This window comes from Schistocerca cancellata, chromosome 5, assembly GCF_023864275.1.
Source record: "Schistocerca cancellata isolate TAMUIC-IGC-003103 chromosome 5, iqSchCanc2.1, whole genome shotgun sequence".
NCBI classification, from domain to species: domain Eukaryota; kingdom Metazoa; phylum Arthropoda; class Insecta; order Orthoptera; family Acrididae; genus Schistocerca; species Schistocerca cancellata.
Window position 1 is genome coordinate 188536986 of NC_064630.1, and position 576716 is coordinate 189113701.

Consider the following 576716-nt stretch of genomic DNA (forward strand, 5'->3'; position numbering starts at 1 on the left):
AGGAAAGTTTGTGCATATAATTTTGAGTGCCTAATGTACATTCATATTGGTGTCTGTTCCACATTTAATTGGCGTTAGGAATGGCATCTCGTCACAGTGATGTGACGTACAAGCCGTTGAGCTACCGAGGAGGCTGTGAAGCAAATAGCTGCTGTAGCTCCACAGGGCAGTGAAGCTTGTTCGACATCTATATATATTTATACGTATTACAAATTAAAGTCCACTGTCGCGTTTTTACGTATACATTTGAAGGATAATCTCAGGTACTAGCGAGTGGTTATAATTAAACTGAATTTGTTCCGAGTGCTGCAGTGTGGTTTGTATACATCGCATGACATGAAACATTATAGGCATGTTCTTTCGTCGGTGCGCTCGCGGAGTATGCTGAGGAAACAACAGTTCCACTTTCTGCCACAAGGTGAAAAGTAGCGCTGTAAACTGTCGAAAAAATTAAATGTTTCCTCTTTGGACCTCAGTGTGGTGTATGTCGCTTGGTAATACTTGTAATTTCTCTTGTGAAGTGACTGTTAGTGTAAAGGTTTAAGAAGGTTGAAGCTTTCCGTAAGAAACGCTATGGCTGTTGAGAAGAATGACCATGATCTCCTGACAAAGATGTCTGAAGTAATAGCATAGCTGTATTGAGGGAATATTGCCGACAGAACAGAGGTGAAGTGGCCCCATCAATAAATGAGCTAAAAAATATGCTCAAGAAAGTTGGAAATAGCAGGTGAATTGGGTAGTGCAGCAGGAAGAGAAAGGTGGCCCATTGACATGGAAGTTGGTGATTATGTTACAGCTAAAGCCGACGTGCAGCACAAACCAAAAATTCCGCAGCCAGTGCTCGAGCTGTGTCACAGGAATTGTCTGTCCCCTGGTCAAGAGTGCAAAACATTTTTCGACGCATTTTACACTGTTAACACTATAAGGTTCAGAATGTGCCTAGAAACATGGCAATGGATAACAAGTGCCCGAGAGTGCCCGAGTAATACTGTTTGGCGGGGCGAGGCACATTGTACCCTTCACGGTGCCGTGAATACACAGAATTGTCGAATATAAGTTTCTCCTCCATCATATACTGTGCAGGAACATCTACTGCCCTCACCTTATGTGATTGTGTGAGGTGATTTCACAAGCTGCTTCATTCTCGACCCGTTTTTCTTCGCGGCGGTTGTAACCTCCCCCTCTCTTATCGACCCTAATGACAATGAAAATTACATGCTGCCCAACCCCGAAAGCGCGGCAACTCGCGGGAGCGTCACACAACACACCTGCTCCACCGCCCTACCCCAGCCAGACTCCCCCTGCCCGCGCTCCACGCGACAGAGTTAACACTACCAAAGATCCTAAACACTTTGGTTCTCCACACGACCTATCGATGTATTCGTTAGATAGCATAGTTTTCCCTAGGCCAGACCCAGCGTATAAATACAAATAACATTCACAAAACAAATCAATAATACATCGACATAAATGCATATATATACAAATAGTAAAACAATTAAAATATACAAAGACTCAGAAATGTTGTATCTTCTGGTAACAAAATAAGGAAAAAAATTTGCAGTGCAATAGACGGAAATAGGAAGATATGCATTTCCGGCGTTACAAGGTGACACCATGTGGGCCTGCTAGGTGTACCGTGACATATGCACGTCATATAGACCTCTGTGTGCAACACCTGCTTCCAACTTTGTATGAACGGAACTATGTACTCACTGCTATTTTCATGCAAGATGGGGCGACATCACGTGTCGCTTGCTAGGTGACATAACGTTCGCATCGTCTTTAGGCAGTTTCAAGATGTCCGGCCTCCCACATCCTCCGATTTGAATCCACGTACTTCTGGTTGAAGGGATATCTGAAAGAGGGCATCTGCCAGAGATGTACACGGACTTGTACTGATCTGAAAGACAGCTCTGATTACACCGGATGTTTTGCAAGCAACTGCCGACCATTCCGTGTTGACCATTCAGCGTGTTGCCGAGTCAGGAGACCATATTGCATATTTAAATTCTGCCATATCCTAACACACGTGCCACATCCCATTTCCTGCACCCACATCACATATTGGCTGCTTACAGAGTCATATTTTCACCTCGTTGCAGAAAATGGAACCGTTACGTTTTCAGCATATTCAGCGAGTGCACCGATTAATGAACATACCTACGATGTTTCATTGTCCAGTGATGTACACAGCTTACAGTGCAGCACTCTGAACACAGTTTAATTATAACAACTCTATATAGGTACTTTGATACCGGTTTTTGCTGATAGATATGTTGATTCAAAAGGCAGGTTTGTGTGTATCATTTATTACTACTACACCAGGTAAGTTTTTCTGCTGCAAGTATTTAGTGCTACAATTGCAGAGATTTGGCGCATCACAATTAGAGAATGACTGAAAGAAGACTTGAGTTTTTGAGGTTTGGGGTGTTTAGAGGTGGGAATTTTTAGTAATGCGAGCTGCATCCGTTGCCGAACGGATGCGCGCCAGTCTTTCAGCGACCCATTACCATATGTAATGCAGTGCATGTCAACGTGGAGAACGTGCTGGCAACAGTCCAACACCCTCGATATCGTCGCATCGAGGCTGGTCAGGACAGCAAGTGCAGCACGTGATCAAGTGTTACCTCGTCGAAAAAGTCACAGAGACCTCGAGTTACCTTAAGTGATATACGCTTTGGTCGACATTCTCCAGGTGTAAACACCAGGGCAATACGTCTAGTCTGTGAGTCTCTGTCAAGACATTTACTCTATTTTCTCGTGAAAATGAATATACGAATTATGTGTATAAATAAGAGCTCTCTAAGTGAAATAGTGACTGAGAAGATCCCATGCAGGACCGCGGCTTGGGGGGAGGGATTGGTGCTCGGCTCCTGTATGAGCTGAGAACTTCTACAACCATACTTCGCATGCCAACTGACGGTGTGTGGCGGTGGGTACTTTGAGTAACCTTATCGGTTCTCCCTTCCATTCTACTCTCGCATAGTTCGTGGAAGGAAGGATTGTCGGTATGCCTTTGTGTGGGCCCTAATCTCTCTGATTTTATCCTCATGGTCTCTTCGCGAGATATGCGTAGGAGGGAGCCATATACTGCTTGACTCCTCGATGAAGGTATATCTCGAAACTTCAACAAAAGGCCGTACCGAGCTCCTGAGCGTCTCTCTTACCGAGTCTTCCACTGGAGTTTATCTATCATCTCCGTAACGCCTTCGCGATTACTAAATGATCCTGTAACGAAGCGCGCTGCTCTCCGTTGTATCTTCTCAGTCTCTTCTATCAACCCTATCTGGTACGGATCCCACACCGGTGAGCAGATTTTAAGCAGGGGCGAACAAGCGTGCTGTAACCTACTTCCTTTGTTTTCGGATTGCATTTCCTTAGGATTCTTCCAATGAATCTCAATCTGGCATCTGCTTTACCGATGATTAATTTTATGTGGTAATTCCATTTTAAATCACTCCTAATGCCTACTCCCAGATAATTTATGGAATTGCTTCCAGTTGCTGACCTGCTATATTGTTGCTAAATGATGGAGGATCTTTCTTTCTATGTATTCGCAGCACATTACACTTGTCTACATTGAGATTCAATTGCCATTCCCTGCACCATGCGTCAATTCGGTGCAGATCCTCTTGCATTTCAGTACAATTTTCCATTGTCACAACGTCTCGATATACTACAGCTTCATCCGCAAAAAGCCTCAGTGAACTTCCGATGTCATCCACAAGGTCATTTATGTATATTGTGAATAGCAACGGTCCTACGACACTCCCCTGCGGCACACCTGAAATCACTCTTACCTCGGAAGGCTTCTCTCCATTGAGAATGACATGCTGCGTTCTGTTACCTAGGAACTCTTCAATCCAATCACACAATTGGTCTGATAGTCCATATGCTCTCGCTTTGTTCATTAAACGACTGTGGGGAACTGTATCAAACGCCTTGCGGAAGTCAAGAAACACGGCATCTGTTTGGTAACCCGTGTCTATGGCCCTCTGAGTCTCGTGGACGAATAGGGCGAGCTGGGTTTCACATGATCGTCTTTTTCGAAACCCACGCTGATTCCTACAGGGTATATTTCTAGTCTCCAGAAAAGTCATTATAGTCTAACATAATACGTGTTCCCAACATTCTATAGCTGATCGCCGTTAGAGATATAGGTCTATAGTTTTGCACATCTGTTCGACGTCCCTTCTTGAAAACGGGGATTACCTGTGCCCTTTTACAATCCTCTGGAACGCTACGCTCTTCTAGAGACCTACGGTACACCGCTGCAAAGAGGGGGGGGGGGGAGGGAAGTTCCTTCGCGTATTCTGTGTAAAATCGAACTGGTATCCCATCAGGTCCAGAGGCCTTTCCTCTTTTGAGCGATTTCAATTGTTTCTCTATCCCTCTGTAGTCTATTTCGATATCTACCATTTTGTCATCTGTGCGACAATCTAGAGAAGGAACTACAGTGCAATCTTCCTCTGTGAAACAACTTTCGAAAAAGACATTTAGTATTTCGGCCTTTAGTCTGTCATCCTCTGTTCAGTACCATTTTGGTCACAGAGTGTCTGGACATTTTGTTTTGATCCACCTACCGCTTTGACATAAGACCAAAATTTCTTAGGATTTTCTGCCAAGTCAGTACATAGAACTTTACTTTCGAATTCATTGAACGCTTCTCGCATAGCCCTCCTCAGTACATTTCGCTTCGTGTAATTTTTGTTTGTCTGCAAGGCTTTGGGTATGTTTATGTTTGCTGTGAAGTTCCCTTTGCTTCCGCAGCAGTTTTTATAATTCGGTTGTTGTACCACGCTGGCTCTTTTCCACCTCTTACGATCTTGCTTGGCACAGGTACAGTGTTCTTGATTTAGCCCGGACCAGTGGCCATTTGTATAGGCATTCGAACACCTGTCTTACTACAGCTATGTCAGTTACTACAGGTAAGTTACAGTACATTACGCAAGGTTCGAATGACGAATCGGAGCTGGTGCCCAGTATCCGAGCGGAGAAAATCTCCAACACGGCTGGGAACCGAACCCGGGCCCAGTGCATGGGAGGCTAGTACGTTAAAACCCAGCTAAGCAGGCGGGCAGAAATTAAGTTGCACTTTCAGAATAGCACCACAATGAAGTAATCAACGTAAGCTACCTGAAATAGCAATGTTTCTAATACTCAAAGTGTAAGACCATGTGTTTTCATATTAATTGTTCTGAGCACAGAAGGATGTACTATTCTATGAGGCAGATTCACTACGTCGTACTAATACACAAAAGAAGTAGAATTTTGAAAATATGTTCTTTCCAGTTAGCAATTATTTATTATTTACAGAATCATGTGGACTTTTCCGCTTCCAGATATATTGTCACCTTACAACCATAGTACAAGAGAAAACAAAATTAGTTGTAGTTGGGTCAGTTTGTTGAACACACAAAAGATAATCCGATACGTGGGCAAACCGCCATATTTGTTCACATTTGTTACGTTAGTGGCCGAGAGCATCAGTGAGTTCATTATTTTGAACTATAAATTTTATTTTAGTCAATGTTCACATAAACTGTTTTGTTTGTCATTTATTATCAAAGACCCATTGGCCAACTAATATTTATGCGCTAATAATAACTAGACAGTGGACTGATATACCTAAAGTTTTGTGTGCGTTGACTGCAACAAATTTTATAATCAAGCTTCCACATTGAGGTCGCTCCTTGCCTACAATTTGAGTCGTCGCTCTTTGCCTACCGTTTCACCGCTTGGCTGCAAACGGAAGTGTTTACGACCTACAGTTATGACGTAAATTTGGCAGGGTTCGACGAACCCTCTTTTTTGAATCTAACATCAAGGAGTATTTTCCAGTTCCCTGTGAATATTTTGTGTCTGTCATAAACGGTCCAGAATTGTTTGCGCTGAAATAAACGGAAGGAGGTGTTTGACGCTTCACTGAGAGTGAGAGCATGGCCCTCTGTAAAGTTAACAGACGGGCCACTTTACTGATGCAAAGTGCACGGAGAGGGACAGCGTGGGCGACGAGTCCTCGGCGCACACAGAGGGACAGAGAGGAGTGCATCGCCGGCAGTAAACAAGAGGGGCCGAATAATTTTTCGCTGCGGGGCGAGTGGAGTTGGGGGCGAGGGCGGTGCCGGGGCCAGCGTGGGCGCCTGGGGGTGGCGTCCGTCCGCCCTCTGCGCCGCCGCCTCCGCCGCCCCCGCCACCCCCCGCCCCGCTTGTAATTAAGAGGCAGCCGCAGCCCGGGGAACTCCCGCACGCTACCGCTGCTGACAAGTGCGCAACGCAGCGCGCCGGCAATTTGCATGCCGCCCACCCCAGCCAACAGCGGGGGTTCGCGCGCGCCCTTCCACGCTGGGACTGCAATATTGCCACTCTCTCCGTCGTTCTGCGTGCGAACGTATAGAGAGAGTGTGACTGTTCTTATTGTTAGTACTGCGAAGACACAACCTGTGCTAAGAAATTTTAGCCCCCTTATAGTTATACTTCCATTAAAGTAGATACGTGATTCATGTTTAGCGTCTTGAGTTTAGGAGCACCCGCAGAACACACGCAATTTCTGTTGAGCTACACGTACCCACTGTGTTGCCTGATTTATAGTTACATGCAGAGCCTTCCGACTGACTCAACGCTGCCAACATTGGCCACACTACCACATAAATGTAGCTATCACCTAATTCTATTCGAGCTTTATCAACTATTAGACATTGTGCACAACTCTCTGAACTACCCATGGAGAATTTCCGTATTTACGATTTTGTACTAGATGTCCCATAAATCTGGCTTTTTGTTCCTCACACCACCACACTCTCTATATTTTTCATTTTCCTACCAAGCGCTGCAAGAACGACTAGCGGTAATTTTCTGCACAAAAATTACATCTCTTACCCATGCGTATTTCATGAGATAGGCGTCGCAGTAAATAACATATTTCTTAATTTTTCTTTGAACGGGTGTCTATGAACGTTTCACAGCAAATCTCTCCTTAATGTGCTACATCATCTTCTAATGGTGAGACAGATTTCTGTACCAGGATTTAAACCACAAAACATAATCAGGATCAGATATTGAATCAGGCAGTATTTGGTTACGAACTGAAGGTTAAAACTGAAGTAATTACAGAAAGGTATGAAATTAAGGTGATGGAAACTTGATAAATAGAAATAGTCACTACTTGTTGAGGGTTTCAGAGGGAGTCTGAGGCAACAATCGACTGAAACGAGGGAAAGGAAAACAATAAAGGACGAATTGTTAGCTGCGGGACATGAAATAGAGAAGTCAGGAGAAGATGAAATAGGTAAAAAGTCATGGTGCAGACGACAACAGGGAAAATTAGGTACAGTTTTGGACCTGCATGTTTAATTACACTCGTAAGTCATGATACGTAATCGAATTTCCAGCGTTCAACGAAAATCAAGGTATCTTAATTAAGATGGACACTTCATAGGTCATTATCTAGTGAAATACTGTTTCGCGTACTGCGTTTACAATGGGCTACAGACTGCTAAAAACTCCTTAATTTTATATGCTGTATACTACCATGAACTATAGACCTTGCCGTTGGTGGGGAGGCTGCGTGCCTCAGCGACACAGATAGCCGTACCGTAGGTGCGACCACAACGGAGGGGTATCTGTTGAGAGGCCAGACAAACATATGGTTCCTGAAGAGGGGCAGCAGCCTTTTCAGTAGTTGTAGGGGCAACAGTCTGGATGATTGACTGATCTGGCCTCGTAACATTAACCAAAACGGCCTTGCTGTGCTGATACTGCGAACGGCTGAAAGCAAGGGAAAACTACGGCCGTAATTTTTCCCGAGGGCAGAGTAAGCTTTTGACAATGTTGACTGGAATAATCTCTTTAAAATTCTGAAGGTGGCAGGGGTAAAATACAGGGAGCGTAATGCTATTTACAATTTGTACAGAAGCCAGATGGCAGTTATAAGAGTCGAGGGACATGAAAGGGAAGCAGTGGTTGGGAAGGGATTGAGACAGGGTTGTAGCCTCTCCCCGATGTTATTCAATCTGTATATTGAGCAAGCAGTAAAGGAAACCAAAGAAAAATTCGGAGTAGGTATTAAAATCCATGGAGAAGAAATAAAAACTTTGAGGTTCGCCGATGACATTGTAATTCTGTCAGAGACAGCAAAGGTCTTGGAAGAGCAGTTGAACGGAATGGACAGTGTCTTGAAGGGAGGATATAAGATGAACATCAACAAAAGCAAAACGAGGGTAATGGAATGTAGTCGAATTAAGTCGGGTGATGGTGAGGGAATTAGATTAGGAAATGAGACACTTAAAGTAGTAAAGGAGTTTTGCTATTTGGGGAGCAAAGTGACTGATCATGGTCGAAGTAGAGAGGATATAAAATGTAGACTGGCAATAGCAAGGAAAGCGTTTCTGAAGAAGAGAAATTTGTTAACATCGAGTATAGATTTAAATGTCAGGAAGTCGTTTCTGAAAGTATTTGTATGGAGTGTAGCCATATATGGAAGTGAAACATGGACGATAAATAGTTTGGACAAGAAGAGAATAGAAGCCATTGAAATGTGGTGCTACAGAAGAATGCTTAAGATTAGATTGGTTAGATCACGTAACTAATGAGGAAGTAATGAATAGGATTGGGGAGAAGAGGAGTTTGTGGCACAACTTGACAAAAAGAAGGGACCGGTTAGTAGGACATGTTCTGAGGCATCAAGGTATCACTAATTTAGTATTGGAGGCCAGCGTGGAGGGTAAAAATCGTAGAGGGAGACCAAGAGATGAATACACTAAACAGATTCAGAAGGATGTAGGCTGCAGTACGTATTGGGAGATGAAGAAGCTTTCACAGGAGTAGCATGGAGAGCTGCATCAAACCAGTCTCAGGGCTGAAGACAACAACAACATACTAGTGATACTAGTGGTACTAGTACTACAGTGTTAGCAGGGTAACTGTATGGTCTGATGACAAGAGGAATGCAGTTGCTGGTCCTTGATGACTACACTAACTGAAAGGGTATTCCTTAAAAATTTGTGCTAAGTTAAGACCTAATCCGGTACAAGGTTATATCTCTAATGTATACTCAGGCAAGCAAGTAAAACATTTCACTCCCTAACCTATTCTGTGGAGCCTGGTGACTCGGCGCAGATGTAGGAGTTGCAGAAGATACATTTTAATCCCTAGAATGATGAAGTACTCAGTGATTGTTAGTTCCCAGAGTGATGAGCGACTGGATGTAAACCAACTGCTGCAGGCACATAAATGGACGCTGTGATGATACACGGCTGCTACCGAAATGCGTAAGTGGCATGTTATGTTCGGGAATTTTGGTGATGCACTCAGAAAACATGTTAACGGCATCAAAAGAAAACTGAAGGAAGGTTATCCGATGCACAGCATTCTGATTGTTAGAATATTCTCTTAAAGGGCTAGGGTGTTTCACTAACAATCGCGTGATATACGTTATCAGTATTGAAATTAAAGTCGAGTTAAGACGAACACCGTAAAGTCATGACGCCTGTAGTGAGAAGAAGGAGAAAATGGAGAAAATGAGCATAACCCGTTCTTATACTGTTATTTACGTCTTTCGAAGTAAATTGTTCTTTACTGTTTTCCAGTCAAACAATTTTTTCCTATTGTTACTGATGTTGACCTAAACACCACAGTGAAATAAAGATACTGCCTGGTCGTATAATTTTTATAATTATTGCAGTGGAAAGGAAGACAGGTAACTATAGAGATACAAGTGACGGAAACTCCTTCCATTTTGATAAAAGGATTTCCTGAGAGAGACAAAATAAGCTAAAGTGAAGTTAGAGCTGCGCCGAAAGCTTAACAAGAATTTTCTCTCATTAAAATAACGTGCTGAACACGGATTCGAACCCCTTCCTTAGGTGTTAGTCTCGCTGACTGAGTCATTCATATGCGATTCCACATTTCACAATCGCAGACTAGTCAACAATTTTCTAGGATACCCTAGATAATTTGTTAAACTAGCAGTTCTGGATAACTCACAACTACAAAAAAAAAAATAACTATCCAGTCGAAAACTTAACCAGAAGACAGATGTTATTGCCAACTTATATTGGATATTCTAAAGCGGATTGAAGGGGGTAGCGGTGGTCAGTGTGGCAGAGCTAAGATCATATTATGCAGTGCAGATTAGGAAGCACATTTCTCATTGATGCGCAGAGATTAAACGATTAACATGGAATACTAAAACTGACCCAGTTTGATAATAATGCAAACGAAAGGTGTAAACCCACATACAGTTTTCAGTTTAGTTACGGAGGAAACATCGCGATTTTCGCTTACGATGGTTCAAATAAATTTCGGAAAATCGTATGCGGAATTACAAATTACTGCTCAGTATTTTTAATTTTTCCATTGTTATGTGGTTTTCCTGTAGACAAGGAACTGTCTATAGCGCGTTCCCTCCCTAAGAACTCATTTCCTTTAATTTTTTATCTCCTGATGATTATTTCTGGAAAGCGTGCTTAATGAATCGTTAGCTGGCAACTTTACCACGAGCAACTCCCTTAAGAGGCTGAGCACCGTGGCGTAGCGTCTCCAGCGACGACAGTAGCGTCGGTGGGTTCAGCTGCCGCTAGCTTCCCCACACAGCGGGGCGAAATGCATCACGCGGGCGGCGCGCGTCAGATATCCGCTGGCTGCGCGATGATCCACTCGCCGTGTCACACTGACTGCGAGAGGCAGTCACATTAACGCCCTGCAGCTGTAATTAATATTTCGTGGTGCAGGATCCCATAGCCACTGTAATTATTCCGTCCAATTAATCGCCCACTCTAATTGATTAATTAATTAACGTCGCTAACAGTGATTCCGGGCGGGCGCTTGGCTACCGGTCTCGGACAAACAGCCATACATATATCAGGTAACCACCGGATAAGCCAGAGAACTTTCGTGGCATATTGCAAAGGTACCTTTTATTGTTATACACAGCAGCACTCGTTTTGAGGCGTGTTGTTTTTCTTAAATTCGTTTAAATATCACAATATCCCAGAGTTTAAATCGAGGCCGGGACATATTTCCAAACACTGAAGGAGACCATTCAAAATCGTCAGTATGGAACAACCTAACGTTGATCGATTCTCGTTTATGCTGCAGAGAGTTTTGTGCTGAACGATGTAAAAAAGACGGACTCAGACTTTACGTAAGAAATTAGATAGTTTCATTTATTGTTTGGTAAGTGTAACCAGAGTATTAAATGCACTTGACAAGTTACGTGGTTTGCTATTTTTATAACATTAATAACAAATGACATATTATTTGTGTATGTAGTGTATTCTAGCTTCACATGTTCATTTATTCTGGTATTTAAATGTGTTTGTTGCAGCTCCTTGACGAAATGTATAGGAACTGTATCTAACGTACAGAGCGTAAAGTCCGCAGCTCGTGGTCGTGCGGCAGTGTTCTCGCTTCCCACACCCGGGTTCCCGGGCTCGATTCCCGGCGGGGTCAGGGATTTTCTCTGCCTCGTGATGACTGGGTGTTGTGTGATGTCCTTAGGTTAGTTACGTTTAAGAAGTTCTAAGTTCTAGGGGACTGATGACCATAAATGTTAAGTCCCATAGTGCTCAGAGCCATTTGTACCATTTGAACAGAGCATAAAATAACTTTCGTACTCAGATTTACAGAGCTGTTAGAGAAGATAAAAAGAAACCCTTTTGCCATGTGACACAAAAAATGTCACTGATGCACCGTTTCCAGGCAGGCGTCCTTCAGGGGTTGTTCGCTGGATTTCCCTTAAATCAATGTCCGCAGTTGTTTTGACTTCTTCGTATGGAAGACAGAAGGCGTATCAAAAATGGCTACATACCAGAACCCAGGTAGACAGAGAAAGTTATGTTGAAGAAAGAAACAAAGCCAAACAGATAATTGCAGCATCCAAGAAGAAATCGTGGCACGAATTTGGAAACAGGTTGGAGACTATGGGTCAAGCTGCTGGAAAACCATTCTGGAGTGTAATTAGCAGTCTTCGAAAGGGAGGTAAGAAGGAAATGACAAGTATTTTGGACAGGTCAGGAAAACTGCTGGTGAATCCTGTGGATGCCTTGGGCAGATGGAGGGAATATTTTGAAGAGTTGCTCAATGTAGGTGAAAATGCGATCAGTAATGTTTCAGATTTCGAGGTAGAATGGGATAGGAATGCTGATGGAAATAGGATAACATTTGAGGAAGTGGAAAAAATGGTCAATAGATTACAGTGCAATAAAGCGGCTGGGGTGGATGAAATTAAGTCGGAACTCATCAAATACAGTGGAATGTCAGGTCTTAAATGGCTACACAGGATAATTGAAATGGCCTGGGAGTTGGGACAGGTTCCATCAGACTGGGCAAAAGCAGTAATCACACCAATCTTTAAACATGGAAACAGAAAAGATTGTAACAACTACAGAGGTATCTCTTTAATCAGCTTTGTGGGTAAAATCTTCTCAGGTATTGTTGAAAGGAAAGTGCGAGTATTAGTTGAGGACCAATTGGATGAAAATCAGTGTGGGTTTAGGCCTCTTAGAGGTTCTCAGGACCAGATCTTTAGCTTAAGGCAAATAATGGAGAAGTGTTACGAGTGGAACAGGGAATTGTATCTATGCTTTATAGATGTAGAAAAGGCATATGACCGGGTCCCTAGGCGGAAGTTATTGCCTGTTCTACAAGATTATGGAATAGGAGGCAAACTTTTGCAAGCAATTAAAGGTCTTTACATGGATAGTCAGGCACCAGTTAGAGTTGACGGTAAATTGAGTTCATGGTTCAGAGTAGTTTCAGGGGTAAGACAAGGCTGCAACCTGTCTCCACTGTTGTTCATATTATTTATGGATCATATGTTGAAAACAATAGACTGTCTGGGTGAGATTAAGATATGTGAACACAAAATAAGCAGTCTTGCATATGCGGAAGACTTATTTGTGATGGCAGATTCGATTGAAAGTTTGCAAAGTAATATTTCAGAGCTAGATGAGAAATGTAAGGACTATGGTATGAAGATTAGCATCTCCAAAACGAAAGTAATGGCAGTGGGAAAGAAATATAAACGGATTGAGTGCCAAATAGGAGGAACAAAGTTAGAACAGGTGGATGGTTTCAAGTACTTAGGATGCATATTCTCACAGGATGGCAACATAGTGAAAGAACTGGAAGCGAGGTGTAGCAAAGCTAATTCAGTGAGCGCTCAGCTACGATCTACTATCTTCTGCAAGAAGGGAGTCAGTACCAAGACTAAGTTATCTGTGCACCGTTCAATCTTTCGACCAACTTTGTTGTATGGGAGCGAAAGTTGGGTGGATTCAGGTTACCTTATCAACAAGGTTGAGGTTACGGATATGAAAGTAGCTAGGATGATCGCAGGTACTAGTAGATGGGAACAATGGCAGGAGGGTGTCCACAATGAGGAAATCAAAGAAAAACTGGGAATGAACTCTACAGATGTAGCAGTCAGGGCGAACAGGCTTAGATGGTGGGGTCATGTTACACGCATGGGAGAAGCAAGGTACCCAAGAGACTCATGGATTCAGCAGTAGAGGGTAGGAGGAGTCGGGGCAGACCGAGGAGAAGGTACTTGGATTCGGTTAAGAATGATTTTGAAGTAATAGGTTTAACATCAGAAGAGGCACCAACGTTAGCACTGAATAGGGGATCATGGAGAAACTGTATAAGGGGGGCTATGCTCCAGACTGAACGCTGAAAGACATAATCAGTCTTAAATGATGATGATGATGATGTATGGAAGACAATGGATATTGATATGCAACATAATTACAGCTTGCTCCTACGAAGGGTAAGTTTTCATTTCTGGTAGTTGTGCCCAAGTTCGTGAATAAAAAATAAGTTATGACTGTTTCCTTGTCTTGCGTTTACAAATAAGTTTCTACTGACAAAGGTTCTTGATGGCTGATTACACTCTAACTGAGTTAGCTGACATGCATCTCACTTATGGGGAGACGCGATGCAAAATTTGAGGACATGGCGCCTGTGTGCAGCACGATTTTCAGGTAGGACGTTATCAAATCATGTCACGCTTCAGAGACTTGATGGCCATCTTCAGGAAACAGAATCCCTTAGACTGGAACGGTGGGAAACTGGTAGATATCGCAGTCTGTGAACCGAAGAATCTGTGTTACAGTACATTGAGAACAACACCAGCACACGATCCATAGCCGAGGAATTAAATACCTCCAACGTCAATGTGTGAAACTTCTTACGAGGTGCATTCAAGTTCTAAGGCCTCCGATTTCTTTTCTAATTAACTACTCACCCGAAATCGATGAAACTGGCGTTACTTCTCAACGTAATCGCCTTGCAGACGAACACATTTTTCACAACGCTGACGCCATGATTCCATGGCAGCGGCGAAGGCTTATTTAGGAGTCTGTTTTGACCAATGGAAAATCGCTGAGGCAATAGCAGCACGGCTGGTGAATGTGCGGCCACGGAGAGTGTCTTTCATTGTTGGAAAAAGCCAAAAGTCACTAGGAGCCAGGTCAGGTGAGTAGGAAGCATGAGGAATCACTTCAAAGTTGTTATCGCGAAGAAACTGTTGCGTAACGTTAGCTCGATGTGCTGGTGCGTTTTCTTGGTGAAACAGCACACGCGCAGCCCTTCCCGGACGTTTTTGTTGCAGTGCAGGAAGGAATTTGTTCTTCAAAACATTTTCGTAGGATGCACCTGTTACCGTAGTGCCCTTTGGAAGGCAATGGGTAAGGACTACGCCCTCGCTGTCCCAGAACATGGACACCATAATTTTTTCAGTACTGGCGGTTACCCACAATTTTTGTGGTGGCGGTGAATCTATGTGCTTCCATTGAGCTGACTGGCGCTTTGTTTCTGGATTGAAATATGGCATCCACGTCTCATCCATTGTCACAACCGACGAAAAGAAAGTCCCATTCATGCTGTCGTTGCGCGTCAACATTGCTTGGCAACATGCCACACGGGCAGCCGTATGGTCGTCCGTCAACATTCGTGGCACCCACCTGGATGACACTTTTCGCATTTTCAGGTCGTCATGCAGGATTGTGTGAACTGAACCCACAGAAATGCCAACTCTGGAGGCGATCTGTTCAACAGTCATTCGGCGATCCCCCAAAACAATTCTCTCCACTTTCTCGATCATGTCGTCAGACAGGCTTGTGCGAGCCCGAGGTTGTTTCGGTTTGTTGTCACACGATGTTCTGCCTTCATTAAACTGTCGCACCCACGAACGCACTTTCGACACATCCATAACTCCATCACCACATGTCTCCTTCAACTGTCGATGAATTTCAATTGGTTTCACATCACGCAAATTCAGAAAACGAATGATTGCACGCTGTTCAAGTAAGGAAAACGTCGCCATTTTAAGTATTTAAAACAGTTCTCATTCTCGCCGCTGGCGGTAAAATTCCATCCGCCGGTCGGTGCTGCCATCTCTGGGACGTATTGACAATGAACGCGGCCTCATTTTAAAACAATGCGCATGTTTCTATCTCTTTCCAGTACAGAGAAAAAAAATCGGAGGCCTTAGGACTTGAATGCACCTCATACTAGCGACATGTATGCAAACATTCAATTATTATATAGCAGTATCAAGAGCAGTCAGTTAATGACACTCACCGGTTGTGGAGTTCTACATGTACATCGAAATCTAAACACGCCTGATTTCTATACTTGCGTTTTTCTAGTGACGATGCTACCTTCACAAGGGAAGGAATATTCAGTATCTAGAATAACCATACCTGGGAAATGCAAAGTCCTAAGGCATCTCGACTGTTCCAACATCAACAGAGATTTACCAAGACTGTTGGGATGGCAGTGTTCATGACCGCCTGACTGTGTCGCATCATCCGCCTGTCACGCTGTGTGGAGGAAATTACATGTTTGTCCGTTAAGTGCTACGAGAAGTGATGGAGAAAGTTCCGCTAGCAGTCGGCAACAAGTTTGCTATTTGCATAACAGGGCCCAACGAAGGTTGGCCTTTGATGTCAGCGAAAAGTTAATGTTTTCCCCAATTCTTGGGTTGGATGGGGAGAGCAAATGCCGTGACGATCACGTTCTCCCGGCCTCAGTTCTACAGATTTCTTGCTGTGAGGGGAAATGAAGATTCTGGTGTATGAAACACTGACAGACACTGCAGAACAACTGGTTGCCTATTTGGCTGATGCTGCACCCACTAATCAGCGAAGTACCTGGTTACATTTCAGAGAATCGTTAGCTAGCAGATGCTAGTTGTGCTTTAATACAAGTTATCACGTTTTCGGCAACGGCTCTAAAGTAGAATCTGTCTAACACTTTGGACACCGTCGCCGACCATCACTAGCGTCAAAATCTTTAAGTTGCAGCAAAAAGCGAAACTGTGTTGTGATGAATTTAGTTACTTACATATTCCGCTAATCTAACTCATTTCAGTCAAAACACTACAAATTTCTTAAAAAAAGAAAAAAAAACATAATCACTGAGATAGCCAAATATTTTACCGGTTTGCAACTGTTTAGAAACATTACTTTGTAGGTTTTCAGTGAATTAAATTATTTGAGATAGGCAAGCATATTAAAAATGACTTGACGAAAAGTTATTTAAAATTTTCCCCTTTTGTTAACTCATTACTCGGCGTCAAAACAGTACTTGTTTCGTTTGTCATAAAATCTAGCTCTCTCCCTAACAGATTATCAGTTCGTTTACTTTTATTTCTCTGAGTCCTCCTCACAATATTCACCTAAATAACTATGTGATCAAAAGTATCCTGACACCCCATTGTGCTGCCACTTACTGCCAGGAACTCGATATCAGCGACCACAGTAGTCATTGGACATCGTGAAAGAGCAGAATGGGGCGCTTCGCGGACCTCACGGACTTCGGACGTGGTCAGGTGATTCGGTGTCACTTGTGTCATACGTCTGTACGCGAGATTTCCACACTCCTAAACATCCCTAGGTCCACTGTTTCCGTTTTGATAGTGAAGTGGAAATGTGAAGGGACACTTACAACACAAAAGCGTACAAGCCGACCTCGTCTGTTGACTGACAGAGACTGCCGACAGTTGAAGAGGGTCGTAATGTGTAATAGGCAGACATCAATCCATACCATCACACAGGAATTCCAAACTACATCAGGATCCACTGCAAGTACTATAACAGTCAGTCGGGAGGTGAGAAAACTTCGATTTCATGGTCGAGTGTTTGCTCATAAGCCACACATCACGCTGATAAATGCCAAATGACGCCTCGCTTGGTGTAGGGAGCGTAAACATTGGATGATTGAACAGTGGGAAAACGTTGCGTGGAGTGACGAATCACGATACACAATGTGGTGATCCGATGGAAGGGTGTGGGTATAGCGAATGCCCGGTGACCGTCATCGGCAGGTGTGTGTAGTGCTATCAGTAAAATTCGGAGGCGGTTATGGTGTGGTCGTGTTTTCCATGTAGGGGACTTGCACCCCTTGTTGTTTTGCGAGGCACTATCACAGCACAGGCCTACATTGATGTTTTAAGCACCTGCTTGCTTCCCACTATTGAAGAGCAATTCGGGGATGGCGACTGCATCTTTCAACACGATCGAGCACCTGTTTATAATGCACGGCCTGTGGCGGAGTAGTTACACGACAATAACATCCCTGTAGTGGACTGGCCTGCACAGAGTCATCTATACCTCTCCTCAACGCAGCACTCCGTGAAGAATGGGCTCCATTCCCCAAGAAACCTTCCAGCACCTGACTGAACGTATACCTGTGAGAGTGGAAGTTGTCATTAAGGCTAAGGGTGGACCAACACTATATTGAATTCCAGCATTACCGATGGAGGGCACCAAAAATTGAAAGTCATTTTCAGGCAGGTGTCCGGATGCTTTTGATTACATAGTGTACCTATTTTTGTGCTGTGCAATTTGACAAACTGCCAATTTAATGTCATTAAGTAATGTCTGTATCTAATGTAGACGAAATTTATACATCAGCTTAAGGAACAAGGAGACTTCTACGTCAATTCCACCGATAAAATTTTATTGAGAAATATTACATTTTGCCATTCAGCTGCCATAAAATATTTATTAGTTGCGTTAGAAACTAACTTAGCTTTTAAACTGTAAATATTTTATGTTTGAAAACAGAAACACTATATTCTTACGCTTAACGTTTGGTTTAGTTTCTTCTCATCGCTCTCATATTCTCAGATTTAGTAACGTTATCGACTTCATAGAATATGAGCACATCTGGGAATTCTCTGGATAAAATGGAGGGTGTCGAGTCGTAAAATAAGAAGAAAACAGTATCATTTAGCCATTATGTTTGGGTACGTACCGTGCTGACATTGGCTGGCTCAAATGGCTCTGAGCACTGTGGGACTTAACATCTATGGTCATCAGTCCCCTAGAACTTAGAACTACTTAAACCTAACTAACCTAAGGACATCACACAACACCCAGTCATCACGAGGCAGAGAAAATCCCTGACCCCGCCGGGAATCGAACCCGGGAACCCGGGCGTGGGAAGCGAGAACGCTACCGCACGACCACGAGCTGCGGACCTGTACTGACATTCTCTGTATGTAAGTTAGGTGGACTCCTCTCGATATGAAGTCTTGTGATAGCCTAATGTGTAGAGGCGATACGATTCCCTACGCGCTTTGGCAGACAGGAAGGGGTCCATCACTGACCACATAGCAACGTTCGGTTATCACTTACGTGGTAGAATCTAAATGTACCATAAAAACTATATTTTCTAGTATATTAGGGTCCTGTATGATTTGAGTCTTTATACTGAAAACCACAGTAATGAAAACCGATCAAGATTCAAAGAAATTTTCCACATAGTTAAAAAATTACAATCACCAAGTAATTATTGTGAATTTCAGGTCCTTATTTATTGAGCTGAGTGTATTTACAATCCAGAACATATGAGTTATTTCCAATTTGTCTATCACTGAACAATTTTGGAAACAACTGAAGTACATAGTTAACTGTTTGCAGGTATGCTGCCATGATATTACCGTCCATTGTCAAATGGGTAATGTAATTCATGATTTAGAGCCATTCTTATTTTACATTTTAGGTAATAAATCTAAGGTTCAGACTTAGCCTTCCATCTTCTATCTGACCGGTTTCAACTTACATAATGGTTTTCATTAAGATTACACATCCAGTTCCACGTTTTTTTTTTTTTGTAAACATAAGTAGCCCTTAATATCAACCTGAGGAATGTTGCGCAACTACAGTGACATGAGAGGAACAATTCCTACAGTTGTAACCTACCTCTTGTAGGTTGTCTACAGATTTCACTTCAAGGACGGGAGTTAATAAGCCAAAAATTCAACATTTAAGGAAACTACTCGACAACACTTTCTATTGAGATGCTTATGTTTCTCATGACATAACGTAAAATTAAATGCTTTCCTAAGCATTACCTCACCTCATACAAAAACTGTTTTTCTCCAGTGTATATCAGAAGCGAAATCTACAAAAATCATTAATATCTAACTTAATAGAGACTGAAATGTGGCGGCTAGTCTCGTTTCATCACTACGCTAGAATTCCTTTGCGACACATTAATTGCCGTGTAGCATCTGTAGTGATGTGCTTGGTAGTCTGTCGTAGTCTGACATATGCTATGCTCTTTGAGCCAACACTTTGGTTGTTGACAGCAGTATGTTCAAGTTAATGGCGTACAGGATGATAGCGCGGGCCATGAACACGTTTTCAGTTAGAGTTAACATGGTTTTACTAGCTACCTGTCTCCTAAAGTATTTGGTATATATCTTGCTTTTTAACAATGAAAGAAAAGCTACTCCAACTACCCTGTTGTTGTTAAAAATATGAATCGTAGAGAACAGTGCATTAGCCTGTTTGTCAGAGGTAAGCGTGACAGACACACAGAACAATACTCTCTGTCTCAACCACACTGCACAGTAATATATTGAAACAACGTGGCACAGTTTCAAAGCAACAGATAAGGATAAGTGATGCAAGCTAGTAAGAAACTAAAACATAATTGTGACTCTTGCTTGTATAATAACTCCTGATATCAAACACATGAGAAGTAGCTATTAATGACATTGAGTATATGACACTTCAAAACTACTTCCAAAACATTGTGTTCTTCAGTGTTGTAGCTCTCTGTAACAAATAGCAAATTTTAGTGCAAAAGCTATTCAGTTTCAATGCTTTTCCGACTGCTACTGGAAGTTGTGGAACACATTTTTTGCACTCCGCAATACTTGACCAGTTACATTTAGTAACATTCTTATTTTATAGTTTTTACTATCTTTAATTCTGGTTCTACTTCAGTATCTGCAAAGTTCGTTCTGATATATAATCACCTCCATCGTGTTTTCTCATCATCCCGAGTTTCGTCAAAGACGAGAGAGTTGTCAGAAAAGACGTCCCTCAAGGTGGCGGACCGTTGTTGATTGTGCAACAAAATTTGCGACGGCCTCCATGCCCAAACGTAATGAACGATCATGATATGGGCGTACCTTCAGTGTTTATCAGTAAAAAGCGGAATAAAACTCAGCGTTATGAATTTCTGCTCTGGGAGATCGCCGTTCGACATTTTGTGCTGAAAGACTCAAAAATCACTGGTATCTGATGTTAAGTTAGGACAACAGTGCAACGCATATAAAATTTATTTCAAGAAAGCATGCAAACTTAATTCATTCTACACAAACAACAAGTAAAATGTGTGAATGGCCCACACAATAAGTAAGATTCTGTCTGTTTAAACTTCAGTCGATTGCTTAACGGCATAACACGGCTTGAAGAACAAATCACAGTTCGTTACACTTCAGTATTTAATTATTAACAGTTCTCAGTTCTTACCAGAAATTCTCGTTAAACTTCCACCTCCCGCACGATCTAATTCATGACAGCAATCTCTTAATAACCTTCGTCTTTAACACAGCAGTGAAGTCTATTTTCACAATAATGAGGCAATCAAAACTGGTATTCCGTGACTTCTATGTCATCTTAACTTAGCCACGTGCAACCAAATGGGCCACTGCGGAACGACTTCCGTAACTATTCATACTCCAAACTCAAATCTAATACCAAACTGTCTGACAATCAGATTAAAATGTATACACGTCGGATGTGCAGCATTTGCGCACGTTCCTCTCCCAACATGACAACTCAGTTTCTTTTGTTTCAACGACAAAATCGCAATTTAACAACATCTTGCATAGATAAAATTTTCTATCTGAGTCATTGCATTATTTCAGGTAATATTAAAATAAAAACCTAGACAATATGTACACATGTGAGAGCTAGAATGGCCTCTTGAGAATGTACCTCTACAGTTTGCCAGATGAACATTAACAACATAAGCGATATTTCATACATTATAGCAAGAGAAGGAGCTAACGATTGTACATACAGATCGATGCAAAATTGTTAATAAAAGAAAAGTACCAATCTCAGAGTTAGACTCGTGGGTTTGGTGGCAGTATCCACAGATGGAGGACACAGGCCTTGACATCATCGTTTGCGTTTCTTTGGTGAGATGTATCCATGCATCATGTTCAAAGAGTTATTGTGATAGTTTCATAGCTTCTGTTACTGCTAATAACTAGACACCAGTGCCTAAGAGCTTTAATTTGCACGCTAAAGTACTGAAGATGGTTATTATATGATCAAAATTCGATTTTGCTGTTAATAAATTATCGAAATTAAGGCTGACGTTAACATTCCTTCTAATGTTCTAAGAGCTTTGTTATATTTCTATCATTTCTCACGGGTTAGTTGCTCCAGTGTATTTGTGTAAGTATGTTTACACACCACTTCTTGTAGCAATGAAATTTTTGTATGGGTCAGGGTCTTAGAAGTTCTCTGAGTGGCTTCGCAAAAGGAGGCAATGATCAATATACAAATTCGATATTTGTCCATCATTATTTGTATCTAGCCTGCCTTGCATCTTTCAAGTGAGAAAGAGGGTAACCTTTCCCTTATGGAAGATATTTTATTAGGATAATTTGTATAATTTTTAGTCGGGATATTCCGTGAAATTCTTTTGATACATTTAGTCAGAAACCATGAGCTTTCAAGATTTGCTAGATTTTTTGTACCATCCAACGAATGGGTGCACAAGTACTAAAAGGAAGTACTAAAAGAAGCCATCTCCATGGCTTTCTTTACCGTTATTCTTCTCTAATTTCTCTGTGAGGGTCTTCATGTTTAATATGACTTTTACTGGTCAGAGGACCCTTATGAAATTGATTTACTTTGCTGGTTGTCGAGTACCATCAGCGTTCATATCAGTAATTAGTGGCTACGTTAACAGCAGTGTAAAAATTCATTCCTGCCACATGAACGTTTTTTTTTTCCTGGAATCGTTGTAACGCATCTTCACTCTCCATTTTTAGAGACCGTCTTAGATTTATCAGGCCCTAATTATTCTTCAGTTCTTTTGTACAGTACTCTCCATATTACATGTCGATGATTCTATGGTTTTCATCTCCGTTAAAGAAACTTGTGGCTACTAGTAGCCACCGGTACCTGTAGTGCGGAACTCAGCGGAGGCTGTGAAGACAAAATGTTTCAGCTTCTCTTTGAGCTTCTAGACAAAGCAGTGGAGATATTATTACTGTAGTTGGATGTAGAATACAAATTTTCTCATTTATCGGTGCTTCAGTGTTTCTTCGAGATTGTAGGCAAAACAGTGAACACATTATTCTCACGGTCAGATGTGTGAATATTTTCTTAATGATTTTTATGTGATTATTGACATAATCCAGACAAGGCAAACACTTGCTGTGCCGGCGTTGCACCTGCAAGGGACAACATAGTTACACTTACGTGTAATCAAGCAGTACTTATTTCTACTGCTTAACCTTTTAAACCGTTTATTTTGTGAAGTTTCAATTGGCTACTTACGTTAGAAGTAAATCAGTTACGTAGCTCATACAGATTCCTTCATTTGGCAACAGGGCCAGGATAAATCAACTGACATTCTCATCTACTGGCATTCTCATGTACAGAGCGGCAAGTTAAATGTTAACTTTTCCTGTGCTTTCTTCGCAGTATATTTCCTAAATTTCTTGCGCGTTTTTCTGTTTAAGAGATTTATGTAGGAGTAAATTCATTCAGTCGGTAGCACAGTTTCCATTTCGTCTGAACAAGCAGCTACATAGATCATCAGTGTTCATAGGAGGGTAGAAAGTTGCATGTGTAAGATTCTGTCTTCTTTTACGTTTTTCTTCTTCAGTAAGACTTTCTAGGATCGGGAGAATGTGTACATGATTATTGTGGACGCAGGGGTAGATGGTCGCAGTTCACTAACAGCTGAATGCGCTTTAGGCTACGGTCAGTTACCTTTAGGGTTTAGACGTGGCAGAGAATCTGGCGTGTCACATGACACTTCAGGTGTCGCATATTTCGGCCATGAGCTCTGCTCCCGAGGTGCGTCCTTGCGTAACCTTCGCGGTGATCTGCCCTCACAGCAGAGTGAGTGGTGTATGGTATCGCGTTCAGGTCACTCGAGACGGAAGGCAAATATGGAGACTGGCCGTCTGGCGTCGCTGATTCTTCACCCAGTGAGTGGAAAAGTGGCCGCTGCTTCAGCAGGGCCCGCGCATGCAGTCGGGGGGAGGGGTTAACTAGTTACTGGGTGCTCCAACGTCAGGCGGGTTTTGGAGCGTCATGGTCAGGTAGCGTTCACGGCTGGAAGAAAGAAAGCTAATGAGGCCTCAGTGAGTCTCCTGATGGGGAGGGGAGGGAGGGGAGGGGGGACGTCATCCGAGATGTGGAGGCGGCCTTGCCTACAGTTAACAAGCGTGCAGGGTGCAGTCGTCAGCAAGCTGCGGCTTCACGTCAACACCAACGACGTCTGTGGCATTGGTTCTGAGGCCGTACTCAGTTCATACAGGCAGCTGGCGGATGTGATGGAGGCTACCGGCCTCTGCAACGAGATGCAAGCAGATTTCGTAATTCGCAGCATATTTCCCGGAGTTGATGTGTGTCCTTTGGTTTGTAGGATCTCAACCAAAGGCGTCGTCGTCTCTGTGACACTCTTGGCTGGAGAGTTTTAGACCTACGTTATCCAGTGGAGATCTGTAGGACTCCCCTTGATAGGTCAGGTGTGCACTACACAAAAGAAAGCAGCTACTCGGTTACCAGAGTACTTGTGGAGTGCACATGAGAATTTTTTTACCGCTGGACTGAAGTTTGAGGTACTCTGATGAACACTCGCCTATGGATACGCAGCAATGGAAGTCAGTCCACGTTGAGAGTACAGAACCTTCGACTGTCAATACTGTATCAGCAAACTATCGAAGTATTCGTAACAAAGTTCCTAAATCCACTGCCCTCCAGGAATGTTCTCGCGCTGAAATGATTCTTGGGACCGAGAGGTGGTTGAAACCTGACGCAGAAAGCTCTGGGGTATTTAGCGAGTAGTGGAAAGTATGTCGGAAAGACAGGCTATAGGAGGGGGAGTGCTCATTGCAGTTAACAACGTCGAATCTGAGTGAGAAAGTGAAGTTACCTGGTTTCGTATAACAGGCGCAGGTGACCCCAAGTTAATTGTTGGATGCTTTTACCGGCCATCCGGTTCCGCCGTGACAGATCTAAAGTCATTGAAAGAATTTGCTTGCTCAGAAGCATATAAATACCTAGATTACGCTATACTAGTTGGAGGTGACTACTGAGCCTGTGGGGTGTCTAAGGGTTCAATGCGATGACCGTGGAGGGGGGGAGGGGGGCTACAATTTCTGAAAACTGTCTTGAGCAGCTAGTTCGGTGTCCCACACGAAACTTAGACCCTTGTAGCTACAAATAGACCATATCTTATCGACAACGTTAGTACAGAAATGGGGGCTAGCGATCATGATGTCATTGCAGCAACTGCAGTTACAAAAGTTAGTAAATCAGTCAAGAAGGCTAGGAGAGTGTTTCTGCTAGAAACAGAAAATAATCTATTCGCAACATTTCATTTAGATATTGGACTGACATCACTTATTCCAGTAACTTGGACGTAGAGGAATTATGGGCAAAGTTTAAGCACATTGTTAATCGTGGTCTGGCGAGTCATGAGCCTCGAAAATGGATTTCCGATGGAAGAGACCCACCAGGGCTTAATAACAAAATTCTGAAAACGCTGAGTAAGTAGATGCTGTAGCACTCTCGGTTCAAAAGTGAACGCACAAACCGTGACAAGCAAAGGTTAGTAGAGATTCGTGTGTTCTGTGAAAAGATCTATGAGCGAAGTATATAACAACTACCACCGACATACCATACCAAAAGATCTGGCAATGAAACCAAGAAAATTCTGGTTCATGTAAAATCGCTAAGCTGGTCTAAGGCTTCCATTCAGTCCCATATTCATCAGTCTGGAGTGGCAATTTAATATATCAAAGTGAAAGCCGAGGTTTTAAACTTCGCATTCAAGAAGTCACACGGGAGAATCGTACAAACTCGCCGTCATTTGACCATCTAACAGACTCCCCTATGGCCGGCGTAGTTATAAGCATCCCTACCTTAGAGAAACAAATGAAAGATCTGAAAGCAAATAAGACACCAGGTCCGGGTGGAATCCCAATTCGGTTTTAAAACCAGTGGTCTATGGCATTGGCCCCCTGCCTTGTGCATTTATCGCGAGTCTCTCGCCCAGCACAAAGTCCCAAGCGACTGGAAAAAATTAAAGCTCATGCGAAACTCAGCTTCTCTCTCTCTCACTTTACATACTATGAATTGTGGATAAAGGGCAGTACGCAGATTCCTTATATCTATATACACCGAGCGAGGTGGCGCAGTGGCTAGCACACTTGACTCGCATTCGGGAGGACAACGGTTCAATCCCGCGTCCGGCCATCCTGATTTAGGTTTTCCGTGATTTCCCTAAATCACTCCAGGCGAATGCCGGGATGGATCCTTTGAAAGGGCACGGCCTACTTCCTTCCCCGTCCTTCCCTAATCCGATGAGACCGATGACCTCGCTGTCTGGTCTCCTTCCCTAAAACAACCAACCCTTATATCTATATTTCCGTAAGGTATGACACGGTGCCTATTTCAGGCACGAGCATATGGAATAGGTTCACAGATATGTGAGTGGCTCGAAGACTTTTTAATTGTTCATCACAGACAAGGATATCATCAGGAGTGCCCCATGGAAGTGTGATAGGACCGCTGTTGTTCTCTGTATACATAAATAATCCGGCGGACAAGGTGGGCAGCAATGTGCAGTTGTTTGCTGATGACGCTGTCTAAGCAACGATTCAATCAGTAAGTTAGTACGTATTCCTTGCATTTTGTCGTGACCCTGAGAGGGTTGCCTAAACAATAACTCATTTCGTAATTCAATATACGAGTATATTCCTTTTCTTTAGTGACCATTCCAGAATTATCTACACATTAATCCAGTTTGTAGGTTAACGCCTACTCGTTCAACTTGACAACTTCTGTCTGGATTGTTTAATAAATAATTCTGACTTAATGTTTTTGTGTGTGCCTTCTAAGGTATGTTGCGGGATAAAGGAAATTTCATCTTACAGTTCGGAACGGCTTTGATATTTATGAGTAGCTCATAATAGGGCATATTTCAAAATACCAGGGAAAGTAACCCAGAAACAGAAGTAAACGCAATATAAGACTAAAACACAATCAATATGGAAAGCAGTGAGGCAGTGCGCCTGTCATAGCAAACATGAACAGCATTAGAATACCTTAAAAGTAATAATATTCCGGTAGCTGACATGTGTAGTGTGACAAATATCCTGAAAAAGTATTCCATGTCAGTCACTGACAAAAGGAGGTTGTCACGCTCAGGCAGTGATGACCAACAACTGTGAAGACCTTTCCTTATGGTAAACTATCAACAAATGCATAGGTAATTGGCAGTTGTAGTATAGTTAAGCTTTGTTTTGTAATATTTATGACCCTGTAAACATCAACTTCTCCTTTTATACATTAACCAGTTTTAAGTTTTGTGCGATCTGATCTGACTTCAAAAGTAAACGTCAATGAAAAGGTAAGGTAATATTTACGCTTGAGCACTGAGTTTCAGAGTCTTTGCGTAGTATCTGTGTTATGATCTTTCTCCACTTGGAGACATGGTTTCTGGAGCATAATACACTGTTTTTTACCTTCAAGATGACGACAAGCCATGGTTGAGTGTGTAGCATCTTGATTTGTGATTTTTTGTAAGAAAATGATTAAATAGAATAAGAAACAGATAGCTGTTTAAAGTTGTAAATTATTATTTTTTCAACTTCCGCTGGCACCTACTATTAATAAGTTAAACTAGCACTAATCACACGACTTCGGTTAGTCACGTTAGGCACTTTGACAAATATAATAGTTGTGTTATATTACTTGGAATACTTTCATCTGTCTTCCATGCTTGATATTCTATTCCAAAATACTAATGCTGCTACCGTTCGATCCGTGTTGAGTTGCTGTCACTTCAGTCAGTTATGTCCACCTGCATCATACACCCTAATCACATGATTAGTTCATAGAGGTCGACACCAACAAAGCAACAAAACACGTGCCTCTCACATGATCATCAGAGAAGCTTTATACTCTTTCACACAGTTTTTTTTCGTTACAGTAGTTTTATAATGAAACAGCTACATTAAAAGGGCTCAGACCTGGGGCAAATTTAGATCCTCATTTACAAGTAAAAACTGTCATCACATATGCATTAATAAAATTGTGAGATGATATTTGAGGTCTTCGAGCATATGGCCAACTTACATAGCTTGCCCTATGAATGAAATTTAATACTTTTTCCAAGTATTTGCGATAACTTCTATACAAGGAAATTTTACGTTCTAAGCTTCACACTAGTCGTAAGTAACACAAAACAGCTGTTCTTAATGGAACTATAAGTAGCACGTAACTGTTAGTTAACCTGATTAAAATTCAAATAAAATAAGATTCCCACTGCACGGCAGAGTGCGATTTGCAGGGGGGGATGGGGGGGGGATTTCCCCCCCTCTGCGCCAGACCATCCCCTCCTCTGGTTTTAATTTATGCATCCCAACCTGGGATGTTTATTTCTCACGCACTGGAGTAAAACTTTACAAATAATTTAAAATTGTGGAGCCGAACACTGAAAGTTGTTAATATAGTCTTACTATTAATACTATTAATATGTTTGCTTATTAATTTTGAAAAAGTGTTATGTCGTGGGTAAGCATTTCAAAACATTTAGAACTAAACGACAAGACGACGCACACCACATTTCCGTAGCATGCCACAATGTTGCAAGACGTCCCCCCCCCCCCCCCCAGCCTAAACGAGGCTTTAGAGCCAGGTCTGTATTGTATGGTGGATGTGATGTGTTGCGTACGAAACTAAAACCTGCAATCAGATCCAAACGTCGTGGAAAACTGTGAAGAGGTGTCATACTGCAGCAGGATAACGCTCGCCCACATTCTGCCAAACGGACAGCCGAATCAATAAAGGAGTTGAGATTCGAGGTGCAGTCCAGACCTGGCTCCAAGCGATTTTCATATGTTTGGACCCTTAACGGAAGCAGTACAGGGAAGAAGATTTAAACGTGATGATGACGTCATTGCTGCGGTGCAAAATTGGTTACAGATGCAACCAATAAACGTATTTTCTGATGAAATAAAATAACTCGTAAAACGTCGAGAAAACTGCATTGAAGTCCAGGGAGGTTACGCAGAAAAATAACGCATGTTTCAGTTTTCTATCATCAGAATAAGTACAGCTTTTCACAAATGTGCCTTTACTTTTTGAATTCCCCTCGTATACCTGTATGTAGATGATTTTGTAAATAAGCTTTACCTGTAATGTACTTTTAAAGATATAACAAGGGATGGCTTTTCTGATAGTGCTTACGCGTGAGTAGTGAGTTTCGGCATTAACATCTATTTTTAAATAACAGTTTAAGCATGGGTAACGCCACGGTCCAAGGTAGTAACATATATTATTGTACTAACCCCCTAAGACATGCCCCCCACTGGTAAAAGCACAAATCGAACACTGCAGCACGGAATACATACAAGTAGATTGCAGCTCTCCATTCTTGAGTAACTGAGCCTTTAATTAGCCTTCTTTACATAAGAAAATGTATTCTCCTCACATTTTCAGGTTACATAGCGTTTCCACTTCCACAACATTAGGATGTGGAATACTTTACACTACCAAGGGACCTCTTCATAATCTGAAGAACTTCTTACGTTTATTTTTCAGTTTATGGGAAAGGCAGTTGATTTTCACTAACCATTTTTGTCCTATAAATAATGTCTTCAACCTTATATTCTTATCCTTTGTTTCTGGACATTTTCCTTTGTCTGCATTTTAACTGCAGTATCCACCACCTCACGCTTTCTTAGTGACTGTGAAAGAGAATATCTTACTGTTTCTCTGATTATGTCTGTAGGTTCCTCATTAAAGAGAGCTTTTAATAAATACATTCCTGTTGACCTATGTGCTATGTTTTTTAACACTTCCTGAAAAATATCAAGTCTTAAATCCTGAGCAGTGACAATACACATGACACAGTTTTCCTCGTTCTCTCACCACTCACTCTGTGAGATTTGATGCAGGATGACAAAAAGAAGTATGACTGTTCCATGCTATGATTCATAAAAAAAGTGTTTCCATGTTTATGACAAACTGTATTCCACTGAAATTTTTCAACTATTTTGCAATTTTAACGAAATTTCTAATAAATAATGTACTTACACACTTAGCTTTTGTATTTCCTCACAGTACGCCACCCATCTGGTAAAACTCATACCAGCAAAAGCAATGGTTCTATGTATTGGTTAATTAGCAGATTCAGTTTGTTGAAAAAATTCCACACTGGTGTCAACCTGGGTTCTGACAGTGTAGATACAAAACTCATATCGGAGATCTGTTTAATGGACATGGAAAATTTTGAAATGCTTCTAGCTCATTCAGGTTTCCTACCTCCTGGGAAGAATTTGGTCGTCTCCACGTCAGAGTCTGACTTACTTACTTTAACAGTTATTGCAGTCTTCTAAAATGCAAGAAGTATTTCCTGAACTAACAAGTTATGCTCATTCCATTAGCACCCAGTGACAAGCAAATCTTCTGCATAAAGAGTTAGTTTGTTCCTGAAAAAAATCTAAGACACGATTAAATGCTGCAGAAGTTATATTAAGGCCAAGAGGCAGTCTATGAACTGATAATCCCTTCCAAAGCAGATGAAAGCTGTGTGTTTCCTGCAGCTGCTATAAAACTCAATTTGGCAGTAGCTTACATTCAAATCAAACTTAGACATCACTTCTACCCCAGAGAACTTCTGAAGTAGTTGTTCCGAACTTTCAGGTTTATCTGCCTCAGGTAATATTGTATGGATAATGTTCTGCATCCAGAACTATTCATAAACTTCCACATTTCTTAGGTGTAATTAAAATTGGACAATTGTAGCAACTTGTGGCTTGCTAAGCAACAAGATCAAGCACTTTTCTAATTTCTTCTAAAACTTCTGCTCTGTGAAGCAATGGCACTGAATAATGTGGGGTGTATTTTTCCTTCTTTTCTTGCTGTTGTTAATTTTGTGCAATTCTGTCATATGATGACATGGTTGGAGAGCGTGGCTGTTATTTGAAGACAAATTTTGATGGTGTTGAGACAGCAACCAGCCACAAATTTATTTTCAGTTCCTTTATTCAAAAGGTACCGTTACAGCTTTCGAATCATTACAATTCATCTTCAGACGGTTTTCATGCTTTCATCACAATATGTGGTAGGTTTTTTTACAGATTAATTGTCCGAAAATATAAATAATACATAATTATAAGCACGCCACACAGATGGTTGCGTTACAGATTTGCACTGTGTGTGACTTAGGTGAAATGTCGGTTTGGAGTGTTTGTTTTCATAGTTTTCGTATAACAGATATGAATACATTCCCACTGCATTCTTATCGTTGTACACGTAAATTTTTCTCACTGAACACCTTAGATTTGTCACAGAATAGATTTCTAACACGCACCACATGTTCTGATACACGCAAAGTAAGATTTGTGGTGGGTCTAATATCAGCACTAGCGGGAAGTTGCGTCCCTGGCCGATATAACAGGGGAATATTTTGCCGACCCCAACACACCGCCAGATGAAAGTAGTATTATCTTTATCCTCTCTTCTCAGAGTAGATTTTTGGTGGTCCAGATCCTACCGTGCCACCTCCCTGTTGATCCAACTGCTGTAAAGATTCCTGGAGTGCTTCCGCAAATTCTCTCTACTGCGCTACCAAATAAACAGCCATATTTCTCACAAACAGGGGTATATATTTCCATCATTTTCCCTATTACTTTTAACAACACAACAAACAATTTCTGTAGTAATACCACTCTCTTGAGTACATTCAAAACGGCCGTACACGCGTACTGTAGGACCTAAGAGAGAGAAGAAAACGATAAACAACTACCGCTGTTCAGTTGCCCTTGTTGGTGCGTCATTTACTCCATGGCTGTCGGATTCAGGCACTTGCTGCACCATGGTACAAATTACTTCCGGACGACCAGTGGTTGTAATACCGTTTTTACTGGTCCTCTTCTCGCCAGCTCCACCACTTCTCAACATTCTCTGCTTACAAGAAAGGAAAACACACAGTTTCCCTTTCCCACTACATTTATCCTTATCCAATGTATTGACAAGTGTCTCTTGTCGAAGGCTTTGCAATGGTGTGTTACGATGTTTACAAATATCTCGTAACACTACATATCCCGCCACTCAGACTAGAGATCTCGTGCTGAAGTCTCTAGTTACATACACATTTTTACTAACAATTCTACTATTATTATCCTACTCTTACATCTTAAAGCTGCCTTTACATAATCTGTGCAACATAACATTCTATAATCGTTAATGATCACTTGTGGACTATTTTCACTAAATTACTTAACAACTTTTTTCCTGCTTGGCATGATTCATTCATCTTCTTCATATTTGTAATATTATTTCTCGTATCTTGTTACTTTCTTTAATACTATGGCTATCTTTTCTGGATCACCCGAAGTATCTTAGAAATGTGCATAGTAATAGAAACGTCTTACTTGCCATTAATGTTGTTTTTAAGTTCCTTTTAACTCGTGATCCTCTTGACCTCGTAACCAATTAACCATTTTCGTTTTTGATTTAAGACAATTTTACCATCTATCTTGTCTTGTGAGACATTTATTCTGATGTACTTAAACATCATAATACTATTCGCCTTTAAATAGATAAAGCAATATTAACCTTCTTTACATAGATAGATCATCTTTCGTTATTGTGCTTATTATAAACTTTCTGAGATTCCATTATATTGACATCTAAATCTTCTCTTTTTAGAGAACTTAACTGCTTTAATATCCTACCTTCCAAGAGTAAGGACTTGTATTCCAAAGCTTCAGTGCGCAATTATGGTGAGGTGTAAATTGTCTCCACCACTGCACTCAAATCCTTTCACCTCCTTACTATAAAACAATGGAAAAACCTCTTGTTATTTATAGCCAATTTTAAGAATAATTTATGGATTATCCTTTTTACAAAACATATCCTCACTTCCACCAAAGACCATGTCTGCGGCATAGTACTGTAAAATATTTCTATTTCCTTCAGTGTGGTAGTGGTCCATACTAAATCCTGTTCTTCTATGGTACAGGTAAATCCCTTTCTTATTGCCCCTGCCTGTACAGTATAGCTCATCCTTTCTTAGGTCCGCCTATCTACCTTTTATTCATCATTCCTAATTAGAGAGTACATTCCACATTTCAGATTTATTTATATCCTCCATTGATTTTCCCTCTACTTTCTCCCATATTATTTTAAGTTTCCCTTTTGATTTCCATGGCTGTACTCTATTTCAGGTGTTGTCTTTTGCTTACTACCTTCTTCATCTTAACTCGTCTATTGACGCCACTGCATGTCTGAGTATTCTTAATTGCAATCTATTCTTTCTTTTGTTCTCTCTTTTCTTTAAACCAAAGCTCCAGTTAGATTACCGATTCAAACCATGTTTCTACTTCCCTCTTCTATTAATCCATTTTCTGTACCTGTACCCTATCTTTCTATTTGTCATCCTATTATTATAGTCACATCAAATACTATTTAGTACTTGGTTGCTTGTCCTCTCTCCCCTCCTAATTTATAACCCGACTAAATAGATACACACACACACACACACACACACACACACACACACACACACACACACAACCCCCCCCCCGCACGATAATTAAGATTATTATGTGGGTCAATTAAACCGTATGTTTTGGTGGGTGTGGACTGTCCATGATCTAATGGTCCTGCATATTTCGGAAAAAAATTCTGCGATTCCTTTTTAAGATTACAACTACGATGTTCTTCTTTTACCAACACAAGGCCGTCTATTTGAAATGATGGGTTTATTGCTGACGTATTATAATTTCATAATCTTTTATCATCTGATCTATGAATTGATTTTCTACTGTTTTGTCTAAGGTAGCACTTCCTTTCTGCTGTACCTCTGGCCATTTGAAGTATTTTAATACTGCTTCCCCTATAAATTTTCTTCATAGTATTTCTACGGAAGACAGTCCGTTAGACAAATGGGGTAGTTCATTCAAAACCATTTGAAATTCTGACACTAATTTTGCCCAAGTTTTATGTCTCAGTGAACAGTAAGTTGTGCATAATTCATGTCCGAAATAACAGACACTATTGATGACCTGCAGCAGTCTAGAACGAAATTAGAATTATACTAATACCTTCAGCTGCTGAAGGGCGTTGATACATATCAACGGGGACAGGTGAAAATGTGTGCTCCGACTGGGACTCGAACCCGGGATCTCCTGCTTACATGTCAGACGCTGTATCCTTCTGAGCCATCGGGGCACAGGGAATAGTGCGATTGCAGGGACGATCTCGTGCACGCCTCCCTCGAGACCCAAATTCTCACCTTGTATGTCCACACACTACATTTGTAGTGTCCCACTCCAACACACTCATTACTCGTGGAAGACATTCTTACCAAGTCCCGTAAGAGTTCGCGGAATATGTGGGCATCCACATAGAAGAAGAAGGTCATGGCCGGTATTGCCAGAACGATATACTTATTTGGATATGGAAGCCAACTGGTTGTGGAGGAAGAGTGTTATTAATTAATTAGTCTATAAGCAGAATGCTTCTGGTATAAGTTCTGTAACCTGTAAAATGCAACTGACTGAGAAAAGCTGAATATCAGTTTCAATAAATCAAAATATTTTAGTATTTCAAGAATGTCTGCAAAATGCTTCAAATCATATCTCTCTCACACGAAACTCCGGTCGTCGATAGGAAGGAATTTCATGTTCAAATATTTGCCTTCATCCTTGTTTCCTTCTAGTTGTAGAATAGAGGTGTTGAATCTACACAATCGGAAAGATTTTGACAAAATGCATTGACTAAAAAGAGTAATCTACCGATAACTTAGATAACTAAGTTTATTAAGGACCTAAAAGTCAGAATAAATCAATGGTAGGCAGCGAATCATTCACCTATTAGTCCTAGACATACGAAGAGCTGGCTTCACTTTCGCAGTTCTTACGAATGACAATTCTCTGCACTTTTTATCACTAGAACTGATAATCACATTTTAAAAGGCTTCCAGTTGTATGTTGATAACAGAAAACTTGCTGTAAACCAGTGGCCAACCAAAGAGCAAAAGTCATGATTGAAGTCCCAACTCACTTTGAATCTAAAACTTCGAATTAAAGAATTGAGTGAAAAACTAAAACTAAGCAAAACAATGTGTTTAACAAAAGAAAACAGTTTATTAATAATCTATAGAAATATATGTCTAGAGGTCATACAATATAAGTTAAATCTGAGTTGCGTTTAGCAGACGATCCCGCATTTCCTCGCAAATAAACAATATCTTAGAATTTTGTGATAAAGTTATGCCCTCCATTTCAAAGATTGGTTTGATGCAGCTCTCCATTATTGCTCTGCCCTTTGCAGGCCTCTTCACTCGGAATAGCATCTGTTATCTATATGCACGTGAACATACTTACTGGTTTAAGCTCTAGCCTTCCTCTATAATTTCATCCTGTGACTCTTTCACCAAATTAAATATTCCTTGATGTGTACTAGCAACCTACATAATTTTTTAATCAAGCTGCGCAACAAAGCTCTTTCTTTCCCAATTCGACACAGCATATCATAATTAGATACCGAAATTACTCGTCTACTCATCAGTATCCTTTTGTGACATCGCATTTCGAAAGCTACTGTTCTGTCGTTAAGTGTACAATTTCTCGTCCGTATACTGGATACAAAATCAACTAGTAACACATGGTGAAAAATTGTGATTCTCTGCTTTCTGAATAACTACTGACCTTAATGCAACAAAATATTCCTGTCTGTTCTCTTTATTGTGCACTTTTCACTCCCGTCTAGTTACAAACTGTATACCAGCACTTCGAGAAAACACGTTTTCTAAAAGCATGAAAATTCACATAAACGTCAAATCCAGTTTTGGTTTAGACATCCTTGTCTGTTCCAATTTCAAGTAGAATGCAGCTGATCTTTCCATCTCTTCTTAGGACGCCCAACACTGCTTTCTCATTGAGGTTTAAATTTCTGAATTAATTTAGATATTCGTTCGCCTGACAATTCGCCTGACAACATCCTTTGAGAATGTCCGTACCATTTTTTCACTACCCCTCTGTTTCCTGAAACATGCTTTTGACACCCTGTTCATTCCTTATTTCACAATGTTCTATTCGAGATACGAATTTTTAACCGACTACAGGTCTTAGGATTCTCAGCTTTATAAGGGGGCACTACTTATCCTGCCATGTCTTTATGATGTCGTCTGTGTATCTTTTAAACAATATGGATGATAAAGGACATCCTTGTCTCACTCCTTGAGAGATGTCCGCAAACGGACTCATTTTCTGTACTTCATTTTTGTTGTGTGTATACGTACTTTAATTACACTTATTGGATGCTAGAGTATACCATTCTTTTCTAATATTTCCCATAATTTAACTCTGTAAATTTTACAGAAGCTTTCTCATAGTTAGTAAGAGTGTATGTGGAATGTTTATATTCTCAGTTTTTTTCCAATAATTCACATAATGAAATTGTAATTTTCAATATATGTTTTTTTTCGGAAAATAAAGAAGAAAAACAGAGAAATTTAAACACCTTGTAGCTAAGTAGGAAATGAACCATAAAATAAATATAAATTCGTGACAATTCATCGATGAAGGCCATTAGCAAGGTTAGGTTCAGACAAGACACGCAAAAGCTACGAGAATAATGCAAGAAGGCGTCGGTGCTGCATCGGTCAGAGTCGTAGGAATTATGGGTGACAGTTATTTTCGGGAGCAGCACATTTAGCAGAGCAGACGTTTAAAGCTAGTTGTGTCACCTGGAGAGCGCGCCGCGGCTGGCAGCGATGTAACAAACCGGCGAGGTGACAGCGTGTGTTGTGGTGGTGGTGGGGGGGAGCGGCTGTGATTGCGTGGCAGCTAATGCGCGCCGCGTGTGAGCCCCGGGCCACGCCACGGGCCGGCCAGCGCCGATTTACATGCAAAGAGCCCGGACACGTCCAATTACGGAGCACGCCGCGGACGCATAATGGAGGGCCTGTATTCGCAAATGTGTTTCATCTTCAACTGGAGGCAGAAGGCCAAGCGCAGCGCCACCCCTGTTTTAGCACGATCACTGCCGGATGTCTCTCTAACGAAGCTTCTCTACCCAGTCACCTAGCGTTCAATACTGTTACGTAGGAAGAAGTTATTCATTCAGTTATCATTCAGATGGATCTCTGTATGAATTAGACACAGTCAGTGGCATCTTTATGCGTCCAAGACGATTATTCTCTTCTATCGGGTTTGCTACAGTCCCCGATCCCCCAACCCCCTAGATTTCCTCTTCCATGAGAGTCTCTCCAAGTAATGACCAGTTTACTATTCACTTCCTAGATTACATTGACAAAGGAACTTTAAACGACTGCTCTGTCCTCTTCGATTTCTTCATACTTAGGCCAATAAGAGTACAAGATCAGCACCTGGACATAAAAGAAAACGATTTGGAAAGAAATTATCATCTAAAAGTTGTGAGTACAACTGAACTGTTAAGTGCAAAATATTTTGACTGTTTTGTCAAAGTCGCATATAAGTCACGTAATCACGTGCTCCATGGTTCGAATCTCAATAATATCATTTCTTTTTTACGTTAAAATAACAACGATATTTATTTGTTATGTCCGTTTTCGACTTTCAGTTAAAGGTCTCTTCAGTATGGGAGCCCCTTATGGCTGGTGCTGGCGATTACTCGGCTGTTCTCGTGGTACCACGATCGTACATTTACATCTATATCTACATCTACATCTATACTCCGCAACCTACATGACGGTGTGTGGAGGAGGGTACCTTGAGTACCTCTATCGGTTTACCCTTTCATTCCTGTCCCGCATTGTTCGTGGAAAGAAATATTGTCGGTATGCCTTTGTGTGGGCCCTAATCTCTCTGATTTTATCCTCATGGTCTCTTCGCGAGATACACGTAGGAGGGAGCCATATACTGCTTGACTCCTCGATGAAGGTATGGTCTCGAAACTTCAACAAAAGGCCGTACCGAGCTACTGAGCGTCTCTCTTGCAGCATCTTCCACTGGAGTCTATCTATCATCTCCGTAACACTTTCGCGATTACTAAATGATCCTATAACGAAGTTCGATGTTCTCCGTTGGATCTTTTCTATCTCTTTTATGAACCCTATCGGGTACGGATCCCACACCGGTGAGCAGTATTCAAGCAGAGGGCGAACTAGTGTACTGTAACCACCTTCCTTTGTTTTCGGACTTCCAGTGAATCTCAGTCTGGCATCTGCTTTACCGACGATTAATTTTATATGGTCATTCCATTTTAGATCACTCCTAATGCCTACTCCCAGATAATTTATTGAATTAATTGCTTCCAGTTGCTTACCTACTATATCGTAGCTAAATGATAAAGGATCTTTCTTATTATGTATTAGCAGCACATTACCCTTGTCTACATTTAGATTCAATTGCCATTCCCTGCACCATGCTGTCAATTCGTTGCAGATCCTCCTGCATTTCAGTACAATTTTCCATTGTTACAATCTCTCGATGTACCATAGCATCATCCGCAAAAAGCCTCAGTGAGCTTCTGATGTTATCCACAAGGTTATTTATATACACTGTGAGTAGCAACGGTCCTACGACACTCCCCTGCAGCACGCCTGAAATCACTCTTACTTCGGAAGACTTCTCTCCATTGAGAATGACATGCTGCGTTCTGTTATCTAGGAACTCCTCAATCCAATCACACAATTGGTCTGATAGTCCATATGGTCTTTCTTTGTTCATTAAACGACTCTGGGGAACTGCACCAAACGCCTTGCGGGAGTCAACAAACACGACATCTACCTGGGAACCCGTGTCTATGGCCCTCTGAGTCTCGTGGACGAATAGCACAAGCTGGGTTTCACACGATCGTCTTTTTCGAAACCCATGCTGATTCCTAAAGAGTAGATTTCTACTCTCCAGAAAAGTCATTATACTCGAACATAATACATGTTCCAAAATTCTACAACTGATCGACGTTAGAGATATCGGCCTATAGTTCTGCACACCTGTTCGACGCCACTTCTTGAAAACAGGGATGACCTGTGCCCTTTTCCAATCTTTTGGAACGCTACGCTCTTCCAGAGACCTACGATTCACCGCTGCAAGGAGGGGGCAAGTTCCTCCGCGTACTCTGTACAAAATCGAACTGGTATCCCATTAGGTCCAGCGGCCTTTCCTCTTTTGAGCAATTTCAGTTGTATTTCTATTCCTCTGTCACTTATTTCGATATCTACCATTTGGTCATCTGTGAGGCAATCTAGACAAGGAACTGCAGTGCAGTCTTCCTCTGTGAAACAGCTTTGGGAAAAGACATTTAGTATTTCGGTCTTTAGTCTGTCATCCTCTGTTTCAGTACCATTTTGGTCACAGAGTGTCTGGACATTTTGTTTTGATCCACCTACCGCTTTGATATAAGACCAAAATTTCTTAGGATTTTCTGCCAATTCTGTACACAGAACTTTACTTTCGAATTCATTGAACGACTCTTGCATAGCCCTCCTCACACTACATTTAGCTTCCTGTAAATTTTTTTGTCTGCAAGGCTTTGACTATGTTTATGTTTGCTGTGCAGTTCCCTTTCCTTCCGTAGCAGTTTTCTAACTCGGTTGTTGTACCACGGTGGCTCTTTCCCATCTCTTAACGATCTTGCTTGGCACACACTCATCTAATGCAAATTGTACGATGGTTATTGGACTTTGTCCACTGATCCTCAAAACTGTCTGTACTTGACATAAAACTTTTGTGTTGAGCCGTCCTGTACTTTGAAATCTGCTTTTTGTCTCCTTTTCTAAACAGAAAAATCTTCTTACTCAATTTTAATATTAACATTTACGGCTGGAATCATCGATGCTGTAACCGCTTTATGATCGCTGATTCCCTGTTCTGCGCTAACTGTTTTAAATAGTTCGGGTCTGTTTGTTACCAAAAGGTCTAATATGTTATCGCCTCGAGTCGGTTCTCTGTTTAACTGCTCAAGGTAGTTTTCAGATAATGCACTTAAAAAATTTTCGCTCGATTATTTGCCCCTGCCACCCGTTGAGTCTCCCAGTCTATATCTGTAAATTAAAATCTCCACCCAAAACTACAACATGGTCGGGAAATCTTCTCGAAATATTTTCCAAATTTTCCTTCAGGTGTTCTGCCACAGCAGCTGCTGAGCCAGGGGGCCTAGAGAGACATCCACTTACCATGTTTGAGCCTGCTTTAATCGTGACTTTCACCCAAATTATTTCACATTTCAGATCTCCGTCAATTTCCTTCGATACTATTGCACTTTTTATCGCTATAAAAACGCCTCCCCCTTCACCGTCCAGCCTGTCTCTGCGGTATATATTCCAATCTGAGTTTAGAATTTCATTACTGTTTACATCTGGTTTCAGTCAAATTTCTGTCCCTAGTACTATGTGGGCATTGTGACCTTTTATTAATGAGAGCAGTTCTGGGACCCTTCTATAGACGCTCCTGCAGCTTACTATTACCACATTAGTACTGTCATTCCCTGTTGCGTTTTGCCTACTGCTACCTTGTCGCGTCTTAGGAGGCGTCTTGTCAGGCCTAGGGACGGAATTCTCTAACCTAAATAACCCACATATACACTCCACACGTATTCCGCTACCTTTGTAACCGCTTCCTGCGTGTAGTGCACACCTGACCTTTTCAGGGGGACCCTACATTTCTCCACCCGATAGCGGAGGTCGAGAAATTTGCACCCCAGATCTCCGCAGAATCGTCTGAGTGTCTGGTTTAAGCCTCCCACTCGGCTCCAAATCAGAGGACCGCGATCGGTTCTGGGAACGACACTACAAATAGTTAGCTCAGATTCCACCCTACGAGCGAGGCTTTCCGCCATCATCAACTCCACCAACCGCCTGTATGAACTGAGGATGACCTCTGAACCCAGACGACAGGAGTCATTGGTGGCGACATGAGCAACAATTTGCAGTCGGGTGCACCCAGTGCTCTCTGTCGTCACTGGCAGGGCCTCCTCCACATCTCGGATGAGACCCCCCCCCCGGCAAGCAGACAGAGTGATAACTGGCCTTCTTCCCCGACCTTTCCGCTATTTCCCTAAGGGGCTCAATCACCCGCCTAACGTTGGAGCTCCCAATCACTAATAAAGCCCTCCCCCCGTGTGCCTGCTCGGACCTTCCCTAAAGAGCGGCCACATGTCCACTACAGGCAGAGCGGGCGATGGCACACGACCATTCTCCACATTGACCCCTCGCCCCGTGCGGCGCGAACGCCGTTGAACCCGCCACTCCCCTTTGGGAGAGGGTCACCCAACCGCGCCCGGTACCCACGAAGATGTCTCGACAGCAGAGACCATGGGTGTAGCACGCGACGCACCGGACTCCCCACTGCCGCTACACTCCGAGGCAGCAGCCTGAAGACGGCTGACCGCAGCCATCAGCACGTTCAACTACTCACGAACAGTGGCCAGTTCCTTCTGCGTCCATACACAGCAGTCACACATCCTATCCATTCTAAGAAATCAACAATTTACTGTAGAGAGTTAAGTAATCAACTTTTAACTAGACTGCTAATTCACTAAAGGCAACTGATAGCTGACTAAACTGTGGTTACTAGACACTTCTTGTTGGAAACAATGAAAATAAGCACTAACTGTCTCTGCACTGTATTCAAAACACAAACGAAATCTATGGAACACTATTACTAGTACTCGAAAATTAAGGCTTCCTAAAAGCAAAAACACACGGAGAAAGAAGTGACAAGTAAGAAAACCACAGTTAATACTTAAATTTACGTAGCTTGCTGCACAGCAGATGTGAAGCAGACGGCAGTTACAGCGACGCTAGCCCTATATATATTACATGAATTCTGTGTTTATTATCAGATGAAAACGTCAGTTAAAAAATATTGAATCGTAATCTTTTAGTAATAAAAATAACATATTTTCTTTGTTTACATGATTTCGTAGATCTTCAGTTATCATTTGTATTTATTTGTTGCACTATTTTACAACTTCAGTCCTATCATCATGTACTCAATGTCATCAGACATCAGGTACAAACTACAACTTACTTCATAGAAGATTGTCGATTTTACACTATGTCACACAGGTTTTTACTTCTGTGTATGTGTATATTTAATTTGAATTAATTGTTGTTGTTGTGATGACTATTCTTAATTGTCAAAAAACTGGAACTGTTAACTCAGTTATTACAGGAGCACGTCACTATTAAATATTTCTAACTCACAGCCTATAAAAAGTGTATACAGATATTCTCCTGTAAGGTAAGTTATAAATTTCCTGGCATATCTTGAGATCTGACATAAACTGCGTTTAATTCTTAACTGATGCTAATATACTACGTATGTTGTGCTTCTATTTTAAATACTTTAAAATGGTTTACGACCGAAATCGTGCAATAGTACAACATATAAATAAATGTGACAACTGAAGATCGTACGAAATCATTTGAACAATACATTGCAATTGCAGAACCAGTATCAATGAAGATTATACATGCTTTTTTTCATTTTAATTACTAATTACATAAAAATGAGAGAACCATACTTAATTTCGTAAATATTAGACATCAAATAGAAAATAAAATACATTTTCATTTCCAGAAATAGAACAGTATTATTTATGAATACGATGTCTTCCTTAAACAATAAGGCTTGTCTGTACCCAAATTTTAATTTACTTTTATTGGATTAATAATTTGAAATATTGAGGTGACTCAGTATTTGTTAACTGACACTTACACTTGACAATAAACATAACATTTAAATTTATTGCTGCCCGTCAGAATCAAACTGAACGACTTCGTGATTACCATTCTTATTTGACACGCACTGAGCTACCGGCAGACATTTGAGTTCAATAAGCATGAAGAAAATCCAAAAGGGTCTGTAAGAACGCTTTGCAAGTCGCTAAAGGTCACGTGAGGCCCTGTGACACGAGACGGTCGGTGACAGCTCAAGGTTATGCGCTACATTTTTCTCCTTACAGACATAATGCAATGCGTTCCTGACTCTCCAAAGTAGACAATAGACCGTCAGTCGTTCTATACATTTGCACGAACACAACCTGGCACCCGTTTGTAGCGCTTTATGGGTGTTTAAGTATGTTTTTCAGTGATGATGAAGATAAACGCTATACTCTGTTTACCTCTCAGTTCGTAATTCTTGAATAACCATTGATTCTTTGATAGGGTGCGACTCATGCGCCTTGCGTCATCTTTTCTTGTGTCTTAGATCAAGGTCTGATGACTCGCGATGTGCTGCGATTCTCCCTATACACTTATCTTATCTGCCCGCGAAAGGCAAAGGTCCCGAGTTCGAGTCTCGTTCGGGCACACAGTTTTAATCTGCCAGGAAGTTTCAAATCAGCGCACACTCCGCTGCAGAGTGAAAATCTCATTCTGGAAACATCCTCCAGGCTGTGGCTAAGCCATGTCTCCGCTATATCCTTTCTTTCAGGAGTGCTAGTTCTGCAAGGTTCGCAGGAGAGCTTCTGTTAAGTTTGGAAGGTAGGAGACGAGATACTGGCAGATGTGAAGCTGTGAGTACCGGGCGTGAGTCGTGCTTCGGTAGCTCAGATGGTAGAGCACTTGCCCACGAAAGGCAAAGGTCCCGAGTTCGAGTCTCGTTCGGGCACACAGTTTTAATCTGCCAGGAAGTTTCAAATCAGCGCACACTCCGCTGCAGAGTGAAAATCTCATTCTGGAAACATCCTGCTAGGTTCACTTGACATGTGCCACTTAGCGGAATTCCTTCTCTTCGTTGCTATCTGCCGTCATTTTACTTTCGTATTTCTTTGGATTAATCTCAGTACATCACCTGGGCTCAGTAAACGAAAGGTTAATCGGCGTCTGTATTTCTTTCTCACTTTCACATACGATAGCACTACCGTTAGCGTATACTTTCATTTTTTATTCGTTCCTTCTTCAGCATATGGGTAGAAGTGTATAGGAGAAAGTCGGCTTCGCTGCCCTACATCCTTTTCAATCTGAGTACTTCTCTATGGATCTCCCACTCTTTTTATTGCCGGTGTGCTCTTGTACACGTTGCATATTACCCATATTTCGATATTTCGCATACTTATTTTTCTCGGACTTTCTAACACGCTACTTTTACTCTAAAGAGCTTTCTTGGTCTACAAAATCTATGCAAAAGTCTTGATGCCTCTTAAATTGTAGCTGTACACTTGTGTCCTTATCTTTCCTAAAGCAAAACTAATAGTCAAATAACAGCTCGTCATTCTTCTTTTCCATTCATTTGCACATTAGTCTGTGCAGCACTTCGGATTCAAAATCTGTTTCTGTGCTCTACTTAACCTAGGAATTGTATATACGATATCCTTGCGAAAGTATTTGTTCAGTCTCAGTTACCGTCACGGGAAGAAACATCAAAAGAGTGACACACAAATCAGAAATTGAAAAATGCCGATAATGAAGGTAAACATACAGCATAACAATGTACTTCATTTATCAAATTGTGAAAGAAAGCGACAAGACGTGATTTTAGCAACAACATTTGCATTTGTCAATGATGAAACGTGAAGTATGTAGTACACTGAGCATATTTGGCCAGAACAGTGCAGAGTGGGAATTACACTGCAACAACGCCACCGCACAAGCAAGCACAGATGCTATGCCTTACAAATTACAACACAGCCGTCGCAATGTTGTGAGGCGAGCCAGTCTGATGTGGCAGGGAAGCAGCTGACACAGCATTACCTAAGTAGAAGAATGTAGAAGACTTTCCATATCGGCAGGCACAGAAGTGTTTAACATACGTGCCGCAAGGTACAGCAACGCCTAAGCAAGCACAATCCGAAAGCGTATAAGTTTAATTTTGCTGCGTCAAAAGTTCTGCATCAGACCACCTTTCCATCTCTGTCAAACTGCTACGATCCTCCACAGAATCTTGCACATCCTCTGTTAATTTACCAAGAGAAAGGAGCTAACAAATTGGCAGCTGCCAAATCTATATTTCGCTGTGGGGACAGTGCTTCTACCAGGCCACGTAACTCGATATTACCCACTGTCAACTGTGCTGCTTTTACCAGTATGTAAGAAATGCCTTTGGTTCTAATACTCTTTGGGTCTCTGACTCTATAAAACGTTTGCCTTTCTCTATACTTATTTTGGAACGTCACTAATTACAAGATACATAAAATAAAACACATTATCTAATCATTAAACAATTTGACTCTCTGTATGTCTAGCTACACGCTCATTATAGTTACAAACGGAACGCATTATTGACACTGGTTCTGTATACGATGATGAATGACCTTCCAAATATTATTTCGTAAATATAACAGATACTAGACAGTCGTGATCCCCTTTACCTCAAAAGTGCAAAAATCCTACTGGGCTCCTTACGTTTCACAAAATGCACCTTACAAAGGACACATCAGCCACATTTCTTTTCTGTGGTAACAGCAACCACAAACCATGACTCGTTGTGCTGTGGGCTGTAGGTTCAGGCATTGCGCTGAAAAGGAGACACCCCACTTCTGACACCAGCGAAGTGGTCAGGAGCCAGAGCAGTGAAGGGTGACGGACGCTGTGTCTTGCCTGACAAACAGCCAGAAGTTCCAGAATATCTCTATTACCGCTTCTCGCCATGATTCAGAGCAGGCAACACCATTGTGGCTGACGTGTTCAGTGATTCCCTGTGTATGTGTGTGTGTGTGTGTGTGTGTGTGTGTGTGTGTGGGCAACAGCAGTGTGGCTGAGGTGTCCAGTGATTCCACGCAGGCGCGCGCGCGTGTCCGTGTTTGTGGGTCACCCAGCAATGCTGACAAAGCGCGGTGTCGGCTGACCGGTGGTGCGTGATGCAACTACCTTTGTCAGCGATGGCTCCAGTCCCAGCGACCTCTATTAACTATGGGCGCTAGTGCTGTGTCGTGCGGATCTTCCCTGCGCTGTCCAGCAGGTAGCGGACAAGTGACGTAACGGCAGTGACCCACTGCTCTGCGATAATGGCAAGCAAACAGCTTCCCGGGGCCGGTGATGGGCTCGTGAGACAGCAGCTCTTGGTGCTGCGGTTTCAGGGCGAATTGTCCTACCAGAGAAAGAACTGTCTCCATGAACATCATTCTGGACGGTTCCCCGAGAGTGACAGCCTCATGGTTGTACAGCTGTGATACTAACACAAGAAACTTTAGTACGACGTGGTTACTTAGCACAGTTGACAGTGGATAATATCAAGTTTCTTAGCCTGGTAGAAGCACTGTCACCACAGCGAAATATAGATTTGTCAGCTACGAGTTTACTTGCTCCTTTCTCTGGTAAATTAACAGGGGGTGTGTAACCTTTTGTGGAAGATCTTAGGAACTGAGCAGAGATGGAAACATGGTTTGATGCAGAACTTTCTACGGCAGCAAAATTAAGACATACGCTTTCGGGCTGCGCTTGGGTCGGTGTTGTTTTTCCTTGCGGCAACTGAGGAAGTTAAAGCTTGTGTTCTCAAGGGAGCTTTCAAGGGAACTGGTACAGTGTACGTTTTAGGAACATAGAAATATGGGTAATTCGAAAGTAACAAAATGGTTGTACATAGGAGTTGGTGCAGAATACTATGGTGAATGAAGTAATTTTGTGAGAGGCTAAGCAGAGGACGCTTGAGACATTTTTAAGAGGGTTTCCTTCTGAAATGTCAAGGAGAGAGCAGACAGGGATGCCGACTGAATTATGCACGGCTTTCAGATTAGCAATAGGAATCAGCCAGTCTGCATGCTGCGTGGATAGTGTTATAAGCCAACAAAAGGTGTTACCTATGTGGACAGACAAAGAGTGTGGAGAAGCAATGTCGTCAGCGACAGGACAGTGGAAGTAGAGGTAGAGGTCAGCACAGTACTAGGAGTAGATTCAGAGGTAGACAACCAGGAAAGAGGCAGACATTAAATGCCAAGAACAACCCAATGTTCACTCATGGGCATTCACAACTAGATGCTACAAAGTTGTATGCAGAGATGGATTGTGTGGGCAGAGAAGTATTAGGGAAGAAGAATTGCAGGGTATTAATGGGCACAGGGGCATCTGTGTTGTTTATCTGTGAAGATTTAGTACAACATAAGCATTGGAACCTACTGTATAGACTGTTCGTGGTGAGGGATAGAGATGTCACTCCATTAGGATTGGTGTGACATAAATTTTTGTTTGAGGTTGATTGAATCCATACAATGTGTAGAGATTGTGCTGCATGTGAGTGAGGGCTATTACATGATTGTGGAGTTGGATTTCTTGCATCAGCATTGTGCTAATATCGATGTTCAGCATGAAGTAAATGACGTATTGGACGAGGTGGGTTGCTTAGTTAAGAGAAGTGTTGTACGTGTACAAGAGGTAAATGGTGAAAAAACAGCATCTCTGTTTGTGAATAATTTTAAGGTCAATGACTTAAGGTTAAGGGAGGGGCTGTTGATCGCTGTCATGGCGGTAGAAGAGGGAACACTAGGGGTGTTGGCAACAGATGATCCCCAAAACACAATTGAAACTGCATTATGAAGGAAAATGATGCACCTAAAGGGGGGTGATAAGGAACGGGGAGCATCTGTTGGAATTTGTGGATTTACTTTTACTTGAATGGCCGTTGTCAGTGGCTCATTTTATGCAGCACTGAATATGAATCATGGTATCCTGCAAACGATATGGTGGTCCAGGGTATGTACTTGCAGCTGATTACCGACACCTGAATGCCAAGACTATAACGGATGCCTTCCCTTCACCAAGCATTACGAAACCACAGTTATTTAGGTCCGTGCAAGTATCTTCAGACAATTGACTTAAGGAGTCTGCATTTTCTTCACTGTTGGAGAATTATCAGTTCCGAAGTACGTCTTTTGGTTTGAAGAACACACCTGCAATGTTGCAGATTTTGTTGGACAGAGTTCACAGAGGATTGAAACTACTACATCATTGTATGGTGTATCTTGATGAAATCGTCTTTGTGAATGATGTGGAGCAGCACCTACAAAACCTAAGGGAAGTATGTCTGAGACCAAGAGCCGTGAATTTAACAATGAGTATAGAGAAGCATAATTTTGTACTGGCAGAGATGGCATTCGTTGGTCACATCATTAGTAAGAATGGGGTTAAGACTGACCTGGGGTCGGTTACAGCCATAAGTGAATTTTCTGTACGTGATTTGCTGAAGGAACTACAATAATATCTAGGAGTAATGAAATACTATGGAAATTCGTACTAGTATTTGTGAATTTTGTCATACCATTGAAGCAGTTCCTAAAGAATGGTTCAAAATTTTTTGGTCTGGGAACTGTGAACATGCAGCGACTGGAAGAAGCTTTGACATCGAGTCTAATCTTGCTGTTTCCAAATTCAACAAGGAATTCATTCTGTCATGCAATACATCTAATTATAACTTCGCTGGGTGTTGTTTCAAGAAATAGATGGCATTGAGCATCCGGTAGCCAATGCTTCAAGGCTAATGAACTCAGCAGGAAATAATTACTCCGTGGAGAAGAAATAAATGTTGATCCTTACCTACGTTATCACCTACATCAAGTCTATAGGAAAAATTTCAAGTGATAATGGATCATGCAGCGTTGAAATGGCTGCTGGGGTTGAAGTATTCACCTACAAGGTTGTTGTGATGGGCACTAATATTGAGTGAATTTTATTTTGAAGTCATACATAAATCTATGAAAAAACATTTGACTTTAGATGGCTTAAGTAGTAAAGTAGCAGTGTTACAAGTAGGAGGAAAAGATCTTAAAAAATGGCAGACAGCACAGATGACAGACAGCGAATGTTAGCACTTTTGTAAACCGTCACAATCTCGTGTAGGGGATGAGACGCTGTGTAAGGAAACTAACAAGGGAACTGTCCCGTCTGACATATCGAAACATGTCCTGAATTTTTTTTTATACGGGAAGAATAGAACAAAAGAAATACGATGAGAAAATTTTAGCTGCTAAGACCTATTACAAGTAATTTTTTAAGGAATGGCATCTCGCCAGGCGCCTGGAGAAATGATACCCCATCCATAGCTGTAGCACATAAAACATGCTCAACGAGGTGGGCACATGATCTTGGTTGACAGGACATCAGTAAAGAGATGACATAGCACAATATGTTAAATCATAAAGCGAAATTCAATTTACACTGATAATTTCTCTGCCACAATGGTTCACAGTTAATATTCGCTAGAATTTGCAACCATTTTAATATCTATAATACACTGATAATCCGAATCATTATGACCACTGCTGCTGGTAAATCCTTCGGGGTGTGAGGCCGTGGTCCAAGAAGCTCTTCTGTTCCTGACGTTTCGTCCAGAACTGCGCTGGACATCCTCAGAGGCGCTCCTCCGCTAAGTCTTGACGAGTCACCGGTCGGACGTCCGAGAGCAACATAAATACTGTAGGAAAGAGGATGATGAGCAGAGAAAATCCTTGTCAGAGATAAAATTTAACTATAGATTGTGGTCTTGTCAAAGATAAAACTGTCTGGCGATTCTGGAAAGCTACTGTCCATATGTCGCTAAATTTCATTGTCTCCTCTTTCCTGTCAAAATTATCCTGATGCTTATAAATTTCAATGGATTCTCTACATAGTCGTCGATTATAATTTGGCGTTGTACATAAAATTTCTGTTTCAGAAAACTTCACTTTGTGGTTTCCTGACTTAGGAGCCTACATCTGATTTCTCTATATTTCTTGATCGGAAAAGAGTTGTGTGCTCTTTTAGCCGCGTATTTACGTCCCTCTTAGTAGTTCCCATATTAAATTTACCTCACGTACAAGGGATTTTGCAGACGCCACAGGTCGACATAGTACGGCGTTTATCTTTCACATCCACAACAAAAGAGAGTTGTCATTAAAAGTCTTGTCGATAGAGCCGAATGAATATTCACATCGGAGCACTTGGACGCTGAAATAATACATCTGAAGCAAGCTTTCGAGAAAAATAGCTACTCAGGGATAGAAGTAAAGAGAATTTTGCGACCAAGGAACAGAAGACTGAAGGACAAGGATGAACCATAAATACAGTTTCTCTCCCTTTTATTAAAATAGTAACGGATGAGATCAGTAAGATTTTACAGAAACATAGCATCAGACCAGTCTTTAGACCAACAAAGAAAATAAGTCAAGTACTCCGTTCTGTGAAGGATAAACGCCCTCCTCTGTCGACATGTGGTGTATACAAAATTCCGTGTACGTGTGGTAAAGTTTATGTTGGAACTACGAAGAGGAGCGTAAATACACGGCTAAAAGAGCACTCAAGCCTTTGCTGATTAGGAAAAATAGCGGAATAAGCTGTATCAGAGCATGCGCCTAAGTCAGGAAACCACGAAGTATAGTTTTCTGAAACAGAAATTTTATCTACAACGTCAAATTATTATCCACTATTATGTAGAGAAGCCACTGAAATTTATAAGCATCACGATAATTTTAATAGGAAAGAGGATACAATGAAACTTGACGACATATGGACAGTAGTTTTGCAGAATCGCCAGACAGTTTTATCTTTGACAAGATCACAGTCGATTATTCAGTTTCATCTCTGACAAAGATTATCTCTGCTAATCACGTGTTACCTTGACCGTGCCCCTTTCCTACAGTATTTATGTCGCTCTCGGCCATCCGACCGGTCAGTCGGCAAGACTCAGCGGAGGAGCGCCTCTGAGGATGTCCAGTGCTGACCTGGACGAAACGTCAGAAACAGAAGTGTTTCTTGGACCACGACCTATGTCGTCCGGTCGTGGAAGCCTTCATTCTATGATTATGACCACTGTCCACCGCGACATTTGATGCCGCCTGGTAGCGGTGCGGGCACGTGACGTGGTAACAAATGTAAGTGGAGCAGACATAGGCGGGGGACCGTTCTAAAGAATATATGGGCTGCAAATGGAGAAATCCATTCAGATGAGTAACTCTGACAGAGGGGAGATTATTATTACGCAGAGCCTGTGAACGAGTATCTCGGAAACGGCGTAGCTGGTGGAATGTTGATGTGCTTCTGTCATGAGCATCTACAGAAAGCGGTAGGACAGTGAAACTAGCACTAGGCGCTAAACGGTTGGATGTCCACGACAGTTAGCAGAACGCGAGATTCGGAAACGTTTTTGTAAAGTAGGATAGATGGTGATCTATGGCATTTCTACCGAATGAGCACGCAATGGTGGTGCACGCAATGGTGTTTCGGAGCACACGGTTCATCGTACACTGCTGAACATGGCGCCCCGCAGAAGACCACCCCTACCTGTTTTACATGTTGACCCAACGGCACTGTCAATTAGGACTGCAGTGGGCACCGGACCATCGGCATTAGGCCGTGGATCAATGGAAAATTTTTCGCTCTTCACGTCAATCACATTTTTGCTACACTAGGTCGATAATCCCCTCCGCTAACACCGTCATCGAGGTGATCGGCGGTTCGAAACCTGCAGCGCACCATGGACGCAAACTGGTGGGAACAGTATTATGCTATGGGAAACATTTTCCTGCGATTCCATACACATGTGATTGTGATCGAAGACATGCTAACAGCTGACATAACCATATTTTTCCATTCTTCTGTATACTGTTCTCGTAAACGGTTTGGATGCAAGAGCTGTTACGCTGATTTTGCGATAATTCTCGCACTTGTCGGCTCTGGCAATGATTGGAATTGCGTAAGTGATATTTTTTTTTCGAATGTCGGGCTGTATAAGCTAGACTGATATAATCTACACACCTACGTGAACAGTAATTTTGTTGCCACTTCCCCCAACGAATTTAGAAATTCTCATGGAATGTTATCTCTTCTGCCTTATTCCCATTGCACTTTCTAATGTTGTCACTCTTGCCTTTAATTCCAGCAAAGGTTCTTTTGTCTTTTCTGTATGCTAAGTCAGTCCTTCCTACAACTACACTCCTGGAAATTGAAATAAGAACACCGTGAATTCATTGTCCCAGGAAGGGGAAACTTTATTGACACATTCCTGGGGTCAGATACATCACATGATCACACTGACAGAACCACAGGCACATAGACACAGGCAACAGAGCATGCACAATGTCGGCACTAGTACAGTGTATATCCACCTTTCGCAGCAATGCAGGCTGCTATTCTCCCATGGAGACGATCGTAGAGATGCTGGATGTAGTCCTGTGGAACGGCTTGCCATGCCATTTCCACCTGGCGCCTCAGTTGCACCAGCGTTCGTGCTGGACGTGCAGACCGCGTGAGACGACGCTTCATCCAGTCCCAAACATGCTCAATGGGGGACAGATCCGGAGATCTTGCTGGCCAGGGTAGTTGACTTACACCTTCTAGAGCACGTTGGGTGGCACGGGATACATGCGGACGTGCATTGTCCTGTTGGAACCGCAAGTTCCCTTGCCGGTCTAGGAATGGTAGAACGATGGGTTCGATGACGGTTTGGATGTACCGTGCACTATTCAGTGTCCCCTCGACGATCACCAGTGGTGTACGGCCAGTGTAGGAGATCGCTCCCCACACCATGATGCCGGGTGTTGGCCCTGTGTGCCTCGGTCGTATGCAGTCCTGATTGTGGCGCTCACCTGCACGGCGCCAAACACGCATACGACCATCATTGGCACCAAGGCAGAAGTGACTCTCATCGCTGAAGACGACACGTCTCCATTCGTCCCTCCATTCACGCCTGTCGCGACACCACTGGAGGCGGGCTGCACGATGTTGGGGCGTGAGCGGAAGACGGTCTAACGGTGTGCGGGACCGTAGCCCAGCTTCATGGAGACGGTTGCGAATGGTCCTCGCCGATACCCCAGGAGCAACAGTGTCCCTAATTTGCTGGGAAGTGGCGGTGCGGTCCCCTACGGCACTGCGTAGGATCCTACGGTCTTGGCGTGCATCCGTGCGTCGCTGCGGTCCGATCCCAGGTCGACGGGCACGTGCACCTTCCGCCGACCACTGGCGACAACATCGATGTACTGTGGAGACCTCACGCCCCACGTGTTGAGCAATTCGGCGGTACGTCCACCCGGCCTCCCGCATGCCCACTATACGCCCTCGCTCAAAGTCCGTCAACTGCACATACGGTTCACGTCCACGCTGTCGCGGCATGCTACCAGTGTTAAAGACTGCGATGGAGCTCCGTATGCCACGGCAAACTGGCTGACACTGACGGCGGCGGTGCACAAATGCTGCGCAGCTAGCGCCATTCGACGGCCAACACCGCGGTTCCTGGTGTGTCCGCTGTGCCGTGCGTGTGATCATTGCTTGTACAGCCCTCTCGCAGTGTCCGGAGCAAGTATGGTGGGTCTGACACACCGGTGTCAATGTGTTCTTTTTTCCATTTCCAGGAGTTTATTTCCTTTCCGATATCTTCACTTTTTCCATGGAGCCATTTCACTTTAGCAGCTTCTTTGCACTTACTATTTATTTCGTTCCTAAGCGACTCGTATTCTTATGTTTTCCTGAACATTTTTGTGTTTCCTTCTTTCATCTATCAACTGAAGTATTTTTTCTGTTACCCGTAGTTTTTTCGCAGTTGCCTTCTTCGCACCTTTATTTTTCTTTTAAGCTTCTGTGATTGCCCTTTTTAGAGATGTCCCTTCCTTTGTAACTGAACTGTCTGCTCAGCTATTTGTTATCGCAGTATCTATAACCTTAGAGAACTTCAAGCATAACTCATCATTACTTACTACATTCGTATCCCACTTCTTTGGGCACTGATTCTTCCTAACTAGTCTCTTAAACTTCAGTCTACTCTCGTCACTACTAACCCGTGATCTGACTCTACATCTGTTTCTGGATACGCTTTACAATTCAGTATCTGGTTTCAGAATCTCTACCTGACCATGATGTAATCTAACTGAAATCATCCCGCACGTCCCGGCCTTTTCCATGTATGCTTCCCCCTCCTGTAGTTCTTGAACAGTGTGTTCGCTATTAGTAGCTGAAATTTATTCTAGAACTCAATAATTCTTCGTCCCCTCTCCTATCTAGCAGCAAATTCTTCTCCTTCTTCTCCTACAACCACATTCCAGTCTCTTATAAATATTACATTTTCATCTCCTATTACGTACTGAATTATCCGTTCAGTATCCTCATAGACTTCCTCTAACCGCTCATCTTCGGCTTGCGACGTGGCCGTGTCAGTGTTGTCGGTGCTACCGGTGTTGGTCCGCTGTCGATCCTGATGAGCACAACCGTATCACTGAACCGGTCACAGTAACTCACTCTCTGTCCTACCGACCTATTCATAATGAATTCTCCTCCTGTTATAACAATTTCTGCTGCTACTGATGTTAACCTCTACACATCTCACCAGAAATCCATGTGTCTGTTCCACTCCACTTCACTGACCCCTATTAAATCTAGACTGAGCATTAGAATTTCCCTTTTCAGATTTCCTAGCTTCCGTACCACCTTCAAACTTCTAAAACTACACACTGAAAAATGAGTCATCTTTTTCATTATGGCCAATCTGACATAGTAAGTGCGCTTGAATAGTGTACCATTTAAATAAAAAATTTTAAATGTAAGAGAATTGTTTGGGTTCCATCGGCATTCTGAGTAACTAGCAGAAACTTTACTTAGCTGGTCTATAAGCTAAGTTCTTGTCGTAGTTTACAATATCGGTTCCCTGGCCTTTTCTACTCCTAAATGAATGTGAAGGTTTCCTTCGATAACTCCAACTGTCGGAAAGCGGCCTCTTTACACAGTTTGATGCATCTACTCCGGCAGAACCGTAAACCACAATAAAATAAAACTAAAAATGTATGAGAAAGCCCCTTTCAGAAACTATCGATTTAACAGAAACCTAATTCATGTCATCGGACATAGTTTGCTCTCTCTCTCTCTCTCTCTCCAACGATCGTGATGCCAAACCATGATACTCCTTCCATATGCGTCAGTGTGTAACCCCGCAATATATTGCTACCATCAGAGCTTACCGATCTCAGATGAATGTTCTATGATTCTTTTTCGCTCCGAGTTTGATTTTAGGACAAATGCTTACTAAACGGAAAGAGCGATTATAAGTGAAGGAAACAAAGGAGGAAATTGGAAATGGAGTTAAAGTTCATGGAGAGGAAACAATAAAGTTTTAGGTCTGCCAATGACACTATATTTCTATCAGAGACAGCAGTGGACTGGGAAGATAACTGGAACCGAATGAATATTGTGGAAAAAATTATAAGATGAATATCAACAAAATTAAAATAAAGGTAGGAGGTTGTATTCGAATCAAATCAGGCGATGCTGAGGCAATTAGGTTACGAAATGAGACACTAAAATTAGTTTCCGTGTTTTCCTAAATTAGGTAGAAAAATACGTGACGATGGCAAAAGAGGAGAGGATTTAAAACCCAATATTGACAGTAGCAAGAAAACCATTCATGAAAAAGAGAAGTTTTTCAATATCGAATAGAAATTTAAAACTTAGGAAGTCCTTGTTAATGGTATTTCTTTGGAGTATAGTCTTGTTTGGATGTGAAATGGGGGCGATGAACGGTCCAGACAAGAAGAGAATTTTTGCTTTGGAAGTGTGGGACTGTAGAATAATCCTGAAGATATAATCCTGAAGATTAGATGGGTGCATTGATAACCAACGACGAAGTACTGAAACAAATTGGGAAGAAAGAAGGAATCGGTTGATATTGCAATCCTGAGACATTGGGAAATAGATAAATTGACAATAGAGGGGAGTGTCTGGGGTAATTGGAGTAGAGGGCACGATTACAGTAAGTGAGTTTAAATGGATGTAGAAATGCAGAGATGAAGTGGACTGCACAGGGAAGACTAGTGTGGAGATAGCATCAAACCAGTATACGGACAGAAGATCATAACGACAGCAATATTGTGGACTCTATGTCGACTTTTGTGTCGCATTCTTTTGTTCTCCAAAAATCATAATAAAATGTTGGGGTCAAAGATTTCGGCAACGCTAATTAACGTCAGCGATGTACGAGGGCTATTTCGAAAGTAAGTTCCGATTAGTCGCAAAATGTAAACCACTGTGAAAATCAAAAATGTTCTATTTCCAGCAGTTAGCTACACCCCCCAGCTACTTTTCTATATAGTCGCCGCTCCGACTTAGACATTAGTCGTAGCGTATACTCTGGTGATAACCCTACCACCTGTCCGGCTAAATAGGCTTTTCTACATGACCGTGTACCTAAAGTCCCTAATCTGTGGGGAAAAGGCATCTACTCCGAAGAATAATGCAAAACTGAGAGAAGTACATGAAGTTATAACCGAATCGCCACTGCTCAGTATTTCAGCAATGGCGATTAGAAACAAAGTTGGGTCAACTTTAAATATTTTTAATTACGTAAACTAGTTTTTTAATTAGCAGTAGCTAGTGGAAAATATGAAAGAAAGGTTTTCAAAGTATGTCATTAATGAAATAATCAACTGTAGCCAGTTCCTTACTGGAACAATAATAATTAAATTGAAACTCTACATTGTGACTGTAAGCAATCTTACGTAAGAATAGTTATTGGCGTCATTATGTAGGAACAGTACCTAACGCACACTTTCAAGTACTTCATCACACACATGTCACATTAGTCAGATAATAATCAACCAGCAAACACATACAACATTTCATATTAACTTTCTTTACGAACAATTAAAGTAAGATTGTTCACTGGCTGTGGACAGAAACTTTTTGTTACGTTACTAACCTAATAATGACTTTCGTAACTGTAGCAAGCAGAAAGATTGTTTTAATTTAGCAGTCACTTTGATATTTCTTTCTAATAAAAGTTACAAATTATGCCACAAGCTATCAATTAGTAACTGCTTTGATAATGAAATACAGTGTCCAAGTTACGCAAAGTTTTACTACCAATTATTTTAATGAAAGTTACTGTATTTTTAGCAAATGGCTTTTGCATCATTCCCTTTCTGACAGTATTCATACTACAACCAAAGATTTGATTATTTCGTAATTTTCCAAAAGTGGGAAAAAATATGTTTTGATAATCTAATAAATGTTGGAACACGTGAGACAATACTGACCCTATGACTTATCTTAGAAGTTAGATTAAGGAATAGCAAACCTACATTTCTAGCATTTGTAGCCTTAGATAAAGCTTTTGACAATGTTGACTGGAATACTCTCTTTCAAATTCTGAAGGTGGCAGAGGTAAAATACAGGGAGCGAAAGACTATTTACAATTTGCACAGAAACCAGATGGCAGTTATTAGAGTTGAGAGGCGTGGATGGGAAGCAGTGGTTGGGAAGGGAGTGAGACAGGGTTGTAGCCTATCCCCGATATTATTCAATCTGTATATTGAGCAAGCAATAAAGGAAACAAAAGAAACATTCGGAGTAGGAATTAAAATCCATGGAGAAGAAATAAAAACTTTGAGGATGACCGATGACATTGTAATTCTGTCAGAGACAGCAAAGGACCTGGAACAGCAGTTGAACGGATTGGACAATGGCTTGAAAGAAGGATATAAGATGAAGATCAACAAAAGCAAAACGAGGATAATGGAATGTAGTCCAATTAATTCGGGTAATTCTTAGGGAATTAGATTAGGAAGTGAGACACTTAAAGTAGAAAATGAGTTTTGCTTTTTGGGGAGGAAATAACTGATGATGGTCGAAGTAGATAGGATATAAAACGTAGACTGGCAATGGCAAGGAAAGAGTTTTTGAAGAAGAGAAATTTGTTGACATCGAGTATAGATTTAAATGTCAGGAAGTCGTTTCTGAAAGTATTTGTGTTGAGTGTAGCCATGTATGGAAGTGAAACGTGGACGATAAATAGTTTAGACAAGAAGAGAATAGAAGCTTTTGAAATGTGGTGCTACAGAACAATGCTGAGGATTACATGGGTATGCCACATACCTAATGAGGAGGTATTGAATAGAATTGGGGGGGAGAGAATTTTGTGGCACAACTTGACTAGAAGAAGGGATCGGTTGGCAGGTTATGTTCTGAGACATGAAGGGATTACCAGTTTAGTATTGGAGGGCAGCGTGGAGGGTAATAATCGTAGAGGGAGACCAAGAGATGAATGCACCAAGCAGATTCAGAAGAATGTAGGTTGCAGTAGGTACTGGGAAATGAAGAAGCTTGCACAGGATAGAGTAGCATGGAGAGCTGCATCAAACCAGTCTCTGGACTGAAGACCGCTACAACAACAACAATCTAATAAATTAGTGTTCACTTCATTTTCTGTTCATTTCCTGATTATCTCGGTTCATAGAAAGGGATAGGATGGAGACTAATTGGATAATGACTTAGGAAAATTATTTACGTGACAATATGCACCAAAAACATGTTACTCAAGCAACAAAATTTCAAGTACGCTGGTCAGTGTACTGCAACTTCTACTTATAAAAAGTCTAGATCTTACTTCACTTCATTTAGCGGTAAATAGGGCACAGGTTCATCTCCTTGCTATACCATAGCCAGTAACAAGATCCGACAGTACTCTTGATGTTATGTGAATTATTCTTGCTCCATTTGTACTGTGCCCAATAAATGTCATAGCTTGCCCATATTAAACATTAGCCGAAACAACCGTTTCAGTTTTCACTGCTCCGCACTTCGCAAACAGACTTTTTGTCTCCGCACTTTTGCATAGCCACACCGGCGAATACACACAACCAACGAAACCAATCGCCCCCTCGCGACTACTAACTGATACTACTTTCGGCGTGCTCGAAAGTCCAGCGATAATGCATTTACAGTTTATTACAGTCTTTGACAATAGTTTTTCCCTGCTTAGGCCAGCGTGTCTACTTACAAAATGCTAACATCCCATGCCTATTCTCTTTCTTTAATAACAAATAGCATTTATAACAGGACAACATATTTACGAGAATAATATTCAACACAACTAATAAAGCACACTTCGCAAAACACATAGAAAAGTATGATCATCCACAGAGTTGTGGTGTTACATGGAATCACAGAAAGCAGACGCCTGTGCTTTCCGCCAATACTCTATGCTAATCTATTGCTCGTTCACTGTGTCGAAACGTTGTCTTCAAAGGCATGTGAGCAGAGATGAACCCCAGGGGAAGCAAGTTACGAGCAGTATTGTGAGTGATTAAACACTTCCCATCGAAAACGCTGCAGGAGCATCTTCATTGTCCCTGCAGAGTGCGGCCGAGAACTGGCATGAAGAAGGAAATGCATGACACTTATGTTGGCTGCATGATATCACGCGAAATTTTTAACCAGACCTTCATACTTGGCGGGAGACGCTATTTCCTAGGCATCTTGACGTGCTCATTGTGCACTCAGAACTGAAAAGAGGGGCGTGACGTGATGGACTGGCATACTAGAGACATTGTCCAACATCTATACAAAGCTTCATCGGATTTTCACAGTGGTTTCCATTTCGTGACCGACCGGAACTTTCTTTCCGAATAACTCTCGTACGTTTAAAATTACGTGCTCTTATCCGATAGTCGTTCTTGTAAAAAGTAATGATTAGTTCTTTTCTAATCGCTTGGAATACTTCATTACCCTAGCTGCCTAGCATTTTTCTTGTTGACACTATAGCAACCACTGCTGAATGTTATTTAGGTGCCTACAGGGACAGTTTGTAATCATATGATTTCACAACATATCCATGCACGATCTCACTACCGGTCAATGTTTGTAAACGTCAGAGACTGACAGTTCCAGTAATGAGAAAATACTACTGAAAGCACACAAGGCACCAAGCTGTGAAGGAATTACCGTTATATTTTAAACTGAATACGTCTCGTATATCAGCTCCCTTCCTCTCTCATATATGTCAAGGATCCATTGCACAACAAGTAGCCCCACTAGACTGGAAAAAGCAAAAGTCACTTCTACTGAGAAAAGAATAAAATCTGAGATACACATCATTGTAGACCAGTGCCTTTGGCGTTCGTCTGTTGTAGACTGTTAAAGCACGTTGTAAGTTGCAACATTGTGGGGTTCCTGGAGGAAAATTAATCTATGTCATAGAATCAGTACGAATTCAGGAAAAGTCGTTCGTCTGAAACAAGGCTCACTTTTATTTATACACGACATCATGCAAACAAAACACGCAGGTCGACAGGTATATTCCACCTTCCTAGGATTCCGAAAGGCGTTTGGCACTGTGCCATATCGTTGACTAATTACAAAGATACGGTCACACAGAGTATCTTAACAAATACGTAACAGGGTCGAGAAATATTTGACTAATAGAAGTCCGTTCGTAATACTAAACTGCTACTAAACTTACACGAACACAAAATATCGTCGGATGTGCCCCAAGGAAGCGTAATACGACCTTAATGATTTTAATATAACCAAACGAAATGTCAGACAGGATGTGGCGCAGTATAAGATTGCTCACTGACAATGCCTTTACCGAAGTACAAAATGGTTCAAATGGCTCTGAGCACTATGGAACTTAACATCTGAGGTCATCAGTCCTCTGGAACTTAGACCTACTTAAAACTAACTAACCTAAGGACAACACAGACATCGATGCCCGAGGCAGGATTCGAACCTGCGACCTTAACAATCGCGCGGTTCCGGACTGAAACGCCTAGAGCCGCTCGGCCACGGCGGCCGGCTCGACGTACAGGATCGCATTTGATTGGCAGGAATTTCAGAGAGACTTAGAGAAAATTCAACTTTTTGTAATGAACAGCAGTTCTTTCTAAATGTTGGATAATGCAAGATGACGCCTGTAAGAAAGATACAGAATCCAATAGCGTCTGACCGGTATTGAGCACGTCGTATCGGAGAAGTATGTAGGAGTAGTACTACGAAGCGATATGCAACTGAATGACCACGTAACACCGTTATTAGAGAGGAAGATGGAAGTATTGGGTCTGATGGAAAGGTTCTGGGAAAATGGAGTGAATCTGTATAGGAAAATGCAAACTAGACGTTAGCGCGAAAAAACTCAATTGTTCCAGTGTTTGGAATCCGAATCAAGTAGGCATAACACAGGGCACTTGACAAATTCAGAGACACGTGGTTAGGATTGTAACGTGTCGCAGTATTCCATGAGAATGTGTAAACATATGCACGTGGGGAATTTAGCTCTATATTATTAAACTCTCATAAAATTTACCTTTGCGGTTTGTATTTGTATCAATTCGCGGTTCCTGCCAGTCCGATATTGTCAGTACAGGGTGTAAAACCAGATATTTTTTTACTTGTCTTGCATCTCACATATCGCTGTAGACCTTATAAATGTATTAGCTAGCGCATGGACTGTTAATTATGACGACCTTCGAATAAAATAGGGAGTCGTAAAATATATGACGGTTTAGTAACAATGTAATATTTTTCCACCGTTAGTGTTCTAGGGTAAACCTGTTCGATGAATTCAGAGAACACGTACCCCATCAAGACTGTGAGAGCCTTATGGTGCTGTCACCATCGTACATCTTGTGCGGCGATCATGAGAATATTCGTACGTATAAGGAAAAAACACCTATAGGAGCAGACAGGCAGTCATTTTTGCTTCGCCCACTACTACAGGGACAGATAATCGACGATTTTTGGGAACTTGAAGCATAAAGTGTCATCACTTCTGTCTCTAAGCCGTTTATTTTTGGAACACAACTTATGAAATGCTGTTTATTTTCGGAACACAATCTACGAACAGCTCAGAGACAGAAGTGGTGACACTTTCCGCAGGACCTGACCAACATTTTGCAGGACAATGCTCAAGCACGTACAGTGGAAGCTATTACTGATTTGTTTGACTGATGGGGCTGCTAAGTGCTATACCACCTACTGCACTCCCCTGGCTGAAGCACTCGTAAGTTCTATTCGATTTATAAACTGAAGGAAACTCTTCACGGCATTCGCTTCAGAACTGCTACAAATTCGTCTGGCAACAGACCGCGCAGCTCGAACTTTCAACACATCTGGCACTGCTAAGAGTATTCTACGACTTCCACATAGCTGGTAACGGGTTATACACAATGCTGGTGACTACTTTGAAGCTCAGTAAAACTTTGAAACGCGTATCTATTTTGTATGAGCTGTAATTAAATAGTAGCCACTATTAAAGTTCCATACCGGGAGATCAAAAAGTCAGTAAAAAGTTGAAAACTGATTAAATCACGGAATAATGTAGATAGAGAGGAACAAATTGACACACATGCTTGGAATAACATGGGGTTTTATTAGAACAAAAAAAAAAATACATAAGGTCCAAAAATGTCCGACATATGACGCTTCATCTGATCAGAATAGCAATAATTAGAATAACAAAGTAAGACAAAGCAAAGATGATGTTCTTTAGAGGAAATGCTCAATATGTCCACCATCATTCCTCAAAAATAGCTGTAGTAGAGGAATAATGTTCTGAACAGCACTGTAAAGCATGTCCGAAGTTATGGTGAGGCATTGGCGTCGGATGTTGTCTTTCAGCATCCCTAGAGATGTCGGTCGATCACGATACACTTGCGATTTCAGGTAACCCCAAAGCCAATAATCGCACGAACTGAGGTCTGGGGACCTGGGAGGCAAAGCATGACGAAAGTGGCTACAGAGCACACGATCATCACCAAACGAAGCGCGCAAGAGATCTTTCACGCGTTTAGCAGTACTTTGATATTTTTCGGTTCTAATAAAACCCCATGTCATTCCAAGCATGTGTGTCAATTTTTACCTCTCTATCTACATTATTCCGTGGTTTATTAAGTTTTCAAATTTATACTGACTTTGTGATCACTCGGTATACAGGGTGTTACAAAAAGGTACGGCCAAACTTTCGGGAAACATTCCTCACACACAAAGACAGAAAATATGGAAAATATGTTATGTGTATATGTGATCGGAAACGCTTACATTCCATGTTAGAGCTCATTTTATTACTTCTCTTCAAATCGCATTAATCATGGAATGGATACATACAGCAACAGAACGTACCAGCGTGACTTCAATCACTTTGTTACAAGAAATGTTCAAAATGTCCTCCGTTATCGAGGATACATGCATCCACCCTCCGTCACATGGAATCCCTGATGCGCTGATGCAGCCCTGGAGAATGGCGTATTGTATCACAGCCGTCCACAATACGAGCAGGAAGAGTCTCTACATTTGGTACCGGGGTTGGGTAGAGAAGAGCTTTCATATGCCCCCATAAATGAAAGTCAAGAGGGTTGAGGTCAGGAGAGCGTGGAGGCCATGGAATTGGTCCGCTTCTACCAATCCATCGGTCACCGAATCTGTTGTTGAGAAGCGTACGAACACTTCGACTGAAATGTGCAGGAGCTCCATTGTGCATGAACCACATGTTGTGTCGTACTTGTAAAGGCACATGTCCTAGCAGCACAGATAGAGTATCCCGTATGAAATCAGGATAACGGGCCCCATTGAGCGTAGGTGGAAGAACATGGGGCCCAATCAAGACATCACCAACAATGCCTGCCCAAACGTTCACAGAAAATCTGTGTTAATGACGTGATTGCACAATTGCGTGCGGATTCTCGTCAGCCCACACATGTTGATTGTGAAAATTTACAATTTGATCATGTTGGAATGAAGCCACATCCGTAAAGAGAGCATTTGCACTGAAATGAGGATTGACACATTGTTAGATGAACCATTCGCAGAAGTGTACCCATGGAGGCCAATCAGATGCTGATGGTGCCTGCACACGCTGTACATGGTACGGAAACAACTGGTTCTCCCGTACCACTCTCCATACAGTGACGTGGTCAACGTTACCTTGTACAGCAGCAACTTCTCTGACGCTGACATTAGGGTTATCGTCAACTGCACGAAGAATTGCCTCGTCCATTGCAGGTGTCCTCGTCGTTCTAGGTCTTCCCCAGTTGCGAGTCATAGGCTTGAATGATCCGTGCTCCCTAAGACGCCGATCAATTGCTTCGAACGTCTTCCTGTGGAGACACCTTCGTTCTGAAAATCTGTCTCGATACAAACGTACCGCGCCACGGCTATTGCCCGTGCTAATCTATACATCAAATGGGCATCTGCCAACTCCGCATTTGTAAACATTGCACTGACTGCAAAACCACGTTCGTGATGAACACTAACCTGTAGATGCTACGTACTGATGTGCTTGATGCTAGTACTGTAGAGCAATGAGTCGCATGTCAACACAAGCACTGAAATCAACATTACCTTCCTTCAATTGGGCCAACTGGCGGTGAATCAAGGAAGTACAGTACATACTGACGAAACTAAAATGAGCTCTAATATGGAAATTAAGCGTTTCCGGACACATATCCACATAACATCTTTTCTTTATTTGTGTGTGAGGAATGTTTCCTGAATGTTTGGCCGTACCTTTTTGTAACACTCTATATATATATATATATATATATATATATATATATATATATATATATATATGAGGTATATTGAGTTAAATGTCAATGATAGAAACTTAACTTTTCCACGTAATTTATAAATCATTTCTTACTAATACAGGAGGTAGATGTATCAGTCTCCCGAGATTCACATCTGTATTTGTGATATAGAAACATAACCTTCCAACAGGATTGCTAAATCATTTCACGTGAATATAATATATATATATATATATATATATATATATAAAGAAATGGTGAGACTAGCTTGAGACTAGCGCGCAGGGATTAAATAACGTGTTGAGCTCGGGGCACACATGTTAATTACTTTACATCTGATGACAGAAATTTAGAGCCTGTTACGTATTTGGAGCACAAGAGCGTAATGACCATGTTAATCGTGTGGTACACTGAAGGTTCGTTTGGAAATGCGGCGTGCTGCCGCCTCGTTTAGCTGGGGCGTAATAAACGAATGGGCCATTCATGTCGACAGGCACATGCAGCGTGTCGCGGGGGCAGTATGCGGTCCCACGCCCATGTTTTGTTGCGTCCGGGGCGGGACTCGTGTGTTGCGACCCATCTGCATGCGTTAACGAGCTACCGAGGGACGGTGACGCGAATGCACTGATGCGTATAATATATTAAAATGAAACACAGAGGGGGCAGACTAGGTCAGGGTTGACAGAGCTCTAGCGAGAAAGGTCCATTAAAAAATAAATAAATAAATAATACTACTTCTATCAGCGTAACTCACCAATAGTTCTCGTTTGCAACGTATGCTTTACCTATGATGTCGTTGTTATAGTCTTGCCTTCCCTTGCCTCGCCTTGCCTGGCTACATACTAGAACAACTATGACAGGTGTCACGGGTTTGCGATCGAAGGTAAATGACAGCGCAGTACACCCATTCGGAAGCTTCTTAGGAGAGGTATAATAAGTTAATAGTCAAAGATAGAAACTTAGCTTTTCCACGTAATTTATCAGTCATTTCTGACGAATACAGGAGGTAGTTGTATCAGTCTCCCAGGAGTCACATCTGTAACTGTGATACAGAGACATAACCTTCCGACAGGATTACTAAATCATTTCACGCGAAAACAAGTGAGTTTCCTTCACCAAGAGCGATTGTGTGGTAAGTCCCTCGCTGACCAAGGCTACAAAAACTCATGATAGTGAGTGTCTGCTGCTATCATCTACACCGCACTGCATGTAATCGCTCAGAATTGTTGGCAGATCAAAGGAGTTTCTTGTAGGTTACCAGAGGCTTCTGACATCACATGTTTACACTATTCCCGTCTATTGCAGATGCATAACTGACTCCAGCAGCGTCATGTAAGAATTCAGCATAAATAACAGGTATGTGCAACTCCCAGACCCTGGCAGTATTACTGAATTATCGCGAAGTTTCTGCTGAGGCTACCTAAGAACACTGAAAATAAACAACAAGAATAAATAAACAACTCAGTGCACTCACGTTCAGAAATCCGCATTCTGAATCCTGATATACATCAGTAAAGCCTTCCAGTTGTGATGTACTTACAGATACATATTTTAGAGAATTGCTTGCTGAAAGCTTAGAGGACTCATCCATCACAATACTTCAGAAGATGTCTTTGCTACGAATTCTTAGCATGTTATTCACTGGGCAGGAATGTGACACAGTAGACCACTTCCCACAATAATGGTACTTCTATGACGTCACCTACAAACACTAACCAGCATAGACCAGTAACACAGTGTCCGCCAAGCCCACCATATTAAATTCCGATGTGATAGGAAGGGGAAAATCTGACAACCATTCAGGCTGCCCTAGCATCCCAAGTCCTTCAACTTGGATTTAAGAGATCTGGCAACCATGTAAGCTTTCCTAGTGTGCCCAGGTCCGTGACTTGGCTTGTCATTTAGGACTGTGACAGTATAAAGTATGGTCTATTATGCCCAAATTGCCATCAGGAATTTTCAAATCATAGAAATTGTCCTAGTAGGTCCCGGTTGTCATCTTAGATTGCCGTCTTGGAAATTTAAATTTCATACCATTAGGATAGTGCCCCATTTTGAATTTTTAAATATAGATCCAATTTACACTTAGGACAGCAGCACTACTTCCACAGTGACATCTAAGGAGTGAGGAAAACTCTCTAGCAAATTGGGCTATTTTAAAATTTCACACAATTCATGCATAGAGCAATTGGCGTGCATCAGTGGAGTGGCAGCTGGCGGAGGGGAGAAATGTGTCAACAGTCCATGATATGACACTGGGGGAATAGCGAGCGGAATCTGGCAACAGTTCAGGATGTTCTGAAACTCTCCTTGCCCCATTACATTAGGAACAGTAGGTTGTCATTACTGCTAACAATATCCACGTCCATTGTTAAACAATTACGTTATGCTATTTATGTTCTGTCGAGGCTACATGAACGTTTCTATTTATGATACAGGATCTTGATGGCTGATCACGTGAGTATGACCCAGCACTACACTTTTCTGTTGAGTCAGAGAACATATAGACAATGTTTACCCAAAGTATTGGATTGAGAGTTGTTGCCCGGTATCGTGGCCACCACGTGGCCTCTACCTCACTTTTACGGAGTTACTTTCGTGGGAGGAGGCAAAGCATTTGGTTGACAAAAAAACCGCAGAAGAGCTGGTTGTCTGTTTGGCCGAAGCTCCAGCCAATATTCGTAAAACACTTGATTACGTTGAGCGTGGTAGACAAACCTTAGCAAGCATATGCCAGATGAAACTTTCTGGCAGATTAAAACTGTGTGCCCGACCGAGACTCGAAATCGGGACCTTTGCCTTTCGCGGGCAAGTGCACTACCATCTGAGCTACCGAAGCACGACTCACGCCCGGTACTCACAGCTTTACTTCTGCCAGTATCTCGTCTCCTACCTTCCAAACTTTACAGAAGCTCTCCTGCGAACCTGTAAAGTTTGGGAGGTAGGAGACGGGATACTGGCAGAAGTAAAGCTGTGAGTAACGGGCGTGAGTCGTGCTTCGATAGCTCAGATGGTAGTGCACTTGCCCGCGAAAAGCAAAGGTCCCGAGTTCGAGTCTCGGTCGGGCACACAGTTTTAATCTTCCAGAAAGTTTCATATCAGCGGACACTCCACTGCAGAGTGAAAATCTCATTCTGGAAGCATATGCCAGATGTGCATTAATCTGAATGGGTGAGAGTTTCAGCAACATCTGTAAATCAGTATTCAGCACACGTTAAATTGAACACCATTTGTAAACGTCACTAGCGTCAAAACCTTCATTGACGCCTAACAGGGAAGCGTTACACTTGTGATATTTCTGATACACAAAAATGTGAAACATGCTAGCAGAAAAAGTTTTCCTTTTTAGCTCCTCAAAAAGCTCTAAAATTATGTATACGTAATTTCTTTACAACCTGAATATATGAACCGATGATTAATGCAGAAAGCTGTTTATGGACGAACCTGTTGCACGTAGGGAAGATGTAACGCCGGAAAATTGTAGTGACATGTAGAAATGTTTGCAGAGTATCAAGTCCCATTGCTGTGACTGACAGACGGCCAACTTAATGTGTAAAGATAACGTATTGTTCATAAGCAAGCGAAACGACTCGTTACTGTACGTTACAGGATTGGTGATAAATGACAGGAAACAGTAACAGTTGTGGACAGTCTAGCAGTATCCGTACGTTACCACCTAAATTTGAATACCTGCATTACACTAATTGTAGATAAAACAGATGCTAGGCTGCGACGATTTTAACTGTTAAATCCGAATCTCTGCTGCTCCGGAACAAAAGCAATAAACAAGCTGCCGATCGTAATGGAGCCAAAATCATCGCTTCGCAATCCAGTGTCTCGCAAGTTTTGCACCACAGTGATGAATCAGCTGTAAATATTACTGCACCTCAATATGGTCAGACAGAGATCAGATCTGATGCTACGAGAGCGCAGTTTCAGAAAAAATATTTTAGGAAATGTGTTAAACATAGAAAGCTAATAAATATCTACCATCGATTGAGTAAAGTAACTGCTGATATATCCTTATAACTGTAAAATAATCGAAGACCAGCAGTGCTGCTTCTGTCAATGAAAACGGGTATTCGTCTGATGTAAGTAAAGGTAGCAGTTTCTCGCTGTTCAGATGACTCCGCTAATTACCTTATATTTCATCCATTATGATATGGTTGTTAAAATCCGGCAACCGAAATAAAATTTCAACTATTTGTTTATATAATAACATTTGCTGTTGTCAGTCACGATTTTTTATTTATTTTCCTCACGAAAAATAATTCCCATTACGAAACAAGTTTTTCGTGTCTTTTAATCGTGATGTTCGGGATGCATGAGCTACTGGAAAGCACAGTGCAAATCAAAGAAATAACCAGGTACTAACGTCACTACACAAGAAGAAGATAAAAATAAACGTATATCTAGCACCTTACACAGGCAAAATTTCACAAACACACAAGGGAATAACTGGATTTAGTACATTTGATAAAGTACAACAGACGCTAATACATAGTATGAAGTATGACAATGAACTATTTTTAGCTACTGAAATATACAAGATAACATATCATGAATACTCTTTTATCTAATACAAATAAGCTCAGATGCCAGCAGAAGTTTACAGAGCATATTAGAGCCTACACACACAGCAGACACACAACGTCAAAAATAGACGCACAAGTATACAATACATAACACCATTTTGTTAGCATAACAAAATGAGAAGGTATTCCACTGAACAAATATGTTGGAACTGGAGAAGTATTCTCATTACAAAACGTATGAATGAAGATACTCAACAGAGAAGTCCAATGTGACTTTGGCAATGTCTTCAGATCCTTCGTCAGTATTCTTACACAACAAGAATGAAAGAACAATACATACAAATAAGTCTAGTTCTAATTAATACATAGCTAAATAAAATTAAATTCGAAACATTCTCTGTGGTCCAAAGACACTCTATGGACGATCTGTAACGTCGTATCTCTCTGACAATATTTAACATTTATTTGTAGTTGTTTGTCTACAAACGTCCCATCTTCAACTTTTACTGTGGACTAGGACTCCTGTAAGTAAAGAATAATATTTGTAACTTTCTACTTGAAAGGAGAATAGGGAATGCTTAAGTAAAAGCTGTTTCCAAATTCGCCATTATGTATAGGTCAAGATACATCATAAAATTGACATGAGCAGATCTTAGTAATGTCACCAGAATAATTAAACAGCTTCACATTCCAAACATCAGGTTTACAATTATCATCGCAAGTAAAAACCGCATTTAAAAATGATAATCATTTCACTGAATATGTCGCGGCTCAAGTAAGTAAATACTCTGGCAACATCTAAAACACATATGTCCCGACAAAGTTGATCAGTACATCCGGAAGATGTTATTAATGTCGACGGTACTCAGATAAACTGATTCTGTTTATTACAATCAGAATAATTCCGTTGTATACAATGAGTTATCAGGACCAAACTTTTATAGCGGAAGATCATCAGTGTTATTCGAAAAGAGTCCCATAAAAAAAGGTTCGTCGGCATACAGACCTACACATTCGATATATCCATATGGACCGTAACTATTTAAGGAAGCTGTTCAAGACAGCGTGGGCCGAACATTAGTATTCGCTTGCAGTACACTGCAGCGTTCATAAATTTGCAACATTCATTACTTCTAAGTCGATGTACGAAATATAGTTAATGAAACTCTGAATAAAGTGGAGTCCTGTGCAGAAACATATTGCAGTAATATTGCTAAATCACCTCCAGTGCATTATTCACCACAGTTTCGAGACTTATGAAATTAAAGTAATAATTAAGAAATATAAAACCCCTAATATAGGACGAGTGACTGTGAAATAGATGTTCCCACTCTTTCATGGTGCGCTGTAATTTATGACGGTCATTAGCGCGCTCCTCTTTTTCCACACCGCTGCCGGATTCCGCCAGTGAGAAAGTCACGTTTTATACGTGTTTCTACGGCATTAAATCCTGCTTTCTGACCTCTCTTGTGTCCGACTCTCGTTATAGTATTATCTGTTGCCTCCGTCTCAGCTAACGTTTTCCGTACAATATTGGAATCCTTCCTGCAAATATGTTTTTCGAATTCTGCTGAAAAGGCGCGACTCTCTTAAAGCCACATTCTGTCTTACACTGCGGTCTAATGCTTTTCTCTGTTATAGCTTTATATATATTTATATGTAGTTATATATAGTTTTCTCACGTTTTAATTATTTTCTTAAATATTTCTTAATTTCGTTATTTTGGAAAGACTCTGTGGTTTACAGATGCAATCGTTGCTTGTAATTGTATGGACATAGAGTATTCCTTGAATGCTCATGCAAGCCATTTAGGAAACATTATGCGTTTAGTTCTCAAACTGGAGGTACTAGAAGCATACCACATTCTTGTCGTTCGCTTATCACCTTTCTTTATTGTCATGTAAAGATTACTCGTAGTCTGTACCGAAATATTCTTTTTGTTACATTATTTTCAACGACCACTCAAATATTAGTTTCGTAATATTGTTGTTCAGTTTGTATAAAATCATTATTCACAAGGGCTGTTAACAAAAGATACTATCAATTTCATTCTTTTCGCAACATCGAAGCATTTTGTGAGATACAGCTGGCAGCATTGCAACTATCACAACTTTCCTAATAACCACATCATTATACGTTGATGATAGATTGTTTAGTTTCCGGTCTACACATATTTGACTCAAACGTGGTATAGTGTTCACGGCGATTTTAGCGATTCCGGCCGTTCACGATTGGCGACACGTAGAGAAAGTAAGATTAGAACATAACATCTCGCCAAGGACAAGGTCACAAGAAACAGGGGTAGAGTTCCAAATAGGGGAATATGTACAAGAAAATAGGCTTCGTCTAGTTCAGAGGAGACTTCGTGGCATTTAGCGTATGCGAATTGTGTGGATGTTTGGTCTCTAAAGTCTATATATTGTATAATTTAATTTTGTCGTATACATGATCGCTTTGACTCGTAGCGCAACCTGTAACATAACTGAACACATACACATCAGATACTGAAAAAACAACTTGTTACAAATATCATCACCGTAGTTCTCACACCAAATAAAGAAAACTGTATTTCCATATTCTGAGTGTGTCTGTATTTCTCAGGGTAATCAAAACAAAAGAGATCTCCCACGTTAGGCTAATCTTTTGACTGACTATTCGTGGTACCTAAATTATATTGCATAAGATGGACCGCTTCCATACAATCCACTATCTGAATGTTGTTAGTTTTTCTGTTTAAATTTACAGCCAGCTGCCATACTTCTAAAAGGTTTGTGATTTCCTAACAATGAACAATTACAAACTAAAAATCAGTGCCAGAGCGGGCTCGAACCTGGAACCTTGCACCTTCTGACTGAACTATGCAAGCACGTCTTGGGAACGACTCTCACAGCTGCACTTCCACCAGTACCACGTTCTTACCTTCCTAACTTAGTAGTTCTGCCAACCTTGTGGAACAAGCGATCATGGAGGAAAGAATATTATCGAGAAATGGCTTAGGAGCAGCTACACAAGGGTTCACGTTCCAGGCTCAGACAAGGATTTAGTGCACCAGAAGGTTTCAATACAGAGAACATTACGCTGCAGGGCGAAAACCCGTTTTAAACTACACTACTGGCCATTAAAATTGCTACACCACGAAGATGACGTGCTACGAAATTTAGCCGACAGGAAGAAGATGCTGTGATATGCAAATGATTAGCTTTTCAGAGCATTTACACGAGGTTGGCGCCGGTGGCGACACCTACAACGTGCTGACATGAGGAACACATACACTAACTGCAGTTGACCGGCGTTGCCTGGTGAAACGTTGTTGTGATGCCTCGTGTAAGGAGGAGAAATGCGTACCATCACGTTTCCGACTTTGATAAAGGTAGGATTGCTGCTCGCGTTGGGCGAGATCCAATGCCTGTTAGCAGAATATTTAATCGGTGGGTTCATGAGGGTAATACGGAACGCCGTGCTGGATCCAAACGGCCTCGTATCACTAGCAGTCGAGATGCCAGGCATCTTACCCGCATGGCTGTAACGGATCGTGCAGCCACGTCTCGATCCCTGAGTCAACAGATGGGAACGTTTGCAAGACAACAACCATCTGCACGAACAGTTCGACGACGTTTGCAGCAGCATGGACTATCAACTCGGAGACCATGGCTGCGGTTACCCTTGACGCTGCTTCACAGACAGGAGCGCCTGCGATGGTGTACTCAACGACGAGCCTGGGTGCACGAATGGCAAAACGTCATTTTTTCGGATGAATCCAGGTTCTGTTTACAGCATCATGATGTTCGCATCCGTGTTTGGCGACATCGAGGTGAACGGACATTGGAAGCGTGTATTCGTCATCGCCATACTGGCGTATCACCCGGCGTGATGGTATGGGGTGCCATTGATTATACGTCTCGGTCACTTTTTGTTCGCGTCGACGGGACTTTGAACAGTGGACGTTACATTTCAGATGTGTTACGGCCCGTGGCTCTACCCTTCATTCGATCCCTGCGACACCCTTCATTTCAGCAGGATAATGCATGACCGCATGTTGCAGGTCCTGTACGGGCCTTTCTGGATACAGAAAATGTTCGACTGCTGCCCTGGCCAGCACATTCTCCACATCTATCACCAATTTAAAACGTCTGGTCAACGGTGGCCGAGCAACTGGCTCGTCACAATACACCAGTCACTACTCTTGATGAACTGTGGCATGGTGTTGAAGCTGCATGGGCAGCTGTACCTGTTTGCTGTACCAAGCTCTGTTTGACTCAGCGCCCAGGCGTATCAAGGCTGTTACTACAGCCAGAGGTGGTGGTTCTGGGTACTGATTTCTCAGGATCTGTGCTCCAAATTGCGTGAAAATGTAATCACATGTCAGTTCTAATATAATATATTTGTCCAATGAATACCCGTTTATCATCTGCATTTCTTCTTGGTGTAGCAATTTTAATGGCCAGTAGTGTAGTAGTGGACATGGTCCTTCGTTGTCGTTTATTGCATAACTGCGACGAGAATGGTAATTGATTCTACAAGCGGTATTTATATGTGGCTATACGTGGAACATGTAGCGTAATGCAATAACTTTCACTGTTTGTGTTTGGCGTACAGAACGCGATATTTATGAAGAGACTGTGTAAAAATCAAGAAAAAAGGAGAGAATAATCTAATCGCCATAGGCGACTAAAGAAGTGCGACGTAATACTGAAATTTGCTCGGTTACACACGCAAAAAATACACGAAAATAAAAATTTTACCAAAAAGTTCTCAAAAATACGCGCGGCCGCATTTAACGCGCCCTTCCGGCCGACATCACAGGGCAGTGTTTATTTTTCCGCTCCGATACAGTTCAGCCTGCGTAATCGCCGAGAGTGCGGCGCGCGGGCGGCGCTTTGCTTTTTCCCGGTGGAGGCAGGCCGCTGGCCGCCTCGTGAAGCGGCGGCCTGATAGCGCCGGGACGCGCGTATAACGCGAGCGCAGGTGGCGGGCTAGCGGCAGGTGACGCGGCCGCGGGTGTCGTTCCGGGCGGACGGCGGCGGCGGACGCGATAAAACGCTGCAAGACGAGCGCGCTGCCGGCACCCTGCCCGGCCCGCGATAAGAGGCGAGCCGGGCCGGCGCGGCGGAGATAGCGGCCGCCTCGCAGCGCCTGTTCTTTTATCGCGCCCTCTCACGCGACGGGACCGATCGGGATGCACGGCGGCCCGCCCTTAAATTTCGCTGATCTAGGGCGCAAGGGAAGTCCCTAATACGGCGCCGTGACATCTCCGGACCCGTGGGGACAGAGGCTTCCCTTCAGCCCCAATGAATTCTGCAGTGCGTTCATTTATTTTTATTTTTGGTAGTCTGGTATCGCACTTTTGCTTACGCTTATTTCACACAGTTTTCTTTTTAAGTCTAATAAACGATGTGTGGATTCACCTTCATCCAAATGAATGACAGCTTCTGCCCGGTTTTCATATAGCAGTATCTTATCCAAAACTAGGCTCGGGGGAAATAAACTGTGAAGAGCCAAAGAAACTGGTACACTTACCAAATATCGGGTAGGGTGCCCTCTAGCACGAAAAAGTGCCCCTAAACGACGTGGCATTGAATAATGTCTTAAGTAGTGCTGGAGGGAACTGACACCCTGAATCCTGCAAGACTGTCCGTAAATCCGTAAGAGTACAAGGGGTCTGGCAAACTCTTCTGAACAGCACGTTGTAAGGTATCCCACATATGCTCAATAATCTTAATTTCTGGGGAATTTTTTGGCCATCAGAAGTGTTTAAATTCATAAGAGAGTTCCTGGAGCCACTCTGTCGCCACACTGGACGGGTGGGGTGAGGCATTGTCCTGCTGGAGTTTCCCAAGTCCGTCGGAATGCACAATGGACCTGACAGGTGAACAGACAGAATGCTTACGTACGTCTCACCAGAGTCGTATCTAGACGTATCAAGGGTCCCATATCATTCCAGCAGCACACACCCCAACATTACAACGCCTCCACCAGGTTGAACAGTCCCTTGTTGACATCCTGGTCCACGGATTCGTGAGGTTGTCTTCATACTAGTATACGTCCATCCACTCGATACAATTTGAAACGAGATTCGTCTGACCAGCAACATGTTTCCAGTCATCAACAGTCCAACGTCTATGTTGACAGGTATAGGTGAAGCGTAAAACGTTGTGTCTTGCAGTCATCAAGGGTTTACTATTGGGTCTTTGCTCTGAAAGCAAATATCGATGATGTTTCGTTGAATGGTTCGCACACTTACACTTTTTGATGGCCCAGCACTGAAATCTGGAGCAATCTGCGGAAGAGTTGCACTTCTCTCACACTGAACGATTTTCTTCGGTCGACATTGGTTCAGTTCTTGCAGAATCTTTTTCCGGCTGCGGGAAATTCCCCACTTCATCGCTTCTTCGAAGATGCTGTCTCCCATCGCTCCAGCGTTGACTATAACACCATGTTCAAACTCACTTCCATCTTGATAACTTGCCATCGCAGCAGCAGTAACCGATCTAACAACTGCGCTGACACATGTTGCCTTCTGACCGCTGCCTGGCATTCTGCATGTTTACATTGCTCCGTATCTGAACACGCATGTCTATACCAGTGTCTTTGCTGCTTCAATGTATACAGGGTGTTACAAAAAGGTACGGCCAAACTTTCAGGAAACATTCCTCACAGAAAAGATGTTATGTGGACATGTGTCCGGAAACGCTTAATTTCCATGTTAGAGCTCATTTTAGTTTCGTCAGTATGTACTGTACTTCCTTGATTCACCGCCAGTTGGCCCAATTGAAGGAAGGTAATGTTGATTTCAGTGCTTGTGTTGACATGCGACTCATTGCTCTACAGTACTAGCATCAAGCACATCAGTACGTAGCATCTACAGGTTAGTGTTCATCACGAACGTGGTTTTGCAGTCAGTGCAATGTTTACAAATGCGGAGTTGGCAGATGCCCATTTGATGTATAGATTAGCACGGGCAATAGCCGTGGCGCGGTACGTTTGTATCGAGACAGATTTTCAGAACGAAGGTGTCCCCACAGGAAGACGTTCGAAGCAATTGATCGGCGTCTTAGGGAGCACGGATCATTCAAGCCTATGACTCGCAACTGGGGAAGACCTAGAACGACGAGGACACCTGCAATGGACGAGGCAATTCTTCGTGCAGTTGACGATAACCCTAATGTCAGCGTCAGAGAAGTTGCTGCTGTACAAGGTAACGTTGACCACGTCACTGTATGGAGTGTGGTACGGGAGAACCAGTTGTTTCCGTACCATGTACAGCGTGTGCAGGCACCATCAGCATCTGATTGGCCTCCATGGGTACACTTCTGCGAATGGTTCATCTAACAATGTGTCAATCCTCATTTCAGTGCAAATGTTCTCTTTACGGATGTGGCTTCATTCCAACGTGATCAAATTGTAAATTTTCACAATCAACATGTGTGGCCTGACTAGAATCCGCGCGCAATTGTGCAATCACGTCATCAACACAGATCTTCTGTGAACGTTTGGGCAGGCATTGTTGGTGATGTCTTGAATGGGCCCCATGTTCATCCACCTACGCTCAATGGAGCACGTTATCGTGATTTCACACGGGATACTCTATCTTTGCTGCTAGAACATGTGCCTTTACAAGTACGACACAACATGTGGTTCATGCACGATGGAGCTCCCGCACATTTCAGTCGAAGTGTTCGTACGCTTCTCAACAACAGATTCGGTGACCGATGGATTGGGAGAGGCGGACCAAATCCATGGCCTCTACGCTCTCCTGACCTCAACCCTCTTGACTTTCCTTTATGGGGGGATTTGAAAGCTCTTGTCTACGCAACCCCGGTACTAAATGTAGAGACTCTTCGTGCTCGTATTGTGGACTGCTGTGATACAATACGCCATTCTCCAGGGCTGCATCAGCGCATCAGGGATTCCATGAGACGGAGGGTGGATGCATGTAGCCTCGCTAACGGAGGACATTTTGAACATTTCCTGTAACAAAATGTTTGAAGTCACGCTGGTACGTTCTGTTGCTGTGTGATTCCACTCCATGATGAATGTGATTTGAAGAGAAGTAATAAAATGAGCTCTAACATGGAAAGTAATCGTTTCCGGACACATGTCCACATAACATATTTTCTTTCTTTGTGTGTGAGTAATGTTTCCTGAAAGTTTGGCCGTACCTTTTTGTAACACCTTGTATACCGCCAACAGGAAAATAGAAAATGAAGTTGGACAAAAAAGAAGCATGTGTATGATGTGAAAAGCTCAGATAGCAAGCCAGTACTACACAAAGAAAGGAAAGGTGAAAGGTGGATGGAATACACCGGGTGATCAAAAAGTAAGTATAAATTTGAAAACTGAATAAATCACGGGATAATGTATATAGAGAGGTACAAATTAACACACATGCTTGCAGTGACATGGGGTTCTATTAGAACCAAAAAAATACAAAAGTTCTAAAATGTCTGACAGATGGCGCTTCATCTGGTCAGAATAGCAATAATTATCATAACGAAGTAAGACGAAGCAAAGATGATGTTCTTTATAGGAAATGATCAATATGTCCACTATCATTCCTCAACAATAGCTGTAGTCGAGGAATGATATTGTGAGCAGCACTGTAAAGCATGTCCGGAGTTATGGTGAGGCATTGGCGTCGGATGTTATCTTTCAGCATCCCTAGAGATGTCGGTCGATCACGATACACTTGCGACTTCAGGTAACCCCAAAGCCAATAATCGCACGGACTGAGGTCTGGGGACCTGGGAGGCCAAGCATGACGAAAGTGACGGCTGAGCACACGATCATCACCAAACGACGCGCGCAACAGATCTTTCACGCATCTAGCAATATGGGGTGGAGCGCCATCCTGCATAAACATCGTACGTTCCAGCAGGTGTTTTTCAGCCACGCTGGGCATGATGCGATTCTGCAACATATCGGCGTACCTCTCACTCATCACGGTAGCAGTTACTAAAGGTTTGCTGTCCAGTGCCATCTATCGGACATTTTCTGAACTTTGTTTTTTTTTTCTAATAAAAACCCAATGTCATTCCAAGCATGTGTGTCAATTTTTACCTCTCTATCTACATTTTTCCGTGGTTTATTAAGTTTTCAAATTTATACTGACTTTTTGATTCTATATATACAATCTATACGAGCTGAAAAGTTCCCGACTTTTTTGCCGTATAGTTGAATTGTAAAATTAAATGGTGGTTCATTTGAAAGTTTGAGCTATTAATGTGTAACTGTATATATAACAGGCGTTCACCATTCGTACAACTTGTTCTGTTGCAGGCGACAGCCGAGGTGGCAGAATCACAAGCATGTTTCGTGTCACTAGAATTACGGGCCGTCACGGAATTTTATTTTCTCCAGGACAAGTCCACAAAGGACATTCACACTGAGATGAGACCAACTCTTGGAGAGAACTGCGTTTTTATACCATTGTAAAAACTTGGATGTCCCATTTAAAGAGTGGTGATTTCACCCTACAACATCCGATGCTGCCCTTGAGTAGATTCTTCAGGACCGACAAATAGCTGTCAAAAACAAGCAGAGAAACTGCATATAGTACTAGATACGCCCAAGCTTTCAGCGAAATGATTACCGAAATATTTGAACTGTGACCAGCTGAAGGAATGTGTTGATGCATCGAAAGCTATTTTGAAGCTATCGAGACATTTTTGGCGACTTTGATGACTGAGGATGTAACTTGGCTTCACATTTATGACCCTGAAACCAAGAAACAATCAAAAGAATGACGCCACAGCGGGTCCCCAAGGTCGAAGAATTTCCGCAACCAGAAGTAGCATTCTGTTTTTAGACTATTTACTTCAGAGATCTGCTGCAACCGGACAATACTATGCTAATCTGCTGCATCAATTGAAGGAAGCAATTACGATTAAACGCCGAGTAAATCTGATCAAAGGGATTCTTTTGTTGCATGACATCTCCGCACAAGTCCAACGCTGTGGTTGCCAAATTGACAATCCTGGAATTCCAACCAGTCATCCATCGTCCCTACTCCTCCCAGCCTCATCGGACTATTATCTATTTCCGAACTTGAAGAAACACTTGAATTGCAACCGTTTTCAGGGCAGCGAAGACGTGAGAGACGCTACGAAGAGCTGGTTATGCGACAACATCACCTTTATTTGCACGTACTATAAAAGTAGCAGCAATGATGCACCAAAGTGTACCAGTCTGAGGGAAGAATATTTTGAATAAATTGGTAATTTCAGAATTTGTAAGTTAATTCTTACTAGGCAATGCCAGGAACCTTTCAGACATCATATCGTATAACGGGAAGAAACTAGAGAACTATGTATATTGCAGAAAAACAAGAGTCGGTAACTAATGATGATTTGGGATACTTGGTACTGCCATAATAATTTGACAGAGCTCTGAAATATTTATGTTTAGGCGAGGCCCTTGGCGTAAACGACATTCCGTCAAAATTATTCACATCTTTGGGGGAGCCAGCCACGACAAAACTATTCCATCAGATATGCAAGGTATATGTCACAGAGGAAATACCCTCAGACTTAAACAAGGATGTACTAATTCGAATCCCGAAGAAAACAGGTGTTCACAGATGTGAATATTACCGAACTATCAGTCATGCTTGCAATATATTGAGACCAACTATTTACAGATGACTGGAAATACTAGCAGAAGATAACCCCGGAGAAGATCACTTTTGACTGCCGAGAAATGTAGGTAACTCGCGGCAGTATTGCCCCTATGACTTATTTTACATGATAGGTTAAAGAAAGACAAAATTAAGTTTATAACATTTTTAACTTCTGGCCAAGAGAAGTGTGCTATATCGAACATGGGCTATAATCTGAGGAAGAAATTTCTGAGAATGTACGTTTGGAGCACAGAATTGTATAGTAGTGACACATAGACTGTGGCAATAGCAGAACAGAAGCGAATGGAAGAATTTGAGAAGTGCTGTTACAAAAGTATGATAAAAATAAAGCGGGCAGATAAGGTATGGAATGAGGAGTTTCTCCGGAGAGGATGTGAGGAAAGGAATATATGGAAAACACTGACAAAAAATAGGGACAGAATGATCATCTGTTAAGGCATCGTGATCTAACTTCCATGATATAGATGCACCTGTAGAGGCTAAAAACTGTAGGGGGAGACAGAGATTGTAATACGTCCAGCAAGCAATTGAGGACGTGGGTTGCAGGCGCTACTCTGAAATGAAAGGATTCGCAAAGGAGAGGGATTCGCAGCTAGTCGCATCAAGGCAGGTAACTCCAAAAATTAAAAATTAAAAATATTTATAGGAAGGTTTTGTCAATGTTGACGGGAATACACTCTACAATACTGAAGGCAGCAGTCATAAAATGCAGTGTGCGAAATGATATAGAAATTTCGCACTGCAATCAGCCGGCGTTTTTGATAGTGAAGAGCATGAAAGGAAAGCGTTAGTTGGGAAGGGAGTCAGACAGGGTTGCAGCACACACACACACACACACACACACCCCGTCCGCCCCCCGGTTATTCAATCTGTACACTGAACTAGCAATAAAAATGGTTCAAATGGCTCTGAGCACTATAGGACTTAACTTCTAAGATCATCAGTCCCCTAGAACTTAGAACTACTTAAACCTAACTAACCTAACGACATCACACACATCCACGCCCGAGGCAGGATTCGAACCTGCGTCCGTAGCGGCCGAGCGGTTCCAGACTGTAGCGCCTTTAACCGCTTGGCCACCACGGCCGGCTAGCAATAAATGAAACCAAAGGAAAAGTGCAGAAGCTATTAGTGTTCAGAGAGAATACATGATAACACAGAGGTCTGCCGATGACGCTGTAGTTTTGCCAGATTCAGCAAATAACTTGGAAGAGCAGTTAACGGAATACACAGGGTGAGGCAGCTAAGTCATAACACCCCTTGTATCTCCCCAACCGTAATAGATACAAAGATGCCGTTTTGACAGTGAATTGCAGGGACAGGGGCTTCATTTTGAATACATTACATTTCATGTTTGTGCTATTTTTTATTGCAGTGATATGAGGTCATCTTTCGTTTTTTTTAAGTGTAACCCTGTGTTAAATTTTAGCGTAACATGATGGGCTTAAAAAGACGCATTCAAGTATGTATATATCATAATATTTAGGCGAACAGTGTTTGAGACACAGATATTTTCTCGTATCGTGTTCGTCCTTCGAATCGGCGTTGTCCAATGCGACCTTTCCTCTTGCTTAGAGTACATGGTAAACGTCGCGACTGCGTCCTTACACAAACACCATCATTTACCCGACAATAGTAATACATACTGCGAAATTTTGAGCAAAAATTAACTGACAATGTCCCGCAAATATTATTCAGTTATTTGACAGCTGTGATACCAAAATAATAGACAACATACAATATTAAAATACTACAGGATGCTAATACATTTTAAGTTACAGAAATGCAAATGTAAATGAGGAGGCCCTTATTGGTCACAATTATTTCGTACGTATTTGTTTTTTATTTGATAATATTTACCATTGATCGCAATACGAAGCAATTACACATACAAATGTGCAAAATACATACTGTACATATACAAAACTTTACTGAAGCATGTGTTCAATTTGCTTCCCCTCTGCTGCAATGCACATTTGTATTTGCCGTTCGAATGATTTGTTATCGGCTGCGAGGCTATCACATGAGATATCAGCGCACGCTTCGATGATACGTTGCTTCATGTCATCTGGCGTAGTTGGTATTTGAGCATACACTTTATGTTTGATTGCTCCCCAACAGAAAAAAGTCAAGAGGGGTCAAATAAGGAGACCGGGCTGGCCACTTCACTTCAGCACGTCGATATATCCCACAATCCGCGAACTTTTCATTTAACAGTTCTGTCGCCACATGGGAAGAGTGAGCAAAACAGTCGTCATGTTGGAACCACATGAACTGACGCGTGGTTAGTGGTACCTCTTCCAGCCAAATGGGCAGAACGTTTCGCAGGAACTGTGCATAGTTATGGCCATTTAGTATACCCGGAATGACATATGGCCCCACAATGACATTTCCGACGATGTCGCACTATACGATAACACTTCACGGTTCTGATGCTGTACCTATCGAAGACAATGAGGGTTCTCTATTGACCAGTAATGCATATTATGCAAATTCACATTACCGTGGTTGGTGAAAGTCGCTTCATCAGTAAAAAGCACCCACTGAAAAAAGGTTGGATCATCTTGTAGGCGCTGCAGAGTAAACCGGCAAAATTCCTGGCACCGTTCGAAATCCACACCGGAGAGTGCTTGATGTAATGAGAGGTGAGACGGGTGAAATCTGTGCGAGTGCACTATGTGAAGAACACTTCTCTGACTTACATCACATTCCGAGGCGATACGTCCCGACAAAATAGTAGGGTCGTTACGCGCCAACGCTAGAACGCCCTCTTCATGTACCTCGCCAGTTGCAGTTTTCTGCCTTGCCCTCTGTATGGCGTTTCATGATCCCGATTCAAGTAGTTTACTGCAATTATGTGCAAGAAGCTGGCGTGTAGGACTCTCACGATCAGGATACAGCTCTCCATATAGCTTTATTGCTCTAACGGCATTTCGTCTGCTTTCACCATACACTAGAAGCATATCTAACTTTCCTTCGTTGGTGTACATGTGTGCTCCAAGAAACTGTGACGGGAGTGCGATGTCTCATTACCCCAGAAGCACATTTATACCATTCTCTCCGGGGACTGATGACCTCAGAAGTTACGTCCCATAGTGCTCAAAACCATACCCTTCTCTCCAGCTACCTCGTGCATCACCTTGCGGCGTTATCGAGAAGCAAGAAAAGAGCGCCTCCCCTGTTATGTTCCTAAGTGGTCAAAAGGAAAGGTTGCATTGGACAACGCCGATTCGAAGGACGAACACGATACGAGGAAATATCTGTGTCTCAAAAACTATTCGCCTAAATATTATGATATACACATATTTGAAACCGTCTTTTTAAGCCCATCATCTTACGCTAAAATTTAACATAGGTTTCCATTTCAAAAAACCAAAGATGGGCTCATATCTCTGTAATAAAAAATAACACAAACATGAAATGTTATGTATTCAAGTAGCCCCTGTCCGTGCAATTCACTGTCCAAACTGCATCTTTGTATATATTACGGTTGGGATGATACAAAGGTGGTTATGACTTAGCTGCCTCACTCTGTATAATGTCTTGAGAAGTGATTGTAAACTCAGTACCAACAAAAGTAAAATAAGGGTATTAAAATGTAGTTGAAGTAAATCAAGCACACTGAATGAATTAATTTAGTACATGAGACACTTAAAGTAGGAGATGAATTTCGCTATTTTGGCTGCAAGATAACTGACGATAGCCGAAGTGGAGAGCACACAGAAAGCAGACTGTAGAGGAGTTCTTAACGTACCATTGGAAGAACATACGCCTTTATGGTGAAGAACAAGTTGATGAAGAGGATGAAATGAATGAGAATCCACAGCATCGTCCTGAGCGAGAGAACTGAACACATATCCGTAGATACTGTCAACCTACTGCCGATACAGCCGCATGAGAACTTAAACTATAACACTCCCTCCAGGAACAGTTTACTCAAACTGTTTATATTTCATATAATTTCCAAAGAAATTACGTAAAGTTCCCTGCAAATTTAAGTGAAGTAAGCGGCAAAACCATTTAGAAAACCACCACAAGTTTTGTATAACACCGGATATTTTTAAGTTGCTTCCTTGAATGCTAGCCCACTTGGATTGGTTTGAGGTCTGCAAAAGGCATGCTAGCTAGGGGCCCATTCTGAGACTGGACGTACCTGATGCCAACCACAACTTCAGTGCAGTGCATGAGTACACAGGTAGGATCCACAAATCAGAGGAAGTTGAGGAAGGCAACGTCGAAAGGGAAGGGCCCTGCATTAAGAAATACATAGGAAGACTGACACCTGGGCAAAGAAGAAAACGACTGAAAGACACGATATTCCCCACACATACACACTCTTACGGATTACAGTAAAGTGCGTCGCGATGTACTGAAAATGGGGAGTGTGTGATTCAATTTAATACGTTATTAATCGTGAAGTTATAGAATTAGATAGGGTTTGTTATTATTACAAAGGACGGTTGTGATAAAAGTGCAGCTACTCGGAGAGGTCCAGTGTGGGCTGTAATTGTCGTAGGGCAGCGAAACTTGGTAGGTATGCTAATGCTTTAATGTTAATCTGATCGACGCTGGACAAAAATTTGTTCCAGTATTGGCCATCAAGTGCAAATTTGGTGCTGTACACTGTTTGTGTGACCGTATGACACCCACGCTGTCATTTGACAAGCCATAAAATGAATGAACTGTATGGCTATCTCAAAGAGAGACCGTGTGCTATTAAGTGAAACTCGATTATGTGAACGGCAGCAACTATAATTTTGCATTGAGAGAGTATTTCCGACTGGAAGGTCTGAGGAGATAGTTTAAAGAAGATGCTAATGAAATTCCAAAACACAAGTGACCTTGTAGTGCAAGAGAAAGGTTTCCTATCCCAGTAGAAGTTATGGACGAGCTTGCTGTTGACCATGCAGCACATGCCCCGGGCAGTGCTAGCACTTGTGCAGTGTCACAAGAATTGTTCATCCCATGGCCAACAGTATGAAAAGTTTTGCTGTCTGTTTTGCACTGGAACCCGTACAAGATGTAGCAACTAACACCTCATGTTCTGCAGCAACATTCTGAATTTGCTCTTCGGTTACTGGGACGGATCGAAGTTGACAATATGTGACTGGACAATATCCTGTAGAGTGGCGAGGCACGTTTTACGTTACTAGGTGCAGTGAACAAACGTGCCTGCCGAATCTGAGGTACTGCTGAAGCACGTGTTGCGCACGAAGAGCCTTTGCACCTGCCGTATGCGACTGTGTGGTGTGAATTCACAAGCATCTTTATTCTCGATCCGTCCTTCTTTGAAGATAATACACCCAGATGGACCGATTTCATCCGAACTTGGTACGCATATTACTTACTCTGGAAATCAGTACTGTGGGGGTGAAACCAGCAACCTCCTATGGGGGGGTGATAACATGGAGAGAGAAAGGGGGACAGACAGAGAGCTAGAAGGGAGATGGACACAGATAAGAAGGAGGAGGAGTTGGAAAGGGAGAGGAGGAGGGGGAATGGACAAAGAAAGGAAGAGGAAGAGATGAACAGAGAGGGTCGAGAATGAGATAGGGTGAGGAGAGAGGTAGTAGAAGGAAAGGAACAGAGGGAAGGAGCCGATGGAGAGAGGGGGAAGAAGGACAGAGAGAGGAGGGTAGGAGCAGATGGACAGAGATCGAAGGAGAGTAATAGATGGGAAGAGAGAGATGGGGTGGGGGGGGGAGGGGCAGGAGGTTATGGACAGAGAGTGCAGGGTGGAAAACGTGCACATAAGGAAAGAAAGAAGTAGGTGGGCAGAGAGGGAGATGGACTAATGGAATAAATACTTACCCACATAACCCCGTGTACATAGATAGTGAAGATAAAAGCTAACTATGCTTATGCCTCTTGAGGGGAGGGAGAACTGACTTACTTGGCTAGGCAGAAACCGGGAACGCATCCTTAGCTTACTAGCTGTGGAGGTCTGCCCGCTGCAGTTGGATGGTAGATGTTTACTTTGAGCAGCATACTGGAGAATTGCTACTTCCGCACTGTCTGAGCAGTAGCAGGCCACATTCTGCTGTTCGAACAGTCCCGTCTCCTGCTGCGCTGATTGATGCATGTGGTTGCGTACGCCGTCCTTTATTCTCCTAGGTCTGACGCAGGAATGACGGTGAGCACCGTTTCTTGCGAGCGGTTAAGTGCCCACCACGGATCGTGATAACGCCTGTTCTGTTCTTCTCATTTGATGGTCATGCCGTAAGCTGTTTTGAATTGTATGGCTGACCGATGCTTTGGCCAAAGCCCTCAACATTAATCACATACCGATAATAAGGACGCGCCCGAATTACACATTTATTGGGTTGCCTTTTATCTCTCTATGTTCTTCTTGCGTCTACTAGCATTACTGGTGCGTATGTTTCCTAGGTTTAGCTGTCTATAAATTTATTCGTTGTCAGTTAACTTGGATCTAAAAAAAATTGCTTTACCTGCTCTACTCGTGCATGCCCCATAGGAGTTTCGGCATCATTTTCATTCACAGTTAAACTTATAAGGCCCGTATGTATGTTGTAAATTTATTTAGTTACGTAAATAGAATAAAGATTTGGGTCTTCGTAATATTTTCAAGTATTAAAAACCGTTGTAAAGGCCAGTAAATGTCTTTGAGACGAATTTCTAGTGTGGCATACTGAGGTGATAAAAATCATGGGATAGCTTCATGAACATACACATATGACTGTAGTATCACGTATACAAGGTATAAAAGGACTTGGCTGAGAGGCCATTTTTACTCATCTGATTCATGTGAAAACGTATCCCAAATGATTATGATCTCACGGCGGAAATAAGCAGACTTTGAAGGGGGAATAGAGATAGACGTCTGGAATATTCCATCTCGGAAATCGTTAAGGATTTCAGTATTCCGAGATTCATAGTGTCAAGAGTGTGCTGAGGATAACAAATTCCAGACATTACCTTTCACCACGGACAACGCAGTTGCCAACGGCCTTTACTTAATGACCGAGAACAAAGACGATTGCGTAGAGCTGCCAGCGCTAACAGACAAGCATCAACGCGTGAAATACTCGCAGAAATCAATCTAGTACGATGAAAGTGTCGTTGCCAACAGCACGACATCGCATACTGCCCCTTTCTTGAGTTCGTGACCATATCTCTTCGACCCTAGACGAAAACCTTGGCCTAGTCAGATGAGTCCCGATTTCAGTTAGTAAGAGCTGATGGTAAAGTTCGAGTGACCGCACGAAGCTATGGACACCAGTTGTGTGCGAGCTAATGGTGGCGCTATAACGGTATGGGCTGTGTTTACATGAGATGGATTGGGTGCTCTCGTCCAACTGCACCGATCATTTACACTCCTGGAAATGGAAAAAAGAACACATTGACACCGGTGTGTCAGACCCACCATACTTGCTCCGGACACTGCGAGAGGGCTGTACAGGCAATGATCACACGCACGGCACAGCGGACACACCAGGAACCGCGGTGTTGGCCTTCGAATGGCGCTAGCTGCGCAGCATTTGTGCACCGCCGCCGTCAGTGTCAGCCAGTTTGCCGTGGCATACGGAGCTCCATCGCAGTCTTTAACACTGGTAGCACGCCGCGACAGCGTGGACGTGAACCGTATGTGCAGTTGACGGACTTTGAGCGAGGGCGTATAGTGGGCATGCGGGAGGCCGGGTGGACGTACCGCCGATTTGCTCAACACGTGGGGCGTGAGGTCTCCACAGTACATCGATATTGTCGCCAGTGGTCGGCGGAAGGTGCACGTGCCCGTCGACCTGGGACCGGACCGCAGCGACGCACGGATGCACGCCAAGACCGTAGGATCCTACGCAGTGCCGTAGGGGACCGCACCGCCACTTCCCAGCAAATTAGGGACACTGTTGCTCCTGGGGTATCGGCGAGGACCATTCGCAGCCGTCTCCATGAAGCTGGGCTACGGTCCCGCACGCCGTTAGGCCGTCTTCCGCTCACGCCCCAACATCGTGCAGCCCGCCTCCAGTGGTGTCGCGACAGGCGTGAATGGAAGGACGAATGGAGACGTGTCGTCTTCAGCGATGAGAGTCGCTTCTGCCTTGGTGCCAATGATGGTCGTATGCGTGTTTGGCGCCGTGCAGGTGAGCGCCACAATCAGGACTGCATACGACCGAGGCACACAGGGCCAACACCCGGCATCATGGTGTGGGGAGCGGTCTCCTACACTGGCCGTACACCACTGGTGATCGTCGAGGGGACACTGAATAGTGCACGGTACATCCAAACCGTCATCGAACCCATCGTTCTACCATTCCTAGACCGGCAAGGGAACTTGCTGTTCCAACAGGACAATGCACGTCCGCATGTATCCCGTGCCACCCAACGTGCTCTAGAAGGTGTAAGTCAACTACCCTGGGCAGCAAGATCTCCGGATCTGTCCCCCATTGAGCATGTTTGGGACTGGATGAAGCGTCGTCTCACGCGGTCTGCACGTCCAGCACGAACGCTGGTCCAACTGAGGCGCCAGGCGGAAATGGCATGGCAAGCCGTTCCACAGGACTACATCCAGCATCTCTACGATCGTCTCCATGGGAGAATAGCAGCCTGCATTGCTGCGAAAGGTGGATATACACTGTACTAGTGCCGACATTGTGCATGCTTTGTTGCCTGTGTCTATGTGCCTGTGGTTCTGTCAGTGTGATCATGTGATGTACCTGACCCCAGGAATGTGTCAATAAAGTTTCCCCATCCTGGGACAATGAATTCACGGTGTTCTTATTTCAATTTCCAGGAGTGTATTTGGAACGGTTATTTTCGACTACTTGGAGACCATTTGGAGCCATTCATGGATTTCATGTTCCCAAACAATATTGAAAATTTTATGGATGACAGTGAGCCATCTCACTAGGCCACAACTGTTCGCGATTGGTTTGAAGAACATTCTGGACAATTCGAGAGAATGATTTGTCCATCAAGATCGCATGATTTCAATCCCATCGAACGTTTGTGGAACGTAATCGAGAGGACAGTTCGTGCAAAAAATCCTGCACCTGCAACACTTCCGCAATTATGGGTGGCTGCAGAGACAGCGTGTTCAGTATTTCTTCAGGAGACTGCCAACAACTTGTTGTGTCCACATCACGTCGAGTTGCTGCCCTAAGACGGGCAAAAGGAGGATCGACACAATGTTATAAGGTATCCCACGACTTTCCTCAGATTAATGCAGAATTCTAGGAGCTTCTTTGGTTTCAAAATTATCAGTTCTATTACAGAAACTGTAATTCAGAATTTAGCCTTCGTCATAAATAAATATGTTTAAGATTATTATTCTTATGCATAGCTCTATTCCACTTGCAGGTCGTAGGTTCCTACCTTTTCAACTCGAGTATCGACTCTTCAGTTACACTCATGTAGAGGATATAGTCTTGTGTGAGTGCATGAATTTTTTTGAAACATCCAATACGCTTACTCTCTCAGTTGCATTCTACCGTCCTTCAGGCAAAAAAAAAATTTTGAGCCTTTGCTGAACTGTTATTCTTGTTGCTGGTAAACCATTAGGAATGCACGGTCGTGGTCCAAGAAACTCTTCCGTTCCTGACGTTTCGTTCAGGACTGCGCTGGACATCTTCAGAGGCGCTCCGCTGTTGAGTTTTGCCGACTGACTGGTCGGACGTTCGAGAGCGACATATATACTGTAGGAAAGGGGGCGTGTTCGAAGTAACACTTGATGAACAGAGATAATCCTTGTCAAAGATTCACAAATTTCGGGCGTATTATAGTATTTGAGAGTTTTAGCATCGCGTTTTAGTACGTGAATGGTGTAAATAAACATAGCGCCTTTCTCAGCAATCATATACAACCGCTCACTTGACGAAAGATCTGTTCCCAAAGACTGGAAAGTAGCACAGGTCATACCAATATTCAAGAAAGGAAATAGGAGTAACCCATTGAATGACAATCCCATATCACTGACCTCAATTTGAAATAGGATTTTGGAGCATATACCATACTGGAACATTATTAATCACCTTGAAGAAAATTACTTATTGATTATCTGAGCAGCTCCCTTAGATTGTTTGCAGATGAGGCTGAAATTTACCGTCAAGTAAAATTAACAGATGATCAATTCCAAATACAAAAGGATCTAGAGAGAATATTTGTATGGTTCGAAAAGCGACAGTTGGCACCAAACAAAGAAAAAAAGAAAAGGGCGAGGTCATCCACATGGGTACTAAAAGGAATCCGATAAATTTTGGGTATACGATAAATCGCACAATTCTAAGGGCTGTCAATTCAACTAAATACCTAGGAATTACAATTACTAGAAACTTAAATTGGAAAGACGACATAGATAATATTGTGGGGAAGGCGAAACAAAGACTGCTCTTTGTTGGCAGAACACATAGAAGATGCGACAAACCCACTAAAGAGACAGCCTACATTACACTTGTCCGTCCTTTGCTGGAATATTGCTGTGCGGTTTAGGATCCTTACCAGGTACGACTGACGGAGGACATCGAAAAAGTGCAAAGAAGGGCAGATCGTTTGGTGTTACCGCGCAATAGGGGTGAGAGTGTCATTGATATGATACTCGAGTTGGGGTGGCAGTCACTGAAACGAAGGCGGTTTTATTTGCGGCGAGATCTATTTACGAAATTTCAATTACCAACTTTCTCTTCCGAATGCGAAAATATTTTGTTGACACCCACCTACATAGGGAGAAATGATCATAATAATAAAATAATAGAAATCAGATCTCGAACGGAAAGATTTATGTGTTTCCTTTTCCCATTCGAGAGTGGAATGGTAGAGAAGTAGTATGAATGGTTAGATGAACCCTCTGCCAGGCACTTAAGTGTGAATTGCAGAGTAACCATGTAGATGCAGATGTTGAAAGATAAAACTCAACTATAGATCATCGTCTTGTCAAAGATAAAATTGTCTAGCAGTTCTGTAGAGCTACTGTCCATAAGTCGCTAAGTTTCATACACGGCTAAAAGAGCACTAAAGTATTTGCCGACTAGGAAAAATAGAGAAATCAGCTGTAGCAGAGCATGCTCTTCAGTCAGGAAACCATGAAGTGAAGTTTTCTGAAACAGAAATTTTCACTTCAAATTATTATCCACGACTTTGTAGGGAAGCCATTGAAATTTATAAGCATCAGGATAATTTCACTAGAAAAGAGGAGGCAATGAAACTTCGCGAAATATGGACAAAAGCTCTACAGAATCGCTAGACAATTTTACCTTTGACTAGACGACAATCGATAGTTAAGTTTTATCTTTGACAATGATTATTTCCACTCATCACGTGTTACTTCGTCCACGCCCCCTTTCCTACCGTTTACAGGGTGAGTCACCTACATTACCGCTGGATATATTTCGTAAACCACATCAAATTCTGACGATTCGATTCCACAGACCGAACGTGAGGAGCGGGGCTACTGTAATTGGTTAATACAAACCATAAAAAAATGCACGGAAGTATGTTTTTTAACACAAACCTACGTTTTTTTAAATGGAACCCCGTTAGTTTTGTTAGCACATCTGAACATATAAACAAATACGTAATCAGTGACGTTTGTTGCATTATAAAATGTTAATTACATCCGGAGATATTGTAACCTAAAGTTGACGCTTGAGTACCACTCCTCCGCTGTTCGATCGTGTGTATCGGAGAGCACCGAATTACGTAGGGATCCAAAGGGAACGGTGATGGACCTTAGGTACACAAGAGACTGGAACAGCACATTACGTCCACATGCTAACACCTTTTTATTGGTCTTTTTCACTGACGCACATGTACATTACCATGGGGGGTGAGTTACACGTACACACGTGGTTTCCGTTTTCAATTACGGAGTGGAATAGAGTGTGTCCCGACATGTCAGGCCAATAGATGTTCAATGTGGTGGCCATCATTTGCTGCACACAATTGCAATCTCTGGCGTAATGAATGTCGTACACGCCGCAGCACATCTGGTGTAATGTCGCCGCAGGCTGCCACAATACGTTGTTTCATATCCTCTGGGGTTGTAGGCACATCACGGTACACATTCTCCTTTAACGTACCCCACAGAAAGAAGTCCAGAGGTCTAAGATCAGGAGAACGGGCTGGCCAATACATGCGTCCTCCACGTCCTATGAATCGCCCGTCGAACATCCTGTCAAGGGTCAGCCTAGTGTTAATTGCGGAATGTGCAGGTGCACCATCATGCTGATACCACATACGTCGACACGTTTCCAGTGGGACATTTTCGAGCAACGTTGGCAGATCATTCTGTAGAAACGCGATGTAGGTTGCAGCTGTTTCGGCCCCTGCAATGAAGTGAGGACCAATGTGGTGGTCGCCAATTATTCCGCACCATACATTTACAGTCCACGGTCGCTGTCGCTCTACCTGTCTGAGCCAGCGAGGATTGGCCACGGACCAGTAATGCATGTTCCGTAAATTCACTGCACCGTGGTTTGTGAAACCCGCTTTATCGGTAAACAGGTAGAACTGCAACGCATTCTCTGTTAATGCCCATTGACAGAATTGAACTCGATGTTTAAAGTCATCACCATGTAATTGCTGATGTAGCGACACATGAAACGGGTGAAAGCCGTGACGATGCAGTATGTGCATGACACTACTTTGACTCAGTCCACCGGCTCTCGCAATGTCCCGTGTACTCATGTGTGGGTTAATGGCAACAGCAGCTAACACCCCAACTGCACCCGCTTCTCCTGTGAAGGGCCTCTTACGGACCCGTTTGCGTGCTACGACCATACCTGTTACATACAGTTGGCGGTAGATGTTTTGCAATGTGCGGCATGTTGAATGCTCTCTGTCCGGGTACCGTTCTGCATACACCCTGCAGGCTTCAGCTGCATTTCATCGACACTCGCCATAGATGAGTATCATCTCCGCCTTTTCAAAGTTCGAATACACCATGGTCACAGTTCCTACAACACTACACTATCACAGGCGTCTGGTAACACGGTGTACTACAGTTAGTGTGCGTGCGGAGACGAATGCAGAATAACAATAGCAGCAAGCGCTACATGCGGACACTGCGACAGCTGGACCAAACCACAACAGTGCACTACAGCCACACTCGTAAACACGGTCGTCATCGTAAACATGTCCCTGCAGATGCTGCTCGCCGACCGTGGCTCGTGTTTGTTACAACACGCAACTGAACGTCGGAGGTTTCAAGCGTCAACTTTAGGTTATAATATCTCTGGATGTAATTAACATTCTACAATGCAACAAACGGCACTGATTACGTATTTGTTTATATGTTAAGATGTGCTAACAAAACTAACGGGGTTCCATTTAAAAAAACGTAGGTTTGTGTTAAAAAACATACTTCCGTGCATTTTTTTATGGTTTGTATTAAACAATTACACTAGCCCCCTCTCCTCACGTTCGGTCTGTGGAATCGGTTCGTCAGTATTTGATGTGGTTTACGAAATATATCCAGCGGTAATGTTAGGTGACTCACCCTGTATATGTCGCTCTCGGACGTCCAGCCAATCAGTCGGTAAGACTCAGCGGAAGAGTGCCTGTGAGGATGTCCAGCGCAGTCCTGAACGAAACTTCATCAACGGTAGAGTTTCTTGGACCACCACTTCACATCCCGAAAAGTTTACCAACAGCTATGTCATCCGGTAGTGAAAGCCTTCATTCTATGTTATTCTTGTCATACACCGTTGCAGCTGTGCGTCATCGTTTCTCTTCATAACTGTTCTACATCCTTCATAAAGGAGGTTCTATTTTTTTCGGCGTAACCACTACTGGATACATATGAACTAAACACCTACACACACACACACACACACACACACACGGAGAGAGAGAGAGGACAGAAAGGTAATTTCCTCTGTTCGCTTTATATACCGGAATAGTTTAGGGTATAGAATCACGACTTCGCAAAAAACAGCATTTGCCTTGATTTTGGAAATATATAAATATTGCAGCATCTTTGATACTAATCACCTGGTTTCGAGGAACTGAATTCCTCTCCTTAAGAGTACGATGATAGCAGCAGAAATTGCTACAATTATTGTGTTAAAAAACGCAGCTGATACTGATATCTCTCTAATTAAGATACTGGAGCTCGGCAACAGCAGAGCCTTTTGTTTTCTGACTGTTGGTTTCTCCGTGGCGGATTGAATTGATCTGTTGTATCTTGCAGGATCGCTGAGCCTGTACGAGACCGGCAGACGCTGGGTCGCCGGTCGCTGGGGCGCGGCGCGACAGAGTCGCTGCTCGTCGAACGTAGTGACCGCATCGGTCGCCCACCGGACGGAAGGAACCCGAGCGGAAGATGGCAGCACCGCTGGCGGTGCGATATTTGCATACGGGGTCATCTGATTAGGCGGCTGCCGGCGCCAACTGCAGATCGGTATCTGCAATTTACAGCAACGTGTTGCGCGCCAGTCGCCAGGAGCGCCGTCGACCGCAGGATCGATATGCGCCGACAGCGGCGGCGCTGGCCGAACGACAACACCGCGGGAATCGCAATCAGTGTCGTTCGCGTCTGATGTGCTCTATTTGCAGCGTGATCGATCTGGTCAGCTCGACCTGAGCTCAAATCTGAATGTCAACTGGAGGAAATAAATTTCCAGAATGGTACGCGTTCCTCGACTCAAAACAACGAGCAAGTCAGGACTAAGCCTAGCCGACTACCCCACGTGGAACATACGATCGATTTCTATCAACACTAAAGGCTATACTCGCACGAATTTCTTGTAAGGATTTCAGATGATTCTCGAATTTAAGGGAGAATAAAAGGAGAAAGGAAGAGTCGTTTGGCAGTATTGCGTGTATGGCCCGGGGGGGGGGGGGGGGGGGGGGGCAGGTTCAGCCGCCTAATGGAAAACCCAGGCAACTTTCTGGGGAGGCCAACCACAGCCCAGAGACACTGGGATAACAATAAAAAACGCTCAACACTCAATAACCATTCAAATTTCAAATCATCATAACAATTGTAGCAATTAAAAAAATCAACAAGAACTGCATAGATTTGTGAAGGCGTTTCATTCGCAAATTCCTGTTTCACGTCATTATAGACGCATCTTCTGGTTTATCTGCCAAGTATACAAATTACTGTGTGAATTTGTTTGAAATTACAGAAGTACGGAAGCATAATGCTGGCAGTCAACAAGAAACAATAGCAAATACTCCCAAACACTTACTGTATTTTGTTCACTGCCAACACTTTTGTTCTGTATACAAATCACTGTGTGAAATTTTTTTAAATGATACATACAGAATCATAGCGTTGGCATTCAACATAACACGATGACTAGTACACATTTATTTGTATACTTGACAGATAGACCTGAAGAGGTGTCTATATTGACGTCAAACTGGTAGTTGCACATGAAAGACCTTCACAAAGCTGCGCGGCCATTGCAAACACCTCCTAATTTCAGACTGTTTTAATTGCTATAATTTTTACGATAATTTGGTTTTTGAGTGTTAAGTGTTTTTTATTGGTATTCGTAATGGAACAAGTTTTCTTCCTCCGCTTATTATGATCTCCTTTCCCCCCTGTGAGTGACGTTTATGTCTTAAGCGCATATGTGTAGTGGACGTTTTAACAAATCAAGAGTTGTGGCTACCTCCTGGAGTGATCGAATTTGCGAAACCACCTTTGTTTCAGTAATGTTTACGACGAATTTCTGCTCTGGAGCATGAGATTCACGTTTCTCAAGTAATTGCGCATAACACAGGTGCATTTACTGAATTTTATGCTTCCAAATTTGTCCATAACATAGTTTCATCTTTCCATGTTACTTTTAGTTAATCTTGTCCTGTCAAAATTATTTATTCTACAGACATCATTTCATAATGACCTAGATTCAAAGTAGAGCATGTACCAATGCAAAACTTAATCTGTTTTTTTTTCTTTTATTTTTCTTGATATCATTCATAACAAATGCTACTTGTACAGAGTTATTTTTACAGTTTATTTTACGTTATGTCAAACAAAAGTTTGTTGCCCACCAAACAAATAATCTGTTTTATAGTTTAAAGTCATAGGTAACGTAATCAGAGTAACATAACTTGATTTAAAGGCTAAATATATGCTTCGATTTTGACTGATACATTCCATGATTTCAAAAGTTGTGTTCTGTAATTATAAAAATCAACTTATGTTAATGTTTAAAGTTTTAGAGACATCGAAATATGCAGATGAATAATGTATATCTCTTACTGTTGCGATAAATCAGCATGATTAATAAAGCTAGTGTAGCGGTAGGATGAAGATGCGTTTTCACTTAGTTTTATAAGACACTGGGCATCTGAGCAGATCTTGGAGAATACGACGAGCCTAAATCATGGACAGTTTAAAGGATGAGTGCAACATCTAGTTGCATTATTATGCAGCGAACTTTTAATTAATATTAATATTAATAATTACTTAGAAGGGCAAATATGTACTGAAATAATTTAGATACCAAACACCAACGTAACATAAGAAAGACCGACATTACAGTGTATATCGTGTGGTGTCATGATTGTGTTTTATGACGAAGAGACAAGAGAAAGTGCGAAACACAGTGTTCGAAACATTACCTATTTCTATTGATGTAAATGTTTTATTCTCTCGATTAGCGCAAAGGGTACCGAACAGCTTAGTTTCCCCACTTGACAATCAGAACACCATCAATGGTTTGGCGTACTCCCACTCCGTGAGATGCAGCGGAGTGCTATGGAATATAAACGAGGACATTTGCACAAAGTCTGATAACCAATATCTGTACGTATCCGGTCCTCCACTCCTTGGCGGATAATGCTGGCAGAGACCGTTTAGTTTACCTATCTTACCTCTGTCAGTAGAAGGAGCACAGCCACACGGTTGCCTTCAGCAACTACGGCTGCAGAGGAAGATATTTAACTGAGTTTCGTTGTTCACCAAGATAACTACTCTCGATCCATTCGGCCAGCATGATGTCGAATCTGTGAATATATTCAGTTTATTATCCAAATATTTTACGAGACGGATTAAAAATAATAAATGCAATGCTTAAAAGAATTAGAGGATCACGTGTTTCAACGCCCTGTATGTCAAATTTCTTTTTATACAGGCAGTACCCACATCTTATTGGATTGCTTGGGATCTTCACTTTAAAGGCATGCAGTAACAAAAACTATTCACCATCTGTCGGCTGCGTTATGTATTTTAGTATCAGGTGATGCCGCAGAAGGATGTTGGTATTGGTGACCCAGTGTTCTCTAGTAATATGCGCAGACGACAGTTTTCATTTGTGGACGTTGTCTTCAGGCAAACACACACAATGAGAAATTTCAATGTAGTGCAATGTTGCAATGAACCAAGAAAAATCGACTTTCTGTCGTGTTGTTGTAGCTGCCAGAGTCACATCTTCTGTCATCCACAGGTAGTGGGCACGCAACTGGGAGATAGGTCAGTATACAAGGTGAATTCGGAACACCATTATGGGTATTACCTATAACGGACTTATCTAACTTATTTGTCTGTCTTTACATTATTTGACTTCTGGACACCAAAGTTATTTGATGTAACACACGTGCAAATATTTTACTCACTATTTATGATAATTTATGTAATTTTAATTAATCTACCGATGTAATTTCAAAAGTAATGTTCTGTATAAATGTAAATGTTAATACTGTAATTGTAGTACTGGTTCATGCATATGGAAAGTAGGTTAGTAATCATGTGAAACTTGGAGGGAAGTCCCTCCGCAAGGAACTGGCTAGGCGGGAATTGAAAAGGTCGAACTGGTGGTCGAACTGCAATGCTCCTGTGTGGCACGAGTTAGTCGGTGGCCAGAATGAAATGGGCGTGCGTCTTGTGAACTGAAAGAGACGAGAAGAACTGCAAAATTATTTAATATAGCCTCGGATGCAGAAGTAATGTGGCTCATCATTCACGACATACACTGGTTAACTCTGTACTGTGAAAGAGGATTCTCAGAGTTTGTTGCACAGGAAGAGACATGGATACCTTTGCCGCCATTTTTGATAGCACAGGAGATCGACGTTGACACCAGCTTCATGTCAAATTATCAGTTAAATACTGTGTAACTCCATGGATCAGTTATGTGGTTTCGCTTTCACTAATAAATTTGCGTTCTGTAAACTTTGTGTAGATTCACCGTCTTTAACCCTTTGTCATTTACCTAGACAGGGTCCTATTCCAAGAGTTACGATGAATATGAGTATCCTGTTTTACTGTGCTGAAAAGCAGTTCTTCTCCTCAACAAAAGTTAATAGAGTTTGTGGTGTTGTAACGTGCATAATTATTTAGTGAGCATAAGTTTTGAAATACTCTATGTAGTTTTCATAAATGGGAAGTTAAAGTATTCAGTTAAAAGATTTGTGTCATGAGAAGTAACAGAGTTTACAATATCATGTGTTATGTAGGTAACAGTGTTTTTTCATATTGTGCTGTCTGTAAAGTGTTCGCCACTATCTGCATCTATCGATAAATTAATTTATGGGTCCCCTTGTTAATTGTTGAGCCAGATATGTATGTCATAACACAATGACAGCAATCAAGAATAAGCAAATGGCTACAAGAATGCGAACTATGCTAAATCCACGTGTCATATATTCCACTTGAGCTAAATAAGGAAAAGAACGTTCCTTTAGAATGCAAATGATAATCAGTACAAAAGATACAATTACTTCATAACTATTCCAGTAATAGTAATTTCCTATAGTTAAACTGAAAAATAATCTTCTTGTCGAGATCAGTAATGAACCACCATTAGTAATAATTTACCTATAATTATCATTATATTTTTACTGTGACGTACAGGTAGTGTTATTGAGACCCAGTTGCTGCCGGAACGTATTAATACTCCTCCTGTGTACTTCAAATGAAACCACTGGTACTCTAATTGCTAAACTGTGCTGGCATCTTGTGTCTTATCAGCAAAACAAAACCGGAGTTCAGTATAAAGTCAGCCTCAGCAGTTAATTTTCTTTATGAACCATGATACTACTGGATACCACTTTGTCTGATTAGGTTTGCGAATGTTTCTTTCAATGTAATTATAGTTTACTAGATTACTAATAAAACCTTGGTTCGATTCCCGTTTACCATGTTATTGCTTTCTTCCGCTAGAAGCCTTTCGGGAAACAAAATTAGTTCGATACCCTACCACTACTCACAGTCACGGTACCAAATATAAGTCCTTTCTTATGAGTAACATTATCGGTATATTTCTATGTTAGTCGTAGCCGGTAGTGTTATACGTGGCTTTTCCCATGACAGGACTTTTGTTGTGGAGGTTTCAATACACCGTCCTCCCCGATAGCTGAGTGGTCAGAGCGTTCGTCTGTCACGCCAAGGAGCCCGGGTTAGATTCCTGGCTGGGTTGGAGATTTTCTCCACTCAGGGACTGGGTGTTGCGCTGTCCTCATTATCATTTCATCATCATCATCAGTGGAAGGCAACGGGAAACCACCACTAGAATCACTTCCCTAGACGTTCATGTAGTGGACCTCTCTGACGAGGCTTCCCCTGTGATAAGATGTGTCATAAGGCAAAACACAAAGTTTAAGTTTTCAATACAGTGTCACCGATGGATCACGGTCTTACTGTCCTGGTGGATGGTAAAAGCGTTACATTCTACAGTGATGTCACTCCAAGGACACCACTGAAGTGCACGTTGAGGGTGCGGATACCACCCTCCAACACTGGACGTACACAGTCAAATACAGGCCATAACATACGAAATAAGCGTGAAATAAGTGTATTTCGAGTACAGAATTTCCAGCGACACGAACATGCAGTAAATTCAATAAAACAAATAATAGCAAATATTAAGGGTATTTAGAAAATAAACTGCAATTCATATTCAGTACAAAATTGATGCATAAACATTAGTAGATAGAAGCTGTTGCGGCCACATGTAGTAAGCGTTGCTTCAGGCAGTGGAGAATGGCAAAACAGACGCAGCCGGCGACTGAAGCATTGCGAAGTAAGAGCGGCACAAATAGCCTTGCTGACAGAAGCAGTCTACCAACTGGCTTACGCAAGGACGCACACAGACCGAGCGCCGGGCGAAGCCTGGAGAGTGCCGAGTAAGGGGAAGTGAGGCCAGCACGCTAAGTTACGCTGCAATATACTGCAGGAGTAATAACAAAAGGAGACCACCGAGCGTAAAAAACGTCCTCCTGGCGGATATAAATAGTGGAGCGCAGGCAGCAACGGGCAGAAGCCATTAGGAAGCAGTTCGGATCAGAGGACGGACGTGGTCCGTGCCCGAATGTTTAATCTCCGCAGGTGACGATTCTGGAAGTCTGTTCCAGCTTGCAGGAGTCATCCGTTCGCCGCCAGATGTCAACTTCAGCTCTGAAGGTCGGCCCGGGTTCGGTCGGCACCATGGCTGACTAACTACAGCGAGAACTTCCAGTAGGACTGGCCGCAGCGCGGTCTTGGTCACAGGCGCCGCCGGGGACTGACGCCCGGACTTCAAGGCAACCCAGCCGGCCTAGTGGTGTGAGGTCCGTCCATGACGGGACCTCACGGACATCCCAACTGATGGCTTCCCAGCCGCCGGTGCAGCAGGCGTCGGCAGCTGACCTCACGGCGACGCGGCTCCGTGGCCGTGCCATACTGGGGCGCCGAGCGGCGACGAGTTCATCTCAACCACAGTGCATCCTGGCTTCAGTGGAGCACTGGTGGGTCCCGAGTGCGATCAGCGGTGCACGTTGCGCGCATTGTCGGAGAATCTACACGGCAGCAGCCAGTCGGAGGGATCCGCAGGGCTGGGCAGTGACGACAAGGGAGAAATTGTAAAGAAAGTTCAATAAATAATTGTAAAACTCCACGCTGTCTCAGTCTTTGGCGCAGCCACTGTGTCTGCTGCTAACAAGTACTGCAGAAGCGATAACAAAGCGAACACAATAAGATGTTGCAGGGTGTAGCGAGAAATATCATGGATCCCGATAGCAGCTACCGAAGTGGGTGCACAGACAGCGCCACAGAACGACAGTTGGCTTACGAAGCATACCAAGCGTAAGCAAATGATCAGATTCAGATGATGAGGCCCTCACAAATAAAACAGGAATCAAAGCACAGAACGAATGAGGACACTTACGAGGAAGATAATGTTTGCTTAAATGAATTAACTGATATATTCAGTACTTTGCAACCAGAGAAAGAAACGACACAATAACATGATGTAGAATCAGAGCATGAGGATACAGAAGAGCGGGATAGCGAAAATCCTTTAAGCATGAAAGGCCTATTCAATCTTTTGTCTTCACAGATTAAAGATCAGAATAAAGCACAAGTTATAACATTAACACTGAAATTAAGGCACAAGTTAGTGGTCTGGATAACCAACTCAAAACGCAAGTTAGAGGTGCCAACCAACTGAAAACAGAGGAAAGTGTATAATAGCCTCAATAATCAAATGAAAACGCAGAGTCTAAAGATCAGTAAACAGTTCGACATAACAGACTAGAAAGGAAGTGTTTTGAGCTCTGCAATCAAAGACATGAAACTTGAAATAAAAAGCATAAACGTCAATGTGGCCACTATGAAGGGGCAGATCAGTATGTCAACGAAAGATTAGTCTTAAAAATCATAAAGATACAAGTGGACGAAAAAGTTTTTATTCTGAAAACCGAAATTGTTGACGAATGTAGAAATGAAATCTAACTTTTGAGAGAGATGATTCATTCTGAGCAGGAAATAAGCAAACAGGTAAATATCTGGGTACAGAAGAGTGACTGGAATACTTCACAAATTCAAGGCAAGATCTGCTACCTTGAAAAGAGAATACGAGACTTGCCCAGTTGCGTCAACGATAGGATATCTCATAACAAACTACTAGAGGGTGAAGAACGCTTTGATCCTGCCAAAAGATATACTGGCTGCCACCCACTGGATTTTCTGAAAACTTTCGAAACTATATTACCTGAATATTTGACAGATTAGGAAAAGATTAACGTAGTTATCAGTGTATTAGCAGGTGATCTTCAGCGATGGGGACTAAATTTGAACACTGATAAACCGACGTTTAACAAATTCAAACAAAAGTTTACCAAGGAATACTGGTAAGAGTAAAACTAAGGCTGTCTATGGCGAGAATTAAAGTAGCTAGATTATATAACAGTAGCGGCAGAAACTCTATGAAAGATTTCTGTGAATCCTGGTAGCGAAAATTGACATACTTAAGAAATAAATGATCCAAATACGAGATTATTTGGGAGCTGTGGAAATAGCTGCCAGACGATTCTAACAGATACGTTGGAAGCAATCATAAAAGATTTTCTTCGTTTTTACGAAGAGTAGAGGACATCGAGGTAATCGTGATTATTGCTATAATAACAAAAATGGGGCTAACCACAGTGACAATAAAGAAAATAACGGCGATAGTACGCAGTATTATTGTTCAACGAGATAGGGGCAGAGGTCGAGGTACTTCAAGCGTTCGTCGAAGAGAATTTGCACCGTGACATTACAACGACAGCAAGAATGCAGAAAAATGACGACCGCTTATGATGCAAGACAAACTAACGAGGACGAATTTTCACGGTCCAAATGTAAGAAACAGTGCCGGTATAGACGTAATGACTCTTATACTTCCGGCAGATAACGATACTGAGGCAAGAGAAAACGTGAACGTGTTCGTAGGCTAGGAAGAAAGTGCCGATGACAGTCAGTAATTATTATTTGGTGTGAATAGATCGATGATCTGTACTAAGGGCTAAAACAGTTCGAGCTGGATGATTTCAAAAGAAATTTGGTGACCAAAAGGTTAGGTAGTAGTAGGGTTTTAAGAAACTGAAATTTCTCAAGACGCTAAATTCGAGTAATTGCAATTAGAAATTGACCGTGAAAACGAAGGTTTGTCTACTATTTATTAAATGTACTATGTTACAAGCTTAATTTATAACAACTGGAAAGAGGATGATTTTAAGGAAATCATTGAGAACTTACAGGACCTTATATTAGAACAAAAGTCTGACGTGTTTAGTATTAGCTGGAAACCAGGATGTATGTTCGGACAAACCTGGAGTAGTTACGAACTTTGAGTACTGTGTCGAAATTCTGGCACACAAACGTTCTTAAGAGAGACCTTATTCCGGTTCCTTGTGTAAGAAACAAGCTGTACAGGCAGAAATAGATAGACTGATTGAATGGGGGTGACTGAACGAAGCGACAGCGAATATAATAGTACTCTCGTTATTGTAGATAAGAAAGATGGGGCATGCAAGTGGTGACTGACGCACGAACTTTAAATAAGATTGTCAAAAGTAGACCGATAGGAAAATTTATATGAGATGCTGGAAAAATCCGATACTGTGCAGTACTGAACAAGCTTGATTTGACTGCTGGGTATTGGCAGACTCAGCTGAATGCAGAATCTCGGAACAAATATAGGTATTTTTAATTGCTGGGGGGTGTTAACAGTTGTCCGTTTTTATCTTAAGACATCTGTTTTGGCATTTATCAGGGCTTAAGATTCATTACTACAACGGGAAGTAAGTCCTAGATTGACAATATAGTAGACCACTTGTTGATTGCCACAGAAGCTTGGCATGAATACTGTGAACAGTTATACAAAGCTTTCTCTGCCCTTCAAGCAGCGGGAATGACATTAAAACTGAAAAAGTGTGAATTTCTTGAAGGAAAGGTAAAGTTCCAGGAATATATCATTACCTTTTCTGGGATTGGCTAGGTGCCAGAAGAATTAAATGCTATCGAGAAATGCTCTCCACCTAAAAAAAAAAAAAAAAAAAAGTAACTTAAAGTCTTCCCTGGACTTTGCGGGTTTTATCACAAACTGGCAAAGGGACAAGCATTTAATAGTCACTCATTTAAATAGCCTACTTAGAAACAATGGTGCTTTTATTTGGATTAAAGAATTTCAGGATGACTTTGAAGACCATATCAGAAAAGGAAGCCTTAGGAATCATATGGGATTTGAAGAAGTCCGAAATTATTTATGGCGACATAAAATAACCATACACACGGATCATAACGCACTGACATTTCTGAAGGACTGCCTCCTACCAGTCGGCACATTAACCCCCGCGGCACTGTACCTTCAACAGGACGTTTTTTATGTCAAAGGGACTGACAATTATGTAGCAGATACCCTATGTAGATTATCAGACTATCCAAATTGTGTGCAAAAAGAAAGTAATGAAGACAGTACTTTGCAAATGAGCTTCGTTAAAGAGTGAATGGGAAAAGAAAAATTAAACAGATATATAAAAGCATGAGATATGACCAAAATGAAGTCAGTTTGGACAGTGCAGATTATCCCCAAACTGCTAAGTATTACAAGATCTGTAAAGACGTTTTATATAAACTACAAAAAAAATCTGGATAGGGAGGACTGGGAAGTATATTGTCCGTCTCTGTTCGAGAATAAAGTGATGGACTACTTTCACCTCGCATTAGAAATCTGTGGACCCAAAAATGTGTTGTAAAGCTTTCATGTGTAACAGCAACAATCAGTAACGTGACCAGATAAGAAACTGACTGTACAAAGTCGTGTGAAATTAGCCGAAAAGCAAAGGTAGCGAATCGAACTAATGAAGGTCCTATACAAAACAACATCCTGGATGATACAGTGGACTTACTGTCCGTGGACTTTTGTGGGCCTCTTCCAAAAACTTATAGAAACTGTACATATATTTTAAGAGTATTAGAAGTGTTTTCGTGATTTATAAAACTTTTCCCTGTCAAGAAGACAAAGGATAAAACAGTACTGAATAGGAATAACAGAATACTTCATTAACTCAGGAAAACCGAAATTGGTGTTATCAGTAATGTGCCTCAGTCTATATCAAATATTTGGAAAGAATGTACGGAGCTGTACAGTGTCCAAGTAGACAGTGTCAGAATATTACGCAGCAAGTAGCCCTGTTGAACGACATATGCGTCAACCACGTAGAGTATGCATACTTTACTGCCACCACAACCATAGGGCGTGGGCCATATTTATGTCTAAATCTGAAGTTGTCATGAACGCTCTACACCATAATCCCAGGCTTTACACCAGAAGAAATTTTGCTAAATAGTAAAAGAAAAAGTATATTAGAAGAGGCCTTCGAACTGACACCATACGTATACTTGGGACTGGACAGAGAAAAGGAATTGGTGGGGGAAAGAATGAAGCAAAAAACGGAAGCCAGAACTAAGAGGCACGATAAAAGCCTCAAAATTACCTAATTCAAAACTGGAGATTTTATTCTTGTTAAAACTCACGAGAAATCTAGCGAATAGAATCATGAAATTTCCAAACTTAAATATATTTACATTGGCCCATTTGAAGTGCAAGGAACTCCTTAAGCTAATGCATAGTATCTGGTGTGCCCAAAATCGAAGAGGCCGTTAGGTGTTTCTTACAAAGTCTATTGAAACCTTATGTCCACAGAACAGACTAAAAGCCAGCACTGTTTGTAAAGATGTCATCAATAATATGTATTGTATTGCAATATGTTTATATCTTTTACAAAATATGTTTTGCTACAGATGTTACAATCTTGTAAAAACTTACTGTTATAGTTTTGCTAGCATATGTTTGTCAATTTCAGATTCTTAATGATGTAACTCTGTGTATAGATGAAATGGATATTTCAAAAAAGTAAAATGACGTACTACAAGGCTACACTGCATAGTAAGGAGCAGTTTAGCCGGCCGGAGTGGCCGAGCGGTTAAAGGCGCTACAGTCTGGAACCGCACGACCGCTACGGTCGCAGGTTCGAATCCTGCCTCGGGCATGGATGTGTGTGATGTCCTTGGGTTAGTTAGGTTTAAGTAGTTCTAAGTTCTAGGGGACCTATGACCACAGCAGTTGAGTCCCATAGTGCTCAGAGCCATTTGAACCATTAAGGAGCAGTTTAGTGAAAATGGACTACCAATGGGTGAAACAGGTAGCATAATTTCTTGCTACATGACAAGAGGAAGAAGGTAGTTTCAAACTGACTGCCAAAAATCTCAGTGGGCAGCCAAGTGATCCCTTGGGAAAGCAAGGTTTGTAAATGAAGGTGTTGGTATGGAGTGCCTGAACTTATAGAGGGGCTGCATTAAATTAAGGCAGCTAAAAACACTTATCTGGTGAAACTAATAATTTTCTTAATTTATTTTCATGCACACAAACTGGAAGCAAACTCTTCAGTAATGTTTTTGAAAATGATGAAAAGTAGCTACCCATATTCTCTTGAAAGCAAAATAAGCAGACTGCTTAAAGTTTCGAGTAAACAACTGTGAACATCGAACAAAATTACATAATTTTTATCCATAATATTTCCTCCCTTGTTTGTAAGTATTATGTGTTCTCTTATATATGTCACTAACATATGAGTATAGCCATTGTTATCCATTGCTCTGTGTAACGCAAAATTTTTTCACCATGGTGAAAAATTTTATAAAAAATAACTAGCGTTGTTCTTGTGTGAATGAGGTGAAATGGTCTTCTTCGTCTTTGTATTGTTATTTATTTAAAATAAATGTTGTTGTGATGTGTTTGTAAAAAAAATTCTTTTGCCCAACACTGTTTGAAGTGCTAGAGATGTTTCAACGATGTACCCTAACTGGAACATCTCTGAAAATTGGGTAATTTGTAACACTTTTATCCATATTACCTATAATGGTCATATCTAACTTCTTTGTCTGTTTTTACTTAACGTGACTTTTGTACAACCAAGTTTTTTGATGTAATATCACTATACATGTGTTATTCTCTATTTATGATAATTTATGTAACTGTAATTAATCCATCGATGTATTTTCAAAAGTAATGTGCTGTAAAAAGTGTAAATGTTAATACTTTAATCGTAATACTGATTCATGAATAGGGAAAGTAGGTTTGTAATCATGTAAAACTTGGAGGGAAGTCACTTCGCATTGAAATTGGCTAGGCAGAAGTAGAAAGATGGAGCTAGCGGTGGAATGCAAAGCCCCTATGTGGCATGAGTAAGTCGGTGACTAGCAGGATATGGGTGTTCATCTTGTGATCTGAAAGAGTCGAGAACAACTGTAAGATTTCGTAATATAGCTTCGTATGTGGAAGTAATGCGAGTTATGACTCGCGGCATACTATGATTATCTCTGTGCTATGAAAACCCGACGCTAAGAAAAGAATTCACAAAGCTTGACGCACAGGAAGAGACATGGATACCTTTGGCACCTTTCTTGAATAGCACAGGGGATCGATACTGACACCACCTTCATCTCAAATTATCAGTTGTGTACTGTATAACTCTATGTACCAATTATGTGGTTTCTTTTTCAATAATAAGTTTGACGGAGACTGACAGAGAACGACGGCATCACTTATCTTTAATGAGATGCTCATGGCTTGTAGCTACACTGCTCAAATTTCTCCATTGAACAAGTCTCCCACCACCTGCCTCCAGCGAACCAAAATCACCTCCGATTCTCATCTTGCTCAAGCCAAGGGCAGGACATGGCCACAAGGTGCCAAAAGTAGTGGGCGTTCCTTGCGTGTTGTACCCTTGCCGCGACTTGGAGTCGAGGTGTGCCTCCGCCTAAGAGGCAAAATTGGTTTCCTTTTTACCGTATCAAGACTTTCTAAGCAGCTTTCCTACACTCATGTGCGCCGTTACTTTCAACTTAAATAAATATGATATCGATGCCGCACTCATAGGACAGTTTAGTGAGGAGACAGGCTGTCATTGGAATTTACAATTATTACTCATAATTAACCGATTAAAGATTGGTAATACAAGGTGACACAGTCTTAAATTACTTATCTGTGGTATGCATTCTTAAATAGGGGACGTCAGTGCAGTTTTTTAGCATCTATTTTCGAAACGAAGTGCTACAATTTGTTAGGTGGCGCAGCTTCTTCCAGTATGGTCAAACGAGGCAGCAGAGGACGTTTAACTATGTCAGCCCAACCCGGATTAGTTCATTAGTGTCCTAATAACCAAGAACGAGTGCTGACTGTCTAAGTAAAATGTAACTGTCGTGTGACTAGGCCCTCCCGTCGGATAGACTGTTCATCAGGTGCAAGTCTTTCGATTTGACTCCACTTCGGCGACTTGCGCGTCGATGGGGATGAAATAATGATGATTAGGACAACACGACACTCAGTCCCTGAGCGGAGAAAATCTCCGACCCAGCCAGGAATCGAATCCAGACGTTTAGGATTGACATTCTGGCGCGCTGACCACTCAGCTACCGGGGACGGACACTGCATCAGTACGAGAGGAAGTGGCGGAGCAAGAATTGGAAACATTTGTATTCACCACTGCCGGAAAAGACGAAAGCACAACCATTATCAGGTTAAGTTGTGCCTCGCTTATTTTGGGCTTTGGTGTGTTGCTCATAGACAGTGATCTTAAGGAGCAAGCGGTCACAGGAGCAAACCATAGAAATCTCGTGACGCGTTAACGGCAGGCTGACAAGCTGCTCGGGAAGCCGTCTGAAGGGCTGGTTTTACCCAGTGAAAATGTCCGAGCCCATTCTGCACAAGACACACTATGTCTGCTTTCTCAGGGTATTCAATTTTACCTCACCGCCCCTCCCCCCACCCTCATTTGTGTTCACTCCTGACGTGACATCCATTGACCCCCGCCCTCTCCCCCCATTCCTCGGATGAAGAAGGCATTCCAGAATGTCTGCAGCTCGTGCTCTAGTGCTGCTGGGGCTCTGTAGTAAATAAAAATAAAGAAGACTGAAGTTCTCGTCGATGGAACTCGAAAGATATTACGTCTACAACTTTACTTCCACCGTTTTTTCTCTCTGTTTGAGGCTTTATTGTAAAAAAAAAATACAAATCAAAGTGTTGTTGATGGCTTGCCACTACTTACTACCATTCTTCAGGCAATATACGAATCCAACAGAGAAAGAACTGGCGTCTTTCCAGGAGATCCACGAATCGGTAAAATTTTTGCTTGATCACAAGACCGGGGATGCCATTCAGCCAAATCGTGCTGCACTGATCCAAAAAGGTGGTACGCAGAGGGAGAAATGTCTGGAGAATACGGCGGGTGGAGTAGGATTTCACATTTCAAAGTTTCCAAGTATTTTTAAATGAACTTCCTTCCGATTTTCACTCTTAAAACATTATTTATTCAAACTGCAATTTCGATATGTTGTCATTTTCAAGCACTGTGGGATGTTGTAAACCACTCGGTAATATAAAGCTGTACTACATTGTGTAACAGCCGTTGCATGAGGTGTTGTTCATTTATCAGCTGTTACATATATTACACGCGTTAGAGAGGCGGTGAGATAATGACGTAAACAATGAATCTTTTGCAATTCAGTTATCACTCCTAGCACACGAAATTTGATCTTCAGTGTTTACATCATTATTTCATCAACTGTACAACGCATGTAGTTAATGCAACCGCGGATAAATCCAGAACACGTCATGCAGCTTCTCTTGCACATTATTGCACAGCTTTAAATTTTGAGAGGGTTACAACATTCCACAAAGCCTGAAAATGACAACATATCGAAATTGAAAAAAAAAAATGTTCAAATGACTCTGAGCACTATGGGACTTAACATTTGAGGTCATCAGTCCCCTAGAACTTAGAACTACTCAAACCTAACTAACCTAAGGACATCACACACATCCATGCCCGAGGCAGGATTCGAACCTGCGACTCTAGCGGTCGCGCGGTTCCAGACTGAAGCACCTAGAACCGCTCGGCCACCACGGCCGGCTCGAAATTGAAATCGAAATAAATAATTTCTTAACATCCAAAAGCGGTAATAATTTCATTTAAAAATTTTACAAAGGCTGGGGACCTAGTTATCATCAAACTTCTGTTTCAAGTATGTTTGGGAAGGTTCTGCAACAAGGGATCGAGCATTTCAGCAGCATTGCAGCAAAACCAGCTTCTCATGCCAGTCGCTGTGTTGTGGCCTTTTGTCTTTCAGGATTCGACTCAGACGCATCAATTTTTTTCATAACGAACTCCTGTGCTTATTTTCCGTAGCTTCGAGAACTTTCTCTCTTCCACTGACATGCCGGTTTTCGACGTCAACATCACAGATCTTGTAGCTTTGAAACCATTCTCTGCGCGTTCTTCCAATAATACGAGTCTCACCGTAGGGCTTACCCAGTATTTTATGAGCCACAGCCACAGATTTCTTCTTGTTAAAGCAGAAAACTGAAACTGCCTGGCCGGTCGGAGTGGCCGAGCGGTTAAAGGCGCTACAATCTGGAACCGCACGACCGCTACGGTCGCAGGTTCGAACCCTGCCTCGGGCATGGATGTGTGTGATGTCCTTAGATTAGTTAGGTTTAAGTAGTTCTGAGTTCTAGGGGACTTATGACCACAGCAGTTGAGTCCCATAGTGCTCAGAGCCATTTTTGAAACTTCCCGCAAACGACGAGAAGTGGGCTCGTAAATTGACCTATTTGCTCAAGAACAACTTTATGGTGGAATCACAAAGCGACTAATGTTTTGACGGCGTTATGTTTACAGATTCATAAGCGACCTACCACCTGAACCACCACTTGCCGCTGCTGCCATTTATTGCAGTACGGCGGTAGTAAAGTTGTCGACCTAATGGCTTCAAATGGCTCTGAGCACTATGGGACTTAACATCTATGGTCATCAGTCCCCTAGAACTTAGAACTACTTAAACCTAACTAACCTAAGGACAGCACACAACACCCAGCCATCACGAGGCAGAGAAAATCCCTGACCCCGCCGGGAATCGAACCCGGGAACCCGGGCGTGGGAAGCGAGAACGCTACCGCACGACCACGAGATGCGGGCTGTCGACCTAATGTCATGCCACATCCGCGCAGAGACACTACTGAAAAACTGACGAAGAAACAGATCGAAAGAATGAAGTCCCGAAAAATAGCAATTTGCGTCAGTTCCTCCTGATTGCGGGATTCCGGGTTCGAATTCCAGCCAGGTCGGAGATTTTGATCGTTCGGGTATTGGGTGTTCCTGTTGTCTTAATTATACTGTCTCATCTTCACCGACGCGGAAGTTCGTCGAAGTGGCATCAATAGAAATCCGAATAACCCTAGGTACAAGTAACGCCATATGATCTTTTCATTTTTCCCTTCAGAATGATGAGGGGGTCATTTCGAGTTAGAAAGTTTTCTGAAAAAACAAAATTCAGTCTTTCGTAATTGAGGTGTCCGCCAAAGTCATCAATCGTTGGGAAAAAAGTGTCGCATTGAAAGGCATATAGAGAACGACTTACACGATGGCTGCATGTTGGTTTCTTTTTTTTTTTTTTTTTTCTTTCAGAATTAAAATTTTATAACTACCGCTCGTGTAGGGGCTGTTATCTGTCGTTTCTTGGTCGCACACCATTCACGAGTATATAGTCTTCATCTCACACTGCAAGGCGTCTGGACACATGCAGATTAAACTCCTGCTCCATCGTCCACATGTCCTGACGCACTGCCTGTGTGTCATACACAGTAAAGTGCGCTTGTGACGGGTGACATGCCTTGTGACGTCAGCGGCAGGGCTGGCATCTTCCCGATTCGCCGCCATTTCCGGCGTCGGGACAGACTGCGGCCGGATGTGGAGTAATTATGCGCCGGGCGACCGCATCCGCCGGCGGCCGCGATTAACTGCGGAGTCTCTGCGCGGCGCACTTCTTCCCCAACTTGCGAGGGGGACTCATTAGGGAACAGACGGAGACAGAGGCAGAGCCGGGCGGGACGGGGAACTCGCCGCCATGATCCTAGCGCCGCGCTTTTCGGCTGCTTACAGGTTCAATTTCCTGCTACTTTTTCGGGTCGTTTCGCTGCGTCCAGTTCTCTTCCCAGAGTGAAATGAAAATTTCCATCAGCCACAATGACGGCTCTTCTGAGACTTCACATTAAATGCATTCCCCACTCTCTTTATAATCAAAAAGGGGGTAATCCTTTTCCGAGTTCCTTCTTGAACGGTGTCCTATAATTTGTTTATTTCATTCTGTCAACAGCTATTTACATCCCTGGGATATATTGAAATAATCCGTTTTCATCCGGCAGACAATTATCTGATACATAAATCAGTGAATCAAATTAGCATTTTCAGGCTTAACTCAAAAATTTTTAACGTGTTTTCGCAGTGCTTGCTCTCCTATTTTGTTTGTAAACACTCATAAACGCGTAAACATAAATAAACTTCGCCATTAATTTGCCACTACAACGATCTTACCTAATTCTAGGCAGCCACTTGTGCTTCAACCTTCATGACCATTTGCTGAATTGTGAGTATACTTACAAATCTCAAAAGACCTGTAGCATCGATGGTGACAGAATCAACCTAATTTTACTAACTCTGAGCCAACTCTTGCAGAAAACATGAAGAACCTGTTTTCCATTTATCACCGTGAGTTAGTTTGCGCCGATTAATGTGAGCTATACTTACAATAGTGAGAGGCTGTTTTGACTGACGCGTCTTCGGACTTGTGGTAAAGAATGAAATATACGTTTATCACGCTCTCGGTCGGTGGATGAAGCATATGGAAGATTTGGGTTAATTTCTGCTTCTTTGTAAGCTACCTAAATCTGAAGAAATTTGCCTATTTTAAAATGTAAATCGTATAAATTTGACTTTAATAAATACCTGTACATACCAGAGGAAAAAGGCAATGGAAAGAAAATTAACTTTCCTTCAGTGATTGTTGTCAGAATGATGCATTAAATGTTTCTGTACAAGTACAACTTTTCTGCTGAAATACTGCTGCCTTTTTTTCTGAAAAAGGTACGTAAACAGCGGCTAAATAATGCATCCAAGTTGGGTGTACATCTATACTCCGCAAACCACAGAGAGTACTTCAGGCAACAGTGTAATTTCCTCCTAAGTCCATCTACCAACACTTCATGGGAAAATCGACTGTTGGTAGACCTCTGTATGATCTCCTGTTTTCCTGATTTTCTCGCCCTTGTCATTCCAAGATAAGTGTATGTAGGGAAGTAATACGGCCACCGAATCATCTTTGGCCGTGCGCTGTCGGAAGCTCAGCTGAAATACTCACCGTGGTGTACAACGCCTCTCTTGTACCATCTGCCACTGGAGTTCATAGATGATCTCCGGAACGCTCTCGTACCGACGAAATGATCATATGACGAACGATCCGCTCATCATTGGGTCTTCTCTACCGCTTCCGTTAATCCAAACCAGTAATGATTCCACAGACGAGCAATACTCAATAATCGGTCTATTCTCATCATTGTTCTTTCTTTGGTGGATGAATGACGATTCCTAAATGCCTATGCTTTCACTTAATCTAGGTCAGATAATTACCAATTGTTTATTGTCGTTAGTAACAGATGTCTCTGTCTGTCACGAGTAGTACTTTACATTTCTTTACGTTGAGGATCAACTGCCTGACCTGAAGCAATATTCGATGTTCTGCAGGTTTTCCTGTATGTCTTCTGCCATTGCAAACTTCCTTTCTTCCTTTCGTTAGCAAAGGGGTGTTAAATTCCATCTCCTAAGAATTGCTCCCTACAGTGACAAATATGGACGGATATCCGATAAGCTCGTAATTTGCTCACTAAAGAACATTTCGGAATTGTACCGAATGCCTTCCAGAAGCCATTCCTTGAAACTGGGCACCGTTGTTCACTGCACTGTGGATCTCCTGGACGAACGAAGTGTGCTGAGTTTCGGAAGCATGTCGCTTTTTTTTTTACGGGAGATATGAATTATCCAAAATGATCTTCGCACATGAGAGTAATACGTTTTCCTGAATTTCAACGGATACATCTCAAACATTAGTCAATAATTATGTTTATCTGTTCGAAGACGTTTCTTAAATACTTCTTAGGACTTTTCATCAGATTGTTTAGGAAAGTTTTGCTTCTAGTTTCTCACAATGCGCTCCATATGTTAAGTTAGCTTCGTTCAACAATTGTTTTCCAACAGTACTTGGTTTCATTTGAGTATTTGATGAAACTTGTGGACAAACTGGTGAGGACTTCTCCCAGTCTCAGCCAGTTTTGAGAACACGGACAACCACGCTGTCCGTTGACAGATCCGGGAGTGTGGCGATGATGCCACAAATTGTTGTGTACTAATTTACAGTCTCTAAGGAAAGCTTGTGCAGCAACTATAATGTCGTCGATGCATAAAGAGTACCGAAGACGCATGTTTTCCAAGGTATCTTCAAAATTAAATACCTCATGATATAATAGTGTTTATAGACGTGTTAATAGCTGCTAGGGAGCGGAGTTAGAGGGGTATAATTCAGCAATAGTCTGATGTCATATACAGTAAAAACGTTCCATATGCTCATGTGCAAATAACATGCAATTTGATCAAGTTGTTGTGAAGTTAATGGTTTCACTAAGTACTGAAAACTCTGTTTGGATCTTGTACCGATCATTTTAAGCCGTCAGTATAGGTTTTTGAAGTATTGTACGTTACAGATAAAGGTAGGGTTGTGTGGTTCTGAACCAATGTAAAATTAATATTGAGATGAAATGAAGTCCTTATGAACTCTTATACAGTCTACAGGTGACCATCCAACATCCTCAACAAATTTCTGTACCTTTCTTTTGGAGACTTGGGCTATACATATTGCTGGGCATTGCCCTGCAAAAAATTCATGAATGCTAAGAAAATTAGAAAGCCATAATAGAGGCCCAAAACTGAGACGCTATGAGTGTCGTAGATGGTCGGAAGGGCCACATTTTGCTCTGGGTGAAAGCGGGCTTAACGGGAAATTGGCATATGTCCGTCCACTGTCCGCTGCAGCAGACGAAAGCTGCGTCCGTCCCCCGACAGATGTGAGTCGTGGTGGTAAGAGGACGCCGACACTGCATCGGAAACCACGTTTAGTGTGTGAATGTAGATGACCTTTAATCATACAATATTGGTGGACTTTAAAAATGTCTACCCACTGGATTTCAGACACACAATTTTGTCAAGTAACTGAAGCACTGAAAACATTAGAAACTGTTTCTCGAGTAATGCAAACATATAATACTACATGGCAAGTAGATTCCTTTCATATTAAGAGACTTTAATTGTGCCCTGAGTGTTAAGGATGATGATGATGATGATGTTTAGTTTGTGGGGCGCTCAACTGCGTGGTTATCAGCGCCCGTACAATTTCCCAACCTTTGCTCAGTCCAATTTCGCCACTTTCCTGGATGATGATGAAATGATGAGGACAACACATACACCCAGTCATCTCGAGGCAGGTGAAAATCCCTGACCCCGCCGGGAATCGAACCCGGGACCCCGGGCTGAGTCTTAAGGAATCCATTTTAGAAAGGACTATTAATTGACTTTTGCTGACAACTTCCAATTTCTCCATTAATTTATAAAGCTATGGTGAGTGTAGGCTCTGAATGAGGGGACTACTACGTTGTTTTATTAAGTAAAAATTGCGGTAAATGCCTTGGTAGTTTTATATATTTTTAAAGAGTTGGTTTCAGAGTATATCAAGTGATCTACAGAGTGTGTTTCTCTTGTCTGTATTCAGTTGCTACCCCTGAACCTGTTTCATAGCTGCAACTGAGGAGCTGTTTCTCAGGGATAACAACTGCAGGATCCTGCTGGTAGGAAGGTAGTAGGAACTGCATTTCTACGAAGTAATTTTCAGCTGACGAAACCATCCGTCTTAGACGCCCCATATAGTGGGATCGACGTGTAACATAATCGTAACTACGAACGGCGGCGATAGAACAACTATGCATCTCCGCAAGCAATTTTCGCGTTTTTAGCGACTTGGCTATTGAACCACAGCGTCTCTTTCCCTTCCATGAGAACTTTGGACGGCACATACCTACAGCATTGAGGTTTATACATTTGCCCTCCAAATCTCCGAACTAAAACCTAAATATCTGATGTTGACTACTTAATTACCTTACAGTGTTTTTCCTATCACTATGATAAATATATTTTCGCCTCTTCCGTAAAACTCCTTCTGAGACGCGGAATCATTGATACTACAGCAGCCTGATGGTCACAGGTTCCCTTCTGCACGGTAACTGATTCAAAACGTTAGGTTTGTTTTTTAAAACGACGTATGAGACGGTGCTCCCAGAAATTTTTTTGGGAGAGGTAACGTTGCCATTAATGTGACACGAATTCCTGTTTCCGGCAGTAATTTTAATCCATGACTCTCCAATTTCATAACTGGCGAATTGAAGTGTCCTATTTCAGCATCGTGGCCAGGAAGGACACTTCGCACGATATATTGTCAGTTTTATCTGAAGTGCTGCAGCATTATAGGTCTTCAGGCAGGTGGTCCATAAAAGCATCTGATGACTAACTTTCAGAAATCTGTGCTGCTATACTTCCCCTGGATTATTTTACTCTCTAAATCTCAGCATTTGCAAAGGTTATCATAGCATAATGTATTAGCTACAATATTATTATAGCTCTATACACCTTACATATGTTCTTATAATAGTATATCATACAGAAAAACATTCTCGACTCACTCTGTGCGTGAGTCGGAGAGGCTGTGTATATTATTCCGTTCACCCTCATAACCAGGCACTTTACACACAAGTAAATGGTAGATTGATTAGATTTCCCCATACTCACTTTCAGGACAGTCGGATGCGACCCATTCGTTCATTAGTTGTATATATCTATCAGTACTCATTCAGGCACGGTTCGAAGCTGTCCACGATTTCGTATGGAGGTTGAATCCATCGATCTTCTTGTTGGGGTCGCCCACTTAATTTCGATTCTTAGATCCACTTGCAGCCCATAATCCGTTTCAAACTGTCTCTGAGTTGAAGCCTTGCAGCCTCCGTCGATTTTCCAAAACTAATGGCACCATTCGCCTCTAGCCTACCGTTGTAACGTATATTTCAGTCTGAATTTAGAGTTCCTGTGCTACTCACTTTCGGCTTCAGCCAGCTTTCTATTCCAAATACAGCGCGTTCATTATTGTATCAGCGAACAAGATTATTTCTGTTACTTTATCATGGATGTGCCTGCAGTTCACTAATACTACATTAAATTTTCTCCTCCTGATTTGCAAGGACGAAAACTCTCCTCTGAGAGCAACTAAGCAGACGTTTCTCCACACGACAGCGAAGATCTCGAAATTTTCAGAATCATTTGAGCCTCAGCTTTGGACCCTCCACTCAGCTGCAAACGAAATAACTGCTGTCGGTTCTGGGTACGACACTGCAGATAGTGCGAAGTGCTACATCGCGTGTGACGCCCGCTCTCTTCAACAAAGCATCCAACTACCTAAAGGAACCTAAAATGATCACATACTGCAGGCAGAAAGCGTCATTTGCGGATCTGCTGTTTGCAGCCTGTTGCACTCAGTGCGTCCAATAGACGCCTGCAAAACTTCAGCCACATTTCGGACGAGTTTTCTCGGAAAAAATACCGAGCACACACTGGTCTTCATTCCCAATCTGCCTGCTTAAAACTGGAGCTCCCAATGACCAACGTCCATATGTTCTGAGCTTCTCCACTCTTCGCACAAGGCAGCAACTCATATCTGTTGCTGTGGTGTAAGAAGACAGCTGTACAGCCAACTCTCACACTTACCTTCGGCCCACACGAGATCCCTTCACTGTCCACAGCTCACCAGAGTTCGGATAACCAGCCAGATTTTGCCTACCATTGACAGTGCCATGAGGATTTTCAGGGGATTCCAGAGGCACCAGAGATGTTACAGCCAATAGACAGGAAGCAACGGGAGGGATGGTAAATAATATTTTACAATTATAAAATTACTCTCAGAAAATTGACTTCCTCTAAATTATGAAGACATACTATATTCATTTCTGTACAAGTCGAGTCAAGCCAGTAATTGAGGTAGCATATGAGCTGGGGTCAGAAAATAAGGTAGAATGCTCCATATTTTTCGGTGTACATGTCGATGATAACTTGAACTGGAAAAATACATTATTGAGTTTCCTAACCATTTATTTTTAAGTCAGGGAGGAGTTCAGTATGCAGCAACAAACATTTTTGACCATTTGCCCGATAACACAAAATGTTTGACGTAATTGTGCACTAATGTTAACACTAATCATGTGTAGGTATCCCATAGACTGACACGTTCAATAAATGAAAAGAACCAGTTTGCTTTTGTTCTACAATAGTGTTCTACAATATTGTAGAATAAAAGCAATATTGAAACTTCCTGGCAGATTAAAACTGTGTGCCGGACCGAGACTCGAACTCGGCACCTTTGTCTTTCGCGGGCAAGTGCTCTAGCAACTGAGCTACCAAAGCACGATTCACGCCCCGTCCTCACAGCTGGTACTGGCAGAAGTAATGCTGTAAGGCCGGGACGTGAGTCGTTCTTGGGTAGCTCAGTTGGTAGAGCACTTGCCAGCGAACGGCAAAGGTACCGAGTTTGAGTCTCGGTCCGGCACACAGTTTTAATGTACCAGGAAGTTTCATATCAGCGCACACTCCGCTGCGGAGTGATAATCTCATTCTGAAAAGCAATATTGTACAATGGAACAAAAGCAATCTGGTGCTTTTCATTTATTATAATGTTATTCCACCTAGAACCGACGGAAAATTCTGTTAAAATGACTTGTTCAACATCATTTCGATAACAGAATCGTTCACATGATCTGTGGAACATTTAACTAACTAACATGACAGTATGTGAAGACCTCTACACGTACAAAATTCATGAGCATTGTGCGCACAAAGAATGTGAGCCAAGAGACACTTGCAATGGTACTGGGATCAATACCGCCGGAGCTCCATTACCGACGACGGTGGAATTTTTCTGAGGCCTGATAATCGTGTGTCGAGGTGGCAGGTCCCAATGAATGCCTTAGGCATGCAGTTCACAGGCACAGTGGGGGTTAGTGCATTAGTGATGTTTTCGAACGGTATCATGAACAGATGGATTTCGGACACCTCTCTTTACGTTTGAGGCTACTCTGAGGACTGTGCAGTGTCGGTACAGAATCCTGCAGCACATTCCTACCTCTTGAGAGGAGGTGTGCGTGGTGCTCGATCATTATCGCATCTACAGAGGAGTCCACAACCGAAATGGTAGTGTAAGGCTCTGGGGTCAGATGCTGCACAGTCCTCAAATTAGCCTCGACTGTGATCTACGCTATATGCTGACACGATCGCGAGTGACAATGTTTGTGACCAGTTGTGAATATCGGGGCGCTGTCGCAGGAACTCTCCTCGCCCACTAGAAGCACGGTCAAGCCACAGTAAAAGAACGTTACAGGTTTGGGCAGCGACTCCTCGACAACGTTATGGACGCATATGAAGCAGGATTCCAGAATCTTCCCACACACAAGATGAAACAACACGATACTGAGTGTTCCCCATCCGCACATTTTGATTTCACAGACACTCTTATTCAGAAAGTATCCCTTCATTTTTTATTTGTTTTTCTTTTTACCACTATTTTTGGCTCCACAAATGTTGTTATTTCATTCTCTGCGCTCCTTGAATCTAAACCTGCACACGTTTGTAAATCGAGCGTCATACGTAAGCGGGCGTCGTGCCGAATTAGGAAGTTTGCAGACAAGGACGATCAATATAGGCACCTCATTAAACTTTGAGTTAGCGTGAAAATCTGTGTAGACTTCACGACTCCACCAGCAGACTAGTCAACTTTTTTACTTTTTAAAAGCTTACGTCAGTGACAATTTTAACCTAAATAATCACAATAAACGACAGGAATCTGATTTATCTCTGATGGTGGATCCAAAAAAAAAAAAGCGCTTCAGTCTGGAACTTCGCGACTGCTACGGTCGCAGGTTCGAATCCTGCCTCGGGCATGGATCTGTGTGATGTCCTTAGGTTAGTTCGGTTTAAGTAGTTCTCAGTTCTAGGGGACTGATGACCTTAGATGTTAAGTCCCATAGTGCTCAGAGCCATTTGAACCATTTGAAGTTCCGCATCCAATCATCACCTCCGATCCCTCTTCATTCCCCATGACCCACTCTTCCGTCCCTCGTACATCATAACAGTCTGACAACAAGCACCTTAAATCTATGGTCTTCTCTTTAGTAAATTTACAGGAGCTTGCAGCCTTGGCTGTCAGTGTGTATGAGTAATTATAAACGATTCACACAAGATTTCACTGAAATAGCAATTCAGGGCGTACTGATTACGCTTTGCTTCAGCGTTGAATCATGTTTAAATTTAAAAAAAGACTTGATATTATATGCGAAAATGGATTTAAATTTTTAGGGACAATGCAGTTTGAATTTCGTACATAAAAGGAACGTGTAAAAATATAACGAAAACCAGGAAACATATACACACGTCGTATGCTCCGACCGGAACTCAATTCAAGCCAGTGTTAAAAAAAACAATGGCTTATATGTAGCACAGCTGGAACATTGCGACTGCAACTGTTCGCTGATGCCTGCCATAGAAACGAAGCCGGAAGAGATTAAAACCATACAAGATAATTAACTATATTTAAGGAAAACTAAAATGTGGTGTTACAATTGCCTTTTCTGCATGCTATACGCTATACGCTTATACGCTAATTACTTATGTTTGTCTTTTCGTGTCGTGCAGCTTCTCAATTGTTAGAAGAGCTTTGGTAGCAACCCATACGTTTTCCATCGAAAACGCAGATTTCGGAAAAAGAACTGAAGGACATAACGTTGACTCGTGAGACTAAAATCGACACACATCGTTAGGCCGTCGAAACTTGGGTCGCAAAATCCTTCGTGCTAGCAGTCTAATCAGGTCAGAATGTATTCAGACCCGCTCCATATCACTTTTGACAATGTAGCATCTGCTTATTATCGAACCCAATTAATGAATACATGTTTCCTCAACAAATTCTATCTATAATTATCAGCGGCATGACAGCAGTGAGAAACAAGGAGTTTCCTTAATATAAGACATTTGGAAGATTGTTCTTAAAGTAAGACCAGAGTCAGCCCAGTATTCGGGAAATGAGCGATGGTGTAGACGGTTGGAATTCCAAAATGCCACCCTCAACAATGTACCAGTGGACGTGGTCTCTCGTTCGCTTTCTCAAAGTCGGTTATTGTCAAATGTGTATATGTATTGTGTGTACCATTGTGATGAATGCTTGTGTAGTCTAATGATTGTGACTTAATAGGTGAAGCAAAGGGAGAAGACGACTACCAACGCTTGCACAGAGCTCACTTTTGTCAAACAGCAACAGGGGCGCACTGCCAGACTTAACGGCCGCATCCGATAGACGGATCATCATCAGGAGCAAATCGTTCTCACTCTGTGAGGCACTTTGGGCCTGCCACTTTCCAATCAAAATTTTATTGTAGAAAACTACTTCCACCAAATGGATTCGAACTGATTACCTGTATTCGAGCACCACTGCCCAGGAGTGAGAAAGCTGTGTATAAAAAAGCAGCAAATTCTCTCATTACACTTAATTTTTTAACATACTCTCATATCGATTTTCGAAAAGGAGCATTGATAAGAATGTTGTTCATTATCTTGTGTGACAGGCAGTAACTATGATCAACGGTAAGATGACAACTGTGGGTACTGAAATGGCTACCTGGCTTTTTCCTGTTCTTGTTAATCGGGTATCGTTAACTTCTACATTACTATAACTCTCCCAAGACGTCGTTAAGTCATGACAATGAAGAGCCAAAGAAATTGATACACCTTCCAACTATCGCGTACAGCGCCCGCGAACACGCAGAAGTGCAGCAAAGCGGACTTGACTAATGCCCGAAGTAGTACTGGAGGGAACTGACACCATGAATCCTGCAGGACTGTCTATAAATCGGTAAGAGTACGAGGGGGCGCGGTTGGAAGCGCGGTCCCTCCCGCCGGAGGTTCGAGTCCTCCCTCGGGCATGATGTCAGTGTTGTCTTTAGCGTTAAGTTAGTTTAAGTTGTGTGTAAGTCTAGGGACCGATGACCTCAGCAGTTTGGTCCCTTAGGAATCCACACACATTTGAACATTTGAACAGTACGAGGGGGCTGGAGCTCTCTTCTGAACAGCCCGTTGCAAGGCAACGCAGATATACTCAATAATGTTGATTTCTGGGGAGTTTGGTGGCCAGCAGAAGTGTTTAAACTCAGAAGAGTGTTCCTGGTGCCACCCTGTAGAAATTCTGGACTTGTGGTGTGTCGCCTTGTCCTGCTGGAATTACCGAAGTCCGTCGGAAGGCACAATGGACATGAATGGATGCAGGTGATCAGGCAGGATGCATACGTACGTGTCACCCTTTAGAGTCGGATCTAGATGTATCAGTGGTCCCATATCACTCCAACTTACACGCCCCACACCATTACAGAGCCTTCACCAGCTTGAGCAGTCCCCTGCTGACATGCAGGGTTCATGGATTCATGAAGTTGTCTCCGTAACCGTACACGTCCATCTGCTCAATACAATTTGAAACAAGACACGTCCGATCAGGCAACATGTTTCCATTCATCAGCAGTCCAATGTAGGTGTTGATCGGCCCAGGCGAGGCGTAAACCTTTATGTCGTGCAGTGATCAAGGTACACGAGTGGACCTCCGTCTCTGAAAGCCCATGTCGATGATGTTTCGTTGAAGGTTGGCACCCTGACATTTGTTGATGGCCCAGCATTGAAATCTGCATGAATTTGCGGAAGGGTTGCACTTCTGAGACTTTGAACTATTCTCTTCAGTCGTCGTTGGATCCGTTCTCACAGGATCTTTTTCCGACAGCATTAATGTCTGAGATTTGATTTTTTTTTTCGGATTCCTGACACTCAGGATACACTCGTGAAGTGGTAGTATGGGAAAATCCCCACTTTATCGCTCCCTCGGAGATGTGTGTCCCATCGCTCGTGCGCCGACTATAACACCACGTTCAAACTCACTTAAATCTTGATAACTTGCCATTGTAGCAGCAGTAACAGATCTAACACCTGCGCCAGGCACTTCTACATCTACATCTACATCCATACTCCGCAAGCCAGGTGACGGTGTTTGGCGAAGGGTACCTTGTGTACCTCTATCGCTTCTCCCTTCTATTCCAGTCTCGTATTGTTCGTGGAAAGAAAGATTGTCGGTAGGCCTCTGTGTGGGCTCTTATCTCTCTGATTTTATCCTCATGGTCTCTTCGCGAGATATACGTAGGAGGGAGCAATATACTGCTTGACTCCTCGGTGAAGGTATGTTCCCGAAACTTCAACAAAAGCCCGTACGTCTTTCTTGCACAGTCTTCCACTGGAGTTATCTATCATCTCCGTAAAGCGATTACTAAACGATCCTGTAACGAAGCGCGCTGCTCTCCGTTGGATCTTCTCTATCACTTCTGTCAACCCTATCTGGTACGGATCCCACACCGGTGAGAAGTATTCAAGCAGTGGGCGAACAAGTGTACTGTAACCTACGTCCTTTGTTTTCGGACTGCATTGCCTTAGGATTCTTCAAACGAATCTCAGTCTGGCATCCGCTTTACCGACGATCAACTTTATATGATCATTCCATTTTAAATCACTCCTAATGCCTACTCCCAGATAATTTATGGAATTAACTGCTTCCAGTTGCTGACCTGCTATATTGTAGCTAAATGATAAAGGATTTTTCCTTCTATGTATTCGCAGCACATTATACTTGTCTACATTGAGATTGAATTGCCATTCCCTGCACCATGCGTCAATTCGTTGCAGATCCTCATGCATCTCATTACAATTTTCCATTGTTACAACCTCTCGATATACTACAGTATCATCCGCAAAAAGGCTCAGTGAACTTCCGATCTACAAGGTCATTTATATATATTGTGAATAGCAACGGTCCTAAGACACTGCCCTGCTGCACACCTGAAATCACTCTTACTTCGGAACACTTCTCTCCATTGAGAATGGCATGCTGCGTTCTGTTACCTAGGAACTCTTCAATCCAATCACACAATTGGTCTGATAGTCCATATGCTCTCACTTTGTTCATTAAACGATTGTGGGGCACTGTATCAAACGCCTTGCGGAAGTCAGGAAACACGCCATCTACTTGGGAAACCGTGTCTATGGCCCTCTGAGTTAGGTATCCTGCCTGTTTGCATATCTCTGCATTTGAATACGCATGTCTACAGCAGCGTCTTTAGCGCTTCAGTGTATATTGCTTTATACAGCATTGAGATCTTGGCAGTGACTCATTACTTTCGCTCTCAACTCTTCTAATTGATCTGATTTTAAAATTCATGTACACTGACGTTGGGAAACAACAACCTTACTGACTCAGTCTCGAAAACAGTTGCTCACAGAAAGGTCACCCATGTTTAACAGCACTCTTTCTTCACTAAAGCAGTCTACCTGCAAGGATTTTACCACTCTGACTACACTCTACCCGCCACTCATTTTTCTTTCTCAAAAAGATCTTTTTGATTTCTAAGATTCTGAGTTTGTATTCAAGAAACTTCATTTTATTCCAGTATTTTTATTCTGATAATGTCCAAGAAAAGTTTTTTCTCAAATTCTGGTTTGTATAATTTTGATATCATACCCTGTTTTCTTCAAGGCTGGAATGCATCCTCAAGCAATTTGCAGAATTCTTCCCATATTTTCGTAGAAATGAGTTTCTTATTAATATACGTTGTAATCCTAGAACTCAATTTTTTCCTAAGAGCTGATCTAATGCATGAATAATTTCAAACACAGACGCATTCAATCCTAATGGAAGAGTGACCAATACTAAACAGATCCCTAGTATCACCAAGATGCATCAACAAACATTTTGTCTCCAACAAAAGCTGTTCCCCCGACTTGCTCTGCCAGACTTAGTCTGATGCAAATTCTTTGAAACACCCTGTATATCAATGAGTTTCGATATACATCTATTTCATTTGATTTTCCATGTGTCTTTACCATAATCCAGTCTCTCAATTGCAAATAAACCATATCGATTATCTGATCATTACATTTTTTTTCTATTATTATACTCCTTTCGGTATTTTCTTATGAATTTTACTTTTTCGGGGTGTGGAAAGTCAGAGTATTAAGTCAGAGAGATAGGTGTCCACTGTAGTTGAGAACTGAGTGAAGCACTTAACTGCCAGCTTGATGCGGTGTCATGTGACATCTGCCCAGACAAAATGACGAGAACGATAACCAACAAAAATAATATGTAGCAGGTTTGGTTTGTAATAATACGTCCTGGGTCCTGGGTTTGAACCCTACCACTCCTTAAATCCCGAACCAGCATCATCAGCAATGGTGGTCGAACACTTCCAGTATAAAACATTGCCCGTTGTCAATGAGGGAAAATAAGTGAAAAGAAGTTCGGGGCACTGTCTTGGCCTTGGGGTGGGAAAATACTACTAAAAGGTCGAAGAATAAGAAATGATCAACAGTATGAGGATGCAGAAGGCAATGGAAATCACTGTATTTAAGATACATAATGTTTATCTGCAGAACATGAGGTATGTAACTGAAAAAATGTCATGATGATCTCTCCATTAGCAAAAGATTCCGAACGAATACGCCATTTGGACCTGTTGAGGGAGAAGTGACGATAGCAACAGATTGATTAACCAATAAAAGGATGACGTTCTCTTATCCAGGGAGTGGAAAGTCAGAAGATTGGACATGGTAGGGAAGCAAGAAAATATGTGAAGGGAAATATTAAGGCTAAATTAGATTTAGTGGGGTCATTGAAGTGAACTGGATGGACGAGAGGGATCTCTAGTGCGGCAAGTATAAGATGATGCCATCGCCAGCAGATAATGTTATAACTGATATAGTATTCGTGGTGATTAGGAAGGTAGGGCTGAGAATTTATTACAGTAACAGTTCAACGACAGGGTTGTTCTCGTCAGAATCGACAGCAAAGCGACACCGACAACAGTAGGTCAGGTGTACATATCGACGTCACAAACAGAAGTTGAAGAGATGGGGAAAATACATGAGGATACTGAACGGGCAATTCAGTAGGTAACGGAAGATGAAAATCTAATAGTCATGGTGGATTGGAATGCAGTTGTAAGGGAAGTAGTAGGAACAAGGGTTAGGGGAGAATATGGGCTTGGTAGCAGCAGTGACCTACGGGAAAGGCTAATTGAGTTCAGCAATAAATTTCAACTAGTAATAGTCAATATTCAGTTCAGGAATCATAAGAGAAGGAGATATGCTAGGAAAAGCCTGAGAGTTACGATACGATTCCAGTTAGATTGCATAATGGTTATGCAGAGATTCCGAAATCAGATACTGGTCTATAAGGTATACACAGGAGCACAGACTCAGATCACAATTTAGTTATGATGAAGAGTAGACAGATGTTCAAGGGTGTGATTACGTAAGCTTTCCCGGCGTAATAAGTCTTGAAAGTCTTTTCGGGTTTGCTGCCGGATCCTAAAATCAACTTGACTCGATATTTCGGCGATCCAACTGTTCGCCATCTTCAGGAATGCTGCTTCTGCTGATGAGTCCCGCTGAGAACTGACGCAAGATTGCAATTCAACGTCCTATATAGGCCACCGTTCAGTACACGGCGCATGCGCCGCCCATCACGGTTTCTACCTTTCAAAACAGGGAGGTGGCGCCGCCCTTGGTGAAACATTGCTGGCAGCGATATATCGCAATCCATGCCGAACCGAAGAACGTTCAGTTTTGATGCGAGATAATACGGAATTCCACGTTTTGCTGAGAGGAAACCCATTGTCTCTGTTGATTAAATTATCAGCTAACCTAATTTCAATCGCCAAATGAGGGACACAAAATGAAATTTGAGGAAACTGTCGTGATTGCCAACATTTCCGGATTTTGGGATAGTGTCTATAAAGAGGCGATTGAAATTAGGTTAGCTGATAATTTAATCAACAGAGACAATGGGTTTCCTCTCAGCAAAACGTGGAATTCCGTATTATCTCGCATCAAAACTGAACGTTCTTCGGTTCGGCATGGATTGCGATATATCGCTGCCAGCAATGTTTCACCAAGGGCGGCGCCACCTCCCTGTTTTGAAAGGTAGAAACCGTGATGGGCGGCGCATGCGCCGTGTACTGAACGGTGGCCTATATAGGACGTTGAATTGCAATCTTGCGTCAGTTCTCAGCGGGACTCATCAGCAGAAGCAGCATTCCTGAAGATGGCGAACAGTTGGATCGCCGAAATATCGAGTCAAGTTGATTTTAGGATCCGGCAGCAAACCCGAAAAGACTTTCAAGATGTTCAAGGGGGTTATCAGGAAGAATCAATGCGTAAAGAAGTGGGATATTGGAGTGCTAAGGAATGAAGAGGCGCACCTGAAAATCTCTGAGGCTATAGGTAACTGCAGTAAAGAATAGATCAGAACGCTCTTCACATGAAGAGTAATGGACTTCGCTTAAAACGGCAGTGACAGAATTTGAAAAGAAAACCTTATGTGCAAGGAAAGTAATCGTGAAGAACCATGGGTAACAGAAGATATACTTCAGCTGATCGACAAAACAAAAAAGTATAGAAATGTTCAAGGAAATTCAGGAATATAAACATACAAGTCACTTAGGAATGAAATCAATAGGGAACGGCTACGTGAAAAATGTGAAGAAGTTGAGAAAGAAATGATTGTTGGAAGTACTGGCTCACAACACAATATAGTCAAAACAGCCCTGGGCGAAATTGAAAATAAGGGCAATAACATTAAGAGTACAGTGGGAATTCCACTGTTAAATGCATAGGAGAGAGCGGGTAGAGGGAAAGAGTACACAGAAGGGCTCTGTGAGGGGAGGTCTTGTCTGATGACGTGGCAGAAGAAGAAACAGGAGTCTTTAGGGAAGGAGATACGGCATACAGAATTAGAGTCATAATTTAAAAGAGGTTTGGACGAATTAAGATCAAATGAGACAGAAGGGTTAAGTAACACCACATCAGAATTTCTAAACTCATTGGGAGAAGCAGCAAGAAAAAGGCTATTGACGTTGTTGTGTAGAATGTATGAGACTGGCGATATACAATAAGACTTTCCGAAAAACTTCATCCGCACAATGATTCCTAGAGCCCACAGACGCGAGAACAATCCCTTAATCACCTTAACAGCTTATGCTTCCAAATAACTGACAAGAATAATATACCGAAGAAGGGAGAAGAAAATTGAGAATATGTCATCATTTTCGCTTTCGGAAGTAATAAGCCACCAATGAGTTACACCTGACGCTGCGGTCGTTAATAGAAGCAAGGCTGAAGAAAAGTCGAGATAAGTAATAGTATGTCCAAATGCAAAAAGCGTGATGATACAAAATGTTAGAAATTCGCAGAGAAATAGGGGTAAGCTATGGGGATCACGGGTAATACAAAATACGTACACGAACCAAGAGCTAACAGTAAGACTGGAAGACCCAGAACGAAGTGCTCGGATTAAAAATGGTTTAAAATAGGGATGTAGTTTTTCGCCAGAAATACTCAATCAGTACATCGTAGGAGCGATGACGGACATAAAAGAAAGGTTCAAGAGTGGCACTGAAATTCAAGGTGATCAGTGATATGATTCGTTTATGACAGTGATATACTCAGTGAAATTGAATAAGGATTACTGGATTTGCTCAATGAAACGAACAATCTAATGTCGAAAAGATACGGATTCAGAGTAAATTGAGAAAAGACGAAGGTAATGAGTAGTAGTAGTGAGACCAGCTAGGAACTTGACATCCTAATTGGGGATCACGAAGTAGATGAAATTAAGAAATTCTGCTACATAGGCAGCAAAATTGTTCGTGACGGACGAAGCAGTGAGGAGACAAAAAGCAGAGTAACATTGGCAAAAAGTGAATTCTTCGTCAAGTGATGTCTACTAGTATCAAACTTAGGCCTTACTGTGAGGAAGAAATTTCAGAGACTGTAAGTTTGGAGATCATCATGATAAGGTAGTGAGATTTGTACTGAGTGAAAACCGGAACTGAAGGGAATCGAAGCACCTTAGATGTAGTGCCAGAGAAGAATTTTGAAAATTAGGTGCACTGATAAAGTAAGAAATGAGGAGGTTCTTCACAGAGTCGGAGAGGAAAGGATCATACAGAAAATACTGACAAGAAGAAAGGTCAAGATGATGGGACATCTATTAACACATCAAGGAATAACTTCCATGGTACTGGAGGGAGTTACTGAGGGTAAAAAATGTATAGGAAGATAAAGAATGGAATGCATTCAGCAAAAGCTTGAGGAAGTAAGTTGCATGTGTTGCTCTTACATGAAAAGCTTGGTGCAGATAAGGAATTCGTGGCAGGCTGTATCAAACCAGGCGATAGACTGATTACTCAAAAAAAAAAATTAACAGTAGAAATATTGACACAACAGGCACACAGACAAGACTGAAAATGATAAATATTTCTTTGAGCTACTGTACACACATTTACACCTGTGTGGCTACATTGTGCTACCTAAATACTAATGTAGCCACACACAGGTGTTTGTGTGTGTGTGTGTGTTTGTGTGTGCGCGCTTGGGATCGTGCATGCTTGCATCTGTGTGTCTGTGTTTGTCAGTCTGTTCTTGACTGAACTTGGCGTCGAAATTTATGCAATCTGTGATGCAAGAGCTGAGCGATAGTGTGTGGCCTTTCAGGTGGCCGTAACGCAGTATGATTTAAGGCGCCTGCTGATAGAAACAGTGAAGAGGCTTTCTGAAAGGTCTGAAACACAGGTGTATGAATCTACACTACTACTGTACATAAAAATCAATCGTAGAGTTTAGCGTTGTAACCAAAAATCTCAGAAAGTCTTCACTGATTTTCATCAAACTATAATACAATGCTCTAATAAATGTTTCGACAGACATTTTTAATACATATTAAAGTATATGTATAAAACATACAATATAAGATACAGTAGTCAAGCACTCTTAGCAAAAATCTCAGAAAGTTCTTGCTCGTTTAACTTCAGTCTGTTGCACAACTCACTAATCAACATTCAGATGAATGAAGGGTACACATCGTTTTAAACAAAAATGCACAGGTTTTCTTTTGAAACCAACTGTGAAAAACAATGTCTTATGTTGCTGTGTTGTGGAAGTGGATGGTTTAGTTTCTTTCTCGCAGTGAGGTTTACCTATGATATCAGAACATTTAACCCATTAGACAAGTTATTTCTTCTACATAAATTCTTTCTAGCTCTGTATAACTTTAAACAAAATGTGTATACACCACAATATACTTTTCGTTTTACTTCTAGCAGTCCGTTTCAACAGAAACCAGTAAAGATGTATTTACGTCTTATTCAATTACAGTACTATGGAAGCTGAATCGTCCTTACGGATCAAAGCTATGCAAAATATCCTCATTAAAACTGCAATCCTCACATACCGAGAAGGTAGAGAGGTATAATCCCACCCGGTTTACCCATTCATTTTAAGCGACTTCATTTCCCAATCAATGTTTCCTCTGAAACATCAATAAACATGGGTCAGAATCAGCGGATAGGTGGGGAGGGAGAGATAGAGGAGTGGGAGGGGTAATGGACATAGTGAGAGGGCAGGAGGGGATGGACAAAATGTTCAAATGTTTGTGAAATCTTATGGGACTTAAATGCCAAGGTCATCAGTCCGTAAGCTTACTCACTACTTAACCTAAATTATCCTAAGGACCAACACACATGCCCATGCCCATGCCCGAGGGAGGACTCGAACTCCGCCGGGACCAGCCGCACAGTGGGGATGGACAGAGGGAGGGTGAGGTGAAGAACATAAAGGAGAGAGATGAGGAGGTGATTGAGAGAGAATGTGGGAGGAGAAGGAGATTGAATAACACAGGGAGAAAAGGATACGCACAGAGAGAGAAGGAGACGGATATTAGGACTACATAGACGTCAGATTCATATACGTATCTAGCAGTTGTGAAGAATTGCTGCCTTCGCTAGGAACTGGAATGCAGAAAAGCCAAAAGTGCTTTTGTATTAAAGACATTTGGTGAATATAGTACTGTAAATATTTGAAAAGTAAAAAGATTTTTTTTCACAATGAACATAAGTCAGGGGTGGTGCTAACAGTGTAAATGGCCGCTAGGGTGCCCCACAAATAGGGAGTTAAGAGTAAGTTGGCTACTAAGCAGTACTGATCGTTTATAGTCTGCGTAAAAGAAAAAAATTTTGGAACTACCTTATTCCATTGCTTGCAAGCTGTAGTTCACAAAATACAAATCAATAAACTGGGTCTATCTTTTTGAATAACTCTGCATATTCCAGGATTTTGGAGGGAGGGAACGAAACATAAGAGGCAGATGTAAATGTGGCAACGAAAATTCCTAGTAGAATGTAAATAATTTTTGACCAGGGATAACAATTTACCAAATAGTAGAGAAAATGAGGTATCAATAAGCACCTAAACAAGGCTGAAAACGTAATTAGTTTGCATGCGAATTCTTTTTGGAGTTAGAGTACAGACTCTCTCTTTCTCTCTCTCTATTGTTACACATTTGCAATCAAACACACTTATATACAAAACAGGAAAGATGTATAGTGAATTCAGGGAAGAAAACAGGTAAAGTAACTTCCAACTTGTAGGACATAACCATTTATGAGCTAAAATGTTTTATAGGAATGCTTATTTCGATAGGTATACATCAACTGCCACAACTCTGAAATTATTAGAGTAGTAATCCTATTCTTGGCGTGCCTGCTATCTCATCAGTGATGACAAATTATCGATAAAAATATTTGTTGAGAATCTGCACTGCAATGACAACTGAACGAGCGTAATAAAGGGACAACATGGATATGACAAGATGCACAAAATCCGATCTGTCATCAGTTCTATAACAAGGAAGCTGTGTGAAGTAGACAAACCTTCTTCTGTTTTGCTAGTTGACGAATGTATGATGCCATTCAAAGGACGTTCAACATTAAAACAGTATATGCCAATGAAACCAGTCAAGTGTGGGTAGAAAGTCTGCTGCTTAGCTGATGCAAGAGTGGGTACACTATAAACTTTGATAGCTACACTGTAAATAAGATAAAGATAATAGATCTCAGTTTTCATTGGATGAAGACGGTGTGCTTACCCTAACAAATTCAATGGGTGTAAGTAAAAGGCTGGTGGCATTTGATAATTCTCCTACAACATTTCGAATAATGGAAGAGTTAAAGTCTCGTAGACTTTATGGTGTTGGCACTGTTTGTCCAAACTGGAAGGATCTGACAGATATACTGGGGAAATATTTAGCAGAGGAGAGTTACAATTTGTTGTTAGGTGATGTGTTACAGCAATTAAGTGGCAGGATAGTAAAAACTGAGTGTATACTATCAAATTATCACAATCCCAAAAACACAACAATTGTTTTGAGAACAAATAAAGATGGTAGCAAAAGTGAAGTATTCTGCCCTTTGGCTGTGGCAGAGTACAATAAAATAATTAGAGGGGTTGATAGATTTGATGAGCTGCGAAAATGGTAGGCTGTAGGTCATCGTTCATTGCAGTGGTGGCACACACTGTTTTTCTTTGTAGTAGATTTGGCAGTTGTCAATTTCTACATTATATAGAAGTTTCAAAAGACAGAATCAGACTAACAAACTTTTTGGTTACAGCGGGCAAGACAGTTCATTTATGATTTCTCAAGTCATAAGCGAAGAGGAAAGACTGTGCATTTCGAAACACCGAAAAGAGGCGTGTCTGGAGCGCCAAATAAGGTTCGTCTGCAGAAAGTTGGGTCTCATTTGCCCATCTAAGGTACAACAAGCAGAAGATTCCGCAAATGTAGCACGAAGAACAAATAAAATAGAACAAAAAGACTGTGTAGCGTCTGTCGTGTGCCTTCGTATAAAGTACCATGCTTCTCTAAGTTTCATGGCACATCGCCTTAGTGAACTCAAAGAAGAACAGAACGTAATACATGAAAACGTATAATATTTAAGCCGCTTTTTTTCAGGTCCTCAGGTGGAGTCACTCCAGAGTTCAGTGGGAACATTATTTCACACTATTTTTTATACCTGTCGGCTAATATCTGAGTTTCAAGGCTTAAGGTACGATTTTGCATGTGGTTTCTTAGCCCACTAAAGTGCTGATATAAAGTCCAATACTTCGGCAGGTAATTTGGTCACGAAAGGGTTATTCAGTTGCTCATTGCAGTTTTAGATGCCAACACTGAAGCTGTGATGGTATTCTCTGTCTTGCTGACATTTCTGCTGCTGCAATCTCCCTACTCCCAGCGTGTGGTAGTATCTGTTATTTTAAAGGAAATCGCGAGAAACTCAAATCCATTTGCTGTGTCACACAGACACTGACAAGCTTTTGTGCTAACAACTGCTCAAACTTCGCATAGACATCAGAAAATCAAATTTCATATTTATTGGTTTATACGTGTACAACAAAAATGTGGGTTCTGCACCAAGGGAATCTGGACTATGCCTCGAGTAACACTGAGCGAATGTTCGGCAATCTGTCTTAGACACAACATTCTTCTCGTAAAATATTGTGTTATCTTGATTAATTACCCACTTTGATCAGTGAATATTCTACACGTTATAGTCAAGCCACGTTATTCTTCTGAGAAAATAGCATGATAACGTGAATCAGTCTCGATTTTTTCACCAGTGAAGATCGAGGATATCTCTCTATATCTGAACGAATAAACACTGAGGTCACGAAAGTCATGGTATAGTGATACACACATGTAGAGATGACGGTTGTATCGCATGCACAAGGTATAAAGGGGCAGTGCAATGGTGAAGCTGTTATTTGTACTTAGGTGATTCATGTAAAACGTTCCCTACATGATGGATATCACCAGATTTTGAATTTGGAATGACAGTTGGAGCTAGATACATGGGACATAAAATTTCGTAAATCGTTAGTGATTTCAACTTTTCCAGATCCACACTATCAAGAATGTGCCAAGATAACCACATTTCAGATATTACCTCTCATCACGGACAACACGGTGGCATTTGTGTACATTTGTCAATGCTGACAGACATGCAACTACGCGTGAAATAACTGCAGAAATCAATGTTGGACGTACGACGAACATGTCCGTTAGGGCGTTAATGGTCTATGGCAGCAGACTAGCGACGTCCCTGCACTTTCTAACAACACGTCGTTGCGTGCAGCGTCTCTCCTGGGCTCGTGACGACATCGGTTGTACCCTAGATGACTGGAAACAGTGGCTCAGTCGGATGAATCCCGATTTCATTTTATAAGAACTGATGGTAGGGTTCGGGTGTAGCGCAGAACCCCACGAAGCCATGGACCCAAGTTGTCAAAGCACTGTGCAAGCTGGCGGTAGCTCCACAATGGTGTGAGCTGTGATTACATGTAGTGCACTGGGTTCTCTGGCCCAGTTTAACCAATCATTGTTTTGGCTACTTGGAGACCACTTACTTACGTTCAACGATAGAAATTTTTATGAATGACAATGCGTCAAGTCACTACGCCAAAATCGTTCGTGATTGCTTTGCAAAAATACACGACACTTCGAGCGACTGGTTTTGTCACTCAGATTTCCCGACATGAATACCAACGAACATTTACGGTACTTAGTCGAGAGGTCAGTTCGTGCACAAAATCCAGCATTGGCAACACTTTCGCAGTTACGAACGGCTATAGAGCAATTAAGAGTGCAACGAAAATTCCATTGTTAAATGCAGAGAAGAGAGCGGATAGGTAGAAAAAGTGCATTGAAGTCCTCTATGAGGGGGAAGATTGGTCTGATGTGGCAGAAGAAGAAACAGGAGTCTATCTAGAGGAGATAGGAACCCAGTATTAGAATCAACATTTAAGAGAGCTTTGGAGGACTTTAGATCATGGAAGGCAGAAAGGATAGATAACGCTCCATCAGAATTTCTAAAATTCATTGTGGGAAGCGGCAACAAAATCACCATTCACGTTGGTGTGCAGAGTGTATGATTCTGGCGTCAAACCATCTGATTTCGAATAAATATCATCCACACAGTTCCGAAGACAGCAAGATCTAACAGGTACAAGAATTATCGCACAATCAGCTTAACACACGTATCCAAGTTGCTGACAAGAATAATATACAGAAGAATGGAAAGTAAAAATGAGGATGTTGAAACCTACAATTATGAATAAAGAGATATAAGGCAAAATGTTAGGACTTACGTATCGTCATGTGTCATTTCATATTACTTCCTTATTGACATAAATACCTCTGAAACAGACGGGCCTTTGGCGATCACAATTTCAGTTAATTACAACACAGATTGAGTAAGATATAATAAAATATTAAAATAGGTAGACCATGATTAATAAGAGTTTCTGCTAACCCAAATTATGAAAAAGCCCTCAGTTTAATAAAAAGTGAACAGACAGGCCTTCAATAATAACAGCTTCAGTTAATCGAAATTATCAAATAGAAAACAGCTGGCCTTCAATGATAACAGCTTCAGTTAGATCACATTACCAAACAGAGAACGGGCAAGCCTCCAGTGATATCAGCTTCAGTTAAGTGAGGTCATGCCTTCTTTAATAAAAGTTTCAGTTAAATGAAATCAACAAACTGAAAAGAGGGGGGGGGGGGGGGAGCTCCTTTAATAACAGCTTCAGTTTAGTAAAATTACCAAACAGAAAAGAGGCAGGCCTTCAATATTAAAAGTTTCAATTAAGCAAAATTACCAAATGCAAAACAAGCAGGCCATCAGTAACAACAGATTCAGTTAAGTAAAATTACCAAATATAAAACAGTTAGCCCTACAGTGATAACAGCTTCAGTTAAGTGAAATTGTCAAATACAAATCAAGCAGACTTTCTTGAGTAACTGTTTCAGTTAGATTAGGAAATGAGACACTTAAAGTAGTAAAGGAGTTTTGCTATTTGGGGAGCAAAATAACTGATGATGGTCGAAGTAGAGAGGATATAAAATGTAGACTGGCAATGGCAAGGAAAGCGTTTCTGAAGAAGAGAAATTTGTTAACATCGAGTATAGATTTAAGTGTCAGGAAGTCATTTCTGAAAGTATTTGTATGGAGTGTAGCCATGTATGGAAGTGAAACATGGACGGTAAATAGTTTGGACAAGAAGAGAATAGAAGCTTTCGAAATGTGGTGCTACAGAAGAATGCTGAAGATTAGATGGGTAGATAACATAACTAATGAGGAAGTATTGAATAGGATTGGGGAGAAGAGAAGTTTGTGGCACAACTTGACCAGAAGAAGGGATCGGTTAGTAGGACATGTTCTTCGGCATCAAGGGATCACCAATTTAGTATTGGAGGGCAGCGTGGAGGGTAAAAATCGTAGGGGGAGACCAAGAGATGAATACACTAAGCAGATTCAGAAGGATGTAGGTTGCAGTAGGTACTGGGAGATGAAGAAGCTTGCACAGGATAGAGTAGCATGGAGAGCTGCATCAATCCAGTGTCAGGACTGAAGACCACAACAACAACAACAACAACAACAACCAAGAGTTTGAATTACCTCCTCACAAGTGGTGCACCAGAAGATTTATATGCAAGACCACAAGACTCCACCAAGTAGGAAGCCCAAGGAAGGTTACAACGAGAGGAACGGCCATCCAAGGCCTTTTTCGTTGGGTATAGACAGGCAAAAGAAATATCAACACAGCAAGGTTAATTACGTGAAAGCAACAATAACTAGCCGAACTGTATACCGTGACACTTCAAGATACCGCCTCTACAACAACGGCGGAACCCTCGAAAGAAAACAAGGCTGTCAATTTCAATTACATAGCCTCAGAAATTGCAAATTTTGAGACGCAGACACCTCCTAACCCAATATAATTAACAGAACAATGGCGTCTGCAATGCCTGAGGGTATCTCGAAACCGGTACCCGGAAATAATGCAAGGGAAAGGTACTGATGTGCTTGCCTGGTGTTCGAAGACATTTGCCAAGGATGTCGGCTAAAACCTAACCATTTAAATACTGCGTGAGGGGGGGGGGGGGCATTCTGGCCACAACGTAGAAGAAACCCGTCATCGCTACAGCTCAGAAAACACTATCGGCTGACAAAGTTTCTGATATCCTGCTAACAAACAACCAAGGCAAGTATCGACTCAGGAAAATCAAACAACAGCCGCAATTCACGGAACCAAACGGTGGTGAAACAGATCAGCTAAGAAATCGCAATGGTCGCAACAGACCTATATGTATCAATAAGAAAATAACAGTTGAGACCTCAAAATCCAAAACTTAACTGAATTTCGTGATTCGAAGGTGGCCCAGAATTCGTCACAGCGAAACTGGCTTCAACTCTCTCATCAGTGTGCCACGTCCCAGAAATGGCTGGTCAGTATACGCACGAAGACGACACTTGAAGCCAGTTAACGGATTCAAATCGGCCCACAAATAATCCAGCGACCACTCACCGAACTCTGTGGCCAAGACGTTTGCGCATGTGCTCGCCTTACACACCGGACTGACATCTCACACCGTCCTCCTAGCTGCGTTACTACTCTCCAACGCTCTACGCCACAACACGCCTCGTACCCATCAACAGCCTCGAGAAAACACCTTAGCGGTCTCAGATCAAAGGGACATCACACGACAGTTCGAGATAGTGGCGCCAGGAATTCGAAAGGCAACGCGAGTAACACCGCCATGGCTCGTATGTCTCTGGCCTTAGGAAAGGTAAGGCACCAGGGAGGCAATTATGATGTTGCGGTTGACAAAAGAAGTAAGATCAAAGAAAATAAAGATAATTTCATAGAATTTGTCGACCCGGAAAAAGCGCTCGACAATGTAAAACGAAGCACTATGCTCGAAATTCTGAGAAGAATACGGGTAAGCTATAGGGAAGACGGGTGATGTACAAAATGTACAAGAGCCAAGAGGGAATAATGGCTGGACGACCAAGAACGAAGTACTCGAATTAAAAAGGGTATAAGACAGGGATGTAATCTTTCGCCCCTACTGTTCAATCTGCATATCGGAGAAGCAATGATGAAAATAAAAGATAGGGTCAGGAGTGGCGTTAAAATTCAAGGTGAAAGGATATCATTGATAAAATTCGCTGATGAAATTCAAGGATTAAATGGTCTGCTGAATGGAATGAAGAGTCTGATGAGTACAGAATATGGATTGGGAGTAAATCGAAGCAATATGAAAGTAATGAGAAATAGCAGAAATGACAACAGTAGGAAACTTAACATCAGGATGGATGATCACGAAACAGATGAAGTTACAGAATTTTCCTATCTACACAACAAAATAACCAACGACGAACAGAGCAAAAGGACATCAAAAGTAGACTAGCACTGCCAAAAAGGGCACTCCTGGCCAAGAGAAGTCTAGTAGTATCAAACATAGGCCGTAATTTGTGGAAGAAATTTGTGATCGTGTTTCAAATGGTTCAAATGGCTCTGAGCACTATGGGACTCAACATCTTAGGTCATAAGTCCCCTAGAACTTAAAACTACTTAAACCTAACTAACCTAAGGACATCACACACACCCATGCCCGAGGCAGGATTCGAACCTGCTACCGTAGCAATCCCGCGGTTCCGGACTGCAGCGCCAGAACCGCACGACCACCGCGGCCGGCTGAGCGTATTTGTTTGGAGCACCGCATTTTATGGTAGTAAAACATTAACTGTGGGAAAACCGGGACAGAAGAGAATCGAGTCGTTTTTGATGTGGTGCTGCAAACGAATGTTAAAATTAGGTGGGCCGATAAGGTATGGAATGAGGAGGTTCTGTGCAGAATCGAAGAGGACAGGAATATGTGGAGAATACTGAAAAGGAGAAGGGACAGGTTGACAGGACACCTGTTAAGACATGATGGAATGACTTCCATGGTGCTAGAGGGAGCTGTAGAGGGCAAAAACTGAAGATGAAGATAGAAATTGGAATACATTCAGCGAATAATTGAGGGCGTAGGCTGCAGGTGCTTCTTATAGATGAAGAGGTTCGCATAGGAGAGGAATTCGTGGCTGACCGCATCAAACCAGTCAAAAGAATGATGGCTCAAAACAGAAAACAGAGACATCATTGTTCAACATTTTTGCAGCGCACTCCCAACCCTTTGTTGAGTCATGCCACGTCAAGTTGCTGCAAAACGGGGCAAAATGAGGGCCGGCACGATATTGGGAGGTTTCGTATGACGTTCGTGACTTAGCCTTACAATATTACACAAGGAATCGTATAACACGTACATTTGGTAACATCTATAAGGCTGAGTGAAAGAGACGTACTAAGCAGTCATTAAATAATTAGCCTTCTAGTGGTTTCGCAATTGTAGGGTACTACAGACGAAATAAAGGAGACAACTGAGTCTGTGGTAGAGTTGAACTGATGTGTTTTTTACTTCTGAACTAAAAGAGGTTCAAATGGCTCTGAGCACTATGGGACTTAATATCTATGGTCATCAGTCCCCTAGAACTTTGACCACTTAAACCTAACTAACCTAAGGGCATCACACAACACCCAGTCATCACGAGGCAGAGAAAATCCCTGACTTCGCCGGGAATCGAACCCTGGAACCCGGGCGTGGGAATTAAAGGAGGTCGATAGGATTTTTGTACCCGAAAATTTCCAGAACGCCAATACCACGGTGCGTGTGAAGTGAGTGGTTTCCTGCTTAAGAGAGGAAAACATATTTTGTTCTCATGGTGACACTGCGTCAACACAACTATTTGAATTTCCACACCTGACTGCGAGCGATGAGTTCAATACATTGTTGCCAAGTCTTTGTGGGTCGGATTCTAAAAATACAGCAGCAGCAGAGACAAAGGTTACTAGCGCGAGAATGGAACGGGGGAGAAAAAAAATTACGCTGCCCGATAGAAACACTGCAGTGCCGCACTCGCGAAAAATCCCTCAACGCAGTAAATAAAATTCACGCTGCCAGTAAATCCTGGCTACATAAAATACTTGACCCGCTGCCGCAGCGGCGGCAGGAAGCGAGTGCGTCTGCTGCTTCCCGACCCGGCCGGAGATGATTTAGGGGCCGCTGCGGCACCGGAATGAATGAGCGCCGCTTGCTTAAAGTTATAATGGCTGCTCAATTTGTATAAAAGTAGCATTTCCTGGCCAGTGTCCGGCAGACTGTGACAAATGCGGCGGCCTCTGTGAAATATGTCAGCTCGGCAGACGCGGGCTGTGGCTGGCGGAACGGTGACCGCCGGCGCCTGGATCACAGAGCTGCTCCGTTCTCAGCCACAGCCAATGGCGCGTCACTTATCCCACTGACAACTCGCTTCCTGCCTACTACGCGTACAGATAAATCATTTCCGTGCGACTCTGAACAAAGGTGGATTGTAATTAATCTTGACTGGTCACCCAGATATATTTGTCGCAAAACTACTAAACTGTTTCGTCATCTTTAAACTAAAATGTTTCGTCCCCGTGCCCTTCAGTTCAAATCCTTGGCACGCTCTTGCTTACTTCATGACTCTATCCAGTAGCAAACGGTGAAAATATTTGGCTTCCAATCAGTGTCATATCCAGTATATTTTTTTCGTAGACGCACTGCTGTATCGTCAGAGGTTGGAACGGCAATTGACTGACTCGAGACACTGCGAAGTATAAGTAGTTTTTTCGCCTGTATGGCTATATCTAGTCTCTCATTGAGTGCAAACAACTATCCCCTTCTGTTGCACGAAGCTGTGTTGCTCGTCTTAGCTTTTCCACCTACCTCCTTACAATATGTGGACTGGCGTTTCAACGTGGTGACGCAGTTTCTGACGAAAGCAAGAAGAGAAGCTTAGGGATGTGAGATTCCGGTTGACTAAGATGGACCTAAATATGTACTCATAAGGCGAGTCGAAACCACTAAAGACATAGATTAAAGTGACTCTTGTAACAGGCATTAGTATTAAAAACATCGAATTCTTGATGCTCCGCAACTTGAAGATATTTGTTAAGGTACCGCTTCCATACAGCATGAGCCGAACTAGAAATTTCTATTTGTGAAACCCGGCTTTCGGATTTATAACTCACTATCAGTTACATCTGATACAGAGGGACAAAGAAATTTATGTACATCTATTTCTATAAAATGACAACTGTGTACGAGTATATAGTAGAAGAAATATAAGTCTACTTACATTATGTACCTCCATAGTAGTGACATTCGTGTAAGCTAATACTATAAGCTATAAAATCTGTCCTATCACGTAATATACAGGTTGTCATGTATGTTACTGCTGCCAGATCTTAGGTAGTGACAATTTTTTTATTACATTTAACGTAGCTATTATATAGCGTAAGCACGGAACTAAAAGGTCAAAGGGTCTACATTGCCTGTCATGTATTATTTTTAATATCATATTTATATACATCTGTGACATGCATTCACATGGGTAACTATTATTTCACGACACTTTCTGCAAACGTGACATCGTTCTGACTTCACGCGCAATATCAACCACAGGAAGTGCTATCGAGTTTCCGACACTAGAGAATGCGAATGTTATTGCTCCTCGTTCCACTCGCAGCAATTGAAAGCTGTTATCTTAGGTTCTTGCCTAACCACATACTAGGAGATCGCCACATAGTCGGAAATAAAGAGCCAAATATTTGTGAGAAAGAAGTATTGCTGAGAGTGAAACGAGCAGCAATTCAAACTGTCCCCTTATTTTTCTGCCTAACCACACCCTCCAAAATCGCCAAATACTTGTTTCATCCTTCTCTCATCTGACGGAAATGTAAATACCACCGAATATTGCAGAACATAACTGTATTACATTTGAAAGAAAGTCACGGATCAAAAATATATTTGCATATAATGGGATGCGAAACTACGTACATCTTTAGACTCCATAAATCATGACATTATCATTGACGCTAGTATTTCGTCTTATTCTGTTCGTCTCCTGTCTTGATTATCATATGTCTTGAAGGCTTATAGAGCTGATGCACTACTAATTGACATTAATGATAATGGTAACATGTTTGTGACATATTTTCAACACACTTTGTTTCAACGCGGTAGGCATCACCTATAAAGACAACAATTGTCTAGCGCAATTGTTAGATCAGTTACTACTGCTACAATGGCAAGTTATCAAGATTAAAGAGAGTTTCAACGTGGTGTTACAGTCGGCGTACGAATGATGGGACACATCATCTCCGAAGTGAGGATTTTCCTGTACTACCATTTCACGAGTGTATCCTGAATATCGGGAATCCGGTAAAACATCAAATATCTGGCTGGAAAAAAATCTTGCAAGATCGGGACCATCGACGACTGTAGAGAATCGTTCAACGTGACAGAAGTGCAACACTTCCACGAATTGCTGCAGATTTCAATGCTGGACCACCAGCAAGTATCAGCGAGCTAACAATTCAGCGAAACATCATCGACATGGCCTTTCCTAGCGGAAGGCTAACTCATGTACCCTTGATGACTTAACGACACTAAGCTTTACGTCTCGCCTGAGCACGTCAAACCGACAATGGACTGTTGATGACTGGAAACACGTTGCCTGGTCGAACGAGTCTCGTTTCAAATTGTATCGAGCGGATGGACCTGTACGGGTATGGAGACAGCCCCATGAATCCATGGACCCTGCATGTCAGCAGGAGACTAAGCTGGTGGAGTCTCTGTAACAGTGAGGGGCGTGTGCAGCTGAGTGATATGGGACTCCTGACACATCTAGATACGACTCTGACAGGTAACATGTACGTAAGCATCCTGTCTGATCACCTGCATTCATTCATGTCGATCGTGCATTCCTACGAACTTCGGCAATTCCAGCAGGACAGTGAGACACCCACACGTCCAGAATTGCTATAGAGTGGCTCCAGGAACACTCTTCTGAGTTTAAACACTTCCGCTGGCCACCAAACTCCCCAGATTACGTATCATATCTGGGATGCCTTGCAACGTGCTGTTCAGAAGAGATCTCCACTCCCTCGTACTCTTACGGATTTACGGAGAGCCCTGCAGGATTCATGGTGTCAGTTCCCACCAGTACTACTTCACACATCAGTCGAGTCCATGCCAAGTCGTGTTGCGGCACTTCTGCGTGCTCGCGGGGGGCCCTACGCGATTTTAGGCAGGTGTACCAGTTTCTGTTTCTCTTCAGTGTACAATAGTAGTGGGGTTCATGGTTAATTTTTAAAGTATTGATTATTACAACTCACTTTTAGGGCAGTATTCTTATATGAAAGCGTTGTTGTTGTTGCCATCTTCAGTCCAGAGACTGCTTAAAGAATTAGGCGTCGATAAATGGTTGTAACGTTTAACTATAATAATAACAAATCGTACCAATAACAGCGTATTTTTGTAAATCTCCGATACATGTGCATGAAGTCTTGTAAGAAGCCCGTATCGATTACTAACGAAAGTCGATAACAGTTTCTGAGGTTTTCGACTGTGAGTTAATGAGCATTTGGCTCTCATTTAAGTATATGGCCGAAAAAGTCAGTCTTCAGGAATTGTAAAACGGACCCTGTCGTCCAGGACCGGATACCACAAAGGCCGCAGATTCACCACAACATGGGGAAACTCACAGGCGAATATTGTCTGGTTCAAATGGCTCTGAGCACTACGTGACTTAACTTCTGAGGTCATCGTCGCCTAGAACTTAGAACTAATTTAACCTAACTAACCTAAGGACATCACCCACATCCATGCCCGAGGCAGGATTCGAACCTGCGACAATAGCGGTCGCTCGGCTCCAGACTGTAGCGCCTAGAACCGCACGGCCACTCCGGCCGGCGGATATTGTCTATTGAGGCCTAAGCGCTGCAGTATGCAAGTGAGAAGGACGGGAAACTACGTCATAGGGAAACCCAGTAGGCTTTTGTAGCCAAGGAGACGTAGCAGTGTTAAATATGGTGGACCTAAGATCGGCCATAAAGGGAAACCTTTATAAAAACTACTTAATCCTGTACTAGTGCAGGGAATGAAGCACCAGTAATTTTAAACTGCCGACCTCCATAAAATGTCATGGTGATCCCATTAAAACTTGAATATTGATCATATCTGTAATAGTTTAGCATTTACTCTTAAAGTGAAACTAACAAGTTTTGTAATAAAGACCTGAATGCTAAAATCTGAACGCTTTGGTCGATCTTAACGATCGACAGTTCATATAAAAGCGCATCATTAAAATGACAAATGTTGTAAATATCACCTCTGTAACTTTATTTTTTAAAAGGTATAGCAAATTTAAATTATCAGTATCTTCAGTTAAGCATCAGATCATCATCTCCCCCTCACAAAACACATTGAACGATGACAGTATGACACCTTATTGAACCGTTAGGTAATAGAATATTTACTGTAAAGTTTAGTGCATAACAGTTACTTTGTTCCTTATTTATTTATCAGAAGCACATTGGTGCAAGGCTACTGGCCGTGACATTCAAAGTTAAGAAGGAAATTTTATTGGCTTTAAGTAAAAGAATTTGTTTACTAGGCCTATGTAATGGATATTATTGTTACTCTATTTAGAACGTGAAACTGGTCAAGCTTTGATTCTTTAAATAGTTAAAATATAAAATAATGTAGAATAAGCTGTAGTCAATGAGATGGACGGCTTCAGGGAAGGGAACTGCCCGTCCGTTGAGCGACGATGCTCGGCACGCCGGGAAAGCGGCCGGGGACGGGCAGAGGGACAGTGCTGGTGGAGACGCGAAAGCGGACAGTTCGGCTGGATAAACGAAAGGGTACAGTTCTGATTGAGACACGAAAGCAGATAGTCAGTATTTAGGTAGCTAGGAAGTGAAATGACTCAGAAAATCTCGCGTTGTGTGGTATCGCGGAACTTAGTCTCTGAGCGGTGAGCAGCAGCAGGCCTGGTGTGAACTCTAACTTTTCCCACAGTTAACGAGATGGAGTATCGAACTTGTATTTCGCGATGAGATTGTGAATGATCTAACTGTGTCAAATGGATATGCGCTCGAGTGTAACAGTAACTCTAAATACGACCACTTTCGCTGATAGTTTGCTTTTTGAATAAACATTGTTCTAACCAAATCGCAACTGTGTGGACTACATCATTTAAGGGTCGTTAATTTGGATCCCGATATTATTATTGCTGTTATTATATGTTATGTTAACTTTGTGTATCGCAAAATTTCCATCAGCCAGACAATTTAACCAAAGGCACACAAGTGTATAATTTAGGACGCGTAATGCGACACGTGCGGGTCAACCCCAAGACGAGTTTGAGCCAAGACATTTCGACGAAGACGAACCGCACGTGAGCCCGAACGTCTTTGGGATGTTACCTCGCGTGACGTTGTCCGTATGTCAAAATGACGTCATGTTTTCAGAAAGTCTTGTGAAATTATTATTACCTCTTCCAGATGTGTAAATTACTCTTTTATACCTATGCTATATTCTGAAACGTCCCCTGCGAAAAATTATACATGACTGTGCTTAAACTAATACACAATATTTTTAAGCGCAACGCAATCTGACTTTCAATAATCCCTACAAAAGAATGGCCTTGACTAACATTAACCTATACCTTTCACAAATCACTTACCTCACAAAAATCTTCGTTACTGGAACTACTGCAATACAGCGAGCGCCACTACTGCCAGCTAAATAAAAGACTCAAACTACTGAAGGCACTAACTACTGATAGACATAGTTCGCAAATGAAAGATTTTGATAGAAAACAAACAATGTATTTACCTTAATAGTGTTCAAAAGTCATAATATATATAGCAGTTCATGACAACCAGTCTTACAAATGTACTGTCACTGATGGACACACGTCCAGATCATCCGCTCTCAAAAATCCGCCATCTCACTTCCCACACATCCTCCAACTGCGCAACGCTACGCGCTGTTAACATCCAGCTGCCCAACAATACAATAGCAAACAACAATGCAAACCAGCCACGGACTGCTCACAGCACAGCCAGTGATTTTCATACAGAGCGCTACGTGGCGTTACCAATATAAAAAACTAAACAGCCTACTTACATAGCCTCAATGCTCCCCACAAGAAATTTTACAAATTGTTTTGGGCAGTGCACAATAATGATCTGATAAAATTTTTCATAATTACAATAACAAAGATACCAAATGCACACACTTATTGAAACAATGTTGGTCAAAAGCTAAACTTCCCTCACAGTCCATAAAAAGAGTCCTGATCATTCATCACAGTATTAATTACAGTTTTTTTCACAAAGTCCCATTAGTAAAAGAAAATGCATATGGAAGTAGTGGATTTCCATGCAGTCTTGAAGAAGTAGTGTTGTCCTTCCAAGGGATAGACAGTGCTGACTCTTGACATGCAGACAGGTAATGGGCCACAACAGAGCAAACCCACTGCAGAGTCATTTGAAGTTTTGAAGAATATCAGTAGGTAGATTATCACAGAGCAGACCCACTATAGTCTTGGTAGAGAGTATGGTATTGGTGGGCCACCAGAGATGTAGACCCACTGCAGTCCTTGTACAAATAATGGTATTGGTGGGCCATCGAATGTGCAGACCCACTTCACTCCTTGTAGAGACGGCCAGCAGCCATCTGTTGCGACTGTGCAGGTGCACAATCACCATCGAAGAGTCTTGCCGACAATATAGCAAGTCCATAAACCAGCACTTGTGCACTCACAAAGTTTGTGGAATTGTCCTTAGAACCAGCAATGCTGTTAACCAGTCACTTGCTGAATTATCAACACACGTGCAAACACTAACAGTCCCTACTTTTCACATATTGCCCATATACTATGACCAACAGAAACGTGTGCAGTGAAATGTAACTTACAAGTTACTTAATTTGATGAACTGGTGCCAATTACAATTTTATAACATAAGAATACAATAACAAACGTACAAAATACATCATTAAAGAACATAACAATACAGATAACATTTGTAGTAATACAGGCTTTACAAATGAATAGAAATAAATATATACATCAGTGTTACAGGAATTATGACATAAGTAAATATATAAAATAATGAGAATAGTTTTCGAAACATTAATTTCATATATGAGCATTGAAACACAACAAAATAAATAATGTCTAAACATATCTCTACAAGGTAAATAACGTATTATTAGAAAAATTCTACAACATGACTCTAATTAGCTAAACACCTAAAGACAGGAAAAACACAAATTCATATAGCATAATAACACAGAAGTACAGTGCAGGGTTTGTTTTCAGTGTGACATTTGGTACTGCAGTCCAACCCAAAACTTCATTCTGTAGATCTTTCCTCTCATTTCAACATTTGTTTCCACCAAAAAAATCCTAGCCAAGTATGCTTTCTGTATTCTGTTCACATCCTCTTTCAAAAATTGTTTTTCTCCACTGTACACTAGTTTTTTGGGCAAACCATTTTCTTATAGCTTCTCAATGCATTTCTTCCAATTCATCACAACTCGTTCTCTTATATAGCCTACCCCATCTTAAGCTAACTTAAATCTACTAAGCTCAGATGCTAAACTAAGGGACGACGCAATGCAGCAACACAAAACAATTACCACAAACTGCAATGACAAGAAAATGGAAATTGGTAAAGCAAGCAGCAGTATATATAAATTAGCAAAGCAATTGCAATATTACGACTAATATAAGGCAATGTGCAGTGACAAGAAAAATAAATCAGTAGTAAAACTAGCTTAACAGAGTAATACAAAGTGAAATTCAGTAGCACTATGCCTGGTAAACAGCAGCAGCAAATGCAGTAACTTATATCTAAACATGACAAAGCTCAAGCAGAAAAAATAGTACACTAAAGACAACAATGCAGATACGGGAAATGTCTACTCACATCTTAATATCTGTGTCATTAAAGTGATGCCCCACAAGAAGTTATCCTACCAAAAAAAAATTACCAAATAGTTGAAAAGAAAATTATATATGCAGTAACTGTTATTAATCCATCCTTATTGTTCTTTCCTTTCCAAGTGCTCCTTTTTCGAAGAATGTGTATCATAAAATTATTATTTAATAGATCTGTTGACAGAAAGTGTTCACATTAGTAAATGCATTTAATTTTATTTTATAAAACCAATGTTGCAACACAGCTGGAAACCATATATCAAATGAAATAAGCAACTATGTACAAAGTAAAGCATAAAAATATCATTCAATAGTCATGTGGCATTTCATAAGTTAGTAGAAATTCTCTCAACTCTCATAGAAAGACGCTTGTCATAATCAGGTGTGCAGATGTAAGTATCTTTCCAAGTAATGAGCGTGTCGTATTTGCGATGCTTTCTTGAAAGGAATGTCAATAGCGAGGTTAATGGCCTCTCCTTTTTTTTCACCTGTGCCTCTGAAAGTCACACACTAATGGCTTTTTCCCAGGCGACTGTCTCGCAGCTGGGTGCTTACAGTAACCTACCTTCCTTACTGAAATAATTGATATCAGTTTCCGCTACAATAACAGTTTGATACAAATAAAATTTCACAGGTCGAAATATTTGCGTTACAAATCTGTAGAAACAAAATCCTATAAATATAACAGTGTCCAAAAAATTTTCGCCGGCATTGTGACACATTCACGCATTTATACACATTTAATAATTCTTAAAGTACGACTCTTGACTTCCAACATCCTTTTTCACAATTCAGGGTCCCTAACCACCAGTCATCATTCCTTACCTTATTACACATATACATATTAGTCGACACTTCTTCAATAATTCATCATAATAAATATGTAGCATAATCAAATTCCTCATATAGCATCAGCTTATTGATCATAAACATACCTCAACAGCAAATTACACATGGTCGTCGTAATAATAACATCATAACACCTCAGTCAAATCTCAAAATCGTCGTAGCTTCCTCCAATAATATCAAAACCTAAAGAAAATTCTCTGCTCATTTCAATAGTGTCATCTACCTCAAACATAATTTAAAAATCATAATCCCATACCAAATACATCACTCAGAGCTCTCATAGTATCACAATGGTTCCAAAAAAATATGAACAGTTCACAAAGTACAGCCAGAATACAGTTTCATAAGTGTGAAATTATCCAACTGTGCAATTGCGTAAACATGTCTCACTGATGTAGTAAAAAAAAAATAATTGTCTCTCAGTTAAATGATCAGACAGCTGTGAAATTTATATGTAAGAGAAATATGGTACCGATGTGTAAAGTTGTATAAGCAAATACCATATTAGCTAGGGCTCCTTGTGCTTGTCAGACACATAGTACACAATGTAGGCGTGTACCCCTGAGGATTAATGTAATTACACCCTCAAGTGTTACAGATTACAGGAATGGAATGAAATGTATCACAGAAAACTTTCTTTGTAATTCAAAAATCTTTAAAAATAAATGTTTTAAGTACAAAATTAATCACTCAATTGCATGTCCTGTAGCGCTAAATGTGCGTCTTGCTGTAAGATAATTCTGTGGAAGTGTCATAGTTATCGTCCTCTGTAAGCAAAGTTCTGCTGAAGTCAATGTACTCACCTCATCATAAACGAAAGTGAAATGTTTTATGTATAGATGTCATAGTTATTATGTACCTTACTGTGATCAAGAAAGAACTATAATGTAACGTATTGTTGTGCTATGGAAAAGGCTGTCTCATTGTAGCTATACCACAAAAGTTACTACTAAAACAGGTTTTACTTTCCAGAATAATACAGAAAAACTATGCAGATATAAAACAGATACACCGCAAAAGCAACAATGTAAATTGTGTCACATATTAGTAGCATTGTGATATAATTGTGTAGCTATCAAAGAAACCAAATGCTAAGTCATCTTTAATCTCACCGAATGTACTTCAAATAAAGAGTATCTTTTCAAGTAAACCAAAATGTTGCATTAAAATCTCATTAGCAGTATATGTTCTAAGTATGTAAGCCTGATAGTCGTTATGTAATTGTGCCACTAACAAGCAACAATGTACAAATAACAACACTGTGTCGTCTGTTCACTATAACAATGCATTCGTAATTTCTGTTTAAATATGTTCTCTTGGTTCTTGACTGGATATTTAACTTCAAACATTGCAGATTATCTTTCAATAAACGGTTTTACATGTGAAATGTGGTGTAAACCTTTACTCTTCCTAGTACACAGAGTTTCAACTTCAACGCAGTTATCATGTCGTATACGTCGGTAAAAAAATACTGAAATTTTTCTCAAGGTTAGCGTCTACGTTATTTTTCCCTGAGCCAGCTGGCGCACGTGGCTGCCTGCGGTGCGAGTCATTGTCTGTCTCTCTGTTGGTGTGCGTAGTTATTGGGATTAGGAGACCTAACTTCTACAAATTCACCTTGCCGAGAGGGCCCAGCCCTGTTTGAATCCCGCCAGTTCTGATGAAATTCAGGACTGTCGTTATGATTATATCGTCTGTCGTCATGTCGGTAGTTCCTGTAGTTTTTTTCTTGTCGGTTAAGTGGTGGAAAATTTCTCCCTGAATTATCACGGCACGGTGGACCGTTGCATCTGAAGTTATTCTGTCTCCCATGATAATAATAGTTCTGGTTGCCATATTGTCTGTTTCTCTGATTGTCTATGTGATAGTCACTACTGTGGAGAGGTGATCTTTCCCTGTAATTATTACTACTATGCCAACAGTTGTCACACGGGTGGTATCTGCTTTGGTCACGATTTGTGTTGTGAGAATAGCCTTGTCTAGTCCAGTTATTATTTCTTTCATCGCAGGATAGCGAAAGATGTGACCTGTAATTGTTGTGTTCCTGTTTTCACGTTCTGCGATTGTCAGTGTCAATTTCTAATTCTTGTAAGAGTCCCTGAAAAGCTTCAATGTCGTCTTTGCAACGTCCTGCCAAAATAATATTTGTCGTAAATGTTCAGGTAATTTGATAAAGTAAATGCGGATGAGTTCTGAGGGGCTGTAGGAGTTTGACAACATTCTTGTGCAACATGTCTTCAAAAAATATTTCACAGGACTGGAAAATTCAAATTGTTCGAAATGTTTCATCATTATGATGCTATGTTTTACTCGGTCTTGTGTAACTTGAGACCAATATGCTGAGAGGAAGGCATGATAAAATTCTCCTTCACTGTGTCAATCGTGAATGACTGATCGCATTCTTACAGGTGGTTCATTCTCTAAATAGGGACACATAAATTCTAATCTGTGCTCTAATGACCAGTTGGGAGGAAAACAGTGTGAGAATTGATGAAGCCACGCTTGTGGATGAATGTCGTTGCTGGAATTCTTAAATGTTTTGAATTTACGTGTAGTAATAAACAGCTTATAGTCAAAATAATCACGTCGGCGAGTCGCATATCGGTCATTGTTACTTCGTTTCGGCGGTTCCATCTCAAAATTAGGTGTACCTTGCCAATTTCTTTCATAATTTCCGAAGTACCCCCTGTTATTATTTTGTGGCTGTTCTGTATTTCTATGTCCCTCTTCCCGTATTGGAGCGCGAGTGTCCTCTGAAACACGTAATTCTTGTATTACCTGTGTCAGCTGACCTTGTACTTCCCGGATTTCTCTTTCGTGTTGCGTATTAACTTGATTCTGATTTTGTGTGAATTTCCTAATTTGTTCGCACTCTTCTGTGTCATTAAAGACTACCGGTTTTGTATCATTCAGATTAACCTCTACCTTCGTAGATAAATTATTTAGCTGATCCCAAAGTTCAGCTACTTTCTCTGATAATGAAATAATTTTCTCCATGTGTCTTTCTGAACCAATTTTCAGAGTAGCTTCTGTGTCCTTTAAGATTTCCTGAATTTTTGCAAGTTGCGTAACCGAATCGGTAGATGCAACTGAGTCAGTTTTAGCTTGCAAGGTCTCATGATTTTCATGAACAATATTTTGCGGTTCTTTTATGACTGCTTCGTGATTCTGTAATGCATTTTCATGCCGCGAAAAAATAGGTTGAAAATGCACACAAATTTGTGTTTTTGCGTCATTACAGACTTTTTGACATTTCGATTCAATGTTATGCAACTCAGTAGTTAAATCTTCACGTGTTTGTTCAAGCGTGGGTGTCTAACTTCCGAAGATTTTGTTCCATTGTGTCTAACTTTTGAAGCTTTTGCTGTGTTTATCTCTGATTTTGTTCCATTGTGTCCAACTTTCGAAGCTTTTGCTGTGTTTGTCTCTGATTTTGTTCCATTTGTTGCATTCATTGCAATAATAATGTATTAGTGTCTGGAATCTGTTTCTCTATGCTTTTTGGCAGTGCATTTTCACCGGCAACATTCACATTTTGACAGGCTGAAAATGTATCTTGACTCATTTGAGAAAACGGTGAGGACCCAAAACCTGAGTCTACAGTATTTGCAATATTTTATTCTGTCATTTCGGATTCCTGAGGCGAGCTGTTGCCGACCGATCGATCGATAATGCTTCCCTGTTCACTACTTATTTCACTGTCTACACCATTGTTTGCCGCCCGCTCCATTTCCCTATGCACAATTACCAAATTACTACTTTGAACATTAGTTAATTCATTACTCGGTGGCGCTAACACACTGCTTTCGTCTTCACTGTCATTTCTCAGTTTACTTTGGAGCCTAGTATTACGTTTTTCACACGCCAACACAGAAAAGAACAATCTGAAGAGCAAAATAAGAAAACACATTAACATAGCATTTAAAATAATATCTCGTTAATTGCTAGTGCTGCTGCGAAATACTTGGTGCAAATCTACCTGCATGCCACAACTGTTTTACTGTACAACAGTGAAAGACTGCAACTACAATGGAGATTCTCTCTACAATTACGTGCTAGAAATAAACAATACTAATTACACAAACTACCAGAAAAAAAATCAGAAGATTCCAGTGAGGTATCCTCGGCTAAGGGTCGACATATGAAACGTCCCCTTTGAAAAATTATACATGACTCTGCTTAAACTGATACACAATACTTTTTAGCGCAACGCAATCTGACTTTCAATAATCCGTACAAAAGAATGGCCCTGACTAACATTAACCTATACCTTTCACAAATCACTTACCTCACAAAAATCTTCGTTACTCGAACTACTGCAATACAGCGAGCGCCACTACTGCCAGCTAAATACTGAAGGCACTAACTACTGATAGGCATAGTTAGCAAATGAAATATTTTGATAGAGAACAAACAATGCATTTACCTTAATAGTGTTCAAAAGTCATAATATATATAGCAGTTCATGACATCCAGTCTTACAAATGTACTGTCTCTGATGGACACACGTCCATATCATCCGCTCTCAAAAATCCGCCATCTCACATCCCCACATCCACCACTGCGGGCAGCTCACCTCCAACTGCGCAACACTACGCGCTGTTAACATCCAGCTGCCCAACACTACAATAACAAACAACAATGCAAACCAGCCACAGACTGCACACAGCACAGCCAGTGATTTTCATACAGAGCGCTACGTGGCGTTACCAATATAAAAACCTAAACAGCCTACTTACAATTCTACCTTCATGTACCAGTTGTCGAAAGACTGTAATTTACATATATGAGTGCATGTCAAAAATTTATGTAAATGTTATCTCAGAACTAACAAAAGACTGGTAATGCTGATTATTTGACCTGTCAGGTATATGTTTATACTACACGATCGTTATGTGAAACGTGATCAACAATTATCTCTGCTTAACACTACCTTTACATGCGACTCATCTTCCGAAATGCGAAAACCGAATTTGGGAAACCGTTTTTCGTTGTCGTGTTTGCCTGTTAATATCTAAAGGCGATTTGATAGACCGTTAAATGTGGCGCCTGAGAAACAGCTGTTTCAGTTTGATTTGGTCAGCACAACCGCTCATCCTCTTCACTTAACTGTTGGAGGTAGACAGCTTCATAATCAGGCTACTATTTCTGTTTCCTGTCTTCCTCTACAGTTTTTGCCCTCTAAAGCTCCTTCTAGTACCATGGAAGTCACTCCCTACTGTCTTAACGCATGTCCTATCATCCTGACCCTTCTCCTTATCAGTGTTATCCACACATCCCTTTCCTCTCCGATTCTGCGCAGAACCCTCATTCCTCACCTTATCAGTCCACCTAATTTTCAACATTCGTCTGTAGCACAGCATCTCAAATTCTTCGATACTCCTCTGTTCCCCTTTCCTGACAGTCTATGTTGCACTACCATTCAATGCTGTACACCAGATGTACATTCTCAGAAATTTCTTCCTGAAATTAAGACATATGTTTGATACAATTAGACTTCCCCTGGCCAGGAATGCTCTTTTTGTCATTCATAGTCGGCTTTTCATGTTCTCCTTGCTCCGTCCGTCATTGGTTATTTTGCTGCCGAGGTAGCAGAATTACTTAACATAATCTATTTTGTGTTCATCAATTCTGATGTTTCTCGGCGTTCTCATTTGTGCTACTTCTCATTACTTTCGTCTTTCTTCGATTTACTCTCAAGCCAGATTCTGTACTCATATGATTGTTCATTCTATTCAGCGCATCATGTAATTCCTCTTCACTTTCACTCAGGATAGCAATGTCATCAGCGAATCTTATGACTGATGTCTTATCCCCTTAAATTTTAATTTTTCTCTTGAATCTTTCTTCTATTTCCATCATTGCTTCTTCGATGTGCAGATTTAGCAGTAGGGGCGGGAAAATATTCTGAGGCAACCTGACAAATATCCCTGGCGTGTTTCGAATCACAAGACAAGCGGATACAATTCTGGCAATTAATTCCATCACCGTATCCACGGGGCCTCATACAGGCGGCTTTAGATATTCCCATAGGAAATAATCAAGGGGATTCAGGTCAGGTGACCTAACAGGCCAATGAATAGGACTTCCTCTTCCAATCCAGCGACCAGGAAATACAGCAAAGAGATGGATCCGAACATGCATACTGAAGTGAAGCGGTACACCGTCATGTTTTATCCACATCGTCTCAAACAGCCGAGGGTACGTTCTCCAACAACTCAGGCAGAACTATTTGCATAAACATGAAGTACTGGTGGCCATTGAGACGGCCAGATAGAAGTCATGGTGCAATGAAATTGTCGCCTACAATGCCGGTCCAGATATTCACAGCAAAACACAATTGATGGTGTGACTCTTCCATAGCGCGAGGATTTTCCTCACTCCACACACACGGCTATTCCTACTATTCGAAATACCATCACGATTAAATGAGCCCTCGTCGGTGAACAGCACGATTTGGGGAAAATTTGGTCGATCACTTCCTTGTTGGACCAACCACTGACACTATGCGACCCTTGGTGCAAAGTCAGTCACAAGCATTGCATGGATTAGTTGTAGGTGATTTGTTCGTGGAGTACTCGCAACACACTAGTGTGTGCAGCACCCATTTCACGTGCAATACGAAGAATGCTTGTAGTGGGATCCGTTGGAACACGTTGCATTACCTCCTCTTCAAAATCGGGTGTGTGTGGTCCTCAAATATACACTCGTCGTGACGAATGATGCTTGTTAGAAAATCGTTCCCCGTGCAGCCTTTCAGCAGACAGCACTGCCACGTACTTTCCATACAGAAGGTGCATGTCAGTGAGTTCTGCGAAACTGTACCGGTACTGCTCCATCCTATTGTACTGAGCAAAGATTGATAGCACGTTCTGTCATGGGACAATGTAAATACGATGCAACAGAGTCAACTTATGGACAAGTAAAGTAAATGATACCTGCATCATAACTTCCTAGTGATCAGGCTCGTCCTCTAGTTCTTCGTTGGAAATAATGTACATGTAAATAAACAGCACAGTACGTGTGAACGTGTAAGCATGTTACTCGTAAATAAGCTGAAAAACAGTAATGCTAGACAAAACGGTAGACCAAGTTTACTTCCATATGTCCTTTAGCTGGTTTCTTCGACCCCAGGTTCCCTACCTTAAATTGTTTCCTGTTACGTTTTTGCACGCTCGTACGGAAACACCCTGTAGAAAGGTTAGGGTGTGACGCTTACTCTTCTGACTGGTTTGATGCGGCCCGCCACCAGTTCCTCTCCTGTGCCAAATTCTTCATCTAAGAGTAGCAGTTGCAACCTACGTCCTCGGGTATTTGCTGGATATAATCCACTCTATCTTCCTCTACAGTTTTTACCCTCCACAGCTCTCTCTAGTACCATGGAAGTCATTTCCTCATGTCTTAACAGATGTACTATCATCCTGTCCTTCTACTTGTCAGTGATTGCCGCATATTCCTTTCTTCTTTCTTCTCCGATTCTGCGCAGAACGTCCTCTTTCCTTACCTTATCAGCCAACCTAATTTTCAACATTTGTCTGTAGCACCACTGAGCCGTGCTGCGGCTCGCGTTGGTGCTGTTTGTAGGTTCCTGTCCTCTGTTGGAGGCCAGACCGTATCGTTTAATTGACATGGTTGTGGTTGTTTGTCTTCTTCTCGTGTTGACTGGCACCACTTGGTTTCGCAAGCGTTACCTGTCTGCTAGTGGCAGCAGCGGCGGTTATCGATATGTAGTAACTGTGGCCCTATCTTTGGGGCGCCGTCGTGGTTCTTCCGAGTCGTGTCAATGTGAAATCGTTTGGGCGCTCAGGAAGAACACACCGGGACCGATGGTGACGCGCATGGACTGCCGGATCGAAGGCCTGTGGTCACGAGGGTGCACGACCTCGTCGTGAAACGCATCCTGCAAGTTTAGTGCATTCGGAGTCAAGTAGATAAAACCTCTACCATTGTGAGATCTTGCAATTCTCCAGTGACTTGGGTTCGTGTTGCTGCTTATAGTGTTTCCGGGGCGAAGAGCAGAGAGTGGAGTGCTTGGATATGGTTAGCTTTCCTGCACTTCTAATTACTATTTATTGCGTTCAGTTTGTTACCATTTGTTAAGTTCAGCTAGCGGTCTTTTTCCTGCCTCGTGGCCGCTAACGCCCGAGTTACCTGCCCTGGGGGTTAGTGTACGTAACCACAGTGTACGTTTCCTCGCCTTGCCGCTGCTGTCCGGTGATTGTAGGGTTCTTGATTGTAGGGTAGTAGGCGATTCTTCTACTCTAGTGGTAGTGATTCCTTCCTCATTCCGGGCGCTCTAAGCACAGAATTCTGCGGATGGAGTCCAGACCGCCGGTTCCGGCATGACGTATTTTTACTTCTTGCATTTGGTTTATTGTACGTCAGGTAGCCTCAGCAAGATTATTATTAGTCATTCGTTGGCTGCCACTTGTCTGAGTTTCCATCGTGTGAAGTGAATGCAACTCTTGGCTGCCTATCTCATCACTCGCGAATGTGTTTTTTGCCAGACCTACTCATAGGTCGATTCTTGGAGCACCGTCTGTGACTGGCCCTTGTGTTTTATTATTGTATTTGTTGTTTTATTGTATGTTTCTATAATTTCTATATAATTCCCATTGTTGGCGTTTCAGCAGGTTTAAATTATGGTGCTACCAAATTTACCATCATTTTGTCTCACTATGGTGATTGATTGCTTGTCCTTTTAAATTAACCTTTGCTGTTGTATTTGCTGTTTTACTGTATGTTTTTTCTAATTTTTTATAAAATTCCCATTCTTGGCGTTTCAGCAGGTTTAAATTATTGTGCTACCAATATTACCATCATTTTTTCTCACCCGTTTCGTGATCAGTAGCCTGTCTTTTCAAATTAACCTTTGCTATTGTATTGCTGTTCTACAGCGTGTTTGTTAAGTTTTTCATAATTCCCGTTCTTGGCGTTAAAGGCCTGCAGCCATGTCTGTGGTTACTTGCCTTAAAATTCTAACTGAGATCACATTGGCTTGTTTTGAAAACATTATTTGCGGTGTCTGTATTTCATGCTCATTTGGTAAATTGTAACGCACTGAAAGCACTATTAACTACACAGTTGTTTATTCCTTCATGAATAAGGCGTGATATCTTTATTTATTGCTGAGTCTGGAATTACCGTTAAAATAAATGTATGTCATTGCAAAAGGAAATAAATAGTAGCTTATTACAGCCCGTCCACAATCGTAACCGAGTCCTGCCTCCCTTGACTACCATGTTCCAACCACATCTCAAATGCTTCTATTTTCTTCTGTTCCAGTCTTGTCACAGTCCTTGTTTCACTACCATACAATTCTGAGCTCCAAATGTAATTTCTCTGAAATTTGTTTGTCAAATTAAGTTCTATGTTTGATACTTATAGAACTCTCTTGGCCAGGAATGACCTTTTCGCGAGCGCTAGTCTGCTTTTGATCTTGCTCCGTCAGTCACTGGTTATTTTGCTGCCTAGCTGGTACAATTTCTTAAGTTCGTCTACTTCGTGACAGTCAACCCTGATAAGTTTCTCGCTATTATCATTTCTGCTACTTCTCATTACTTTCACCTTCTTTGATTTATTCACAGTCAGCATTCTGTACTAGTTGGATTGTTCATTCCATTCAGCAGATCATGTAATTCTCCTTCACTTTCACTGAGGATAGCAATGTCATCAGCTAATCGTATCATTGACATCGTTTCACCTTGAATTTTAATTCCACTCCTGTACCTTTCTTTTATATCCATCAATGCTTCTACGATGTACAGGCTGAACAGTATGGACGAAAGAGTACATCCCTGTCTTACAACCTTTTGAATCCGAGCATTTCGTTCTCGATGGTCCATTATTATTATTCCCTCTTCGCTCTTGCACATGTATATTACCCGTCTCTCCCTATAGCTTTTTATCAGAATTTTGAACATCCTGTTTATTTTACATTGTACAGCGCTTTTTTGGGATCGACAAACCCTATGAATGTGTCTTGATTTTCCTTTAGTCTTCCTTCCATTATCAAACACAGCTTCAGAACTGCCTCTCTCGTGCATTTATCTTTTATTAAGCCAAACTAATCATCTACCTCAATTTCGTTTCCATTCTTCTGCATATTGTACTTGTCAAAACTGTTCAAATGGCTCTGAGCACTATGGGACTTAACATCTGAGGTCATCAGTCCCCTAGAACTTAGAACTACTTAAACGTAATTAACCTAAGGACATCACGCACATCCATGCCCGAGGCAGGATTCGAACCTGCGACCGTAGCGGTCACGCGGTTCCAGACTGAAGCGCCTAGAACCGCTCGGTCATTATTCTTGTCAGCAACTTGGATGCATGAGCTGTTAAGCTCATGGTGTGATAAAACGTACGTCATCCTTTCGTTGGTTATTAATGCTTTTTCTCATGATCACCTCCCCCTTAGCTGCCCCTCCCGTAGATCCGAATGGGGGACTATTCCGGAATCTTTTGACAATGGAGATAATTACAGGGCACATGTCCTGTGGATATACGTTACTTTTCAGCTGTTGCAGTCTTCGGATACTTTTCCGAAAGTCAGTTGGTATGTCACCAGATTCATACATTCTATACACTTTGGTGAATATTCGTTTTGTTGCCACTTCTTCCAATGATTTTAGAAATTCAGATGGAATTTTAACGATCCCTTCTGTCTTATTTGATCTTAAGTGCTCCAAAACTCTTTTAAATTCTGATTCTCTACTGGATCCCCTATCTCTTCTAAATCGACTCCTGTTTCTTCATCTACGGATCACACCAGACAAACTTTCGCCCACTTGGAGGCCTTCAGTGTACTCTTTAAAGCTATCGGCTATCTCTTCTGTATTTAACATTGGAATTCTCGTTTCACTCGTAATGTTACCACCCTTGCTTTTAATTTCACCGAAAATTGTTTTGACTTTCCTGTATGCTGAGTCATTTCTTTTTTATTTCTTCTCATTTTTCATGCAGCCATTTCGTCTTAGCTTCCCTGCACTTAATATAGATTTCATTCGTCAGCGACTGGTATTTCTGAGTTTTCCGAAACATTTTCTGCTTCCTCCTTTCTTCGATCAACTGAGGGCTTTTTTCCGTTGCCCATGGTTTCTTCGCAGTCAGATTCTTTGTACCAATGTTTTTCTTTGAAACTTCTGTGAAGGCCCTTTTTAGAGATGTCCATTCCTCTTCAACTGTACTGCTCACTTATCTATTCATTATTCCTGTATCTATAGCATTAGAGAACTTCAAGTGTATCTCGTCATTCCTTAGCACCTCCCTAACCCACTTCTTTGCGTATTGATTCTCCCTGACTAATGTCTTAAACTTCAGCCTACTCTTCATCACTACTATATTGTGATCTGAGTCAGTAACTGCTCCTGGGTACGATTTACAGTCCAGTATCTGATTTCAGAATCTCTGTCTGACCATGATGTAATCTGACATCTTCCCGTATCACCCGGCCTTTGCCAAGTATACCTCATCTTGTGATTCTTGAGTAGAGTGTTCGCTATCACTAACTGAAATTTGTTATAGAATTCAATTAGTCTTTCTCCTCTCTCATTCCTTGTCCCAAGCCCACATTCTCCTGTAACCTTTCCTTCGACTCTTTCTAGTCCCCCATGACTGTTAGATTTTCATCTCCCTTTTACGTATGGTATTACCCTTTCAATGTCCTCATATTCTTCCTCTGTACCTTCTTCTTCAGCTTGCGACGTCGGCATGTATACATGAAATATCGTTTTGGTGTTGGTTTGCTGTCTATTCTGATAAGAAAACCGTATCACTGCACTCTTCGCAGTAACACACTCTCTGCCCTACCTTCCTATTCATACGAATGCTACTCCCGTTATACCATTTTCTGCTGCTGTTGATACTACACTATACTCATCTGACCAGAAATCCTTGTCTTCTATCCATTTCACTTCACTGACTGCTACTGTATCTATATTAAGCCTTTAAATTTCCTTTTTCAGATTTTCTGGTTTCCGTACCACCTTGAAGCTTCTAACATTCCACGCCCGATACGGAGAACGGTATCCTTTCGTTGTTAATTCATGCTTTTTCTCATGGTCACCTCCCCCTTAGCTGTCCCGTCCCGGAGATCCGAATGGGGCACTAGTCCGGAATCTTTTGGCAATGGAGATATCATCATGACACTTCTTCAGTTACAGGCCACATGTCCTATGGATATAAGTTACGTGCCTTTAATGCAGTGGTTTCCACTGCCTTTTGCATCCTCATGCCGTTGATCATTGCTGATTCTTCTGCCTTTAGCGGAAATTTCCCTCCCCTAGAACAAGGAAGCACCCTGAATGTTTGTTCGCTCCTCCGCCCTCTTTGACAAGGCCGTTGGAAGATTGAGACTAACTTCTTACACCGGAAGACTTAGTCCACCAATGAAGATTATTGATCAAAATTTAAGCGGTGGCGTGTTTTGAACCCGAGACCGAGACGCCTTGATTACTAATTAAAGACTTAAGGACGCTACCCCCCCCCCCCTTTTTTTAGAGGAATCTTCCCGGGACCAAAATGTAGGAATATAAGTACAATGAACATCGTTTATTTATTTGTTTTTCTTTTCGTTCTTTTTTCATTTTGTTTATTCATTTTTGTCATTAATACCACTGGGAATATCAGGAAACGCGGAACGCGAGGAGGAGGGTGTAACAAGACGTCAGACTAGTTGGAACTATCAACGTACAGTTTTTCCGAGAAGAACATTCCGATGACCGGTGAAGCTATCGGTTCTAAGTGTCGAAGAGGCGGGGATCAACTCATCATGACAGGAACACCACAGCTCTGGGGTGGGTTAGCGATGATACGGCAAAGGAAATTGGAAAGAAATTGTCTGTATTTTGGATTGTGGACAACTGCACAATGGCGTTCACTAAGGAACTGTCAAAATTCAAGGATACTTTTTCCGCCATCAACAAACAAGTAGTGTGCTGCATGTCCACAAATCCACTTTACAGAGGTCTTCGCCTGCGGGGAGTATCTCGCCTCCGGAAACAGGAGCAGCTGAGTAAATATCAGATGAGGAGTCGTACGGGGAAGTAGGCACAACATCTGTTGCACCAAGAACCAGATACCTCTCGCCGATCTGCACACCAGACGGTGCTCGTCTGTGTCCACAACGGGGTATCTGCGAGGTGAATCCCGTGAAGGCATGGCTAGCTTCCCATTGGCAGTAAGGTACCATGCAGACTGGACGTCAGTATTAAGATAAGGAGCGCACACAGATCGCCAAACGGCACGCTAGTCGACATGGGGAAGCTTCCCCTCACCCACATTCGGTGACCTGTGCTGCTGAAGGAAACCATAGATCGCCTTCGTGGATGTCAATTGCGAAGGCGGTATCACAGTACGGACTTAGCTCAGTTCAAGGAAAATGTGGCGGAAGTAAAACAAGGGTGGCGGAACTTCCGAAACCTGGATAGGTGCGGAGAAAGAGCGTGGTACCAGCGTCTCCAGCAATAGGCTGTTAAGGCAAGTAGGACTACGCCCCCACAACGTCATGTGAGTGCCAATTAAAAGGGCTACCGCTCTGTCATGCACATGATACAGACCTCAACCACCCCTGCACCGCGGCAGGGTTAGGCTCTCGTATCGTATCTTGAACAGCAAGCCGTGTCAAACAAACGAACCCAATGCCGCTAGCATGCGGTGAGCCATGGATGGCGGAATAGGAAGTGTCTGTGCCCCGTTGGGGATACGTGACGTCAATTATACATTTACGTATTGAGTGCGTTGCAGAAGATCGAGTGATGGTCTAAGAGCCCAGTTCGTAGTTGGGAAAGTAGTCTCGGCAGTTGAGGGCAACTCTGTCCCCCGCGGATCGCTTGCGAAATCGAGTATTAAGCATTGAAGAGTGTGAGCTACACGCAAAACAGCAGTACTGTTCACTGGAAGTCCATCACCCATAGCCATGGCGTTCGGTTTGCGAACGTTAAGGCAGCTACCAGAAGCTTCGTCGTGGGTGTCAACCCATGCCGGTGACTTCTGGACCTCATCACCGCTACGAAGAACGATGACGAGATCGTTTGCATAAGCAGAGCAGCTGAATACACGGTCACCGAGAGACATCCCAAAGAGGCGTTGACGGAGGCCGCAGAGCAACGGTTCAATGGTGAATGCATAGCAGTGCAGGTAGTTGTGATCAACTCGATCGAACGTATGGTTGAAGTCAAGAGCTGCCAAAAATCCAGGCATACGACGAGCGTGAACAACGGCGATTATCTCCCGGTAGTGGCAGATGGTAGTGCGGATGTTACAGGCATCTGCCAAAGAAGTTTAATCGGGGGAAACCACGTACCGAGCTGTCCGTTTGAGCTGCGCAGCCAACAGCCGGGTAAATATCTTTGTATCGCTATCGAGTAACGTCAAGGGGTGGTAATCACATATCGGTGAAGTACCCCTAGCTTTGTGTATGGGGAGGAGGAAACCATCGAGGAAACCGTCTGGGATCGGCCTGGGATAAGGTCCTGCGAAATTTTCGTTCACATTGGCGCCAGAAGAGGACGAAATGTCCGATGAAACTACAGTGGCTGTCTGGGCCAGGCGGTCTGTTCGTGGAACCCGCCTGGATACCGTCATGGACTTCGCCCTCCGTGATGTTAGTAGTCAGATCCACCTTCACATCAACGGGAACCAAGCCAAAGGAGAGTCTGGAGACTGCCGCAATGATGGCAGGGTAATGACGTTGTTATAAGTACAGTGTAATATAATGCGCATGGAGGGCAGAACCGATATCCCGTTGGGTATCAAAACGCTGCCCATCATCAGTCGTAAGAACGTTAATTAAAATTCCTTCGATGGTGGCGTCGTTCTTTTATGACATGATACATAGGTGGACGCTCTTGTCACAACCCATCGTGTGTACGCGCCCTGATCATAGCTCCTTCAATTTGGTGGCGAGAGAGGGATGTGAGCTGTGCCTTGGCAAGATTCGCCATCATCTGGCGCTCTGGCGAATACGGCAGCATAGTACATCCCCGGAGAATGGCGAAATAGAATTCCTGAGTCAGTCGCCGTCACGCCGCAACCTCCCTTCCGTAACCATTCAAGGTCTTGCGGAGGGCAGGCTTTGCACAGGGTACCCACCATGACAGGGCAGACTGATACTTATCACGGCGTCGACGACAAGTTGCCCACGGTCGCGATGAGCTGCCGGCTGTCGGGGGAGGTAAGGTGGATCGTGTTCAGTTTCCATGGTCCGCGGCCGCGTCACACCCTTTGGCGGCAGAGATTGATGTCGCAGATATACGCACCATGGTCAGAGAACGCAAGGGGTCAAACTTCAGCAACCTGCAACCCACTGACAATATCGCTGGAGATGTAAAGACGATCGAGTCGGCTGGAAGAATGGCTAGTGAAATGCGTAAACTCCGGACTATCGCCATGAACATGCTTCCTAGGATCCACTGGGCTGAGGTGCTGGAGAATAATCGCTAGCGCCGCGCACTAGCGCCGCGCATGGAGAGTAACGTGCTAGTTGGTCTTTGGGTGCCTGGGTGCAGTTGGAGTCGCCTCCCATGATCAATGCATCCTGCCGACACAGGAAGAGAGGCGGGGCTGTCTCTGAGAAGAAGGTGGAACGTTCACGGCGGCCATCCGAACAGATGGCGCATAGACACTGACGATCCTAACGCAACTAAATGTGAGAGCCATACCTCTGGCATCAGGAAGATAGGCAACTGTATCAGCGAGGACACCGTCACGTAAGAGGATCGCCACCCCACTACCAGTAGGGGAAGCATCAGAGACATGTGATGTAAAATCACAGGGAGCACAGAAAGTCGAAACATTGTAAGAGGTCCATGACTAAGGAATTTGTTGCTGGGGCACTCGAGCAGATGTAATTTCGATGGATTGCTCATGCACTGCCTGCGATATGTAAGCTATAAGAGAATCTCAGACCAGAGAGCAGTGGTAAGAGCAGTGTTAGTAGGAGTGAGTAGTAGCTAGCAGTCGGGTGTATGGAGTTGGCAGGGCCAGTCGTGGGGAGCGATGGCGGTGCCTGAGCGATGTAGTATAAGGTAAAAGCAGCTGCGCACATATGTAGTTTGTAACAACTAAATTTGTACTATTGTTATATCACGTACCATGTAAATTTGTCAAAAAAATCTTTGTAATAAAATTAACTTTTTCACACTCTTTCATCTGAATTTAAAGAATTTACTCATTTCTGCAATCCATTGTCATCCCGATTATCGTAAAGAAAAATCAGTTGTTTCTTTCTATACATAACAAATCTAGCGGCCAGCGTTGCACTGGGCTGTGCCAGAAAAATTTCTTATAGGAACACATATATACGCGTTATCCAGCGACTTCATTGACGAAAGAATTCTCAACTTATTCAGTATGATCTTTCAGGGCCATGACGCAGCACTGCTGACGTGCAAATTTTCCAGTTTAGATTCACAGTCAGTTAATTATTGAAAGGTTATATTGTAACACCCCACCCGTTGCTTGACCGGTTTTTGCGCGTGTGTCCGCCCCCGACAAACAGCTTACAGAGAAATTGGGAGTGGAACTGTAAGCAAAAATGGATAATGCTGGATTTAAATGTGGCCCTGTCACCCCTAATTATTCTGCGGTGGTCGCGTTGACGATGAATCTCACCTGTTTTACTTCCAAACAAGAATGAACATGAGCACTTAGAGTGTTCAATGACATCAAACACATACACAAAAATAAAATAACGCAAAACGGTGAATTCAGGATCAACTACTGAAAGTAAAGGCTCTACTGAATCACAATAATTTTATTATAACCTTCAGATCAATGCTGAATAAAACACACTTAATAATTTACAAATTATCCTCCTGACTGGAATTGGCAGTGAACTATGTTAAAATTGATCCATAACGCGATCTCTTATAACTTGGCTGACCGACTGTCATCGAACAAAACGTAAAATACGAAGAACCACTCCACCCAAAAGTACCGTGAAACCTCTCTGGAAACAACAGCCGGCCGAAGTGGCCGTGCGGTTAAAGACGCTGCAGTCTGGAACCGCAAGACCGCTACGGTCGCAGGTTCGAATCCTGCCTCGGGCATGGATGTTTGTGATGTCCTTAGGTTAGTTAGGTTTACCTAGGTCTAAGTTCTAGGGGACTAATGACCTCAGCAGTTGAGTCCCATAGTGCTCAGAGCCATTTGAACCATTTATTTTTGGAAACAACAATTGCACGTGATCCAACTATTTAACGTTACTCCTAACACAGGCCGAAGTGGGAGCGATCTCACGCAGCGGCGTGTGGCGTCTCGGTAAGTACACTCCTACACTACTCGGACAACAGACCGCTGTCCATAAACTTCTCTATTTGCAACGATCATCCCGGCAGCAAAGAGCTGGCGCGGCTAACGTCCACTCAGAACGAAAAACCAAGACGGGAGACAACTTGGGTAACATCCTCCCAGTACGAGAGCCCAGAACGGAAGACCATTACCGAGAGTCCAGCAAAATCACTCTTCACCTTTGTTTTCTCCCGTCAACTTTTAACGAGCGAACCACATCAGTAGAAGCTCTCAAAATACCCAGTTTGCCAGTGCCGACCAACGTACGGCATGGGAACAGAACTCTTTTCCACCATTCTTTTATTTCTACAAAATTTCACAAGTGAACTCCGCCCTCGACGGCTGGGAAGAACCACGGCTGTGGGCAATAACACTGGAACTTTTCTCACTGGAACTTTTCTCCCAAGAGACCACTCAAGATTTTCCCGGGAAGATTTCCCGTCGTAGCGAACACAGATTCTTGCATTGAAAGGTTCTCATTAGGAACTCCTGGCCTGCCCCACTTGAGTTACTCGAAAGCGTAAAATTAGTGGGACATAGGCGAGAGCACGCACAGGAAAGCCTGTCCAGCTGTCCACTGCTCTGTTTTGGTAAACACTTGAACACCTGCAGCCGTACGTCCTTCAGATGTTGGCGACCGCTGTGGCCTCTCTAAACGGATTACAGAAATCCCCCAGTTCACCATTCATACCGTTAGGCTGTGGCCTTCGGCGGCTAGTCGGGGAGGTAGCCTAGCTCTGTCTCGTGTACTGCCTTTCCACAAAATCTTATAATTACAAATCGCGGAATTCTCGCGTGCCGATGCGTTTCCACATAGATTTCCTACACCGTAATTTAGAGTATTACTCCAACAAAACCTAAAGTGTCACGGAATAATATACTGTTGGGAGGTTACACTGAAGAATATATATATATATATATATATATATATATATATATATATATATATATATATATATACTACTGGCCATTAAAACTGCTACACCAAAAGGAAATGCAGATGATAAACGGGTATTCATTGGACAAATATATTATACTACAACTGACATGTGATTACATTTTCACGCAATTTGGGTGCATAGATCCTGAGAAATCAGTACCCAGAAGAACCACTTCTGGCCATACTAACGGCCTTGATACGCCTGGGCATTGAGTCAAACAGAGCTTGGATGACGTGCACAGGTACAGCTGCCCATGCAGCTTCAACACGATACCACAGTTCATCAAGAGTAGTGACTGGCGTATTGTGTCGAGCCAGTTGCTCGGCCACCATTGACCAGACGTTTTCAATTGGTGAGAGATCTGGAGAATGTGCTGGCCAGGGCAGCAGTCGAACATTTTCTTTATCCAGAAAGGCCCGTACAGGACCTGCAACATGCGGTCGTGCATTATCCTGCTGAAATGTAGGGTTTCACAGGGATCAAATGAAGGGTAGAGCCATGGGTCGTAACACATCTGAAATGTAACGTCCACTGTTCAAAGTGCCGTCAATGTGAACAAGAGGTGACCGAGACGTGTAACCAATGGCACCCCATATCATAACGCCGAGCGATACGCCAGTATGGCGATAACGAATACACGCCTCCAATGTGAGTTCACCGCGATGTCGCCAAACACGGATGCGACCATCATGATGCTGTAAACAGAACCTGGATTCATCCCAAAAAAATGACATTTTGCCATTCGTGCACCCAGATACGTCGTTTAGTACACCATCGCAGGCGCTCCTGTCTGTGATGCAGCGTCAAGGGTAACCGCAGCCATGGTCTCCGAGCTGATAGTCCATGCTGCTGCAAACGTCGTCGAACTGTTCGTGCAGATGGTTGTTGTCTTGCAATCGTCCCCATCTGTTGACTCAGGGATCGAGACGTGGCTGCACGGTACGTTACAGCCATGCGGATAAGATTCCTGTCATCTCGACTGCTAGTGATACGAGGCCGTTGGGATCCAGCACGGCATTCCGTATTTCCCTCCTGAACCCACCGATTCCATATTCTGCTAACAGTAATTGGATCTCGATCAACGCGAGCAGCAATGTCGCGATACGATAAACCGCAATCGCGATAGGCTATAATCCGACCTTTATCAAAGTCGGAAACGTGATGGTACGCATTTCTGCTTCTTACACGAGGCATCACAACAACGTTTCACCAGGCAACGCCGGTCAACTGGTGTTTGTGTATGAGAAATCGGTTGGAAACATTCTTCATGTCAGCACGTTGTAGGTGTCGCACCGGCGCCAAACTTGTGTGAATGCTCTGAAAAGCTAATCATTAGCACATCACAGCACCTTCTTCCTGTCGGTTAAATTTCGCGTCTGTAGCTCGTCATCTTCGTGGTGTAGCAATTTTAATGGCCAGTAGTGTATATATATATCTGTTCGGCGAATGGTGTTGATACTGACCGCAGCTATGCGATAAGTCTGGAAAACTGCCATGGCCAGGAAGATACGCGATTCAAACACGGGCGAGGGACAGGGAACTCCCTGTTAGGCCCCCATGGAAGGGCACATCACCTTGACCTTTAATTTCTGATTAAAATTATATATGAATGTCCTGGAAAGTAATCAACTTTTTTTTTAATTTTCTCCTTGCTTATTAAGGAGTGTTTCACTTAGTAGCTGAGTGGTCATGATAGATAACTGCCATGCAGGTACCCAGATTCGATCCAAGTACTGCCAAGGATTTTTATGTGATTGTAGGACTGGTGTGCGGTATACTCAGCCTTGTGATACTCATTGAGGAGCTACGTGAATATGGAGCACCGGGTCCACGGTTTGGAAAGTCCAGAAGCGCCTGAAAGAGAGGTGTGCTTATCACATGATCCTTCATACTGCACCTGCTTGATGCCGCAAGGCAGGAGATGACATGGCGGCCGGTCGACACGACTTGGGCCTTCAAGGTCTGAATGAGGGGCTCGTTTTGAAGGGTCTTCATCTCTGTCGGTAAAAACGGAATCTTAAAAGATCACTTTTTGTCAGTCGACTAAGGCAATTTCTACTTAGGAACGGGCAGAGGTATGAAGTTGGAATTTATGTCAAATACTGTGGTCTACGGTGCCTTGGTGTTCTAAAAAAATATGTTTCTAAGTCAATGTAGTCAAGAGATACGCCCATTTATGTCACATTTTTTGATGCTCACAAACTCACTTGTCAGAACATGTAGGTGAACCATCTGTATTTAGAGGTTCATATGCAATCCTCCGGCCACGAGTCCTACTCGCATTTGTTCGGTCTTTTGTGAAGGAGTAACTCTGAAAGTTACAACGGTATGAGCGAATCATCTTAAATACATTATATTAAATCGACATATTGCACGGTGAGGCACAAACGAATACTTTAATTTATATTACAACACAGTTAGATCCCAGAACCACGTTATGCTGCGTGGAGGAGAGTCCTCCGTTAATCATTACACTCAGCGCCATTTCGAGTGACATGAAGCAAACAACGTCACTAGTGAGTTGTAAGATAGTTTATCCAAGTTCCAATTTAATTTGTTATTGTATGTATGTCACCTTGCCGACTGAAGAAATTGAGACCTATCCAACAGGTGACATGAATGTGATCACATAATCATAGCATTTCACGACTTTCTTTGCAGCAGGACCGAAACCGTCGTTTCCGTTTAAAAAAACTCAAGGAATGCGATCAACCAAACAGCCGAACCTACCGTTCCGGTTTTTGATGTACCAGATGCTTAATGAGACCGCAGAGCACGAATAAAAGCATGACACTTCACAATCCCATAAAGCACAACCGTGTACGGGATGTTGAAGTCCACAGCACTTCAAGACTACTTGTCAGCTACTGTAGTTAGAGCTCTAATATTAGCATGTTTCATAATCTCATCGGATTTGAAGTTCTTCGCAGTACTATACACACAACACGAAGTGGAATGTTGGTCCCTTTCAGAACCGTTATTTAGTTATGTACTCGTATACAAGACATACACAGGAATGGAAAAGCACCACAGAGGCAGTTATGAGTTGTGCTTAAAATCGAGACAAGACCTAAATAAAAAGTGATTGGCTTCAAAAAGGAGGTAACATACATAGTCTCATTCCCCTTCTGTATATTGAAAAAGAAACTATGTAAATAAAAGGAAGATTCATGAGTAATAAAAACATGTGAAGATATTAGTGACCAAATATGCTAACAACGATAGACTGGAATTGAAGAAGATACGCAGGGCGATTGAATGTAAAAGATAGTCAACACTGATTATCGAGTGACGGTAAACCAAAAATAAAGCACCAAAGTAGGAGAAATGCAATTATCGACAAACTTAACATCAAAATGGCGGTATACGTATTAGACCAGTGGTTGCCAACCTGTATTGGACTATGAACACCGAGTGAAATCAGATATTAGCAAGAACCCACACCGATTTCCCCTCTCCCCCCCCCCCCCCCGCACTAACATCAGCACTAGCGCCTAACTAGACCTCAGAATGAAAAATAATTTTCTTTGGATAATTTTATTTTCAAAATGACAAAAGATTAATGGTTTTCTTTTATATAGACGTTTTATTAAACAACGCAAAAAAAGACTATGTGACTATTGATTCTGCTTCTTAACAACTTTTTTATACAGAATAATGAATAAATATTTAGTGCAACGCGAATGCTACCTACAAGTCCTTCACGGTAAAGAAAGGTAGTATCCACACTTGTTACAGTATGTGCTTCCTCTGCACCACACCATTCCCTAGCAGCACTTACTTTATCCACACTAGACAACCACGTTTAAAATCAACCAAATTACAAATGTGGAAGCTACTGTTTGTAAATCACTTGACCGCAGGACTCCTCACTTCTGAACTGTCAGATATTGAAAGGTCTCATGTGGCCAATGCTTTGTTTCTGACCTCACCTACTGATGATATTAATAGTAGCTGTAGATGTAGGAAGTATGCAGCAGACCTCAGCAGTTACGGTGGCTAGGACAGTTGCAAAGTCTAAGAGAAAGAAGAGGTTCTGCTGTTAAGTAGTTCTCATGGCAGAGGTGTAGGACAGCAGTTGCAGGAAGTGTTGGGGAGTGAGTACCAGGTCACCAGCATTGTGAAGCCTAATGCAGGATTGGCTCAGGTGACTGTTAACATAGGGGGGTTATGTAGGGATTTTACTAAATAGGATCAGGTAGCGATTGTGGGTGGGGCTGGTAATAGTATTGACAGGGATGGGTAGTATGACATAGATGGTGACCTGGAAAAGATAGCCACTCAGACTGGCAACACGAATGTGCATTTCGTGGACCTGTTTCAACGTCACGATCGGCCTCATCTTAATACAGCCGTCAGGCGTAATAACGTGAGACTTGGGGGTGCGCTGATGACAGAAGGCATGAGTCACATTTCAGTGGTGTCGGTGGAGTCTATCAGCAGGACGCGTTTCACTAGATATGGCCTGCACCTCAACAGGTATGGAAAGCGGAGGTTGGCAAAGCTTATAGGTGCCAGTATAAGGGGGGGGGGGGGGGGGGGGGCGGCGGTGGGATCACTCATGGGAAAATTCCTGTAGTAGTGTGTGTTAGAGCTGTACCTTTTTTAGATTGAAGTCAGCTGATAGGTATTCCTGATTCCTGCTTAAGGGAAGTCTCTCTCCACTTTCGACAAAGCTTAGGTATCCTATTAATGAGGGAATTAGTATATTTCATCAAAATATACAAGGTATTTGAGATATAGTTAGTGAACTGCTTATAGATGTTGACTCTGAAATTAATGGTATATCTAAACACTTCTTAAATAAGGAGATAATTCAGAGGCTTCCTTTACCAGGATACAGGTTGGCTGACAGCTTTTCTAGGAGCTCTTTGCGGTGTGGGGGAGTAGCATGTATGTGAAAAACGGTATCCCATTTGAGTCAATTGATGTTTCAATGTACTGCACTGAAAAGGTGTTTGAGTGTTATGCAAGTGTGGTTAAAATTAGTGGAGCTAAACTTCTAACTGTTGTTATTTATAGATCACCAGACTCCGATTTCACAACATTTTTGCTAAAACTAGTTCTTGGTTCACTTTATAGGAAATAAAAAAAGTTAGTTATGTGGCGACTTCAATATTAATTGTATAAGTGATCGTGCAAGGAAAAGGACGCTGGTAGACCTCCTTAATTCATATAATCTTATGCAAACCGTATTCTTTCCAACGAGAGTGCAAGGAAATAGTAGAACAACCATAGACAATATTTTTGTTCATTCCTCATTACTAGAATGGCATTCTGTTAGCAAAAAGGTGAATGGCCTTTCAGATCATGATGCACAAATTTTAACTCTAAAAGATTTTTTTGCTGCAACACATGTTAAATATAGTTATCAACTTTTTAGGAAAGCTGATCCGGTTGCTGTAGAGACCTTTGTAAACCTTATGAAGTAACAAGAGTGGCAAGATGTTTATAGTGCTGATACAGTAGATGATAAATATAATGCTTTCCTCAAGACTTTTCTCTTGCTCTTTGAAAGTTGCTTTCAGTGAGAACGTTCAAAACAGGGTACTAGCACAAACAGACAGCCTGGGTGGCTGACTAGAGGGATAAGAATATCCCGTAGAACAAAGTGGCAATTATATCAAAACGTTAGAAATAGTCAAAAACTAAATGCAGCAGCCCATTACAAACAGTACTGTAAGGTGCTTAAAAAAGTTATTAGGAAGGCAAACAGTATGTGGTATGCAGATAGAATAGCTAAGTCTCAGGATAAATTTAAAACCAGTTGTTCAGTCGTAAAGTAAGTGGCTGGTCTGCAGAGACAGGTCGAGGATATAGAATCAGTGCGTAGTGAGAATGTCCGCGTTACTGGTAAGTCGCATATATGTACAGTATTTAATAATCACTTTTTGAATATAGCAGGTGAACTAAATAGAAACCTAGTTCCAACACGGAATCATACAGCGCTCGTAGAAAAAAGTGTTCCGAGACTGTTACCTGAAATGCTCCTCCATGATACTGACAAGAGGGAGATTGAGTTAATATTTAAATCACTAAAGACCAAGAACTCTCATGGATATGACGGGGTATCTAGCAGAATACTGAAGTATAGTTCTATGTATGTTAGACCAGTACTTAGCCATATCTGTAACTTTTCCTTTAGGGGTGGTCGGATTCCTGACCGATTAAAGTACTCGGTAGTGAAGCCACTTTAAAAAAAGGGAGACAGGGATAATGTTGACAATTATAGACCTATTTCTATGCCATCGGTGTTTGCTAAAGTTATCGAGAGGATTGTATATACAAGGTTCAAAAAGGGCTCTGAGCACTATATGGGACTTAACATCTATGGTCATCAGTCCCCCTAGAACTCAGAACTACTTAAACCTAACTAAACTAAGGACATCACACAACACCCAGTCATCACGAGGCAGAGAAAATCCCTGACCCAGCCGGGAATCGAACCCGGAAACCCGGGCGCGGGAAGTGAGAACGCTACCGCACGACCACGAGCTGCGGACTATATACAAGGTTACTGGAGCATTTAAATTCATATAATTTGCTGTCAAATGTACAGTTTGGTTTTAGAAATGGCTTAACAACTGAAAATGCTATATTCTCCTTTCTCTGTGAGGTTTTGGGCGGATTAAATAAAAGGTTGCGAACGCTAGGTGTTTTCTTTAATTTAACGAAGGCTTTTGACTGTGTTGACCACAAAACATAACTGCAGAAGTTGGAACATTATGGAGTAAGGGGAGTAGCTTACAGTTTGTTCGCCTCTTACTGTAAAAACAGAAAGCAGAAGGTAATTTTCCGCAATATTGAAAGTGGTAGTGATGTTCAGTCCCAATGGGGCACTGTTAAGTGGGGCGGTCCCCAAGGGTCGGTGCTGGGGCCACTGCTGTTACCTATTTATATGAATGGTATGCGTTCTAGTATTACAGGTGATTCAAAAATATTTCTGTTTGCTGATGACACGAGCTTGGTAGTGAAGGATCTTGTGTGTGATACTGAAACAGTATCAAATAATGTAGTTCATGAAATAAGTTCGAAGCTTGTGGAAAATAATTTGATGCTAAATCACAGTAAGACTCAGTTTTTACAGTTTCTAACTCACAATTCAACAAGAACCGATATTTTGATCAGACAGAATGGGCATATTATAAGCGAGACGGAACAGTTCAAGTTCCTAGGCGTTCGGATAGATAGTGAGCTGTTGTGGAAAGCCCATGTTCAGGATCTTGTTTAGAAACTAAATGCTACTTTATTTACCATTACAACAGTATCTGAAATAAGTGATAGTTCAACACGAAAAGTAGTCTACTAAGCAAATTTTCATACGCTTATGTCATATGGTATTATTTTTCGGGGTAAATCTTCTGATTCAAAAAGGTTATTTTTGGCTCAAAAACGGGCTGTTCGAGCTAGGTGTGGTGTAAGTTCGAGAACCTCTTGTCGACCCCTATTCAATAGTCTGGGATTCTGACATTGCCTTCACATTATATATTTTCTTTAATGTCGTTTGTTGTTAGCAATATTAGCTTATTCCCAAGAGTTAGAAGCTTTCACTGAGTTAATAGTAGGCAGAAATCAAATCTGCATATGGAATGCACTTCCTTGACTCTTGTGCAGAAAGGAGTGTAGTATTCTGCTGCATCCATTTTCAATAAGCTATCACAAGAACTCAAAAAACTTAGCAGTAGCCCAAACACTTTTAAGTCTAAACTGAAGAGTTTCCTCATGGCTCACTCTTTCTATTCTGTCGAGGCGCTCCTGTAAGAGCTGAAAAATTAAGCAAATTCCAGTGTTATATTGTTGATTTTCTTTATTTAAACTTACGAATTGTCGCTCTGAATATGTTACTTATATTTCATTTTGTCTGTTTCTACGATCGTGTTATAATTTCATGTATTGACTCGTTCGATGACCATGGATACTGCTCCTTAATTTGGTCCCACGGAACAACAAAGAAATAAATAAAAAATAAATAAAGTGCGTAGGCCTACAGCAATTTACTGACCATTACGTAGTTATTATTGTGTTGTGCTATAAGTTGGTTCGACTATCTGTTAAGAAGTGATTACTGAAGCAATTTATGGTGCAAAGTAACCCTCCAGTAATGGTGGTGGTGTAAGTCCACCTAAGTAGGTAGATTACAGTCGCTTTGTCATGTCCTACCGCTCCTGCAAGCTACCGTCTGTAGTAAATGGTTTCTTAAATTAGTGTAGTTCACGAAATTACTGGCCCCTGCGAGTTATTGCTGGGTATTAATAATTTCTAGCGGAAGGTTTTAACGAACCGGTAGAAATTTGAACGCAACGGATAACACATTTTTTTGAACCACTACAGAAGGCACCTATACAGGGCTTAATAGGCATTATGTAGCTTTTATTTGTTTTCATGACCCAGAATTCGACTGTGGTACTGACTGCCACCTAATCTTTATGATGGAAGGAGTAAATAATCAGTCGAGGGTAGAGATTAATTGATATTTATGCATGACCGATGGTATTTCAACAACTAGTCGTGTTTCTCTTGCAATGTACATCAAAACCGGTCTCTAGTCAACATGGTTTAGTTTCGAATGGAATGGGACAGAGGAGCGCAGACCTGGCTTCAATGTAATTCTATACAACCGCACAATTATACCTAAACCCTCGGTTAATACATTCAGTTATTATAGATTACTCAGAACAAGTACCGCAAAGATAATACAAGCAAAACTAGGTCAGGGTGGAAGATTATTTCGCAAATCCTTATCAAATCAGTGGGAAATAAAATCCGATACTTTTCCTAGTGGCACGAGTACTTTACTTAACCCACAACATCGCCAACAAATCAACTCGTTATGGGGGTGCACAAGAAACATCACTTCAATGCTGTTCAACCCACATGGCCAAGTTTCAGTAACCAACAGAAACCCAGAAAAATATGGACACACACGATTATTCCTTCCCTATTTTACAATCGCTCACTATCGTATGATTATTCATCGTGTACAATATATTTTCAGGACGAAACTACACTTTATCAATGCGGCGGTTGCTCCAATCGGCCACGTGGCGCGAAAGCAAGTTCACAAAGAAAGCATATGGAAAATAAATAAAAACAAAAACCAAAATATTGCTGTAAATGGAAGAGCAGATTAAAATACATTGAATGAGTGAATTTCCGTTAAGCACAGAGCAATGACGTGACCGTGAGCTTAAGGCACATGGTGCGTTGCCTGAACAAGGCACTAACGCAAAGCCTACTGAAATTCGAGCAAATTAAGAAAATCAATTCCCTTATGGGGTTCAGTGGTAATTTCGCGCCTGATTTCAACATCTGGACTTCATTACAGAGCAGATTTCAGACAGTCTAATACCTATGTTAACATTACCAAAACGAGAGCTGCGTCTCCATGTCTGTCCAGCACCACGACCCAGGAACAAGTGCTCCTCCAACAGAATTCGACTAACCATTCCGCTTACAAACGTGGTGGGGGTGGCGCGCCAACCTGACAGAGCCAATACGCGCGCCTTCGTGTCATCTTTGCCCTGACCTGCAAACTTGGTCTCTGCTAAACTTGTTCACGCTTGGGGGGTTGGTACTACCCTACCCCAGAACGACCATTCATGCAGTGTTACAATCTGTGCCTCAAGCTTTCTGCTAGTTCACACACTCACTCATTTATACCGTCCAGGCCGCACAAAGGAAAGGAAAATGGGAAACGTGGTACACAACAGAAAAAAATTCAATAAATAACCCTGTTTAGTCCATTCTCTTCTTTTGGACACCAGCTGAGGTATTACCTGCAAGAGAAGAAACTCTTGCTAATAATTTCTGCGTGCTAGCAATTTATTAAAACATTGGAACGGTACAACAATTTCCGTTTCAGTGGTGCATTGCGAGAATACCTACAAACTGGAGAACGCATTTTCATGATACATTCAAGCATAGGTGATGCATGCGTCTCGATTTTAATATCATAGGTGCGTGGTAAAAAGTGAAAAGTATGCTTGCAGCGAGTGTGTGAAATGTTGGAGGAAGATGAAGTTCATATTTTCGTTTCACAAGCTGTATGCTTTATCACAATTAATCACGTGATAGTAAAAGTATTTGAAAAAAAAATTTTTATTGTTAACTTACGTAATCAGTACCATAACCTTTCGAAAAAAGTGACAATAATATACGTCTGTTAAAACTAATATAGTTTCGTGACTCAAATTCACCCAATTCCTTTTTTTTTACGCCTTAGAAAAGTTCATTTTGTGCCTCAGGGGGTGATGATGATGACGTCCCATTCTACGAGGAGCGTAGGGAACGACGCGAAGGAGAAGGACACTTGTTAATGCATCAAGGAAAAACTTCCATTGCACTTGAGGCGGCTGTAGCAGGTAAAAATTATAGAGGAAGACAGACACAGGAGTACAGCTACCAAATAATTGGGGATATTGGGCCTAATTACTACTCTGAGATGAAGAGATGGCAGACCCAATAAGCCGTGGCAGGACACAACAAAAAATTTAGTAGTTTGATTACCTCCCCATCCTCGTCTCCTCCTCTGAAGAAAAATACATCCGCCGACACACGATGGTAAATCTTCTCGACCTGATATAGAATTGCTTTCATAACATAAAACTTCTGTTGTTACACATACATCTTCCGAAATAAAGTATGTGGGGTGTAAAACTGATCATCGAAATAGTTTTCTTTCTTTCAATACTTCATATTTCTATTACACTGATAAACTGGAATACCATGGTGCTATACAGTTCTTTTATGGTTTATAGTTAATCGATGACGTAAATTCCTTCAAAGTTGGTACAAGTTTACAAGGTTCCCTCCCATTTATCTTCAACAGTAAATAAACGATTGATTAAAGAGAAATGTGACGCTCTTTCTTTTCAAGGTGACGGACTGAAAGACACACCAAATATGCAGGTAAAAGAGGGAAGTATAGAGAAATTGCATTATCAGGCGCTGAAAGGTTTAATACTGTAGTGGATGCTGTTGCACACTCCATACATACGTCAAAGGAAACATTAAGCAATTTTTACATAAAGAATAAACCATAGTGTAAACCATAATAAAGTTTTGTTTACGATAAGTATCACCTTGAATGATGCGCTTAAATTTTTGCGAAATCCACTTCGGTAACGGTTTTTGGGCCGTTTCAAAAAAAAAAAAAAAATACAGCTGATCTCATGTGCCTGTTTGTTACTACTGATCAAACATGAGTTCGCTGTTTCACCCCAGAAACAAAACAGCAATCGAAGTTGTGGGCAGAAGCTGGTGTACTGCATTAAACAACACGAAATCGCACTCAACTGATAGTTCTCTAAAATACAAAAGGGCCAGGACAGTGAAACACGCAATGGTAATGGGTAAACTGATAACATGACGTACAAGTAATGGACATTCTCCCAGTCCGCACGAATATTCCGGCCTGCCGAAACCATGTACATTATTGTCCTTGAACGTTCGGTCCCATGACTCGTGTCATTCCTGGGATATCCCAGCTGACGCGCGGATAGTGAAACACTCTTCCTAAATAGTTGGCGGAGTAAGTTCTATACTTAGTATGACGATGTATGAGTTCATATTGTTCTTGTAGGTATATCCAATAGTCCACCGCACACAATACATCCTGTGCAAACGTGTATTACGTCGCCTGTCCAGGGATCCAGTTAACCGCATACGTCTTATGTTTGAGAATGAAGGTCGTGTCTGGTAAGAAAAGTGCATTCGATGTTATCTCTGTACGAGTGGAGTGTCGATGGAAGGGCAATATTCGACACTTCATCATCCAAATGTCCCTCACCGCACCACACACTAAGCCATAGTCTTCCGTTCTAGGCTCTTCAGTCTGGAACCGCGTTACCGCTACGGTCGCAGGTTCGAATCCTGCCTCGGGCATGGATGTGTGTGTCGTCTTTAGGTTAGTTTGGTTTAAGTAGTTCTAAGTTCTAGGGGATTGATGACCTCAGATATTAAGTCCCATAGTGCTCAGAGCCATTTGAACCATAGTCTTCCGTGTCCAACAATACACAAGTTGTGCAGAGAAGAGAATCAAATATAATTGGCGTATAATCGGTTACGTGTGACAATTTTACGGTTGATGAGGATACACCATGTCGATTGTGCTGTCGTTGACTGTAGTGGCGTATGCACTTCACGACAGATATGCTGCCAAGCTCTCGTTGGACGTTTGATTTCGATGACCTTGCGGCCTTGGTGACCCATCAAGCAGCGATCGATTTCCTGTCGTGGGCTGTCTCATGGAACGAACTGTTGTTTATAGACAACCGGACATTCTGAAGTAGTCGTCAATACCTCATCGCCAGTGACGGCCTTAAAGAACGAGTAAATATGATCCATAAGCATCGCAGTGTTTCCACAGTCTGATACGGTCCTGTAACGCCTTGCAGACCTCGTCCAATGTTTAGTGTTTTGCAGTTCGTCATGGTAACGACAGTATTCTGCTGCCATCCCGCAAATATTGAAATGCCCCATAGCCTGACGCACTTCATGTCCTGAACGGACGGAGTGTCAGGTCGTCCGCATAGGCACAGTGAATGAATGAGATCTTATGTAGCGCCATTTCAGTGAGGGGGCGTCGTATAATATGCATCATCGGCTCGAGTGCTTTCGCAAAGTACCATTGAAAGCGGGCACCGTTGTTGAACCGACCTGTTAATGTGAATTGAGCCCGCTTCCCGACCGTTTGCCTTCGACGTAGGCTCTCGGATCAAGTCTCGTAACTACGGACCTAAGTGGAACCGCCATTCGGCTCATAACTGACTAAAAAATATCATGGTTCACCTTGTCGAAGGCATGATCGAAGTCCACCGAAGTTAGAGCTGCTCGCAGTCGACACGTTTCCGCTTGGGCTGTAACATCATGGTATTCGCTCAAATCCGCATGGATGTAGCACCCGTTCCAGAGAATTTGTGGACCGATCTTTCTTCATTGTCCCTAGTATTTTATGTTTTGTGAGTGGCTCCATTAGTGCAACCCTATCCATCTCAATCATTCTTGTTGGTAACTGTTGCAATATGGCCTCCCCAACCCAGTGGTCCAGTGTGCAAGCGAAGAAGTGGTGGAAATACTCCAACAAATACAACCGCAATGTATTTTTGTGTCATCTGTTGAAGACCCCTCTGAATCACGGAGCACTGTGATCAACCGTTAGCGGTAACTTTCGCGTTCTCGCACACATGATGCATCAAGGTGCGTTTCCCAGCGACGTTGCCTAGACACATTACCTGGGTCCAGATGCCTGCCACTCGACGTTGCGCGATCGATAGTATATGTGCCTTCACACGATGAATTTCTGCATGATGTTCTAGAGACAGATCCCGAAATGAAAATTCACGAATCGTCGTGTAGGCTAATAATAATCAAGATGAGTCCTTTACCCACCTCATCTTATCCCGATCTAACTGTATAAGAGTTTTTCGTATCATCGATTTAGCACATCCTAACCACCATTAAGTAGCGAGGCACAATATGGAATGCGGCTTTGACACGTCACCTATATCACCTCGATTCGCTGACGACATAAATGGTCCGCCAACAGTGACGAACTGAGGCTCCATGTGTCACGGGTTCTCCATGCATTTTGTTGAGGTAAGGATGTGGTAAAAGGAAAGCTAGATGGTCCGTAAAGGCAGTGGGTCAACGTTCGGAATCGACCACGTTATCTAGTAGGCATATAGAAACAAATACGGCATCAAATCGGCTCGCCGAGTGACTAGTATAGTGTATCCGCTGCGATTTTCATGAATCCGGTCCCACGTGCCGGATAATTCAATTTCCCGGCATATCGCTTTCAGACGACAATAGTGAAGTTAAAATCTTCTGGGTTATTAGGCCGCGTCATGTTTCATCTAAAATGTTCGACGTTTCGACCCCTCTGATCGGATCTTCCTCATGATCTTTTCGTGTCCACTATTGCTGGAGTAATGGCAGAGACGAGCGTTACGTCCACGTATAAAGGGGGAGTTTCCTGGCGTTCGTGCTGGAGAAGTGATAGTATTCGTTAAAATTCATGTGGCTACCATTGATGGGCCTTAGTCGTAAGCTAATATTCCCGCTCTGAAGCAGAAGATGGGGCGTTGGTAGCCCATCTCCTGTGGATACTATTGGCGGTCCATCGTCATTGGATAGAAAGGCACTATTCCACACTTTTGCTGGAGAAGGGTTATTGGTTGAAATGTCTGCTACTGCTACTGGATGGTCGTCGTCAGTGGCTAGACTTGAAACGGACAGACCAAGAGAGGGGGAATGTTTACCAAAAATATTATTGTCCACCGAGGTGACTTGCAGAGCGTTGTATATGCCGTTCACACACCGCGGCCGCATATTTACTTCCTTGATGGCGGGGAGCCACGATGCCGGAAGCCGATAGCCGTTCTCTCTATTGAAATTATATGCGTTCTTAGACATTTCAACCGCTTCTCGGACCTTTCTTCTATAAGTGTTTGTTTCTGTAGCCAGTATAAATACGTTATGGTTCAAATGGCTCTGAGCACTATGGGACTTAACTTCTAAGGTCATCAGTCCCCTAGAACGTAGAACTACTTAAACCTAACTAACCTAAGGACATCACACACATCCATGCCCGAGGCAGGATTCGAACCTGCGGCCGCAGTGGTCGCGCGGTTCCAGACTGTAGCGCCTAGAACCGCTCGGCCATTCTGGCCGGCAAGTACGTTATTAAAATCGATGTCAGAGCCACAGTTATCGTGATGTTCCGCTACTGCCGATTTTGAACTTAGTTTTATCCGCATGAGCCGTTCCTGTTCCGTAATGCGTTTTTTAACAGTTCCTCCCGTTTCGCCTACATAAACTTTGCCACGGCCGCATGACACTTGATAGACGCCTGCATTGTGGAGGTATTCAGGTGCATCTGCTTTCCGTCGGAAAAAGTCTTTTATTTTGTTTTGACTAAAGAAATATCCCTGAATACCATTTTTCTTTAAAATTATGAGTATGCGCTCAGTGACCCCAGGAACGAACGGTAACCAGACGGAATGAGAAGGCGGTTCCTCGTCATTCTTATTAGCGGTATAAATATCCTCCTAAAAGCCATGTCGATTGAATATCTATCATACCCATTTGCCTTCAATGTCCTCTTTAAGCAATTCAACTCCGATTCCAAGTTGTCGTCATCGCTGCTACGGAAGGCACGTGAAGACAGACTGTTGAGTACTGCCTGCTTCTGAGATGAGTGGTGGTGCGAAGTAGCATCTACATACCTGTTTGTGTTAGTCGGCTTTGGCTCAAATGGCTCTGAGCACTATGGGACTCAACTGCTGTGGTCATAAGTCCCCTAGAACTTAGAACTACTTAAACCTAACTAACCTAAGGACAGCACACAACACCCAGCCATCACGAGGCAGAGAAAATCCCTGACCCCGCCGGGAATCGAACCCGGGAACCCGGGCGTGGGAAGCGAGAACGCTACCGCACGACCACGAGATGCGGGCTTAGTCGGCTTTCTCTACACTCTGTGACATTGAGTGTTATCAGATCTTCTGTATACCAACACATCTAGGAACATGAGACCGACATCATTCTCAACCTCCAAGGTGAATTTGATTTTGGGGTGAATTCCATTTAAGAAATCGTGGATTTGAGGATGAATTTGGCTTTAGGAAAGGTAAAAGCACCAGTGAGGCAGTCTGACGTTGCGGTTAATAATGGCAGAAAGGCAGTAGAAAAATAAAAAGACGTTCATAGTATACGTCGGCCTCTAAAAAGGGTTCGACAATGTCAAACTGTGCAAGTTATTTTTAATTCTGAGACAAACAGCGGTAAGCTATAGGAACAGACGGGTTAAATGCAGTATGTACAAGAACGATGAGAGTGGAATGAGACTGGAAGATTATGAAAGAAGTGTTCAAATTAAAAAGTATATAAGACAGGGATGCAGTCTTTTGCTCCTACTGTCCAGTCTACACCTCGAAGAATCAACGATGAAAACGAAAGAAATGTTAAAGAGTGGGACATCAGTGATAGGATTCGCTGAGGACATTTCTATCCTCGGCGAAAGCGAAGAAGAATCACAGGATCTGTTTTATGGAATGAAATGCCTAATGAGAACAGCGTGTGATTTTAGATTAAATCAAAGGAAGTCAGAAGTAATGAGAAGTACCAGAAACGAGAATGGGGAGAAACTCTACATCGGAATTGGGCATTAAGAAAGAGATGAAAGTAAGGAATTCTACTATCTAGGCAACAAAATAACCATGATCAAATAGGACATAAAAATCGAACTAGCACTGGCCAAAGGGCCTTTCCTGGCGAAGATAATTCTACTAGTACGAAATGTAGGCCTGCAGTTGAGGAAGATATTTCTAAGAATGTGCGTTTGGAGAACAGAGTTTTATGCCAGTGAAACGTGGACTGTGGAAAACAGAAACAAAATACAATCGAAGCATTTGAGGAGTGATGCCAAAGACGATTGTTGAAAATTAGGTGGACTGGTAAGATAAGGAATGAGGAGGTTTTCCACGAAATTGGCGAGGAAAGAAATATACGTGGAAGACACGAACTAGAAGAAGGGTCAGGATGATAGGACATCTGTTAAGAGATCAGGAAACTACTTCCATGGTATTAAACAGTATAGAGTACAAACTGCAGAAGACAGGGTTGGAATACATACAGCAAATATTTGAGGACATAGGTTGCAATATCTACTCTTAAACGAAATAGCTGCCACGGGAAATAAATGAATGGTGGTCATCAAATCAGTCAGAAGACTGATGACAAAATGAAAATCCACATACGCCGCTGAATATACCTACAAAATTATATCATTGTATGACACTTAAATCAGGAGATACGACTTCATAAACAGTGAGGTTGTAACGCCGGAAATGCATATTCTCCTATTTCCATCTATTGTACTATAATTTTTTCCTTATTTTGTTACCTGAAGATATGACATTTCTGTGTCTTTATATATTGTAATTGTTTTACTATTTGTATATATATTTATGCATCTATGTCGATGTATAATTGGTTTGGTTTGTAAATATTATTTGTGTTTTTTGCTGGGTCTTGCCTAGGGAAAACTATGCTATCGAACGAATACATCGATAGGTCGTGTGGAGAACCAAAGTGTTTAGGATCTTTGGTAGTGTTACCTCTGCCGCGTGGAACGTGGGCAGAGCAGAGTCTGGCTGGGGTGGTGCAGTGGAGCAGGTGTGTTGTGTGAAGCTCCCGCGAGTTGCCGCGCTTTCGAGGTTTGGCAGCATGTAATTGCGCTCGACTTGCGATGATAGTTTCTGACATGGTGTCGCGGGCGGGAAGCATTAGCTGGCGCACATCAAGAGCCCGTTTCGTCTGGTGACCGTGTCGAGAAGAAGGTGCGCCAACATCCAGCTTCTGCAACAGCGACGGCCGACAATGAGTGACTGTCGCCACCTCCTCGATCGACGGCTTCAAACCTTCAATCAACCAACAAGAAAGACTGGAAGCACGTGAAGTTTTAGAACTGTATGGCAGACCTCAGCTTTTCAAACTTTTGAAATTGTTGCATCACAAAATTACAGCAACTTAGCACGAACCATTGTTGCTCATTGTCCCAATTGCTTTACCAAGCAGGGTCCCTTCCTTTTCCGGAATGAATCCGAGTGTCGTTGAAATTTTAACGCCAGCATCATTCGATTTCACTGCTTTAATTTCAAAGTTCAGTTAAAGTATTCATAGCTGGCTACAATATTCAGATTACACAAGCACAAATTAAGAGTGCGGGTTTTGTTACCGTATTTTAGCTTACATGTGACTGCAGCTCAGCTTGGTACGTACTAAATTTTACTATTGTTAATTGTTCAGAATCATTTAATTCAAGTTCAAAGTTAAATCTCTTATTTCTAAATTGTGTAGATTCAAGTAGCTTTGGAAGACTAACCGTATTTTACTGAATTTCGATGTGCTTCAGAAAGACAGCTCACTATTAACTTCAGTCACTAAATTAACTTTCGATTTTCCGGTTTTATTAATTATTTTGCTAAATTATGTCAGACTGTAGCGAAATTTATTACTTCTAACAAACTTTCAGTTTTCACACTACACGTGTCAACCTTCAGTTGTCACACTTCTAGTGCTAATTATATGTGTAATAACCTTTCTTTTTCAGTTACTATAGTAATTGTCCTTAGGACTGGCGACCGTAATTTCCCCCAAATCTCAAATATCTAATTACCGCTAGTTAATTGTTAACGTAACGGCCGCACATTTACTTTCTTTATTAACTTTACCCCTTTTCAAAATTAATTTCCACCAGTTTCATTAGCATTTTTCCTTTCATTTAGATGTAACCCTTTCCTCCCTCTTTACCGACAAATTAACTTCGGTGACGATTGATTTCCCAAATTTCCATTAGGTACACGCGGTTTAATTTTTCACTGTCATTAAGGTCGATAAGTGAGGGGGAGGTTACAAGGTGCGTGAAAACCTGCCGTTACATGCTTGACGTTTGAAATTGTTACTTCTTTGCTACAGACTCTAACTGCAACATATTTCACAGACAGTATCCACGTATGCCGCTAATGTACCTACAAAAACATATCATCGCACGACACAGTACGAGAGATATGACGTCATGAGGGCTGAGATGTGTGAAAAAGTGCCGCATCATGCATAAAGTCTTTATACATTTATTCTTTACTACTATGACATTCCTAGAGTGAAGTCAAGTTACGGAAATTCCTCACACCCGGCAGCGCTTTTGACAGCTCTCAAATACAAAGCGCAAACGGCAGTAGGGAGAACAATAGTTGTCGATAGAACTATGAAGAGGCCTTGCCATAGAGATGTTTACAAAATCGCGTTGTCGACTCTCGAACAGCTGTGCCCAGAGTAGAGAAATAGTATTTTTCTTAATATGGATACTGCGCGTATACATATGTACCTTGTGCACATTTCTCTGTAAGACTGTTTCATAATTTCAAAGGCGATTTCATGAATACATGGAAATTAATTTCTTTCAGTACTACACTACAAAGTTCAATTTTTGTTTTAGTTTCTAACAGAAAATTGACAAATTGGATACCTGGTGAAAGCAAGGTTTGTCAGCTAGTAAACAATAAAGGGCATTATATCATTGTACAGTATCTAGATGCTGCTCGTTCGTTGCACCCGCCCCCATCACTGCCAGTGAATTACTCCCGTCCCCCCAAACCGCCTTGCCAACCCATCGCAAAATGAGGTCCTCATGCAGTCGTCAGTCAAAATCATTATTAACAAGTTTTTATTATATTGTTTTTTTTTTGTCCGGCTGTCAATTCATTATTAGTCCTCATGTAGTCGTCAGTCAAAATCATTGTTAACAAGTTTTTATTAAATTGTTCTTTTGTCCGTCTGTCAGCTCATTATTAATTCTGCAGTCGATTTTAAATTAACTTCCCAATGAGACAGAGATTTGAAATTTTAGAAATAGCTCACAATTGGATGACCATTCGTTGTTAAGTCGCTTTTTTGTCAGTGTATACGGTAGGGTTTGGAATGAATATGAAAAAGTTAGTTAACGCGTGACTTCTCAGCTGCCTCGCAGGACTGGCATGTTGTGGGAGTATCTGAATGCGTTCCAGGTGGTATGAGGGCGGACGGGCACAGGTGGGCAGAGAGGGAGAGAGACAGAGTGAGACAGAGGGGGAGAGAAAGAGAGACAGACAGAGAGGGAGAGGGAGAGGGAGAGGGGAGAGGAGGCGGGCAGATGAGAGGGACAGGGAGAGGAGGAGGAGGAGCGTGTACAGTACATGTAACACACACGTTCCTGGGACAGCAGAAAATTATTATTTTGAAAACAGTCCATTTTTAATTTAACACACGTTCAAATCGGACTAAAAAGTGTATAGTAGTTTCTCCTAGCCCTACACAGATTCTTAATCCTATTGAGACAGTGCTGAAAATGAGTGCTTACTAACTTTTTGTTCAAATGGTTCAAATGGCTCTGAGCACTATGGGACTTAACTGCTGTGGTCAGCAGTCCCCTAGAACTTAGAACTACTTAAACCTAACTAACCTAACGATATCACACACATCCATACCCGAGGCAGGATTCGAACCTGCGACCGTAGTGGTCGCGCGGCTCCAGACTGTAGCGCCTAGAACCGCTCGGCCACTCCGGCCGGATACTAACTTTTAACAGCTATGAAAATAGTTGTAAGATTTATAATGACAAACGTAATTCATATTAAATACATAATAGTTAGGAGGTGAACTATTCATGTGCCTATTATAAATTACATGCGACCCACGTGTTTCGATATAAATGTACAAATACGGTATCATCGTGGCTATTAAAAACTCAGAGGCAAAAATTTTCTGTACTGTCTGTATGGAGATCCGAATCTGTATAGGCTTAGGAGAAATTATTTTACACTTTTTAGTCGTGCTTATAAACATGTTATATCAAAATTGTGTTTTCGTTTTAATATTTCAATTACCAGCGCCAGAGATGTGATACTAACACACAGTTCCGAAAGTCATACTTTGGTCCTGATAACAGTCATCATTTCAATGGGAGCTTGATGAGACATTCAAAGGTCTTCCTTCAGACGTGATGACAGCGTAGTCAGTTTATACGATTCTGTTTGCTCAGGGCGTTTCCCGTATTTTAAGAGGGATACTGATATTCAAGTTGTCCAATCCAAGACCAGGTTTTTCTGTGGCGTGTTTGCGAGTAGTTACTTCCTGTCCTCTCCTGCAGATTAAAACTGATCAATTTCATTGAGTTTTTCGTTTTGCCCATGTTCGCTTTAAAATTCCTATTATCGTCGTGATGGCTGTCTTGATAGTTTCATAAACTGCTTTATTATTTTTGTTGCTGTATCTAGTATGTCGTTGGCCATCTTTTCTCGTATGTTTGCCATTTCAGTTGATCTACTGTTTTTTTATGTCGTCTCAATCTGTTTCTACACTTCATCGTCGTCTGGAACATATTGTGTTTTTACACGTACTATTATGTCAACGAAGGTAACGAAGAAGCTGTTTACTAAAACCATCACTCGCATTATGATGTGTCTCTTGATCTGCTTTCTTACTGGCAAAGTTCAGAGATGCAGTCACTTCTGTGAAACATCAGGGTTGTACTCTGAAGCAATGCCAGCTCTTTGGTATGTCTTCACACATTTCACATATTTCCAAAAACGAGTGTATACCACAAGGCGGTTAAGTGACAGCTGAAGCTACAGTAAGTGTTAGTGCTAACAAGTTACTAATCTTGACAGAACTGCAATAATCTATCATCTCTATCATTCCTCTGACCAATCTCTTTAGACCAAACTTTTTTATTTTCATTCGTACCTGTGGCGCTTTTTGCACTGAGGTGCCCCACAACTAAGTTGATATCACGAACTCTACGTGCCATCGTCACTAAAATCCTCCACCTTTTCCTTCTTTATATCGGAGGGTGGTACATGGACCTCTACCAAGCCCATATTTTTGGGATGTACACTTAACTGAAGAAGCATGCTCCTTTCAGTAAAGCAAAGTTCCGAACGACCACCGTATTATGGTTCAAATGGCTCTGAGCATTATGGGACTTAACATCTAAGGTCATCAGTCCCCTAGAACTTAGTACTATTTAAACCTAACTAACCTAAGGACATCACACACATCCATGCCCGATGCAGGATTCGAACCTGCGACCGTAGCAGTCGCGCGGTTCCGGACTGAAGCGCGTAAAACCGCTCGGCCACCTCGACCGGCACCGCCGTATTATCCTCCGCCATCGGGGTCATTAGGATGGGGTGCGGAAGTAAATGGGGTCACTCCTGCCACCAAGGAAAAATCCCTGGCAGTAAGGGGAAACAACCTCAGGTCATCCGCATTGCTGCCAGACACGCTGACGACTGATCTACGGATGAAGTCATAATATGTTACAACTAACTGGAGGAGTACTTGTCTAAATGCTGAGTCGTAGGGATGGGAAAGACTTGCTTATGATTGGGAGATTCTTCAGTTCCTCATCAGTACTACAGTGTTACTCTGTCTCTACTGCTCTGTCCATTATCCGCCCAGAGAACCTCACTCAGTCCTAGAAATGAAATAAAATGGGAGTATGCCCCTTTTGGCCGGGAGATCCTATCTGGAAGTGTTCGGTCTCCTAATGTAAGTCCATTTATTTCTCGCCACTTCGACCACTTATACGTCGATGCTGATGAGGACAACACAACACCCTGTTCTTGGCTGCACAAAGTCTCCGATCAGGCCAGGAGTCGAACCCGCATCCCAAAACAAACCAATACTAAGTCCACTGAAAGAATTTTAGATTTACGTGTGACAGATCGAACCAAAGCAAGTGTATGATGTATGCGATTGTAGCCCATGGATACATCGTAAACTGACGTAATGTGACCTACAGATACGAAAGAAAAGGACGTGTAAGTAATTTCTCAGAAATACATTGCAAGCCAACCTGAACTTGTTGGCATTTTTCGATCCGTAAAATGACGCAGATAAGTTTGAGACCAGTACCAGGTAAGAATGGCATCACTCAATTCGGAGCGGTCAAGCTACATAATTTTTTAGAAGCGAAATGCTATATAGAAATCTTGAAATTTATGTACGTAAAGTAACTGAACTTCAAACAACGAAACGCAACGACACATTCTTATGGAAGAACAACTGAGTTTCTTTACAGCATTAGAACCAACGCTACATAACATTCCTGATTGCGCCAAAGTCTCCCTCCATTTGTGCTCTAATTGTTCTGTATGTAGCCACGTGTGATACGTTACAGCAGTCACGTGGGACAAGAGGAGTGTTTCCTCTGACTTGTAATACTGACACTAGAAAGTCTGTCGGCGTAAAAATAGACTGTTAGAAAAGTATTAGTTCGTATACTTTCTACTGAATGGTTGCGATATGTACAGATTCTATCCCGACTGGGAATAAAGACATTTAGGAACACAATAACTAAAATAAATTCGTGAAAGTACATTTGGTAATAAAACTATTTTGAAGATCTGAATCCCATTGAACAATATAAATTGAACGATATACGAATGATAACTAAACCAGAATCACATTGAGTCATGGATAAAACTGATATACATGTTTCCATATTTCTGTTTCATGGAAACACACAACAGCCGTTTGTTAGCAATAAAATCCATGATCACAACAGAAATGCGCAAAGGATACGCAAGTAATATAGATGAACAGTCGCCTCCCCAAACTTCAGATACTACATACGAGTTTTGTTGATAAACAGATTCTGCTTCCTCACGATTAGTCCATAAAATTGTTCAGAGATTCACATAAAGGTACAAAGAAATCCTTATACTTCTCTAGGCCTCGTTTGTTAGGTATGAGTTGATTATGCAAAGGAATTGTTAGCGTGACATTAATAACCACGTGATGGTCAAAATGACGAGTTACAAAAAGTTTTCGAAATTGAGTGATATACAATATATGGAATCTTCGTTCTTTGCTCCAGTATATCATTTATTACCAATTTTTCGTGTTTAAGAAGATAACGGACAAAAAAATTTTTAGGTTTCTTGAAACTGAATATTCCGTCAAGCGCAATATATGTTGACCGGCATGAGAGAATTTCTGCTTGGTCATAGGTTCTCTGCCTCCGCATCTCAAGTCTTCACAATGGAAGCCATGAATACAGCGTAGGCAGCAGTGAATCTTACACAAACTGCATGGATAACGAACTACGAATGCTGGCTCTTTTTCTTTCACCTCGTTAAAAGCAGACGCTACAGCGAACGCGCTTTCAGAAAACAGGTGAACAGTTCCCCGTGTTTAAGCCCACAATGATGTTTATATTGCGGACATGTCCTGTTTGCGGAAGCACCACGGACGATGAGTGCGATTCACAGTGTTGACACACGTGCGTACAACGTTTTATTTGTTGCTGCTCTAAGCTTATTTGTCCACATAACGGCAGGTGAATGTATTACGTGAATGTAGCGCGGCTGCAATACTAAAGTCGTCCTTCATAAGAACGGTGTGCTCACCTATTTCATGTCTCTGCTTGTGATAAAATAAAATGTCGCTCGTTTTGAAGTGCCATGTTAGATAGCTGCAGTCTGTTTACAAATATTTATGAAGCACTCACTTTGTTGGTAGGTGAAATCAGCGACGTCCAGTATTAAGAGATCTAAACAATAAAAATCATCATGACAGCAACATGTACTGATTTCTTTATTGTTCCATGAACTTGACTCGCAAGCGTAGGAATGTCTCATATTGTCATTTGTACCTCACTAGCGCTGTTAATAGAATCAAAAAAGTTAAATCATCGAGCGAAATGGCGCAGTGGTTTTCACACTGGACTCACATTCGACGGGACGACGGTCCGAATACCTGATTTAGGTTTTCCGTGATTTCCCTAAATAGCTTCAGGCAAATGCCGGAATGGTTCCTTTGAAAGGGCCCGCCCGATTTCCTAACCTAATCCGAGCGTGTGATCCAATGACTTGTTTTCCACGGGACATTAATCTCCGCCTAATCCTCCCGATAAAATAAAATCCTTTTTACCTTCTCACAGAAACCGTATTTCTGAAATCATGTGGCTAATTTTTATGTAAAGAAAATGACATTTTGCAGTGGCACATACATGCATTCTCAGGTTATATTATCAATAGTTTCAAAGCAACTCTGTAGTTTGCTAACGTCTCAGAAAGTGTGCCATTTTGTACGTGGTTTGCTGATAATAGAGTTTACGATCTTACCATCATATATATGTCAAATAAAAAATAACTATTACTCTGGCAAACACCGACAGGGGCTTGGTTTACGACATGGATAATTCTAATTCGCAAAGTATTTTTTAGTTTAGATATCCAAGGACTAAGCCTCGTGTGAGTAAGAAGGAACATGGGAATTGCTATTTAAATGGTTATAGCACTTACGAACGTAGTAACACGAGTTACCGTATACGATGTAAATTTTACGTATTGATTTAATGCTGTACCTAGCCAGCGAGACTATCATGTAATTAGTAATACATTTGGGAGGTAGAGGTTACGTACTAATGTTAACCAAAGCGAATACTGGGATATAATCTGGAACGGCGTGATGTGTAATTCACAGTGATTAAATAATGGTCAATGATAATGGAGCAATGCACAGTCAAGCTGAAACATATCACTTAATATTCACTGGAACGCTTTACACGTTCACATAAGACAAATGTTAATATTGTAACAAAAATGAATTTTATCGCGTAAATTTCTAATATGGAACATGCATTGGGCGGATAATAAGACAACACTCATTTTAGGCCAAACATGTAGCACATTTACTGATCAAAGAGAATGTAATATTATCTCTCTCCTTAACTTTTTGAATTTAGTATATGTAATTCTCATTTACTTTAATTTTGCACTTTCTGTTAGTATCATCTCTAAATGTATGCGACTGGCTTCCTTTCTTAACCTACCTGGTCTTAAATTGTATTCTTTGATATTTAAGCAGTGTTTTTTTCTCTACATATCCTTGCTTTGATCAATCTACAATCACCTCTCCAAGCACCATTATATTTTTCATTATATTTCTGACACTTTTCGAAAACTACGAGGTTTGTCCTAACTCCAACAAATTACCTCGGATTATATCAGTTTCTTCTCACGTTTTCTAAATTTTGTAACGTCTCAAACACTCGAGTGCCACTATTTAGTTGTTATTTTTATGTTTAACCGACAGTACATCAATGATTTGTTGCGACCTGTATCCATATCTGCTCCTGAGTATACTTCCTAGTCCACTGAATGCTTCCTAAACTTTGGGCTGCACAAGAAGTAGTGAAACTGATATCTTCTCATTTCCCTCGATCTTTTCTAAGTACAAATTTCTATTTTTGGTCTTTGGAAGAGGAGCCACAGTGACCTGAAGCCTGTAATAGAACGCTAGAAGTTTCTCTCACTCCACGTGTTTCGTCCCTGACAATTCCCATTCCTCTTTCTACCGGCATTGTTCTACCTTTTACTGTTATCCAGTTATCCGGCACTATAAGGTATTCCTGTGCTCTGACATGTTTTAACATTTCCGTAACGTATTGAAATATTCACGATCGTTAGTTTATGAGCAAGTAAAACCATGCTGTACTGTAGTGGTTGAAATTGTTATTATTTCTATAAAGAGAATAATAATTTGCTCACGGTGGAGCTCTTTCTAATACACTCTATTGAGAACGATCTGTACTTAACAATGCCAACTCATCCAGCACCATTTACTGATGTGATTTGTTTACTGTCTTTTGATTAAACTTTGTTTCTACAACCGTTTAAAGTTACTAGCCCTTTGTTACATACTGTACCGATGTCAGCGGTTCCCATTTATATATGATCTTCCGAGTTACACACCATACTCCATTAATACGAAAGGCTTTCTGCCAAATACAAATGACCCTTATCGCTGTAGTGTTCAGACATCCTTTTAATAAGGCTGATATTTCAAATGTAACAACGATGACCAAAAATTGTTCGTTTGCAAGCTTGCATTTCTTCGGACATAATTTTTTTTTTCATTTGAAAGTAAACTACGTGCAAGTGATTCCCGTGGTTGTGTGATGAGTCACCGATTTTATATAACAAAGACTGCAATCTTAATTCAGTTTACACACTGTAATTTATACGGTCTACTGTATCACGTAACGTGCCTATTCCGAAGAAACTGCAACAGGGCATTCGAAATGTGTGGCACTTCTCGGTACGAGTGCCATTGTACGGCGTGCTGTGCTCGGTAACACTATAAAATGTAAATTAAATTCTTTAATTATGCATCGATAAACAATATTCGTGTCCAACGGTAATATTACACCAATTAGTGTACAGGAGGTCAATAGTTTACATACTAACAGAAACAACAAATTTTCGTAAAATATTCACCACACAGCAATTATAATGCAACACAGCATACTCAGAGACTAGGAAAACCTCTGTGCTCCCCTCCAGCTTTTGTTCCCCTCCAGCTTTTACTCTCTACAGTTCCCGCTAGTACCATGGAAATTTTTCTCTAACATATGTCCTATCATCCAGTCCCTTTTTTTTCATATATTCTGCGAAGAACCTCCTCAACTCTTACATGTCCATTTAATTTTCTTCTCTCTTCTTTTCTGGTATTCCTGCAGACCATGATTCATTGCCATAAATGCAGTGCTTCAGATGTAAAGTCTCATAAATTTCTTCTCCCGGTTGAGGTCTAAGCCAGTAAAGTTCTTTTAGCCGGAAATACCCTCTTCGCCTGTGCTGATCTGCTTTTTATGTCCTTCTTGCTTCATCCGTTATACTTTATTTTGATTTCAAGACAACAGAATTCCTTAACTTTGTCTACTTTGTCGTCAACGATTTTGATGCCAAAGGAAACACGTATCTCATTACTATCATCTTTATTCGATTTAAATTCAATCCGTATTTTGTACTCACTACATTTATGTCTTCTGTTCTTCTTCAATTTCAGTTAGGATATCAACAGATAGCACGTTGATTGTGTGATATAACTTACACATGTTCTTGGGACAATCGTTAAGCGAAGCCCTTCGGCCACTGTGTTGTCCGTGGTGTGATGTGGCTCTGAGCACTATGGCACTTAACATCTGTGGTCATCAGTCCTCTAGAACTTAGAACTACTTAAACCTAACTAACCTAAGGACAGCACACAACACCCAGTCATCACGAGGCAGAGAAAATACCTGACCCCGCCGGGAATCGAACCCGGGAACCCGGGCGCGGGAAGCGAGAACGCTACCGCACGACCACGAGCTGCGGACGTGGTGTGATGTAATACGTGAAATCTGCTGTTCTCGGCTCATTCTTGACACTATGGACCTCTTAATACTGAATTCCCTAACGATTCTCCAAATGGAATGTCCCATGCATCTAGCTCCAACTATCGTTCCGCGTTCAAAGTCCGTTAATTCAGTTCGCGGGGCCATAACCTCGACGGAAACCTTTTCACATGAATCACCTGAGAACAAATGACAGCTCAGCCAGTTCACTACCGCCTTCCGTATGCGCGCATCATATCACTACACCATGACTTTTTATCACCTCAGTGTGTTACAATCATCAGAGTACATTCATTCTGTTTGACGGTATACTGGGATCTGCATTGTCGTGTTGATTTCTTCTGACGGGTTCGGGTATTTTTTGATGTATCATCAGCTTGTCTCTCTGGCTGTCTTGGCGGAACTATTTCTCTCGTTCCACGTAGTGTTGTTATTTAATCAATTCTTGTCAAAGTATGCTCTTGAGGCACTTTTCAGTGTCACTAAAAGCGCAGCTATTAACAACTGTGAATTCTTAGAAGTGTCCGGCAATTGGTAATTCTATAAGGTTGGTGCGGAAAGTGTTTCGCTCTGGGCCACTTCTGTTAAGTGTACTGAGCTGGTAAAGCAAATATTTTGAGTACTGATGTGTATCGGTTGCAGTCTCTGTTTGAAGTTGGATCTTATGTAAGCTCCCCGAATAGTTTGAATTTATTTGTTTACTATGCATTGATGGGGCTGCAGAAGGTATGGATCCTCTATTCCGGCCTCCGAGATTCGAAACACTGGGTTCATTGGCTAGAGGCGCGAATAGCTGCATGGGTCGACGGAAACTGTAAATGTTTGTAAATCTCAAATTGTAAAATTTTGGGCGAAACACCTTTAAGTGAATACCTAATTAAGTTCTCTGTAAGAAGTGAAAGGCGAAGACATGTACACAAAGTACAGAAAGGGTAGCAGCCTCAAAGGGTGTGGGGCAAAGTCAGGACATGCGGGGGCCAAGCAGCAATCGGTATTGTAATTGTAAACTGTCGAAGCTGCGTTGGTAAAGTACCGGAACTTCAAGCGCTGATAGAAAGCACCTAAGCTGAAATCGTTATAGGTACAGAAAGCTAGCTGAAGCCAGAGATAAATTCTGCCGAAATTTTTACAAAGGCACAGACGGTGTTTAGAAAGGATAGACTGCATGCAATCGGTGGTGGCGTGTTTGTTGTTGTTAGTAGTAGTTTATCCTGTAGTGATGTAGAAGTGGATAGTTCCTGTGAATTATTATGGGTGGAGGTTACACTCAACAACCGAGCTAGGTTAATAGTTGGCTCCTTTTACCGACCTCTTGACTCAGCAGCATTAGTGGCAGAACAACTGAGAGAAAATTTGGAATACATTTCACATAAATTTTCTCAGCATGTTATAGTCTTAGGTGGAGATTTCAATTTACCAGATATAGACTGGGACGCTCAGATGTTTAGGACGGGTGGTAGGGACAGAGCATCGAGTGACACTATACTGAGTGCACTATCCGAAAATTACCTCGAGCAATCAAACAGAGAACCGACTCGTGGGGATAACATCTTGGACTTACTGATAACAAACAGACCCGAACTTTTAGACTCTGTAAGTGCAGAACAGGGGGGAATCAGTGATCATAAGGCCGTTGCAGCATCCCTAAATATGGAAGTTAATAGGATTACAAAAAAGGGAGGAAGGTTTATCTGTTTAGCAAGAGTAATAGAAGGCAAATTTCAGTCTACCTAACAGATCAAAACGAAAATTTCTGTTCCGAAACTGACAATGTTGAGTGTTTATGGAAAAAAATTAAGGCAATCGTAAAATTCGTTTTAAACAGGTATGTGCCGAGTAAAACTGTGAGGGACGGGAAAAACCCACCGTGGTTCAACAACAAAGTTAGGAAACTACTGCGAAAGCAAAGAGAGCTTCACTCCAAGTGTAAACGCAGCCAAAACCTCTCAGACAAACAGAAGCTAAACGATGTCAAAGTTAGCGTAAGGAGGGCTATGAGTGAAGCGTTCAGTGAATTAGAAAGTAAAATTCTATGTACCGACTTGCAGAAAATCCTAGGAAGTTCTGGTCTTACGTTAAATCAGTAAGTGGCTCGAAACAGCATATCCAGATACTCAGGGATGATGATGGCATTGAAACAGACGATGACACGCGTAAAGCTGAAATACTAAACACCTTTTTCCAAAGCTGTTCCACAGAGGAAGACCGCTCTGCAGTTCCTTCTCTAAATCCTCGCACAAACGAAAAAATGGCTGACATCGAAATATGTGTTCAAGGAATAGAAAAGCGACTGGAATCACTCAACCGAGGAAAGTCCACCGGACATGACGGGATGCCAATTCGATTCTACACAGTACGAGAAAGAACTTGCCCCCCTTCTAACAGCCGTGTACCGCAAGTCTCTAGAGGAACGGAAGGTTCCAAATGATTGGAAAACAGCACAGGTAGTCCCAGTCTTCAAGAAGGGTCGTCGAACAGATGCGCAAAACTATAGACCTATATCTCTGCCGTCGATCTGCTGTAGAATTTTAGAACATGTTTTTTGCTCGCGTAAAATGTAGTTTTTGGAAACCCAGAATCTACTCTGTAGGAATCAACATGCATTCCGGAAACAGCGATCGTGTGAGACCCAACTCGCTTTATTTGTTCATGAGACCCAGAAAATATTAGATACAGGCTCCCAGGTAGATGCTATTTTCCTTGACTTCCGGAAGGCGGTCGATAGAGTTCCGCACTGTCGCCTGATAAACAAAGTAAAAGCCTACGGAATATTAGACCAGCTGTGTGGCTGGATTGAAGAGTTTTTAGCAAACAGAACACAGCATGTTGTTATCAATGGAGAGACGTCTACAGACGTTAAAGTAACCTCTGGCGTGTCACAGGGGATTGTTATGGGACCATTGCTTTTCACAATATATACAAATGACATAGTAGATAGTGTCGGAAGTTCCATGCGGCTTTTCGCGGATGATGCTGTAGTAAACAGAGAAGTTGCAGCATTAGAAAATTGTAGCGAAATGCAGGAAGATCTGCAGCGAATAGGCTCTTGGTGCAGGGAGTGGCAACTGACCCTTAACATAGACAAATGTAATGTATTGCGAATACATAGAAAGAAGGATCCTTTATTGTATGATTATATGATAGCGGAACAAACACTAGTAGCAGTTACTTCTGTAAAATATCTGGGAGTATACGTGCGGAACGATTTGAAGTGGAATGATCATATAAAATTAATTGTTGGTAAGGCGGGTACCAGGTTGAGATTCATTGGGAGAGTCCTTACAAAAAGTAGTCCATCAACAAAGGAGGTGGCTTACAAAACACGCTTTCGACCTATACTTGAGTATTGCTCATCAGTGAGGGATCCGTACCGGATCGGGTTGACGGAGGAGATAGAGAATATCCAAAGAAGAGCGGCGCGTTTCGTCACAGGGTTATTTGGTAACCGTGATAGCGTTACGGAGATGTTTAGCAATCTCAAGTGGCAGACTCTGCAAGAGAGGCGCTCTGCAACGCGGTGTAGCTTGCCCGCCAGGTTTCGAGAGGTTGTGTTTCTGGACGAGGTATCGAATATATTGCTTCCCCCTACTTATACCTCCCGAGGAGATCACGAATGTAAAATTAGAGAGATTCGAGCGGGCAAGGAGGCTTTCAGACAGTCGTTCTTCCCGCGAACCATACGCGACTGGAACAGAAAAGGGAGGTAATGACAGTGCCACGTAAAGTGCCCTCCGCCATACACCGTTGGGTGGCTTGCGAAGTATAAATGTAGATGTAGATGTAGATTTGTTTCTTTGCGGTGTCTCAGAATTACTCCGATGCCTCCAGTGAATGTTTAAATTATGTTTTTATTTCTTTTATGCGGATGTGAAGAATAGGACATACGTAATACTTGTATGAGAATACTTGATCTTTTCTTCCTTTTCTTTGTGATTAGATTGGTCTCTGGTTAGTCTCTGAAGTCTGATTAACGGAGCCTAGTGGATTGCTTAACATGTTACTTTGCAGGCATTGCATTGTTTTGATGTCGCTTACATACAAGGGGAAGTAAAACTTTTCCTTATGTTAATATTAAATGAAATGTATTTGACGGGTACCTGTACCTTACCGCTCTCAACCCAGTCATAGCCTTACCGCCTCAGAGGGAAAGCTTCAGTTAATGTTTCGTGTCTAGCAAAGTTGTTACCTGTGACGTGATCTGTTAATCGGCCGGCCGGAGTGTCCGTGCGGTTATAGGAGCTACAGTCTGGAACCACGTGACCACTACGGTCGCAGGTTCGAATCCTGCCTCGGGCATGGATGTGTGTGATGTCCTTAGGTTAGTTAGGTTTAATTAGTTCTAAGTTCTAGGGGACTGATGACCACAGTAGTTAAGTCCCATAGTGCTCAGAGCCATTTGAACCATCTGTTAATCCTAGACGTTTTGTGCAAAGACTTAGAAACCCACCATATATATCAAAGTTAATCCGAATATCACTTGCAATAAATTATTTAACAACTCACTTCAATGTATGTGGAAACTTTCAAACTCACTGTAAATGGTTCAAATGGCACTCAGCACTATGTGACTTAACTGCTGTGGTCATCAGTCCCCTAGAACTTAGAACTACTTAAACCTAACTAACCTAAGGACATCACACACGTGCATGCCCGAGGCAGGATTCGAACCTGCGACCTTGGCGGTCGCGCGGTTCCAGACTGTAGCGCCTAGAACCGCTCTGCCACTCCGGCCGGCAAAACTCACTGCAGTGTAACGTGGGAACTATAAAATAAGACTTTTAGAAAGAAAGAGCTGAATATCCCTGCATCCAATGCAATTAAAATTCAAACACTGTGATATGTACAACAACGAGGAGAACCAATCCGTAGTCAATTGAAGCTGCTATTGTTAAACAACTGATTCAGTACAGAAGAACAGGATGACAATTTGGAGCAGTTCTCCAGACTTTCCCGGCTATAATGCGAAGGAAAAGACCGCGGACGAAGAGAACGGTCGCTGTATCAGAGATATCGACAACAGAACGAGTTGCCATCAACAGGCGCATTACCACATGCCTCTTTCCCTTTTAGGACGTACGCTGTCCCCTGCTTTGGTGAGGTATCAACACTGTGGTTTTCCTGCAGTCGACGTCTAGAAGTAATCTTTTGACTGCCTTTTTGTTTACTCTGTTTCCTTATGCGTAATTATCAGGTGGGTGGGCTATGTACCAAAGGTTTCTGTCTCACTGGAAACGATCTTGACTAGCGGTACACGTTCAGTGCCACAGCAGATCAGGTCATCGGTTCTCCCTGTGCCAGTGGAGTCGACGACCTAGGGTACGGATGTTATCATTGGTGGCATCCTCATTCTTGGCATAGAACGACTATACTGTGTGCTTGAATATCGGTGAGTACACCCAGATGTTGGTCTGGATATTCCCAGGGGAAGTGAAAAAATATCGAAAAGGGCCCTGTTCTGAATCCTGAAGTTTGCTGCCATGGATATAATTGTCTCCACATACAATAGCCGCGTGCTGCGGTCTTATGAGGCTTTTATAGATGACAAGCTGATCGCTACTGGCCATGTTGACCTATCAGTTAGTATTCGGTAGAGGTCTTCAATCTTCCCAGTGGTTTGCACTGTAGCTCGATGATCTGGCGCCATGTTGGATGCCTCTCCAGTGTGACTCTAAAGTAGAGATTTGCTGCGTTCCATGCAACTGGACTACCTTGGGCGCAGCGGAATGGTAGGCTGCAGGGACTCTTCGCTGCGTGATGATGGCTGCTTGCGTTTTCACCACGTTGAACGCATGCTTACACATCGATAGCCATTTGGTAGTGATGTAGGTGGCTGAACCGTGTTGTCAGAATACAATGCCAGCTGAACTTTTCGTGTCTGTGGCAAGTTCAGTGAATACAATATATACATATTTTGGATCAATACAAGTCCTAGAGGGCATCAGCCTGGATCTGGAGTCCTGTAGAGATCCCATTCCTAGCACAGACGCAGAAGTTGCTTTGGGGAAGGTCGCTGCAGAGGAGCCTCACATGCGACATTGAGATTCCAGTGGTCCCTCGTGCCACACCAAGGCGCAAGAGTCATCAAGGAGAATGATACCGAAGAACTCGTGGCGATCAGCGGATTTCTTCGCTCCATTAGCGAGCCGCAGCACCTGTGGAGTGGTCGAGTCACCACTCCTAAACCCGAAGTGGGTGTCTGAGAAGATGCCTCCATCTTCAATTTGCTGCAGCAGGCTCTGCGAATAAAGTCGTTCTGACACCTTCGACATCGCTATATAAATGATTATGTGTCTTCAGCTTCGTGGAGATCGCAAATAATTTCCTGGTTTAAGAATGGCGACGATCTCTGCGCGCTCCCTTGGTGCTGGATATTCGGCCGGTTCTAGAATGTCGTAGAAGAGGCTCGCATTGTTGTTAGTGGCTGCGGGTGGCACCTGTTTAAGCACTGTATTGAAGACGGTATGCTTCACTTAACTTCTTCAGGCTGAGCTGAACGAGTTAGCAGCGGACCTCATCTGCCAGGATCTTTTGACTGACCAGAGCAACTTAAGCAGTATCCACGGGATCTTGAGCAGAGTGAAGTCGTCCCCAACAACATCTGTGACAGTATCACCTTTGGCGTCGAGGTCGCTTGCAACCAAGTACTGTATGTAGAGTTGTGGGATTTGGATGTGTACCTCGGGTCGTACCACACATAATGCCTCGACCCTAATGCCCAACGCCTGGTCATCAATTTCTTTGCGAATGTCACTTTGTATTCTTTGAATAAGCCTCTTCGTGGCAGAGTTCCATGTAAGCTACTATTCTCGTCGACCCCTGTTCTTCTCTGATTTGGCTGCCAAAAGTGAATGTGCGGGCTTAATACGTCGTGAGTCACACGCCGGGTTTGCTGGCTCGGTATTCCCTTTTCAGGGGGGAGTAGTGCCTCTAGCGGCGTCCAGCATCTATGAAGGTAAAGTGCTTCTTCTGTTCTAATCTTCTGAGTTTGGCAGAGAGTAATGGTCAGCGAAGAGTTCAGTAGCTGTCCCAGTTCGTCCTCTTTGAGTTAATGGCACTTATGGTTGTCCATGGGCTAGCTACATCAGTATTTAAGATAGCAGGAGAAAGATATGGAGCCAACACATACAGGACTTCTGCAACGACGTGAAAGGGCAGACACTTCCCTTGAATTGCAGCTGCCAAACTCTCTCCAGGTATGGGTTTGTGGTCGAGATGACTCTAGCACCAACACGTCCTCTTGCTCAACGACGCATAGCAACCTTCCACGATTGCGATTGGTGGTCATTGACTTCCAAGCAACATGGTTTGCATTAAAGTCTCTTGCTAGGAATAGCATGTGTAGATGTCTCAGCAACATTTCATTGTCAATAGTGTCCAGAAATACTTTTGTCGGTCAGTCGCCTGCTGTCAACGATATTAAACCATGCCTGGCGTCGATGGCTATGGCTATTGCCTCAGCTGTTGTAGCAGATGCAAGAGGTCATGATTCAAAGCGGAATTTGTGTAGACTACTGAGACGCAGCCAACAGCCAGACGATCTGCGCCGTGTAGTTGGTCGTTGTGGTATGAACTCCTTACTTCAGATGCGCCACAGAAACGATTCATCAACCAGGTCTCATGGTATTGTTCTTGTTGCGTGTTGATTCCATTGACATTCCATACGATGTCTGCTTAGACCACATAATACGAAATCATACTGCTGTCTGGAGATTGCCACCTGACTCCTTCTGAAGCTGGACTGGTCTACAGATTCAATCTTTTGCGGAGAAGAAGGGGTATCATCTTGGTTAACGTCTCTGGCATTGTGTCATGATGGCCACCACTTGGTTGAAGCAAGCTGCAATGCTGAGTGTGACGCGCTGCCGTACTTTCAGGTCATTGTACAGTTTGCTTAGGGTGGCTGATGGTGTTGCAATCATGCAGAGCTGCAACTTGGGTTGTTAGGAAACCTACATTTCTCTACTGCTCTGGCTGGTTGCCACGACTACATTGCCATTTGATTCTTTATGTATACTCGATGCACTTTCTTGCGTTTGGGGGGGGGGGGTCTGATCTGTTGCCTTCATAGTGCGCCATCTGCTGAGGTCGAAGATGGTTTTTGATGACTAGACGGCGGCAGTGTAAGATAATCCAGGACGTGCATTACCTGTTCATCTTCTATTTCCATGCTAACAGGCCGCAACTGCTTTGTGGAATGGGCATCCCTCCTCAAGGCTGACAGACAGCCTTCTGTACCCGGCGGTCGATGGTGCACTCGTTAGGATGGTGAGGTTCTGCCTACTTCACGTATTTTAGTGGCCTACCACAGAGCAACAAGGCACAGACCTCGGCAGTATAGGCGATGAAAGTGTCTTCGATTAGCGCGCAGTTCCTCGGAAGTAATCTCACAGCTAGTTTGACGCCTTGTTGTATCTTCTTGTTGCGCTCAGTATCGGAAAGGGTTATAGGGATTTATGGCAACTCCCTCCGCGCCGGCTACTTGAGGCGAGACACGGATCTCGTTATACATCCAACATCTTCCAAACACTGCTAGACGTTTTTGACGTCGTACTTGAAATCCTAGAGATATTGGTTCGAGTCATCTCCGGAACTGTTGCGTATGTATGGAGGCCAGTCCCCTTCTTGGAGCACAGCGGTTCTCATGTATGTAGCCACCATAGCACTCCGTCACAAGTGGCAGTGGAGTAGAGCCTCTCCGATGGGCTACACAGGAATTTTCTTCGTTACTTTTCAGGGCGGTGAATGTACACACCGTGCATGCTACTGGCGATGGAGTTCGAAGTTTAGCAGCTGGCACTGGGTTTCGTGACGTGATGAATCCGTCAACATCGGTGCTTCTTCCATTTGACCTATTGGTCAGCTAGTGCTGCCTGTAGCTGTCGTCTTGCCTTATTCGAGTTGCAAGGGGGAACACTCTCCGACAAATTCTGCGAAAATTTGCCAGGTGTTTGTGTATAAACGCTTGTTGATTGAGGTGAACCACACTCACCTTGGCGGTGCGGCTACTGTTTCTACCTGCGGGCGATGTAGGCGGGTAGGGCGCTCCATACCTGGTCCACACTCCAGGCCCGCGCTTCATTTGCTGTACTTACGTGCGGCATACCCAGCATTACTCTGTCCTTGTTCGATTGGATAAATGCTTGGGGCGAGACAAAAGTTGCTGCTGACGCAGACCTCCAACTTCTGGGAATTTGTCATAATAGGATACACTCACGGAGTCTTGATTCAGTCTCCTGAATAAAACCCAGCCAGCATTCGCCGAGGCAGATGGATAACCGCGTTAAAAACCATCCACAGACTGTCAGGCACACCGCACCTCGACACTAATCCGCCGGGCGGAATCATGCCGGGGACCGGCACATCCTCTCGCCCTGAACCTTTATACGGTTACTCATAGATCGTTCTTCACACGCCCTTTCCTTTGTGCAGGTTCTTCATTCCATGCAGTGCTTCATCTGCTACATTCGACGTTTTCACGAGATTCTCATAAAGTAGCATTACCAACGTCGTCACTCAGCTATTTCATGCAAATAAGATTCCATTGTTATCAACTCCATGTCTGTGTCAGGCTCAGATCTTTCCTCAGAAATGGTTGAGGTGTGCTTTTTCTGCGCAGATCAATTTGATACACATTCCGTGATGTTTAAGTGGCCACTGAAGAGGAAGTTAACTGTTCCGGCAATTTGTCATTCATTTTCATAAGTTTTCTGGTTATTCCTGTGAAGCCATTTTAAAAAATTTGATGAGAATTCCGCCACTGTAATCATTTTTAAATAGTTATTAAAGAGTGTTAACAGAACTACATCGGTTTGGTCTCGCAGCTAAAAAAAATAGGTGTCTAGTTCACCTTGCTAAATTCCTGTCACGTTGCCTACCATCATTTTTAAAACGCTATGTCCACATCTTGAGTCGTTGATGGGAAGGGGTTTCAGAGTTACTTGCGACATTCCGTTAATTTATTTCCGAGCAGTGATGAAAAGCTGCTACTTGTGCATTACTTGTGAAATATCAACTAACACCCTGCAACCGGAATGTTTTCCGAAACTACAGGGCAATTACAAATGATTGAAGCGATTTCATAAATTCACTGTAGCTCCATTCATTGACATATGGTCACGACACACTACAGATACGTAGAAAAACTCATAAAGTTTTGTTCGGCTGAAGCCGCACTTCAGGTTTCTGCCGTCAGAGCGCTCGAGAGCGCAGTGAGACAAAATGGCGACAGGAGCCGAGAAAGCGTATGTCGTGCTTTAAATGCACTCACATCAGTCAGTCATAACAGTGCAACGACACTTCAGGACGAAGTTCAACAAAGATCCACCAACTGCTAACTCCATTCGGCGATGGTATGCGCAGTTTAAAGCTTCTGGATGCCTCTGTAAGGGGAAATCAACGGGTCGGCCTGCAGTGAGCGAAGGAACGGTTGAACGCGTGCGGGCAAGTTTCACGCCTAGCCCGCGGAAAATTGGCTCATGCCACAACTGGAGACCGACAGCGCCGACTTCATCTTTCAACAGGATGGTGTTCCACCGCACTTCCATCATGATGTTCGGCATTTCTTAAACAGGAGATTGGAAAACCGATGGATCGGTCGTGGTGGAGATCATGATCAGCAATTCATGTGTTGGCCTCAACGCTCTCCCGACTTAACCCCATGCGATTTCTTTCTGTGGGGTTATGTGAAAGATTCAGTGTTTAAACCTTCTCTACCAAGAAACGTGCCAGAACTGCGAGCTCGCATCAACGATGCTTTCGAACTCATTGATGGGGACATGCTGCGCCGAGTGTAGGAGGAACTTGATTATCGGCTTGATGTCTGCCGAATCACTAAAGGGGCACATATCGAACATTTGTGAATGCCTAAAACAACTTTTTGAGTTTTTGTATGTGTGTGTAAAGCATTGTGAAAATATCTCAAATAATAAAGCTATTGTAGAGCTGTGAAATCGCTTCAATCATTTGTAATAACCCTGTATATTACTTGCATTTTGCAGGACTGTATTCCGTCGCTTGAGAAGATATTTTAGGTATTAGAGGTAGTATGTGTAATAATTCATTTAACACTCCGGATGGCATGTCTTATTTTACTTGTAACTGTGCCTACTTGCTTACCAAAGTAGAGTCACAGCGAAGGATTTAGGGTGGAGTGGGGTTCAGGATAGTTGCTGTGCAGAGGTGAATCTCATCTATTATTTTAACTAATGACAACAGAATAGAAACGCACTTTCACCAAAGTAAAATATTGCTCTAGCCTGTGAAGGACCTTAAGTAGATTTCCGCACAACCAATAGACAAAAGACTAAATTACAATCTTTGTCTTAATACACATAACCAGGCCAGAGCATTAACAGTTCACAGTGCCGGGTCCTCAGCCATAACCGTTCATCATATCTGAGACAATTTCAGCATTAAAATATAAAATGATAAAACGGCTATGAAAGTTAACTAGAATCATGACACACAACTACGTAATGGTCTACTGCTACTAGCGTCATCAGGTAGCTACAATAACAAGCCACAAAATTTGTACCAAACTGCCTATGCATATGTCTTAAAAAATTTTAATACAATTACACAAACTATTGATTATTCTTAATGAAAAAATAACACTATGAATTCTAAGCAGTCACTCTCACGGCGTGGTTTAAACAAAAGACTTTAGGATTAATACGGCTAATCAAATATAGTTAACAAGTAGAAATACGCTGCTCGCGAAGCTCGCGACCACTATCCTGTGTGCCTTCAATAAGCAATCCCAACCTGTCACTCGACAACCACAGGATTCCGTGCAGCATGTTCTCGCTAGCAAATACACCCAATAAACCGCTCGTATAATACACAGTGCAGCGTGTAAATCATAAAACCTGAAGCGTGAAACATTCAGCTGTGTTCCTCTTGGCATACACAAGCTTTTTTCTCCGGGTTCACTGTAATTTTTAGGAGGACGTACGAATTCCTATTGAACCAGTAAAATTATTAAATTTTTATGTAGTATGAATTTCATGACAGTATATGATAGATTTACTTTAAAGAAAAGAATCTTATCGATTGTTGATGTTTTCAGACGAAACGACGCCGGCTTAATTTGTCATTACCAAGTTTTTTATGTACATTGAAGACGCAGTGTATGAAAGTGGTGTTCCACAGCGAAAAATGAATTGAAAACTCTGTGGCAACATGCTGATTGCCACCAGTTTTAGTGATAGCTTGTGGTATTCAAAGATGAGGATCCCGTAATCGTCCACTCGCCCCATGCTATAGCAAGAATTTGAGATCTGTGTGTGTGAACAATACTATCTTATACTGCTGTTCAGTGATACTCGCGTTACTGCACGACGTGAACAGCTAACTGGTTGCTGTTCTTCGTGTTGCATTCAATTATTTTATATGCATATTGCTGGAGCGTACAATAAAATCTGGCGACGGTGACTTTTAAACTATTCTACTGTCATTCAGTGATTAATACGAAACAGTCCCCTGTGGCAGATAGACTTCAATCCCTTCCAGCCCTGCGATTTTCTTTGACAGTAGCACTGTAATACGATACGTAGTGTCTTGCCCAAGGGGATAAGTGTTTTTAAAGAACATTACGATCAAAAAATTAGAAAAATGTAGTATTCTTTCGAAATAATTTTCAAACAATTTTGGTTCTAAATAGCACCACCTTTTGCATCGTGAAAATGAAAAAAGCACTTTTATATATAAGTTGAAATTTACTGAAATTTATTTTCTTCATTACAATCTTAAGAAAATATTATTAGTTTATCATGTAGCGTATTTGCTCGTTTACTAACAGTTGTTCAGTTTCCCAATGGCCTTAAGACTGATGATGTACTCGAAAGGGTGAAACGCGTGAAACAACTTTACATAAAAAGAAGTAAACGAATACTCCGGGTGATTCAGCGGTAATAATTTTATGATACTTTTCCATTTGAAACTCTTTATGTGAGATCTTTTCCTTCAGTTTCCTGGCAATGTGAGGCCTCACATGCAATTTGTCCTTAAAGAATTGTCTAAAATATATTTTACCCGAAAAAGGGTGAACGCACTGATTCGGAGGAAACTGAGAAGTGAGGGACGTCTGGGACATCCTGTATATGAACAGGACTGTGAGATGAACTATTATAAAATTGAAATTGATAGAACGGCTAACCTGTACTTTTATTCACAAGGGTAAATACCAGTACACTCGATAGATACATTTGCGGGTGAATTCCTCTCAACCTCTGGGCTAAGTGATCTGTCCCTCACTTCCATCCTTACTTCACTTACCCTGAGTTCCTACCATGAGGAAGGAACTGAAAGTTTGGAAAGTTAGAAATAGTTATTTCACTTTTAATGTACGAGGGGACAGTACTATACTTGCGAATTTTACAGTTTTCTCAACAGTTTTCAAACAGAAAATATGTCCTTTCTGATACACGCATGTTAATAGGAAAGTTAATGGCTGCTCACCGTTATTTGTATGCATGTATTTGTGTGTGTGTGTGTGTGTTTTTGTGTGTGTGCGTGTGTTATGAAATGCAGAGCACGTGACAGGTAAACTGTCTTGCCAGTCTACTTGCTCCCTATGTGGGACAGCGGGCATAAGATAAGGAATATGGCCGACTGCGACAGCCGAATTAACCGCCTGCACCTTGGAGACGATGATATTCGATGAGGTATCACATTACTCACTCGTGTTTTTGTGAAGCACCTGCAAAATCTGATCTCGCAGTTCCTTGACAGCACGATGGTTGCACTGAAGCACATCCTGTCGTCGTCACGTTTGCAACTGGTTTATGATCTTTCAGAACATCACCCTGGTCGTGGATTCCACGAAGTCAGGTTTTTTTACAACTACGTTGAGAACACATTCGTAGTCTGGCCGCATGGTTGTGAAAAACTGCAAGGTATTTGTTATAGCTTATCAGCACCCATTACCGAAATTCACGATGGATTTAGGAAAGGGCGGTGTCTTGCCTCTCATTTACGTTACAGTTCGCCGATAACCACATGGACGTCGCACGCATAATGTGCATAGAAAATATGCCGATCAAAAACGTTATGAGCACTGCCTGGTGTCGCTGGGCACTTGAGGCGGAAAAAACACACTGCCTGAGAAAAAGTGGAACACACAGAAGACACGGTCGGTTGTCCTCGTACAAGCACACGTCATCGGCGAGTGCGTAAATGGTTAGGGTTAGCGCGCACGGGTGAGTTTTGTTATCATGAGTGTTTCGTCATTCTTGTCCAGACACGTAGATGCGCATATTTTACGGCATGACAGCTGGGTAACACTTTTGTACGTCGATTCGCGAACAAAACTGAGACAAAACTGTCACTGCTTTGCCAGGCTTTGATAGTCACGCGCGCACGAGTGACAAAATTGTCATTCTTCTTTCGTTCCCCGCTCCCCATTAGCTTTCCAATTTCCGATACATAGCATCAACGTCTTCGCCCAACGTAACTGTGCACGAAGATGAAATCAGTAATGATATTCTTAGATAAGAGGTGGACCAACACATAGCGACAAAAATTTGAAGAATTATTTGGACATAAATATGACAATTTAATAGGTGGGAAGAAATCCTTAGAATAATATTTTCAGGTGGTTGGACATACAAGCTCATGTTTTATTTTTATATATAAATGCAGGTAAAGTGTGAAATAATTCATCAAAAGTTTCAACACTCGTTGGAAAATATTAGAAAAATTTGTTTGGATGTTGTCGAAGTTTATGAAACATTCTGTAAGAGTATTCTTATTTGTGTGTCAATCAAAAGTGGGAGCACCCACTATTATTTTTTAATATTTTCATTTACGTCCGGAGCCGTGCACAGCTCGTGTTTATGCTATTTGCTGTTTGTCATCTTCTAATACGGTACTGCCGCCTCGTTTTCTTAGCCCATTTACTGGCGTCACTAACTTCCTGCCTTACTTGTCCGTGAGCGGCAGCAGCAGCGCGTATCGATAAGTGCACTGTCGTACCATCTCTGGAGCGACCGATAGTATTTCCGGGTCGTCGTGTGTCTGGCAGTCAGTTGGAGACGGGCCAGCAGTGCAGTCGGGACGCAGCAGCAGTGAAGTCGGGGACGGAGCGCCGGTGAGGCGCCGACAGCCAGTGCTCGCCGACCGCTGACGACACACGTGAACTGTCCGACGGAGGGAGATTGGAGCGGGACGACCGTTGGTTGATCGTTCGGTTGGTCGTCTCTTCGGCCGACGTGTATTTGGTCCTTTAACCGTTTCCAGGCCTGGGCTGTCGGTCGGTTGGCGTGGAGCAGCAAGGAAGTCCCCGCCGCGCGTACTGTGGCCGGAGCCACTGGCGGTGTGAACGCGCGGTTGGACTGTGAGGTGCTGCTTGCGAGTGCTACGAAGTTCGTCGTCCACCAACCTTGGACATGAAAGTTGAGTCCTCACTTAAGCTACTATCGAGCCTCAACTGTTTACATTTCTTCGTTTGATCCTGGTTGTCGCTTTTGGGACATTCCCGCGAGCAAGAACGTGTGTATACTCAAGTCGGCTAAGATTACAGCTGTATCCCTGTGTAGTTTAACTTAATTTACTTCCTGTTATTGAAGTTGACCAGCGGTATCTTCTGCCTTGTGGGCGTTGACGTTCCGGTTACCTGCCCTGGTCGTAGGCGTGATTTTCAGCAGTGTATTTTCCTCGTCGTGTTGTTGCTGTCCAGCGTGCCGTGTAATTTGACAGCTGAGGTGTTGTTGGTCGTTGTGTGCGCGAATATTCTGTGTGTCGTTGTATTGAAATCTTGTGGTCATTTTGCAGGTTCTGTGGAGTGGAACTTATTTTGTTAATCGGTAGGTCAGCTGTCTGTCGGTTGGGTTGCCTTCAGATTAAGAAGTCGTTGCACAGGCTGCCTGTCTCACCTAAATGGACGTTAGTGTTATAATCATAGGACGACCCTTGAAAACTTCTGAGCGCCGTTCCTTGTGTGTTACATAGTAATTTCCTTGTTGGGGTTTTAATTATTTGGTTGATGTGTGGCCTTCAGCTGAGTATCAATATCTCTTAAATTAATGTTCTTGTCTTGCCCTTAGAGCATGAGATTTTTATTCTTTTATATGGGGCCTTCAGCCGAATTTTATATTAAATGTTTTAAGATACGGCTTCTGCCTTTTAAAATCGAAACTCTTTTTTATTGGGCTTAAGCTGTTAAATTATTTGCTGGTGTGCGGCCCTCAGCCGAGTTTTAATACGTCTTAAATTAACGTTGCTGTCTTGCCCATAAGACATAAGATGGTTATGCTTTAGTATGGGGCCTCCAGCCGAATATTGCATGAAATGTTTTTAGATAAGGCCTTCTGCCTTTTGATTGAAACTCTTCTGATTGCTTCATATGTGGCCTCCAGCCAAGTTCCTTTGAAGTTGCTGAGGCCTTCAGCCTGTTTAGATTGAAGATTTAGAAAATATTCTTGGGTGAAACCTCCAGAAGAAACCTGTATTTCAATTTCTTGCTTAGGCCTTCTGTCGATCTAAATTTAATCAGAGGAGGTCGATTAAAGTTTTGAGCGTTTTGCATCCTTGTTGTAATATTGTGTGTTGATAAATAAAGTTTGTATGTTGAGTGCATCTGGTAGTAACTTATTTTGGCCCCTCTGCACAACCTAATCCGCTCTGTCCTCCTAGACAGCCAAGGCATTTCAGTCTCATAAGATGGCAAATAATTAATGTCTCTTCAAAAATCCATAAGGTGAAATAACGATTGGATTTCAAACAAAGTTTGATGATTGGTATCCTTCGTGAGCGCACTTCATTTTGATGAAGTAGCATGGCAGTGACAGAAAATTCTTTGTCACGGTGAAAAACTATTATCTGTGCGTGCTAGCCCTTAAGGTTGCAGTTCACTGACAAGGAACCCCTCTAGTGCAAGGTCGCAAGCTCATTCTTTCGCAAGGCTCATCTGTTGCGTTAACAATTATGACACGAACAATGTTAGCTGCTAATGACTCAGGAGGGCGACAGAAAATAAGGGTCGGGGGAGGGGTGTTGTAGAAATCAGTCTTCTATGGGATGTAAGTATTGCACTTTACAAAACGGACATTCAAGAAATGTTCAAAACAAACCACTACCCTGTGTCACGAACACGGAATGAAAAATGGTGCACAACAGTGATCACAAAGGTTCGCACCATCAAGTTCGAAGGCGGACTCCTTGGCAGATGCAAACCGTGCAGGACGTCCAGCTAGGTATCCACTCTTCAAGAATGCATATTGGATAACGGGATCATATTTGTGGAACGGAGTGATGAGAACTGACGTAATGGCATGGCATGCAAACGAATGGGAAATAGTCCGTCGTGGAGCCTAGCGTGAAACTGGCTATCTCTTAACGCTTAGCTGCAGACAGTGCGATAATACGTTTTATAGGCACGTAAAAAAACCAAAATGCAGAAGCTCAATTTGTCCAGTGCTTCCAGATGGTATGAACTGGAATTTCACACACTTTTCAGGAGGGGTACTTTTCTCTAAAGGAGTATTATTTTTATGCACAGACCAGGAATCAAACAAAAGCAAATTTTTTGGCCAGCTATTAGCCAAAAGCAGTGCGTGTAACATAGTTGTTTATCTTACGCCCATTTTCACACTTTTGTTCGCTGTGATGTAAATATTCCTTACTGCCCTTGCAAGATCACGCACAAGAGAAATAATCGTAGGGTGCAGAGCACCTCAAACTTATTGAGACACATTAAACAACTTTCTATCCAATTTACCATCCAGATTAACAGTAGGCATTAATGTATGTGAATGCGTTAAGGCACTGATGTTAGTTGACATTGATACAATTCACTTGGTGCCTCTAATTCCCAGGGTTCCTGTCATATGCATTTCTTCTTCAAATCCCGATTGGCCGGAGTTAAAAACAAATCTCTTACTGAACGACAGGACAGTTTGTTTATCTCAGTTACAAATTTTCGGTCCGATTCCGCAGTCTGCTATGCATCGTCAAGCTGACGCTTTGCTTGAAATTTCGTTACTTTACGCCTTCAAATTATGTAGCTATGTTTGAAGACTTACAAACATCGACTACTTCCTTTGAAATCGCTGTCTTCTACGTGTCTCCCAATGATGTGCATGACGTAGTAGGTCTCTATCGTGCACATCGTGTAAATTGGTTCTAGTATCCTTGAAACACGCTAACACCAGTTTTTGTAATAACTGCGCCTTGTCCTCCCTTGAATATCCGTGATATTTCTTATGTACCACACGGTTACAATGCTGCTAAATTATTCGAAATCTATTCATAACTGTTCTTTTGCTATGTTGTGGATGATTTTTCTTGTACGTTTTTATGTTTAGTATCTTTTCCTTGGACGACGATGGTCCTTTACTACTTTTTACTGGATACAGGGTTTGTGGCTTGCTTTTCGACAGAGATAATGAACTATGTAGTTTAACATCTCTTTCAATATCATTTTCACTTTTTAAGCAAGCATCTTCATCATTATACACCTCATGTACATTGTTCACACATCGAGCGTATACGACACGCCACATTCCACTGACCCATTTTGCAGAAACGCTAATATTTCATCGGCCACTTCTTTCTCACCGCGAAATTCCTTGAATTTCTTCTTTTTGACGAAATGTTACCATCGACAGCTGTTTCTGTAGATGTACTTCAATGCACTGTTGTGATTTACTCATCGATTAAGCAGTTCAAACGCGCACCGTAGCCTCATGCTGTGCTCACCATTGGATACCTCCAGTCCCACCCCGCCCGTTCCCCTCTTCCCCCTCCCCCCCCCCTCCACCCTGTCGTCATTGGCAGCCAATATTGTGGTGGCATGATAAGAAATATGTCGGTCGTTGAATGCCATAAACTTCATTAGCCATTTTGCGACTTCACACTAAGGCGTTCCTCGTGAGACAGCAAGAACGGTCACCATAGAGTATTAGCTCAGTTCTCGTTTAGTTTTGTTACCTGGATTGGTAGAACATGTATGGGGCATGAAAAATGTCAGATACCGAGTAATAATTATGAAGGACTGGGAGACACTGTGTAACCTCCCCCTCACTTCCCGACCTTAATGACAGTGAAAAATTAAACCGCGTGTACCTAATGGAAATTTGGGAAAAGCAATCGTCACCGAAGTTATCTGTCGGTAAAGAGGGAGGAAAGGGTTACATCTAAATGAAAGGAAAAATGCAAATGACACTGGTAGAAATTAATTTTGAAAAGTGGTAAAGTTAATAAAGAAAGTAAATGTGCGGCCATTACGTTAACAATTAACTAGAGGTAATTAAATATTTGAGATTTGGGGGAAATTACGGTCGCCAGTCCTAAGGACAATTACTATAGTAACTGAAAAAGAAAGGTTATTACACATATAATTAGCACTAGAAGCGTGGCAACTGAAGGTTGACACGTGTAGTGTGAATACTGAAAGTTTGTCAGAAGCAATAAATTTCGCTACACTCTGACTTAATTTAGCAAAAGAATGAATAAAACCGGAAAATCGAAAGTTAATTTAGTAACTGAAGTTAATAGTGAGCTTTCTTTCTGAAGCACATCGAAATTCAGTAAAATACGGTTAGTCTTGGGCTACCTCAGCAATCTTTTCAAAAGCTATTTGAATCTACGCAATTTAGAAATAAGTGATTTAACTTTGAACTTGAATTAAATGATTCTGAACAATTAACAATAGTAAAATTTAGTACGTACCAAGCTGAGCTGCAGTCACAGGTAAGCTAAAATACAGTAACAAAACTCACACTCTTAATTTGTGCTTGTGTAATCTAAATATTGTAGCCAGCTATGAATACCTTAACTGAACTTTGAAATTAAAGCAGTGAAATAGAATGATGCTGGCGTTTGAATTTCAACAACACTCGGGTTCATTCCGGAAAAGGAAGGGACCCTGCTTGGTAATGCAATTGGGACAATGAGCAACAAACGTTCATGCTAAGTTGCTGTAATTTTGTGATGCAAAAATTTTAAAAGTTTGAAAAGCTGGGGTCTGCCATATAGTTCTAAAACTTTACGTGCTTCCAGTCTTCCTTGTTGGTTGATTGAAGGTTTGAAGCCGTCGATCGAGGAGGTGGCGACAGTCACTCATTGTCGGCCGTCGCTGTTGCAGAAGCTGGATGTTGGCGCGTCTTCTTCTCGACACGGTCACCAGACGAAATGGGCTCTTGATGTGCGCCAGCTAATGCTTCCCGTCCGCGACACCATGTCAGAAACTATCATCGCAAGTCGAGCGCAATTACATGCTGCCAAACCCCGAAAGCGCGGCAATTCGCGGGAGCGTCACACAACACACCTGCTCCACTGCACCACCCCAGCCAGACTCCCCCTCTCTGCCCGCACTCCACGCGGCAGAGTTCACACTACCAAAGATCCTACACACTTTGAGTCTTCACACGACCTATCGATGTAATCGTTCGATAGCAGTTTTCCCTAGGTAAGATCCAGCGTAAAAATACAAATAATATTTACGAAACAAACCAATTATACATCGACATAAATGCATAAATATATATATACAAATAGTAAAACAATTACAATACGTAAAGACACAGAAATGTCACATATTCTGGTAACAAAAATAAGGAAAACAAATTTATAGTACAATAGATGGAAATAGGAGGATATGCATTTCCGGCGTTACAACTGCGTACTCTAGTGAGACAGCGTTCGCAGATTGAATAAAATATTCTTGGTCTCCCAGTCGCGTCAAGTAAATAAAATTCCACTAGCTTCCGGTAGAACACTCTGCCAAATGGAATGCCAGCCGAAGGCCTGCTGATACGTCTTTGTAGACTCTAGCTGCCACCTGTGGCGTCACTGGTGCTCATGGCATCGTCATACGTATATGGGCATACAGTGACTCCGTGTTGGATGCACCGGTTTCAAGCTCGGGGTCGCTGGATTCCACCCTGCACTGAGAAGTAGGCCGCTGTCTCTATGAATGGTGTTATCAGCGATTTTTATTTCGATTGCCTCATTTAATTACAAAGTTCGAGAAACCGCTAGTGCGAGCCACGACAGAGGTTTTGACAAATGTGATCTGGTGACCATTTCCTAAAGTAAGATATATCGGATTTTTGTAACGTTGTGGAGGCTATAAAATTTGAATCATTCCTCTTTTGTTCCACAGAGCGCACTGTTTGTCCGATGTATGACAGGCCGCACTCGCAAGGTTTCTTGTAGACAACGGGTGTTCTTGGTACTGCCACATCTTTAATTGGTTTCAATAACTCCCGGATTCTTGTTGGAGGCTTTCAGAACAACTTCCTTTTGGGTCCTTTCTATAAGCTGCTTATCTTGCCCGTCAATGAGCTTCAGAATTGCTAACAAGCAAGTCTCTTTTCCTCGTGGGTGATCTTTTTGTGATTCCTGCTTGAGGTGGCTTCGTTTATCTGATGAACGTGCTAGCTTTTGTTCCTAGAGACTTTGCGTAGGTGGCTCAGCTCAGAGCACTTTATCGGCTCTGTTATCATTGTCGATGTTGCATGATATACCAATGTTCGTAACAGAGTGCGCTTCTGTATCGGGAGATGACGACGATGGCGTGCAAGTACAGATTGGTATTCGTAGCTCATCTGTAGGCACTGTGGCCAAGGCATCTATTTAGTTTGAGGTGGACGAGGACTTCGAGGAAGAGCATTGCAATTTTCCACTTAACACCATGGAAGTGAGAAACTTGTCGATTTCTTGGAACATGTCAGCGGCATCAACAGCAAGAAAATTTATTTTGTTTAGTCTTGCGTGTGTGAGATTTCTCAGTGGAGTTTGAACATTTCGATGCGATTACGAGTATGAGATAGTCATCTGTAAATTTAAGGTTTATTTCAGTGCCTTTTCATCTGATCATATCTGGAATGGAGTAGTAACCCAGTCAACGATGGCCAAAAAGCGTCGGCTGGGGGAAAGGATTCAAGTTGTTGCAAATTTTTGTACAGTGGTCGGGAGGAGTGTCAAGAATAACATAATGAAAGTCCTGACTGGTGAGGAGGGCGTTTAAAGAACGCTTTTTCATGTTTTTCTTGAACGCTTAAAAAAAAAGAAAAGAAAACGCAGCTGCTAGGGAAATTGTTCCCCAGAACAGAGTTAAGCGGCCATTGCATCGCCTACAGAAAAGGTCCTATTCATTTTTTCTCTCGAACTAACATTTTTCGCGTTGCAGGGAATAGAAAAACCTCAGATTATTAATTGTACACTTCAGGGGTAAACTGTGTTCTGAGTGTACGATGGGCTTGAGCGATTTTGTTGCCAGGGGTGTTTGGAGAGAAGACGGCTGAGGGAAGGTCGCCAGATTGTGGTCATGCTTCCCTCCTTTATAGGTCCGAGACAGAGGATGGAGCAGGTGATGATTCCCGACTATTTCTACCCCAATACGTCACACAAAGGAACTACAGGTTGTTTCACAAAGTTATGGCGACCCTTCCGCAGCTCCTTTATGAATCACTGGTGACGCAGTGAGCAGGCACTCCCGTGGGGAGTGGTATTTTCCGTGAAATGTAATGACACTGTATTGAATATAGAGATATGAATTGCTAGGTGGAGTTGTAATACTAATGCAAGGAAAGATATGGACATATTCTAAATTTTTTGAAGGACATCATCCTCCCGCCAGTGAGTGTTATAAGTTTTTACTACGCATAGGTCATTATCAAGTGCTGGTACTATGGCTTTTAGCCATGTCGACGTAATGTAAGCTGACACATTAGTATGTCGTTGTCAATATTGTTAAGTATATTCATGACGTTGTTACGCAGTGCGAGCTAACGTATTCATACATCGTAAAACAATGCATTTGTGACTAGTGATGGATTAACGAACATGTGCACTTACAGATTATGTTTTATTATGCATTGGCCTTTCCCACAGAACGCTACAGGGGCTGTACAGGATGCCTAAGAATCAATTTCTCCTCTAGCAGTGTAGAACAGCGTGCAGAGGTTTACGTTCTCGTAGATACTGTCCTTACGTGTTTCTTGCGTTAGTATTATTAGTAATTCATATCTGTATTCCGTGTAGTGTTAATGCACTTTGTGAAACATAAAAACTTCCAGCGCATCTATATGCTGCTTCGTCAGTGATTCGTAAGGCGAGCTGCAGAAGGCTCGGTCTAGCTGCGCGAACCACACTGTAGTTGCTCTTTGAGGTGTGGTGGGGTTCGTAAAGTGGGATTCGCCTGCTCGCTGTTCAGTCTGGAGTCCTATGAATGGGGGAAGTGCATCACCAGAATCCAGGGACGTATCTCCCCTCAGGCTTCTAACCTCCATCCACCCTTTACTCTCTGTTACAGCCTAGAATACAATTTATCCCTTAATACGGTTCTCCCTTATTTGCATATGGTACACGTTTAATATTTTCTCTTAAACCACTTCATTTAAGAGCGAAATTCAACTTTATAGTGTTAAAACACTATTTTTAATAATCTGAGATATTTACATCGACTGCAATACATAAATGTTAGTTCTAGGGCAATAACGAATAGACCTTTTTTAGGAAATTTAATGTAGTTTAACTTTATACTGTGAAACATCGCAAGAAGCCACGGTTTTCTAAAGATGAACAAGTAACCTTTACACTCCACCCACGGTCACATTCCACAAGTCAAGATCTTTACTATCTTGATCATGATACCCTCCCCTCTTCACCTAAGTTTCCTTCATTGACTGGACTAGAGTGTTGTACCTAGTAACTAAAAATATAATAGTCTGTTTAACTGTTGTTTCTCCAAAACGCTTTTTGTGATTTGGTATGATTTTCTGTAACATTTTCGTTTATATTGTTGCAAAGTACCGTGACTGGAATCTTACACGGATCGGTAATGACTTAATGAAGCAGCAGGTACTGTCTTTCCAGTCAAGGGCCGTCAACAGCCGTACGTGAACAGGAGGACATAACAAGAGTGAAATGGACAATGAAGACGGCACTGCAAAATAAATAATTTCAAACGAGCGATCGAAGAGCAAAACCTCAGGCGTAACGAAATCTGAGATCAACCAATGGAGTTATAAAACATAAACAAGAGCAATAAAATACAGAACGGAAGACAGAGTTGCGGAGCAGGTAGATTTATAATGCAGCCAAGCGTGATAATTGGCCAACAAGGTGGGCACGGCCCTACAGCTGCCCTCTGAAAGCTGTCAGAGCCGTCTAGGCGCTGTCGTCGAGTTCCGAGCATATCGCCGTAAGTGCATTGGATACTAACTGCACAACACGCTGATCCTGCAGGGTAGCTAAGATGTCAGGTGTTACCAAAATCTTTCCACAAAAAAAAAAAAAAAATAAAATAAAAATCAGATGTGTGTGAATTCCTGCTGCGGTCATCGGTTCCTAGACTTACACACAACTTAAACTAACTTACACTAACTTATGCTAAGAACTGCACACACATCCATGCCCGAGGGAGGACTCGAACCTCCGACGTGAGGGGTCGCGCAATCCGTGACAGCGAGCTAACAGTGCGGCCACTCCACGCAGCACCTTTTCACCGCTGATTTTTATAAGCCGACGGAAGCGTAGAATGAAAATTTATTCCAAGGTTGGGATTCGAAGCCGATTCTCCTGTCCACTAGGCAGATGTGTTTAACACTACACCAACCTACCACAGTGTCTTTGAATAACTGAACAGACAATCAAGCATGGCTCCCTCCTCAGTCCAAATTCCCATTCTCACTTCAGCCCCGTTGAGGAGGGCGGCATGCTAGTCTGAGCAGTTGTGGAAAACCAAAAGCCACTGTTACTTATAATCTGTCTTGATTGCAAAATTTTGATTCGTATGACCGGTTTCGGTTCATCTAGAACCATCTTCAGATCCGATATTTCGGTTACACGAGTAACCCGTCCAAATCCAGCAACTTTCACATGATGCGTCACATCAGCATGTGAAAGTTGCTGGATTTGGACGGGTTACTCGTGTAACCGAAATATCAGATCTGAAGATGGTTCTAGATGAACAGTAACTGGTCATGTGAATAAAAATTTTGCAATCAAGACGGATTATGAGTAACGTTGTAAAATCACTGATTGCTGGTGTTCTGTCAGACATTATGTCTGTTTTTGAAAAGCCACTGTGCCAGGTGGCGTAGTGGTTAGTGCATCTACTCAGAGAGTTCAAAGCCCAGCCTTGGTACACATTTTCATTCGTCGCTTCAATCTGTATCATAACAGATGTCTGAGACTTGTAAAGGTCTCTGAAATCATGTAATATCATTTACTTCTCACCCTCCCCCGCCCCCCCCCCCCCGCCACCACCACCCCCGCTAGCGATATTAGAGCTAGGTGGGTCAGAGAGACAAGAAATCTAATTAATATTGCAATGTCATCCACTTACGAGTTATGTATAACATTTCAAGTATCTAGAACATCGGGAACTTTAAAATAAGCTGCAGAATTTGCACCAAAGAGGTAGACAGACGAGAAAGCGAAATAATTAAAAAATGTTAAAATCACTTCATTAAATGCAGCGCTCGTTAGTTGTGTGTGCTGACATACACTGACTCACAAAATATTGAGATACAGATGAGAAAGAATAAGTAATCAACTGAAGTCAAAGAAGAGATGGGCATCACAGTGGGAAAGTCCCTAGTGCTAGACGGAGAGAAGAACAGAGGGGAAAACAACGATCCGCCCAAGAGCCCTATTACAAGCGATCAGCGACTGTCCATCGTAGGCCGTTTCCCGCCGTTGGAGAGCATAGCGCTTCAGACAGTCCTCGACCACCTTTCAGGCCTGGACTCGATAGGGCGCTCACATGCAGGCGCCGTGTCGTAATTAACGTGATGTTTAATCTCGGGCCGGCGGAAGGGCCTAATAAAGCGGCGCTTTGTATCGCCGGCGCGTTACGCAGGGCCGGCCGAATTTATCGCCGCCGCGGCCGCAACCGAGCCTAATCTACTTTGCGAGCGGAGCGGAGGCGTAGCGGCGGCCGGCAGGGGGAGGCGGCAGATGGAGGCGGTAGCTGGAGCTGCCTCCCGCCTTATCAATTTGGCGGCCGCCTCTGCGGTCTGGCGCGGCCGGTGAGCGCCCACCAGCTCTGCTCCGCCGCACCCAGACCGATGGCCGCCGCAGACGAACGACTCGCCAGTAGCGGCGCCGCCCCTCCTCTACACGCTGTTCGTTCGAGCGGTCGCTGCCCGAAGCTTCCCGCTATACCCTGCGGAAACCTCTCTTGGGGGGAAACGAGTTTCAACAGTGGGGTGCTTCAACAACAGGGAGCCGGATAAGCATTGTGAAATACCGGCGTACAGGAGAAATACCGGCGTACAGGAGAACTCATGATGAAAATTGCGCTAGACAGAAAGGATTTTTTATCGGGAACAGATACAAAAACAGAAGAAATTATAGAGTAAAAATCACACCATCTCATCAAAAGAAAGGAAGAAAGAAAGATCGGGTTTAATGTCCTGTTGACATCGAGGTCATTAGAGACGGAGCACAAGTTCGGATTTTGCAAAGATGTGGAAGGAAAGCGGTCGTGCTGTTTCGAAGGATCCTCCCCGGCATATGACTGGAGCGCTTTAGGGTAATCACAGAGAAGGCAAATCTGGATGGCTGGACGCGGGTTTGAAACGTCGTCCTCCGGAATGCGAGGCCACTGCACCACCTCACACAGTCTGATCAACAGTATCGCTTCAGTACCGAGCCGCAGCACCTGTGGAGTGGTCGAGTCACCACTCCTAAACCCGAAGTGGGTGTCTGAGAAGATGCCTCCATCTTCATTTTGCTGCAGCAGGATCTGCGAATAAAGTCGTTCTGACACCTTCGACATCGCTATATAAATGATTACGTGTCTTCAGCTTCGTGGAGATCGCAAATAATTTCCTGGTTTAAGAATGGCGACGATCTCTGCGCGCTCCCTAGGTGCTGGATATTCGGCAGGCTCTAGAATGTCGTAGAAGAGGCTCGCATTGTTGTTAGTGGCTGCGGGTGGCACCTGTTTAAGCACTGTATTGAAGACTGTATGCTTCACTTAACTTCTTCAGGCTGAGCTGAACGAGTTAGCAGCGGACCTCATCTGCCAGGATCTTTTGAATGTGTTCTTCTTCCTCTTTGGTATCCAAGAATTGAGGAAGACACTGACTGACCAGAGCAACTTAAGCAGTATCCACGGGATCTTCAACAGAGTAAAGTCGTCCCCAACGACATCTGTGACAGCATCACCTTTGGCGTCGAGGTCGCTTGCAACGAAGTACTGTATGTAGAGTTGTGGGATTTGGAGGTGTACCTCGGGTCGTACCACACATAATGCCTCGACCCTAATGTCCAACACCTGGTCATCAATTTCTTTGCGAATGTCACATTGTATTCTTTGATTAAGCCTCTTCGTGGCAGAGTTCCATGTAAGCTACCATTCTCGTCGACCCCTGTTCTTCTCTGATTTGGCTGCCAAAAGCGAATGTGGCGGCATAATACGTCGTGAGTCACACGCCGGGTTTGCTGGCTCGGTATTCCCTTTTCAGGGGGGAGTAGTACCTCTAGCGGCGTCCAGCATCTCTTTGTATGAAGGTAAAGTGCTTCTTTTGTTCTAATCTTCTGAGTTTGGCAGAGAGTAATGGTCAGCGAAGAGTTCAGTAGCTGTCCCAGTTCGTCCTCTTTGAGTTAATGGCGCTTATGGTTGTCCATGGGCTAGCTACATCAGTATTTAAGGGTCTAGAAAACTCCGAACAACAAAGTTCAGTGTAAGTATATTTCTGGCACTACAGATCGTAGTTGCTCTAACTCAGTGCACGCTGTTGCTGTATATGGCTTATTGAGCTCTACTAGTCAGCTGCCTCCGAACTCGCGAACCCGTTTCTCAGTAATACTACCCTCTCGACATTCTCCAAGCAATCGAAGCCCGCAGCCTGGCGACGACCGAAACAGGATTGCGTCCCAGACGACTACTGAACTGTCCCTCCCTCGCTTCAGGCCAGGTCCTCTCTTTATAACACTGACTAAGTTTGTAGAAGAGTCAACCGCGCAATCGCCACGGTCGCAGGTTCGAATCCTGTCGAATCCTGCCTCGGGCATGGATGTGTGTGATGTCCTTAGGTTAGTTAGGTTTAAGTAGTTTTGTTCTAGGGGACTGATGACATCAGATGTCAAGTCCCATAGTGCTCAGAACCATTTGAACCATTTTTTGTAGACGGCCATGTCTACCATATTGTCCACCCCGATAGCGGTCAGCGTGACAGATTGCCGTTCTACGGGCCCGGGTTCGATTCCCGGCTGGGTCGGGCATTTTCTCCGCTCCCGGACTGGGTGTTGTTCTGTCTTCATCATCATTTCATCCCCATCCGGCGCGCAGGTCGCCAAATGTGGCGTCGAATGTAATAAGGCCTGCACTGTGGTGGCCGGACCTGCCCCGCAAGGGGCCTCCCGGCCAATGACGCCAAACGCAAATTTCCATTTCATTCCCATTACCATATTTGGGGTAGATCATTAGGCGCATACGCCGCAGTCATGCGCTTGGCACGGGACTGATTCACGCACTTCGCACGTGTACACAGACTGTGATCGGTCTGGTGCCGAACAGACGCTATTTAAGTAAACGATAGCGGAAACGCTTCCGTTTTCTTCCCAAGACAGTTCATAGCATCAACGTGAATTTTATGGCGTATATTTTCTCTTAATATCTGATTGGGCGACACTGGGCAGGCTAGTCCGTTTCTTAAATGATATTGTCCACAAGTCATTGCCTCAAAGATGCTGTTTCACGACAGGATGAATTGTCGTGTCGATACAACCAGTCATCATCTCCTTACTATACTTCTGTCGTACGCAATACGCAATGCTATAAAATTTTTTCATATCCTTCAGCATTTAGCGTTTTCTCTAGTGGAATAAGGGAATCACATTCTGACGGCGAAATAGATCCCCATACAGTAACACCACCTCATCCGCACTTCACCACTGCCGTTAGACATAACCAAGGAGTTCGTTTCCAATCATCGCTCATCAGGCTTACAGAATCTCAGGCGTCGCTTGGCATCGACTGCAGAATTATGTGGCTTATGAGCAGCTGTTCGACCAGTGTACAACATTCTTTTAAATCGATACACACAGTCATTGTGCTGGCAGCACTCTTAACTCATGCGTGATTCTGTCCGCAGATTGCCGGCCGGTGTGGCTGAGCGGTTCTAGGCGCTACAGTCTAGAACCGCGCGACCGCTACGGTCGCAGGTTTGAATCCTGCCTCGGGCATGGATGTGTGTCATATCCTTAGGTTAGTTAGGTTTAAGTAGTTCTAAGTTCTAGGGAACTTATGGCCTCAGAAGTTAAGTCCCATAGTGCTCAGAGCCATTTGAACCATCTCCCCAGACTTAATTCGATTTTTTTTTTTTTTTACAGCCATCTTCCTCAATGCCCTACCGTCCATGCCCGTCAGTACATGAGTATGCTTGGTTTAGCTGTGATAGTTTCTTTGCATTTCTACTTTACAATCACATCATCAACAGTCGACATGGGCAATTTATAGGGATGTAAGTGTTATTGTGAGTCTATTGAACCAGGGACTTACAAACGATGGAGAGGCTTCGTCCCGCCGTAGCCCTCGGTGGTCCACAACCCCACAACAGGCCACAGCTGTCCACCCACCCCATACCAAACCCAGGGTTCCAGGGTTATTGTGTGGTTCGGATCCCCCCCCCCCTCCCCCGGGAACGTCACATATCAAACGAGTGTAACCCGAAACGTATGCGTGATGGTAGAGTAATTATGGTGTACGCGTACGTGGCCACAGTGTTTGCGCAGCAATGGCCGACATAGTGTGAGGCGGAAGAAGGGGAACCAGCCCGCATTCGCCAAGGACCTCGACACTAACCGGCCAGGTGAATTCGTTCCGGGGACCGGCATGCCTTTCTGCTCGGGAAGCAGCGCGTTAGACCGCACGGCTAGCCGCGTGGACTTATAAGGGTTGTAATATCCCCGATGGCTCGGTTACGTGAAACTTAATGACTAGTCCACATTCCATGTCACCGAGTTCTCGTGACCGACCGCAATCTGCTTTTACTACTTCTCAATACTCACACACCTCCATTTATAGTGGTACGTCCACCTGTGACAAAGCAGGACACCCCTGGAATATCAGTCAACTAGAAATGATTGTGAGCGTCTAATAAAAGTGGAGGAACCCTGATACGTTCCCCCTGATTTCTGAAGTACTTAGGTTTTGAAATAACTGAAACCAAGAACATTTAATATTTCCCAGGATTTACTAAATATTACGCTCACACATGCGAGCGAGGCTCGAGATACCACATGATAAGTGCTCACCCAACTGCCAAAGTAAAAGTATTTCCACAAAAGTATTTCCACAAACACACTGGACCGGTCGTGGTGGGGTATTACTGTTTGCTGACGTAATGGCGGACACTGCACAACGCGCGTGTTTCATCAGCACACGACAATAATCCACAAGAGAAGTGGCGCAAAAACAAAGGAACATGCAAATAAAAGAATTACAACAGGAAACAACTTAAGTAAACATGCATAAATTATTAAAAAGCGAATGAAAAATAAAGACCGAATAAGTTTTGTTTCGTTAATAATAATAACAAATATTTCCAATAATAAGGACGCATCGAAAGTTAATGAGACTGTAAGATTATAACATCTGTAGAAAGAAATGTTTTAACGAATGGAAAAAGTTTTAATTATAATTCTGAATCTTACTAATAAAATGCAGTTCAACGTGTTGATTTGCATTTACTTAAAATCATTGACAATGAGAAATTACCACTGCTTCTGCAAAAGCTTTTAGAGAATTATTGGGGAAACAGTTCGCTAAAGTTGAACTTTCTATCAATGTTCTTCAAAGTCAGCCGCCATTTAGCTGGTGCTGCCGGTGAAACGTCGACGATCGCGTCGTTGGTTCAGAACGCTTGAGCGTACAGTTCAGCAATTATCGTTGTCTTGGTGTTCCTCACGACCGTAGCTACCAGTTGTGAACGCAGCAGGAATGCACGACGTTTATAAAATTATCTCAACTGGCGATTCTACACACAGCGACGAAAGTGAGACAAGCCTACATTCACTTAACGCGTGATGAATCCCAACGTCATAATGTTCGTTAGCCGTGTCTAGTCACAGTTACAGGTTTATGGTTTTTTCCGTTAGACGTGGCTCGGCACCCTTCAACGAGATAACAGTAAACAGCGTTAATTAATATGTCTATGAATTAATAACCCACGCTACACATCAGACAATCCGTACCATGCAGAACACTCACTGTAGTCACGCCAATTGCATGGCGATCGGCACATCGTACAGCCAAGATTAGAGTTCTTAATGTCAGTTTGAGACAAGGAAGTGCGTTACCACACTTCTGTTTCATTTTACTGGCTTTGGGATCCACTAAACAGTCCACTGCTATCTACAACCCAAATCATGTATCACAGCATTCACGAAGCTCTACGGTCTTTACATCAGTTTCTTGGATTAATGAACCGAGTACCAGTTCCGACCAATAAGCTAGGACACATAAAGGCATTTAGTACTTTATACACAGGACACACCGAAATAACAAAAAGTATCACTGATCAGTTATTTTACATCGATCGTAGACACAGTACACACTAGCAGAACGACTGTCATGTTGTTGATGATTTTCTCCACCGATCTCTCGATATATTTCAGAAGCACTCAATACATCTCGCTTCACTATACATTTTCCACATGTCTTCCAACCGTTCTATATGGAAAAGCTATCATCTTCTTTCTTCTCTCTCCTTGCACTCCATCTGCCACATGTCTTCCAACAACTGTGAGTAACAGTAAGAACACTTAACATTCAATAACCATTGAAAATATCATAAAAATTATAACTGTTTAAACGTCACGAATGACGAGATGTTTCCAAAAGCCGCATAGCTCTATGAAGGTGCTTTATTCGCAACTACCGGTTTCACGTCAGTATAGGCGCATCTTCAAGTTCATCTGTCAAGAATACAAATCGCGGTGTGAAACTTTTCAAATGGTGGAAATACAGAACCATAGTGTTGGCTTTCAACAGAAAACAATGACAAGTACTCATAGTCGTTATATTTACATAGCATAGATGGATAATTACGGAGTCCCAGCTTTCGGGAAGTTATTCACGATAAGAGCCAAACCACACTGGTTGCTTGTCATAATAAAATTGAATACACCGAAAAGATGCTTACAAAATGTACAAAGCATGACAGCTGAGTGAGTCAGGCCTAGAAAAAAAAGCGGGAAAAACAAATAATGAACGGGTCACTACTGTGAAAGGGGTTAAACTGCGTTTTTTTAAGTAACATCTAGGGAAAGTACTGTAAGTGGACGCGAAATATCATCCAAAAATAATGCTCCAGTATGGAAGAAATCAGAAAAATAGCTTTCCACATAACACCCCCTAGGTTATATTTTACGACACGGTGGATACCAGCTGTATAAAACCAACGAAGTAAAGCTTAAAACGTTTCTAGTTTCAATTCCTGCTACATAGTGACTAATTTCGGTTTCACAATTTGACGCGCGATTTTATTTACGGTTGTCCCGCAATCAGTCTTACTATTGTTATTCATCCACTCCCCCATTTCGCACATATTGTCCATTTCCGATTCTACAATACCTGCTTCCTACGTCCCTGCTTCCTTGCTATCTACTTCAATGGTTCTGTCTTCCTGGTTTCCGCAACAATAATTACACTATACTTCCGTAAATATTATCTCAGTCTCAACGTCCATGCTATTAAATCTGGCCTGTGCCTTGCTTATCGCATCTGATATCACTTCACAGTTCTTGCAGTGCGAACCTGGTGGTAGTCACGGGAAGGCAGGATTCGATTACTAATGTGGACGGGACGCAATCAGTTAGTGTTGGTTGCCTTTTACAGTTACACACAATATATTTTAAACGAGTAATTCGAGACTCAACAACAAATAAAATAAATACCACACGTTAACAATGAAGGAATAAACAACAGTGTAAATAATAGTGTTTCCAGTCAGTTACAATTTTGCATATCACCATTAAATACAGATATAACAGATAATATTTTAAAAGCAAGACACTGCGATCTGGGCAGAAGGCCTTACACGCCATGAATGGCAATAAATTAAGAATTGTTTAGAAATCGCTGCAACTTACAAATTAAAGGTCCTGAAATATTAAAGGCAAGTCGCCATAAACACAGCAGACGGCATCAGACGCAAGGAATGGCAGTAAATAAGGTTTCAAAGGGTTACTGCGTAAATACAAATACCAAATCAGAATTTTAAGGCAAGTGACCACAATCACGGCTGAATGCCTTACACGCCAGGAACGGCAATAATAAAAAAAATTTAAATATGCAGTAAAACAGCAAATACAATAGCAAAAGTTAGTTGAAAAAAAGAAAACTGATACAGACGGTGCTCCAGGAATCGACCTCTGAGAAGGTCCGGCAACAAACACTTTCGCGAGCGATGAGATAGGCGGCTAAGAGTTGCATTCACTTCACAAGATGGTAACTCAGACTAGTGGCAGTCTAACGAATGAGTAATGATAATCTTGCTGAAGCTACTTGACGTCCGATAAACCAAATGCAAAGATGGAAAAATACGCTAAAGCCGGAACCGGCGGTCTGCACTACGTCCCCAGAATATTGTGCTTAGAGCTCCCAGAGCGAGAAAGGAATCACTACCATCAGAATAGAAGAATCACCAACCGGTCCCCAGGGCAGGTAACTGGGGCGTTAGCGGCCACCAGGCAAGAAAAATTACCGCTGGTTGAACTTAACAAATTGTAACAATTTGAACACAGTAAATAGTAACAGCGAGTCGAGGAAAGCTACTCAGATCTGTCTTCCCCAAGCACTCCACTCGCTGTTCTTCACGTCGGCGACACTACGAGCAGCAACACGAACCAGAGTCACTGGAGAATCGCGAGATACCATACTGGTGGAGGTTTCTCTACTTGGATTGAAATACACTCTTCTTAAAGCTTGCTGGATCCGGTTTGCGCCGAGGCCGTGCATCCTCGTGACCGCAGCCCTTTTATCCGGCAGTCCATGTGTGCCGCCAGCTGTCCTGGCGTGTTCGGTCACTGCACCGACTTGGCTCCTCCTGAGTCCCCAACTGAACTAGCCCACTCACACGACCCGGAAAAACAACAACGTCGCCCCAGAGATAGGGCAACAGTTACTACATATCGATAACCGCCGCTGCTGCCACTAGCGGACAGGCAACGCTTGCGAAACCGAGTGGCGCCAGTCAACACGAGAAGAAGACAAACAACCGCAGCCATGCGAACTAACCATACCGTTTGGCCTCCAACATAGGGCGGAAACCTACAAACAGCACCAACGCCAGCCGAAGCACGGCTCAACTTCCACCTCTTAAGGACAAACCAGGCGCGTGTGTTAATAGACACAACTAGTGGCCTAACCAAACTTAATTCGATTAGAGTGGAGCCGGTATGGCCTACTGGTATGATTGTCCTTAACCAGTAGATTAAATTGGCCTAAAATCCGCATAATCGTACACGGACCCAGAAAACAGGGAGTAAACTTACGAAGGTTGCCAACATGCACCTCCCTCCCGGGAAAATTACAGACATACACCTGATCTCCCGGCTAACTGTTGAAGGTTATAACGGCCAGCTTGTCTGTAGTGGGCCCTGAGAATATTGCACGACTGCAGTTTTGTTTGACGACTTGAGCGGTGATTTCCGCAGGAATTAGATCTTGAAGTTAGGAAGGGGGCAATGAACAGGCTAAGCAGACATAAAGGAAACCGGAGTAGCCTTCAATGCCTCACGGCTGGTGGTATTGAAGGATAAGCGATAAGCTAAGCCAAGACAGACTAGAATCCCACTTACTGTGAGACTTCTGATGAAAGATAATCATTGCAGATTTAAGGTTACGATTGACCCTTTCCCTGCGGATAATACGGAATGGTAGTTACATGCTTAACACCGCTTTGAAAACACAAAGCCTTGAAGGAAGCCGAAAGTAAAGCCGGCGCATTGTCACTAACGATTTGCTTAGGAGGCCCAAAAACACCATATACGTTAGTAAAATGTGCAATGGTGGTGGCAGCAGCCACATTACGACTCGGAAGAAGCCAGATAAACCTCTAAAACGCGTCAATATTAAATAATACATACCGATGGCCTCTTTTGGTGCAAGGTAAGGGTCCCACATGATCGATATAGAGTTTGTCCATGAGGCAAGATTCACGCTCAGAACTAAGGAACCCCTGTTGCAGAGCATTATTCGGTTTCGCCACACGACGCAACCGACACCGAGCAACCATTTCTCTAGCGTCTCGGTCAATAGACGGCCAAATCAGATGCTACTTAATTTTCTGCAAGGTCTTATAGGTTCCTAAATGACCACCAATCAACGAGTTGTGAAAATAATTCTAAACGGGGCGTATTAAGGGGCCTGGTAGACAGATCTTAATCTCCGTGGTACGTCCCACACTTTTACACAAAATGCCTTTCCTAATAGCCGGCCGCTGGTGGCCGAGCGGTTTTAGGCGCTTCAGTCTGGAACCGCGCGACCGCTACGGTCGCAGGTTCGAATCCTGCCTCGGGCATGGATGTGTGTGATGTACTTAGGTTAGCTAGGTTTAAGTAGTTCTAAGTTCTAGGGGACTGATGACCTGAGATGTTAAGTCCCTTAGTGCTCAGAGCCAGAGCCCTTTCCTAATAATGTATTCATCCAGTCGCTCCCCCGCCTGATGGTCGACAATGTCACCAAACAAATGAGGAATACCGCCTAACACGACACAACTAAGATTGCCTTCCGAAGCTTCTTGGACGCCCTCACTAGATGGTTGTTCAATAAACATACGGCTGAGGACGTCCGCGAGCACATTCTCAGTGCCTGTAATGTTCTTCACCTCCAACTGAAACGCCGAAATGCGTACCGCCCACCTCGCGATACGGCCAGTTTTACGCGGCCTGGCTAGCACCCAGCTTAAGGCTTGATTGTCAGTCTCTATCTGAAATACTCTAGGTTCGAAATAAAACCGATACTTCTCCAGTGCGAACAAAAAGGCCAATCCTTACATTCGTAAACAGAATATTTAAGCTCGGTGCTGGTTAATTGACGAGACCCGTATGCTAATGGCTGCCTATGACACTCGAATTCCTGGAGGAGGACTGCCGAAGTTCCCGCATTTGATAAGTCGGTTTGGACAATAAATTTCTTATTAAAATCAGGCATTCCGAGAAACGGAATGTGCTTAATGTGCTCAAACGCGGCCTCTTGTGCATGTCCCAACTCAAAACGCTCCCCTTTTCGGAGCAGCTCATTTAAAGAAGCTGAACCGTGCTTTAATTTCAAAGAATACTGTTAAAATTTTATTTTATTTACTAGCGATTTATCAAGAACATTAATACATTTAATCATACTATGTGAGCCTGGAAGTAGTTGCCAGGGAGTAACTGATGAAATAATAATCAAATTGCTTTTAGCAAATGGAAATTTTATTCCTAAAAGCATTTTTTTTAAAGAAACAGATTTAAAATTATAAGCAGAAAGCACCCTCTAAATATCAAGTTACAATTTATACAGAAGCAGAAAGAAAAAAATTTTTGAATGTACGAGCTCTCGGGCTGACAACCTTGCCGCTCCCTTTTGACACGGCCGTAGTCACGACCGCTCACAACAACCTCTGAAACACTTCACTGGTACAAATCTGCAAAACACCAGACTACTTTAAACTAAAAGTTTTAACAATTCACACAAGCACACAATCTACGCACCCGTAGGAGGGATGGAAATGGTACAAAACACTAAAATTAAAAGATTAACTTGCCATCGAAGGTGCAACTTGATTTTGCAGCTTGATTTTAACTTCTAACAAAAGTCTTACGGTGGAAGGGTTGCAACTTTATATACTAAAATGACCATTTAAATAAAAGCCCATGAAATGAAATTTATATAAAATTATACAAGGTTGGCCAAACGAGTTAACATGCTCTACAGTACACATATACCACCTCTCAAGATGATAGGCAAGATAAAAATATATTTCATGAATTAGGCCGTTACACTCCAAGCAATGAATTCGTTAACACACCGAATCCGACAAAGATGACAGAGGCAGCTACTAAGTACGGCAGATTGATAGGAAGATTACCAAACAACCCGAACCGCACGTTGCTCTAACTCGCCCCTACTCCATAAGGGAAAAACGGACCACCCAATTCATAAATAACCATCTTCCCGCGGGTGGGCAAACGGAGAAGAATGGTGGGACAACCCCAAAACAAAGCGGTTGGTGAACTCACCAAGAAAACAAGTGTAATTTAACAAGTAAATGAAACAACATGTCACCAATCGCTTAACTTCGAATAAACTGCGATTTCTCGAGAAGACCTGGCGCAGCACCCCCATATCGCTCTCCTGAACAGTCCGCTGCCAGCCGCTTCAACGGACGCAGGAAGGCGCGCCGATCTCCCGTCTCACTGCGTCCGCACCAACCGACCGACTGCCCGCTGCTCCGTCGCGAATGCACTGCTGGTGCGTGTCCCACTCACTTCCAGACACACGACGGAGGAAATACTGGCTCGGATCCAACCATGCAGAGAAAACACGCCCACTGGCAAAACGACATCGCCTGCACCAGGAAAGGACCGAGCCAAGCTCCACAAGATGGTAACTGAAGGGGCCCAGAAGTGCTCGGAGAACCAGTTACACCACGGCGTCGCAGCTCGCACCGGCCAGACCGATGTCGTGGATTGACTCCTGTTGCTCTCGTGTCGACTGCGAAGCCACTACCCCTCGCTATACGGCGCGGCCCACTGGACTCACGTGGTGACCTCACATGCTCCGACGCTCAAGACGACAAGTTATCTTGTGTCTCAGTGCGCAACCGACCAACCGATCGATCCAACAGCCAATGAACATTGCCTGAACAAACTTGAGCAGACTGGCGGCCTAACGCGCAGTCTCAGATGCAGGAACTAAGCCTCGACCTGGTGACCACTCGCTGAGTTCTCTTACTGGCGGAGTGGAAAGACACTCATTTTGCCGGCTTTAAAGGTTGATCCGAACGAAAGACATACTAGCACTCCGGACGACAGACAGACACTAACTACCTCACAAATGCGGACGAGTGACAGACTAGCAAGCTGCGGACGAGAGGCTGAGCCCAGCCTGAGTCGGACTGACCGACTGGAGAGCTCATAGCGCCCCTTAAATGCACGTGAACAGGCAACCTTTCCCCTTTCCCACCAGAGGGAGACACCAAAGCTGCGACTGCCACAGTGGCGCCACCGCCAGAAACGGAGGGCGACTGCTTCACACTACACGCTGCGGCGAGCTCTTCAAAACAGCAATTTTTACCACGGCACAGGAGCCACCAACTGAGCAAAATTACGGACAAAACGCCTAAAATAATTTGACATCCCTGTGAACTTGGCAATCGCTCATTTATCAGTGGGTGGCGGAAGGGCTCTCAAGGCCTTAGTCTGCTCCTGATCAATGCGAATACTCTCGCCTGATACTAGGTGTCCTAAGAGGTATACCTGCTGCCTGGCTCATGTCACCTTATTGGGTTTAACTGTCAAACCGACCCCCTACAACCTAGCAAAAACTTACTGGCTATGTTCCAAATGCTCTTGAAACGAACGACTATAAATCGCCAAATCGTCCAGGTAATTGTAAACACAGACTAATTTCAAGTCTCCAAGAATATTATCCAGCAAACCACTAAGGACGTGTAACGGAATTGAAATGATGGTGGGCTGACAGCAATTTGGAGGCCGCGCGTCGGAAACGTGCGCGCTTGTGTGAGACTGCCAGGGAGTACACCCTGATGCCATCTATTGGCGAAACTGGGAATTAGCGCTACCTGTCAGACAATGCACTAAGCTCTCGGAGTCAAATGTATTCATTTTCTTGGTAATTATAAGTTATTACTGTATAATTTAATGTTGTAAAGCGCTAGTAGTAAATTATTATGACTGGTATGAACTCCAGGGTAATAAATATAAATATTCTTAAATACTAAATGATTTCGGTAAAAAGGTGGTAGGGGAACGCCCCCACTCTTGGTGACACGAGTGTAGCTAGAGGTAGCTGGAGACACAGGGACTGAACAATGGAATGGCCTGGGGAGTGTTGACGTGATCGGACGTGCGTAACTGTGCTCGCGCAAAAGTGATTGTGCAACAGCGAAGAGGCGAATATCGTCGCCGTTTTTGGAGTAAAACGCGACGAATGGTTGTTGAAGCCGCCTCTATGCCACTGAAGCTGATTGTAAGAGTTCCTGCGCCAAGATCTTATGGCGGACATGCAGTAGCTTATACGAGTGCTATAGCTCGTAGTTCCAGCCGCCATTAAGGTCATGAGGCGTGAAGAGCTGCGTTAGCCACAGGCATCTCACCACCAGCAGCGACACGTCTACCCAAGGCAAGACTGCTTGCAATTGTTAAGTCGAACTTTGTATACATGTAAAAGGAGAATACCAGTTTTCTTTTATGCAAGTGCAGAGGACAGAATATAGTAATGAGTAAAATTACGACACTTGTTGTTCATTGTAAAGTGTAGTAACCACAAACTTAGTATAGTGAAATCAGACTCTGGCCACCATCGCCTCTTTCATTTACAATTCTTTTGGTTGTAGAATACTTTAGCGTATAAGAATGTTGAAAAGAGCAATGGTCACACCAGAATGAGTCGCCTATTTATAGTTACTTAAATTTTTCTGAGTAACCTTTCAAGTACAGTCAGTTAACTAATTCTGTATCAATTGTCCAAAGAGTAATATCCAAAATCATTAAATAAGTTGATGGATTGAATTTTGTTAACCCAAGTTGCATAAACTGTCTTGGTAGTAATTACCAAGCCAACTCACAGAAATTGAGAGAGTATTTGCTTTGTAGAATCATCTAGAATGATCAGAAATAGTAATATTCAGAATTAAGTTTAAATACAACTCAAGCCATTTCACTTTGAAACGAGCCAGAAATTGCTTTATTCTTTTGCTCCTTCAGAGCTGGCGAACGTAGTTATAAGTATTTTCAGGAGGATTCGACGGTAAGTCTGCTGCTATCGTCGTGCTGATAGGATTATCTACTGCTGGTAGCAGTGGTGATTGGATACATAAGCTCACTACCAAGTTAAGTGGGTCAGGTAAGCAGTGTTACCGTGTGAACTGTAGGGCACTGTAGGCCGTGGATCGAACCCGTTCAATCATCACAGCTCTTAGGGAAATAGTCCGGGTAGGAGTGTACTAATCATTAGGTAAATACTGGCGAGTAACGGTCAAAAATGTATACGCAAGTGAATTTAGCAAGGTCCAAGTAGCACTAGTTAATGTGGTGCAATGGCAAGGGTAGGAGTGGAGTAAAAGTGAGCTGAGCTTGTGGCAGCTGTGCTGTATTCAAATATTAACAACGTGAATTCACTACTACCTTTTACCATTAGGACTGAGCTATTTACAATTAAAATACGTAGCAGTAAGCGCAAAGGCGTGACAGCTACGAGTCCGTATTGGTTTTATACACTCCTGGAAACTGAAATAAGAACACCGTGAATTCATTGTCCCAGGAAGGGGAAACTTTATTGACACATTCCTGGGGTCAGATACATCACATGATCACACTGACAGAACCACAGGCACATAGACACAGGCAACAGAGCATGCACAATGTCGGCACTAGTACAGTGTATATCCACCTTTCGCAGCAATGCAGGCTGCTATTCTCCCATGGAGACGATCGTACAGATGCTGGATGTAGTCCTGTGGAACGGCTTGCCATGCCATTTCCACCTGGCGCCTCAGTTGGACCAGCGTTCGTGCTGGACGTGCAGACCGCGTGAGACGACGCTTCATCCAGTCCCAAACATGCTCAATGGGGGGCAGATCCGGAGATCTTGCTGACCAGGGTAGTTGACTTACACCTTCTAGAGCACGTTGGGTGGCACGGGATACATGCGGACGTGCATTGTCCTGTTGGAACAGCAAGTTCCCTTGCCGGTCTAGGAATGGTAGAACGATGGGTTCGATGACGGTTTGGATGTACCGTGCACTATTCAGTGTCCCCTCGACGATCACCAGTGGTGTACGGCCAGTGTAGGAGATCGCTCCCCAAACCATAATGCTGGGTGTTGGCCCTGTGTGCCTCGGTCATATGCAGTCCTGATTGTGGCGCTCACCTGCACGGCGCCAAACACGCATACGACCATCATTGGCACCAAGGCAGAAGCGACTCTCATCGCTGAAGACGACACGTCTCCATTCGTCCCTCCATTCACGCCTGTCGCGACACCACTGGAGGCGGGCTGCACGATGTTGGGGCGTGAGCGGAAGACGGCGTAACGGTGTGCGGGACCGTAGCCCAGCTTCATGGAGACGGTTGCGAATGGTCCTCGCCGATACCCCAGGAGCAACAGTGTCCCTAATTTGCTGGGAAGTGGCGGTGCGGTCCCCTACGGCACTGCGTAGGATCCTACGGTCTTGGCGTGCATCCGTGCGTCGCTGCGGTCCGGTCCCAGGTCGACGGGCACGTGCACCTTCCGCCGACCACTGGCGACAACATCGATGTACTGTGGAGACCTCACGCTCCACGTGTTGAGCAATTCGGCGGTACGTCCACCCGGCCTCCCGCATGCCCACTATACGCCCTCGCTCGAAGTCCGTCAACTGCACATACGGTTCACGTCCACGCTGTCGCGGCATGCTACCATTGTTAAAGACTGCGATGGAGCTCCGTATGCCACGGCAAACTGGCTGACACTGACGGCGGCGGTGCACAAATGCTGCGCAGCTAGCGCCATTCGACGGCCAACACCGCGGTTCCTGGTGTGTCCGCTGTGCCGTGCGTGTGATCATTGCTTGTACAGCCCTCTCGCAGTGTCCGGAGCAAGTATGGTGGGTCTGACACACCGGTGTCAATGTGTTCTTTTTTCCATTTCCAGGAGTGTACATACGGAATTAGGAAGCGGATCATTCCGTCAGTGCAGGGGGTTAAAACAACCGAGTCAGTTGAGAACATACCCCATTTACTGATGGAAAGATTCGGCGGTTCGGTCGCATGTGGCGACCGTGACAGGACGTTGTTCAGTTTTGTAGAATAATGGCTGCAATAAAAGTGTTTTATATAAACTTGTAGTTTCTAGAAAATTTAAAATTTGAAATTCTGTTGTAGACAAATATACCACAATTGGTAAGTTCAAGACGACAACCTGCAAAGCAGCAAAAGAAAGTCCAATAGTAGGAGTTAAACAATTAATACTTGGTTTAATAAACATTTCTATTAGGCACGAAATACAGCAGCATAAGATGGAGTCGAATAGTAACAAGCAAGACGAAAACATTACAAGGTCAGACCCAGAATTAGGGACGATAGATACTGTTGTAGGGTTGGAAAATCTTATAGATGAATCCACACCCATAAAACAGGAGGAACGGGAAGTGAAACCAAAGGTAGTGAAAAGTGAACCCAATGTATATGTGGATGCAAGTCACAAGGGAGAGGTTATGGAATTAACAAGTTTGTTAAATAGGATGATGGCGCAAATTCGAGAAGGGAATGCTAGTTTGAAAGCAGAAATGGCTAGTCATATATCCCAATTGAATGAAAACTTACCTGGTAAAATAAAAGCCAATTTAGATATTTTGAATACGCAAAGCCAACGTATCACAGAGGTAAACAAATCAGTAAATAGCATTAGGGCTGAAATAACAAATGTTCAGTGAAAAGTCACAGAAATAGAGAAAAGATTTGATACCGAAATTCAGAGAATAGAGAAATCAGTGGAACCTTTGGTTAGTGAAAAATTAGAACCGGTAATTGAAAGTAAATTACTGGTGATAGTACCAGTTGTAAAGAGATTGTTAAAGAAACGGCAGCTGATATTGAAACACTGCGCAATACCATGTTGAGTTTTGATGCATGTGTGCAGGAGCAGGAAAATACACTGCGTAATGAGATAAAATTGTTAAGACAGCAAGTTCAGAATCAGACGTTTCTTAACTGTAGTGGTATCCCATTGGTAATGCAAAAATCGGAAATACTGAGTAGGGAGGAAAAATACGATCCTCAAAAGAAACAAGGTGGATGGCATCCAATGGATTTTATAAAAAATTGTGAACGTGTCTTTCCAACAGACATGTCGGATAAAGAAATAATTAATTTAGTAATAGACGCTTTAGCAGGTCATGCTAAACGCTGGGGATTGAATTTGGATATCGACAATTTGAAGTTTACGGACTTCAAAGAAAAGTTCCTTGAGGAATTCTGGAGCACACAACAGAGAGATAGGTTGTGGAGAGAATTCGTTGTCGTCAGAATGCCAGAACATGGGCGTGGGCTCATGAAAGAATACTGTGAATGATGGTTCAAGCGTTTGGAGTATCTTAAAGATCGTAGATCAGAATCGGAGATAGTGTGGGAGTTGTGGAAAAAGCTACCTGACGATTCAAAGCGTTATGTAGGAGGCACTCATCGAACATTCGATGAATTTTTAGAAAAAAATCGAGAATGAAGATAGGTGGCGTGAAACTAGAGGGTTTCGAGGTTTTAGAAATCAGAATGGAATAGTAAAAGGTGGTAGGAATGAACCGCAAATTAACATGATGAGAGGAAGAGGTCAAGGAGGTAACTCTCAGCGAGGGAGAGGACACTATCAGGGAAACAGGATGCATTATCAAAATCAGGAAAACTAAATACCGCGCAGGTCAAGGGCCTAACGCGCGCGGAAATAAAGAAATGGCCCAAATATAGGGAATATCGGAGTAGTCAGTACTATAGTAGGATAGTGCGTCGTTCGGCTGAAGAGCAGTTACATAAACGAAACTTTGCGAAGTATAATGCAGGGATACAAATAGAGGAGAGAGAGCAGGGAGGAATTATTAAGGGAAATGAAGTAGGAAAAGAATATCGGTCGGATGTGAAGGCTCACGTGAATGAAATAAGTACAATTCGAGGTCAGAGTGACGAATTGATGAAGGAAGAGTCAGAGAAGGCGTGGTTTGTCGGTAGGGATGGCAACTGTGCAGAGAGGCAGGGGCAAGGGAGGAGTGATGTGACTTATGGTAAAAGGTTCGTACGAATAGTCGACGAATCGCATCGAGAAATAATTAAAGAGGAAAGGGTGGATAAGAAAAAGGGGCATAGTGCAGAGACGCATGCCGATTCAGAAATTACCTCGTATGCAGAATATGTACATCAGCTCAAAAGCCAGCCAGCACAATTAGAAAGATCTTCCACTCAAGTGATTAATTCGGACCCGAATATGACAGTGTTAGAGAGCCATACCGAGTATGATGTGTACATAGTGATAGCAAGAGTACATGACTGTGATGAAGATTCTTTTAAAGAAATTAGAGAAAGTGTATCTAACCAAGAGAAAGAGTGTTGTGATCCCTGTAGTACTGAAGCAAATGAGTTGAGTGAGACTGGAATTCCATTAGTAGGGGAAAATAATGAAAGTAAGAGTGGCGAATGCACTATCCAACAAAGGGAAAGTAGAGAAATGGATTATAATTTGCGAGAATTATTTGAACCCGAAGAAGGTCATATTTCTAAGGAGGAGGAATTATCGTCAGAATCATCAGAAAGCATCCAGGGAGAAAAAGAAGTAGAGGAAGTTTCCGATTCCGCAACCGAGAGTTCAGGCATGACAGATTCGAAATGTAGTGGATAAAACGGAAGGACTATCTGATGCCCAAAGGGAGGATCTATGGCAAATTCTGAAAGAAAATCAGGAGGTATTTTCGGACAAACCGGGACGAGTGATAAATTATGAGTACTGCATGGAGGTAGAGGAGCATGAACCTTTCTTTAAACCACCATATAATGTACCCTTGTCTAAGAATGAAGCAGTTCGAAAAGAAATAGATAAAATGGTTTCATGTGGGGTCATTGAACGGAGTTCTAGCCCATATAATAACCCATTGGTGATAGTAGATAAGAAGGATGGAAGTGTACGAATAGTGATAGATGCTCGTACTCTGAATAAAGTAGTGAAGAGGTAGTTGGATCGTCCAGAGAACATAGATAATTTATTGCAGAAGTTTAATGGTGTAAAGTACATGACTAGTTTAGACCTAACTGCAGGATACTGGCAAATCCCATTAAGTGAGGAGTCTAGGAAGGACACGGCATTTTTATTCAATGGCAAATGCTACCATTACACAGTGGTACCATTTGGCCTAAATACTTCCGTTTCAGTGTTCATTCGGGCTTTAGACAAAATTTTAGGGAGTGAACTTAGTTCGCTAATCACGGTTTATGTAGATGATCTGTTAATTGCTACAAGGACATGGGAAGAGCACATGGAGTTATGCGACAGGGTGTTCAAAGCTTTAATTAAAGGAGGAATGACCCTGAACCTGAAAAAATGCGAGTTTGTGAAGAAAGAAATAAAGTTTTTAGGTCACATAGTAACACCAGAGGGAATTGAAAAGGATCCCAATAAAGTCAAAGCAATAAGAAATTGTCCGGCTCCCAAGAATAGAAAACAACTAAAGTCGTTTATAGGACTTTGTTCCTTTTATCGTAAGTATGTGGATGATCAGGTGTTCAATAGCCCACATCTGAACAACCTACTTAAGAAGAACAGTGTGTATATATGGACTAAGGAATGTGAAAAAGCATTCAACCGGCTAAAAGACGATTTGGCTAAAAACATAAAGTTATGGCACCCTGACCTGTGTGAACCATTCCACATGGCAACAGATAGTTCAGATTATGGATTGGGAGTATCCATATTTCAGGAGGTAATGATAGATGGGGAAAAAACTCATAGACAAATAGCATTTGCGAGTAGAACCATGTCTAAGTATGAAAGAAACTATACAGTTTCAGAGGAGGCTTTAGCTATAGTATGGGGTTTTAGGAAATTTCAACTTTTCTTATGGGGACATAAGACTGTGGTCCATACAGACCACAAAGCTTTAATATTTTTGAAGGACTGCAGATTGTTACATAACAGGTTGACCAGATGGGCGCTGTTTTTAAACAATTTGATATAGAGATCAAGTATGTTAAAGGGAATGAACATGCAGTACCGGATGCTTTGTCGAGATTACTGGAAGGATGTGAGACACTAGAAAGTGTAAAGAATAGGGAAGATGTTTTTAAGCTGAATTACTTCAAAAAAGCGGAAGGAAGAGAAAAAATTAGGGAAATATGTCGGAATATGCGAAGATATCAAAGTGATGATGATGCACTCAAGTCGGTAAAGGTCAAGTTTGACAATCCGGACGCAACTAACATAAGGGCTTCATATAAAATACATAAAGGTGTATTGTATCTTCAAAGATTAAATAATCCAGGGAAGTGGAGAGTATGTTGGCCGGAACAACACACTTAAGTGCTGATAGATTATGTTCACTTGGCATATGGCCATTGTGGTGCACGGAAGTGTACCGATAAGTTAGATGAATGCATTACCTTTAACAACATGGCACGAAGGGTAGCACAGAGGATAAGATCTTGTGATCTATGCCAAAAGGCGAAAGTAACAAATGCAACTAATAAGGGTCCATGTAATCAATAAAACCTGATGAAGTATTAGAAATAGTAGCAGTAGATATCTTTGGACCATTACCGAAAACCATGGGGGGTTTTGTGTACATATTTGTAGCAGTTGAACTTTTCTCAAAGTATATAAAGCTGTATCCCTTGAGAAAAGCTACTGCCAGAGATGTGTATGATAAAATGGTGTGTGATTATTTTGTGAAAGTAGGGAAGCCAAAGAGAATACTATCAGATAATGATGTTCAGTTTTGCTCAAAAATGTGGAAGGATGGGATAACTGAGAAACAGGTAGAAGTGGTACATATCTCATCTTATCACCCATCAAGCAATCCGGCAGAAGGATATATGCGTGAGATAGGTCGGTTATTTAGGACGTACTGCCATAGTAACCACAAGAAGTGGGGCATGTATGTGAGTGAATTCGAAGAAATCATGAATTCATTAACAAACGAGAGCACTGGATTTACTCCAGAAGAAATCCTGAAAAAGACAAGAAGTAAAAGTCTAGTAGAAGACCTACTAGAATTTCCAGATACAGTTGAATTAGATTATGATAGTAAAAAGAACTTAGTAAAAGACAAGATGAGAAAACAAGCAGATGCTAGAGTTCGTCGTCACGACGAAAAAGTAAGGAATCCTAAATTCAAAATAGGTGATCTCGTTCTTGTAAAAACACATGAAAAGTCAAGTGAAATTAATAACGAGATCAGCAAATTTAAATATATATATAATGGACCATTTAAAATAGTGTCCATACCCAATGTGAATGCTTATTATTTAGAGTACCCATTAACAGGCAAACGCCTGGGAGTAAGAAACATAGTGGATCTCAAAAGGTATGAACCACGAATTCTACCAGATTGAAAATAAATATATAAATAAATATTAAAGTAAACCAATATGTAAACAGTTTTGTTTCTTTTGTTCTATGTGAAAGGTAAATGCTCACTAAAATATATTGCAGTATTCTAATGAAACTTCTAGTTTAAGTAGAGACTAAACAGACTGGGAAAGACTGAGCTTCTAAGAAAGCCTTAATAGATGTGTAAATAAGTGTTGTGGAAGAGGTAGAAAAGTGAGGAGGTAAAGTGAAAAGGACGGGCTACAAAGTAATAGGCGCATAACGTGTGTTTTACTTGCCTGAGATAAAAGAAGTGTATTTAAAACTTTGTAAAACAGATGTTAAAAGTGTACTGTGTTTAGAAGTAAGAAAATTGGAAAGAATATATGTAAATCATTTATGTAATGTTTAGCAGGAAAGAGAGAAAGAATTGGTGTTTAATTTTAAATATGTAATATAAGTATCGAGGTGTATCAGTAAGAAAGGGAAAACCCTTGGTAAAAAGCTTAACGAACATTTCAGATTCATTGTAGGAGAGACTTCTTATTCAACTATCACAGTAAGATACTTCAATAAGATGTGGGGCATGTGTAACGGAACTGAAATGATGGTGGGCTGACAGCAATTTGGAGGCCGCGCGTCGGAAACGGGCGCGCTTGTGTGAGACTGCCAGGGAGTGCACCCTGATGCCATCTATTGGCGAAACTGGGAATTAGCGCTACCTGTCAGACAATGCACTAAGCTCTTGGAGTCAAATGTATTCTTTTTCTTGGTAATTATAAGTAATTACTGTATAATTTAATGTTGTAAAGCGCTAGTAGTAAATTATTATGACTGGTATGAACTCCAGGGTAGTAAATATAAATATTCTTAAATACTAAATGATTTCGGTGAAAAGGTGGTAGGGGAACGCCCCCACTCTTGGTGATACGAGTGTAGCTAGAGGTAGCTGGAGACACAGGGACTGAACAATGGAATGGCCTGGGGAGTGTTGACGTGATCGGACGTGCGTAACTGTGCTCATGCAAAAGTGATTGTGCAACAGCGAAGAGGCGAATATCGTCGCCGTTTTTGGAGTAAAACGCGACGAATGGTTGTTGAAGCCGCCTCTATGCCACTGGGGCTGATTGTAAGAGTTCCTGCGCCAAGATTTTATGGCGGACGTGCAGTAGCTTATACGAGTGCTACAGCTCGTAGTTCCAGCCGCCATTAAGGTCATGAGGCGTGAAGAGCTGCGTTAGCCACAGGCATCTCACCACCAGCAGCGACACGTCTACCCAAGGCAAGACTGCTTGCAATTGTTAAGTCGAACTTTGTATACATGTAAAAGGAGAATACCAGTTTTCTTTTATGCAAGTGCAGAGGACAGAATATAGTAATGAGTAAAATTACGACACATGTTGTGCATTGTAAAGTGTAGTAACCTCAAACATAGTTTAGTGAAATCAGGCTGAGGCCACCATCGCCTCTTTCATTTACAATTCTTTTGGTTGTAGAATACTTTAGCGTATAAGAATGTTGAAAAGAGCAATGGTCACACCAGGATGAGTCGCCTATTTATAGTTACTTAAATTTTTCTGAGTAACCTTTCAAGTAAAGTCAAAAAAATGGTTCAAATGGCTCTGAGCACTATGGGACTCAACAGCTGAGGTCATTAGTCCCCTAGAACTTAGAACTAGTTAAACCTAACTAACCTAAGGACATCACAAACATCCATGCCCGAGGCAGGATTCGAACCTGCGACCGTAGTGGTCTTGCGGTTCCAGACTGCAGCGCCTTTAACTGCACGAAGTAAAGTCACTTAACTAATTCTGTATCAATTGTCCAAAGAGTAATATCCAAAATCATTAAATAAGTTGAAGGATAGAATTTTGTTAACGCAAGTTGCATAAACTGTCTTGGTAGTAATTACCAAGTAAACTCACAGAAATTGAGAGAGTATTAGCTTTGTAGAATCATCTAGAATGATCAGAAATAGTAATATTCAGAATTAAGTTTAAATACAACTCAAGCCATTTCACTTTGAAACGAGCCAGAAATTGATTTATTCTTTTGCTCCTTCAGAGCTGGCGACCGTAGTTATAAGTATTTTCAGGAGGATTCGACGGTAAGTCTGCTGCTCTCGTCGTGCTGATAAGATTATCTACTGCTGGTAGCAGTGGTGATTGGATACATAAGCTCACTACCAAGTTAAGTGGGTCAGGTAAGCAGTGTTACCGTGTGAACTGTAGGGCACTGTAGGCCGTGGATCGAACCCGTTCAATCATCACAGCTCTTAGGGAAATAGTCCGGTTAGGAGTGTACTAATCATTAGGTAAATACTGGCGAGTAACGGTCAAAAATGTATACGCAAGTGAATTTAGCAAGGTCCACGTAGCACCTAGTTAATGTGGTGCAATGGCGAGGGTAGGAGTGGAGTAAAAGTGAGCTGAGCTTGTGGCAGCTGTGCTGTATTCAAATATTAACAACGTGAATTCACTACTACCTCTTACCATTAGGACTGAGCTATTTACAGTTAAAATACGTAGCAGTAAGCGCAAAGGCGTGACAGCTACAAGTCCGTATTGGTTTTATACATACGGAATTAGGAAGCGGATCATTCCGCCAGTGGAGGGGGTTAAAACAACCGAGTCAGTTGAGAACATACCCTATTTACTGATGGAAAGATTCGGCGGTTCGGTCGCAGACGGCTGCACCAGGAGCCAAACCAAAGGGGAATATATTAAACTCAAACAGATTCCAATCAGTACAAAATGCTGTAACGTGTTTACATTCTTTGGCTAACGGAATCTGATAATAGGCTTGATTCGGGTCTAGCACAGTTAACCAATTAGCCCCGGCAAACCAAGTGTTATGAAGATCAGGTAAAGGAACTGATTCGAGGACATCCTTCGTATTTAGCCGACGGTAGTCAACAACAGGCCGAAAGTCCCACCCCTGATCCTTAGGGACGAGGAATATTGGGGAGGCATAAGCGAATGTAGAAGGCCTAATAACTCCCTGCTCCAGCATTTTGGAGGTCTTTCCCCTTACTATCTTCATCTTAGGAGGTGAGAGACGATATGGGGACTGCCAGACGGGAATAATTTCAGGTAGACGAATATGGTAGTGAAGAACATTAGTAACCCCTAGTTTACCACAGAGAAGCTGTTGGAACCTCACCAACAAACCCACTAGTTCAGAGACCTGCTGGTAAGAAAGATGGGTGAGATAAAACTCACTAACCTCAGCATCAACAGGCAGCATTCCCGCATCTCGATGCACCTTACGTTTAGTACACTTACAGAACCCAAATTTCTGACCAGAAGCGAACTTAAAGAAAAAGATGTACCTAGAATAATCCGAGACAAGACTAGTTTTACCGATAAAATCACATCCCAAAATCAAATCGACCGGCAGCACTTTAACCGAGGCCATAGACAAGGGCCACGAAAATCCCTCCCTCGGACCCAACCATGCAGAGGCAACACCTGAACTTTGGCAACCCGACATCTCTGCTTAATTCTCGCATGATGGCCAATTTCAAGAAACCATTCCAATCACAACAATGAAAAGGAGCTACCACAATCCAAAAGGGCACAAATAGGTTCGCCACCTATTCGATAACAAATATAAGGCCGTGGGAGCGACGATCGAGCAGCGACACGGGCATACCCGGGTTTAAAGGCTTGGCCCCCACGGTCGCTGCCCAGCCGGGCGTCTTTTATTGACTCTGGGTGTCCGCAGATGAATGCAAGTACGAACTAAATGCTCTGTTTGACCGCACCTGATATAACGATGCGATTCCCCTTCAGCACACTCAGTTGATCTTGGTAATGCAGAGTTCCCCTTGGTGACGCCCACGGGCTGAACTTTAACTTCACGGTGTCTATCGTCCGAGAGCTGCAACGCGGATAAAGCTACATCGGCGGCACGAAGTTCTTCCTAAGTGGTGAGACGACAACGGAAAACAAAATGTGACTTATCCGCTGCTCGCATTCCCCTCAGGACAATTGAAAATAACTCCCGTTCTGGCAAGTCGACTAACAAGCCCAAACAGGCTATCATAACTCTTTCCACATACTGATGCAACTCCTCCCTATCTTGCTGCGTCTGCCAAATATAGTGACACTCGAGCTGTTTACGAGGTGCAGTGGTCAATCTTTTGCTGATCACAAGCTCACTCAACTGCTGCAATGAAAACCCTTCTGCCATGACCCTGAATATCAGAGTCCTCAATTCGCCTCTAGTTAAAGGATAAATAGAGACAAAAGTACCTGATGCGAGACACCAAACGCATCAACGTGTTGCTCAAAGTGAACCAACAACCACAACAACCTTTCAATTTACTCTAATCGGTATGTAGCCGATTCTGTGATGTCTCACTAGCGCACCGCCCAGAAGATAAAAAATCCTGCTCCCCGCCGTCTTCCCATCAAGCTCTAAATATGTGACCTTAAACTGCAATTTATTAACCAAGGACCTCAGTTCAGCGGTTGATTCCTTATCACGATCCTCCAACTTTAATGACCTTAAATCAGATATCCGGTTGGTTAAATGTATCTACTGTGCCCGCACCCAGTCTACTGACAACCACTAGGTTGAGTGCCCTCTAACAAGCCGATGTTGTCCTCAACAAAAACTCAATGGTTGCCTTTGTCTCACCCACAACATCCGGCGTGACGACAACCGGCTGAAGAACGGTAGCACCCAGGCGGGCTGCTAAGTCTGGAACACTACCCTCTATAGGCTGGTGTCTTACCGTCAGTTCATAAGTGAGGTGGTACTTCCTCAATAGACCGATTCCGGGGTACTGCCTGACAGCCATTACAGAGTTGATCACCTAAAGCAGAACACAATACCAAAGGCAGAAATCGTACAGCACTAAGAGACCGTAACAAATCAGACCGACAGTAGCTGAAATGGCGATATTACAGTCGTAACCACACTCTGCTGCCAGTTGGAACATGGTAGTCAACGGAAGGCAGGATTCGGCTACGATTATGGACGGGACCGTAATCAGTTACTATGAAAGGTGGCTATACTGAGCCACAGCGCCAGAGACTGCACCAGAGAGATTATTCAGCCGCCTCCACAGGCAGTTCTTGTCGAGATGTCGTAGTGGAGAGTTTTTGTTCAGATGTAGTGGAGAGCTCTTGTCGAGAAGTCGTGGTGGGCAGTTCTTGTCGAGATGTCGTAGTGGAGTGTAGTTGTTCAGATGCGGTGGTAGAGAGTGCTTGTCGTGACGTCATAATGGACAGTTGTTGTTGTGAAGTCGTGGTGGAGAGTGCTTGTTCCACGTTTTATGCAGTTTTGATGGGCTAGACAGCAGATGTTGTTCGAATGGAGATATTGTAATGATCAGAGTGCTTTTCGTCAATATATATATGAAGGTAAAAAAATTCCCTTTTCTTTTTATTATGACGTGCATGGGGGCTTAATTAAATTTTTTTGCAAATATTTTTTTAATTTTTAGTAGCTGACTGTCCGGTTACGCTGACTCGTAAACGGTTGGCCCTGACTAGTTTTAGTACGCAATCTGACTGCATAGAATAACAACAAAGAATGAAAGAAAATTTCCGTTAACACAATTAATTAATTAAGTCTCCAGCAACTATAAAACGTACGAAACCAAAGCACAAGTGTAACTGTTCTGTGTGAGGAAGTGTGATTCAACGTACACATCTGGCACGGTTCTTCTTCAATAAGACAAGAAATTTTACGTACCATTTATATTGAAGTAATTAAAAAAATAGAAATACTATAATTGCGCAAGAAAACCAGAATTACACTCTAATACAAGAACACAAGCCAGATACTTTGTTGACTGAACCTGTAATGACGCATTATTTAAGACATTGAAATAATAAAAAGAAAAGGGAATTTTTTTACCTTCATATATATTGACGAAAAGCACTCTGATCATTACAATATCTCCATTCGAACAACATCTGCTGTCTAACCCATCAAAACTGCATAAAACATGGAACAAGCTCTCTCCACCACGACTTCACAACAACAACTGTCCATTATGACATCTCGACAAGCATTCTCTACCACCGCATCTGAACAACTACACTCCACTACGACATCTCGACAATAACTGCCCACCACGACTTCTCGACAAGAACTCTCCACTACATCTGAACAAGAACTCTCCACTACGACATAACGACAAGAACTGCCTGTGGAGGCGGCTGAATAATCTCTCTGGCGCAGTCTCTGGCGCTGTGGCTCAGTGTAGCCACCTTTCAACTATTGGTTGCCTTTTACAGTTACATACAATTTATTTTAAACCAGTAATTTCACACTCACCAATAAACAAAAAACCACACGTTATTATTGAAAGTATAAACAACTGTGTAAATAATAGTGTTTGCTGTGAGTTAAAATTTACCAAATCACCGTTAAATACATATATAGAAGGTAATGTTTTGAAAGCAAGCCACTGTGATCTGGCCAGAAGGCCTTACACGCCAGGAACGACAATATTTTAAGAATTGTTTAGAACTCGCTGCAACTTACAAATTACAGGTATTGAAATATTAAAGGTAAGTCGCTACAAACACAGCAGACGGCATCAGACGCCAGGATTGTCAGTAAATAAGGTTTTAAAGGCTTACTCCGTAGATACAAATACCAAATTAGAATTTTAAAGCAAATGACCACAATCACGGCTGAAGGCCTTACACACCAAGAATTGCAATAAGTTAAGAATTGCTTCAGAACTCGCTGAAATTTACAACTTACAGGTATTGAAATATTAAAGGTAAGACGCCACAAACAAAGCAGAAGTCATCAGAACTATTAATTAGACATATATAACCTTTAACAGAGGCATTTCAAAGTATTGTAATAAATAATACAATAATAAAACACAAGGGCCAGTACCTAAGTCCCTAAAAGGATACTGAGGGAGCGTTACACTGAACTACTGACTATCAGACCTCCATTTAGAACACACATGTCTCACAAGAAGCAAGGGGCCACAGACGGTGCTCCAGGAATCGACCCCTGACAAGGTCCGGAAACAAACACTTTCGCGAGCGATGAAATATGCAGCCAAGAGTTGCATTCATTTCAAAATGGTTCAAATGACTCTAAGCACTATGGGACTTGACGTCTGAGAACATCAGTCCCGTAGACATAGAACTACTTAAACCTAACTAACCTAAGGACTACACACATCCATGTCCGAGGCAGGATTCGAACCTGCGACAGTAGCAGCTGCGCGGTTCCGGACTGATGCGCCTACAACCGCTCGCCCATTGCGGCCGGCTTGCATTCATTTCACAAGATGGTAACTCAGACTAGTGACAGTCTAACGAATGACTAATGATAATCTTGCTGAAGCTACTTGACGTCCGATAAACCAAATGCAAAGATGGACCAAGTGCCAAAGCCGGAACCGGCGGTCTGCACTACATCCCCAGATTACTGTGCTTAGAGTGCCCGGAACGAGAAAGGAATCACTGCCACCAGAGTAGAAGAATCACCAACCGGCTCCCAGGGCAGGTAACTGGGCGTTAGCGGCCACCAGGCAAGAAAAATGACCGCTGGTTGAACTTAACAAATTGTAACAAGTTGATTGCAGTGAATAGTAATAAGGAGTCGAGGACAGCTAGATCCGCCTTCCCCAAGCACTCCACTCGTTGCTCATCTCCTCGGCGACACTACTAGCAGCATCACGATCCCAGGTCACTGGAGAATAGCGAGATATCACAATGGTGGAGGTTTCTCTACTTGGATTGAAATGCACTCATCTCAAAACTTGCTGGATCCGTATTACGACCAGGTCGTGCACCCTCGTGACCACAGCCCTTCCATCCAGCAGTCCAGGCGTGCCGCCAGCGGTCCTGTCGAGTTCGGTACTGAGCGGACCTGGCTCCCCCTCAGTCCCCAACTGAACTGGCCCACTCACACGACCCAGAAAAGCAACTATGTCGCCCCAGAGAAAGGGCAACAGTTACTACATATCGATAACCGCCGCTGCTGTCACAACGGACACGCATCGCTTGCCAAACCGAGTGGCGCCAGTCAACACGAGAAGAAGACAAACAACTGCAACTATGACTAATAAACGATACCGTCTGGTCTCCAACAGAAGGCGGAAAACTACAACAGAACCAACGCGATCCGCAACACTGGTCATAGTGCATATGGTGCATGGCCTCGTCTAGTTTTGTCTTCATTGTTTCCTCAAATTGGTCCATACGCTCCTCCGACTTGCCTTCTAGTCTCTCACGTATTCCTTGTCACTTCTCCCAGATGTCTATTGTATTCTCTAGTTTCAATATTGCCTCCCGGCTCATCTCCTTTATATTCTTACACTCTTCATTTCCCTTTATTGCTATCCTTTTGCGTCTTGGGCTCCGTCTTTCACCTGCTGAACAATTTCCTTCTTTCCCTCTACCATTTTGTCAGTTTTATCCGTATCTTCCTTTATTTCTCAAATTTCATTTGGTACCCTCTCTCCCATGTCGTTTGTTTCTTTCGTCATTGGTTGCATTTTGTTTCCATGTTCTTACTTCCTTCCCTCATTTCAATTTCATGGTACTGAACTCATCTTCTGACGTTTCACTTGTGTTTGGTGAAACTGCGGGTGATCCTGCCACTGTAACAGCTAACGCTTCTTGGCTCGACTTTGTGCTCTCCTCTTATATGGTTGTGAATTCATTCCTATACTTATCTCGTTGCGCCTCCTCTTCATAACCTCTGCGATAGACTTCCTCTCCATGTGCCCTTCGACAATTGTGATCTGTGGTACACGATTGGTTATGTATTCCCTTATCATCTCTTGGGCCGGAACTAATTCCTCGATCATTCCTATTTTCTTTCTCGTGCAGATCAACTTTCCTTCCGTTTCTATACTCCTTCATAAACACCTAGTTTGCATCGTCTCATGGTTGATGCGGAAAACACTCTTCTCCTTCGTGCGGCACGCGTCTGGTATCATCTGTCATATCACCTTTGCCAGAAAATGGTATCGTGTACTCTCACAAATTATATAACTGAGTACTGAGATTGCGAATTCAATTCGTGCTACGTTCACACATCGATTTAATGCTATGAAGTACGTTTCACCCGGCAGTAGAGATTCACTGAGCTTAATGCCCTTGAAAGCTACTGCACTCATGATTACCATGTAATTATTCATTGTGGCACAAAATGAAAGAAAAATGGAAACAATAATTCGACCTCTCGGTATCTTCTGACCAACCATAAATCAATTACTATACAAAAATTTTACGCTTTTCGTTTATCCCTCACTCTTGTAGTTCGTCAGTAAACTTTTCTGATACTGATCCTGTTCCTTGGTATAATTACTCAATTTGAAGATAAATTCTCACCTGCACATACTACATAAGATACTATTCAAATCTTTCCAAATAGACGTCTTTCCATTTCAACTTATCTCTAAATTCTTCTTGCTAATCGATCTACGTTCATCATCTATCACTCCCTGTCTGCCACAATCACTGATACCGGTATTTCTTCTTCCTCAGACGTAGCCACATGCAGCTGTTGCATTCCTGAGCAGAGTTTTCTGTCTGTTGGCCCATTGCAAAAATGGTTCAAATGGCTCTAACAAGGGAACCTCCCCATCGCACCTCCCTCAGATTTAGTTATAAGTTGGCACAGTGGATAGGCCTTGAAAAACTGAACACAGATCAATCGAGAAAACAGGAAGAAGTTGTGTGGAACTATGAAAAAAATAAGCAAAATATACAAATTGAGTAGTCCGTGCGTAAGATAGGCAACATCACAGGGAATTACCAGTCTAGGGGCGCCGTGGTCTCATGGTTAGCGTGAGCAGCTCCGGAATAAAAGGCCCTTAGTTCAAGTTTTCCCTCAAGCAAAAAATTTTTCTTTCTTATTTTCGCAAAGTCCGTTCATTCATTGACGTCTCTGTTCACTGGAATAAGTTTAGTGTCTGTGTTTTGCGACCGCACCGCAAGACCGTGCGATTAGTAGACGAAAGGACGTGCCTCTCCAATGGGAACCGAAAACATTTGATCGCAGGTTCATAGGTCAACCGATTCCTCCACAGGAAAACACGTCAGATATATTCTACACGACACTGGTGAAGGAATGTGCGTCACATGACAGGAATATGTTGTCAACCCACCTAACTTGTACACTTGGCGAATGGGTAAAAAGATTGTTCTACCTTGCCCGATTTAGGTTTTCTTGTGGATGTGATGATCAATCCCAAAAAAGTGATGAAAACATAAGAGTTTGTCACATAAACTGCAACAAATGAATGCAACAGTTTCAAAGTCGCACAGTTTTCCCTGTGTTCTGTCAAAACATATGTTTTTAACGATTTCAAATTTTTCCGTGCGTAGACCGTCTAATCCTGCATATGTCCAAGCAAATCTGAACATGTCCTGGAATTTTGGAGAGCGAAGTTGATTATGTGTGGGTGCCTGAACTTTGATAATCGTCTGAAAATAAAAATTTAAACTTTTCACGCGAGGGAAGACTTGAACCAAGGACCTCTCGCTCCGCAGCTGCTCACGCTAACCACGAGACCACGGCGGTCCTGCATTTTGAGTTGCCTGTGATGTTGCATATCTTACGCATGGACTACTCAGTTTGTATATTTTGCTTTTTTTTCATACTTCCACGCAATTTCTACCTGTTTTCTCGATTGATCCGTGTTCAGTATTTTGAGGCCTATCCACTGTGCCAACTTATAACTAAATCTAAGGGGGGTGCGATGGGGAGGTTCCCTTGTAAGCACTATGGGACTTAACATCTGAGGTCATCAGTCCCCTAGACCTTAGAACTACTTAAACCTAACTAACCTAAGGACATGACACACATCCATGCCCGAGGCAGGATTCGAACCTGCGACCGTAGCAGCAGCGCGGTTCCGGACTGGCACATTCCTCAAACCTCCTGTGCCTCCTGATTACAAGGCGCGCATTGCCCGCTCGAATTGCGCTACATGTACTTCGTAGGACGTAGGTTATACGTTCCGTGTGAGTTCCATTTGTAGTAACTCAGATCCGGTAGTCCATAAACAAAATCTGATGGCAACATTGTAATGCCATGCACACAATAAATTGTATCTATTTTTTTTACACATTACATAAAATCCACAACACTGTTATGATATTCAGATTACACGATGAAATATGAAATGTGAAGCAGAATCCAAAAGATGTTGAACGTGAACTTACAGAACAGAAATCGCGTAATCCATTAATTAACGATAGCAAGTAGTAGGTAACTACAATGTATTTGTCTACTATCTGTAATACGAGGTGTGACAATAAAGTAATGAGACTGATTTTCTTTGCAAGATATGGCAATCCTACAGGCTTGCGTAGGCACAATATCTTTGACTTTGGTCTATAAGCTGCTACTAGTCCAAGCGGCACATCGATGTAACAGCTCAGTCGTGAGTTGTGTTGTAATAAGTTAGCACATGTTTGTGTCTCTCGTCACGGAAATGGAACCTCATAACATTGCGCAACGGTATGCCATTTCTTTTTGCGTTTAATTGGGTGAAAACGCGACGACAACTTACGGTAAGCTTCAGAAGGTTTTGGAGAGGAAGTTATGTCAAGAGCTCAAGTTTTTCATTGGCATAATGTGTTTAGTGAAGGCAGAACGAATGTTGAAGTCAAGGCCGCAGTGGTCGACCATCAACCTCACGGACGGATGTCAACTTGGCCAGGGTTCGTGAACTCGTACGATCTGGTCGAACATTATCTGTGAAAATGATTGCAGAAGAACTGAACATCAGGTGAGAAACGGTTCACCTAATAGTAACTGAAGATCTTGGTATGAGAAAGGTTTGTTCAAAAATGTCCCCCAAAAATCTCACACCACAACAGCGAGAAACATGGGAAAATGTGGCAGTCGATCTGTTAGAGCAAACGGAAATCAATCCAGAATTCTTGAGCCGTGTTATCGCTGCTGATGAAAGATGGTTTTTTCAGTACGATCCAGAGACAAAACGCCAAAGATCGCAATGTTGCTCAAAGGGATCACCCAGACCAAAAAAAGTTCGCATATTAAAGTCAAAAGTGAAGTGGATGAGAAATTACGGTTGGCTCACATTTCTTTCATGAAATCTGACTGATCACCTTTACACACAGGAGATATGAGAATAACAGCAAGCTTCGTTTTCACTTCAGCTATAAATCCATGGCAATTCCTAATCGTCTACTTGAAATAAACTTCTTTATTTTGTGACTTCCTGTACTGTATGATTTCTTGAATATGCTTAACCGTGTCGAAGAAGGCTTGAAATCAGCAATGTATATCTCAATTGCGATTCAGAGAGCCCAGACACGAGGACCTCAAAAAAATGGTTCAAATGGCTCTAAGCACTATGGGACTTAACATCTGAGTTCATTAGTCCCGTAGACTTAGAACTAGTTAAACCTAACTAACGTAAGGACATCACACACACACATGCCCGAGGCAGGATTCGAACCTGCTACCGAAGCAGCCGCACAAGTAGCCCCATCGGTAACAGTGCAATGCCTCACACGAGCTGATCTTCGTCCTTTACACCTCACGAAAACTACTCTAAACAACTGTTGTTCATGTAATTTATTGAAGCTTAGGAGTTGGCATGTTGGATATTAATAGGAGGAAAAGGGACTTTGTCGCTTCGCTGTACAAAAAGCGTGAATTTATTACTTCGTGTTACTCTTCCTTCCATTTATACAGACCACGGTCAGACTGTACGAAACAGAATAGTTACAAAACTGCTTAATACTAAGTGTTTCACCCAGTGAATATTATTTCAATTTTACCTTAGTTGATAACAGCTGAGCTACCACAATTAATAAAATATACCGCTCACGGTAGCGGAATTTTACTGTAGTCAGTAGTAAGCCGGGGTGTGAATCGGACGTTCAACAAAGCTACGATCCTCCTTCAAAATGGCCTCCGAAGATGGGGACAAAACGTCGGGTTTTGAAGTGAGATCCCGGAATATTTTACTAATTGTGACAAATCTAGCCGTGAAAGTTAACATTTTACAGTTGAGCCACCGCAAACGCAACTGGTAATTTTTATGGGTATTAAATGAGTTGTAAAACTCTGTGAACAAATACTGCGGACAATATTTTCAGAGAAACTATCGACGAAAACTGAATTCGCTTTACAAATTACGATCGCGCCGAGTCGTTTAGCCGTCAGTTGTGGCCGAGCGCTTCTAGGCGCTTCAGTCCGGAACCGCGCTGCTGCTACGGTCGCCCGTTCGTATCTTGCCTCGGATATGGATGTGTGTGATGTCCTTAGGTTAGTTAGGTTTAAGTAGTTCTAAGTTTTAGGGGACTGATGACCTCAGAAGTTAAGTCCCATAGTGCTCAGAGCCATTTGAACCATTTTTTGAACCGAGTCGTTTTATCTGTTTACCGATGAGCCGTCATATTCTCAAAAATTTTGAATGGAAATAACCGATACCACTTCACATTTGATAACTGTTAATCAAGCGTCTCTGGCCTGAATTAATACTTCATTGTTCATCATTGCAGGAGTAAGAATATTTCTTAGGACTTACTATGTGCACTGTCTATAACTACTAGTGTCACACTGCCGCTAAAAATTTTTACGCACAAAAAACACCATTCATTTTAGTAATGTACTAAGGTTCCTCAGTGTTACAGTCAGGAATATCTCGGTAATAATTCGTGTTTACGTGTACATAAACACTACGAGCAAAAACACATTCCATTTGGTAGCAAACATGGTACACTTCCGTGAAAATACTTTCGTTGTCTTCTTCACAGTATTCAAAGTGTACTGTAAGAAAGTATTATTAGAAGTACTATCACTTTCCACAAAACGTGATTATATAGCGACACGGCCATGACTTACCGACAGGAGGGGGCCAGCTCGTGCGGCACTCCATCAAAACAAACTGCAAGCGCTGGCGCTCTAGTTACACATTCAAATATTGCGTAAAGTGGGTTGACAGTATGCTCACATCTTCATGCCAGGATCCAAACAAACTTTCTGGTAATTATTCCTACTGTTTCTTATTCAATAATATGTACTCTATAGGTATCTCCAATTTCTGGCTTGAAATGATTGGGACTTAGTACCCAATTATATCTCGGCAGAGGACGTGCGACAAGAGTTATTCACTGCCCTTGATGCCCTTGAAAGTTATCGGACTCGTGATTACTATGTAAATATTAACTGTGGCGCAAAATCACATAGTGATGAACACAACATTTCGCACTCCTCATATCTTCTAACCAACCATAACCTACTCCGTTTTTCGTTTGTCCCCCACTCTTGTAATTCGTCGGTAGCCTCCTCCACATACTACATAAAATACTATACAAATCGTTCACAATAAACATTTCTCCAATAGAACTTATATCTAAATTCTTGTTGCTAATCTACGAGTATTTGCGTTCAACATCTATCGCCAGTGTGTCCGTCCTGTTGGCGCATTGCACAAACCTCCCATCTCGCTTGATTAAATGGCGCATCGCCCACTCAGATTGCACAGAATGCACTTGGTAGGATGTAGGTTTTCTGTTCTGTTTAAGTTCCCTTTGAACTGATTGAGAGCCGATGGCCCCAACCTGATGTGAAATTTGGATACTGTGATATATAATGTTCCAGTGACAGTTCTGTACAAGTCTGACATTGCTCCAAAAAAAAAGTCTGATACTGTATTCTACTTGTAAGTAGGCTGTTTAGGTTCTTATATTAGTAACGCCGGCGACACTAGCGCTTTCTGTATGAAAATCACTGGCTGTGCTGTGTGCAGTCTGTGGCTAGTTTGCATTGTTGTCTGCCATTGTAGTGTTGGGCAGCGGCAGCTGGATGTGAACAGCGCGTAGCGTTGCGCAGTTGGAGGTGAGCCGCCAGCAGTGGTGGATGTGGGGAGAGAGATGGCGGAGTTTTGCAATTTGTAATACTATATATTATGAACTGCTATGTATATTATGATTTTTCAACACTATTAAGGTAAATACATTGTTTGTTCTCTATTAAAATCTTTCATTTGCTAACTATGCCTATCAGTAGTTAGTGCCTTCTGTAGTTTGAATCTTTTATTTAGCTGGCAGTAGTGGCGCTCGCTGTATTGCAGTAGTTCGAGTAACGAAGATTTTTGGCGAGGTAAGTGATTTGTGAAAGGTATAGGTTAATGTTAGTCAGGGCCATTCTTTTGTAGGGATTTTTGAAAGTCAGATTGCGTTGCGCTAAAAATATTGTGTGTCAGTTTAAGCACAGTCGTGTACAAATGTTCAAAGGGGACGTTTCATATGTCGACCCTTAGCCTAGGATACCTCACTGGAATCTTCTGAATTTTTCTTGTAGTTTGTCTAATTAGTGTAGATTTTGTTTATTGCTAGCGCGTAATTGTAGAGAGAATCTCCTTTGTAGTTGCAGCCTTTCATTGTTGTACAGTAAAACAGTTGTGGCATGCATGTAGATTTGCACCAAGTATTTCGCAGCTACGCTTGCAATTAACTAGATATTACTTTCAGTGCTATGTTAATGTGTTCCCCTATTTTTGCTCTTCAAATTGTGTTTTTTCTGTGTTGTCGTGTGAAATATTGTGACAATAATGGCGTGTGAAAAACGTAACACTAGGCTCCAAAGTAAACTGAGAAATGACAGTGAAGACGAAAGCAGTGTGTTAGCGCCACCGAGTAATGAGTTAACTAATGTTCAAAGTAGTAATTTGGTAATTGTACATAGGGAAATGGAGCGGGCTGCAAACAATGGTGTAGACAGTGAAACAATTAGTGAAAAGGGAAGCATTATCGATCGATCGGTCGGCAACAGCTTGCCTCAGGAATCCGAAATGACAGGACACAATCTTGCAAATACTGTAGATTCAGGTTTTGCGTCCTCACCCTTTTCTCAAATAAGTCAAGACACATTTTCTGCTTTTCAAACTGCGAATATTGCCGGTTCAAATGCATTGCCGAAAAGCACTGAGGAACATGTTTCAGACACCACTGCATTGTTATTACAATTAATGCAACAAATGGGACAAAAGCTTCAAAAGTTAGACACAATGGAACAAAATCTTCAAAAGTTAGACACAATGGAACAAAAGCTTCAAAAGTTAGACTCAGTGGAACATAAGCTTGAACAAACACGTGAAGATTTAGCTACTGAGTTACATAACATTGAATCGAAATGTCAAAAAGTCTGTAATGATGTAAAAACACAAATTTGTGGGCATTTTCAACCTTTTTTTTCGCGGCATGAAAATGCATTACAGAATCACGAAGCAGCCATAAAAGAACTCCAAACTATTGTTCATGAAAATCACGACACCTTGCAAGCTAAAACTGACTCAGTTGCATCTGCCGATTCGGTTAAGCAACTTGTAAAAACTCAAGAAAACTTAAAGGATACAGTAGATACGATTTCAACACAAATGGACACTCTGAAACTTGGTTCAGAAAAACACACTGAGGAAATAAGTACACTATCGGAGAAAGTAGACGAACTTTCGGATCAGTTCACTAACTTAACTGCAAAGGTAGATGATGATCTGAATGACACAAGACCTGTAGCCATCACTGACACAGAAGAGTGCGAACAAATTAGGAAATTCAAACAAAATCAGAATCAAATTAATACGCAACACCAAAGAGAAATCCGGGAAGTACAAGATCAGCTGACACAGGTAATACAAGAATTACGTATTTCAAAGGCCACTCGCGCTCCAATACGGGAAGAGGGACATACAAATACGGAACAGCCACAAAATAATAACTCAGGGCACTTCGAAAATTATGAAAGAAATTGGCAAGGTACACCGAATTTTGAGATGGAACCGCCGACATGATGTAACAACGACCGACATGCGACTCGCCGACATGATGATTTTGACTATAAGCTGTTCATTACTACACGTAAATTCAAAACGTTTAAGAATTCTGCCAACGACATTCATCCACAAGCGTGGCTCCATCAATTCTCTCATTGTTTTCCTCCCAACTGGTCATTGGAGCACAGGTTAGAATTTATGTGTGGCTACTTGGAGAATGAACCAGCTGTAAGAATGCGATCGGTCATTCACGATTGTCACAGTGAAGGAGAATTTTATCATGCCTTCCTCTCAGCGTATTGGTCTCAAGCTACACAAGACCGAGTAAAACATAGCATCATAATGATGAAACATTTCGAACAATCTGAATTTTCCAGTCTTGTGAAATATTTTGAAGACATGTTGCACAAGAATCAGTACCTGTCAAACCCATACAGCCCTTCAGAACTCATCCGCATTTGCTTAATGAAATTGCCTGAACATTTAAGAAATATTATTTTGGCAGGGCGTTGCAAAGACGACATTGAAGCTTTTCAGGGACTCTTACAAGAATTAGAAATTGACCCAGACAGTTGCGGGATGTGAAAACAGGAAAACAATCACTACAGGGTACATCCGTCACAACTCCGTGACGACAGAAACAATAACAGGACACGACAAGTATATTCTTACAACGCAAATCGTGACCAAAACAGACACCACCCATATGACGACCACTGGCAGATTAATAGTTACAGAGAAAAATCGCATTTCCGTAGTAATGAATATGACAGAGACAATCATAGAAACAGACAATATGGCAACCAGAACTATTATTATCACGGGAGACAGAATAACTTCAGATGCAACGGTCCACCGCGCAGTGATAATTCAGGGAGATATTCTCCACCACTTAACAGACAAGAAAGAAGCTACAGGAACTACCGACATGACGACAGACAATATAATCGTAACGACAGACTTGAAGTGCATCAGAACTGGCGAGATTCAAACAGAGCAGGCTATTCTCGTCACGGTGAATTTGTAGAAGTTAGACCTCCAAATCCCAATAACGACGCGCGCCAACAAAGGAACAGACAATGACTCGCACCGCTGGCTGCTGCGTGCGCCGATTGGCTCAGAGAAAAATAACATAGACGCTAACCTTGAGAAAAATTCCAGTATCCTTTACCGACGTATACCACATGATAATTGCGTTAAAGTTGAAACTCCGCGTACTAGGAAGAGTAAAGGTTTACACCACATTTCACATGTAAAACCGTTTATTGAACGATAATCTGCTTTTTAACTTTGTCTTTGCCATAAAACGTTTCACTTCACATTTCTAGTATGCATTGTCAGACTTAGAAACTGTTACCATGCAACAATGTTTGAAGTTAAATATCCAGTCAAGAACCAAGAGAACTTATTTAAACAGAAATTACGAATGCATTGTTATTGTGAACAGACGACACAGTGTTATTGTGTGTGTACATTCTTGCTTGTTAGTTGCACGATTACGTAACGACTATAAGGCTCACATACTTAGAACATATACTGGTACTGCTAACGAGATTTTAATGCAATATTTTGGTTTACTTGAAAATACATTCTGGATTTAAAGTACTTTCTGTGAAATACCAGATGAGACAGTGGTTAGTTTATGTGACAGCTACACGATTTTATCACGACGCTACTAATGAGTGACAATTTACAATGTTGCTTTTGCGGTGTATCTGTTTTATATCTGCACAGTTTCTCTGAATTCTTCTGGAAAGTAAAACATGTTTAGTAGTAACTTTTGTGGTATAGCTACAATGAGACAGCCTTTTCCGTAGCACAACAATACATTACAGCACAGTAATTTCCTCATCACAACAATAAGCGTAATAACTAAGATATCTATACGCAAAGAATTTCACTTTTGTTTATCATGAGGTAAGCACATTGACTTCTGCAGAACTTAGCTTTCGGAGGACGATAACTACGACACTTCCACAGAGATTATCTTACAACAAGACACACAGTTTAGCGCTACAGTACACGTATTTGAGTGATTAATTTTGTACTTAAAACATTTATTTTTAAAAGTTTTTGAATTACAATGATACAAAGGTTTTCCCTGATACATTTCATTCCATTGCTGCAACACCTGAGGGTATAATTACATTAATCCTCAGGGGGGTACACGCTTACTTTGTGTACCATGTGTTTGGCAAGCACAAGGAGCCCTAGCTAATATGGTATTTGCTTATACAACTTTACACGTCGGTACCATATTTCTCTAACACATAAATTACACAGCTATCTGATCATTTAACTGAGAGATAAACTTTTTTTTTTACTACATCAGTGACACATGTTTACGCAATTACACAGTTGGGTAACTTCACACTTATGAAATTGTATTTTGTCTGTGCTTTGTGAACTGTTCACATTTTTTCGGAACGATTGTGATACTATGAGAGCTTTGAATGATGTATTTGGTAAGGGAGCATGATTTTAAAGTACGTTTGAGGTAGATGACACTATTGAAATGAGCAGAGAATTTTCTTTAGGTTTTGAAATTATTGCAGAAAGCTACGACGATTTTGAGATTTGACTGAGGTGTTTTGATGTTATTTTTTGGACGACGATGTGTATTATGCTGTTGAGGTATGTTTATGATCAATAAGCTGATGCTATATGAGGAATTTGATTATGCTATGTATTTATTATGATGAAATATTGAAGTGTCGTCGCAAGATTGACGTATCGACGAATATATATATGTGGAATAAGGTAAGGAGTAATGAGTAGTGGTTAGGGACTCTGATTTGTGGAAAAGGATGTTGGAAACCAAGAATCGTACTTTAAGAGTTATGAAATGTGTGTAAATGCGTGAATGTATCATAATGCCGGCGAAAATTTTTTGGACACTGTTATATTCATAAGATTTTGTTTCTACACATTTGCAATGCAAATTCTCGATCCGTGACATTTTGTATATGAGACTGTCACTGTAGCGGAAACTGCTGTCGTAAATATTTCCGTAAGAAAGTTAAGTGACCACCTGCACGTAATGCGTCGTGGGCACCCAGCTGTGTCAGATGCCTGGAGAAAAAGCCATTAGGGTGTGCCTTTTCAGAGGCACAGGTAGAAAAAAAAAGGAGGCCATTATCCTCGCTGTTGACATTCCTTTGTAGAAAGCATCGTAAATATGACACCCTCAAACTTGAAAACATGATAACACTGTGGAGCTCTTAATTTATGATATTTACTGCAATGCCTAATGAAATGACGAGAAATATTATTATGTCTCTACACCTGATTATGACTACTGTCTTTCTAGTTGAGAGAAATGCCATATGGCTTGCTTTATGTATTTATTTGCTCATTTTCTTTAATATCTAGTTTCTAGCTGCACTGCAGCATTGTTTAAAATAAAATTTTATGAAATTACTAATATAGATATTTTATGCCTACAGATCCAGTAAACAATAACTTAAAAAAAAAACGAAGGAGCACAAAAAGACATTCCCCTTCACAGGACTTGCATACATAATTTTCTTTTCAACTACTTGGTAATATTTTTCGTAGAATAAGTTGTAGTGCACCACTTTAATTACATAGACATTAAGATCTGAATATACATTTCCCTTGTCTGCATTATTGTCTTTAGTGTAATATTTTTTTTCTGCTTGAGCTATGTCATGTTTAGATATAAGTTATTTCATTTGCTGCTGCTGTTTGCCAGGCATAATGTTACTAAATTTCACTTTGTATTACTCTTCTAAGCCAGTTTACTACTGATTTATTTTTCTTGTTTGCTGCACATTGCCTTATATTAGTTGTAGTATTGCAATGGCTTTGCTAATTTCTATAATGCTGCTTGCTTCGCAAATCTGCTTTTTTTTCATTGCTGTTTGCATTAATTGTTTTGTGCTGCTGCATTGCCTCGTCCCTTAGTTTAGCACCTGAGCTCAGTAGATTTAAGTTAGCTTAAGAGGGGGAGCCTATAAGAGAATGAGTTGCGATGAATTTGAAGAAATGCACTGAGAGGTTATACGAGAAAAATACAGAAAACTTGCTTGGATAGGATTTTTTTGGCTGGAGCAAATATCGAAAAAAGGCGAAAGATCTATGGAATGAAGTTTTGGGTTGAACTGCAGTACCAAATGTTGCACTGAAAACGAACCCTGTCCTTTCCTTTTGTGTTGTCCCACTATGTGTTTGTGTACCCTTGTGTATTTGTTTTCTTCCTGTCTCTGTGTAGTTTCATAGAATTTTTTCTTCTTCTAATACTAAGCTACATTCACTATGATGGGGAATACTGTTCTCCTCAAATATAATTGGCATTAAAAATATGTTATTTACCTTGTAAAGATGTTTAGACATTATTAATTCTGTTTTGTTTTAATGCTCATGTGTGAAGTTGATGTTTCAAAAGTTATTATGATCTTCTATGTATTTATTTATGTCATAATTCCTGTAACACTGATGTATATGATAGTTCGATTCTTTTGTAAAGCCTGTACCACAAATGTTATCAGTATTGTTATGTTCTTTAATTATGTATTTTGTACCTTTGTAATTGTATTCTTATGTTATAAAATTGTAATTGACACCAGTTCATCATATTATTAACTTGTAAGTTACATTTCACTGCACACGTTTCTGTTGGTCATAGTACTGCACAATATGTGACAAGTTGGGACTGTTAGTGTTTGCACGTGTGTTACTAATTCAGCAAGGGACTGGATAACGGCATTGCTGGTTCTAAGGACAATTCCAAAAAGTTTGTGAGTGCACAAGTAGTGGTTATGGACTTGTTATCTTCTCTGCAAGACTCTTTGATAGTGGTTGTGCACCCACACAGTCACAACAGATGGATGCTGGCCATCTCTACAAGGACTACAGTGGGTCTGCATCTCTGATGACCCACCAATACCATTATTTCTGCAAGGACTACAGTGGGTCTGCACCTCTGGTGGCCCACCAATACTACAATCTCTACCAGGACTACAGTGGGCCTGTCCACAATTTCTACAAGGACTGCAGTGGGTCTGCACCTCTGGTGGCCCATCAATACCTTACTCTCTACCAGGACTACAGTGGATCTGCACTGTGATGACCTACCTACCAATATTCTTCAAAACTTCGACTGACTCTGCTGTGGGTTTGCTCTGCTGTGGCCCATTACCTGTCTGCATGTCAAGAGTCAGCACTGTCTTTCCGTTGGAAGGACAACACTACTTCTTCAAGACTGCATAGAAATCCACTACTTCCTTGTGCATTGTCTTTTACTGCACAGACTTTGAGAAAAGAAACGGCAGTTTTACTGTGATGAAAGATCAAGACTGTCTTTATGGACTGTGAGAAAATTTTAGCGTTTGACCAACATTGTATCAATAAGTGTGTGCATTTGATATCTTTGTTATTGTAATTGTGAAAAAATGTGACAAATATGTATTGGCCAGTGCCCAAAACAATTTGTAAAATTTTTTGTGGGGAGCATGGGGGCTATGTAAGTAGGCTGTTCAGGTTCTTATATTACTAACGCCGCCGACACGTAGCGCTCTCTGTATGAAAATCTCTGGCTGTGCTGTGCGCAGTCTGTGGCTAGTTTGCATTGTTGTCTGCCATTGTAGTGTTGGGCAGCGGCAGCTGGATGTGAACAGCGCGTAGCGTTGCGCAGTTGGAGGTGAACCGCCAGCAGTGGTGGATGTGGGGAGAGAGATGGCGGAGATTTGCAATTTGTAAAACTATATATTATGAACTGCTATGTATATTATGATTTTTCAACACTATTAAGGTAAATACATTGTTTGTTCTCTATTAAAATCTTTCATTTGCTAACTATGCCTATCAGTAGTCAGTGCATTCAGTAGTTTGAATCTTTTATTTAGCTGGCAGTAGTGGCGCCCGCTGTATTGCAGTAGTTCGAGTAACGAAGATTTTTGGTGAGGTAAGTGATTTGTGAAAGGTATAGGTTAATGTTAGTCAGGGCCATTCTTTTGAAGGGATTTTTGAAAGTCAGATTGCGTTGCGCTAAAAATATTGTGTGTCAGTTTAAGCAGAGTCTTGTATAATTTTCATAAGGGGACGTTTCATACTTTGCTGCGCACAATAAATTGTACCTATGACGCAAAATTTGCATGTGTAAACCCTTCAATAAATTCGAAAACGCTGTTTTGAAATGCAGATTACACCATCAGATGTGGAGCAGAATCCACGGATCTATGAATGTAAACCTAGAAGAATGAAATTACATGACTCTTTCATTCGTAGCAGCAAGTGGTAAGAACTATTGCAGTACGATCTTTTTGTCTCCTGTCTGGTCCCACCAATGATGTCACTTGAATAAACAAGAAAAGGTGACATTATTGATTCTGGCTGTGAATTGGGAGATCCAAAATCAAATTGTCTACTCCAAAGTTGCCAGTTTTTGATAACACGCTGCATGCGTATAGTTATTTAAGTGAGAAAGCTAACTGTGAAACGACCACACCCTTATCATGAAAGCTAGATGTTTTAATATGCACAGCTTTAACGGACATTGCGATTGTAAGGCCCTAGCAGTAGCTCCTAAAGTGGATATTTACGCAAACAATATATTAATATAATGAGAGGTGTCCACCATAAACAATTTTTCAGTTAATACTTTAATTTATTCAATAAACACATTTATATCGAACAGACTAGGAAACACTGTGGAATGGTTCACACATTGTGTGTGTGTGTGTGTGTGTGTGTGTGTGTGTAAATAGTAATTAAGGGATTTCTGTTGAGTCAAAGAGTTAGATGGCTGTGTGAAAAAAATATGCGCAGTTGTATTGATCTGAAAATGAATATCGATGTTCATTAATGCTGAATGAGAACGCTAACCTACTGGTTAACCAAGAAGCTGAAATATTGACTAGAACAACAGTTGACCTGATACAGGGGATCAGGCAGATGTCTGCAAGTGCAGATCAGGATATGTACTACCGTGCCGACGCTGTCTCTTATTCCTACAGACAGCAGCGCTGACCATCACTGTCATGCAGATGGCTCTGCCGTACAGAAGCAAAGGGCGTCTTACTGCTGGCGCAATTCTTGGACGCCATCCGTTTCCTAAGCCGAGCTAATCTCCATCTCCAACATGGATGAGTGATATGTCACGCCTCCTCCGAACCGCTCTCCTAAGCGTGTAGCCAATCATTCTAGTAATTTTCACTGATTCTTATAACTGCTATCATTTTACATCAGATGCTGTAGCCCACCAAAAGCGAAAAATGTATACACAATGGCCCAATAGAGTGGGTACTTGCGGCACACAGAATCCCCCAAAACAACGCGAATCACTTGACAAAACGCCTTCCCACGTACTAGAATCCGGCCGCTGCCGCTACATTTCCGTGACGTCACTGACTATTTTACCAGTGGCACAGTATCGCGCCCAGCACATCAGAGGTCCTCTGAATTTTGAAAGCAGTTCACAAGCCGCGTTTCTTTTGGAAAACAAAAAACTACCAGTAAAAGATGAGGGAGCGGCACTCTCCTGCTGCTAGCATACCGTCCTGGCAGCCATTCGGCCACTCGTCAGGGTCCAGGTTGCATACACGCAATAGCCAGCAACCTCTTGGCTCGTCACTGGTGTTCCGATTTCGACGAAGCCTGACACCCGAAGCTCCAGGCTGCACTGACGCCAATGACTGCTTTCTTCGTCGCATTCTCTGCCCAAAATGTCTCAAATCCAACATGCTGTGCTTCCCCTGTAAATAAAAATCATTGAGGAAGCAGGAAATACCAGCACATTGAAAGGATATAAGATAGAATGAGCTTGGTATGTATGCTTTCGATAAAAACATTGCACAAGGATTTCACGCCATTTTCTCGTTCTAGTTATCTAATCCGGTAGAACTAAATGAAAAAGGCATGCTAAACTGCTTGCCGCATTTCAGTGGTATAAATGTCGTACCATAGGATAGACTGTTCAGAAAAAATGGTCACGTAATCGTTGGCAGTAATTCGGCGTTGCAGGGTAATCTCAGGGCCCATATAATATCATGATGTGGCTGGCCAAATCATCTCGGAACCTCCATGACGTGTCACTCTTGGTACTTAATCTCAACCAGAAGTTGCAAACGGTGCACAACAATATTCACTGGACCAAATGACTTTCCTCCATTGCTCTATGGTCAAAGTTTTGTCCTTGGCACCAAGTTTCCCTGTTAAGGGCATTTGCTTCACTGATGAGTGATTTTGGAATTCCAGCCCGCCCTGCTTTTCCCTGATGATGAAAATCAGTTGGTTTCCGTACTGATGGGGTTTGGGTTCATGACATTTATTCTGCGCTGACTTTTGCCGATGTCGTCCTGTTTTTTATTACAATTTCGTATTCGTAATACAGCACAACACCTGATACAACTAGAGAGACTTTACGTGGGTGGAGTTTGACACAGTACCGTAGTACCACTCCCATTCTAACAATTGAAGTGCGTTAGAGATCACTCTTCATAAAAAATAACTAAATGTTCATTGGTACTTTGTTTCCAAAAAACGACAGAGCAAGTGCCCGTTTCCAAAAACCACTGTATCTAAAACAAATGTCACTGTGCAAGCGCCTCTCATGATTTATACGTACATGGGGCTATTCCTGTTATGGCAGATACCCATGTTGCCCTTACCGGCACATGGCGCATTACGAAATAATATGTGCGTGGTTCATTGGTACTCGTGCGTTCACTAATGTCCAATCAGAGCACAGCATAGCTTTTATCAGTCGCTTATACGTTGGAGGGACTGATAAAGGAGTGGTCTAGTCCGACATGTCGAAATGCAGCCTGAAATTTCTTATGCAACAAGAATAGAACGAAAGAATGCGCTGCCAGAGTTTTAGCTGCTAAGCCGCACTGAACTTTTTTTAATGTCGAAGTTGCTCCGGTTTGTCGCACGAAAACCTCTTATGACAGCTGTCTGCTTCAAAAAATGGCTCTGATCTCTATGGGACTTAACTTCTGAGGTCATCAGTCCCCTAGAACTTAGAACTACTTAAACCTAACTAACGCCGACTGCGGTGGCCACGCGGTTTAGGCGCTGCAGTCCGGAACCGCGCGACTGCTACGGTCGCAGGTTCGAATCCTGCCTCGGGCATGGATGTGTGTTATGTCCTTACGTTAGTTAGGTTTAAGTAGTTCTAAGTTCTAGGGGACTGATGACCTCAGATGTTAAGTCCCATAGTGCTCAGAGCCATTTGAAACATTTTGAACCTAACTAACGTAAGGGCATCACACACATCCATGCCCGAGGCAGGATTCGAACCTGCGACCGTAGTGGTCACGCGCTTCCAGACTGTAGCGCCTAGAACCGCAAGGCCACTCCAGCCGGCACAGCTGTTTGAACAGCCGTTCTTGCTGTGTGAGGTCGGCTGTGACAATAGAATGTAGCGCAGCGTAGTTATGTTATCCGGAGAGATGAAACAGCATTTGTAGCCGGCGTAAGAATCAGTGAAAATTTTTAGACTTGTGTTAATCTCCACTTAATGAACTACACCAAGGACCTTAAAAATTTCGTTGTTTATTGAAGTTGTGCATATTAAAATATATAGCTTACGTCTTGAACGTGTGACCGGCCCACAATTAGTTTTATGTCCCTGGGTAACTTTACGCATTTCACTTTGCACATCAGTCACATATGTTGGAGACGGAGATTAGCGCACCTTAGGAGACGAGATGCGGCATCAGGAACGCGGCCTTGGCTTCTGTCCGGCAGAGCCATTCGCATGACAATGGCGATCGCCATGGCTGTCTGTGAATAATTACAGTGAGAAGTGAAAGCGTCGGCATCTCTTGGTCGGCTCTTGCAGACATCTCCATGATCACCTGTCCCAGGTCAACTATTGTGGCACTGAATGTTTCATCTTCTTGATTAACCAGCAGGTTTACGGTCACTGTTTCCCTTTATGATTAATGAACTTTGAAATTCATTTTTAGATCACTACGAGTGCTGGAAGGGCATACTTTATTATGAAGGCAAGTAAGTCTTTGAATCAACAGAAAGTCCAAAGTAGAATTTGTATATGGAGTGTGTGAACCATTCCACAAAATCTGTTCGATATGACTATGTTTATTGAATAAATTAATGTATTATCTGAAAAAGACTTTTATTCAGACACCTTTTATTATATTAAAATAATCCTTTTGTTAATCTCCTGTAACCTCACCCTCACTTATCGACCTTAATGACAGTGAAAAATTAAACCGCGTGTTCCTAACGGAAATTTGGGAAAAACAATCGTCATCGAAGTTAATCTGTCGGTAAAGAGGGAGGAAAGGGTCACATCTAAATGAAAGGAAAAATGCAAATGAAACTGGTGGAAATTAATTTTGAAAAAGGGGTAAAGTTAATAAAGAAAGTAAATGTGCGGCCGTTACGTTAACAATCAACTAGCGGTAATTAGATATTTGAGATTTGGTGGAAAATACGGTCACCAGTCCTAAGGGCAATTACTATAGTAACTGAAAAAGAAAGATTGTTACACATATAATTAGCACTAGAAGCGTGGCAACTGAAGGTTGACAAGTGTAGTGGGAAAACTGAAAGTTTGTCAGAAGTAATAAATTTCGCTACACTCTGACTTAATTTAGCAAAATAATTAATAAAACCGGAAAATCGAAAGTTAATTTAGTGACTGAAGTTAATAGTGAGCTTTCTTTCTGAAGCACATCGAAATTCAGTAAAATACGGTTAGTCTTGGACTACCTCAACAATCATTTCAAAAGCAACTTGAATCTACGCAATTCAGAAATAAGAGATTTAACTTTGAACTTGAATTAAATGATTCTGAACAATTAACAATAGTAAAATTTAGTACGCACCAAGCTGAGCTGCAGTCACAGGTAAGCTAAAATACGGTAACAAAACTCGCACTCTTAATTTGTGCTTGTGTAATCTAAATACTGTAGCCAGCTATGAATACTTTAACTGAACTTTGAAATGAAAGTAGTGAAGTGGAATGATGCTGGCGTTTGAATGTCAACGACACTCGGGTTCATTCCGGGAAAGGAAGGGACCCTGCTTGGTAATGCAATTGGGACAATGAGCAACAAAGGTTCATGCTAAGTAGGTGTAATTTTGTGATGCAACAATTTTAAAAGTTTGAAAAGCTGAGGTCTGCCATACAGTTCTAAAACTTTACGTGCTTCCAGTCTTCCTTGTTGGTTGATTGAAGGTTTGAAGCCGTCGATCGAGGAGGTGGCGACAGTCACTCATTGTCGGCCGTCGCTGTTGCAGAAGCTGGATGTTGGCGCGCCTTCTTCTCGACACGGTCACCAGACGAAACGGGCTCTTGATGTGCGCCAGCTAATGCTTCCCATCCGCGACACCATGTCAGAAACTATCATCGCAAGTCGAGCGCAATTACATGCTGCCAAACCTCGAAAGCGCGGCAACTCGCGGGAGCTTCACACAACACACCTGCTCCACTCGCTACTCCAGCCAGACTCCCCTGCCCGTGCTCCATGCGGCAAAGTTAACACTACCAAAGATCCTACACACTTTGATTCTTCACACGACCTATCGATGTAATCGTTCGATAGCAGTTTTCCCTAGGCGAGACCCAGCGTAAAAATACAAGTAATATTCACAAAACAAACCAATTATACATCGACATAAATATATATATATACAAACAGTAAAACAATTACAATATATAAAGAGACAGAAATGTCATATCTTGAGGTAACAAAGCAAGGAGAAAAATTTATAGTACAATGGATGGAAATAGGAGGATATACATTTCCGGCGTTACACTCCACTTAATGAACTACACCAAGGACCTTAAAAATTTCGTTGTTTATTGAAGTTGTGCATATTAAAATTTATAGCTTACGTCTTGAACGTGTCACCGGCACACAATTAGTTTTCTGTCCCTGGGTAACTTTACGCGTGCCCAGGGTTTCACAATAAATGGCAACCCTGCTTGTACACTGTTTCTTTTAGGTTTCCTGATTCGCAGAAAGAATCAGTTATGTCAGCTTTTTGTTTCTTCTTGTCACATAATTTGGAGAGTGGCAGAAACGTAGCTATACATGACGAACGTACGTAACTTGTATAGTATTGGGAAAGACTTGTCTATTATTTTATATAGTATCTGTGGGAGAAAATTTATCTTCAAATCGACTAACTACGGCAGGATCACAATGAGAAGAGGTTACCGACGAACTGGCCAGTAAACCTCTCTTTTCGTCCGTTCTCTACCGATATGTGCTGGAGTATCATGCTCTCAATCATTTCAAGCCATAAATTGGAGATGCCTATAGAGCACGGATGATTGAATAAGAAATTATAGAGATCATTACGAGGAAGGACGTTTGGATGCTGGCACGGAAATGTGCGAGTACTGTCAACCCACCTTACGCAATGTTTGATCGTGTAGGTTGGCTGCCAGCGCTTGCAATTCGATATGAGGCTCGGTCGAACGAGCTGGCAGTCTCCTGTAGCCAGCACGGGCATGAGGCAGTCAGCTTTTACTGGGGACTGCATCAGCTGCAAGTTGGAGCCACATCATTGTATAATCGCTGTGTATAAAAAGTGGTAATATTTCTAACAATGTTTGTTACAGTGCCGTTTGAATACTGTGAACAATATGATGAAAGTATTTTATTGAAGTTTGCTGTATTCGCTACCTAATGCAATGTGTAGTTCTTACGTGCATGCAGACATGAATTACTGCCGAGATATTTATGACTGTACCAACGAGGAGCTGAAGCACATTAGTAAACCGAATGGTGCTTCTTGAGTACAATGTGGTTAGCGACAGTATGAAACCAGTATTTATGAAAAGCATTACTTACTAAGACGCAAAAGAAATATTCTTAACACACTTCTGCATTAAATAACAGTGAAGTATTCGTTCTGGTCACACACGCACGATTAACAGTTATCGACAATTATTTTCATTGAAATTTTTTTAAGAATATACACGATTACATCTTCGAGTTTGCGGTACACATAAGGTACGATCTGTTGCAGTGTGGACCGTGGATATTCGTAGCCTACAAGGGAGCAGTCGAATCCGACATGTCGAAATATACCAGGAAAATTTTTATGCAAGAGGAGAATGCATCGAGAGAAAATTTGGAAATTTGTGGTAAGTTCGTATTGGACGAAACCGCTGAGATCATCGATCCCTAGGTTTACAGACTACTTAATCTAACTTAAACTAACTTACACTAAGGACAAAATACACCCATGACGGATGGAGGACTGGAACCTCCAACGGGAGTAGCCGCGCGAACAGTGGTAAGGCGCCCGAGATCACGCGGCTACCCGCGCGTCACGACTAGAGAAAGGCCCTATCCAAATGTCTGCTGTTAAGATTCACTGCAAGTATTTTTTAGTAAAACTGAGTATTGCTTAATTCGTAGGACGCCAGATGGCTGGTGGGGTGTACACACTCACCAGACTGCGCATGTGCAACATCGTAGGCACATATTCCTAGCTGACGGCGCACCACTGAACTAAAAATGTTCAAATGTGTGTCAAATGTTATGGGACTTAACTGCTAAGGTCATCAGTCACTAAGCTTACACGCTACTTAACCTATATTAGCCTAAGGACAAACACACAAACCCATGCCCAAGGGAGAGCTCGAACCTCCGCCGGGACCAGCCGCACAGTCCATGACTACAACGACTGAGACCGCTCGGCTAATCCCGCGCGGCGCATCACTGTACGGGTACACACGAATGGACACGATCGTAATTTGTGAAGCGAATTTCAGTTTTCGTTTTTCATTTCTCTGAAACACTTTGAAACGTCCCCTTAGAACAATTATACACGACTGTGCTTAAACTGACACACAATATTTTTTTTAGCGCAACACAATCTGACTTTCAAAAATCACTACAAAAAAACGGCCCTGACTAACATTAACCTATATGTTTCACAAATCGCTTACCTCAAAAAAATTTTGATTACTCGAACTACTGCAATACAGCAAGCGCCACTACTGCCCGCTAAATAAAAGATTCAAACTACGGAAGGCACTAACTACTAATAGGGATAGTTAGCAAATGAAAAGTTTTAATAGAGAACAAACTATGTATTTACCTTAATATCATCAAAAGTCATAATACACTCCTGGAAATTGAAATAAGAACACCGTGAATTCATTGTCCCAGGAAGGGGAAACTTTATTGACACATTCCTGGGGTCAGATACATCACATGATCACATTGACAGAACCACAGGCACATAGACACAGGCAACAGAGCATGCACAATGTCGGCACTAGTACAGTGTATATCCACCTTTCGCAGCAATGCAGGCTGCTATTCTCCCATGGAGACGATCGTAGAGATGCTGGATGTAGTCCTGTGGAACGGCTTGCCACGCCATTTCCACCTGGCGCCTCAGTTGGACCAGCGTTCGTGCTGGACGTGCAGACCGCGAGAGACGACGCTTCATCCAGTCCCAAACATGCTCAATGGGGGACAGATCCGGAGATCTTGCTGGCCAGGGTAGTTGACTTACACCTTCTAGAGCACGTTGGGTGGCACGGGATACATGCGGACGTGCATTGTCCTGTTGGAACAGCAAGTTCCCTTGCCGGTCTAGGAATGGTAGAACGATGGGTTCGATGACGGTTTGGATGTACCGTGCACTATTCAGTGTCCCCTCGACGATCACAAGTGGTGTACGGCCAGTGTAGGAGATCGCTCCCCACACCATGATGCCGAGTGTTGGCCCTGTGTGCCTCGGTCGTATGCAGTCCTGATTGTGGCGCTCACCTGCACGGCGCCAAACACGCATACGACCATCATTGGCACCAAGGCAGAAGCGACTCTCATCGCTGAAGACGACACGTCTCCATTCGTCCCTCCATTCACGCCTGTCGTGACACCACTGGAGGCGGGCTGCACGATGTTGGGGCGTGAGCGGAAGACGGCCTAACGGTGGGCGGGACCGTAGCCCAGCTTCATGGAGACGGTTGCGAATGGTCCTCGCCGATACCCCAGGAGCAACAGTGTCCCTAATTTGCTGGGAAGTGGCGGTGCGGTCCCCTACGGCACTGCGTAGGATCCTACGGTCTTGGCGTGCATCCGTGCGTCGCTGCGGTCCGGTCCCAGGTCGACGGGCACGTGCACCTTCCGCCGACCACTGGCGACAACATCGATGTACTGTGGAGACCTCACGCCCCACGTGTTGAGCAATTCGGCGGTACGTCCACCCGGCCTCCCGCATGCCCACTATACGCCCTCGCTCAAAGTCCGTCAACTGCACATACGGTTCACGTCCACGCTGTCGCGGCATGCTACCAGTGTTAAAGACTGCGATGGAGCTCCGTATGCCACGGCAAACTGGCTGACACTGACGGCGGCGGTGCACAAATGCTGCGCAGCTAGCGCCATTCGACGGCCAACACCGCGGTTCCCGGTGTGTCCGCTGTGCCGTGCGTGTGATCATTGCTTGTACAGCCCTCTCGCAGTGTCCGGAGCAAGTATGGTGGGTCTGACACACCGGTGTCAATGTGTTCTTTTTTCCATTTCCAGGAGTGTATATGTAATTTCAAAACTCCGCCATTTCCTTCCACACATCCACCACTGCTGGCGGCTCACTTCCAACTGCACAACGCTACACACTGTTCACGTCCAGCTGCCCAACACTACAATGGCAGACAACAATGCAAACTAGCCACAGACTGCACACAGCACAGCCAGTGATTTTCATACAGAGAGCGCTACGTGGTGGCGGCGTTACCAATATAAGAACCTAAACAGCCTACATATAAGAACCTAAACAGCCTACTTACATAGCCCCCATGCTCCCCACAAAAAATTTTACAAATTGTTTTGGGCACTGGGCAATACATATTTGTTAAAATTTCTCATAATCGTAATTACAATAACAAAGAAATCAAATGCACACACTTATTGATACAATGTTGGTCAAAAGCTAAAATTTTCTCACAGTCCATAAAGACAGTCCTGATCATTCATCACAGTAAAATTGTAGTGTTTTTCTCAAAGTCTGAGCAGTAAAAGAAAATGCACACGGAAGTAGTGGATTTCCATGCAGTCTTGAAGAAGTAGTGTTGTTCTCCCAACGGAAAGACAGTGCTGACTGTCGACATGCAGACAGGTAATAGGCTACAACAGAGCAAACCCACAGCCGAGTCATTCGACGTTTTGAAGAAGATTGGGAGGTAGGTCATCACAGAGCAGACCCACTGTAGTCCTGGTAGAGATTACGGTATTGGTGGGCCACCAGAGGTGCAGACCCACTGCAGTCCTTGTAGAAATAATGGTATTGGTGGGTCATCAAAGATGCAGACCCACTGTAGTCCTTGTAGAAATAATGGCATTGGTGGGTCATCATAGATGCAGACCCACTGTAGTCCTTGTAGAGATGGCCATCAGCCATCTGTTGTGACTGTGCAGGTGCACAGTCACCATTGAAGAGTCTTTCGGATAATATAGCAAGTCCATAACCACCAATTGTGCACTCACAAAGTTTTTGGAACTGTCGTTAGAACCAGCAATGCTGTTATCCAGTCCCTTGCTGAATTAGTAACACACGTGCAAACACTAACAGTCCCAACTTCAACCATATTGTGCATATACTATGACCAACAGAAACGTGTGCAGTGAAATGGAACTTACAAGTTACTTAATTTGATGAACTGCTGTCAATTACAATTTTATAACATAAGAATACAATAACAAAGGTACAAAAGACATCATTAAAGAACATAACAACATAGATAACATTTGTAGTAATAGGGGCTTTACAAAAGAGTAGAAATAAACATATACATCAGTGTTACAGGAATTATGATATAAGTAAATACATAAAAGATCAGAATAATTATTCAAACATCAACTTCACACATGAGCATTAAAACAGAACAGAATTAATAATGTCTAACATCTTTACAAAGTAAATAACATATTATTAATGCAAATTATATTTGAGGATAACAGTATTCCTCATCATACAGTAGTTCATGTAGCTTAGTATTAGAAAAATTCTACAACATAAGTCTTATCTGATAAACATATAAATACAGGAAAAACATATATACACAAGGGTACACAAACATATAGCGGAATAATACAAGGAAAGGACAGGGTTTGTTTTACTGCAGTATTTTGCAAACAAAACTTTCTTTACTTCTCGGAGATCTCCCTTCGTTCTTCATTATTTCCAAAAGTCCTATCTATACCTGCTTTCTGTACATTTCTCGTATAGCCTCTCAGTGCATTTCTTCAAATTCATCGCAACTCATTCTCTTATAGGCTACCCCCTCTTAAGCTAACTTAAATCTACTGAGCTCAGATGCTAAACTAAGGGATGAGGCAATGCAGCAGCACAAAACAATTAACACGAACAGCAATGACAAAAAAATTCAAATTGGCAAAGTAAGCAACAATATTACAACTAATAGAAGGCAATGAGCAGCAAACAAGAAAAATAAATATGTAGTAAACTGGCTTAGCAGAGTAACACAAAGTCAAATTCAGTAACACTATGCCTGGCAAACAGCAGCAGCAAATGCTATAACTTATATCTAAACACGACAGAGCTCAAGCACAAAAAATAGTAGACTAAAGACAACAATGCAGATAAGGAAAATGTTTATTCACATCTTAATATCTATGTAATTAAAGTGGTGCTCCACAAAAACTAATTCTACAAAAGAAATTACCAAGTACTTGAAAAGAAAATTCTGTATGCATTTCCTGTGAAATGTTTTGTGCTCCTTCGTTTTTTTTTTAAGTACATCATAAACCGATTATTAACTGGATCTGTAGGCATAAAATATCTATATTAGTACATCTATGAAATTTTATTTTAACCAATGCTGCAGTGCAGCTAGAAACTAGATATTAAACAAAATGAGCAATCTCTCTCGACTAGAAAGAAAATAGATATAAAATGTTTCTCATCATTTCATTAGGCATTTTAGTAAATATCATAATTTACGAGCTCCACAGTATGCTTTCAACAAGGAAATGTCAATAGCGAGGATAATGGCCTCCCCTTTCTTTTTTTCTACCTGTGCCTCTGAAAAGGCACACACTAATGGCTTGTTCTCCAGGCGTCTGACACAGCTGGGTGCCCACAACGCATTACGTGCAGGTGGTGACTTAACTTTCTTATGGAAATATTTATGACAGCAGTTTCCACTACAGTGACAGTCTCATATAAAAATGTTTCACAGGTCAAGAATTTGCGTTGCAAATGTGTAGAAACAAAATCCTATGAATATAACATTGTCCAAAAAATTTTCATTGGTATTGTAATACATTCAAGCATTTACATACATTTCATAACTCTTAAAGTACGATTCTTGGTTTCCAACATCCTTTTCATAAATCAGAGTCCCTAAGCACTACTCCTTATTCCTTACCTTACTACACATATACATATTCGTCGACACTTCTTCAATATTTCATCTTAATAAATATGTAGCATAATCAAATTCCTCATATAACATCAGCTTATTGATCATAAACATACCTCAACAGCATAATACACATCGTCGTCGTAAAAATAACATCAAAACACCTCAGTCAAATCTCAAAAACGTTGTAGCTTTCTGAAATAATCTCAAAACCTAAAAAAAATTCTCTGCTCATTTCAATAGTGTCATCTACCTCAAATGTAATTTAAAATCATTCTCCCTTACCAAATACATCATTCAAAGCTCTCATAGTATCACAATGGTTCTGAAAAATATGAAGGGTTCACACAGTACAGACAAAAATACAATTTCATAAGTGTGAAGTTTCCAGCTGTGTAACTGCATATACATCTGTCACTGATGTAGTGAAAAAAATGTTTATCTCTCAGTTAAATGATCAGATAGCTGTGTAATTATGTGTTAGAGAAATATGGTACCGATGTGTAAAGTTGTATAAGTAAATACCATATTGGCTAGAGCTCCTTGTGCTTGCCAGACACATGGTACACAAAGTAAACGTGTACCCCCCTGAGGATTAATGTAATTATACCCTCAGGTGTTACAGATTACAGCAATGGAATGAAATGTATCACGGAAAACGTTTGTATCATTGTACTTCAAATATCTTTAAAAATAAATGATTTAAGTACAAAATCAATCACTCAAATACGTGTCCTGTAGCGGTAAATGTGCGTCTTGCTGTAAGATAATCTCTGTGGAAGTGTCGTAGTTATTGTCCTCCGAAAGCTAAGTTCTGCAGAAGTCAATGTACTTACCTCATGATAAACAAAAGTGAAATGCTTTGCGTATAGATATCTTAGTTATTACGCTTATTGTTGTGATCAAGAAATTACTGTGGTGTAACGTATTGTTTTCCTACAGAAAAGGCTGTCTCATTGTAGCTATTCTACAAATGTTACTACTAAAACATGTTTTACTTTCCAGAATAATTCAGAAAAACTATGCAGATATAAAACAGATACACCGCAAAAGCAACATTGTAAATTGTCACTCATTAGTAGCGTCGTGATAAAATCGTGTAGCTGTCACATAAACTAACCACTGTGTCATCTGGTATTTCACAGAAAGTACTTTAAATCCAGAATGTATTTTCAAGTAAACCAAAATGTTGCATTAAAATCTCGTTAGCAGTACCAGTATATGTTCTAAGTATGTGAGCCTTATAGTCGTTACGTAATCGTGCAACTAACAAGCAAGAATGTACACACACAATAACACTGTGTCGTCTGTTCGCAATAACAATGCATTCATAATTTCTGTTTAAATAAGTTCTCTTGGTTCTTGACTGGATATTTAACTTCAAACATTGTTGCATAGTAACAGTTTCTAAAGCATACTAGTAATGTGAAGTGAAACGTTTTATGGCAAAGACAAAGTTAAAAAGCAGATTATCGTTGAATAAACGGTTTTACATGTGAAATGTGGTGTAAACCTTTACTCTTCCTAGTACGCAGAGGTTCAACTTGAACGGAATTATTATGCGGTATACGTCGGTGAGGAATGCTAAAATTTTTCTCAAGGTTAGCGTCTATGTTACTTTTCTCTGAGCCAGCCGGCGCACGTGACTGCCTGTGGTGCGAGTAATTGTCTGTTCCTTTGTTGGCGCGTGTCGTTATTGGGATTTGGAGGTCTAACTTCTACAAATTCGCCTTGAAGAGAGGGCCCAGCCCTGTTTAAATCCCGCCAGTTCTGATGACATGCAGGTCCTTCGTTATGATTATATCGTCTGTCGTCATGTCGGTATTTCCTGTAGTTTCTTGTCTGTCGGTCATGTGGTGGAGAATTTCTCCCGGAACTGTAACTATGCCCTGAACTGTTGCGTCTGAAGTTATTCTGTCTCCCTTGATAATAATTGTTTTTGTTCCCATATTGTCTGTTTCTATGGTTGTCTCTGTCACATTCATTACTATGGAAACGCGATCTTTTTCTGTAATTATTACTACACTGCCAATGGTTGTCATACGGGTGGTGTCTGTTTTGGTCACGATTTGCGTTGTAAGAATAGACTTGTCGTATCCAGTTATTGTTTCTGTCGTCTCGGAATTGCGACGGATGTGACCTGTAGTGATTGTTTTCCTGTTTTCGCATCCCGCGACTGTCTGTGTCAATTTCTAATTCTTGTAAGAGTCCCTGAAAAGCTTCAATGTCGTCTTTGCAACGTCCTGCCAAAATAATATGTCGTAAATGTTCAGGCAATTTGATTAAGCAAATGCGGATGAGCTCTGAGGGGCTGTATGGGTTTGACAGGTACTGATTCTTGTGCAACATGTCTTCAAAATATTTCACAAGACTGGAAAATTCAGATTGTTCGAAATGTTTCATCATTATGATGCTATGTTTTACTCGGTCGTATGTAGCTTGAGACCAATATACTGAGAGGAACGCATGGTAAAATTCTCCTTCACTGTGACAATCGTGAATGACCGATCGCATTCTTACAGCTGGTTCATTCACCAAGTAGCCACACATAAATTGTAACCTGTGCTCCAATGACAAGCTGAGAGGAAAACAATGAGAGAATTGATGGAGCCGCGCTTGTGGATGAATGTCGTTGGCAGAATTCTTAAACGTTTTGAATTTACCTGTAGTAATGAACAGCTTATAGTCAAAATCATCATGTCGGCGAGTCGCATGTCGGTCATTGTTACGTCGTGTCGGCGGTTCCATCTCAAAATTCGGTGCACATTGCCAATTTCTTTCATAACTTCCGAAATGACCTGTGCTTTATTTTGTGGCTGTTCCGTATTTCTATGTCCCTCTTCCCGTATTGGGGCGCGGGTGTCCTCTGAAATACGTAATTCTTGTATTACCTGTGTCAGCTGATCTTGTACTTCCCGGATTTCTCTTTTGTACTGTGTATTGATTTGATTTTGATTTTGTTTGAATTTTCGAATTTGTTCATGCTCTTCTGTGTCAGTGAAGGCTACGGGTCTTGTGTCATTCAGATCATCATCTACATTTGTAGATAAGTTAGTGACCTGATCCGAAAGTTCGGCTACTTTCTCCGATAGTGTACTTATTTCCTCAGTGTGTTTTTCTGAACCAAGTTTCAGAGTGTCCATTTGTGTTGAAATCGTATCTACTGTGTCCTTTAAGTTTTCTTGAGTTTTTGCAAGTTGCGTAACCGAATCGGCAGATGCAACTGAGTCAATTTTAGCTTGCAAGGTTTCGTGATTTTCATGAACAATAGTTTGGAGTTCTTTTATGGCTGCTTCGTGATTCTCTAATGCATTTTCATGCCGCGAAAAAATTGGTTGAAAATGCTCACAAATTTGTGTTTTTACATCATTACAGACTTTTTGACATTTCGATTCAATGTTATGTAACTCAGTAGCTAAATCTTCACGTGTTTGTTCAAGCTTATGTTCCACTGAGTCTAACTTTTGAAGCTTTTGTTCCATTGTGTCTAACTTTTGAAGATTTTGTTCCATTGTGTCTAACTTTAGAAGATTTTGTTCCATTGTGTCTAACTGTTGCTGTGTTTGTCTCTTATTTTGTTCCATTTGTTGCATTAGCTGTAATAACAATGCATTAGTGTCTGGAATCTGTTCCTCTACGCTTTTAGGCAGTGCATTTGCACCGGCAACATTCACATTTTGACAAGCGGAAAATGTGTCTTGACTTATTTGAGAAAACGGTGAGGACGCAAAACCTGAATCTACAGTATTTGCCAAATTGTGTCCTGTCATTTCGGATTCCTGGGGCAAGCTGTTGCCGACCGATCGATCGATAATGCTTCCCTGTTCACTACCTGTTTCACTGTCTACTCCATTATTTGCAGCCCGCTCCATTTCCCTATGTACAATTACCAAATTACTACTTTGAACATTGGTTAATTCATTACATGGTGGCGCTAACACACTGCTTTCGTCTTCACTGTCATTTCTCAGTTTACTTGGGAGCCTAGTATTACGTTTTTCACACGTCATTATTGAGACAATATTTCACACTATAACACAGAAAAGCACAATTTGAAGAGCAAAATAAGAAAACACATTAACATAGCACTGAAAATAATATGTAGTTAATTGCAAGCGCAGCTGCAAAATACTTGATTCAAATCTACATACATGCCACAACTGTTTTACTGTACAACAATGAAAGACTGTAACTACAAAGGAGATTCTCTCTACAATTACGCGCTAGCAATAAACAAAAGATACACTATTTACACAAACTACAAGAAAAAATCAGAAGATTCCAGTGAGGTATCCTAGGCTAAGGGTCGACATATGAAACGTCCCCTTAGAACAATTATACACGACTGTGCTTAAACTGACACACAATATTTTTTTTAGCGCAACGCAATCTGACTTTCAAAAATCCCTACAAAAAAACGGCCCTGACAAACATTAACCTATACGTTTCACAAATCGCTTACCTCAAAAGAATCTTGGTTACTCGAACTACTGCAATACAGCAAGCGCCACTACTGCCAGCTAAATAAAAGATTCAAACTACGGAAGGCACTAACTACTAATAGGGATAGTTAGCAAATGAAAGATTTTAATAGAGAACAAACAATGTATTTACCTTAATATCATCAAAAGTCATAATATATGTAATTTCAAAACTCCGCCATTTCCTTCCACACATCCACCACTGCTGGCGGCTCACCTCCAACTGCGCAACGCTACGCGCTGTTCACGTCCAGCTGCCCAACACTATAATGGCAGACAACAATGCAAACTAGCCACAGACTGCACACAGCACAGCCAGTGATTTTCATACAGAGAGCGCTACGTGGCGGCGGCGTTCCCAATATAAGAACCTAAACAGCCTACATATAAGAACCTAAACAGCCTACTTACAACTTGTTCACTCACTTTTGCAACTCATTTAATATCAGTAATAACTACCAGTGGCTTTTGCAGAAGCACAGCTCTTAACCATGGAGAGAAAACTGAATTAATAGTCACAGTGTTTAACGCTTAATGTTTAAGCAGTGTGCATAACTGGTTTTGCTTCGTACAGTCTGACCGTGATCTGTGTAAACAGAAAAAGAACTAATACGAAGTAATGAATACGGACCAAAATGAAACTCGCAAGATTGTAAAAGAAAAACTATCCTTAAGACTGTACACGGTAGTGACAAAATCCCGTAGCCCCCCATTAATAACTAACATAAATACCTAAGTTTAAATAAACAGCATGAACAACAGTTCTTTAGAAGAGTTTTCTTGAGACATGAAAGATGTAGAGCCGCTCGTGAGAGGTATTGCACTGTTACCGACAGAGCGAGCGACTAAATATAATTTATGGTATTAATATATACATTTTGTGTTTAATGGCTATGTACGTTCTAAGTATCTCAAATTTCTAGCTTGAAATGATTGAGAACCTTATAGCCCATCATTTGTCGGCCGAGGACGCCATTTCCAAACGAAGAGATAAACCTTTCCAAGATTCACTTTATGTTTAATTTTTTTTAAACTTTCTAATTTCTTATCTTTTTCCATACAATATTCCTTGCTGCGTTTTGGGTTGCGTTATTACTTCTACCATTCTATTTCGACTCTTTCCTTTTTGCAGTTGCTTCTAAGTCGTTTTCAAATCTTCAGTCATACATATTTTTTTCGTTCCCTAATAAATCTTGTACACATGTACTTGTGTTAACTTGCTTCACCTGCTACAGTTTCTTCCACGGTGTTATTACATTTACTTGTGACGTCATGAGCAATGATCACATCCACATCATTGTCCGAAAAAAGCTGTCATTATTTGACGGAAACTAATCTGAAAGTGATGGGTAGTCTTTCAACACCAAATACACCTTGTTTTTTGCTTTTGTTTCAAGATGAATTTGTAGCTTCTCAATCGCTGTGTGTAGAGTGATGAAATAGCTTTCTGCTATCCGGCATGCTCTTCCATACATATACAGTAACTGGTATACGGACAGCCCTGGAATGCATTAAATTCACCAGCTGTTATTAACTTACGCTTGTAAGATATTTTTTACTGTTAGCTATGGAATTATTCGGCCTCCATTTTTCCCCTCTTCATGGGCCAGAAGTTCAATTAATCATTTGTTGTTTTTGAAAGTTCTGCTTGTTCGTTCCTTTCTGGTTGTTTTCCTCCAGGTTCTTCATTCTTTCTAGTTAATTCTCTGACATTCCATACTTGTACATTGGAAGATACTATTACTCCGAAACGTTTTCCCTTTGAAGGCTTGTGTTTTCTACTGTAAGTTTCAAACGATTTTTGATACATCAGTTAAAATTTTCTTATTTACAATCCGAGAACCACGGAGAACCCTGTTCTGCTATGGGATTATTCTCCGAGTTTTGAGGTAATCAAATCCGCTCCTCTTGCCGTCTACTTAATGTATAGGATGTACGAGACTCTTCGTTTTATGGACATGGAGGCACCACTTGTATGCAGACTCAAACTAGTGGAAATTATCCCTTAAAATTGTAGAATCGATACAAACAGCGGGCGACTTATATTGGAATGATGTGCGATGAACAGTTGGTAAAGAGAAGTGTGGGCTACAAAACAGAGACCATGTACTGTCCAACAACTACTGTCGGCCCGATTGGTACTGAAAACCGTTAACCCATTTCAAGTTATCGTCAGTGATGACTATTACTTGATGAGGCATATAGAAGCATATAAAACCAGCAACCAACGGCCTTTCCTCCTCGACGACCGTAAAGTTTACTAACTACAGGTTTCCACTTGCAACCAGTGATGGGCAATTTACTCTGAGCTCGGTCGTCGCAGCTGCGTCATTCGGCAGCAGTGGCCGAGATGAGACGAGCTTCCCAACGGCCAGTAAAAAATCTGCTTTCCTCTCTTACGAGCTAATCTGTGCTGGTACTTCAATGTTTTATGTAAGTTATAATAAACCGCTTAGTCACCTCTTGCAAACGTGTCGAGAAACAGAATTTCTAGCTTACGAAATACATGTATAACTTTTTGAAAAGGTTTACGGAACATAGATATAGCTGTGCAAAGATTTGTTATTCATACTGGAAAGACAGAATTTCACAGTAATAACTAACTTATTAGATGGATACTAAAATGTTCGATGTAGTACACTACTTGCCATTAAAATTGCTACACCACGATGACGTGCTACAGACGCGAAATTTAACCGACTGGAAGCAGATGCTGTGATATGTAAATCATCAGCTTTTCAGAGCATTCACACAAGGTTGGCGCCGGTGGCGACACCTACAACGTGCTGTCATGATAAAAGTTTCCAACCGATTTCTCATACACAAACAGCAGTTGACCGGCGTTGCCTTGTGAAACGTTGTTGTGATGCCTCGTGTAAGGAGGAGAAATGCGTGCCATCACATTTCCGACTTTGATGAAGGTCGGATTGTAGCCTATCGTGATTGCGGTTGATCGTATCGCGACATTGCTGCTCGCGTTGGTCGAGATTCAATGACTGTTACCAGACTATGGAATCGGTGGGTTCAGGAGGGTAAAACGGAACGGCCTCGTATCACTAGCAGGCGAGATGACAGGCATCTTATCCGCATGGCTGTAACGGATCGTGCAGACACGACTCGATTGCTGAGTCAACAGAAGGGATCGTTTGCAAGACAACAACCATGTGCACGAATAGTTCGACGACGTTTGCAGCAGCATGGACTATCAGCTCGGAGACCATTGCTGCAGTTAGCCTTGCGCTGCACCACAGGCAGGAGCGCCTGCGATGGTGTACTCAACGACGAACCTGGGTGCACGAATGGCAAACGTCATTTTTCGGATGAATCCAGGTTCTGTTTACAGCATCATGATGGTCGCATCCGTGTTTGGCGACATCGCGGTGAACGCACATTGGAAGCGTGTATTCGTCATCGCCATACTGGCACATCACCGGGTGTGATGGTATGGGGTGTCATTGGTTACACATATCAGTCACCTCTTTTTGGCATTGACGGCACTTTGAACAGTAGACGTTTTATTTCAGATGTCTTATGACCCGTGGCTCTACCCTTCATTCGATCCCTGCGAAACCCTTATATTTGAGCAGGATAATGCACGACCGCATGTTTCAGGTCCTGTACGGGCCTTTCTGGATACAGAGAATGTTCGACTGCTGCCCTGTCCAGGACATTCTCCAGATCTCTCACCAACTGAAAACCTCTGGTCAATGGTGGTCGAGCAACTGGCTCGTCACAATACGCCAGTCACTACTCTTGATGAACTGTGGTATCGTGTTGAAGCTGCATGGGCAGTTGTACCTGTACACGCCATCCAAGCTCGGTTTGACTCAATGCCCAGGCGTATCAAGGCCGTTATTACGGCTGGAGGTGGTTATTCTGGGTACTGATGCACCCACTTGCGTGAAAATGTAATCACATGTCAGCTCTAGTGTAATATATTTGTCCAATGAATACCCGTTTATCATCTGCATTTCTTCTTGGTGTAGCAATTTTAATGGCCAGTAGTGTAAAATACCTACGGACACATACCTAGCGACAACTCGACGAAATAAAGAAAGGATTTACTGAGTATAAGGTTACGAAGGATCGTGTGTTAGTTGTTCTGGCAAAGACATTACGGGAGATAGCAAATTCCTGAAACTTTTTCCAGTTTTCACGCAGAAAACTGACAGAGAACGTTTCGTAAAATTTTCTTAAAATCGTGCGTAATAGATTGCGTAAAAGATGTTTTCTTGTAAAATAACTACACCAAGCTCAATAAGCTTTTTACGTTTCTTAATCTGCAGCTGGTTTAGACCTGCAACATGGAGAGAAATTTTTATGCAACTGCTTCTCTCCTTTATTTTGGTATATCACTACAAATATGTAAAAACCTTTTCACTCAGCATTTAGGTTTACAAATTTCAGGACCAGTGTTCTGTAGTTAAGCAGATTTTTTCTTGACTAAAGCAACCTGTTTTTTCGTCACAAACATATTTCGCCACACTGACATAACGGATACATTCTTCGTATGTTCCACATTAATTTTTGTGGTTGTTCACGCAGTGTTGCTTATCTGTTATCACTTTTGTTGGTTTCGATCATTAAATGGAAGCCAACGGCCACTGCGCCACTGGGTGAGAGGTAATGCTTGAAATTTACTGTTCTCGACGCACTCTTTCCACTGTGGATCTCAGAATATTGAATTCCCTAATAATTTTCAAAACGGAATGTCCCATGCGTCTAGCTCTAACTACCGTTCCACGTTCAAAGTCTGTTAATTCCCGTCGTGCGGCCGCAATCACGCCGGAAGCCGTTTCACGTGAATCAGTTGAATACAAATGACACCTCCGCCAATGCACTGACCTTTTGCGCCTTGTATGTGCGATATTTCCGCCATCTGTAGATGTATATATCGTTATCCCACGACTTTTGTCACGTCAGTGTAGTGTTCAAACACAAAGGAGTCTGTAATAGATCTGTCACTGAGCAAATAGCCATAAAATGCTTGATGTGATTTTGCTTTTGGGCAACACCAACCTCACACTATGCACTGCCTGTGAGCGTTTCGTGGGAATATGTCATTCCTTTCATCACCACAATGCAGAACTTCACACATTTGCCTTAAAACTTACAGGGAGTAATACTGGATAACTGGTACATGGCGTTAAAAATTCACTGCGAAAAAGAAAGCAACATTGGTTCCATTTCGGATCTCACCTGTTCTTATTTCTTTGGTTATAGAGAGGAAGCAGTCCGCCATTGGGTTGTTAGTGGTCTCTGTATCATTTTTTTGCCGTCAGTACATATCACACATCCGCAGTAATTTGAATGTCCACACAAACAAAGCTCTGGTTGCACAAGCTCGCAAACGTAAGGGCGCTGTCACCGAGAGGGACGGTGTCGTATTTAAAGGACGTAGAAGGCAGCACTGTACAGTGGATAACAAGCAATCGCGCTGTATGAGTTTGCCTACACTAATTTACACTGCTATAAATGTTTTGCGACTGATTTTCAGAAGAAGTTTTAACCTGGAGTGTAGATATACGTGACGGTGATCGCTGAATTACTCTGGCTTTGTCTTACCATTGGATATGTACGAGGCTTGAATGGAAAGTAATGGCTCCACCTTCGTTAATTGGGTTTGAATGGAAATTTTTTAATAAATGAATCGCAGAAATAATCCTTAGAATGTGCTCTTTAATTAAAAATATTCACTTTTCCACATAATCACCAGCCAGTTGGACACATTTCTGCTAACGACGAACAAGTTTTCTGAAGCCGTCACGGAAGAAGTCGACAATGTTCCCGCAACCACAGTTCTCTCAACGTCTTCATCAGAAGCATAATGAGGTCCCCGCAGATCGTCTTTCATTATCGGGAACAGATGAAAGTCAGACGGTGCTAAATCCGGACTGTATTGATGATGCCGTACGGTGGTCAGATCCAGTCTGTGATGTTCTACTGTGGTGTCACGTGGAGTGTGTGGTTCGGCATTGTTATGACCCATACGTTCCTGTGAAAGGCCGATTGTGCTTGCAATTTCTCTGTGGGTGATACGACGATCGTCCTGAATCAATCTGTCAACATTTTGCTTGTGTAATTCGGTCGTTGCTGTCACAGGACGTCCAACTCTTTGTTTGTCGCACAGGTCAGATGTTCCCGCCTCAACGTCTTTAAACTTACTCGCCCAACGACGCACAGTACTCACATCAACGCAATCAGCATAAGCTGCTTTCATTCTCTGATGAATCTCCTTTGGGATGACACCTTCTGCTGTCAAGAATTCAGTGACTGCACGTTGCTTAAATCGCAATGACCGACCGTCTGCGCAGGGTTCCATACTTTACACTGTAACAACACAACCGTTCACTGTTAAGGCTTCCTGCTAAACGGAAGAGGTTACGGAACATGCCAGTACCTACCGCATTCCAATGTTGGCGAACTGTTGAAGAGTTACGAAGGTGGAGGCATTACTTTTCAGTCAACCCTCGTATACGAGCAGAGGACAGTTCGGCATACTCGTATGTCAGGCACAGTGGTAATTCTGATTAATTTGTAGCATGCGATTCATCAAGGCCTCAGGTTCTATTAACTGATGCTGAACTTCCTGTGTTTCTGTTGGCTGATTTTATTTGGTTCTCTGGTTTCATTTTCATTCACTGTGATGGTGTAAATTTATATTTTGATTTTCATATTTTAATTGTTACCGAATACTGCATATTTTGTACAATGAAATTCTGTTTGGTTTTCTGTTTTTAGTAGCGTAAACTCTTTATCCGATTTTAATAATTTTGATTATTATAGTTTTTACTCACTGGGGTTGTACAACCGCTGTAATTTTAATTTCTCGTTAGGGAGTATTATTTTGTCAGTAAATTCTTCTTGTCGTTTCCGCTATCCAGTTGACTGATTACAAATTAAAAACATTTTACTGAAATTTTGTAAACTGAGATTTCATGTGGTTACTAAATAAATAGTAAGATGAATATGTTCACTCACAGATGATCCCAGTTCTATCATTACCACTATCACCACTACAATTTCCACATCACTGTGTCTCTCAGCAGGTGTTTAATCTTTACTCGATGTATTTGTACAAAAGCAATATATTTCCTTTACTTTGCAATTATGGTTTCAATGCACCTTCAGGAAATCGAGTAGTAGATTCAAGACCTTTCTTGAGTATTATGCAGAATTGTAACAGAACTTCATTAGGTGAGATGGATCATTTCGCTAATTTCTAACTAATCGGCTTGAACGCGTCTCCGACGGCCTTGTAGCAACGTGGCGGATGAGATAAGAGAGCCTTGCATTTTTAACATTTCTTTTTGTAAGTTCCCTGTCGATAAACTGCGTAAATGTGAATGAAAGTATGCGAAAGTTTTGTCTCCACCGACAATAAAAGCTCAGCCCCCCCCCCACCAACATCATTTACTGCAAGCTCACTAGCGTCCAATATTCGTTCAGTCACGTACCTTACGACCATAGTAGTGAGGTAAGAAGCGTCTCCCAGTACCAGGGCAACCATGACGGCCTGGTCATTTCTCCCAGACACTCAGTAGAGCTGGATCACTAGACTGTTCAAGCTGTTCACTGATGTTGTACAAAATTGTAGTTTTGAGCAGTACCTTTAACTATTAGACTTTCAAAAATAAAAACTACAAACAACATAACTAAAACAAATCATTTAATATCCTTTGCGTTTTAATGGTTTCTGTTTGACATTAGTCTTTTATTTTAACTTTTGTTTTTAGTTGAATTATATTAAATAAATTTTTGTTTTTGAAATTAGATGGTGAATGTAATTTTTGACTTAACTATTATAGTTTGGTACAAGCTAACGTTATAATACGCAGTCATCCTCCTGAACTTTTCATTGTAATTTCCTGGATGCAAATGCTGGTTCTTACTAATTTTTTATGTTCTCACTTGCGGAGTAAAATGTCGACATGTTATGAAAGAAACACAGGTTCCGTAAGGGGATGCTGTAGCGAAGAAACTCTGCAAAGCCTACAATGCTACGAAAAATCGCGCTTGATTGTCACTGCAGCTGCCAGAAATTACTACGTGCTGTAAAACACATTTATAACCAAGATAAAAATCCGGCATCATTTCGAAGGTTCGTCTTGGGCCACCACCTGTTCTTGGGAAATATGCTGAGAAAAAAATCATGTTGCATTTAATGGAAGTGTAGTCCACCGGGTTTTAACTTAATAGTGACACAGTTCGAATGACGCCTTTCAGATGAGCTGAACGCCTCAAACTTCTCCATACTTTCAAGAAGAAACGCCAGAGAGCAGCTTATAACTGGCTTGAAAGTTCCTTAGCACGGAACGCCCAGTTATGTTACAACAGCTAAAGGAGTGTCGATAAACAGAGCTGTAAGGATGAATAAATAAACAGTAAGAAACTATTTCACCGTGCTGGAAAGACTCATTCGAGACTATGATCTCATAGGGAAACCAGGACATGTTTAATTAAGATGAGAATAGTTCATAGCTGAATCATAAAATTGGGTAAGTAACAGCGAAGAGAGGCTCAAGAAATGTGAGCACCACTTCCAGTGGTGAAAAAGGCGAAACAATTTCAGATGCCGCTTGTTTCAGTGCTGAAGGGCTGAACATGCTTCCCTAGTACATTTAAAACGAAACGAGAGTTTACTGAAGGAATTCAACTGTATCACAATTTGTGATAATTGAGAAGGCAGCCTACGTGACTTCTGATATATACCGGGTGATCAAAAAGTCAGTATAAATTTGAAAACTGAATAAACGACGGAATAATGTAGATAGAGAGGTAAAAATTGACACACATGCTTGGGATGACATGGGGTTTTATTAGAACCAAAAAACACCCCATATTGGTAGAAGCGTGAAAGATCTCCTGCGCGCGTCGTTTGGTGATGATCGTGTGCTCAGCAGCCACTTTCGTCATGCTTGACCTCCCTGTTCCCAAGACCTCAGTCCGTGCGATTATTGGCTTTGGGGTTACCTGAAGTCGCAAGTGTATCGTGATCGACCGACATCTGTAGGGATGCTGAAAGACAACATCCGACGCCAATGCCTCACCTTAACTCCGGACATTCTTTACAGTGCTGATCGCAACATTATTCCTCGACCACAGCTATTGTTGAGGAATGCTGGTGGTCATATTTAGCATTTCTTGTAAAGAACATCATCTTTCCTTTGCCTTACTTTGTTACGCTAACTATTGCTATTCTGATCAGATGAAGCGCCATCAGTCGGACATTTTTTGAACGTTTGTATTTTTTTTTTGTTCTAATAAAACCCCATGTCATTCCAAGCATGTGTGTCAATTTGTATCTCTCTATCTACATTACTCCGTGATTTATTTAATTTTCAAATTATTCTGACTTTTTGATCACCCGGTTTTTTCTGAGGAAACCAGCTGGAAAAGTCCTTATTTTGGATGGTCACGCTTCCTATTGCTCAATGGTCTACATTTTAGTTCCCAGAGGTTAATGACATTATGTTGTTAGATCTGTTAAATCATGCGACCCGCTTCCTGCACCCTCTTGACCGCTGTTTCTCCAAGTCATTGGATTTTACTACTCCGCTTCTAACAGGTTCATCTACAATAACCGACAGACAAATAACCAGGTTGCAGTTCGGCGACTTGTTGGGATCTGCTTGGGCAAAAGCAGCAACAGTAACTAACACCATACATGGACTTATGACAAGTGGGAAAGTATGTTTCGATACGGCAACTATTCCAGAGCACGTGTTCCACACCATCGAAGAGTCACCATAACCAACACTGGAAGAAACACCTCCTATCACTAGTGAAGAAACTAGCAGTACTCCTTCAAACCTCTTTCAAGAAATCCTAGAGGAGCTAGTGGATCCAGAAGCAGTTTAATCACCAACGCAAGTCCTAAATAAAATCTCTCCAATCGTGGAGGTGAAATAAAAAATCACATCGCAATGTGCTACTACAAGCGTTGCTAGAATTTTAAATGCTACGGAAAACAGCAAACAGCAAACTGACAAAGTCAATGGGACAAAGAAAAGAAAACAAGGAGTTAAATAGGGAAAAAATGAAGAAGCCAACAGCTCCACCAGCGAAGAAGAAGAATTGAAGTGACACCTCTGGCTCAAAGAGTCCGATTCCAACCTGGATGACAGAGAACAAAGTGACGAAGACTTTCGTGGGGGCTGTGAGGAGGACTGCTATTCCACAACAGCGAAGCTGATTGACGCGAATGTGTTATCTGCAGCCGCTGGTTGCATTAAAGTTGCAGAAAATTCGAGAACACTTATGAGGTTTATCATAAATTTGTGAAGCGAAGAAAGAGGTAAGAAGCAAAGTTTCAATTTTGCTGAATTTCATAACTTTTAAATGTTGCCAGTCTTAACGCTGATGGGCCTTGGAAAGACTTTTGTTGGCGCTTAATCGCTTCTTTGTTTACTTTGAATGTCTCCTACTCTTTATTTCGTATGTAATCAATGAAGCATTGCATAGATTCGCATACTGTCTTGAATTTGTTACTTAGTGATTGCTGGTCTATCTCATGTCACCTACATGGTCCAGGTTAGATAGAACAATAACTTTCTTCATTTTTTTATCCTGGTACCCTAGTCGACAATTTCAGGAAGTTTTCTCATGAATATTGTAATTATATTTAGTATTAGGTAACTGTGTGTCTTTTTAATTATTATAAAATGTCTGGGGTGCCCCCTGATAGCATTACAAAAGGGGTGAGCCATCTCTCCAGGAATTTCCCTAATTGTTAATATATTGAATTGCTATGTTAAACTGCAATTTTGTACCCCTAGTGATGAACGGTCCCAAGTTTACAAATACAATTGGAACATAAGCGTGAATGTGGTTTTTCGTTAGCTTCCCATGCGCAATGTAACTACGATACGAAGGTGATTTGTTACTACCAGAGCTTTTTATAAACTGCTTATGCAATACCTTTCACCATCTTCCTGAATAAATAATTGTATTCACCAAACTGGCGTTAATAGATCACTTCCCGTTCATTATTTCAAACCCAGGTTACGACCTATCCTGCTGTAAGCCATACTCTACCCTCTCCAGCCCTGTGGAGAGCTTACAACTAAGCGCTCTGGCTCCAGGCTGTCGTTCACTGTTAATCGTTGGATGCCACTGATAAAAATTACGCAGCAGTAGGGTGAACTCACAGCGAATGTACTGTAGAGCATTTGTGGTAATTCTACATTGCCACACGAATCAAGAGATGGACTCGATAGTGAACACTGAATGGCAGTTTGTATGTCATGGCTAAATCTGTTATAAGACCACTAATGATTGCAGAAATTAATAAAAGGCACTAGGTGATACGGAAAATGCAAAGCTAGTCAACAAAGAGAGAGTACAGATAAAACAATTTAAAAACGGACAAATCGATAACAGGACTCGGATTTGTGGAATATCGCGCAATGTATGAGATCTGAGGTCGTGTAACTACGTGATCAAAGCCAGTATAGACGTCGGTAAACAGCAAATAACAGAGCAGGACGAGGATCGAATAGCGTTAATTCTCAAAAATTTGAGAAACTACACAAGTTATTTACCGTAATTACTTGCAAAATCGAAGAATAATTTGCAATGGTACACGAGAAATTTGTGATCGAGACACAGGGTGTGTATAAGTAATTGAAGAGGAAGAAATAAGAATCTAAAAATTAAATGATCAACTGGTGTTGATAATGCAACAAAAAGTGGGAGAAAACATTTTTCCAATAAGAGTGAAGTTATAGAAAAACAGAATTTGAAACTGAACGTGACAATTATGTGAGGTATGATGATGAGTAGATAATGAGTACAACAACCAACAATTAAAGACTTTACTTAAAAAGTATGCACGAAGGCAAGGGTGTTACTTGAAGAGATTAAAAGTAAATGAGTTGTTTTAACGTCAGGCATATTGGTAGGCAGCTATCCAGAGTTGCTATATCAGCATACCGTGCTCCTCTAGCAACTCTACGGTAGTAGTTTCATGCAGGAGGTGAGTCACGGTTCCCTCGTGACAGATGTTTATCCATAACAGCCATCTTTGTGCTAGTGGTTAAGGCTCCAGCCCAAAGATGTCACTACTCCGCAGGCAACGAAATAGTAAGAATTCTATTGTAAAACTAAATGCAACATTTCCGATATATCAAACGGAACAAATCTTCATGCTATGTTGACCCCCCTTGTAAATGTCAGCCTAATAATTGTTGTGGTATCCTGCCCACTCGTATAATAAAGAATGCGTAGGAAGCTGCTTTCTCAGATAGCTAGACAACATACAAGCAAATCATGTTAATGGAGTTTATTACAGTTATTTAATTGACAATACTTAAATTGGGTATGTACAAGTTGGTGTCGCAAGCAATTGGCGACATACAAATAATCAGTGTCCTACGAAATATAGAATTTCCATGCAATCTAATCACACAAGTTCATAAGTCACTCCTATCGTTTATATCACTGCTCTTTTACTCCGTCTTTTAGGGCGCCCGAGGCTGGGCGGCGCGTCGCTCTTGTTCTCTTCGTGTAGAGGCCGCTCTTGTCGTGGTGACGTTCCAGTCAGCGTGCTATTGGCTGACGCTGTCTCCCAGCCCTCTCTGCTGTATCGTTCTTGATTTCACGCCGGCGCTTGTCGTTACGTCAGAACATTTGTGATAATTTTGAAGATACGAATAACGCTAGAAATGCAGAATTTATAGGTACATTAATAGTTAGATGTCCATATGTAAAGACGTCGGACGGTACTTTTAGCTTTTTAGTAACAAAGGGAAGACACGTTATGTAAAAACACTTTATTTTTCAAAAATAACTTTTATCGTATGCAGATATTATGTTTTACGTTAAGTACTGCTTACCTCTTGCCCTGATTATCGGCGTGGATTAAGGAATGAATGTGATGTATGTGAAAAATGAATATTTGCGTTTGTATTGGGCATATGACAGAGTGGGCAACACGTATCTCAATCGGTTGTGTGAGTCAAACACATCTGGAAATTTGTGACTTTGTAATTCGCAAGCTCATCGAACTGCGGAAACGAGAAACATATTCAGACAATAATTCATTTCGGTAAGGGTGGACCTTAATTTATTATTACTGGGGATATGAAATTGTTTATTTAAAAATGTGCTTTGAAGAGATATTTACAATGCGATTGGTACAAGGTAAAAGACACAGTGAGATTTCAATCTGCTAGATGACGGATTTCAGTCATCAGAAGAAAGAGCTTTCGTACGTATTTTGAGAACAAAGGGACTGTTGCTAGACTCTAAAAAGTACTTCGGACCAAGAACTGTTAGTTCAAATTACATTGATTGTTCTATTCAAAGCCAATAAGTGTGAAACTTTTTCGGTAACACATTAGGATGTATATCATAAGCTAGGTACTGAATGTGATAGTGATAACGTGTGAATGTTCTAATTTCAACTCTAAATTAATTCCGACTTGCTAGTGAAATTGTGTGGAAGAAGTGACAGTATATCGAAAGTTTTCATGTGATAACTTTCGGTCATTTAGTACTTGGCCAGGCCTGGAGCTAGAAAACATTTTATGCCCGTTGTAGCTAAATTTAGTGTAGCTAGTTTCTGCTACAGCTTCTCTAGCCGAGATAGAACTGATCGTCAATTCAGGGAAGGCCTACTGCAGAAGAACATCATCGAAAGGCGAGTGAAATATTTTTGTGTAGGCAAAACATACTGCACCACCGCACATAGTGCCGACTCGTCTGGGAAATATAAAAGCTGTAGTATGTCTAAATCGCGATTAGAGGTGATCATGAAAAAGGACAACGAGCAAATTTCAGTATGATATTGAGCGCAAGAAAGTGAAAAAGAAGACTGACGCAGCGGAAACACGATCATTACGATGAGAAGAGAAAGGCGAACATTGTCCGCATTATGGAAGACGTGGCGAAGAATTGTAGGAGGAAGCGGAATGTTTTGCATTAAGTCGCCTGCAGAGCAGCGCTGACAGCGTATGCAGCGGATAGGGGCCCCGAAATTGGCATAGTCGAAGACAGAAATCGGAACCACTGAGACGACACGCTGCTACCACAGCTAACCACTAGAGGTAAGTTTATCTTGCGTGGTGTTTGATTGTATTAAAACACTTGCCATGATGGGAGAGAGCGACAGTTCTGTAGTTGCGAAAGAAAAGGACGTGGTTCGCTTCATTGTGAGTACAAATCGAAGAAGCACTTTCGTGCAAATACGAGGTGAATTAGAAAATAATGATGTTTCATTTGTGAATGCAGTCATCTCCAATTGTGGTTGTTGATATGGAAGAAAAGTGTACAACAAATGTAGCTATAGTTCATATCTCCAATTCCTTCAATATTCACTTGGGAGATATCAGTGATACTTATTTTTTATATACGAATCAGTCTGACGTAAACGAACAGTGACCTATGGAACAAGATGCCAAATTTAGTCTATCGCCCGTAAGGCACTTCGAATCGAGCAGGAAGTTATACAAGAGGTAAATGAACCAGAAAGCATGTACAGAATTTTTAGAGCATCAATGTTTAAGAAACACAAAAAAATTTTCGAGGTAAATAAACACGTTAAGCAACAGACAGAAGTAAACGAAAGTTTGGCTAATGACCTAAAAAAGTTTAAATCTGTGATTAATGGAAAGAAATGTCAGGGTTCTGAGTCAAAGGATATATGAGACAAAGATTTGCGTTTCTTTGACCCTAATATCAACGAAAGTGGTTTCCAAGTTGAGAAAAATGTAAGCAGTCCTCGGAAAAGTATGAAAAATGATTTAACAGAGATTACTGAGAGGGCGAATAATGGAAGTGAGCAAAGAGTAGATCAGTTAAAATGTATGTACAACAAGTCAAGTTGAAAGTTTCTGCTGTGAAGTTATTTGTGAAGATGGACATAAAGCTTTGGACAGTAAGTAACGCGGAAAGTGTAAATTGTTTCAGAACCGTAAGGGTCGTGTGTAATCATATAGAAGTGGCAGAACGTAGTATAGGTCAGCTGACTAACCACACAGAGAGTAGAAATTTGACTGCATGATAATAGACAGTCTAAGGTACAGAAAAATGTTAGAATAGGTACTAACACCTTGTCACTATATCATTTGAAGTTGCTTATCGCTCTAGTAGACAATTTTTAAGTTTTTATACATCAGGAAATGTGAATCAAGAACTCTGAGATTGTTTCGAAAATGTGTAGACTAGATCGTGGAATGATCAACAAAAGATCTGTTTTATAACTTCTAAAAATTTAGGATAAAATAGAACTTGGGGAGTAACTGCTGCTGAGCAGCATAATTCCTTAAGAAAATTTGGAGGAATAATTTGTCAAAAAATATTGGTTTAGACAAAAGCAAATAGAATTGCAAAATAGTTTTCACGGTGGAAAAAAGTTAAGTCACAGATAAGAGAGTATATATGTCTGCTTTAAAGTGGGTTACGAATTTATAGTATTTAATGAATAGATAAGCGACTGAAGAGATTATAATTAGTTTGGACCAAATACTACCGATTAATCGGCATAATAAATTAATTTCTTCTCACAAAGCCAACATTAATATATGTATTAATTATTAGGAAACGGTAGAAAACTGTTGCAGAAACAGGATCAAGGAAATAGGAAGCTCAGTCCCGAGGGAAGTGTATAATTCCACTAGGATGTTAATGCAAACAGACTGGACGCAAGTAACAGTGAAAGAGGAGCAAGAAGCTAGCCCCATGCTGTTGCGAATAGTCAAACTAACAGAGAGCAAGGACCTGTGTAAAGTCCGCACTCAACAATTCATGGCGTTGACAATCCACTAAAGACAGCAGGTGAGTATGAGATTGCAATGATGCAGAATTGCAGAATATGGGAAACTAGATCCCGATTGCGAAGTTTCTAGAGGTTGCAGAATGAGTAGCAATAACTCAAAGCCACTGTCTACATTTTCTCTGTAGAAACAAGTATATGGAATATACATGTGATGACAGAAAGGATACAACGAGATTAATAAGACAAGGGAATTTAGACAATGCATGTTCGATGGCGTCTTGGAACAGTTTTTGAACAGAATCTGGGGATATGAACACAGCAGTACCGACAAATTTTTAGATGATTTTATGGAGAGTGACAAAGAATCTGATAAACAAGTGAGCATGTAAAGTGGAAACCATAAGGAATCTTGTCACAAAGAATTGGAGAGCACAGGTAAAGAAGGATTGTATGTTCTAGAGAAACGAAATTGTAGGAAACGTTGAGGGCTTCGTAGTAGGATTTAGTTGTCGTAAAGGTAGGTGTGCAGACAGAGGATGACCAAAATAGGAGTCAACCAATTAGTGGAAATGTGAAGAATGATAAATTTGAAAGTTAATTTGAAGACACAAACACACTCACACACACACATACACACATAGAGAGAGAGAGAGAGAGAGAGAGAGAGAGAGAGAGATTTAGTGAAGCGTTTTAATTTGTCTTTATTAGCGAGGTAGATCAATGCAAGGATGATGAATAACAAGCCGATCCTTCAAATATATGTATAATCTCTGGTCACAGAGAAAGCTCTGAGGGCAGGAAAATCGTGCATGGTTTACTGGAAGAGTCTGAAGTCAATAAAAATGGATAAACAACAAGAAAGTGATTAATTAATTTACTCTTTGCAGGACATCCACAACTTTTGCTAAAATTTTTCATGATGAATAAATCAGATCTAGTTGTACTTGACCACACAACCCAGGTTTCAGGATGTAAATCTCATCATCAGGCGCTTGATTGCTCGTACCACTCATGTAAAAGCTACATAAAATTTTCTTCCTACTTGATAAATTCGCTGGATTTTTTGCACAACTGGTATGACATTCTCTTCCACTATCTAGTGCTTGAAGATTGGATTTACGTTATGAAACCCAAGTTATGTGCACAATTTTACCCAAATAAAGGATTAGTCAGATACCCTGGAGTGTATTTATTAATTATGACTAATTAATTTGTTACTTTAGGGTGAAAAAATGCAGTGTTTAGCTGACAGTGGAGTGACTCTTCTGCTGTTAGATTTTTTTACGTGTCAACGAAACATTGGAAAGAAATATGTTGAATATAAAGTGACGTTACCTATAGAAGTAAATGGTATCCATTTGCATCGCTACTTCCTTATAATTCCAGGTTTTAGTGTTGGCATATTAATGGATTTAAACTTTTTTTAATAAATGTAAAGGTAAATTGTAACTTAATATGCATTTGAGACTTTGGAAATAATGGGGGGAAAAGTAACGGTACCATTTGCGAGTAAAAAGACACAACTGAGGAAAGGGATAATATTCTTATAAGGTATTTTGGCACAAAGAAAGAATTGGAAGGGTGTAACGAGTATGGTGATGAAATAGGAGTCGATCCAGAGGAATTTCTGGTAGTACCAAATAAGATAGAGCAGAAATACAAAGTAAGTCACAAATTTTCTAATAGCTGGAGGAAAAGACATCAGAGACCTTTGCTCTCGTTGTAATGTTAGATGACTGACAATCGGCAGGTACTAGAGATGTTGGTAATATTACTTAACTTTCTTTACATATTGACAATCATCCACTTCCGTCATTCTGAAATGGGTCTGTCATCATTAAGATTCTTTGCCTCTGCAAGGCAATAGAATTATCAGGTTGTGCTGTCACACTAAAAACCTACTGCAGAATATAGTGTGTATTCAGATGAAACAGGAAACATCAATGACTTTTGAAAACCAGAAATAACAAATGCACTTAGTGAAGAAAAGTAATTAGCGATGAAATAATGTTACTTATTGCAGGCTGTTGATTCAATGAAAAATAGACAGTGGATTTTGCAATAGTGAAGTAATCATTTCCATGTGTGCTGTGTAAAGGAACCAATTAGTGCAATAAAACTACCTGTAGATATAATTTGAGAATCAAGTTGCAAACTGATATATAAGATGTTAGAAGAATTGATGGTTTACCAGATTTGCGGTAGTAACTAGATGTTTAAGGAAAAGTCGTAATGGTGCAAGCAGAAAAATGGTTGAAATGCCTCTAAGCACTATGGGACTTAACATCTGAGCCCATCGGTCCCCTAGACTTAGAAATACTTAAACCTAACTGACCTAAGGACATCACACACATCCATGCCCAAGGCAGGATTCGAACCTGCGACCGTAGCAGCAGCGTGGTTCCGGACTGAAGCGCCTAGAACCACTCGGTCACAACAGACGGTGGTGTAAGCAGGAAGTAATTAGTTCCTATACTTGAAGAAGACTGAGTTTGTAGCAACAGATGGTGACAATTATGGATTACATCATAACTTACGTAACTATGCTCAAAGTGATAGAGAATAAGAATGATCTCAAAATGTGAGAGAATAAGTCTGAACAAGAATGATATGAAGATACTGTAAGTAATTTCATAAAGTTGGGTGTATCTGTTTTTGTATTACATCAAAATTTTTTTCTGCCGATTGTGCGAAACACTGTGGCTTGCTTAAAATATATATGACTTTCTATAAAGTTATGAGAAGAAACTGTAAAAAAAACAATGGTAGCAATGCCATCTTATAAATATTGTAAACGACGATTCATCCCAAATACAAGTGTTTGAAGATTTGAAGAAGCAGCGTAAAATATGTATTCTCAACTAGCCAAGTAAATGTAGAGATGCTTTCAATAGTAACGAAATTTTTTACTGAAGTTATCGACTTTTCTAGCTGTAAGCTAAACTTCAGTTTAGCGCCACTCGAGTGCAGCAGTATAAGGGCTTCACTATTAACGTATTTCCATTGAGGAGGATATGAAAAAAATAGACTTAAAAGATGTAATTAACAATGCACAGAAAGAGTGTAGTTTTACGGAAGGAATATGTAAAAAGTTTTGTCTTTCTGGAAGCTGTTGTGTAAATTGGTACTACTAGGCAAAGCTGTGTTTGCAGAAAAAACAGCAGAAGCCTTTACTGTGGTTACAGTGAAGGTGAAGTGATATGCATACCGCAACAATGTGATAAATTGACTCATAATGTCAAAGGACGCTAGAAAAGCGCTGATTGTAAGGCAGGAAAGTATTCATAAATGTAACACAGGTGCACTACAAAGCGGAAAGGGTAGGGGAAATTGGAATTGTGCTGATTTAAATTTATTTATTTATTTATTTATTTATTTGTTTATTTATTGAACCTGGCAAGATCAGGGCCATCAGGCCCTCTCTTACATCTAACCAGGCATTCTACTTATTTTACATTCATACGTTTTAGTAGGCATGTTAAACTACATCTAGTACAAAATGTGAAATAAACAATTAGAAAGGTACACCTGGAAAAATATATACATATAGAGTTTATATTCGTAGATCATAAGTACTGTTATAATTAGACATTATTGAAGAGACAAATTTTAGATAGGAGTGCTGGCAGCAGGGAGTATGAGGGAGACTGATGGTGAAGGGAGGAGAAGAATAGAGAGACATGATGAAACATAATTAAGGAAGTATAAAGGAAAAGAAGATTGCGTGGCTAATAGAGATAGATGAAGAGGAAGGCATCTCAGGAGCAAGATAGGAGGCGCTAGCTTTGCTATTTGACAGATGAGAGGATTGGACTGGTACATTAATTTTGTGGAGAACTTTATGAGGATGATAGTAGGAAATGCTTCGACTTCTTCTTAAAAGCAGCAGGAGATTGAATTTTGCGCAAGGTAAGGGGCAGTTTGTTCCAGAGGCGGACAGCGGCAACTGAGAAGGAGTTTGCAAAAGTTTTTGTTTTGTGAGTGGGCACAGTTAGGATACCAAATAAGAGTGACCTCGTGTTTCGATTATGATGGCATGACAAGTTTTTAATCTCTGAAGCAAGGTACTGGGGTGCTTGCGCGACGAGGAATCTGTGAAGTAGACATAGAGTGTGGTAGTCATGCAATTTGTCCGGCCGCAGCCACCCTAGCTCGGAGTATGAAGCAGTAACATGATCATATCGGCGAATGTTGCAGGTGTAACGCACACAGGCATTCATGGTTACCTCTAGCCGTCTTTTGTTTTCACTACTCGTGCCTTGCTGAATTACATCACAATAGTGGAGGTTCGGTAGAACGAGTGCTTGCACCAGCTGGCGTTTCAAGTCCTGTGGAAATATGATCCGAAGCTTTTTGAGAGCATAGAGACAAGCAGACGTCTTTCGGCACACTGCGACTGTATTCTCCGCCCAGTTGAGATGCTCATCCAAAGTTACACCCAAGTTCTTCACTGTTTTCTGATATGGTATTGGAGTACCGTCGAGCAGAATAGGAGGTAGCCGTTTGCGGAAATCTGAACTGATTAATTTCTGATGGGCTATTAAGATTACATGCGTCTTTTTTGCATTTAGTTTAAGCCCCAGGTTTTTCGCCCATGTCACTACTGAAGACAGATCATCATTCATCTGAGCGATTGCAGTGTTTACGTCTTCAGGTCTGACGCTTAGGTAGAGTTGGAGGTCGTCGGCATAGAAATGATATTTACAGGAGGACAGAACCGACGAAATATCGTTGACATATGAAGAAAACAAAAGTGGTCCTAAGACTGATCCTTGTGGCACTCCCGAGGAAACATGTTTCCAGGAAGATTTTTCATTTACGCAGACAACACATTGCTGTCTGTCTTTTAAGTAGCTTTCAAACCATCTCATTGCGTTATCAGAGAAATTAAGCTGTTACATTTTTCTGAGCAATATGTCAAAGTTAACAGTGTCAAAAGCTTTGCTGAAGTCCAGCAGCGTCAATACTGTTGCCTTTCGATTGTCGATGGCACATTTCAGGTCATCAGTTACCTTAATTAGAGCAGTGTTTGTGCTGTGATGTTTACAGAAACCGGATTGAAATTTGTCATATAGGCTGAACTCATGCAAGTGTTCAGTGATTTGGTCATGGACACTATATTCAAGTGCTTTGGAAACAGCAGGAAGTATGCTAATTGGTCGGTAATCACTAGGCAGTTGCGGGTTTTCAATCTTAGGGATGGGTCGAATTATGCTTCTTTTCCATGCAGTGAGGTATATTCCGTTCACGAGGGAAAAATTAAATATGTCAGTTAAGACAGGTACTAAGATATCGGCAACATTCTTAAACATGGTTATACCGATACTGTCGTTGCCTATTGCATCAGAAGAGATTCTCATTATTGCTTTTCTTGCCGTATTTGTTGTTACATGTTTTAGATGGAGGGTATCGTTGTTAGTTATCCTGTTTGGGGATTCTTGTGGACGGTAATTATCAGCCGTGCTGCTATTCAGAGGTGCAGAGAAGAATTCATTTAATTCGTTAGCTGACACATGAAAAGTAGTTTCCGATTTTGCCTTTCCGGCCCCCAAGCTACGGAGATTCTTCCATAGAGTCGTGGGCGTCAGATCGCTGCAGACAAGGGAGCGAGCGTGCCTGATTTTAGCATTGCGAATGCATTGTTTCACTCTGTTCCGTAGCTTTCTGTATTCTTCGAAACGCTCGGGTTTCGGATCTGCCTTGAAACGCCTGTGGGTAGCATCCCTATTAGTCATCATTTGACGTAATTCAGCTGTCAGCCATGGAGCAGGAGATTTTCTTACACGGATTGTGCGCACAGGTATATGTTTGTCATAGAGGGCAGTGAGTTTATCACCAAGTTCATTAATTTTGCCGTCGATTGTAGGTTCTCTGATTATTCTAAAGGTGCACACGAAACCAAGTGAGAAAGTAAATAGTTTGAGATTTAGGAATATTAAATAAAGTACATAAATAAAGCTTTGTAAATATCTCGAAGTGTTCTGTAAACAGACAGAAGATTATCATTTGAAAGAAAATTTGTATACCACATGATTTTTAAACAACTATTGTAAAAAACGAAATTTTGTAAAATAATAGACTTAGTTTTAAAACTGACAAGTCCAAAATAGGAATAATGTCACGTAATTTTCTTTTTTCTTGTTTTGTTTTGGAAATTTTTGAGGTTTTAAAATCGTATATGCCATTTTGCATGGTTCTGAAAAAAATTTTTGGAAAAATTAATTTCCGGAGTTGTGAGAGACTTGTACGTTAACACCATAGGTTGCTCCTTTAGCAATCTTGAGACAGCCAATAGCTTCATACATATGGTGAGTCACAGCTACCTCATGACAGATGTTCATATGAGTCAGCTGTCTGCTCATAACTGTATTAAGTATTGCTAATTTCATATTCTGATTATCGGTGTGAGTGAAGGGATAAATGTGATATGTGAATATTTGCACTTGTACTAAGTATATGATATGGTGGTAACTTATATCTCAGTCGATTGTTCAGACATATACATCAAGGAAATTCATGTCTATAAATTTCTACAGTTTATAACATATGGAAGCATATATCTAAGAAATTCTCTGAATATTGTTGGGATGCATTTTCTAATGTCTGCCATGACGGAACCTGGGTTGTTTGCAGCCGCTCAGTATTTGACAAGAAATGGCACAATATGATCTTATCAAAACTCTTTGGGACCGCCGTAGACTGCAGTACTTACTACAAAAATATCTTAAGAGTGAAGAGTAAAGAGATATCTTATTGGAAGGCAGCCAGTTACAGCACAGATGTTGTCACAAATAAAACATTTTGACATAGATAAAATCTATCAATTCTTGGTTGTAAAGGAATCATTCAATGACGAAAGAAGAACTAATGCACACAATAACCGCAAAAGAAGCGAAAGAGAAATGTGGAACAACCGACCAGAGACAATAGAAACACTCATGAAAGCGTTCTGCCGAAGTGAAGATGCAGCAATGAAGATGCAAGGCGCAGGGATGAATACTGGAGATAGCTGTACAAATACGACTAAAGCCACTGAAGAGCGTATGAACATGGCTAAGGTGTGTCAGATGTGTCACCTGTCAGAGACAAAAATGACGAGAGTACATTTGTGCAACACGAATAGATAAACTAATAAGGTTTCAAATATTACATATTCCAGAGTACAGATGGAAAATGAAATACCACCTTACATTACTGAGAAGGCTATGCAGAAATTCGAGAGAATCTGTTGTGCAATGAAGAAACCAAAACTGTAAATGCCAGTAGTGGGGATAAAGACTTTCGGTAAAAATATTAGTTCTCTCTTGTTGAGTGTTAGCAAGGTTAGTATCACATTATCTTTTATATATAATATTCTTGATATATGAAGATAGAAAATAGAGAATGTTAGGCAGCAAATCCAAATGACCATTAAGTCATTGACTGCTAAGTAACACAATGTACCATCAGAAATCTGAGCAAAATGTTGTTGTACCATTTTTTATTTCAAAATTTATTTTGTCTGTGAGTTAGTTGACTTCATATAAGGTAAAAAATACTCGACTGAATGTAATTTGACAGGCTTAAACGAAGATCCTTAGCGAACACTAGACCCCAAGAAGTATGCAGTGAGAATAAAGGACACTGTACGTTACAGACAACCAATGATTACGTTGATAAATGTGAAAACAGAGGAAGTGGTTTCTAATGATCAGTTCCTTAATGCTCTCACAGAAAATTATATGAAAATAAGAATGGAGTGCAAGATTTGACAGTCGGTAATGTCAATCCGTTATCTGTAAACGCATATACGAGTCCGCACCGAAAAGTAACGCCTCCGAATATTTTATGTGAAAATTGTTAAAACTTTGTAAATGAAACAGATGTTATTAACATTCCACATCCTTAATTTTCATGTCTGCGTATTTATTTCTCAACATAGTTGCCCTGGCGACGGACACATTTCTCCAAACCAGAGACTAGTTTGTTGAAACTGTCCCTGTCGAATGTTTTACTTTATTGACGGAGCCACAAGCTGATTTATGCTTGCACCGCTTCATCAGTGTCAAAGTGAAGTCCTTAAAGGTGTTCTTTAAGTTTTGGAAACAGATGAAAATTGGATGGGGCCAAATCGGGACTTTATGGGGCATGATCCTTGACAATGAAAGCAAGGCAACGGATTGTTGCAGATCTCACAGCGCTCATGTGTGTTCTGGCATTATGATGCTGAAGAATGTGTTTAGAATTCGAAACTCCATTACAGTACGCTGTGGTTCACGTACCGACGTGCGATGGTCTCGCCGAAAGTAACGCCTCCTACTTTTATTCAAGGAAACTACAGGAGATACTTAAATCATAACGGCACAGCTAAATAGAGCGATATTTCAGTTAGTAGACTGTCGTTTTTCCACATAGTCACCCCCATTCGTTATGCACTTTTACCATCGACTGACCAGAAACTGCTCGCCGAACTTATAAAAATTGGAAATAGCTGAAGCTAACCACTTCCTTACAGCTTTCACAACAGCATCCGAGTCTTTAAAATGTTCGCCACGTCGTCCATCTTTCAGAGGCTCAAAGAGAAGAAAGTCTGAAGGCGCTAAACCGGGACTGTACGGCGGATATGATAAGACAGTCCAGTCGAATTTTTGCATTGAGTTGCATGGTCGCAAAACTGGTGTGGGCCTGACGTTATCATGCTGCAGGTGAAAATTGGTCTTCTCTGGCCATACCCTGAAATTAGTGGTTTCAGCTTGGTCAGTGTCGTCTTGTAGCGTGCTGAATTGACTGTTTCCCCAGGTTCCCGGACATCTACAGGAACCACACCCTGACTGTCCCAGAAGACAGTGGGCATCACTTTGCCTGCAGAATACTTCTTTGATGGAGAATCTGCGTGTCGCCATTCCGTGTATTGTCTTTTGGATTCAGGCCCCATAGTGGTGACACCACGTCTCATCGTCGGTGACGATGCTGTTCAGAAAATTATCACCTTCAGCTTCATATTGGTTCAGCAGGTCCCAATTCGAATTACCGTCTCCTTTTCCCGCCCGCGGCAGTCCATCTCCCGCATCGGCGGCCCAGGTCGGGGCTAACGATTGCGGTTCGCGTGCTGTCTCTTCTATCCGAACTGGAGTCTTTTCCTTTACCACCTCTACTTGCGGTGATGATGATGATGATGATGATGTTTGGTTTGTGGGGCGCTCAACTGCGTGGTTATCAGCGCCCGTACAATTACCCAATCTTTGCTCAGTCCAATTTCGCCACTTTCCTGGATGATGATGAAATGATGAGGACAACACAAACACCCAGTCATCTCGAGGCAGGTGAAAATCCCTGACCCCGCCGGGAATCGAACCCGGGACCCCGTGCTCGGGAAGCGGGAACGCTACCGCGAGACCACGAGCGGAGGACGATACTTGCGGTCTGATCACGTACGCCTCCGTGGTGTACACCTCGGCCGCAGCTTCGTCTGCACCTTTACAGTGGCCTTTAGGACTCCGTTAATCCTGCTGCTCTCCACTGTCACTACCTCTCGATTCTTGACGAGTTCCGGGGCTCTGAAGTGGTTTCACCGACAGCTCGATGGCTGTTAGTCACGTAGGCTTTGCATATGTTCATGGAGGACATATTGAATAGCACTCCTTGCCAGATGGCTGCAGTGTTTTCACTGCAGAGCTGGCGGCCATATCTCGTGCTCTTGAACTCAACCGCTCATGCCCTGGCGCATCATTTCTGCTGTGTACAGCCTACAAACTATCGACCAGTGCTACCCTCGCCATCCTCTGATAGCGTTCATCCAGGAGTCCATCTATGCCCTGGAGCGGTCCCGTCGTTCAGTGGTGTTTGTCTGGACCCCTGGACACGTCGTAATCCCAGGCAACGAACTTTCCGATAGGCTGGCCAAACAGGCGACGCGGAAACCGCTTATAGAGATGGGCATCTCCGAAGCTGATCTGCGCTCTGTCTTACGCAGCAGGGTTCTCAGGCTTTGGGAGACGGAATGCCATAACAGTACGCACAACAAGCTGCGTATCATTAAAGAGACGACGAATGTGTGGAAGTCTTCCATGCGGTCCTCTCGCAGGGAATCAGTTGTCCTCTGCCGGCTCCGCATTGGCCATACATGGCTAACGCATGGTCACCTACTCCGTCGCGAGGACCCACCTCTGTGTCACTGTGACTCTCAAATGACAGTCGTCCACCTCTTTCTGGACTGCCCACTTTTAGCCGCTATTCGGCGGGCTTTTAATTTTCCCAGCTCCCTACATTCGGTGTTGGGCGACGATGCCTCAGCAGCAGCTTCAGTTTTAAGTTTTATCCGTGAGAATGGGTTTCATGCTTCTATGTAGGTTTTAGCGCATGTCCTTTGTCCCTCTGTGTCCTCCATCCTAGTGCCTTTAGGGTGCAAGTTTTAATGTGTTGCAGAGTGGCTGGATTCTCCTTTTTATTGTCATGGTCGACCAGCCACTGTAATCTGTTTTCTTGTCTTACTCTCTTCTGTTTTAGCGTCTCTGTTGTTTTCTTGGGTCCTTTTGTTACTTTTAGGGTTCGAACCTTTCCTTCATTCTTGTGGTATTTCCTTTCTTTCCGTTTTGTGTTATATGTCTCTTCCATTTTATTCTCATACTTGTGACATTGTTTTATTAGGAACAAGGGACCGATGACCTCGTACTTTGGTCCCTTCCCCCCCTCCCTCCCTTTTAAACCAACCAACCAACCATCTCGCACAGGTTTTACAATGACCAAAATGTTACAACATTGTTTCCAAGGTATTACAGTCGACATTCAGCTTTTCACACAATTCTCTGGTGGCTGCCCGCCGATAAGCACGGATGAGTTGATTGTCAAGGGACGACAGCTGTGCAGGGTGGACCGGGCCGTGGCTTGTCATACATACCCTTTTCATCACTTTGAAAATGGTGTACCCATCGTCTCACATTGCACACGTCTTTTGCATCGTCTGCATACAACACAAAGAAATAGGAGACATTAATTTCGAAACCACCCTCGTAGTTGCGTTACATATCGCCATGTTACACGCTACAATTTGGGGCCGTCTGCCAGCAGAGGGCAGCAAATACACTCCTGGAAATGGAAAACGAACACATTGACACCGGTGTGTCAGACCCACCATACTTGCTCCGGACACTGCGAGAGGGCTGTACAAGCAATTATCACACGCACGGCACACCGGACACACCAGGAACCGCGGTGTTGGCCGTCGAATGTCGCTAGCTGCGCAGCATTTGTGCACCGCCGCCGTCAGTGTCAGCCAGTTTGCCGTGGCATACGGAGCTCCATCGCAGTCTTTAACACTGGTAGCATGCCGCGACAGCGTGGACGTGAACCGTATGTGCAGTTGACGGACTTTGAGCGAGGGCGTATAGTGGGCATGCGGGAGGCCGGGTGGACGTACCGCCGAATTGCTCAACACGTGGGGCGTGAGGTCTCCACAGTACATCGATGTTGTCGCCAGTGGTCGGCGGAAGGTGCACGTGCCCGTCGACCTGGAACTGGACCGCAGCGACGCACGGATGCACGCCAAGACCGTAGGATCCTACGCAGTGCCGTAGGGGACCGCACCGCCACTTCCCAGCAAATTAGGGACACTGTTGCTCCTGGGGTATCGGCGAGGACCATTCGCAACCGTCTCCATGAAGCTGGGCTACGGTCCCGCACACCGTTAGGCCGTCTTCCGCTCACGCCCCAACATCGTGCAGCCCGCCTCCAGTGGTGTCGCGACAGGCGTGAATGGAGGGACGAATGGAGACGTGTCGTCTTCAGCGATGAGAGTCGCTTCTGCCTTGGTGCCAATGATGGTCGTATGCGTGTTTGACGCCGTGCAGGTGAGCGCCACAATCAGGACTGCATACGACCGAGGCACACAGGGCCAACACCCGGCATCATGGTGTGGGGAGCGATCTCCTACATTGGCCGTACACCACTGGTGATCGTCGAGGGGACACTGAATAGTGCACGGTACATCCAAACCGTCATCGAACCCATCGTTCTACCATTCCTAGACCGGCAAGGGAACTTGCTGTTCCAACAGGACAATGCACGTCCGCATGTATCCCGTGCCACCCAATGTGCTCTAGAAGGTGTAAGTCAACTACCCTGGCCAGCAAGATCTCCGGATCTGTCCCCCATTGAGCATGTTTGGGACTGGATGAAGCGTCGTCTCACGCGGTCTGCACGTCCAGCACGAACGCTGGTCCAACTGAGGCGCCAGGTGGAAATGGCATGGCAAGCCGTTTCACAGGACTACATCCAGCATCTCTACGATCGTCTCCATGGGAGAATAGCAGCCTGCATTGCTGCGAAAGGTGGATATACACTGTACTAGTGCCGACATTGTGCATGCTCTGTTGCCTGTGTCTATGTGCCTGTGGTTCTGTCAGTGTGATCATGTGATGTATCTGACCCCAGGAATGTGTCAATAAAGTTTCCCCTTCCTGGGACAATGAATTCACGGTGTTCTTATTTCAATTTCCAGGAGTGTATGTAGCCAAGAAGAATAATAAAGTTGTATAATGTTAATAACGTTTGATCTATTTAAAAATAACTTTGAGTTTTCAACATAAAAATCTCGGAGCCATTACTTTTCAGCACGCCGTAAAAAGATCACAGTGATGCTAAAAGAAGAATAAAAAGAACCTTTTTAAAAGAACATTTATTATGGATGGCTGCATATCAAACGTGCTGTAATATCTTCTCTTTCTAGCACAATTTTAGGCCATGCGATTTGGAAAGAGGAGTAATATGAAAAGAAACCATGAAGATGAAAGTATGAAACGTTCCAACATTTCCTATAATAACATGATGCATATTGTAAGGAAAGGAACTATCGTGTTTTCATAGTAATTGTTGACACAGCTATCAGTTGGATTATACCACCACACGAAGACATATCTGGAATCTTAGAAGAGCTGTTGTACTAAATTTAGTGAATAACGTTACGAGCTAATATCCCAAAGACGTTCGAGCTCACATGCGGTTCCTCTTCGTCGAAATGTCTTGTCTCAGACTCGCCTAGGGGTTGAACCGCACGTGTCTCATTACACTCCCTAAATTTGACACTTGTGACCCTTTGGTTAAATTGTCTTGCTGATGGCAAGTTTGCGAAATTGTATGAAACATAAAATATTAATATAACATATGACAACAGCAGACTAATAGTAATATCGGGAGCTAAATTAAGGACCCGTAAATGATGTAGGCCACACAGTTGCGATTTGGTCAGAATAATGTTTATTCACAAAGCAAATTAATAACGAAAGTGGTCGAATTTAGAATTACTATTACACTCGAGCTCATATCCATCTGATACAGTTCCATCACTCACAATCTCATCGCGAGTTACAAGTCCAATACTCCAACTCGTTAACTACGTGAAAAGTTAGAGTACACACCATGCGCGCGGCTACTCACGTCTCAGGGACTAAGTCCCGCGATACCACACAACGCCAAATTTTCTAAGTCGTTTCACTTCCTAGGTACCTAAAGACCGACCGTCCGCTTTCGCGTCTCCACCAGCAATGTCCATCTGCCCGTACCCTACAGCGTTTCTCGCGCGCTGAATATCCTCGCTCAACTGACTAGGGCAGTTCCCTTTCCTGAAGCCGTCCATCTGATTGGCTACAGCTTAGTCTACATTATTTTACATTTTAACATATTTAAATAATCAAAGCTTGACATCTTTCACGTTCTAAATAAAGTAACAATAATATCCACTACATAATAAATGTTAAATTCTTTTACTTAAAACCAATACAATTTCCTTCTTAACATTGAACGTCACAGCTAATAGCCTTGTACCATCGTGCTTTCTGATAAATAAGAACAAAAGTAACTATTATGCACTAAATTTTACAACAAATGTTCTATCACCTAATGATCAATAAGACTCATGCCGTCATCGTTCAATGTGTTTTGTGTGGAGGAAATGATGATGTGATGCTCAATTGAAAATATTGATAATTTAAATTTACTATATCTTTTAAACAAATAAATTTACAGAGTTGATATTTACAACGTTTGTCATTTTAATGATCCGCTTCTATATGAAATGTCGATCGTTAAGATCGACAGAAACTTTCAGATTTTAGCATTCAAGTCTTCGCTACAAAACTTGTTAATTTCACTTTAACAGTAAATCCTAAACTATCACAGATATGATCTATATTCAAATGTTATTGGAATCACCATGAAAATTTACTGAGGATGGTAGATTAAAATTACTGCGGTTTCATTCTCTGAATTACTACAGAATTAAGTAGTTTCATAAATGTTTCCCTTTATGGCCGATCTTAGGTCAGCCATATTTAACACTGCTACCCCTCCCTGGCCACAAATTGCTTTTATTGGGTTTCCCTATGACGTAGGTTCCCGTCTGTCCCACTTACACACTACAGCGCTTGGGCCTCATTCGGCACAATAGATGCCTGTGAATTTCCCCATCTCGTGGCGAAGCTGCACTCTTTGTGGCACATGGTTCGTTTCTCTTCGGCCATATACTTAAATGAGAGCGAAATGCTCGTTAACTCACAAAGTTTCTGCTCACCTGTGACGTAACGAATGGTAATTGACAGCACTACACAGCAGAGCATCCTTGTTTTGTGTATCAGACAGTGAAGTTGTAAGTAGGCTGTTTATGTATTCATGTTGGCAACGTTACATAGCGCTCTGTACGAAAATCATTGGCTGTGCTGTGTGCAGTCTGTGGCCAGTTTGCATTGTTGTCAGCCATTGTGGTGTTGGGCAGCTGGATGTTAACAGCGCGTAGCGTTGGGCAGTTGGAGGTGAGCCGCCAGCAGTGGTGGATGTGGGGAGAGAAATGGTGGAGTTTTGAAATTTGTAAGACCGGATGTCATGAACTGCTATGTATATTATGATTTTTCAACAGTATTAAGGTAAATACATTGTTTGTTCTCTATCAAAATCTTTCATTTGCTAACTATGCCTATCAGTAGTCAGTGCCTTCCGTAGTTTGAATCTTTTATTTAGCTGGCAGTAGTGGCGCTCGCTGTATTGCAGTAGTTCGAGTAACGAAGATTTTTGTGACGTAAGTGATTTGTGAATGGTATAGGTTACTGTTAGTCAGGGCCATTCTTTTGTAGGGATTTTTGAAAGTCAGATTGCGTTGCGCCAAAAATATTGTGTGTCAATTTAAGCACAGTCATGTATAAATATTTCTATGGGGACGTTTCAAGGTCACCTACTCCTGCGGCAGCATCTCCTACTGACCCTAAGCATGCCAGCACCGCCTGCCGATCGCACACTTGCCTTGCTGCTACCAGCAGACTCTTCCAGTGGCCAGAGCCTCGCCCACACCAATCCTGTCACTCATCCTTCAGTGTGGCCCGTAAGTACAGCACTGATGATTTTTTTAGAAGTTTTGACATAGCAAATACTCTTCCCCAGAAGATAAAGATCAAAAGACAGAGCATCTAAAAAAGCAATGCTTCCTATTTAATTTCTCATACTGCCGTTTTGAAGAACATACAAAAATTATATTATGGTACTGTTTTGTACATATCGTTTTCGGAAGTAATGATAAATTTCCCGTCCTAGTGTAACGATGTTTTGTACTGGACTGTTTTCATATGACATGATACTGTTTACTATACTGGGTGATCAAAAAGTCAGTATAAATTTGGAAACTGAATAAATCACTGAATAATGTAGACAGAGAGGTGAAAATTGACACACATGCTTGGAATGACATGGGGTTTTATTAGAACAAAAAAAAAAAAATACAAACGTTCAAGAAATGTCCGAAGATGGCGCTTCATCTCATCAGAATAGCAATAATTAGCATAACAAAGTAAGACAAAGCAAAGATGATGTTCTTTACAGGAAATGCTCAATATGTCCACCATCATTCCTCAACAATAGCTGTAGTCGAGGAATAATGTTGTCAACAGCACTGTAAAGCATGTCCGGAGTTATGGTGAGGCATTGGCGTAGGATGTTGTCTTTCAGCATCCCTAGAGATGTCGGTCGATCACGATGCACTTGCGACTTCAGGTAACCCCAAAGCCAATAAAGGCACGGACTGAGGTCTGGAAACCTGGGGGGCCAAGCATGACGAAAGTGGCTGCTGAGCACACGATCATCACCAAACGACGCGCGCAAGATATCTTTCACGCGTCGAGCAATACTTTGTGTGTTTTTTTTCTTGTTTTTTTTTTTTTGTTCTAATAAAACCCCATGTCATTCCAAGCATGTGTGTCAATTTTTACCTGTCTATACATATTATTCCTTTGTCTATTAAGTTTTCAAATTTATACTGACTTTTTGATCAGCCGGTATATGCCTTGAAGTAATGTAAAATTAAATCATAAATTACAACATAGTAATGTTCATATTGAAGATAATCACACAATGTTAATGGTTTTAATGTAACAGTTCGAATTGAATAGCGCTACAGAAATAATAAATCTTTCCAGGAAGTTGCATATGGAACACTGTACCATTTAACAGAATTATACAAATGAGGTAAAAATTTAGTTAACTGCACGTTAAATAAATGTATAAAAGAGACATTGAAAAAAAATCGTAACAGTTCTACGACCGATGATTTCTCATAAAAAGCGTAGAAATTTTTAGTTACGAACATTTTATACTTTACACTGATGAGCCGAAACATTATGACCACCTGCTTAATAGCTTATTTGTTCACCTTTGGAACGAAATACGTTACTCATTCCGCGTATTAGAGATCCGAAAGTTTTTTGGTAGATTTGTGAAATGTATGTCATATTAGATGTCTACGTACAGGTCCTGTAATTCGAGTACCCAACGGGCCACTTATATACGTACGCGATGAAGGCGCTCAATAGTGACGCAGATGGTTTCCATAAGATCTACATCAGAAGTACCAACGTGCATTCACTACAATGCTCCTAATTCCCACCGTAGCACGGTTGTGGCTCCGAGACACAGACAATTATGCTGATGAAAGTAGAAATCACCGCTGGGGAAGCCATCAAGCATGAAGGGACACAGGTGGTTCGTAGCTGTCCACGTCTCTTCGATTACTATTGCATGTCCCATTCAGTTTAGAAAAATAGCAGTTACTTTCAATAGGGATGTGCACAATGGTACAGCAACTCTTCGTAAGCCACTCATTTGTGTAGCCAATGCCAAGCGATGCTTGAGGTGATGAGGAGAGCGGTGCTGCTGTGCAGTGGAGGACTGCAAATGAGAGGTCTGGAGTGGTGAATCACTTTGTACCCTATGGTAACTAAAGGAGAATGTCTCCATAACATAATACTGCTTCCACCAGCCTGCGTCAGTGGAGCGTTGCACGTTTCGAGCCTACGTGTCTTAAAAATTTGTGAATCTTATCTTGATATAAAAATGTGTAAATCTCGAGGTTCGTGTCTGAAAAATTCATAAATCTTATTTTGATATCGAAATCCAGGCTAGCCGGTAAATCAAACAATTCGTCTGCGAGAAAGTAATCCACTTCCAATGAAATTTACATATTATGTTTGACTGCAAAACAAGTGATTCTGATTAAAATGTTGGCCCTGAATATACGTAATCTTTACCTTGGTCTTTCAAACAATAACAGTACCAGAACTGTTATTGTACTTGTAATTACTCAGCAAATGAACATCAAAATTAACGCATCTGGCTTTCTAATGTAACTGCTTAAGATAGCGTTTTATTTAAATCTTATATTGGTATTAAGCATCAGAATTGATACTGATATTTTCACAAAACAATCTGAAATCACTATACCTTATCGTTCACATGAACTTTAATCGTCTGCTCAGCAACCTGCCAGTATTAGCGTAATGATGAGACAGTAAAAAATCAAATGTCATTTACCATGCTTGCCATGTGCACTCCAAGATGGAATCTTACTAATTTTCATAAAAATACTTCTCAATACACCTTCGCGATGTGCAATGAGAGTGTGCAAACAGAGTCACGAATGTAAATGAAGGTAGGGAACTGGCTTACCGACTATGAAATAGAACAAAGGTTCCATGTTGAACTATGATTCATTATGCCATGGCAACAAAACACTTTTACATATAGTTATCATACCTAGACAAATCAGCAAAATATTTCTTAATAACTTTCCTGTGCACAATTACTTTGATTGCCACTTGTTTTGAACTATAAGACAAAACCATAAGTTGCATTATAAAATTTCTACAATAAACTTCAACCATACGCAATGCTCTAACAATAAGAAGCAATACTGTTACTTTAGTCCCTTAAGACCTTACCACAGATTACAGAATACTGTTACAAAAATATAAAAAAATAGGATTACCTTAAAAATTGGCCTTTTGATGTTCTTCCATTAATATAATCTCATTTCCTTTCCTCAAAACATATTGGCGTGAAAGCCACTACACGGCAGGCCAGCTTCCATCCTTTAAAAACCAAGTACATAGCCAGATTGTCCAACATGCATACTGCTATTCTCTCCAAAAGAAGTAACATCTCTGACCAAAAAAATATAATATTACAGAGGTTGAGTACATTTATCAAATTCGCAGCTTCATTCACATTTACAGCCAAAACTAGCTGAAAATCTTCATGGCAAATAGGACAGGCGCTTTTCACTTATAATTCCCTAAACACCGTCGTGCTAGGAGAAGTGCTAGTAGCACTGTGCAACTCACAAGTGATTCCTTCCCCTGACTCTATACGATTTCTTACATCCACCCTCCCTGTCCCTGTACATAAGTAGAGTCTTGGTTTAGCTGCGGTTGTTACTTCACGTTTCCGTTTCACAGTCAGATCAACAGCGGTGGACTTGCACAGCTTTGGAAGTGAAGCGCCGTGGAATAACACATTTCAGTAATTGACTAATATTAAGTCTTTTCCTGGGATCGCTAGAGGCTTGAAAATCAGGTAAGAATGCAACAGTAGGGGGGGAATGCCAACAAGGAAGATTGTAGACCAATATTTGATGGAGAAGAATGTTCCAGCTCTGAGCCAGGGTACCGCCATCTGTGCGTTTTATTGACTATGAGAATATAAAGCTGTTTAACTCTTTTTTTTACAACAATAAGACTAACATCAAACTGGCTATTTTATTTTGAAATTCTACAGTGTTATTCCTGAAACAATCCAAAATTACAATTCAGGTATTTCGATAGATGGATTTGGGTTTGGCAAATTACAAGTAAACTTTACCTGCCATCATGTGAACTGCCGACAGTAAAGGAAAGAGGAGGTCATGTTACGGTACAGGGCTGTTTTTGTAGTTGTGTTGTAGTCCCCTTATGGAACTTAAGAAACTGCTGAATGCGGAAGGGTATGGACGTATTTTACAGCATTGTGTATTGCTTAGAGGAACAGTTCGGAGCATGACAAGCATCCCGCTGCCGGAAAGTGTTGAAGTTGTATTGACGCGGCTGGCCACTGGCGACCAGGATTTTGTAATACCTCGAGAGCTATGTGGATGGATGGCGTGTGAATTTCACATGAAGAACAAAAAATTAATCGCCAAGCTTTCGTGGTGGGTTCCTCCTCCTATATATAGTGAATATTATTGTGTACTCAAGGACTGTTGACTGTTCTAGTTGCTCGTGCTAGTGGCCAGCAAAACTTTCACTGCAGTGGTGGCGAGGCGAGTTATGTTCTGGAACGGCCATGAAATTATGTTACTAAAGTGGCTAGAAATAGCACGGTGAAGGTAGTGGCACGCTGAAGGTAGCTGGTTCAAAAATGGCTCAAATGGCTCTGAACACTATGGGACTTAACATCTATGGTCATCAGTCCCCTAGAACTGAGAACTACTTAAACCTAACTAACCTAAGGCCAGCACACAACACCCAGTCATCACGAGGCAGAGAAAATCCCTGACCCCGCCGGGAATCGAACCCGGGAACCCGGGCGCGGAAAGCGAGAACGCTACCGCACGACCATGAGCTGCGGACAAGCTGGTTCACTTGAACGTCATTTTTTAATTTAGTTATAGATTTAGAATTTTCTTGTTTTACGAATTAGTGGTAGTTGTTGTTTCTTAATTATTTCTTGTGTGTATGGAAGGCAAGTGGCCATGATAAATATAGGTCACATTGTGTTTTATGGTCGGATAGAGGCCATGTGTATTTTGGTCTGCGGCCATAGGGGCCGTGCTTATTGTATTAGCGACCTATTGAAGTGACATTTGTGTTCTACTGCAATTTCAAATACCTATCTGAAGGTTGATTGTCACGTTAGGTACAGCACGTTTGATTTATGTGGTGTCAACCATTCAGCAAAGACAAATTATCTTGTAAGGGGGACCTTAAGTCAATGGGCATGGACTGACATATCTTTTCACGTAGTATCTAGAGGTTTTCTTTTCTTTGGATCAAAGGAAACTAAGCTCCTTAATTCTGTTCATTGGTTAACTTGTATTATGTTAAGGTATTGCTTATATATATATATATATATATATATATATATATATATATATATATAGTCAGAAGATTTCCTACTGCCCAAAGTTGAGTATAAATTCACCCTTTGTATCGTGTGTTTGTGAAATCGAATAGATTAACGTTTGCTCGCGTCCATCACATGTTCATCAAATTGACGTTTTGCCTTAAGTTTGCATAAAGTCTAGAATCTTCCGGACGTTGAGTGTAGTAGAATGCTAAGCGTAAACATTAATAGTACCCTTCAGGTCAGATAGCATTAAATTAGTTTTACCTTTCCAATAACCGTAAAACTGAGTGAGAAAGGCGATAGCTGACATTGTAAACATTTGGTTATCTGTTATTTTGGTTGTTGTTACCAGCACCTAAAGGGGCCGTTGTCACAAGTGTGACGGTTATATTGTATATACTGTTTGTGGATAGGGTACTGATATGCAAATGTTGTTAACTTGTTATTACTGCTGATGAATTCGTGTGTATGTGTAATCAATAAAGAAGTGTTGCAACTACGAACTAGTAGCGTTACTGGTGTACAAGGTTAGAGTGTGCAACCGCCACACCACCCAGTGTCTGTACCTCAACCCAGTGGAACACGTTTGAGATGAGATCGTCCATTCGCTCCATAAACCAGCGTCTATCATCACTACCTACTCTTGATTCAGCTGTTGAGGAATGTAAGGTATAAAGTTATAAACGAGAGTTCTAACCAGCAGAGCAGCACTACGACGGAACAAGGCCACCACCAAGTTGGCCGCAGCTGGCGAGTCGACTGAGAGGTTAATGGCTGTGCAACGTCCACACCTGTCGTGATGTGTGACGCTGTCTGTAAATGCACTGCAGCCCAACTATGACAGCTGGGATTGGCGACACGTTTCAGACGATCCACCGTCTCACAATAACGAATGCAAACAGCAGAAATCAGCAGAGACAAGCAGTATTCAAGCACTGTCGAACCAGCTCACCATCGCCCCAGGTGGGCAGTAAGTGACGTCCGGTCTGTGTCAATCGGAGCCGTCGCCGTAACTCTGCTGCCACATCATATTAATGCACACTAATAGGTGTCTTGATACTTCTCATTAGTTTAATACATCGTTCTTAATTTCACCTTTGCTGTCTTGTTTTCTTTCTCAGTAACTTAAGACAGAAATATTTTCAGTTGCTGGACTCCCATACCCAGCCTTGCAGTACACGTTAAGAAATTTCCGTGAAAAGCATTGCTTCACTGTCATTTAAGCGTTAACTTAAGCATTATAAGCACGCAAGAACTTGCTAATATCCAGATGAAGATTTCCGCCTATCCCGATTTTGTAGGGCTCGTCCCTACTTTTTTAAAATTGTCGAATGCCCCTACATACGTTTAACTCAACACCTTCAAGTCCTACCCCTTTTGTTTACTTTTACACTTGTAAATTTTTACATAATATTTCATAATATTTAATTTCATATTGTTAAGTTTATCACATTATTCTTGTTAGCCAACGCCAATACGTGTAAAACACACGAGAGGGCAACCAAACAATGGGGTTAAAAGTCAACTGCCTCGCCACCTCGTTGGTCGAAAAGACAGTTGTGTGTATCGAGTGTCCAAGTAAAGGAGTATTGACATGATTTGTACTTTCGCTGTTCCGTAAGAGCAAATCATTATTAATATCACGGTGATTTTAGGATTTCCGAAGTGTGAGTCATATTTGGTTTTGAAACCTCGCCTTTTGGGAAATTATTGTACTAAGTATGAAAGACGATATGCCTTTATATCCTTATAGATATTGTAAATGAGTGTAGTATAAATATAAACGATGACAAATTGTACCATGTATTAGCAGCGATAAGAAATGCCACTGAAACTCTTAAGATTTTACTTTTTGTTAAAATAAAGTATGATATGAGCTACTCAGTTCCATCAGCATTTTCTAGGTGAAGGAACTTCTAAAGGCGGTTACGTCAGACATACATCAGACAACAAGTATGTCTGAAGTTCCAGCTCCGACTCCGTGATTTTTACCACTGTATAAAATATTTTAGGTTTCAATATGGTATATGTAGTTTAGTTTTGGTGTGCGGATAAAAACTGACGAACGTTAATAAGAACTGAACATTTAATATACGAAGAGCTAGGTCTTGTTTCAAAATCTTCGATTTTTGATTTGTCCTGAATTTTTACTTGCCAGATGTGGCAGCTCTAATTCAAAGATAAAGGCTGAAGTTACGCGATAAACAATTTTACATGTTTTGTTTCAGTGTTGTATGGCACTGACTTGGCCTGTGTTCTCATGACGCATAGGACCTGATTGAATGAATTCATTAGTTATACGAAATACACAATTTGTCCCAACACCCAGAATGCCAAGAAGAGAATTCTAACAAACCGTGGCAAATATTTTGGTTTTTTCACATTGTATTTTATATTTTACCTGAATTGTAATTTTGGATTGTTTCAGGAATAACACTGTAGAATTTCAAAATAAAATATCCAGTTTGATGTCAGTCTTATTGTCGTAAAAAAAGAGTTAAACAGCTTTATATTGTCATAGTCAATAACACGCGGTTAAAATTTGACTGGTGCTTATTTTACAACATCCTCGAATCTGAGGAAGCAAAACTTGAACGTTAGCTGTAAACAATAACGCTAAATAATTTTTGCTGACAAAACAACGTAAATATTTGGCTACAACTAACATTCTTAACGTTAACTCGTCTCTTTTGGTGTGAAACACACATCCTAGTTCCATTCTTATCTTCTTAGAGCATTATTATTATATCCACAGACAATATCTTGAATCCTTAAAGGCTGCCCCTGTGTTGTGGAGACTTACTGTCACGTTTACTGACTATTTCCCAATAGTATCATAGCTCATTTGAAAGACTGTAGAAGCAACAGACCAGAGAAGCAACTACTCCCACCGCTGTGAGACTTCCTCGAAATGAAGAGCTCGTTGTTGGGCTTCCGGTCGGCGTCTCACGGAAGACGGAACATCGGTTAACTGCTAGCCAATTTCCTTAATGAGTAACGGCTCTGGGGGGAGGAGACTGCATTCAGAGCTGCGAACTCTGATTCCGCCGTTAGGAGTGAGGGCACAGGCGAATCAATTAAGGTCTGACGCGAAGCGTTCAGGTATTAGGCGATTCCGTGTTCCCTGGGCTTTAATCTCCGCAGTCTAATTTGGGCGCCTTTTCCTCTCCAAGTTTGAGCAATGGCCAAAATGCGTGAAACGAACTGAATTACACTCTAAATTTAACATCGCCTCTTTCCGACAGAAATTCACTTCTGTAGGTACACATAGTACTTCAATCTACAGAAAACAGAGTATAGAGCTATGTAATAATTATACTATTTGAGGCAATGTATAAGCAACTAAGTGAACTAAAAATGCTATCAGAGTGAGTAATGAGTACACGTCAGTTGATATTATAGTCGTACATGAGTCGATTCTTAGATATCGTTAAGTGGCTGCCCGTCGAAAGATTGCATTACAAGACACATACAAAGTCGTTTCCCAGAGTAGTCATTAAATTTTAATTATCACGGAAAAAAAGCAAGCTGCAGCCGTGAGGTCGATGTTCATATTGCTCCTTCCCTTCAGACTGTAATGGAACTGACCAACACATCTCGTTTGTCGCGAAGTATAGAAGCACACGATACAACGGAAACTGGAGTAATTGTTCCTGATACATTTTTACAGATAATAGTGGAATGAGGTAGAGGTATGCATGAGATGCTCGACTGAAAATTCTTTTTGTAAATAATTACACTAAATTGTGAACAAGTACGCTGACTGCTATGCAGTGAAGGATTTGACGTCAATTAAAAAGTTTATGTGAAGAAAATAACCTGATTAATTATATCATTTCTAACTACCTATTACAGGGCAAGAATCCAGTTTTCTTACAGGAAGCAGGATCATTGGTCTAGACGAATAGACAGACAGGAATTTCAGCGTTAATGAGCATAAGTTGACTCATCAACAATGTTTGACTTTCACTAGCTCATAATAATTTTGGAATTATGGCAAAAATGGAAGCATTGTTGTACATTGTCAATTTCGTTAATTCTTCTAATATTTCGATTACTGAAGCCAAAAGAGATACGTTAAAGGATTCACCCTTTAATGGGACAAGTTTTTTCCAATAATGGATGACTTGGTGGAGATCTTAGTTACAGAAGTCTTCATTTTAGCTGTTCAGCAAACTTTACACCACGAAAATAAAGAATTCTGGAACTGCCTCCCACTTAAGAGTTTTTTTTCCGAGGGAGTAGGAAGAAGCCACTGCGTGTCAAGAGGATATAGCGAGTGAGGCAAAATTTGGCAGCACAAAGATGCAGCATGTGCAGCTTGACCTGTGCAAGTTGAGCTGGGGCGTTGTTGTTGAGCCAAACGACCTCTCCTGACACTGTCAAGAGATTGCGAAAGTTTTCTTCTGTGACAGCTTGCCTCTTGCGAGTGTAATATCTTAGAACGTCGGTGGCAGTCCTAACAACAAAATCACCTTCCTCAACAATAAGAGAGCCTCCGACTTCTTCGGCGATGGTGAATCACATGTCTCCATTGTTTGCCTCGGGGGTCATTGTGATCCACCTGTCATTCGTCCAAGGTGATTAGACGGTTTAGGATGTCACCAGGAATGGGCTGAACAGCTGCAACATTTGTGTTGCTGCCTCATTTCGGCGGACTTTTTAAAAGTGTGTCAGCAGTCGCGGAACCCAGGGGTGGTGGCATTTTTCGCGTTCAGTATGTCGCACATGTTTAAAACAGTTCCATAAGTGATCTTCACTCTTTCCCGTTGTCGCCTCGAATGTGATGTAATGGTCTTCGCTTGTGATTCCCCAATCTAAGAGCAAATAAATTCCTTATTCGTAATTCAGACTTGCACTACAGAACTCTGGTCTGAAACACGTGACCATTGTGTCATACGATAGTGCATTATTTCAATTCTGCAGGGACGGTTGCAGCGTCGTTCCCCTTCAAATCCAGATAAAGAATTACTTTCGATGTTCCACTTCATCAATAGGCTTCCCATTTTGTTCTCTGTTCTCTGACGACGGGCAACCGTGTTATGTTGCAAGTGTTTCCATGTGTGCCAGTACTGTAGACAAATACCTGCAAACAACCAATGATGTTGGAAAAATTGAAGTGAAAAAAGACCTGGACTTACTAAGACAGGTCGCCCTTGCAAATTATTATGACCCAGATATAGTTATCTCCATACATAGCAAAATTCAAAAGAAGAAAAAAAGGAGCGAGAAACGGCAGGTAAACCCGACATCCGAAAAGGACAAGTACGCCACTATGAGATATATAGGCAAAACATTAGATAAAATCGAACATATATTTCGAAGAAACGGGGTTAAAATTGCATTCAGGAGTTCCGACAATTTAAAAAGACTAGTGCGTCATAACTTGCCACGGAATAGTAATAAATATGGTACATCGGGGGTGTACAAAATATCATGTGATGAATGCGAAAAAAGCTATATAGACAGGCAGGACCTTTGATGTAAGGTTTAAAGAATACACGTATCCCAGTAATAAGACAGCGCTAGACTTACATATGCAAGAGCAGGGTCATAATATTGGTAACATCGACGAACAGCTTCAAATTCTGCATGAAATTACAAAAAGTAAACGATTAGACATTTTAGAGCAACTGGAGATTTATGTTACGAGACGCAGAGAACCTGACAAACTCCTCAATGAACGAAATAAATTTGCCACAGACGCATACTTCAGCATTTACGACGATCTGTTCACCTGAGTGAATCGTTTTTACTACATACGTGCTTCAGCTGAGGATGGAGCCTTCCGGCGGTCTTGTATTGCACTGCTAGTGCGGGCCGCAAAAGATGTCAACCTTTAAGAGCGGAGGAGCTTACCAGCCGCCTGCAGCAGAGCACTACACTCGCCGTCCAGCCCGTGTCGCCCCTGCCGTAGTAACGGACAACGGCATCAACAGGCAATAGCCGGAAATACATCGCCATCTGGCGTCAGAAATACACTCTACAAGTGCTACTACTATTTTCATCTATAGCAATGTTTTCTCCTTGGTCTGAAATGTTATTTCACTGATTTAACGGTCTGTTCTGTAATTTCAAATTTTATATTCATTTGAAGTAAATATTAATAGTAAATTTGTCATATTTTAGGCTTTTGAAAAATAAGGACTATCTTATAGAGGACGCACGCATGTAGCGCAAAGAGAAGCAATAAAATCTAACAAATATTTATATCTATGTAAGAAGGTGCTTTACATTTTATAGCTAGTTTGACAACGCATGAACCTGTGTTCAGTGTATGCCGCCTCTAGGTATGAAATATATGTATTTCGCATAAATTCAATTAAATTACTAGTAAGTCTGGTTAAATATTGCACTTATTTTTAGGTTTTAATATAAATTTTCTTAGGTATTGTTATAGAATCTGAAGATGGTCATTGTATGGCCGAAACTGGTTATGACTGTGTCATAAGAATGTGACTGCGTCTATAAATAAACAAAAATTGTTTACAAACCAATGATATAACTTCAAGTAACTGTTGTACGCTAATGTCGTCCACACACACACAAATGCAGCCAAGGCTGGACGCAGCACTTTTTGTGTGTGGGTGTGTGTGTGTTGGAGGGGGGGGGGACATTTGAGGTACTGGTAAAATAAAAATCAAAACTAAGGTTATATATTAACAAACATTATCATAAGTTGTAATTGCTTGAAAACACAAGCAAGGAGAAAATAGCATTTACAGAAGATGGTGAGGAAGCTTTTCAGACATTTCATCCAGTTACTCATTAGTTTTTATTTCTATATTTTTGTGAATTTGTATTAAGGCCGGTCCATTTAATCTATCTACTTCCATTACGTTCATTAAGTAAGTCATCAAATACCGCAATGTTGAGAACAAGCGTGCTGGTGTTCCTGTGGTTAGCGGCAATGTGCAGAAAAATTTCAGCGCCTTAAGACTGCAGGAAAAAATGATTTCATTACATACGTACGTAAGGATGTTATAAAACTGGTGGGCAGTAAGTAACGATCTTTCTAGTTAAGGGATTTTTTTTTCTCAACATTTACAGTTCATTGAAGATAGTCTCTGGTGATCCATCAACATCATTATACTATAGCATAAACACTAGTTTGCATGTTTTCTTCTGATGGTAGCACTATGTTTCTCGGTAACGAAATATGTGTTTCTTAGGATCCACTTATGATTTAAAAACCTATTCATGAGCTGGCGAAAGAAACTGTCTATAGAAGGTAGAAAAACTGAAGGCCTAAAATACTCTTCAGGACTCTCTGTGCTGTGTTTGTGCCCCTTAGTTCTTGGAATTTCTAGCTTAATTCCAGTAGGTTCAGTCAACCTTTCTTACTCCTTGTTTAATGGTTGAAAGCGTGATAGAAAAATCTTCCATTCCCTTTTGTAGATTCTTACGCAGTCCAGAACATATGCTGAGGTCCATCTATTCTTAGTAAACCGACTGAATAAGCCCGAAACCTGACTAGTTACCACCATTGACATCAGAAATTTCGGTTCATATTGCTGTCAAAAATGAACATATTTGGCTTGAAGTTCCTTGAATTTTGCCTAAGAATCAATGAAAAGAGGAAAGAGTTTGACTACAATAAAGTTGCATCCCACGTTTGCACCCTACTGGTCTGGCAGAATTTCATATGCCTCGTTCTTCTTGCTTTGGTACGAACTTGCAATATCTTAACTTTCAACATGTTTTATCTCTTAGGGGAAACTCTGAAGGATATGATGATATTGTTTCTGCTGCCTGAAGAGTTCTTCATTACAGAAACACTATATGAATGACTAAGAGCACAGTGAATGTAAATTGCTTGCGGATAGGACTCTTGGCATTTTGCGGCAGATCCCTTGAACACATCGCTAATATTTCCTGCCCCAGTGAACCCTAGTCCACAAGCACTGGTCAGATTTAATCTCAGATCATGAATGTTTTCTTTTAACATCAGTCAAGCCAGTATACGAAGATCATAAACAGACACAAACCTGAGAAAATCTTCACGAATTTTGTCTTCATCAACATATCGATCACAAAGATCAAACTGTTGAATTCCACAAACGTCAGCAGTTTCATCTACCAGCACTCTGAAAAATTTACATCAGTGATTCAACGTGTTACAGAACTTCGCCGAAGTCAATCTTCCATAGAAAAAGAGTTACCAAACCTTGGATATATTTCAACCAGCAACGAATACAATCCTAATATTAAAGACGATCTCTATGAACAAAAAACCAATTCCGATGAATCTACGTCTGTTATTCGCTAATACTAAATTTGTTAAAATCCCTTTTGTATGTACTTTATCGTAGTACTTCTCAAAGTTAATTATAAAATACGGTATGGAGTCGCCTTTTCGGCGACACATAAGGTCCAGCATTGGTACATTCGTAACGAACTATCGACCAAAACGAAATACGCGGACTCCGGAGTTTATAGAACTGAGTGAGTTAACTGTGAAGCCTCGTATGTGGGCCACAGTGGTAGGAAATTTCGTACAAGATTTAGTGAACAGTTACCTAAGACAGAAAGGACCGATTAAATAGCATTTGGCTTTTGGTGATCACTTAAAATCTAGAAGCCATCGGCCCCCCGACGTTGAAGGGTTTACAAATACTCCATACAACACGCAAAGGAAAACAGCTAAACATTTTAGAGGAAATGGAAATTCTTAAGCACTTCAGGGCAGAAAAAGGTAGATTACTGAATAATAAATTGCTTAGCAGAAACGAGTTTTATTATGATATTATGATAACCACTACACCAATCCGCCAATAGTTCCTTAGCGTGAGTTTGACGCTACCTTACTCCTTCCTTTGTCCTCTAAATGATTTTTTAAAATCTTCTGACTTGTTAACTTTACTTACTTTAAGTTTTATTGTTAGGCAGGTTTTAACAGTTATATACTTCACAGAGGTTATTTTACCGCTACACAGCTAGTGTCTGTTTACTTATTTTATGGTTATACCTGCACTAATTTAATTTTAGTAATTTTACTGTTTACCTAATTTATTGTTCTCCGCTTACGTAATTTAGCTGTGCAGTCGCTTTTCTTAAGTACGTCATCTACCCTCAGTGTCTGTTACTATGGTCATTTAACATTACCTTTATGGCTCTATGTTTGTAAGGCCAGCTGCGAGGTCTGACGTATATCTTGTGTTCTCGACTGCATTATGTATGTATTTACATTTCGTCTGATGCACGCAACGCTCCATGCTGTGTACGCAGGAACGCAGTTAGCTCTCTGTTATGTAAGCTCTTTAAAGCATTTTTCTTGGTTTGCCATAGGTCTTCTTAGTTATTCTTGGCATTTTATTCCCGGCTTCAGGTCCCTTACGCGTTTGTTTTCCTAATGATGATAGGGCGAGGTTTCCTTATAATTTTCATCTTAATCCCGTATGTTGACATTAAAGACATTTTATTGTTGTTGTTGTTGTCTTCAGTCCTGAGACTGGTTTGATGCAGCTCTCCATGCTACTCTATCCTGTGCAAGCTTCATCATCTCCCAGTACGTACTGCAAACTACATCCTTCTGAATCTGTTTAGTGTATTCATCTCTTGGTCTCCCTCTACGATTTTTACCCTCCAAGCTGCCCTCCAATGCTAAATTTGTCATCCCTTGATGCCTCAGAACATGTCCTACCAACCAGTCCCTTCTTTTTGTCAAGTTGTGCCACAAACTCCACTTCTCCCCAATTCTATTCAATACCTCCTCATTAGTTAGGTGATCTACCCATCTAATCTTCAGCATTCTTCTGTAGCACCACATTTCGAAAGCTTCTATTCTCTTCTTGTCCAATCTATTTATCGTCCATGTTTCACTTCCATACATGGCTACACTCCATACAAATACTTTCAGAAACGACTTCCTGACACTTAAATCTATACTCGATGTTAACAAATTTCTCTTCTTCAGAAATACATTCCTTGCCATTGCCAGTCTACATTTTATATTCTCTCTACTTCGACCATCATCAGTTATTTTGCTCCCCAAATAGCAAGACTCCTTTACCACTTTAAGTGTCTCATTTCCTAATTAATTCCCTCAGCATCACCCGACTTAATTCGACTACATTCCATAATCCTCGTTTTGCTTTTGTTGATGTTCATCTTATATCCTCCTTTCAAGACACTGTCCATTCCGTTCAACTGCTCTTCCAAGTCCTTTGCTGTCTCTGACAGAATTACAATGTCATCGGCAAACCTCAACGTTTTTATTTCTTCTCCATGGACTTTAATACCTACTCTGAATTTTTCTTTTGTTTCCTTTACTGCTTGCTCGATATACAGATTTAATAACATCGGGGAGAGGCTACAACCCTGTCTCACTCCTTTCCGAACCGATGCTTCCGTTCCACTTCCCTCGACTCTTATAACTGCCATCTGATATCTGTACAAATTGTAAATAGCCTTTCACTCCCTGTATTTTACCCCTGCCACCTTTAGAATTTGAAAGAGAGTATTCCAGTCAAAATTGTCAAAAGCTTTCTCTAAGTCTACAAATGCTAGAAATGTAGGTTTGCCTTTCCTTAATCTATTTTCTAAGATTTGTCGTAGGGTCAGTATTGCCTCACGTGTTCCAATATTTCTGCGGAATCCAAACTGATCTTCACCGAGGTCGGCTTCTACCAGTTTTTCCATTCGTCTGTAAAGAATTCGTGTTAGTATTTTGCAGCTGTGACTTATCAAACTGATAGTTCGATAATTTTCACATCTGTCAACACTTGCTTTCTTTGGGATTGGAATTGTTATATTCTTCTTGAAGTCTGAGGGTACTTCGCCTGTCTCATACATCTTGCTCACCAGATGGTAGAGTTTTGTCAGGACTGGCTCTCCCAAGGCCGTTAGTAGTTCCAATGGAATGCTGTCTACTCCCGGGGCCTCGTTTCGACTTAGGTCTTTCAGTGCTGTGTCAAACTCTTCACGCAGTATCGTATCTCCCATTTCATCTTCATCTACATCCTCTTCCATTTCCATAATATTGTCCTCAAGTACATCACCCTTGTATAGACCCGCTATATACTCCTTCCACCTTTCTGCTTTCCCTTCTTTGCTTAGAACTGGGTTTCCATCAGCGCTCTTGGTATTCATACAAGTGGCTCTCTTTTCTCCGAAGGTCTCTTTAATTGTCCTGTAGGCAGTATCTATCTTACCCCTAGTGAGATAAGCCTCTACATCCTTACATTTGTCCTCTAGCCATCCCTGCTTAGCCATTTTGATTTCCTGTTGATCTCATTTTTGAGACCTTTGTATTCCTTTTTGCGACTGATGACCATAGCTGTTAAGTCCCATAGTGCTCAGAGCCAGAGCCATTATTCCTTTTTGCCTGCTTCATTTACTGCATTTTTATACTTTCTCCTTTCATCAATTAAATTCAATATTTCTTCTGTTACCCAAGGATTTCTACTAGCCCTCGTCTTTTTACCTACTTGATCCTCTGCTGCCTTCACTACTTCATCCCTCAGAGCTACCCATTCCTCTGCTACTGTATTTCTTTCCCCCATTCCTGTCAATTATTCCCTTATGCTCTCCCTGAAACTCTTTACAACCTCTGGGTTAGTCAGTTTAACCAGGTCCCATCTCCTCAAATTCCCACCTGTTGCTGTTTCGTCAGTTTTAATCTACAGTTCATAACCAATAGATTGTGGCCAGTGTCCACATCTGCCCCTGGAAATGTCTTACAATTTAAAACCTGGTTCCTAAATCTCTGTCTTACCATTATATAATCTATCTGATAACTTCTAGTATCTCCAGGATTCTACCATACATACAACCTTCTTTTATGACCCTTGAACCAAGTGTTAGCAATGATTAAGTTATGCTCTGTGCAAAATTCTACCAGACGGCTTCCTCTTTCATTTCTCTCCCCCAATCCATATTCACCCACTATGTTTCCTTCTCTCCCTTTTCCTACTCTCGAATTCCAGTCACCCATGACTTAAATTTTCTTATTTCAAGAAAGTAACAGAACAAAGCTGATTGTCTTTTCTTCTCTACTGCTAAATAACTAACAATGTAGCTACACTAAAACAACACACTAATCAAAACAGTAGTGTAACCTGTTGAATGTCGCTTGATTCATTCAGAGCTGTGACGCTGCTACGACGGCAGGCAAGTGGGTGGCAACATATAAGATTCTACGGCACAAAGCTAACAGACTCCAGCGATTCCGCTAAATCATAGCGGTAACGTTGACTCGCGTATTGTCACTGTTATGTTGTTCATTTGTTATAGGAAGCATCTATTAGAAACTAAATATTCATAACATGAAACACACTTGGCCGAAACTGTAATAAACAATTTGCTTTCGTTTTTGCAGGCAAGGCTGGATTCATGTATTTTTGCGATGAAATTTTCGGCAGATTTTTTACTTCACGGCATGATAATTAGATTAAGAAGCCAGAGCTTGCTTCATTAGACAGCCGTCAGCAAAGTGACGTTGAAGAACATACAAGAAACAGAAAGTAGACTAGTAGCATGAACCTTGTTTGACCAAGGGTACAGTCAGCGCGTTAAAATCATGTTCCTTAATTTTTTGAAACTCAGATTATCCTTTAACTAAAAATATTTCTTAAAGGCTGCGGAAAGAATGTCTATTTTGTCAATTTGTGCTGTCTGAGCACAAAACAACCTAGCTGATCGTAGCTTTTAAAATAGGAATACACAATGGCACAGGTTATTCTTAAATCGCTATGATAAGAATATATTCTTGTTGCTGTTCAAAATTCATTTATTTCGGTCAATCAGGTCTAGATCGCTATGAAAAGAATATATTCTTGTTGCTGTTCAAAATTCATTTATTTCGGTCAATCAGGTCTAGATCTTTTCATTATGTACCTCTATCTCCAGACGGAATTACTCATTGGATACCCTTGTGCTTGTGATATGCAACTGGTTCAGTTTACGCCAGACAGATGAACTTATTCTCATTGAAGTCAGCATTTCTGTTTTAAAGGAATACTATCTCATCACCATACCGATAAACGTGATTCCCTACGTTCAACTTGTTTCACAAAATACCACCAATGTTTATCGAAGGCAAAATAAGCTGCTGGCGACACATTTGATTTCATAATCGAAAGAGCTAAAGGCCGCAATTAAAGGGCTGAGCGTCGGAAGTGATACAGCAACTGGCTAATTATATTTTAATTAGATGGTTCACAAAAGGAATGCATCATATCTGCTGAACATCTAAGCATTTATCGCAGTTCAGTACAGATTTATGTGGTCGTGGAACTGTCAGTCGACGACAGAATTTGGTATACATGCACTGAGAAGCCATAAATTATAGGAACACATTCTGAGAAGTGTCCGTCGTCGGCATTTGTCTCCATACAATCTTGGCTGAAATGAGTTACTAATTCCCAATATTCAAATTTGAGGCGATCTAGCTCACAGCAGAGGTTCGATCTCCTCATATGGGGCCTGCTGATGCGAAGGCGAAGCAATAGGGTATGCCTTTCATATTTCTCTGTGAACAAGATGGGTTAAATTTAAGTTTCACCTGTTCCACAGATTTCATTTTTGAATTTACTTCTTTCTTGATTTGGCATTTCAATCTATCCCTTCCACACGTACTATCTGTTTATTTATTTTAGTTTTCCTTCATCTCTTCTACTGTCAGTTTGTAAGTTACTGCTGATTTGGCAACTCTTGCGTTACCTACCCACTGTATGCGATCTTACCAGGCATCATAGGGATTAACTGTTCTACTTCTAATATACCTAAATCTTGTAGTACTGTATCGTTTTTATGGGGTCTGTTCTTGAGTAATGTTTGTGTAATTGTCCCAAGATAACCACTTCAGATGTATTTTGTTTGAACAGTTGATGCCTGCTTGATTCAGACACATACTTACCTTGATCTGCGTGCTGCAGTGGATTTCTTATCCCTGTTTTAAGCTCTGCTGTCATTGAAAAATGTCATGCTTAGGTGCTTTGATGAGAAGTTTCTATACATATATTTTTAAGAGTTTTCGATTAACCTCCAGCAATTTGTACTAGCAAAATGTCTGTGGCACTCACAGTCTCTCCAAGCCGTTCGTGGCAGTTTCTTCCATGTTGCTTTCGTGCCAGGATCCGTCTTATTTTCTTTCATCTTCTACAAATATTATTCCTGCGCCCGATGAGAGTAGGATCTTATGCCTTGTTCCACAGACGTGAGAGAATTAGGCACCTCACAAATCCCTTCTGTTCGAAAACCTTGTCTGTAAGGTTGCAGATATATTCGGTACTTATTGCAAGACCAAGTACAGGCGAAAAATCTGCGTCCAGACCTCGTAAGAAATGCGGCAAACCATTGGATTCTGACCATCCTGGTATTGTCTATCAGATTACTAACGGAACTAGGAGACTTGAGGCCCCAAGAGCGTACACAGTCGTAATTTCACGACTATCACTTGTGTTGCCAAAACTACTGGGACGCTGTATGACATGCAGGATTGTAGAACGAAAGAAACAGAATTGCGTAGGCTTCCGCTGCCAGAGTCAGTCGACATAAAAGTTTTCAGGTTATGGAACTGCTTCATAACATGTAAAACTACTGCTGTTGGAGAAAATCCAACGTTTCGACCATGGTTGCAGCGGCCTTCTTCTGGGTCTAATGGTGCGTTTTATGTTGTTACTGTTCACCGCGCATACCATTACGCCATAATTTTAAAAAGGTAGTTCGTTTCAAGGGTAGTTAGTTTCAGGCAACAGTGCGCTTATCTGTCTTCTATAGTGGTCGTAGGATCCAGGACGTGCTAGGCTCTAGTAAGGACAGGGCGGGTGCATATGAGACAAAAAGACTAACGCATCAACCCTGTATTTCACACTGGAGAAATAAATCATATTACTTTCATGAAAGGGACATAATAAGAGAAATATGCCCCTAAATAATAAGTGAAGTACGTCCCTAAATAGTTGTGCTTCATTAAGAACGAAAAGGATGCAGATTTTATGTTAAAAATAATAGCGCCAATTCAAACTACATACGTAATAGCTCAAGTAAAAAGTTGTCCTGTGCGGAACAATAAGACCTAATTCTGACCAATGAACGCTGTGTGTGATGTGTCAAGAAATGGAAGAACTTATTAAATACATTCACACCACTTACGCTACCACTGGACCGAAGAAAGGACTGTTGAAGGGAACTACAAGATTATTATATCTTTAACAACACGCTGAGAGAATTGTGATCAATTAAAGTCTTGTGACTGGAGCCAGGAAAAGAAGGTCTCAACAGTTCAACAAATGGCTAACACACGCCATCATCTTTAGACAATATGATCTTACTACGTGGTTACTAAATATGATGGCGTGCTGAAAGAATGACTCCAAATTTTTTTCTGTGAAACCTCTCAAAGCGTTTTAAATAAGGCTAATATTATTAACATTCTCCATCATTATTCTTCACGTCTACCTATTTTCAGCCCTCTGCTGCTAGAGGACTGTGAACTATAGTTTGTAACACAGCGCTGTGTGACGTAACTTCGTCGGTGTGCGAGAAACAACATGCTGTAATCGAGTTTCGAATAGTAAGAGTTCGTCATTGAGAAACCTATCCTTCAGGATGACAGTGCCTGACTACACAAGAGCACTGCTATGTATGTAACAATCCGACTCCATGGGTGCGCGTCATCAATCATCCACCATATAATCGCCGCGCGGGGTAGCCGAGCTGTCTAGGGCGTCTTGTCACGGTTCGCGCGGCTTCCCCTGTCGGAGGTTCGAGTCCTCCCTCGAGCATGAGTGTGTGTGTTGTCCTTAAATAAGTTAGTTTAAGTTACAGTAAGTAGTGCGTAAGCCTAGGGAACGATGACCTCAGCAGTTTGGTCCCATAGTCCTTACCACAAATTTCCAAATTTCAATAAAATACCGACTTGGCCCCATCGGACTTTCATCTCTTTCCAAACCCTAAACGACACCTACGAGAGCCAACGGCCTTGCCGCTATCGGGCTGGACTAGCACTTGGATGGGTGACCATCCGATTTGCCGAGCGCTTTTGGCAATCGGGGTGCACTCAGCCCTTGTGAGGCAAACTGAGGAGCTACTTGATTGAGGAGTAGCGGCTCCGGTCTCGTAAACTGACATACGGCCGGGAGAGCGATATGCTAACCACATGCCCCTCCATATCCGCAGCAGTGATGCCTGTGGACTGAGGATGACACGGCGGCCGCCCTTGGAAACTTGGAAACTAAGACCTGTTCCGAGAGAGTTAAACGACACCTTTGAGGACTTCACTTTGCTTGCAATGAAGCAGTAAAAGAAGAGGTGAGGTTGTGACTTAGTCAACAATTTCAAATCTTATACAGTGGTGTTATCAACAACATGGTCCCTCGTTGACTGATACGTGTTCGTCACCAGGGCCGTTATGCTGAGAAATAAATAAGTAGACATGAAGAATAAAGGTGTAGCATGTTAAAAACGTTTGTTTTATTTGAAAAGCTTTAAGAGTTTTCACATAGAAACAAAAATAGGGGGCATTGCATTCAACATGCCCTCTATATCGTTGTGTCAATAACATGGGACGCTGTTTTGCTGTCGACCTACGACATGTCTGCTTTATGACTGCTGTCGGGTATCTGCGTCCATTCATTCTTGAATGATTAGCTGATCTTTGTTTGTTCTGTGCGGAACAACAAGACCTAATTCTGACCAATGAACGCTGTGTGTGGTGTGTCAAGAAATGGAAGAACTTATTAAATACATACACACCACTTACGATACCACTGGACCGAAGAAAGGACGATCGAAGGGAATTACATGATTATTATACCTTTAACAACACACTGAGAGAACTGTGATCAATTAAAGTCTTGTGACTGGTGCCAGGAAAAGAAGGTCTCTACCGTTCAACAAATGGCTAACACATGCCATCATTTTTACAAATCACCGCGGGGTAGCCGAGCGATCTTAGGCGCCTTGTCACGGTTCGTGCGGCTTCATTTAGTACTACGTAACCATCGCAGTGCAGTTTCTGCATACCTATAAGATTTGCTTTTATGTAACTTCATGTCACTGCATTTTCATCGATCTCATCCCCATCGACTGAGTCATTTCAGTTCATTGGATTTAATCAATTTGTTATTAAGCGTGATAAGTTGTGGAATTAATTTAATTATTAATAATGTCCATAATTATAGCTGACATACTCTTCTTGAGAGATTCAGCAACTATTTAGATGACTAAGATAATTCTCATTTATTGTTCCATCTCAGCTGCCCATTTTTAATTAGGTTACATGTTTCGGTCACTCCTGATCGTCTTCAGATCTAAGCAGTTGCATCACGTATCAGAGTACTCGGTAACAAAAATTCTGTGTGATAAGAGATAATCGTCTAGTTAAAAACAAACAATCATGCTTTAATATTAATTTAATTTCAACAACTTCGAGATTTCAAATGGACACTGTTGTTACACATCACTGTCGTTTATGGTTGCACAAGACTAATACATTTATTGGAGTCACTACAGTTACCTTTCTGCGACAAAGATACTATTCCCTGTTTCTTACCATACTGACTGATTATTTGTAGCAATCTCCAACGTACGTCATACTTCAGAAGGTATTTTGCTGTTGATCTTAAAATTTTCATTTCTGTTAAGGATATTTGAGACCCTTTTCTTGTAATTGTAGTCCATGTCATTATGTTTAATTTTATTTTTTTCTGTTCTCCATGGCACCACTTACCTGTCATGATGATAAACCCACATACATTTTCAATGCACCTTTCTCATTTTTATTCGTTCTCGATAAAACACCACACACACACACACACACACACACACACACACACACACACACACTGGCCATACCGGACTCGAGAGTCCATTACTACAGCAACGTATGTTTGCCATCTGTCGCTGTCTTGAGCTATTTCCTTCCATTCACCTTCAATTCCTAGACTCCTCAAATCAGCCTTCACATTGTCCTCCCACCTACGCCTCGGTCTCAGCCCAGGACGTTTTCCCTGTAAGTGGCCTACCAGTACTCTGCGCGCTGCCCTGCCCTCCTCCATTCGAGCTACGTGACCCGCCCATCGCAGCCTACGTGATTTAATAATACTGATTATGTCAGGGCTTGAATAGAGTTAGTGAACCTCTTCTTTATGCAGTTTTCGCCACTCTCCGCTAATGTCATCCCTTTTTGCTCCGAAAATTTTCCTCAAAATTTAGTTTTCAAATGCTCGAAACGGTTTTTCATTTTGCACAGTGAGAGACCAAGTCTCACACCCATACACCATAACTGGTAGAATAATAGTTTTGTATATTCTAATCTTTAAATTCCTAGACAATATCCGTGATGAAAGTAATCTATTCAGTGAGAAGTAGCACGCATTTCCCGCCCGTAGTCTCTTCTTCAGTTCGGATTCAATTTCATTTCTCGAAGTGATGTCCAGGCCTAGATACTTAAATGTCTTCACTTTTTCAAACTGAATGTCTCCAACTCTTGACATTGCCTGATCTACTGCTGTTGGCATTCTAGTAGTAACCAGGTATTTAGTTTTGTCTCCACATATCCTTAGACCTACATTTTCACTAACCTTGATTAACGCATTCGCATTTGCTGTTACAAATTTTTTCCTATCGCAAATGATGTTTAGATCATCTGCATACCCTAATATCTTAATATTTCCGTTTAACTCCACAACCTCCAAATTATCTGCCGCCATTCTTAGAATATATTCTAGGATTAAAATAAAAAGTAGCGGGGACAGGGCATCTCCCTGCTTAAGTCCGTTCTTTATTACAAATTCTTCTGACTCCAATTTCCTTACGCGTACTCTACCTTTTGTGTTTTTCACACTCGCTTCTATAAGTCTAACATACTTCTTTGGTATTCCAAGTTCCTTTCTATTATGAACACAAGGGAAACCTCACCGTTACTTCATCCATGCTGGAGAAAAAAAAATGATAAGCGCCAGAATAGAAATTCGGAGATACGGAGGAGTAAAGTTTGCGGTCGATGCACAAATCTGAATAATTTTATTCTAAGATCCATTTAGTGGAAGTAAAAGTTGCCTGTCTGGTATCTGCTCTTGAGACATTTCAGTAAACTCGTGAGCCTGTGGTAGTGGTGTCCGGTGCGGCGTTGTACGAGATTCAGATTGCAGAAGGGGTGCACGCCGGGGGACGGCCAGATGACGACCCCTGAGTAATGAACGCCGAGTTGGGCCAACGAGAATTTATACGGCGCGCCCTCCCGCGAGCTTTTACTTCTTAATGCACGAGCCGTCATTTGTTCGCGTCAGGAAGCAGTCTGTTATCATTTAGGCGTACTTTGCGTCCGATACATAATGGCTGATTTATATGGTGTACAGATTTGTCACGAGCCAAGTCGGGCCGGCGACGGGAGCCGGTATCGCCATAAATCACGGCCTCCGTCCGAGCAGGCCTCGCCTCCAAGTTGCCGCCGCTTCTGCCCGCAGCCACGAATGCGCCGCTCCAGAGTGAATTACGGCTAACCCCGCCATCAGTTTCCTTCATCGCGCGGGAGCGCCGATATTTACAACCGCCGCCTTACGACGCAGAATCGTTCATTATGTACAGTAGCCTGCCCAGTGCACACATGTCTACGGTGCGTCCGAGAAGTGCCATCCATTCCCGGACGCACTCCGCCCCGGGGTCCCGAACAACCACTGTTTAGCCTCGTCTTAGTCATCGGTCACCCCTTCCTGCATGGTGTATGTTTCCGTCTCAGTAGTCGATCTGAATCAATGAGGGAAACGGTGGGAGGTGGCGCAGACGGTAAGGCTCTGGGCTGCCATTGGGAAAGAACGGGCTTCACATCCCGGTCCACCATGTCGGTTTGGACTTTTCATTGTTTCTTGAGCTAATGATGCAATCAAGGGCTGCAGCCTATTGTCTTTCTCGTCTTTGTCCAGCCAGAACTTGTGCATATACTGCAATAAATTCATTGACGGGTCGTTGAACTGCAATTCTCTGTTCTCCCTTCTTCTGTTCTGTGAATAAAATCAAATAGTAACCACAGAAGGAAAAGCTAGTTTTAAAGTTTTCACTCTCACTTGTAGGTGCATAACATTTAGTACACAGGAAACTCCAAGTTATTGATGCAACTCCCTTGTAGGTGGAAACACAATTGTTTGAATATGAGCTGCTTGGGGGAACAAATTGATAAGCGAGAAAACGTAGATACAGAGGGTTAAAATTTGCAATCGATCCGCAAATCTGAATAATTTAAATCTGACATCGATTTTGCTCTGGATGACTTTTAACACCTATATTCTTCTACACAGACATAGAAAGAACAAGAAAAACGTCACTCATCTAATGCACAAAAATAAACACATTAGTGGAGATACCATTATGTTATACAACTGATATACGCTGACAACAAAACATAATGATAGATAATCGTATGAGAGCATTTTCACAGAGTTACTAAAAGACGTAACAATATAGCTCGTTGCTTGAAAGTACTTAATCATCGCTTCATCACCGGTGTTTCTATTTTCCAGACGTGTTGGTTTTAGTGACAGGAATAATTCATGATGAACAGGAGGTATGTAATCTAAGAGGGGCAGAACGTCAGCAATTCTCTTCTTTTCAAGTCCGCAGCTCGTGGTTGTGCGGTAGCGTTCTCGCTTCCCACGCCCGGGTTCCCGGGTTCGATTCCCGGCGGGGTCAGGGATTTTCTCTGCCTCGTGATGACTGGGTGTTGTGTGATATCCTTAGATTAGTTAGGTTTAAGTAGTTCTAAGTTCTAGGGGACTGATGCCCATAGCTGTTAAGTCCCATAGTGCTCAGAGCCTCTTCTTTTCAATGAGTCTGGGTCTCAAATTTTAATCGAAGAGTAAGAACTAGGTTGTGCCTTCCATGTTTCCTGAAACTTATCTCACGTCAGATCTCATGACATAATGTCTCGCTGATGAATAAGAATGACGGATATTCAGAAGTCACCTTCTACCTGCATACTTTCCTTAGGTTGACACCCAGATGCACTCCAAACATGTTTTGAGCGTTTGCTTTACACTGCTTTCGCCTGCTTCATCAAAATGTTGAAGACGACAGCGGCCGGTAGCTCCCACATCATTTTAATCTCTAATTTTTTCCAGATAGAGATATATACTACTCGTCTGTATTACTCCTGTTCTGCTTTAACTTCCGTTGTGAGGTGCAACTCAGCTCCTTTCCAGAAGACCTCTTCGTCTGTCCATCTGCACCATCATGACGGGTATCTACTACTGTGATACACTGCTCGATATTAAGACCAATTCGAAATTTCGGCTGATTCCCTGAATAGTAACAAAGATTATGGGTATTGTTATTATAATTATTGTTACTATTATTATTCCTCGTACGAATGTAAATGGAACATACACTCCCCATCATACCTTCAATAGCAGCCATTCTACAGTGACTTCATATTTCACGCATTTCAGGAACACCATTCTGTTCGTGAAACATGCTAAGTACAACAGATTTGCAAATTTACATACATCTGAGTCATCTCAGTTATGGGGAATGTAACAAGCATTGACCATAAAAAAAAATACGTGCTCCGTGCTGCAATATAACGAACAGAGACATAGGTTGTATATCTTCAATGGTTCCGCAAATACACCACCTGATAAAAAAATTAAGCATCTAAAAGATATGGTCAGATGTCACTATAATTTCATAAACGTAGACGCCATGGGCGGGTGTGTAAAAGTTGAATAAGATTAGAGTTACAGTTCTCTGTGGCGGGTAGAAGAGGCACCGGAGTGCATTAGTGCATTAGTGTTGTTCCTGGTTAGTGCTGCGAAGAGGCCTGGTGGGGCATACAAAGGACACGAACAACGTCGGATGTTGAGTGAGCACTGTACTACACGGAAGTGACGCATAACTACGTTAGACCGCGTTATCAGCATCTGACAGGGTTTAAGAGGGGCCTCATTGTGGATCTCCATTTCGCTGGCTGGTCGAATAGTGCAGTATCCAGATTTGTAAGGTATTCAGATATAACTGTGGCCTGATGTGGGACTACATTCTAAAGCAACTGCAGGCTCCCTCGTCATCAAGCTTCCAGTCACCACGTCTGACATCACAAGTTATGATCGCCATATTCTGCACTACACACATGATAGCTTCTTCACATCTGCGCCTGCCATGCGATAACATGTAATGGACTCGCCATACCATTGCGTGTCATTCCGCACCGGGAAGCATGGACTGCTGATGAATGGCGTCGCACTGTGTTCAGCGACGAATCGCGCTTTTGGGATACCCTGGATGACCATCGCCGACGGGTAAGACGACGACGTGGAGGAAGGTCTCATTCTTCCATTGTTTTTCAGAGGCAAAGCAGTGTTACTCATAGCATCATGCTGTGGGGAGCCGTCGGATATGACTTCAGGACATGGTTGGTAGCGATCGAGGGATCTCGGGTGGCAGAATAGTATGGCACAGACATCTGGCCTTCTTATTGCACGGGGTTGCGGAAGTACTTGTATATATTAAACCAGTGATCGGTATCGAGCATCTCCTCCCCATATACAGATCACCCCACTCCAATTCATACGTAAAATAATGAGATACTTGCAAGAAAACGGAACATAAGCCACTTCAACGATCAATGTACAAGCACTGAGACAGCTCAGTTTTTACCACTTCACAGTATGAGTATCGAATGCAAATCTACAAACACTAAAAATTACATTCCAGTGCTCAACTGTCTCGCTGTCCCAGGAGAGAAATGTTGCCTTGCGATGAACTACAGCAAATGCGAAATAATTAAAGGTGTCCATCTAACGAGCACCCGTTTTACAATATCATTACGCCCACTTCTGCGAATGTAACTGAGTATCTGTTGTCTACGCTTCAGAACGCTACACAATGCAAAATAAAATTTTCATTCTATGTATCAACTATCAAAATCGAAACACCTAGAAAGAACGGCGGAATGAATTCCTGTTTGGAGTACTCCTAGAACTATGTAGCAGCAGTAGTTCGTTCTGCCGTTGATGCAGGCACAATCGCGCCCTGTCTTGAACGAGTAGGAAGCTCACTGATGTGAAACCAAATTTAAATATACAAGTGTCAGTGTGGCATAGTAGTTACGTACCTCTTACGTATCTGGCGCTGATAAAGACCTCTCCGTTAATTACTCTGCTCTAAAATCATTGTTATTGTTGTTGCTGTTGCTATTACTGCAGCTGTTGTTGTTGTTATTGCTGTTGCTGACTTCGGTTCGAAGACTAGTTTGATGATACTTTCCACGCTAGACTACCTCCTCTTATCTTTACCGTTTATCCTTCTACTTTTCGCTAATTGTACATTCCAGATATTTGTTGCTGCAAACCAGACAATTAGTTATTGGAAAGACTTCCTACTAAATTTTTATTCCATGTTAACATGTTTTCTAAGGAAAATCTTACTTCGATCTTTCCAGTCTACAAATTATGTCCATATTTTCCTTTGACGTCGCCATTTATTTTGGTGTCCCAACTGTCCTTTCTGCAATTTTGCGACAGTGACAGGAATATCTTTATTTCGCTTCAGTGCTTCCTCTATACACGGTTGATTATCAGGGGCACATGCTATAAATCTCTCTCACTCATTTTTCTTCTACTATCAAGCTCTCCAATTTTTGTAGCTCTTGATTCTATACAAGTTGCTTATAACGTTTCGCTCTCTGTATTTTCCCTAATAACTTCAGAATTCCAAACAAATTATTCAAATAAGCCCTTTCTAAATCTACAAATGTTACGTACGTTGGTTGTCCTGCTTCAACAAGAAAGTGCCCAGGTAGCTATGAGCAATAGGAGTTTCTTTCTACAAGAAAACAGACGAGACAATACAAACACCAAAAAACAAGTCCTCCGTCAGTGGGCGTAAGAGACTGTCCTGATATACCAGAAGAAATGTCACTCATTTAATACACTTCCAGGAAGGTTCTAGAGAAGCACACAGTCTGTCACAATAGGTTTCAACTGCCGTAGGCAAGGTCGCAATCGGTCGTGGTTACAATCGATGGTTGCAATAGCGTGGACTTGGTTCTGGTGCGCGGTATCGGAGACTCGTCGTTTATCACTCGGATTCGCGCTCGGCTGACAGCGACGGTTCTATGAAGACTGGCCGACGCATGAATACTAAAAAGTGGGCAGCCCCAAGTGGCTTCACTTACGTGAGCTAGTGCCGCTCTGCCCGGTAATCGTGGCTCACTCGCTACTGCTGCGGATGCCACAGTGGAGTTAAGAAGCATCGTCTGCAGGCGTCTGGCAGAGCGGCAACCAGCAAAGCACTGTTGTGTGACGTGTGGTTGGAACTTCAGGCACCAGCCGTACATAGCACAATCCATCTCCAAAAATAACTCGTGTGGTTCAAATCGTTAAGCTTTTCCCAGCTTTCTCCTAAACCCAGAGTGCTCTTCCTTCCTAGTCGGCTACAACCAGTCGTTTATTCGTTCACAAAAGTACAATTGCAACCACAGGCAACCAGCGTTGACTTAAAACTATCAGCTCACTGCCCGAACTGTAGCACAGCTTACAGCAATTTCCAAAGAAAGTCCGCAAGGGTCACTACAGTTGTTTTCTAGATGAATTTACTCGCACGTGTTAACCGTCTTCAACTGCTCTCTGGCATTTCTTGGCATACCGTTAATTACTTCTATAGTTCCATTATGATGATGAGGTCCCATACTCCGAGGGGCGTAGGGAACGATGCGGGAGACACGCACTGCCGACTAGGCAAGGTCCTAGCGGAGGTGGTTTGCCATTGCCTTCCTCCGACCGTAATGAGGATGAATGATGATGATGAAGACAACACAACAACACCCAGTCATCTCGAGGCAGGGAAAATCTCAGAACCCACCGGGAGTCGAACCCGGGACCCCGTGCGCGGGAAGCAAGAACTCTACCGCCAGGCCACGTGCTGCGGACAGTAGTTCCATTAGGGAGATAATAATTGATTTCCGGGAAATGGGTTTGTTAAGCATGAAATACATCAACCAAATGCAATATTTCTCGACTTACGTGAAGCATTGAACTCAGTACAACGCTAACGCCTGTTAACAATAGTGTAAGAAGAATTATGAAACGAAATTTGTGACGGATTGCGGATTAATTGGTAAGGAGCATGTTATCATGGACACAAGTTTACAGCTTTAGGTGTACCCCACGGAAGTGTTTAGGACGTTTGCATACTTGTGTATTAGCGACCTGCCAGAATGAACTTCAATTTTAAACTTTTTTCAGACGATGCTGTTACCTGTAATGAATTACAATGAGAAAAAAGCTTCCCGATGTTCAGGTAGACCTAGATCAGATTGCAAAGTGATCTAACGTTTGACCACTTGTTTTACTGTTCAAAAGTGTAAAGTTACACAGTTTAAAAAGGAGCATCAACGACTGCTATATCAATGTCATGATTAGAATAATGCAACTCATATACAAATGAGAAGTAAAAATATGCGGGTATATAAAATGGACTGACCACATCGGCTCAGCGACAGGTAAACAGGTGGTAGACCGGTTCATTGGTAGTATACCGGAAAAATAGATGTACTCCAAAAGAATAGCAGCATGAATGGTCACAGGTTTGTTTGTCTCACGGAAGAACATCACGGGTAACCACGGTTGGTCGAGACTCTCTCCTGCCTCTTTACTTGTAGGATGTTCTGATGCCACGATGGGATTAACAAGGCGGGAACGTCACACAGAAATCAGCTGTTTGCATAAAGCTCTTACTGTTATCAGCTGACATTGGTCTGTCCGTTGTAACGTTCATACCACGAATTTTACGTGAATTGAAGGTGGTGTGGCGGGGGGGGGGGGGACAAAAAGAAATGGTGACATTAGCTTCATCGGGGCATTATGAGGAATCAGCGACGACGAGTGAAAACATGTGCCAGACCCAGACTCGAAACCGGAATCTCCAGCTTACTAGGCAATTGCGTTAACGGCTGCACCATCCACACGCGGAGTTTATAACAAATGCACGAAATATCTGGCCACGCTCCCCGGCTGACCAACATTCCCACTCAGCGCCACCTATCCCAGTCTCCATACTCTCTAAACTTAGATTACTGCTTGAGGTCGAACGATATTGTTCATCCTTGCTGATGCTTGTGCATTTACTGACCATCGAGGCCAATCAGTTGTATGAATGCGTGGTTCCTGTTCTTCCGGACATGTCCGCCAACTGACTTTGGAGCACGCTAAATGTCGGCACATCATATTCGGATTGTCATGACACCAGCAGCTGCCAAATGAAACATTAATTTGAATGTTATAAAAATGTATGTATTTATTTGTGTATGTGTGTTCCACATCTCATCCTAAATCACTTCACCGATTTTAATCAAACGTGGTACACATATCCTTTATGATCATGCAACAATCGCTCTATGTGTGAGAAGCACCTACCTATGATAGTTCAGAAAACATGTCATCATAAAAAGAGATGCTTGAGAAACTGCACTGCGTCATGTAGGACATCTAAATGTAGTACTTCTGCGCTACTAACTCTAATCGCAATAAATTTCGTATACCGTATATACATATGCTTCTAAATGCTCCTACAAAATCATATCATGGTATCATACATATAACGTCAGAAACAATGAGATGCGTGAGAAACTGTTTAAATGTATTATTTATTACAGACATTATCTATGACTTCGATATACAGGCTTCGAAAATGGTTATCCCGTGATTCATCATTCAACTTTCCTCTTTTTATTGTTATAAGTTCTTCACCCCAGTTTTATCCAGCATAACGATTCAAAGGTCTCTCTTTCTTCTGCGGCTGTTGCTGAAACTCAACTATTTCACTACTATAACATAAAGCGTCAACATTTGTGGACTGGCGTACGCCAAACAGTACATCTGAAAATGCCAGTAACTTTGACTTTCATAAATATATATCTGAAATCCTTGAAAAAGCCAGAAATTTCTGTAGTTGTCATTTCAGTCAAGTTGTCGAAATCTCCACTTCCACAAACATGGCCGGCCGGAGTGACCGTGCGGTTCTAGGCGCTACAGTCTGGAACCAAGCGACCGCTACGGTCGCAGGTTCGAATCCTGCCTCGGGCATGGATGTGTGTGATGTCCTTAGGTTAGTTATGTTTAATTAGTTCTAAGTTCTAGGTGACTAATGACCTCAGAAGTTAAGTCGCATAGTGCTAAGAGCCATTTGAACCACAAACATGTTCCAAAAATATTATCCGAGCTTCTCTGTTGTTACCCACTACGGGTAAGTGGCGTAGTAAAATTCCGTCAGGTGTGGGCTACTGATGGGAGTTTTCTGGACACGAAAACTGAAAGTACGGTAAGTCTTTTAGGATGATGAGAAAAAGGAAATGGCAGGGACTTAAGGGCACTGAAGATGACTTTAAGTTCTTCACTAGACTCTAGATATTGTTGAAGTACAAAATTAATAATGTGAGAAAATATAACAGAAATAATTAAAAGAAATTTTAAAAAATTAGAACACAAACCGCAGAAAGCATCGGCGATGGAGCGCCTGTCTACCTTGCCGCGTCATGGAGTACCTGGCGCTGCAATTGGCAGGAAACGCGCCGCTTAACAACAAGTAGATGCACATCATAGCGTGCCACTCGCAGTTCACCATAAGCAACGACGAACAGCTCAACAAGCTGCTGTCGGGTGTCACCATCGCACAGAATGGTGTCTTGTCCAACATTCAGGTCGTGTTGCTGCAAAGGAAGACCGAGAAAGACGCATAAATGCCTCTCTCTCTCTCTCTCTCACTCTCTCTCTCTCTCTCTCTCTCTCTCTCTCTCTCTCTCTCTCTTCCCTCACCAACAGTTTAAGAGAATGCTTTTCTAATACTTTCGTTTGAAGACCATCGAGGTGGCCACTTACAACTGACGCTCCATCGTATGTTTGGGCAATTAATTTATAGCCACATTTATGTCTGTCCACTATTGAATTTACATGACTAAACAGAGTTTCTGCAGTTTTTCAGGAGCTTGCATCAGTAATTCCGAAGAATCTTTCTACGACTTCTTTTAGTACGCAGAAAAGTATTGCAACACGGTCGAGAGGTGAGACGTAGTGCTCACATCTAATGGCTTATCAAGCATGATGGTCACAGAATCCGTTTTCCGAACTTCGTCGTAAATCTCATCTTTCGACACATCAGCAAGCAAAGTTTACTTGCTGAGGTTCCGCAGAAGTCTGTAGATATTGCTAAATGTTCTTTCACTGTAGAATAAAACTCAGCACTTGTAGCGAGAAATATATAATTCCCTCTATTGAACTCTTCATTTTCATTATGACCACGGAATGGCAGTTCCTGTTTTCCTAAACAGCATACGTCATTAATGAGTCTTTTTAGCGTCTTCCTATTCTCTCTTCCTTTTTCATTGTGCATCTCGATTTCAGCTCATCATTGGCAATCCAAAAAAAAAAACATTAATTCTAGCAGAAGACGAAATATATTCTTTAAATTTGAAAGATCTAGGAAGACGAATTTCACACTTACTGTGCTTTTCCATTGTAGCATTCAGATAGTTCAGATCATCGTATACTTGATAAATCTATACAGTTTTTTTTATTTGTGAACATGTCCAACAGTAAAATTGGTCACCACATCACACCCGCTAAGCCACTCCACAACATCCTGCAATTCCCTATGAAAATGTCTTTCGAACCCTCCTCTCGCACGTCGCATATGTATTGACATCTTGAGAGCTGAGTATGGTAGGCCACAATCAGTCATTAGTTTCTTTTCATTGTAAGAAATTGATGAATAATTGGTGTTAAGTGTCTCACAGTGCTTTCACTTCCTATATTTTATTAGATATTTAAACTTCCGACTTGACTGCGTAAGAAATATAAATACGCTAACGCGCAACTCCTAAACAACAATGAACACAAAGCGTTGGAAACCGAACCATAACCTTGGTCAGGTTTTGCAAACAGAAGGAACGAGGTCTGAGAGTACATGGGAGCATGCGGTTTTCCAGCTGCTGCCGAGACGATGGAACCAGATGCGACGTCTTGGCGGCTTGCGGGGCAGTAGCAGACGACTCCGGACACTGCAGACAGTAAGTATAATGTATGGAGCGGAACAATGAATTATAAAGAAAGGAAAACACACTATAATGAATCATTATATTTAAACAAATGAAATCAAATAATTCATCGTTTTTTCTTTCGATTTCATTTGGGTGTCGACACACAACTGGAACGCCCTGAGAATAACCTTAAGGAAATTTCCAACAGCTAGCAGCGCTTGTGAAAGCTTTCAACTGCGAAGCGCAAACAGCTGAAGGCCAAAAGGCCTTTCCACAGAGATATTTACAAAACCGCGTTGTAGACACGCAAGGCAACTGAGCCGCATTCTGATGTCCCTGTTACCTTTTAGTCCATACAGTTTTTTTTTATTTGTGAACATGTCCAACAGTAAAATTGGTCACCACATCACACCCGCTAAGCCACTCCACAACATCCTGCAATTCCCTATGGAAATGTCTTTCGAATCCTCTTCTCGCTCCTCGCCTATGTGTTGACATCTTGAGAGTTGAGTATGGTAGGCCACAATCAGACATTAGTTGATTTTCAGTGCAAGAAATTTATGAAGAATTGTTATAAATATAAATATATATTCTTCAGTGTATTAACACAGCATTCATAGACATCTGGTTTCGCAACGACTGTCAGAATAAATTGTTGAAAATACTTCAAAAACTTTCTCGTATCTCTATGAACTTCAGGCAAATCGATAATTCACCATCGTTGCTTCTTTCCAGACCGGTAAGTTGTCCACTTAACTATATTCAGTCCTAAGTCCAGCTTGCTCCATCGGTTGATTAAACCTAAATGGTTTGCTTCTGAATTGTCAAAACTTCTACTCAGCACCTTGCACACTGCGGAGAGGAGGTTAATAAGTCTGTAGTTTCTTTGCTTTTATTAAATTTCTCAAGCTTATCATCAGCGGTAGAACAGTAACAACTCAATTCCAGTTTGTGGAAATTGTCTTCCCCAGTACGCATTTTGTAGAGAATTTTGCAAGTTTTTTTTTTTAATTCTTGTCACGAGTTTCAACCACTTTAAACGAATCATCATCGTTTCCATGCGGCTTTCCTTTTAGTCGTCTTTCTGCACCTCAAACAGCATTATATAGGGAACTTGTCATCACTTGAAGAAAGCTTTGAATTTTTGTACATTTTCCTCACTGTTGTTAATTATTACAGAATCTACCATCTCAATTGCTTATATACGTCGTCATCGCTAAACAAGTTTCTACATTTTTCCTTCAATCACTTTTTGGTTTCTCTTATGCATCTTACAAATTTTCATCGTATTGTAAGCCCATCTTTGTATAAGATGACTGAAGGACTTTGGCTGCTCGATATAAAAGGTGCGAATTTATATTTCACTGTATTTTCTCACATGCTGTCGAAGTCATTTCCAAATATTTTTGTATCTAGTGATTCAGATATCGATACAATGTCATCGGGGTTGGAAGTCCCAACACCAGCGGCGCACAGATCACCGTTTCTACGCCGTGAGCGGCGGTACAAGCCAGGAGGTCGCCTCCCAGCAGCACCACACACCTTCACGCTTGTCAGTCACCTTCTTCCTGCTCGAAATAATGGTTCCACTCCGTCTATCAGGGGACCACTTGCGTCCTGAAACCCTGTTATCCGGCTGTTTTTTATAAGACTTCTGCGACGGAATTCAAATCTGCGGAATTTACTGTGACGGTCGGATTCTCATCTACAGCTAATATTCGACTATTCCTGAACTTGGTTTTGAGTACTGCACGTGTGTTTCGTGTGACTAGTATACTGTGCTTAAAAAAAGGGCTGGGTACCGTGACTCAACAACTTGTGATGTTCCTATTATCATACGCCCAAAATTCACGTATTCTCTCTAATAGGTTCAATGTCCTATATGAGGTATCATCTATACTTTCTACATAGCTGAAACACCATTTGCTGTTTCCATAAATAGATTTATTAAGTGATAGCCCCATTCTTGTATGTCTGTATAATCAGTATTTTAGACGCTGCATTTGTTGCTTAATCTACATTGATGTACACTCGACAGCAAAAAAAGTGGGTCACACCTCAATTCCAACATGTAGGCTGCACCTGAATGTATGCAACCAACATAGCATATCAGTGTTGCACATCGTCGCAACCCTCCACAGTACAGTTGTTGTAAGATACACAATGGGTACTGCTAGAGACTTCTAGAGAACACCGGTCTTTATGACAGTCTGTCCAGATGTAAAGTAACACCACGATAGTACGGAAGAGATCATACAGTCCTTAACGTTTGTAAACTAAACTTAATTACAATAAGTGACATTTCAAATATTATGGGACAACTAATTTTGTCACATAAATCGTTCAGTAATCCTTAGGCACAATTAAATATTTGAGACAGTACATGGATTTATAAAGTTGTATGGCAATTGGGAACAATTTCTTTGCTGTCTAAAAGGTTTACCCATCACGTGCTGAACGTCGTTCCGCGTTCAACGGGGAGTGCTTTCGCATCAACTTAATGTAATACTAAGCATTAAATGGAAACGATATTAACAGCGGCAACCACTCTACGGAAGTCCAAACATTAACAGCGAAACACAAGTAATATCATTGTTCATATTACTCATCAACAGTTACTTGTACACGAAGTTGTACTTTAAATGACACGACCAACGTCTTCGTTCTGGATCTAGATGCAAACCCAGAACGTAAATCCATTGTTAAACAAGCAAAGCTGTGTGCCTTATCGAGACTCGATCACTAGGCAGAAAGAGACGTGAAATATTGACGTTTACACCAGTATCAGTTAGCAGTTCTCAATTTGAACGTAAATGACGATAACGTTTGTACGAAAGCAGGAACCCTAACATGGCAATTACCTTCTTGGTAATTAACCTCGAAAGACGTTGTATAGTGTTGCATTGTCAAGGAATAAAGGATGCACACGTTTAAAATTGAATTTCCATCATGTAATGCTGAGGACAAGGATGCGAACCAAGCACCTAATCGTATTGTTGGATAAGTACGTAAAATCAGAATATGGATATCACAGTTTGTCACCAGTAGTGGGGTTGGAACCTTAAATGACGACTGAAGTTGTATTGCCTGACCGGAATTCGAACGGCGCGTACCGCCGTCGTTGTCCAACCAGGAACAGGCGAGAAATGTCCAATGTTGGTCCACAATCAGCGAGATGTGCACACGTTTAACTAGAAATAAGGTGACGAAAACGTCTATGCTGACTGAGGGTCGAACGCCGCACCCATGGTTATGAAGACAAGTTAATAATCAACTTCATATTCAGTAGTAGCTAGGAGTAGCATGTTTAGTTGCAAATGTTAAGGCCTTACTCATCCCTAGTAACGTGTTGCCTAATATCTGCGATATCATGATGTTAATTTACAAGTGGATTGACTACCGTAAAGAGCAATGTTCTCTAGTAGTCGTGTATCATTGAGATGTAAATGAAGTGCCTCAGCAGAAAGTAATTTCCGTCGTGCAGCACGTATTGTTTCAGAGGCACTGAGTACATGTTATAAGTGTACAAAACGTGTATTATATACTAAGCGTATACTATTATCTGGAGAAGCTGCAGCCAAACCTGTTTACTTTTACATTCCGCTTAGTTGTCGTGGTTGAAAACAGGTTTTCTTAAGGCTACATCTAATGCACATCGCTTACAAGAAAGTATAGTTTCCTGCGTCATGCTATTGCTAGCTAGGTGAAATATTTTGTGGTAGCTATGTTTAAAATGAATGTATTTTTTAAAGTATTGCTCGTCAAATACTTGAATAAATCGTCAACTGTAGGTGTGCCTGCACATGTTATAGCATAATAGCTGTAGCTGCGTTAGTTTGTACTACAGACTTGGGTAGGTTAGGTGTAACTTTTGATCCTTCAAGGGGTGATCGTGGCCTTGCGGCCCGGGTCTGTACTAGCCGCTGCTCGCGAGCTGCGGGCCAGCCAGGCTGGCCGAGGCGAGACGCAAGTGAGCGAGCTGGCGGTGGCGTTGGTGGGCCAACAGCCTGGGACGAGCCAGCACGGCTGCGCCGTATGCCTCTGCCTCTGCTGCTCCGTTTGACGTAAATATGTCTACCTCCTCTCCTGGCATCGGTATAAGAGCGGAAAGCAGAAATACACATCAGGCTGTCTGCCGTCATGGCTCACTGGGAGAGGTCTATTCGAGATTCAGTCGTCGCTCTCATTGAAGAAGGAGGATGTTCCATCAGAGAAGCTGGCAGACGGTATGGCGTATCACACACCACTACAACGAGATGGTGGAGGATCTGCCTTGAAAGCGGCACCACCAACAGGGCTCCTGGCTCAGGCAGGAAGAGAGTGAGCTCACAGCGGGAAGACAGGGACCTAGTGTCTAGGAGCAGAGAAAATCCCTTTCTGAACGCGAAGCAGTTGCGGCGGGAGACCAACTTCCCCGGCTCCTGTGACACGATTCGCCGAAGGCTGAGGGACGCTGGACTGCATGCACGACGATCCGCCATGAAACAAGAGCTCAGCGAAGACAACGTTTTATTCCGGCTAGCATTTGGGGAGTTCCGTCTGTGGGCGTCGTGGGACAACGTCATTTTCACTGATGAGGTGTTTTCCACCAGTAACGACGGTCCACGAATCGTTTACAAGCTGCAAGGGACTCGCCAACGACGCGAATATGTAACCACGACGAGGAGAAGTGGCCGGCTATATGTTACCTGCTGGGGTTGGATTTCTGCGAGGGGGGCTCGAATTCTTCTCAGGATAGAAGGAACTCTGGACAGCGTGCTGTATGCCTACATATTGGAAAATGTGATGCTTCCGTCAGTGTGAATGCTGTACGCAGAAGGGGATGTCACATTGCAAGAGGACCATTCTCCCATTCATAAGTCTGCATTTGTTCAGCAGCGGCTCTCCACGATTGGCGTCAACGTCATGGACTGGCCGCCACCGGCGGCTGATATGAACCCCAAGGAAAACATGTGGGCTGAGGTCGCCAGAACATTAACAGAGAAATGGCCGCGAAACCAACCAACTACTGCGGACGCTCTTTGGGATTGCGTCCTGGAAGCCTAGGAGGAAGTTGCTTCTTCAGGCTTTTATGTCCGATGGCTTATACATTCTATGCCAAGACGCACGATAGAAGTACAAAATAATGAAGGATTCTGGATAAAATATTAGCGCCCTTAAAATGTTTTGTTATGTCTTCTTTTTCGTAATTTTTCCTCATTGGGAGCTAGTGGAAGATCACGTGGCAACAGAAACATACAATATGGGATAGCTTTCCCTTAAGTTGCCTTTTTAATTCAAGTGGTTTTTTTTAATATACAGTTTTTTTAAATATTCTATTTTGATTTCATTTATACCCTGTCTAGATACTTACAAACTTAACAGCGTAGATGGACTCTGTCACAGTAGTTTTTGTTATTTCAAATACATCTCTCTCTTCCCCTCCATCCATGAATACACCCTCCGTCCTCCACACAATTCGCAAACGATTTCATTTTATGTTTACTCGTTGTTAATATCTCCTCTATTCTCTCTCGTACTCTCTCTCTCTCTGACACTATCGCCGTAAGTGCATTTCTATTTCATTCCCCCATAACTTTATAGCCGGCCTCGGTGGCCGAATGGTTCTAGGCGCTACAGTCTGAAACCGCGCGACCGCTATAGTCGCAGGTTCGAATCCTGCCTCGGGCATGGATGTGTGTGATGTCCTTAGGTTAGTTAGATTTAAGTAGTTCGAAGTTCTACGGGACTGATGAACTCAGGAGTTAAGTCCCATAGTGCCCAGTGCCATTTGAACTATTTGAAAACTATAAAGAAATCTAGCGGTTTAAATTGACGCTACATTTTCTCTTTTAATTGCTGCTGTCTTTACTCTTTATCATTCCTCTCAACACCTATGAAATCGTATTCTTTGCTCTCCCCTTCCCTATAACTCATTCTTCGTTCTGAAAACAGTCCTTCCTTATCTCTCGGTCCTAAGATAAAACGAATTGTGGCACACATCTAAGTAAGCAGTACTTTGCGAGCATTTCACGCTTATATTTTGTATTTATGCACTTCTATCCATTCCCAGATCCCCCCCTCCTTCCTGTTACCCGTCCCTTGACATCAGCATCTACATCTAAATGAATACTCTGCAATTCATAATTATGTGCTTGGCAGGGGGCTCTATGGTCTGGTGGATTAATCTTGTATCGATGTGTAAAGCGTGTAGGTTCACATCTCACGTCAGGCGTAGATTTTTAACACACACATGTAACTCTCTTTTACCCCTAATAACGCCAAGTGGAGAACGCCAGTAAGCTTCGTAGTTCAATATCCGCAGTAAAGATAACATCCCTTCGCTGCCGACTGGGGCAGAGCGGCATTCGTTTGAGCTGTGACAGATGGAGAAACCCCGGAAGGCAGAGACTCTGTCACCAGCAAGCCGTTGTAAACTAGAAAACCTATTTCACTTAATGAACCAATGGCCATGTAAGTTCACAAGGCTCTTAATTTATTTGAGACGTTGAAAATTGTGGTGCTGGACTGGGATTAGAATTCGATTTCACTATGTTCCCCAAGATTGCAAACTCTTCTAGGCCTCTTCGAAAGGCACCTATCTGGTTTCGAATCCTGATCAGCACAAAATATTCATTATTTCATTTCAAGCCCTAGCATGTGCACTCCGAACTACAAATGAAAAATAGTTGCATTTTCAACGTCTCTTCGCGCGTTGTCAGCTGTGACGTGTTCGTTTCAACTCACAGCCACATGATGAGCTTTTTATCACAACATTACAAGATCAAACGTTTCCTTACATCTTTTCAAGTTCAAACATTCCTCTCCATCCTACAGGCGAAAAAGGATTTGGGTTTGACGTTGTGTTCGTTGTGATCACCAACGACGATATGTTGTGGATACAACTTCTAGCCAGCAGAGTATTTTCCATCACATCATTAAAAGTACAAACATGCCACTCCTAGCTACTATTGGAAAAGAATTTGATAGTTAAAGTGTCTTCATGACCACGTGTGCGGGTTTTGAATTCCATTCAGCACAGAACTTTTCGTCGCCTGATGTCTTGGTAAACATGCTCACATCTCGCTACTGGTGAACCAACAATAGCTATTTATCGTCTGTTCCTGGCTAGAAAACGACAGCGCTAGATGCTGGGTTCGAATCCCAGTCAGGCAAAAACAATTCTATCGTCATTTAAGGTTCCAACATCTCGCTATTGGTAAAAACATTTGATATTTAACTTCTCATTTTACGTACTTCGTTAACAAACTGATTAGGTGCTGGGTTCGCATCCCTCTCACAAGCTTTACATGATGGCATTTCAGTTTTAAACATGAGCATACCTTGTTCCTTATCAATGACACAATATTAAACGTCGTTGGGGGTAGTTCCCAGGAAGGCAACGGTAATGACAGGATTCCAATTTCAGTACAAACATTTTCGTCATTTATTTTCAGGATCTGAATTGATAACTGATACTGATGCAAACGTCTATATTTCACGTCTCTTTATGCCTAGTGATCGGGTCTCAATAAGGCACAAGCAAAGCTTAGCTTAGTTAGCAATGACTATAGGTGCTGAGTTTGAATCCAGGTACAGAACGACGACGTTGGTCATGTCATTTAATGTTCAAATTTGTGTACACGTAGTTGTTGATGTGTTACGAGTACAATGATATTACTGGTGATTCGTTGTTAATGTTGAGATTTCCGTAGAGTGCTTGTTGCCGTTAATCGCGTTTTTTTTTACTGGTTCGTCCAATATCCAGTTTCCAGAGCCACTCGCCGTTGAGCGACGTTCAGCACGTGGATGGAAAACCTTTTCGAAAGCGAAAAGTTTTCCCAATTGCCGTACAGCTTTGTAACTCCATATATTGTCTCAAGTACTTAATTTTGACTATGGATTACTGTACGATATATGTAAAATAATCAGTTTTCTCAGAACTTTTGGAATGTCACTTGTTGTAATTAAGGTTAGTTTATGAGTGTTGTGGGGTGTCTCACCGCTAAGAACGTGTTTTCTAATATGCTTTGTATGACGATATTAGTTGACGCTTAGACTGACTACCATAAAGAACTTTGGTCTCTAGTAGTCTCTTGCGAACCCATTGTGTGTAGTCAAACGACTGTACCCCACAGGGTTTTGGTGTTTAGAGTACCTGCAACACAGCTACATTATGTTGGCTGTATTCGGCAGTGACCCACTTATTTTGATGTCAAGTGTACCTCCGTAATGCTAAATAAATTATCGAAGTGTTAAAATCTTATATACATAGTATTAATGTTCTACAATATTATTTAATAGTTCGTTACGAATCGACTTTCGGCTTTCTAGGGCATCCTCAAACAACGTGATACTGTTATATGAAGATGTCCCAGAAAGCCGAAAGCCGGCTCATGACGAACTATTGAATAAATATTGCTGTGGATCATCAGTTCTGAGTATTTAAGGTAGTTTTGTGTCTAAAACATATTAAATTCTGAAGCGCCTTACGATGGGCACATTCTGTAACAGTTATTTTTTTATGTTTACTATGTATAGTCAGTTTTGATCCATTTGATCTTGATCAAGTGCATTTCATCTTGTTCCCTCGTGGAGCAATGCTTTAAAGAGAAACAATTTTATCTGCTCGACAAATTCTGCTAACGTATGACCTCTAATATTTCTAGTCACACTGAGAGTTTCCTGCTCCAAGTAGTTTTGGGATATGATGCCATTTCTCTGTTTCTGTAATTCTTTGCAGATAGCTTATTCCTCCTCATCAGAATGTGAGTACTACGGACACTTGAATGTTTTCGAAGTAATATTTTTGTTTTTCGTTTATGGCCTGTGAAAATAAAAGCTCATAAAGGAAATTGTCGAAGAGGAGAAACTGACAGAAGTTATAGTTAGTTGTTTCCGTCGAGAAACCTTAGGATTAAGTCTGATAAGCTACGGGTCATGACAGCAATGTACCATAGCAAAGTGTACAGGGTGATTGACAAACACGAGAATAACATCAGTCGGAAAGAGGAAGTCATTAACCTGAGCGGTAGCTGATTTCCAGCGCTGCAGAATGAATGCACCAGTCCCTAACACTGGGTGGCAGCGGTAGTAAGGGACAGCAGACTACAACGGACCATTGTAGCCGAATTCCAGAAACTTCTGAAGTCACGCCCCGAAACAGAGGTACCACGCTGCATAATTATTCTTCAGTCAAAAAGCGAAACACTGTCTACGTGAAATAAGGTATTGTGCCGGACCGGCGCATACATTTATTAAAAAGAAAGAAATGGGCTTTTTGTATTCTGATGAATAATTGGTCATGTGACGCTAGAAGTGTTAAAGTACGATGTGTTTTGTGAAACGAACATTAACATTTGGAAGGAAAATCTAGAACTAAAGATAATGATATCGAACCTTCTTTATTTTATCTGTGTTGGGCAATGAAAAAAGACCAGAGATATTGTATCATGTGACTCACTCACTTGTCTTCGATTCTTATATGGATGATAGCTGCCATTGTACGCTGGATATAATTGTGCGTAAGTTCTGTAAAATTATCGAGAATATAAATAATATTTCCATGTAATAACATTTACAGCTCGCACGTCTCACATGAATGAACTAAAATTTTGTGTAAATTTGTTGTTTTGGCGTGTGCTCCGGAGGGGACCACCATTTCTCTTGCAGCATAGGTCGGCCATTACGCAGGCAAAACCATTATTCTTATTAAATCATTTATTAAATGTAGCTGTAAACGCAGAAGAGTACTGTGTTTTTCTCATTCAATATTTTAAAGCCAATAAAATTAAATTAAAGATTCGGTAAAAGAAATTGTCGTTGCGTTGAGTCCGGTAAATTTTCAATTGACCGCTTAAAGGCAGATGACGAGAATCTCCTTAGCTTTGCCTTGCTAATGAAAAATAATCATAGCAATTTATTACTTTTCATGAAAACAGAAATTCGCAGGTATTAATTGTCGTTTTAAAATAGGTAGTAATTAAACCAGTTGCCATCAGGCGCCCTGAGGACTAACTTTTATTACAACATTCCGCGTAATACACGCATATTTTTATTAATAACAGCAGCCACTCACGCAGAGCTAACCGTAGAAGGCGGTGAGTCGCGCGCTGTGTTTCAAAACTTGTTACGTACGCACCGGGAAAAATCGGAGGTCTACGTAGATGCTTGTGGCGGTATTGAGTTTGCTTAACAGTCTCATGCTAGCCAAAATCAGCACTCAATGCTAATGATGAACATTTCTCTTCAAATCAAGTACCAAAACATAAGTAGGAGATTACAGTTTTACGTAATAATTATCACCCACCACATAAAGATTATTATCGTTTTTTTTATATACCACCACAGTATCCCCTCATCTTTCCCCCTTTCCCGTCACCCTTCCATCTTGAACAAATCTTCTGCAACTGAAAACCTGGATATATCAGGAAATTCGGCGTAATAGCACGGAAAAATCCAATAATTGCTGCACGATGTGACCTCCGCCGAAAACCGCAAGGTGTAGATGCAGACATTAAATTTAGTTTGTGGGTACCCTCCTCCACAGGGCACCACGCCAGGCCCAGGATACCAGTGTAACCCTACGATACACACCAGGAGGGAGCGATCGACCAGAGGACCTCGCCATGCGACCCCCCCCCCCCCCCAGCGCTCCAGGGCAGTACTACACTGTCCCCACTGACCCCACCCCCACCCCATCCACCTCAACGCCTTCCACAATCGACCCCTGACCCCCTTCCCCGCCGACCTCCTTATCGGTTCGCTTTAAGGCCGTATTGGAGCGGGCCGACGCGCAGCCGGGATAAGGCAGCTATCATGCCAGAGATCGACGCCCGTCAGCGTAAATCAGCTACAACGATATCATCGACCCGCGCCTACGAAACTGCCACGCTGGCGGTAGGAACGTAGTCTGGACCTCCAATATGCAGAATGTAACAATGCTACTGCTCGGTGCTAAACTGCTGTATTACAAGGCAGCAGACGTAATCTAGAAAAAGTACTCGAACAATAACTATTTACTTATCCTGATCTAAGAAAAATCAAGGTAAATCAGGAAATGCTTTGGCTTTTGCAGGAACAGATTGACTTTTCGATATTGAGAGAGAGATGGCTAGCAAGTAAGTGCGGAATTGAAGTAAAGCTACGTCGAGCGACTTCCTTTGTTTACAAACTTCATTATTTTTTTCTGTAACTTCAGTCGTGATTCCTTTAGCTCCATGGTTTTCCTTTGTAATCTTTTAACGGAGATTTACTTGTGGGTCAGATGCTTTGAAGTTTTAAAGCCTACCCAGGCCGTTACAAGAGGACCTACATTTTACCGTTGAGACCGAACCATTCTGCAACCTGATATTTTTCATAATAACAAATAATCGCGATAAGCGTAAAGTGAGAGTAGGTTCTATGCTTGGGCCAGGAAGGTCTTTATTTACAGTCTTATATGTAATCAGTAACTCCGACTTTAAACAGCAATTTCACACTAGTATCACCACTATCCATAAGGTATAAAATATGAAAACTTCACACTTTAATAAATTGTAGCCGGCCGCGGTGGTCTTGCGGTTCTGGCGCTGCAGTCCGAAACCGCGGGACTGCTACGGTCGCAGGTTCGAATCCTGCCTCGGGCATGGGTGTGTGTGGTGTCCTTAGGTTAGTTAGGTTTAAGTAGTTCTAAGTTCTAGGGGACTTATGACCTAAGATGTTGAGTCCCATAGTGCTCAGAGCCATTTGAACCATAAATTGTAGTCTGCACTTGTAATTTAGTGATAACGCTATATATCTACGTATTCCTTAATTCAAATGGTTCAAATGGCTCTGAGCACTATGTGACTTAACTTCTGAGGTCATCAGTCACATAGAACTTAGAACTACTTAAACCTAACTAACCTAAAGACATCACACACATCAATGCCCGAGGCAGGATTTGAAACTGCGACCGTAGTGGTCGCGCGGTTCCAGACTGTAGCGCCTAGAACCGCTCGGCCACTCTGGCCGGCTATTCCATAATTTTTGCTTTATAAATGTCATCGTATAATTAGCAGTTAAGGTGACAATGTCACTTTAGAACAAATTTAGCACTAATTCTTTACCTCTTTTCCTTCAGTAATGTAAAAGAATCGTATTTCTTGACACTTAGTTAACACACAGTATCATTATGACCTTTTATCATATAATATGTTCTCTATATGTTGTTATCAGTACTTGTCTTCGTTATAAGATGTACGACTTATGATGCCGTACTAGCTGCGTGGTGCTTACATCAAGCGCCAGAAATAATATAAAACAACTGTCAATCGTCTCATATCTCGGTTGTAAATATAGCAATTGCAGTTGATCGTAAAAAAATATATATTGTCTTAAAATCACAAGGAAGAAAGGAAGGAATCAACCAAAGGAGATTAGTGTTCATCGTCCAGTCGACACTGAGGTTATTAGAGAAGGAGCACAATTTCTGACCCTTCCATAGATGGGGACGGAAATCTCCCGTGCCCTTTCAAAAGAACCATCCCGGCTTTTGCCTGGAGTAATTTAAGGAATCCACTGGAAAGCTAGATCTGGATGGCAGGGTACGGATCCTGAATCGTCGTCCTGCCGAACGCGACTCCAGTGTGCTAACCATACTGCCATTGCACGTATTTCTTATATGCTGTTGTTCGTTGCGGCTCACGAGCACCACTTGTTTTATAACTCGGCACTGAGCAATGCTTGAAATACACTGGGCTACAGAATTAAATTATTCCCTTTTCTAAATTCCGTAACTGTCTCCTATTCCGACATAAGTTTGAAATTTGGCTCAAAGATGCCTAAAACCTTTCCCTGTATGCTGCAAAGGTGTAGCGCCATGCGACCTCACCCTCGGGTTCGGTGACACTTCAAACAGTAAAGAGTCGACACAAGTTGCACGGGTCAGACGAAGGGATGGTTGTCACGTTCCTCTTATCCGCATTTCAGTCCTTCCTTTGACGCCTCAGTAATGGAGGTCATAACCACGACGCCCAGCGTTGACATCTTACGGGGTTCTTATGGGACATCGAGGAAAACATTCTAGACAAATTGCTGCTCAGGCTCGTCACTATAATGCCTCCAGAGGTGGGTGAAAGGACCCCTTTCGCTGAGGCGTTGATTTCCAAACATATCGTGGTCGGAAATGACAATTCACATAGCGATGAGGAATAAGCAAATGCCGGGATGATTCCCTTGAAAGGGCACGTGCGATATGCGTGTGTGTCGCAGTTCTAACCTTCATCGTAGAGGCGTCAAAACAACGTGTAAAATGTGGGTAAGACGGGCTAGGACGATCTCCCCAGCATGTGACGTGCACTCGGTGTCACCTGGGAGAACTGTGGTGAAGTGTGGTGCCTTCATTAACCAACCTCATATTTCACATGAACTTCTGAGTTGTAGCTTTTTTTTCGCATGTGTCAGCATCTTCGTGTTTGAAGTGTTGTCGAGCGCTAAGGGTGACGCCGCAGGGCGCCAAGCAACTTCGAGGCGAACTTCAGACTTAAGCGTCGCAAAGGGTGGAAATTAAGGAGTTCTGAAAAAGTGATCCTATAAATCTGTTTCACCGTGTAGGTTGAGAGAACATTCTGTTTTCAATCCTGACTCTTATACGGATACTGTCGTTTGTATCACACCAGGCTCAGTTGATTTCGGCTTTTGCCACTATAGTCTTACACACTTGACAAACAGCCGAAATCAGATGACTGCGATGGCTCGAAAATGAAATTGTCTTCCAAGAAATTTTAAACTGAGGCACCAGATATGAAAAAGATACAAACGGCCTTCCCGATTTGTTGAAAATTTCATATCATTGCAACTGTTAAATACGCCAGATCAGCGACAATTTCGAAGTATTTCTTTCTGTACCTTAAACAATGTGTAAAGGTGATATTAAATAATACAGTGCCCTTACAACTGAAGCGTCATCAACAGCGTTTCTGTATTATTTTGAAGATAATCTGAGGCATTTTCTCAATTTTAGCTCTTCACGCTGGTCTGTCTTGTGAAAGTTTCTTCACCTTTACGTAATTACTGAAACCTACATCCTACTGAGCCAACTTATTGTTGTTTTAGATATGATTCATAGATGTTAAAGTATTCTCTACCCTCCTGAGAAATACCTCCAAGGAAGACTTGCTAATACTTAAATTTATGTTTCTATTCTTCTCAGTGTCCAGACGATTTCAGGCGTTTACGATACACTATATTACAACACCGTAACTGAGTTGTCCCCGGTCTTACCGATATTGCGCGTGATTATACTCTTTCCCTGTTTCTCAGCAACGACTTCATGCGTGGCGCCTGAGAGGGAGTGCACGGCATCCTCGGAGACATCTGTAGGCTTACCGGGGTCACGCAAGAGAGTCGCTGTCTGTCAGTCAAAAAGCAAGGTTCAAATCGGTAACAGGAGAATGGAGGCCATTCCAAGCGGAAAATCTGAGTGGGCGTGTGACGGAGCCCCAAGTCATCTTTCATAGTACCTAATGGTGCACGTGTTTTTGGAGTCCTAAGTAAAACAAATTTAATGTTACAAGTCAAGGTGTAATCTCCCACTCACTTATCGACCTTAATGACAGTGAAAAATTAAACAGCGTGTACCTAATGGAAATTTGGGAAAAGCAATCGTCACCGAAGTTAATCTGTCGGTAAAGAGAGAGGAAAGGGTTACATATAAATGAAAGGAAAAATGCAAATGAAACTGGTGGAAATTAATTTTGAAAAGGAGTAAAGTTAATAAAGAAAGTAAATGTGCGGCCGTTACGTTAACAATTAACTAGCGGTAATTAGATATTTGAGATTTGGGGAAAATTACGGTCGCCAGTCCTATGGACAATTACTATAGTAACTGAAATAGAATGGTTATTACACATATAATTAGCACCAGAAGCGTGGCAACTGAAGGTTGACACGTGTAGTGTGAAAACTGAAAGTTTGTCAGGAGTAATAAATTTCGCTACGCTCAGACTTAATTTAGCAAAAGAATTAATAAAACCGGAAAATTGAAAGTTAATTTAGTGACTGAAATTAATAGTGAGCTTTGTTTCTGAAGCACATCGAAATTCAGTAAAATACGGTTAGTCTTGGGCTACCTCAACAATCATTTCAAAAGCTACTTGAATCTACGCAGTTTAGGAATACGAGATTTAACTTTGAACTCGAATTAAATGATTCTGAACAATTAACAATAGTAAAATTTAGTACGTACCAAGCTGAGCTGCAGTCACAGGTAAGCTAAAATACGGTAACAAAACTCGCACTCTTAATTTGTGCTTGTGTAATCTGAATATTGTAGCCAGCTATTTAATCAGTGGAAATTTAACAAAAACACCTATAATTTAAACCTAAGCGCCACCCCTATGTTTTTTGCGGAGTAGAAGAAGATCTAAATCAAACACTCCCATAGTCTTCACGCAACACGTATACACAAACGTACTTGGAAGTAATCTTCGAGCTCTTGGTTATCAGCTCCCAAGCAGCGTCCTAACACTGTTAGCATCCAACGACGCAGTAACGCATGATATCCTCTACGAGTTCGTCAACAGTACCAAAAGGCCGATATAGCTCCCTGCACTGCTGATCTAATGCTTCTGGCACTTAGAACGCCAGGGGAATACCGAAGCACAATTAACCGACTATATTACCACGTGCCACTCAGCTGGATATGGAACGCTCAGCCTATAGATGTGTGCCACTATGTACCTTCCATGTGCATGTGTCTAAATACCGGCGTATCTATGGCTGTAATACCCAAATCTGTTTCTTCAATACTGTTCTTATATTCTGTCTAGATGGTTATTTTTCACAGTTATTCAATTCTCTATCCCGAGCTTTTGAAACAGTTATTAAAGGCCATACAAAAGAACATTTTATTGCTGATTTAGATACATAGTCATTAATATGGATACAACTTGGAATAGCCCAAGTCTGTACAACGGTGTCTTATCATTTCGTATTGTGTTACCAGTAGGATTTCTTATAACACTACGTCTATGTATCCTGTGTTATATTTTCATCTTGTTACTCGTTTCAGTATCCATGGATGTAAAATTTTTTTCATGTCAGAGTCTGTCCTTTGTCAAACCTAGACGGCCGCGGTGGCCGAGCGGTTCTACGCTCTTCAGTCCGGAACCGCGCTACTGCTACGGTCGCAGGTTCGAATCATGCCTTGTGCATGGATGTTTGTGACGTCCTTAGGTTAGTTAGGTTTAAGTAGTTCTAAGTTCTAGGGGACTGGTGACCTCAGATGTTAAGTCTCATAGTGCTCAGAGCCATTTGTCAAACCTATGTAACTTCGTACCAAGGTAAGGATTAAACTATTGTTTACGCTGAATTTTCAAAACAAGCAATAGTATAATATTTCCAGTATTGGGATGGCTGTATGTGCACGTTCTGAAAGCCGAATGTTCCAGCGTATCGACAAGCGCCGGCACGAAGACGAAGATCGCAACAGCAAAGAAGGCTGTGCGACGACGTCGGCCAATAGCCCGCTGACAAGGACCGCACGACGACAGGGTCGCCCTCTGGCCGAAGTGGATGTAAGCGCACCTCCTGCCAGCCTCTGCCGGACAGTATTAGCACGGTACTAGCAGAGAACACTACGAAAGCACTGAGGTGTGATCCGTATCAGTTGCTCACGTGGACCTTGTATATAGCAAAGGACTTTGATTGTTTGCATGTCGCCCATCGCTTGCAACACCGTTGTTAATTCAAAGTTAAGTATTGTCAACCTTCTGTTTTGTAATAAAAACTATTAATCTGATTTGCTTGAATTGGTGTATAGCATTCTGAGAAGGCTGAGGTGTTGGCGGAACTCAACTCCCGGCGCGACATTGAAATCCGCTCGGCCCGTCGCTTCTTCAAAGATGCCGGGCCGACTTTTCTCATGCGGATATTCACCGAATCCTCCTCCTCATTTGACCGCCTCCTCACGGAGGGAGCCCTCATGTACAATCGCCGTCATAAGGTGGACCCCTCCCGTTCCCCAGTCCAATCCTACCGCTGCCAATGCTGTCTCACATACAATGACCTTGTTACCTCTGCCTGCAAGAACCCCCCTACTTGTCTCCACTGCAAAGCTTCACACTTCCTCAAGAATTGCCAGAACCTCACCTCTCCCCCTCCTGCAACACTTGTAACGAACCACATCCTACCTACTCCTCGAAGTGTAAAGCGAAACCTCCTCCAGTCACCCGTGAGCTCACTGTCCCTGTCTGTCCTGTTGATGACCCCATCCACCCCATCAACTCGGTCCGCCCTCCACCTACTGCAGAGGACATCATCCGTTTCATCACCATTGTGCTCCAAAACATCCACCCCTTCCAGCACTCCCACACCCTTTCCCAAATCGCCCTCGCTGCCCGTTCCATCTTCCATCTTACCACCTATGCCACATACTCCCACAACCAGGCCCACTTCACCTTCACCCCCTCACCACCCTCGTCTAATTCTCCCTCCCATGGTACAACAACCCTACCGTATCCTGTACAACAACATTCACTCCCTGCCCACCCACAAACTCCTCTTCCTCCACACCCTCCGTCAACACCGCGTGGATGCCTTCGTCCTAAATGAAACCTTCCTTCAACCCCGTATCTTCATCTCCACGGCTCCTTACACCCTTCACCGCGCAGATAACCCGTACCCTCTGGCGTGTGGCGGAGTTGCTATAGGCCCCTCAAGCACCTCCCTGTCCGGCCCCAACCTCTCCTTAACAAACCTGCCAAGCATCTCACCCTCAGCCTCTTCTTCCCCACCCTTACCATCATCTGTGCCACCATCTATGTCTACCCTCATACCCCCATCCCATACGATTTCCTGGCCCACATTGACTGCACCTTCTCCAGCTACGTGATTGCCACTGACCACAATATCCACAGCCTTGATCCTGCCGACGTACAGTGGTGGCGTCAGTTTCTCACCACCCTCCTGGTTCCCATGCCTGAGCACACCCGACCTGAATTCAACACCACTCCCGATGTGGTCCTTGCCTCTCCCAACCTCCTTGGGCGCATTACCGCAGTTGACCTTGACCTCATTGGCAGTGGCTTTGCTCCTGTTCTCCTCACTATCTCTAATGGTCGCCATCCCCGCAACGCTCCTCGTCCCAACATCCCTCCTAAACTTATCCATGATTACTCCTCTGTCAACTGGGATGCCTACTGGGACTGCATTCACACCCAGGTTGACGGCCACGACCTTACGCTCCAATCTCCTGATGACATCTCTCGCACTGCTGCCTTCCTGCACCAGACCTTGTCTGACGCCGTCACCACCCATATCCCCACGAAAGGCATCCACCCTCACTGCCCCGCCCTGCCCTGCCTCCACAGGCCGTCCTTCTCCTTCGAGAGTCCCGCCGCCTCTACCGCTCTTTTCTCCATACTCGTGACCAGGATACACTTACCCACCACCGGCAATTACAATGACACATCCGCAACATGCTTACTGCGAAGAAACGCAGTGCCTGGCGCCCGACATGTACACAACTCAACACCACGCTCCCCATAAACTCTTCCAAGTATTGGTCTGCTTTCCACCACCTTACTGGGAACCGCTCCACCCCCCAGTACCCTCTCCTCCTTAATTACCGTCCCTTTCCTGACAACCTCTGTAAGGCCAACCACTTTGCCTCTCACCTCTCCAGTGTTTTTTTTTCCATCCGAGATGATCCCCACTTTGATTATTCCCTCTTCCCTGACGTCATGGACCATACAAATACCTCTGTTCCAGCCCTTGCTCCTAGCTTCCAGTATTTGGGCCACCCGTCACCATCTGAACTTAACACTCCCATCACTACACAGGACATCAGCCTCACACTCCACACTAAACGCAACACTGCTCCCAGCCACGACTGCACTACCTACCACCACCTCAAACACTGCCCTCCCTCCTTCCTTTCAGTCCTTGCCACTCTCTACAATGTCATCCTTGCCACTGGCTTCTAACCGGACCTGTGGAAAACCTCCCGTATCCTGATGTTCTCCAAACCAAACAAGCCTCCATCTGATGCCTCTACTTATCGTCCTATCTGTTTTACATCGGTGTTCAGCAAGCTCTTGGAATCCATCCTTTCCCAGCGCATCCATCACCACCTCCGCCAAAACCACCTCCTCCCCAACACCCAGTGTGGCTTTCCACCTTCCTTTTCTGCTGACGACCAACTCCTCCACCTCACTCATCTCCTCTCCCTCCAGCTTAACTCCCGTCGCTCCACCATTTTTGTCTCCCTCGACGTCTAAAAGGCCTACGACCATGTCTGGCATCCCGGTCTCCTGTTTAAACTCCAAACCTACGCCCTTCCTATCAACTACATCCGTCTGATGGTCTCCTTCTTCTCCCACCGCCTCTCCTATGCCCCATAATGCCAATTCCCACACCTTCTACCCCTCTGCAGGTGTGCCCCAGGGCTCTGTCCTCTCCCCTCTTCTCTACCTCCTGTACACGGGAGATATGCCCTAACCCCCCCCCCTCCAGTACACCTCTTGCAATATGCTGATGACACCGCATTCCTCGGCCTCACTCCTACCCTCCAATGGTCCCAACGCCTTCTCCAGAATCACCTTGACCTTTTTGATGCATGGTGTAACCAGTGGCTCCTGAAACTCAATCCTTCCAAGACCCAGGCAATCATCATAGGTCAAACCATTCACTCCTTCCGGCTCCAGGATTTTTCCCTTACTGTCTGCGTCCGCCCTGTCTGCCTTACCCCCACCTTCACCTACCTTGGCCACACCATTGACCGTCACCTCACCTGGATCCCTGACCTCCACTCAATCCAATCCAAAGACCACAACCACCTCTGACTCCTCAAACTCCTCTCTGGCTCGACATGGGAGTTGCACCCCTCTACCATCCTCCACACCTACAAATCTTTAATCCGTCCCATCCTCTGTTATGCCAGTCCTGCCTGGATATCTGCCCCCCACCCAAATTCTATAAGTCCCTCCAGATCCTTGAGCGTCATGCACTCTGCCTCGCCTTCCATATACGCCTCCCGTCCCCCACGTGGATCCTCTATGATCTCATTCCGTTCCCCCATCTGCTCCTATTCCTCGAACATATCCGCATCCACTACACCTCCCGCCGCCTTGATCCCCCTCACCCCTTGGTTGCTCCTCTCCTCTCCCATCCCTGCCCCCTGCCACGTCTTCACTGTTGTGTCCCCCCTACCCTCCATCTCTACATCCTTCATCTCCTTTCCCAAGGTGGCTTCCATCAACTCCCCTTCCTGGCTGATGCCCTCTCTCCCTCCATTTATCCCTCCTATGAACTCTGATCCTCACTCCCCCTCCTTTCCTCTGTCCTTTTCCCGGGTTCCCTCTCTCCCCCCTTCCATCCTCTTTTTTCCCCACCTCCCCGCTCTCTGCCCCCTTCTCTCCCCCGAGTCCTTTTGCATTTCCCTCCTCTGCCTCTTCTCATTCCCTCTTGCGTCTGCCATGCCCCTCTCCCCCTTTATGAGTCCTCTCCCTCCTTGGTCCCCCTTTTCGTTTTTCCTTCCTCCCTCCTTGTTCTTCCCCCTCCTCCAGGTCCCCCCTCATCTTCCTTTGGCTTGGGAGTGTCATCTTTGTGGCGCCATTTTCGTGCAGTGTTTTACAGTGAGTGTTCCGTGTTGTGTTTTTTTGGGAAGTATTGCGAACGGCCATCATACTGTCGCTGGGTGTGCTTTTTATCTCTTGCGAACAGAAACCAGACTGTCGGCATGTTTTTTTAATTGTGTGTGTACTACGTTACTTGTCTGATTCGTGTGTCTTTTATTAACATTGCCAACCCCTTTTGCTTTCTGTTTTACCTTTCCGCATTTTTCCGCCATTTTACACGTTAAGTCACCGTTTTATCGCCTGTTTTTCTTGTTTCTTTTCTTCTTCCGTTTTTTTAAAAAGTCTGTAGGCTGTAGAGCAGCGTCCTAAGCTGCTGCCAGCCCGCACCCTTCGGGGGGAATTGAAAATCAATGAAGAAAAAATAAAAACATGCTATGAGAAAGGAACGAAAATACAAACAAAAGTGGAATACTTGAGGAAGGGTGGACCTGTGCCACGATTTCAGAGTCACTTTCAGTAGCATGTCATCTTCATCGATTCCCTTTGTATGTATATTCTGACGAACCAAAACATTATGACCACCTCCTTTTGTGTCTGGTCCCGGCGGAGGTTCGAGTTCTCCCTCGGGCGTGTGTGTGTGTGTGTGTGTGTGTGTGTGTGTGTGTGTGTGTGGTGTCCTTAGAATAATTTAGGTTCAGTAGTGTGTAAGCTTAAGGGCTGATGACCTTAGCAGTTAAGTCCCATAAGATTTCACACACATTTGAACATTTTGAACCAACTGCTTTTCAGCTAGTTTGTCTGTCTTCGGAAAATAATATACAACTTATTCTGCGTATCAGGGATCCGACAGTTTATTGGCAGGTTTGTGGACATATGTGGCAATAGATGTCTACGGACATGTCATGTAATTCGCATAAATAATGACCGCTGATTTGCGTACGCAGTGATGGCATCCGACAGCGAACCAGATGCGTTGCATAGGATTTACATCAGGTGAATTTGGTCCCCGAGATATCAACATGAGTTCAGTATAATACTCCTCAAACCACGGTTCTGCATATGAGACACGGACAATTATGCTGCTGTAAGATGGCATCGCCGTCGGGAAAGACATCAAGCATGAAGGGATGCAGGTGATTGGCATCTGTAAGCGTGAGTTCGATTACTAACACAGGTGCCATGCAATCGCAGGAGAATGTCTTCCATTCTATAATACTGCTCCCACCAACCTACGGCCGGGGCGCCTTCACACCCCGAGCCGCTTTTCACCTAGTTGACATTGTGGAGACGACCCTTTGTTCAAGTTGCTTATCTCAGTGGATTTCCCCATTTGCAGCCCACATCTTCTCTAGAGCGATCCCCCGTGAGCATCTGTTCCGCTTTACATTAGAGATGGGGGATCCGCTCTTGAACTAATTCATAGAGTTCAATCTTTCAAAGGAGTGAACAATCAGTGATTCAGAAAAAAAGAACGGTAGCTCCAAACGTTTCCCACGGTAGAGAGAGAGAGAGAGAGAGAGAGAGAGAGGGAGAGAGAGAGACAGAGCATATCAGCAGTGCCTCTGCTGGTCACAGCACAGTGCACGCCACACAACACAGCCAGCGCCGGCCTCTGCCCTGCTTCTACCTTGGCTGCCTGCATTGTGCAGTGCCCCATTGGATTTTGTGTTCCACATATGCCGTGCCGTCTCTGTGCGTCGTCTGCCGTGTGCACTGTGCAGTGTCTGGCGCAGCTTAACTTCGCATCGCACTCTCTCGGCGATCGTTTCAGTCGCACGTCCTGCCCTCTGGGCAGTTGATGCGAGCAACAGGACAGAGAGCCACCTAGCGGATAACATAGGAACTACTTGCAAAAACCTGCTCGCAAGGGAACGGACGATTTGTCTCGGAGCGGGTGAGTTCACCGCTCCCCCCCACCCTCGGAACTCGCCCGCTCAACGCTCACCCCACCGTCTCGACTCTAGCCAGAGCGTCGAGCAAAGCAACTCAGGTGTCACTCTGGTCTCTGCGGTCTCAGCTCACGCAGTAATACAGCTCGCGGCTCGACCTGCTCCACTCAGCGCCTCTGCATCGGAGTTCGTCCCCACTGGATATTGTTCTTTGTAGTAATACCGCTATGTATATTACATTATGTTATGTATACATCAATTGTTTTTATTTTATTTTTATTTGTTTAAACTGATTAGATTAGGTTCCTGATGACTCCTCTTACTATAGGATTTTTATTATGGACACTCGAATTTACGCTTTAATTACGAGCGAACCGATAAACGTATCGCAAAATGTGATACACCAATATTTTCCTTGTTTTATTCTGCGTAAGGCTATATGCAGCACTTTCGTTTACAGTCAAATTTATATTTTTTTTCTTATTCTGGTACGGATTTTGCGATTTTAGGCGTCTTCAAAAGGAAACGTTCACTTTAAAAATATATGGCTTGCGATGTATTTGTACGAGGTTAATGAAATTTTAATACATTATAGCCAAATATATTGTTAATGTAAATCTCAAGTTACAACATTTTCCGATCACCCAAAGAACCACGATAGTGCAAAATAAATCAATAATCAAAAACTTTGTCATATCGTGGAAATTTCAATAAACAATACAAAGTTCTTACTCATTATCTGTGTTACTTCAAAATAGGATCAAATAAGATCAAAATACAGGTATAGTACTGGAATAAACCAAGTTTAAAGGGCAATGTGCCTTCCATTTATTTTCTATTGTAAATGAGTGGTGAGTCATGAAAAAGAGCTAATTTATTTCAGGGAGTGAACAGTTCTGATCCAATCTCTGAAAAGAACAGTTTTGCCCATCTCTACTTTACATACGTCTGCTTCTCGTCACGCGCTCGCAATGTCACCAGGTGGCAACCATCGTCGCTGTGGGCAGTGGTCATAATGTTTTGGCTTATCAGTGAATTACAACTCAAAACCATACCACCAATATTTGAAATTGTTCCTGTTGGCATCTGGCTGTGATAACGGCCTCTTTAGTGACATGCCCAAGTATAGAGCCCTGTAATCGGCCAGTAATTTCCTTTTTTTCCGAGACACATCACATCATATTAAATTCGATACCATATTTCGGTACCTGTGTTGTTAAGAAAAACCATGCAACGTTCGTTCGGGCATGCATGCCTGTCCAAAGGAAGACGGTCTTCGGCAACTGCAGCCGTTATGAAATACATAAAATGTAATCGTAATTGCGAATACGAACAACTATCAACGGTATAAGGGAAGGCAACAATCAAAATTTGTGCCGGACTGAGATTTCCCGCTTTATGCCGCCGGTCGCCTTAAGAGGGTACGTTGATGAAAAACACACACTATTTCAAAAATACGCCAAATTCACAGTTTTGGAGATATGGCAATGAAATTTTGTACCACGCTTTACATGAAAGTATCACATTTACATATAAAATCCTTTGATTATATATATTCAACCTTTTTTTGAATGAAAGTTGAAGTTTTATTTTCAAAAAATAATGAAAATGTATGTGAAATCTTATGGACTTAGCTGCTAAGGTCATCAGTCCCTAAGCTTAGACACTACTTAGCCTAAATTATCCTAAGGACAAACACACACACCCATGCCCGAGGGAGGACTCGAAGCTCCACCGGGACCAGCCGAAAAATAATGTATGTTCCTTTTTCTCAGAAAGTAGTCAAGAGATTTCTACAAAAATTGCTCTGTTTCATCTCTTTAGATGTTGTAAGCTTCGCTCACGAGGCTTTTGCAATAGGTCAAACAGGAGAATTTCCATAATTTTTTAATTATAATTCCATAAGCACAAGTTTAAATTCGTACAAAATTCCAAGCACTTTGCCCATATGTTAGCTTGCAATGAGAATTTCTAAATTTTCTCTTGAGAGAACTTTTATTAGTTTTACAGAAATATGTGTACAAAAATTCATAATTCAAGCATTCATAGAATCTGAGGAAAATGTGCATAAAGTTTTAAAAACAAACTTTTCAGGAAACGCAATTTAAAGTTCAATCCAACTGATTTTCTTATGTCACTTCTTCAGAAGGCACCACATTTGTACTCCCGGTCGTCTTTCCCTTCAATGCTTCTCTTCTGGTTTCTTGTTGTCTGTCTTCTTTCCTTTACCAGGTCTTCAACTGACTTTTCAGCTGCAGAGACGCGCTGTAAATCTATTTTTCTCAGGATGTCTTGAGTAAATTTCCTGTCTTGATGCCCATTCTTTCTAATAACTTCATCCTCCCGACGTTCCCATCATTAAATACAATAACTCCATCATAAGTCGCAATTCTGACAACTGTAGCAGATGCAAATGTGTTTTTAGGACATCATTTCCATATGGGTGAATTTAGAAACTCACTTGTATTTTTGGTTTTACCATGAACACACTTTTTGAGAAGTGCAGGATCGGCCAAGGATGATCTATAAAACCAAAGAGTATGTATCACGGCCTTCTAGATGTATTCCGCACACGTTTGGTTGAAAGTAATACACAGAATCGTTGATCACTGAGCTGGTATTGAAGTGCTGCTTCAAAACGTGGGCGTGGAAGGGATGCCTCGTCACACTTTTAATTAATTTTCAGGCACTTCGGATGCGATTTCAACACTGAAACTTTGGGAACTTATTGTCCATTAGCTGTACTAACAAATAAAAGATAAATCGAATGTTGACATTTGTCAATTTCATTAACGTCGCCCCTTAACCGTTTTAGCTATCCGTGCGAGAGTGACAGCCAGACCCAAATTTCCATATGTCGTCCGTCTTTCCTGTACTCTTACACTGTAGTTGCAGTACAGGGCAGGACATTTTGACTGAAAGCCGTTGTCCGGTATCGACGGATAAATATGATACTGCATGCCTATTTTGTTGAGAAGATCGATTCAGTTTTTTTTGTTTTTTTGTTTTTTTTTCTTTATTGAATTTCAATTCCCCCCTAAGGGGGCGGGCTGGCAGCAGCTTAGTATGCCGCTCTTCAACCTACAGACTTTGTGAGAAAGATCAAGAGAATAAATAATAAAAAACAGGCGAGAAAATCGGAGACTTAAAGAAATCGTGGAACTGAAAACAAAGAACAGGGGGGGATGATGCTAGTAAAATACATACGAAGCAGACAGGGAAAACAATAGACAGACAATTAAAAAACACGGCGACAGTCTGGATTCTGTTCGCAAAAGACATAAAAGTCACACCTAGCGACAGCATGGTTTCTGTTCGCAACACGAGAAAGACAAACAACACTGAATAGTCACTGGAACACTGCACTAAAAAGTTGGCAAATGTGACATACCACAGTCGAGAGCAGGTGGGGCGAAACTGGACAGAAGATGGGAAAACAAAAAAGGGGGGAAAGGAGAGTAAAAGCGAAGGGGGGAACCGGGAAAGGAGCTGATGCAGGATGAGGACCCATAAGAGTGGTGGGGGGCAGACGCGACAGGGAGTGGGGTAAGCAGAGGAGGGGAATCCAAAAGGACTTTGGAGGGGGGGAGAAGGAAGGTAGGGAGAGGTTTAGTGGGGAGAAAACAGGACGGAAGGGGGGGGGGGAAGAGGGAGCCCAGGGAAAGGACAGAGGAAAGGAGGGGGAGTGAGGATCAGAGTTGATAGGAAGGATAAATGGAGGGAGAGAGGGCATCGTCCGGGAGGGGGAGTTGATGGAAGCCACCTTGGGAAAGGAGATGTAGGGTGTAGAGATGGAGGGTAGGGGGGACACAACGGTGAAGACGTGGCAGGGGGCGGGGATGGGAGAGGAGAGGAGCAACCAGGGGGTGAGGGGGTTCAAGAAGGCAGGAGGTGTAGAGGATGCGGATATGTTCGAGGAATAGGAGCAGATGGGGGAAAGGAATGAGATCATAGAGGATCCGCATGGGATACGGGAGGCGGATACGGAAGGCGAGGCGGAGTGCATGACGCTCAAGGATCTGAAGGGACTTATAGAATTTGGGGGGGGGGGGGGGCAGATATCCAGGCAGGACTGGCATAACAGAGATCGATTCAGTTGTCCGGAGGACATTTATGCGACTACAGCCATTATGAAATATATGAGATGTATTCGAAGTTACGAATAAGAACAACGATTCCCCTGAAGAGCTGATAGTTATTCGTATTCGCAACTAGGAATGCATTTCGTGTATACAGGGTGGTCCGTTGATAGTGGGCCAAATATCTCGCGAAATAAGCATCAAACGAAAAAAAACTACAAAGAACGATATTCGTCTAGCTTGAAGGAGGAAACCAGATGGCGCTATGGTTCGCCCGCTAGATTGCGCTGCAATAGGTCAAACGGATATGAACTGTTTTTTTTAAAATAAGAACTCCCATTTTTTATACGTATTCGTGTAGTACGTAAAGAAATATGAATGTTTTAGTTGGACCACTTTTTTGCTTTGTGATAGATGGCGCTGTAATAGTCACAAACGTATAAGTACGTGGTATCACGTAACATTCAGCCAGTGCGGACAGTATTTGCTTCGCGATACATTACCTGCGTTCAAATGGACCGTTTACCAACTGCGGAAAAGGTCGATATCGTGTTGATGTATGGCTACTGTGATCAAAATTCCCAACGGGCGTGTGCTATGTATGCTGCTCGGTATCATGGACGACATCATCCAAGTGTCCGGACCGTTCGCCGAATAGTTATGTTATTATAGTAAACAAAGTGTTCAGCCACACGTGAAACGTCAACAAATGACGATGCCCAAGTAGGTGTCTTAGCTGCTGTCGAAGCTAATCCGTAGCAGACAAAGGCGCGAGAATCGGGAATCTCAAAAACGTCGGTGTTGAGAATGCTACATCAACATCGATTGCACCCGTCCCATATTTCTATGCACCAGGAATTGCATGGAGACGGCTTTGAATGTCGTGTAAAGTCTTGCCACTGGGCACAAGCGAAATTACGGGACGATGACAGATTTTTTGCACGCGTTGTATTTAGCGACGAAACCTCATTCACCAACAGCGGTAACGTAAACTGGCATAATATGCACTACTGGGCAACGGAAAAACCACGATGGCTGCGACCAGTGGAACATCATCGACCTTGGCGGGTTAGTGTATGGTGCGGCACTATGGGAGGAAGGATAATTGGCCCCCATTTTTTCGATGGCAATCTAAATGGTGCCGTGTATGCTGATTTCCTATGTAATGTTCTACCGATGTAACTACAAGATGTTTCACTGCATGACAGAATGGCGATGTACTTCCAACATGATCGCGTACGGTTGATGTGGTATTGAACAGCACATTTCATGATAGGTGGATTGGTCGTCGAAGCTCATACCGTGGGCTGCACGTTCACCGGATCTGACGTCCCCGGATTTCTTTCTATGGGGAAAGTTGAAGGATATTTGCTATAGTGATCCACCGACAACGCCTGCCAACATGCGTCAGCGCATTGTCAATGCATGTGCGAATATTATGGAAGGCGAACTACTCGATGATGAGAGGAATGTCGTTACATGTATTGCCAAATGCATTGAGGTTGACGGACATAATTTTGAAGATTTACTGCATTAATGTCGTATTTACAGGTAATCACGCTTTAACAGCATGCGTTCTCAGAAATGATAAGCTCATAAAAGTACATGTATCACACTGGAACAACGGAAATAAAATGTTCAAACGTATCTACGTTCTGTATTTTAATTTAAAAAACCTACCTGTTACCAACTGTTCCTCTAAAATTGTGAGCCAAATGTAGGTGGCTATTACGGCGCCATCAATCACAAAGCGAAAAAAGTGGTCCAACTAACACATTTATATTTCTTTACGTACTACACGAATATGTAATAAAAAATGGGGGTTCTTACTTTAAATAAACGCAGTTGATATCCGTTTGACCTATGGCAGCGCCATTTAGCGGGCCAACCATAGCGCCATCTGGTTTCCCCCTTCACGCTAGACAAGTTTCGTTCTTTGTAGTTTTTTCGTTTGACGCTTATTTCATGAGATATTTGGCCCGGGCCCGGTCACGATCAATGGATTACCCTGTATATTAAATTTTCGCGGTACCTATCGCCATCTTTTTTAAACGTTTACTGCTACAACATGGCGAAATAAAAATCCGGCATAATAAAACATGTCCAATTTCGCAATATAATTGCAGTGCTCTACAGCATTATGTCAGTACATCTGTCACATGTTACTGAAACCTCTTTCGACGTTTGGAAAAACCTTTTTTTTCAGTTTGACAGAACATCACAGTTAGCCGTGGTGCCACGCAAATAATTATTTATTTCTTGGAACAACGAATTGTTGGAAATGGACCGATGAAACAAGAAAAATCGGCCTCTGGGCTTGAACTGAATTCGGTCGTTTACGGGCCTTCTGTGGAATGACGTGAGCACGCACCTGCAGACTGTAACGCGTCGACGCTGTCGCAGATGGAGATGTCGGTGTCTGTGCGGATTATTCATTCCGTCAGTTTTATCGACCCCGCCGCCCTGCAGGATCAGCTGATAATTTCCGTCCTCTGTACGACGTCAGCACAGCGGTGTGACGAATGGCCAGATATTAGGACGGCGCTGGCGTCGAGGGCCGGGCGTCCAAACACGGTTACACAGGCCGCCGCTGGCCGCTCGGCCCGGATTTGCATAATCCATCTACAATGGAGCGCCCGGCTGTCAGCGCCTAACAAGGCGCGCGCGTAGAAACCAATCAGGCCGCGGGCGGACTTTATTGGTCGGCGGCCAGGGTGGTGTGGTGTGGTGTGGTGTGTTTGGACGCGCGCTCCTGATCGCCCTCCGCTGAGATAGCAGTCGAAACGTCGGCGCCACCCACGCCCCTCGATACCGCTAACAGAGCGCAGCGCGTATTCGATCATTTGGACAGCCAGTCAGAACCGGTGTGTTTACAACTCCAGAAATAACGAGAACTAGACTGCGTCATGACCTCGTCACGAAAGACTATCAATCAATGTGCAACGCAAACACCGTTTCACTGTTACTGACTGCTGCTCAGCCAACATTAAAAGCGTGAAAGCGAAATTGAGTGATTATTTAAGTATTATGTTTCTAAAGTTCCCCAGAGGTACAACGCTCTTTACCGCGTCAGTGATGGTATCGGATCAGTTATTGCTCAACCATATTGTTAAAACACCCGCCTGACCATTAACTGCACCACTACCACTATCCGAGGTAGATTCCAGTAACATTTCAACAAAAAAAAAAAATGTATCATCTGTTTGCCAAACTCCTGCGTTTTGTGCTGTAATGAAAAAGTGTATGGAAAAGTATTGCCGGCCGAAGTGGCCGTGCGGTTCTAGGCGCTGCAGTCTGGAACCGCGAGACCGCTACGGATGCAGGTTCGAATCCTGCCTCGGGCATGGATGTCTGTTATGTCCTTAGGTTAGTTAGGTTTAACTCGTTCTAAGTTCTAGGGGACTAATGACCTCAGAAGTTGAGTCCCATAGTGCTCAAAGCCATTTGAACCATTTTTGGAAAGGTATTCTGAGGGAGAAATTATCATGCCTTATAAGAATAAGTAACGAAGCAATATTCCTATTGGGTTACTACTGATGTAGAAGCACTTGTGCAGCACACTTGTTTTACGTAATCCGACAAAAATGTCAACGGTGACTCTCTCACCGACTCTTTAAGAGCACAGGAAATTGCTAAATAATAAAATGGGACAGAGTACACGTATAATATATCAACTAACTTCTCCTCTGCGCAGCACAGAGTATTATCTAAGACATCCGCTGAGCGTGTCAATAGACGTGTGTGCTGACGAGGAGGCAACGAAAAGGAAATGGACATCGGAAGCAGAATCAAAGTTATGTACATGAGGATCATGAGCGAAAATCCACCGTAAATGAGAATAGGTGTACAAGCGCAAACAATTCAGAATTTGCTGCTCTGATACAGACACGTTGAGAGGATGAATAAAAGTAGATCGACAAAAGATTAGGGGGAAAGCATTAGAGAGTCTGCTATAATGGTACTCAAAACGATGATCTCAGATCCGTTCAACGGCAGGAATTTTCAGGACAGGATGAGAGTTGGAGAGCGAACACAACGTGAAACGTATACTTAAGTTTCCTGAAATAGTCGTCCCACGCCTTTCCTACCCCGACCCCCTCCCCTCCCCCTCTCATCACAGACAGTACACGATACTGGAAACACGATGCCGTGTACGACCTCTACAGAATAATGAATGTAAATTCCCCAGAAAGCCGAGCAGTAGCAGTAGCTATAACACATACATGTTAACTAAGATTAATTGACATATACACTATCGCTCAAGAGTATCTTGTGGAGGTAATTAATTCGTAAGACAATTTTTTAAGAAAATTTTTAAATGAAAGACCTTAATTACGAAATATTTATACTGTGTGCTTTCCTTTCTTACAGATAATGTACTATTCCAATTTCAGCATCAATAATAAAAAGCAGATGACCAAATTACATAGGCTCTAAAATATTTTGTTACATCCAAAAACACGAAAAATAATAACGAAGTCTTGACCCATCATGTTGTTGGCTTACTACTTGATTGCATAGCCCTTTGCATGTATTACTGCAGAACACCTGGATGGCGTAGAATACACGAGTTCGGCTAATAGTGCTTGAGGTATCTTCTTCAATTTCTTACACAGTTATATGCAGAAAGCCACAGTATTGGTGCAGTTTTGTTGGTGAACACGTCTATCCAACTTGCCTCAGATCTTCTATAGGGCTACAGTTTGAACTTTGGCTTGGCAGATCGAATATCTTTGCTTTAAGCTACTTCGGAACTTTTTTCACATGGCAAGAACTGTACTTCGGGTTGTTGTCAATTTGTAATTACCCGTTAAGTGGCATTTTTCGTTTTCCGTGAAGTATCACATGGTCTGTTAATATTTCACCATACTTAAGACTACCCATTACCCATTTCTACGAGAAGACGTACACTACGTCGTGACAAAGAGCCCAACATCATGTTCCTCCTCCGTGCGTCTTGGTGGATACTTGATGCTTTCTGCCATTCTTCATATGTTTTGACCGTCAAAGGTACTGTAGCCCTCTTGAGGAGAAGAGATTAAACTTGTTTACATCACTCCATAGAATTTCTCAGCAGTTCTAACTGGTCCATGACGCATACTACTTAGCAAACTGTAGTCTGGCCTTCCTATTTCTTGCACTTCTCATATGTTTTCTAGAAGGTTGCCCGTTATTCATATCTATAGCTGCAACGCGACATTTAACTATCGAAACATGGATTTTCACCCCATGTTTTACCTATAGTTAATCACGTATTCCCCAGGATGATTTTCTGAGCTCAACCATCGATTGCATTCAAATGATCCTCTATTCTTTATGGGTGATTTCTTTCTGGGCTGACCACTTCTAATTTTAGCATCAATAATAAAAAGAAGATGACCAAATTACATAGGCTTTATAGTCCCAATTTTCTTCAAAAGCCGGTCCCAGGCACAAGCTGTTGTGAGATGCCGAACACCTTTGTAACGAAGGATTAGTTTGGCCTTGAATAACACAGTTTTCTGAGTTCTAGTGAATATTCTTTAGCTTTATGCGTTGCTGTAAGTAAAGCAAATTACTGAAATTAGATTTCCTTTATGTGATTACGATTGTTGTAGTCTTCCCATTCTACAAAATGCTTACCCATACTCAGCCAGTAGTACTTGTTACCACAGCGATGTCAGTCTTCTTCCTGAACAATAGGTTTGTTTTGACTCTGCATATGGATAAAAACGCCTACCAACCTACTAGTTCAAGTACAAAATATTTTCAGGCGATACTGTGACAACTAATGCTACATACATCAATAAACTGTATATGAGGAAAACTACGTTCCCATTAATACACAAGCTGCCTAACACCTACCACACGATTGTCTCATAACATGGTCTTCTGTCCATTGGTTTTATTTAAAACCCAATTATTTAATTGTATTCAACTCTGTTATTAATACTTAGGTATTTTAACTATCTTTCTTGTTATTTAGGTTGCAGGTGACCATTTGTATTTTAATTATTCAACTACATTTTAACGCCCCAAGGTAATATTGTACACTTCTCTGTACTACAGCTGAAGTGAATTGTACTCAAATATTATTATTATATTATGGATCAACTCCGTTAATCGTACTAACTTGACTCCAGTTGAAATATCTGAGTGTCACGTAACAATGAAGGGTGAAAATCATTGTCTCAGATCTCAAATAGTCATCCCCTGCCCCTCAGAAGAAAAACCAAAGTGAAACACACACACACACACACACACACACACACACACACACACACACTATATATATACATATGACCTTCAAAGTAGTCACCAGCATTATGTATAACCTGTTGCCAGTTGTGTTGACAGTTCGAGGGGACGCGGTCAATTGCCCGACGAATTTGTAGCAGTTCTGAAGCGAATGCCGTGAAGTGTTTTCTTCAGTTTAGAAATCGACTTGAACTTACTCTTCACGGAATTCGTTTCAGAACTGCTACAAATTCGTCGGGCAATAGACCGCGCCGCTCGAACTGTCAACACAAATGGCAGCGGGTTATACACAGACATAGTGACTACTTTGAAGGTCAGTAAAACTTTGAAACACGTATATATTTTTTACGAGCTGTAAATAAATAGTTGCCACTACTAAAGATCCACTGAAGATGAACAGATAGAGAAAGTGTATGAGGATATTGAAAGGGTAATGCAGTATGTAAAGGGGGACGAAAATCTAATAGTCATGGGCGACTGGAACGCTGTTGTAGGGGAAGGAGTAGAAGAAAAGGTTACAGGAGAATATGGGCTTGGGACAAGGAATGAAAGAGGAGAAAGACTAATTGAGTTCTGTAACAAGTTTCAGCTAGTAATAGCGAATACCCTGTTCAAGAATCACAAGAGGAGGAGGTATACTTGGAAAAGGCCGGGAGATACGGGAAGATTTCAATTAGATTACATCATGCTCAGACAGAGATTCCGAAATCAGATACTGGATTGTAAGGCGTACCCAGGAGAGATATAGACTCAGATCACAATACAGTAGTGATGAAGAGTAGGCTGAAGTTCAAGACATTAGTCAGGAAGAATCAATACGCAAAGAAGTGGGATACGGAAGTACTAAGGAATGACGAGATACGTTTGAAGTCCTCTAACGCTATAGATACAGCAATAAGGAATAGCGCAGTAGGCAGTACAGTTGAAGAGGAATGGACATCTCTAAAAAGGGCCATCACAGAAGTTGGGAAGAAAAACATAGGTACAAAGAAGGTAGCTGCGAAGAAACCATGGGTAACAGAAGAAATACTTCAGTTGATTGATGAAAGGAGGAAGTATAAACATGTTCCGGGAAAATCAGAAATACAGAAATACAAGTCGCTGAGGAATGAAATAAATAGGAAGTGCAGGGAAGCTAAGACGAAATGGCTGCAGGAAAAATGTGAAGACATCGAAAAAGATATGATTGTCGGAAGGACAGACTCAGCATACAGGAAAGTCAAAACAACCTTTGGTGACATTAAAAGCAACGGTGGTAACATTAAGACTGCAACGGGAATTCCACTGTTAAATGCAGAGGAGAGAGCAGATAGGTGGAAAGAATACATTGAAAGCCTCTATGAGGGTGAAGATTTGTCTGATGTGATAGGAGAAGAAACAGGAGTCGATTTAGAAGAGATAGGGGATCAAGTATTAGAATCGGAATTTAAAAGAGCTTTGGAGGACTTACGGTCAAATAAGGCAGAAGGGATAGATAACATTCCATCAGAATTTCTAAAATCATTGGGGGAAGTGGCAACAAAACGACTATTCACGTTGGTGTGTAGAATATATGAGTCTGGCGATATACCATCTGACTTTCGGAAAAGCATCATCCACACAATTCCGAAGACAGCAAGAGCTGACAAGTGCGAGAATTATCGCACAATCAGCTTAACAGCTCATGCATCGAAGCTGCTTACAAGAATAATATACAGAAGAATGAAAAAGAAAATTGAGAATGCGCTAGGTGACGATCAGTTTGGCTTTAGGAAAAGTAAAGCGACGAGAGAGGCAATTCTGACGTTACCGCTAATAATGGAAGCAAGGCTAAAGAAAAATCAAGACACTTTCATAGGATTTGTCGATCGGGAAAAAGCGTTCGACAATATCAAATGGTGCAAGCTGTTCGAGATTCTGAAAAAAGTAGGGGTCAGCTATAGGGACAGAAGGGTCATATACAATATGTACAACAACCAAGAGGGATTAATAAGAGTGGACGATCAAGAACGAAGTGCTCGTATTAAGAAGGGTGTAAGACAAGGCTGTAGCCTTTCACCCCTACTCTTCAATCTGTACATCGAGGAAGCAATGATGGAAATAAAAGAAAGGTTCAGGAGTGGAATTAATATACAAGGTGAAAGGATATCAATGATACGATTCGCTTATGACATTGCTATCCTGAGTGAAAGTGAAGAAGAATTAAATGATCTGCTGATCGGAATGAACAGTCTAATGAGTACACAGTATGGTTTGAGAGTAATTCGGAGAAAGACGAAGGTTATGAGAAGTAGTAGAAATGAGAACAGCGAGAAACTTAACATCAGGATTGATGGTCACGAAGTCAATGAAGTTAAGGAATTCTGCTACCTAGGCAGTAAAATAACCAATGACGGACGGAGCAAGGAGGACATCAAAAGCAGACTCGCAATGGAAAAAAAGGCATTTCTGGCCAAGAGAAGTCTACTAATATCAAATACCGGCCTTAATTTGAGGAAGAAATTTCTGAGGATGTACGTCTGGAGTACAGCATTGTGTGGTAGTGAAACATGGACTGTGGGAAAACCGGAACAGATGAGAATCGAAGCATTTGGGATGTGGTGCTATAGACGAATGTTGAAAATTAGGTGGACTGATAAGGTAAGGAATGAGGAGGTTCTACGCAGAATCGGAGAGGAAAGGAATATGTGGAAAACACTGATAAGGAGAAGGGACAGGATGATAGGACATCTGCTAAGACATGAGGGAATGACTTCCATGGTACTAGAGGGAGCTGTAGAGGGCAAGAACTGTAGAGGAAGACAGAGATTGGAATACGTCAAGCAAATAATTGTGGACGTAGGTTGCAAGTGTTACTCTGAGATGAAGAGGTTAGCACAGGAAAGGAATTCGTGGCGGGGCGCATCAAACCAGTCAGTAGACCCTCGTATTTCGACCGGGATGCACCGGAACGATATTTCGGCACTTCCCACGGTATATTTTTTTTTTTTGAGCTCTCCAGAACTAATCGACACCGGAGATTTAAAACAGTATACGTGTATTACATCGCAACACAACTATAATTTGCCGCTGAGCGGCCTCCAGTGAAAGTGAAAATGGGTGACCAACGTGATGCGGTGGGCTGGGGCGTGGATCGAGGTACTGTGCCATGAGCGCACGAGAGCGTGTTTAGATGTGTTGATTATTTGAAATAATGAATGTGAACATAAATCAGTCCCACTGTAAAACAACTCAGTGATTAGAAAACATATGACATTTAAAGTATTTACAAGGCATTAACTCCGTGTCTCAGTCACATCGTGTTCCTTTTTCCCATCTCTTCAGGTAGTCTGAATTGTACGTGACCCGGATGGGCCACTAATTTCTTCTGAAGTCATCGCTAAACGCTTTAGTAATTAATAGTAGATATACATTCACCGAGCATCTACAATTCGACAGTCTTAACATGGCGGTTGGCAGCAGTTGAGAACATTACAGTCACGAAGGCTACCCACTACTGCCGGTATGTATTGATCTTAAATATGGAGTAAAGTGGTACTTCTACGAGGACAGACGGCGGTAGCTATTTATGTTAAATATTGTGTTTGTATTGTTTTTATTAGAAGAAATTATATTTTCAAAACCAACCTGAATTTCAGAACAGTGTTATATATATATATATATATATATATATAATATACATTTATCACTGTTAAATTTCATCACAACTTTTCAAAAATATGTACTTGTGATTTCTTATGGCTGGGACGGGGGTTGGGAATGAATTTGTATGGTTCAAGTGCGTTCCGGCACCTAAAATTAATTAAGAAAAATTATAATTTGGCAAGGGGACAAACATTTCGGGAGACGTGAGTAAAACTGTTTGAATAACTATCACCACACTCTCCTAAAGGCTATCGCACGTTATTTACAGTTCGCTCTGCAGCGCTGTCATACCACGGTCGATGTGCCCACTATTAACACAAACAACGAAGCAGCAGCTTAGCCACGAACACAAGTGCATAGCGCGCTGCGGTGCACAATTTTCTGACATAAATACCATCATTGTCTCTAGAAATTTTTAACTTAATGTATCGGCGTTCGAATGCCAAGTGAATGTCGAAAACATTCCAAACCGCAGGCCGCAAATGAAGCATGTTAATTATGACGAGCGAACTGTGATATCGAAAACGAATGTGGTTACGGCTAACGGTAACTGCGTTCCACAAACTCGCCGAGTGGCATTCCGAAAACAAAACACGGAGAGCCCGAGAGCGAGGCGTTAATCCTGTGAAGCACTGCACCAGAGAGTTATGTAAATAACCGTTCCATTATACTAGGGCAATATGTAGGACATAATGTGAGAAACTGAGTGGTCAATGGCTCACAGGGAAAGGAAGCAGAGTATTAAGTTGTGAGAATACCTTACCTCAAATTTAAAAAGAAATTAAAGTGAATCATGAATATGGGCACAGGATTTTAAAACAATGAAGGTGGCTGCAAGCAAGTTTGTAGAGAGGAACATTAAAAATGGGTCTTGCAGTTAGCGTGATAAAAATCGAATATCTGAAGGCTGACGACAATACCTTAAGGGAAATGGAGGTTGTAACAACGAAGATCAGGGGATGTAAATCTTTTTAAGTATCTTGGGGGCTATGATATCATGAAACGAAAAATGTGAAAATGAAATATAAAATAGGCAGTGCAAGAGGGTAGTACGACAACTGAATAACTAACAAAAGAAAAGAACTTATCAGATGACATCGCTCAGTTGTTGAAAACATCGCTACTTACGGTGCAGAAACATGGGTAGTAAACAAATTGCTTGGACTAGAGGTGGGTTTCTGGAGGGGAAGTTGTGTCATCTCCAAGCTGGGCCATGTACCAAACACTGACATAAGAGGGGCTATAGATGTCCATAAATCAGTAATAGACACCACAGTGACGAAACTTCTAAAATGGGATGGACATCTAGAAAAAAATGAACGATAGCCAATGGCCAAGAAAGTGTGGCAGTGGACGCCAGTGGAAAGAAGAAAGCTTGGGCGACCTAGGAGGCGCTGCGGTAGGGAGGTTCGGGACGCGTTGGATGACACGACCACAAGAGCGGGACTGGCATGACCAGAGGAAGTGGAATATAGGAAGCAAGAGGCGGCGCCACTCATAGGATACTTGCAACATCGTGATAATCTAATGAATGAAGAGCACAGCACGTATGTGCAACTTTCTCAACTTTCAGTCAACCAACGATATTGTTCTTGTGGTCTCCGGTGCGGGGTCTATTTTGATGTAGCTCTCCAAGGTGTCCATTTGTGTGTCATTCTGCCATAAAATCCCCAACACCAAAGCAATTACAGATACATTAAATTGCACTCGTCAATGCAATACATGCACTGCGAGTTAGCTGCTAATTGTGCTGCGACAATTAAGTGCTTTACATCAGTTTTTTTTTAATCTTTATTGATAACATCTATAATATTTATACAAAATGAACCCACCACCTTAGTGATTAGTGGGTCGTAATATTACTACAGTGTCATATATTCAGCAGCTATTTTTATTGTTATTACAATGATACTATGTTTATTATTGTGAGCTACAGACAGGGTACAGTACAGGGTAATAGGCAGACTACAGTTATTGATCTACACTACAAGCTAATTGTTAGTTTTCTTACCCCCTTGTTAATTCCTAACTGCCTGCAGCGTTACAGGTGTGTCAGCGTAGATATAAACCTACTACTTTAGGCCCTGCTCATCGAGCTAATCCCGATGAGCGCGCCCCTGACACTGGGCAGGCCGAGATTGTTTGTCGCTGCAGGTTCCTAACTTTATATCTATATCTAATGCTACAACTACTGTACTAACCTACTTCAGTTCCGGAGCTATTGTGGTCTAGGTTAGTATACCCTGGTCCCCTAGTCCTGCACGTGGCGGATTGCAACTAAAAGTCGACCTGTCCACGCACAGGCGGCATAGGATCAGTATTTGTCCTTAGTCATGAAAGACCCTCAAGTATGCTGTCAGTACTTGCCGTGATACCGCGTTTGCCAAACTATTTAGAGTTTCAAAAGTCTCTTCATGTGTTAATAGGCCATATGTATTGTTATGTGAAAGTTGTTGTCTTAATGTCACTGCTACATCATCGAAAAGGGGGCGCTCGTAAACCACATGGCCGGGAGTGCCCTCCGAAGCGCCACAGTCACACTCGGGTGTAGCCTTTTTCCCAAACCGATACAAGTATGTCAGGTAGGGCCCATGACCAGTGAGAAAGTATATTAGACCCCGTGTTGGCTCGAAGTACTTTATCCCTAACCTATCTTTAACATTTGGCAGGAACCCAAAGGTTCTTCTGCCAGTTTCATCCGTTTCCCAAGACTCCTGCCGTAAGTCCTCACCCCTTCTGCGTATTTCTCTCTTGTCCCTCCCCAGAGCTCCCAGGATATTCTCTATTTTCATGTTGTTCCCCTTCTTAACCCAATACCATGCTGCTTGCTCTCGTATTTTTATATCTAAAGGACAGAGCCCCATTATTTTTAATAGTGCACTTCCTGGGGATGTTCTGTACGCCCCTACAGAACTTAACAGCGTGTTTCTCTGTACTCTTCTCACTGTCATGGCAGGCACCACCCTTGTGAGCCTGTGTGTCCAGACTCCCGATCCGTAACCCACTATTGAAGTTAGTATACTATTGCGATATAGCTTGATTAGGTGTGTTGGAAGGTGGAATCGTTTGTGCCCTATGGAAGTAAGGTTGTTAAGTACTTGTAGTGCTTTTTGGGTCACGGACTCAATGTGCCTTCCAAAGTTCCAACTTTCATCGATGATGACGCCCAAGTAGCGAGCCTCTTGTCTTATAACTGATGAGCCTCCGATTCTGACTGTAGGGATCCTTACTAGGTGTCCCTTCAGCAATAAGTACTTTGATTTTGTTGGGGAGATCGTCATCTTAGTATTTGTACACCACAGTTTTAATTTGGACACAGCTCTGTCTATTTTTGGCTCGATGTCTTCGCGGCTCCGGCCGCCGACCAGCAGAAGGAGGTCATCTGCGTAGGCTATCACGTCTAGCACTTCTTCACTCTGCTGCAAACTATCTAAAAGTGGTTCCATATGGGTGTCCCAGAACAGGGGACCTAAGACGGAACCCTGGGGACATCCCTTAGTTATAGTTTTTCCAACTCTGCCGCTAGGGGATGATAGCCAGACCTCCCACCCTTCACAATAGCTCCTCAGGCAACCATATAGCGACCCTGGACACTCCTCCCGCAAGCAGGAGAAGAGCGAAGGCCACCACAGGTTGTCAAAGACGCCACTGATGTCAACCATGATGCCAACAACGTACTTGTACGGGGTAGAGCCGCAGACCTCAGCCGCCAGAGCGATCGCGTCGGTTGCCGATCGCCCCCGCCTGAAGCCGAACTGCCTGCCGCTCATCCCGCACAGCACTCGGTGTGCAGTCAGTCTGTCAGCTAGCAATTTCTCGAGTAATTTCCCAAAGATGACCAGTAGGCAGATCGGTCTATAGGACTTGACATCCACTGCGTCCTTATCGGGTCCCTTTTTGATGATAATATTTGCCTCTTTCCAAATGTTTGGGAATTTTTCCTGTCTTAGGGCACTCATTGTATCGCAGGGTTAGAGGCGCCACCAGTTGGGGTGCCAGGATTTGCACCACCTCCGCCACAATGCCGTCTGAGCCGGGGGGCTTTCCCTGTTTGTAATGCTTTAATGTGGCCAGCCACCTCTTCTTCGGAGAAGGGATAGACTGCCCTATCGTTTGCTATTCTGTCTGGATCTTCATTTCATAGCTGGGACTGGCCTTCAGTGTTGCTAGCCTCATCGTTTGCACAAATCAGTCTCTCTACAAAGTTCATGTAAATATTAAAAGCAAGCACATGCGTATAATCGAGATCACAAACGAGATGTCACATAGTATTTGAAGGAGAATGTTACTACTGTTCGCCTAGTATGAAAGGCATTCCAATTAATTTTATAGCATATTTTAATTATATCTACCTAATGACAAATCCATCAAATGTGCACGTAATATGCGTATACCATTGTGTAGCCCTGATGAATTCCTTTTCCGCAATGTGCCATACATAGGTGGAGAAAGCGAAGTATTCCTAATGATTTGCATGTCATTACCGTTTCCTACAAGAGTCGTCAAACATGCACCAAAATGCGACTATAAAGCCGTATCACTAACGTCATACTAGAACACCTTTTATGCTTACGTATTATAACTTTGTTGGAAGCAGAAAATCTCCTTTGTAGAAATAAAAATCGATTACCGAAACAACCATCGTGTAACAACCAGCTCGCTCGGTTCTTCTACGAGACCCAGAGAGTAAAAGATATCGGAACTCATTTTCAACGACTCGCGAAAGGGGTTCAACACTCTCGCCTAATGAACAACGTAGGAATTCGGAATATCAAACCAGCTTTCTGGCTGAACTGAAGAATTCTTGGCAAACAGAACACATGCCATCCATAATGGAGGGAAATTCTCAGAAGTATCTGTAGGAAGTGTTACATGACCATTACTGTTCGCAACACATAAAAATTACATATTGGATGATTTAAGAAACCCCTTGACGCCTTTCTGAGATGATGCTGATGTGTACACATATGTCGCGACCCTAGAAAATTGCAGCAAAATGCAGAAAGAGCTCCAAAAAGTGAACGCTTTGCGGAGGAGTTGACAGATGGCCCTCAACATAAACAAACGAAGGCATTACTTATAAATATACGAGAACACTCGGTCTGAAAATATGCACACTAGGCGATTTAAAACGACCAGAACTATACAGTCGCAAGGAAGGTAGATACAAAACAGATTCATTGGAGGGAAATCGAAGAAGAACAATGTGTTTCGTCACATGTTTCTCTAGTAGGAGCGATAGAATGTGAAACGTCCCCTTAGAACAATTATTCATGACTGTGCTTAAACTGACACACAATATTTTTAGCGCAACGCAATCTGACTTCCAAAAATCCCTACAAAAGAATGGCCCTGACTAACATTAACCTATACCTTTCACAAATCACTTACCTCACCAAAAATCTTCGTTACTCGAACTACTGCAATACAGCGAGCGCCACTACTGCCAGCTAAATAAAAGATTCAAACTACGGAAGGCACTAACTACTGATAGGCATAGTTAGCAAATGAAAGATTTTAATAGAGAACAAACAATGTATTTACCTTAATAGTCATAATATATATAGCAGTTCATGACAAATTTCAAAACTCCGCCATCTCTCTCCCCACATCCACCACTGCTGGCGGCTCACCTCCAACTGAGCAACGCTACGCGCTGTTCACATCCAGCTGCCGCTGCCCAACACTACAATGGCAGACAACAATGCAAACTAGCCACAGACTGCACACAGCACAGCCAGTGATTTTCATACAGAGCACTACGTAACGTTGCCAATAAGAAAACAAACAGCCTACTTACAAATGGTGGTGATTCTCATTCAACAGCAGAAGAGGGGCACTGTGTATCCCGTTGTGCTTGATTGTAAAAAGATCGAAAGCGAACGTTTCTGAACGTTCCAACATATATATGTCTCCTTCTACGTATTTTTTGAGGAGAAACCATGAAGATACAATTAGAAAGACTTGTAACCTTACGGTGTCTTACCAACAATCGTTTCTTCCGGCGCCCAATTCACGGTTGGAACCAGAAAGTGGGATAAGTGACAAGGTACACCCAGTATTCTCCGCCACACAGCATTAAGTAGCTTCCAGATCATAGAGGTATGTGAATAGAAAACGTATTCTATACGTAGATTTAAAGTGTATTTAGCAGTTAGTTATTATATTGCCCATTAGTAAGGAAGCATTAGATTTATGTATGGAGTAACGTGCCTAATTTCTGAGAGCGTCAATCCAAAGGGTGTACAAAGACACTAAGTACAAGCAGGCGCTATTTGTTTACATTCTATTGGTTATTGACCTCTCTTTCGTTTAGTGTCAGTATGTGAGTGCGGAAGATTTATTGTTTAATAATGATACAGTTGAATCACAACGGGGTATGAGCTCGGAAAAGGACTGGCGGAAAAGGGCAGTCCTTGTGGAGCCTGGCATAATCAGTACAGTTGTTTTTAGCATGCGAGCGAGTTTCCACTCTGCCTGGGGCAGTTTCATTTTATTTGTGTCAACAATGAGTTCATATAATGTAACAATGGCTATTTTACGTGTTATGGTGGATTACTCTCTTGTCAACCAGGATGTCGAGCAGTTTGTACCGAGCGGTCTAGGCGCTGCAGTCATGGACTGTGCGGCTGGTCCCTGCGGAGGTTCGAGTCCTCCCTCGGGCATGGGTGCGTGTGTTTGTCCTTAGGATAATTTAGGTTAAGTAATGTGTAAGCTTAGGGACTGATGAACTTAGCAGTTAAGTCCCATAAGATTTCACACACATCTGAACATTTGAAGAGTTTGTAAGTCTTTATGCTGTTGTATAAAGCTTTTGCATTGTAACACCTGTTTTACAAATGCATATTATGGATGACTGTTGCAATTTTTCTCATGCAACTAACCCACTCTCTCTCTCTCTCTGTTTTACCTGCGTCTCACGGGATTATATGTTATGACCTGTTTCGCCCTTTATGGTGCTTTTTAATATCAGTATTGTCTTAATCTGGTAGTTTTTAAAAGCGAATACTTGTTTTTTGCATGCTGTTCATTATTGATACTGTTAATTGCACGTGTACCTGCATTTGTGATCTCAACGATCTAAAGATTGTTTACTTGTTTAATGTAAATTGTGATCTAGGCAGTAAATGTTTTTTGTATACAATTCTTTTTATTTTAATGGAGGATTTCCTCTAAACATGTCAGTAGTGTATCAGTGGGACAATGGACACAGATAACGATCTTGTCTCAAGGTCACAGATAAGACTTCTGGGAACAGTCCTTCCCCTGGCACATGGGGAGGTCAGCCACCCCATGTGACGGTTCTAGCCAAGATAACGAGGCCACACCCTTAGGCCAATAAGGTACTGGCTCACCACTGTCCCTCCCCAACCCTAACCTCCACTTCGTCTTACTGTAAATCCGATCGTCATTCATGTTCTGTTCAGTGTAGTGAAAGGATGACCAAGAAAACGCCAATAGGGGAAGAAATTGAGCAAATCTCGCCTCCCATTGGTTTATGTTGTAATTTTACCAGTCACGCTTCTATTCCAAGATATACACAAAACAACTTCCACAATGCAACAAAATACATTATTAACGTGTGGTTCGCTATAAAACTGCCCTTAGTAGAATAGTAAAAATTCCGCACACACAGACATCACTAAACATACACTGTAAGCAATTAGCGATAGTGTAGGAAAGGAATGTCCTGAGGAGGAGACAAGGCGCTAGCACACCATCGACCACAACTGCCACCGCCACTGCTGTGATTCAGGAAACACTGCCCGAATGCTCAGGACTCTATGCCCAACACTGCGCCGCCACTAGTCATTTCTGCTATCCAGCCAGTGGCCGCGGTCTGCCGCAGTAGAGAAGCCGCCGTGAACTACGCACACTGAGTCAGTGCACTGCCGTGGATGTCTTCGTCTCATACCACCCGAAGAAGGACTGGCGCCTCTGTGATACAGAGAGCATCTCCTGCCCATGTTACAACCCTGGCGCCATGTGCTACCCGTCAGAGGGCATGAGGTAAGGCTGTCATCAGCGCCTGTCGATCAGTTGTGGCCAGTTCTACCCCAGAGGATGAGCTACCCTCCGACTCCTTTACCTCTCTAAATCAGTAACAATCAAGTTCCCCACCCTCCCCCTGCTGAAACCTCTCTTTTATTACTAGTCGCCGGCCAGGGTGGCCGAGCGGTTCTAGGCGCTACAGTCTGGAACCGCGCGACCGCTACGGTCGCAGGTTCGAATCCTGCCTCGGGCATGGATGTGTGTGATGTCCTTAGGTTAGTTAGGTTTAAGTAGTTTTACGTTCTAGGGGACTGATGACTTCAGAAGTTAAGTCCTATAGTGCTCAGAGCCATTTATTACTGGTCCCATCATTCTTATTCCCGACTCAGTAGTGAGATAAACCAGCAGAGTTAAGCCATTTAGAAAATGACGACATAAAATACAAGTTAATGTACATTGCCATTGCAGCGTGTGACTGAACTGCTATAAAATAATGATATCACAGCATATACCGTAAGCGCTCCCAAATCTCATTGCCATTTGCTACAATTCTATCGATTGTCCCCTAATACCCACGCTTCTATTGTAACATACATGTAAATGCACGATTTTAAATGTTTAATCACTACCACAGTGCATTATGCTAACAAAATACACCGATAATCAAGTATTACTGTATGATATTTTAACAAATACGCCCATATCCCGAGTAAAACAATTCCGATACAATAAAATACGCACAAAGTCTTGTCCCAGCATTGTTAACGTGTCACGCCATTGTAAGACTGCATATCACCTATCTTTTCCTATATCTTCATCCAATTTTTCTCAGAAAGTCGAGCATATTGCATCATTTGAGATTATCAAACGTTTTTCCTAGACCGACAAATTCTATGAACGTGTCTTGATTTCCCTGCAGTCTTGCTTCCATTAAGAAGCACAGACTCAGAACTGTCTCTCTGCTTTCTTTACTTTTCCTAAAACCAAACTGATCTTCACAAAACTAAAAACATGAAAACGTATCGTGTGATTAGACGACACTAGAGGCCAATGTACGTTGCGACATCCGTACATCTTTAAGTTATACTAGGTGCAGTACTGGACCACAGTCTAACACATACTGTCACGACATCCCTCCTCATTTTCGTTCTACTCCGCGACAGCAGCGCTCCAAGCGGCCAGCAAGCAACACTGCTGAATATAATGTCGGTTGAGTGCATGTAGTACGGTTCACCATGATCTGTAACATAGTTTTCTACAATGGGTAGGGTATGTAGTGCGATAAGAATCGACAATAAATGATAATACTATCTTTATCTTTCGTTGGCTTCCTGAGGGCTCTACGACACATGAAACAGTACATCACACAACAGTTTATTTCAGATTCTCTTGCAATCGACAAATATTTATTATAGAATGTTGAATGGCTAGTAACAGCAGAAGACCTGACCTTCTGCAAAAAGACGCAATACATCCACTTAGCAACGTGAAGTTTTGTTCACTACACTTCCAGTCAAGTCAACAAATGTGGCAGATAGAATACTCGTATAGAATGCAATAGCTGCATTATTTAACACACAATTGTGGGTGAATAGAAAGCCACACAGTCAGTAGTCATGGCAACGTCAGAAGCAAGAATACTGTTTCACAACACAGAGAAACCAATTCCAGTGTTGTGCCACGTCTGAGCTACAGAAGGTAAAAATTCTTCAATACATTCACTTTTGAAGCAGAAACAGTTACATTTGCACTGGAAAGTCGAGGGAAGTACGAGAATGTGCCAATTCATTAGAGTTCACACAAAATTATTAAGTGATGAGAGAAGTGCCTATCGTAATAAGAACAGACAATCGAGTAATATGTTGGTCATGCATGACGTATACGCTTATTTTAGCTTGGTTTCAGCAGTGTAAGCTGCAGTTATGCACATATTAGAAAATGTTTCTTCATTAATAACTTGTAGCGGATGTCACTCAGTCAGTGAGATTCGGTTGTTTTTACATTTATTTCACGATCATTCGTGTCTTTCTATAACTTATTGATGTTTGTAACACTAAAATATAGTAACTATTTCGTTAATTCTTAAGTCTGCTTTCTCCTGGCTAGGGGCGCTAGTGTAAGTCAAAATGTCACACGATAACAATTTTCACAGCAGTTAGTACCGAGACTGTATATGTTAGATTGTGACCGTACTGTAGACTGAAATCACCACAGACAATTGTTAGTATATTACACACAACGTTCTCTCTGTGTTGGTTCGTCGCAAATTGAGTCATTAACGACCGAACGAGCGTGCTGCGCTGGAGAGACCACGCCAAGCAACAACTTGAGTTAGCAGTTTACTAATGGCAACAAAGTAAACTTCTAACTTCGATTCCTAAGATTAAATTCGTTCAAAGTCTATAGTCATTCATGTAGACGATATGAAATGCGTTTGGCTGATAAGAGGACAATTCGTTACGTCTTCAACGCTTTCTTAAAAAACCTACAGAAAGTCTGCTCGCATGTAAAGGTTGTTAGTGTCTAGATACTTATAAGCGGGACAGGGACTGCAAATGAGGGTAGCAAAGCAAAAGCTGAACGTTTTCAAATGTTCATTTCCAAAATAAAATCCAGAAATGTCCCAATTTCATTTTCGCACCATAGAAAAGACAAGTGGTAGGGACGTTGGTTTTAGTTACGTTGAGAGACAGCTGAACTCGCTGAAACGGAGTAAAGGTCCATGGCCCGAAAAAACGTCTATCTGATTCAGTTTGCGACTGATGTAGCCTCTCTTTCAACTATAACCTACCCTACATTCCTCGAACAAAAAACCGCGCATATTAGTTGGAAGATCACACGCTTACAAGAGGAATAGCAGGAATTATCCACATTAATACAGTCCAGTACCCAACACTGTAATTTGTTGTAGAGTCTTATATTCTGAATACAGGTCTAGTGCGGTATCTCTCACATCATCTCCAAGACAACCGGCCTGATTTCCGAAAAGGTGAGTCATATGAAACCCAACTCACACTTTCCTCTCTTGATCTCATGAAACCCAGGAACCAAGTCATTCACGTAGATATAGTACTTTTTGAATTTCATACAGCATTTGAGTAAGTAGCACAACTGCGTTTATTGTCGAAAGTGCGATCGTAGGAGCTACCAGGCGAAACGCGTGACTCGAGTGAGGATTTGTTGGTAGGGATGTCGCAGATTTGTCATCTTAGATTGTCACCGACACATGTAGAAATAGATTCAGTTGTGCCCCAGAAAAGTGTTGGAACCCTTGCAGTCATGCATATTAATGACGTTGCACATAATGTTAACAGTAGCTTCAGAATTTTTAGCGGGTGTTGCAGTTATCCATACTGACCGTGACAAGTCGCCTCAGACCGCGTGGGTACCCTCAGTCGTATGTTGCTAAGATTTCAAAATGTTGCAAATAGTGACAACTATTTAATTGTTCAAAAATGTAAAACTGTGCAGTTCACAAATGCAATATCCTGTGCTCACAATTTCATTGAGCCACAACATGTAACGTATACAAAGTGGAACCGCACGAATGGCTACTGGTTTGTTGGAACCACATCAACAGCATCAGATTCACGATGGAAATAGAGACAGATAGTGCCTTGCCTTCTCTCCTCTTCCGTGTTCTCGCCGCCGGAAAGAAAATGGGTGCCTCAGCCACAGCATTTACCAGTAACCCACCCACACAGACCGATATCTGCATGCTACGAGCTATCAAACCCCTTCGCAGAAAAGTTCTGTTCTGAGGACAATGTACGGTCGCAGGTTCGAATCCTGCCTCGGACATGGATGTGTGTGATGTTAGGTTTAAGTAATTCAAAGATCTAGGGGACTGATGACCCCAGCAGTTAAGTCCCACCGTGCTCAGAGCCATTTGAGGACGTTGGTGCATCGAGCGAAAGCCGATTTGGACGCTGAAATCCTCCCGAAGGAACTGAGCCACTTACGGAAAGATCTTCAAAGAACAGGCCTACGACAACCGCCAGATTTCGGATGCCACCTTGCCGAAGAAACACAAGCAGAAGACCTCCGACGAGGGCACGAAGAAGCTTGGGGTCTTGCCATTATGTGGCTCAATAACAGGAAACATCAGCCAGTTTCTAATGAACCATAAAATCGATATGGTTTTTAGGCCAGCGGCTAAAATTTGACAAGTGATGAGGCCTGTTGGACTCAGAACGCCAGGAGTATATGAAACATAGTCTGGGTGCGGACAGTTCTACATCGGACAGACTGTACGTACTCATGAGCAGAGGCATGTGGAATACGAGAGATGTTTTCGCCTACGGTATACTGAGAAATCAGGGGTGGCGAAGCATGCCTTTAGAAAACGGACACCGTAATGCATTTGCCGAGACATCTGTTATTACGCGGACTAATTTTTGGGACAGTGTCATAAAAGAAGCGATAGAGTTAAAAATTTCTGATAGAACCCTCAATAAAGACGGTGGCCTTCGGCTAGGCACAGCTTCGAATTCTCCCTTGGAAAAGTTCAAGCCTGCGCGGCAAGCACGTAATGAAAACATTACCATATATGGCTCAGGAGCTAGCACCACTGACGTCACTGAAGACGCGGCTATATAAGGACGGCAGCAGCAATCATTTGACAGTCACCATTTGGGAAAGGCCGAGCAGAGCTCGGACGAAAGCCTGTGGATTTTAAACCACTGGACGCGGCTGGACGCCCGAGAAAATTTTATGACAATGAAAGAGGATCACAGTTGTGCTGAAGAAACTAAACTAGCGGACACTAGAAGATAGACGCAAACTGTCCAGAGAAAGCCTGGTGACAAAACTGTGAGAACCACCAACATATAAGGAACCTAGGAGTGTACTATAACCCCAGACTTATGGCTCCTAAAGTTCGAGAGAACATGGTTAGATTAATCATAGAGGCGCTTAAACGTCATTCTTCTCGCACTCCATACGGTTTTGGAACGTGAATAAATAGCAATAACAGGTACAATGGGAAGTATCCTCTGCTAAACTTGAGACGCCCTGGTAAACCCGCAGGACAGGACGAGTAGTAGGAATTGTGGAAGGGGGCCAGAATGAGCGGCTGTCAGTTACACTCCAAACATAACACTTTATTTAGTTGTTCAAACATTACAGCGGAACTTCTAAGCTTGACAATCGACAGAGAACGTCTTTAATTCTAATACAGCTGAAGGCCCGTAAATTAAATACAACTGCTATATATTTTCTGAGACAGAAGGCTCCATGCTTTAACCTTAAATAGTACAGTATTTAAGTCCAAGCGATGTAAGATTTGATAAGTAAGAATCCAAAATTTTAAGAACAATACAACTACGATAAATTTTTAATAGACAAAAGGCCCACAGCTTTATCTTGAAAGAATGTAATACTTGATAAGTAAGAACCTTATAACCTAAAACAGCTGTGGGCCCACGCTTTAAAAAAAAAAAAGATACAACTACAATAAATTTTCAACAGGCAGAAAGCCCACAGCTTTATCTTCCAAACGATGATATTTGGTAAGCAGGATCTTTAAAACGTGACTGAAGGCCAATGCTTTAAAACAATTCAATAAATTTTCAACACGCAAAAGGCCAAAGCTTTATCTTCAGACAATGTTAGACTTGCCCAATTTACAGAAACTTGCTTTTAAAACGGCTGAAGGCCTTTGACTTAAAAAAACACTTACAAGCATACAAATTCCAACCACAGGCTATGAGCCATTAAAAATACACAATTAAACGCCAACAAGAAAGGCAGTATAGGCAACGGCGCTCAGAAGTTTCCAGGGTCTCGGTCTGCCATTGAAATCTTAAAGTCCGCTTGGGTGAGAAAAGAAGTCGGCCCAACTATACTCGATCCGCCAGCAAGACAACCAAGAGACAGTCAGGGACCCACCGACAAGACGACTTGCTAACCACCGACCAGTATACGAGAGTTCCAAAGCCAAAACATTACAGACATAGCCGTCCGCAACCAAAAATACATTAAGCTGTCAAAAACTACGCACCATGCTGGACAGCGACAACAGGCGAGGAAAGGACACTGTCTGAATTTACATTAGCGACCAGGGCAGGTAACCGGAACACTAACGGCCACAAGTCAGAAAATTCCGCTGGTGCACTTTAATTTCAAACGGCGGCTAAATCTTCACCAACTCGAACACTCGCTCTTGTTCCCAGGAATACCGCCAACAGCGAGCCACCAACCAAGGGGACAACGTGAACAGACGTGGCTTCGGTAATTAAATCACCACTCAACTTTCATGTCCTGGGTCGGTGAGACACGAATCCCGTAGCATTTGGAATAGCCAGCCCCCACACGCTCCGAAACGCCGCGCGGCGCGGAGACTGGCTTGCTGATCCGCTCCAACCGACGGACTCACTGCCAGTACCCCGACAACATTTAAAACAAGTTGTCAGTGGAAATAGCACCAACTACACACACAGTTTGACAAACACTTGCATGAAGACTTGAACGACACTCAGCAGTGGCTGTGCAATCACGAAGACAAATCGGGAGGCGATACACACACACACACACACACACACACACACACACACACACACAGCCAACCTATAAACGATCGGCCAGCCGGCTGAAGTTATGCGTGGCGGCAACGGTCGGATGAGCCATGGACATTCAGGCCTCACTGCTGCTCCAACCCAACTGAACTAGTGCCTCGTTCCAACTCCACGACTGGCAGGTCCGAACTGCCCTCCTGGCAGTTTCCAACTTACTCCTCTACAGACGACAACCGGGAAGTAATAGCAGTGCAGCAAAGATAACTCGTGAGGGCTATATCGATAGGCGCTGCTGCTGACGGACAGACAAAGCAGCAACTCAGTGACGACAGAAATTGAAACTAACATAACGAGGTGGCAACACGAAAATAAACAGGATGTAAAATAAGAGATTGCACTAGCGCGAGCCTGGCACGACTCATAACGGTTTATAGCTGTTTTCAGAGAATGGGTATAGATGTTGATGTAGAGTATAACATTTTGAAATCCAACAAATTTCTTTCAAATCGACTGTATTGTTCTTCCTCTCTCTTTTGGCACTAGAACTTTTTGTAGCTATTTCTGTGTGAAGAAATTACAGGCCGCACTTGCTGGTCTCATTCTAGATCGGACTTTCGCCTGATTGCGTGAGACGCAGAAGCTGCCGCTACGAGCGCTCCCAACTTGGCCCGCATGCAGCAGGCTACTCCGGCAAACGAGCGGGCGGGGTTTTGCGGCCGCCCCCGCCGGCACATTCCACAGGCCGTTCCGCGCCGCGCATTAAGGGGACTTAGCGCCGCTAATGTGCAAACCGGTATTCATTGCGAAATTAACTTCAGGTACGGCTAGGTTAATGATGCAGCAGCGTGGTACTAAGTTTTATGCGCGGAAGATAGTCGCTCCGACTAATCATGGTTCAGCCAATACCGAAATTGCTATCCGATTGTAGCATCAAGCTATACTCCACTACAGCTAGTGTATCAAACAGTGTTGCTTCCACCGTTTTCAGTCACGAGCTCTAAAACAATGAAGAAACCCTATTCCCACCGAAAGTTTATCGAAAAAGAAAAAAAAAACTGCAATCGTTTTCGTAACGCTGCAAAAATATAACAAACTCATCGCATTATACTACGATTATTTGTAATACTCAGATCCAGAATAAAGTATTTATTCATACGAGAAGGGTTGTGAGTAACACTTTTCATCAATATGTCATAGGGTGTAGCTTACAGCTTTAGCTTTCAACAGTTGAAGACTGAACGACCTTTTTTTTTTTTTTTGTTAGCCCTCTATTGGCAGCTTTTTTTCGTATATTTTCTGTAGGGTTAGCTTTGGAAGCAGATTTGTGGAGTGACTTATTTATTGTTTTTTCATGCCAAAGTAAATAACTAGACCCAATAATTTTGTGTAAAAGAACGTGTCGAAATGTGTGACTAAGTGTTAGACGAAATAGGTGCAAAAACATGGTGTCAATCGGAATGCGAAAATTTATTATGAATTGCATTTATAAGTCGTTAAATTACAAACCCTCCAAACGAATTTACTCGACATACTGGAAAATCTACTGAAATACATCACCGCACACAATGAACTTATTTAGTCACTCATACAGAAAACTGTTGAAAGAAGTGACTTTCAACAGATCGGTGTTTCAGTCAGCCTGCATCTTCAGTCTCTCGGTAACTAACAGTAAATCTAAAAGAAACGTTCTACCTCAATAGACACGAAGTTATATTACGATATGTTCATAAGTTTTACTTTTGAACCGTCTAATTACAAGTGAATGAAACGCAATTTTCGTGCTATACATGTTTAGCGTTTATTCTTTCCGCGACATCTTCGATGGCCCGGAATATGTACATAATTTTGTTTATACTATTTAGTTTACATTTTCGAACGAAGTGCATATATTTTATAAGCTGTTCTGGCAGTTTGCTGTCCTATGATGTAATTATTTGAAGTTCTACTTACAGGTTTCGTAGACGTTGTTCTACATGTTGTGTTTTTTTACCATTTTTGGTGATGTTCTGATAATTGCCAATTTAAATTTCATTTTTCAGACTTCACTTCCCTAGAAACCAAACATTTGTTTTGAACGTTATTTTTAGCTGGTGTTGCTAACTGCCAAATATTTTTACCGAAGATCGAATGTTATTGCCAATTATATTGAATGTATTTTTGTGATATCTGTGATCTGCTTGTGCGAGTGTGTGTGTGTGTGTCTGTGTGTGTGTGTGTGTGTGTGAAATGTCTATTAAAGGAAGAACAGGGCCAAAAATGGAACAACAACCTCCACGAAACCTGTGAGAACAACTTTAAATTATTACTACATCACAGAAAAGCAAAGTGCGAGAATTGTTTAAACCTGTATATACTTCGTCCCTAAATGTAAACTAAATAGTATAAACAAAAGTATGTACATATTACAGATACTGAAGATGCCTTGTAAAGAATAGAAGCGAAACGTATTCGGCGTGAAAGTTGTAATTACATGGCACAATAGCAAAAGTTATCAACATACCGTAATATTACACACATCTGAGGACGACTGGACTTAAAAGTTGAAGATTTATATACACTCATATTCAGAAAAGAGAGCACCTGGAATGATTAGAGATAGGACGTTCCTCTTCACAGGACATGTACATTAGTATGTTCTTCAGAAATGATCATCATTTCAGTCACCTCGGAGCAGCGTATATCCTCTTGCCTGGTATGCATAGAGTTCAAAAATGGCTCTGAGCACTATGGGACTTAACTTCTGAGGTCATCAGTCCCCTAGAACTTAGAACTACTTAAACCTAACTAACCTAAGGACATCACACACACCCATGCCCGAGGCAGGATTCGAACCTGCAACCGCAGCGGTCGCGCGGTTCCAGACTGTAGCGCCTAGAACCTAGAACCGCATGGGGTTCGCCATGGGCTGTGATAACTTGTTCCATGTGTGATAGTATCGACTCGTATAAGGCGCTACTGACGTCCTGTGATGTAGCAATCCATGTGGCATTCATCTGGTTCCAAGGTTCATCCGTGCTGTCTGGCATTGAGTCACGGTGGACACTGCATCTATTATTTTTCTGACTCACAGTGCAAACTGTGTGTGGTACAAGCAGGTGCACTGCAGGTCTTAAACCCGTAGAAAACAGATATTACGCACCAGCAGGAGTTTCATACACCCACGTGGGCATTTAATTATCCTGACCCCATATTTTTGTCATATTTTCATCAGTTTTACGTATTTTCAATCAATTTTCGAACTCCAACGCATCGTACTCAGTTATCTGAGGTCCAAACCACAACTCTGTACGAACTGTGACGTCAACAAAATATCTCATAGCTTTGATCTTGTGATGTTTTTAGCCAGTGACATTGTCACATGATTCTCAATTTCTGTATCATTGCTAAACCACTCTCTCCATTACTTTGCGATGGTCATATATATGTGGACACATCGTGAACCCTGTTACACAGCCTACATCACATGACACAAATATTCTTTTTTAATGTGGGAAACAGCCATCAGCAAAGAAGAGGAGCAAAAACTACATTCCTTAGCCGAAACACTTTATAAATTCGGTAAGATTTTACTACTACTTGTCATATCCCCCTATATGAATGCTGTCACACAGTATTGTCGCATTCGTTAGATCAAGTCAGACATTCAGCCTCTACATTTCGAAACGAGCTACCCCTTTTCTCAACATATAGGGTAAGGACCCTGAGCAAGACCTTACATAGCCTCTCTCTATGTATTTCGTAAGTCTTCCTATGTCTTTAACCAGCACTTCCTGCAACACTGTATGATTTAATCTGAAAATGATATAAATTATGTGTCCGTGGAAGCCAGATCTTGAACCTGGAGGGATCTAGAGATACTGAATACGGGTCTCTGACCGTTATTGCCACCAAAGTGTCGCTTTGTAAAGTTGTGTACCCAGATCAGAAGACAGCTCGTCGGTCGTGGGATCTTCTTTGGTGGAGGCTGCTACGCTGTCAGTTCGAACCTGTCATTGTGCTTTTTGCAGGATGTCACTTGCCCATGTCAGTCTGTAGTACTGACAATGATGGTAGGTGACACTTCTCATTAATGCATCCTATTTGGTTATTATTCAAGTATTCACACATTTACACTGTCTTTTACACCACTCGACATGGATTTCATAATTTTATGGTAACTTTTCCATCCAATTTCCGAAATATGATTCACATGTCCGGCTCTACGGTACACACTAGACAGAGTGAGTATTACATATTCACAACTAAGTTACGCCAGATATAGGGTACAACATGTCCTGCTCTGAAAAACGCCAGAAACCGAGTGTCTATTACATATTCACATCTTAGTAAAGAACGATACTGAGATATGTGTCTAACCCTCCAGATTGCTGAAACAGAGATACGTGTCCGGCCCTACAGAACGCCTGAAACAGAGTGACTAATGCAGGCGAATTACTCGTCTCGTAGGCACGCCAAAGCAGCCCAAAGGTGTCTGAAGCACTCCGGTTGCAATATCGTTACTCTGTTTCTCAAAACGAGTGAAGTTGAATAAACAGAAACGATAGACTCGTAGGGTAACCATGCGAGATTGGCGTACTAAAAACTGGGTTAAATACAATGAAAAATATATAAATAATTAACAAGAGAAGTTAGGCGTTTTGGCACCTAGCGCTCGAACGTGCCGACCAATCAAGAGCAAGTTTAGTATAATTGGTGGACTCTCCCGTGGGTCTGGTCCATATCGTACCATCTGACGCTTGTACCTCACTCCACGTTTGTACTATATGCTACTTCACATGTATCAGGCAAAGTAAAATATCGGCGGCCACAGCCAGGAATATCACACATCCTCCTCCTCCTTTGATTTCCAAAACTGGCCTGTTATCGAAGATTACTAACAAATTTGGAAATGAGGAGATTCTGCCTCAAATTCGGAAAAAAATGAAATTTCCAATCCCTTAGTGACTCCCCGACTCTCTCACTCATGGAAAATCTTTAAAAAAAGAAAAAAAAATTGCTGATCCCAAAATATCACCTCAATTATCCAAAACCATTGAATTACTAATGCTAAACACATAGTTTCTCATCTTTATTCAATCAAAAAACCGTAACTAAGCACACATTACATCATGAACTACTTTTTGCTACAAAATATCGTTATAATTTTCAGCTCATAGCTGTGTTTCAAATTTTCTGTAGTCTTGTTATTCAACAATAAACATCGGCACCTGGACCATTAAATCTCTTCATAAACACTCATTAAACTTATTGATGTTTCTGTATGATAGGAAGTAAACAATGTACGTCGGCGGCGCAATGACATCCATCTATACACAACACATGTTTGTCATCTAGTATCAGCCCAACGCAATCCATTTTTACCTAATAACAGACACATTGTTTTATCTAACATCGGCGCAGTGCAATCCACTTTTATCTAATAGCACTCATACTTTTCTCTACTTACTCCAGCACTAGGCTGTCCACATACTCATATGTTGTTCAGTATCATATAGCTCAGAAATACTTTAAATTATGTAACCTCATAGTTGTCCTTACATAAAATTCATACATAAACGTAACATAGTTTTACAGTATACAAAATGTTGCATTGATTACAGTACAATAATGTTTACAAAGTCTTTGTCACTGCTTTTCTCCTCATGTGGCTAATGTTTTGTTTTCCTAACTTTGACTCATCGGTCAGTCCACTCTCGCACCACCTGTTAATATTTTGCCATAACACATCGGGAGTGGCTCATCCCAGTCAGTGTTCACTTCCATTCAAGTATATATACCTGTGCTCGGCTCACCGATATTTTACGACCACTTATTGTGAATCTAAATGATTTGAGAACAGCTCTCATTTTATAATTCAGGTTTTATTTTCATTCCATTCGATAACTTTACTTGGCATTCAAACAAGATGCAAGGGTCTTTTGAAAGAACTGAAGATACCCTAGATGGTATTACAGAGAAAAATAGAAAAACAAATCCTGTTGCTTTAATTCGCTCATAGCTGCTCAAACACATAAACACCATGAATGTAACAAACATTTCTCATGCACTTTATGTATTTGTACCTCAGTACTTATTATTGTCTGTGTCCTATATGAGATTCATATCTTACGTTAATTAGCTGTATGAGTAACATTTCTGCATCTTGACACGTTTAAAAAGAATGTTTTTGGGATAGACCTCGCCTAAATGTGTGGCCGACTCTCACTTCGCCTATTACCTTCCTATTCCCTATCATCATATATGAGTGATCGACTTCTGTGGTCGATCCAAAACTCTTTCGTTATCATTTATACACGAGTGGTCGACTTCTCTGGTCGATCCAAAACTCTTTCATCATCATTTTAACTGTTGTTGGGCTCATCCTATCCTGAATATATATGTATTGCAGCGGAAACCTCATCACTGCTGGTACTCACTCGCAGACCATCTACTAATTGTTGCTAATAAAGTTTAATCTAATCGTCTCAGAACCATTGCATACTGTTTGCCATAATTGTGTCCACTTAATTGGTTTGGCGCCGGCCTCTTCCTGTGTGTCAGCTGCAAGCTAGCTATGTAAAGAAATATAGAATATCGTTTTCTCTGTATATATGCATATGTAATTTCTTTGTGTTTCACAACATGTATAAAAATTTTCTGTACGTAGTTTATAGGGTGTTTTGCTGCCGGTATGGATGATTATTTTAGGTCTTAGCCTATGTTCTGTACATGATTTGCAAACTTGATGCTGCATGTTATCTTTTGTTTACATATAAGTTTAGTCTATGATCGGTTGCTTAACTATTAAATTAGTGCGTCGTTTGTTTCAATTGATCCATTTTGTCCCTTCTTTTATCTTGAATAGAGAAGAAGGATAGATGACACATTTTATTTCAGAATGACGAAGAGGGAAGAGATAAATGCCTGAATAGAAAGGAAGTAAACTGTTAGTTAACTCGTGTACCTGGTAGGCGTCAGCTAAATAGCAACAAATAGAGTGCTACTACCCCCTGTGGTTACTCTGTTTCTGATGAAACTTTTTGGTATCAACAATGTTATACAATCCTTTGCTAGAAAAGTTTTGAAATTTGTATGCATTGGCATTACTGACTACTTCATTAATACAAACAACACCCTTACGTTTTTCCTGTTCCAACCACGATTTGAGTTTGTTTTAATACAACTTCCATATTATCTATTATATTTTTACTCACCTCACTAAGTTGAGGTACGTTTTCTACCATCTGTTCTATTTCTCTCAAACGACCCTGAATCGTATTTGTATTATTATTACGAACAGATCCTATTCATGATACTTTATGGCTAAGGACTGCATTTTCTTCGTTTAAGTCTATGATTTGTTTGTTTTGCCTTTCATGCATGTCATTCCAAGTTTTGTTTATTTGACTCTGATCATTACTTAATTTAATGACTTCATCCCTTGAGCTCGCATGAGATCAGTTGTTTACACCAATTCATCAGTAATCTTATGATTAACCTCTTGTTTACACTTACCTAATTTATGACCCCGTTCTTTTCATGTTCTTTTCTTTTCTCGAAAGCCCCTATTCTAGTTTCATGAAAATCAACACTGGTCTCCAAATACTTAAATTTACGATTTATTTTTGCTATCTCCTCGTTTGTTGCTTCTATTTCATCACCAAATATTTTTTGCCCTAACTTTAATTCATTTGAATCCTTTTTTAATTCTTTTTGCCCCTGTTCGATCTTTTTTCTAGCATTTTTTGAATTTTTTTTTGGTGAAATACTAATTCCATTAATATTTCAAGAATATTTTAATTATTATTTGGTGTACGCAATTATCAGCTGATGTTGCTTGTTCTATTTGTTGATTCATTAGCAATGGCATTGTCAGCCGGCCGCTGGTGGCCGAGCAGTTCTAGGCGCTTTAGTCTGAAACCGCGCGACCGCTACGGTCGCAGGTTCGAATCCTGCCTCGGGCATGGATGTGTGTGATGTCCTTAGGTTAGTTAGGTTTAAGTAGTTCCAAGTTCTAGGGGACTGATGACCTGAAATGTTAAGTCCCATAGTGTTCAGAACCAATGGTGTTGTCAGAGTCATCACTTCTGACTTAACCATTCACTTTCTTCAACTTATCATTAACATCCATTTCATCTACGTAAGAATCTACCTCTCCAGTTTCACTATCGCTAATATCTGAAATTATGTTTTCTTGGAAAACTTCAGTTTCTACATCAGATGATTCTGGTAAATAGCTATCATCCATTTGATTTTGTACACTTTCCTCATCTAGCATTGAATCTAATCTTTCCTGTAAATTCTCCATTACTGACTTTAGGATAATATGCTCTTTACTTATGTTAGTAATTTCACATGGCATTCCCTGTAATTGACTTGCCTCTTCAGTTTCATTACCCTGAGGCTGCATTGCCTCTCTACTTCTATGATTGTACCGCATTTCGTTTTACTCTGATATTTTGTTATTAAAGGCATCATTACGAAATAATTTAACAATATTCTTAGAAAAATTATGGTAGTCAATACTAGCTTCCTCTCGCTAGCTGTAGAGTGATTAGCGTACACGCTACCTTCTTCTCCGGCGCGATGCTGCAGCTAGCCTCGTTGTTTTTGTCACGTCGGTTGTCTTTGGCTGCCGTAGTCAACCACAGATGCCTATCTATTAGAGATGGGCAAAACTGTTCTTTTCAGAGATCGGATCAGAACTGTTCACTCCCTGAAATGAATTAGCTCTTTTTCATGACTCACCACTCATTTACAATAGAAAATAAATGGAAGGCACATTGCCCTTTAAACTTGGTTTATTCCAGTACTATACCTGTATTTTGATCTTATTTGACCCTATTTTGAAATAACACAGATAATGAGTAAGAATTTTGTATTGTTTATTGAAATTTCCACGATATGACAAAGTTTTTGATTATTGATTTATTTTGCACTATTGTGGTTTTTTGGGTGATCGGAAAATGTTGTAACTTGAGATTTACATTAACAATATATTTGGATATAATGTATTAAAATTTCATTAACCTCATACAAATACATCGCAAGCCATACATTTTTAAAGTGAACGTTTCCTTCCGAAGACGCCTAAAATCGCAAAATCCGTACCAGAATAAGAAAAAAATATATAAATTTGACTGTAAAACGAAAGTGCTGCATATAGCCTTACGCAGAATAAAACAAGGAAAATATTGGTGTATCACATTTTGCGATATGTTTATCGGTTCGCTCGTAATTAAAGCGTAAATTCGAGTGTCCATAATAAAAATCCTATAGTAAGAGGAGTCGTCAGGAACCTAATCTGATCAGTTTAAACAAATAAAAAGAAAATAAAAACAAATGATGTATACACAACATAATAATGTAATATACATAGTGGTATTACTACGAAGAACAATATCCAGTAGAGACGAACTCCGATGCAGAAGCACTGAGTCGAGCAGGTCAAGCCACGAGCTGTATTACTGCGTGAGCTAAGACCGCAGAGACCAGAGTTACACCTGAATTGCTTTGCTCAACGCTCTGGCTAGAGTCGAGAACGGTGGGGTGAGCGTTGAGCAGGCGAGTTCCGAGGGTGGGGGGAGCAGTGAACGGCCACCACTCACCCGCTCCGAGACAAATCGTCCGTTCCCTTGCGAGCAGGTTGTTGCAAGTAGTTCCTATGTTATCCGCTAGGTGGCTCTCTGTCCTGTTGCTCGCATCAACTGCCCAGAGGGCAGGACGTGCGACTGAAACGATCGCCGACAGAGTGCGAAGTTAAGCTGCGCCAGACACTGCATGCGGCAGACGACGCACAGAGACGGCACGGCATATGTGAAACACAAAATCCAATGGGGCACTGCACAATGCAGGCAGACAAGGTAGAAGCAGGGCAGAGGCCGGCGCTGGCTGTGTTGTGTGGCGTGCACTGTGCTGTGACCAGCAGAGGCGCTGCTGATATGCTCCGTCTCTCTCTCTCTCTCTCTCTCTCTCTCTGCCGTGGGAAACGTTTGGAACTACCTTTCTTATTTTCTGAATCACTGATTGTTCACTCCTTTGAAAGATTCAGCTCTATGAATCAGTTCAAGAGCGGATCCCCCATCTCTACTATCTATGCCTTTCGCCGCTTGCTGACGTTGGACTGCAGCAGGTAGAGGCGACAGGTGTTGCTCCCATGTCATCCACATCGCCTGCTGTATGCTGCTCTGGTAACTCCTCCCTGAAGCCAGCTTTCCCGTAGCGGTGAAACAAAACATAATCACTTTGGACAACACACACACACACACACACTTATAACTTTACACTTAGATTTTGCGTTTTCGCGTTTTCACTTTCAGCTATGCGACACAGATTAACTAGAGGGATTTATAAATTTTGTTGCCTAACTGTTCAAAGAAATTTACCAAAGTTCAAACAGAGTAAAAAATTCACAGTTCACACAGTGTCGCTTTTTATCTTTTTCACTATTGATACACTATTGATTTTGGCGTTTTATGATAATCATTACACTCCACTGTTCTCGCTATGATTTTCATGTCTCATCCAGCTCACAGTTCTCGTTAATGGATAGTAGCCTATTCTTTAAATACACGTTTCCCACCAGGGATGCTATGTATAAATTATGTGTCCCTCGAAGTAAGATCTGGAAGCAGGAGAGATCTGAAGAGATTGAGTAAGAGTCTCTGACCGTTCTTTCCACCAATCTGCCGTCTTCTAAACTAGTGTTTCCAACGCAGGAGACAGCTCATCGGTGTTGGGCTCTTCTTCGGTGGAGGCTGCTACACTGTCAATTGGAACCTGTGATGGTGCTTTTTGTGGGATGCCACTTGCCCATGTTAGCGTCTGTATCTACAGAGGGCAAGATTTGTAGTACTGACAGTGATGGTAGGCGACACTTTTCATTAACGAACCCAAGTTGGTTATTATTAAAATATTTAGTCATTTATACTGTCTTTTACAACACTCGACATAGGATTCTTAATTGTGTGGTAACTTTTCCATCCAACTTCCGGAAGACGGTACACATGTCCGGCTCTCCGGTCCGCACTAGACAGAGTGAGTATTACATACTCACAACTAAGCTGCACCTGATATAGAATGCAGCGTGTCTGGATCTGAAGAACTGCGAAAACAGACTGACTAGTACATATCACATCTAAGTAACGCACGATACTGGGATACGTGTCCGGCCCTCGAGAACGCCCGAAACAGAGATACGTGTCCGGACCTACAGAATGCCAGAAACAGAATGACTGTCGCAGCCAAAGTACTTCGTCTCGCAGGCGCGCCAAAGCGACCCGAAGGTATCCGAAACATTTCGATTGTAATATCGCTACTCTTATGTTTCTCAAAACTAGTGAAATTTAATAAGCAAAAGCAATAGACTAGTGGGTAACCATGAGAGATTATCATATTAAAGACTGGGTTAAACACAATAAAAAGTATATAAATAATGAATAAGAGAAATTAGGCGTTTTGGCGCCTAGCAGCCAAATGTGCCGACCAATCAGAAGCAAGTTCAGAACAATTGGCGGACTCTCCCATGGGACTGGTACATTCTGTACCATCTGTCGCTTGTACCTCACATACTTTTGTACCATACGCTACTTCACGTGTATCAAGCTGCATCAAGGCGAGATTGTAGCAAAATAAAATACTGGCGGCCACAGCCAAGAATATCACACTGACCAGAGATAGGAGGGTACTATACCCCCTACATTCTATGTCTCATGTCGGAACAGAACTATTCGAGTTCCACGTAATCAATACACTTCGATAGTTTGATATCGCAAAGAGTATACCGCCTGTTACAAACTTCTACTGACCAGCGCTAGTGACGTAGACCGGTTTTTTTATTCCAATACTCTAACTGCTGTTCTGTGAGAGCTGTTCCAAACCAGTATTACTCACGTCACCCATCCAATTACACACAATGTCTCTAGGTGGTTGCATAGTGAGGAAGTTAGTACTCGTTATTGGTGGATAGTAGGTACAAGCCCGATATTTTTGAGAGTGTAGTGGTGTTATAAGATACAATGAAGAAGATGAAAAAGCAGAAGAAGAACAAGAACAAGAAGAAGAAGACGAGGAGGAAGAGGAAGAAACATTTGAGTCGTGCATGATGAAGCTCCAGATTGGAGTTTGAAACATATTACACAATTGTTGTAGTGTCTGGATTCCATACCAAGAAGATGCTGGCAACAAAGAAATGGTCGTAGAACATGAACACATATACACAGCAGTGGCGTTTGATATATGAAATTACACACTATGCTGCACTAACTCAATCAACAGGACACAGTCTCTGGCCATGCTGTTCTAGGCGCTACAGTCTGGAACCGCGTGACCGCTACGGTAGCAGGTTCGAATCCTGCCTCGGGCATGGATGTGTGTGATGTCCTTAGGTTCGTTAGGTTTAAGTAGTTCTAAGTTCTAGGGGACTGATGACCTCAGAAGTTAAGTCCCATAGTGCTCATAGCCATTTGACACAGTCTCTTCCACAAACACAACGTTTATCAGGCATATATATACACAGCGATTGCAGTACCTCACAAAGCACTGTCACTAACTGAGATTCACTGCAGTTATGAAACTGAAGACTCGATTTACGTCCAAGACGTGGCAGAAAAATGGAGTACCTCTCATTCCTCTTCGTTGATGTAGAGGTGGTTGTTTTCCATCGATGGACATGATTCATCACACATGCATTGGAAGTCCTCTGCTGACTGTGGTATGCAGAAGTTTTCTGTTTAGAATTGCAGGCAGAGTGCGCTCTAACTCACACACAGAACATGCCATTTGATATGAGTCAAATGCAAGTTAAATGACAAAAATGATGCACCCTGGGAGAGCAACAGAAAAAAAAAATGTTAAATGCGTGATAAATGACCTGCCACAATATCTCCCTCTCTCTGGAACAGTCTACCATTTAATGAAACCTCGTTACAATGCCTCTCAACCGAGTACTCCATCTAGTGCCTATCATTCTTTAACGCAGATTCACGTCAATTTAGAGGCAGATGGTTCTCTTTTCCAGGAAAGCATCAAAGATAGCAGTGAAGTTGCCCATACCCCTGGTACTTCAATTGACATACAGTAGAATATTGTTGAAAACCCTGTTGAAACTGTACTGTAAGAAATTTGTTAGCTGGCACTGCATGGTTGAGATCGATAGAGAGTACAGAGAAGCACATTGTAAATACTGACTGATACGGTTTGAAACACCTAAAGAGTCTTGCGTAGGGTCAAACACACTATCCATTCTGTTGTTGTATATTGCAGTGACCCAGCTCGTAATACAATGCTCTTTAGCTAAGGACACTTTACAAAAATCTATAATTTGGTAGCTGATAACTTTGGGATCACAGCTGGACTTGCTATCCAACATATATAAATTTATTGCTCTATATTTGGTGGTCATCCATGTTAAATAAGTTATGCCAGGCAACTTATCGCTGTGGACGAAAAATGGTTGTTTCCCTGGGTCCCATTCTTCCATGTCTACTTTATTTCGTATTCCTCCTGCTGTTTATGCCACTTCTTATGTGATCATGACATCACTTCTCAACACATTTTCTAAAATGGCTTGTAGATGTAGTACAGCTGTCAAAACCTATCGCTAATTCACTATTTATCTGTATGTAGGGTAAATAAGGGTGATATGGTGAACAAGAAATTTGGGCCTCTTAGAAGACAAGAAATTATTTATTCAAACAAAATAAAAACACTATCCTTTCACAAAATACATAAGTAACACGTTAACAGTACCACATCCTCTTTAAGGCACTACAAAAGTTAAAAAAAAAACTTATTTTTATCAATTCCTTTGGGTGAAATGGTGAACTTATTTTCCCTGCCTTTTGCCACATATGTCACACATAGATTCATATTTTGAACAGTCTTCATGCAGCCAACGTACGCAGCTAATACATTTGATCCAATCCACATCCTTTTTAGTGAAACTGTACAGTTCACCGCACCCTAGACAACAACACTCTTCATCATCCGCGTCGTCATCATCGTCTTGCAATTGGAATCCAGCGACGAGTCGGATTCGGTGTCAGTGGTAAACGCTTTTCGTTTCTTAGGCAGCTTCTTTTTGATAATTCCTTTGGTAATCTCTTTGGTTACGGTTTTTCCTTTGGTTACGGTTTCTCAATTGGTCCACTTTTTAGCATTTGCTCTACTCTTCACCGACTCATTTTGTCGTTTTCTGTTTCGCAGGTTGTCGATGTTTTCTGGAGAAGTCAAAACATCACCTAAAGCTCTGGACTTCTTCCTTGCAGATGCAACTTTATCTAGGATAGGTATCGGCGAAATATGGTCCAAGAGTTTGCCAGGGGTTATTTCAGATTCTCCTGTTGCCACTGTTGAGGTCATATCTGTTGCTTCTGATGAAGACTGCATGTTTCCCTGTGGATTTCCGCCCGTTGCGAACACCCCAGTTGTGGTGAAGCTTGTATGTGTTCAAGTCCCTGATCGTTATCTACGTCTGCAGTTGCTTCTTCCGAGGGATTAGGTATTTCCTGCCAGTGCGAACAACCTGGTCGAGGTGAAGTAGGTCTTTTTTCACGTCGTTCGTTGTTTTCCTGATGTTGATGTGAAGCTGATGCTAAAAACATGTAATCGGGGATGACATCAGGATTAAATGGGATGATTCCTGTGCTTCTGAACCACGTTATTGCCTTCTCTGTAGTAGCTGCTTGTACTCATGCCTTTGTAAGCATTCCTCCGAACACTAGTCTGGAAATTTTTCTATTTGGATTCATTTTGAGTTGCAACAATTGTAATAATAGGATTTGAAAGCATTACAAAAAAGACCCGTGGTCTAGGGGTAGCGTCTTTGATTCACAATCAAAACGTCTTCGGTCCCGGGTTCGATTCCCGCCTCTGCCTAAATTTTGCTAAGTAATCAGCATTGGCGGCCGAAGACTTCCGGCATAAGAAGTCAGCCTCATTCTGCCAACGGCCTTGTCAAAGAGGGCGGAGGAGCGGATAGAGGCTCAGGGCACTCTCTTGTCCTAGGGGTGGGAAATTGCCCCTAAAGGCGGAAGAATCAGCAATGATCAACGACATGAGGATGCAAAAGGCAATGGAAATCACTGCATTAAAGACACCTAACGAGTATCCACAGTACACGTGGCCTGTATTTGAAGAAGTGTCATGATGATCTCTCCATTGGAAAAAGATTCCGGAATAGTCCCCCATTCGGATCTCCGGGAGGGGCTGCCATGGGGGAGGTTACCATGAGAAAAACATTGAATAATCAACGAAAGGATAACGTTCTACGAGTCCGGTCGTGGAATGTCAGAAGCATGAACGTGGTAGGGAAACTAGAACATCTGAAAAGGGAAATGCAAAGGCTCAATCTAGATATAGTCGGGGTCAGTGAAGTGAAGTGGAAGGAAGACAGGGATTTCTGGTCAGATGAGTATCGGGTAATATCAACAGAAAATGATATAACAGGTGTAGGATTCGTTATGAATAGGAAGGTAGGGCAGAGGGTGTGTTACTGTGAACAGTTCAGTGACCGGGTTGTTCTAATCAGAATCGACAGCAGACCAACTACGATAACGATAGTTCAGGTATACATGCCGACGTCGCAAGCTGAAGATGAACAGATAGAGAAAGTGTATGAGGATATTGAAAGGGTAATGCAGTATGTAAAGGGGGACGAAACTCTAATAGTCATGGGAGACTGGAATGCAGTTGTAGGGGAAGGAGTAGAAGAAAAGGTTACAGGAGAATATGGGCTCTGGACAAGGAATGAAAGAGGAGAAAGACTAATTGAGTTCTGTAACAAGTTTCAGCTAGTAATAGCGAATACCCTGTTCAAGAATCACAAGAGGAGGAGGTATACTTGGAAAAGGCCGGGAGATATGGGAAGATTTCAATTAGATTACATCATGGTCAGACAGAGATTCCGAAATCAGATACTGGATTGTAAGGCGTACCCAGGAGCAGATATAGACTCAGATCACAATACAGTAGTGATGAAGAGTAGGCTGAAGTTCAAGACATTAGTCAGGAAGAATCAATACGCAAACAAGTGGGATACGGAAGTACTAAGGAATGACGAGATACGTTTGAAGTTCTCTAACGCTATAGATACAGCAATAAGGAATAGCGCAGTAGGCAGTACAGTTGAAGAGGAATGGACATCTCTAAAAAGGGCCATCACAGAAGTTGGGAAGGAAAACATAGGTACAAAGAAGGTAGCTGCGAAGAAACCATGGGTAACAGAAGAAATACTTCAGTTGATTGATGAAAGGAGGAAGTACAAACATATTCCGGGAAAATCAGGAATACAGAAATACAAGTCGCTGAGGAATGATATAAATAGCAAGTGCAGCGAAGCTTAGACGAAATGGCTGCAGGAAAAATGTGAAGACATCGAAAAAGATATGATTGTCGGAAGGACAGACTGAGCATACACGAAAGTCAAAACAACCTTTGGTGACATTAAAAGCAACGGTGGTAACATTAAGACTGCAACGGGAATTCCACTGTTAAATGCAGAGGAGAGAGCAGATAGGTGGAAAGAGTACATTGAAAGCCTCTATGAGGGTGAAGATTTGTCTGATGTGATAGAAGAAGAAACAGGAGTCGATTTAGAAGAGATAGGGGATCCAGTATTAGAATCGGAATTTAAAAGAGCTTTGGAGGACTTACGGTCAAATAAGGCAGAAGGGATAGATAACATTCCATCAGAATTTTTAAAATCATTGGGGGAAGTGGCAACAAAACGACTATTCACGTTGGTGTGCAGAATATATGAGTCTGGCGATATACCATCTGACTTTCGGAAAAGCATCATCCACACAATTCCGAAGACGGCAAGAGCTGACAAGTGCGAGAATTATCGCACAATCAGCTTAACAGCTCATGCATCGAAGCTGCTTACAAGAATAATATACAGAAGAATGGAAAAGAAAATTGAGAATGCGTTAAGTGACGATCAGTTTGGCTTTAGGAAAAGTAAAGGGACGAGAGAGGCAATTCTGACGTTACGGCTAATATTGGAAGCAAGGCTAAAGAAAAATCAAGACACTTTCATAGGATTTGTCGACCTGGAAAAAGCGTTCGACAATATAAAATGGTGCAAGCTGTTCGAGATTCTGAAAACAGTAGGGGTAAGCTATAGGGAGAGACGGGTCATATACAATATGTACAACAACCAAGAGGGAATAATAAGAGTGGACGATCAAGAACGAAGTGCTCGTATTAAGAACGGTGTAAGACAAGGCTGTAGTCTTTCGCCCCTACTCTTCAATCTGTACATCGAGGAAGCAATGATGGAAATAAAAGAAAGGTTCAGGAGTGGAATTAAAATACAAGGTGAAAGGATATTAATGATACGATTCGCTGATGACATTACTATCCTGAGTGAAAGTGAAGAAGAATTAAATGATCTGCTGAACGGAAATAAGCAGTCTAATGAGTACACAGTATGGTTTGAGAGTAAATCGGAGAAAGACGAAGGTAATGAGAAGTAGTAGAAATGAGAACAGCGAGAAACTTAACATCAGGATTGATGGTCACGAAGTCAATGAAGTTAACGAATTCTGCTACCTAGGCAGTAAAATAACCAATGACGGACGGAGCAAGGAGGACATCAAAAGCAGACTCGCTATGGCAAAAAAGGCATTTCTGGCCAAGAGAAGTCTACTAATATCAAACACCGGCCTTAATTTGAGGAAGAAATTTCTGAGGATGTACGTCAGGAGTACAGCATTGTATGGTAGTGAATCATGGACTGTGGGAAAACCGGAACAGAAGAGAATCGAAGCATTTGAGATGTGGTGCTATAGACTAAAGTTGAAAATTAGGTGGACCGATAAGGTAAGGAATGAGGAGGTTCTACGCAGAATCGGAGAGGAATGGAATATGTGGAAACCACTGATAAGGAGAAGGGACAGGATGATAGGACATCTGCTAAGACATGAGAGAATGACTTCCATGGTACTAGAGGGAGCTGTAGAGGGCAAGAACTGTAGAGGAAGACAGAGATTGGAATACGTCAAGCAAATAACTGAGGACGTAGGTTGCAAGTGCTACTCTGAGATGAAGGATGAAGAGGTTAGCACAGGCGGGCCGCATCAAACCAGTCAGTAGACTGATGACCAAAAAAAAAAAAAAGCTCTGTCTAGCGGCTGCAGATAGTGTGTGGTGTGGCTGTTTTTTTCTTCTGCAAACTCTAATGTATCCACGCTGCTGCAATGAGAGCTATGTCCATCCAAAATAAGCACGACTGTTCCCTCAGGCTTCCTCGGTGCAAAATGGTTCCTTAGCTACTGAAGAAAAATATCAGTTGTTACGTATGCCGACTTTTGTGACGTGAAAACCGTGGAACCCGGTGGCATACCGTCCCTGTACTCGGCCTTTTTATTTTTTCCCATCAAAACACAAGCTGGCGGTAAAAACACACCCTCTCCAATGCAGCAAGCGATTACAGACAGTTGGATTCACCCTTTTCACCGGATGTTGTCGCTGGAACGCTCTTAGACCCCTTTGCTGCCAACACATAACCTGGTCTATTATTCAGCTGAAGTCCGGACTCACCTAAGTTGAATATATTTCCAGGCTTATCAAGGAGGTTATGTTCTACCAAGATATTCTGCAGCAATGAAAAATAGCCTGAAACGTTTTTCGTACTTAAACCCCTTGACCATGCTTGTGAAACTCTTTCCGATTTGCGGACTGATAGTTCCGGATTTCTTTTTAAGAATAAATGTAGCCAGTCCATTCCAGCAATTTCCTTTCCTCGGTTAAATTTGTGATGTTGGTTATATTTTTCACCTAGTTTATATGCCATGGTACGCACTTCTGTCCTTGTCGGTGCAAATCCGAAGTTTTGTAATTTTACGATATGTTTTACCAACTTTTTCTCACATTCTTGTGTTACTACAGGCGGGCCACCCAAAGGTTTTTTCGTAAAGCACCCGTTTGCTAATCGTCTCTTCAGCGTTGACCATGGAACGTGAAACTCCTTTGAGGTTTTATTCAGGTTCATTCCATTTTGCACCGCTTTTACGGCATCGTTAAGTTGCTCCTCTGTCCAATCAGCACGGCTGGATCCTTTTCGTCTTTTGTAAAATGTTGGCATCTTTGCCTGGAGCAATGGGAACCAATTCCATAAGTTCGTACCTTCTTTAATAGTCTGGTGGGCGGAACCGTGTAAAATGCTTTCCGTAAATCTAGAAACATTGAATTTGCGTTTTCCCCTTCATCCTTACCTGCAGCATTCACCGATCAGCCAGAACGCTACGACCACATATCTACTAGTGGTATTGAAGCACCTCCTTTATTTTCTCCCGGTAACTCACCGAAAAATCTTAACACAAACTTTAATAAAATATTAATTCTAGCATTACTGAGGATGAGGAACCGGGGAATGTGAATCACCCACAAGCTTCACTTTAAGATTTCATTTATTGCAACATAACCACTTAAAACACCAACAATTACGTATTGCAATTAATTAGGTAGATCACAGCTATACTGGCAACAATTTACGGAAAATAGATTAAGGCTTGCAAGTTTAGAAAATTTATATTCTACGAAGATTAGGGAATAAACAGTTAAACTGGAGAACAATTTGGTTCAGATTTGACTGGTATACAGTATAGCACTGAAACACTTTTCGACGAGAATGACAAAACAGAGAGAACTAAGCAAATTCGAGTGCTACAGAAAGACGGATCAGTTAGTTTAATTTGAGAGTGATATTTCAGAGGGCTTACTTAAACACTAAATGAGACAGGTACGCATTAAAAGAGGCATATACATTAATTCATGAAAATACCACAATAAATTTAAAGATATCATAAATATATATAAACAGACATGTAACACAACTCTGTTTCACGATGAACAATTTAGCATATAAAAGGGGTTACAAATTTCTCTTAAAATCATCACTTGTGGATCACGTTGGCCGTGTGAAACCCATGTAGAACCCACTTAATAACCTCAACCACAATATGTTTCTTTCTAAGGCTATATAAAACTGTATATAAGATCAAAGGGGTCCTAATGGACCAACGTTAGTCTAAAGCTAACTTGAGGAATGAAATCCCTCCCTAAAGCTGAGGCAGGCAAAGAAAGGGTAAGATTGACCTCCACAAAGTACTAAACTCATTAATTGAGGCCCATTTCACGGGCGGGACAAGTTTTACATAAATTAAAGTATAAAATAGTTATATAACTAATTAACTAAAATTTCATAGAAAACTGTCGAAACAAGTTACACAAATGCAAATTTAAGTCACATCTATCTTGGTTGCTTGACGTGCCTCGTGGTATGGGACGTGCTGGTTATCGATTCAAACAAACCCAGAACTCAACCACAAGACAACAAGGATTCATTTCTAATACAATGGGCTGAATATTAACACTGAAATGAACGCTACAGCACACAGCAGAAGGAACGGAAGAGAATACTAAAGCGTCTGATAGGAACAGTCAACAGTAGTCACGACGAAGAACTTCGGCAATGTAGACGGGTTACTGACTCACCATTTTAGCGGAATGTGAATGTCAACCACCACTTAACAAAGGTACATGATAGATCTTACTTTGATTGACGCACATTCCGACGAATAGCTACCGGTACCGAGACACAGTTTTGCTTCCACATCGGCAAACATAGAGGAAACGGAACTGATAGAATGTCCATAACGTCTTGAATCAGACACCTATATTCAGACCCGAGGCCAGTAACCTTCTCGAGGCCACGTCCACACTAGGCGTAGAGCGTCGACAACCGTGGCACTACTCGCGACCACTCCCCACTTCCGCCTTCCCGCTCACCCCCTACTGCGCGTGCAACCGGGAACCGCTTCACGCAGAGCACACAGCACCCCCTTGGAATCGCTAATAAACAAACGATGGCACGTGGCGGGAATTGAAATTAACTCTGCAAGCGACATTAAGAGGCAGAGGAATCGAACTGTGAAGAACACACAGTGCAGGTATAAATCCGTCCAACAGCAGCGGCACTGACGAGGAATGACTGCTAGTCAGACATACGCACGGTTCATGTAGTACCAGTGAGCGCGCCTTCCGTATGCTGAATGGGGAAGGCGCGCGATCTATCTGAGTTTGAACGAGGGGAGCTTGTGATAGCCCGGGGGCTCGGCACTGCCATTTCGGAAACTACATAACTTTTCGGTTGTTCGAGGAGTGCTGTGTTGCGTGCTTTCAACACGTGGTAAAACAAAAATGAAACCACATCCAGATGTTGTGGTATTGGGCGAGCACCCTCATTACTGGTGTGCGTCGAACGCTGGGAAGACCAGTAAAACAGGACAGGCACCGAACTGTGGCGGAACTAACAACAGACTTTAATGCTGGGCAGAGTATAAGTGTCTGATTACACAGAGCACCTGACGCTGGCCTCCGCAGCCGACGATCCGTGCATGGGCACCAGGCCATCGGGAACTACGACTGAATTGGGCACTTGACCGTCGGCACTGGAGGGTGGTACCGTAGCAGAGCTTTGCATGTTTTGATGAATTCCGATACCTTCATCGTCATGACGACAGGAGCACGCGAATGCGTCGTCTTCCAGGGGAAAAGCTCAGTGACAGTTCTACTGCGGGACGGAGACAAGCTGGCGGAGGTTCCATTATGTTCTGGGAAACAATAACGTGGGCAACCGTGGGACGAGTAGAGCTCGTTCGAGGGACCATGACGGCCGAGGAGTACCGTACGCTCATGTTTCCCGACGGCAGTGGCATTTTTCAGCAAGGCCAGGAGAGTGCTGGAGGGTTCGAGGAACACAGAGACTGGTTCCAGTTGATGTACTGGCTCCCCAACTCGCTAGATCTGAAACGGATGGAACACTTCTGAGATATGATTGAACGTGGAGTCAGAGCTCATCACCCGCTCCCCGAAATTTAAGGGAATTAAATGTGCAGATGTGGTGCCAAATTCCTCCAGCGACTTACCAGGCAACATTGCTTGCATACCACGACGGGTCGTCGCTGTTATCCGTGCCAAAGGGAGATAAACCGGCTACTAGGTACAAGGTTATGATGCTCTGGCTGATCAGTGTATCATGCGAGAAAAGGGCAAGCTCAATATCGCACGAGCGATGCTTTCTAAAATCGTGCTCATTCATATCTTTCCTTTTGATTGGGCCACGAGTGACTGGACTGGATGGTAGCCCTGGACCCTGTTAGCTATTATACGTACGACTAAAATTTTCTCGTTTTCTCGGCCAAATCTTTTGTTATGGTATGACGGTCGTAGCTGTTGTATGTTGTGAACATAGATATTTTCACAAACGCGCGTATCTCTACTAACAGCACTATTTACGCTCTAATTAAACTTTGTCCATACTTCATGTACGGCTATCGTATTGGAACTAAGTGATATCAGTACACTGTCTAACTGAGAAGCTAACAATTGCTTATCGTCTCTTTCTAGCAGAAACTCTTTCCTAGCGTTCTTGACTGATTTATTAACTTTCGTAACGGAAGTCGCTATGATGACATCATGATCACTTATCACCATCTCTATACTGACGCTGCCGATAAGGTCAAAAACATTTTCAATGCATGCGAGCTGCCGAAGTAGCTACTCATGATGTGCTTTGGGAAAATTTCGCAAGATAATCTGTCTGTACTCTGTACAAAGGATCCATTGGTGTCCCAGTCTATACTAGGTAGGTTAACGTCTCCTCTAGTTAGTACTGCATAATCTGTGTACTTTGAGCCAGTGACTGTAGACTTACTTTGAATAACCCTAAGTAATTATAACTCCAGGTAATTAAATCTTTTGTTGGAAAGCTAGATCCGACGCTGGTCAATTTGGTACCCCATCTGTCCAATTCCAATTCCTCATTGGGCTATGTAAATGAGGACAAAAATTCGATGTGTAATTAGCCCTCAGATCATTAAGTATTTTTTTTAATTCTCCTGTTTATTTTCAAGCAGTTAAATCTTTCTTTGCAAAACTAGATACAACTAGACCATCTGATACGCCATTTATCCATTTCCACTCTTCGCCTGGCTATGAAAATTCGGAAAAGACTTCATTGCGTAATTCCTAAGTGTAATTTTTATTTTGCTCTACTCGAACATTTCACCAAAAAATACTGAGAAAAGTACTGACGCTGAAAGAAATTCCAAGAGAAGAGGAGCCGACGCTGTAAAAAAGGGCAACAAAATCACGGTTGTGAGAGTTTATTTAAGTATTTTCCTATATGATAAGTCAATTGCAACCACTTAAAGGTCATATTAATTTAAAGTGTTGTACCTAAAATTCATAGGTCTGCTAACTACGTTAGTTAACAGTACACATTGAACGTGATCCAGCATTTGCAGTTATCGAATGAAATGATCACATGCTTTAAGATACATTGTTTCCTTTTTACTTCCAGAAAATCTGGTTTACTTTGGACCACAGATAAATCATAGTAATAAAAAGTACTAATTATACCTCGAGATAATTAAAACTTAAGATAATGAAGCACACTAAAATTAAAAATAGACCCTTTCTTAATCTTTTTAGTAATATTTATCTCAGAGTCACTTTCCTTGGTGTTTCCTCAGTCTTTGAGAAAGTGCTTCAGTGATCCTCTTCACCAGATGTGTAGACAGTAAGTGGTTCAAGTGACTCGGACGGTGGACGACACGTGTGTGTGAGTGTGTTTGTGTGTGTGTGTGTGTGTGTGTGTGTGTGTGTGTGTGTGTGTTGGAAATGGGTTAAAATGGCTGGTAGGCATAGCGTATGAAATCTCTCCTGTCTCACTTGTCCTCTCAAATCGAATCATTCCCTACTAATGTTTACTGCTGTCGCTTAACGCTCTGTTTTCTTGTACTCAGGGTCATCCATTGTACATTATCTACTGAGACTTTTGGGGAAGAGTGAATCATCACGACATTGACTGTCGAGAAACTTCTCTTTCCTGTGCCTCTTGACGGATATACGTCCCCTTGTATAAAAACATCACAAAATGAAAGTAATTCTACTTTTCTTTTGAGACTTGGATTAATCATTATCATACACCATCATCTTTCATCTAGACATCTGCTATCCATGGACAACAATCTCCCCATTGATACAAATGAGCAAATGATCCATTCAGCATGTATACTCTGGCCACAGAGAAATAATAAGATACTAAATTCATGACATTTCCATTAACTGAGACTCTATATTAAACTCATTCTCATAGTGGGACCAATCTCACAGTATCGCTGGAGTGTCTGTAGGGAGTTTGGAAAGATTGGAGGCGGACGTGTCTCAGATTTAAAAGTGGAACAAACTTGTTATGCGTGCTGAGGTTGCCTAATTGGAAGAGCAGTATTCGTACCAGGTAGGTATCTGTCCCATACATCGCCCCACGAGATCAGCAGAATCCTTTCACAGGCGCTGCAACTATGTGTGGGGTATTTTTTCACATTTACTTCAGGCTATCACTATAAAATGTGGCACTCATCCATCATGAAGCTCAGTTAATTCTTTGTGTATAATCAATTGCAGTTTTCCTTCTACAGGACTTCAAGGTCAACTGTCTATTAATGCCCAGTCGCCAATCTTCCAATTAGTTTTTATGGCAGTCATGGGATATTTTTCATGTCGAACACCTTGGAAATGAGTACAGTCACGTTACGACTGTTTAAAATGAAACAGTAGAATTCTTATCAATCTTCAAGAACTTTGTATCAGTTTTCCCTGTCCACAAGCGTCGCAAAACAAACACATTCTTGAGGACCACTTATTCCAGTTTAATGATTTGGACAAAACACGTACAACTATCTTCTTCAAATAGCTGTACAAATAAAACTAATGGACAAAGCGAGTTGTCACTTCACTGGTTTTTGTGTGCAATACGGTCCAAGACAAACAAAGATAGACACACTAAGTATCATCCAACAAGAAATTTATTCATATGAAGCGCTAAGGAAGGAAATAAAAGAGACTAGTTTCCAGTGAACAGAGATAAACTGGTTAATACTCTAATGTACATATACACTTTTTTCTTATCGTTTTCATTTCACCTCATTTTTCTCTCTTACCATTCTCCGCTTCTTCGTTCAGCAATGTGCAGGAGCTACTGGCGAGAAAGGAAAAGTCTGGGAGCTCACCTGTAGCCTCCAGTTCTTACTTAAATATCGCCTTTTCCTCCCGTCGCACCACTCGAGCAGCCTAAGGACAAAACTAAATACTCCCAATCGCCTTTCGGTGCCCGCAGCTGCTGCGGTGTGAAGTGTTGGAACTGCTCCCTCTTCTGGTTAGATGTAAACGTATTTTTCCGTAAATAAAAATAAACAGCAATTCGTAAAAACAACCGCGAGCAATAATGAACTGAGTAACGAGAGAACGCGAGCAAATACCTATACGGCGTAGCCTACACACGGACGGGCGTTAGGGAAAACAATTCGGTGGAATATATTTTAATTTATTTCGCGCGAGTTATAAATATCGGATACGGGAAACGAATTAGATGTGGTATTCTGGAATTAATTCAGTTTCCTGTGCACGAGCATTTCGCTACTGTGCCAATTATTGGGAGCGGCGATCACACTGAATGTTTACTGTAGATCCGCAGCAATACAGATCGCACATGCGGCGTAATTATTCATCCGTAAACTGAGGGGCATTGGAAAAGTTTACGTAGAACAGTAGAGCACTGTCGAACGTAATTACTTAAATTCTCTGTTTGTGTTCCCCAGGTATCTGGTCTGTTAAATCTCCGGCTACAAAATTTCATAGACGCCGTTATAACAGTGACAGTTTTATCACCGAGTTGGCACTACCGTCATCGTCATCGCTAACACAAAAGCTTCACTTTGTAGTTCTGTACGAAAATATAATCCTTTGTGCACTGGAACATCCTTATAAATTGAAAAGGGCGGCGACCTTGTTTTCGAGGAGGAGGCAGGAAACTAGGCTACTGTTTAACATCCCGTCATTAGAGACGGAGCACAAGGTCGGATTAGGGAAGGATGGATAAGGAATGCAGCGGTGTCATTTCACAGGATCCATCCTGGCATTTATCTTAAGCGGTTTAAGGAATCGCAGAAAACATAAATCAGGGTGGCCGGACGCGGGTTTGAACCGTCATACTCCCGAATGCGAATCCTGTGTGCTACCCACTGAGCTATCCTGCTCGGTTTTGGTTTCGAACGCAGATCCTTGTTATTCACAGGCAAAGCTTTTCGTAGGTAAACTTCGTATCGTGAAGAGCTTTACTCTGCTAAGTATTCTATTTGCGCATCCCTAGCTTGACTAGCGTCTTTGAGTGCATTGTGTCACACATTAAACTACAAATGTAAATCAAAATACAACCGAATTTCATAATTTCGAACAATATACAGATAGCTTTTGATGATCCACTGCACATTCATAAAGCTGAACCGATGTGAGAAAGACAGGACTCAGCAACTGGATATCAGTGTATTATAATAGCCTATGCCGAGGCGTAGATTATCATGAAAGTGATGTGGCTCAGGGAACAAAATGTGCTATTGATTTTGAGCAAAGATCTTTCTCTTTCTTAGTTTCGTTATTTTTTGTTGGTATTTTTGAGGCGGAAAGCAAATTGAGATATCATATTGATTCCTAAGGTTTTAATAACTGAATTTGCTCGCTTATGAGCATGTTTAGAATTAGCACTGTACAAAATGCGAATACGGATTTATGTCTCACAAGACGCATACGTAAAAATCCCGACCGACTTTCATCATCTTTCCCACATTTGTACAAGGTGGTCCGTAGATGCAGGACCACCCTTCCAAAACAGAAATCCGTGAATAAAAAGAAAAAGTAATTTAAAGCCGAAGAGTATGAGATTGAGGAGGAGTGGGAGACCTGCAAGGTTATGATAAAAATCTACCGGTTTTTATGGAAGTTGTCATCTTGGATGAAACTGTTAAGTTTTCGATGGGAAAGTGGCGATGATAATACGTGGAGGAAAATAATTCACCACACCAAGGTGTAATTAATGTAGAGCAATTAAAATTCGGGAATACATCTGCCTAGGTAATACCATTAATGATTCACGATGCAAGATCGCAAGCTAAAGTAAGTCCGAGATAAGCTACTGCAAATGTGAAATTCTGGTACAATGTTGAATACAGTCATGAAAACGTGCATGCATTTTGTCGTACAGGTGTCGGATGTCGGGTTGTGGGAGAGATTTCCGTGATTGTTACACGAGCGGTCAATACAGTGACGGTTAATGTTGTTTGTGGATGCCGCTGGTATTCTCGTCCGACGATGTCCTTTATGTGCTTGATCGGGGAGAGATCTGGTGTTCCAGCAGACCAAGGCAACATGTCGAGACTCGGTAGAGCATGTCAGGTTACAGCTGTGGTATGTGGGCGAGCGTTACGTTGTTGGAAAATACCAAATATTGTTCATGAACGGCAGCTCAGCAGGTCGAACTACCAGATTGACCTACAAATCTGCAGTCAGGGGCGGCAGATAACCACAGTGTGCTCCTGCTGTCATACGAAATCGCTCCCCAGACTGATCTCCTTCTAGCCAACACACAGCCATCAGTTGCATCAATGCAGAAGCAGCTTTCATCAGAAAACACAACAGATCTCCAAATTGTCCTCCAATGAGCTCTCGCTTTGACACCACAGAAGCCACGTGTTGTGGTGGTAAGGAGTCAGTGGACTGCACGCTACAGCGCGTCTGTATCGCAACCGAATTGTAACACTTCGTTTTGTCACATTACTGTTGCAGATTCTGTATATGAGCCAGAGCCATATGCCGAACATGACAGTCCTCCCTTTCGTTAGTGCCACGTGGCCGTCTCAAGCCCCAACTTCTTGCGACCGTACCTCCTCGTGACAACCGCTGCTGTGAATCATTCCTACCAAGTCCTACTTTAATATCACGGAAAGAAAATTCACCTTCTCGTAGCTGTGCTGCACGACTTCGTCCAACCTCAGTGAGCTGTTGATGATGGCGTCTTACAGGCATACTTGACTAAGATCAACTCACTGCGTCTAATCTCAAAAAGCAACTAACGTTAATGACTGTTACAGCACGTATTTACAGCAATCCTAATTTCCATCCTCAGTGTGACGCTACCAGCGCCACTTTCATGTGACTGGCTCGAAATTTGAGAAGACGTAGTCTTTCAATGGAAAAAACACGCCTATCGCTTTCATATATCCCACACAGCTCCTTCTTGGTGTTGGGGTGCTTTTCTGCGTCTGTGTACATCAAACATATAACGAGTAACAGAAGAAAAGCTATGGTGGCTTTGATTTGAGCATAGCTTTATTCATTCTAGATTTATGAATAACGCACTCTGAACGCATTGAGTCGGTACCGGCATCAGGAAAGGGGGTCACCCGCGATATAGCAGTGGATTGTAACCAAAGACACCCAGTACACACACCCACACAATTCTGGTGAAACATATAGCGAAGTTCCGTGAATCTGTACCATTGAATACGCCTACGGATGACGCAGCGTGGAATGCTGTACTAGGAATTTTCAGTAAGAGTCCCAACTGCAGTACTCGCCGCATCTTGCAGAGAACTGTGGTCCGATGTAGATCTATAATGAAAATATAATAAGACATAACACGGGATTGTCTGTATGACACGTCTCGTGCACCGTTTTGAAAAATATGAGATGCATTCATGATGGAGACGTTTAGATAGCCGCTGTTGGTAATATAGCCTCACAGTATGTATCCATCTGTACTAATTGAGTTTATGTTTCGGTATGGTCACCTGCTTTCATGTTAGAAGGTTGAGACTACACCTATGAAGCATCCTGTACTACATAAATACATGTAATGAAAGCTGGTCTAATACGATGTGTTCCCAAGCGTTTCCGAGAATTCGAGTTTCCGAGATGAACGACGGATTTGAATAACATTCGAGCATGTCAGACGTCGGTCAGCGACGTTAGCGAAACTGGCTAAGGCGAAAAACTAGAAATCAGCACACACTGAAGCAAGTAACGTCATTTTCTTCCTTTTACAATCTCTATTGAACAACTGTATCGCTGCTACTAATTATATTTCCTTGGAAAAAATAATAATAATGACAAACATTGTGGTACATTCATGGCAAGGTACACTCAACATACATGAAGGAATCTAAGTGTGTACTACAATCGTGGAAAAATAAGCATAATGGATGGCACACGGAGTGCATTTCGTCTGAGTTCGTTGACACAAACGAGAACGGCGCCTTCGTGGACACTCAATAACGTAATTTGTGTCGCTTAATTGCAGATTTTTGTTTCGGAAAACTGAATAATACCGACTAATGTTCGCAACGCTGTAATGATTTTAAAGTGCCGTCTTGTGATTTGTTCCCGCGATCTGTTACTGGTTAGTTTTGTGTTTTGCTGGCTTACGAGGGTCGCTGAACAGTTGGGTGGCGGGCTCACATGCTTACAATTTCTGCTTGACAGTAGCATAACGTGTCGAAATTGGCCAGTATCAAATAGAAATGCAATTTACGGTCGTTGGTGGAGTCATGTTGTCCTTTTAATAATTAATTACCGTTCTCCGTTATAGTCTAGCCTGTTCGTTCTCACTCTCCAGCTTCCGCACAACGAGCGGAGGACGTCCATCTGACGCTGAAATCAGCCGTATTTGCTTCCCTTCCGTGTGAATGAAATAGTTTCACTACCAAGCGTTCCTATTTTCGTTCATCAGTAACACCATATTTAGTGCATTTAAGATGTCTCTTTATTATTTATGAAAGACTAATCAAATGAAGTACTACGTCTACAACTTTGCTACCGTCGTTTTTTTCTTGAAGTACGGGAATTTATTATGAAAAACTTACGAAAAAAATTATGATTCATAGTATTGTCCATCGCTGGCCATTACATTCTCTCATATTTCGGATAGCATACGAATCCCGTGGTCGAAGAACTGGGCGTATTTTGTGGGTATCCATGAACCGATTCAGTTTTGCACTTGTTCATATGATCGGAAGTGCTGGTCAGCCAGACTGTATGCCACTGATCGAAAAAGGTGGTAGTCAGAGAGAGAGTAACGAACGTAGTATATGGCGGGATGGATAGGACTTCTCATTACAACGTTCCCATGTATATTTTAACGGGTTTTGCGACATGGGGTAGAGCGCTGACCTGGTGCAAAATTACCTTTACGTGTCTATCGCTGTATTGTAGCCGTCTGTGTTTCAGTGCTGGGCTCGAAAGCATCAATTACGTTCGATAATGATGTCCTGTGACAGTCTTCGTCTGTTTCAATAGCTACGGAAACGCCGGCCGGAGTGGCCGAGCCGTTCTAGGCGCTTCAGTCTGGAACCTCGCAAACGCTACGGTCGCTGGTTCGAATCCTGCCTCAGGCATGGATGTGTGTGATGTCCTTAGGTTAGTTAGGTTTAAGTACACTACTGGCCATTAAAATTGCTACACCAAGAAGAAATGCAGATGATAAACGAATATTCATTGGACAAATATATTATACTAGAACTGACATGTGATTACATTTTCACGCAGTTTGGGTGCATAGATCCTGAGAAATCAGTACCCAGAACAACCATCTCTGACCGTAATAATGGCCTTGATGCGCCTGGGCATTGAGTAAAACAGAGCTTGGATGGCGTGTACAGGTACAGCTGCCCGTGCAGCTTCAACACGATACCACAGTTCATCAAGAGTAGTGACTGGCGTATTGTGAGAGCCAGTTGCTCGGCTACCATTGACCAGACGTTTTCAATTGGTGAGAGATCTGGATAATGTGATGGCCAGGGCAGCAGTCGAACATTTCCTGTATCCAGAAAGGCCCGTACAGGACCTGCAACATGCGGTCGTGCATTATCATGCTGAAATGTAGGGTTTCGCAGGGATCGAATGAAGGGTAGAGCCACGGGTCGTACCACATCTGAAATGTAACATCCACTGTTCAAAGTGGCGTCAAGGCGAACAAGAGGTGACGGAGACGTATAACCAATGGCACCCCATACCATCACGCCGGGTGATACGCCGGTATGGCGATGACGAATTCACGCTTCCAATGTGCGTTCACCGCGATGTCGCCAAACACGGATGCGACCATCATGATACTGTAAACAGAGCCTGGATTCATCCGAAATAATGACGTTTTGCCATTCGTGCACACAGGTTAGTCGTTGAGTACACCATCGCAGGCTCAGGGATCGAGACGTGGCTGCACGATCCGTTACAGCAATGCGGATAAGATGTGTATCATCTCGACTGATAGTGATATGAGGCCGTTGAGATCCAGCACGGCGTTTCGTACTACCCTCCCGAACCTACCGATCCCATATTCTGCTAACAGTCATTGGATCTCGACCAACGCGAGCAGCAATGTCGCGATACGACAAACCGCAGTTGGGATAGGCTACAATCCGACCTTATCAAAGTCGGAAACGTGATGGTACACGTTTCTCCTCCTTACACAAGGCGTCACAACAATGTTTCACCAGGTAACGCCGGTCAACTGCTGTTTGTGTATGAGAAATCGGTTGGAAACTTTCCTCATGTCAGCACGTTATAGGTGTCGCCACCGGCGCTAACCTTGTGTGAACACTCTGAAAAGCTAATCATTTGCATATCACAGCATCTGCTTCCTGTCGGTTAAATGTTCCGTCTGTTGCACGTCATCTTCGTGGTGTAGCAATTTTAATGCCCAGTAATATAGCTCTAAGTTTTAGGGGCTGATGACCTCCGATGTTAAGTCCCATAGTGCTCAGAGCTGTTTGAACCATTTGAGGTACGGAAACTTTCTCTCTCCCCTCGCCATGCCGGTCTTCGACATAAAAATCACCTTTCTTAAGGCGTTGAAAACATTCTCTGCACGTTCTTCCACTAATAGTTCCATCACATTAGTCTTACCCAGCATTTTAAGAGCTACAGCCGCAGATTTCTTGATGTTAAAGCAGAAAATTAAAACATCCCGCAATTGGCGAGAAATGGGTACGTAAGTTTACGTACTTAATCGAGAATAGCCTTATGATGCAATCACAACACGACTAATATTTTTGTGTCGTTGTGTTTACAGATGCCTAAGCGTATTGTATTACACCCAAGACCAACCACCGGAACCCCACTCGCGGCTACTGTCGTCTACTGCAAAACGGCGGAAGCAAAGTAGTAGACCTAATAAAACAAAGAAATTTCTTTCGTAATTTGACTCTGCATGCCACCGGTCGGGACGTGTGCCTTTGTCGCTTTGTAGCTCCTGTATGATCACATTGAGGGCACCAGATCTCCACCCATTCCAATTATCCAACGAGTGTGACACGTGGGTGCAGAACTGGGACTGGACTGTGGCCTCACCAGCATCCCTGCTTCTCATGACTATATCGGATGTCGATGACTAAATATTCTTCCCATCTAGCCTCCTGCGGATGTCTACTTGGGTTTAGTTGTATTTCAGTCGTTATTCGTATGTGGGGAAAATGAGGAACGCACTTAAAATTTTTTTCCCTCTAGTCATTCCAGTACTATATTATGCATGTAAGATTTTGTCTAATTTCACATAAATGTCTTTTTTCTGTTACTTGTTATTGCTAATCTTGTAGATTACAAATAATTATCAGAAATGGAATGAACAAGATGGCACATTTAGTTGAAAGGTTTTCGACTTGCGGGACAGTCACTAGATCATAACCAACTATCTTCATCTTACAGGATACAGTAATGGACACAATGTGGAAAATAACATTACAGTTGAAGAGTCAGATGTAAAATCAGGCAATATCATATTTCATAGTAAAGTTGTAATATTGTTGAAAATATTACAATTTGAGCTAAATGATAAAAAAGATAGAAGGGTACATACCAGAACACTACCTAAATAAAATCACAATTATTTGTTTTTTGAATGTGTGTGTGTGTGTGTGTGTGTGTGTGTGTGTGTGTGTGTGTGTGTGTATGTGTATGTGTGTGTGTGTTTAAGGATGTGGCGGAGGAGAAGCAGTACGACACGAGCAAACAGTACCCATCCCGCACCTGATTGTAAGAGGTTCTGGCAGCATCAAAAATGAAAATATAAGAAATTACGTTCAACAGAATATTTGACAGAACGACAGAATTGTGTGTGTGTGTGTGTATGTGTATGTGTGTGTGTGTGTGTTTAAGGATGTGGCGGAGGAGAAGCAGTACGACACGAGCAAACAGTACCCATCCCGCACCTGATTGTAAGAGGTTCTGGCAGCATCATAAATGAAAATATAAGGAAATACGTTCAACAGAATATTTGACAGAACAACAGAATAGTCTTTTAGGTCGAAAACTGGTTAGCTGAATAAATTAATAACGTAGAACACCCGCATTTTTTGCTTTTATTTGTGGGTTCCTTCTCTGCAGGTATTTATTCTTTCTTTTCCTGTTCTCTTCTAATTTTTCTTCTATCCTAAGTATATGAAGTTCTTATTCCTGATTCTACGTGTCGTTTAATAACGATTGGTGGTTCTTAAAACATCTGTTTTTCTTTCTCATTTCAAATCAAATTTGTTATGTCTTACTCAAAATCTATGTTACATTTCTGAACAGAAAAGTCATGAAAGCAACCATAGCATAAAAGTTCATTATGTTTCAGTTGCTAATCATCTATTTGGCTGTATTTTAGTCGTAGTTATATGGCATATCCAACTACTCGTAATTAGCTGGTCCAATGTTCTATTATTAACATTTGCTGTTAGAGTTACTGCATAAATAAACATGTGCTGTAGAACATTGACTAGCTTTTACCCCATGGTTTCACTTACATATTGGACACACATTTCCACCTCTGCAGACTCTCAGACAATCCCTTACTTTCCCTTCTCACTCTCTTCATCTCCTCGTCTCACCCATTTCTGTCCATCTCTCCTTGTCGCCTCTATATCTGTCCACCTCCTCTTCCCCCTCTATATATACACATCTCCTTTTCCCCCCTCTCCATATGACCATCTACTGCTCCCCCTCTCTCTCTGTCCTTCTCCTCCCTGTTCCTCTGTACCATTTATCCTCCCATCTCTCTCAGTATCCATCTCCTCTCGCCCCTTTTTTCAGATTAGCCACACCCATTTGCATGTGTAGCCCCTATAAGGCATATCGATATTACAACTCCCATCTTTCCCTCTATTTGTCCATCTTCTCCTCCCTGCTCTTTCTGTCCATAATATTCTTTCTCCTCTTTGTGCATCTTGTCCTCCCTTCTCTCCATCCATCTCCTCCTTTCCCCTCTTTGTCCAACTAATTCTTCCCAGCTCTCTGTCCATCCCCTACCGCCCCTTCACTCTCTGAGCATCTACTTCACCGCATTCTCTGACTACCCCTTTCTCCCCACTCTCCCTGACTACCTTGCCCCAGACGTTTAGGCTGCCCTGCACAGCAGGTTGGCAAGACAGGCCCATACTACTCCAAAACAACACACCTGTACAGGGCAGTCAATACACTGGGTGTTGAAAAACCTTTTCTTGCCCCTGATGTGTAGACTTCCCTGCAAAGGAAGTAATTAGGCTTTACAGCAGGGTCTCAAGAGGCATGTTGTTTCCTTTATCTTCATCTACTAGATTGAGTATGTCATAAACCCCACAGTTTTGATACTTGTGGTGTTTGCTGTTTATGTGTTAAATCTATCTGAAATCGATCCACTGATTTGGGAACAGATCCTGGACATAAATATACATGCTTCTTTATGTATATACTACGTTGAACATAACTGCAATCTTTGTTAAGTAATATGCCACAACAACAATGATTTATATTTCAACTAATAAAAGTTCATTTTTTTTATATTCACACATTAATTCATAGGCTGATGAAAGCAACTACCTATTATGTGATTTGAAAGTAGCTCAAGCCTCCAGTACACTGGTTGGCGAATGCACTGCACAAAAATAATAGATAAATAGCTGAAAAACCATAGTGTTCACCGCTGAAATCTAACTGAAGTTAAAGTCCACACTCACTCACCTGTAATAAGAGTCTAACAAACATACAGCTCACTGAACCTAAATGCCGATAAATTGTAGAAAATAATCAGTCCACACCAGAAAACAGAGTTAAAGTTGAGACACACTGCACAGATTCAGACATCTAACCGACCTCACATGCAGAAATACAAGTTCTGCTGAATTGCTGGTGGAAATAAATCAGGGTCCTGACTACTATAGAATAATTTAAAAAACCGTGAAATAATTTAAGTGCCATGGCTGATGATGTGAAAACATTATAACAACAAAAACGTGTGCAGCTGTATCACTGCTCAGACCAACATAGAAATAGCCTCTTGATGCTCGTACCAAACTGTGAAAGACTGCATGAGGGCCAGTGCTCTTTTAAGGCCTCAGCCCTCGCCTCCACGGAAACGCCCAGCATCTTAGTCACATACTGACATTTGTATTCCACCAGCTACATTCCAAATTCTTTACACATAAATGATATCCAAACACTCGATTTTCCATTAGCAGAACACTTTAATTATAATCAAAACTTATACCTAACACATCATTTTATATGCACCAGTTCACCCAAAAATTAAATAAATGCAAAATTTTGTTGTAGTGCTAAAAATCAGATCATAATGCCCATGCCATCAGTTATTATAATAAATATGGGTATGGAAGCACTTTCTTGTTGGATTTTTCCACCTATATTTTATGTTATGGATCAAACTATACAAATTTTTTAACAATTAATTATGTAATAAAGTCAGGCAATACATACTGCATTCCTACTTACATATAATTCTTGCATATAATTATATATTGATTTTAATTAAAGTTCAACATAAAAACATATCACATCCTAATTAATTATGACACAACACAAGTGAGTAGTTCGATTGATGCACATCACTCAGATCTATTATTTGAGTGCTTGATCTGTTTCGTGCCATAAGTATTACACATGTTACCAGAGATTTATTGGCTTTTAGTTACAAAATCATCTCAGTGCTGTATCTGCTCGCATATATTTATTACAAATTACATTCCATACTGGCAGAATCTTCTTGCTTTCCTCTCTAATTTGATCTATTTTCCCTCAGATTATTTATGGCGTGGTTGTGCAAATAGAAAAAATATACACTGACAGAAAGAAACACCAAGAAGGCGTTGTGCGAGATAAACGAAATTTGGTGGGCGTGTTTCTGCATCTGAAATACGAAATGTTTCCCTGTTTCACGCCAGCCTCGTAAGAGTGGCGCTGACAGCGCCACTATGAGCATCCAAATCATGTTATATGTAAATACACGCTGTGACAGTCGTTGGCGTTAGCTACCTTTGTGACTGGACGTGGTGAGCTGATGTTAGTCAAGAATGCTTTTAACGCAACAAAGACGCCATTGTAAACGCTGCACTGAGCTTGAACGAGGTTGTGTAATATGTCTACGAGAAGGTGCACGTTGGTTGGTTGTTTTGGGGAAGGAGACCAGACAGCGTGGTCATCGGTCTCATCGGATTAGGGAAGGATGGGGAAGGAAGTCGGCCGTGCCCTTTCAGAGGAACCATCCCGGCATTTGCCTGGAGTGATTTAGGGAAATCACGGAAAACCTAAATCAGGATGGCCGGACGCGGGATTGAACCGTCGTCCTCCCGAATGCGAGTCCAGTGTCTAACCACTGCGCCACCTCGCTCGGTCAAGGTGCACGTTCCTCCTGCGATACTGACGAAAAAATTGGCATGAATGTAGCCTCTGTGCATGACTGTTGGTAGCTGTGCTCATAAGAAGAACAGGCTGCGGATGGGACGTGGCACAACCAAGAGGGAAGACCATCGTGTTTGACGTATGGGTCTCACGCATCGTACTGCATCTGCAGCAGCAATTTGAGCAGTACATGGCACTAGTACAAATCGGTTACTTCAAGGTCAGCTGTGATCGAGACACTTTGTAGCGTGCTTTCCACTGTCACCAAACCACTTGTAACACCATACCTCTTCTGCTGTACAGATTTATTTTGCTTTTGTTTATTTAATGTTATAACATTGAGTATCTGTAAATGTGTTTGATTGAACAGATAACACAAAATTGTATACTCTTTTCTTTGTCAAACCTTTGATGTCGTGATTTGATTCTATGCAAAGTAGTGTATCTGCAATTTATATTCTTTGTCCCATTTGGAGGGCACAAAACATACTGTATATGATTGTAATTTTGTGTGAATAATTTTTTGTAGAGATGTCAATATGTGTAAATGTTTTGTTTTATTTAATGTATTTGGTTGCTGTTATGTAAATTGCTGATCCTCACTTAGGGCTCTTAGTTATTCTGTATGTAAAAGGTGTAGTGGTTCCCCTCGGGAACGGAACTGTGTAGCGCGCGCAAATTGTGGTTGGCCTAGGTGGAAAAGGTGGAACTGATAGTCAGTCGGGGACGAGCCAGAAGTCGGGGACAAGCTACGAGTCGGAGACGAGCTACGAGTCTGTGCACTGCCATGTAAAAGAAGCATATTCTGCTGGTTATGAGAGAGGCTTTGTCTGCTTCTTTCCAAGGCCTCGGATGGATGGATAAATAGCTGGAACTATTCTGGAGTTTGTATCTATCATCGCCACCAAGAAATGACAGAGTCCAGCAATTCTGCCTACAATTCCACCTACCAACATGCAGTTGCCACCACATTGCGCAATCATTGCAACGTAATACTATAATGATGTACAGTGAAGGATCAGCTTAATGGACGTGCTAATGTGCTGAAATATAAGGTAATTTGTATCTGAATTTATGTACCTACCTTGATTTTTCTCCTCATCATAACACCTCTCAGGTTCCTCTCCGTTTGAGCTAAAGTGATATCCGAGTGTCCTTACTAAAAGAAATTAAAGCCTAGAGTTTTGCTAATTAATGCCTCTTGAACTTAGTAAAAAGAAAGTTAAAGTTAATGAGGCAATAGAGTGAGTTAAAGTAAATGTTATTTGCTCAAAATAATTTTCCTATTAAAACTGCTATTTAAAGTGCTGTTGCTAACTTCAATATTAGAAGTTCTTAAGACTGAGGCTTATAAGGCAAATGATCACATTATTGTCTGTAATAAATTCTAAAAGGTGAGTCAGTTTCTTGCAATTTGGTCAGTATTGTGTTTCGCTGTAGTAAAAGTGAGAAAGCTGCAGTTGTGAAACATTATATATTCATGTTTGCGAAGTGTTTGTGTATCTTGTGTATTAGAAGTGCATGTTAATAGTAATGTTATAAAGACCATTCACTTTATGTAAGCCTGAAAGTAATAGGGTGTTTCGGTATCTCTTATAATTTTGGAAATAGTTTGTGCTGCTCTAGTTGTTAACTTCAATCTTAAAACATATGTGTGTCAGAGTTCATTGCACTCGCGTGTGGCTAAGTCTAGGTTGTGTTTGTCCGTTATAGTTATACCTACTTTCTTAAACGAGAACGGTAATCTTTCTCTTGTCTAATTAGGCTGGCGACCGTTTCCCTTATTCTATAAACAGTATAGCTAGGCAAAATTTTGTTTGATACTATTCAAATATTTACGTAATTCTGACTTTCATTTCCGATAAGCCACCTCCGTTAGGAACAACACGGTCAACATAACAAAATTCCTCTCAGAGGGTAACACTGCTCTGTTGCTTTGTGCCATAGTTGCTTTTACAAAATAGTTTTATGTCACAACCTGTTTCTAGCATTGAGGTTATGGTACAGTAGTAGCAGGTGGAAGTGTTATACACTGTCATTTGTTATCTCAATGCCGTCACATTGGAGGGCAGGGTGGCGGTCAGTTGTGTTTTCTCATAAAAGGTGGTTCTGCTCCTTTCCCAAAGTTCATTACTCTCCATTAATATTTTATGGTATTCCGATTTTTCCGGCAGTGTATAAGAACTCTTTGTGGGCACTAGCATTGTAATTGACGTCATGTGTGCTTGTCTGAATCTGACAGCCATGCGGCACTGGGAGCCAGCACATACAGGCAGCATTGCCTGAAACAATGTATGCCTGGTCGCCATGGCCTGGAGTCCATGCAAGATGAGTGTCACTCACAGCAAAACACATCACCCACGCTCAAGTATAGTCACACACTCTTGATAACGATCTCCTTGTACCCACTCTCCCTATCTATCTCCTCCTCCTCCTCCTCCTCCGCCTCCTCCTCCACCTCCCTCTCTCCCCGCTTGCCCTCTCTCTCTGTCCGTCACCTCCTTTTCCCCCTCTCTTCACCCTCTCTCCCTATCTGACTGCTCCTGCTTCCCTATCTCTGTCTATCTCCTCCACTATCTATCTTAATCTTAGCGCTGCTCTTCCTATCCATGTACAGCCTGTGCACAACAGTTCGATAGGGCCGGATGATACTGTTCCCACAACACCTGTAGTGCAGGGCAGCATATACAGACTGAGAAAAACAAGCATCTGCGTGTATCCTCACATCTATTGGCGCTAAGAGTTTATAAAATCCACAGTGGTAATACTCATAAAGTTTACTGTTTGAGTGCCAGATGTAGTTGAAATCGATCCAGGAGTTTGAGAAGAGATCACATACGCATAAAGATACATGCTTACAGTCTGCTTTAAACGTATTTAGGTAGAATACAGTCGTAGATTATTAGTGGGTGGTGTCATCTAAGTGATTGTACCTTCTCTGCTTTGAATTTCATTTGTGATAGCTGAGTTGTTTCTTAATGTATTCTAGATTATTTATTCAGCCTGCACCTGAAGTGAAACTTTTATTCATTTTGATATGTATAACACACTGCAGGCAAAAAAATAATAATATTGTCAGAGAAGTCTGAGCTTATTGAATGTTTGTGAGCTTTAGAAGTGGAAAGTGCGTATTGTGAATATTCTGTTCTTATTTCGAACTGGAAATCGCGTCACATTATGTTATCAATATCAACTACCATTTTTCTGGCTATAAAACAGTTCTTTTTAGTTAAGGTTTAGCGATTTTATGGTGGTTATTTTTAGTAGATGCGATAGTTGAGACATACATTTATATCTTTCCTCACGCCACATTTCCCTCTTCCTGACTGATCCGATTGTTCAAATATTCAGTTATCTATGAGAAGTGTGTACTCGAAGTCCTCTACTGAAGGTTTTACACACCCTGGTTGACGAACATTAAGTGCCTGTAGCAAATAGATGGGAAACCTCATTGATGAAGTTACCCTACGAGAGTGCGGCCTCTTACTGTGGGTCCATGAGGTCTGGAAACTGACAACACTAATCACGGGAGCGTGTGTGATTCTCTCGAGTACGAACCAGACAGTCAGAGTGACGGGTCCTCTTTGAGATCTGTGGTTTTGAGGAAACGTGGCGCCACTTTCTATGACCAACCTAATTGGAGTTTTGAGTTCTGAAACGACCACTCCAGATTCTCGGGTTACTGGGTTCAGGTGACCTACTATAGCCAGCTCCATCCTACAGATGTATGCCCTCTTGTGAAGCGACAGGCTTCTATCCAGTAAAAAGTTGTTTTTAATGGAAGTAGCGATCTTGCGGTTTGCTTCCACCAGTAACATGATAGAAGTTCTCAAGCACAGTTTGTGGGACTTGCACTCGTGGAAGAAAGGATAGTGTGGAAAATTGGCTAAGCCACAGTCTAGCAGATTATTTTCGGAGTAAACCTCTCACCCCTCTGCAGAGAGAAACATTATCTGGACAGTACGATTCTAGTGGAACAACTTCCCTTCATCATATTTTGGACCCACTCGAAACACATATTACATTAATATTCGAATTTTCTCAACCATTAATTGATATTTTCATTAATTTGTAGCCTAAATGATTGATATTAACACCCCTTGAGAGGGTGGCAGTACAGGAGCGTAAACGTATCCACACTATTTGCTTAGGAAAATTTTACTGCATATTCGAATGGTTTCCGAAAATTTATTCCACACCAGATTTGTTAGGCCGGCAAAATAAATCTTAGTCTATGACTGAAATTGAAAAAGCTAATGAATTTCATGAATACTGCTCTTATGTCTATTTGGTCAGTGTAGATCTTACGTAATACTTAAATGATGCACATTGTTTCTCGACGTACTTTTGAGCCGTACTGTTGACTGGTTTGATGAAGCCCACAACGAATTCGTCCCCACCGCCAACTTCTTCTGACATTACGTGGGTCTGACACGCGGAGCGGAAATTGGTGATGAGTGTTTTCGACGATTGAGACATGTTAGGCCAGAAGGGAACGAGGCGAAAGGAGTGCAGGCAGTCTGTGGCCGTCACTGGCGGATTAAGGGTTTTCCCAGGGGGCACGCGCGATTTCACTTGCCTCCTAGAAGAAGCCGCGCAATGCACGGTGCAGGTAGATGAACGAGAAGTCAGATATAATATTTCTACAAAAATTAAGTCACAAGCTATCCTGATGCAACAGAAAAAACATACAGCAAAAAAGTCATGGGAATGTAACGAGTTCACTGCAACTTTAATCACAATTCTAGAACAAATATTTTACAAATTAGAATTTTTTAATTTCAGTAGTTTATGAAATTAATAACAAATGAACCGATGAAGCGGTATGTGCGTATGACGTTTTAACCCTGGGACTTTCTTGACTTGTATATCACACATGGAAAAGTCTCTGTACGTCCATCTTTTTAGAGATGGTTGAAGGAGTCCGCCTCCTTACCTGGGTTGTGCTATGCTTGCCACTCATGCAAACGGGCCTGAGTTCGATTCCCGGCCGGTTTGAGGACGTTTTGCGCTCGAGGACTGGCTGCTGTGTTGTCATCATCATTTCATCCTCATCACTGGCGCGGAAGTCGCCCAACGTGGCGACGAATGAAATAAGACTTGCACTTGGCGGCCGAACTTCCCCGAGTAGGGGCCTCCACACCAACGATGCCATACGCTCATTTCCGTTTTTTGGCTGCGGGAGCCGGACGTTGTGGCCGAGCGGTTCTAGGCGCTTCAGTCTGGAACCGCGCGACCACCACGGTCGCAGGTTCGAATCCTTCCTCGGGCGTGGAAGTGTGTGATGTCCTTTGGTTAGTTAGGTTTAAGTAGTTCTAAGTTCTAGGGGACTGATGACCTCAGATGTTAAGTCCCATAGTGCTCAGAGCCATTTGAACCATTTTTGGTTGCTGGACTCGGCTGCTCGAGGGGCGTCAAATCAAACACCGTCCAGCCGTTTAATTTCCAAACTTATTTTATTTGGCTACCAATTTCAGCGTTTTACTACGCCATCTTCAGGCCCCTGGGAGACGAGTAGGAATATTCAACCTCGGTTGTGATCACCATCATCTGCCGAGTCGGCCCTGTTTTGATCTCAAGTGTGGTAGAATCTTCCTACACGTCGGTCGGAGAAGATGGCGAAGTAAAACGCTAAAACTGGCAGCCAACTGAAATAAATTTGGAAACCAGACGTCTGAAAGTTGTTTGACATCCAACACGTGGAAAAGGTTTCATACTGCGCACTTAATCACGAGTGTAATAATGTTAATCAAAGGAGTAATGTTGGATTAAATAAGAAGTCAATAATATTAACTGGGCTGTTTAACCATTAATTATAATATTTCCTGGCCAACAGAAACCACCGATGGGCTGCCTAAATAGGTGGAGGTGGATCATTTTTCATTTTGACGAATCAGTTAAATTATGAAAACCACAAGATGGTTTTACATTGGGATTTTGTATGTAAACACGCCGTTACATGGGGATACTAGTTTCTCCCCTGTTCGATGACATTGCACAACAACAGGTTACCCAACTTAAATGCTAAGAGGTTGGGTCGCCCCAACAGTCGGAAACAGCAGGACGTCTCTGAGAAACTCGTTAAATTTGGCTATGGGAAAATTTCTCACACTGAGGAGGAAAACTATTGTGTTACCGAGCGGTTCTAGGGGCCTCAGTTTGGAAACGCGCGACCGCTACGGTCGCAGGTTCGAATCCTGCCTCGGGCAAGGATGTGTGTGATGTCCTTAGGTTAGTGAGGTTTAAGTAGTTCTAATTTCTAGGGGACTGATGACCTCAGATGTTATGTTCCATAGTGCTCAGAGCCATTTGAACCATTTTTACTGTGCCACGTGCGAGTTTAAGCAAACACAGAAGGACGCTCTCCGATCCCCATCCTGTTGCATTTCTCTGCCACTTCGTTACTGGTAGTACTGTGGGAGTTGCTGCCATTTTATTGTACATACACCGACTTCCATCACGTTGGAAGCAACCTTGTGTGGAGTCAATACGTTTGACTCACTATGCTTCACGACAGAATGCGCGCGGTTACTTAGACCCACTTACGTGATTATACGGCTTTGCAACGTGAGCAGGCGGTACGATGAATGTCGAATGCAGACGCACTGCCGGTCTCTTTGCATTCTTATTCGTATCTCCTCACGGCTAACCACCACCTTATTTCTCGTTGTTTAACGCCAGGAGCTCGTCTCAATCCTCCAAGTACCGTGTCTTTGGACTGGATGAGTTATCTTTTGTGTCTTGTAGCTTTTTCATGAATCTATCTTGTCTTCCTGCCCGAAGACTGTGTTCCAAGTATCTACAATTGTGGGCTGATGTCGTTCCAATTCCGTAACAGGACTAACTCACATTTATTATCATTTACACAAAAAATATACTTCGCTTTACTTAAAACGTTTTCTCCCCAGTCACCATTCAGTTTGTTACTAAGCCTGGTAATAAAAACGCTTGCATTAAATGAACAGGTTAACGATCATTGGACTTTGAACCAATTAGGTAAGGAAAAATTTTCTGGAATTCCGATAATCACATGAGTGCGAGTTACAGACTCTAATTTTTTCGTGAGACTTGAGTTATCTGACTGTGTTTCTTGATGAGTGATTTCGCGTGTCAAATCAAATTTTAATTTGGTTTACGGTATTTGACACAGCTCTTAATTCTGTTTATTCGTTGGAGTTATTATTTATATTCGAATACGATGTTCGTGTTGCATGTCTTTTGCAGTAGATATTGGTAAAAATTGGCGGCGGCAAACAGAATTTTCTAACTCTGAATATTTGCTGCAGATTTTTTGAATTAATGTTCAGTTAGACGAAATTTGCCCGCATGTGTTACTGTGCTCAACAGTCTACTCGGACTCTACACTTCGCTCTACATAAAATGATCAATATTTAATTGGCTTCAATTGAATTCACAAATCCATATGTGTAAACTTTTTTTTCCCTATTAATCAACTTGGGTCACGTAACAGACACAGTTCTACTTCTTGTCTTGTTGTTTTTTCCCCAGTACTCCTTCATCTTCTCCCCATGTTGTTTTCCCTTTACTCTGTTCATGTTGTTTCGGACTTCTTTTTTCTTCTGCATTGAAAGCCTTCTAAATTTAACACTTTATTCTTAAACAGAGTTCTGACTGGTATTTCCGATTCCTTGATATTGCTTATATCTAGTTCTTTCCTAATTACTGTAACCCATGCTATTGTCGATATCTTCTTCCAGAAATAGAGGAATATTTGTTTCATGAGCCTTTTTACATTCATTCGCTAAAGATGTCCGGAAAAGATTAATCTTCTTTCAGCCATTAGGTCTGATACTTTCGTTATTGGAGATCTGTTAATTACTTCTACATTTTCCACCCACCCGTAGTTTGTATGACACACATTATTTTTATAAATGTCTTTCAAGTACCTCTTTTCCGTCCAGCTTACAGTTCACTGTTAGGCATTCACATGTATATAAACATTCTAGCCGTACGACTGTGACATACTGTTTTAGTTTTGTTTTGAAAGATATGCATTTCTTATTGTAAACCATGAATCATGGACCATGGACCTTGAGGTGGGGAGGCTTGCGTGCCTCAGCGATACAGATGGCCGTAACGTAGGCGCATCCACAACGGAGGGGTATCTGTTGAGAGGCCAGACAAACGTGTGGTTCCTGAAAGGGGCAGCATCCTTTTCAGTAGTTGCAGGGGCAACAGTCTCGATGATTGACTGATCTGGCCTTGTAACACTAACCAAAACGGCCTTGCTGTGCTGGTACTGCGAACAGCTGAAAGCAAGGGGAAACTACAGCCGTAATTTTTCCCAAGGGCATGCAGCTTTACTGTATGGTTAAATGATGATGGCGTCCACTTGGATAAAATATTCCGGAGGTAAAATAGTCCCCCATTCGGATCTCCGGGCGGGGACTACTCAAGGGGACGTTGTTATCAGGAGAAAGTAAACTGGCGGTTTACGGATCGGAGTGTGGAATGTCAGATCCCTTAATCGGGCAGGTAGGTTAGAAAATTTAAAAAAAGGAAATGGATAGGTTAAAGTTAGATATAGTGGGAATTAGTGAAGTTCGGTGGCAGGAGGAACAACACTTTTGGTCAGGTGAATACAGGGTTATAAATACAAAATCAAATAGGAGTAATGCTGGATTAGGTTTAATAATGAATAAAAAAATAGGAGTTCAGGTAATCTAAGCAGCATAGTGAACGCATTATTGCGGCCAAGATAGACACAAAGCCCACGCGTACTACAGCAGTACTAGTTTATGTGCCAACTAGCTCTGCAGATGATGAATAAATTGATGAAATGTATGATGAGATAAAAGAAATTATTCAGATAGTGAAGGGAGACGAAAATTTAATAGTCATGGGTGACTTGAATTCGAGAGTAGGAAAAGGGAGACAAGGAAACATAGTAGGTGAATATGAATTGGGGGTAAGAATTGAAAGAGGAAGCCGCCTGGTAGAATTTTGCACAGAGCATAACTTATTCATAGCTAACACTTGGTTCAAGGGTCATAAAAGAAGGTTGTATGTATGGTAGAATCCTGGAGATACTAGAAGGTATCAGATAGATTATATAATGGTAAGACAGAGATTTAGGAACCAGGTTTTAAATTGTAAGACATTTCCAGGGGCAGATGTGGACTCTGACCACAATCTATTGGTTATGAACTGTAGATTAAAACTGAAGAAACAGCAACAGGAGATGGGACCTGGTTAAACTGACTAAACCAGAGGTTGTACAGAGTTTCAGGGAGAGCATAAGGGAACAATTGACAGGAATGGGGGAAAGAAATACAGTAGAAGAAGTATGGGTTGCTCTGAGGGATGAAGTAGTGAAGGCAGCAGAAGATAAAGTAGGTAAAAATACGAGGGCTAGTAGAAATCCTTGGGTAACAGAAGAAATACAGAATTTAATTGATGAAAGGAGAAATTATAATAATGCAGTAAATGAAGCAGGAAAAAAGGAATACAAACGTCTCAAAAATGAGATCGACAGGAAGTGCAAGAAGGCTAAGCAGGGATGGCTAGAGGACGAATATAAGGATGTAGAGGCTTATCTCACCAGGGGTAAGATACATACGACCTACAGGAAAATTAAAGAGACCTTTGGACAAAAGAGAACCACTAGTATGAATATCAAGAGCTCAGATGGAAATCCAGTTCTAAGCAAGGAAGGGAAAGCAGAAAGGTGGAAGGAGTATATAGAGGGTCTATACAAGGGCGATGTACTTGAGGACAATATTATGGAAATGGAAGAGGATGTAGATGAAAATGAAATGGGAGATACGATACTGTGTGAAGAATTTGACAGAGCACTGAAAGACCTGAGTCGAAACAAGGCCCCAGGAGTAGACAACATTCCATTAGAACTACAGACGGCCTTGGGAGAGCCAGGCCTGACAAAACTCTACTATCTGGTGAGCAAGATGTATGAGACAGGCGAAATACCCTCAGACTTCAAGAAGGATATAATAATACCAATCCCAAAGAAAGCAGGTGTTGACAGATGTGAAAAGTACCGAACTATCAGTTTAATAAGTCACAGCTGAAAAATACTAACGCGTATTCTTTACAGACGAATGGAGAAACTGGTAGAAGCCGGCCTCGGGGAAGATCAGTTTGGATTTCGTAGAAATATTTTAACACGTGATGCAATACTGACCTTATGACTGATCTCAGAAGAAAGATTAAGGAAAGACACACCTACATTTCTAGCATTTGCAGACTTAGAGAAAACTTTTGACAATGTTGACTGGAATACTCTATTTCAAATTCTAAAGGTGGCAGGGGTAAAATATAGGGAGCGAAAGGCTATTTACAATTTGTACAGTTATAAGAGTCAAGGGGCAGTGGTTGGGAAGGGAGTGAGACAGGGTTGTAGCCTATCCCCGATGTTATTCAATCTGTAAATTGAGCAAGCAGTAAAGGAAACAAAAGAAAAATTCGCAGTAGGTATTAAAATCCATGGAGAAGATATAAAAACTTTGAGGTATGCCGATGGCATTCTAATTCTGTCAGAGAAAGCAAAGAACTTGGAAGGTCAGTTGAATGGAATGGAAAGTGTCTTGAAAGGAGGATATAAGATGAACATCAACAAAAGCAAAACGAGGATAATGGAATGTAGTCGAATGAAGTCGGGTGATGCTGAGGAAATTAAATTAGGAAATGAGACACTTAAAGTAGTAAAGGAGTTTTGTTATTTGGGAAGTAAAATAACTGATGATGGTCGAGGTAGAGAGGATATAAAATATGGACTGGCAATGGCAAGGAATGCGTTTCTGAAGAAGATAAATTTGTTAACATCGAGTATATATTTAAGTGTCAGGAAGTCGTTTCTGAAAGTATTTGTATGGAGTGTAGCTAAGTATGGAAGTGAAACATGGACGAGAAATAGTTTGGACAAAAAGAAAATAGAAGCTTTCGAAATGTGGTGCTACAGAAGAATGCTGAAGATTAGATGGGTAGATCACATAACTACTGAGGAGGTATTGAATAGAATTGGGGAGAAGAGGAGTTTGTGGCACAGCTTGACAACAAGAAGGGACCGGTTGGTAGCACATGTTATGAGGCATCAAGGGATCACAAATTTGGCATTTGAGGGTAGCGTGGAGGGCAAAAAGCGTAGAGGGAGACCAAGAGATGAATACACTAAGCTGATTCAGAAGGATGTTGGTTGCAGTAAGTACTGGGAGATGAAGAAGCCGCACAGGATGGATTAGCATGGAGAGCTGCATCAAACCAGTCTCAGAAGTGAAGAGAAGACCACTACAACAACAATTGTAAATATTCTTTGTCAAACCATATGTTCTCCCCAATTTGTTAACTCTTACATCTGCTAATTTTTCTGATCCATTATGTTGTGTAGTTTCTCCAAGGTATTTGAATTTACTTATTCACACCATTTTTACCTATTTGCGTTTCTATGAATTTCGGTTCATTTTTTATGTTTGTCATGAGTTTTGTTCTTTTAGCTGAAATTTTGAGACCAGTTCTATTTGCTGCTTCTTCCAGAAAATTTGTTGAATAACTACAGTCATCACATTTTCTAAAAGTACTGAAAATCGCCTGAAAAACCAGGCAGTTTCCCTTAATTCCATTGGTTTTCCTTCATAGAATAACTGTTTCAAATTTGTCATTATTAGGTCTAAATTTCAGATCCTTACAATTATTTCTAGAACGCAATCAATCAGCGAATATGATAAACCATCCCCTCGTCTAATACCAATTTTTATTTCGAATGGCTGAGATTTTCCTCCCGTAAATTTAACTGTAGGTATAGTATTTGCCAGATTTTCACGAATTAGTTTGCTGATTTTGCATTAAACCAAAACTCTAATGGTTTCCTCTTTCTCTGTCTACGGAATCAAATGCTTGTTTGAAATCAGTGATTGATACTGTTGTATAATTTTGGCTAATATTCTGTTGCGAATAATTGATTTTAAGTTAAAAATCTCTTGTGTGCAGGATCTTTCCATTCGAAAACCTCCCTTCCAGTAGTTCGTCCAAGCTCCTGCACTTCTGTTCAGGAGAATTTTTGATAATTCTTTGTGTGCCACTTGCAGAAGCGATACTTCTCTGTATTTGTTGACATATTGTTTCTCTCCCTGTTTATGTAGCGAATGGATTAATGGGGGATGTAATGCATCTTGGTCCATAAAATCGAGTTTTCCAAAATACTATTTTCTTTTTCTACACAGTTTAATCAATGCTGTGTGTGAATTTTATCGTGATAGCAGCTTTAGAAATGCCTTTAAATTGTTAAACTCATTAACTCTGCACTGGCGGCCACTCTCACCTTTTCCGACATTTGGGAAACTGCTTGCTTCAGCGGAATTTTTGTCAGTGCGAAGAGTATTTTGTTTCGATATCTATGGCTGACATCTATATCTCTAGCTTACATCTGTATCTTTGCCTGAAATATTTTCCATCTGGTTTATTTACGTTTTGACAATAGTAGGTGGAAGGTTGAATTCGTAAACCTTCACATGGAAGTCAACATTTATGCATAGTGGGTAGTGGAAAACCTGTATTTAGGAAACGGGGTTTCATGGAAATCGGTTTACCAACAAAAGAGAGCAAGCAGCTCCGGCGGAGGCAAGGAGGCTCCTGGAGTTATGGTGACGTTCTCCAGATCTGAGGACCAGCATACCCTTAGATGTACTAAATACCGTGGTGATGGGGACTCCTCTTTGTTCAAAGCTGTAACAGGCAAAAATCCGTACAGTACAGCAATAGAAAAGTTGGAATGTGATGGCCACATCCAAACGAGGCTTCATGGTAGGCTGCGTTGATTGCTGAAAGAGAAAAAGGTGAAGTATATGAGGATGGAAAACTACTGGGAGGAAAAGGCAGGTTTACTCTGAAAGAAAGTGATTCTCTTCAGTTATTTTATGGGACAGCTATCACGAAAAAACACACATAATTTAGAGGAAACCAGGCGAGCTGTGTGGACAACTTTTTTTCTCAAATTATCCACAGACCAAACCCTAATGCGCAGCCTGTGTCTGAAAGGCAATTGATATAAGTTCCGCAACGGAAATGAGACGTGTTTACATAAACACTCATTACCAGAGCCTGTTATGAGTGCAGTTAAGCCCACATTCAGGTTTGCTTGCAAACCCTGGTTTATTGAGGAAGTGTCTTCACAGAAAGACACAAAATGCAAATGAGAGCCTCCACAATTTAATTTTGGTGCGATGCTCAAAAAGGACATTCTCTGGACTTGAAGTACCCAAAATAGGTGTCTATATTGCAGTTTTATGTTACAATAATGGAAATAATGGCAGAATTGAACTGCTGAAGAGAGATGGTATTGATCTTGATGTGTGTACAAAAAAAGCATTTTACACCATCCACGAGAGCAAAGTCAAGAAAGCTGACACATATCATTGTCTCACCTGCAAATACAGGCTAGGCAAATTCGAAGAGGAGATAAGAGAAAACTGGCGGATGAGGAGTATGATTACGGAGGATTTTAAAATTGGAGTAAGCTTATTACATATAGATGTACGAGAAAAAAATCTTTGAACCTCATTTTCTCCGTTTTACATTTTATTACGTTATTAGAAGCTTTTTCTCAAAAACTCTATGCTATGAAATTTTCAGGAACTGTTCGCAACATGTTGCTGTCTCCTAGGAACTGAAAAATACGAAATCTTGCAATTATAATCTGATTTTTAGATGATTACATGTAGAAAAAAAGTTAAATTTGGAAGCGCAAAATTAAAAACTCTGTTAATGATACACTAATGGCCATTAAAATTGCTACACCACGAAGATGACGTGCTATAGACGAAAAATTTAACCGACAGGAAGAAGATGCTGTGATATGCAAATGATTAGCTTTTCAGAACATTCACACAAGGTTGGCGCCGGTGGCTACACCTACATCGTGCTGACATGACGAAAGTTTCCAACCGATTTCTCATACACAAACAGCAGTTGACTGACGTTGCCTGGTGAAAAGTTGTTGTGTTGCCTCGTGTAAGGAGGAAAAATGCGTACTATCACGTTTCTGACTTTGATAAAGGTTGGTTTGTAGCCTATGGCGATAGCGGTTTATCGTAACGCGACATTGCTGCTTGCGTTGGTCGAGATCCAATGACTGTTAGCAGAATATGGGATCGGTGCGTCCAGGAGGGTAATACGGAACGCCGTGCTGGATCCCAACGGCCTCGTTTCACTAGCAGTAGAGATGACAGGCATCTTATCCGCATGGCTGTAACGGATCGTGCAGCCACGTCTCGATCCCTTAGTCAACACATGGGGACGTTTGCAAGGCAACAACCATCTGCACGAACAGTTCGAAGATGTTTGCAGCAGCATAGACTATCAGCTCGGAGACCATGGTTGCGGTTACCCCTGACGCTGCATCACAGACAGGAGCGCTTGCGATGGTGTACTCAACGACGAACCTGGGTACACGAATGGCAAAATGTCATTTCTTCGGATGAATCCAGGTTCTGTTTATAGCATCATGATGGTCGCATCGGTGTTTGGCGACATCGCAGTGAACGCACATTGGAAGCGTGTATTCGTCATCGCCATACTGGCGTATCACCCGCCGTGATGGTATGGGGTGCCAATGGTTACACTTCTCGGTCACCTCTTGTTCGCATTGACGGCACTTTGAACATTGGACGTTACATTTCAGATGTGTTACGACCCGTGGCTCTACCCTTCATTCGATCCCTGCGAAATCCTACATTTCAGCAGGATAATGCACGACCGCATGTTGCAGGTCCTGTACGGGCCTTTCTTGATACAGAAAATGTTCGACTGCTGCCCTGATCGGCACATTCTCTAGATCTCTCACCAATTGAAAACGTCTGATCAATGGTGGCCTAGTAACTGGCTCGTCACAATGCGCTAGTCACTACTCTTTATGAACTGTGGTATCGTGTTGAAGCTGCATGTGCAGCTGTACCTGTACACGCCATCCAAGCTCTGTTTGACTCAATGCCCAGGCGTATCAAGGCCGTTGTTCTGGGTACTGTTTCGTCAGGATCTATGCACCCAAATTGCGTGAAAAAGTAATCACATGTCAGTTCTAGTATAATATATTTATCCAATGAATACTCGTTTATCATCTTTATTTCTTCTTATTTTAATGGGCAGTTGTGTACAATTTGTACCATAAATTAATAACTGTAATTCAGTGATCTTTAACCTTCTCAGGACACTACAATAAGATTTTCAGATTTATTGCATGATTAGAATTTGCGTTATGGCTTTTAATAAAAAAGACAATAAAAAATAAAAATTCAAACTTCTGGAAAAATATTAACCCTGAGTATTTTATTACATTTTTCCGTTAAACACAGCTCTTTTGCTTTACACATCCAAAATTTTGGATTTGTACATTAATAAATATGGCTGTAATGATTTTTTAAATAAAGATGTATATTTTCCGTTACATCCGCCTTAACGCTGTTTTCTATTCATCTCTTATCTTTTCAGTTTTCCACATGTTCACAAAAACCAGTTGTAAAGCATTAATAAACTTTGGTTCTGACCATGTCAGTAATTCTGCTGTAATGGAGTCTTCATCACTTGCTTTGTTGTTTTTGAGTGATTTGATAGCTCCATGGTGTTTGCTCTGTTGGTGAGAAAGAGTCGCACAGATTTGATGGTATTGCTGGAAATTCGAATTAAACCTCTGGAAGTGGACGTTGGAAGTGGACAGTTTGGGAGCCTGTCAAAAAAATTTCCTTGTGTTTCACAGTTGTGTTTGCAATTTCGCCATTTTTATCTTCGAAACAAGTATTTGGTCCCTGGTACACTTTAAGCGCATGTTTAAAACTTTGATATAAACTTCTAGTATTATCTTTGGTAAAATTTTCATGTATTTCCATAGGCAGCGTTTTTTCGAAAGTACTTTTGCTTTTTCGAACTGTTTCTGGTGTTTCTTTTCTTTGTTGCCTGAATTCTTCTAAATGATTTTTTTTCAACATCTTCATTTTGTCCACTTCAGAGCTGTTTATTCTAGTGCTTCTTCACACTCGTCATTCCATCATATTTTCTCTTTATTCTTGACCTAAAGTTTATTCCACTGATTTAGTAATTTCTACCTGTAGTTTGTAAGCTCCCCCTCGTAATCGTCCTTCTGGATTTCGATATAAATAACTGTGATCGCAGGTGTCTAATGAAATTTTTCAAATGGTTATGGTTATCGTTACCAAAAAAATAATACCGATTAGTAAGAGGAAAGTGTAGAAAAGATCCTTCTGAAGAAGAATGTATTCTAAACCTAATCTAAATACTGATGATTTTGTAATGGATGGAACATAAATTAATCGCTCATGAACCACACAGAGTGAAAAATGGTACCACTTAATATTTAATACAAAAAATACGGATAAGCAGAATAGGGTAATTAAATGGTGACCAGTCCACTAGGGCAATGACAATCGAGAATCCTAAGAAAGGTAATGCAACGAAAACTAGGTAAATAGTCACTGGTGTGGGAACAGAATGTTTTCACAGTTTTCCACAATACAAAAGTTCACGAGAATAAAAATGAATCAGAATACACTGAGTTTGCAGTTACTTATTCTGAAATAATTTATAAAGTTAAGTTAAATAAATGACTGACAGCAACTAAAACTTTGTTATGTAAAATATGACTAAGTAATATCAGTGTAATGTAAGATTTGGAAAAAGTCAAGCAATTTACTTTTAATTATTGAAATACTGAACTGAATTTACTCTTAGCAAATGAGGAACTGATTTACTTTTAACATAAGAACAATGAAATACATACAGAGCCAGCAGAAGTCACTCCCTATGCTAAAGAAAGAATAAGGAAAATTGCGCACTTATAATTTGTACTGTATCATTAGTTATCAGCTTTGTCAGTGAAATTTTACATTACTTTAAGTGAGTGAAGTTAATACTCAGAATTGCTAATTAGTTAAGCCTGTGTTATGCAGTATAAGAATGAACAGTTAATGAAGCAGCAAAACTTTAAATGCGAACATTTTAGGTTAGCTTTTACCGTGACTGTTATTGAAATTAAATGAACCATCAAGTTTACTGTTACCAGTTGTAATAATGTTGTTGGAACGTATATTCTTTGGACTTTGTGACAATTCTTTCTCTTCTGCTATACGATCGATGCACCCAATAGACTCCGACAAAATGTTTACACAATGTTTACAAAATATGACAGTATACATGTGATGTGTTACGACTGTGAACGGAACCTGTGACCACTGGAGGTACTTTATTTTACTTATTTTATGTTTACCGTTACATACACGTTTAATTTTTTGTCACAAGAAACTCAAAACCATGTTCAGAAATAGTGTTTTGTTTCTCCACTACACAGTGCCACACGTTCCTCCAAAAATCGTAACACAACACACGCACAAATGTCATGTTAATAAATGAAAACCCACCTGATGATGGAGGTTTAAACCTTGAAACGCGTCGTGGAGATAAATAAACAGTGACTGCTAACAGTAAACTTGTTGTTTTATTTAATTGAAGCAGCAACTCTTAGAGTGAAACTGGTCATTAGCAAACAGACAAAACTGGCAATAAATAGTTAGAATTGATATTTTTACAACACTTGGTGGCCACAGGTAAAGGAAAGGGACCCTGCTTGGCAATATAGTCTAAGGCTAATAACAACACAGGTGCCCTACAGGTTTTAACTATTGCAGGTTATTATTCAGGTCATTAAAATTTGTGAAAAAAATGCCACTGGGTAATACCTGTACAATATTAATTATACGAGGGTGGTTTGGAAAGTTCTCGGAACTGAATAAGAAAAAAGTACTTACATTACTGAAACTTTTTCTATTTTTCAACGCAGTCTCCTTGTAGATCAATGCATTTGGTCCAACGATGTTCCAGTGCCTTGATCCCATCTCGAAAATGAGTTTCCTCCAAGCCTGCAAAATAGTTGGCAACTTCGGCTATCAGTTCTTCGCTTAAAGTGAATCTTCATCCACCAAGAAAAATTTTCAAATTTGGGAAGAGATGGAAGTCTGACGGAGTCATATCACGTGAATAAGGCGGGTGTGGCAACAGTTCATATCTTAATTCGTACAATTCTGCCATGGCGACAGCACATGTGTGCGGGCGCGCATCTAGAGTCGCGGCACCCATTTCGCAGATTGTTATTTCATTTCGAATTTTTCAGTTAAAATGTGATATATCCTTTCAGATAACATCTGGAAAGAGTGAGCAATTTCACGCACTTTCAATCGGCGATCCTCCATGACCATTTTGTATACTTTTGCAATGATTTCTGGAGGAATGACAAATCTTTATCAGTTAACAGTCTTACAATGTTGTAGCTGTGCAGACGAAGATGTAGCCGACGACAACGCCGAGCTGCTGCTGTTGCTGCTGCTTGCGAGCCACTGGTCGTATCCAGAGCCACGGATAATTATGAGACAGGCAACAGTTAGAACTGCAGCTTCCTCCGCCTGTCCACTCCTACCGTGCTTCCAATACTCGCTGGTTAACGAAGTAGGTGCGCCTACACTGGCGCGATCATAGCTGCACATCGCTTCTGCGGGAGCGGCTAACAAACAATTTAGCACTTTTTCAAGACCCAAGCTGGTCTGCTTCCTCTCTGCTCACAAGGTGACAGAGACTCTCCATACTTACAGATAAACAACGGCACAGCTACAGCCAATTCGATTCCGCTATCGATATATTCAAACAAAGTTCCCTTAGTGATTACTCATCAGTTTACAATATTTACATTATAATTACAATCAATAACATACATTCATAAATAAATACACTGTTACATCAATTTGTTATTAAAATAGTTTATGTGATAAAGCTTCCAGATTCAGAATTAGCAGTGTATTACAATCTGTCACAAGATACTGAACAGCGAAAAAATTTTGGTGACCCATTTTCGGTGTTCGAAGTTTGTGCCAGTTATCATGATTTGTTGTCCCAGTTTCTTCTCTAATTTTTTCTGTATTTACTAATGTGATATTGGCTGCAATGGAGTTGTATCTCATTACTTTCTTGGTTGTATCTTTAATTTTAGATGGGAGGAATCGTACTTTCATCTTAGAGAGGCAATGGTCTCAGTCAAATTTCTCATTGCTCATTACTGTATTCATTATTTCCATGATATTCCTTTCAGCGGAAATTTTCCTAGCTTTGGGTTTGTAGATATCCGAGTCTTGTCTTTTCTTGGTAAGTTCTGAAAGTGTGTAGACTTCAGTTTCGATTGAAACATTTTACACATGCTGACCAGTCTTTTGGCATTTCTGTTTTTTCCTAAGGGTGCTGCATAATCGCCTACAATATTTTTAAATTTCTTTCCTTTCCCAACTTGTGCACGGTCGCCGAGAAGTAGTTTAACTTTGGTTTTAGGTATGTTGGAGATTTCAGATTCTATAAGACCCCAAAACTTATTTGCTTCCTGCAGATGTCTTCTGTTATCGTCATTTATAAGTGCAGAGCAATTTATAAGCGTATAGCTATTATCCCTGTAATTTATTGTTAACATGCACATTCTGAGTTCGACTTAAATTCTGTTACTGTCTACGATTTTTCTGCTTACATAAAATTCTGTTTCAAACAACGACGTGTTTTCTATTTTTCTTACTGCTAGTTTTCTGTTTTAAATTATATAATGCTGTGTGTCAACTATAATACAGTACAAGATTCTTCTGAAAAAATAATTCCAATTCCTTCCGTTTCCCAATTTTCAGAATAGAATTTATATTTAACGTTCCAAAGCAATAATTCGTTTTGAACTTCACTTAATGTTTTTTTTTTGTTTGAACTATATGTATCTGGTTGAACCAGCCTCATCATTCCACTCGAGTTTATGCAGTAAATACATAGTTTACCATCGCTTACAACTACATCCGCACAACTACCCTGCATTTCACTGTTAAGTACCTGACAGAAGGTTCATGGAACCACCTTCAAACTATTACTCAACCATTTCACTCTTGAACAGCACATGGAAAAAATGAACACTTAAATCTTTCCGTTGGAGCTCAAATTTTCCTTATTTTGTTACAATGATAATTTCTCCTTATGTAGGTGGGCGCTAGCAAAATATATTCGCGTTCAAGGGAGAAAGTTAGTGATGGAAATTTCGTGAAAAGATAGTGCTTTTAATGATAGCTACTCGAACTCGCATATGATATACATGACTCTCTTCTCCTACTTCACGATAATACAAAACGAGTTGCCCTTCACTGAACTTCTTCGATGACCTCCTTTGATCCTATGTGATGAGGATCCCATACAAAACAACAATTATCGAGAGGAGAACGGACAAACAAAGTGTAGGGAGCCTCTTTAGTAGACCTGTTGCATATTCTAAGAGTTCGGTCAATAAATCAGTCATTGGTTAACTTTCTCTATAATATTATTTATGGGATAATTTCAGTTTAAGTTGTTGGTAGCTCTAATCCCCAAGTATTTAGTTGAGATCACAGCTTTAGATTCATATAATTTATCATGTAACCGAAATTTCGCAGATTCATTTTTGTACTCATACGGATGACTCCACACTTGTCATTACTTATTTCCCATTTTCCCACAGTAAAGGTATCTTGTCTGAATCATTTTGCAATTGATTTTGATCATCTGACGACTTTATCGGGCGGTAAATGACAGCATCATCTGCAATCAGTCTTAGAGAACTGTTCAGATTACCTCACAAATAGTTTATAAGATTAGGAACAGCAGATTGCCTATAGTAATTCCTTGGAGATCGCCAGGCTCGATCGCCTTGGCTCGATGACTTAATGTCAGTTACTACGAACTGTGACTTTTCTGACAGGAAATCACGAATCCAGCCACATAACTGAGAAGATATTCGGCAGGCAAGCAATTTGATCGGAAGTCACTCATTACATGTCTCCATTTTCCGCTAATGCGTCTGTACAGCAAAAATTTGAGCAACATTGTTATATTAAATAGTTGGGGTGGAAGCGACGGTACACGACCAACCCCTCATACGTAATGACGAGTCAATCCAATAAATAATTTGTTCATGAATCGCTAACAGTGTTAGCCGAATGTAAAACTGATGGCGTGCTCGTACACTCCATCTCAGGCTAGCACCAGCCCAACTACGCCCTTAATTATTTGTTAGATGTATTATAATCTTTGTCTTCCTTTGCAACTTTTACTGTCTATAGTTTCTCCTAGTACCATGGGAGTTATTCCCTGATGCCTTAATATATGTCCTACCACCCAATCCCATCTTCTTGTCAGAGTTTTCACTGATTTTACGAAGAATATCCTCATTTCTTATCTCGTCGATCAACCTAATTTTCAGCTACCTTCTATAGCATTACACTTCAAACGCTCTCGTTCTCTGCCTTCCCGGTTTTCTATGCTTCACTATCCTTCTATGCTCAAAACTTATATATTTCTTTCCTCAATGAATTCGGAAATTCCGAGGGAATGTATCAGTACCTTCCACCTTATTTGATCTCAAGTTCTCCAGAGCTCTGTTAAATTCTAATACCGGATCCTTCATGTCTTCTATATCGACTACCTTAGCGGATCTCTATAGCTCTGTTAAATTCTAACAATGGATCCTTTACGTCTTCCAAATCGAATCCCATTCCTTCTTGTATCGCGTGAGGCAAGTCCTACTACCCGTAGAGGCCTTCAGTATGGTAAAATTTCCTCCTATGCGCCCTCTGCAATGAGCTGAACACTAGAATTCCTTTTACTTTTAATTCCTCCGAAGGTTGTTTAGACCTAGCTATAAGTAGGATCAGTCCTTCCGATGCCCATTCCCTTTCGATTTTGCTGCAGTGATTTCCATTTGGCTTCCGTGCTCTTCTTATTTCGTTCCTGAGTGACTTACAGTGCTGTATTTCTGCCGTTCCCTGAACCTTTTGGTACTTCCTTATTCCGTCGATCAGTTGAATTATTTCTTCTGTTACACGAAGTTTCCTTGTAGTTACCTTCCCTGTAACTACGTTTGCCTGACCAAAGTCTATGACTCCTCCTTTTAGATGTGTTCATCTCTTCTCAAGTGAAATGTCTTCTGTCGTATTGATTATCGTAGTATCTACAGCTTTGGAGAATTTCAAACGCGTCTCATTATTCACCTGTATTTCAGTATCCCCCTTCTTTCCACATTGATTCTTCCTGACGATTCTCTTACACTTCAGTCTACTCATTTCGGATAAAGAATACGAGTGGTCCGAATCGGTGGCACCGAAAGGGCCGGAGAATGCCGGCCCTTTGGCCCTGTAGGACCCGCCACACGGCCTGCGGCCATTGATCGGCCCCAGAGCCGGAGGGCGGCGTTATCAGCCTCTGTTTTCCGGCGACCCGCGGAGGCAATCAGGTCGCTGTGCGTGCGTCCGGCCCTCTAATTTGTTGCCCAGGAAATGGAGGCTGCGTCCGTCTGGGGGAGGACGTCGCGACGTCGCCAGCCCGGCGTCCGCGCAGTACTTTGCGGCGGTCCGGGGGAGTGCGACTGCCCTGCGGCTGGGGCCCCGGGCGCTGACACGCGTCCGCGCGCCGACTCCCCGCAACTACGACGCCGTCGAAGGCGTCTGGCTCTGAATGAGTCATCATGCACCATCATCGCTACGAAGAGTATCTTCGTAACTAAAGGAAATGTCATATGTATCTCTACACACCTGCCAAAGAGATGTTACTGCATTTATATTATTGTCACACATGTTTTCCTTTCTGGGTCTAAGTTTAAATTATTCTTTTCATCCACTTACTTTACGTCAGAAAATCAGATCACCGACATGCTAAAGCTGTTGACTCAATTATAGGAGTTCGGCTGTTTAGTAACTTGACCGTAGTTTACATATTTCGTATTGATATGTTGCTTGTACGAAAAATTTACCATCCAGATCACCACGTGTCACTTACTATGTTCCTTGAGATGCATTTATCACCCATGCCCTTTTAGACGTTCTTTATCTACATGACATGTATGTCAATGTATACTATATAACGCTCTTAATTTCGTACACCCCATAAATCTGTAACGATTATGATTGGTTCACAGCCGTCTAAACACTCATTTCGCTTCGTGGCTCTTGGGACAAACGTTCCTTGAACCGTATACGCTGAAGGGTCTTACCTATGTGGTCGATCACGAACTTCATTCACGGTAGAAAAGCAAACTGTTCCGATGCTGGGGTCTTCTGCTCTTTCTTGTTTGCTGCTTTCTTAAGCTTTAAGGTTCTCTCTATTGACTTCATGTTAAAGCCATTTCTTAGCAGTGTTTTCCTTACGTGATTAAATTCGTGTTTTAAATTGGCGACCATTTCTCTGGTACGATGTATATTTGCTGCCAAGGGGCTGAGAACTTACAGTTCTCGTGTGGCGTTCAGCAGGGAACCCTTTTTATTTATCTTGAGCCATTCATGGGTTCCCATCGACTTCATTTTTAATTCTATTATCAGTAGCTTGAGACACAGAGGATCGATAAACTGAAAGTATCCTCCCTTTTACACGCTACAACTGTTTTTAGTGCGGGTGATGCTGAAATACTTGCAGAATCCTGCGTCTACGAGTAATTCTCTCCATGTGGGCAGAGGACAAAAGTCGAACAAATGATTTGCATATTATTACGACCCTCCACAACATCTGATGGAGAGATGGACAACAGCTGATCAAGATGTTAGAAGCAACGATAACACCGTCAGCCGTGTGTCTGTATCTATTTATTTGAATATTACCTATTCTGGTGGTTCATTCCAAAGGCATCAGGCTCGTCTATTGGCCAAAAGATGGGCTTGATGTCGGTGCAGTGGACAACGAAAATAGGTTTCATTTAAATAAATACATTAATAAAAACACAAAAATACACGGCTGACGGAGTTATCGCTGCTTCCCAAATGATTTGTAAGCCACGCCCGGCGGTATCCCAGGGCACTTCAGGGAGGCACGGGCTATTTTCAAAGACGGCCAACCCTGTGTCACGTGTCACCGCACAATGAGCCACTACCACACAAACCTGTGGTGACGCCAAGCTCCAAACGGTGGCGATTGTCCACCATTATCGACTACCTTCGCCGAAAGATGTTCATTAGAAACAGCCTCTGACGAACTCCAGGACTAAAACTTGTGACAGGATACCTTCTAACAAGCTTGTTCGCAGATTTTTTTTTTTTAGTGAAGACCTTTGTGTAACGTGAGACATACTTTGTTCTGGCCTATTAGGCACCGTGGTCTATGGGCGCCGGCACTGTAGCTCACCATGTTCGGTCAGAGGGTTAGCTGCCCTCTGTAATAAAAAAACTGAGTGAACGGATCAGTGATGAACTTGAACAGGTGTCATGGGATGTCCACCCCGAACAAATGCAACAAACAATGACGAACAAAATGAGATCAGGAAAAAGAAAAAAAAGGGGGTAGCGTCTTTGATTAGTAATAAAAATGTCCTCCGTCTCAGGTTCCAAACACGCCATCGTTCAAATTTTGATTAACAATCAGAATTGGCGGCCAAAGACTTCCGGCATAAGAAGTCACCCTCATTCTGCCAACGGCCGTGTCACAGCGGGTGGAGGAGCGGACAGAGGTTCAGGGCACTCTCTTCTCGTTGGAGTGGGAAATTGCCCCTATGGCGGAGGAATCAGCAATGATCAACGGCATAAGGAAGCAGAAGGTAACCGGAATCACTGCATTAAACATACATAGCATGTATCCACAGCCACGTAGCCTGTAATTGAAAAGTGAGGTGATGATCTCTCCATTGGCAAAAGATTCCGGTATAGTCCCCATTCGGATCTACGGGAGAAGCCTGCCGAGGGTGAGGTGACCATGAAAAAAAGCATGAATAACCAAGGAAAGCCTTAACACTTTACGAGTTGGGGCGTGGAATGTCAGAAGCTTGGACGTGATACGGAAGATTCACTTAGATTTTCAGAATTTCGTGTAGATTACCCCCTCTTTACTAGGAAGAGTATCCCTTGTGGCCTCACACTTCTGCCGCACGCTGGATCATAATATTCATGGTTCTCATAATTCAAAATTCATTATTTGCACGGTTACTACTGACTCGATCGGTATCAGTTGCCAGTTACTTCTTACATTACTCTATGATAAAAGTCCTTTTCGTCCTTTTCCCGTTCTGGCGGCCGCAGACATTTCATCAGTAAACACGAGCACACTCCTTAGAAATCGCATCATAACGGTCAGTTTGGCTTTCGGAAGAAGGATCAGAGAGGCAGTTATGACGTAGTGGTTGATAATGAAACCAACACTAAAGTAAAATCAAAACACGGTAATAGAACTTGTGGATCTGGAAAAAAGCGTACGACAATGTAAAACGGCCGCCACGAATTCCTTACCTGTGCCAACTTCTTCCTCCTAGAGTAGCACTTGCAAATTACGTCCTCAGTTATTTGCTGGATGTATTCTAATCTCTATCTTGCTCTACAGTTTTTGCCTTCTACAGCTCCCTTTAGTACCATTGAAGTCATTCCTTGACGTCTTAACAGATGTCCTATAATCGTGTCCCTTCTCCATGTCAGTATTCTTCACATGTTCCTTTCCACTCCGATTCTGCAGAGAACCTCTTCATTCCTCACCTCAACGTAATTTTCTATATTCGTCTATACAACCACATTTCAAATGCATCGATTCTCATCTGGCTCAAATGGCTCTGAGCACTAAGGGGCTCAACATCTTAGGTCATAAGTCCCCTAGAACTTAGAACTACTTAAACGTAACTAACCTAAGGACATCACACACACCCATGTCCGAGGCAGGATTCGAACCTGAGACCGTAGCAGCCTAGCGGTTCCGGACTGCAGCGCCAGAACCGCACGGCCACCGCGGCCGGCGATTCTCTTCTGTTCCTGTTTCCCAAAGTCCATGTTCACTACCATACAGTTCTGTGCTTCAAACGTACATTCTCAAAAGTTTCTTCCTCAAGTTAAGGCCTATGTTTGATTCTAGCAGACTTGTCTTAGAGTGCCCTTTTTGCCAGTGCTAGTCTTCTTTTGATGTCCTTCTTGCTCCATCCGTCACTGGTTATTTTGCTACCTAGGTAGCAGAATTCCTTAACTTCATCTACTTCGTGACCATCAATGCTGATGTTAAGTTTCTCGCTGTTCTCATTTCTGCGACGTCTCACTACTTTCGTCTTCCTTCGATTTACTCGCAATCCATATTCACTATCATTTGACTGGTTATTCCATTCATCATATCATGTAATTCTTCTTCACTTACACTGAGAACATTAGTTATCAGCGAATCGTAGCAGTGATATCCTTCCGTCTTGAAATTTAATTCCACTCCTGAAACTTTCTTTTCTTTCTATCACTGATTTTTCGATATACAGATTGAACATTAAGGGCTAAAGACTACGTCCCTGTATTCGACCCTTTTTAATGTCCGCCTGCTAAGCTGGGTGGTTACGTGCTTCCCTACCATACAGCGAGCCCGGGTTCGGTTCCAGACAGGGTTGAAGATTTTCTCCGCTCGAGGGGGGGGGGGGGGGACGGTGTTGTGTTGTCCTCATCATCTTTTCATCCTCATCACCAGCAAGCAAGTCACCCAATGTGGCGTCGACTGGAATAAGACTTGCACTTGGCGGTAGATATTCCCCGGAAGGGGCCTCCAGACCAACAATGCCATACGCTCATTTCATTTACCCTTTTAAATCCGAGCAATTCATTCTTAGTCGTCCACTCCTATTATTCTCTCTTGGTTCTTGTACATATTGCATATTGCCCCTCTCTCTTCGTAGCTTCCCCTATTTTTCTTAGAATTTCAGACATCTTGCACCATTTTAGATTGTCGTACGCTTTTTTCCAGATCCACAAGTTCTATGAACGTGTCTTGATTTTTCTGTAGTGTTGGTTCCATTATCAACCACTACGTCATAACTGCCTTTCTGATCCTTTTTCCGAAAGCCAAACTGACCGTCCTGTAACACATCCTCAGTTTTCTTACCCATTCTTCTGTATATTGTTTTTGTCAGCAACTGGGTTGCATGAGCTTTTAAACTGATCGAGCTATAATTCTCGCACTTATCAGCTCTTGCAGTCTTGGGAACTGTGTGCATGATATTTTTCCTTAAGTCAGATAGTATGTCGCCAATCTCAGAGCAACGTCGATAGTCGTTTTGATGTCACTTGCCCTAATGATTTTAGGAACTATGATGGAATGTTATCTACACCCTCAGCCTTCTTTGATCTTTAGCCTCCAAAGTTCCCTCAAATTCTAATTCTAATAGTGGATCGCCTACCCTTTCTAAATGGACTCCTGTTTCTTCTATCACATCAGCCAAATCTTCCCCCTCATACAGGCCTTCAAAGTACTCTTTCCACCTACCCGCTCTCTTCTCTGCTTTTAACAGCGGAGATCCCATTGCACTCTTAATGTCACAATGCCTGCTTTTATTTCACCGAAGCTTGTTTTGAGTTTCCTGTAAGCTGAGTATTTCCTTCCAGCAATCATTTCTTTTTCAATTTCTTCACGTTTCTCAAACAGCCATTTCATCTTAGCTTCCCTGCACTTCCTATTTATTTCACTGCTCAGCTATTTGTGTTTCTGTATTCCTGAATTTCTCTCAACATTTTTGTACTTTCTTCTTTCATCGATTAACTGAAGCATTTCTTCTATTATCCATGACTTCTTCGTAGTTAACTTCCTTGTATCTATGTTTTGCTTTCCAACTTCTGTGGTTGCCCTTTATAGAGATATCCTTTCCTCTTCAATTGTACTGCCTACTGAGCTGTTCCTTGATGCTGTATCTACAGCTTTAACGAACTTCAAGAGTATCTCGTCATCCCTTAGTACTTCCGTATCCCACTTCTTTGCGTATTGATTCTTCCTGATTAATCTCTTAAACTTCAGCCTGATCTTGGACACTATTACATTGCGAGCTAAGTCTATATGTGTTCTTTGGTGCTCTTTACAATCCATTATCTGCTTTCGGAATCTCTGTCTGACCATGATGTAATGTAATTGAAAACTTCTGTATCACTGGGCCTTTGCCAAATATACCTCCTCCTCTAATGATTCTTGGACAAAGTTTTCGTTGTTAGTAGCTGAAATTTATTACAGAACTCAATTAGTCTTTCTTTCTTCTCTTCCATTCCTCTTCCCAAGCCCATATTCTCCCGTAACTCTTTCTCCTACAACTCTGTTCCAGTCCCCCTGATTATTAGATTTTCATCTCTCTTTACGTACAGTATTACCCTTTCGGTATCGTCATGTACTTTCTCTATGTTTTCATCTTGAGCCTGCAACGTCGGCAGGTTTACCTGAACTACAGTTGCTGTTTGCTGTTGATTGTGATAAGAGCAACCTTATCACTGAACTGTTAACAGTAACACACACTCTGACGTATCTTACTACACAAAACGAATCCTACTCCCGTTATACCATTTCCAGGTGCTGTTGATATTACCCTGTACCCAACTGACCAGAAATCCTTGTTACCTTTCCAATTAATTTCACTGACCGCTACTGTATCTGGATTGAGCCATTGAGCCATTGAGCCATTGAGCCATGGCAATTAAATGATGGAAATAAATGTGGGACAATACTATGTAACTGACAAAATGATATCTAGATCCTTGTGTCAGGGAGTGATTTCGCCTCGGACTCATTACAAGGCTGCAAGAAGGACGCATCTTCGAGTAGTTTTTCTATTGCACTTCATGATGACCATTCCAGTTTTGCTTCTGGAGCAGGCCGCTTTGTGGCCGAGCGGTTCTAGGCGCTTCAGTCCGGAACCGCTCGACTGCTACGGTCGCAGGTTCGAATCCTGCCTCGGGCATCGATTTGTGGGATGTCCTTAGATTAGTTAGGTTAAAGTAGTTCTAAGTTCTAGGGGACTGATGACCTCAGATATTAAGTCCCATAGTGCTCAGAGCCATTTGAACCACTTTTTTGTTTCGGGATGAGCCGTCAACCCTAACAAACCCCTTTGCCACTCCCCATTTCAGTGCTGTGATCCACGTGTGACAAGTGTTGTGACGAGAAAAATGAATATATTAACGTTACACCTCAGGTTATTATGTAAACTTATATAATCTATTTTGTAATGTTTCTTTTTTAAATAAAAACTACGTTACTTCATGTTGTCTGCGTAATTTTCTGTTCTTTATGTGTTTTTGCCAAATATCGTCCAAATGAGAACAATTGCTACGGATGGACAAAGAACTCTAATGTACCGAGCCACATCAGCAATTTTCATGAAGCGGTGTTTCAAGAAATGTTTATGTTTGTAAATTTGTTATCTTCTATAGTAATAGCAGATCACTGTTGTGTCGTGTCAGTGTACATGTATTGTACAATAAGGTGAGAAGTGGCACGAGAAGCCTCCTAACACCATGTGGGACCCCCTCTCGCCCGTCGTAGCGCAGCTGCTCGACGTGGCATGGACTCAGCAAGTCGCAGGGAACCCCATGCATAAATATTGAGACATGCTGCCACTGAAAAAAAAATCCGTCTTCAGGCCACGAGTAGCCTACCGGGACCATCCGACCGCCGTGTCATCCTCGGTGGAGGATGCGGATAGGAGGGGCGTGGGGTCAGCACACCGCTCTCCCGGTCGTTAAACGGTATTCCTGACCGAAGCCGCTACTATTCTGTCGAGTTGCTCCTCAATTGGCATCATGTGGCTGAGTGCACCCCAAAAAATGGCAACAGCGCATGACGGCCTGGACGGTCACCCATCCAAGTGCCGACCACGACCGACAGCGCTTAACTTTGGTAATCTCACGGGAACCGGCGTATCCACTGCGGCATGGCCGTTGTCTATGCTGCCCCTGTAGCCGTCCATAATTGTGGAAGTGTCGCCGGTGCAGGATTTTGTACACGAACTGACCTCTCGATTATGTCGCACAAATATTCAGTGGAATAAATATCGTGCGGTCTGGGTAGCCAAATCATTCGTTGAAACTGTCCAGAATGTTCTTCAAATCAGTCGCGAACAATTTTGGCCCGGTGAAAGGGCGCACTGTCACCATAAATATTCCAACATTGCTTGGAAACATGAGGTCCATAAATGGCTGAAAATTGTCTCCAAGTAGCTGGACATAACCATTTCCAGTCTATTACGATTCATTCGGACCAGAGGATCCAGTCCATTCCACGCGAAGCAAACCCACACCATTATGGAGCCTACACCAACTTGTACTGTCCCGTGTTCATACCTTGGGTCCATGGCTTAGTAGAGTCTACGCCACGCTCGAACCAAACCATCAGTTCCTACCGTCAGAAACCGGGACTCGTCTAATCAGGCACGGTTTTCCAGTCGCCTAGCGTCTAACCGATATGGTCACGAGCCCAGGAGATGTGCTGCAGGCGAGCTCGTGTTGGTAGAGAGGCACTCGCGTCGGTCGTCTGCCGCCATAGCCCATTAACACTCAATTTCGTCGCCCTTTCCTAATGGATACGTTGGTCGTATGTCCCACATTGATTTCTGCGTTGCCTGTGGTTAGAGGTAATTCCTGAAATTTGGTATTCTCGGCACTCCCTTGACACTGTGGATAGCGGAATATTGAATTTCCTTACGATTTCCAAAATGGAATGTCCGTTGCGTGTAGCTGCAACTACCATTCTTCGTTCAGATACCACACATAATCAGGTCGGAACCATTTTCGTGAGAATCACCTGAGACATTTTTTGACACCTCTACCAATGCATTGCCCAATTCTAGTGATATACCATTAACGTCACACTGAAAGGTAGCTGTTCCATTTTCCATGACGATTTTCAGGTAGTTTTGGCGATAAATGCGAATGACGTTGCGAATTTGACAACTGTACACAACCTCTGCAATGATATATTGTTTGTAAGACTGTGTTTGATACCAGAGATGTTGGTCACCGACTTCACTGCTTTTGAAGATAGTCAGTGTGTGCTGGACAATCCGGGTGAACCAACCTTTAAATCCAGATTGTAGTTTCTTATTGTCAGAACATAGGGTACGGTCAAAGCTTGCTGTACAAATTTTTTAGTGAAGCACATGGACCCGCTTTATAGTTGAAACTAGTGTCAAGGAAAGCAGTCGTGTACAAGAGAGTTATTAAGAAATATTTTAGCTAACTAGGTGTGCTTAGGAAAAGGTCTATTGTTGTCATGGCTTAATGAAGCATAGTTAAACCTTAAGCCTTTGTTCTCATTCAACCGTCGTTAAAATTAGTTCCCCATTTTCATTTACTTTCATGTCTGTTTGCACACTCGTATTGCGTGTCACGATATGTGTACTGATAAGCATTTTTATGAAAACTGATAAGATAGCATCTTGCACTGCACATTGCAAGAACGGCAAATGAAATTTTGTTTCCATCAGTCACGTCGTTATTCTTAACAGCAACAAGTTGTAGAGCGGACGAGCGCTGTGTGCGCACAGATAGGCCAATAAATCTAGTTACCATCGAAGTTTGTGTCCACTGTAAGGCACATTGATTCTCAGAGTATATCAGTATCAGTTCAGAGGTTTAATACCAGTAAAAAATTTCCGTAAACAGCTAACATAACTTTCAAGCAGTTTTATCAGAAAGTCAGATGTGCTAAATTTTATGTTCATATTCTGTGTAAAGAAAATAGATTGGTTTCTCGCTGATGAATGTCTGATATTTCGGCTAGGCTGGATTTCTCAACGTGTTGCGTGCGACCCACATATATCCATTCAAATTTAAATGTTAACATAGTTCTGTTGTCCTGCACTGAGATCTGCACTTTTCGATATTAAATAAGTTTTTTATATCTCACATGCCAACTTGACACAAACACGAATTTGAAACTTGAAAAGAAACTTGCAACACCTCCTAGATTTTGTATCAGTTTTCGGTGCGTAATTGCATCCAGTGTACTAACAGATAGTTTTGTTTTTATATAACTGTGAAGTTAGTTAGGTTTATCTTTATTGTTGCGTTGGTTCTGAATTCTTGTCTGGTCCAGGTTACGGTAATAATAGCTGAATGTTTGCTTTTGCTGAGACTAATTTTTTAACCATTTTTGTCAACAACTTTATGACACATCTTTTTCGTTCTGAAGAGTTTAACTTGGTCATATTTAGCCGGTTAGTTGTTAACTGAATTAGTTTATACTGACCATAGAGTTTTATAGTTCCCTTCTTTGCCCTAATTACCTCATTGTCATGAACGTAAGACAAAAACCTCGTTCCTGATGCTTCGTCCCAGATGCCATGTGAGCACATGAGGACCAGCGTTAATTTTCTCTTCAGCATTGTGTAATGAAACGGTCCCGTGACGGCGCTATCAGTTACGTGATGTCTATTATATTTAAATTGTATTCAGTATATATTCTTGCAGTTTGTTTTATACAAACCACAGCTAGAGAGCCATCGTTTATTGGTTTCACTTTTCTGTATTTCATATCGCCAACTTGTGTTATCCTCTCTCCATAATCGCGACAATAAATAAGCTCTGTAATGTGTGGATGAGTGGTTTCCTGGATGTGCGTTTCTTATTGGAGAGTCAGGGTAGTTCTGTCTTATTTTTTTCTGTGAAGAGGCTGTATAACTTTCCACTGAATTTTATTTTCGAAGACCGCCTGAGGTCTCCAGGGATACTGCGCAACCCAGTCTTTTTAAAAGTATGGTTTGTGATTGGTCAATTAAAAACCAACTCGGGATGCTATCGACATTTCCGCTGCTTTCTCTGCTCAAAGTCTGTCTGGTAAACTTCAGTGGGAACAAAATGACTATCTTCTGACCGTTTTCTAGCTTCAACCCAATGGGGTAAGTGTCTGACGCCTCCTGAGAATTTTGCCAATTGGTCGTCTAATGCCTCCACTCTGTAAAGATGCACTCTTCACACGATGCCTAAGATAGGATTCTAAAAAGTTTGATGACAGCAAAGGCAGACTTCTAAGAAGTTGGAAGACAGCAATAGTAGTTGTTAGTTGGAAAAGAGCACTCTGGCTGCGTAGGTGTGCTAAGAAATGTTCTTATGAGCTCATCTAGTATGCATACTCTTTGGGTTAAGATCTGTTAATTAAGCTGAATTTCAATGTACGTGATCTTTGCGTTATTTAAATTGGGTCACCAGAGGATAAACACTCCTTGGCGATGTGTGAAGTCACGTTTCTTTCAAATGTCTGTTCCCTTTTTACGTTTACGGCGTATGGGTGTGATTTCATGGATCGAATGATCATCTTGACAAATAGTAAGAGCGTTGGTTCGATATCTTTGAGTGTGCCGATTTTTACCAATTTTTCTATGTTTTGGCAGATAGAACTAACGGTGACAAACTACCCTCATGATACCATACCTTCGTCCTCCAGACAACTAATTGACCATTATCAGTACTTGCAATTCAGGGGAGATGTTGGTGGTTTGGATTTTGTCACAATTATCGGAATTTTAGCCAGCATGGTGAACTTCTTTGTTGGCCATCCTTTGAGCCATCTCTAATGACATTATTTATCATTGTACGTATCTTATGCACTATGATGTATCATGTAATAAGACTGCTATGCGTTAATGTGACAGTATGAGAGAGAGATACACAAAGATATTCTTTACAACTCTGTGGCGTAGAGCGCTTAGATAATTAATCTTAAAACAGTAAGCTTTTGTTCTCGTTAATATTTAATTTCATGAGAGAGGAACCTGCTCTTTATTGTGTAGTACAAATCGACTCCATGGTAAGATTGTATATACATCTTTATATATGATAGAGAATCGCTTATTCATGTTCGAGAAGGATTTCATTGACACTAAGGTCAATAAAACTTCGTTTATTTCAAATAGGTACGTGTTATTTCCGCAAACGACGTATACTCAAGTGTGATGTATTAATGAATACCAGCTCGAGAACAATTCCGACGGGAGCGTTCAGTTCTAATTAAATTATTCGATGCCTCTTCCGGAAAAGAAGTGATTTCACGGATCATTTTTTGCCACCCATGTTTCTAAGAGCTGCAGGCAAGTCTGATTGTTACACAACAGAGCCCCGACGAATATTTCTCCACAACTTTGATGAACACTTTCAGCTTCAATAGAGCATCTGCAGCAGCTGGAGCAGATCGCCATAACAACGGAAGCGTATAATGTCTAAGCAGTTTTACCCATCACCCTGTGTCCCACCAACGGTGTATGTATTCAATAGGTACAACAGAACACACACAGACAATCACTCATACATATAAAGTCACAACACAAGGTGGTATGGGAAACATCTCAATACAAAAAGCCCAGTACAGGCAAAATACAAATACCAGTAAGTGAAGATAGCTGAGTGATTTTATAGCACCTTCGTCCTTTAACTATTTGTTAAATAGTGTAAATTTTTGAACACTTTATATGTTAGAGATTCTTCTTTCCAAAGCGAGTCCATGATGTATTGCCTCTGGCTACACATCCCTTCCTTGTAATGATATTTATTGAAAAAGCACATCGCACAGTCACATACAGCGAGTGCAATGCTTGTTCGTGCACAATTCGTGGTTTATCAGTATCCCAAACACGGCAGTTCTGTGGGCACCAACACGTGCAGTGTAAAATATGTCGATTCGCATATCGTCAGTTTCGCTCCATGCCAGAAACCTAAGTCCAAAATCAGAACGTTGTTGCAGACCATGAGGTTTCAGTTGCTGCACCGTCTGGACCTTGTTCGGTTAGCAGCGTGAAACAAACCACACAACTTTCTGTACTGTTGACCATGTGATGGACAATTCTCACGACACTGCAGGAGCACTAGTACTAATCGGGGCAGATGTTGCATGGTCACTTAGAGCAACAGCAACCTCGACACTAACTTCCGCTGAGATAGGACGCTTTCCTTAAACAGATGCTACACCAAGCCTACTCGTGTTTTCGAGTTTCTTCATCATTTTCTTTAAACCATTGAATGACATCGATCCTCTCCCAAGAGCTTTCAATGGGTTATATTCTCTCAACGCAGCAATGTAATTGGTGCTGATAAAACATAATCACTAACAGCGCGTGGTCTCTCTTCTCGATAGCTAAACTGTTCACTCACGTTGTGGCTGTCAAATAACAACTTGGATGTCATACCGACAGTATAAAGCGCCAAATTTGCTACTGGTTGCCAGAATTGGAACTAATTTTTTCCAGCTTAAATCGGATCCGCAGTATCGGATTAGCGTATCTACTGTGTTTCTCTGCCATACGGTAATTGCAGCCCCCAGTGGATCTCTGTAAGTAGCTGCACTTTAATTATAACCGCTCGATACCTGGAAGATAAATTTCGTGTAATGGATAACATTTCGAAAAATGTGGTAAGATTACTATTAAGTAAAGCAAAGGTTGCCGGCCGCCGTGGCCGTGCGGTTCTGGCGCTGCAGTCCGGAACCACGGGACTGCTACGGTAGCAGGTTCGAATCCTGCCTCGGGCATGGGTGTGTGTGATGTCCTTAGGATAGTTAGGTTTAAGTAGTTCTAAGTTCTAGGGGACTAATGACCTAAGATGTTGAGTCCCATAGTGTTCAGAGCCAGTTTTTAAAGCAAAGGTAAAGGAATATAGACGAATGAAATTAGATGATGAAGAGGGAATTGGGTGAGGAATGAGGCGCTAAGAGTGACTGATTAATTTTGTTATTTAGATATGAAATAAACACGTGATGGAGAGCACAGAGAGAGTATAAATTGAAGACTGGCAATACCATGAAAAGCGTTTCTGAAGGCGACTAACTTGTTAAAGTCGCTCTAAATTTAACTGTTAGGAAGTCTTTTCTGGAGATATTTCTCTTGGAATCAAGGATTGTATGAAAGTGAATCTTAGGTGACATACAGCGTAAACAAGAACAGAACAGAACAGAAATTTTTGAACTGTGACGCTAGAGAATGATGCTGGAGATAAATGTGTATATCGGAAATGTAGCGAGGTGCTAGTGAGTTGAACTGCGAGAAAAAATGTCTATGCCACTACTTGCCCAAAAGAGGAAAACGTTACAGAGAACACGTCCTGAGGAATCAAGGAAAGGTCAGTTTTGTTATAGATGTACGTAAATGTTGTGGAGCAGGCCTAGCCAACATTTGCATCTCCGGAGCGCCTTCACGCTCAGCGAGCGCAGCCAAGTTTGCTCATCACTCCGGTTTCTTCCACGTCTGCGCTGCTCCGAACAGATGTGTGAGTGAGGCAGCTACACGCTGCAGCACCCACACGTGGGAAACTTAGGAAGACATTTACTGAACACAGTGCTGCTACATCTAAGAGGAGAAAATTGCAGCGTATTTTATAAGCAGTATTTCATCCCTTGTGCTTGTTTTCAACTTCTCATTTTTCGGTAAAAGCAATAACTTTTACTACTCAATAAATACATTAGAACTGCTAATACAGTAAGCAGAACTACAAGAAGCTTTTCATACTGTAAGATGTTTTGTTAATAAATATTTTATAAACATTTACGTTTTAGACTATGAAATGTGTCTCGAACTTCGGTTCGTGATACGGCCAAACACATAGAGTCAAAGAAATTAAATGCGTTAAACCTGAACGTTGGAAGAACATTGTCTATTTCGTAATATAAAAGAAAGAATATTCTCAAACCCATGTTTTGAAGCAAACATCGAAGTACCTGCAGCGGCTTGTCTGTGTGGTTGAGGATATTGCTCTTTGGGTAACATCTTATAAAAGTCTTGTAAGGTCTTGGATTGGACAAACAAGTCACTATGTTGTATGTCTATCAGCTCAAATTAGAAGTTATGAGGAACATCAGCAACCAAATACGAGATCGCCCCGACATACAAATCGAAATCAGACGTTAGACATGCAACACTCGAATCTCTGTGAGACCTCATCACGAAATATTTCAGTTACTAATAACTGGTTAGCCATAGCAGCAGTGCTAAAATTTCTGGCTCTTAAATAAAAGATTTTTTTAAAAAAAATGAGTAATTTTTATTCGTAAAGTTTCCATTGCTTTGAAATGTTGCGTTATAATAGAAAATGAGAAAAGCAGTCACTGCTGTTTTAATAACAAATGGTTCAAATGGCTCTGAGCACTATTGGACTTAACTGCTGTGGTCATCAGTCCCTTAGAACTTAGAACTACTTAAACCTAACTAACCTATGGACATCACACACATCCATGCCCGAGGCAAGATTCAAACCTGCGACCGTAGCGGTCACGCGGCACCAGACTATAACGCCTAGAACCGCCCGGCCACAACAGCCGGGCGTTTTAATAACAATGCCGACGTAAACGAGCAACAAACACATGACATAAAAATTGATACAGCTTTACTGGAAAATAATGTACAGTACTGGCCATTAAAACTGCTTCACCACGAAGATGACGCGCTACGGACGCGAAATTTACCCGACAGGAAGAAGATGCTGTGATATACAAATGATTAGCTTTTCAGAGCATTCACACAAGGTTGGCGCCGGTGGCGGCACCTACAACGTGCTGAGGGATGTTTCCAACCGATTTCTCACACACAAACAGCAGTTCACCGGCGTTGCCTGGTGAAACGTTGTTGTGATGCCTCGTGTAAGGAGGAGAAATGCGTACCATCACGTTTCTGACTTTGATAAAGGTCGGTTTGTAGCCTATCGCCATTGCGGTTTATCGTATCGCGACATTGCTGCTTGCGTTGGTCGAGATCCAATGACTGTTAGCAGAATATGGAATCGGTGCGTCCAGGAGGGTAATACGGAACGCCGTGCTGGATCCCAACGGCCTCGTTTCACTATCAGTCGAGATGACAGGCATCTTACCGGCATGGTTGTAACGGATCGTGCAGCCACGTCTCGACCCCTGAGTCAACAGATGGGGACGTTTGCAAGGCAACAACCATTTGCACGAACAGTTCGAAGATGTTTGCAGCAGCATAGACTATCAGCTCGGAGACCATGGTTGCGATTACCCTTGACGCTGCTTCACAGACAGGAGCGCTTGCGATGGTGAACTCAACGAGGAATCTGGGTGCACAAATGGCAAAACGTAATTTTTTCGGATGAATCCAGGTTCTGTTTAAAGTATCATGATGGTCGCATCCGTGTTTGGCGACATCGCGGTGAACGCACATTGGAAGCGTGTATTCGTTATCGCCATACTGGCGTATCAGCCGGCGTGATGGTACGGGTTGCCATTGGTTACACGTCTCGGTCACCTCTTGTTCACACTGACGGCACTTTGAACAGTGGACGTTACATTTCAGATGAGTTACGACCCGTGGCTCTACCCTTCATTCGATCCGTGCGAAACCATACATTTCAGCAGGATAATGCACGACCACATTTTGCTGGTCGTTGATGAACTGTGGTATCGTGTTGAAGCTGCATGGGCAGCTGTACCTGTACACGCCATCCAAGCTCTGTTTGACTCAATGCCCAGGCGTATCATGGCTGTTATCACGGGCGGAGGTGGTTGTTCTGGGCACGGATCTATGCACCAAAATTGCGTGAAAATGAAATCACATGTCAGTTCTAGTATAATATATTTGTCCAATGAATACCCATTTATCATCTGCATTTCTTCTTGGTGTACCAATTTTAACAGGCATTAGTGTACATTTTACCATGTGGCGAGTCCTCGTATAGGGTACGTGCGTACATGAGATGTGTAAGACTTGCCTTATCTCGTCTACATGATACTTTCTCAATGTTGTCGTCGGAAATCAGTTGTATTACAGAATGGCAGCATCCGTAGTCAGGAAGAGGAATATCAATGAAGTACAATGTTCCATTTGCTTTAAAAGCGGGAGGAGCTACAACAAAGTTGCGACTTCATACGAGGTGAAAATTTAAAAGTTAATTATTAATTCATAGATTACGACAGCCAGGTTGAACTGGCGTCGAAAGAAAACGTTATAATCGAAATCCGTTGCTTCAGCGATAACCAGCACCCTTACCTCGAAATGAGGGGCAAAAGAAGTACAATAACGACAACGCTGAGCGTTTTGAGTGCAAAACGTTTTGCACTGGAAACTAAAGCAACGTAAGATTTTCAAACTTTCTGCACACAAGATGTGTTGGTCCGCCTACTCGTTGCAGACAGCGATTTCGAGACCAGTACAATGTCCTGTCGAGGTCGGCAGACGGCGCATTCGACAAGCGACGCGGACGAAAGTGTGAGAGCGCGTCCTACGGCGTGCGGCGGCTGTGAACGGAGGCTCCCTGCACCGCGGCCGCCGGCCTTCGCCTCTCTGTCGCCGGAGAGCGCCCGCCTGCTGCTCCCCGCCTGCCGTCTAATGAAATGTGCGGAGGGGCAGCGCGGGCAGCGCCGCCGTAAATCCTGCGCGAATACCGACTGGCTTTATTAGCTGCCGCCGCACGTCGCCTACAGCATAGCAGTGCGGCGCCGAAGGCGGCTCCAGCGCGGAACGTCCTACACGTAAAGAGACTCGAGTTTGACCACGGATTTTTTTATTAGTGTGAATATATCATACTTTTCTCGCTTATGAGTATTCCATCGGCTCTAGGGCACGAGACTGGATGTTCTCCACTTCATGAGACGATACGCAGGGAAGCAGTCTACTCACGCCGTATAAAATTCACATCAGTCTTTCCATTGTGTGCCAGCCTAGTCCGCTGTAACTAGCTCTGACGTCATAAATGTTGCGCAATACTTTAAAAATCAAGTAAATAACCTGAAACGTTTCTAGCATGTCAGGAGTAATACTAAATCAATATGTGTTGAATATCAGTTCAATAACTTTAACCATTTTCGAAATTTGGACGTTTTTCTGTAAAAATCATTGGCGCGACAGAAAAGAGCTAGAAACTTAAAAATTTGTATTTAGATTCCTTTTGCATAATAACTTAGTAGAAACAGTATTCTGGATCTCACAAATTAAAATTTTAGTTGAAATTCATGATTTTCTGGTTTTTGTCTTAGAAATTAAGGAAGCAAGATAGATTAAGTAGGCAAATAAATAAGGCTAGGATGTTTAGATTTAAGTATATGGGAGATCCGCTATAATCATAAAGATGTGAGAAGTTTCAATTGAATAACTATAAAACTATAGCGATAGCGTATCTCCAAAGGGCAAGTTCAGAGCTCGTTTACTGCATGTAGTGTAATTAAATTAATTCTCTCGCCCAAAATATTTGACTTAGCCACGTCAGACTTTTATTATGATTACTTACCTGTGTGCTGATTAAACGTTTAAATTGAGAGCTTCATCAGCCACCAGCAAAGGAAGCAATGATTTATTCAATAACTTAAAGTGGTGCATTACTAGCCCAGCGGCTAGTCGGGAGAGCGGAATTGATCAGGCGTTCCCTTAGCCGTCCGCCGTCCCCAGTTCTCTCCAGACGCTGTTTAGTGCACCACCTGTGTCGGGAGTTGCGTCGCGTCGGTATCATTGCTATAAACAGCCTCGGATGCCGTAATAAGTTACTAGGGATACGCGTAACCATGAAATCGTTTTCGAGTGAAGTGTTAATTCTGGGATGACTTTAATGATCTATCTCCAGTTTGCGTATGTCGTATTTTCACGTGCCGCCGCGGGACAGACATTCTACCATTATTTAGCGTGGCGTTTGATGAACATTATCATCAAATTATGGCGAGCATTCACTTAAACATTTAATTTGAACAGTTATAGTGGCATCAGCGCATTACGCTCTGAACTGCTCTGGTAGTTGGATTGTGTGGATTCTTTTTGATCTGTGACTTTCAGAATATAGTGAACATTTTAGAGATAATCGTTTTTGATTATGAATCCCACACAATCTCCTAATTCCTCAGAGCTGTAAGCTGTAGCTATAAATGTATTTCTCAGATAAAGTGGGCACTAGGAATTCTAATTACAGGCTTCACGTTTTGCTGATCACTTTCTGGTTGCCAATATTGTAGTTAGACAGCCAGTGTTGAGAACGGCAAACCACAGCATAAATACAAAACATTTATCAACAAATATTCCACCCTCCGCCCCACATATGTTGCTAATCGGCCGGGAAGAACACACACTACATTATTATAACAATTAATTCCACCCGCCGCCCCACATATGGTTAATCGGCCGGGAAATGCATCTTTTCTACATTGCATTCTACATTTTTAAACCAGATATATTCCACCCGCCGCCCCACATATGGTGCATCGGCTGGGAAAAGCAAAACATTATTATTAACAATTAATCCACCCGCCGCCCCACAGATACATCACCTGACAACCACGCAATCATCTTCCAGCTACAGTTTACTGGTGCACGTTGCTAAGTTTATAACGAAGTTTCGCACGCTGGGACATGCACTTATCCCTTGCATTCATGACCGCTCTCTGTAGAAATTATCATCTGTCGGACATTGCTCAAACTGATAAGATTCATCGCTTGACATGTCGTCAGGTTTAATTTTTTTTAATCTTCGTGTAGAAATTAATGAAAGGACTGGTCTCAGCTTAATTTAGCTGAAAGCCGGAATCGCAGTTACAGATAGCATCAGGGTTTCAGCAGATGGTCACACCTTAATGTAACATCCCACTCTTCTGATTCAGTCAAACTGATGCATTAAGATACGTAATGTCATGATTATAGTCAATCTCAAATGTTACCTGTTATTGCTTGAAAAATATTTTACGTCTACTTTTGATAAATGGACAACGCACAATAAACTTAAGGGATCACTTTTTCGAAAGCACGTAATTGTCTCATTGCGACGTAGAATTTGTTTCAGACGTGCCTACGATCTTTATCTGTAACGGTCCAAAAGCGTCGCACCCTGCCACGTCATCCCCAGGCTCGACGGCGCTTCAGACAGCAAGGTGTCGACACATGCGAAACAAAGCCATAGCTGAGAACTTCATGGGATCTATAGTGTGGTTTAATGATGCCACATTCGCACCAAATTTCACTATAAATCTGCCCCACGCCATCGTGGACGTGTCAAATGATGGAAAGATCGTCAGAGCCCCTCTTACCCATATTTCACCCCTTGGTGGTAACAGAACAGCTGTCACAAATGGGAATTCCGTATTCAAAAAGGAAGAAAAGTAACCTATAGGTGGGTTTTGTCCATGTGCTAATGTACACCAGATTAAAAACGTTAGATTCTCATTTCAAACATTCTAAAGTGCAGGGTTATTATAATTAAAGTTAAACTTTCAAAACGCAGTGGAAATAACACCACTGGCCATAATGACGCCAAATTGCAGCAGAATATTGTCGGAGGAGGAGGAAAACGATTGGCAGAAGAAAAAAATAGTGTGTGAAAATTGATCAATAGATGGCGTTGTGTGTGTCAGAATACGTAAATGAAAACACCTCTCATCCGCACGACCCATGGAAGTTGGTGTAAACACGTCGGCTACACGGCTTATCCTCCTTTCGCGTTTGCGACATTCGTCATGACTGTCTGAATGCAGATTCGCGCTCTGCTTGTAAAGCTGTATTACAAAAATGATGACTGTGCACACGTCGCTCTGCGGAAGTTCCCGACACTGAAGAGTTTGAAAAAAAGATGTTGGTCCGATGACATCCGTGGGTCTGGAGAAAATGATTCGGAAATTCGAAAAGACGAGTTGCGAGGAAACGAATTGATTCGACGCTAGTGGAAGCAGTGGCTACAGCAATGCAGGAGGAGACGAGTGGTGGTGTGCAAACATGTAGTCCACGGATAATTACCCGAACAGTGGACACGACCTTGACCACCGTATGTAAAATCCTGCGAAACATCCTTCTTTGCTATCCATTCAAAATTACCCATGTGCATGAGTTGTTCCCTACTGACATGCCAGCAAGAGAGGCCTTTGCTTTAGAATTTATTGCTCGCATGAAAGTGGACAATGATTGGCCGTGGAAGATTTTGTGGACAGACGAAGCCCACTTCCATCTGACAGGATATGTCAATACATAGAATTGTCGAATATGGGCAACGGAAAATCCACACGTAAATAAACCAGTACCACTTCATCTTGAAAAGGTAGTGGCGCGGGTTTACAGCGTCATTTACCATAGGGTAATATTTTTTCGAAGTGACAGGTGGTTCCGGTCCTGCTATCAGTACCGTCACTGGTAAGCGCTACAAGTGTCCTTTGTACAACCACGTGATTCCAGCTCTCCCAACAGCGTGGATGTGTGGATGGGATCATTTTTATGCAAGATGGCGCACCTCCGCACATTGCACATCCAGTTAAGCAGCAGCTGAAGGGCCATCTCTGAAATGCTAGAATATTCAGCCGCCATTGCCCTACAGCCTGGCCGTCCCGATCCCCTGATCTTAATCCGTGTGACTTCTAGGTGTGGGGCTATCTGAAAAATGTTGTGTTCAGTGTTCCGATTACAAACTTAGCTGCATTCAAGGTACGCACTGCGCAACACATTCTGAAAGTGACCCCGGAAACACTTCGATTAGTTGTGGAACATGCTATGTCTCGATTTCAACTTGTTGCAGAAAACGGTGGACAACATATTGAACATGTTTCGCCCCACTCACACGAAAATTAATAATCCGGTTTCATTTTGATTGATCACTTTGTGCGATTTGTGGCGTCAGGACAATTAAAACCGATTTGATGGATGCTTTTTATTCGGATTTTGGCCTCAGGACAGTTGAAAATAGTAGTTATGACTGGTGCTTTTTATGAGAGTTTTGGCCTCAGGACAATTAAAAATCGGTTTTTCCCATCCATTGTGATATGACCTTGCGGTGGTGGATGAGCTTACGTAACTAATAGTATCACACCTGTACACCCATGCGCACTGAGTAGCACGTTTTGTTTCACGTCAAACATACTCATTACACATTGTTGTATGAGTCATTTGAAATTTGTACAAAAAAAATGTAGATTTTTGGTAAGATCTTATGGGACCAAATTGTGTAGGTCATCGGTCCCTAAGCTTACACACTATTTAATCTAACTTAAACTAACTTACGGCAAGGACGACAGACACACCCATGTCCGAGGGAGGAATCGAACCTGCGACGGGGGAAGCCGTGCGGACCGTGGCACCACCCCTTTAGACAGCGCGGCTACACCGCGTGGCTGTCATTTTTAGTCTACTGCTATTAACTTATGACGCTTACAGCGCCATCTATTAACACATCTTGTATCTATTTATTTTTCTTCTGCCATACGTTTTCCCCCTTCTCCGATAATATTCCGTTGCAGTTTGACGTCATTCTGACCATTGGTGTTATTTCTACAGCGGTTTGTGTGGCCGAGCGGTTCTGAGCGCTTCAGTCTGGAACCGCGCTGCTGCTACGGTCTCAGGTTCGAATCCTGCCTCGGGCATGGATGTGTGTGATGTCCTTAGTTAGTTAGGTTTAAATAGTTCTATGTCTAGGGAACTGATGACCCCAGATGTTAAGTCCCATAGTGCTTAGAGCCGTTTGAACCATTTTATGGTAGGACATATGTAACGACGTCATGGAATTATCTTCAGGGTAGTAGAGGAAAGCGTGGAGTATAAAAACTGTGTGGGAAGATAGAGATCCACACACACTTCCCCCCTCAGGTGCAGCGTGCACTCGTTGCTACATTCTCGAGAAAACAGTTCCTCGAAATTTTAAGGTCGTTGGACGACACTGAGGAACAAGAAAACAGAGGATAAGGCATTATCACTCACAGGTCGGAAAATGAGGCGCCGCCAGCATTCGTGCAGCGGAATTAGAGGCACAGTCGTGAGGAAACAAGAGAGGAAAGAAATAGGCGAGACGTGGGGAGAGGCCGTGATCAACACCAGAGAGAGCACGGCCGGAACGAAGCGTCGGACCACCAGGCTTCGTGTCAGCTGCTTTCAAGCGTCACATAATGAGAGAGGTTGCGGTACCGCCCTAATTAACTGATCATCTTACAACATTACATTACCAAAGTTTCGTATTAAATATCTACAAATAAACTGGCTCTGAGCACTATGGGACTTAACTTCTGAGATCATCAGTACCATAGAACTTAGAACTACTTAAACCTATCTAACCTAGGAACATCACACACATCCATGCCCGAGGCAGGATTCGAACTTGCGACCGTAGCGGCCGCGCGGTTCCAGACTGAAGCGCCTAGAACAGCTCGGCCACTCCGGGCGCCACAAATAAACTGGTATAGTAAGATGACTTCTCATGTTGTTGCTAAGCTGTGGTCTAAAGGGGGAGAACTTGATATTTTAACACTCGGACAAGGACTTATTGAACAATGTACTTGCAATAATTACTTAGTCTCTTCCGCACTGCAACAAATATTCTCATTTCATATCTGATTTCAAGTGCTTTCAGACAGCAACCGAATGTAATTGTAGCGTGCTTTTAGTTTTCGTTACTGTTGTGATAAGTAATTTCACAGATATGTATTAGTAACTTTATCAGTACTTACTGTGCCTTCATGGTTATAATTCTAGTGAATTCGTCTCATTATTGTGATTGCAATGCTGTGATTAGATTTCCAGTAGTTCTTCTGGAAGTGACTCTAGTGCTTTTCATGGATATATACGACTTCGTTTTAAATAGAAGATAAAAATGGAGTCGATACGGAAGACATACGGGATCTAGTATGCGAGACTTTGAAAGACCTCTGGAAGACATGAGATCAAATGAAGCAGAATGGATAGATAACATACCATCGGAATTTGTAGAGCGTCAAATGACATTAAAGCTGGTGTGTTGAATTTATGAACCTGGCGACGTACCACCAGTCTTCCAGAAAAACACCCCAAGGCATCAGGGGCCGATAAGTCCGAAAACTATCGCACAATCAGCTTAACAACCCTTGCATCCAAGTTGCTGACAAGAATAATATATGGCAGAATGCAGAAGAAAGTTGAGGATTATTATATGGCGACCGATTTGGCTTTGGGAAAGGTAAACGCACAAGGAAGGCGGTTCTTACATTTTGTTTGATAATAAAAGCGAGACTATAGAAAAATTATAGTCTCCGGCGACCTAACAAACGTTATCGACAATGTGGAATTGAGCAAGATGGTCGAAATTCTGAGAAAAATAGGAGTAAGCTATAAGAAAAGACAGTAATATACACTATGCACAAGAACAAAGAGAGAAGATTGGATGATCAAGAACGAAGTGCTCGGATTAAATAGGTGTAAGACAGGGGCGCAGCATCTCAATTTTATTGTTCAGTCGAAGAAGCAATGGCTTAAATAAAAGAAAGGTTCAAGGGTGAGATTAAAACTCAGAGTGAAAGGACATCGACTATAAGATTAGCTGATGGCATAATGAGAAACTTAGCATGAAAATTGAGATCAAGAAATAGGCGAAGTTAAGGAATTATGCAACCTTGAAAGCAAACTTTCCCATGGCGGACGAAGGAAGGAGGACATGAAAAGCAGACTATCATAGGCAAAGACGACATTCCTGGCCAAGATAAGTATCTGGAATCAAACACTGGCCTTGAGGAAGAAATTTGTGAGAATGTACGTTTGGAACACAGCGTTGTATGGAGCACAGCATTTTATGGTAGTGAAACTTCGACTGTGGGTGGAAATGAATTTAAGCTTTTCAGATGCTGAAAACCAGGAGGACTGATAAGGTAAGGAATGAGGAGGTTCTCGGTAGAGTCGGCTAAGGAGGGAACCTAGCGAAACTACAGACGAGAAGAAGGGACAGAATGATGGAGCGTGTGTTACGACATCAGGAAGTAACATCCAAGGTTGTAGAGGGAGCAGTAGAGGAAAAACCTGTAGGGGAAGACAAAGATTGAAATACATCCAACACTCACGGAAAAAGTCCTGTAGTAGTTGGTGTTACAGCTGCACCTTTTTTAGATTGAAGTCAGCTGATAAGTATAACTGCTTAAAGGAAGTCCCCCTAAGTACTCACCTTTCCAAGTAGGGAAGGGTTAATCATATTTCATCAAAATATAAGAGGTATTAGAGATAAAGTTGGTGAACTCCTTATAGATGTTGACTCTGAAATTATTGGAATGTCAGAGCACCACTTAAATAATTTGACAATTCAGAGGCTTCCTTCACCAGGGTACAGATTAGCTGGCTGTTTCTCAAGGAGTTCCTTATGGGGTTTGGGGGGGGGGGGTGGCTGTGTACGTAAAAAACAGTATTCCATTTGAGTCCATGCACGGATCACGACACTGCACTGAACAGTTTTGAATGTTATGCAGGGGCAGTTGAATTTAGTGAAACTAAATTTCTAATTGTTGTTGTTTATAGGTCCCCTAACTCTGACTTCAGAGCTTTTCTGCTCAAGCTAGAGAGGGTTCTTGATTCACTTTGGAGGAAGTACCAGAAATTAGTTATATGTGGTGACTTCAATATTAATTTTGTATATGATGGTGCAAGAAAAAAGATGTTGGTAGATCTCCTAAATTCATGATCTGATGCAGACTGTGTTTTTTCCAACTAGAGTGCTGGGGAACAGTAGCACAGCCACGAATAATATTTTTATTCATTCTTCATTACTAGATGGGCATTCTGTTAGTAAAAGGGTGAATGGCCTTTCAGACCATGATGCACAAATTGTAGCACTAAAATGCTTTCGTACTCAAAACAATGTCATATGTAATTACAAACTATGTAGGAACGTTAATCCAACAGCAACAGAGAGTTTTTTAAACCTTGTCAAGGAACAAGAGTGACAGGATGTTTATAGTGCCGATAACATAGATGATAAATACAACGCTTTCCCTAACAAATTTCTCATGCTCTTTGAGAGTTGCTTTCCATTAGAACGTACTAAACGGGGTACTAGCAGTAATAGGCAGGCCGGGTGGCTGACTAGTGGGATAAGGATATCTTGTAGAACAAAGTGGGAAATATATCAAAATGTTAGAAGTAGTCACAATCAAACAACAATAGCTCATTACAAACAGTATTGCAAGGTACTTTAAAATGTTATTACGAATTCTAAGCGCATGTGGTATGCAAATAGAGTAGCTAATTCCCAGGAAAAGATTAAAACCATATGGTCAGTTGCAAAGGAAGTGTCAGGTCAGCAGCACAAGGTCGACGATATGAAGTCAGTTCGTAGTAAAAATATTTCTATTACTGATAAATCAGATGTGTGTACAGTATTTAACAATCATTTTCTGAGGATTGCTCGTGAATTAAATAAAACTTTAGTTTCTACAGGAAATCATATAACTTTCTTGACAAATGCCTTTCCGCGATTGATGTCTGAAATATTCCTCTGTGGTACAGACAAGAGGAAGATTGAGTCAATAATTAAATCACTGAAGCCTAAGGACTCTCATGGCTATGATGGAGTGTCTAGCAGAGTATTAAAGTACTGTGCTGTACAAGTTAGCCCAGTATTTAGCCATATTTGTAATTTTTCCTTCAGGAATGGTCAGATTCCTGAGCAATTAAAGTACTCAGTAGTAAAGCCATTTTATAAAAAGGGGGAAAGGGATAATGTAGATAATTTTAGACCTATTACTATGCCATCAGTGTTTGCAAAAGTTATTGAAAAGGCTATGTATGGAAGGATAATTGATCATTTCATATCACACGATTTGCTATAAAATGTACAGTTCGGCTTTAGAAGTCGATTAAAAACTGAAAGTGCTATATTCTCTTTTCTCTGTGAGGTACTGGATGGGTTAAACAAAAGGTTTCGACACTTGGCATATTTTTTGATTTAACTAATGCATTTGATTGTGTTGATCACAAAATATTGTTCGAGAAGTTGGACCATTACGGAATACGGGGAGTAGCACACAATTGGTTCACCTATTACTTTAGCAACAGGCAGCAAAACGTCATTATTCACAATGTTGAGAATGGCTGTGATGTGGGGTCTGAGTGGGGTACAGTCAAGTGAGGGGTGCCCCAAAGATCAGTGTTTGGGTCACTCCTATTCCTTATACATATAAATGATATGCCCTCTAGCGTTATGGGTAAATCTAAAATATTTCTGTTTGCTGATGACACTAGCTTTGTAGTAAAGGATGTTGTGTGCAGCATTGACTCGGTTTCAAATAGTGTAGTATGTGACCTAAGTTCAGAGCCTGTAGAAAATACACTAACGCTAAATCACAATAAGACTCAGTTTTTACAGTTTATAACATCCTATTCTACAAAACCTGGAGTTTTAATTTCACAGAACAGGCATATGATTAGTGAAACTGAACAGTTCAAATTTCTAGGTGTTCAGATATATAGTAAGCTGTCGTGGAAAGCCCACGTTCAGGATCTTGTTCGAAGACTTAATATTGCCATTTTTACTATTCGAACGGCATCAGAAGTGAGTGATCGTTCGACACGAAAATTAGTCTACTTTGCGTATTTTCATTCGCTTATGCCGTACGATATTATATTTTGGGGTAACTCTTCACATTTTAAAAGGATATTTTTGGCTTAGAAACGGGCGGTTCGGGCAATAGGTGGTGTAAGTTCACGAACCGCTTGTCGACACCTGTTCACGAGTCTTGGTATTTTGACATTGACCTTTCAAAATATATGTTCCTTGCTGTCATTTCTTGTTAACAATATTAGCTTTTTCCCAAGAATAAGCAGCTTTCACTCGGTTAACACTTGGCAGAAATCAAAGCTGCACTTGGATCGGGCTTCCTTAACTCTTGTCCAAAAAGGTGTGCAGTATACTGCTGCAACCATTTTCAATGAGCTACAACTGGAATTGAAAAGTCTTAGCAGTAATCCACGCGCTTTAAAATTGAAACTGAAGAGTTTCCTCTTGGGTCGCTCCTTCTACTCTGTCGAGGAGTTCCTTGAAAAATTAAGCTGATTCTTAATGGATTGTTGACTGCGTAAACTTATGAACTAGGTTTTTTGGGGTCATAAACATTTATTTTTATCTATTATTACTTTTATGTTGTAATTTCATGTACTGACACGTTCAATGACCTTGGAGATTTGCTCCTCAATTTGGTCCTACGGTACTTGACGTGTATATAAGAATGAAAATAAAAAATAATTCAAAACTTTGGGAGGAAGTGGTACTCTGAGATGAAGAGCTTGACAAAGGAGAGGAATTCATTGAGGGCTGCATCAAATCAGTCAGAAGACTGGTTCTCAAAGTTGTCGAGCATGTCTGCGACGATTGTCTTGTACTTTGGATCTCTTTTGTTTCCTAGGAAACCGATAACAACTAATTTAAAAGACGTCCATGCAGCCTTTTCTTTTGTTTCCATTTTGTCCACAAAGTTGGGATCTATCATTAGTTTTCTAATGTCTGGTCCGACAAAGATTCCTTCCTTTAGCTTTGCCTCGAGTAAACCAGGAAACTGTCCACAATGATATCTGAACACTCTCCTTCTTTTGGCAGTGCCTTAACAAATTGTTTCGTCAGCGCCAACTTAATGTGAAGTGGTTGAAGTAACACCTTTTTGGGATCCACAAGGCCAAGGGCCAAGCTTTTTTATGTAGTGTCACTTTCTGTTTCTACTGTCCCATTCACAGAGAAAGCAAGGGAACTTTGTATAACCCCTTTGTGGACCAAGCACCATTGACATCACTGTTAAATCACCACATAGTGTCCATTTGTGGTCTGAATAACAGAGTTTGCTTAAAATCAGTTCAAGGTTTCCGTAACAGTTTTTTAAGTGAAGCAAGGGTCCAGCTGGTATAGAAGCATACTTATTGCCATTGTGTAGAATTACTGCTTTAAGGCTCCTTTTTGAAGAATCAATAAAAAGTCTCCACTCATCTGGAGCATATTCTATTTTGAAACGTGCCGTAAGTCCAATAACATCACTGCAAAACATCAGGTAACCTTCTTGAGAGAAGAAAGATACAAACTGCTTTTCCCTCGATGGATACGAAGAAAATGATATACCCTGAGCCAACATATGTTTATCTTTCAATCTAGATCCTAAAACCTCTGCCGATTCTTTAGAAAAGCGTAGGTCTCAAACTAAGTCGTTGACTTCGGACCGTGAGAATGGAATGGGATCGGTTGTGCCAGGATCGCAGCAATCTCTGTCTTCTTCACTATCACCTTGCTGAGAAACGAATGATTGATTGAATGTTAGGGTAAGAAATATCCTTTTTGTTTTTCAAATTGAAACCTCGTACGTTGCAAGAACAAAAATAGCAGTCATCACTATGATTTTTGGGTTCCCTCCAAACCACTGGTATTCCAAAACGTAGGGACTGCATTTTACGTCGAAACCGTCGCCTCAGTTCTTCAACACAAACTGAACAAACTTTGTGTGGGGCCCAAGGCTTATCTTGATCGCCTAACTTTATACCAGAATAGGCGGAATATACTTTTTCAACAAAACCAGAAATTTCTCTGCGTTGCTTTTTAAACGGTATAGTTACCACAAATGTAGCAGAATCAATCTGGCGAGTTTATACATCCTCTGATAGCCATTGTCCATTATCCATAAAACAACTTCACAACACAAGAAAACAGTCACTACTTTAAAGCACTAGTAACAACAACACGTGTACAGCACAGAGTGAAGAGGTACTGTGAACTGAAGGAGAACAGGAGAAGCTCACTGCTTGGTGATGGCGGAGGGGGAGGGGCAGCGCGACAGACAGGCACCGACATGAAAATACTCTTAGTTCCTCCCAATTACTCTTTATTTTACGTATATCTAGTATAAAAACGGCTGAATAACAGTTTATGGAGAGCCTAAAAACTAAAATTCAAACTCAATAGTGTGCTGAAATATCGAAAAAAGCTAAAACTAGACAAGCAGTTTGTGAAATAACTGTACGTGATCGAATTTTTTCACCATTTTTCCCGAAATCAGCGTTGGAAACACTATAATAATCAATTAATAAATCTGAACAATTTTTATGTGCTATAAACAAACAGGAGATATATGGGGCAGTCCATTGTGCGCTAGTACACTAACAGATTAGCACTGAACATCGTAGCATTTTCAGCGCATACTAAAATACAAACAAAGGAAAATACAATGTAGCTTGACAACAACATTATATTGATAAGTAGTAGACCGAGACCCGTGGTAGCTGAGGTGCTAAGAACAAGTTGCTGTGCAATTCAACCAATATGTTGGTTGCACGACCGATTAATTTCGGTGTATATTATCCATGTAGATTTTATCTTTATGCAAGGTGATTGTTACTTGGATTCAGACTGCTGGGACCTATGTTTCAGTTTGTCAGGACTTAACGTCGTAGAGAGGGCTTTAACACATCACGTAAGTATCCTTAAGCTTTCAGTTTTAAAGTTCTGTTGGTTTATTTTAAACTCCAGCGTACGCTGTTTGGTGACAATGTTTACACTCAGTTTGCTTGAAAGTGGCAGATTGACGAAATCGCAATGGTGATAAACATTTTTAACAGCTGTATGCGGGATGAACACTTTCATCGTATTAGAACTGTTACTGTGTTCTATAACACCCTGTTGGTTCACTACTCACAAGGGACCGCTCCGTGCGTGTTTAATTAGATCTAAAGACGACCTTGGCCGGAAGGAACGACAGACAGCTAGTAACCCAACCCACAAGGGTAACTGAAATTTGTAAAGTCATGAAAATCACTGGATTTCGAATGGACATAGTACATATTAGAACAATTTTTAAACAAATTGCGAAAAGGCAGGATTTCAGGAAGGAAAGACGTCTTCAGGCCGAAGGAAGGCGACCAAGGCACAAACGAAACAACACCCCCGAAGGCTGAAGAAAGGCTGACAGCAACGAAAATCGAACAAAAAGAAGCAAAACCAAAGTTGATTTATCGTACCCTCCAAAAGGGTTATTCAAATAAATAAAATAAAAACGCATTGCGTTGTGGAGAAATTTTACTGAGGTGACATAATTCATTACCTCCTAATATCGTGTCGGTCCGTTTTTGGCCGGCGTGCTGCAGCAACTCAACGTGGCGTGGACTCAACAAGTCGTCGGAAGTCCCCTACAGAAGTATTGAGCCATGATGCATCTGTAGCTGTCCACAATTGCGAAAATGTTGCCGGTGCAGAATTTTGTGCACGAACTAAGCTCTGATTCATGTCGCACAAGTGTCGGGTTGAATTCGTGTCGGGCGATCTGACTGGACAAATCATTCGCTCGAATTGTCCAGAATGTTCTTCGAACCAGTCACGAACAATTGTGGCCTGGTGACGTGGCGAATTGTCGTCTAAAAAAATGAAGTCCATGAACGGCTGCAAATGGTCTCCTAGTAGCCGAACATAATCATTTCCAGTCAGTGATCGGTTCATTTGGACCAGACGACAGACCACAGCATTACGGAGGCACAACCAGCTCGTACACTGCCTTGTTGACACCGTAGGTGCAAGGCTTCATGGCGTCTGCGCCGCACTCTAAAACTACCGCCATCTCTTACCTACTGAGATAGGTACTTTTCTGACCAGGCCACAGTTTTCCTGTCGTCGAGGGTTCAACCGATATGGTCGAAGGCACAGGAGAGCCACTACAGGCGAACGCCAAATTTCGCCGCAGTGTCCAAACCGATACTTTCGTCGTACGTCCCACATTTATTTCTGAGTTTATTTAAAGCGGTGCTTATTGTCTGTTAACACCGACAACTTAACTCATACATCACTGCAGCTGCCTTGTCCGTTGTGAGAGGTACTGCCTGAACTTTTGTATCCTTGGCACTCTTGACACTGTCGAAAGGGGAGTATTGAGTTCTCCAACGATTTCCGAAACCGAATTCCCTATGCGTCTAGATCTAACTAACATTCCGCATTCAAAGTCTGTTAATCCCTTCGTGCGGCAATAATCACGTCGGAAACCTATAACATGTATCACCTTAGAACAATGTACTGCCCTTTTATACCTTAAGTAAGCGATACGGAAGCCACCTGTGTACGTGCGTCTAGATATCCCATGACATTTGTCACCTCAGTGTGTATGTGTAGCCGGCCGTTGGGACCAAGCGATTCTAGGCGCTTCAGTCTGGAACCGCACAACCGCTACGGTCGCAGGTTCGAATCCTGCACCGAGCATTGATGTGTGTGATGTCCTTAGGTTAGTTAGGGTTAATTAGTTCTAAATTCTAGGGGACTGAGGACCTCAGATCTTTAGTCCCATAGTGCCCAGAGCCATTTGAACCATCTGTATAGTAAGTGGTTTTTATTTGTTCTCATGTAACCTTAAAGTTCCAAGGTGAACGATGCAAATACACTACTGGCCATTAAAATTCCAACACCAAGAAGAAATGACATGCCATTACATTTTCACGCAATTTGGGTGCATAGATCCTCAGAAATCAGTACCCAGAGCAACCATCTCTGGCCGTAATAACGGCCTTGATACGCCTGGGCATTCAGTCAAACAGAGCTTGGATGGCGTTTACAGGTACAGCTGCCCATGCAGCTTCAACACGATACCACAGTTCATCAAGAGTAGTGACTGGCGTACTGTGACGAGCGAGTTGCTCGGCCACCATTGACGAGACGTTTTCAATTTGTGAGAGATTGGGAGAATGTGCCGGCCAGGGCAGCAGTCGAAAATTTTCTGTATCCAGAAAGGCCCGGACAGGACCTGCAAAATGCGGTCGTGCCTTATCCTGCTAAAATGTGGGGTTTCGCAGGGATCGAATGAAGGGCAGAGCCACGGGGTCGTAACTCATCTGAAATGTAACGTCCACTGTTCAGAGTGCCGTCAGTGTGAACAAGAGGTGACCGAGACGTGTAACCAATGGCACCCCATACCATCACGCCGGGTGATACACCAGTATGGTGATGAATACACGCTTCCAATGTGCGTTCTCCGCGATGTCGCCAGACACGGATGCGACCATCACGATGCTGTAAACAGAATCTGGATTCATCTGAAAAAATGCGTTTTGCCATTCGAGCACCCAGGTTCGTCGTTGAGTACACCATCGCAGGCGCTCCTGTCTGTGATGCAGCGTCAAGGGTAACCGCAGCCATGGTATCCGAGCTGATAGTCCATGCTGCTGCGAACTTTGTCGAGCTGTTCGTGCTGCTGTTTGTTGTCTTACAAACATTCCCATCTGTTGACTCAGGGATCGAGACGTGGCTGCACGATCCGTTACACCCAAGCGGAAAAGATGCCTGTCATCTTGACTGCTAGTGATACGAAGCCGTTGGGATCCAGCACGGCGTTCCGTATTATCCTCCTGAACCCACCGATTCCATATTCTGCTAACAGTCATTGGATCTCGACCAACGCGAGCAGCAGTGTCGCGATACGATAAACCGCAATCGCGATAGGCTACAATCCGACCTTTATCAAAGTCAGAAAACTGGTGGTACGGATTTCTCCTCCTTACACGAGGCGTCACAACAACGTTTCACCAGGCAACGCCGGTCAACTACTGTTTGAGTACGAGAAATCGATTGGAAACTTTCCTCATGTCAGTACGTTGTAGGTGTCGCCACCGGTGCCAACCTTGTGTAAATGCTCTGAAAAATTAATCATTTGCATATCACAGCATCTTCTTCCTGTCGGTTGAATATCGCATCTGTAGCACATCTTTGTGGTGTAGCAATTTTAAAAGCCAGTTGTGTATGTCTCATGCTATGTTACTAGGCTGTACGTGATTTTTAACAAAAATGCTGCATGCGACCACTTATATATTATTTTGAATGTGAGTCTCAAGTATCTCTCTTTATTGAATTTTAAGTATATTCGTATGGACATCACCTATGAGACGCCTGGGAATCAGCTACTGAGGTCGATGAATAGAGCTTGACGCAGAGAGTAAACTGCTACCGCGAACACGATAAACAGAATCAAGCGGGGAAAGGTCTCTACGCGCCCTGCAGATCCAGCCGCCGTCCGTTAATTGGCTGGCCTATCAAAGCGTTGCGACAGCGCGAATTTGTGCCCATTTCGCCGGAGCGGGTGCGGAGTAATCGGGCGGCCAGCATTCAGCGCAAGTAATCATCCCGGGGAGCGGCGAATGGCCGCCGCCAGTCGCCAGAAGCCAGACGGCGCCGCTTTCTCACCCCGTGGCGGCCGCAGCCGGCCCCGGCGTCGCCGTATTACTCGTTATTAGGCGTCTCGACGCCACCACCCTGCGTCCACTAATGAGGACACATCGCTGCAGTAATAATGAACTTGGGCAATGGCCGGCTTGGGGCAATTAACACGGCGCTAAACAAGCAAGTGGGCCGCTGTGGGACGGCCGCGCCGCCGGCTCCAGAAGGCTCTCGGCAGCCGCTGGAAGCTGCACCGCGCCTTCCTAACTTTGCTAGCGAGGGCTCCGAGACCAGCTGAACTTGCAGCCGTTAGCGAGCTACACGCAGAGGAGTGGCGTTGTTAACGCGATCACCTTCTCCCAGAAGAGAATTTTGTAGAGTGGCAGTGGGGTGGAGAAATTCACAGTGAAAGAAAGTGTAAATACACTGATCAAAAGCATCCGGACACGCCCAAAGACATCCGTTTTTCACAATAGGTGCATTGTGCTGCCACCTACTGCCAGGTACTCTATACCAGTGACCTCAGTAGTTATTATACATCGTGAGAGAGCAGAGTAGGGCGCTCCGCGGAACTCACGGACTTCGAACGTGATCAGGTGTTCCATTGTCACTTGTGGCATACGTCTGTACGCGAGATTTCCACACTCCTAAACATCTCTAGGTCCATTTTATCCGATGTTATAGTGAAGTGGAAACGTGTGAAGGAACACTTACATCACAAACGCGTACTGGCAGATCTCGTCTGTTGATGACAGACACCGCCAACAGACGAAGATGGTCGTAATGTGTAATAGGCAGACATCTACCTAGAAAATAACACAGGAATTCCAAACTGCATCAGGATCCACTGCATGTACTGTGACAGATAGGCGGGAGGTGAGAAGGCTTGGATTTCATGGTCGAGCGGCTGTTCATAAGCCACACGTCACGCCAATAAATGCCAAACGACACCTCGCTTGGTGTAAGGAGCATAAACATTGGACGATTAAATAGTGGAAAAGCGTTGTATGGAGTGACGGATCATGGTTCACAATGTGGCGATCCACTGGCAGGGTATGGGTATGGCAAATGCCCGGTGAACGTCATCTGCCATCGTGTGTAGTGCCAACATTAAAATTCGGTGGTGTTAAGGTGGTCGTGTTTTCATGGAGGGTGCTAGCACCCCTTGTTGTTTTAAGTGGCACTATCACAGCAAAGGCTTGCATTAATGTTTTAAGCACCTTCTTGCTTCCCACTATTGAAGAGTAATTCGGGGATTGCGACTGCATCTTTCAATGCGATCGAGCACCTGTTAAAAATGCACGGCCTGTGGCGGAGTGGTTACACGACAATAACATCCCTGTAATGGACGGGCCTGCACAGAAATCTGACCTGAATCTTATAGAACACCTTTGGTATGTGTTGGAACGCCGACTTCGTGTCAGGCGTCACCGACCGAAATCGATACTTCTTGTCAGCACAGCACTCCGTGAAGAGTGGGCTGCCATTCCCTAAGAAACTTTCCAGCACCTGACTGAACGTATGCCTGCGAGAGTGTAAGCTGTCATCAAGGCTAAGGCTGGGCCAACATCATACTGAATTCCAGCATTACCGATGGAGGGCGCCATGAACTTGGTAAGTCATTTTCAGCCAGATGTCTGGGTACTTTTGATCACACAGTGTATTTAAAATATTAAACTAGTAGATAAGGGAAAGAGTAAAACTCGGAGCGAAGTAGATGTCCTCAGCATAACGAAGCAGCTTAAAACACTTAAGAAAGCAAGGCTTCAGGTCCAGACTGTAAACACGTCAGGATCTTTCAGTGGGAGCTGATACAGTAGCTCCATACTTAGCAATCCTATACAGCCGCTCACTCGTAGAAAGATCCGAATTCAAGGTCTGGAAAGTTGCACAAGTCACACCAATGCCCAAGAAAGGAAAAAAGAGAAATTCGCTGAACTACAGAGCCCTATATGCAGTAGGATTTTTGTACGGTTACTGTGCTCGAACATTATGAATCACCTGGAAGAAAACGATTTATTGAGAAACAGCCAACAAGGATTCGTAAATTTCGTTCTCGTGAAATACAACTGGCTCTTTATTCCCACGAATTAATTTAGTGCCACCTAGAGGCCACGTCAAACTGATCCAATACCTTTAGATTTCTAGAAGTCTTTTGATACCATTCCCCACAAGCAACTTCTAAATAAGTTGCGTGCCTATATATCTCTTCAGTTGTGTGACTGGATTCGTGATTCCCTGTCAGAAAGCTCACAGTTCGGAGTAATTGGTGCAATACCTGGTGTTCCCCAAGCAAGTGTTACGTGTCCTCTTGGTCACTGATCTATATAAACGATTTAACAGACAACCTGAGCAGCCCTCTCTTATTGTTCGCAGGTGATGCTGTCATTTACCGTCACGTAATATCATCAGATGATCAAAACTAATTGCGAAATGAATTAGACAAGTTATTTGTATGGTACAAAGAGCGGCAGTTGACTCTGAATAATGAAAAGTGTGAAGTCATTCAAATGACCACTAAAAGAATCCGCTAAATTTCAGTTACATGATAAATCACATAAATCTAAAGCCTGTAAGGCCAACTAAATACTTAGGGACTACAGTTACAAATAACTGGAACGATTACATAGAAAGTGTTCTTGGGAAGCAAACCAAAAACAGAGATTTATTGGCAGATGATTTAAAAAAAGTGTAACAGGTCTACGAAAGAGACTGCTTGGAGTGTGCTTTTCCGCCCTTTTCTGGAGTATTGCTGAATGGTGTGGGATCCGCGTCAGATAGAATCGACAGAGGACATCAAAAAAGTTCAAAGAACAGCAGCTCGTTTTATATTATCGTGAAATAAGAGAGAGAGTGCCACGGGTATGATACAGAAATTGGGGTGTCAGTCATTAAAACAGAGGCATTTTTCGATTCGGTAAGACTTTCTCTTGAATTTTCAGTCACCAGTTTTCCCCTCAGGGTGTGAAAATATTTTATTCGTGCCCACCTACATAGGGAGAAATCATCATCATATTAACATAAGAGGAATCAGAACTGGCACGGAAAGATTTAAGTGTTCGTTTTCCCTGGGTGATGTTCGAGAGTGGAACTGTAGAGAAGCAGCTTCAAGATGGTTCGATGAACCCTCTGCCACACACTTAATTTTGAGTTGCAGAATAATCATGTAGATGTAAATGTCGATGTGCACCGCGATAGTACGGGAACGGGAGAGTAAAACTTTTTTGTCACCAAGTCGGCATTGCTTTAGCACAGGGAGATGTAACATAAGCCAGCCGCAAGGTGTAAACATTTCTACAGGGTTAGATGAACACCAAGAGAACGTCGTCGACACTTCTGTGTCAGAGAGAAAAGTGTCAGACAAAAGCGCACAAAACTGCTTTCGTTTCTCTCATATCATTAAGTGGACTAGATAGAACGCAACGACCCATATCGGGGACCTGATGGAGCAGTTACGGCTCCGAGACAAACCCGCTACGCGAATGTACCAGAACTAGAGACCGTTGACCATTCGTAATAATCTGAACCGATTCGGTCATTACGAATGATGTGGCAAAGCCTCTCCTAAGTTCAATAAATCCCCCGAACAAATCGCCTAGGGGCAGTCAATCAGTAGGATCGATGACATCCATATCGTTTGCACTCGTTTCTCTTATTCCAGTATTGTTGCACTGAGCCAGTCATACTGTCGCTGTCTATTGTAATGAGAGAAGCACAGGAAGGTTTATTCTGAGGCAAAGCACTGGGAGCCAATAACGAGAGTTTTACGAAGCTTGTCGCGGGAGAGGCGTCTGTGACGAGGACTCTGGCTGAATGTCGAGCTCTCTAGCTGGCGCAACATGGGTAACGTGACTTATTATAAAAATGTGTTTATAAATTTCTGCCAGTTATAATTTGGAGATAATTGTTTGGTTTCTGTTTGTTGAACAGGTGTCGGAGATAGGTGCGTTCGTGTATTTTACTTAGAGAGGTCCATCACAGCGCTCGTCTGAGCATTATATTTTGCCGATAATAGCGACCACAAGGAGATACTGCCGATTCCCTCTCATTCTAGGTTTTGTAACTAGAAAATAAAGGAAAAGAATACTGAACGAGCTGTACTAATTACTTCCAATATACACCTAGAAATATTGTTATATAACTTAACGTGGATGACGGAGCAACACATTTAAAAATATCTGTAATTGTCTTTAACTCTTCAAAAAGTGAAAATGAATATTTATTTGTGATATTTGAAGAGGCCACGTAGTATGAAGAGTTTATTGTCACGTTAACTACTTTGCCTTGAGTAGTGCAGGAAAGCAAAAAGTGGAGTAACGATATTTTTATACTAATAAAACCAAAGATATATGTTGAAGCTGGGCATCGACATGTTATGTAAATATCTGCAGCCTAAAAAGTTGTCAGAGATAAACACACTATAAATTTATTAAAAAGAAACGATAGCTAGTAGTGCTGTATTGAAGTTCAACCCACGAAGAATTACAACAAAAAATAATAATAATTCTAGTAACTTCTACAGTTGAACATCATCTCATGTGGTGAGTAGAAAGCAAATCACTGTTAAGCAATATAAAAAAGTTGTAAACAACATAAGAGCAGCCATCCTTTGTTTCCATCTAAATTCTAACTTTGTCTGGATAGTTAACCACGAAAATTATCTCCGCCCAGGGGATGCATGAAAGAGATATCGTAGCCTACAAAACTATGATATTCTTGTTATACACATACACAGTCGCGTAGCGTGACAGCGTAACACGACACAGGGAGGCTACAGTGGCCACAGGGACTGTTTTCTGTTATGGACACTGGATGCTGTTAGGGTACCTAGTTTCGAAACTCTTAGAACATTGGTGCATTATAAGTACACTGAATTCTCACATCAACGTAAAAATGGGGCCGTCCTTTTAGCTTAAAATGGAAATATGCGAAATAGAACGCAATTTTTATCCTTGTTTTCAGCTCTCTGTTAGGCACTGGAGAACAAGGAGACTGACAGCGTGTTCGGACCAATTTGATTTAGTCTCTATTGATCCACTGTGGACGTAGCACTGCGACTCGTCAAATATTTAACAGAGAAATTCTCCAAACAGCCGTGCTAATTGAGAAGTTATTTTATTTTGTTTTTGCTACCAGTTTAGGCCATTAAACAAGCTATCTTCAACCCCCATGTGAGAGGTGCATATGGGGCTTGAAGATGGCTTACTGAATTGCCGAAACTGGTAGCGAAAACAAAGTGAAATAACTTCTCAATTTGCACAGCTGTTTCAGAATTTCTTTGTTAAAAATTGATTTAGTTCCAGGGGTGTTTCTGGACACAGATTTATTCATAGCCAAGCCTTATTGACATTCAACAGCGGCTACAAATAGGGCTAACGTCTGTTGTTCTGGTGAGAAGGCGTTGCGATGGAGAATTCAAGTGTAACTTTCACGTCGAGTGCTCAACAGAAACCGATTTGGCTGACAGACACATGTATTGCGAGATTTATGGTGCCAAGAACTAGAGAAAATTTATCGTATTCTTTTGGCATAATTTTTTACGACAGTGGAAGCTCAAGCTTTGTTGAAGTGATCTGTATCGCAAACAGTGTCGTTAAGGACGGCTGCTCAGCCCAGCAACCTGCCACTCCCATTAAGCAAGTCTCCAACGCGCTAGTGTGTCGTGTCTGTGTTCCCTCCACCATTATAAGGAATCGTTGATGGTAACAAAGTCTCGGTTAGAATTGTAGCACTCGCCCACTTCCGAACTAGATACTCACATACGGCCTGAGGAAGTGTCTTTTGACGCATATGAAACAAGATTGGTTATTGCCCATTGTATTCTTCAATATAAATCTCGTAACTGTGGCGTCGTCTGGCGGGTTGCCTGCACTCTGATCCGTAGGCGATCCCTTAGGGCAGATCAACCGTATTCGCGGTTTGTGTGTGACTGGTTCACATGCCGCTCTGATAGTGTTCTGTCCGTTTCTTGCCACTGCTTGCATTGTCCAATCGGATTGACCACGGTGCCGGATGCCGTGATGTCAGAGTATTTATTGAACTGAGGCGAGGCTTTCCTAATGGCCGAATCGGTCCGGTTTATTACGAGTGGTCAACGGTCTCCAGTTCTGCTGCATTTTCTAAACGGGTTGGTTTCAGTATCATAACAGCTCCATCAGGTCCCTAATTTGGCTTGTTGCCTCCCGTCTAGTGCATATTACTTAATTCTATGGAAGCAACGAAGGCAGTTTGGTGTGTTCTTGTCTTACACTTTTCTGATGTCGTCGTTCTCTCTCTCACACACAGAAGTTTCCATATCGCTCTCTTTATGACTAACTAACCGTGATGAATTTTTTACGCTTTGCAGGAGGCTTGTATTGACGTCTCCCTGTGTTAGAACCACGTGAGGCTGTGAGGACTTGGAAAATTTGTACTCTTCTATTTCCGTACTATCTCGGTGCGTAACAGAATCATTTCCTTGTAAGTGCTCAAACTTTAATATGATTTTTGAAGTCGTCAATTACGATGTTCTGTTGCCAAGGGGAGATTATTCCCGGTAAAACTCGCGTGGTACAATACACGTTAATGTGAATAGTACCTTTCACATTGAATTCTTACTGCCGAGAAAAGCGTGTGTGGGAAGATATTTGCTTGGCATCATTTAGATATGTTGCAAGCTTGCTACTCTCTTGTAGAATCTGGACTTTAATAAATATGGCAAGGTACTGTTAATCAGAACACAGGGAGAAGTTGTGAATTAAATGACGATAGATTTATCCATCCTTCACATTAAAAGACAACTAAATGACTAAAGAAACGTCACATTTTTATTTGACAAACGCTTTCACTAACATGGGATCTATGGTGGACAAAGTGATCAGCTGGGGATCGACATACGATACTAACTGGGACACTAATCGCTTTATCTGACTTCATATACGTTAATCCGAATTATTGCACAAAAACTAGGCCTCCATCAAGCATCTATGCTCTACTATTCCAAAAAAAGAAAAGTATGGTTCGAAAGAACAGGGTGCTGAGAAACATATATTGGAGCCATACGCCATAGCAGCGAATACTTTACCCACCTGCTGGTCAGGGCGGCACACCACAATGCGTTCGGCGACTAAAGTCATGGACGGCTGCAATCTGTTACTAATGGTGCGCGCCCAAATAATGCAATCACGCGGTCTCGAGTTCGGTTAATTCGGAACACAGGTACTTCCCTATGAGCCTCTGAAACCCCAGTGGAGTCCAGTGTACAGGTGTACCCATTTTCTGGTCTGACAAACTAATTTGATTCCTTGTCACGACTATGCTTGATGGAATATGTCAAATGTTTAGATGGCTGACTCAAGACAAATAAGTGGACCCACACATCACTCGTTGTGTGCGTGATGCTAGAAGCAGTACCTCTGACGGTTCAGAAGGTGATTGGCACAGGCTCTAAGTGGCACACTAGCAAGGAACACAAGTCTCGCCGTTAAGGTAGAGACCTGCAGTTCTATACTAGAGAAGCGCCAGTAAAAGACTGATCTTTTCTTTCTGTCCGCTTTCCTCCTGAGCTCAGTAGCAAAAGCTCATTTACATCTTACACTTACCCCACTTTAGCACAAGCCAATCACGAGCTGGAGCGCGATATTCAAAGCTCGCAGAGCGCCCCTTGATCTGCATACAATGATTTGAGCAATCAGACACTTTAAAGTTAATTGGGAGAAAAGGAAAAATGGTTCAGCTTCACAGCCTCTTTCCCACGCATTTACGCTAGGTCTTTTGCTAACAACATGACCAGGATGGAACCACACCTCTCCCTAAAAAGCTTGTTACCTCCCCTGTTGCGTCCATTTCGAGGTTTCCAAAGAACGGCCATAAACTCGCTAAAAGCCACGTGCTTTCACAAATATGTTTTGTAACAAAGTCTGGACGTCTGGGCGCCAGTGACCTGCCCCACAGAAATTCGCAGAATGCTCACAGTTGTCTCGTCGGCTTCCTGCCTGCCAGTCTGCAATGCGCTGGCCATTGCAGCGGCAACTTCGCAGCGTTAGTCAGTCCACCTGGACGGCCGGCCGCAGCTGGCCGAGTGGTTCTAGGCGCTTCAGTCTGGAACCGCGCGACCGCTACGGTCGCAGGTTCGAATCCTGCCTCGGGCATGCATGTGTGTGATGTCCTTAGGTTAGTTAGGTTTAAGTAGTTCTAAGTTCTAGGGGACTGATGACCTGAGATGTTAAGTCCTATAGTGCTCAGAGCCATTTGAACCATTTTTCCACCTCGGCGCGGATGTCCACTGACCGGCGCCGACCAAAGTGTCTGCACAATGAGACCGCAGAACTCGGATTCCATCCAGGTTCCGCAGAAAAAACGCCCTTCCCTCTGCTCACAGTCGCCGTGCGCTTTAACTGCAATCATTTAAATCAGCACCTTTTCCTTTGAATGCAGGTAAATCTTACCATTATTCTTTCCCTAGAACACGCAAGCAAGAGCATTAACTACTGCTCACCATTTCATCACGATGTATGCTGTCAGACTGTAATAAAGATCATCTTCCCTAAGAACATGAAGCAATGAATCAGAAGTGAGAGTGCCCTGCAATCTTTCAAGGTCTGATTCTTTCTGCTTTACTACCAGGCACAAATGATTCTATGGCAGTGCTTTTTTTGTTATATACAGTTTTCTGAAGCCCAGAAGCTTCCTAGTAAATTCAAATTCATTTTAAATGGAAGTAAACTTATAATTGTTATTCTGCAATAAATCTTTTCCAGTTGGAGCACTCGATATATCATTACCATCTGTGTAATATAGTGAGAACATTGGGTCTAGATTTTATGAGAATCAACAAACAGGTAGTTGTTGCTATGCTCCAGCCCTGTAATCCGTGGGTCAATATGCAGTACTCTAGGAAATGCGTTTAGGAGGTTCTGTCAACTGCACGCTACCTCGTCATTAGCCAACACTGACTGTAGGTGTCATCTTCCCTCTCTCGGCCCTTATCAAAGAACGCTAATCCTCTCCATCCTCCACCCCCCCCCCCCCCCCCCCCCGCATCTACTATCAAGCTCAAACCAGTACCTCATACAGCACAAGTTCCTTCATTCCTTTACTAATTCATTGCGTTCTGTAGATATCGTCAGTATGAGAACTGAATGAAAGTATGCATTAAGAGAAATAAAAAGCTCTTCCAAACTGAATTAACTGTCGTTAAGCTGCTATGGACCGTCAGTTCTTACACAGGGTAAACTGAACTCGATCCTAGGGCAAGGTGAATATTGTCAGCCTGACATGGATTTTCTGTTAAAAAAAATTAATTTTAATAATTTTGTTAAATGTTGTACAATAGTTTATTTCAAGTATAAGCTCTGTTAAAATACTCGTCTGAGTGTGTTTCAAGCAAATGGGTTAACTAGAAACCAATGGTTTTACAAAATTATTTGTTTTTGACAACTGAGCTTTGTGATGATTTTTGACGCAGTCACCCCTTCGCTTTCGACAGTTATGAGATAATGCCTGACTTCAACTTCTGGTGAAGAGAATAACATCCTGAAACTGCGCTATGTGTCGTAAGGTAACTTCGACTACACAAAATCATACTGGAAATTTATCAGTTGAATTCTGACGTCAAATGAATATCAGATGAAAGACTACATCATGTACTGCCTAGATACTTAGTTATGATAAAGCTTTGTACGTCATGAATACCATATTTTTGAATGGTGACTAAGAGAAAATGTGAAAATCAATTCTTGGTACAGTCTGAATAGTTAGAAACGAATCCCACTGGATTTGTGCGTCGATTTGAGCTGTAGAAGACACTAAGACTTCACGTTTCCAAGCCCAAAAATGAAACAGTAATTTAAACAGTTTATGGAACCTGGTTGAGCTGCATCAACGAACTGAATGTATGGTGTGACAGTTGGTGACTGTTGTCCAGCGAACACGCATGCCCAATAGGTATCACGAGACCAGTTAAAGGCACTGCTAGACTTTTAACACGAATGTTACTGGATTGGAGCAATTTAGGCCTGAAGATGACGTAGTGTAACCTCGAAACTGGTTGCCTAGAAGTAAACCTATATAACGGCGATTGGTATTGTTTTTATTAAACATTGATCAGCCTTAGTCCCACACTCCACCAGAAGATGGAGTTAAATTCATTAAATGTCATTCATGCCGAGCCTCGATTATCTCCCTCGCAAATGAATAGTTGAAGCAATATGTTCGTATGAGGCGTCATATGTAAGCTAATGATGCCAATAATCATAGCAACCAACTAAATTTAAAATCAGACTGGTTACTAAATTGATATGGAAATTGTGCCACTACTGTTAATTCTCCACGTAATATGAGGACTGTTGGACATTTCCACCTCAGTACCTAATAGTCCTAGTGAAGCATAATTTGTTATTTGGTATGTATACGTACTGTTTCATAGGATTTAAACACGTTACAAGGGCGGATGTAAGCATGTATTCGTGGACTTAATAATAACTTGTTTAATACTATGTGGATGTTTCAGTGAGAGTTCACCAAGTGACCAAAGTGATCACAGTAATTTTCTTTGTCTTGTAGTATCATATGCACCTGTGCAGTTATCTTTGAATTTGATTGGTGAATGTTATCTAAGTAACTAAATAAAATTCAGTAGCGCATGATGTCACAGACAGTACTCAAGCGTGAGGGGTAGTGACCTTTTGACAGTCTTGAGTGTTGGTGAAGGAGACTGTGCAGTGAAGTAACTGCAGATTAGATTGAAACGTGTGTGGACAAAATAGCTTTAGGAGTGCTAGTTAGAGACTCTAACTTTTCATTGGGCGTACAACAGTTTGTTGAGTATGAGTTACGAAAAACTTTTCAGGGACTCAGAATATTTTCTGTGTTTTTGGTTATTGTTTTACGCGACAATTCAAACTGTTATTTGCTCGAAAGGATTCGAGGGACCTCTTAACTGTAATTATTTGGTGAATTCCATATTGATATTCGTATGTTATGAAGCTGTTACATGTTTTTCACAGTAGTCATTGACAAAAACAAATTTTAAATTACGACATAGCTGAAACAGGGAAAACCGCGTAGGGACTATGAATTTTTCCATTAATTAGTACTGTGTTACTCTACAGTTAGATGATCTTTACTTGCACGCATTTCAGTATTTGATGCTCCGCTCGCACTCAATAGATTATGACTAATTTATGGTTTTTATTTGTGTCTGCAAATATATTACAGGCTGGCATTTTTATAACTGTAAACCTTAAGTTGACTTTCTTTTCTTTGAACTTTAAACTATTTGATTTACCGAGCGTTCTCATCCTTCCTGATTTTATTCAGTTTTTTCACACGATTTTCAGGTATTTTACTTATTTATATATCTTTGTTTTTGGGGTGACGTTACTCTCTACTAAAAAGAGTTTTAGAAGTATTTCTAAGTCAGACAGTTGGATTTCAGTTTACGACCTACCCGTCTGAAATAAAACGGGCCAAGCTAATAAAATTTAGGTCGTTAATTGCCCACACCAATAGCAGTCCACAAAACAGACAGTGCACTTGTAAGAAATATTACCAGAAGTCGGTTTCATACGTCTGAAATGTTGCTCAGTGTTTTTATGGAACGTAAAAACGGGTTCTTCTTATTAGTTACCATACAAAGGAAAGAACTACGATTGGTGACTACCAACTCTAGTTTGTTGGACTAACAGTTCGATTAAATACACAACAGAAGTAATCACTTTTAAAACAAATTAGTCATCTTCTGAAAAGAATGACGTTTCAGTAGTGTTTGAGCCCACAGTGATTCATTGTTTTGAAAATAATTCATTGCCCACCACGATCACACCAATTTCAGATGAAACGAGCGGTTTAGGACAGCATCGGCATCCTCAGTCCATAAAATACATGCTGTGTCACAATCCGACTTGCCACGCTGACAACGTGGTGTCAGGTGTAAGGAGGAGCCTAGGCAAATTGATTCGATGCCATAAAACGGGCCACTGATGGCGTTGCGCGATGGCGTTTACTGGCCGTTCCTTTCGGCCTACCGGTCAGTACCCGTACGATTACCGTTACCAGGGACCTTTGAAAGTGGCATATGTGACCTCTGCAGCAAAAACTTCAAAAAACCCGTTTTGTCACGAATAAATACCAATGGTCCGGCAGGGCTGTGAACCACTGAGGCGGTGAGTCACCGAGTAGTCAGTCACAGCCGTGTCGGCGTTGGTCGATGTGATCTTTGAGGTCACCGGCGCTCTGCCGTCATCCTGGCAGGACCGTCTACCAACAGGGTTCATCCTCCACTTGATTGCCAGGGGTCTAAGTGAGGCCTGTTAAGCACGGAGCCATTGGCGCACTCTCCAACACCAGTTACCGCCACCCAGCCACCGGTCCAGGCTTCGCTTCCTGGACTTCTGCACCCTCTCCCTGCCGCTGCTGGAGGGGACTGAGCACCCGCAGTATTGGGGCAGCGTTAGTCCTGACGCAGCTCGGCCGCTGGCCGAGAGTGAAACAGAAGATGGCCCCACGCCAAGGCCACGCCGAAAACATCAGCAGCCGGTGTCCCATTACATCGCTCTGCTGCCACAGTGACCGTGGGTCGAGACCCGCCTGCCAGACGCCGTCAGATGAGGGCGCGATCTTGTAACAAGCTATCAAAGGGATTCTGCTACTTTTGAACGGTGTCAGAGTCACCCAGCTCCGACGTCCTCCATCCATTAGAGCATACCCATACCCTCTACACAAACTGTCAGCCGACCGCTGCCAAGGATTCCGGAGTCGCTCTGACGTTTGCCATAGAGCTTGCAACAAAAGTGTTGGCGCTTGCTGGTTACGTATAAACAGTTCAACTTGCCCAAGTCTGAAAATTAAAAAAATGGTTCAAATGGCTCTGAGCACTGTGGGACTTAACAGCTGAGGTCATCAGTCCCCTACAACTTAGAACTACTTAAACCTAACTAACCTAAGGACATCACACACATCCATGCACGAGGCAGGATTCGAACCTGCGACCGTAGTGCTGAAAATTAAACAAGCCTTTATAAATTTTAGGATATTTCCAGCATTAGAAGACCAGTTGTTAAGCTCTCAACTGTGTTCTAGCCCATCACCAACGATGTAGGTACCGCCAGTGAAGCTCTAATCTTTATGTTCTGAAAGTATCAATTTTGCGAGTATGGTGATATTTCTCTACAATAAAAAGTAAAATTTCCCCAAAGTGATTATTCCAATGCACTAACAATGCATTCCAATTACGTTACGTAAAGTGAACTGCAGATATACTGTGTAGTGTTAGACCGAAAACCAAACCAACAAATATTGCACAAAGGACGATACATAAATTTCTACTCCTGACTGAAAAGGTTTCCTCTGGTAGTCTTACGTCCCTTGCTCTGTTTTAGGCTTTGTCTTTTCAACCTTAACATAGCTTAATGAGTGTGTTTTGAATTTAGAATGGATTTTTACTGCCAACAAAAGTAGTCTACGTGAAACCAGTCGGCACTGAGATGACGCTAGTTGCTGTCGTTCGTTAACTGACCAAGTGTTAGGTGACACGCAGAGAAATCGGCAATTCAATGTACATCGCACTCAATATACTTCGCACAGTGACATTTCATCTTCTCGAGCAATTCACTACACTTCCATGAAATTTTGTGTGGTGTAGATGAATACTAGCGCGATTAGACGTCTGGTGGAGGGTTCAGCTACTATGTCAGTTCTCCTAGACAAAACGTTAAGTAAATTACACATGTCTGCTATTCAGTGTACTCTGTTTTGTATCCAACTACGCTGTCAGGTTACCATAAACTGGAAAAATTTCGTTTTTGTTTGTCAACTTCCACTTACTGTCTGCACTAGTGCCGTCACGAATGACACAACATCCCCTTGGCACAGTTTGCATCGGCAGAATTGAACCATGAGACGTATTGCCGGATACGTCAACAGCTGGGGCTCCAACCACCGTCCGTCCATCCAGCCTAAAGCCGTCGGCACACGGACCGTGCATCCGAAAGTTGAGCGTTGAGCGTGCCGAGTTTCTGACGTCATAGCTTGGAATAGCACGTTCGGGAGTCTTTCCGAACGTGCAGAGCAATATCTAGCATGTCAGATATTCTGAGCGTGCGTCTGAGCGTTGACCAATGAGATGGCACAACGCCACCTACGTCACACGCACGCTGTCTCCCTTCAGTACAGAGTTGTGAGGCGCCATATTGGCATTCATTTCAAGCCTATAAGTATATATGCCGTTTCCGAGTACCAGCAAATTGATAATCACTGGAAAACCCGTTTTTAACTGTGTGATTCGTTCCAATAAAATAATGAGAAACATCATATTCGTGGCAAAAGAATTATTGTAACAAGCGTATTATGAGAGTAGGCTAGTTGAAGGCAACGACACACTGTAGATTCGCCCAAAACGCGTTGTTCTTGGTACGATTTGTTATAATTACATTTCAATTAATAACATTTATCTACGATTAACGTTTTTAGCGAGGAGTAACATAATATGATTTAGTACCAGCAAGCTGTCGTTGCTTTAATATGCCGGCACGGTAGCTCAGCGTGCTTGGTCAGAGGGTTAGCAGCCCTCTGTAATAAAAAAACTGAGTTAATCGGTCAACAACGAGCTTAAATTGATGTTTTACGACGTCCGGCCCGAGCAGATGCAACGAACGAAAGCGAACAAAGTGAGCGTAATGAGTTGCGTCTCTGTCGAGTAATTAGTCTTAGTTGATGAGGTGGTTCGCGTCTTCACACTTTCTAATTTTTTTTTCCTAATATTCACGTGTTTATTAGGTTCTGATACTTTATTATTAGTTTAATATAAGTATATGTTATAATATTTGATGTTACGTAAATATAAGTTCACCTTATTTTGATGGGTGACTTTGTTCGATTGGCATAATCTACAGGACAGCTTTTGCTACTTGTATAAAGATATTTTGCTCCTTTTTCTTTTATGCTTCATAATTCACATGTTGCAAAGATTCTGCTACCGGGTAGGAACAATGATCAAGTAAGACTGACCTTAGGGTTTTACTAAATTGTGGGATGATGAAATAATGTTTATCTTATGCGGAGAAGTATTCCAAATTTGTACCACACTGTTTGTAATGGAACTTTTATAAGCCTGTGTCCTTATTGATTGGACATGGTACTTCCCTTTTCGTAGACGTTGGAGGAAATAGGCGTTTTAATAGAGCTAACGTGGGAATTTTACGCACGCCCGAAGAGTAAACATTGTGATTCACGAACTAAGAACATCCCTCAACTGCCGCTGGAGTGCGTTGCGATTGCGTATACCACGTTGTGGTCCACGTACCGTATGTACAAGTCGCATCGTTCCTGAGCGTTAAGCAGCACGTTGAACTTGGCACGCTCAACGTTAACGTTGGAAAGCACGGTCCGTGTGACGACGGTTTTAGGCTAGCTGCAGTTTCGACGAATTTGAGGCCAAGGCTGATTTCCTGCTTTATCGTTATTCACTGCCTCTTTGTGCTTCTGCTTTACGAACTTTGTTATCAATAAAATCTTAAAAGAATCTCTCCTTTTTCGGTTATCACCTTTACACAGTAGCAAAACTTTGGAGTCCCAATTCTGATTCCTATTCAATAATGACCTTAAGAAGCAATTCAGACTGAATAAACTGCAGTTTGAGAATACTAATTTGCTAACTATATCAAAATTCGCGGCGTGTTTGTTATATACGTATTTTCTTACTCATATTATTTAAAGCCGCGATGTTGATATATTTGAAACAGAAATCTGGATTACTTAGACCAATAAAAACAAATAGGGCGCTTGCTTTGTAAGGTGGCTATAATTTCGCATCTTACAAGCACTCATCTACATACTTTGCCGTGATTTACAACCAGGATTAGGTATCATTTGATAGGTTGTACATCGTATACATGAATATTTCAAGAAGACTGGCATTGTTACGTACACCTTGTAAATAATTGTTAACACTTATTGCATGAAAGGTGACGGAGTGTCTTTATTATCAAAACGGCGTAATGAATGATTGCCTATACTGGTAGAGGTTGAAACGCCAGTGGAAATGAAACGGTAGGCGTAACTCAAGCCCTGGGTGGAAAAGCCCGCACAGGTGTGTTGGTCCTGCTTTACACAGGAAGTGCCAAGACGGAAGGTCTGGGCACCTGAGTGTGGAAGCACAATACGGCGGCGGCCGGCCGGTGTTGGAGTGGGGCCATAAGGATAACCGGATAATACTTGGGAAACTCAGAAAATCTTGGATGCAGCAGAGAAGAACGAGGAAACGTTACCCCGGAAATCGCAGGCTGGGTTATTTCTGAGGATATTTTACTCTGAGAAGCGTACCATTGTATGAGTATAGATATTTCCTCGCAAACTTTCCGCGCTGGACGACAAAAGACTAAAATATGGTTCGTCGGCGTTCGAAAGATTCTGTAGAGAAGGAGAATATTCCGTGGTTTCGAGAATATGATTCGCCTTCTGAGCTGCGAGGGAGGGGAGCCGAGCTTTGCTGGGAAGTCAGCAATAGAGAGAAGAAGTCTTCCATTTTGAGCGCCCGGGTTTGACGGTCGCTCAATATCAGCTTTTGCCGGTATAGACGGACTTGCTGTCTTTGCTTTCAGGAGATTTTATAGTTAAAATGGTTAGGCACTGTACTGTTACGATCTTATACGATTCTGGATTTCGCCTCCGGGTAGATAGTCGTCGTTGAGTATGCTGCTTTCAGTGATTGAGAGCACTTCTTCTGTCTATAATCACGTAGAGACGTTATCTGAATTCTGCACTTGTGGCTGGGAGTACCCGTTTCTTGTCTGAAGAAACTAGTGTTTGAAAGAGTTTTATTTTGTGGCTGGGGTCCTTCCATCGTCGCAGACATGTACGAGAACCATCACTCTGACGCACTGGTGGCAGTACATACGTTGATATAGCTAATTGCTTCAGCTTATTAGGGCTATAAAGCTAAACAGCTGCGATCACGTAAATTTTATTTCCACTGAGGTTGCACACCACTGTAGATCATCTTTGAAAATAGTGTCTTCTAGTGTTTGGTACATAGATGATGTCAATGGTCTCGCTTTATTTATATGACATTGCGTAGCCATAAAAAGGGGCTGATTTAGGCAATTGATCAATCGTATTAGTTAGGAAATTCATTTCTATCTCTTTATGTCCATTGGATATTGATATATGAACATTTGTAATATAAAGGGGTTTTAATCTAAAATAAATGTATAAGCGGAAATAGCATTTATCATTCAGTAATTACTAGTTCCTTCCATCATTCATTTATGTTTATGTTGTAATTTATATGTTAAAGAGCAAGAAGGAGATAATCATCATTAAGAGATCCTAAGATCTGCTTCAAGGAGTAGTCAAACAGGGCCAAATCTTCATTTCCGCGTTCAGTATTTCCGTTGCACACATTCATTTTACACCCGCCTGGAGTGGTACCATAACAATAATGAACAAATAATGTGAAGATTTACTCTCGACACTGCTATACCTACGTAAATACTGAATCTGCTGAAACTTCACGTAGTATCTAGAATACCCGATGGCTTGCTTCCACTGCTTTATTGAGTAGTAAAAACTTCAGCGACTGTTAATAGTTTTCAAGAGAAATGTCGTTAAAACGGCTTTTGAGGTACGTACATAAGAAATAGTTCCAGTTACAAAATGTCATGTGGGAAAGTGCTGAGTGAAACGAAAAATTAAATCCGAATCTTTCTCGAATTCATCAAAACGGAATCTGAGGTATTCGAAAGCTAAACGTTGCAAGTGTTCAGTCATGGGGACTGCTGGAGCTCACTGATGAAAAGCGACAGGAGCCGCAGCCACATACGAACTCTGATGCACTGTCGCCGCCCACCCGAGGTACAGCAGCCTCTGCGCTGTCTCTTTGGCGTCAGTTCACAACGTCCAAACCTCTCATTGAACGCCTGATGATAGCGTAACAGCACAATTAACATTCTCTTCTGCCTTCCCCAATCGAAATACCTACTCAAACGGTTGTAAATTCACCACGTGACATAGCGCTGTTTACTGTGTCCGATCTGTCAAACACAAATTCAGTAGCCTCGAATGTGCCGTCGTCTCCTTGGAAACAGACATTCCCAAGCTGCTTTGCATCATTCCATCACTGTTAGATGGCGCTTCTGAATCTTAAAATCGAATGAAAATATATAGTTTCCACTAAGCCTCTTTGCCGTGTATTTCTCGCGGAAACGCTCGGGGGCCCGGGTTCAATTCGAGGCTGGGGAGGGAGACATTCCCCCCTCAGGGACTGGATGCTGTGCTGTCCTCATCATCATTTCATCCCCATTGTCGAAGCGCAAGTCGCGCAATGTGATGTCGCACTCAATAAGACTTGAAGACTTGCACTTGGCGGCCGAACTTCCCGCCTGAGAACTCCCAGCTACTGACGCCATAGGCTCATTTCCATTTCTCGCCGAAAATCGGAACAAGCAGTGGTAGAAGGAAAAATAAAATAAGTTCACATACGCCACTTAGCAACCGATACTCCTTACCTTCTTGCGCTGGGTAAAATAGGTGTCGTTGCTGTTGGGAGTCAGTGACGAAAGCAAAAAACACAAGTTGTTTTTCTATCTCTCACTATTCTGTTACTGTACTCACACTACCTATTGCTCACAATCAGTTTGTTTCCCAGGCAATAAACGCAGTAACTGTAGTTTTGTCCACGGTGTAGACTTATCAGACCTCAATGTTAATAAGAAGAGGCTTCGTAAATATTGGTATTTATCACATACACCATCTAGCATCCTAAAGTGTCCGTTGTCGTACATATATTAACTAATACGACTTCAAATTACACTTTATGCAAACAATATGGCCTGCAGGTGTTTTTTCACCTCATGCCGTATTTATACGACATACGATATGATACACGATAATCAGTCTAGAAAGCGATGGTATTTATCCTGCTTTCTCAGAAGCAATGTTTTGCTAACTCGCAATATCGAGTGCAGAATATGATATCGAGTAAACCGAAGAAAGACGAAAGTAACGAAAAGTAGCACTAATGAGATTAGCGAAAAACGTAACATCAAAATCTGGAACCACGAAATAGCCGAAGAAATTCTGCTACCTTGGAAGCAAAATAACACATCATGGACGAAGCAAAGAGAACATAAAACACGTGGACTAGCACATACAGAGAGAGCATTCCTGTCCAAAAGAAGTCGTAGTCCTATCACATATCGACCTTAATGTGAGGAAGAAATTCCTGAGAAAGTATGTTTCTATCAAAGCGTTGCATGGAAGTGAATCTTGGACTTTGGAGAATGCGAAAATGAAGAAAATCGAAGCGTTCAAGATGCAGTGCTGTACAAGGATGTTAAAAATTTGATGTACTGTTAAATAAGAAATAAGAAGGTTACCCGCAGAATCGTCGCAGAAACTAATACATCGAGAACATTGAAAAGAAAAAGGGACATATAAGACGTGTTAAGAGATCATGAAATAACTTCCATGGCAGTAGAGTGAACAGTGTCTGGTGAAAATTGTAGGAGAAAACAGGCGTTGGAATGTATCCAACAGATAATTGAGGGCATAGAGTGCTAATGGTACTATGGGATGGAAAGGTTTGTACGGCTGTGGAATCGGATTGCTAATGATCCAAAAACCAAAACAAAATAATTATTGCCTCTTTAAAACAGACACTGATTCCAGTAGTTACCTGTGCGTTGACCGAAATGTATGTTTACGTAAGGTGGCACTGAGGGGCTGTACACGTAATATGTTCCCAAAGCATTATGAAACTTTGCGGTGTACACCAGTAAATACTGTCGCATTATGTAGAATAACAGCTACCGCCTCCTAGCGTTTCTCATGGCAAGGTGTCCAGAAGATTTCTGGTTTTCATTGATTGCTGATTTTTCGTAGTGGGTGAATGTGAAGGACGGTACAAAAGTGGGCCACTTCCGGCCTGAGACGCACTAAAATGTTTACAATTGACACTTGCGCACTCTCATATTTAGTGCAACTACATATCAATATACGTGAAGAAAGCGTGTGAAGTGGTCGAGCAGAATTTGCTAAGACTAATGAAACCTGAAGCACTGAACAGCAAACCGACAGTCGGAGGGGGGAGGAGAGGCCGGGTACATGCCACAGAGAGCGCGTGTGGTTATAGGGATTGGGGGATAGCGGTAAAAGCACCGCGCTGACTCTTAAACAGTCACCTCATCAGCGCATTATATGATGGTAACGTGATGCCTTGCATGGACTCTGGCATGAAGCCGTCCACCCGTGGACTATTTCGTCATTACTTACGCCGGGATAAGCTGCAGAATCGCATAAATTGTAGTGGACTTTTGCACAACCCATCAGCGTAGTGCGATTTTAATAACGACTTGAAGTATGTAATTGCATTATAATGCAATTAAAATCATCCTACAACAAATGAAATGCAGTAACTTCGTAGGTTTTGAAAGTTATTGTAGCTGCGAGGTCAGCGAAACTTATTGCTTTGCTGAAGACCCGGGTTCTTTTCTCGTTACTGCTAATGATTATTCTCGATATGGGAAATCCTAAGATAGAGGCTTACTTTATGTAAATAAACAATGCTGGTGCTGCCTGCCAATGGCTTTGCAACGTGGCACGATATTAAAATGGCAACAAACAGAATGGCTCGCGAAATTGGTGTGCATTCCTCTAGTACCAACACCTCCCTCGTACCCCAGACAGACAATGGACAGCACAACACAATCCTGACAGATATATAACCTATTGTTGAACACACAAGGAAAATGCGTAAGCCAGTAAAAAGCACAATGATTCATCACAAATACACAATGATCGCACAATGGCTTCACCGTGTTTTCAAATTCAAAATAGTTATGGTGCTCAAATACCACCACAGCCAAGTTAGGCAAATACACTTAACTGTATTTATGTGACAACGAAATTTCTCACGACATCCGCACGCTTCTTCACAGCAACAAACACGACCTCAGCACACACTGTTGCACTGTATTTTGGTCAGTCAAACCTCTGACAACTACCAGTGCCCATCAACTGCAATTATGGGACACACCAAAGCATGCATCATTTTGTGCTATGCAATTTATCGCCGTGGCTGAAACTGTCCAGTGTCTTTCCTCCTTGTCTATGAGCTGAAGCCGAGAGCAGCGCAGAAGCGGCTGCAGTGGACTGTAATGGTCAGTAAGGGACGTGGCCAGCTGTAATGCGAACATCATTCGGCTGTGGTAGCGGACGGTGTTTTCTGGACGCCAGAAGGAAGACACTGTCTGCTACCACAGCGGAATCATGTTCGCTGGCCACGTCCTGTATTCACCAATGCTGTCCACCGCAGCTGCTACCACGCTGCTCTCAGCTCTACGGCACACTGCTTCCCCAGGGGCTGATCTCCTTGGTGGCCGTCAACCAACTCCAACAACTACTACAGTGGACTACATCCCACAGTAACTCCTTGTTCCAGCCATAGCCAAGCAAAACTTGTCCAGCCAGTGCTCCACATACAATTCCCCTCATCGCCATACTACTTGTATTCCACTGACCAGTGCAGCCCCTGGTGATGTCTCAAGTTAAAGTGTGTATTTCAGTTCCACGATTCCAACTGCTGCGTCACACCACTGCAGGAAGCCTAGGTGAGGTACTGCGGGCAGGAAGACAAACATATAAACATGGCATGAAATTTCAATTTCTCCCTCCCTCTCCCCCCCCCCCCCAACGTTACTAGAGGGAGCGATCACAGCCAGGTAAAGACTAAAAAGAAAACAAATACTACAGGTGTGACAAGAATTAGACTGTGGCTAGTTGCTGTGTAGGATAGTGACCTGTCAGACAGCCCATGCTGTATTCCTTAGGAGAAACAAAAAATTGCAAGGCGCTAAATGGAAACACCTATTAAGAACTCTTCATGGAAGTTTACAGATTTTCATTCTCAAGAATATCACTTGCACTAAATTGCCTTTGGCATTTGAGTATAAGATTTCGACTATTACCATGTAAAAACCTAAATTTTTTTGTGCTGCATAGTAATAGAGACACTTCAGTGTTCCTGATGTTGAATCTGTGGACAACTCACAGTTATTCATCACACATCCAAATGGTTACGGTAATCCAGCAAGCTGTTTATCCCACGTTCTACTTCCCAACTCTGGTGCATCTAGCTCTCCTACCTGATTAATATCATCCTCATGTATCATATTCAGTTCATCGTACTGCCCTGAAAGTTAGCACTGACAAAGTATCAGTTATAACAACATCCTCCCATGCCTCCCTACCTTGCAACTCATCTGAGACTTTCTTGTTTGCTCCTTCCTTAGGTAACAATATTAAATGATTAACCCCACTTAAATAATGTGCAGCACTAGCCTGTAGATTCCATATCTGAACACGAGAGGATACCTCACTCACGAGAAACGTTAGCACCAACTCAACCTCAGAGTACTGTTTATTTCCTGACTCACGTTCAGCTGCTTATGTCAGTTGTAACAGTTCTCCCTTCACCCCCTCCCTTAACTGTTGGGTTAACGCGCCCACAGTGCTTTGCAGGGGCACTCGCTCGAATGGCCACTTTATGTGCTTGTTCATTTTTACATATCTAAGAGTAGCCCAGCATGTCCCTAAAGGGCATACCTGAAACATGGAAAAAGAGTGGAAGACACGGTTTCTGGAAAACTGCTTCCTTAGACACCATGCTCTGCTTCTGTTACTACGGCACAGGATTTTGGTGGGAATGGAGTTTTTGCTGGTGGGTTGGAAAGTGTGGGTTTTTAAACAATCTCTGTTTTACTAAACAATAATTTACAATACTGTAGCATATACAAATCCACTCATCTTACAATAATTAACTTTAGATAACAAATAAATTTAAAGAACAGAAATCAAATAATCCGACCCCCCAAATAGGCTTTAGTAATATATAGTAAAACTTGTACTAAGATGTAGGCATATATGATATAGACAAAAAAGTATTGCTTCTCTACCCCGTGTCTTCACAAAAGGGCACCAAAATAAAATAATAACAAGCAGAATGACCCACTACAATGATCCGCAGCCCACAGTTACCAGAATCTCTGCTGTGTTCCAGACAGACAACAGAAAGGACAACAAAGTCTTCACAGATATACAAGGTACTACAGAATCTACAAAGAAAAACTCATAAGCAAGCAAAGGGTGCAATGGCATATCAGTAACACTCAATTATCTCATAATAGTCCTACCATCTTTTCAAATTCAAAACATTAATAATACGCTCAGTTAGCATCATGACCAGACTGAGCAAACACACTTAAATACAGTTACGGCACAATGAAATTCCTCAGTACCTAACTGTTGTCCTTCACAATAACGAACAATACCAGGCCAGTTTCATCAATCGCAGCACATACCGTCACACTCTGTTTTGGTCTGTCAGAACTCTGTTAACTGCCAATGTCAACCTGTTCCAATTATGGAACGTACCAACCCATATAACACTTTATGCTTTTGCACTTTATCGCCGTTACTGAAACTCTCCACCAAGCTTCCTTCCTGTCTACGAGCTGTACTTTCCTCCGGATGACCACAGCTTGATGACCTCCACATTACAGGGAGACACGACCGCTGCCGACTTGCTGTCCTCTGCTGCTGCTTCCATGCTGCTCTCAGACCCACAGGCTTCTTCTTCTCCTGGAGCTGCTTTCCTTCAGCAAACTGAAACATTAATGAATTTGCAGCTCAGTGAATTTGAATACTGGTCGCACAGTATAATTCATCAATAATAGAACTGTTACGAACTAATACTAGGGTGCGTTGCAAAAACACAATAATGACTGGAGTTCAATAACTTACGCAAACTATAAACTGAACAGCATTGAAATATCCTATGTTGTGATTAACCACCATGCAAGTTACAAATGTAACTATGTGAAATTTCACAGTGTGTAATTCTGAATTTCCTGCTGTTGATTTAATATGAAACGTGATCACCTTGTTCAGATCTACAGAGACGCAGCATAATGTAGGCTTTGTCTCTTTATTAGTTCACCACGTTAAACGTACATCATAATCGTTTATTAGACCAGCAGGTTACGAGAATACAGTCACGCTCATCTCCAGTACATTGATGACCAATCTGTCGGGCCCAGAATTTTTTTTTCCAGACTTGTGTCCACAGTAGGGTCTCGTTAGGCAGGCAAAGCAAAAGTGAAGTTAATACTTTGACATCTAACACACAAATAATTTCAGCAATTCAATGGTGCCAATCAACAACAAAGCGAAACTCACATCTTTCTTCTAATTACTTAGTAAGCCTTTTGACAAATCTAAGACAACAGTTTAAATGAAAATCACAGCTCACCCATGGCGAGGTTTCCGGTGTCGCCTTTAGAATTCCTGGTGCAGCTAGCTCAATCTGTCGTGTGATGTCCCTCTGGTTTGAAGCCACTAAGATCTTTGCTCGAGATTGTTGATGGGGACGTGGCGTGTGGTGGCGTGGCGAGTTGGGGAGTGGTAATAGAGCCAGGAGGGCGGTGTGAGAGGTCCGCCCGGCGACTAAGGCAAGCACTTGCGCCAGCGTCTTGGGCATGGAGTCCAGCGAGTGGTTGCTGGGCATATCTGTAGGACGATTTCAAGTGGTGGCTGACTTAGAGTGCCGTCTTCGTGCGTAGCTTGGCCAGACAACCCTGGGACGTGGCACATCGATGAGACACTTAAAGCCAGTATCGCTGTGCTAGATTCTGGGTCCCCTTCAGATTCGACTAGTGAACTTGAGTTAAGTTTTGGACTTTGGGTTCTTGACTTATTTTGTTATTGATACCTATAGGTCCGTCGCGATCATTGCGATTTCTTAGCTGATATATTTCTCCACTAGTTGGTTGCTTGAATTGTGGTTATTGTTTGCTTTTCCTGAGTCGACACTGGCCTTGGTTGTTTGTTAACAGGATATCTTAAACTGTGTAAGCCGATGGTGTTTCCTGAGCTGGAGCAGTATCTAGGTGGTTGTGTTGTAACTGACATCCTTGCCAAACGTCCTCGAACACCAGATAAGTACCGTTCTCTTGTAATACTGCCGAGTGACTTTTTCGAGATACCTTCGGGCATTGCAGATGCCATCGCTCTGTTAAATACGTTGGCTTAGAAGGTGCCTTCGTCTCAAAATCTGCAATTGCTGAGGCTGTGTAGTTGGATTTGGCAGCCTAGTTTGGCAGCCTAGCATTCTCTTGAGTGTTTCGCGGTCGTTGTAGAAGCGGTATCTTGCGAAGACATGGGTATACCGTTCGGCTAGTTATTGTTGCTTTAACGTGATTAACATTTCTTTTGCCGGTCTGTACCCAATGATAAGGGAACTGGAAGGCCGGTCCTTTGGTTGTAACCTTTCTTGGCCTTCATATTTGATGTTGTCTTGCGTATAAGCCTTGTGGTGCACTACTTGTGAGGAGGCAATTCAAACTCTTGGTTACTTAACTGGAGCAGTTACTGACAACGGCCTACCTGTTTTCTGTTTGGTTGTCTTACTTAAATGAAGCTGATATTAAAGATGGCCTGCCTGTTGGTATTTGGTAATTTTACTTAACTGAAGCTGTTATTATTGAAGACCTGCCTGTTCTCTATCTCGTAATTTTACTTCACTGAAGCTGTTGTTATTGAAAGTCTGCTTGTTTCCTTTGAATTAAATCAAGGGCTATTTCATAATTTAGGGTAGCTGAAACTCTTATTAATCAAGGCCCACCTGTTTTTATTACCCTATAACTGAAATCTGATATCTTACCCAATCTGTGTTGTAGTTAACTGAAATTGTGATTACAAAAGGCCTACCTGTTTCAGAGGTATTTATGTCAATAAGGTAATAACATGAAATGACACACAATGGTACATGGGCTCTAACCTTCCGTCTTGCGTCCCTTTATTCATAAATGTCGGTATAAACACAATTTACATGCCTAACTTTTCAAACTCACGGTATTTTATAGTTTGACATACATACTTTTAAAACGTTGAGTATTCGAGTATCTTTGATGTATTGAAAAGTACTCTTCCGGTTTTTAGAGCGTATTTCACTTCCGTTACGGCCGTCGGACAATAGGCTTAGCTGCTCTCACGGAGCTAACATTTCTAACAGTGCTGAATGTTGTGTCCGGAATTCAGAGTCGGGTATCACAAGGGTAAATAAAAGACGGAAAGTGACTGGAATTGCTCATTAATAGCGCTGTTTCATGTTTTAATGTTACCTATTGCTTTAAACGATGATATATTCTAGAGAACATTTCTAGGTCTATATATTACCCTCTCTGGCCTCTAGGACAATCACTACATGTATTTTTTCTAAAAGGTGTTTACTAAGTAAACTGGACATATCGATGTTACTTCACTGTAGAAAAGCTCTTGATTCAGTACCACAAACGTATAGTAAACCAAAGATTTTGTTTCGGCTAGTCTGAGGATTTGTTGACTGGCAGAACTCTCCAGTTATCCTGAGCAGAGGACCAGAGGTACCCCAAAAATAATTTGTTATGTGGTGTAGTGCAAGTAAAAAGTTGTAGACTTAACAAATCATGTATTGTTAGTAAGCTTTGAATGGAGATCTAGCTCCATTTCCTGATCTACTACAAGTGTTTAACAGTAACATAATGTGAAGACATGAGACATAACGATGTTTTACATTCAGTCGGCTTACATATCACATCGGACGGGAAAAATCGGTTTTTAATTGTCTTGAGGCCAAAAGCCGCATAAAAATCATCAATCAAATTTATCTTTAACTAGCTGACCCGACAGACTTCGTCCTGTCAAAAAGATTTGTAATATGGCAGTTTTTTTGCCTACGTATTTAAAAAAATTCTCCTGAACAGAACCGTCACCCTGGTGATAGGGCGTTGTGAATAAAAAATAATTAAATAAAACATATATAAGGATTTAAAAGTAAGTAATCGCTTTATTGTTAATCATGTGAATCATAATTATTATTATTATCATTGTAGTGCTTTGTGGTATACGATGTTTTTTGTTTGATTACCTGGCGCATAGATAAACAAATCTGATGGTTTTCCAACACGGGAACAGGCAACATACAATTAACCATGTGAGAAACATGGGTTTTCTAGATTAATACCACAAACACTTAATGATTGCCCCTGGGACTTGTTTATAGTCATAGCAAAAGCAAGCCGCACTGGAAACTGTAGTCGTTTAAACTCAAATGGCACATCAGTCGGAATCATTGGGATGCGCGGTATGAGAACATCTTCTCCTTTATACTTTCCTTTGAGTATAGTTGCTTCTATCACATTGTTTAGTAATTTTTTATCGCTAACCGTGTACCGTTGCAAAGACGCGGTTGGTTGATATTTCGCAACATTATAACCACCGATCCAACCTTTAATTGAAGATTGTGAGGTGGCAATCCTGGCAAATCCAGCGAGTTTAAAAATTCCGGTGGATAGTTGACTACATCATCTTGATTAGTAGCCGAATCAACTGATTTATATATCCTCAATTCGCCTGTAATTTGTTCTTGAATTTTGAAATTTAATTCATTTACATCTATGTTTTTTGCAGCCAGTATAGCTCGTTCGCTCAACCAATCATGGTTTCTGTAATTTTGAGAAACATCTGGAAACACCTTCTGAATAAGTTCATCTTTTGATCGAGTTAACTGACAAAAACTTTGAGGAAAGTTAATGCAGCCAGTCAACATGTCTATAGGAAATTTGCCATTACCAATGTCAATGAGTTGTTTAGAGAATATGTTTCCAGATTGGTCATTTTGCAACTCGACACGCATATTCTTGCTTAAATGAAGTACTTTGACATGTTTCCACAAATTGGAGGACTTTAGACATGCATTGAGTTCATCAGCTGGCGTTGATCGTGGAATCACTGGCAATGTTTGACGAAAATCTCCTGCTAATAAAATCATTGCACCACCAAATCGGTTATTATTGCTCCATAGATCTTTTAAGGTTCTGTCTAAACCCTCCAAAGATTTTTTATGTGCCATCGTGCATTCATCCCAAACAATCAATTTACATTGCTGCAAAACCTTTGCCATTGCAGAGTTCTTCGAAACGTTGCAGGTTGGAGTTTCATTGCTTTTCATATTTAATGGCAATTTTAGTGCTGAATGGGTTGTTCGACCACCTTCAAGCAAAGTTGCTGCGATTCCCGACGAAGCGAGTGCAAGTGCAATTTTATTTTGTGAGCGAATTGTTGCTAATATTAATGAAATCAAAAAAGTTTTTCCTGTACCACCAGGTGCATCTAAGAAGTAAATCCCTCCAGTTTCATCATTTGTTACTTTCATAAGAGTTTCAAATACATACTTCTGTTGTTCATTTAACAGTGGAAGATTTGTTTGAATTAATTCTTTCAAAGCGTTGAGATCATACAGTTTTTCTCGATGCAACTCTTGGTTAAAAGCGTCATGCATTGGACGATTGGGCGCGGTCAGGCCTAATTGAATTAATAGTTTGTTTGACATTATCAAGCACATGTCCTCAATTGAAATCAATGCTTCATTGTAAATTTCTTCACTGATTTGTATATTTGGATTTCCCATTCTATTCCGTATTTGATACAAAATATCATCACACATATAATCTTTGTACTTGATCCACAAATCAATTGGGTTTGATGGGAAGCATGTAGATATGATTATAGAAAACAATGTTCGTATTTGATGAGCGTGTGATGATATTACAGCATCATTGAGAGTTTGCTCCCAATGAGCGTCATTTTCAAGCAATTGCAAACGTTGACAGGCTTCTCTGTAGGATCCACACAATTCACCATGAACAGTTCGTAACTGTTGGAATGATGTTGGGCCACGTACATTGACTAATAGCAGTCGTAAATAAAAACATTCATCATTGCTTGGATGTACTGAATAAATCCGGCCAATCGCATCGGTGGAATATACATCTGTATATCCTGGAACTGGTTTTCCTTGTTTCCGTCGTATAAATCTCCTTGAGGATTGATTCCAGGTATAATATTTTGGCATTTCAGAATATAGCAATGTTTGTGCGAAACGATCGTTTTGGCATGTCTCAAAAAAACTGGTTAATGTAGTAGATGGTGGCTGAGCAGCTCTTTGTACTGCGTTCTGTGCTGTAAAATACACTCTTTGTCCATTTTCTAAATGCACAGCTAAGTGAACAACAGAAGGGTGTCTCTCATGAATAGGAAAAGAAAATATTCGCCAAACTGCTTCATTACTACTGACATAGCGGCCCATTTGGTATTGGGTAACTTCATCATTGGAATTCTCTGCACCAATTCCAATCACAGCCATATCACTCCCTTTGGTTACATATTTGCAAATGTATTTAATAGATTTCACTGAATGGCAAGATTCAACGTTGATGTGTGCTTTGAATGTCTTTGATAAAATGGGTGAATATGGAACAATCCAACGATTATCTATTTCAATATCTTGTTGATTTAATTTGACAATTGTTGATTTTCCATTGTCTGCTGTCGATCTGCGACGATACAATGGATAACCGTCATTACCAGTAATTGTTTCCGATATTAATGTCCGTGGATATCGTTTTGAACATTTACCATCCATCATACACGGTGAATTTTGATTAAGAGTTCCACAGGGACCATGTATCATGTTTTTGATAACTACCTCATGCAATCCAGGATCTACTTGTACATTAGGGATTTCAGCTGATATCACTGCATCAACTTCATTTGGCCTTATCTTTTCAACCAACCAAATCAAAATGTGTGCATGTGGCAATCCTCGTTTCTGCCACTCCACAGAATACATCCAGCAGCGTGTCTCACCAAACACATTATGTTTTACGATGAAATCCATTAAGGATTTCAACTTTTGTCTAAAGACTCTGGCTGTAATATCATGACGATCAATGGGTGATTGCCCAGGGAATAACTCCTGCTTGATTTCTATCCATTGCGGATTGCATGTAAATGTGATGAACAAATCTGCTGTACCATAATGACGAACATACGACATGGCATCTTGAGCATATTCGTGCATATGCCGAGGGCTTCCGATGTATGTTGCTGGAAGAATAGTCATCCGACCGACATTCTGTGCATTTCCATCAGTATTAATCGCATCTCGAAGGTGAATATACTCTTCAGATCGGAGTTTGGTTTGATTCAACCTGATGAATGTTAATCTCTCCGTTTCAAATTTTACATACATGTCAACAACATATTTGTGATATAATCGCCGACATTTCAATATGTGATTTTCTTCATTTTCCCGAATCATTAGGCGGTATGAATAATAGTTCATTGAACTGACTTTTTTGTTGGTTTCAGAACCTGTAAATAGATTTTCTTTTAATAACATTCAAATATAAAATTAAAATACATAATATAATGACTGAGATATTATCGCCATAGCTAAATTAATATTTTAGTTACCTGTAATGGGATTTATCATTTTTATTGAGAAATCGTAGCCATCTTCACCTTGCCAAAATATAATGGGATATTGCAGTGCATCATATGAGCGGTGTGTTTCCTTTATACGTTGTAATTGATCATTCCGACGATGTAAAACAATATCACGGGATTCCAAGTTTTCTCCAACTACAACGATAGCAACTTCATCAATAGTTGGTGCATTAAAACGTCTTGTATGTTGACCTGCAGGTGTTTTATCAGCTCTGATTACAATTTTGTGATTATCAGATGGCATCAGATCCAGGGCAGTTTTAAACAATATAATCAATTGATTGTGTTGATGAAATAAAGTTTGTAATTGTTCTACAATAGACCTCTTTACTAAATTGTTATGTGCACAACGCAGATCAATTTCTTGTGGTGAATTGCCCATAAAATAAATTTGCAGGAATTTGTTGTCGCTATCTGACACTGGTAACAGTGAACCTGCTCTGTGATATATTTGCCCTTGTATCTGTAAATAAAATAAAATATTATGGTGTGGTATAAATTAATGGATTGTCAGTGATCAAACTTAAATAATATTTGATCTTAAAAAGTATATATTTAGTTTGAACTAATATCTATCAAATATAAAATATAATAAAAGTGTCACTGAAACTGAATCACCATATAATATGATGACTAAGTGATATATAAGTGATTAAGAAATTGAAGATTAGTGACACATCTTAACTTTTGTGACAGAAAATTTTGTTCGCTAAAATAATTATGAGTAACTGCTATAATACATACCTTGAAAGTTGGCATAAAATTTTCCCGAACTACATTTGTTGCCCCAAATGAAGTCATTTGAAAGCAATTGTTATATTGTTGGATATGTGTCAAAAAGTGTATAGAATCTGTTCCTATTCCTGAAACCAATGAGTACAATGGTTCTGGTGGTGGGTCCAATGGTATCAATTTCACTTTACCATTTGCGCAACACAATCCATTGGCTTCGTTTTTGTATTTTAATGCCTTACAGTGTGAGCAAACCGAGTTCATAGAACCAATAACAACACATTGGTAGTTACTGTAGTCAATTGACACATCGTAACTGAAAGCAGCTCGATTCAAACTTGCGCGATTATTAGTTGAATGTCGCGCTCGCGCTTCACGCGTTTGTGATATCCGAATTCTTTCACGTTCATTTCCGTCGTCACGTTCTTGTGCCGTACGATTAGATCGGTAATTAGCTTGGTTTGTAGCATTTCTGGTTCTTCTACCTAAATTGCTTCGTCTTATAGGAGGCATATCAAATATAAATTAGTTTTTCACTAATCACGAACTAAACAAACACTAACTAAGTAAACACTCTGCACAAAACACGAATTTGTTTCGTGTATCAGTTGACAAAATCGAACTCAGTAGATTAGGTCACAGACAACTTTTTTTTTTTAAATTTTATATGACTTGAAGTCAAATCCTTTTAAGCCGTACGAATTGTAATTTGGATATTATAAAAATAATAAAACACTGTTGGTAACGCGATTTTTGTTTGACTGATGTAATGACGTGGAAACTGATGCATTTTATCTCGCGTGCCGAAACTAATACAAAAGAAACGCGAGTTTCGGAACGCGACATTAAACTTCTCCAACTATGTATTCTGTGCTCCAACGCACACACGCACATTGTTTTGATAGATATGATCTTTGACGTTAGGAACACACCTACATTGCTTAGACAACAGTGAGTGCTTGTAATTTAATATGAACTTTATACCATAGCAATAAAGCTCAAATTGACTACGTTTTAGTTACAAATCATTTGTATAGGAAAAAGAAAAGGGCTATTTTTAGGGTTTTTCCAGCAATAATTCTAATTTTTCTCGCCGTAAAAACCATCCTTGAACTTCAACGAACATTTTAAAAAAAGATTTGGCCAAATTGGTCGAGGCGTTGTTGAGTTATGCGCTTACCAACACATTTTGCGATTCATTTTAATATGAACTTTATACCATAGCAATAAAGCTCAAATTGACTACGTTTTAGTTACAAATCATTTGTATAGGAAAAAGAAAAGGGCTATTTTTAGGGTTTTTCCAGCAATAATTCTAATTTTTCTCGCCGTAAAAACCATCCTTGAACTTCAACGAACATTTTAAAAAAAGATTTGGCCAAATTGGTCGAGGCGTTGTTGAGTTATGCGCTTACCAACACATTTTGCGATTCATTTTTATATTATAGATTGTCCTGAGGCCAAAATCCGCATAAAAATCATCCATCACATCGGTTCTAAATTGTCCCGACGCCAAAACCGCACAAAAGCATCATTCAAAATGAAATTGGATTATTAATGTCCGTGTGACTGGCGCAAACGTGTTCAATATGTTATCCACCGTTTTCTGCGACAACTTGAAATCGAGAAACAGCGTGTTCCTCAACTGATCGAAGTGTTTCCGGGGTCACTTTCAGAATGTGCTGCGCAATGCGTGCCTTGAATGCAGCTAAGTTTGCAATCGGAACACTGAACACAACATCTTTTGATAGCCCCACACACAGAAGTCACACGGATTAAGATCAGGTGATGGGGACGGCCAGGCTGTAGGGCAATGGCGACTGAATATTCTAGCATTTCAGAAATGGCGCTTCAGCAGCTGCTTAACTGGATTTGCAATGTGCGGAGGTGCACCATCTTGCATAAAAATGATCCCATACACACATCCACGCTGTTGGAAGAGCTGGAATCATGTGGTTGTGCAAAGGACACTTATAGCGCCTACCAGTGGCGGTACAGGTAACAGGAACGGAAGCACCTGGCTCTTTGAAAAAATATGACCCTATGTTAAATGACGCTGTGTACCCGCACCACCACCCTTTCAGGATGAAGTTGTACTGGTTCATTTGCTTGTGGACTTTCCGTTGCCGATTTTCGACAATTCTGTGTACTGACATTTCCTGTCAGACGGAAGTGCTCTTCGTCTGTCCACAAAATCTTCCACGGCCAATCATTGAAGACTTCCACGCCAGCAAGAATTTCTGAACTTAAGGTCTCTCTTACTGGCAGGTCAACAGGAAGAAACTCGTGCACAGGGGTAATTTTAAATGGATAGCAAAAAAGGATGTTTCGTGGGATTTTACACACCGTGATCACGGGTATGTACAATGTTCGGACAATTCTTCGTGCACTACACATGTGCACACCACCACTCGTCTCCTGCATTGCTGTGGCCACAGCTTCCACTGACGTCGAATCAATTCGTTTCCTCCCTCTACAAGGTTGCACACCAACAGAACCCGTCTTTTCGAATTTCCGAATCATTTTTTCCAGACTCACGGCAGTCATCGGACCAACGCTTTTCTCTGCCCAGCGACTGGGTGTTAGTGTTGTCCTCATCATTTCATCATCGTCATCATCATCATCATCTTCATCATTCGTGACTGTGGCTCGATTGGATTGCGTGAAAAACTGGACTGAGTAAAAATTGGGACTTTGTACGGGCGCTGATGACCGAGCAGTTGAGCGCCCCACAAACCTAACATCATCATCATCGGACCATCGCTTTTTTTCAAACCCTTCAGTGTCCGGAACTTCTGCAGAGCGACGTGTGCACAGTCATCAGTCTTGTAATACGGCTTTACAAGGAGAGCACTATCCTGCGTTGTGACAGTCATGGCCAATTTCACAGACGCGAAAGGTGGAAAAGCCGTATAACCAGCGTGTTTATAACAACTTTAATTGGTCGTGCACATGACAGGTGATTTCATTTACGAATTCTGACACATAGAGTGCCATCTATTGATCAATTTTCACATTACTTCTTTCTTCTGCCATACGTTTTCCTCCTTCTCCGATAATATTCCGTTGCAATTTGAGGTCATTTTGACCAGTGGTGTTATTTCTGCAGCGTTTTGAAAGTTTAATTATAAGCACCCTGTATATTGCTGTAACACCTCATACAATGGCGTTTAAGTAGTCAGTCTTCCATGGTCTGTTAATGAATGAATTAGCAAGAAACCTCTTTGTACGTTACAGTACAAATTCTTCTCTTCCCACTCTTCAAGGTCACTTTCTGCGTACAGGTGAAGACGCCGATAGAGCGCATGCAATGAGCAGAAACGCGCTGTGTACATGGAGACGCAACGGTAGACGATGCAGCTGACTCGTAGTCAGTAAGGAGAAGACCCGAGGCCTTCATTTAGGTCGCAGGCAGAGCGGGTATGCCGGAGACAGATGAAAGAGGGACGTTATGAACGCAGGAAATGAGGATTTAAAATGGCAGCGGAGCGCTCGTCTTCTGTCGAGAAAAGAGACCGAAACATCAAACGCGAATTCAATACAACCTGCATCAATTGGATCCCTCAGACTTAGCAACATTACGGACAAGTCAGAGATCCGACGAATAGGCTGTTCCAAATTGCTTATTTGCAACGCTGGACCGAACGTGAAATTACTGTAGCTCTGAGACGAGATATTGGTTGCATTCGTAAAATCTTTTTGCGTGTTTTTACTAAATTTGGCGATGAAAACTTGATATCTCCTTGTACGTTTTTACCGAAATTATCATACCCATTTTCATGCAAGGTACTGTTTCACTAAGTTCAAATTAAGTGTCATTTTATTACTTTGATTCATCTGTCTTGATTTTTGAATCGCTTTTTATCGGTTTCCATAATTTTAGACAAACAGCGGAAACGTAGCCAATATCTCACCGAAAAATAAAATTTGAAACGACAAATAAACATTGAATATTAGTGTAAAGAGAGCCATGTGTGAAACATTCAACGAATTTCAAAGTAAATTTGTATTTAATGATTTAACGGAAAATCGTAACACTTTTCGCATTTCGTTAAATCAGTGAACGGATCGAAGCCACTGTAACCATAAAGGCATAGAAAAGATGACAGAGGGAAGGTGGAAATACTAAACGTCTTTTTTCAAAACTTTTTCACTGAGGAACATCGTAGCGTGGTTCCTCGATTAAATCTGAGCCTTGGAGACGGCTCCCTATGAATTCTTCTCTGACTTCCGTAGTCGTATGTGTCAACGGAGCCACGTTATTTCCAGTGTATCTATTCTCCTTGTGAAGCAATGTCTCTGGCCGTGCATCGAGGAAGCGACAGAACGCGGAGGGAGCCAGTACGATGAGGGCAAGCGAACAGATGGGTACGGAGGACCAGGATCACCAGCGATCCGGACTATCAGCGGCAGCTGTATATCTCGTGTGCATGTTTTGGCCACGGCCTTAGCGTTACTCGCCTGCTGCAATTATTGCGGGGACGGCGTCCCGTTGTATGAATTCCATTCGTCTTGAAGTCCGTTGGTTTGTGATTCAGGCGATTCAGTGCTTTGCTCGACTGGATATTTAATGTTCCCCTGACAATATTACGCTTGATTCGCCATTCGCACCTTTCATGCACTGTGGTCGTACTACGAGAGCTTCTGGCTTTGCCTGGTCTTGATGGTTGCCCGAAGGACTGAATTTAATGTGGTTATTTATTAAGCCCCTTTTTTATTTATTGGTATTTATATTAATTGTGTATTTGTGCCTTTCTGTGCCTCTCTTAGGGTGGTTTTGTGCGTTTTTTATTGGATGTGTAATTTGGGCGATTAAGTCCAGTTACAGTGGCCGAAGGCAGTTTATTAACTAATGCTATTTATCTTTTTATTGTACTGGTGAGTACTTTGAGGATTGCTTTGTTTTATTTAAATGTTGGTGACCGCCGCTTTCTTTAGTTGGACTGAACTTTAGTCTTTTAGTACTCTTTAAACAATTTTGTGATGCAACTTGGTCACCAGAGTTTTCTTATGAATAACTATGTGAAATCTTGATTGAACTGAAATTTTTAATTAGCCATATAAACACTTGAGTCTGAATTTGAGCAAACTTACTAGATGTACTTTTTGTTACTGGTTATTTTACCAGTCGGTTTTTTTATTTTTTTAAATTGTGGGAGAGTGGATTTAAATCTTGCGTGCTTAATACGTATGCCAATTGTGTTGTATATTTCCGTACTTGAAGTGTTGCGCAAGTAGCTAATGACCGTGAGAATGTGTTTAGTTCCAGTTCTGTAGAGGTAAGCTCATTCCTTCTTGCTTTATTGCAATATACGCCAACAAACGGCTTAGCGGCGTGTCTCTGATTATAATTCGGACTAGCCAGTTGATTAAAGCTTGAGGCTGCCTTTAATTCTCATTTTCTCTTGTCTCGAACAGAGGTCTTTGTTATGAGAGCAATAGGTAAGTTGTAACTCTTTGCTTTGTTCTTGTAAGGGTTTCATTTACAATTGTTAAACGGCTTCTTTCGCCGTCACTTTTTTAGTGCCTTTTGTTAAAAGCAATAACCTGCCTGAGCTTCCGGTCGGCTTTTCTATGCCTCAGGGGCGCGGGAACCTGTTGGTGTTACGCGCCGCCTTGTTGTTTGGTAACTTGTGCCGTGGCGCGGGGGATTGGCATAAGTACAGTAATTCAGGATGTCTCTTGGGACGAACAGCTTCAGTGTCTTGTGTATTTTATATTATTTATTTATTTTTTTACACGTCTAGTTCCATAGGTCCAAACTGAAGAGCAAATCTCGAAGGTCATGGAACGTGTTAGTACATGAAATTAAACATAAACGTAATAACAGATAAAATAAATTGTTCATGATCCAAAAAACGTCAAGCCATAAGTGTAAGTAAACGCAATCAAGAATATAATTTACTTATTTTTTTTATTTGGATTTTATGGCCTTCATTGGACCACTCTAACCAATTTTATACAAAGAATTTTCCTGTTTTCTGTCAGCCCAGTACTTCTTCATTCTCTCGGATCTTATCCTTCTTTCTTCATCGGAAATTACCCTTCCTATTGTTTGTTTGTTGATTCTCTTTTGCAGTCTGGTTTGATTGTCTGTGAGTTTCCTGGTTTAGTCAGTTTCGTTTCTTAGGTCTTCCAATGTAATATGTAGCTCATCCATATCTTCTCTGATTTCTGTAATCCACTTAATGTTTTACTTACTATTCCACAATTTTTCTACTATTCTCCTGATGATCCTGTTCTCTTGTGTTCTGATTAGATGTCCGAAAAATGAAATGCGTTTCTTCCTGACTGTACTCATTACCGGTTCTATTTCCTTGCAGACTGTTTCATTTGTAGCTACTCTGCAGTGTCCATCTTTCTGGTACGATTTGTTGATGCACGTTCTGATGATTCTTCTCGCTATTTTGAGTATTGTATCTGTTTGTGCAATGTAAGTTGTTTTGAAAACGGTTTCACTTGTGTAAGTTATTCCTGGTTGAGTCACTGTTTTGTAGTGTTTTAATTTTGTTGCTATTGACAGGCTCTTTTTGTTGTAGGGGTTCTTAGTGATATATTGTGCTCTAGTCAATTTGTTTATTCTGTTAAGCCATGTTGGCATTTCATTGAGGTTATATGTTATGATTTCTCCCAGATATTTAAATTTGTCTACAATTTTGATTCCTTGGTTTCCTATGACAATTTTGCTTATGAGTGGTGGGTTAGGTAACATGATGACTGTTTTTTCAAAGGATATTCCAAGGCCAATTTTCTGAGCTATTTCCTGCAGTGAGATAACTTGTTGTTTGGTTTCCTGAATTCTGTTGGACAAGAGAGCAAGGTCATTAGCAAATCTTAGACAATTTAAACTAATTTTGTCTTTGGGTCGTCCAGTTTGGATGTTCACACACGTATATATATATATATATATATATATATATATATATATATATATATATATATATATATATATATATATATGGTAGTGCTATATACAGGGTGAGTCACCTAACGTTACCGCTGGATATATTTCGTAAACCACATCAAATGCTGACGAACCGATTCCACAGACCGAACGTGAGGAGAGGGGCTAGTGTTATTGTTTAATACAAACCATAGAAAAATGCACCGAAGAATGTTTTTTAACACAAACCTACGTTTTTTTTAAATGGAACCACGTTAGTTTTGTTAGCACATCTGAACATATAAACAAATACGTAATCAGTGTCGTTTGTTGCATCATAAAATGTTGATTACATCCGGAGATATTGTAAACTAAAGTTGACGCTTTGAACCTCCGACGTTGAGTTGCGTGTTGTAACAAACACGGGCCACGTTCGGCGAGCAGCATCTGCAGGGACATGTTTACGATGACGACCGTGTTTACGAGTGTGGCTCTAGTGCACTGTTGTGGTTTGGTCTACCTGTCGCAGTGTCCACATGTAGCGCTTGCTGCTATTGTTATTCTGCATTCGTCTCCGCACGCAGACCAACTGTAGTACACCATGTTACCAGACGTCTATGATAGTGTAGTGTTGTAGGAACTGCGACCATGGTGTATTAGAACTCTGAAAAGGCGGAGATGATACTCATCCAAGGCGAGTGTCGACGAAATGCAGCTGAAGCCTGCAGGGTGTATGCAGAACGTTACCCGGACAGAGAGCACCCATGTGCCGCACATTGCAAAACATCTACTGCCAACTGTATGCAACAGGTATGGTCGTAGCACGCTAACGGGTCCGTAACAGGCCCATCACAGGAGAAGCGGGTGCAGTTGGTGTGTTAGCTGCTGTTGCCATGAACCCACACATGAGTACACGGGACATTGCGAGAGCCGGTGGACTGAGTCAAAGTAGTGTCATGCGCATACTGCATCGTCACCGCTTTCACCCGTTTCATGTGTCGCTACATCAGCAATTACATGGTGATGACTTTAATCATCGAGTGCAATTCTGTCAATGGGCACTAACAGAGAATGCGTTGCAGTTCTACCTGTTTACCGATGAAGCGGGTTTCACAAACCACAGGGCAGTGAATCTACGGAACATGCATTACTGGTCCGTGGACAATCCTCGCTGGTTCAGACAGGTAGAGAGACAGCGACTGTGGACTGTAAATGTATGGTGCGGAATCATTGGCGACCACCTCACTGGTCCTCACTTCATTGCAGGGGCCCAAACAGCCGCAAAATACATCGTGTTTCTACAGAATGATCTGCCAACTTTGCTCGAAAGTGTCCCACTGGAAACGCATCGACGCAAATAGTATCAGCATGATGGTGCACCTGCACATTCCGCAATTAACACTAGGCTGACCCTCGACAGGATGTTCGAGGGGCGTTTCATAGGACGTGGAGGACGCATAAATTGGCCAGCCCGTTCTCCTGATCTTACACCTCTGGACTTCTGTGGGGTACGTTAAAGGAGAATGTGTACCGTGATGTGCCTACAACCCAAGAGGATATGAAACAACGTATTGTGGCAGCCTGCGTGACATTACATCAGATGTACTGTGGCATGTACGACATTCATTACGGCAGAGATTGCAATTGTGTGCAGCAAATGATGGCCACCACATTGAACTTCTATTGGCCTGACATGTCGGGACACACTCTATTCCACTCCGTAATTGAAAACGGAAACCAGGTGTGTACGTGTACCTCACCCCTCATGGTAATGTACATGTGCGTCAGTTAAAAAGACCAATAAAAAGGTGTTAGCATGTGGACGTAATGCGCTGTTCCAGTCTCTTCTGTACCTAAGGTCCATCACCGTTCCCTTTGGATCCCTATGTAATTCGGTGCTCTCCGATACACACGATCGAGCAGCAGAGGAGTAGGACTCAAGCGTCAAATTTAGGTTACAATGTCTCCGGACGTAATTAACATTTTACAATGCTACAAACGGCACTGATTACGTATTTGTTTATATGTTCAAATGTGCTAACAAAACTAACGGGGTTCCATTTAAAAAAAAACTTAGGTTTGTGTTAAAAATCATACTTCCGTGCATTTTTTTATGGTTTGTATTAACCAATTACACTAGCCCCTCTACTCACGTTCGGTCTGTGGAATCGATTCGTCAGTATTTGATGTGGTTTACGAAATATATGCAGCGGTAACGTTAGGTGACTCACCCTGTATATTGAGAGACCAATGTCAAAATATCCAGACTAGTGAACACGGGTTGACAAGATGTTCGCGAACTTACACCACTTATTGCCCAAACTGCCCGTTTCTGAGCCAAAAATATCCATTTAGAAACGGAAGAGATACCTCAAAATATAATACCATGCAACATAAGTGAGTGAAAGTAAGCAAAATAGACTAATTTTCGTGTCGAACGATCACTTACTCCTGACACTGTTCCAATAGTAAAAATGACAGCATTGAGTCGTTGAGCAAGATCCTGAATGTGGGCTTTCGCATGACGGTTTACTATCTACCTGCACACTAGAAATTTGAAATTTTCTGGTTCACTAACCATATGTCCTTCCTGTGAGATTAAAACGTCGAGTTTTGTTGAATTGTGTGAGATAAACTGTAAAAACTGAGTCTTACTGTGATGTAGCATTAGTTTATTTTGTACACGCCATGAACTTATGTCATGAACTGCACTATTTGAAACAGAGCCATTGTTGCACACAACATCCTTTACTACCAAACTAGTGTCATCAGCATAGAGAAATATTTTAAAATTACCCATAGTACTAGAGGACTTATCATTTATACAAATAAGGAATAGGAGTGGCTCCAACACTGATCCCTAAGGCAGCCCCCCCCCCTCCCTTCCATTTGACTGTACCCCACTCAGTCCCCACATCACAGCCATTCTGAATACTGTGAATAATGACCTTTTGAAGTCTGTTGTTAAAGTAAGAGTTGAACCAATTGTGAGCCAATCCCCATACTCTATAATGGTCAAACTTCTGGAACAATATTTTGTGGTCAACACAATCTATTGCCTTAGTTAATTCCAAACCTATGCCAAGCAATTGAAACCTTTTGTTTAATCCATTCAGTACCTTACAGAGAAGGAGAATATAGCATTTTCACTTGTTAAACGACTTCTAAAGGTCAACTGTACGTTTGATGGCGAATTATGTGTTACAAAATGATCAATTATCCTTACATACACATCCTTTTCAATAAGTTTAACAAACACTGATGGCATAGAAATAGGTCTAAAATTGTCTACATTATCCCTTTCTCCCTTGTCATAAATCGGCTTTATTACAGAGTACTTCAATCATCCTTAATAGAAAAATTACAAATACGGCTAATCACAGGGCTAACTTGTGCAGCACAGTACTTTAATATTCTGCTAGGCACTCCATAAAATCCATGGAAGTCCTTAGTCTTCACTGATTTAATTATTGACTCAGTCTTCCCCTTGCCTGTATCACAGAAGAGTATTTCAGACATCATTCTCAGATAGGCATTTTCCAAGAGAGTTATATATTCCTTGTAGAAACTAAGTTCTTATTTAATTCACCAGCAATGCTCAGAAAATGATTGTTAAATACTGTACATATATGTGACTTACCAGTGATAGAATTATTTTTACTACAGATTGACTTTATATCGCCGAACTTTTGCTGCTGACCATACACTTCCTTCACAACAGGCCACATAATTTTAATTTTAACACTGACGACTAAGGACTCTCATGGTTATGATGGAGTGCCTATTAGAATATTAAATACTGAGCTGCACTTGTTAGCCCTGTATTTAATCATATTTGTAATTTTTCATTTAGGAATCGTCAGTTTCCTGAACGATTAAAGTACTCAGTAGGGAAGACACTTTATAAAAAGAGAGAAAGGAATAATGTAGATAATTTTAGACCTATTTCTGTGCCATCAGTGTTTGCTAAAGTTATTGAAAAGGCTGTGTATGTAAGGATAATTGATCACTTTATATCACATAATTTGCTGTCGAATGTACAGTTCTGCTTTAGAAGTCGTTTAACAACTGAAAATGCTATATTTTCATTTCTCTGTGAGGTACTGGGTGGGTTAAACCAAAGGCATATTTTTTTTTAAATTTAACTTGGGCGTTGGATTGCGTTAATCACAAAATATTGCTCCAGAAGTTGGACCATTACAGAATATGGGGAGTAGCTCACAATTGGTTCACTTCTTACTTAACAACAGACAGCAAAAGGTCATTATTCACAGTTTTCAGAATGGCTGTGATGTGGGGCCTGAGTGGAGGTACAGTCAAGTGGGGGTGTCTCAGGGATCAGTGTTGTGACCACTCCAGTTCGTTATTTATTTAAATGATATGCCCTCTAGTAATACGAGTAACTCTAAAATATTTCTGTTTGCTGATGACAGTAGCTTGGTAGTAATGGATGTTGTGTGCTACCTTGGCTCGGTTTCAAATAGGGCAGTTCATGACCAAGTTCATGGCTTGCAGAAAATAAGCTAATGCTAAATCACGCTAAGACTCAGTTTTTACAGTTTCTAACATACAACTCAAGAAAACCTGATTTTTTAATTTTACAGAATGGGCATATGATTATTGAAACTGAACAGTTCAAATTTCTAGGTGTTCAGATAGTAAACTGTCGTGGAAAGCCCACGTTCAGGATCTTACGCAAAGGCTTAATGCTGCCATTTTTATTACTCGAATGGTATCTGAGCTGAGTGAACGTTCGACACGAAAATTAGTTTACTTGGCTTATTTTCATTCACTGATGTCGTATGGTACTATATTCTAGGGTAACTCTTCCCATTCTAAAAGCATATTTTTGGCTCAGAAACAGGTGGTTCGGGCAATAAGTGGTGTAAAATCACAAACTTCATGTTGACCCCTGTTCACGAGCTTGGATATTTTGACGCTGGCCTCTCAATACATATGTTCCTTACTGTCATATCTAGCTAACAATATTGGCTTATTCCCAAGAATAAGCAGCTTTCACTCATTTAATACTCGGCAGATATCAGACCTGCATTTGGATCGGACTTCCTTAACTCTTGTGCAGAAAGGTGTGCAGTATACTGCCGCATCCATTTTCAGTAAGACACCACTCAAATTCAAAAATCTTAGCAGCAATCCACGTGCTTTCAAATCGAAACGGAAGAGTTTCCTCATGGATCGCTCCTTCTATTCTGTCGAGGAGTTCATTGAAAAATTAAGTTGATTCTTGTTGTATTGTTGATTGCGTTTACTTAAGCTTATGGATTCACTTTTTTCGGGTACATAAACATTTTATTTTCATCTGTTATTACTTTTATGTTATGATTTCATGTACTGACAAGTTCGATGACCTTGGATATTTGCTTCTCAGTTTGATCCTTCGGAACTTCACCTGTAAATAAAAAATAAAAAGAAACTAATAAAAGTATTTGTCGCGTGAAAACGAACACTCGCAACATGAAAACAATGTGAAGAGGGAAGAACTCACAACCCTAACACCACAATGCCAACCAATGTAGTGTAGCAAGCATCGTGGTTGTATGTAGAAGAATGAAGGTAAGCTTGTAAGTAGGTCAAGGCAACGGTAACTACGTCACACAGGACTCGTTAAAAAAACTATGACAATGCTCTGGTAGCCACAGAGCATAGGACCACTACTTTTGCTTATCTTGGTATCGTAAAATTTTAAAAATCTGTAGACTGTAATATTGTAAAGTAGAGGACTAACGTAACTCATGTATGTTGTGTCGGTCTAGATCGTTACTGAAAGTAACGTTAATACTGATTAAGTATTTAAAATGAAAGATACAAAAATACGAGTTGCTGTGCATGTAACATTTCTTTCTAGATATACAGTGAAACTCCACTTTTACGCTTTTCAAGGGACTTCAAAAAATGGTGTCAAATGCAGGAAAATGTACAATGTGGGAAATAATGCTTTAAGCTGTAAAAGTTACGTATAGGATACCCCCTTCCACTTTATGTATGATGTATGTACATAACAGGCATCAAAAGACTTTTCAGGGAATTTCTTATTATCTAATAAAGGTTTATTATGATGTAACTGTAATTGATAACTGTCTGGGAAGTGGAAACGTTTGACTTAATTTCAAACGTGATAATCGATGTTTTTTAAAAGCCTACAGCTGTCATTAATTATTTAAATAATGAAATACTGCACCAGTTACGTCTTTTTTTAATTTTTTAATGCTTAACACGACGCGTTTCGATAATTTTTTCTCGTTATCAAGTGCAAATATGTAAATAAGTATAGTGTCTGAATATTCTGCGTCTCTTGCACTTACTTGTCGTTTTGAAGTTATCAGGATTCTGTGCCTCATCAATTATGTAGAAAACCACACACACACACACACACACACACACACACACACACACACACGCACACACACACGCACGCAAGGTATCACATACATTGTTCGTGCAACATCACAGAAAATACATACGTAAATACTGCACTTGACAACGAGAATAACACGTTTTGCTCAGCATGAATACAAACGTAACCGGCGCTGTGTTTACACTAAAATCATTTGAGCAACACAACGTGAATGACGGTGTCAACTAGCGCTCCACGTGGCCATACGCCGAAACACGCTAAATATGGTTCGACAAAGGTGTCACGATGATCACGACAGTCACGAAACTGCATTCGCGCAGTTGAGACAGTACTTAAATGGTTGTGACTGGTCATGATATCTTCATTCGAACGTACCTAGTTACTCCAGTCAGCCACCATGCCACGTAGTGCTATGCAGCGGAGTGAGATACGGCACGATTTGTTACAACTTTTACTCGTTTACCCGTTCAAATCCGCTGAATAGAGTGCGCTGGTGTCAAGAAACTTAACCACGTAATATTTGTGAACACTACTGGACGGCCAACATTATGCCAGCATCATATTTCCTCCAAAAACATTTTTTTCGAATTGAGTAAATCGCGGGGAAATTATAAATATGTTGACGCAAAACCAGGTGCAAAGTCACATTGTGGGCATAGGAAATTTGACGGGACCTATAAAAAATGTCGTAAACGGTGGGTAAACGTTAATTCTGGGAACGTAAAAGCGGGGTTATACCGTATTTAAAAGATTTTACAGCAGTTATATTTATGATTCGTGATTAGAAGGTATTTTGTGTGAAGTAATGAAATGAGGTTACATATTTGAAGATAGATGATTAATCCGTGCAACATTTAATTTCATCTGAAAATGATTTACGAGAAGTGAAAAGATATATTTACTCTTTGGAACCCATAAATGTTTGGAGAAACTAAGTTTAGATTCGCGTATGGAAGAATTTATTTTGACACGTTCTCAGATGCAGATACAATATATACAATTGGACATGTGAATTTAGTAATGCATTGCGAATATTTTGGGTTTTAAATACTTGGCCCCTGTTGCAGGTGGTTTCACTTGGATAGTCCTACACACCCCTATATAAGCGAAACGTCACAGTAGCAACTCAGCCGGATGTACTGGTAGTCGACTGATACAGGAAATGAGTTTGAGCTTTGTGATCGTGTGGTGTGATCAGTGGCGACAAGAAGACTTCATCCTGTTCGAGAGACGTCAGGAGTGCTGCGCGTTATCATCTGTGTGAGGAATGGTGTTGATCCCTCACGACTTCAGTTATGATACCTGTTAAGTTTCGGGGAGACGGCGTGGCGATGGCTGTCCAGACGTAAATCAGAGACTCGATAGCACAGTCTTTGTGACAGCACAGGAGTTGCGACCGTTGGGTCCTCAGTCTGAGCTGTGAGCATTAGCTCGGTCGCTTTCTGTTGGCTGTACGATCGATTTGTGCTGTACCTGGTGGGTCATGAACCTACCAGGAGGCGACATGTACTGCATCTAAACCTCAAACGACGAAGCGCTGACGCGCGTCGCAGGCCGTAGGAGTGAGAGGTGGCTTCACTGTCAACCAAGCGTGCGAGACTGTGTATGTCCACCTTTTCAGAGATCGTTGCGAGACTCGGCTGTTCGCTACCGGATCTCACATCGAACACATTTCAGCCGTCTAATGTACAAACTCTTATTTCATTTGGCCATCATTTTCGGCGATTTATTACGCCATGTTCAGGCCATGTACGGACAACAATGGTAGCAGTTTGAAACAAATAACCAACTAGTGGGGCAAGTCTTATTGTATTCAGTGGTAATACATAATAATGTAACAATACAAAGCAGTACAGGAAGTTACATAAAGTTACAGGTAAATTAAGGAGTAAGATAACAGTTGCATACTGTATTAGTTTAGACTAGTGAGCAAAGTATGTAGGTCACACTATCGTAAAAAAGAACCTACTAAACGGAAGTCAATATCGCATATTACGCACATATAATCATGGTATAATGTTAATGCAGCGCCACTGAAACAACTGGAGTTAACCAATGTAGTCATATACTGGCGAGTACAGACTCGAGCTAAAACATTTGATTACATCCTGTCACATACTAGTAAAACCCCATAACTATCTGTATAATCATGGTCCATGTACTACAGATAACTAATAAAAGGAGAATATAAAGATACATAAATGAAATTTATCCATCACACTCATACGATGCAACTTATTTACTAAAACATTTCTAATGAAACAAACTATGAATCTAAAGTAATATACTGTAACGAATTCTCACTAAGCAGTAAGTACTGAAATATATGGTAAAGGCAGAACAACGTCATCACGAAAATGAGTCTGCTGATAAACAGGCGTGTGGGTAGACGTTATACCAAATTATGAGCTACGAAGTAAGTCTACAGAAAAGGACTGAGATACATACACAGTATATTAGAAAGACACTCATTACAATGAGAACAACCAAAGGCGCGTACCTCTGTCATGTAGCCCTTACGCAAGGGAAGAGAAAGGATAGTAAAACCTATGACGGAAAATCCTCCAGAACACATGTCAGGGCACAAATGCCAGGGTACATAAAGCAATCTGTAATGTAATAAACACCTATGTCAACTAATAAAAGTAGCAGTCGCGTGAAAACTGCATTCATAACGCGAAAACAATGTAAAGAGGGAACAACTCACAACACTAACACCATAATGCTAACTAATGTAGTGTAGTAACCATCGTGGTTACATGTCAAAGAATGAAGGTAAGCACGTAGGGAGGTCAAGGCAACGTCAACTACGTCACAAAGGACTCGTGAAAAAACTAGGAAGCTGCAAAAACTAACGACATCTTTACTGTTTCAGGACTAGCAGCTGCGCGATTGTAGTGGAGATGTTAGCTATCACCCGAGTATCCACAGGTTTTTTGATTAGCAGTTGTCGTTTGGACAACATTGCGATGTCTTTCGTCTTTAGCACTTTATGTGGTGCTGAAGTGTCTCATATTTTGGTTTAACGGTTTCACATTGCAATGCTCTATTATTAATGATTTCTGACAAAGGAATCTTGGGAACATATGATGTTCACAGTCTGTTGTGGATGCACTTTCTCTGTTTTTTCCCCTTTTCTTAGTTCATACCAGTGTGTTAAGCTTCCTTTCAAATAAGGTGTTTCTATACAACAACCACTGTCGATGGTTTGTGTAAAACATTCTTTCTTTTTTCATTTAAAATTTATATGCTTGAAATACAAGTGCTTGGTTGCCCAAGTATAGTTGTAGACTAATGTACAACAGATTGGAAGTCTCAAATATCTCATAATTTTTGTCATTGTTAATTAAAATGGGGTTCTACTCTACATTTGTGTTTGCCTGTATATTAAAATACATCAACATAGTTTCCTGGTTTTGACTCAGTACCGAGTGCAACTTTTTCATGTGTACTGCACATATGTGATACCACTCGGTGAGGAATACATAATTATAGTTTGTGACAGTCGTACTTCTCTCTGACCATTGCATACAAGAAACATGTAACTCCACGAGATATTGTTTTTATTGATGTTCAACATGTACAGGCAAATTTCGTTACACATATACCTTACTTGGTTTGTAACGAGACTTTTCTAGGCTGGTGGAGATGAAGAAGGTAGTAAGAGTGGTTCCATTACGTAATGTTAAGTAACGTCATGAAACTGCTATAATCTGTTAACAATCCTCAAAAAGTAGCATGCCTAAAGATCAGAGTATCGTGTGGGATCATCGGTCCCTCTGTTACATGTGCAGTACTATACTTATAGACGTACCATATACAGTGAAACCATACGAACCTACAGTTTACAAGACCAATAAATCCAAAACCGCATCGAAGTACATAATCCATATTCTTGCAAAAAGGGGGCATAGCTGTACTTATCGAAGGTGGGTGCGAACACGTCTGAATGCTCCAAGCAAAAGTAACTATTGAAAGCCGAGAAACTCAGGCATACTCGCACCCAGAAACTAAAACTGCCACGAACTGAATCCGAACTGCTGTGAAAAAATATAAGGAAATGATCATATCAGTAAAAGGTAAGTAGTTTCATGTTTTTCGTTAGATTCTCCTGACTTGCAAAATTAAGAAATATGCGAACCATTAAATAGTGATCGAAAGAAAGCGCAAAACATTCCAATTACCACGAATGGTCCTCTAGCAGAAGCGCAAAACTACGGGACAGTTTCTCTGACATCGTCCTGTTGTAGAATTTTGGAAGGCAGATGAATGGGGCACTTGAAATTGACAGATCATTTGTTGTTCAACAAATTACTTTGCAAGCATTTCAGGCATAGCCCATCTTCAGAATGTCATTTAAAATACCTTCGTGTGAAGTATAGTATCACGTACAAACATCCTCGATCCTCGCCCCCATGAGGAAGAAGGTTTGTGATACTGCATTGTGTACAAAGACTTTTGTATGACATTCTGAAGATAAGTAACCCTGAAAAGCGTCAAATGTTACTTGTTGAACACCTAGTGATTCGTTCATTTCAAGCGACCCACTCGGCTGATGTGTAAGTGTTGCCCTCGAGCTACATTATGACCGCAAGCCTCCTATGTGACTCTGTCGGAACTCCAGTATTTTAACTTTAACGCTCGCGTATTATGACATCTCTGGAGACCTAAAATCTCCTCTGGGTTCGCTCTTTTCGTGCTTGAGACCCAGGAATTACATACGGGTGTCAGTATTGATACTGTGCTCCTGGACTTGCGGAAGGTGCTCAACTCCCAATGAATAATCCACGAGGGTGCGGAATATCAGCCCATTTATGTGACTTGATTGAAGAATTTGTAGCGAACAATGAACAGCATGTCATTCTCAACAGAGTGAAAACTTTAAATGTAAAAACAACTTCGAGCAAGCACCAAGGAAGTGATACAGGACCATTACTTTTCACAACATATATAAATGACCTAGTGGATAGCGTCAGAAGTGGCACGAGGTTTACCCCGGATCAAGCTGATGTGTACAGGGAAGTGTTGTTAAGACCGGCAGAAGTTCGACGCTTGGTGCAGGGATTGGCAGTTGACCCTCCACATAAACAGATATAGTGTATCGTGCATAAATAGGCAAGAAGTACATGATTATACGATTGCAATCCCATGAAATATGTAGGGGTATGTCTACGGGACGGTTTAAGGTGGAACAACAACATAAAACTATTCGCAGGAAAGACAGATGGCTGACTGATTCACTGCAAGAATCCTCAACAAATCTGTTCCACCCACAAAAGAGGTAACTTACTAAACCCTTTTCGACCAACACCTAAATATTGGTCCTCAGACTGGGATCCTTACCAAATAGAATTGATAGAAGAAATAGAAAGATCCAAAGAACAGTGCGTTTCGTTACTGGCTGACTTAGTAAACGCGAAAACGTCATAGACACTCAACCAGTTTCAGAATAAAAACAGTCCTGGTTGCGAAATTATTTCAATCACGCGTTCCACTCTTTTGGGACACCATCAGATTGTCTATAAAAGCAACAAACCAATCAATTAGTAAGAGAGGAAGGGGAATGGTCCTGTCATACACGACTACGCAGGTAAAATGAACTGAAAGTAATAGAAACTTACGTAACAAAAACTGGGTATAAAACCTATCCGTCATCAAGCCACATCAAATAGAAATGGTAGCGACGGATGATGATGAGATCCCATACTCCGAGGAGCGAAGTGGACGATGCGGGAGACCCGCACCGCTGTACGAGGCAAGGTCCTAGCGGAGGTGGTTGTAGCTACAGTAACTGGATATGTAACCAAATAGTCATAAATACACACAAAATTCAAGGTGGATCTACGAGCTTCCAGAATTCTGGAGTAGCTTTGGTCAGCTACGTCTCTTAATCAATAGAGCGAAAAACCAGCCCAAGCTAAAAATATTTTATTTGTCACTCGTTGTCTACTTTCGGGCCTAGACCCATTTTCAAATCAACATAAAGACAAATGATGACGGACGGAGCAAGATCAAAAGCAGACTGTTGTTGTTGTTGTTGTGGTCTTCACTCTTGAGACTGGCTTGATGCAGCTCTCCATGCTACTCTATCCTGTGCAAGCTTCTTCATCTCCCAGTACCTACTGCAACCTACATCCTTCTGAATCTGCTTAGTGTATTCATCTCTTGGTCTCCCTCTACGATTTTTACCCTCCACGCTGCCCTCCAATACTAAATTGGTGATCCCTTGATGCCTCAGAACATGTCCTACCAACCGATCCCTTCTTATGGTCAAGTTGTGCCACAAACTTCTCTTCTCCTCAATCCTGTTCAATACTTCCTCATTAGTTATGTGATCTACCCATCTAATCTTCAGCATTCTTCTGCAGCACCACATTTCGAAAGCTTCTACAATCTTCTTGTCCAAACTATTTATCGTCCATGTTTCACTTCCATACATGGCTACACTCCATACAAATACTTTCAGAAATGACTTCCTGACACTTAAATCTATACTCGATGTTAACAAATTTCTCTTCTTCAGAATCGTTTTCCTTGCCATTGCCAGTCTACATTTTATATCCTCTCTACTTCGACCATCATCAGTTATTTTGCACCCCAAATAGCAAAACTCTTTACTACTTTAAGTGTCTCATTTCCTAATCTAATTCCCTCAGCATCACCCGACTTAATCCGACTACATTCCATTATCCTCGTTTTGCTTTTGTTGATGTTCATCTTATATCCTCCTTTCATGACAGTGTCCATTCCGTTCAACTGCTCTTCCAAGTCCTTTGCCGTCTCTGACAGAATTACAGTGTCATCGGCGAACCTCAAAGTTTTTATTTCTTCTCCATGGATTTTAATACCTACTCCAAATTTGTCTTTTGTTTCCTTTACTGCTTGCTCAATATACAGATTGAATAACATCGGGGGAGGCTACAACCCTGTCTTACTCCCTTCCCAACCACTGCTTCCCTTTCATGTCCCTCGACTCTTATAACTGCCTTCTGGTTTCTTTACAAATTGTAAATAGCCTTTCGCTCCCTGTATTTTACCCCTTTAGAATTTGAAAGAGAGTATTCCAGTCAACTTTGTCAAAAGCTTTCTCTAACTCTGCAAATGCTGTAAACGTAGGTTTGCCTTTCCTTATTCTTTCTTCTAAGATAAGTCGTAAGGTCAGTATTGCCTCACGCGTTCCAGTATTTCTACGGAATCCAAACTGATCATCCTCGAGGTCGGCTTCTACTAGTTTTTCCATTCGCCTGTAAAGAATTCGTGTTATAATTTTGCAGCTGTGGCTTATTAAACTGATTGTTCGGTAATTTTCACATCTGTCAACACCTGCTTTCTTTGGGATTGGAATTATTATATTCTTCTTGAAGTCTGAGGATATTTCGCCTGTTTCATACATCTTGCTCACCAGACGGTAGAGTTTTGTCAGGACTGGCTCTCCCAAGGCCGTCAGTAGTTCCAATGGAATGTTGTTTACTCCGGGGGCCTTGTTTCGACTCAGATCTTTCAGTGCTCTATCAAACTCTTCACGCAGTATCGTATCTCCCATTTCATCTTCATCTACAGCCTCTTTCATTTCCATAAAATTGTCCTCAAGTACATCTCCCTTGTATAGACCCTCTATATACTCCTTCCACCTTTCTGCTTTCCCTTCTTTGCTTTAAACTGGGTTTCCATCTGAGCTCTTGATGTTCATACAAGTGGTTCTCTTATCTCCAAAGGTCTCTTTAATTTTCCTGTAGGCAGTATCTATCTTACCCCTCGTGAGATAAGCCTCTACATCCTTACATTTGTCCTCTAGCCATCCCTGCTTCGCCATTTTGCACTTCCTGGCGATCTCATTTTTGAGACGTTTGTATTCCTTTTTGCCTGCTTCATTTACTGCAAGCAGACTAGCACTCGCGAAAAGATCATTCCTGGCCGCGAGAGGTCTATTAAGATCAGACATAGGCCTTAATTTGAGAAAGAAATTGCTGAGGAAGTACGTTTGGAGCCCAGCATTGTGTGGCAGTGAAACATAGACTGTGCTAAGACTGGAACAGAAGAAAATAGAAGCATCTGAGATGTGGTGCTACAAATAAATACTGAAATTAGATGGGCTGACAATGTAAGGAAACAGGACATTATGCGCATAATTGGAGAATAAAGGAATATGTGGAAATCACTGACACGTAAAATTGACAGGATGATAGCATATCTGTTAAGACATCAGTTAATGCCTTCCATAGTACTAGAGGGAACTGTAGAGGGAAAAAAACTGTAGAGGAAGACAGAATGGAATATATCCAGAAAATACTCGAGGACGTAGGCTGCAACTGCTACTCTGAGATGAAGAGTATGGCACAGGAGAGGAATTGGTGGCGGGCCGCATCAAGCCAGTCAGAGGAGTGATGACACAAACAAACAAAAAATGGAAAAGCACCACACCCTAACCTTTCTGCAGGGTGTTTCCGTATGGGAGTGCAAAAATGTAACAGGAAATAGGGAATGCTCGACTGAATGATTTGAGGTAGGGACCCTGGGGTCGGAGAAACCAGCTAAAGGACATATGGAAGTAAACTTGGTCTACCGCTTTGTCTAGCGTTACTGTTTTTCAGTTTATTTACGAGTAACATGCTTACACGTTCTCAGGTACTGTGCTGTTTATTTACATGTACATTATTTGCTGCGAAGAATTAAAGGACGAGCCTGATCACTAGGAAGTCATGATACCGGTATCGTTTACTTTACTTGTCGATAAGTTGGCTCCATTACATTGTATCTACATTGTCCGTGACAGAACGTGCTATCAATCTTTGCTCAGTGCTATTGTGACGTACTGTACAATAAAATGGAGCAGTACCGGTACAGTTTCGCAGAACTGACTAACATGCACCTTGTGTATGGGGAAGTACGTGACACTGCTCTCTGCTGAGAGGCTGTAAGAGGAACGATTTTCTAACAAACATCATCCGTCACGACGAGTGTTTATTTCTCTCGATCGACGAATGCGGGAGACTGGTTCACTGGAGAGAAGAAACGAGGCACCTGGCAACATGAGGACCACTACACCCGATTTTGAAGAGGAGGAAATGCAACGTGTTTCAACGGATCCCACTACAAGCATTCTTCGTATTGCACGTGAAATGGGTGCTGCACGTACTAGTGCGTTGTGAGTACTCCACGAACAATTATTACACCCATATCACCTACAACTAGTCCATGCAATGCTTGTGACTGACTTCGCACCAAGGGTCTCATTGCTCCAACAAGGAAGTGATCGACCAAATTTCCCCCAGATCGTCCTGTTTACTGACGAGGGCTCATTTGATTGTCATGGTATTTCGAACAGCAGGAATAGCTATGTGTGGAATGAGGAAAATTCTCACGCCTTAGAAAAGTCACACCATTAAGTGCGTTTTGCTGTAAATATCTGGGCCGGCATTGTAGACGACAATTTCATTGCGCCCTATCTTCTACCTGGCCGTCTGAATGGCCACCTGTACTTCAGGTATGTGCAAAGAGTTCTGCCTGAGTTGTTGGAGAACGTACCCTTGGCTGTTTGAGAGGATGTGGACAAAACATAACGATGGACCGCCTCACTCCAGTGTGGATGTTCGGATCCATCTCTTTGCTGTAATTTCTGGCCGCTGCATTGGAAGGGGAATTCCTATTTCATGGCCTGCTAGGTCACCTGACCCGAATCCCCGTGACTATTTCCTATGGGAATATCTAAAGCCACTTGTGTGTGAGGCCCCGTGGATACGGTGATGGAATTAGTTGCGAGAATTGTGTCCGCCTGTCTTATGATTCGAAACACACCAGGAGTATTTGTCAGGGTGCCTCAGCATATTTTTCAACGGCGTCTTGCTTGCATTGAGGTTGATGGCCATCAGTTTCAGCACATTTTATAAGATGCAGTTAACTGTAACTGATGTAAATAAAAAAGGACACAATTATATGATTTTATCTTCTTAAGCTGGATTATCCGACCCCAGATTCCCTACCTCAAATGGTTCAGTGGAGCAACCTCTGTCCTGTTAAATTTATGCACGCTCTTATAGAAACGCCTTTTAGACGTACTGGTTGCGAGGAATGGTGGAAAACTGGAATACATCGCGTGTCACAAACTGACACACGCGGACCAGAACATGCACGAATTATCACATCGTACTCGAGCCAGTCGTGTAGAGCCGGGGCAAGGAACAGCTCGGTGACGCTCGTAACGTGCACAACACAAATATGTGAGCTGGCGCAGCATCTAGGATGCGAGATGAAAGACACAGAATGCGTTATGAAGAGTTTCGGATATTCCACCATTTGAATAAACTATCAGGCGTCTAGTTCATTTCCTCATACTCCAGCACTATCGTGTCTACAGTTACAAATCATTGTTGTCACTCAAATCAATTTCTATTCGTCGAGATTGTTAAACTGGAAAATTGTTCATGACAGGTCCTGTTTGATAATTCTGAAACCCAATTAACTTAAAAGTAGTGATTATTTATGAGTTAAGGTGGATTGCGCTAAACCTGTCACAACGCAGCAGTTTACTACATGCGACGAATATTGTCCCAAGTTTCGCAGTGACAGTATATTTCATTACGGTAAACAAAAGTCGCTTAGCTTTCACATTTCTATCTCAGTATGAACCTTAGTAAAACTGTACATCAGCACTATCCACGAACATTACACTAGACACAACACGTCCACGCTCACCAATTGCCGCTAACGATGACCGTCGCACACCGACTGCCTACTACTCACAGCTTAAACACAACAACGCGTCTATAATCGCGTGCCAGTGAGGTGTTATTTGACGACTGTAAATGAGAGAAGGAATGAGGTCAACAATGTCGACTAGCGGTGAATTAATGAATGAATGAATACTAGAATGTACAGAAAGTATACTGTATGCCATGTGATGAAGCAGTCTCCTTATATACCCCCGAAAGACTAAAAGTACCAACTAAAGTTTCAGAGTAAAACGAATAAAGGGACAATTAGTTCCAATAAGTTACATGAATTTGTTATCTATGTATTATGGGAGAAAATTCAAAGATAAACAGGTAGCCACGTGCTTGCTTACTTGTAAGTATGTGGGAGAACCAGGAGTATTGCTAGTAATTCAAGTGGTAAAAGTACAGAGATAAAAATTTATAAGACACATAATCTACAAAATAGAAATAAAAATATTGGGAAACATTATTTTATAAAACACATTTTCATCAAACGTATGTAATAAATTCGCTCTCTCAGCAAAAATCAAACAATCCTTTATTAATATTACACACACTATATGAAATGGCTCTGAGCACTATGGAACTTAACATCTGAGGTCATCAGTCCCCTAGAACTAAGAACTACTTAAACCTAACTAACCTAAGAACATCACACACATCCATGCCCGAGGCAGGATTCGAACCTGCGACCGTAGCAGTCGCGCGGACACACTATATGAGAATAGATGCCAACATGGTAAAGAAAAAACGTGTTTACATTAAAGCTTTCTGCCAGAGAAATTAAATTTTTATTGTCAGAAAGTCTCAGTCGTTAACTATATTCAAACATATAAATAAACAAAATATATTCTCCTGAATTACTGCTTATTATTCTGGCATTATTAAAGAAAAAATCGTCCATAGAAAATGGCCGAGCGTACCAGTACCTTCCTACACGTAACTAAAGACAAAAGATATGCAATTAAAATTTAGAAGATAATCAGATCTGCATACAAAAACTGATATTTAGATTTCACGTGAAAGACAGTATTCGAAGATGGGTTACATTGAAGTTTATTGGCAGATTAGAACTGATTTCTGGACCGAGATTCCAACCTGTGACCTCTACCTTTCACGAGCAAGTGCTTTACTGACTGAGCTATCCAAGAACGGCTCACAACCTGCCCTCACAGCTTTACATCCGCCGTATGTAATTTCCTATTTTCAGTTCATCACAGAAGTCTTCCCGTATACCTTGAGGGATTAGCACTCATGGAAATACACTCCTGGAAATGGAAAAAAGAACACATTGACACCGGTGTGTCAGACCCACCATACTTGCTCCGAACACTGCGAGAGGGCTGTACAAGCAATGATCACACGCACGGCACAGCGGACACACCAGGAACCTCGGTGTTGACCGTCGAATGGCGCTAGCTGCGCAGCATTTGTGCACCGCCGCCGTCAGTGTCAGCCAGTTTGCCGTGGCATACGGAGCTCCATCGCAGTCTTTAACACTGGTAGCATGCCGCGACAGCGTGAACGTGAACCGTATGTGCAGTTGACGGACTTTGAGCGAGGGCGTATAGTGGGCATGCGGGAGGCCGGGTGGACGTACCGCCGAATTGCTCAACACGTGGGGCGTGAGGTCTCCACAGTACATCGATGTTGTCGCCAGTGGTCGGCGGAAGGTGCACGTGCCCGTCGACCTGGGACCGGACCGCAGCGACGCACGGATGCACGCCAAGACCGTAGGATCCTACGCAGTGCCGTAGGGGACCGCACCGCCACTTCCCAGCAAATTAGGGACACTGTTGCTCCTGGGGTATCGGCGAGGACCATTCGCAACCGTCTCCATGAAGCTGGGCTACGGTCCCGCACACCGTTAGGCCGTCTTCCGCTCACGCTCCAACATCGTGCAGCCCGCCTCCAGTGGTGTCGCGACAGGCGTGAATGGAGGGACGAATGGAGACGTGTCGTCTTCAGCGATGAGAGTCGCTTCTGCCTTGGTGCCAATGATGGTCGTATGCGTGTTTGGCGCCGTGCAGGTGAGCGCCACAATCAGGACTGCATACGACCGAGGCACACAGGGCCAACACCCGGCATCATGGTGTGGGGAGCGATCTCCTACACTGGCCGTACACCACTGGTGATCGTCGAGGGGACACTGAATAGTGCACGGTAGATCTACATCTACATCTACATCTACATTTATACTCCGCAAGCCACCCAACGGTGTGTGGCGGAGGGCACTTTACGTGCCACTGTCATTATCTCCCTTTCCTGTTCCAGTCGCGTATGGTTCGCGGGAAGAACGACTGTCTGAAAGCCTCTGTGCGCGCTCTAATCTCTCTAATTTTACATTCGTGATCTCCTCGGGAGGTATAAGTAGGGGGAAGCAATATATTCGATACCTCATCCAGAAACGCACCCTCTCGAAACCTGGCGAGCAAGTTACACCGCGATGCAGAGCGCCTCTCTTGCAGAGTCTGCCACTTGAGTTTGTTAAACATCTCCGTAACGCTATCACGGTTACCAAATAACCCTGTGACGAAACGCGCCGCTCTTCTTTGGATCTTCTCTATCTCCTCCTTCAACCCGATCTGGTACGGATCCCACACTGATGAGCAATACTCAAGTATAGGTCGAACGAGTGTTTTGTAAGCCACCTCCTTTGTTGATGGACTACATTTTCTAAGGACTCTCCCAATGAATCTCAACCTGGTACCCGCCTTACCAACAATTAATTTTATATGATCATTCCACTTCAAATCGTTCCGCACGCTTACTCCCAGATATTTTACAGAAGTAACTGCTACCAGTGTTTGTTCCGCTATCATATAATCATACAATAAAGGATCCTTCTTTCTATGTATTCGCAATACATTACATTTGTCTATGTTAAGGGTCAGTTGCCACTCCCTGCACCAAGTGCCTATCCGCTGCAGATCTTCCTGCATTTCGCTACAATTTTCTAATGCTGCAACTTCTCTGTATACTACAGCATCATCCGCGAAAAACCGCATGGAACTTCCGACACTATCTACTAGGTCATTTATATATATTGTGAAAAGCAATGGTCCCATAACACTCCCCTGTGGCACGCCAGAGGTTACTTTAACGTCTGTAGATGTCTCTCCATTGAGAACAACATGCTGTGTTCTGTTTGCTAAAAACTCTTCAATCCAGCCACACAGCTGGTCTGATATTCCGTAGGCTCTTACTTTGTTTATCAGGCGACAGTGCGGAACTGTATCGAACGCCTTCCGGAAGTCAAGGAAAATGGCATCTACCTGGGAGCCTATATCCAAACCGTCATCGAACCCATCGTTCTACCATTCCTAGACCGGCAAGGGTACTTGCTGTTCCAACAGGACAATGCACGTCCGCATGTATCCCGTGCCACCCAACGTGCTCTAGAAGGTGTAAGTCAACTACCCTGGCCAGCAAGATCTCCGGATCTGTCCCCCATTGAGCATGTTTGGGACTGGATGAAGCGTCGTCTCACGCGGTCTGCACGTCCAGCACGAACGCTGGTCCAACTGAGGCGCCAGGTGGAAATGGCATGGCAAGCCGTTCCACAGGACTACATCCAGCATCTCTACGATCGTCTCCATGGGAGAATAGCAGCCTGCATTGCTACGAAAGGTGGATATACACTGTACTAGTGCCGACATTGTGCATGCTCTGTTGCCTGTGTCTATGTGCCTGTGGTTCTGTCAGTGTGATCATGTGATGTATCTGACCCCAGGAATGTGTCAATAAAGTTTCCTCTTCCTGGGACAATGAATTCACGGTGTTCTTATTTCAATTTCCAGGAGTGTATAATGAGGAGACATGGCTTAGCCACAGCTTAGGGGATTGTTTCCAGAATGAAATTTCACTCTGTAGCAGAGTGTACGCTGATCTAGAACTTCATGTCAGGTTAAAACTGTCTGCTTGACCAGGACTTTAGACCTTTGCCTTTCGAGACCCGTTCCGATACACAGTTTTATTCCACCAGGGACTTGAAATTTAGGCGAGAAAGGAGTTGCATCGAGTCTAACGCAATTCACGGGCTACGTGCTTGATGCGCGTCTACCCATAGCAAGTAATTGTCATACACATTCGCATAAATTACCGTCGGGTAGCACAACCGTGAGCCTATGTGGGAAGCTGGGTAAGGCGAGAGACGGCTACACATAATGCTGGAAATTCTGAGTAGCACAGGTTTTGCAGAGCCGGAGCTCTCACGCAGTTTCACTCGAAGACTGGGAGTTCAAACAGATGAACCGAGCTGACAGCCTTCTGTTTTCATCACGAATTTTCGATACAATTCGAAAGACAAATTATAAGAAATTATCGTATGTTTGTGAGCCCAAGAGGGATAAGAAATACAATTAAAAATATTTATTTAATCTACTTCGGTCTTTCGAACTCAGGGAAATAAGTCCAAGTTCGTAACAGTGAACGGTCTATATAATTAGTTTACTAGAATATAAGTAGGTATTGTTTACTGAGAGGATAAAACTGTCTGAATGGAATGGAAAGTTTGAAAATCATGATCGAATTAAAAAATGGTTCAAATGGCACTGAGCACTATGCGACTTAACTTCTGAGGTCATCCGTCACCTAGAACTTAGAACTAATTAAACCTAACTAACCTAAGGACATTACACACATCCATGCCCGAAGCAGGATTCGAACCTGCGACCGCAGCGGTCACGCGGTTCCAGACTGAAGCGCCTAGAACCGCATGGCCACACCGGCCGGCTGATTGAATTAAAAGTAACGCCAATATTGTCACTTCTGACTTTTATTGACTCATAAACTATCACTTCCACATCGTAAAAAGCCTTTTTGTTCCTCTTTTTTTTTAGAAGTACTGCTACACATCTGATCTTTCTGTTTTGAATTGAAAGTTATACCCATACGAAAGGTTAACTTGGAAATTGCAGTGCTTTATTAGATATGGTTCTGGTGTCTTTGATACGTATTACCTTCTTCTGACCTTAGAATTGATAAAGGGACTCCGTATCAAGATGCAACCTGGCATTTTTTACTGTAACAAGTGGTTACCATAAATGAAATGCGCGATAAGTGACACAGCATCGAAACTCACATCTTTGAATTTCTATCCTGGCACCTAAACAAAGAGACACACCGCTTCTATCTACCTAAACATATTCGTAATATTTTCATTTCTACGAATACATTAGTATTCCTGGAGAAAATGCTGTTCTGCACGGCACTATGGTGTTCCACAATACGCTGCGTAAAACTGTGTACTTCTTGTGAAATGAACTACGGTCGCAGGTTCGAATCCCGCCTCGGGCTTGGATGTGTGTGATGTCCTTAGGTTAGTTAGGTTTAAGTAGTTCTAAGTGTAGGGGACTGATGACCTCAGATGTTAAGTCCCATAATAGTTAGAGCCATTTTTGAACACAAACTTTTGGAAGCATACCTCATGTGGCTACCTGTCTCTGGTTAAGATGAAGATGAGGAGAGGAGAAAGAAATATTTTAAATGAAAACAAAAACTAGTACAAGTAGCACAGACAGCAAGGTAGCGAAGGTACTGCATAAAGAGACTGGCGAGAGACAGAAAGGTAGGAAGCCAAGGGAACGCTGTGGGAAGTGCATGGAGTTGCGCAGGCACGCCAGACATGTTGGTGGCTACTGCTGCAGAGGTGGCGCCGCGCTCGGAGAGATAAATTAATCAGCGGCGGTGTAGCTGGGACTGCAGGCGCGTCTGGGGGAGCGGATTAGCCGTCTGGGGCGACGCGCGCGGCATGCGCCGCGGTGGGTAATTCCCTGGCTGCTGCCGCCGCCGCCTCGTGGCCACGTTCCGGCATACCGCCGCGTCTTCAGGAATGCCAGCGAATGCGGCCACCTTTAAATGCGAGCGGTCTTTGCGCTCCGACTACACGGTCTGCGGCGAGCACGTGAACGTCTCTCGCAGGAGAACTGGGTGCGCGAGTGGCGCTGCCGACTCTCTGTTTCGTACAGAAGCGCTATTGAAAATTGCAGACTTCAGAACGAACGAACCGAATGAATCGAAATTCGGAGCATATTTACAACCACGTATCAGCCATAAATGGATAAAGCAGCAGATGGATTGTGTTCACGTATGCCCAGGAGCGTCCTCCCAAATGATAGATTAAACATGTTCGTTGCAGAACCATCAGCTGCGAGGAAGTGTAGAAGTAAATAAAGCACTTCGATAAGGATAAAATTGGGATTCAACAAGTCTGCAAGAAAATGTAAATACATCGGAAAAATAATACACGACAACTTCCTCATGCATGCGGCAGTCTGTAAATATTAAGCTCGAAGAAAGACAACTTGTCAGCTAAAATGCCAAGATCGCATTTGTAAAACCTTTATTTACGATAACCGGTCTTGGTAAACAGAGTTATCGTCGTCTGATCTCTGAATAGTGTGCATATAGGGTAAAACATATTACATTATGAAAAACAGCGTACACGTCATAAATTATAGATTTAGTTGTTATTACACATACTTCAGTACAATTTTTTATTCCCTCCCTTCTCCAATCACAGCCATTCCTTGCGCTCTCCAGGGATGCCTTCATCGACAAGTATCAACGCTCTTCGAACTTGAAGCATACTGTGGATCAAAAACTTCTATTACTCAATAGAACGAAAAACCAGTTCAAGTTTAAAATATTTTATTTGCCATTCGATGACTAGTTTCGGGCCAAGACCCATTTTCAAGTCAACATAACCAAGTCGAAAATGGCATCGGTATGCACTGTAAAAGTACATTACACATTTTTTGACGTCTTCGGAAATACCAATTACCACTTTGTTATGTTGATTTGAGAATGTGTCTCCGCCCGAAAGTAGACATCGAATGAAAAATAAAATATTTGCAGCTTGGACTGGTTTTTCATTCTATTCATTGCTTTAGTTAAATTTAAAAGTAGATGTCACGTTCCGACAAAGGGTAATTCATAATCTTCTTACTTTTACGGCAATAAAAAACGAAATCAGGAAATGAAATGAAACTGTATCTGTTCCTCATAGCCCATGTATCGTGACGAAAGCTCCTTGTTGTGAACTCACTCTTCGTGACATATAACAAAATACGAAGTGTACTTCTTTATAAGACAAATTTAATAAACGAATAGTTTGACATAACTGGTCTTCTTAAAGCGAGATAAAGAACAAAGAACGAAACGCAATTAGCAGCAGATGGACGAACTGGCAGTCCATCATAAGAGTCTAGAGCCCGTGACCTTACTTCGGTGTCACACAGAATATGCACTCTGTGACAAAAAGTATCCGGACACGTGGCTAAAAATGACTCACAAGTTCGTGGCGCCCTCCATCTGTAATGTTGGAATTCTGTATGGTGTTGTCCCACCCTTAGCCTTAGCTTCCACTCTCTCAGGAATACGTTAAGTCAGGTTCTGGAAGTTTTCTTGGGGAACGGCAACCCATTCTTCACGGAGTGCTGGACTGAGGAAAGGTTCGATGCCGGTCGGTGAGGCCTAGCAAGAAGTCGGCGTTCCAAAACATCCAAAGGTATTCTATAGGATTCTGTGCAGACCAGTCCATTACAGGAGTGTTATTGTCGTGTAACCACTCCACAACAGGCCGTACATTATGAACAGGTGCTTGATTGTGGTTAAGGATGAAGTCGCCATACCCGAATTGCTCTTCAACAGTGGGATGCAAGAACGTTCTTAAAACATCAATTTAGGCCTGTGCTGTGATAGTGCCACGCGAAACAACATGGGATACAAGCACCCTCCATGAAAAACACGACCACACCATAACACAACCGCCTCCGAATTTTACTGTTGGCACGACACACGATGGCAGATGACGTTCACCGGGCATTAGCCATACCCACATCCTGCCATAGGATTGGCCACATTATGTACCGTGTTTCGTCACTCCACTGTTCAGTTGTCCAATTTTTACACTCCCTACACCAAACGAGGCGTCGTTTGTAATTTACCGCTCGTCCATGAAATCCAAGTTTTCTCACCTCCTGCTTAACTGTCATAGTACTTGCAGTAGACCCTGATGCATTTTGGAATTCCTGTGTGATGGTCTGGATAGATGTCTGCCTACTAAACATTACGAACCTCTTCAACTGTTGGCGGTCTCTGTCAGTCAACAGACGAGTTCGGCCTGTACACTTGTGTGCTGTACATGTCCCTTCACGTTTCCACTATCACATCGGAAACAGTGGAGCTAGGGATGTTTAGGAGTGTGGAAATCTCGCGTACAGGCGTATGACACAAGTGACGCCTAATCACCTGACCACGTTTCAAGTCCGTGAGTTCCGCGGAGCGACCCATTCTGCTCTCTCATGACGTCTAATGCTTACTGAGGTCGTTTGTAAGGAGTACCTGGCAGTAGGTGGGAGCACAATGCCCCTAATATGAAAAACGTATGTTTTTCGGGGTCCGGATACTTTTGATCACATAGTGTATATTCACTGGATGCTGTACAAAAATAATCGTTCTCGAAGTACTTCGTCGATAACTTTCTTTTTTTATTTTTATTTTTTGTTTAATTAGCATAACCTGGTAGCAGACACCCTCTCTCACATTCAAAGTAAATGTGAACCTCTGGAGGTTAAATCCCGTATTAAAATGAAATGCCCTTACATAACGGAAATAGAACCTTCTTCCAACTGTTCTACAGTCCCAGTCCTAGGCAGTGGTAGTCAGTAGACATGCCGTTTATCCCCAACACTCGAGGCTTGTACTGAAACCTGCACCACACCAAGTAAGTCCAGAACTCTCTTGAGACAAAGTTGCCTAAGCCTGTACTTCTGTAGAGCTCTTGTACTAAAAGTGTTATATAACGAAAAATCTCAGCTTTTGGAGCATGGAAAAGTAAATAACGACTTCAGGCAGCACCGTAAATCACGAAATCACATTAAATGAAGAGAAAAGAAGACACAAAAGAAAAGGTAGAACAAATAAATTATAGTCCCATATCACCATTCGCTCTTTGGAATGGTACTTTCAGGAAATTTGCGAAGGCGTCACGATATTTCTTCCCTGTTTGTTCCTTACCGTGTTCCAATCTGTCAGACATTTTAGGGAGAATACTGCGTAAATTGTGTGTCCCACGATCGAGGTCGTAGTGTTTTTATTTTGTGGTGTATGATAGCGTCTGACACCGTGATGTGATTCATAGCGTGTTAATACATGTGCCCAATTTGAACTATAAATGGTCTCCGTATCTTAATCAGCTAGGCAGTTGTAAAATGCATTGGCGTCTCAAAGCTAAAAGCAGTATTTACAACATTTTTCGCAAAGGGTGTCCGTCCCGTATTTATTTATCTTCTGCTGATTGCTATTTTCAGTATCTCAAACTGTCCAATATGGGCAGTGTCTCCGATCTTACGATTATTTCTCGTAGTTACAGAGTAGCCACTTTTAAAGGAACGTCATGTTTGTCATATGTCACAATCTCATTGATAATGTTCGGTTAAGGCCGGTTATTCTGTAAATACGAGAAATGATATGAAGATGAGGGACACTGGAAACCAGTCAGCTTCAGATAACAAAAACAGTGATCGACAGACGATAAGTAAGTGTATTTTATGCAGATAAGGACCACGGATAACTCACTGTTGACAGCTATGTCCAGTTGTGGTAAAACGAAGAAGCAACATGTATTGCAACATTTAGAGCGTACATTAGCAGCATGTGAGAGTGTTCAGGCAAAATGTTGGCCTGTGGGAAGAAGCTTTGTTTTCCGGTGACGTTTCAGCTCAGCTCCTATACAGCTTACGGGTGCCTTTCTTCTACCAAGCAATAGCAGAGTTTCCTGTACTACCGTGTGGAGAGAAACAACCTTTGATTAGAGAAAAAATTTACTGGTAACCATAGGTGTGGAATGCATGGTTGTGGAGCTACAAACGACAGCCATTCAACGACGAGCACGACGAAGTTTGTGCGGTAAGCGAACGTGTGTCTGTGTGTATAACAGTGTGGGATTATCTGCTAGAACTAATACTGCATCAACTTTGCAACGAAGTTGCGGTTAGAAATTTAGAGCATTTCCTGTAAAAATGTGGAAAAGAGTGTTCAAACTCAGTTTAAATTTCCTTTTTCATCATTGTCTTATTTCACACCTTATGGTGTAGAGTAAGTTTTAGAAAATAAGCTCATTCGTACTGTTGTGGATTGGCAAGAGAGCCAACCCACTATGAGAGGAAGCCGAAAAGCACGCGTTTTAGCTCACGCAGGTTGGCGTGAGGTCTGGAACAGGTCAAGGAAATGAGACTAGCAAAGAAAGGACGTAGCTTTGGAATACTTAACTTTAATCCATAAATGGTGAACATAGCTCTTGACGGTACATGTTTTACAGCATCAATAGTAACTGGTAATGGCGCCTTGCTAGGTCGTAGCAAATGACGTAGCTGAAGGCTATGCTAACTATCGTCTCGGCAAATGAGAGCGTATTTTGTCAGTGAACCATCGCTCGCAAAGTCGGCTGTACAACTGGGGAGAGTGCTAGGAAGTCTCTCTAGACCTGCCGTGTGGCGGCGCTCGGTCTGCAATCACTGATAGTGGCGACACGCGGGTCCGACGAATACTAACGGACCGCGGCCGATTTAAAGGCTACCACCTAGCAAGTGTGGTGTCTGGCGGTGACACCATACGTACCCACTCCACATTAGGAAAAATATATTGTACGTTACAGTGCCACATGTTGACTATCTTACTGCTATGCTATTTCTGCAGCACAGCTTACTATTTTAAAAAAGTAAGACCGCTACGGTGCTTTTAGCACAGCTGGTTAAAGAGCCAACTTTTACTAGGTAAACATTACGGAAAATCTGCGTATAACGTAAGCAGCAGTGTATAAGAATTTAACGTTAGCCTAGATAAGACTATTCAGCCAAAAAAATAAAATAAATAAATAAATTAAATAAGCTAATACAATTAATACGTGCGATTTCTTGCTTAACAAGATAAAGTATTAGCTGGTCGGGGTTAGTTTAAATGCACAAATTTCGCGCACTTGTCACTCATTGGCTGTGATTTTGATATCGTAGCCACGTAACAAAGCTTGTCCTACCTACTTTCATTGGGTTAAATTTGCACGATTCGGCACTCTCAACCCTTTTCTGAACTTATCATGTTCTACATTCTAAATAGGGGAAAGAGGGTGCTGAACCACACAAACCGAAAGGTGACATTCGTCTTGACCGCATTGCTGTTATCGCTAGCAGTGGCTTGGCCACATTTAGGCGCTAGAGCACAGTAAAGAGTATGGATTTCTCTGCTACAGCGGATCGCCACCCTCTGCGCCGGTCTCTGCTTCTGTTTCACGTAGCATACGGTCTGTCTGCAAATTAACAGCTGTCTGTAACATGGGAGAATGATCAGCCCAGTATCTAAACAAGGGAAAGACAAAACAGAGCAACACTAAATATAACACGACATAAAGTCAGGACAAAAAATATCAAGGAAAGTACAAGAAAAAGTGACAAGAATACATCACACTCTGCAAACGTTTCTTCTGCTAAGTCTGTAAACTAATATTATTAAAGGCAGAGTTAAACCAATAACTTGACAATACACGTGTAAAACATTGAGTTGTAATTGACAGGAACTATTATTTACGGCTAGAAAAAAAATTAATACGTCATAGATCACGTTTTGGAACCTGCATTATGACAGTTCTGCTATATCTGACAACTTCCAAATATCTTGCTTACAACGTGTCTACTTCTCACGAGCAATCTTTCCTATCATATCTGAAGCCACTGATCGACTTCCGTAAATTCTCAGTTGCCTTTGCTACGCTAGTTTTTCTTCCTACGAACTTTGAGGCGAGGGCGCCCTCGGACAGTGAGAAGTGAGTGCACTGAGATGCCCCACGTGGCTTGCAAGTTTTGAACAAAACATTCTTCTTCACGTCTATTCTGTTCTAGACTGTTCTCGAGTGAAGGTATGGCTTTGATTACGTGTTATATGGTGTGCTAATGAAAGAGACAGAGCTATGTCTGGAAACCGCTATTGTTTTTACTGGCGAAGTTATAGGCGGAGCTATATACGGCTGATCTCCCTGCGTCTACTCTGGAACGCAAGATAATATTTTTCTACCACTTGCTTGACGAGCCATATTGAAGTAGTGAGATTTCTGATGTCTCATGCAAATAAGAATGACACTTGTGGTTACGATTTATGTGGGGCACATTACGTTCTGTTTACATGCTGTATTTTATTAGTGATCAGTTTTACCATGTCAGTATTTCATTCACCAAAAGGTTTATATATATATATGCTGAAACTTTAAAACTCTTTTATAAAACGTGCGAATGCTATTCATCCATCAACTGGTTTAAGAAATTTGCATATTAAGTCCCACTGCACTCATTATTTGTCCGCTGCACACAATAAAAACATGATCGCATTGAAACATCAGCTTATTGTACTCCTGGTCACAATGGTTCATAAAGACCAGCTGATCACGGGCGACGTTTTATGAAGTAATTCAGAAATTAATGGAAGTCGATTGCACAATTACCAAACTTTATTTAAATTAAAAAAAAAAAAAAACATGAAATCTTAGTGCAATTTTACTCTTAAAAACGAAAACACAGAAAATTAACATGAAAGATTGTGGTTTATTATGCGACACTTTGACTGAAATCGTTATCAAGAATGAAAGAAGAAATGTGAGTTCCTCATCCGGTCAGCTTGCATTTTTAAATCAAAAAGAGAAATATCACCAAGAACTCCAATATACTAGAAGAACAAATGAACAAATTTAAATACGAGCTGCTCAGAATATGGGCTCTGAAACACAGTACAACCCTGCACCTCAAGCGACACTTTCATCTTCGAAATCCAGTCAGCAAGGAATGGAAGCCAGGAAGCGAACGATTTGAATTTAAAGTTCTCCCTTCGCAACCAAACTCCTTTGGAGATGTGAGAACGTGTCTGTAGTCGATGTAACGAACCTGAATGTTTCAGGAAGGTGGTGCAGTGGATAACACACCGGACTCGCAGTTGTGACGACGACGGTTCAAACCCGTGTCTGGCCATTTTGATTTAGATTTTCTGTGATTTCCTTAAATCGTTCCAGGCAAATGCCGGGATCGTCCCTTTGAAAGGGCATGGCCGATTTCCTTCCCCATTATTGACATAATCGGAGCTTGTGCTCCCTCTAATGACCTTGATGTAGACGGGACATTAAACTCAATCTTCCTTTCTGCGAATGTGTTTGAAGTTTGAAACTGAGAGGAACATCGAAAACATTTCCCTGGCATCAAGTTCAAAGACGCATAAACAGTTTGTTAGGTTGACACTGAGTCGGCATGGCCTACTACTACCGATGGATGCACCAAATAGTGTTTATTGAGGGGGTGGGGGCGTCAAACCACAGTATTTGAAGTACAGAAAACAAAAAGGTAGGTTCATGCTGAATAGATACTTATTTAAGCTCAAGTAGGCACTTGAGGTCTCAAGAATCCTTGCGGCTTGACGAAAGTTTTTCTGTCGAAACTTTATAACGGATCTTTTACGTTGGGATAAATTTATTTTCTTTTTTGTTAGATGTTTTCGTTAAATAGCTGAATAAATTGTAATTACGAATATTTTAACTAAGCAGAGTAGAAAAGATAAAGTCAAAGAGATGTTCATTGGGCGGACATTGTTGTAATATAACGTCATTGCGTTGTTCTGTTGTTAAAACAGATCGTTTGTGTTCCGTTCTGCTGTTCGGTCGTGCGCGCATCTGAAAGGAATTAATTCGGGGACTATAATAAACTTTCACATAATAGTTACGATTCGATGTTCCGATAAAAGGGGTTAACGTCAGTGTTAATTTGAATTGTGGGCGACAGGATTAGTTTTGACAGATACGTGATAACGGACGTAACGAAAGTTGTTCGCATACCATCCTTGAACGTCACTTTTTATTTAATTAACGATTGCGGGCTCATTAAAAGCTATTATCTCATGATTAGGATCAATCCCTCTTTCCTCCTAGATAGTGATCATTCATTAACATTTACGTCATAAGAAAAAGGATTATTAATAAAAGTGATGTTAAATGACAATTACGTGTTATTCCGTTAGTGTGGAACCGACGTAATATCTCTGAAATGACATTGATATATAATTTGTGTTAAAGACTGAACTGAGAGAGGAAGTAAATTGAAATTAGTGATCATTTGATACTAAGACTATAGAAGCAGAAGCACTTAAGGTTTCTCTTCTCTAAAATGGCAAAATAGGTACGAACTTTAGCTCAGTAGTCGACATTAAGTATTGCAAAGACATTGGCATTTCATACTTATTTTGACGACGCACTGTTAAACAAAGGAACGTTGAGTCTCTGTACGAGTAATAAAATTAAATCTAAAAACATAATTAACTACGGCGAACTCCGCTTTAACAAACTGTATTGCGTGTCGTCATCGGGCAATAACTGCTCAACCCTGGAGACTTGTGCGGTGAAATTAGAAGTCGGGCATATAAAACAAACTTAAAAATACCGTTCAAGCTACAGTGGGCAGTGGGCAGTTATAACTTGACAGTAAATATGGGCTGCCCCGGAATCCGTTTCCTTACGTGCGAATCTGTCAACCGCCTCCCAACAATTTGTAAAGAATGCTTTTTTTAAATAAATGTACATGAACTGATAAAGAATCTTGAAATGATACATACCTGTTATGGAGAACGTCTTTTTATGACTGTGTTTAGGACACCACGTGGGTCATGAAATGTTAATTTTATTGGTGTGCGTGACGCCTTCGTACTCTTCGGATCAAATAATAATTGCAAGGTTGAAGAGTATCTCACATCTTTATTTACATTTCATTCTCACACCAATTTAATTAAATGATGTATGTCAATAGGTATCAGCAATCATTTTTCATAATTTACTACTACGCGTGTACAAAGTTGTTATTGATATCGTTTTTGACTATGGCTTGGTCCACCGTTGCGCACGTTTCCGATACTATCTAAAAAGTTTCTGGTTGCGCAGCAAGCCACGTATGTTCCACTTTCTTCACGTGTTGATCAGAGCGTAATCAACAGCCTCTTAAAGCATCTTTAAACGGACCACCTCCATCGATGGTTCGTTTCAGAATCGGTTTAACTTCGTTAGCATACCGGCGAGCAAGTGCTCACACATTTTCACACAGACACGCCAGTACTCTTCGTCGACTTGTGCTGGAATTCATCTCGTACAGACTTTGTGAAAGTCGAGTGTGCTTTGAGTGATTTCATATGCAGAAACGTGACTAATCTGTATATTGTTTACCAAGTCATCAACAGTCACTCGTCTGTAATTCAGAATCAAAGGATGGCATTCGGTCATGGCTGTAGCTGGACCGCCCGCTCTTTACTCACCCGGCACGCTTGTTCGACCATTTTTGAACTGTGTAGTCCACTGATAAACACTTCCCTGCTGTAAACGAATGTACCCAACTGTACTGAAAGTTTTCTATGAATTTCCAGTCCTGGTACACCTACAAATCAGAAAAAAATAGGAGGACCGGATTACGGAATTCTGTTGTTTTATGGTGCAAACAGACAGTAGTGCAGCCATTTTTAAGTCGCAACAGCTCAAAGAGGACTGATGTGATAATATTGCAACCTACAACAGGCGAAAGCAATGGTGCCATATACCGACTGGTGAGCACACAAAGCCGTAAGGTCAACCTAAAGACAAGTAGAGCAAAACTGCGGATACTTACTGACTTTCCCTCATTTTTTTATGTGACAGGTGCACTGAGCAACCATGAATCCTCGCACCAATGCCCCATGTTGAAGTAACGAGAGATGATGTCTCGCACCTGCAATTTAATCATTAGTTCAGTCAGAACCACTTCTGCTCTCACATAGGTTATTCAAATAGCAAAGAATTTTCTTTCTGTTTAGTAAATTATTTTCATGTCACAAAACGCAAGTACGCCTCGAGAACATCAGGGAAGCAAGCTGCTGCATCATCCTCATTACATGTTTTGTGATAACGTTACATTAGTAGCTCGTAAGAACTAATCGTTTTAGATTCATGACTGAACTCTTGATTTTTGTATATAAATCCAGCTCATTAAGTGAAATCCAGATGCTGCCTCTGGGATCCAGACTTAGGCTCAGTAATGAGAAAGATCAATAGTAAATCATGTCAAATGCCAAAGAATATCCCTTGTGAAAATTATGTATGTCTGTAATGAATCATACGTAAGAGTAATGAGATTATATGATAAAATTATTTTCGTTAGGCATTTATTCACTCCAAAAAGGGAAATGTTTAATGTGGGAAAGTTCACAACAACAAATGTCAAGTAGAAGAAAGGATTAGTAGAAATGATTACGGAAGAATATGGGCCTGGTAGTAGGAATGAGAGAAAGACCAACTGAGATCTGCAATAAATGTCAGATGGTATCAGCGAATACTCTGTTTAAGAATGACAATATAAGGAAGTATATTTGGAAAAGGCTGGGAGATACAGGAAAATACCAGTAAGACTACATCATTGTCAGGCAGACGTTACGAAGTCAGATATAGGATTGTAAGGCGTACCCAGGATCAGATATAGACTCAGATCATAATTTAATAATGATGAGGAGCAGGCTGAAATTTAAGAGACTACTCAGGAAAATCAGTGCGCAAAGAAGTGGTATGTGGAAGTACTAAGGAATGAAGAGATACGCCTGAAATTCCCTGAGGCTATAATTACTGCAATAAGGTATATCTACGTAGGCAGTTTAGTTAAAGAGGAATGGGCGTCTCTATAGAGGACAATCACAGAAATTGCGAAGAAAACATGGGGACAAGGAATGCAATTGCAAAGAAACCGTAGGTAACTGAAATATCTTAGTTGATCGCCAAAAGAAAGAAGTAAAAAAATTTAGGAATACAGGAATATAGATCTCTTAGGAATGAAATGAATAGAAAGAGCAGGAAAGCTAAAGCGAAACTGCTCCATGAAAAATGTGAAGAAATCGAAAAAGAAGTGGTTGTCGTAAGGAATGACTCAGTGTATACAAAAGTCAAAACAACGTTCAGTGAAACTGAAGGCAAGTGGGGTCACATTAAGAACACAACTGATATCCCCCGTGAAATGCTGATGAGAGAGCAGACAGGTGCTAAGAGTATACTGAAGGTGTCTCCCAGAGGCAAGATTTGCTTGATGATGTGGTAGAAAAAGAATCAAAGAGTCGGCAAGTTAGAGGTAGGCGATCCAGTGTTATAATTTAAAAGAGCTTTGTGCGACCTGAGATCAAATAAGATAGAAGGGATAGATAAAATCCCATCGAAATTTTTAAAATCATTGGGAGAAGAGGCAACAAAAATACTATTTACGTTGGTGCGTAGAAAACTTGAGACTGGCGATATACTATCAGACTTAATGAAAAACGTCAAAGTCACAATTCTGAAGATATAAAATGGTGAAAGATGTTCAAAATTCTGAGAGAAATACGGATGAGGCATAGGAAAAGACGACTGATATACTACACCTACAAAACAAATAGGAACTAAGAGTGGACGACCAAGAATGAAATTCCCGGATTAAAGAAGATGTAAGACAGGAATGTAGTCTTTCACTCCTCCAGACTGAGAGTAAAATTTAAAGGGAAAGGTTATCAACGATAAAATTCGTTGATGACATTGCTGTCCTCAGTGAAAGTGAAGAATATGATGCTTGATGTTGAAAAATAGGTGGCCTGGTAAGGTACAGAAAGAGGAGCTTCTCCGGAGGTTCGGTAAGAAAAGGGATATACGGAGAGCAAGGATAAGAAGAAGGGACAGGATGATCATTTGTTAAGACATCGTGTAGCTTCCATGGTACTAGAAGGTGCCGTTAGGGGGTAAAATCTGTAGGGGAAGACAGAATACATCCAGCAAATAATCCAGGACGTAGGTTGCAAGTGCTACTCTAAGATGAGAAGATTCGTGCAGGATAGGTATTCGTGGCTAGCCGCATCAAACCAATCAGAAGACTGATGGCTCAAAAAAAAATTAAAAAAATACAAGGACTACCTTTTGATACAGCATGAGAAGCAGTCGACGACTGACTCACGCAGTATATCAGCGCGCTTAGAGCAGCGATAGTGACAGATCGTACAGTATCCGCTCTAAATGAGCAACTTCATTGCAGTCAGATGTGAAATCAGTTTTTAAGACTATTACTAGTGGATAAAAACTCTTATCGGTTGACTTTCACCGTAAAATCTGTGCTGTATACAGTCCAAATATCTAAAAATTTTGTTTGCTAATGGAGCGGGTTTGTGTAATCGTCCACGGACGGATCATAATGATAACAGAAGTAGTATCGTTTATTTTGAACATCTTTGACTAATAATCGGAATGAAATGAGTCCCGTGTTCCAACCCAGTCACTGATTAAATTGTGAGTAAAAATCATAAGCAATGGCGGCCGACAACTGACGCCATAAGAAGTCATCCTCGTCCTGTCAAAGGCCTTGTCAGAGAGGTTGGAGGACCTCTTAGAGGTACTATAGTAAAATGAATGGTGATAATTTCTCCACTGATGAAAGATTCCATATCAGTCGCCCACTGGATCTCCGGGAGGGGACTTTCAAATGGGAGATTACCATGAGAAAAATATGGAACAACCAACGAAAGGGTAACAGTCTACGAGACGGAGCGAGAAGTGTCAGAAGTCTGAACGTCGAAGAGATGCTATAAACTCTGAAAAGGAAAGTGCAGAGGCACAACCTAGATATAGTTGGGTCATTAATGTAAAATGGAAATAAAATAAGGACTGCCGGTCAGAAGAATACAGGATAACGTCCACAGCAGCAGAAAATGGTATAATGGGAGTAGGATGCATTATGACTAGGAAGGTGTGGCAGAGAGTGAGTTGCTGTGAAGAGTCAGTGACAGGTTTGTTCTTATCAGAGTCGCCAGCAAATGAATGCCGAAATTAACAGTTCAGGTACACTTGCCGCCATCACAAGCAGAAAATGAAGAGACAGAGAAGTTGTGTGATACTGAACGGGCAATTCGATGTATCCTAATAGTCATGGGGGATTGGAATGCGGTTGCCGGGTAAGGAATAGAAGAAAGAATTAGAGAGGATATGTACTTGGTAGTAGGAATGAGAGAGAACAATAATTCATATAAAGAAATTTAATGTAGCAACAACGATTACTCGGTTCCAGTACCACAAATAGAAGAAACCTGTAGGATTATATCATGGCCAAACAGAAATTCCGAAGTCATATACTGGATTAAGGCGTACACAGGGGCAGATATAGACTAAGATCACAATTTAGTAACGATGAAATGTAAACCGAAGTTTAAGAGAACAGTCTGGAAGAACCAGCGTGGTAGGGAGTGAGGCAGTAAAGCACTGAGGAATGATAAAACGCGTTTGAAGTTTACTAAAGACGTGGATTCTGCGATACGGAATACCACAGCAGGCAGTTCAGCTGGAGAGGGGTGGGCGTCTCTAGAAAGAGCAATCACAGATGTTGGACAGACAAAGGATAATAATTGCGAAGAGCTCTTGGGTAACAGGAGAAATAAGGAAGCAAAAAAGTTCCAGGAAAAACAGGAATACAGGATTATAAATCACTTAGGAACGAAATAAAAAGGAGGTGGAGGGAAGCAAATGCAGAATGAAGTGATCGTCGGGAGGACAGGTTCAGCACACAGAAAAACCAAAATAGCATTCGGTGAAAGAAAAAGCAAGGGTGGTAACATTAAAAATACAGCGGGACAGGAAAGAGTGGATAGGTGGAAAAAGTACGTTTAAGAACTATGCAATGGAAGGGAATTACAGAAGGAGGAATTAGAGTTTATACAGAGGAGATAGGGATTTCAGTATTAGCGTCAGAGTTTAAAGGGCAGAAGCGATAGATAACACTTCGTCGGAGTTTCTAAAATAACTGGGTGTAGTGGCAACCAAACGGCTATTCAAGTTGATACGGAGGATGTGAGAGTCTGCCGAATTTCGAAAAAATGTCATAGGCACAATTCTGAAGATACTAGTAGCTGCTGACCTCGAGAATCATCGCACAGCCAAGATCTCAGTAATCCAAGTTGCTGACAAGAATAATACACAGACGAATGGAAATGAAAATTGAGTATCTGATAAATGACAATCAGTTTGCTTTAGGAAAGGTAAAGTCACCAGACAGACAGTCCCGGCGTTTCGGTTGATAGCAGATGCAAGACTGAAGAACAATTAAGAAACGGTCATACAATATGTCTACTTGAAAAAAGTGTTTGGCAATATAAAATGATAAAAGGTGTTCGAATTTCTGAGGACAATACGAGTGAGCTATTGGAAACTATGGGTAATATATAAGTGCAATATCCACAAGAACCAAGAAGAAACAGTAAGAGTAGAAGGACACGAACGAAGTGCTCGGATTAAAAAGGGTGTAAGGCGGGTATGTAGACTTTACCCTACTGTTCAATGTATACAAAAGAAGAAACAATGGCGCGAATAAAGGAAAGGTTCAAGAGTGGGACTGAAATTCAGGGTGAAAGGATATCGATAAGATTCGTTGATGACATTGCTGTCTCCACTGAAGGTGAAGATGAATTAAAATATCTGTTGAGTGTAATGAGCAGTCTAATGAGTACAGATAACGACTGAGAGTAAAGTGAAGAAAGTCGAAAGAAATGAGAAGTAGAAGAAACGAAAATAGCGAGAAGCTTGATGTAGAACGTGTTATTCACGAAGCAGACGGAATTTGAGATGTAGAGCTGCTAAAGAAAGTTGAAAACTTGCTGGAGTGATTAGATGAGGAATGAGGACGTTCTCCGCCGAATCGACAGGACAGGATGATAGGACATGTGTTAAGACATCAGGGAATAACATGTGTGGTACTAGAGTGAGCTAAAGGACTAAAAACTGTAGGGGAAGAGAGAGATTGGGTGGCCTCCAAAACAAAATTAAGTAAATTGGATGCAAGAGCTACTATGAGGTGAAAAGGTTGGGGCAGGAGAGGAATTCGTAGCGGGCTACTACACCAGCCCTTCGAACACGCGAAAGTACCACAACACGATGTGGCATGGACTTGAAAAATATGTGAATTAGTTTTGGAGATATTCACACCATGAATCCTGAAGGTCTGTCCACAAATCCATAAGAGTACTAGGGGTGGAGATCTCTTCTGAACAGCATCCCAGATATGTTCAATAATGTTCATGTCTGGGGAGTTTGATGGCTAGCGGAAGTGCTTAAACTCAGAAGAGTGTTCCTGGAGCCACTCTGTAGCAATTCTGGACGTGTGGAGGTGTCGCATTGTCCTGGTGGAATTGCCCAATTCCGTCGGAATGCAGAATGTACATGAGTTGATGCAGGTGATCAGACGCGATGCCTACGTGCATGTTACCTGTCAGAGTCGTGTCTAGTCATATTGTGGGTCCCATATAACTTCAACTGCACGTGCCCCACACCAATACAGGGCCTCCACCATCTTGAAGAGCCACCTGCTGACATCCAGGTTCCATGGATTCATGAGACTGTCTCCATACCCGTACATGTCCGTCCACTCGATACAATTTGAAGCGAGACTCGTCCGACCAGGCAACATGTTTCCAGTCATCAACAATCCAGTGTCGGTGTTGACGGACACAGGCGAGGCGTAAAGCTTCGTGTCGTGCAGTCATCAACGGTAAACTCGTTGTTCTTAAGCTCCGAAAGCACATATCGACGATGTTTCGTTGAATGGTTCGCACGCTGACGCTTGTTGACCGCACAGCATTGAAACTTGCAGCGATTTGCGGAAGGGTTGCATTTCTGAAGCGTTGAACAATTCTCTTCACTCGTCGTAGGTTCCGTTTTTGCAGAATGTTTTTCCGGCAGCAGGGATGTCCGAGATTTGATGTTTTACCGGATACCTGTTACTCACGGTACACTCGTGAAATACTCGTACGGGAAAATCCCCACTTGATCGCTACCTCGGAAATGCTGTGTCCTATCGCTCTTGCGCGGATCACAACACCACGTCCAATCTCACTTACATGATGATACCTTGCCATTGTAGCAGTATTAACCGATCTAACAACTGCGCCAGACACTCGTTGTCTTATATAGGCGCTGCCGACAGTAGCGTCGTATTCTGCCTGTTTACATATCTCTGTACTTGAATATGCATGTCTATACCAGTTTCTTTGGTGCTTCAGTGTCTTTGAGAGTGTAAAGACGAATGTTATTGCAAATTACGGAAATGGCCCTCCGTTTGTATTTAGCAACAATATGGTAAGAAAATTGTTTGCAAAATTCCTTAAAAAGCAGTGATTCAAAGTATCTCAGTCGCGGAAAAGCTTTCGACTTCATCGATGAGTGTTTTGTGTGGGATTATGACTGTACAGTTAGTGGGTATGGAACAATTTATATACTCGTTAGGCTCAAAAACTCCTTTCTGAGAACCACAAACTTCTACATCTGATTTCGTCTTTGGACTTTCTTTTCAGTTACGATGAGGAAGGAAATGCTTACTGAATAGAACCGAGGTTGGTGAAAACTCCTCTCCGTCCGAAAAGGCCTTTGAAGGCCCAACGATACTGACGGCCGCCGTGTCATCCTCAGCCCAGCCCAGAGGCGTCACTGAATGCGGATATGGGGGGGGGGGGGGGGGGGGAAGAGGCATGTGGTGAGCACGCCGCTCTCCCGGCCGTTTTGTCACTTTACGAGACCAGAGCCGCTTCTTCTCAATCAGGTCGCTCCTCAGTTTGTCTCTCAAGGGCTGAGTGCGAGATTGGTGAAGATGTGTGCTTTTCCTATGCTAATGTGCAAAGAAAACTGTCAGTGGTGTGGTGTCATACCGCTTCTTCCAACAAATCGAAAAACATGCCAGCGTTGTCAGCAAGAAAGGTTATAAGGTTATGACTACCGGCTTTTAGGCACGGATATGAAATTTTGCTTATGGAACGTGGAAAGACTGTCGGTTCTAAAGCCTATTGTAACATACTGAGAAATGAGAGGCATTCAAAATAGCACGACTGTGTTCGTTAACGCTATTCCCTGCGAACGTTACGCTTGTTTAGTCGGCACAGATTGCACGTTTCTGAACGTTTACCTTACGGCGTAGACTTGACTCAGAGTCATCTATATCTCTTCAGGCACGTGAAAAAGTGGTGTGACTCTGAATGCTTTTACTCCAACGAAGAAGTTTCTGTCACTGCCAGTGTTTCTGTAACAGCCTCCAAGATTATTGCACAGATAATCTAAAATGGAATGTACCAGTAAGAAAACAATGAAAAATTTCACCAGCGAATATCTTCAGGACTGTTTGTGGCTCAGAGTTCTAGGATGTAGGAAGGGAATCAGTACTGACTAGTTTCACGATATGAGAAGTACCGCAGGCTATTTCGCCTATGCAGATGACCTGATGATAATCTGCCAACACAAGAACAAAATTATAACAAAATTGCTGATAAGATCTCAAAACGCTGATAGACTTACACATGGAGGAAATAAATGACAGAAACTACATAAATTATTTGTTAATAGTAGGAGCATTATTAGCAGTAGAAACCAAACAACTACACACCAGTGACGAGAATAGAATTACGTAGGTACCTTGGTATAAACATCGAAGGGTTTCATTCACAGGTGGAAACTGTTTTCCTGAGAGGCATTAAAATACTCAACAAAACAGCATCAATTACCCAAAGAATCTTTCAGATGCCTCTATATGCAATAAGAAAGTACCACAACACAATCTCAACAGCTATTGTAAGCTATGGGGCGAGAGTATGCATTCGCAGAGCCAGAAATATGAAACCAGTGGAACTTCTTTGGTGAATACGAGGAGGACTACTGCCGCACCTCACAGGGGTGTGTAAAACAACGCCATCTGTGTGTATAATTATAGACTACAAAATCTGTGGTATAGCAGAGGGGTATAATACGGTAGTGTAGCAGCATGTCTTATGGATTCCGGATGAACGTAAATCCGAATGCGAGACGGCCAAATGATAACACATAGGTATACTTAAATTTTCATTTAACGAGTGATTCTTAGATATTTGTCATGTTCTCTCTGTCTCCTTGGGCCTCTTGTACATGTTTTACATCCCTTATCCAGGGTACGTACTGCACAGATTCACTAATAAAGAGCGAGCGTGTCACCGCAAGCATTACCCACAACCAAAGAAGATACTTTTGTGGCGAGTACACGCCATATGACGTGTGTAGTATTGCGCATTTCATTACTCTATAAACATGTCTTTCTTGCCAGGAGCAACGGGTTTCATCGTTAAACAGAGTTTTGCTAGTCGTCTTTCCCATGTAAGTATTGTAGAAGCTTTTTGTGGGAATTACCCAGATGCCACAGTGCCAAACAGTTCAACAACAACGAGATTAATCGCTTATTTCCGAGAATGTGTATCAGTTGCAGGACATTTTTAAGGACTCCAAACTGGCTGACGTGCAAGATGTAATGGTGGGATCGCCTTCAAAACGTTCCAAGAGACTGTCTACCCAATTTCATATTTCGAATGGTAGCGCTTAGAAAACGATTCAAATGTTAGTTTCGTGCCTGAACTGAACAGTTCTAGCATGCCGTACAGGTCTCAGGTCATTTGTTAACATTGACGTAATCGTAAAATTTTACTGATGAGGCGTGTTTCACATAACTGGATACATGAATAGCCAGAACCCAAATACGAGTAGATGGTCAACCGGTAATCCGCATATTGTACATTACTGTCACATTTTGCTACGTGATATTGTTTCACTCCTTGCCACTATTTCATGGTTATTATTTTATAGGTACTGAAAATGTGTGCTTAAGAGAAAGCTGGAAATGTGTTCTTAGGAGAAAATCTTTGCGTTATTCACTATGGGACGGTTCAGTATCGGTATGGTCTCAGGTTCCCGCTGTCGACAGAATGCAGTCAGCAGATCTCATTTGGAAAGGTATGCCCCCGCTCGAAGATGGGCAGTTTTGAAAGAAATGCTATTGTGGGCAGAGGCATTGCCCTGATCCAGCTGTTGGCAGGGCTGCCAAGCCGCCACAGCCGTCCCTACTAAATAAAAAGAGTTTGATATTTTCCCCATCTGGACAGAAATCAAAGGCCGAGATGCTGCGGCAACACGAGGCCAGCGTGAGAACGATGCTAGCTTTCCAAAATTTTGGTTATCCGATCATAGTGAGTGGACCCGTCAATGTGCTTGGTGCGAAAGGTCCGATCGATCGAAGAAACACTGCTCCAGGCTTGCACTTATCATGTGTTTGTTAATTTACGTTTTATACGCCAAGAGTGGGAAGCTACTGCCGTGATTCTCTGTTTTTCTGTGAAATAAGAGACATTTTTAACTGTCACATTTAGAAATGCATTGAGTCGTTTCCTCCACTTAAAGTTTTTTGAAGGCAGAGAGTAGAGAGCTGTGAAGTTAGATTCTGAGCATTTCTCTCTGCCACCGTTGAGAGGGAGTCAGCCATGGCCGCCGTATTGTTGTCATTGGCACACGCTAACTGATTTGGAGAAATGTAAGAGTCGTAAGTTGCGGTAGTGCGATCTGTATTCTGGCACGTTATTTGCTTACTTTACCGTGCAACTTGTATTGCTTAGTTTGGTTACAATTTTGGCCATTTTGTTGTACCGCTAACTTTAATTTCGCGAGCTGCCCAGGTGAGCAGATCTTGTTGCGCTTTCTCCATACAGCCTTCCACACTTTGTGGTACGCAACCACAGTGATAGTCGTTTTGTAAGTTGATTTGGATTTTAGAGAAATTTATCCCTGTTAATTTTAGTGTGATTTATATCACTCATTATAGCGGTATGAGTACTGACTTAGATTTAAACATCCCTTCCGTCCTACGACTTTTCCATGATTGGGCGGCGCACAGATAACAGATATAGTCTGGTATACACCCGGTTTCCTGTTCTAGCTGTGACGGGTTTTTCGTTGTGTACAGTGGCTAAACCCAACAATCAGTTATGAAAAGCCTTACCTCCTCTAGCATGATCAAACGTATGTTTTATAACGAGCATAACACTTGCGCTCCGGGAGTCAAATTGAGGAGGCACCAGACCCGACTTCCAACGTCTTTAACGAAGCCACCTTCCATGGTCAGAACATCTGAGTGTGAAGTGCAGCATCACGTTATTGAATAAGGGGCGCAACATTCTTTGAAGCTACAGTGAACCAAGACATGATTTAACAGTTTCGCATCTTGAGACAGATGAACGTTATTGCTATTGCAGCAGTATGGTGCCACGTGTCACAATGCATTTACAAGTGAACGTTTTGGTTACCGAATCATCTGTACAGCATTATGATCCCTACCCGCTCCCCTCCCACGTTTTCCCCATGTAGCGTCCCTAGACATCCTCCTGGGGGCTGTCTTGAAGGAAGAGCATGTAAAGGCAGGTCGTACACATTGGACGAACTAAAGATTAAAATAGTAGCAGAGCTTAGAAATGTCTTTGTCGGTGCGCTTCTAAGGTGGACTGAAATGTGGAAAAATGCAGGGCAACCATTTGGGCATGTGTTATAAAACATGTGTGAGTTACGAAATAAAATACATATTATAATTCGCTTGACTAGTTTTTGATGTGCGCGACAATTTAAATTTTATGTTAGTATTTACATTGTGTGCTACACATACATTTGGAGTCTATGAAATGGTAAATAATTAAGATAACCGACTACGTGGAAGAAAATAATGTCATGAGCTGCCTGTAAGCTCTGGGGGAAAATTTTTCTGCAGACGGAATTTGTTAACTGTAAATAGGCTGTTTAGGTTTTTATGTTGGTAACGCAACGTAGCGCTCTGTATGAAAATCACTGACTGTGCTGTGTGAAGTCTGTGGCTGGTTCGCATTGTTGGAATATTTGTTATTGTAGTGTTGGGCACTTGGATGTGAACAGCGCGTAGCTTTGCGCAGTTGGAGGTGAGCCGCAAGCAGAGGTGGATATGGGGAGAGAGATGGCGGAGTTTTGAGAGAGGGTGATTTGGACGTGGTGTGTCCATCAGAAAGAGTAAATTTGTAATACTGGACATCATGAACTGATATATGATGACTTTTGAACATTGTTATTTCTCTACCAAAATCTTTCATTTGCTAACTATGCCTATAAGTAATTAGTGCCTTCAGTAGTTAGAATCTTTTATTTAGCCGGAAATGTTGGCGCTCGCTGTGTTGCAGTAGTTCTCGTAACGAAGATTTTTGTGAGGTACGTGATTCATGAAAGGTATAGGTTATTGTTAGTCAGGGCCATTCTTTTGTAGGGATCGTTGAAAGTCAGATTGCGTTGCGCTAAAAATATTGTGTGTCAGTTTAGTGTTGATCAGAATAAGTAAAGAGGGAAATGTCTGAGCACGTTCATTTCTCCTCAGCTGTTTGAAAATCAAATAACGTAGAGGTTTTCCACGAAGTAAAATATAAATTTTCCTAAGGGGATATTTCATATGTCGACCCTTAGCAGAGGATACCTCACTGGAATCTTCTGATTTTTTCTCGCAGTTCGTGTAATTAGTGTACCTATTGTTTATTGCTAGAGTGTAATTGTAGAGAGAATTTCCTTTGTAGTTGTAGATTTTCATTGTTGTACAGTAAAACAGTTGTGGCATGCATGTATATTTGCACCAAGTATTTCACAGCTGCGCTTGGAATTAACTAGATATTATTTTCAGTGCTATGTTAATGTGTTTTCTTATTTTTGCTCTTCAAATTGTGCTTTTCTTGTTATCGTGTGAAATACGTGACAAGTATGGCGTGTTGAAAACGTAACACTAGGCTCTAAAGTAAAAGAGAAATGATAGTGACGACGAGCGTAGCTTATCAGCACCACCGTGTAATGAATTAACAGATATTCAAAGTAGTAATTTGGTAATTTTGCATAGGGAAATGGAGCGGGTGGCAAATAATGGTGTAGACAGTGAAACAATTAGTGAACAGGGAAGCATTATCGATTGATCGGTCGGCAACAGCTCGCCTCAGGAATCCGAAATGACAGGACACAATCTTGCAAATATTGTAGATTCAGGTTTTGGGTCCTCACCGTTTTCTCTAATAAGTCAAGAAACATTTTCTGCTTTTCAAAATGCGAATATTGCCGGTTCAAATGCACTGCCGAATAGCACTGAGGAACATGTTTCAGAGAGCAGTGCATTATTATTACAATTAATGCAACAAATGGGACAAAGGCTTCAAAAGTTAGGCACAACACTTGAACAAAATCAGAAACAAATGGGACAAAAACTTCAAAAGTTAGACAGAATGGAACAAAATCTTTAAAATGTTAGACACCATGCTTGAACAAACAGTTGAAGGTTCAACTGCTGAGTTACTTAAAATGGTAAAAAGTCTGTAATGACATAAAAACACAAACTTGTGAGCATTTCCAATCTATTTTTTCGCGTCATGAAAAAGCATTACAGAATCACGAAGCAGCCATAAAAGAACTGAAAACTATTGTTCATTAAAGGCACGACACCTTGCAAGCTAAAATTGACTGAGTTGCATCTACCAATTCGGTTACGGAACTTCCAAAAATTCAAGAAAACTTAACGACACAGTAGATATATTTTCAACACAAATGGACACTCTGAAACATGGTTCAGAAAAACACACTGAGGAAATCAGATAATTATCGGAGAAAGTAGCCGAACTTTCGGATCAGTTCACTAAGCCTTCACTGACTCAGAAGAGTATGAACTAATTAAGAAATTTAAACAAAATCAAAATCAAATTAATACGCAACACAAAAGAGAAATCCGGGAAGTACAAGATCAGTTGTCACAATTAATACAAGTAATATTTCAGAGGACACTCGCGCTCCAATACCGGAAGAGGGACACAGAAATACGGAAAACCCGTAAAATGACAGCACAGAGCATTTCGGAAATTATGAAAGAAATTGGCATGGTGCACCGAATTATGAAATGGAACCGCGGACATGCCGTAACAGTGGCCGATATGCGACTCGCCGGTATGATGATTTTGACTCTAAGCTGTTCATTACTACACGTAAATTCAAAACATTTAAGAATTCCGGCAATGACATTCATCCACAAGCGTGGCTTCATCAATTCTCTCATTGTTTTCCTCCCAACTGGTCACTGGAGCACAGATTAGAATTTATGTGTGGCTACTTATAGAATGAACCAGCTGTAAGAATGCAATCGGTCATTCACGATTGTCACAGTGAAGCATATTGGTCTCAAGCTACACAAGACCGAGTAAAACATAGCATCATAACGATGAAACATTTCGAACAATCTGAATTTTCCAGTCTTATGAAATATTTTGAAGACATGTTGCATAAGAATCAGTATATGTCAAACCCATGCAGCCCCTCAGAACTCATCTGCATTTGCTTAATCAAATTGCCTCAACTTTTACGATATATTATTTTGGCAGGAAGTTGCAAAGACGACATTTAAGATTTTCAGGGACTGTTATGAGAATTGGATATTGACACTGACGATCGCGGGACGCGAAAACAGGAACACAACAATTACAGGTCACATCCGGCACAATTCCACGATGAAAGAAATAATAACTGGACATGACAAGGCAATTCTTACAACGCAAATCGTGATCAAAACAGACACAACTGTTGGCAGAGTAAAAATAATTACATAGAAAGATCGCATTTCCATACTAATTAATGTGACAGAGACAACCATAGAAACAGACAATATGTGAACCAAAACAATTATTATCAAGGGAGGCAGAATACCTTCAGACACAACGGTCCACTGTGCAGTTACGACTCAGGGAGAAGTTCTCCACCACATGACCGACAAGAAAGAAATTACTGAAATTACCGACATGACAACAGACTATAATCTTAACGGCTGACCTAAATTTCATCAGAAGGGGCGGGATTCAAACAGGGCAGGGCCGTCTCGACAATGTGAATTTGTAGAAGTTATGTCTCATAATCCTAATAACGGTGCACGCCAACAAAGAGACAGACAATAACTCGCACCGCAGGCAGCCACGTGTGCTGGCTGGCTCAGAGAAAAATAACATAGACGCTAACCTTGAGAAAATTTTTGCATTCCTTACCGACGTATACAACACGATAATTGCTTTGAAGTTGAAACTCTAAGCACTAGAAATGGTAAAAGATTGCACCACATTTCACATGTAAAAGCGTTTATTGACGGATAATCTGCTTTTTAATTTAGTCTTTGGTATAAAATTTTTCAGTTCACGTTACTAGTACTCTTTGTCACAATTAGCGACTGTAAAAATGCAACAATGTTTTGCAGTTAACTATCCAGTCTAGAACCTAGGGAACATATTTAGACAGTAATTACGAGTGCATTGTTATAGTGAACAGACGACACAGTGTTACTGTGTGTGTACATTCTTGCTTGTTAGTTGCACAGTAACGTAATGACTATAAGGCTCACATGCTTAGAACATATACTGGTGCAGCTAATGAGATTTTAATGCAACATTTTGGTTTACTTGAAAATACATTCTGGATTTAAAGTACTTTCTGAGAGATACCAGATGACACAGTGGTTAGTTTATTTGACAGCTGCACGATTATATCACGATGCTACAAATGAGTGACGCAATTTATATTATTGTTTTTGCGCTGTGTCTGTTTTATATCTGCACAGTTTTTCTGAATTTTTCTGGAAAGTAAGACACGTTTTAGTAGTAACTTTTGTGGTGTAGCTACAATGAGACAGCCTTTTTCGTAGCACAACAATACATTACAGTATAGTATTTTTTTGATCACGGTACTGTACGTAATAAATACAATATCAATATGCATAGCATTTCGCTTTTGTTTTTGATCACGGTACTGTATGTAATAACTACAATATCAATATGCATAGCATTTCGCTTTTGTTTATTACGAGGTAAGTACATTGACTTCTACAGACCTTTGCTTACGGACGATGATAATTACGACACTTAGCACATTTTTTACTCATAAGTAATGACAGAGATTATCTTACAACAAGACGCACAGTTTAGCACTACAGTACAAGTATTTGAGTGATTAATTTTGTACTTAAAATATTTATTTTTAAAGATTTTTGAATTACAAAAATGCAAAGGTTCTTCGTGATACATTTCATTCCATTGCTGTAATCTGTAACACGTGAGGGTATAATTACATTTATCCTCAGGGGGTACAGGCTTACTTTGTGTATCATGTGTGTGGCAAGCGCAAGGAGCCCTAGCTAACATGGTATTTGCTTATACAACTTTACACATCGGTACCATATTTCTCTAACACATAATTACACAGCCATCTGATCATTTAACTGAGAGAGACAAACATTTTTTTTTACTATGTCAGTGAGACATGTTTACGCAATTACACAGTTGGATAACTTCACACTTATGAAATTGTATTTTGTCTGTACTTTGTGAACTCTTGATATTTTTTCAGAACCATTGTGATAGTATGAGAGCTTTGAATGATGTATTTGGTATGGGATCATGATTTTTAAAGTACATTTGAGGCAGATGACACTATTGAAATGAACAGAGAATTTTCTTAGGTTTTGAAATTATTGCAGAAAGCTACGACGTTTTTGAGATTTGGCTGAGGTTTTATGATGTTATTATTATGACGACAATGTGTATTATGCTGTTGAGGTATGTTTATGATCAATAAGCTGATGCTACCATATATGAGGAATGTGACTACGTGTTTATATGTATGTGAATAATGAATAGAAGTTGGGGACTCCGGTTTGTGAAAAAGGATTTGGAAACCAAGAATTGTACCATAAGGGTTATGAAATGTGTGTACCTGCGTGAATGTGTCACAACACTGCTATTCATGAGATTTTGTTTCTACACATTTGTAGTGTAATTTTTCGACCTGAGAAATTTTATTGGTACCAAACTGTCACTGTAGCAGAGACCGCTGTTCTAAATGTTTTGGTAAGAAAGTTAAGGTACCTTGACATAATGCGTTGTGGGCGCCCAGCTAAGCCAGTCACCTGCAGAATAAGGCATTAGGTGGAGAAAAAAGAGGCCATTAACCTCGCTATTGACATTCCTTTGTAGAAAGCATCGCAAATATGACAGTCTATTACCTGGAAACATATGACTATACTATGGAGCTCATACTTTGTGCTACTTACTAAAATGCTTATGAATTGATGGTAAATGTTCTTACATCTACACACCTGATTATGACAAGTATCTTTCTATGAGAGTTGAGAGAATTTGTATTGGCTTATGAAATACCACATGGCTATTGAATGATGTTTTTATGCTTTGCTTTGTACATAGATGCTCATTTCATTTGATATCTAGTTTCCAGCTCTGTTCCAGCATTGGTTTTATAAAATAAAAGTAAATGCATTTGCTTATGTGAACACTTTTTATGATCCACATTCTTCAAAAAAGGAGCAGTGGGAAAGGAAAGAATAATAAGAAGGGACTAATATCAGTAACTGCATACATAATTTTCGTTTCAAGCATTTGGTAATTTTTTTTTTTGTAGAATAAGTTGTTGTGGTGCACCATTTTAATGACATAGACATTAAGATGTGAATAGCCGTTTCCCTTATCTGCATTGTTGTCTTTAGTGTACTATTTTTTCTGCTTGTGGGTTTGTCATGTTTAGATATAAGTTATTACATTTGCTGCTGCTGTTTGCCAGGCATAGTGCTACTGTATTTCTCTTTGTATTACTCTCTTAAGCCAGTTTTACCACTGATTTATTTTTATTGTTTGCTGCACATTGCCTCATATTAGTTGTAATGTTGCATTTGCTTTGCTAATTTAGATATACTGCTGCATGCTTTGCCAATTTGCATTTCTTTGTCATTGCTGTTTTTTGGGCTGGACTGCAACACCAAATGTTACTCAGAAAACGAAACCTGTTCTTTCCCTTTGTGTTATTCCGCTATGTGTTTGTGTACCCTTGTGTATTTGTGTTTTTCCTGTCTTTATGAGTTTAGCTAATAAGATTTACATTGTAGAATTTTTCTAATACTAATCTACATTCACCATGATGAGGAGTACTGTTATCATCAAATATAATTTGCATTAATAATATCTTATGTACTTTGTAAAGATGTTTAGACATTATTTTCGAAAGCTGTTCTAATCTTTTATGTATTTACTTATGTCATAATTCCTGTAACACTGTTGTATATGTTTATTTCTATTCTTTAGTAAAGCACATATTACTACAAATGCTATTTGTACTATTATGTTCTTTAATGATATATTTTGTACCTTTGTAATTGTATTCTTATGTTGTACTATTATGTTCTTTAATGATGTATTTTGTACCTTTGTAATTGTATTCTTATGTTGTAAATTTATAATTTCATAGACACCAGTTCTTCAAATTAAGTTTCATTTCACTGCACACATTTCTGTTGGTCATAGTATATGCACAACATGTGAGAAGCTGGAACTGTTAGTGTTTGCACATGTGTTAATAATTCAGCAAGGGACTGGCTAACAGCACTGCTGGTTCTAAGGACAATTCCAAAAATTTTGTGAGTGCACAAGTGGTGGTTTATTGATTTCCTATATTGTCTGCAAGACTCTTTGATGGCGATTATGCACCTGCACAGTCACAACAGATGGCTGCTTGTCGTCCCTACAATGACTACAGTGGGTCTGTACCTTTGATGGCCCACCAATACCATAATCTCTACCAACCAGGACTACAGGGTGTCTGCTCTGTGATGACATACGTACCAACATTCTTCAAAACTTCGACTGACTCTGTTGTGGGTTTGCTCTGTTGTGGCCCATTACATGTCTGCATGTCAAGAGTCAGCACTGTCTTTCTGTCAGAAGGACAATACCATTTCTTCAAGACTGCACGGAAATTCACTATTTCCATGTGCATTTTCTTTTACTGCTCAGACTTTGAGAAA